Here is a 555,350-nt window from a genome sequence, read left to right on the forward strand (position 1 = left end):
TTGCAGGTTGACCTGACCGTTGCTAATTCACTTAATTGTTTCGCATGAATAATAATAAAATTGACTTCATGTCTCTGCAAGATTAATTCATTCGAAATTTACTATTATATTAGAATTTTTCTTTTTTGGATTTAAATTTTTTAATATTTAGTACATAAGCAAGTTTAATTGCTAATAAGTAATGGTCTCTTCTGCCTTAACTAAGATCTAGATTTAAACTTTAAATATGCAGCGCTGCAATTAAACTTTTAAATGAGTGTTTTGTCACTTGTAAGGTTCTTGCTAAACACACTTTTAAGTTAAGTCTAGATGTATAACAATTTTAATTCTTATACAATTTTGTTTCTTTAATGCTTAACTTATGGTCATAACTTTTAGTAATTCAAGGATTAACTTTTAAAGAACATAAGGTAAAAAATTAGAAAACGAGTTGGTCATACGATTTTGAGAAAATTATTTAATGTATTTTTTTTAATCAATCAGTTTTAAGAAAACATCATAAATTACTAATCTAAGTTTCTTAAGGCTGTATTATATATGGACTCTTAAAGAAAATTAAGATTCAAAGGACCAAAATGATATATTTTAAAAGTATAAGTACTTTATTAGTTGCCTTAATAATTTTGGTGTGACATTAATGCCATTTATGTTTACATGGGATATGAAAACATCAGCACCACCACCAAGAATAAAAGGAAAAGAAAAAAGAGTAGTCAGTAAATGAGGTTATTGCAGATACAGTTTTTGTTACAGATGATTTGTAAGGTCAAAGTTATGTATACAATACATTTCTATACTTCTCAACTTTCCTGTTAACAGTTCAGTTCATGTACACCTGCAGAAAACTAAAGCTAATATGTGTGACAGTGTAAAGATGCTGGCAATCACTAATGTACAATGCTGCATCCTTTTCAATCTGTATCATCACCTTCATTCTCTAGTTTTGAATTCCTGAAAGTGATTTTATCTCCAAATCAGTCCTGTTTGCATTGCCAGAAACCAACAGAGAAACAGCCTCATCAAAACTATTTCTTCTTTTCTTGCACTCTGATTCTGCGGTCCCTTCTGCCAAAGCCATAAGCTATGTAAGTGAAGGACATGTATGCCACTCTACATTCAGCTGTTTTCCTACAAGTATAAAGACAGAAAAAAGAAAGGATAGAGGGAGAAAGTATTATCCTGGTGTAGCCTTGTGAGTTTCCTTTTTGCCCTTAATTGGGAATTTAGTTCATCATATAAGAGTAGCATTTTGGGGCGTATCTCACAAGTTCTATGACTATTATTCCCTCAAGAGTTATTCTCACCAGTTCAGTAGTGAAGCAGAACCTGTATAATATCACAGCTCCTTTTGGCAGATTTATAGAGAGAGATGAGAAAGTATTTTGTAGACAAGTTTGTGAAGTGAATCACAGAGCAATGCTTTACAGGTGACTTTTGCTACACTACATTAAGCAGAATCTTGAAAATAGGAAAACAAAAAAATAAAAAGAAGTACTAGTAGTTCCAGAGGGGAAGAGGATGTTCGTAATACTGAAACTGGAAAGAATTGATTTTATTTATAAGTAATGATTGAATACATTAACAATGAGGGAGGACACTCAGCACACAAGTTGGGTGCAATGGTGACATTTGCTTATTTATAAGCCTTAATCAATTGTAATTTTCTTTCTTTCTTTTCTTTTCTCCATACTGAAGCTAATGATATAATTTTGACTAACAAAAAATTGAAATGAGATGAATTTCAGGGAAGTAAATCTATACTTCTGGGTTATCTCGAGGATTTAAACCATTATTGGAGCAGGTCGGATTGCAAGGGTAAGGACAATCTATCTTCTGGAATGGAATCCTGTCATAAAACCAATCTCCAACTGCCTTTGCAATTTTCTGCATGATACATTTTCAGAAATGAAAACAAATAAACTTTTATCAGCTTCACAATAACACCAAAACTAGCAAATGAGGCAATGATGGCAGATTGAATAGGAGAAGAATTGCAGTTTCGTACAGTTTTACTGAGTACTGGAGAGTCGGCCATGAACCATGTCTCCTGCGTTTCAGTTTGGCAGTGGGCATAGCAAGAGTCTATGTACAGTCCTTTAGAAGAAGAGTTGGCTGATCTATACAATGCACTCAAGAACCGCATCCGAAAATCTGAAAATAAGCCCAATAAGCAACATTCTCCAAACTTTTAAATGTTGTAAATGCTGTGCATAACTTTCCTCTGACCCCCGTCAACTCCTAATTTTGGCACATGGAGCCTCCTATGTCCAACTATGCACAACAACAGAATATACTTGGAAAAACAGCAATACCAAATTAAAGGTCTGAGCCAATTTATGACTGCCTCAGTTTGCAGCATGTCTGATTCGGCAATTAACATTTTTCTTTCTAATTTTTTTTGAAGGAATTACTAATTCCTGTTCTCCAGAAGACCCAAGAAATTGTTCACTGCAACTAACTAAATAGAACTTTTGACCTTAAAAAGTTGAATAAGTGTGTAATAAAGATGCTTCCAGTCACCTTGCATAGTTTTCAATTGAATAGGGGAGCAGTTGTTTATGTCAAGCTTGCAGCTGTTCCAGGAGCCACGGGGATCAGCAACACCCGGTGCCAAAATGTTCTTTATCTAATCAATGGAATAATGTAATTATTAAGTATAGGAAGTAGAATATTTCATAACTCATACTGAAACGACATGGCTGATGCAAATGATATACAAACAACTGTCCTATTATTGTATAGACATATTATAGCAGAGTTTGATTAGACAACACAACCATTTTTTTGTAAACTCAAAGCACTTATTCACATAACCATGTACTTATAGACAGCTACAAATGCCCTCACCTGCCATGAATCATATGCTGCATTTAGAATAAAAAGCGGTGTTCGTATTTGCTGCACCAGATATTGCGGGAAGAAACACTGTGAATTGTTGACAAGTATCAGTAAGACAATAAAGGAAATGGTGAAGATATAAAGCAGCATCAAGAAAAACAAACTTACCAATGCAGGTTTCAATCTTGAAGTACAGGACAGAGGCAAATTTTTTGCGGATCCCTGCAAAAAACAAAATTTAAAAAAAAAATTATACAAACAAAAGTCTGAATCAGGAATCTACTCTTCATTCTAATAGAATTTTCCTGTCATTTTGAAGAAGTCCCTTTCAAAGACTACTATCTGGTTTTGAACCATATCATGAGAGGCACAATTAGCAGAGCTGATTAAAAATAGCAATCCAAATGAGGAAGTGGTGAAAGAGGATATACATGCAACGAAACCACTTCATTGAAGTAGGTTTGTATGTGCGCCGCTCCAGAAACATCCCTCCTGTTATAAAATTGTAGGAGATTAAATTGCAGAAAGACATGACATAGTTTTGGATATAGCATCAGGGTATAAGTTCCCATCAATGAGCTTACGCATTGATAAAATAACCAGCATCTGAAAGGCATTTTACGTTAGTACCCATAGGAAGGAGAGCTCGGAAGCCATCGCAATGCAAAATGGAAGCCAGTCCACCAGCTGAACAGCCAGAAAGAAGAGCCTGCAAAGACATATTGAAAAGTCAACTTTTAAGGTATCAATGAAAGCAACAAAGGGGAAGTGGACAAATCTTTGAATAAACCTTACATTTTCAGCATTTTTCATTCCTTTAGCTAATAGCTCCTCAATAACGGCAAGCCAAATCCTTGCTCCTCTGAAGTGAAGATTAGTAGCCTGATCAAATTACTATGTGATTAAAGAAAAAAAAATTCTGAAAATGTTAAGTGGGTTCCTGCTAAGTCTTTTCAAATAACTTACAGGATTGACCGCTTGCACATCGCCGGTAAAAGATGACCCATCACAGTATCTGATCTTAACTCTATTCCAATTGTAGAAATCTATAAGCGTTCAGGTAAAACACAATCAATGTTTTAAACAGAATCAAAGTTTAAGGGAAGGGTGTGCCAATCAGATTGAAAACAGTTCTACATAATAAAAAAAATAAAAACTTGGTGATACCAGGATTATATCGTCGCCTGTTGCTCATAATCCCAGAGAAAGCAATCTGAGGTCCCATTTGCTTGGAGGAACCTAAACGAGTATTCTTACGGGAAAGGCACGTTGTTATATTGTTGCACCATCCTCCTCCCTTAAAAACAATGAGAAAAGATTGAATACAAAATCCAGTAGGTCATGCCTTCATGCAATATATATGATCTAATAAGACCTATAGAAGAAAAATAACTGATTTGCATCCATCCTTTTATGTTTCCTAAATTTATACTGTCAAAAGTTTTTAATTCTTAGATATAGGTATCCAAGGAGTTGAATCAGAGAAACCTCGTTTCAGGGAAAAATATAATAAAATAGATTTTCACTTCATATTCCACATACCAATTACACAATTCTGTTTTTGTCTCTTTTAGTTTACTGAAAGAAATGATCCACGTTCAAGAATACAAACCTCAAAGTGAACCAGCCAACTATTAATGCCCGTACCAAACCCCTTATCTAAATGATAGGCTGGGGGGCTTCCATCCAAACAAACTGGACACATATCAAAATTCAGAAAAATTACAAATTTTTATATCAAAACGCAAAGTAATTTTAAAATAATTTAACTGATTGATATACACTAACCAGCTCCTTTTGCTACCGCATTTTTAACATAAGTAATTTCTACAAAAAGGCCTTCTGTGTTTGTCAACAATAAAACACAGGCTAGAAGAATCAACCATTGGCCTAATCTTGAATCCACCATCCTGTACACAAACAACAAAGTTGATTACTTGAGCATAATCTGCTTAACAAAAAGAAAATAAAATATCAAACACATAAATAGCACTAAGAAGCAAACATTACGAAATAAAGTAATACAAATTAGTGCCTGATCATTAGAGAACAAAAAACAAATTACATGAGCAACTATAAATCTTTTTGTTGTTATTAGTAGCTGTATATTGTAAAGAAATCCAATCACATAATTGAGTTATCTGGCAATTGTACCAAATAAATAATAAAAGAACCCAGAAACGAGGAACCAGAGCAGAATCTAGAATCAAAATTAAAAAAGTTCCAATCTTTATTCTCTGGTAGAATGACTCAAAGCACGAAAATAGACACTGCCTATCATTCTTTCAATGGAAAGAACAGTAAAAATAAACTAAAAGCAAGACGAATATAAAAGAAACATTAAAATTCTCTAAGCATAATATAAACTACCATAATAATCTCCAAAAGCAATATTTAGCTATTATGCTATATAATATATCATTACAACAAAGAAGAACCCAGGAAAACTGCAATGCTGGATAACTCATTTCGTATAGAATAGTTTCATTTCTAGTTCCAATAAGCTTGCATCATGCTAATATTACTGTCGGAAAGATACCAGAAAAACAAAGAAACGAAAAGAAAAAGATGCTTATTATATAATACATAAATGTATATATATACCTGCGGGAGACAAATCTCCAGATGGAAGTTATTACAAGGGAAAGTGAGACAGACCCAGTTCAGTGCATTGATTTTTAGCGCTAAAACAACAAGCTTTACTCGAAACAATGGTGAGTAGTACTACAGGTTTCTTCTCCTTGCAGAGAGAAAGAGCTGATTTTTCATTGAAAAAGTGCTTTTATAATGCGTAGTTGTTTTTTTTTTTTTTTTTTTTTTTTGTGTTTTATTTTCTGCAGAGAACCCAAGAGCCGACACTCATTCGCGGAAAATTCCTATTTTAGAAAGGAAAAGATAAAGGTAGGTGCATTTTTTATAATATTCAAAATGGGCTTTCGTCTCAAGTCATGGGCCAACATACCGACCCGAAAATACAGCGGCTAAAACCATGGAGCGGCGTTATCGGATTAGGCGCTCTGCACTTCGAGAATGTGTGGCGGGCAAATAATTTTGTTAATGTAATCTTTTTTAAGAAAAAATAAATTTATTTTTTAAAAAATGGAAAAGAAGTTCTATTTTGGCAAATCAGATAATGAAATTATCAAAATAAATCTAATAATGACATTAATAGTGACTGGCCATAAAAGAATTTCTATAAAAAGGAGAATATTAATTTTTTATTCTGATTATTCAATCTTTAATTGGCCAATTGATAAAAATAACCAAATTCACATATTCTTTTTTCCAGCCAAATTTATTAAATAAATGTAAACTCAAGATTGAAATAATTTATAAAAAGACCAACACTACTTTCTATTGCAATTATCTTTTTATATTCGTTAAAAAAAACTTATCGAGGGATGAAATAAAAGATTTGAAGATAAAATTTTATTATTTTTATATGATGTAATATAGTTAAAATTAAATTTAAAATATATTTTATGAGAATTAAACCCTAAATAAGGAAAGAAAAAAAAAAGAGCATATGATAACAAAATATGAATGATAATATTTTGTCCTGTTATATTAGTTTCATTTGGCTAAAGTTATCAGCCTTTCCCATTTTCCTAATGATATTATTTTGAGTTATCGTATGCCTACTTTTTGTGTTGACTTGTGACATAACCCTTTTCCCTAATTTTAGAAAGTGAGAATTCTTTTTTTAATAAATTATATTGAATTTATTTTTTTTATAAATGTGGTGTTTTACATATTACTTACACTTTTATCTTTAATAATATTATTTTAAATATTAAAATTTATAGAAATTATTTTTATTTGATCAATATATATTTCAATTATTATTTATAATAATATGTATATATTAATATTTTTTATATTATTATATATTTTATATTACATATTAAATTAAAATAAAATAATACTTTTTCACCCGTTTAAGTCTAGCTGAATTAGTAAAAAATTTTATTTTTTAATATAGTAGTATCAAATTTGAAATCTATTTTTATCTCTTTTAAGACTAATTCTCTAATAAAAATTTACAGTAAGTCTATTAAAAATATATTATTATTTTCAATATTAACAATTATTATATACTAATCATATTTCTAATTTAAACAAAAAACTTTCAAAAAAACAACCCAACCAAGGAACACAAGAATAGTTAAGGGGAAGTGTTGAGGACGTGGCCAGTTGTAATTGAAACAAACATATGGGAATGTCAGCCACATGATTAGCACGAGGGCCCACTATTTGTTATACGTGGTACATACCCATTCGCTTAGATTTGTTCCCTGAATTTAGTTTGGCACGTGATTGGCGGTGATTTAACTTTTTTTCTTGTAATGGGACCCATTACGTTTTGGTGGCGATGCACTAACGGTTTTCTTATGATTCTAGTTACGCCGTTATCCAACCACCAAATCCTTTTTATTTCTTTTAGAATTAAAAATAGCTAATTTAGCTCCTTACAAAATTCATTTTGCTCTCAATAATTTTTAATTTTTAAAATTCATTGCTACTTTCTTTACATATTATAAAATTTTATTTTTATCTTCAAATTTTTATTAAAGACCAATCATTTTAAAAATTTATTTATTCTACTTTCAAACACTAATTTTTAATAAATGATCATTATTTTTATATTAATACCTTTCACAAGTCAATGATGAAAATTCAACTTTTTACTATTTGAATAGAAATAAATGGGTAGAAACTAGAAAGATAGTTGAAATTTTAAATTTCAATCTTTGTAAATTTAGTATTTAAAAAGTAAATTTTTTGATTTTATCTTAAGTTGTAAATTCTTTTTTTATTTTTAAATTTGTTTTCTTAGAAAGGTCAAAAAATGGTGAATTGATTGATATGCTAAAAAAGTTTAAGGGCCAAAATCAATGTTTATTCTTTTTTTTTTTTCTTTCTTAAATGAAATAAAAACCATCCAAACCAAATGTAAGTGTCAGTAGAGCGTGCATTACTCGGCTATAAAAGTATGTCTAAGGCGCGTGGGCATGGGCGTTGTAATCATTATTTTTTATTTTTTTGTTCACATGAAATAATAACTGTTTTCACCTACTTCAATTCTGGCAAACGTTACACACTGGAACCTGCTGGAACCCACATCTGCGTTTATGGAAGGAAGCTGCTCATCTAATTCTACTGCTTGTATTATTATTTTAGTTATAAAATTAATTTTTTTATTTTTTTTATTTTTTTATTAATTTATAATATTTTAAAAAATAATAATAAATTAATTATTTTTATTATAATTTTTATTAAAATCTTATTAGTATAATAATTTTAAAATATTTATTTATTAGTTTTAATATTGTATAAATTAATATTATCAATATAATCGATATTACTTAAAAATTAATTTATTAGTGAATATAATATTTAAAGATATTATTTTCTATAATTAGAATTATTATCTAATTAGAGTATTTGTTTGGCAGGCTACTGTAAGTTTTCGATGAGATCTCCTTAAACGAAACTAGATCTTGTGGAATCATATTGAATATTTGACGACATATTCCGTGTCTTACTAAAAAACCGATCCTTGTTTACCAACCTCACATTGTCTAACCAATTCCAATTCTTTTGAATGAGAGAAAGAAGTGAGGAATCCTCTTTTCAACTCTGACTCTCCCTTATTATTAATATATTATTTTTTAGAATTAGAATGAGTGTTCAATTAGAAGCGTAACTTATTAATTAATAAATTAAATATACATGTCAAGATAATAATCCTATATATCAAAAAATAAGCACATATACCAAAATAAATTTAAATTTTAAAAATTAATATATATATATATATCTTATGTCTCATATAATATTCTTAAAAAATATTTTTTATTTTTAAAAATATTAAACAACAGTTTATATAAAAATATTATATATAGTGTTAAATAATAAAAATTAAAATAAATTATACTATATTATTCAATTCTATTAACAACCTAAAATAGACCTTGCAAAGAATGATTAACTTGTAAATTGAATTGGAACCGGACTAGTTCGGTTTACAAATCAATCTCCAATTTTAAGGAGAAAGAATCATTTAAAGTTTAATATTATATTGAATCTAAACCGAATATGAATCAAAACCGTCAATCTATACTAATTTAATGCTAAAAGAAAAAAAATTAGATAAAAATATTGATTAAAATGTGTAACTTATATTAAGATTTGACCTAATTATGACTTATACACAAAGTATTGAATATATACTAATATAGTACTTGATATTGTATAAATATTTAGTTAAAACTCAAATTTAGTTAGCATTTAAAAGATAATTAAATTAAATTTTGATTCTTATCTCTTATGATATTTACATTATCATAATAAAGATTATGGAAAATGTAAAATAAATAAATTAAAGGGTTTGATGAATTTATTTCTTAAAGAAATATAATTTTTAACTTAAATTTTAATTGTTTTTTTCCAAACTTAAATCAAACCTAACTCAACTAAACTATAATTTGAATCATAATGAACTTAAACCTATATATTCGTCCCGAATCATTCAATTCTTAACTATAAAACCGAACATTCTATATGCAAGCCGATTCAATATTCAACCTCTAAATAGATGAGGACCGATTAAGGCTATTGATTAAGTTAGAAGTCTTGAATCTCTCGTATAAATTTCGACTTTGAGACTCATCTTTCTCGTATCCAAAAGTTATGATTATTAAGAAAACTAAATCAATTAACGACTATTTTTACTTTTATTATTTTTCATTAATGTAGTTATTACTTTATTTAATATTAAAATGATGTCTTTCGCAATAGTTTAAAAAGGTAACGTACTCAATTTTATAGGAAGTTTAAAATTAATATGTTAGAAAATAATAATATTAACTAAAAAGGTCTATATCTTTTAATTCATATGGAATTAATATCAAACTATTTTTATGTGTAAATTATTTTTTATAATAAAAAAAATGAAGTAATACTAAAAAGCGATAAAACTCTTTACGAATTAAGCGAATAACTTGATGGTAGTCCACGAATGATGATAGACATGCATAAATCTTGAACAAAGACGACAAAAATGTAGATTCCAATAAAATGGAGGGAGTGGCCAATTGCATTCATGAAATAAACAAGAAGGTGGGTTGCGATAAGTGAAATTAATGGACCAAAGCCACTTCAATCCTTTTCCTTTTCCTTTTCCACTCGTATATATATATAATATATGGTCCCAAAAACAAAATAAGTTAAACCACTTTGCTACGAAACTTTTCTAACTTCTCTTTCTTTCTTTCGTTTTTTTTCAAAGTTTTGTTGCCTTTCGAATTTGATTCTCTAATACTTATAAAGTCCTTTTCGTTTGGTATGATGTCAATTAGTTGTTACTTGAAAGCATTGAAGTTGTTGCTCCAAGTTTTATAGTATCTTCTTCTCAACTTTCTGTTTCTAGACTAACACAATTTTTTATTTATTGTTTCCTCAATGACATCTATCCATTTATCAGTCGTTTTTCATTATATGTAAATACTCCAGTTATAACTTCATATTCCCAATTCAGTTTGTTTCTACTTGTCTTCTTTGAAAAATTTGGAGCTGTTTCTTCATTTGTCTATGAAGATTCCAAGAAAATGGGGTTTTTGATTATGTTAACATCCTTAATCTTTGTTGGCATCTTATATTTGTATAGTTATATAAACCATTCTTTGAGCTTTTAAGGAAATGTATCATTTTTCTTTCATATGATAAAGAAACAGAGTCTTTTCATGCGAGCAATATGGTTGTACATCTATATAAGAAAAATGATTAACCACCACCACTTTCTGTGAGGAAGAGAAAAAGAAAAACAAACAAACAACTTTAAAAATGATAAGGATTTAATTTGACGTTAGATTCCTATTTAAATAAGTAGTTTTCTCTTATTTATATAACTAAAAAAACAACGAATTTTCCTGTCCTCATTTTTAACTAGAAAAATGAAAAAGAGTGCATGGCTTAATGTTGAAGGATGATGACCTAATGATGATTTAATATTGGGTTACCAAGAAACAAGTGACAAGTGGCGGGCGAACCACCTTGTAAATTATACCCAACTGAAGCTATGGAATGTGATAAGGAATATGACTAGTTTTGTGCAAATGAGTGGGTATATTAGAATCTGCATGCAAGTCAATCATGCTAATTGATGCCATTCTCAAAGTCTTTCACACAAAAAAAGAGAAGAAGAAATAATTGAAACTAAGTGCACACTGTCAACTTATACGGAAGAAGATAACTATAAAGTAATAATGCTTCTAATTTTATTTTATGTCATCACCAACTGCATAATTAAGATTGAAGGGAATAATTCTGGCTCTCTTCATTAGGATATATGATGAGGGATGGTCCCCACTAACATATTGGCAGCGGAGTGCCACCAACCTTTATGAATTGGTTGATGAGATGTAATTAGTAGGGTTTCAATTCAAGCCTTCCCCTGTTACATGCTTAATGCTAACGTAACATTGCTATCATATCAGTCATTTTCACATATCAGAAAATCAATTTGGCATTGGAGATGTGATAGGCAACCAATGGGGTATTCTTCCATTTCTAGTGATACACGTTCCTTAAAAAATGACATCCTTTTCTTTTCGACTTTCATAGGATCAAGACCGTGAGCCCAATCCATTTTATATATTTAGATGGACTGACTTTTTTCTTTTCTTTTCTTTTTTGAGCGCATGAATCTCCAAAAACTTGATATGGCATCGTCACCCAACAGCCGGAACAATATTAGGCTCATCGAGAATTAGGGCCAGTGAAGAACTGAACCCTGTTATTGAAATGAATTAAAGTTGAACAATTGCATGAAATTAAAAAGTTAGGATATGTGATATCTTCGAGTGCAAATGCAGATGAACAAATTGGTATTGAAAATGTATCCTACGATCGCAGGCATAATAAAAGGCAGCTTGTGATGCATTAACTAGAAAAGAAATTACATCAGAAGCGATAAGGATGGTTAGAGAATTTGGCACCAAAAAAAAAAATAGGGAGTAAACCTAGTAGCTTCTGCGATCCAATCTGCCCCCTTGCTTGTGCTTCTATTGACAAAGCAAAACTGAATCGTCCCAAAACATCCATAAAGATTCCTACTACCTTGGGACTATAGAGTAGAATCAACTCAAAGGAGGGTGGAGTGAGGTGTAACCATTTATTTAGCTAATGGGGCTGTCGTTTTATTGACAAACTTTGTTTTAGTTTCGATTGAGTAAACCCAAGGGGCCCGAATAGCTCTACTGCTGTTGTTCTTTTAATTGGGGTCTCCTAACAAATAGGGCCTAGCACTCTGAGAAAACCCATCATCTTTCCCAAATATTAATTGGTAAACCCAATTCATAATTCATGCATGCACATAATACCAATTATGAGAGGTAATATCTTGAAAAAATAATAAAAATACCAATATATTTTTTTCTCATTTTTACTATGTTAAAATATTAAAATATTGTATTCAGACTTTTTTTCCAAAAATACAGTTTTGATTATTTTTTTATAAAACAACCAAAGAACAATAAAAAAACAACTATACGCATCTTTTAAAAAATAATATATTTGAAAATAAAATTTAAAAAGCAAAAATAATAATTTTTTAAATTAATTTTAAGATGTTTCTGAAAAGTTTGCTAATATCTTCATAAAATACGGGAGATTGAGCTTAATGCATCTAAAATCCAAGCCAAACCACAAACCTAAATAAGAAAGAAGGACAACCACAAATTATATAGTTTGAGTATTCTACAGATAGGTATTTTATTTAAAGATGATGTACATATATCTCGCATTTCTCTCATCCAACTGTCCAGTGTATTTAGTAGGATGGAGATCCTCAAGGATAAAAAATTTCATCAATCCTTATCTCATCCAGTCTTCTGAAAACATTCAAGTGTTATGGTCCATTTTATTCATATCTTCGCAATATAACTATTCTATAACCAAGAATGGTTGCTAAGTGGTACCCTACTATATATGTATCACAGAAGGAAATAATAAATTAGTAAGCCTTATGACTTTTTTAATGGTAGTTTGTTTGCTGGATGAACCGAGTTTGTGCAAGTGTCGCCAGGCCAACGCACTTTCGTGTCCTGTCCACCTGCATATATCATTTGTCCTATAACCACTCTTTTTAAGGAAACTAGTCTGATTCTGGAATCACTTCTCATTTCCAATCTACAACTGCGCTAGTGTGATTTGTCCTTTGATCCTAGACTTCGCTTCTTTTAGATATCATTTCGAATCAAACTGAGATTTAATCAGAGGATTCAATTATGAACCGGCCGGCACTCCCATGGGCCACACCACTCAAACTAAAATTCCCACTTCACAAGATCATAATTTAAGTTCAACAAAGTCAAATCACCATTTCTTCTCAATTTTTAATTCCTCACAATTAGATTGCTACATCATTGTTTTCCTTTCCAATTTTTCTACATCATTCTTCTTCTTTCTTTATGCTCACACAAATGAGCCAGCTGTCTCCTCCGTCTTACTTCAGTTCTAATATTGTTATTTCTGCCTTTTAAAAGGTTTCCTATTAATCGTATCTTTGAATTCCGGTTTTATGAGATTTTGGTTTACCCAATTACAAATTCGGTAGTTTCCTCTCCAGATTCCAGACCTGAATCAAAAGAACAGAAAACCAAAAAAATTAGATAAAATAATAAATGACACATATAAGTAATACGGAAGAATATACCTCGCACGCAATACATAACGCAACTGGCAACGGGATGACCACAACGATAACGGCAGAAACGAGTAACATTATCGGCAAACACGACGGACCGATGCATCGGACGTCAAACCAAACTATTACCGACGATATTTGCTTTAATTTCAATTTTCTGTTTATAGATTAGTTTTAAATCAGATTTTTCTTTTTGAAGAAAGATTAATTTAAATAATATCCCAAAATCTCCTTCCAAATGACATGTACAGAGGAAATTCTCGTCAATCTGACTATGTGCACACAACAAAAGGAAAAAATAAAATCAGCGTCTCCAGTTACAAAAACTGGTTCCGGATGATTCAGTCCCTAGAACTCGTCCGATTCGACTGCAAATCAGAACTCGTTCGATCCGTCTGGGTATATGACAGTCCTATACAAGGAAAACAATAACAAGAACAGTCCTGCAAGTAATAATCAAATGCTATCATCACCGGCTTTTGACATAATAGACAACCGACTCGGCCTTGGTTGAAAATCACAACGACGTCGTTGCTGATGAGAGGAAGGACGAATTAACGTCGTCAATGCTCTCTTCACCCATTCACCTTCAACGCCACCGATTCTCACCAGTGAATTCTTCATAGCCGATCTCCTCATGTTTAACCTGTTTGGTGTATACGAATGCAAACTATTTCCCTGATGACTGTTATTGTTTTTATGCAGACTACATCGAAACGACCCTGGATGTGTGGTTGGAGAGCACATACAAGTCTTCTTACTGTTTTTATTATTATTACTCTGGTTAGTAACGGTAAGGGCTGGTATAGAGCGGTTAGGAGAACTAGATCTACTGCCTATGGAGAAACGAAATGTAGGAGGAGACGACGTCGTGTAGAGATTGACGCGTGTAGGAGAAACTGATCTGACATTATCATGACTATGGTTGAAGAAGGCTGCGTTCGACGGGGAATAGAAACTTAAGCTTGTAGAAGACGCAAAAGCAGAAGATGAAGAAGAGAAAACAACGTCGTTCAAAGACATATAAGATGACGTCGTGTTTGAGAATCTTCCGCATGGAGATAGAGAGGGAAGTACAGGACCGCTTGATCTTCTGGGTTTTGAACTTATAGGCATTATTTATGGAAAATAAGAGAAGAAGAAGAAGAGAAGGGCTTTTTGGAAATTTCCCTTTACAGGGGCCTTTGGCTGTTTGGTTTGGCAAACCCGGTGAGTCTCCAACGCGGGATTTATAGATGAGAGAAATGAGGATAGAGTTGTAAATAACTGGATTTTGTAGGGGGGTTTATATGCTGTGGTTATTATGTCGGTTAAGTTAACTATGGTTCATGTAGACTGAGGATTGGGTTAAAGAAGGTTAGATTCTGATATAAGGGATGTCGTTATTTGAGGTGGACAGTGTAACGAGCCGTTTTACGCGAAAACTTTTCTTGGCGGTTTGGATGCGTAGCACGTGTAAAGTTTCTTGGAAACCGTCGATGAGAAAGTACTTAATTGTACCTGTATGTAATTACGAACTGCCATTGGCTTTTGGTGTTTCATGGCGTAATTATGTCACCATATTTTGGCTGTTAAATGTAGCCGATAAAAATTCAATTCTAGAAAGAGCAACAATTAAAAAGTAAGTCGATTCATTATATTAAAGCAATATTTAATTTTAGACACAGTAAGATAATAAACTAGTATTCTCTTACTATTAAAATGTCCAATACAAACAAAATATTTTCAAGTTTTGAAAATTAGCCAATAGTTGCTAGAGCATAAAAACCTTTGAAATCTCTGACTCTGCTTGCAAAGCAACTTAATTTGAAAAACATGGAAAATCAAATATCTATATCAAAAGTTATTTAAAAATAAAAATTGAAATATCAAAAGTTATTGCAAAAACATGACTCTTCAATCGGTGGGCTTCACGTGCGTGTTGAACGGTTGACGAATGAAATAAAACTTACAATGTATTTATTTTCCTTTTAAAGAGAGAATTAAATGGCATGCGTATATTTATTCTGTTTTCACCTAACCCATCGTGTGTACCGCGGTTTAAATGATAATTTATTAGACTTTCTTTTTCAGAAAAGTTATAAATATTTTATTAATAAAAATTAATAAATATATTTTAATAAAAAAATACATCTAAAAAAATTTATTTTAACAATTATCAATCGCGTTTGATAAAATAATAGATTAAAATTCTACAAAAAAAATAATTTATTAAACACACTAAATCAAATTATAAATATTTTTTAATAGATTTTGATTATTTATATATCATATTTAATATTATTTTTATTCATGATGAGAACTCAACACTTTCGTAATGAAAAATTATAAAATTTCTAGTAATGAATAACTATAAAATTTATTAAAAAAAAAAGTGCCAAAATAAAAAATAAAAAAAGCGGCTAAGATTTCTTAAGAAATTATTCAGGTTTGGCTGATATATTAGACTTGTTCAATCTATTTTATGTACATTGATTTGGGCATCGAAGAAATGGACCTGGCTTCATTGACAATTCTTGTTTCGAATCAAATATTCCCACTAAACTAGTATTTTTTAAAAGCAGTACATATATATTTAACTTTTTTTCATATTCATAATCACAACAGCAATCTCTTATACAGTTATGTTAATTTTAAAGCCTCAATCTTAAATTGTAATGTCATAAATGCTTGATTTATGAATCTAAGAGTGACATTAATTTTAAAATTAATATGTTTAGAAAGTATTAAACTTATAAATTCAAGTGTTCACAAGTTGAAGTAATTTACCGACCGTTAGCCACGTTGTTAATTGGAAAGGAAAAAAAATAAAAAAGCCTAACCATAGTTGCAACTTTTGTCTGCTGCAATTGGATCCATCTCTTTAGTTATTTAGACTGCAATTTCAATAATAAGAGCAAATTACTTCATTGAAAACTAAATAATAAAATGTTCTTCTTTTAGAAAAAAATATATACAACTCAATTCTCATATTATTTTAGTCCTCAATTTATTAAAATAAATTTCACATTTTAATTCCTGGCATTTAAATAAATAAAAATTGATGAAATAGAAATTAGATACTGGAGACTGAAATACAAATTATTTCGATAAAGAAATATATAATGTTATTGAGAGTAAGAAATGATGGAGGATAATTTTCGTTCGGAGTAGAATCGGCTGTGGCAGAGTTTCCAGCCCAAAGGACTAGCAGCTAGCTGTTAAACTCCTGTTTCCTAAACTAGTCCGAGAATGAAGAGCTCTCAGGCTTGGTTCAGACCCTTTACCAGTTTCAACTTTTAAGACCAAGCAAATCCCATATTTAGCAATACATCAATCTTTTTCCTTCAATCGTCTCAGAAAGTTACAATCAATTTTACAGGCCTGCAAATACCGCATACTACGTAGAATAATGATTTCACCGCCCAGTAATTTTACACAGAGTCAAAAAGTACCTCCAATGCACATATACAAAACTGCAAAACAGAGCCGACTCGAACAAATGAACTCTCCAGCTGATGAGCTCATAAGTACTTCTCTTACGATTGAGAACGCTTGTCATCTTCCAAGCCCTGAGCTGATTCAGCTTGGAGCTGCTTCGTACTTACACGATGATGCCTTTCTCTCCCGTATATAACCCAGAAGATAATTGATAGCATAACTGCAGTGGATACCATTACCAGTCCAACATAGACCCACCTGCTGTATCGCTGCAGTCTAGGACACTGATGTCTGTATATGTCGTCGAATGTTTCCCTCACAAATGTGCAGTCTTCTAGCTCAATCAGGAAAAGACCGTAATTTTTCAGCATGGAGCAAACACTTAGTGGGGCTATCATCTGGTTGTATAAGGTTGGGGTCAAACGTCCAGTTGTGATGCATATGCCTGTTGATGAAACCTGACAGACATAGCTCTCCCACACCTATACAAGTCAAACAGAATATGTTTACTATCTGTATCTACACTTAATGCTGTAAAATTTGGTCGAATGGAGAAAAGGGGCTTGTTTGCTAATCTTATTTTACAAAGTCACTGAAAATCAAATGTTGATAGCTTTAATTAATTACCTGCGTTGCATTGTTCATGTCCACTTCGCCGGAGCTGCAAGGTCGATCCGTCAAGTCATGGTAATAAGGGTTGCAGAGTATCGGCACCAGTGGACCAGATTGATTGAAGTACATTGATGGGAAGTTGGGGGAGAAGTTAAGGTTAGAAACATTAGTGATCACTGAGTTGATCACATCGACAAATTCAAGAGTCACTTCCTTGCTTCGTGACAGGGTTTCTTGGGCAGTTGCACTATCCACACAAGGCAATACATCATCTAATGCGGTGTGAGCAGTGGGGTTTTGCACCCAGTGATTCATTGCAACACAAGTGTCTGCAGCCACACTAGCATGCCAAAGAAAGGACAATTAGAGCTTTCATATGATTATGAATAGCAGGAAACCATTTTTAAATTCCTACTCTCTTTTCTCAGAATTCGAAACAGCTTTCTTAACAGAAATGTCTGTGAAAGGAAAGATATCAACTAAAGTATTACAACAATATAGAACTCCTAAGCCCTTGATAGCATGCCCAAGATTGTAAGCCAAATGATGAAGGATATAATGCTTGGAGCAACATCTTGTTAGCCTATCAGTTCCCTTGTTAAGGACTATGTCGCTGACATGCTACTTGCAAAAAACCCAACACAGAACAAGGAGATTCTGCTTCCTCTTTTTAAACATGCATTCACAGTGTTTCAGATAAAAAGAAATTGACTCTTTAAGAAAATTATTGGATAACCACAAATGAAGCATATCTCTTTTTGCAAAAGAATGGAAAGCATGAATTCAATTTCATAGAAGAACTGTATATATATCTGATAAATTTTCCATCTATGGGACAAATATCTCAGGAACAATTTTAATTCAGTAGGCACAAGAAATTGATACCAAATCAATATATTTGCAAGATAAGCATCTGCATTCTTATGCATGATCGTGCGGTATGAGACTTACTTGTGAAGAAGAAGGAATGTGCCACATAAAATAAATGTTCCAGCAACAAGCATCCATCCAACTATGACCAGGCTGCAACAATTTTACAGGCAATAGAGCACTTACAAAAATTACCAGTAATTAGATGCAGAAAACTTGAGATTACTAAAAGCAGGGATCAAAAATGATCCGAGTCTGATCCAACTTACATGTATACTAGTATTTGGATGCCGAATATTGAAAATACTGAAGCACAAATATGCAGAATGTTAATATGAGATTGATATATGATTCACAAACTGAATAATTTATTGAGCAAACTTGAAAGAGACTTACAGAATCCAAGGAATGTCAGGAGAAGCATAATGGCAGCAATAACAATAAGTGCCAGTCTCCTACATGAATACTAGCAAATTAATCATTATCGAAAAATCTTTGCATAAAGCACTGAACTACTGAAGCATATGAAAAAAAATCTTCTTATACTTCACTTACACAGAATCCAAAAGATCACGAATGTCATCCGAATTCTCTACTGTTCGATCAGCAAGGATGCTAGCAGAAGAATTAATTCTTGTCTCAATCTGGTCAATATCAGTTTGCACACTGGAAGGTAAAGAAACATTATCAACTGTAATTATCTTGGCTGAAGCAAGATAACTCGACACATCCCTTAGTTTCTGAACGGTTGTATCTGCCTGATTAACAACATATTCCAAAGTTTCAGTTGTGCTTCTATGAAATTTTCCCTGACCAGTGTACAGAACCACGCATCCGATGCTGCAATCACATGAATATGCATTTGTTTGTGCAAGTTAATGAGAGGAAGAGAGAGACACACGCATGCACACACACACACACACATATATATATATTTACATTGCACCAATGCTGAAGACAACGAGGAAAATAAGAGAGAGAACATAAGCTGTTTGAGAATAGCCATAAGACTTCCTTCCGCAACAGAAATAACAGAGGCAGACAAGCAGTAAACAAAGACCAAAGCCCAAGAACCACACTGCAGCTATGGCAAACAGGGGAACTGCTGTAAAACCTACAGACTGCATTCAAACACAACTTTTAGTAACTGGAGAAATCACAGAAAGAGAAAAACATAGAAACAGTTAATCTGAATAAGAGATCATTGCAGTAAGACCAAGTACACTATCCATACATGCAATAACTAAAAGAGAACAGAAAGCACAATTTGTTTCTAAGCATACTGATATTCCTGCACAATCATGCAATTCACTACCTTGATTTTCTCCTATTTGTGACCATTTTTATTTGTAATAGTCTTTCATGCTTCTATATGGATCAAACTCAAAAGTATATATATAAGATGCTGACATTGTATTATTTTCCTTGTCATGCTACCTTTTTTTTTTTTCCTTTCTCATGAGATTTCTGCTGTACTGATAGTTTTTCCTAGAGTTCATTTTATGTTAAAGATTAGCAAATAATACAAATTATACCAGCGAATGTGACCTTCAGCCCTTATATATATATAGCAACCTAATAACACCAATGATCAAATTACTTGTTTTGCTTACTACCTCCAAACTTAGCTACAAGTTTAAAATCCAAACTTGGTTAGCGGAAATTAAATAGACTAAAAAAAACTCCATATCTAGCTATCACAAGGATAATATATAGCAAAATATAAATAACATCCAAAAGAGAAAAAACAGTTAATGATTACATGGAGAACTTACAGCCCAGTAATGGCGATCACTAATGTTCCAACCTCCAGTGTATCTTTTGAAGCCATTTAGAGGATCTTTCCTGTAAGTCCTCCTTGGAGCTAACACAAGTGTTGAGGTCTCAACAGGTTCACTAATAGGTGCCTCCACCGCTGACCCCCATGACAAGTATTCCACTTCATACTTTAAACCCTCCACATTTTCCCTACCTGTTGCTTGGAAAAGATCAGCAAGAAAATAAAAACACTGAGTATCTCTCTCTGCTTGGTAACTAGGAAAAGAAGAAAAAAAGAAGAAGAAACAATTTGGAAACTCATGTTAAGTTGTTTAAAATTCCAAGAAACATGACAACTCGCATTAATTAAGGCATTAAGTTCTAACAGGTACGTTGAAGTGGGGACTAGTGGATAAAAAATGTATGCACATTGGATACAAGTAAAATGCATTTTCTTTATGAACCCCAAAAAGAACAAAAGAGAAAAAGAAAGGACTTTGTTCTTTTGTTTAGCTGCATTTTTCCTGGGAATCAAACAAAGGTTAAGAAAGTAGTAAAATTTAAATTTTTTTTTTTTTTTAGAAAAAAAAAAAAAAGAGAGAGAGAGAAAGTGAACCTGCTGGAGGAAGAGCATGGAAAGAGTGGAACTGAGGAGCAGCAGCTGAAAACGGAATAAAGAATGTAAAAGAAGTAAAGAAAAGAAGAGAAAATAAGAGTAAGCCGTGACATAACATTATGACACAGACAGAGAGAGGAAGAAATTAAGAGAGAGAGATAGCTCAGTCTGTTGAGTGAGGGAGTGAGTTTTCTTGATGGCCTGTTGATGTAAAGCTTTGAGAAGGGAAACAGACCCTGAATGTATGTTAACTGTATTTAGAAGAAAAAAGAGTAATCTTCCTTTTACTGCAGCTCTTTTTTATTACCAAACTACCCTTTTGAAAAGGTTCATATTTTTTGGGGAAAATGCTGTCGGGTTTCTTCCAAGTTTTTATCTTTTGTTATTTAGTATCATCTTCTTGTAAAGATTTACCCTGGCTGAGTTGTTTTGTTTTGTTATCAATGTGTGGGTCTAATTGGCGCTGTCATCAAATTTTTTTATGTAGAAATAACAAGATGAAAAACTTTCTCCAGTTTAAATCTCAATGTTCTTTCCCTGTATAAAATCAATTACAATTGAACTGAAAGGGGAGAAAGCGTAATACTTTGCAGGGAAATGATTAAAGTTAGTTTGAAAATGCTATAAATTTGTAGAGAAATGATGGGTCATACAATTTACAAAGGCAGTTTCCAGTTTGAAAAAGGGGCCTAATTCTGAATCATGGCGGCAAAGTGGAAAACAACTGGATACATATAGGCCCCTGAAATGGGCGCTTTCTCCAATAAAATCTCTCTTTTCCTGTATTTCTTCGTTCTTCTTTCTTCTTTCTTCTTGTTTTGTGTCCTTCCTTGACTATAGTGAAATAATTGGAAACCTTTTGATAATAATAACAAAAAGAGCCAAATGGTATCTCAGATTTACAATGCAATCCAGTACTTTCAATTTTTATATTGTTTCGTAAATTAATCTACCTAATTGCCGATTTTTTTATTATTTTATTTTAATAGCATTATTTGATAAATGGAGAGTACCGTTTTGAAGAAATTGTATATAATCACAATTATTATCTTCCAAAACAATATGTTAATCTTTTTAATTTTCTATGCATAAAAAATACTGATATTGAATTAATTGTATCATATAATATAATGTAAATTATAATAATAATTACTAATATTTGATATGATTTTAATTGGACCGCTGAATTTAAATTCATTTATGGAGCTTTAACTTCTTTATGAAATTAGTAGCTCCAATTTATATCAAAATGATAATCGAATTACTCACATGGTATCATTAGACTTATTTTTTCTCTTCTTAATGGACCCACTAAATTCATCACTTTTATTCAACTTCTGATACATATTTATACAAAAGTTCAATAGCTAGAGCCCTAATGGCTAATTTGTTTAAACTTAGATTGGTCTAATTAAAATTAAATTAATCTCAATATGTAATGAAATAATTAAAGTTTAATGAATCTATTATAATTTTGGATAAAATTTAGTGGATTTAAATGTTAATTGCTCAATAAACTTCTCAATTCATGATTAATCAATCTCAGAGTCTTTGAATTGTGATGCTATAAAAGTTTAATAGACTCTAGGAAAAACAAAATTAAATAGAAAGTTCATGAGGCAAACTGGACATTGAGACAAATCTTGGTGACTACAAATTTAATTTAATTAAATATTTTGGGTGTCCACCGTTCGCATATTTGCTCTGTCTCGATGCCACAATCTCCGCCTTCTTTCTTGGTTTTAGGGTATACATACATAAAATTTTATAAGAGGTGTTTTTTCTCACCTTTTCTTTATATGATGTGAAATATATTATTATTATTATTATTAAATAATTTTTTTATATTTTGAGGTTAAAAATAATTTTATAAATATATTGTATATATCATGTGAACAAAAATTGAGAATAAAAATAGATAAATAATACAAATTTATAATATGCCACACACTTTAATAAAATCACAATCAACTAAGGCATTGATAATAAAATGATAAATAGTTAATAAATATATAGTTTTTCTTTTTATAAATATTTTTTTATTTTATTCTTTCTTATATAATTTTTTTTATTAAGTTATTTACAACCAAAGAGTCAGAAATAAAAGGCAATGTTATATATATATAGTTAATTTAAAGCGTGACATAAATGATTCTTATAACGAACAAAGCAGTTTGATTAAGTTAAAAAAAATCCTTATCGTCTTATATATGCGCTTTTGAGTGGTGTTATGTTTATTTCAATTGATAAAAAAATATGAAGTCTTTTCTATTATTGTTGTTTAATTATTGCATGCACACTGAATTTACCAAATTTTTATTTTGAAACTTTTTATAAATATTTTAAAATTAATATAAATTATTATTTTCTACTGTGTAAATTTTTTTTTAAATATGGTACGATTTCTTTTAGTTTTTTTATTGCTTTACCAAAAAATTAAAAATAAACCAAAACTGTGTTTTTAAAAATAGAGAAATTTAAAAGATTATAATTTTTTATATTTTTACACAATAAAAATCAAATAAATTATATTGTATTTCTAATAAAAAATAAGAAAATGGATATTTTTATTATTTTTTATTTTTATTTCCTTTTTGTTTTGGTTTTTGAATTTTTTTTTTATAGATTTCTTCTTGTTGCTATTTAATTTGAGATGTTAAAATGAATTTTGGATATCTTTAGAGTTATTTACAGAAATACATCTTTTTACAACAAAAGTAATATTTTTACCTCTCAAAAAAAGTCTTATAAAAATTATCCTTTTAACTAATTTTTTTTACAAAAATACGCTTCTTCGTGATGTGATATGTGCATTTCTTGCATGGTATTTGACATTCAATAACAACACACTTATTAAAATGGAACGCATAATTAGTGGATATTTTCTTTTATATGGTTATTTTTATTTTTATTTTTATTTTAGGACCAATGTTTTTATATAAATTTAATTTCTTCTCTTATTTTTTAAAAAATATATATTTCATATCAGTTAATTAATTAATATGGATGACTTCCTCAATCAATTATTATAAATTTAAATTTTACATTACGACTATGACACTCTCTGAAAATCTTATCATTTTCAAGTGAAAATTTGAAATTTTCCCTATTCACTTTATACTATGTAGTTGAATTATTAATAACTTCTGTTTGACATTTCTTGAGCTAATATGAGAGTAAAAACTAAATTGCTCATATATTTTTCCTTGTCTAGATCAATATAAACATCCTACTTTACATGATTTTATGAATGTAACTTAATTTTGAGAATTTTACATAATTATAAATTTGAAACTTTTACAAAATCAGTAAAATTTATATCTTTAAAACACACAAGCTTGCAAAAATTCCTTTCAATCTATTTTTTTTTTGCAAAAATATAATGATACTATCGATTTTTAATTTATAAAGAAATTTTAAAAAGAAAACTATTAATATGACTATAAGACACACATATATTTTTTTTGTATTATACCTATGTTTTCTTTTTGTTTTAGAAACTTTATGTTTTTTATAAGAAAAATTAATTACTTAATTTCTAATATTTTTAATGATAAGAATTATTAATGTGAAATTGAAACTCAATTTCTAATATTTTTCAATATTGAGATATGATTTTTTTAAAAATATATTTTTAATTTTTTAGAACTATTTCAAAAAGTATATATCATTTCAAATAAAGAAACTGAAGACCAATCAAATTAACAAAATATCAACTGAAATAATTTATTTACTTTTTTCGTGTCAACAAAAGAAATAAAAAATAACCATAATCAAGCATGTATATAATATTTCAAGGAACTTAAAACTATCTTTTTAATAAAAAAACTAATTTCTAGTATTCTAGATTGTCTTCAACGTGTAAATAACAGTTCAACGAAAGAAATAAAAGACACTTCTTCATATATCTGAAATTCAACCAAACATTAACAAAATCATTTAATTACATAAAATCTTAAAATAAATTAAAAAAATATAAAATTTAGCATAGAAATTCATAATGAAACTGTAAAGATAGTTAAAAATTAGATATATATATATATATATATATATATATATATATATATATATATATATATATATATATATATATATACAAAAGTTTTAAAAAAGCTGAACTTTTTATAAGAAACAAAATTCAACAAATATTAAGAAAATCAAAATGACAATATTTTATTTATATAATAAGAGAGATGCAATGAGAGAAATTGAAACCCATAAAAGAAAATAAGTAACAGTTCAATAAAATAAATTAAAGACAATTATTCATAAATCTAAAAATCAACCAAACATCAAACAAACATCAACTAAACACCAACCAAACATCAATAAAATTATTCAAAGTAACTATTTATAATACAAAACATATTTAATTTGATTTTTTCTCAATGTTTATACAATGTGTTTTTTCGGATCAATTTCTCTTTTTTTCTATAAAAAAATTTCAATCAACTTTTCAATGCAACTTATTATTATTTTTTCAAATTTGTTATGTATATGTATTAAAGAAAAAAGAAGTAGACTATTTAAAAAGACCTTTAAAAAATACACATCAACTAAAAATAACAAAATCAACCGATTATATAAATATTAAATAAATAAAAATTAAATAAAAATATAACGAATAAAATTAAAATTTAAATAAATATGGATTAGAAAATAAACAAAAAATCAACAAAACATAAACTATAGATATCTAAAGTCAACCAAGCATCAACTAAACCTCAATGAAAAATCATTCAACTAATATAATGCTTCTCATCAGTTGATTAAATATATGCAAGATCATGGTCTCCAATATTACAACTCAAAGCTCTGTTTGCAAACCAACAGGCAAAGCCATTAGCTTCACGCACCAATCCTTATGCACCACATACACATATCTCACTCTCCAATCCCTGCCAAGAGCTTCATGAATGCTTCCCATCAGTTGATTATAAGTACATGCAAGATCATGGTTTCATGAATGCTTCTCATCAGTTGATTAAATATATGCAAGATCATGGTCTCCTGCAATAGCAGTACATTATTAGACTTTACATCCACTGTTTAATAAATTATTTGAAATCTTTATGTCTGCTTTTTTTAGCTTCATTATGAATTCAACAAATATATAATTAAAATCTATTAATGATCATCACTAAACAACTTTAATGCCACTCCATATATTAAAATACACAAGAAGCCATTTCTGATACATATAGTCGCAGTTACTTGAAAATTCTCATTAATCTATGTTTCTTCGTCGTCATCAAAATTATAATTATAATAAAAAATTTAAAGATAGCAGGAATCTCACCTTCATCCTCTTCATAATTCTTTTCTATTCTCTTCTTTAGCTTTGCAATCATTTATCATCTCACAATTTAGACTTTAAAAAAGAAGTTAAGAACTTAAATAGAACAAAACAAAACCCTCTAAGCCAAGGTTTTATCATAGCTAAATAGAACCCAGAAAATATAGGAAGCTTTAAGCTGTAATTTTTTAATTATTGTTACCCATTTAAAACTCAAGGCAATTGTGCCGGCGGCAGAGAAGACCTGACCCAAAACTTCTCTTGAGAAACCTTCTCAACTATCTGACCCATTTGAGCAGCTCTTAGTACAACGTCTTCTCAGTTGTCCAAAAGTAATTTAGACTACTGCAAAAATTTCATTTTAGTCTCTACTCGTCTTTTCCTCCCCGATCAGCTCTCTTTCTCACTGTTGCACCATCTCCATTCTGTTCTTTTTTCGGGTGCCATTCAATGCGTAAGTCTTGCCATAGCATCTCCATGATGTCTCAACCTCTCCTTCGCCACCAGTCTCACTAGAACGACCAAATATCGGTGAAGTAAAGAGAAGAAGTCACAGCCTATTGCTGCCATTCTTAGATAACCTTCTTGCTGGAATTTTTTAGCTAATTTTGAGGCCAGAATGAGCTTTCCCATCCCTTAAAATCTAGATCTGGAATTGTGTAATCCTTGTAGATACTCCATGATCGTTAAAGAAGATTAAGGAGCTAGAAAATTGGCTTTCTCAAAAAAAGCATAAAAATGTAAGAATATGAAAGTGGAGGTATTTTTGTAATTATTTTTAAAAAGATGTATATAGCATAATTTCCTCATCTTTATACAATATATAAAAGCCTATCATTACAATTGTGGGTACCACATCAATTATTAAGCCCACAAGTCCAGAGCTAGTGAAGGCAATTTAGTTAATGGATTTCTCTATAAGTCAAAGTGTGCCCTTTTTAACATGTACCAATTCAATGAAAAATCATAAACTAAGGGCAAATTTACTTTGAATTTCATGTAACTACAACATATGATCCTCTCCAAACGTCTTTCTTGCTAATTTGAGGTTCCGTTGTCACTTTTATCTATTTTTCCAGTTTAATTGGAAAAGAGTGAAAAGAGATACAATTTCATATATCTTTAAAACATTATCAAGACGAAAGAAAGAAATGTATAAATATTTTGTTCTATTTTCTTTTCTCTTCAATATCGGTGGGTGAAAAATAGATTTTTTACTCAATTTTTTCTCCTCATGTTTAACTTCTCTCCTAAATAAGTGAAAATTATCTTTTAACCCAAGAATGATATTAGGTTAAATTCATTTTCTGATATTCCAAATGATTTTGAAATACTTGAAATCAATTCTAATTTTTTCAAATTTCAATGCTTAGTAGGATTACCTAAAGCAATTTAGGTAATCCCATTTACCTATAATTGTTGCCTTTACAATAGTTATTTGATGCTTGCACTATAGATATTTTTATTTTACAAATTAGATTACATATCGTTTTATAATTGACATTGTTTGTGGATACTATTTTCCCACTGCAGGCCATTAAATAGACATTTATCACACGTCCAAATAGAAAAAGCAAAATTGGACAAAATCATAAAAAAATTGATATAAAAAAGGGGTTAAGGGTGCTCTTGGTGAAAACCGTAATCATAAGGACTCAGATTGATTCCGACCCTAATGGAAGGACTAATTTATCGACTGAGGGCAAAATTTTAGGAATCAAATTGCCTTTTTGCCATTTTCATGGCGAAATTTTAGTTTTGTTTTTGTCAATTTTACAAAAGAAAAGAAAAAGACATAAAAGAAAGGTAACAGTAATCTTAATAACTCTCTCTTCAAGCAGAAAAAAGAATTAAAAAAGATAAGAAAAGAGAAAGGGAATCAAAATGAGTAGTAATAACAGGTTAGCCATTTTCTACAACCACTCCGCGACGACTTTTTTTTCAAGAAGCCGCCAACTTCTTGGCCTCCATTTCTGCGCTCATGAATGAACATTATATGTACAATTGAGCGAAGAAAGCAAAAAATTCTTTTGAAAAGGGAAAATGGGTTGGGGTAATATCTTCTTCTCAATGCTAATAACCTTCTCAGTAGCACTCATTACTTACAATATTCTCATATCTGCTAATGCACCTCTCAAGCAAGACCTTCCCGGCCCATCCACTACTGCTACTACTTCTATTGATCCCATTATCAAGATGCCACTTGGGAGGTCCAAAGCTTCCAAGAAAAGGCTTTTCCACACCGCCGTTACTGCTTCTGATTCTGTTTATAATACATGGCAGTGTAGGATTATGTATTACTGGTTCAAGAAATTGAAGAATCAACCCAATTCTGAGATGGGTGGTTTTACTAGGATCTTGCACTCTGGTAAACCTGATAAATTCATGGATGAGATCCCTACTTTCATTGCCCAGCCTCTTCCCTCTGGCATGGATCAGGTCTTCTCATCTGGGCTTCTCTTTTGATTTGTGATTTTTAAAAACTTTATTTTGATAATGAGTTTTATGTTTCTTTTTTAATCTTTTTAATTTCTGGGTTCATGAATTGTGTCAGGTTGATTTAGATTATTTTAAAGTCTCACCTTTCTGGGATCCTATGCCCTGTAATAATTTGAGTACTAAATGTTGTTTGCTAAAGAAGTTGAAAAGGGATATATTACATCTTTTATTTTGTAAATTTTCATAATTGTTTTTGGATGGATGCAACTCCAATTGGTAGCTCTTGTGTTTTTATATATTTGGATTTGCACTCACAAATTTTGGTGATTTTAGAACATAAGGGTAAGAGCTTTTACAATCCGTTCATACTTAAGTAGGCAGAATGTGAACTAGAAAATGTCTCATCTTGGATATCGTTGTTGTTGGTTGTAACTAGATATAATATTCTATTGCTCAATGACAGGGGTATATAGTCCTTAACAGACCCTGGGCCTTTGTTCAGTGGCTTCAACAAGCAGACATAAAAGAAGAGTATGAAGCACTAAATTCCCTGGCTTCTTTGATGGTTGATCTGTATTTCTTTAGATTTGACTTTTTTTTATGTATGCTATTCTTACCATGTACCAGTTACATACTGATGGCAGAGCCAGATCATATTATTGTTAAGCCAATACCAAACTTGTCCAAAGATGGTCTTGGAGCTGCATTTCCTTTCTTTTACATTGAGCCTAAGAAGTATGAGTCAGTCCTCCGTAAGTACTTCCCTGAGGACAAGGGACCAGTAACTAACATCGATCCTATAGGAAATTCTCCGGTCATTCTTGGAAAGGTCTGTATTTTATAATGCCTGTGTCAATTTTGTACTCTCCTTTCGGCTCCTGGATTTTTCTGATTGTCTGTCAAACACTGATAGGAATCTCTTAAGAAAATTGCTCCGACTTGGATGAATGTTTCCTTAGCAATGAAGAAGGATCCTGAAACAGATAAAGCTTTTGGCTGGGTCCTCGAAATGTGAGATTTTTGCTCAACTATGTGCAATTGACTATTTCTTTCTTTTTTTTGATTCATTTCTTTCATAAATATAGGTACGCTTATGCTGTTGCATCTGCCCTTCACGGTGTGAGCAACATATTGTACAAGGACTTCATGATTCAGGTTTTAATTAGATCACCTCCTCACTCTGCTCTACATGATTCAGGCAGAACATTGAATGTTTACTTGAAATATTCATTGATCTTGAATTTTGCCCAATTGTTTTCTTTGTCAATCCATTATAGTGATGCTCTTGATTTGCAAGATATCAATATATTCCATAATTTTCCCCTTTCGTCGTTTGTCAGCCCCCATGGGATACAGAAGTTGGCAGCAAGTTCATAATTCATTACACATATGGATGCGACTATGACATGAAGGTATTCTACGGGCACTGTATATTTATGTACAGTTTTTATGTCCAATGTTCTGGTAAAAGGGAAAAAAGAAAAAGAAAAGGGGAGAAATAGACAAATTGCTTCTGACCTTTAGAAAACTTGTCGATGCATTTGTTTGCTTATAATTTTGGCTTTTCTGCTCTATTTTCAGGGCAAGCTAACATATGGAAAGATTGGAGAATGGAGGTTTGACAAAAGATCTTATGATAGTGTCCCACCCCCTAAGAATCTTCCGCTGCCTCCGCCTGGTGTTCCAGAAAGTGTGGTATGTTTCATCCCTCTCAATATAATCCTAATCTTTTGCTGACCAATACACATGAAGAACGTTAACATTAATAAGTAAAAAACTAAAAGAGGAAGGCACATGCTTTTCTTTCAAATGAATGTTTTGCTATTCTTTTACCATTTCTAACCTGCAATTCTTGGTTTTTCCTACCCTTTCTAACCTGCAATTCTTTGTTTTTCCTACGCATTGCATTTTCATATAATAGACAATCAGTTCTTACACAAAAACTGTCATTAGTAGTGAATTAAAAATCATTGTGTTGATAAAGTTGCCAATTAAGTTATTTTGCACTCTGATTAGGTATCAGGGAAATGAAATTGATTCTTATTTTCCATTATCCCAATTGTTAGAATAAAATGAAACATTATTATATCAATATATTATCCCTTAGATCATTCTTAGATTTATTACATAGATAATATGCAGTCACTATCCAAAAGCAGCTTTAGGCATTGGTATGTGATTGAAGCTTACTAGAAGAAATAATGATTTTCCTTTGGTGTAAGTTTTGCAGTTACCTGTCTCCGCTTCTAAGTTTCGGATACAGTCACTATCGAAATCCTTTTTTCTATTTTTGGCCTTATTTTGTGTTTATAAGGATATATTGCATGGCAGGTAACTTTGGTAAAAATGGTGAACGAAGCGACGGCAAACATTCCTAACTGGGGATCATAGAAAAGAAGAGATTTGGGTATCTGTACAATCTGCATAAAATATGCTCTATCAGTACAAGTGATCAGGAAGTTTAGGAATCTGCCATTTGCTTTTAATCTGTGTTATACCTAAGTTTGTAATTCACACACGAATAAACTTCTCTTGGAAATTGAAAGTAATGCTTCTGTTTCGCAACATCAGTCCCTATAATTTTAAACGGTGTGGCCATACGGACAAGTAGAAACAGGGATATACATACATATATAAGAAAAACAAATCTTATAAGGAACAAACAAAGTAAAGAAAACGGAAGGATCATTTTAAAAAGTGTCAAAAGACTTCAAATGTGAATAAAGGGGAAAAATATTTTGTTCATGGACTCTACAGAGATTTGGCATCAACTAATGAAATAGAATACTCCCGTTTTATAAAAACGGTTTATAATTTGATTGTAATAATAATAATAATATCTATAAAATAAAAATAATAAGAAACAATTGGGACTAAAAACTCTTGAAAAAGGAAGGAGCCCTTGAAAGATAATTTCATTTAACTCTAAAACAAGAGGGATGGAAGCATTAATTGTGTCAATAGTCAGGAGAGTGTACAACTAACCGCAATTACACAGTAGGTACCCACCCATGCACCCATCCAATCAACGAGACGAACCACAGTTGGGACCTGAAGAAGGTTCAATCAAAGAGGACTTCCCCAACTCGTGTTGCCACCAGCCACCAGAAGGGATTAAATTTTTACTCCATAGTTAGGGGGCCAGAACCAAAAGCGCTCCTATTATCTTCTCTTGAGGGAATGTAATATTTCAATATTGGAAACCCAGTCGATAATGGAAAATTGATATGTATGTTGAAATTTTTAAAAATCCATTTCCAACTTTTTTTTTCAGGTACTTGAACAAAACTGAAGGGCAATTTTGAAAATTATACTAAAATTTAGACATAATTTGAATATACATTCAAGTCATAATTAAAATATAAAAATGTGAAAAAAAAAGGGATTTGCTGAGATCCAAACAATTTATTTATTCCGAATCGTCACTCCAAATCCGTTGGGTTTTCCCATGTTCAAGTCCCTGGAATCTCATATTTCTATTGTGTATATGGGATAGATTCACAGAGAAAAGTAATGCAGCAAGAAACAGGTGAAGTGACCTGCACAATCTAAAAGATGGATCTGCATTATATATTTGCTGGCCTGGAAATCATAAATTTATATTATACGCACAGCGCTAAACTTCCAGAACTTTTGAACTGATCACATTTCATAATTTTGACAGAGGCCAAAGTGGGCTTGTTAGTCTTTACAAAAATGATGTATTTACAAGCAATGGAAAGAGCTATCAATTCAAATAGCGCCTGCAATTCTTTGAATTACAAAAGCAGGGTATCTTCTTACCTTCATCTTCATGGTTAAAATGGTAGTCATATGTTATTTCTTCCCCAGGATATATGTCTCTCTCAGCAAAAAAGACAACCTGAAAATGTAGAAGCGTTTAGCAAAAAGATCATATCCTGATAATCCCACGAAATGCAAAATACAACAAGATGCTGTATTAAGTCTGGATTTCAATGCAAATTATGTGCAACCACAGAACTCAGAAGTGTACTCTAGGAATCATTTTAACTGCAGCATCCAATTAATGGAAACACAGAATCACCAAGATTGTTCTAGCAGACACCATGAACGACCAACTGCTTTATTACAAGTGCAAGCAGTGTGCTACAGGACATAATAAGACTTTTAACTTACCTTCTTGTCGTTCCTCACGGAAATAACTTTGGCCACACAGTTTGGCTGGTCAAGCAAATTGATAATTGGGTAAGAAAATTAAATTGATATGCTGTGAAATGGTATAAAACATACGCTGAAAACTCAAATAATTACCAAGCACGAATGATTGACAAAGCGAGCAATTCCGCCTTTATGGGTTGCATCAATAATATTCTCTTTATCTATCCTGAAGAAGTAACAAGCACTTTTGTACTGAAGTTTTCTGCCAGACTGGTACTCATTTTCTCTTTTATCAGCTACCCGTAGCCCAACAATCTCACCAACATACTCAACCACCTGAAAATAGTCAACACATTATTCCATCACGGATAAACTAGTGCTTCCATGACATGAGGGGAAAAAGGGCCAAACCATTTCTCCACGAGAAATAAATCGAGCAGTGTAAAGGCCAAGGGCGTGTATGCCAGACTTATAAACAACCAAATGTTTCCAAGCTTTTCCTTGTTTGTAGCGGGTATATTCTTTCTGCAAGAAAGAGAATACTAAAATAGTTATTTTGTGCATCTATAGCAATGCAAATTTTTTTTATTATGGCACGTTTGCTACGCTTGAGAATCGATAATGGTAAGCAATTCTTGGAATGGGACTCCATTTTTTGCGTGTCTAAGTCTTTAATGATATAATATTTAAATAGTTTGGATTCTTATAGAAATAAATTCTATTTGTACATAATTCACTATCAAGCTTTACTTGGTTAATTGAGTTGAGTATCTCTAAAATAATTTTGAAATAAGATTTCTAGAATCTAGGCATCAATTTCAATTCCAATTTCATGGTGTATCAAACATGGCATTGGTGAATTTATTGAAACCAGATAACTCATCCATAGGGGTAAAATTAACAAACCCGACAATCATACTCCTTTTCTGACATTGGCAGCTTCAAAATCCCCTGTGCACAGGACTTCTGCCCGTTAATGTGAACCCAAGCATCAAACTGCTCCTGAGGAACAAGGCATCCACTCTTTCCTTTTGATTGACTGTTAGTATTATGCCAGAAGCCATCCCGTTTGCGGCCCTTATAGCCCTAGCAGAAAAAAGAAATGAAAATCATTGCTACATACAAAAGCCAACCCTATGTAAACAACTGACCATCCTATGTAACTGATTCCACCAACACCAACCCACCCCTTCACACCCAAAAAAATAAGTAAATGGATAAAGAAGAAAGTCAAGAGAAGAATGCTGGATGAAAGAATTACCTCAGTCCTAGCACAGCTTACTTCTTTTTCTGCTGGATAACCTGCTTCAAAGATGGCAGAATCACAGGCAGATTCAATTGTTGGGTATGTTGCATGAAGCACACATCTTCCATAAAAGCCAACATTTTCATTATCAACACCTTCAGCTTCACTTTGCAGTAGTCCCTACATCCAATATGATAAATATAGTTAAGGTTCACACTTCACAAAGAACTCTGATGACAAAGAACAGAAACAAACATTTCTAAATGAAATCTTCGAAATGCAGGGCACCTTGGGCTTTTTATATTGTTGAACATGAAATAAAATAAGACAAATCTCACTGTCCCATATCACATATACCATTAAAATGTGGTAGACAATACTTCTATTTGCAAACAAAAGGCTAACGAACTGTGGAATAGTCAGATATATTGAAGTAATATAACAATAATAAATAGTCCAAATACTGCACATCAGTAGAAAGAAAAAGCAAGAGTCTCTACCTGGTTCACTTAAGGTCAGTATGTCAATACATAACTATTATACAAGCATTAGCATTGACAGTGCAAGAATTTACAAAATCAATCCGAGCACCTAGACTATCTTGGAAGTCCATTCAAGTCAAATGTCTCACAATACAAAGTCATTCTACCTAACGTCAGAAAGATAGTACAAAACTTTAAAGATATATGAAGGACCACAGAACCTCAAATTCAATTTGCTTTACACAATTGGCACAAAGTAAGAGCTCCCAAGCTACAGAGATCCCTATCCAAATAGTAGCGCAGTTTTCTTTTCTGAACTAAACAGCATAGTTTCACGAAAACAAAATAATTCAAAGTTCAAGCAGATATCTCCAACAGCTCCTCCAGGGTCTTTGTTGAGCTGAATAGCAGAATGTAACTTATTATGCACGGTCTATCATTAAAAACCATATGGAACATTTGGAATCTTTGCAAAAAGGTTAAATAATGTTCCTATATCTCACACTTACAAACAAACAGAAAGTATTTTTAACTTCATATGCATAGGAAGTCCCAATTGATTGCAAGACTGTTAAGGAAAATCACTCTGTTGAAAAGTAATTTGATAATTGATAAATGGGCTTGGATAGAACTCTTTCCCAAAAGCTAGCTCAAAGAAAAGGGTGCCCAATCCACATATATATAATACAACTTCTAATTCCCTCCCTCAAGCTTAGCGTGCATACAAGTCCAGCTCTAATACAATGATAAATGGGCTTGGGTAGAACTCTTTTCCAAAAGCTAGCTCAAAGGAAGAGGGTGCCCAATCCACATATATACCACAACGGCCCAATAACTTAGCGATTGGGATAAATACAACTTCTAATAATAATGAACAACAAAATGCAGAGACTGCACAATAACAAAAAACTGGAATGAAAATTGGAAAATAAGATCTTGCAAAGTACAATGATTATATATTGTGTCATCAGTTGAATATTCAATAGATGTAGTATTTGAGAACTTCGTATCAACTTATAGCCATACTTTCAGCTATTTGAACTCCATTGAAAGTAAGATACTATCAGTACAAATAAAATAATATTTTTTTTTATAAACATTTTTTTAAGGAAAATTGATAAATGTCTAGTAAGCAAATTGATAGACGCAAAAGAACAAGGGCCCAGCTGTTTATCAAAAAGATTTCCAAAAAAATGCAGTTACTAAATTGCAAATAGGGAAACTACTCCCAGGATTGTCCATACTTAACATTAAAGCAACGTAAAATAAAATGAGTTTCAAGGCACCCAAAGATTCAAAAGAAAAACAGACCTTCTGATGAGCACACCAAGGATGGAACTGAATAGAGCAATTTGCAACCCTGCACTGTATGCATGAACCACCTGGTCTATCACATATAGAGCATACCTACATAAAGAGAAGTGAAAATTAAAATTACTACCAGAATATGTATGATAATTAGACAAATAAAGAATATTACAAAATACAGAGTATAATTTTCAAATTTCATACCTTAATGAGAAAAAAAGTCCTGTAATTCATGCAAAATGAATTTTAAAGAGAGTTGAGTTATTTTATATTTTACATAGAAGAAGGCATAAGTTTGCAAAATAGCATCTAATACCAGGGATCCTAGATTATGCAATTGGTCACTCATAGGAGAAAGCTATTATATTATACTCATCCCTTTGACTTCTGATATAGAAATTTATGTTTTGGTTAAGGTACACTGCAAGATCAGCCATGTACCATGTCTTATTAACAAGAAGAAATGATGATGCATAACAAAGTGTCATACAAATCATCCATACCCATGTGCATTGATTGCATATCATGAGTTTCAGACAACCTGAACATAAAGTTTGATATCCATGCATGAAGTGTTGACAATTTTCATAATAAAGTAATCATGAAAGGCCTTGGACTTTGGCTCAAGTGGTCAAAAAGCAATAACTATTATTTTCATTTATCATTTCACCGTCAATTATTGCAAACATAATTGGATGAAAACTGAAAAAGAAGTTATTATTAGCTCAATTAATTCTAGTAATATGCCATTGGTTATAGATTTTATCAACTCAATCATTACTTAATTACTTACCACATTTGCTCTAGGACACGAAGCACCTGAGACATCAAAAGCACTCATGGTATTCACATTTGGACATCGTGTCCCAGGAGTCCAAAGGCCACAAACCATGTGAACCCACTGCTTAACTGTTGAATCAAGTACTCCAGCTGTAATGCTGTTATTCACTTTTAGATTACTAAGATGGCCCAAGGAGTTTGGTAATATATCCAAATGATTCTGCACATCCTTGTTGCAAACAGTTGAAGTTGATGGCTCAATGTTTACAGGTCTTAGAACAGGGTATGACCTATTTTCAGGTCCAGGTCCTGAGCTATGCAGCATGCTCATTTCATGATGCAGAATTTCAGGTGAAGAAATTGCATTTTTAGCCACACTCTCTATTTCAAGATTCCAAGCTTTTAAAAGGCCTTTCACAATTGTGCGACTTCGAAGCGCAAGAGTCATAGCTCCACCACCATAACCACATAGAACACAGACCTGGACACATTAAATCATCACAAGAAAAGCATTATAATTACAAGTTGCATAAGGAGAAAAGAATGCTGATGAACATATATACAGCAAGCAAAGCCGGCTAGCCTAGTTCAGGTGCATTGATCAAGAGCTCTCCTGAGTAAAGTTACCATGGAGAAGTAAAAACTCTAGGACAAATCATAATAATTTATAGGAAACAGCACGAATGAGAGAAGACAACAATGAGCAAAGTAATGCTCTCATCCAAGCCATACAGCACCTACAGGAACTCTTTTCAACAGTATTGATGCAGAGAGCTAACATAAAGGTCAAAGACAACAAATTTATCTTTATCCCACAACAGACTGAAAGAAAATAAATAACTGGCTTTTAAGAAATATGAATATTCCTCCATCCACAACTCTGCTAAAATTTCAATTACACTCTTGCGTCCTTCATACTACCGAAACCATTTGATTCCGAGTCCAAAAGGTCCCTAAAGAATTTGTATATACCCAATTCTAGAAGTACCTAAGAGGCAATTCCACATCCACACCACCTCAGAATGATGTTAAAAGTGAGAATTGGAGTATGGTACTTGTGTTTGTAATACATAGAAAACCACCGAGGAGATAAAGCCTTGTTAGGCGCCATTCTTTTTGCTTACTGACCTTTGAATAACTGTGAAACACAAGCCCTTACACTGAAGAGAAGTAGCTTAGCTTTCTAAAGTTTATCGATGGATAAAAGAATATATGTATGCATACTCAAGTGTTGGTCATGAAGTAAAAATTACTATGCATTGAACTAGGTACCAGAATTCCTTACAATATCTTTTGCACTTGTCCTGCAAGGTCTGCAATACCAGTGGCCTTTAGGCACTCTGGAAACACCATAGCAAGCCTGATGTACCTAATTATTGAGACACTTTCTCAGTTGATGGAATCATTAAAAGAACCACTGGGATGGAACAGAAGCTTAAAAATTATACATACTCTGATTGAACATCGCCTACACTCCAATAAGCAATTAACTTCATCTTTATTTGAGCTTCTACAAACACTGCAGAATGAATCCATATCTGTGATTGATAGGTGCTTTTGTTCTCTAGCACATCTGCACAAAACCAATCAACATCCAAGTGTTTGCAACTGAAGCAGCATTCATAATTCATAAAAGATGGGCAGAATGAAAATTCCATTATCTCTGGTCCTACACCACAGGTAAAGAATATGAGACCAATCAATATATCATTCTCAATTTGCTTGCTCACCTTTTGGGATCCACTTTCTGTGATCCATTATCGTGACTTTTTTCAGAATTCCTCAATGTCTTTCCCAGCTTCATTTTTGGCACATATTTGAAATTCTTCTTTCTGGAAACCATTTTAGGACTAGAACTCTTTCCTGAAAGATATGAAAATAAAATCAGAATGTGCATAGAGCAAGTGAGAAGTTGAAGGAATCTTTTTCAGTAAAAACTAGGACGTGGTTTATGGAATATTAGGCAATTCAGCTAAAATGGGAGAATATGCTCACACTGCTATCCCAATAGAGATATCAACTGTAGCTAATTTTAGCCACTAACTCACTTACAAAACATGGGAGTGAGGCTCTAGAATACTGCAAATAAGATTATACTATAATTCAAAATGATATTGCTGCCTGGACTACTGAATGATAATTATGTTCAATATGGCTTTACTAATAGAACAATATTGAATATATTCAGAAAGGTTCGACAATTAAGCATGTCTGCTTTAAGGACAAGTGCTCAGTAGTCACTTAAGCAAGAACTCACACCACTAGTCATGTCATTCCTTTAACTGAATTGAGAGAAATATGAAATTACTTAAAAGAAATCCATTCAAAGAAAAAAAAAAAGATTTTTATATTACCTTTTAGTGTCAACTCATAAAGGCTACGCTTGCGAGTTTCCCTATACTTCGATCTTGACTGAGCATGAGCAATGGTGTCCAGTATTACACAACCTCTCCCATTTTTACCTTCACTCTTCTCTAGCATTGAAACCTCATCAGCAGATTGCTCGTCATAATTGGCAAAAGAATTGCTTCTTTTTTCCAGAGAAGTGCGAACATTCATGTCCTTGCATAACAAAGCAACATTCCTCCCATGTTCTTTCTCTTTCGTCAAGTTGGAGAATTTACCAAAGCATGCATTACTCCAACTAAAGTTAGTTCCTATCTCCTTTGAGGAAGTTAGTCCAGGTTTACAGATTTTAGGAAGTGAACATTTTTGTGCAGTTTTAAGAACTTTATCAAGAGAGACAATTTTAGCTGGCTTTGATACGTCTCCATTCAAGTTACCGTTAACTATTTCGCCATACTTACCACATGCAACAGGTTTTGCTTTCCCATGACAAAGATGCTGAGCTGAAGATGCCTTGATACGATCCAGTGAGTCATACTTCCCAGCTTTCTCACCAACTGCCTGGGTACAATCTTGCCTCTGAAACTGAATACTAAGATCAGCAGCATGAATGCTTCTGAATTTCTTTCTGCCTAAGATCTCAAGGACTTCACAAGAATTATCATCATGATTTATGTCATTGTGAGGATTAGCTTCTCCATCTCCCGCATTGTAAAGCCTGTGAAGATCTCTATTACGAGATAGTGATTTGCTGACAGATTGCATACAATTTCCATCTTTGGGATTTGCTTTAACACAGTGAGCACCAGAAGTCTGAGATGATTCTTGGCCAGCTGAAACCATTTGCACATTTTCAGATAAACAGGGCCAATCGGCAGTCCCACCATACTCGGGATATTTACCATGGAGCATAGGAGCTGCAGTGCCTAATGGTGCATCTGACACCTTTGGTATTATTTCTCTCTTTCTCTTCCCAGTTTTCAGGCCTCTATCAAACTCTTGTGAGTGATTGTTTTTCCCATGGACAGTAATCCCATTATGTTTTTGATTTTGGCCTTTCTTCCATGTCAAGGAATCCATGAGCTTAACCTCATCAAGAAGACTACGAGATGATTTGTTAACAGCAGTATTATGAGATCCCATATATACAAGGTTTTTCTTACAAGTGGAGCCATGGAAGTCAGCACTTCTGTCACTTTCAAAGGCATCATCTGACGACCAGCATTTATCAATGCCTGACCCTTCATCAACTACAAGATTATTAATGCATCCAGAATTCCCAACAACAGTTGAAGACTCCACATTGGTAAATTCAGTGGATGCCTGAGTAACAGCAGGGGTAGAGCAACCAGAAGATATATTAGACATGTCTTGTTCTTTGAAAGAGGCTGCTGCAGCAACTGCTCCGTCAAAACAGTTTGCAGCATTATCTCCAAGCTGACCTAATTTATATTCTCTTTTAAGTGATGTATCTGCTGATTGTTTTGCACATGCCACTTCACAAACCCTTTTTAACTTTCTTGGCACATCTTTCCACTGTGAAGTATGAAAAGTAGCGTTCTTAGGTAGCTCCCCCTTCAACATTCCACATTGATCAAAGGAAATTGCATTTACTTTTGAAGCCATGTGATCTTTAGCAAGTTGTGAAGCAATTAACATAGGGGTTTTACAACTCATACTTCCATTTTGTTCTCTCAGGGGATTAGGCTTTCCACCTCTTAAATTACAATTTCCTTCTATACATTTTGTCTGGGCAGCACAGGTACAGTTATACTGAAAACAAAGTGTTCTCTGACAGCAGGTTTCATGCTCATTTGACCAAATGATGTTGTTTTGACATCTATCAAGCCTGTGTTATTGGAATAAATAATATATATTAGGCAATGTGACATGATAAATTTACGACAGATCGGTTACTTTGAATATCAAAGCCAGTAAAAAATTGTGCAAGCACGACTTGTATTCACCTAACTTCAAATGTTCGCTAAGCAAACACCATTAAATTTTTTAGAGATGTGCCCAGCCAGATTTTTTGGCAAACCCAATATTTATTGATGAAGGCCTTATAAGGATATTAGAAGGTGAGAAAGGGATCCAAAAAATATTATAACCAATTATACTTCCAAGAAAAAAATGCTAAACAAGATCAAAAGATCATTCTACAAACTAACCTCAATGACTGCTCCTTTTGAAGAGCACTGTGAGAAAGCTGACACTGCATGCCAAATTCTTTAAACTGAAAAGGCATACCTTGTGTGAATGTTGAGAAATTGCACAACCTGTTCAAACCTGAATGAAGACAGAAGTTATCATTAGCAATCCACTGTATAGGCATCCACCCCACAATAAAAGAATTCCGCACAAAATTGAGAATGTGAATTCATAAGTAGGTTATGTCTACAGTTACAGAAGCCTAGTGCTCTTGCCTGTCCCAGATGTGGATTTGTCAACATCATCAACTGTCTTACTAGGAGGACAAGGTTGGTCTAGTTTCATCACAACTTCAGAAACTTCTTGTTTCCTGGTGAGGTCATGCACATGCGTTTGTTCTTCAGACACTGACGGTTCAACAAAAGAATGCTGTGCTTTAATATTAGAGGAATTACTACAGTTGCCTTGTTCTATCTTCCTTCCAAAGGAAGACATTGCATGCTGTTGCTTTGATAAGTCTAATAACTGACCCAGTGCAAGTAATTTTTGATTGTCATCAAGCAAATAAGGTCCCATGCAAATGCTCTCTCGGTTCAGCATTGCTAGAGTCAGCCCAGGAATGCAGGTTGAAGTAGATGAGGGAGAAACTTTTGGAACTGACTGTGATGACAAAATTTGCCTAGAATCCATGGATGTAAGGACAGCATGATCTAGAAGTCCACCATTTCCAAAACAAGGACCCTTCTGAAGATAGACGGAGAAGTTTGCAGCATCAGATACATCTGGTGGCACATTAGATGAGTGATATAGATTACGGTTTTTGTCATGCATAAATGAAAAGTTAGAATAAGTGGCATCATTCATAGCTCTAGTGTATGAGCTTGGATTTCCCATCCACTTCTGCATATTAGATCCTGAAGCCTTTTTGATATAAGAGCTATTAGCAAGACATCCCACTTCTTTACCATTGTCAGCAGGTTTGAGAAAAACTGACTCAGGGACAATACACTGCTCATCCAAACTATTGCCACCATTCCAGGAAAAATTATTAGAGTCAAATTTGACAGCATGAGATTCGCAGTGTCTTCTCTCAGACATAACATACTCAAAACTATTAGTAGCTTTAGAATGTGGGGTCCCCTCAGGCAAAGCGTAGTGTTTGAATAGCGAAACCACTGAAGGCTTAGCCATATTAAGTTTCTCTAGTTCAGTAGAATCTACAGTTCTATCGTTTCCACTGTTCCCATATCTCAAGTGGTCTTGTTTCCTTCTTATGGTGGAATCAGACAGGTGAGCAGCATGGGGAAGACATCGTCTTGATTCCTCTTCTCCCTGGCAACTGACTGTATCATTCAAGGTAAAATAGTTAATTGGTAGCTCAGTTAAAACAATAAGATGAATATGGTAATACAGACTAATAAAAAATGATATAGGAAATTAGTTAGGCAGAAACAACAATACACTGCACCATTATTAATCAGCTGCTCTTGGGAAAATGGCTTATGTGGACTGACAAGTGTGTTATAGAACTGTGGCCCTATTACTGGTAGAACTGGATTTCCTGGAGATTGACCGTGCTGATAGGGTTGCCCAAGCTTCAACTCTATGCTCGAGGGAGAGCCATCCTTTTCCATTGTAGCACCATCCTGTGCATCTTTACCTCTGCCAACATCAGAACTTTTAACAAGGGCTCTACAATTTTGCAAGGCAGGGTGGGCAGTTGCCAAACTTCCACTCTTCAAAATAGCATCAATATACATGGACTGACATACATTTTCTGGTCCTCTGCCAGCAAAATTAGGCATTGTCGAGCACCTAGAGATAGAGCAATCAGTCACATGGTTATCCCCCACACTGCATGAATTGCTTAGCGAAGTGCCTACTAAACCTTTGAGATAAAATTTGTTACCGTCCTGACCATTTCTCTGTTGTTCATCATGTAAAGCATCAATAACTGGATTTTGGTCTGCAAGAAAGTTCTTTACAACAGCATCACTTAAAGGTCGTCCAGACCTTGCTAAAGCTTCAGATGGGGCAACCAAATTAATGCAGGCAGTTTTCTTGGGCATGCTGGACATAGACACACCAGATCTCATTAAACTAGCAGCCAATGGTAATCCTTCAGGCCAGTCCCACCCACTCTGATCTTCTGGAACCCTAATCTAAAGCATCATAAAAACGTCACCATCCAGTGTTCTCGTTGCTTCAAAGGCATGCCAATAAGAAATATCACCATCCAGTCTATGACAAGCTACTGTTTAGAATAAAAAACTAAGGTTCAATGGCATCAATATAATGAGAAACAAACCTATTTGAGTGCCAATGTGACACATAGATATATGAATATGCAAATTTTATGCGAGAAGTTGAGCATGGTTTGAGGAATGGATATCTAATTATGCCAACCTGCACTAGGAGATCATGCAATAGCCAAACAAACCTCACCCCCCTGCTTTACTGACAAACTAGTCCCTTGAACTCTTGGGACTGTCAAATTTTATATGGTGAAAGAGTTTCTCTTCTCCCCTTTTTTTAAAAAGGAAAAAAAATAAAGAAATTGCCAGTTGTCACTAAACTCTCAAATGCAAAGTTATCTTGCAAAGAAGCATCATATCATTATTGACAGAATATACCATTACGGAAAATTAAATCCAAGACATGCACCTGGGCTTCATGGTATGGCTATGCTCAAGGGTTTGGCAATGAAGCACCCAAAACAAAATTATGAGAAACACCACATTTATTCAAAGAACTACTATTGCAGAGAAATTAATAGTAGTAATGGAACTTGCCCTAAAGTGGATAGTAGAAACTCAGAAATAATAATAAAGCACAAAGAAGCATAAAATTCATAGCAAAGACATTAAATTCCTTTTTCTTAACAAAGTTTATTTTATTCTTACAATGATCACAGAAAATAATCATATGCTGCCAAATGTCAGATTGCAGAGCACAAGTTTGATCTGATTAAGTACTATGACTACGAAAATTAAGTCTCAAACCAAGTATACAGACTCAAATAAAAATTAAAACTCCCTGCAAGCCAATCTCTATGCATTAACCATATACAGCTTTTGCCGTTTACATGCAGATAAAGGCAATTGCTTCAACATATGGAGTCAGACGCACATGCATCTGTTTACAAGTGAGCAAAAAAGGAAATCTTTTCCAATATACAAGAAGAGTGTGCAGTGTGAACATCTTACCCCAAATTTCTGGAAGTATAGCTTGCGCCACTGAGCAATTGTCTCTCCACTGTCCATATGAATAGCATCACCAGGATTAATATTCCATAAACCCGAATGCTGTAAGATAAAAGCAGTTAAATCAACTTTAAAGCACGAAGACGTACTAAAAGCATAAACCTTGCAAGAAATCCATATGCATTGTAGTAAACACCAAACTCTTATTAAATTAGCAGAAGCTACCTCACAGAATTTGGAGACAGACATGTGGAAGCAATGACATGAGCAAAGAATGCCAAGAAGTCCTGTATTGCTGAGTAGTAAATCTCCACCTTTCAAGTTAATACATTACAAATGTCAGGAGATAAAACCTAGAATTTATATCAGTCAACTAGCAAATAGAAGGAATAACACAAATCAAGGACTTACTCCTATCCATGCAAAAAACACGCGGGCATCCGCTAGGAAATCTAGATGAATTAATCGAAGCAGAAGACTCTGCTGCTAGTGGCAACTTTTGTGGCATTTGATTGTTCACATTCTGGAGTTTTATGGCATTTGCGTCGGATATGTTATGCAGCTCCCCTCTCAGATAAGTAAAATCTTTTAATTTCTCATTACCAAGAACTGCATCATGAAGAACTGTTTTAGCCAGGTCTGAACCCTGAAGACTAATGCTTGCAGCTGGAAGACCATTTGGAAATACAGAATTGCTACCAAAATTGGAAGTAGTAGTTGCTCTTGATGAAATAAGTGGGCAAAGATCAGCTCCACTTTGCATGTTTTGATAGCTTCCATTTTCTGATGGTTTCCAACTAGATGTAGGTGGAATCTGACTTCCAGTAGGACTAACAGCTATACTGCTTTCAATAGGCAGTTTAATAGAGGTATTGAGTGGTTTAGAATTTGAGAATTCCTGGAAATCAAACTGTAAAAGAGATGCAGGCCCAGATAGGAGAGCTAGAAATGAATTGCCTAGGTCAGCATGGCTTGAGCTGCAGGGACTTAGGGGAAATGTGGGATCCAGCATCCTTCCATGTACTTGCGTTCTCAGGTCTTGTCCAGCATGTGAAATAAAATATTGACCTGGATTCCTCCCCGTCTATATTTTACCAAAAGAGAAAGGGAAACAAAAAATCAAAACCATGATCCGAGCATATAGTGACTCGAATGACTTAGTAAAGAAAAGACTATTAATGCATATGCACATTCTGAATCACAATTTACAAGCAGCAATCCTTAGAAAGGAGAAAGGGATTGTAAACAACTAATAGTCATATAAACAAGAAAAATGCAGCTGTCACTGTTATAAAGAAGTTGAATTCTCCAAATTCATTGACACTATGACTACACTTCCCCACTTGAGAAATTAATTAACATTGAGACATATTTCATCTCAGGCAATATCTTGAATCATTCGCCACAGACATAAATTACTTGGTGCTAAGGAATAAGAGACTAAGCACTCAAATTCTAAACTACATTAGCTGTTCTCCAAAAACTATCAATCCAGTGGTTCCCAACTCAATCTTTGCAATGAATCACATGAATATTAGAATCTCATTAGTACCAAAATTTCTGTCCTTCACTTACTTATTGCTAGTACAAAATTTGTATGGTAAAATACACAATAAATCCTACCTTAAAATGTTAAAAGCTATGAATTGAATCCACCATGCATCAGCAATAACAACCTCTACTTTATGACATTTAAGTTAATATCATACACTATAAATCTAAATAACAGAGCAAACACTATCGGCATTATTATAATAAGCTAAGTAAAACCTAACTTATACTATACATTTTGCACCAGTATCACCGGAACAATATTGTGAAACGTCGATTAAGAACTTAAGGCAATGCATCGAATTAAAAAGAAAAAAGCAATAACATGCACAATAAATATACCTGATCTCGAGCTTCTTGTGATTGCAATGTGGAGGAGCTACATTTGACCTCCCGTGAGTTCTCCATTTCTCTCTAACTCCTCTCTAAACCCTAACTATCTGCCATTATTAACGATAACAGTTGTTTAAATGACCAAAATATCCTTTTACAGATACAAAGCTCAGACCTTTTTTATAGGAAAAAAGGGGGAAAAAAAAAACAAAGGAACTGACGGAAGAGACTACTCAGCAGACGGGAGTAAAGGAAAGGAAAAGTGATGAAAGCATCTGAATAAAATTGTATTATATCGAGGGGACACTAGCATATTGACGCGTGTAAAATCATAGGGTGAATGTGAGCCGTTAAATTTTATGACTTTGTGCGGGGAGGGATTGGATGGGTGATTATACGCCGTTGATCGTGAATACAGCTGGTTTCAGTCTCTGACAAAATGATGTTACTGTAGCATCACCGCTTCACGAGCGCGGCAAAATGGTGTTTTAGGGCACGCGCGGCAAAATGGTGTGGGGTTTGATTGGGTTTAACAAGTAGGAGTTGGAGACCTGTCGTGAGCGCATTAGTGGAGAGGGAGTTGTTGGTGGGGAATAAATGGGTTCCACCAGAAGGGTTTGTGTTTGGATAAAAGCAGGCATAATCCGATGCCAAGTACAGTTATTTTTATCCCTACCTTTGAGGAGAAGATCCTTGTCCAGGATAGCCTTTCGGTTTATTGGATGGAATAAGTACTTTTTCTCAATTAGTGTTTTGTGTGAACTGTTAAGTGGAGTAGACATGACAAAAGAATAAAAGGTCTAATTACGGAATATATTGAGGTGCTATTCTGCAATTTCTTTTAAACATTTATTTTTTATTATTAATATTAATATTAATTAAAACTTTATAAAATGAAAAGAAAATAAAAAATAACTTTTGGTTTAACATGATATATGTTTTATAGTTTGGTGCCTCACCTTCATCCTTATGTTAACCAATTATATATATTTGAGCCAATAAATGAATAATATAATAATTGTCTTATGAAATAGTATATAAATTTGAGAGATAAAAAAACACGTTTTTCATTTTTATTTTCCAAAAAGAAAAGAAAATTAAAGCATAGAATAAAGCAAAAAATGTAGTATTTATTTAAAGAAATATATTAAGAAAAGATAATTGTATTTGAAAGATACTTTTTTGAACTTAAAAAAAGATAATTGTATTTATTTAACATTCGAAAAAAAATGTAGTATTTATTTAAAGAAATATATTAAGAAAAGATAATTGTATTTGAAAGATACTTTTTTGAACTTAAAAAAAAAAATAATTCAATTTCCTTTTTTAGTTAAAGAGAATTACCGGGAGAAAGAAAATTATATTTTTGTTATTTTATGTGCTAAAATATTAAAAGATCTGGAAACAAAGTAAATCACTTAAAATTTATTAAAAGATTTATTTCATCTAAGAAAATATAAAATAAAAATAATAAAATTAAAAACATATTTTAATAGTATAAAACATATTAATTTACTAATATAAAATTTATTTAAAAATTTTAACTATTTTATTAAAATTTAATTTAACTATAATAGATTTCATATAAGTTTAATTATATAAAATTTTAAATTTTTTCAAAATAAATAAATTTTAAATTTTTAAATTAATCTTATAAATCTGATGATGTAAAAGAATATCAAAAAATTCATTAACACTGGTATTTGGACTGGATTGCCAACTTCTTCTGCATCCCTCAAAACCAGCGATTCTATGATGAATAGGATCACTTATCCCACCATAAGCTCTATTCTCTGAGCTAAGAGAATACAATGCTGATTATGTGCAATCAAGCAATAACAAATTTCTTATTACAATTTACAATTATGTCTAAACGATTGGTTAACATAAATTATCATCCTTAATAATCAAATACCATCAAATATGTAAGTGTATTATTATTTTTTATGCTAAAAAATATCACATCAATCCTTATATTTAAAGGCCGATCGTATTTAATTATATCATATCGCGCGATACGTTTATAATATATAAATAATTATTTGAATACAATCCATTTAATAAATTCAGAAAAACTTATTTAATAAATTTATTTTTTGAAATATATTATTTAAATAAAAGACTAACAGCTATAATTTTTAAAAATATATATCTATTTAATCATAAAATTGCTTAAAATTAAATTATTATTTTAAAATATAATTATATATTTATAAATAATAGAATAATACAAATATATAAAAAATAATAAATGTATTTATACATATCATTACTTATTAACTTAAACGTGGTTATTTAAATTTAAATTATTTTCATATCATAAACGAGCAATTGAAACCTGTTTATCCTAAACTTAAATCGTGTAATTATGTGTCATGTAGTTTAATCAGTGGTGTCAAAAACTGACAGCAGTAGCCTCTGTGTTGAGTCCCTAGTGTTAGACTGCAGCTGCAAAAAAGGAGTTGATGGAATGAGTATCAGTAGAAATGATTATGACTCGTCCATATTTTCATGGGAAACTGATGGTGGCATGGCGTATGCGCTTTGTCATGATAATAATAATAATAACAACAGAGTAAGAGCATCTATTCTTGGTTATAAGCATAAGCATCTCGTAGTGGCAGGACACAGGAGGCACAATTATATATTTGGAACCCAATTCTATTTTCTAATATTTATTGAAAATTAGATGGATTTTCATGCTCCATTCACTCCTATTTAATCAAAAACTGCCATAAATTTGTCGAATTAAGAAAGAACAAAATGTCCTAATTTTTTATTTTTTTTTTATTTTTTTTTCATATTACACAGACCAGTTTTTCTTTCAAGTAAGCATTGGCAGTATTAGTGGCATGTGTAATGTATTATAAGAATAAGAACCAAATAGAAGAGGATCGCAGCTAAATTTGATTGAGAAAAACAATAAAGAAAATAGACTGCTGATAAAGAGAATATGTCTTTGCATTAGCTGTAAGAGATAAAGATATTATCTTTTTGGAACGGAAAAAACATGTCTCACTTATAAGAAGGTAAAGATAAGAAAATAAGGAGAAATCATATGGAGACCACCTTAAACTAGGGAAACATGCAGTACTAATTGCTTTCTAAAACAGTTTAAAAAGAAGAAAGAAATCACAGTATTTTGATACTTTAACCGAATGGTTAAATTATTTATAAGCGGACATTAACATGGATAACAATATTCCCCACTACAATACTTCACAATTCAGAGGCAAACCCTTTTCTGTGTCTTTTTCTTTCTTTTTTTCTTTTACTTTTATCGCCTGTTAATTTGGCTCCGGCTGGAGTTAAGATTGGCTTGCAAATTCACAATACTTGGAGACGGCTTTAGTCTTAAAATAAGCCAAGCCTGATATCAAGAATGGGCTGAAGAGTCGGTTAGGGTGGCCATCCATGCAGGTGGCAGCATCCCAGTTTGCTCTTGGACAGTCTTGAGCAAAGGAGGCAACATCTTATAAACTCCGGCGACCTCCTTCAAACCTCCATCACTGATATTATTATTACTGTTGCTGTTGTCTGCACCGTTACTCCAAATGCTAATTTTCGGCTGCAAACCTCGAACAGCCTCCGCGTTAACTTTAGCAATCTCTTGAAACATGCCGCCATTGATCATCAAGAAGTCCCTTAAGGCTGCATAGTTGCCGCCTAATGCATCCAAAAGGGTGCGTAGGTACGTGCCTTGTGCTTGTGCTAGAGCAACTAACCCTTCAGCCTCTTTTTGCTTGGCATACAATTCTCCATCAGCAACTTGTTGCCGGGCGTAGTATGTCGCGTCTGCTATTGCTTTTTGCGCCTCTGCTTCTTTCTCCTTTTCGTAGAGAATTGCTTCTGCTTCTTTCTGTTTCTTATACAGTTCCCAGTTTGCTTCTTGCACCTTTCACAGATCAAACCAAATTTGTATATCAGAAGTACTCCATTTTTCTTTTCTATTTATCATCAGAATCTGGTGAATCCATAGATTGATGCCTGGACTTTTAGTTTGTTTGACTTATTAGAATGTATTGTTGTGATGATGAGTTGCAGGGAAATTGTCAATGTTTATTCACATCATTGTCAATATTAAAACTACAAGCAATATATATATATATAACCAATATAAATTTGTATTCTTGGCAAGTCGACTACTTCTAGAACAAAGCAAATCAATAATTGTATGCTACATGGTTAAGACGACTGAAGCAATGATTTATTTTATTTTAAGGAAGTTATGCTTTGCACTAAAATCGAATTATTAAATAAAGAATAAAGCATGCTCAAGGCCTGGCGGAGTCCGTGCATATCACCTACACCCAATTAATAAATCTATAAAGTTTGGAATGGGGCGGACCGGCGTCCGTCTTTCCAATTATTTGTGAAAAACATTGTATATGCAGTCCTAGTAAGTAGTGTAAAATTGTACTGACAATTGAAAAATTGATATTGGTTCCTATCAAGGCATTACTTCAAGAGAAAAAGAATATAGACAAATCTATGCTGCTGCTCGGTCAAGGCTTTTCATGGTTGGGTTGGCTCCATGATCTCCATTTAAGATACAATGTTTTTCTATAGAAGAAAGTTATTAGTATTGGACCCCTATTTGATAATATGATAGCTAATTAACAAGTTCCAAATGAGAAAAGGCATCACTGAAATGAAAAAGAAACAGCAACTAAATCTAAAATCTTATAGTAAATAAATATATAAAAGAAGGCAGTGAATCTTACCTTAGTCTCATACTCAACACTGGCTTTGCTCAAAAACTCAGCTTTAAGCTTTTCAATTCTAGTCAAAGCATTCATCCTCTCCACCTCTCTTTGCAGCTCAGCATCTCTCAATGTAACAGCTTTTGATGCTTCAACTTCTGCAACTTGTGCCTCCTTAGCCCATCCTGCCTTCTTCTTCGCCAACTCCGCGTTCACCTCTGCCACCTCTGCCTCTCTTTGATTCTCATAAATCTTAACCTCTGTCTTCACCTTTATCTCCTCCTTCTTCCCTTCTCCTTGTCTTTGCGTTGCTATTATTTTCGTCTCTGCGTCAATTTTTGCCGCATTCTGCAGCGTTTGTCCTTCCCTTTCCTTTGATCCTATCTCTCCTTTCATTTTCGCTTCTGCTACATCAACTCTAGCTTGATTTGCAGCTTCCATTTGTGTCTTTTGACCTAAATACGAGAAGTACTCGTGTCCAGGAACATCTACCAATTGTTTAACGTTAGCGTTATAGATAAGTAATCCGAATTGGTTGAGTTCAAGCTGAACTTTCTCAAAAACTTCTTGCTTAAACTCTTTAGTTCCTTTAAAAATCTCTTCCATAGTCATGGAAGCAGCAAGAACTCTAGTTTCACCCTCGATGATACCTTGGACGAGTTCTTTGACATGGTGAGAGAGCTTGTCATGTGGAGAGATGAGTTTAGCATATTTCAAGAGGCTTTGATCATCGTCTACACGAGGACCGATGGTGAAAACAGCAGGGAGGACAAAAGGGAGTTTCTCAGCACTCATGGCTTGGACTTCGAAAGTGTAGTTGACTGGTGAAACGTCGAAGACAGAACATGATTGCCCTGGAAGAACCCATGCTTTCTTTGCAAGCTTTATGTCCGAGATACCCACTCCGGTGATCACTAAAAACTCAGAAGGGCTGGCAACTCTATACATGTTTGTAAGTCTATGCAAATAAGTTGCAGAGAAGGAAGATGATTGTTTATGACTGCTAGCTGATTGGAATATATATATATATATACATATATATCACTAGAGGATGGTGAAGAAGGAATAATTTATGGAGGTCAACTATACGATTTTAGAGTAATTATTCTACAATTTATAAATTTTCTTGGAAATTTACATGCTGAGGACACTATTTAGAGGAAGACTTTCTCTTATAAATACATGGATCGTCGACTCAACGTATTTCTCAAACATTTTCGCTGGCTTTGAATGTAGGCTATCGACAAGGCTATCACTTTCATACAGCATTTACAAGGGCCTTTTCTTTCGTCTCTTATCTATATACTGTGGATGGATGAGAACACTGTTTGTGTTGGACAAGCATTGTTTGAGACAACCAAATATACTTGCAATTACTGTTTACTGATCAAAATTCAAGGCGATCGAACATTCTTTTGTCCTCTAAAATGTTACAATAGCTGCAATAATTTTATGTGATGCCTTACTTGCATGTGAAAACCGATGAGCCCATTGCAAAAGAATCCTGTGCCAGTTAAGGATGGATTATTTCATTAATCTCTTCCGATAAATTTATAACAAACTATCAAACCCAAAAAAGGAGGAAAAGAAAGAAATAAAATAACAAAAGGCAAATGGGCGTATAAAAAAGTCCACTGCATAAACTTGAATTAACCGTTACCAGAACTAACATTTTCAAAAAGATACCCATATATCTGCTTTAACAGCATCATACATGGGGTGCAATAAATTTGAAAAAGCACTGAACTGGTATGTTAATATCTCATTAACCAGTATTGTCAAATAGTACTACTCAAGAGAGGGTGAACAAACAGGAATAATAACTGACAAAATCATTTTGCCTGTTAAGCATTATATTATGAAGGGAAGCAGAAAGGAAAGAAAAAAGATCAGCATATTGATGCCACATCCAGAAATGGAATCTATTTATCAAGAATTCTTTTGACATTTCCAAAAAGATTATGTAACATGTAATTCACTCATTAATTGATGCCCAATACAACTGACAAATTAGTTTGCACTATAAAATATTAGGCAGATCTGAACTAACAATTTCCAGAGTCAATATTCCTCGCTCCAATATAAGGCTCTCACTGCCCTTGCAATAGTTGTAAGAAGTGACTCCACAGTTCGAATGATGCAATTGCTTTGGTGGGCGAATCTGCTTTCATTGAGTGCTGTTGAATCCTGTAATTTACTGAAGTTCCGGATATCCACATAGAAAATAAAACATCAGAATTTGGTATATATGTGCGCGTGTATATAATATTTCGAAAACTCCAGCAAAGTAACCACTTCAGAATACAGGAAAAGAAATAGTAGCATCTATTTTAATATAGAGGAAACATATAAAGGATCACAAACATTACATCATGACCACAACAGACCAAAAACGGAAGTGAGCTAACCATGTCACAAATCTATTAAACGAAGTAAACCAAGTAATTAAGGCCAAAACTAACAAAGTAAAACCGCAAACCAAGTTAGCACCAAGAAAATAGAATAGACTTATATTTCCATGCACAAACTCGTTCATTTTGTTAGGTTTCCAGCTTTACACTGACACCACCCATCAATAGAATCTAGTTACGAGAGTTGGTATTCAGCTATATACAAAATATAAATTACTTTTAGGAGCAGAAACATCAATGCCGAAGTTTGAATCATTGTCATGCAACAACTAGCTGCCGATGCTATTGCTAAGAACAGTGGAAAGCTATGAAGATGCAGTGAACCAACTAATATCAAGACAAATTTTCAACAATTTCCATGCAAAAACAATAATAAGAAAGATAGCCATAGATGTGACTCACAAATTCTTGTCTCTTCAAGGATTGTCGTTGATCATCTTCAGCAGACTGCTCCTGAAGCAACCTATCTGATAGGAGAGATATTTTAACAGCTGGACATAAAATTTAAGTCCAGTGGAAGCTTCATTTGTATCTTCCAACCATTCATGTCTCAATTTCACTGCTTCCATTGTCAATGAATCCATCAAACTCGTCATCAGTTGTAGCATTCCTGTCACGGTCATCTCCAGTTTCAAAACTTTCAAGTATCGGGATAACCCAATCTCCACCAGCTGTGCCTCCGAAATTTGTTGTAGAAACCAAAGTATCATGTCCATTCTTAACCTCAACTCGGTTTTGCAACTCTCTTGTATTGCGACGACCCAGCAAGACAAGGTCCAACATTTTTCTCCGAACAACAGAAATTGGGTTTGGTTCAACCATACACCCTCCGGCATATGCTTCTCTAAGAAAAACAATATGATTGGTTCCCCTGGTTGATATATAGAAAATCCCAGGATGTTTCAAAAGCAATTCACGCACATTTACTTCCATACCTAAATCCTTCCTAAAATGACTCAATCTTTCAACCTCGACCATGTTCTCCACTGTCAAGCTCAATAACTCATGAATTATCGCAACTACTCGCTTCTCATACCGCTCCTTACCTCCACAAGAACGCACCTTAACCAATTCCTTCGTCTCATAAGGCTTGAGATAAGGAAGTCTTTGCCAATTCTTCATTTTCACTCTGAACCCGCCCTCAATCTTAAATCCAGTGGGAAAACTAATAGGAAATGAAAATTTTGTGTCAAACTCACTCAACCACTTCTCTCTGTACTCCCTCTCTCTCCATTTCTCGATGACAGCCACTGCCAAATCCTCCTCTGGGCTGACTAATTCCACAATTTCCAAATTAACTAACCTAAAATGATGTTTATACTTGCCTAAAATAGAGTCCCTAAAATCCTCTGGCAAACCCAATTCTCTCTTAATCAACCTCAAAGCATGAACATGAAGAACCCCACTTTTGGACATCATCAACAACTTCTTCACTCTCCAAACAGCTCGGAATTCACACTCTTTAGTGATATTCACTTCTTCATCAATTAAGTCCCTCATTGTTTTAGTGATTCTACAACACAAATTCCGCCTCACAGGGTGCGTGAATACCTCAAAGACATGAGGGTATTTTTGGACAAATTCACCCATACCCACATTCAACCCTACAATGTTACTCCACCGAGACATCAGTTGTAGAGACACAAACGGGCCACGTTTTCTGTTGGACATGAGTTCATAGATATTGTAGATGGTTTTGAGTTTCTTGAGGTCAGTTGCAAGCTTGTCGAGTTTTGAGTCTCTAGTTCGATTCTCCAGGCGAGTTTGGGCTGTATTTGCTGGTTTTTTCCATCTTTTTTGGACAAATGAGTTAAATGGACCAAATGGGATTCTCAATGATGCATTACAACTTCTGAAGTTGAGGAAGAATTTTTCCAACACTATCATATCGTCCTATGTGCATTATTTAAACAGATAAAGAGATTAAGTAGAGCGAATAAATATTCGAAGAATACTTTTTATAAACATTTTTAAGTGTCACTCACACACTAAGAAAATAGTGCTTCTAGTGTGATAGTTCCAGAAAACAAAAAGGGAGAGTAGTTATTAGCAGAGTAGATGATAATGCAACGGAAGAGATTCAGCTAGAAATTTTGACAAACAACTGGCATGCATTACGCATCTTGACCGTGATAAATGCACTGCACTATGAAATGGATTTTCAAATGCGATTCAACAAGCAAACATATTTGTTGAGAAGCAAAGAAAAGAATCAGCTGTTCAGTTTTTGTCACTGCTAATCAATCAAGAAGGAAAATCTCTTTATACAGGAATAAGAATTGGAGAGAGCACCGCAACTGAGAGTCTGATACACATAATACATACATACATATGCCCCTTCGAACTTGCAGCTGCAACTGGAGTGGGTTGTTTTCTTCTGTGGTTTTTGATAAATTAGAAATGGGCTTTAGTTTCTGGAATTTGACTGGGCCAAGAAACCCAAAAGAGCTCAGTCTAATTTACATTAACTCGAGCTTTATTATTCTTCCTGAAAGCACCACAGCAGCGAGAACTGCCATAGCTACAAACACAGAAAAACCAAAACAGCGAATGCTCAAGTTACTAGTCTCTTTGCCTACCCGCCTACCTTTTCCTTCCTTCACCAGGTTTCTTATCTCTCTCTCTCTCTCTCTCTCTTGGTAATGCAATTAAATAGCTCTGGATGTTGTATAATGTTGTCTGATTTTGCATTACAGAACAATTTGTATGAGAAAAATGACCACTGCACCATCACCTATTTCCCCCAAATTTATTCCTGTTCAAGCTCCTCACGTTTTTTCAACAACTAAACCTGATGGTATGTATCTTCTTCGCATAACTCCTTATTTATTTATATATTTATTTCTGCTTTAGCTCTCCGTAGTTCTCTTTAACTTACTAACTTCGTTTCTTGCATTAAAGATAACATATGTTGCTTCTGATAAAAAATTGTCAACATGAGAGATAGAAGTGTTGCAGATATAAGGAAAAGAAATGAAAAATCTTTACTTTTCGATTTTGTTAGAAACTCTTTTCGGTTTCATTGGTTTAGGTGGATTTTGCTTTTTTTCTCTTTCAAGTAGAATGTTTTGTTTCTCCTCTTTTATCATTTATTGCAGAATTACATGACCAACGTCTCTTTGTGTTTTAAACAGAAGGGGAATAGTACTAACTTGTATCATAAATTACCTCTGATAGCCAAAAGGCGCAATTTATGGAGGTTAGGATCACATAAATATATACACACGAGTTTCTCTAGGATTATACTTTTGGTTTATTTAGAATAGGCTTCACTTGCACAAATATGTACTTATCCAATATATTCTGTTCAAAACTAAGTGTGGCATCTCAACATCATATGCAGGGATTAGAGTCCGTCTTGTTTCCTATAACATTTTGGCTCAGGTATTGGGAATTTACCTATAGTTTTTAGCTTCCGAGATGTGCATTGCTTTATTTAAACTTTCTCTGTTACTTTTCTCCTTTTTATTTATTTCTCAATGTGATATCTTAGCAGGTATTTTGTATTTTTGAGATTTTGAATCTGAAAATAAAGCATTAATGTCCAGGGACTTTGGATGTGTTTCGTGATGTTACAGAATTGTTCTCTGCTGTTTGGCCTTTTTCCACTCTGGGATACTGAGATAATGTAGTGACCTGGTCACCATACATGATTTAGAAATGCGATAATCAGACTTTGTGCTGAAAATGAACTAAATCTGACTACTCTACTTTTACCATTATGCAGCCATGACAAACATATGTTATTTTTGTTTTGATTCTGTCTGCATAGGGAGTCTCGATGGTACTATGTGAAGAATAAAATTCTTTGATGCTTAACCATTGCCAATTTGTTGGTCCGAACCATAAATTTATTCTTTGTACCTTTATTTTCTGATGGTGTAAAATTGCTTTATTGTGTAGGTTTATGTCAAGAGTTCTTATTTTCCACATTGTCCATCTCCTTCCCTCAAGTAAGTCTTCTAACCCCTTATGTGAATATATGCATGGCTGTGGTGTAAATTATCAATATCCAGGCATTTTAGCTGCACCTCCTTGAATGAGGTTTATAGCAACTTATTGTTAATGCATTTTGCAATAACCTTCTTTAAGGATCTGTTCTTTTGGTAAGATTTTAAATTCTTAGGAATTTTAAGTATTGAGACTTGTTTGAATGATATTCTAGGCTTTTTAGTTCTTGGTACTTTAATTTTATTGTTCTAATTACTTGAGAATTTAGTTAGTTAATTTTTAGAATTCAAATTTCATAATAATTTTTAAATATAATTTATCTTATAATTCTTAAAGTAAGATCCTATATATTTGTTTAAATAGGATAAGTCAAGTTTGAATGATACTAACCATTTAATTTTAAGCAACGGTCTAGATTTATTTGAAAATTAGATTTTATATGTTGGATAAAAAGATCTCAGCCATTCATTTTACATTAAATGGTCGAGATCTTATACACATGATTTATAATTTTACTTAAAAGTTAGAGGATTATAACTTTTATTTAGAAAACATTTAGAATTTAAGAATTTTAATTCTAATGGGAGAATATTTTACAATTTATTTTCTTATGTTTAGTTTCTGCGGAACTTAAATTTTTGTCTTAGATCTTCTAAAGAACAATAAACTTCTATTAAATTCTCATGATTTATACTTCCAACTTTATTTTCCTATCAAAAGAGCAGATACTAATGAAACTACCAAGTTGATGTAGAAAAGGAAAGGGGACAAAGAATTGGTGCTGTGAACTGTGCTCCCTTTTTGCATAGACCTGCCTTCTATAATCTTCTCTTATCTTTTTTCGTTAGAGTTAGTGGTCTCATTATTTTATGCAATATACCATATCTCAGTTTTCTTTCCAGAAAACCATGATAAAAGCCTAACCTTACACTCACTATGACTTAGCTGCACATGCAAACGCACAAGTCCTCGTCCTTCCTTTTAAATGGATTGGGATTGCAGGGTGAACTAATTTAAAATTAGAAAGTTCTTTAGAAAGTTGTATGTAAGTAATAAGTGAGGAAGAATGACAGTGAGAGGAGAAGATTGGGCAAGTGCCTTATGGTAGGTGGGGGAAGCATGGTATCGAGCCTGAACACAAGTTGCTGCTTATTACTAGAGAGAGCGCGTGCATGCAAGAGTCCGAGACAGTTATAATTCATTAAGGTTGGTTTTATGTTTCACTTGATGAGAAACAAATTGGAAGTCCATGCTTCCTGAAAACATATAGTTGGCAGTTATACCTTAATTATATAAATAATGCTAGGAAAGTAATAGTTGCAACATATTAGTAGTAGCCATAATTTATATGTAATACTATGCTTCAGCAATTACATGTTGCATTTTTATTAATTACAGACTAAATATAGTTACCCATAAAAGCAGTGGCAGAAATTAATGTTAGCCGCCAAAAATTGTAGCCTAATTCTTTATTTCCACTTATTAATCTTTTCTAAGTTCAGATGGCATCGGCAAGGTGATTCTAAGTATTAAGGAAATTATTTAGAGTAAATCTCGTTTGCAGAAAGAATTTCTTTTACTTCTAAAAATAATCTTCTAGTCAGGGACTTGTATAATTTTCTCAAACTATGAATATCATGTGTCCTATGGAAGTTACTAATCTAAATTCTTGTTATTTTTCTGTTTTGAACATCTAAGGAACAAGTTGACTGGCTTTTCATTTGTCATATATGCTAAATACAGGTGGAAGTCTCGTTCAAAGGCAATTTTAACTATTCTCAAGAATCTTGAAGCCGACTTCCTCTGTCTTCAGGTGCTCTTTCACATTTATCATCTATTAGGGAGGAGATAAAATCCCTTCTATCTGGAAAATCAGACACTAACTTTATAGCTCAGTTGAGTTCCTCTGTTAAATATATTTAAACATAGTGATTAACAAGATACTTACAAAATCTTACCAGGAGGTGGATGAGTATGATAGCTTTTACAAGCAAAACATGGAGATCCATGGTTATTCCAGTATTTACATTCAGAGGAGTGGGCAGAAACGTGATGGCTGCGGGATATTTTATAAGCACGACTGGTATGCTGTCTTAATGCATGTAATAAGTTCAATCATTTCAGTAATACTTGACAGGGCCATTATCTCTTGAAACACGGTTGGCTAGTTTATTTATTTATTTGTATTTGGGATATTATGTCTTGGCTGTTGGGTTATATTTTATTTCAGTTTGATACTGAGGAAGTCATAATACTTTTGTTCATGATAACTCAATTGCCTTATTTTCTTCTTAAAACAACCTAATGCCGACACCCTTTGGAAACAGCAATGTTATTCCTTTTATATCTATCTGGGTTAATGCCGCTTGTGTAGTGGCACTTCACACTTATAAAAGGCTAATGGCAAGTCATATTAGTGTCCTCAAATCTGAGTTAAATTTTCTTATTCTTCTATCTAGGTTTCTTTCTCCTTTCTTTTTTATTTTAGGGACTAAACTTGCCCTTATTCCTGTAGAGAATTTGGTATTGATGAGCCCTTATCTACGAGCATTTAAAGTCTCTTTTTTATTCACTCGATTCTTTGTATTATGGTTTCAGTGCAGAGTTGCTCTTGGAGGAGAGAATAGAGTACAATGATCTTGTAAACTCAGTTCAAGAAGAGGCCTGTTTATGTGGAGATAAACCAATTGAAACAGATGCAAATGGCGATAAAAGTGTTGAACCAAAAAATGGTAATCCATCTGCTTGTGAATGCTTTTTCATTTTCGTATACTAGAAACATCCTCCAATCCCGATTGAATATGACATGTCAAGCTGGTGGCTCACTTCAGTGATCTTTTATTAGGTGCCTCGTCAAAAAGTACTCCTGAAGATCGTGGTGATCCTAATGATCCTCGTGTAAGATTGAAACGCGATTGTGTTGGAATCATGGCTGCGTTTAGGCTCAAGGATGCCTTTCGGCACATTGTTATTGTTGCAAACACACACCTTTATTGGTAAGTGGATTATAATCTGATGATTTATATTGGCATCGTGTACTCATATATTGGCTTCTATGAGTATCTGACCTACAAATTTTGTTTGCTGAAGTTGTAATGCATATCTTTAATAATTTTGTTTCAGGGATCCAGAATGGGCCGATGTCAAGCTTGCCCAAGCTAAATATCTTTTGTCCCGTTTGTCTCAATTTAAGATCCTAGTTTCTAACCAATTTGAATGTTCACCCTCTCTTTTTCTGGCTGGCGACTTCAATTCAATCCCAGGGGACAAGGTTTGTTAGTTGTCTGTGCTTTTTCTTTTTAAATGTTTTCTTTAAATTTTCATTCTGAAAATATCAGGGGCTGTATTTTGTTCAGTTTATTTGTTATCTGGCTTTATTATTGTATAGGTTTCTCACTTGTTCAAATTCTTCTTTTCTTTTGCTTTTCTTGTGTACTCTGATAAGAGTTTGATATTTCTGCACAGTTATTATTTACCAATCTTGTTTCAGGTTTACCAGTACGTTGTTTCTGGAAATTCATCATTTGCACCAACAGTAGAATGCTTGGATGATCTTCCTATTCCCTTATGTAGTGTCTATGGTCATACAAGAGGCGAACCACCATTCACAAACTGCACCCCTGATTTCACAAACACACTTGATTATATATTCTTTTCCCCTGATGAGAAAATAACACCAATCAGTTTCCTTGAACTTCCGGAAGGAAATTCGCCTGACGTTCTTGGCGGATTACCGAACTTCTACCACCCAAGTGATCATCTACCAATTGGTGCTGAATTTGAAATCTCCAGGGAATAAAGTCCATCGCAGAGCAAAGCAATTGCTTTGCTTTTCCATTTTTGTTATTATTGATGCATTGATCTCTCCATTTGTTTGTAAAAATTTAGTTTCATTTTGACGGATTTCGTTTGGATAGGTATTTGATTTCTTTACTCATTGAATGATCAATATCAGGATTTTGACACTAATACCATTGTGTTGAATTGTATGAACAGCTCCTGTAGGATATAACTGTAGGCCTGCTTATCCTTTTCCATAGAAGCTCCAAAGTGCAGAGGGAAATTGCTAGCAAGATGTGGAACACTAGAATCGTGGATAGAGGCAGAGAAGAGAGCAGCAGTTTCAAGTGGTTGGTGGGCAAAGACTATTTTCGAATTTAGCTTTGGCCATTGACAAAGTAATAATGAAAGCCCTGACAAAATGACCAAGGTATTATGGTAAAACAACAGGAACTGAGCAGCTAGTTGTAGTAATTGACCCCTCCAAGTTGTAACCAATAATGATGCATATCTTTGCAACCTCAAATGGCATGTCCAATAGTGACAGCCACTAATGAGGCTAATTGCATATGATGACTAAGCACGCATTTAAAATTTCCCAAGTAATGGGAATTGGGAGCGCTCAAAAAGATTTGATATATGTATATACAGCAACTCTGAATAATAATAGTATTGCTTACTTTTGACCATTGTGATCAACATTGTACTCCAAATTTGCTCAAATCTCCATCCATCAATTTTCTTTCCTTGAAACGCAATATCTATGACCAAATTCTCTTGTCCAAAACAATTACACCACTCAGGTTTGTGTTCTAAGGCCTTCAGTTCAGTCTGATGTCATTTAGCAGAATGTATCCTACCCCTCAATGATGTTGCCTGCCAAACTTGACCACTTGGGTGAGTTACTGACTGAATTATTTGCATCAAGTGGTACAACCATAGCCCAGCACTAAAGCAACAGAACATAGTCTGGCCAAGTGGAAATCGTCATCGTAGATCCAATCTCGGAAACCTGAGAGAATTCTTCCCACATTGTTTACCAGGATTTGATTCCAAGAGTGCTACCTTGTTCTCTATTTAAGCTTTTTTTTATTCTTCTTTTTTACAACCAGCCATTAGAAGGGCTTAAAGAAATGGAGGCAGGGCAAGGGAAGTTGGAAGTTTTCATCACTAAGAAGAGCATTATTAGAGCAATCAATAGCTTGCCAAAACCTCAGATACTAACCCTATCAAACCTTGACCTACTTTCGGGCCGATTTCCCGTCACATACTTGTATTTCTATCCTAACCCTGAAGCTGCCAGCTTTACCTCTATCATTGAGTCTGTAAAATGCTCCCTTGCTGAAACTCTAAGTTACTACTATCCCTTTGCTGGTCGAATTGTTCAAAACCCAGTTACTGCTGAGCCCGAAATCGTGTGCGACAACAATGGAGCTCTGGTTGTAGAGGGCCATGCAAATATTTCATTAAAGAAACTAGAATTTTACAATCTTAATCAATGTTTACAAGGGAAACTTGTTTCTATTAGCCCTGATTTTCCTTTGCATGTCCAAGTCACACACTATACTTGTGGTGGCATTTCAATAGCATTCAACTTTGATCATGCACTAGGTGATGCATCTTCTTTTGGCAAGTTCTTGCTCTCATGGTCTGAAATTGCTCAGAACAAGACATTATCTTGCATGCCTAACCACCAGAGAAACCTTTATCCACGTTACCCTCCTACTTACCACCCTTTCTTGGATCAAATTTTTGTCAAGTGTACCATAGAAGATATAATAAACATGCCGACCACCAACATCTTGCTTAAGCGCCTTTACCATATTGATGCATCCAGCATCAATAAGCTGCAGCATATTGCTTGCGCAAATGGCAACAAGAGAACAAAAATTGAGGCATTCTCAGCCTACATATGGAAGATAATGGTTACAGCCATTGATAAGAAGCATGAAAGGTGCAAAATGGGATGGTTAGTAGACGGCCGTGGCCGAATGCATGGAGCTCAAGATCCAATGTCAGACTACATTGGGAATGTATTGTCCGTGACTGTTGGAGAGGCGAGTGTTGCAGAACTCAAACTAGGGTCCATATCAGATATTGCTGCCATTGTCCATGAAACAATATCAAAGGTCACCGATGAGAAGCATTTCCAGGATTTAATTGATTGGATTGAGTGCCATAGGCCTGGTTTGATGCTACCAAAGATCGTACTAGGACGTGGCGGCCCAGCAGTTGTTCTGTCATCAGGCAGAAGGTTTCCAGTAGCTGAACTGAACTTTGGGTTTGGCAGTCCTGTGCTAGGCACCGTCTGTTCTACCATAGAAAAAATTGGAGTTGGCTACTTTAACCAAAGACCAAGTGCTCAAAATGATGGGTCATGGACCGTGTCAGCCATCTTGTGGCCAGAACTAGCTGCTGCCCTGGAATCAGACCCCATTTTTGAACCCATGTCAGCTAATCATCTTCAACTCTAATGCTATTTTCTGAACTTGTTTATTTACGAAAGAATCACTTGTGTCGGAAAATGTAGTGCAACAATGAGGAACAAACAGCTATATTCTACGTATATTTTGTATTAAGCATCATCTCATAATGCTAGATTATGCAGTACGAAGCTATTTATTTAAGCTTGAACAGGGACGCTAAGTTTCTGATCCACACTAATATTTTCCAAAAACTCAATCGACCCATTCTCATACAACTCAACCTAACATTTCAATGTAACAGACTACCAATGAAATTAGGTACAATAACTGATTACTGCTTCAATCAGATCCACATGCAACCTGTTAAATTGAATATATAAAGTATATGGTCCAGCCTTGAACTTCAGGAGTAGACCTTCAAATCAGTAAAAATTGGCATCTTGGGTTGCATGATTTTTCTAGAAGACAGACTTGTGTTTCCTACCTTTGCTGTTCTGGCATGCATAAAATATGGAAGTTCAACGACCCTCTCCAATTTGTAGAAACATGCATAAGCCTCACGAGAACTGGACCAAATATTTTGCAAAATTGCAAATTTTGGTCCGTGTTAAACAATTTCATCAGAGAACAGACCATTCAACCATCTCTGCCTTTTAATATCATCCTACCCATGCCTATCTCAAGTCTCAACCTCCCTTGTTTCCTTTTGTTCTTTTAATTGCTGTTATTGTTATTTTGTTTGAAATAACAATGCAATTTTTATTAGAGAGGAGAGGCTGATTCTGACTAATTTCAGCATGCTTAGCATTTGTCTTCTTGGGGCAAGAGCAATGATCAGCACCATCTGTATATAACTCGTTGCTTCATCTCCAAGTAACATCAACAAATTGTAACACCACCACACCAGCCACCTCAACTGCCAGTACGAGAGAAAGAATAAGGACTTCGATTCGAGATTAACAAATCAGGACCTCAATATCAGCAAATTTTGAAAAACATAACGATTACAGTAAAACAGATAGGTTTAGCTGCTTACATAAAACAAGCATAAAAGCAAAGAGTCCATAAGCATCAGCTTGCACAAAGCACTCATAACCTTCTGAGTTGCTTGCCAGTCCTGTTAGTGCTGGCATCAGAAACAGTAAAAGAATGAGAACAACTAGAATGAAGATATGCACAACAATATAACAATATAACAATATAACAAGACAAATATTGTGCAAGTCACGCTGACCCTGAAAAAAGGTCAAAATATTTACTAACAGTAGAACGCAGATATGCACAACAAAATCATAAAAAAAGACAAAGAAATCCTGAAATACTGTTGCTGCAATATATGGTTTACTGACTGTCAAATCCTGGTTTTGACCTGGTTATGGTGCTCTCTAGCTAATTAAGATAGGAAATGGCCATATGTGAATCATTAATTCATATCCACAGAAAAGTGAAGTGCGAAAAAAGGTAAGCCTAGAAATTTATCTAAACACTCAGAAAACTAACCTGCAGAATTAAATTCTACGGGGGCTGATATATGAAAGTAAATCCTCAATCGCATCTACGAATAAACTATTCACAACCCTAAAAGACTAAGCTATCTCCATAACCAGAAACACCCAATCTCAAGGAATGTCCTCAGAGACAATCAATCACATAATGAATACTGAATATAAAAACGGTATCCATTAAAAATAACTAACATCCTTCATGATTTCCATTTCAGCAGAAGTCCTTTTCTTTGACTTTGCCTATATAAAACCATAAAAGAGACATCTAAAGCAATATACAAGATGCTCTGACATAACAAAAGAATTTGTTAAACTACAATTCAGATGGGTCAAACCAGATAGCCTCACACAGATTTAGTTGAACATAATACCTACTTTCTAATCATCATAGTCATACATGCATGTTTACTTAAGTTAATTATGCAATGCAACAAAGGGAAAAAAAAGTTATGATCATTCAATCCCTAATGTGTAATTACAGAGAGTACAATGCAGAATTTTCCAATTTCCAATACATTTTATAGAAGATAACATATTTTTAGAAAATGCATTTACCAGTTGAGAAATGGAAACTGTTTTCCTAGGAAACTTTGTTTCTGGCACAAAAACAACCTAGTGGGAGGGAAAAGTAGAGGGACAGACAAAATTGCAAAACGAAAAACAAATGGGAAAATAATATGGTCACAGGAGCCAAAAGTACCTCAAAACCTTTGAACTTTTGGGTTTGGTCAACCACATAAGCTGGCTCTTCATTTCACCTCCCTCATGATGATGGCTCTGCTGAGATAAAGAAGCAAATAAAGATTTCAAGACATAACCAAAATGGAAATGTAATAAAAATGTTAAAAGGAAAACAAAAATGTTTTACAAGTCTCACCATCAGATTCACCTAATTGGGAAGTGAGAAAATCTCCTTCATCACAAAGACCCAGGATGAGTGCAAGTTTCTAATCTTACACTAAAGAGCATAGCTGTAAGCCAAAAAGTGAACCATTGTATATAAATATAGTACCACATAAAAGAAGATGAAAAATGCAAGAGACCCCGATAGATTATATACAAGCACAGATGTCATTAGATAAAGCATGAAGTGAGGAACAAAAGTGTCAAGAGGATCTTGAGATCTTATTTGAATTGCACTACCAGGTAACAATCTGCACCATATAAAATCCTCGTTTTTTCCTTTTTGTCTTTTTCTTTCCTAACCATCTCGCAAACCAACACATCACTTGATCTTTATTCAACCAAAACAAAAAAGAAGAATTGTGAAGATAAAGTTAGCCATTTTACCAATGGGTAGGCAACAACCAATGATTTAGAGACCCAAGGGACAATTCAAATAATTGAGCAAGATTCTGAAAAGGAGAAGGAACTATTCAAAAAAAGGCAATGGGCTAAAAGTGCAATGGGCAAACAGATAGATATCAATGCAATGGGATAAAGCCCTAAAAAAGGAGATCATCATGTAATTTAGACCATTAAAGCAGAACATCATGACTGCTCTAGAGTCTAGATACAGACTGTCTTCATCGAATAGCAGCCCTCAAATTGACTCATACCAGTATTCTTTTTTATTGTGTTCAAATTAAATGTCTCCTCATTTTACAGTCTTGACTAAATGCTACTAATGATAATTAAAAAAATATGATTATTTTTTCTTACCATCCTATTTGCTGTTGCTTCTAATTCTGTGAAACTATAATTAGCATTGTCCATGGTTCAAGCTTACGTGGAAAGACAAAAACACTTACCCAGAAAAAAATAACATGAACAGTGAAATAAGCATTTATAGCGAGAAACTGACGTCTATACTTCCATATTGACACGAGGTGCTTCAAAAGAATGTGAAGAACAAAAGCCAAAACAATAATGCATTCACAAGCAAAAACAGTTTATAGAAATAGAAAAAGGAAAATAGGAATTTTTCAAATTGACGCGTAAACTGCCCGGCAACTCTATTTCAAAATTACAATAAAAAATAAAAGATTGAAGACGGAACAGAAATTAAATTGTGACCCAAGTTAGGGAAATAATGGAATAATGTGCAATGGCGAGTAACAAAGAAATTATATAATGAGACAAGTTGAGGGATGACACTAGCAAAAACTGTTGTACCTTGAGCAAGCTTGTAGATGCAGTGCATAAATTTCCATTCCGCAAGAAGCACTTCTACAAACAATTAGTCAATTTGGATTAAAGTACAACACTAAATATTCTAAACATGATAAGCAAACACAAACACAGACAAAATGGTCATAAATGAATCAGGCAACAAACCTCAGAGTTTCAATGATAATACTTGAATTTAAAAGAGAACATGAGAGAATGCCATCCACTGTACATCATCAGCTCCCTAAGACGCAATGTTAAGCAAGATGTTAAAATCAAGCATGCAACAGTTTCAACCTGCACATTCTTCAAAAGAAAAAAATGACACAACCTTCAGTACATGAAATAATTACAAATTTTGTTTCTACTCACATTTTGTTATATAAGCTGGTGAAATCTGTACCATTTCAGGAACAAGAATATGTCATATTCCAACCTTACATGAGTTAGTGATTATTTATTCTCGACTCGAGACTGTCAATGGCTTATGCCACCCATCAATCAATGTAGTATATGTAATATCATCTAAAGATATCCCACCGGTGGACATAAGATCACAAACTTTAAGAGCTTCTTCCATTTTCCCTTCTTTGCAAAATCCATTTGTAAGGGCATTATAGGTAACAGCATCTGGGACAATTCCTTTTTGAGCCATCTCATTCAGAAGCTTTGCTGCTGCTTTCATATTTCCCAATTTGCAATGCCCATTTATCATGATAGTGTAGGTAATTTTATTAGGATGAACGTTATTTATAGACATTTCCTGCAGGATGCTATCAACTTTATGCATCTGCCCTAGCTTACAGTAACCACCAATAAGTGCAGTATAGCAAACAACATTTGGTGACAAACCCTCTTTTCTCATTTCATCAAGAAGTTGATTTGCACTGTCAACAAGGCCAATATTGCTGAGTCCATGTATAAGAGAAGAATAAGTGGCAGAAGTTTGCGGAATGCCTCTACTTCTCATGTCATCCCGAAGTCTAAAGGCTTCCCTCATATTCCCATTTTCACAGTATGCTCGGATTAGTGTACCGTAAACTACAGCATTTTGCTCAATTTTCATAGTAACCATCTCCTGGAACAGCTTTTCACCCTCTTCAACTCTGTTAGCTTTACAATATCCATCTATCATGATCCCATATGTATAAGCATCTGGAAAATTACCATTCTTTTTGCATTCATGCCAAAGCCCACCAGCTTCTTCTATTTTCCCCATATTACAGAGCCCATGCAGAAGCATATTATAGGTATACATGTCTGGCTGAATTCCCCGCCGGACCATCTCTTCCTTAAGTTTAAAACCTTCCTCAACCTTGCCTTCCTTGCAACACGCCAGTATAAGTGTGTTATATGAGATACTGTCCAACACCAAACCCCTCTCTAGCATCTCCTTGAGAAGCTTAGCAGCTTCTTCCTTGCTACCGGCTTCACAAAGTCCATGAATTAGAGCATTAGAAGTCACTGTATTGGCGGCAAAACCTTTCTCTAATAGTCTATACCAAAGCTCAATGGCCTCTGATTGCTTACCATTCTGACAAAGTCCAGAAACCAATAAGGTCAGCAGACCATCATTAGGCTTAAAATTTCTTAATAACATCTCCATAATAAAGAGTAATGCAGAGTCAAACCTACATTTCAAACACAACCTATGAATAACTGAAGTAAATGTTCCCTGATTTATCACTCCACCTCCTGTTAGCATTTCCTCCAAAAGATGTTCTGCATGTTCCATCTGATTACTCTTGCAGTAACCTTGTATAAGTGAATTACAAGTAACTGAATTGGGACTTATACCATTAGATATCATATCATCTCTTATCTGTAATGCCGTGCTAATATTCCCTATCCTACAATATCCATCAATTAGCGTATTATACACAACATTATTAGGTGCATAACCTCTGTCAGACATTTCCTTCAAAATGCAGTTAGCTTCATCAAACCTTTCCAACTTAACTAAACCATTAATGAGAACACCATAAGTTACAAGACTCGGTTTCACTCTCTCTTTTTCCATCTTTTCTTTAAACTGAAACGCCTCATCCAATCTTCCATTCTTGCATAACCCATGTATAATATTATTATATGTAACGACATTTGGAGCAACGCCCACTTTTTCCATTTTACGAAACAACTCAATAGCATCATCCACTCTGCCTCCAGTGCAAAAGGCATTAACCATAGTACTAAACAAGTAAACATCCGGAGTGACGCCACAATGACACATGATATCAAACACTTGATAACTCATTTTTACCTCATTGGCTTTCACTAGAGAGCTCAACAAAAAATTGCAAGTCTTAAGAGATGGAAACAAACCCTTATTAGCCAATAAACTGAACAATTCAAAAACAACACCAAAACCCAGATGTTTAAATTGTGTACTATAAACATGTATCAATAAATCCACTACAGTAACTGCAACAGCTGGCTCAAACACTGAATGCAAATCAGAAAATATTAAACCAATCTCAAAATGTCTCCTTTGAGAAGCATTCTTATATACAGCTGGTAACTTCCCATCAATTAAACGAATCAAAAGCAACCTTGCAGACGATAAAAGATTGGAAGAAACAAGCAACCGAATAAGAAGGCAATAAGAACGTAATGTGAAATGAAACTTACAAGTCTCGGAAGCAAAATGAAAAAAATTAAAAGCAGTTCTTGGATTCACATTATTTGATCCAATAGCTAGAAAACACTGATCAAATTCATGAGGAGATAAATGGAGCAAAAGTTGTTTACTTTTAGAAGAATCAAAAGATGGGTTAGAAAGAATAGAAAAAACCGAATTGATCAAACTCTGATTTGGAGCTTTCAGTTGATGCGTTTCCTGTGGTGGCAGTAGTTGTTGCTGCTGCTGTTCAGGATGGTTTTGCTGTTGGATTGTGAATGTTGTTATAAAAGTCAAGGGACGAGCAATTGGAGGATTAAAATAATTGGGTTTCATTATGGAAAGCCTTCTCAAATCCATTAAAGATTGCTGCATGTAAATCATAACAAAAAAGATATTGAATTTTGAAGAAGAGGTTCAAAGTGAATGATAGAAATATGACATGATGAGTAGTTGTTGATATGTTGAAAGGATATAAATGAGACACGGCATAGGCATACATAAATAAAGAGAGAAATTGGCTGTGAAGAAGAAAGTGAAAGTCTGTTGGACAATTAAAATTATGCCCCCAGCAAGCGGAGGGGTTTGTGAGAGAAATTAGGGTTCAGTTGAGCGAGACTCAGAGAGGAAGACACAATTACTTTGGGCCCAAAATTTTTTGAAAGACAGCCCGTTGGACTTTAACTTTGGGCCGAAAGCGAGAAATCAAGGTTTTGAGACTCATAGAGAAGACACAATATCTTGGGCCCAAAAATTTGAGAGGGAATGCATTGGACTTATTATCAAAAACAATAATTAATTTTATGTTTTTTTTATTTTAATTTTATTTATTTACCCAAAAATCTAAGGAGGTATTCTTCCTACGTGGCCTTCTGCATTATATAGATATCTTCAAAATGGCAATAATTTCCATGAATAATTATAGCAAAGAAATCATAGGTTTATGCAATAAAAATTCAAATGAATGATTGTCGGTGCAATCCAATACTTTTTGAGGCCAGAAATAACTTACTGGTTAAATAAATGGTAAATTGCATTATCAACAAATGGGAGGTTGACATTGTTCATGATTTTAGAGGAGGGAATCAAAAGCAGCAACATTTTACTTTTCCTCTTGGATTAGATGATTCTTCTGAGCCCCTTGATCTCAACTTATTAATTCATTAAATTATTAAATTATAATAAAATCGACTGGATTATAATAGCAAATAAAATACTCCTCTACAATATATGTATGTTAATGATGAGTGAGTCTATTTTTAATGATCACATCACTTGCAAAATTTCTCATTCACTTACGAATAACAATCAATTTAGAAATTCAAGAGATTTACCTCTCATAATATATTTATGCAAAAATATTTAATAACTATTTCAACTCAGACCTATAATGGATTATCAGATAAGGCCAGTACAAATAAAAATTTTCAACTAAAAGAGAAACTCCTAACAATATTCCGAGATTGTAGGAATTAAATTCGAATAGAGTTAGAAATATAATTCAAATAAAAGACTAATATCCTACGAACAAAAAATAATCAATTTACGGGTTCAGGAGATTTACCTCTCGTAATTCTTTTGTTATATTTTTTTTTAAGGAATACTTTTTAAAAATAATTGTGTGAAGTATCTCATCTACTTTTCTAGATAATTAGTCAATATTTATAAAAAAAAAAATCACGAGACTCTCTCTCTCTCTCTCTCTATATATATATATATATATAAGAAAATAGAGTTTTGATCGACATGAAATGAAAATGAAGGTTTCACGACATGAGAAAAAGTAGATACCAACTAACTGGTTTTCGTCTGTTCACATTCCTTAGGAATGAATAGTGAGCAAAGTTGTCTTTGTCCAAGCATTTCATATCGCCAAAGAATCGTCTTTTAGCAAGAAATTCACTGAGCAACTGCACACAACGAATCTCTCTTAGATACCTTTACAGACTTCGTTTTCGACCATTCCCTTGTCCTCCCACTTCCCTTTTTTGTTTTTCTCTTCTCTCCAACTCCTGGATTTTGGCTGTTTTCCCTTTTAATTAATTTGTCCTTCTGTGTGTAAATGGCCCAGTTCAAACATTACCTGTAAATTAAGCCATGGGATCGGAATTAATTTTACTTTTATAACACTTTAATTATAACTGTTTCTTAATGATCCACAAAAAAATAATATTTAAATATGAGATTTTGCTATTTCTAAATTCTTTTTTTTTTTAATTCTAACTCGCATGCTGTGTTTGAAATATGACATTTGGTAAATGATATTTTTTAAAATCTCAGTTATTAACTTTAGTTTTTTTTTTTTTTTCATGTATTAAATTTGAAATATATATTTTTTTATTTCTAATTCTAATTGTAGTTTTTAATCATCCTGACGATTCATAAAAATAGATTCCCTCTAATACTTTTAACAAACTTACTCAATAAAATATGATTTATATATTTTACTCATTGTCATAAAATTTTAATTAATTTACTTATTCAATAAAAATATCATTTATAAATTTTACCCACTTTCATAAAATTTTGATTAATTTAAGTACAACCATTTCACAAAATTCATATATTTATTTATATTTGTGCTCAAAAAATAATTTATTTTTATAAAAATCCAAAATCTCAATCAATTAATAGACTCAAACTCATGTTAGGTACTTATAATCTTGGTTCAGGCACATGCGTTTATTATCGGTTAAGCCATATTAATACATGATAAAACTGATAAATTAGTTTATAATTAGGCTAATTGATGTTTAAATGTTAGCACTGGTAAGTGCATAAATCGTTTTTATATTAAAACAATAAAATTATTTTAGTCTTGATACAAAATAAATATACTCAAAATAGGTATATTTAATAGATAAACCTATAGACATCGTTATTTTCGTCAAATATTATAGTATAATAACTCTTAATATAAATCCTAATAATAATATAAAATGATTAAATTGCCCTGAGCTATGTAAATTTCAGTATGCCTTGTAAGATCGTCATTTTATGCGTCTCGTTTTTTGGTCTTGATACAAATTTGTCCAATTAAACTTATTTTTAAGTTTTTTTCTTCATATTTTTTTTTTGACTAATTATCTAAAATAGATAGTAAAATTTAAGTAAGGTAAACACATATTTCCACCATATTATATATAGATAATATATTATTAAAATCCTAAAATATTCTAAATAACTATATATAATTTTTAGACCTATGACTAATCCTAACTAAATTAGCAATCACATTAATGTTAGTGATAGAATTATTAGTAAAATCACATGAATGCCCAGCACACATGGTTTAGTTCAGATGGGTACAGCTTAAGCTCATTGAATTAGCACCGGATTATGATTAGCTAACAGTCTCATCAGGATTATCATATAAATCTATTTATTGATGGAATACTTATAATTAATGTATACAAATTGCTGGCAAAAACAGAAAGATAAATATTAAGCAGGTTTGGCTACATCTACGACAGTGACAGAGTCAATATTGTGTGCCATTTAGATAGTTTATTTTATTTTATTTTCCTTAAAATTGTGTACAAGTTAGTTGCATGGACAGCGCAGCCTAACGGAATCACACCACAGATTTAAAGACATAGGGACAAAAGATTTTATTATGTACGTGTCTGGACAATTTATGCACTAAGGTTCTTTTTCTTTAGCTCAATTTCAGTTTCAGAGATGGCGATCACTTTCATATAATTCGTACGCTATTTTAAATATATTACTATTCAAATATATTTTATCAAGTATTTGATTTTTTTTTTTTAAATTTTAATATAGTATTAAATTAAATATAATTCAAGCCACTCGAATTGCAGACGAATGGACCCACCTATAAATTATTTAAAATACAAATTATTAGATTTTACTCTCTTTTTTTCTCTAAAAAGATAAATAGATAAATAACTTATCTTATACAAATTTAATAAAAACCCACATTAGAAAAAAATAAATAAATAAAAAAGTAACCATGAAAATGAAAAATTTAGAAATCTGAAGCCAACATTCATTGACTGTGCACCAATAGACTAGTTTTCTGCTTCCAATCCTCTCATTCAATTCAAGTGCACATTCACACTGCCAAACGGAGCCCTAAAGTTTTGACTTCCTTTCCTCTATTCCTATATTAGTAAAATCTTTTTGTTACTCTAGAAAATAAATTAATGGAATTTCAAATCATAATTCCCTACAACAAACGATTTAGATTAATCATTATTAGTCTACAACTAATTTGATTGACATCAGTGTTTCAATTATAGAGACCGTTAGGTGGAACTTTGACTGTATCACCCCAGTTGCCACAAAAATAGTAATTAAACAGAAAATAAAATTTAAGTATTTAATTTTTAATTCTAATGTGTCTTTATAAGGGTTTGAAGAATTAAAACTTTTATGTTTTGCAGCATACGGCAACTGTAAATCTTTTATGTTGGTGGCTTTGAGTAGTTGTTGAAATTCAACGAGTTAAATATATATTTTATGAATTGAAAAGAGATTTCGAACTCGATAATTCTAATTCCTCTGAGAGTAAAAGTCTTTATCGATTTAACTATGTTAAAATAATTAAAATAAAATATCACCAATCGCTATAATTTAAATTTTATGCTTGCTGGCTGCATGAATATGTAAAATATAATATATATGTATATAATTGATAAAAAATAAGTCATAATAATAATAATATAAATTAAACGAAAGTCGGTGATATATTTAGGCCAAATACTTAATTTTGGAAGAGTAAAAACTTAAAAAACTTGTATACTCCATATAACAATACGTTCCAACAATTATAATTCAAGAAATCCATTTATTTGTGGAAGCATAAATGTACATAATTTCTGATTTCGCAAATCTACTACAAATTTAGAAGTACAATTATAAAAATTGGGGTCACATGCTGTCACGTGAATGTTAACTTCTATACAAGGCTGACTCATATATGCATATGACATTCAAATAAACCAAATCAAAACCAGCTAAATACTTTGTTGGTTTTTGTTTTAATATGCTCGTACATGTCCCAAATTAAGTTCACTTATTCCCTTTTAAAATGGAATCACACGTAAAATATAAATACGTACAATTAATGAATGATAAAATAAGAATAAATATAATCAAAGAGTAAAAATAGAAATCTCACCGAAATAAACTTTGTCGTCTTAATAAAGTTTTTTAATTGATAATTCAACCGGCTATCTAATTTATCAACATCTATTTAAATTGCAAATCAATTTTTAAGTATTTGAATGAATTTTAACTGTGAGAATATCAATAAAAAAGTTTATGAAAGTTTTTTTTTACAAACGACATTATCATAAATTTTATAAATAAAATTTTAATAATAAACAGGAATTAACAAATAAATCTGAAAAAATATGTAATTATTAAATTAAAATGATATATATACTATTAATCGATCTAAATAATAATCAATTAGAAATATAAAATACTTTTTCGAAATTAAACCTCAAATGATGTTGAGCATATTATTAAAACCCCACGAGTTTTAATAAAGTTTATATTCACATAATTTCTATTTTAGAATTTAATAAACTTATTATTAATATTTTTAGGAAAGTACACTTATTCCTCATACCAAATTAAAGTCCCTCACTTTTAAAGTAAAATCACATCTCAATTGGGATGTTATATTAGATAACATTTTTCTCCCTTTTATATAAACTTTAAAAAAGATAGTATTTTGCAAAACTTGATGGCACAAATGTTATTTAATGTGAAAAGTTTTATATACATTATTCTAATAGAAAGGTTAAAGTATTATAAAAAACAACAAAAACAATTCAAGATTTCATTCAATTCAATAATAAAATAAGAGAATGTAAATATAAATTTATCCAAGTAAGAATTGAAATAATTTTTTTTAATATAAAGTTTATCTAGAAAGTAAACTATTTATATTTCTTCTAATTACTAAAAAAGAATATCATTAGGCTTTATATGCTCTTAAAATTAAATTATTACATCTGCGTATAGAAATACTATTCACCCAATAGAAGAAAAACAAGAAAAAAGAAATTAGACAGCCACTGAAAGGGAGAAGATGCAGACAAATAAATAATATATAAAAATAAATATTAGAATCACTGATTCATGACAGCGAAAGAAATAATTATCACAAGAACAGAAAAAGAAAGAAAGAAAGAAAGAAAGAAAGAAAAATCTGAGAATATATAAATGAGGCGGACATCAAAGGATGCAGAGTCATCAACGTGGAAGAGAAAGAAAAAAAGGAAAAAGAAAAACAGAGGGAGAACCCATAAGAAGAAGAAGAAGAAGAAGAAGAAAGCAAATAATGGCAGGGCAATCAAGAAAATGGATGATATTAGTAGCAACAATATGGATTCAAGCATTTACAGGAACAAACTTTGATTTCTCAGCATATTCAACCCGACTGAAAGCAGTTCTGGGGATATCACAAGTGCAGCTCAATTACTTGGCTGTTGCGTCTGATTTAGGGAAAATATTTGGATGGTCTTCTGGTTTAGCTTTGCTGTATTTCCCATTATGGGTTGTTCTTTTTATTGCTGCTTTTATGGGGTTCTTTGGTTATGGTCTTCAATGGCTTCTCATCAGAAACGTCATATCACTGCCTTATATCCTGGTACGCCATCCTCTGTTCTCCTTTTCTTTTCTTTCCCAATAGCTTATTAGAATGTAATGAAGAGTGTCTCTGTCTCTGTTTTCAACTTTGCTTCAACCCATTTGGTTTCAAAATTTGATTACCAAAATGTTCAATTGATCCATACAAGAAGAGAAAACAAAAAAAATTAATGCGAAGAATGGTTTAAATCCTTGTGCTTCTCGCTTTCTCTCTGCCCTGAAAAATCTTCACTTGTTCTATCATACTATTTAATTATTGGCTTTCATAGAATGTTGTACTCCAGAGAACTGCCTTTCATTATCGTCATTCGTCTGAGTAGTAAGGTTGTTGAGTGTCTATTTAAAAAATATAAAAAGAAATCCTTCAAAAAATAAATAAAAAAAATAAAATATTGAAAACTATAAAATCAGATTAGAAGCTTCTGGTTGTGCTGTGTTGAAGTAAGAATAACTTTTTATGACGCAGATAAATTTTAAAACTAATACAAGCATCTACCATAATTCGACTGCCACCTGTTTACCGTTACAGCGAGAACGTCTTCTATTACTCCATAAATTTTAGACAGATTTTTCTTTCTAGTAGTTAATTTTTTAATATATATATATAGATAGGCTTCTTTTTTTAGTTTTTTCCAAAATAAATAATTCATTATTTTATTTTAATCGTTAGTTTAATAATTAAAATTTAAAAATATATTTCTGTATCAACATTTATAATTAATTTATACTTATTTGACTTTAAAATTATAAATTACTATTGTTATTATAAATCTTTTATACAAATCTCAAAAATTATAGATAAATAGATATATTTATCAATATTTAGATTATCATATAAGTATTCATAGATTTACTAAAATGTTTCAATAAAAGAAATTGAAAATAACAACATTAATTGAAAAATAATACATTTCTCAATTTTTATGTAAGCTAAAATTACTTATGAAAATAAAATAAAAAAGTAAAAAATATATTTAATCAATTAATCTCAAGTGATGCAATATTATTAATTGGTGTAGTTTTCTTTTTTATTAAAAATACCAATAACCTGATTATTAGAATCTATGTAGAGACTTATTGGTTTACTCTTCTTAAATGTATTTGACTATTCTTTAGCTATTTTACATACTTCAAGTCTTTACAGCATTTCCGAACAACTATTTATGAGTTATATTTTTATTTTTTAAAGGAATTATACTTTTTATTATAAAAAGTTATTTAATACAATAAAATTTAATATATTTTTATTATTTAAATATAAATAATTATGTTTTTATTATTTTAAATTTATTAAGAAATGACATTCGAATACTCAGATTTTTAGAATTAATAATTAAATATAATAACACATAAAAATAATAAAGTTGTATTTTTAGTATATGATTTTTATGTTTTTTTTTTACAAATATAAATGAGAGCAAAACTTGTTCAACGTATCAAAAAACTAAAGTAGATTCATTATTAATATAGTCATAGAGTAAGTATCATTTTATATAACTCTATTTTTTAATATCTATTAATTCTCAATTTACTAGTCTTAATTTTAAATTCTAATTTATAAATTCTAATATTTATTGCATTATCAAACTCGAATGACTTGGTAAAATATGTTTACATGTGATAGAAAAAATTATTATTTTATTATTTTTAGAACATGTCTTTACCATATATTTTTTATTTTTCAGCTCATTTAATATAAAAAAATAACATCGATATTATTTTATTATTTTTTTATAGGTTGGCACATTTAATTTTTACTTTTGAAAGTTTAACTACTCGACTATCATTTTTTAACAAATTTAGATACTAAAAATATAATTATTTCATTTAAATATAAAGTAAAGAGTATATCTGATTTTTCTATATTCGGAGTGTTAGATTTTATTATTTATTTTTATTATAATTAATGCACTATAAATTTTTATATATTCTATTAATTGATATCTATAGTATTTGATTTTATTTTCTTAAAAAATAACTTTAAAAGAAAATTTCAAAACATAAATATTTATTGGATAAAATAAAATAAAAGATAAGAATATAAACAGATCATTTAAATAAAAGAAAATTAGTTTTTATATTTAAACATAAATAATTAACAAAAATACTGGACGTTGGAGATGTGTTAATAGTAACCAAATCTAGTTCTGAAATGAGTAAATCTTTTGGAATTACTCGTACAATGTTGGATCTTCAAAAACATGAACTTTTGCGAGGGCCGCAGCGCCAGCGCATCGGCTCTCATAGGACCTCACTCAGTTTTTTATTAAATTAAAAACAGTAGTGTTAGCAGGGCTTGCTGGGCGGCTCCTATACACTGAAATTGCTGTTCATTGTTAAAATAATTCCTTTTATCATTTTATTATAAACTATTCTCTGTTAACTATATTTTTTCAAAAAATATTAATTTATTTACTTTTATTAAAAGTTAATTCTCAAAATAAAATAAAATAAAATAGAGCACTTCAGTTGTAAACGGCCCTAATTCAATTAAGAAATGGAAAGGAGAAAACAAGAAACTCTAGAAGCGTCAAAATTGGACAAAAATTGACTTGTTCGCATATGAATGGAGAAACTTCCTACCACTCCCATATAGTCCCTACAGGCCACGATTTGCTTGCTGCCACATTTTCATGCTTCTCAAGACCGTTTTATGAGTACTCGACCGTCGTTTTATGCCCAAATAGTGCAATTCTCTCTACTTTCTTCTTTCAAATTCTCTTGTTTGTTCTTCCCCCCTTTCTACTCATTGCCTCATCTCTTACTTATCCGTGCCCTGCTTTTCTTATTTCTTTTAGCTGCAATTTAAATTCAAATACAATAAAGAAATAGCAAAAAGAAATTTAAATTTTCTCAATAGTAGCACTATCATGGCCCTTATTTTCCTTGATATAGAGCTGCCTTTCTTTTCAATTTTGTGAGTTTAAATTTATATGCCAAAAGAATTATTCATAAACTGATAATTCAAGTACTTACATTTCCAAGTTCAAAGTGGATAATATACCATAGAATTCATTATAAGGCAGCAGTAGAATCCAAACTCGAATCATTATCATATAAGGATCAAATAGAAGTGATGCAGTAATAATAGAAGGCAAATCATTCCATATGGTTAACTCACTGATTAAGAATATCTGCTAGCTCTTATTTGAGGACATTAGGTTGTACTTTTAGATTATACCCACTGTTTTCCAGTAGATAACATTGTCAAGTAAAAATTTGTCGGAGCTGTTTATGTCAAATAACAAGATGACTTTTTGAAAAATATTGGCAGGTGTTTCTACTTTGTTTGTTAGCTGGATGCAGCATCTGTTGGTTCAACACTGTATGCTTTGTTCTCTGCATTCAGAATTTCCCAGCTAACAGACCATTAGCTTTATCACTCACGATAAGCTTCAATGGTGTTAGTGCAGCCTTATACACCCTTGCTGCCAAGGCAATCGAGCCATCATCAAGTGATATATATCTTCTCTTAAATGCCCTTGTTCCCCTTATCACTTCCTTTGCAGCATTGCTCCCGATACTTCGCCAGCCATCTCTGGATCCCCTTTCTCCTGATGGAAATCGCCGTGATTCCGTTATATTTCTCATCTTGAATTTCTTAGCCATCCTCACAGGAATCTATCTCCTTATCTTTGGTTCTGTATACAATGCATCGAGTGCTTCTTTACTCTTTGGGGGTGCAATTTTCCTTCTCATGTTTCCTTTGTGTATTCCTGGTGTTGTCTATGGTAGACACTGGTTTCATCGCACCATTCATTCTAGTTTTCGCCTTGAAGGCTCTAACTTCATTCTTATAGATGATGATGATCTTGAACTTCACAAAGAGCTACTTACCCGCGAGCTGAGTAATCATGAAAATGGAGACGGACTTGTCTATGGAATTACAAGACAGAAGAGCACAAGCGAAAAAGATGGATGCTGCGATACAATGGTTGGGAGGGATCGGCTGGCAATGCTCGGGCAGGAACACCCTGTGTGGATGCTCGTACAGAGGTTGGATTTTTGGCTATACTACATTGCGTACTTCTGTGGAGGTACAATTGGCCTTGTGTACAGCAACAATCTAGGCCAAATTGCACAATCACTTGGACAAAGCAACAACACTACAACCCTTCTGACTCTGTATTCTTCCTTCTCCTTTTTTGGCCGTCTGCTTTCAGCTGCTCCAGACTACATACGTGTGTAAGTAACTGCACAAAGACTTATTTCGTAATGATGTAGAATCAAATCATGAAGAAGTCAATAGCTAAATGTATCATATTTTGCAGGAAACTGTACTTTGCAAGGACTGCATGGCTAACAATTGCCCTCGTGCCAACTCCAATAGCCTTCTTGTTGCTAGCTGCATCAGGCAGTGCAGTAGCCTTGCATATAGGGACTGCATTAGTGGGCCTGAGCTCAGGGTTCATATTTGCTGCCGCTGTTTCAATAACATCAGAGCTGTTTGGGCCAAACAGCGCAGGAGTTAATCACAACATTCTTATTACCAACATTCCAATAGGCTCACTTATTTATGGACTTCTTGCTGCTCTAGTTTATGATGCTAATGCAGTCAATGGCCTGGTAAACGTCAAAATGGACTCGGTGGTTTGCATGGGAAGACACTGCTATTTCTTAACATTTGTGTGGTGGGGTTGCATATCAGTTGCGGGGTTAACTTCTAGCATGCTATTATTCTTAAGGACAAGGCATGCGTATGATCAGTTTGAGAAAAACAGGGTTTCGACCCAACTGTACTAAGCTTGCTAGTAATGTTGGAAGGATGTCGTTAGGAATTAATGCATAACTGATTTGCTGAAATAGAGGAAAAAGCAAAGCCCTTTTAGATAGATGAAGTGGTTGGAGGAAAAGGAAAAGCTTGTATAGCTATGTAGGTGGTGGAATCAAGCTAAAGATTTTGAATTTATTTAAAGTTTTCTCATGTAGAAATAGGCACTTGACGTTTTATTAAATGAAGTCACCACTGTCTACTACGACACCGTTAAAGCAGAGAAGCATTTTGATGCCCCAGTCAGCCTATTTATGCTCCAGCGCAAATCCTAACTATCAAAATCAAATCAATGGCGAGTTAAAAGTCCACAAAAATCTATGTTTGGATTAACTTTGGGGGACAATAAAAGCAGGCAAAATGAAGCAGCAACAGCCTGCCAAAATAGTGTAGGAGTTATTAATCATAACATTCCTATTATGGAACTTTTTGCTGCTATAGTGTAAGCTGCCAATGCAAATCCATGGCCCGACTACTGACACATAGGGAAGCAAGCAGTGCAATCCATGGTCATGGCCTTCCCATGTCTCCACCAAAATCCGCCCCTGGCCCAACACAGCACACAGTCTTATAGGCAGTCACTTTGGGTTCCCTGTATTGAAATTTTCTTCCCATACAAACTAGTTCATAGGGTCTTACATATTATCTAAGAAAAAAGGAAAAAGAGCACGGCCGAAAAGATGATCAGAAATGACTAACGAGAAAAGAAAAACTTGGATAAAGAATAAGAAGGAAAAAGGTGTTAAATTTGTATTTGTCAAATAAAATAAAATCTCTAATATTAACAGTTTATGAATTGTGAGAACCTATCTGCACAAGATTTTAAAAATGAAGTGATCCTATTTCCACCAATTGCATGATGCAAATTAAAAGTAGCAAATGAGAGTTCTGTATCATTAATTAGCTGGAGCCAGCAATTAGTCTATTTTCCTTTGAAGCATTTCAGAAAAAATTTGCAATAATTACTTCAAATATAAGCCCCCTTCCATGTGATAAACAGACCATAGAAACTAGAAGCCTAGGCAGACTGCATATATACTTGGATCTGCCAAAGAAAGCAAAGGTACTAAATAATAGAAGTGCTTCAAGATCAAGAAAAACATCACTTGCAAATGCCTTAAATTTCAAAGGGCCTTTAGAAAAAGTCCAAATTGCAATTGGTTGAATATCAATTGCTTTCATCATAAATCACCCAAAAATCTGCCTCAATTGAATGATATCATATTATGGGTTTGCTTGAGTCAAAAAAGAAATATGAGATTGGAATGCGTCTGCTTCAACTTAGGCATATACTAGTTGACTTTCACTCTCAATGTATTGGAATGCCTTAAGCCTAACTCTGCTTCGTTGACTTGTTATTTGGTAAAACAGTTTAGGTAAGAAGTAAGTAATTAACGAAACCAAACTAATCATGTTTAAAGAAACTCGAATGTTAAAACTGAAAATCGATGCCCCATATAATATCAACACAAACATGAATATACCTAATACAGTCACAATCCGCCACTAGATTAACTTTAAATTACAAATAAACTCTACGAAGATAAAGTAATTAATATAATTGATTCTACTCTCTATATTTTCCATTAACTATAAGAATAACGTAACTAGGAATTCAATGTGAACTTCACATTATCAGCAGCAGCCCATGAGGAAACTTTGCAGCTAGAAAAGAGTGGCATTTTCATACCTTTTCTGACAAAACAAACAAAATTATATATATATATATATATATATATTATAAGAATAACCCCATAAGTGACAATAACATGAAAGAAGAATCCTTTTTATTACCTTTCCTTTATGGTGGAGGGAGGCGTGAGAAACGCACTTAAAAGAAAAGAGATAATGCACATACCCTGCTCAAGTGCATGTCTACCTTTCCCCACTTTCCATTGCTTTTCTTTTCAGCTATTCAGAATTTTTGAATTGGAATATATCAACTGCACATGTACCTACAAACCTCATAAAACAAACATTTTAACCTTTTCTTTTTCCATTCCTCCTCATTCCAAGAACATGATGGCCTTCAATAACAAACCCAAAAAAACCCATCTCTCTTCTCACTTCAATCTTTGCACTAGTCTCTTTTTCATTGTTCTTTTCACTATTCCTGCCCTTTTTCTCCTCCATTCATCTACATCTTCAATTTGCACAACTCTTTCTGTTCATAATTCCAGGTCATGGTCTGGCGATTTACGCAGTGCTGAGTTTGCATGGAATCGTCTTTCTTTTGTTGAAAATCTTCCTCTTCCAGTATTCAAGCTCAGGATTGCTGTTTTCTCTCGCAAATGGCCTATTGGTACAACTCCTGGTGGTATGGAACGTCACGCTTTTACTCTTCACACTGCTTTAGCTCGTCGAGGCCATCAAGTTCATGTCTTCACTTCTCCTGTTGAAGAAAGCAGCCAATCTCATACTTTGTCTTCTTCTTCTTCTTCTCCAAAGATTCATTGCCATGAAGGAGAGCCAGGTAAGTGGAGATATAACAAAGCATGGGAGCAATTCGTCAAAGAAAACCAACGTGAACCTTTCGATGTCGTTCATTCAGAAAGTGTAGCTCTTCCTCATTGGCTTGCTCGTAATGTTCCAAATCTTGCAGTTTCTTGGCATGGTATAGCACTTGAGAGTCTACAATCTGATATCTATCAAGACTTAACAAGAAAACCGAATGAGCCTATTTCGCCAATCGTCAACCAAAGTCTTTATGGGGTCCTACCCAAAATTCTTAATGAGATAAGATTTTTTAAGAATTATGCTCATCATGTGGCTATAAGTGATAGTTGTGGAGAGATGCTAAGAGACGTATATCAAATACCAAGTCAAAGAGTTCATGTAATTCTCAATGGTGTGGATGAAGATGACTTTAGACAAGATGTTAGATTAGGCCTTGAGTTTAGGTCTAAGATTGGTATCCCACCAAATGCTAGTTTAGTTCTTGGAGTAGCTGGAAGGCTAGTGAAGGACAAAGGGCACCCTTTACTATATGAAGCATTTTCTGTGCTGAAAGAAAAATACCCACATGTGTATTTAGTAGTTGCAGGGTCAGGACCATGGCAGCAGAGGTACAAAGATTTAGGGGCACAAGTTCTAGTTTTAGGGTCCATGAGTCCAGCTGAATTAAGGGCATTTTATAATTCAATTGATATATTTGTGAATCCAACCCTTAGACCACAAGGGCTTGATCTAACTCTAATGGAAGCAATGATGAGCGGGAAGGCAGTTATGGCATCAAGATTCCCCAGCATTAAAGGAACAATTGTTGTTGATGATGAATTTGGTTATATGTTCTCACCGAATGTTGAATCATTGGTTCAGAGTTTAGAACTGGCGATTAAAGATGGATCAAAGAGATTAGCAGAAAGAGGAAAAGCTTGCAGAGAATATGCAGTTTCCATGTTTACTGCCAAAAAAATGGCATTAGCATTTGAAAGATTGTTCTTCTGTATCAAGAATGAAACCTTTTGTACTTACCCTTGATTAGCCGACATATACATATATAATTCTTTTTTTATTTTTCTTTATTGTTATCAAATATTTTTGTTTTGCCTTATTTCCAAATAATAAAATAATTGATCACTGTAATCATGAATATACTCCGATTTTTGCCATTTTCTCTTATTCCATTGCAAAACAGAGTAAATTTTCCTTTCTCAGAACTTTTTTTACTCCAGAATCTCAATAGGTTTGACACTGTGGATTTCATGGACTTAGGAATTGATGAGATAAGAATGATTTTATTCAAGAATTTCTGCGAAGATTCTGATATTTATTTGAAAACTCTCTTTTCTGGGTGATTAATTTAGCAGTAAGTTGTGCCTGTTACTAATGAATTGCCTTCATAGCATTACTAATATAATTAGATGGATGTCATTTTAGCTAGCGATTCTTTGTCTGCCATTGAGACCATTAAGTGTTACTTGCGTAACTCTTTGAAGATCAAAGGCCTGGGTTCACTGAAGTTCTTTTTTAAGACTAAAGTTGCAAGATCATCTCAAGGCATCAATCTATGCCAGAGAAAATATGCAATGAGGATTAAATCAGCTTCAACTCCAATAACAGCTACTTCTAATAAATTATCTTCCACAAACAATACTCTTGTCACATATAATACCCAATGTTGGGAAGCTAATTGGAAAAATGCTCTACTTTGCACAACTAGACCTGATATTTCAGAAAGAAAAAAGAAAAAAAAGAAAATCATAATCTAGTTGAGTCACAGAGACCAGTGTAGTGGTTAGCCTTAGCCATATACTTCTCAGCATCCCTGAGAAAACATGGGTTTGAATTAATTATTTTTTAATATATATTAAAATGTTTGTGGTGGTGGGTGGGTGGGTTTAATATAGCCATGGTGGATAATAAAAAATGATACCAAGATAAGCAGAATATTTTTTTAAAGTGCAGAATAGTTGTTCAACTCATCATCGAATAAATATTTTATAAAATTGAAAAATATTAATTTTATATAATAATTATATATTTTTTAAAAAAAAATTGAACCAAATTGAGGAATAATGATTAATTTATTTAGCATAGAGGAAGCTAATTAATATGAATATGGTAGCTAAAAATCTGTATTAGACTTTATTTAACACTCAAATTAAGGTTTATACTTATATACCATATACAGAATCATTCACATGATTTACAAGCATACATCTTGGTTTTGCTCTAATGTAATACATATATTTCTTACACTCTTATTGCGCCAGAGAATATATATATATATATATAATTATATGTAGTTTTATACTTTCTTGCTTTGAGTAACAGGAGAGGATTTCTTATAACTTGAACTTCTGCTTTCAAGTGATCTAGATTGGTTTGAAACTCCAATATTTCTCTTAGATTTAGGTGATGGAGGCCATTGCCCACATGAAACAGCCATGTCCTTGTACGTTTGAAGAGCTTCAAGTGTCTCTACAATGGCGGGCATTTTTGGCCTGTCTTTAGGGTTCATACTTATGCACTGCAGTGCTAGAAGGGCGACTTGCTTTGCTCCCTTGACGGAGTACTGGCCAGCAAGCCTTGGATCCATAATGTATCGCAGTCTCCGGCTACTGGTCAAGTATGGTTTTGCCCAATCAATTAGGTTTTGCTCACTCTTTGGTCTACACTTGTCCATTGCTCTCCTTCCAGTCAGTAGCTCTAGTAACACTACTCCGAAGCTATAAACGTCACTTTTCGTTGTTAAATGCCCTGATGGAACCATATTCATCAGTTAAAGAATAAAATATAAACATAAACATGGCTGGTTGGTTATATTTGCGGAATCCGAATCGTTGAAATCGGTGCTTCATATTTTTATACTTCCACCTACGACATAAATGATTTCTACTAACTTCATGAGCAATGGGTTCCTAAGGTTGGACCAAAAATGTTTTGGATAATTGGGGTTCTTCTTTAACTGGACCAGTACATTTACCTAATACATATTTTGGTCTGACTTCCAAAGCATTATTATGGTAGTATTAGTATATAATAAAGTTTGTAGTAAACCTGTTGAGACATATTCTGGGGCAGCATATCCATAAGTACCCATAACCCGGGTAGTAACATGTGTATCTGATCCTTCAGGTCCCATCTTTGCGAGTCCAAAATCTGATAATTTAGCTGTAAAATCCTAAAATTGATAAGAGAAAACCAAAAGGTTTAGCAAATAGAATTTTCTTAGGATACAAATTAAGAAAGGAAAATAGGTTGGTGAGAGTAAGGTGAGACTCACAGAGTCAAGCAACACATTGGAAGTCTTGAAATCACGATATATTACAGGATTTTCAGCACCGTGCAAGAAGGCTACCCCTTTTGCTGCTCCTATTGCTATCTTTAACCTTGTCCCCCATGGTAATGACACCGAAACTCCTCCTGTCACCCATCATCATATAAACTCCAACAGCATAAATTACAAAGAAAATACATCATTAAGAATATAGGACTTACTTTTGAACAAGTGATTTTCTAAACTGCCTCTAGGCATGAACTCATAGACAAGAAGTCGTTCTTCATCCTCGCAACAATAGCCAATCAATTTTACCAGATTTGGGTGCCTAAGCTGCCCCAAGAATATTACTTCTGCCTGAAAAAATGCAACTTATTATCAACTATGTTGTCATTCTCTTGATAAGCAAATTATAATTGTTACCAATAAGTAGTATCGGAGGAGCAGTTTGCGAAAAGATAAGAAGTAGTTAATAGAAAAATGACTTACCAACCACTCTCGGTGTCCTTGCAATCCTTCAATGTCAAGAAGCTTAACAGCAACAGCTTGAGCCTTCAAACCTTGCCTCAAATTTTCATCAATGTAACCCTTGTGAACCGTCCCAAACCCACCTTCACCGAGCAAATAATTGCTCGAGAAATTCTGAGTTATAGCTTTTAACTCACTCAGTTGAAAATCGAACAAGTCAGGCCCCAAAGACTGTGCAATGTCTTCATTAATACGAAGAGAAGAGGATCGGCTTAGATCAGAGAAAGAGAGTCGTCTAAATGATGGTAATGGAGCTAGATTCTTGGAGAAATCTGATTTAGAAGGCTTACATCTACTAAAATTGCCCAAGATTGTTTGGTCTTCAGCCGAACAGCAATTAGCTGTGAATGGTTTCCATTGCTTTGATGAATCTTTCATTTTTGTTTTCTTGGAATACAAAAGAGTGGCAAGTGTAATGTTCTGGGAATATAGCTATTGCTAGTGGATGGTGTTGGTGTACTTGAAATTTGAAGGAAACAGGCCTTATTATCATCATCATCTAAAAAGAAAGATGGAGGACAGTGATTAAAAATTTATTATGAGAATGGAGAAAGACATTCTTTCTTCAACTGCTCCAACTGCTCTACTAAATGAGGGTTTTCTTTTGTTTTTAATATATATTTGTTTTGTCACCTGCGTCATGCCTTCATGCAGAAATTGCAACTTTGGTAGTCTTTTCTTTTAAGGATACATGAGGCATACAAGGGTGTGGCTTGTGGTGGTGGGGCTAGTTGCATTGACTACTGTAATAATAGATAAGCTGCAGTACAAATGAAACTAGCTATGTCAAATAATTTCTTTCAATATTCTACCACTTTCTTTGTACATTGAACCAGATTTGATTGCAGACTTTTAAAACTTTAATTGCTTGGCCTATTAATTCACTGTGTAATGAATTTCCCTGCCCTGCTCATGGATTTGTCTTAATTATAACCTAAGGGAATGTTTGCTTATGCATACTGTAGAATACAGAGGTTCACTGTCCACAAGCTTTGCAAGGTAAATGCATTAGTGAGCTTTAAGAATGATGAGATATATGTAAGTAATTTGTCTAATATCATCTGTAGCAGTTATGGTTGAGGCATGCAGATGATGTCTACATTCACTCATTTCTACTCCACTTCAACAACCCTAAATATATACTATATATCCAGAAGTCTTGCCTCAGTACACACACACATACACAGGGGACCTTAATTGTACCAATTGAACTTGAAGAACTCAATTCAAAGAAAAATGGAAAAGTTCAGAGCTTGAGGCTGGTTTTTCCAATTCTTAGGGTGGATCATAATTTTAGAAAGATACTGTCCTCGTTTGTAATCAGAAACAAACCTCAATAACTTAGCTCTATCATAAATTTATTGTTGGTTTTCATTGTGCTAGGACCTGTTTGTTTACACCAAATCTGGATTTTCATGAGCCAGCCATTAGATTTGTATTTGACAGGCCTAGCATCAATTAAATCAATGTCATTTTAGAAAAGCCCGACCCAAAAACATCCAAGAACTTATACTAAAAAATGGAGTAGGCCCACCCAACCAATCCATCAACCAAGTCTAACTACTCCTTCCATAATTTAGCTTTAATTTCCTCAAGTTTATTTCATTTTCTTTAACATTATTATCTCCAATTAGTGCCATTACAATCAGGTTTTGTTTTGCAATTCTAACCCTAATTTTAGCTCTGCTTGCAAATTCATAATCCAATGGCAATATTTTTTTTTTTTCTTGAAGTTCCATAAAATTTGAAATCGGATGTTTGCCTCTTTAATATGCCTATAACATATCACCATCACTTATTTTATTACTTAAGCAATTTCTTTATCATCAAACTAACTTCCGAAACATTCTTAAGAATAAATTTATCTTTAATAATATTTAAAACACATTATACCTTTTTCTTAATTATGAATTATTATGTAGTAAATTATATACTAAAACACTTAATGGATAATTTTATTATTGAAATCAATATTATAAAAGTCTAATATAAGTGGATAGGGAAATAAGGAGTAGGAAAAATAGGCATATGTCCTTAAGTGCAAAAATGGTGATAGGTCTAAAGTATTTTAGAGCTTTAATTATATATTTTGTTATATATAATATGGTGAAAATAAGTAATTATATCTCATTTAAGTTTAATTGTCTATTTTCAGGTAATGTTAGCCAAGAGAGAAAATTATAGAGAAAAATACTAAAAAATGAGCTTAATTTGACATGTTCGTGTCAATGCTCAATATTAAGACGCATTGACTGCTATTTGCAAGGGCCAAGAGACATTTAGTTATTTTGTATAATTATTATAAAATTTATATTAAAAGTTATTTATGAGATAGTATTTTGTGAAGATAAGGATAATTATAGTTTTATCTGTTACATAGACTTATATTAAGTATACTTATCTCTAGAGAGACTTACTTAAAAGATGATTTTTCTCTAGTATTTCTGCAAACCTAATTCTAAGAGGAAGAGAGGTTTCTCTTATTTGCTCTCTATATCTATCCACCATTATTTTTTCTATAGTTATTTCATAAACACTTTAATTTAGTTTTCATTACTCTTTTAAAAAAAATATAATGAGTTTTTCAAGAAGTAGAGAGTGATGGCCAATCATCTTCCTACTTTAAGAAATTCTAGATCTAGAATGAGCTTTTATTTTATTTTTTTTTATGTCTTTCTGTTTAATACCAGATCATTTAATTAAATATGTTAGGCTAGTTTTCGCAAGTGTTTAGTTTGACTTTTTTACTTTGTATGAATCTTGTTATTTATTTATTTAATGAATGATTTCTTTATTTTCATAACTTTATTAGTTTCAGTTATTATTATTAGTTAACAATCATATTAATTTAATAATAGTAATTGTTATGGATATACTTAGATTGAATGTATTAGAGACACCAACTTTACTTCAATTTACATAGATATAATAAAACTTTAGTTACATCATTAGTTTGAGTGATGAAAGAAAAATGCATATCACCATCTCATTCATTATATCTATACTTAAAGTAAAACAAAAAGATTACTAAATAAATGGCTAGACTAAATATTGTCTTTAGTATATATTTTTAAATCATAAGCATGAGTATATTGTATATTTATTGCTTAGTTACTTTATAAATATTATTCTCTCAAAATACCAGTTTAGAGTATTTAGATTCATTTTTATTATTATATATCAATTTCAAAAAATACTAATATTTGTTGAATCTTAATTTTATTGAATTATTTACTAGGTAATTTGAAAATTATATTGTACAAAGTGTTCCTATACTAAGACATATTTTTATGAACATTTAACTCTTGGCCCTATGCATTTTCCGAGTCTGAAAAACTATGATAATTATTTAAACCCTAATTACTTAAAATTCAAAATCCCACGACTCAATCATACTACTGATCTGATTAAAGCTCATCCCAATACCAATTCGAATTGGAGAGGGTCCCTACATTAAGGTCTCCATGTCCGCCAAATAACATTATTAATTACTAATTGATATTTAATTATTATTTGAACTGCAATTAGATTCAAGCTTGGAACTGACAGCTGTTTAAGAGGCACAGCAGTAACCAAAGCTCGTTGATAATATAACATAGAAAATATACCAAGTAGCAATTTTATTTTCTTCCTCATTTTCACCTTTCAAAGGTACTCTGTGACAAGTTCCTTCTCTCTCTCTCTCTCTTCTATTGCAAATGATTAGGGTTTCCCTGTTTTGTCTTATTTTAATCTTTTCCTCATAATGCCAAATTAAAGTAGTATCTCTGTACATTACAGAATCAAGCCCACTTTGAGAGTTATCTCTTGGGAGTAGTAAAATGCAAAGAAAATAATCCTGGAAACTGAGACTCCATCAATGCCTTTTTATATGTAAACCAATTCGGCAGAGCCAACCAAAAACAATTACAATGCGATGATCCTTATAATCAAATTAAATATTATCCAATAGGGTCCTTACTTGTTGGATCTGAAGTCTTTATTTGATTTTCCTATTGCCAAACGAGTAGGAATGATAAGATCAAGAACTTGCCGTCGGGAAATCAACAATTAGCAACTACTTAGCACAACCTCCTCTCGAGTTTTCCTATACATGATAAGTAAATTTAATTCTTTTATTGCATTTAGTTATTAATTATATAGTTTTTATATAATAAAAATTTACCACCACATAATAGAAGATATTTGTTACTTGAACGTGCCTCGTATTATATTTTTTATTTTTAATTGAATGGTTTACATTTTATTAAAAATTTGAGTTTAAATTTTTAAAAGTAGATAATCACTTTTTATATAATAAATTTTAATTATTAATTAAACATTTAATATTTAAAAATTATCTAAACATAATCTATCATATGTATATTAACAATAAAATGAAAAGATTCTAAATGTTTTAATCTCTGTTAAATAATAGAATGAATTACAAATTGTCTTTTTGTCACACTCATAAAAGTAGAAAAGAAACTATTGGTCTTTCTGTTAAAGTGGGTCGATTTTAATACTTTACCTTTAGGAAATAATTAAAGAAATCATAATTGTTTTTTTAAATCTTATTGATTCATTTTTATTTATAGAAAGTGAATATCTCATTTATTGAAAAATAAAAAGTATTAATTTAATTAATAATAAAAACAGAAAATAGCCACTATTTGATATTTAAATGAGTCTTATTGCATATGAACATCAATAAAATTATTAGCCACTATTGACATTAAAGCTTTACAAAATTATATAAAAACATTTATAAAGGAATAGGAATATAGTCAAAATCTCAACAAAGACAACCAAAAAATCCATGAAAGGAGAAATATAAAAACTCTAGTAATAACAAGGAAACAACAAATAGATATAAAAATTTATATTTATCGATTAAAATAAATAAAAAAATAAAAAATCACTGTCAATCTAAAAGTTAAATAAATAATATAGTGATCCAATCAGGAAACAGCCATTCATCCAAAAATATATATTTATATTATGGTCAATGATTTAGGGCACAGAAAAAGGTTCTAACTTCTTAAAACTGGCGACAGGTTTTGATAATCACAACCATGAAAGTTAAGTAAATTTAGAAGGACAAAATAAATAAATAATAATTTTAGAAATTCAAGAAATAAAAAATTGCAAGTTGGGGGTGGAGATGTCATTATAAAACGGCAAGGTTTTATGCATTCAGCTATATATCAAAAAATCAGAGTTGCTGCTCTGCTTAAGTGCATAACCAAGTAATTAGCTAGCTGTTCTTCGTTCAAAAAAATGGCAGCAGAAGCAAAAAATGATGAGCAGCAAGACATTGCTCGTCGTTTGGCAAAGTTTCCCTCAACCATATGGGGTTGTAGCTTTGCTTCCTTTTCACTTAAAGACTCGGTATTTTGTTCAAGTCATGCATTCGTATTTTCTTTAACCATTTACTGATATGTTTCCTGTCATGATGAAACTCAAAGTATTATTATTATTTTTCTTTTTTGCTTTCCAAAGGAGATTGAATCATACACGCAACAAGTGGAAGAACTTAAAGGAAAGGTGAAGGATATGTTAATGCAATCTACTAAAGAAATAACCCAAAACATTGAAGTTATCAACTTATTATGCCGTCTTGGGGTGTCATATCATTTCGAGAGTGAGATTGAACAACAGTTAAATCTCATTTTCGCTTCCCTTCCTAGTTTCCTTAACGACAATGGCCATCTCGACCTCTATACTGTGGCACTTTTATTTCGAGTTCTAAGACAACATGGACGTAAAGTTCCTTGTGGTAAGTGCTTGTCTGTCGCATTATATATTTCTTTCTACAGTTAAATGCATGTTATGGTACTGTGTTTTCTCATGAACCAGATGTGTTTAACAAATACAAGGACGACAATGGAGAGTTCAAGAAAGATATCACCAGTGATGTGAAAGGCCTCCTTAGCTTGTATGAAGCTTCCGTTGTGAGTGTTCATGGAGAAGAGATTTTAGATGAAGCCCTTGTTTTTACAAAGCAACACTTGGAAACACTGGCTGCACAAGTTAGCCCTCATTTTGAACAGCACATAAGAAATGCTTTGCTTTGTCCTGTCCACTATGGCATGGAAAGATTACAGGCTCGGCTATATATATCCTTCTACGAAGAGGACGAGTCCAGAAATGAGATTCTGCTCAAGTTTGCAAAGCTCGATTTTAATCGACTACAGTTATTGTACAGAGAAGAGCTAGCAATAGTATCAAGGTAGATTTTGATTCCCGCATGCATACAAACAAAGAGTGTGCTGTCGTTGCTTATTTTAACTTGTGCTGAATCTCTTAATTAACAATAGAGGAGCAGTCAAAACCTTTTGTCCGAAGAGTCTACTCAGAAAGAAAAAGAAAAGGAATTAACAAATCGTCAAGGGTTGATCTAGCTAGTGGTTGACGAGCATGTGATATGTGGTTAGGCACAGTCACTGGTTCGAATGTAGTGTTGCTAGTCTGTTCACAGCGCCTCGGCCCGAACAGGGACACCCTGATGAAAACCAAAAGAAATATAATGTTGCTAGTGTTAATTTCCTGGTACCAGACTGCGGATCCCTTAGACCTGGTGTTCGTGGCCTGCCTTAATCAGACTAGCAAGGTGAAATTAGCTCAAGTGTATGCAAGCTGATTCAGACACTAGCTATCTGACCGCAATATTGAAAATAAAAAACATAATCACCTGAAAGCTAAAGCATATAAATGAGAGCTCTTAGAATACAATAACGATTACATGGAATGAAATATCTCTTAAAAAATATTATTTTGACTAAGATAATAAAAGAAATAGGTGGGTAAGCTAGCATGTAGTTTTAAGATAAGTTTTGATAGTACTGTGTTTACAATTTTCAGGTGGTGGAAAGACTTGGATCTTACAGAAAGGCTTTCTTATGCAAGAGACAGAATAGTAGAGGTGTATGTATGGGCACTTGGGTGCGTTGGATCCCAACCTCAATTTGCTTCGTCTCGTCTGCTAGTTGCTAAGTTTACACAGACGGCAATGACAGTTGATGATACATATGATGCTTATGGTACCATTGGCGAACTCAGACTCTTTACAGCTGCATTTGAAAGGTTTGATATCTAACTAGCTATTAGCATAAATTAAACTTTACAAAAAAAGTTTATTAGGATAAGACAAACAAAAACAGTTCCAAAAACATTTAGTATCTTTTAACAATTTCTGGGTTTTTTTTTTTCTCTCGAAAAAATAAAATTCAGGTGCAGTATTGATGCTATTCATGAGCTACCAGAATACATGCAGTATCTTTACAAGGCTATACTGAAACTTTTTGAAGAAACAGAGAATGATGCCAATGAAGGAAGCTCTTACAAAACCTCTTATGCCAAGGAGATGGTAATATTTGCTGGATGGAGTACTTCTTGGGCTTTGATCTGATCGGTTTGATAGAGTCATTTGGCGCCTTCTTCTAATGCCAATCTTTAATTAAAAATAATAACTACTGTTTCTTTTCTTTTTCTGGGTATTACTAGTTCAAGGAGCTGACTAGAGCTGATTTACAAGAGGGAGAATGGTTCAATAGTCTCTATGTGCCAGCATTTGATGAGTACCTACATAATGCCTCAATCACAACCACAGGCGAGCTACTTACAGCAGCATTCTTACTTGGATTGAAAGAGGCAAGCATGAAGGAAATCGTTTGGGTGCGTGATGCTCCCAAAATTGTTAGGAATGCAAAGTTATTTGCCCGTCTTCTCGATGATGTCGCCACCCACGAGGTAATCATGATAATTTCTTTTCCTTAAGTATAAAGTACCTATACACCGCAATGAATAGATAAATAACGTGCAACTTAAGTGTCTTAATTATAGTACTTCTGTATTGAATAATGGACACGTGATCTCATATAATGACCCGTGTTCTAACTGTTCAAACTAATACGTACATGATTAAAGGAAGAGCAAAAGAGGGGAGACTGCCCTTCAAGTGTGGAGTGCTACATGAATGAATATGGGGTCCCGAAAGAGAAGGCATACGAAGAAATAAAGAAAATACTAGCAACCTCATGGAAGGACATAAACGAAGACTACATGAAACAGCATCGTGTCTCAAGGACTGTTGTCAACTATTTCATCAACTTTGCAAGAATGTCAAATTTTGTGTATAAGGTTCGGGACGCCTACACCTACTCCACGCATTTGAAAACTTATGTTGCAACATTGTTCCTCCAGCCACTGCCGGTGTAAGAGAGGGATTGAGCTTTTACCATATGTATTGGTTGCGATTTGCCTTTGCAGTTCCCTAATTTAGTTGTGCTGTCAGAAAGTGCTGTTAGAGAACATTACAGACTAGCTAGCAGATGTATCATTAGCGTGTTTGGGTTCATAAAACAGTGTTTATTTTCAATAATTAATAACAACAGTTTGTGTCATTTAATTACTGCTTTTATTTCTGAAAAAAAAAAAACATAAAAAAATCATGCCATATTATATGTAGTATTATATATATCGTCATTGTAATTTAATTTTGGATCTGGCACACCCTAATATCATCTCCCAACACTATTTTTCTGCTGTCCAATGAAACATCCAGAAACCATATCACTAGACAAACTCAATATTTTGTCTAAGGTTGTTCAGTGTATGCCATATTAGGAGCTTGGGCCCCAATTACAGGGTGCTCATAGGTTAAACTACAAATGAGAAGGTAAATGTTTCCTCTACAATTGGGGAATCAATTAACCAACGGAAAGGGGCTCCCTTTTGCAAGAACTGGTGGTATCTCAGCTTTTTCTCTCTATGAGGTACAACTAAATTAAGATTATTAGAAAAGAAAAGGTTGCTGAACAATAGAGCAGCATACTGCTTCTCTTCTGGAGCCTGGGTTCATGGTTGAAAGGTTTGACTTGTTCTGTGTGCAGAAGAATAATAATGAGATTCAAGATCCTTGAGGCTCGCAGCAGCCTCCTCCCCAACTTTTGCTAAAATGCCGTCTGTTTCTTCTTCCTGTTGGTTAAACTCGACTATTCTTTGATCTACATGGTCATTAAGAGATGCAAATCCTGAAAATATTGCAGTCTGCTTAAGCTCTGACACCAACTTGAGTAAAGAGTCAGCTGCTTGAACCTGCTTTAAGAGAATCATTAACATTAAATGGCCAAGCCACTCTAACACCATAGAAAGTATTAAGGAATGGCACATGAAAATATTGAAGAAAGCTTGCTTTACTCTACAATTTCATTTGCAAGCTAATTAAGATGTAAATCCTAGATTTTCAGTCTGCAGCAGTACTTCAATTGAAATTAAAGTTGGGAAGGCCAAAGTTAATTAATCAGAAAGCTGCCCAGCTCTGAATTTAGGTTCCATGCCAAAAGCTAGAATACAAACTTTTCTAATAAAATATGCATGAACAAAACTAGAATACAAATTGCTCTAAAGTTGACAATATCGTATGCAGTTCAAAATAAGTATATGCAAAGATTACAAATTACAAGCCCAATTAAATTTAAGCACTTGCTTGTGTTCGTTTATTGCTGTCTTTGTGCATAGCACGCGTGTGTGTATGTAAGGGAGAGAGAACTAGTCTTACCATTCTTGCTGCACGCATTTCCATCATAAAAGCCTCTTGTGAATTTCTAACCGGTAGTTCATTGACCTGCAATCAGCAGCATGCTTTTATGTAATTCTTAAATCCATATATCAATGTACAGCTTATGGAAATTGAAGAAATGAATCTGCTTCTATGAATGGAATCACCAAATTGAAGAATGACTAGGATTCAATTTCAGTCTCTAGTGATTAGAGGGAATTATTGCCAACTATGCAATCAAGAAGGTAGGAATAGCCCAAAAACATGATAGTAACGAGGTGCATGATATCGGAAGTAAATGTGACGTGATTTCTTTCAATCAGGATAAATAAACTAGAAACAGCAAATGAACCAGAGGTAAAGATGCTGAGGCATTGACAGGGAAGTCACCAGTAGGAAAATGCATAATTTACTTGCATTCTTTTATTCTATTATTAGAATAGAGCTTTAACATTATGCAACTATAACAGAAGTAAATCATGCAGCCTTGAAACTAAACTTTCAAGGTAGCATTCCCGAGGAGCGAGAAGATTTCATCCTATATGCATTATGCTTACAGCAGCAGTTTAAACATAGAACGACTTTCTTTTTGTACTTGGGGGACAACAAAGTTTGATAATTAAGGTACAGAAGGGTGGACCTCACTGAATCTTCCTCTTCTACCAAATAAAAGAAGGATCATGATGCAAGGTCCAGAAAGAAACAAGTTAGCCTTACTCATTCTATCGTCTATTTGTCCCACTATCAATTACTCGCATGTCAATTAACTGTGGTTCAAAAGTTTATTGCCAATAACTAAACTAATGCAAATAACTTTTCCATTGCCATCTCCGTGTGAAGCAAAATGCACGATCGTGAAGGAGGTTTCTCTTGGTCGTCTTAAATTTCAAGAGCAACCTTCAGCTGTATTACAACAGAATAACTTGGCATATACAAGAACTATTAAAACAGAAATAACACACAAAGCTTAAAAAAAAAAAGCGGAATGTGCTCTGTAAGAATCATGCTAAAGCACACAAGATTCAGGAACCCAGGTGATTTAATCTCATCCTCAATGATTAAAAATGAATAATGGTCTTAAGGGATTGAAGAATTAATAAAGGACAATTAAATTTAAAAAAGAAGAAGCTCACGGCAATAATAGAACAAAAAAAAATACCCTAGCGACATTGACAAGGTGAGTGAAATTGTCAACGATGTTAGCGATATCTGTTTCCACTCTCTGCATTAGAGACTTCTGCTTTTGCGTAGCCGCTGCTGCTGCCGCTGCCGTCGGTCCACTTCCCCCTCCACCTTTATTCATTATCACTCCGCAAAACCACACTGAAACCCACTAATAAGTTCTTTTGTTTTTCAGCTGCTTGCAAATGGAATTTATTGAACGGAATGATTGTATTAGAAGGCAAAAAAGAGACGCGGAAATCAATTGTGGCTTTTGAAAAGAAGGAAAAGACTGATTGAAAAATGGTGGGTTTTTTTATTTAATTTTTTTTATTTTGTGAATAAATAAATAAAATTAATAAAATTTACAATAAATATATTTTATAAAAATAATTTTTATATTTTGATAAAAAATTATAATCTCAATTTTGAACTAGTTATAAATATAAATAAATTCAAAAATATTGTTCTATATAATAGTATTTAAATATATAATTTTAAAAATATATATTATGTGTGTTTTATTTTACTATAGTATTTTTTTTCTCATCAATTTTATTTATATAATATGACAAGATATTAACATATTTTATTTATTATTTTATTATTTTATTAACAAAATTAAGTATTATGTCAAAAAAATCAATACTCAAATCTCCATTAAACCATAAACTTTCCATAGTACTATATTCTTTAGTACTATATTCTTTAGACTAAATCTATTCTTATAAAACTTAAATAAAATTTAGCTTTGAAAGGTAATTATGTTAAAATATTGTAAATAGTTATATTATAAGTATAATTATACTTTTAGTGTATAACTTGTTAAAAAATAGTAATTGAATTTATAAAATTAATAATTGAGTGGCATTAGTAAAAAAAAATATTATATTTTTAGTATATAATTTTTAATTTTTTTAAATTTTTTTACTCATATAACATAAAAAAATTAAAATGAATTAATTAGTGATATAGCCTTAAGATACATTTTCTCTTAAATATCTTTCTTTTTCTAACCTCTATTAATCCTTAATCTAGTAGTTTTAATTTTTAATTTTCAATTGATGAATTTTAATATTTATTATTCTATAAAACTCTAATGACTTCATAAAACACGTTTGTATATAATAGATAAATTTATTATTTTATTATTTTTATAACATATCTTTATCAAATATCTCTTATATTTTTATCTCATCTAATATTAAAAAAATTTATATCGGTATTTATAATGTGACCTATTAAAAATATTATTTTCTTATTTTTTTACAGATTGCGATATTTAATTATTAGTTTTAGAAATTCAACGCTCGTTGTTATTTTTTGACAAATCTAGATATTAAAAATATGATTATCTCTATATTTTATATAAAAATGACTTCTACGTATTAATAAAAAACAAAACGTCAACTTTAACTAGTTATATTTAAAATAAATTATACGTCATGATTAGTTAATTTTTTTAAGGAGTTTGATTCTATATATTTTAATTATTTATATAATGCAAAAGATTGAATATTATGTTGCATTTAGAAAAACAAAAAACAAAGAAAGATCACATGTCACAATAGATGTCTTAAATTTGTTGAATACTGCATGGATTTACATTGTGAGAGAGAAGCATTAAAGAGAGTGCAATATTCTAGATTTTTAATATGGCTTTGCATCCTTTTAACATTATAATTATTATTATTTAAGAAACTATGTCAACCACATATTATAATGTATATACATTAAATGTAACAACTCTTTTAATTCATTAATGCACTGAATATTCGTTCTTTATACCACTTGCAAGAGGATAATCAAATTAAAATAATAATTTTTACAACTACATATTTATTAAGTTATAAATTTTTAATTGCAATAAATTAGTTCAGTCCTAATATTATAATTATTTTTTATATTTATTAGAGGGCCAACAGACCATATACTCTATATAATAAGAGCGGTTTTTTTTTTTTACGCTCGTTATAAATGTAAAAACTCATATAATACGAATGAAATAATTTAAACAAATTTCTTATTTTTAAAAATAAATATCTTTGCTTGCTAACATTGAAAAAGATTCATTTATCTTCTATTGACATACTTCTACAAAACTTTTTATCTAATTTTATTTGGTGATTTACTCACTAATTTTAACATAATTAGAAGAAAACAGTACTTATGTTTCTTGCGAAACTATTACCACTGAAATTATTAAAGTTTTAGTCTTCTTTCCCTTCAAATAGCTTAATTATAATTAGTATCCATGGGGTTTAAGTCAAATTGATTGGATTACAGTGATTGTTATTTGATTTTTGATTCTCATGTTTATAATTTCACGTAGTCAGTTTTTCAAAAGGTTAACTATTTTTTTTTATTGAAATAAATTAGTAATAACTAATAAAAAAATCTTAAATCCCAGAAAGTAATTATAAAAAGGAATATTCTTTCAGCACTCTTGTATATATCAATTTTCTTAATAGCGGAGAAAAAGATACCGCTACCACTAGCAGTACAGCAGTCAGCAGCAAACGGAGGAGCGTCGGTTGGCACGTATGGAAGGTCGACTTCGCACGTGTGAAAACACTTTGATTTCATTGGTTGAGGTGATGTCCTTTTGTTCTAAAAGAAATAAAAGAATTTACAGGCATCTAATCTAATTCCACTCACTCGCTCACTTCCTATATCACAACACACCATCACTCTCTCTCAAAAAACAAAATAAAAAAAATAAAAATAAATAAATAAATAAATAAAATAAAAAGAAAAAGAAGAAAAGCTATCTCAAAAGGAAAATTAGTTTTTATTTTATTTTTTAATTTTGATTTTTTGTTTGGTTGTGTTTGACATATCACTTTACAGCTCACTGCATTCATTCTTCTTCGCAGATCGAATCTAAAAGGTGTGCGAGTCTCTGCTCCTAATTCTTTCTATTTATTTTTTTTCCAATTATTTTACAAGAATTTTTTTTAAAAATCTGCTATGTATTATTTTCTTCTGCATTTCCTTTTAATTTTCTTTTTGCAGCTTTTACTGTAGTTTGGGATTGTCGGTTAAGCTGTGAAGGAGTGAGTTTTATGTTTTCTTTTTTCATTTTTTTACTCATTAGGGTTTTAGCAATCTGAATTTTGGTTTATATATAGTCTAGTGTTTTTTTTGCTTCTAGTTCTTCACTGACTGCAGATTTGTACTGTTACTTGTTTTTAATTTGTGTATTTCCTGTAAATTTTTTGAGATAGTAGTAGCTTTTTTAGTGCTAGTATTTGTGCTTTAGGTTTATTTATTTTTTTAAATTAGGAATATTATTTTCTTATGGCATTAAGTAGCTTAAACTGACCATGTTACAGTTTCTTCTATGCTGGAGCCAGATGATATTTGATTTAAGAGGCAAGGTCTATCATAGATTATCCTGTCCAGCTTCCTAGATTTCATGTCTGGTAAAGTTTCAAATATAAAGTATTTTTTTTTTCCTGACTTTGTAAAGTGCATAGATCTTTTCTGCAATTGATATTGTGAATTTTTGAATGCATTATCCATAATTCAGTAAGGCTTCTAAAGTATATAGCTTAGTGAGGAGTTCTGATATGTTTCTTATGCTGAAATTTCTTTATTTAGGCCTTGTAATACTGAATACTGAACATTTCAAGTCACTAAAGGTGGAATCCTTAACTTAATAGCTTTAAGTTGTAGATGGATGGTTTCTAATGCATTAGTATTGTTCTCGATCAATTTTGTGACATGGGCAATTAGGTTTGTTAAGCTTTTCTGTTCTGATAATTTGTCAGAAAGGTGACAATTTGTATGAGAAGCTCTATAAATGGCACCAAAATCGGAGGAACAAAATTTTCAATTGAAAGTGAAGAGACAAAGAATGAAGAAAGCTAAACTGAAAGTAGATAGTGTCTGAAGGCCAATTAATTTATAATCTCCAAATACTAAGTGTAAAGCAAATCTTACTCAAGCATCTTCCTATGCACATTTCAGCTAGATATTGTAATTGGATAAGTATGGTGACTATTGCAAGTTCAAGATTTACTTATGAAGGGAACTTGTTTCCTGTTATGATGTTTTACTTTTTGTCATTCTCCTCTTTTCTTGATGACTCTCTATCTCTCCCAGGTAACTGTTGTCTTTTATTGTAGCTGCTGTATGGTATTATCAACCATGATAACCATATGTTACAGAGGAAGCATTTTGGACCTTGGTGTGTCAGATGATTTCTAGTAGCTATTTTATGCTTTACCAGTGCTGTTATGGCCATCTATCTGAGGAGATGTCAAGGAACTTGGCTTTTTTACATTCTAGTGCTCTATATCTTTGTACAAAAAAGTGGAGCAATTAATTCTGATGGTATGTATTTTTTTTTTTTTGATTTTTTCACCACTGTTCTTATCTAATACTTTCATAAGCTCTTTCAGAGTGGTGAAGCTGCTGATTGGACAATTGAATAATCTATGGCTAAATGCATTATTTAAGAGCAAATCCATGGCATTTATAGTGGACTTGAGTCCTTTATTATTGTGTAACATTGTGTACGTCAAATTTCATCTACTAGTCATATGGGAACTATCTGGAATGCTCTTTCAATTGTGTTGAGTACTTTGTCTATGAAAATTTTCATTATGTCATTATGTATCTGGCCAACAATGAAGAATGCTTCATCATTGCAAGCATCAAACAATTCAGCCATTGGGTGCATTTCTAGGTGGGATGTTGGGATGTTCTTTTCTAACATCACTATTTGCGTAACTAGTGATTTTTGCAAGAGATATGTTTTAGACATCATGATTTATGCGCTATGCATGTATATGGAAGTGCATGCTTTCGGGGTTTTTGATAAAAATAGCATGTGAACTTTCTTTTGTTATTTTTGTAGGTGAGGCACTTCTAAACTTCAAAAATGCAATTGTTAGTTCAGATGGGATCCTTCCTCTATGGCGACCTGAGGATCCTGACCCATGTAACTGGAGAGGGGTGACATGTGATCAGAAAACCAAGAGAGTCATATATTTGTGCGTTGTTCTCCACATAATCGATTTGCTTGGCATAATTGCTTCTAATGATCGCAAGATGTGTTGTTGTCAATGGATTGCTAAAGATATGGAAAATTTATTTCGCATGGCCTTGAGTTTTTACCTTATTTGTTGAACACATTATGATAAAAGGCATGCATAAATAGTTGACAAGCTAGTACTTCAGTCATTATTACTTTTTATGGCCGTAACATTAGTTTCGTCATTAATGATACAAGTAACTTGTGGCATCAACTGTTTTTCTTTCCAACAATTTACTTATCATTATGCATCTTAACAGAGCTTGTTAATAGATTACTGGAAATTATTTCAGCTGTTCTCTTTAAAGTTTATTTTGACTTTTGAGACTTGAAGGGTAGATGCTTTATTACTCTTCCCGCACATATTCATATATCATGCATGTCCATTACTTGCTGGCATTTTAATTGCTTCCACATGAAAGTTAAGTGCTGTCACAACTTAATCTGACCTTGAAAAACACTTAGGTGAGCAGATGATAGTGATTTCATATGTTGATCTGTTATGAATCCTAAAAAGCCCCAATTCTTCAATTACATGAAGATAAGACCAAATTAACACATCTCAAGTCTGTTAATATAATCCACGGCGCAATCTTCATTAGTCAATCAAATCAAGAACTAAATTGAATTTTTTTTTGTAGTTACAATACCAAGAAAAGTGAAGGAGGCACATTTTCTCTTTAGATTATAGACTTTTGATTTAGTATCTGCCTATTAAACTTTTGAGTTAATATCAGAATTGTCTATTTGCTAATACTGACAATTTTGACCTAAGGCAAGTTAATACTAATTATATTATGGTATTTATTTTTCTTATAGTACACATATATGCCGTCACAGTCATAGCACTTGAAGTGTATTTAATTTTACAAGATGATATCTGCCTCAATAAGTGTGGAAGAAGATTATACTTCTTACAATCGCCTTCTGTATTTTAATTAAAATTGTGCGTTTGTTTGATTTTTTTTTAATTAATTCTCTTTCAGGAGTCTGAAGAATCATAAATTAAGTGGATCTATATCACCTGACATTGGGAAACTACAGCACTTGAGGATTTTGTACGTGTTTTAAAGATTTCAGTTTTATTATTCTGTTTCATGTTAGCTGACTTTAAAGGTATGGTGCAATATCTGATATGTTTTAAACACGTGTTGTAGAGCTCTATACAACAATAACTTTTACGGAACAATTCCTTCAGAGTTGGGAAATTGCACGGAGTTGCAGGGACTGTAAGTATCTTTGTTGGAATTAGTCCTACTGAATTGATAGTCTTGGATTTGTGTCAGTTATTTTGGAAATTACAGCAGAATGCATCAGGAGTTTTGTTCTGTTTTCTTAGTATTTTGGTGTGAAAGGGTGACTTACCGCGAGCAGCTTACGCTGCTTGATTTACATTCAGGGGACTAAGGTCTTTCTTGAGATGATTTGATTAATTGGTTATGGTGATTAGTCATTCTTCGAATAGATTTAAATTTTTAAAAATGCTATCTTATCTTGTGGATGTTTATTTGTATTTCTATGCATATACAGCATTTTCTGCATCATGAGTATTCAGTTAGATTCTGAGCTTATTATAGAGGAAATTTCTTCATTCACAGTTTCATTGACATTTTTGTTATCTGATTAGCATCATATCTTTCCGTTTAAAGTTAGTTACAGTTTTACATTAGTTTTGACCTGTATGTTTTGCAAGTTGCTTGATGGACTTCATGTAGACTACATTATGAAGTTCACTGAATTTTGGTTTGAGCATGCTGGTCTATGTTTATTTAATATATGTACTTTCTTTAGGTCAAGTTTTTGAACATCATATGATATATATATTTTTTTTAAAAATGATTATGGTAAGTAAATTGCAAAGTAAATTTTGAATCTGTTTGCTTCTACAGATATTTGCAGGGTAACTACTTAAGTGGACTAATTCCAAGTGAATTGGGAAAGTTATCCGAGCTTCAATATTTGTGAGTTGATTTCCACACGATGAATATATTATTTTAAATTGTACTGTCTTTGTAATTCCTATCATATGAATAGTGGACTAGATGATTGAGATCACTCAAGTTTACTGTCACAGTTAATCTTCAGTCAATATAGAAATAGAGATTGATGAATAGGCTAAACTTTCATGATTATTAGATTCCTGGTTTATCCGTAAGAGGAACTTGCTTTGCTGGATGAGCATTGTGACTTGACTTTGTGGCCTACTGAGCTGTATAACTACTCTGGCCTACATCCTTGTTTAGTTTTTCTTAAACCTGGTTAAGATCCCTATTTAGTGTTAAGAGTGAATACTGTATATGTTTAAGTGCCATCAACGTGGACTGCATGTCTTATCCTTGTATGAAATTGTCCAGGGATAGGGTGGCCTGGCAGTAGGTATTACAATATTCTTTTGAGAAACAATAATTACATGTCATGATAGTTCAACTCTTGACGACATCCTTGTACAAAATTAGGTAAGGAAATCAAGCTTCATGGTCAGTACCAAATTTCTTACAATAAAAGAATCAGGTCACACACTGGCAAAAGAAAACTAATGGCAAGGAGGAGAAATAGAAGAAACATGGAGATTCTACTAACATTAGTTATTTGTAAGAATTGAAAGATCAAAGAACTTTGAAGAACAATGGCTTAATGTAATTTGCTTTAAATGATTTCAGATGCTATGATAATAACCCCAAGTGAGGGTCAAAGTATTTCATCATTGTGTTTGCTCTATTTCCTAAATTTAAGAAAAAGAAATTGTTGACATGCTGGTAAAAGACAAAACTCCTTAGGTGTTCTGTTCTCCAATTCTACAGGGATATCTCAAGCAACTCTCTTAGTGGGTCAATCCCTCCATCACTTGGGAAGTTAAATAAACTTATTACTTTGTAAGTAGCTCTTATTTAGCTCTTTAACAAAGGATTCTATTAATCTGTGGCTGAAATTGTTTATACTGAATATTTTGAAATCTTGAAGCAATGTATCAAACAATTTCCTTGTGGGACCAATTCCATCTGATGGTGTGCTTTTCAACTTCAGCCAAAGCTCGTAAGTCCAGCCTGTCATGTTTAATGCATTATTCTTGATTTTGGGGAGGTTATCTTATAACTTAGACCCGCATTGACATGCATTTGTAATATAGTTACAGTTTGGTGGAAATAAATTCTATTGAATTTAGCCCCAAAAGCCAAAGAAGAAATTGCACTAATAAATTGAAGCATTTATCTTTTAGTTTCACTGGGAATCGTGGTTTATGTGGGAACCAGATCAATATGAACTGCAAAGATGAAACTGGAGGACCTTCGTCCAATTCAGGATCTCCTACATCAGGTGAATTTTCAAGCATGTGAAACTGAGTTTAATATACACACACACATTTTGTTGATAATGCTGAAAAATTTACTAAACATATGAGTATCATATGGCTCATATGTTAGAGCTAGAGTCTTACTCTAGGAAGTTTCTGAAGTCACTACAAAATGGCAATTTGTATGTCTGAGTATGTTTTCTTAAACTTTATCTTTGTGCCTAACAATAATTCATGCGTTACCTTTTTAGCTCAAAATCAAGGTGGGAAGAAAAAATACTCAGGTCGACTGCTTATTAGCGCTTCAGCAACTGTTGGTGCACTGCTTCTGGTTGCTCTTATGTGTTTCTGGGGTTGCTTCCTTTACAAGAAGTTTGGTAAAAATGAAAGTAACAGTATTGCAATGGATGTCAGTGGAGGTGCTATTCTTAACTACTTCTGGTCCACTGGAAATGTGTTTCTAATCTTATTTGTTATTGTGCACCGATGCATAGCAAGTTCCTGGAAATTTGAGTTGATATGATATGTTGCTTCAGGTGCTTCAATTGTAATGTTTCATGGGGACTTGCCATACTCGTCGAAAGACATCATTAAGAAATTAGAGACCTTAAATGAGGAACATATAATAGGCTGCGGAGGCTTTGGAACAGTATACAAGCTTGCAATGGATGATGGCAGTGTCTTTGCTTTGAAACGAATTGTTAAATTGAATGAGGGATTTGATCGCTTCTTTGAGAGGGAGCTTGAGATTCTTGGGAGCATAAAACATCGGTACCTGGTGAACTTGCGAGGCTACTGCAATTCTCCTACATCAAAATTATTAATTTATGATTTCCTTCCTGGTGGTAGTCTTGATGAGGCACTCCATGGTAAAACGATCTATTTTGTTACATTTATATTATTATGTTAATTTGTTGGAATTAGTGAATAGCATACATGCGCCTTTTTTCAATTCTCACAAGCATATGCTACTTTAAATTTTCTGATATAACCTGGTAGATTGATCATGATCACAATTAATACAGTGACTTCCGCACATCATATGGCTACATGCATGCAGCATCATTTTACAAAGTTTTTCAATTAAGGGCTGCATAAGGTCATGTGATTCTGGTCTATGTGGCCTTAGGCCTCAGGGTTGGATGCTTCTATGATAGTTGATGTGTCTACTATTGTCTTTGGAATGAGCATGGCTTATGGACCACGTGCTGTGGCATTTACTCTGACAAAATATTCCATCTTGGTTAGAAAAGAAAAAGAAATGGTTCCATTGAAATTCTTGGGCACATTCTTTACTTTAGGCATTTGCAAATGCATTATAATTTGTGCAGTCTCCCAATTTTGAAGTTGGTGTGTGGTGTTGTGGGCCTTTGAACTATGGGGCTGTGGCAATCTAACTGTAGATTTAATAAGTACCAACTGCTTATGGCAATTTCTTAGCAAAACAGCTCTAGCATTTTTTGGCATTACCTATTTTTTTTGTCCATTGGAACATATAAGATATTCAGTGATCTGTTTTATTTGGTGATTTGATCCCATTTGGTGGTGGTCTTTGATTTTATTTAGTGTGTTCAAGATCATTTCATCTGAGTGTGACCTACGAACTCAGCTTTGCTGCTTTTAGTGTGCTTTCTGCTGTGGCTACTGTTGCCTCTGGATGGTTGAGCTACCTGTAGATCTCAATCTATTCTCATTGAAGAATAAAAAGAAAAGTAGAAGTGGTGTAACTAAAATTCTTGGGCATATCCCGCTAGGCATTGGCTGATAGATTGAGGTGTGTTAGGTTTGAAATAGTTTCTTAGATTCAGCATTGGCTATAAGATTCAAAATATAAGATTCCTTTTGATTGTGGACTTCCTCCCTAAAATTTTGGTTGTGGGACTGTATGCTCTTCATAAATTTGTTGCATGAGGGAAAATGTGAAATAATAAATCCTTACAATGTTTTGCAGAAAGATCTGAGCAACTGGACTGGGATGCACGTCTGAATATAATTATGGGAGCAGCGAAAGGATTGGCCTATTTGCATCATGATTGCGCCCCTAGGATCATACACCGAGACATAAAGTCAAGCAACATTCTACTTGATGGCAATTTGGAGGCTCGTGTATCGGACTTTGGACTTGCCAAACTGTTAGAGGATGAAGAATCACACATTACAACAATTGTTGCGGGAACATTTGGTTATCTAGCTCCTGGTAAGTGAGGTTTATAGGCTTGGACTTTCAGAAGTCATGCTTTCCCCTTAACCCAAACTGCTTGGCATGAATGCTTCTCATGATATTAACTTAAGTTAAACTGACACTTGAGCCCAGATTCATTTTCTTTTCTAAATTGATTTTTGACAATGGGTGTACCATCTGCTTTGTTATTTGTTGCCTAAGGATATATAATTTGTTGCAAGGGAAAAAAGAAAAAAGGGAAAAGTGATAAAAAGTAAGGATGAGCATGCTATTCTGGATATCAATTTGGACCCTAAATCTGGATTTACAACAAATAATTTGTTTGGAGATCATTCGGGTTTTTTATTAATGCGGATTTCAAACAAATTCATAGGTGATTTGACAAGCCATTAATAAGGATTGGGCAATAACTAATTATGTTATTTGAAATCCTTATATTCAAAATCTAGTATGTGAAACCCAAATTTAAAGTCCAAATGCAAGGTTGAGGTATCTCTTAATTGTGTTGGATGACTCTCAAGTCGTTTTGATCTCATCAGTAGATTTGGTTACTTACGGGTTTCATAGGTCTTTCAGAAGATTTTACTCATAAATTATAGATCAAGGCCGGATCTTAATGGTAATTCAAACTGGCTGCTAATCTCTTTAGCTTATAACCTAAATGAATAAGGAAAGCTCTGATTGTTCTTGCGCTGGCCAGTTCTTATAATATTTGGATATCTTCTGAATCCGTTCTATGCCATTGCCAGAGTACATGCAGAGTGGTAGAGCAACTGAAAAGACTGATGTTTATAGTTTTGGGGTCCTGGTGCTCGAGGTATTAAGTGGAAAGCGACCTACAGATGCAGCATTCATCGAAAAGGGCCTGAACATTGTTGGTTGGGTAAATTTCTTGCCTGGGTTTTTCCCCCCTGATTTTTGGTAGATAATTCTTAATTGTTTTGCATCTTTATAGTAGTCAGTAGAGACATTGAATTTTGAGGCTATCCGATTATGGTAATTAAAAATATGACATTTTACTAAAAGCGTTCCTATTCTGCCTGCTTCAACTTGGTCTTTGCATGGTTGATTACATGGTTTATCTTTTTCTGATGTATGTTTATTTTGTACTGTGAATTGATTCACTAAATGTAGTTCAAACTTAAAAAGCTGCTAACAGTTCATGTATGTAGTATATATAGAATGCAAGTTAAATGTAAGGAAGTGGCCCCAATCTTGTGGAAGCATTTCAGATAACATCTAAAGTAGTGGTTCTACTTTTATCTGTGTCTTGAGATACTCGACTCTTGAGCTAGAGGCAAATTAGTGATCTTGTAACTCATGGATGAGCTCGTTCATTGAAACAAAAATTTTAGGTTTATCTAATTAATGGACCAATTGAGAATATAAGTGAATTCAACATTACTGTGGTAAAAGAAACAAGCTTGTATTCGTTCGTATTTGTCAATTTCTCACTTGTAGTTCCACATAGTAAATAGCCAACTTTAAACTACCAAAACTTTAATCATTATCGAGAAATTTTGTTAATTGTTGATTCTGAATTATAGGATTTTCATGTTGGTAGGTGAACGTAAATAATCATAAAATAAATTGCTATAAGTCGTTAGTTTTAGAGTAAAAGGTCTCGTGAGAGAGAGAGAGAGAGAGAGAGAGAGAGGAGTTTGGGATAACCAGTCTCACATTGCTAACATGAAATCAAGTACTTTGCCTAGATGCGTTAATGTTTGTATGCGGTTGAGCTCAAACTTAAATGTAAATACAGGCATATTCTCGTCTTTTTCTGTTAGCCTGGCCTAGTTGCATTAGTTTTTTGCAGGTACTTCCTTCCCTCTGCAAGTTTTGATATATTTTCTTAGTAAACTGAGCTTGAACACAACTTAAACGGCCATTTAGAGCCTGAACTGAGTTTGAGCCTGAGTGAGAGGGACTGAGTCAGGCCTGAACTAGAGAATGCAGCATGTCTCAGTTTTGTTTACATGACTTTTGGCATGCTTTTAATACCACAATGAACTTTGAAGCAAGATATTTTGTCATTAACCAACATTTACCTAAAATGCAGGCACACACACACACACACCAGTATGAAGGTGCTTATGTTGATTCATATGTTTTATTTTTTTGCAGTTAAACTTTTTGGTTACAGAGAATAGGCGACGAGATATTATTGATCCAAACTGTGAGGGGGTGCAGACTGAAAGCCTTGATGCCCTGCTTTCAGTTGCCACCCAATGTGTATCTTCAAGCCCAGAGGATCGACCCACCATGCACAGGGTTGTTCAGTTACTTGAATCTGAAGTGATGACCCCATGCCCAAGCGACTTTTATGATTCCAGCTCTGATTGAAGCCATGCGGTGGCAATGATGCATGTTAAAATTTGCAGCCATGACTCTGCAGCATACATTGAACAAAGAATGTCTTGAGCAATGAAAGGGGCTTAGAATCTGCAGCAGTTTTGCATCTTGATTTTATTCGTTCATTCTTTCTGCAGATTGATGACAACTTGAAGACACTTTCAGACATTTATGTGAGCAATTGATTAGTTCTCAACTGGAGTTTTGCTGCGTTAGAATCTGCTCATTTTGCATGGTTGTACGGAGCTATTCAACACGTGATTGGAGTTCCCATTTGTGGGTGGGGTCATTTATTCATCCAGTCATTTTTTTTTTTGTTTCCATCATTTTGTTGTAATTTGCCATCGCATTTGTCCGCTGAAATTAATTGTATATGCAATCTGTATAAATTGAGTCTCATCTTTCCAAAGGATTCTTGTTACTACCATTTTTGTAAATTATGTTGATTACAATAATCAGCGTCTTCAATGGTTACTATGAGCGGGGGCCTCCATTATCGTCTTATTGGCATTTGTTGCATCTTACCAAATTCTCCGCATGCTATTCTGTTGGACTGCTACAGAGGCGTAGAAGGTAGGGAATTTTGCCCGTCACAGTCTTGATTTTGAGTGGCGCCTCAAATGTAGTTAAAAGGAAATTTAGAGAAAGGCTGAAAAGGCCTAATGCAAATCGGGTCCCTCGTAAGTTTATAATTATGAAAGAATGCGCCAATTGACTTGAGGAATGGAGAATTCCAAAAATATTTAATTAAAAACAAAAATTTAGCCAAAAATAATATGTAAATATAACCTTGGTATCTTAGACTAGGTAAGATGAGATGATGACAGAGCCTTAATGGAATTCTCGGTATCAAAGGAACACAAGTACCCAATTATTACGACACATCATAATATCCAATTGCATCCAATGGCTCCACTTAAATATAAACTTCCCCTGACAATTTATCCACTAAACAGCTTTCCAAATGCAAAATTTCACAGATCATTGAAACTGATCAGGAGTAATATTAGAGCATTCACGTTTATGTCGCAGCACACTATATATCAAACCAGATGAAGTCAATACATATATGTCCAGAAGAATGCATGAACATGATCAGATATTCTAAGACACATTTTGCAAATACAAATTTCATGTGTATATTGAGCCACACTCATGGGGCTTTCAGTAATTGGCTATATAGGTTCATATGCATGTCTTCAGGCAGGCACATTACAACAAACAGACAATAACTTCCGTGTCAACTTGAATATACAAGAGCATGGACAATATCAGTAAGTTTAACTAAATATTGAAGCAATCTTTCTTTCGCTGATGTTAATGGCTTTGATATGAAGATATGCTAAGAATATGAATCTGACCTTCTAAACTTCATCTCAGCGTTCTGGAAGTTGCTTCAATGGCCTCAGATGGATCTGTCTAATGTAATGTGTTTTTTTGCCAGTTTAGATTACCTTGGAATCTGACTTTCGCCCAACAGATCGGACCAAAGAAGAGATATATGGGTGTATTCTATGGATCAGATTAGGACCAGGCTGCTGCATACTGGCAATCAGCCACTTATAATCTAACAATTGAGCATCCGATAATGGCTCCAGGAACTCGCACCTAGACAAAATTTCAGGTGGAGGTACTCCTGCAATAAGGTTTGTGTCCAGTCTTGGTTTACCCCGGGTGAGTTCTTCAGGGACTTCAACAGGAGTGCTTTCAAGGGCAGATGGACTTGCACCAGGGATTACCTCCTGCTTGAATGGCATTGCTCTTGCAGCTTGCAAGCAGAATTCTATCCATTGGTGGATTAATGGAGATGGTCCTCTGACTCGCCCTCCAATTCGGTTTGTTGCCAGTCTAGAGGCAGCAGGGATTGCCTGCAAAGATGCATCTTTTCTGAACAAGCATATATTATATAAAAAACAACTGATTATTGATTATTCTAATTCAGGATTATAAGGGTTTAATCTCCAAGGTATATCTGGATCATAATAGTAAAGCACGACGGATCATGGATTGCACCGTGCACTACCATCCACAATCTTAATATGGTTAGGCATGGTAGATGTATTTGGAATTCAGTCTATAGCCAAAAAATGTACAGAGAAAAAAGAAGGTGAGTGTCAACTTTACACTCAGATTACTGAAGATTTACCCAGAGATCAGCCCATAAGCTAGATCCAGACTTGGGGACTACAACTGCAATATTAGACATGCGCTTGGCAACAGGAAGGACATCACTACTCCATCCAACAGCCACCCATACATCTCCCACTCCAAATGCTTTCAAATAGTGCATGCTGTCAAACAACCGAACCTACAAAACCATTACATGATGTAATTATTGTACTATCTCTAGGAACAACCAGCATTTGTAACTCTAGAAAATTTAGTAAAAGAACATTACTAATTTCTCACTTCTGTTATTCAACGAGAAAGATACTTGTGTCCTGTTTTAAATGTTCAACATTCTGTTCAAGCTTTAGATGGTTATGAATAGAATAAACTCAAATGTCAAAACAAAATGAAATGGAAGAAAATGTATCCTGACACAATTCAGGTATATTCAAAAATTGACTCTATAAATTTGACTAGCTAGAATAGGAATCGAATCATACAATTCTAATAAATATGCTGCTTAGAGCTATTCAAATTGAGCAAATCAATAGTGATCTGCCGAATTGATACGAACTGATTGATCTGGTGAATTCACTAATCAAGCCTTAAGGTTCAATATTGAAAACTAAAAATATAACCTCATTTTAGTGCAAAAGAGCCCCTAAACCCTTGCCAAGTAACTTGATTGCAAAAAATAAAAGAAAAAAGAAAGGGAAAATCTTTACATACCTAAATAGTAGACAAAACCATGTCTCTTCCTATCACATGCATTTGCATCTTCTACTCCTATCCTAATAGTACCCAATTTCTAGCAATCCCTCAAGAGTGTAGATTTTCGATTATTCTGCGAGGGTAGATGACATAGAATACAAATTGTACATAGTGTTATTATAAAACAAATATGAGATATGCCTTCCAGTGTTTATTTAATCTATACAACTATTTATTTCGGAAGAATTGGTCAAGGTGAGAACTTGGACCTGCATTTCTTGCTTCATGGGTAAGTGTCTTGAATTAGCTATATATGAACCTTTATGTTTAGCAAAATTTTCTTACTTTCTTGTACTTTATTTAAGATGAATGTGTTACATTTATCTGACTTTCAGAGTTCATAAGCAATTCAATTCAATTCTAAATTCTTGATTCACCAAATGAGGATTTCGAATCTCGAAATGACAACTATGCTAAAGGGTATATTAGGTTTAGGGTAGAGCAGAACACCTATCAACCCACAACAAGTCATCCCACAATGAGTTACAACCCAAGATCAATCTCATGTTTCATTAAATAAGAAAACTATGGAATATCCTTTGAAAAAAAAATTCTGAGGACTTGCAAAGTAATTTATTGGAGTATGATCCAGCTTTTGCATTCCCTTATTATGTTGTAACCCATACTTGAACAACCTAATGTGGAAAGAATCTGTTATAAGATATTATCACAATCATGCCCTCCCAACTAACCAAACTCTCCACTTTCTTGAAGTTTAAGCCTTCGGGATGTGCTACGACTACTGCCTTGAAGCTTTCATTACCATTTACAAAAGGAAGCCTGAAATGCATTTATACCTGTTTTCCGAATAATGCGAGATAAAGTAATTTATTGGAGTATGATCCAGCTTTTGCATTCCCTTATTATGTTGTAACCCATACTTGAACAACCTAATGTGAAAAGAATCTGTTATAAGATATTATCACAATCATGCCCTCCCAACTAACCAAACTCTCCACTTTCTTGAAGTTTAAGCCTTCGGGATGTGCTACGACTACTGCCTTGAAGCTTTCATTACCATTTACAAAAGGAAGCCTGAAATGCATTTATACCTGTTTTCCGAATAATGCGAGATTTTCTTGAACTGCGCTCTTCCCTCCATGAACTTCCAATTCAATGTCCTTTGCGTTGTATGATGCTCCCATATACTTCAGAACTGCACCAACAACCTCCCTAGGCGAGTCTATCATAGAAATCCTCCCTTTCAGGTCAGGCCGCCATAAATCTGCCCAATCCTGCAATAGAAGCTAGAGGTTACCTTAACAAAAATTATACCAGATAAACTTCTTAGTGAAGTATCCATAGAAGATGCAACCCCACCCCTCTAATTGCTACTTTAAGCGTGTTATTTGTAAATGGCTAAAAGGTCCCTTAACTACCCCATTTTTTCTATCATCTATTACAATCTTGTCAAGTTCACAAAATTTAGCATCAGTTTATAGTAGTAACCCAAAAACATCACAGGGCATCCCAAAATGGGCAGGTGGCAAATCAGTACCCAATAAACGCTTTTGCTAGTTCAACTAATGACGTGTTTCGGCTTGCTTAGGCTAGGACCTTTAAACTGAAGAGACGAACCAAATTCTTCTATCATGCTGTCTTTTTGCCTTAAGTAATAGGCCTCTGATATATTTCTAATGTCTATGACGAATACTGAATGATGAATACAATGATTGACCTATGATTTTATAGGCATTGTATGGGCAAGTCTTTTTCAGATCACATTAAGAAAATGGAACAAAGAACAGAAAATGTAAGTTACCTCTATTGGAGCCAATTTATTCTTCTGAAACTTGCTTTTCTTGTAGGCTATTACCATACTTCCCCATCGATATGGAGCACCCCAAATTTCACCATTGGGATCTATGCTGCCCTCACAGTTCCTGCGTAGGTATACCTGAGACATGTTTAGTGGAGTATCAAGGGAATCCCATGACAAAATCTAGATAGCAGTATATTATTTAAAAACTGTCGAAAGATATAGTAGTATTTGAGAAGACACTTATATTACAATGAGTAGCATATCCACATTGAAACCAATGTTTAACAAGGAACAGAATCCTATTATATTACTTTACACTTTAGGTGTAGCAAAGCTGTCTACCAATATTTTATTGAACAAATTTTCTGGCATAGCCTAATCAAAACTAGTTCCGAGGCCAAGGGAGATACCAGGACATATAGCAGGAGTGCCACCATTTCAGTATGGCAGTGAACAGTAACAATGATTTTTACACTTGATTGATTTTAGCAACGCATGTCAAAATGAAAGGTTTCGAATTACCCAATAGATTTACAACAATTTCAACAGATTTGGAGAGGAGATTTAGAAACCAATAACCTTTTTGTTTCTTGTATTTTTGAAGCTCAGCACACTACTTAATATTCAAGAAAAGTAAATACAGCCTTCTTATTTTCTTATTGAGGAAAGGCTTTAGCAGACCTCTGTCCGCTGCAGCTGCCTTCCGCACTATGCATGTCCTATTTTACAGGCTTTTTAATGAAGCGTCTTTAACTTTAAATGCACAGTCGAGTATCAAGGAGTAGGCCATGCTACGGAAGTAAGATCTTTATTAAAACTTTGATAAGATGAGAGGTAAGAATGATGGCAATATGCGGATAGAGGGAGAGAAAGAGACCACTGCCATTAGCATGCTAGTGAATATTCCTTCGTTTCGTTAGCATCATGAATCAAGGGTATTCTACTAGCTTCTATCTTTTCTAGAATTAGTCTAAGAAATGCACAACAAAAATCCAGATTGCATGATAATTAACAAGACCAGAGAAATCTGGATTGCATCTAGTATGACTAAATGAGACAGTATGTTGGAGTGTGCTGGGCTATATTTATTTGGAACATGTTATAAATTTTTTAATTTTCTTCAGGCATCCTTCAAATATCTCTAAGAGCACAATCCTAATAGGATTGAGACTAATTAGGACTTCAATTAGTTAACAGCGGAGTTATTTTAAGTCTACGAATACGCAAACTTGCTGTGCTTTCATATTAATCAATCAACACTATTAGAGATAACCTTACTACAGAAACTAAAAATTGTAAGGCACACTAGAGAGAGAAGGGCGAAAGACCTTAGGAAATAACTCAACAGGCATGCATAGCCTAAAAATCAAACTACAACAGCATAATTAAATTATATGGAATTTATATTTCCTTGTTCCAGATAGGGTATTCTAAATAAACATCAAATCATCAATTTAACTTCCATGAAACACATATATGTTTGCTAGCGTTTTAGAAAATTAGAAGGAAAAAACCATATATGTGAACCCATATAACTTAGCATTCTCCAGAAGGTTTCTAGAAAAGGAAAAAAGAGTCAAGGTTTCTAGCATTCTGCCAAAGGTTTCTAAAGAAGGAAAATCTTAATCAGTCAAGGGGACTTACTAACTTCAGGCAAATGGGAATCTAAAGAATCAGAAACAAAGTCTTAGCTAAACATAATAAAGAATACCATAAGATGATATAAGATTTGTATATTCTTATGAAGTCCAAGGACTATAGAAACAGATGAATCACCTAATGATCATTAAATTATTATAGGAGAAGAGAAGACTCTAAGGACACATGAATTGTTACCTTCCATTTGTCACTCAAGCCTTTAAACCAATCCTGGTCTTCTACACCTCTTATGGGCTCGATTAAGGCCTTCTGGATGGCAAAACTAAGCCAGGAGTCGCCAATGCTAACGATATCAGCAGCCGCAACAGATGAAGAACCAATATTAACTTTACGTTTGATGTTGTTGTTACTAAATGACATTGATAAATCAGAAAAGATATTGTCAAGACCTCCAACCAATTTTGATCGGAGCCTTAATCTTTTTCCTTGAGATTGCATGAAATCCTACATGTCAAAGAAGATTATATCACAACCTAGCAATCCCTCAAAAGTCAGAAATTTCATTATTACAATAATAACAGCAACAGCAACTACTCTTAGCTGTTGCTTTTGTTGCTCTGTTCGAAAATTTAAAAAGCACTGACGACTGTTCTTCAATGACACTGGACATGAGAATGAACCCGTATTCTTTGAAAGGGATCCCAAGTTTTTGCATGGTATGTGAATTTTCTTTCATGATATTTTTTTATATTTAATGTCTACAATTTTTGGTTACCATTTTTATTACGTGATTAAATGCACCAACAAAATTCGGTATTTTCTTAGTTTAAGCGCGGGCTGGTCTTTGGTCACGGAGAAATGCGTGGGATACTAAAGTGACATGAAGAAGAAGATAAAAAAAGAAGAAGCAAAAGCCCACAAGTTCTTCTCCCTATTTGCATTGCAATACCAAAGGAGAAAGGTTATAAGATGGTGACCTTGATCCAAGAAGGAGGTATAGAACCACGAAGGGCCACAATTCTAAGAGGAACTGACAAAGCAAATGTTTTTGACTTCCAATTTTCAAATGCATCATCATCATCAACATCATTACAGTCATCTTCTGCATTTTCATAAAGATCCCAAAATTGTTATTTAGAAAAAATACAGTTGAAAAAAATAAATATAATCTACTTAAGTAACCTTGAATTGGTGCAATTTTTGCAATAGGAGTGGAAACTGGTGCAGCTAGCGAGGAGCGAGAAACACCAATTGTTAGGGTAAAGAAGAGTGAAGCGGAGGCAGCTGCAACTCCGAGGAAGGCCGGAGGTGGGTTATTACTTTTAGGGTTAGGGTATTTTTTATTATCATTACAATTGGTGAGGACAAGTTTGGGAATAGAGGAAATGAGGAGAGCGTTATGGTAAGACATTACAGAGTGTTTCTGTTTGTTGCCGTGGAAAATGAAAGTCGGACGGAGCTCCAACCACACTGTAACTATCATTATGAGATTTTTTTTTTTTAAAAAAAAAAAATGTAAAATGTCTTATATTTAATTGTTAATAAATAAGTAATTAATAAATATTTAGAAAATTATTTTTATATTTAGATAATTGAACTCGATAGTATTTAATAAATTAATTATAATTAGAAATCTATAATGAGATTTTGATAGATCTAAGATTATTCTGCAAAATAAAATAGAAAAAACCAGTTAATATCTTAAATTTGGATTTTTTTCTTCTATAGTAGGGAAAAAGAAAGAGCTGAAATTTTAAAAGGTATACAGGCTTAATTATAAAAAGATGAAAAAATTATGTCTCTAATGGGAGAGTGTTTTAGGGAAGAAAAAGAAGAAGAGAGAACAAGAAACTGTACTTTGAAATCTTTGAGCTCGGGGTGATTACTTTATGTATTTTTCTACAGTAATGCCGTTTTAACAGAGCAATGAAATCTTTCGGTTTAAAGAAAAGAAAGCAATGCAAACACGAGGAATTATAACAAGTGAGATTTCCACACAGCGGCGCTAAACTGAAAAGCAGGGCATCAACGGGTTATTAATTAATCCGAGTGACTAAATTCACAAATCTGCGAAAAGGAAGACCAACAAGTGAAGTGAGATGCGGGTCGGGTTTTGATTTTTCGAGTAGGTTCATGACATGATAATAGTTCCATTTCATTTAAATAAAGGTCTAAGTAGGAGTAAAGTCCATAATATTGACGATAAAAATCATAAAAAGCAATACTACGGTTGATTCCTGTTTCTAGGTCTTCATCAACACATTTTTAAGCAGAGCAGACTATAGAGAAGAAACTTTTTCCCCATTGTCAACAGGGCCATGACCAAATTCACCCACTTCCGGACGGTGCCTGCAAAAATATAATAATAAACTCAACTTCAGTTTCATGCAAAAATGTTTCATTACAAAGGATATTACAAACACAATTATGGAACCACCCATTCAACCCCCACGCTCTCCTCCCTTTCTCTAATTTAACCAAAAATCACTAACCTTATTGGGAGACCCTGAAACCGACCTCGACCTCGACCTTGACCCAGATTTTGCTCTGCCATGTTGCATGAAAAATTAATAAATATATTCTTCGTTAAAAAGAAAGAAATACAAAAAAAAAAAATTAAAAACAATCTGTAACAGTGAAAATATAAAAGCAAAAAAAAAAAAAGAAACGAAGGCCAAAAATGGAACCAAGCTCCATATACCTGGATGACTTTACAGGTGATGCTGATCTAGACTTTGACACTGATCTCGAAGGAGATCGTTCCAAGGATTTGCTGTGGAAGGATGCAGCAAAACTCTTACTATGCAGTAAAATAACAAAACAATCGTATCAAATAAAATAGGAATAATTCCTTCTTTGAAAATTTCCCAAGCACACCTTCTATTCCTTCTTGGACTTCTGCTTCTGCTGCGGCTTCTACTTCGGCTCCTTGAGGGGCTATTCTCATACATCTTGACCTGCAAGAAATCAACACATACATCAAAAACCATGAATATTTCAGAATGCAGTCATTGAATCCTTCAAACATCCATATTTCGTTTATTTATGAGTATGAAGATCATATTTGTAAGGATGGAATTAGCAAGTTATTTTTATTCTAAAAATAAGCACACCAATCTTAGTGCCCCCACCTTCCTCATTTACTGCAAATATCATGCATGGAATAGTCACCCAAATATAAAGCCCAAAATAGGAGTGAAAATCAAAGGTTATAAAGCAAGAAAATTCTGCACTGAATAGTTACCCGAATATAAGCTCTAGCCCATGGATTTCTAAACTCAGTGTCATCAAGCTTCCGAATCTGCAAGAAAAGAACATCAAGTTGGTCGGCAGAGGGCTCCAAAAATTGCAAATAACCCAACTCAGAGTGGGGGTTGTTGAAAGAATTAAAAATAGTGGGTGTTGTTGGAGGTAGAAATAACTTACAGCATATTTCATGTCTTCATAATTAGTATAATCAACAATACCAAAAGTCCCTGAATACACAGGAGTAAACAATGTCCTCTCAGTAGGAACGTGAATAGTACAGCTTATCAAATGTTTAAAGTAAAATAGTCAAACATATGAAATCATTTTGCACTGCATCCCAATGACGAACATGAAATCAAACTCCAACAATTGCTATGAAAAGAATATAAGGCTAAAATACAAATAATTTTCTGAGCAAGAACTCTTGCAAAGGGCATACCATCACTGTCACGGGAAACTTCAGCAAAGCACACATCACCTGCCTTTCTCATATGATCCTAAATCAAATTTACTGATCAGATAACAAGTACAGCAACAAACAACAGCTAGTTGCTTGGTAATCAGAAGTTCCAAAACCTTTAAATCCTGCCAAGAAGCAGAAGACGGGAGCCCACGAACAATAACTGCAAGTCAAGTGTGCTCATTAGGGTACTCAAAATAAAACTAGAAGTATGCTCCTTAAGGTATTGAAAATAAAGCTAGAAATAACTCTGTGCAAAATTTTTTTTATGGCATTGTCCAAAAGTTATTATTTCTCCTTCTACAACAAACTAACACTCTCACAACAAACCTCGAAATTCAGAATGACGTGAGATGCAATATCGACCACCACTGCCGCTGCCGCCGCCGCCGCTGCCGCCATAGCCACCACGACGATCACTTGACGATTGCCCTCTACCACCATGGGCAAGCTCAACCTGGGTGAACAATATGAGAGATCGGCATTCAATTTTACACACAAGTTACACAACAGAAGAGTTGGAAATACTTGTACCCTCAATCGGCAGCCGTCAAAGTTATATCCATCTCGACCCCTGATTGCATCTTCTGCATCCCTAGTATTTTCAAACTGAAGAACAAACAAACATAACTGAGAATGAATTCTCTCTTCCCCGGGAAGTAGAAAGAAATGATGCTTGCGTATGCACAAATAAAACAAGATAAGATTCTACCTCAACAAAGCAATAACATGGAGGGCGAGGTGGAATCTTCAACTCAATATCTAGTATACGACCATACTGCAAAAAGAGTTACATCAATAAAATTAGTATAGAAGCATACAACACCAAATCAGCCATACTGAAAAACAAAAAAAAAAAAACAAAACAAAACTATGCATCAACGATAATACTAGGAGGAAAAAAGATCATAATTAGACTAGTAAATAGCTTATTTGGAAATTGTTATAACACAGGAATTATAAACTGCAAATATGAGGAGCCAACCCATTTACAGGAAATCCGAGACAACTTTTTCAAAATATGCAAATAAATAAAAATGGTCCAGCAAAGCATGTAATTTCTGTTGTTGATGCATCCACATATCTTACATGTCAAATAAACATTTATTGCACCCATATCTGCAAGGGATCTTTTATATATTAGGAATAGAATGCTTATAACTAAGAACAAGAACACTGATGTTTAGTATTGTACAGACTTGCGCAAGCTAAACATGCATAAGTATTCCACTTATTATTTCTTGGGTACAGCATACAAAAGAAAAGACATGATAATTCACCTGAAATGGATAAATCTTAGTATTCATATAACAGAAAAAACATAGACTGCATGGTAAAGATTTCAAATCAAACCTTGTAAAAGAGATCCTCAACTTCCCATTCTCTTATATCTGAGGGCAAGTTGCCAACATAGATTGTCCGAGAAAAGCGGCCACTCATTTCTGATACCAATGGGCCGTAGCAAAAACTTCACTGCAGAGAGCAAATGAATAACATGAATAGAGAAAAACTCTCATTTTTTCAGTAATCCAGTAACTCCATCCACGTCTGCTCCATTTATCATCAGCACTCTGATGATAACAAAAAACAGAAAAATCAAAAACTATGAAGCAAACCAAGTGAGCAATCCTCCATGTGAGCAGTGCTCCAAAAGCTCCATTGCTCATTTGCTCCAAGATGCTCCAAAGCTATAATAAATTTGAAATCTATTTTGATCTCCTCACGCTCCCCTGAACTTTTGCAGATGTATAGTTCTTCTGAGGGTGAGCAAGAATCTCCAGTTAAATATAAAAATACCCATAAGTCCACCCTGATTCTCCCACTCCCTCTCTATATCCCTATGTATGATTGCAAAGCTCAAATTTGTCCAAGCGCTTGTCATCTATCATAAAGAAAGCATTTGTGTCATGAGATCAGGTAAGATTGACATATATTTATGCATTTACCTTACTCAGCTCTCTCCCTACCAAAATTAAATTAGAAAAGAAAAACCCAGCAAACATATACGCATCCCCCTATTTTCTTTATATTTTTCAAACATTTAAACTCCACAAGAAGTCATCTTCAAGGAGAGGAGAAGAGCCATAAGACTTCATCAGCTAAAATTTCTCATTTTCCCAAATGAATGGAGCTTTATTACTTATTAGCAACCAAAACATCCATTTAATGACTCAACAAAACTTCAGATAACAGCGTTCAGTATTTAATGGACATAGTCCTTTCATTAATACTCTCCCTGAGTATTCTATTTGTGTAACAGCATCGTAATACCCAAGAGAAGGATTACAAAACTACCTTCTTGATGTTCTTTCTTACAACAAAAACTACATCTTTTCTGAAAGATGATTTCAAATCTTTCAAAATGACTTTTTTTCTAAAGAAAGTAGAAACTATTAGCTCTCCGAACACGAGAGCTGACAAAATGGAATTGAATTATATGACTTCTTCCATTTTTGTACTTCCCAAACAAGGGGTATTATATGCAAGAAAAATAACATCAAACACACTCTATTCCTCGGTGAATAACTGTAAAATAATTCATACCCATGTGAATAAAAAAGGAAGCCAAGACAAGATTCCAACTCACTTCTTATTACATTTTATAAGAATTTTCTTTTTGTTCAATAAATTCTTTATTGACATTTTAATTCTCAAATCCTAGTCCTAGTAACACAAATCAGAACAAAATCACTACCAAAATTGATAGCCAATAATTTATATCTCAACAAGTCATTTCCGAATTCGTCATTTTCTATTGCCAAAAGAGAGTGAATCTAACATTACAAAGTAAGGACAAGATATCAAAGGAAATCGAATCTCCAAAAACCCTAACATATGCATATAAATATATATTAATATATTTATATTTATAGGGAGATAGAAAGAGTAGCTTCAACGACATTGTACCGAAAGAGTCAGAGAAAGAGTGGGTCGTGAAACCACCAGAGAAGCTTGGAGACAGTTAATTAGGGTTTCTTCTCCGTTGTGGTGGTAGCTTTCTCTTGTCCCTTCAATCTTTGTCTAAACAGCTTCTTGGACCTCGTGAGACCTTTGGCCAAGCCCTATTGATTAATAAAGTACATTTTAAAGGCAAAATTTATAAACAACCCCATAAGTCTTACTTCTATTTTCAATCAAGCCCTTTCAGGGGAAGAATCAACTAACACTTCCTCCAACTTTTAACCGCCTCGTAATAACTACTCAAAACTTATTTATATAATAAATTTATTTCCTTTTTTTTTTTTTATCAAACTTACTTTTAACAAATATATTATTTTACTTACTTCCACCAAAAGTGTTTTTTTTATTAGAAAATGTTTTTAACCATTATAATATTATTTTTATTTTTTTTATAAAACTCATAATTCTAAGTGAAATCTTAATAAATAGAAGAGAGAGCCTATAGAGAGAATAACTAAAGAATTGGATAAAAATAGAAAAATAAATAGAGTTGAAGGCTGTAAATAAAAGAAAATTTTATTAAAAAGAATAGAAAATTATATAAGAATGCTGGTTCTTTTCTTTTCTTAGCTTTTAAAAGATATATATTACAATTCTCATTTTATATTTTAATTTGAGATTTTAGAATTAACTAACAATTTAGTCTTGCATATTTTAAATCAAATAATTTATTTATTTCATATTTATTAAATTTCGAAAACTAAATTTATTATTTTATTATAAGTTAAAAGCAAAAATATTACCTAAAATAAAAAGAATAAAAGATATATATATCAATATAGGAATCAAAATGTATTAAAAAAAATTAATCAATAATTTCATATAGATTTTAAATAAAAATACATATTAATAAAAATCAAAACCTGACAGTGTATTTAATATATGAGATTGCTTAACTAAGTCATGATATTAATAAATAATATTGTATTTAGTACATATGATAAAGATTGGCTTAATAATTTCAATGGTTAGACTAATTCATGAGAATTATCTTATCTAATACTATGTCTTTAGTAAGTCATCTCTAATAGGAGGATCAATTCCATATATAATAAAATTTTAATTTCTAAAATAGTATGCTCTTTTAATTAAAATAATATTTTTCTTTGACTTTTTAGTTGGAAAGTCAAATTAAATTAATTTTTTTACCAAGATTTATATAATTATAGTCATTTAATTTTAAAATTATTTTCTTGCACTTATATATAAGTTTTCTTAAAATAGTTTGTAATAATTTTTATTTTATTTACACAAGTAATTTGAATTTGAATTATTTATAAATTTCAATACAAGTTACTATTATTTATCCAATAAAACATACAATAATAATTATTATAAAAAATATTGTAAAAATAAATTAATACTAGATGATTTAATATAAACACTTCTCAGACTTAATTAAACTTAAAATTAAATTTAATTTTAAGGATTATAAATCTATGAACCAAATGGACCGAGTGTACTAATGACTCGCAAAAAGCATTTAAAATCTCCAACCAACCTAACATTCCTAATTTCTCTACATTATTCTAATTTAATTCAACAGGAAATATTCATTTCTGTGCCGGAGTTTGGAATTAAATATACTTGTGCAGATCTCCATTTCTCTTTAGCATCAAAGAACCATCCAAACAAGTCATCTGGATTTAACATCGCCAATCATGAAATCCAACAGGGAGGAAGAAAAATAAAAAAGGAAAACAAACAAGAAATGGGCTTAACATTATTTCCAAGACAACATATACAACACAGTTACATCAAATTTAATATACAAACTACAAGCAGGAATATTAGCCTTATTTTGCATTCGCAGATAGATACAGAAAAATCTTACTAGACACTGCACTACCATGTCAAAAATAACTGGCTCTCAGTGAAGCGATTGCTGCACAATCATATCACATGACACCATCAGGCAGTAAGAGAATATACAACTTTCATAGAGTAGTCTAAGCATTTAAATTTCTTCAGCAATCTTATTTGCTGGTGCTTTCTCCTGCTTTTCTATATATGCAGAGGGAAACCATCCTGCCTTACCTTTGCATTCTCCTTCAGACCACCCTGTTGGAGCCACCTAGTGATTTATCGACCAAAAACAACAAGAAAAAAAAGGTTAGGCAAAAGGAGAAGGAAGCAATCAGCCTCGATATCTTTTTCAAATAAAAGACTGCATTAGCAATTAGCTTCAACCATGATATTTGGTGTCTAATGGAAATCACTCATTTAAAGAAGACAATCAGGATGCACAACACCTGCAAAGACCAAGTAATCTACAAGCAAGTCATATTTGTTCCAAGAAAGCACAATGTAAAAATAATTGCCACTCGTTTAGTCACTCTCCTTTTCTTTTCTCCTAGTTGGTGGTGTGGGGTGGGACGAGTATCTTTCTAAAATTTCACTGAAGTCCTTGATGCCTTCAAAAAGAAGTATAAGAGTATGTTTTCTTCGGTAGGTGAAACGTCCTCTCTATGCAAGGACTTAATTAAGTCCACTGGAAAACTATAGCTTAGGCTTCCACAGTAGAGTTTATACAAGTACATACCTTAGCATTAGCATCAACAACCCCCTAAATTTATAGTTTGCAACATGGCCTCGTCATATGTCATAAACAAGATCACAGCAGATTTAACTGATTCCATGTTTACGGTTCTTGAAGCAACAAAAAAAAAGTCAACTGAAAGGCAGCTGAACTTTTTTTATTCTAATTGTAATTCAAGATTAATCATTTTCATCAGGAATGTATTAAGAACAAGCCTTGTCGGAGAAATATATCCAACACAAAATCACTTTCCAAGCAGGCCTTTTAGCATAGAAGACATTACTAAATTGGCAATTACATCCTCACATGCATACCAGAGACATACACTCGATTCAACCAACTTTACTTCCAACGTGGTTGTAGCTGTTTAGGGTCCTTAGGGATAATATAGTTGCTTTAAAAACATCAATCTAAAGAGAACTGATCCATGGGAACCCTTGCACAGGTTTTTTAACCACAGAGAAGAGCTTTGATGCATTTAGAGGCCTAATATAACAGAAACTATCAAAATGTATCTTGTCTTGCATAGACCAAGCATAACCTTCTTAGGTTAGCCAATCAAATTATCTCTGAGCATTTTGTTTTGAGTTATAATCCTATAGTGATAAGTATATTTCTAGCAATAGTTGAGTAATATCTATCTAATATCAGAAAAATCAAAAGAAGAATTAAGAGTATGTACAACCCATCCACAGATTAGCTTATACAATTTCAGATTTGGACATTCAGAATTGTTCCAAGGCAACATACATAAAAAATTCTGACCCAAGATTGCCTTATCCTTTGTAACTCTTTATGCTTTGAGATTGAGATTTTTCACTAAGCTTAACAGGAATGCATAAAATCTTAAGATTCAGGTCATTATATGGATTAGTAGAGTAAAACATACCTGCCGAACTACAACATAATCATCAAGGGATAGACTTAACTCCCCTTCTGCTTGGGCATCAAATGGGTGTATAACCTGCAAATTTTTTAAAGGTTAAGAAAAGTTAGAAAGCAACAAACTTTAAACTTAGAAATAATAGTTTTTAAGGTGCATTGGGAATGGGGGTTAACAGAATGACAGAATGAGGATAAGAAAAGTTACAAGAATAACAATTAAAGATTATAATGGCTACAGGGTAAATTAATAGGCATAAAAGAAATTACAAGATAACAATTAAGTATGTTTGGTACACAAGTTTAAGAAGAAACTAAAGTTGATATTATATAGTATTAAAAATGATGATGATTGACACTGCATGGTGATAATATTGATAGAATAGAAAGAAAAAGAACGTCCGACATTTTGCAAGATATCTTCAGAAAACAATGATGAGCAACATTAATCTAAAAGTTGATTACTACTACTACTACTACTACTACGAATATATGTGTATGTATATATCTTAAAATTACTATATAAACTATTATTGAAACCCTATAACCTCTTAACAATCAAATACTTTCAGCTCTGTAAAATTGTGCAAATATACTGTCCATATAAAAACATCATCAACTAGATTGAAGTTCATTTTCAATTTGTATAAAATACAGAACATGTGTATAAAAAGTAGGCTAAAAATTCAATCTCAGAAAGTCACCCCAAGCACTTCAACCTGATCGTTTCTTTTGTGTTTTAAATTTTAATAAATTACAGTGGAATAGATGTTTTATTGATAAAAAGAAAAATGTAAATAATTTTCTGAAATGCTTACTCAAAATTAGGATAGAAACCTCAAGAGATCAAAACTTACTTTTGCTATAAAAACTGTGTCCTTTTGATTATGTATCTGACCATCAGATCCATTTGAAGTAGCATCCTGATGTAGAAGTTGGGGCGGGGCATTCGCATCTTGATGAATGATCATAGATTGCGATGAAGAATCATTTAATTGCTCCTCCAACACCATCTAACTCCAATAAACATTGAATTGCACCATTCACAATCTTTCTAATATAAAAATGAATGTGTAATAAAGGCAATGGCATCCAGGAAAAAGAGCAACAAGCTCAGGTGAAGTACGGAAAACAGATACACATGTACATGAACTCACACATATATGAGAGAGAGAGAGAGAGAGAGAGAGAGAGAGAGAGAGAGAGAGAGATTGAAGAACCAGGATGTATGGTTACAAACCTCAGCATGTAGCTTATCTAAAATAGAAAGAACATGTTGATGGTAGCATCTCTCAGCATCTACCTGGAAAAAAAAAATTCCTTCAGGCTAATGTGCAGAAAAAGTAAGTAGATGTATAGCTTGTCAAAATACAATTGCAAGTAGCAAGATGTTTATCAGACAATCAAACAAGGAATGCTAGAGGTTATTGAACACTTCCCAGTTGTTATAGAATCTAATGTTACTTTAGTTAAGGAGCTGCTAGTTCTGTGGTTAGAAGGTTATCTTAAATTTAACATATCAAGGATTTTACTTAGGCTAGATAATCCAAAAGATGTAAACTTTTGCACAGTTTCTTACTTTTGACAGACATTTTTAATTCTGCAATTTTAGTCTGATTTGGGGAATTAGTTCAAATCCTAGTTAGAAGGTCAAAAATGAAATAACTTTTGTTAACTAAACGAGATTCTTATTCTGAGTTTCTTTTTCATTACCCTCCCTAGTCCGCACCCCTTTCCCTCTTTTTCTTCCCCAACCCTCTCCTCTGTCCTCCCCTTTTCCCTCCTTTCCTCTTTCTTTCTCTCTCTCTCTAAAATAAGAGGTTCAAAATGTGTGTGCATGTGTGTGTATGTGAGTATACACACACATACACATATATTCGTAGTAGTAGTAAACTCTGAGAGATACCTAAACTCTCCTAAAGAGTTGTGTTCCAATGACCACAAAGAGAGCCCTAAATTCTCCTCAAGTTACTTTTCAGAGGTACTGTTTATAGTGCAGATCAGAAACTACAAAGAGTAAAAAACTTATGCATGATCTGAAAATTCAATTTTTCAGGGACCTGGATGTGACCTGTAAGAACAACCACTGATGGCCATCACAGACGCATTTTCAAAACCTCCTTTAAATAATGGGTAAATGCTAAGAAAAGGACAAAAATCCATTTTGTAATAGCTAATACAACAGCACCAGCCTCTACTCAATTCCATGCATCTACCTTGTTAAAAATGCACAAACTAAAACAAAATATTAGATGACAGTAAATTAGGAAAATGACTTCTATTTCTAGTCATGCTCTTAATGAACCATGAAAGCAAAGGCAGAGACATACACCACAAACATTTAAGGGCACAGAAGAGATAATTAGCAGTACCATAGTAAATAGACGCTGAACAGTAATCTGTTGCTGCTGATTTTCAACTGACAACATGGCAGAAGTTGCTTCTTTGCCAAGTGCCATCATTGTAGATTTAAGCTCTGTCAGTCTTGTTTCGGCACTTCGAAGCCTCATGCAATTCTCAGCAGATATATCAGATTCCCTGGTTTTTGATCGACGCCTCAATACTTCAGCCCCCTGATGAGAAAATACCTGTTGTAATTCCTTCTGTAATTCTCACAGTACCAGACAACCATGTGAAATAAACAATTACCTGGGCTTCAACTTCTTGGCGGAGTTTTTCATAACGGTGAGTTAAATGGCGAGCATCCTCCAGTGGAGCTCCAGTTACTAATGCTCGAAGAGGCACAGAAACCTAAATGTCGAAAAACCCTAGCAAAGTTAGAAATACAGGTAACAGAAAAATCTTTAAGTTCTCTAAAATGACAGCTCATACTGAAATTTCCTAACTCTCCGTGGTTGGAGAAATCATATGATGCGTCCTCTGTGCCACGCAAATATGCAACAACCCAATCAAACTGTAGATATCCACAACAATCATGGAGAATTTGAAATTCAAATTCCTTCTTGCATTTAAACTAATATGCAGGATTCTAATTTTAAAAGATTATTGTACATTGACATGGAACAGAAGATGCATTGTAATTTCTTCCATCATAGATTCATTGTGACATACATATACAAAGAATTCATACAGCAGCAAAGAATCCATACAGCATTGGCTGGCAGCTAAAATAATACTAAAACACCATGCTTGGTTTCTATCTACTTAAAACATTTTTATTAGCTCCGAATACTATCATAACAATAGAATCAATAACAATCTGATGGCAATTCATTCTGAATGCTGAGTTCTATCATCTAGGGGCATCAGCAAATTGGATCAAGTTCTAGACAGAATTAAGGTACATCCTAATTCAATTTGCTAAAGGAATTGCTAAATATCTAGACCATTAGTCCATCAAATGTTTAATTTCAATCCATATTCAATTGCTAAAAGATCTGGAATAGCCTATTCACAATCCATATGTTTCATGAAACACCTATATACATAATATGATAACCAATGTAAATATTACATTTGACTAGAAGGGGATAAATTACCTTGGGAGGTCCTAGAAATTTATATGAAAATAGTAATAAAGTCCTAAATGTGTTTGATGATTTCCCCAAATCTAATACCCTTTCACAGAAGATACTATAATGCTTTATCTTCATAAGATGGATTCTAAAGTATCGAATACTGAGCCGGCAACAAAACTTGAACAAAACTGAAACCAATGCAGAATTTCACCTGATCACCGAGTATCCCATGTAAAGTTTCCCTTTCGTTTTCCATCAGATTATGTGAGGTACCAAATTGAAGAACAGCTCTTGCAACATGAAGATTTGTTGTTTGAGTATCAGCTCCATATTTGCAGCAATCTTCAGCCAATTTTCTTGCTATAATAATTTAGATGGACTTTCACAAATTAGCATTGTGAAGGAAATGAATGCCACAAAAGAGTAACAAGCACTCACCTATCTCTATTTGCTTTGAACTCACAGATATAAAACCTTCAATTCCGCGAACAATGTTCTTCTGAAAATGCTGTGGAACATAAAATATTTCTACTTTTAGTGAGATTAAAACTTTACCTCAGAGAAAAATATATCTATGGGTTCAAACAAATTTCAAATAGTTGATGGACTGAACATCATTGCACCAGATCAAACAAAACAAACCTGAATCTTGAAAATACTGCCAAAGTATGATAAAAGAAATCATATCAAAGTACTATACCTTAGCTGTTCTGGTAGAATTGTATAGATTTTGAAGCTGTTGATAACACTGAAATTCAGCTTCATCAACAATAACAGCTTCATTACCAAAATGTCCCAAATGTTTCAATACTGCCTGCAAAATAATGAATATCAAGGATTATATTGAGTTACAGATCAAATAACACACATACTAAAAACAGTTATCCTTATTATGCTAACCATCTATTTTCTTGTCCTATTGTTCCTTATTACCAATAAACATCTAACTTCTCCATAATGAACCAAAATAAATATAGACACTTGATGATGATACTTATTATGCTAATCATCTATTCTCTTGTCCTATTGTTCCTTATTACCAATAAACATCTAACTTCATCAAATGAACCAAAATAAATATATACACTTGACGATCATACTAAAATCAATGTGGCTGAAACCCTAAGTTTGTTTTCTGCAGATTCAGACACTTGATGATGATGCTAAATCAGTGTGGCCAAAAATATATTGAAAAAAATGATACATAAACTCAGCACCAATATGAAAGGTGGCATGCATAAGTTAACATAAATTGAAGCATTGCTTATAACTAAAACTTGGGCAAAAAAGATGGGAACTTTTCAAGTTATGAACTCAAACAAAGAAAAGAGAAAACCACAAATAAATAAAACCCAACAAAGAGCATCTCAAATACCGAGCACAATGGAATTAACTGACCTGAATTTACAAGAAATTGAATGCAACAAAAAGAAACACCATTTTTCTTAAATTGAATTTCAAGTACATTTAACTCCACAACATCATATTAAATAAGTATTTATTATGATTTCACTTTTTCTTAATCAGGCAGTTCAAGAAAAAGAAAAGAAAAAAGATTTAGGAACAGTTTAAAAAATTAAAATAAAATAAAAACTCACTTGTTGCTGCTTGGCAACTTGCTCCCTAAGCTTGGCAGCTTGCTTCTTTATGGCTTCCATGTGAGAAAAAAAAAACTGCTGCTTAAATAATACTAAGAATAATGAATTTAGCAATATGCCCTACTGCTTTGTAAAATTGCACAGTAGAAATCAAACAGCGGTAATCTAATCCAATTCAATCAATTGTGCCTTAAAGAAAAGAGAGAAGCTTTCACATATCCTCAGCCTAAAATTGAGGCAAATAAGAAATTTCTCTTGTTCTTTTTATTTGTTATGTAATTGTAGAGAGAGAAATTTTGATTATTCTTCTTTTAAGGTAACAGAAAGAGAAAGAAGGGAAGAAAGGGAAAAAACTGTAATAAAAGAGGAGAATTTACAAAGAAAAAGTTTTGACCTTTGTTGTGCTGGGAGACATTGACACAGACACCCACGTGCTTTTCACCAATTGGGCTGTCTCCAAATACGCACCGTTTACTCAAAATGCAAAAGAAATTGGTGGCTGGAGCAGTAGTTGCAGCATTTTTTTCTTCGTTTTTTAATCATGCTGATTCTTGCTGATTAATATTATACTTATCTTTTCTTAGTATTAGAGCCAGCGATTTATCAGTAGCTACCAGCGGACCAAAAAAACCAATAATGCTAACCAACCATGTTCAGCACTATGCCACGATATTGGAGAATTCAGGAATTTAAATTAACCTATTGGTTATTCAAGATCATTGAAAAAATATATGAAAAGTAGTATATCTTCTTTAGAACATAAACTCTACGAGAACATATAAAGACTATAAATGAAATACGAGTATGAAGGCTGTTTTACTAGAAACATGTAAGAAGATCATCCCAATTCATATCTGAAATTAAACATTAAATTATTCAAAGCTTTCTTTTGTCATCATCACTGACTTCATCTTCAATGCCATGAAAACTCATCCTGTTTGATGCCTGTTTTGCCCACTTTACAATCTTCTCTGCCTCCTTGTTGATCTTCTCTTCCTCCTTTATTGCCTTCTTTTGTTCCTTATATGAAAAAATGTCTAAAACAGACAAGAAGTCGTCATCCTTCTTATAAGCCCAATCAATCTTCAAATTTTCCCTGTTCTTTTTCTTCTTCGGAGAGCACCAAAAGCAACCAGTTTTCTTAGGAGGCGAGTCTAAAAATGAGTTTGACGAACCCAAAGGAGATACAGATGACCCAGATTTTGATTTTGAAGAAGAATCATAAGACCCATGTTTGTAGTTCTTCTCTAAACCCTTTTCCCCATCTGGGTTTTCTTCTAAAAGCGAAAAAATCTTTTCCCAGTTTGGTGATTCCTTGAGTTTCCCATCTGGGTTTTGTTTGGTATCCGAGAAAATTTCCGTTCCATCCTTAAAAGAGCTTCCTTTCTCACTTGGGTGTCCCTCGTCATTTTCATCATCAGAAACAGACCCATGAACAATTCTTTTCCCTTCAAGTGAGGTACCACTGAATTGAACCTTCGAAGTGTTGAAGGACTTGAGTTTGCGAAATCGGGTATCTAAATCCGTTGGGAGAAGTGAATCAGTAAAGCCAGAACAATTTATTTTAGAGACTTGTTCGAGAACAGAGAGGTCTTTCACTTGGGAAATTAGTTCCTCTACTGCTGAATCATCTGTGTCTGACAAATACCCCCAGTCTGCCATTTTCTGGGATAGAGCGAGAGAGAGAATTGGGTGTTTGTAGCTGTGAAAAAGTTTTAGGGAATCGTTGATCTGATCTGGTAGTGTTACGTAACAGTACTGAAATTGGTGTGAGCTTCACTGATCAGTAATCAATAGCACGCCAGTAACGGCTAACTCATGCTTTTGGCACTTTATTTTAGATTTCAACACCAGGGACCCATTTTCATGGGAGACCTTACACGGATTTTTTTGCCCTTTTTATTTTAGAATGCATGAAATCCAATGGTATAAACTGTGTCGTCGGCTCATTTTATGGTGTAACCAATAGAAAATAAGAAATGGAAAAAGGGCAAAAGGGTTGCGAAAAAATAAATCCAACTATATAATAAGAAATCTATTTCTAACAGGAAAATGTGATTCATAGCACACTTGCAAAGGTCAGATATTTAAGAACATAGCAAGAGCTAGGGGTCGTTTGGACTCTATGAAATTGCTTTTCAAGTTAAATATAAAATAATTAAAAACATGGAACCACCAAAATGGAACAATCTAAACCACCAATCAAGGCTGGCAGAACCACTTGTGCAACATTACTACCAAAGCCTTAACCCAACAATTAGAACACTACTATTTTTTTACATTCCAATTAAAAGATATTTCTTCGATATCTTGGTAGCCATTTGGTTAAATATTAATCAATATTTTAATTAAATATTTCTCTAATTTTCTAATTAAATCCATGGATTATATTAGCATTTTATGTAGTGTAATTAAACAAAATTACCAAAAATAGGCTCCATTCTCTTTCTGAGGTGAAGTAGCACAAACAAAAATTAGTTTCTATCACTAATTAAATTAAACTAAAGACAGTATCAACCAACAGTATTAGTTTAGACAACTAACCCTACTGAACCACAGCTTTTTTAATATTTCATATAATCTCTAACCCACCGTCTAGCCTTACTAACAACATTCTAGTAAATCTGTTCTCTAGCCCTCTCGTCATCATCAACCTCTCAATTCTCAATCATTCCTTTTTTTTTTAATTTTTCTTTTATATGCATATCAAATTCTCCATTTCACCATGCTATTACAATGGCAAGAATGAGCTGCTGTTTCTTTTGTGTTATGAACATGATGACACTCTTGATTTCAATGATAATTGTAGGGCAAATTTCCAAAACCTGGAGGCCAGTTATAATTATGTATGGCAGTGCACCCTGCGCTGGTTTCCTCAAAATGCCAATCCTCTCATTGGGTATTTCAATTCTGATCGCATCAGTCATTGGGTTGATCGCTTTGTTTTGTCGGGTTTTGTGTCTCCATCGGGTTTATTTGTGGGTCATGCTCTTGATAATAATCGCTCTCTTTAGCTTCATCGTATTCTCATTGCTGGTTACAAGCAAAGGTCCCCGGGAAGAGAGTTCAGGCAGAGAATACAGCCTTCGTCAGTTTTCTGGTTGGTTGCGAAGGAATGTTGTCGATGTAAAGAATTGGTTTGGCATCAATAATTGTCTGGTTAAGGCTGACGTCTGCAATAGTTTTGGGAAGAAACTGTCCGTCTTACCTGCAGCAGTCGTATGGGAGGTTGTTAGCCCTGTGGAGGTATGTATAAAAATAACATATATATAATTTCTTAATTTTCTTAACTTTTATTTTTCAGGTTCAAATTCGAGAACTTTAAAATATATTTTATCGTGACTGCTTAATTATTTAATTAGCATTTTTTACACGTGGACATATTGAATTATGCAAATATAATTGTTTTTGTTTCTTTAATTCTCCAGTCAGGTTGCTGCAAGCCTCCGCCTCAATGTGGGTACAAGTTTAAGAATGTGAGTTACTGGGAGGAACCAAAATCAGGGTTGACATCAATGGATGTTGACTGTGTTACATGGAAGAATGAGGAAGATACTGTATGCTACAGTTGTGAGAGTTGCAAGGCTGGATATCTGGTTCAAGTGAGGGACGACTGGCTTATTCTTAACGCATTTAACATTTGTTTCCTCATTTACCTCCTTATCGTTCTGGCCATCGGATTTTTTTCCTTACCAAACCCTTCAGAAGCCAATAAGTTTTCCTCGGTTTAGGTGTTCATCAACTTAGTTATGTAATCCTACATTTGTAAGACCCCTGTGTGTACATATTTAGGCATGTCTATAAAAAGAAATGATTAGCTTTCTTCTATTTGTCCTTAGCTGTCAAAAGCCAAACAAAAAAAAAAAAAAGGATGGGGATTTAGAAAGGAGCTTAACTATCAATGCTGCATATAAGTGACCACTAAGCAAATTAGGAATTTTAGCATTATTTTCTATTAGAATCCCAAATGTACTTATAGCACTTAGTAGCTTATGCTTTTTTTCTTTTAGTACTTTGCAAAATAGATTATGAATTGTAAGAAATAAAAAGAAATGATACCTTTTTCAAGAAAAGAAGAAGAAGACATATTAAAAAGAAATGACACCTCTTGTCTGTTCTTTCTTTTAGAGATTAGGGTGATTTGAACAAGGATTGGCTATGTTAAACAGTAAATTGTACTAAGGTTCTGCCCTGGCCTATGGAAAATGGTCTAGAAATAGTGCCACCCTTTATACAATTACAATTCAAATTGAATATTTCATAAGAAGCATGGGCTTGAAATTCATGTTATTTGTCTTCTTGGAGTGATACGAACCTTAAGTGGATTCTTCATGACCATGGTAAACTCTTGAATCTCTGACAAATCAACCCCTTCTCCACACCCATTTTCATCATTCCATTCAAAGTCCCTTACCAAATTTGCTACAAAATATTCAAGATGAAGCAATGCCATAGAAATGGCAGGGCAAACTCTTCTCCCTGCACCAAATGGCATCATTTTAATCTCTCTTATACCTTTTATATCAAACAATATTACCTCTTCCTCTTCCTTTTCTTCTCCATTGTTGTTCATAAACCTTTCTGGCTTAAACTCCATTGGGTCTTCCCACACTTTTGGATCCCATCCCATTTCAGCTACTGTAAAATTCACTATTGCATTCTTGGGAATATCATAGCCATTAAACTTTATTTCTTCCGTTACTGCTCTTGGTAATATGAAGTGTCCAGGAGGGTGTCTCCGGAGAGTTTCTAAAATTACTGCCTTCAAATATGGCATTTTCTTGAGATATTCTTCTTCTATTTCCCTACCTTCTTCTGTTACACTGTTGATTTCTTTCAGCAGTTTCTTTTGTATTTCTTGTTGCTTGACTAAATTAGCCATTACCCACTGTAATGTGGTGGTGGAAGTATCAGTTCCACCGTTAATAAATTCTGAACATAAACTCACCAATTCCCCATCTGAGAACTCTCTTCCGCTGTCTGGGATTCGAAGATGGAGCAAAGAATCAACATAGGATGCTCTGTTCATATCGCACTTGTGTTCTTCTTGTCTTGCTTTGATAAGAGGGAGAAGGACATTCTCTTGGTTCCGACGAATTTCTAAAAGTTGTTTCCATAAACTTGGAAACAAAACTTTACCCAATTTTGGAATGAAGTTGAAGACGTTGAATCTAATAAAATTTGTGAGAGAAGCACGCTGCACAGCCTCAATCTCTCTAATGACATTATCTTCAAGTTTCTCCCCGAAACACATGCACACTAATAAGCAAAACATAGCATGCTGAAAATGACCGACAACGACAACAATTCCCGTATTGTTTGATGACTGATCTACATCAGCCATAAGCTTATTCTTTAGTACGCTCAATGCCCATTTTCGGCCATGAGAATATAAATGTAAACGAGAAGGATGAATACGAGACATGAAGTTTCTACGAAGCAAGCGCCAAAGGGCGCCATAAGGAGCAGTACTAACAGTATGTTGATTACTGAAGAAGATGCTGGAGGTGGTAAGAGCAGGCGGGCGACTAGCAAACAGTGAGCCAGTTTGTACAAGGGCTCGATGGGCTGCTTCATGGGTGGTTATGAAAATGGAAGGTCGAGAACCCAGGTAAAGGGTAACGACAGGGCCATATTTGGCGCGAAGTTGACGAAGAAGTGGCTCAATGGAAGAGAAATTCTTAGAAAATTTGAGAAGCCATAACAAGTTTCCTAAGATAGGTACGGTAGGAGGTCCTGGTGGAAGTCTTTTGGCATGGAAGAAGAGATTGAAAAGAGAATGCAGAGAAACACAGAGGCAAAGTATTGTAACAAGCACGAGCCCTGGCTCCATTTTCTCATTAACAAAATTAATCAATGTTTACAGTCTGTTCTTCATGTTAGACGGTGAAGCCCTTTATTTCAAAAGATTTAGAAACGTTTTCGGTTTAATTAATAGTTTGTTGCTGCATAATTAATAAATGCTCATAACCTCTATTAACATAAATATTAATACAACTTAGCGTTAAGTTCAAAAACAAATATAAAAAGAAAAACCTTAGCATTTGCTCTTAAAATATTCAAAAAAAAAAAAATTCGCAAAGGATAGTTAATAATAAAAATTTTGAAAAGATAATTACCAGAAAAGATGCAAATTGTATTAGTCGCCTCTTCCCGTGAACATCTACTCATTTAATTGACCTCTTTTTAAGTGTTATTGTAAAGTTTCTTTTGATGATTACAGATTTTTTATTCTCTTTTATTTTGTTCCTATAATGGAACAATTCTTTTTGATGCAAAATCTCTTATTATAATATGTTTCTTTTTACACCTTATTAAATAAAAATAATACTTTATTAATTTATGAATAATGTCTAATTTCCTTTACGTAGCTAAAAAAAAAAACGATTTTGTTAACTTGTTCTTTCATATTTATTTTTTGTTTTTTTTATATTTTTGTCTTTTTAGGGCTAAATATATTTTTTTCCAAAGAAAAGAAAAAAAGATAATGACTTTTATAGTCACAGCGCCAAAATCGCAAATACTGAAAAAACTACTTTATGATAAACTGCTATTAAAAATAATTATTATAGCTTATGTGTAAAAAGAAAAAAAAAAGGCTTACATGTAAAATTTAAAATTACTCGCTCCACATATAATTTTTACAAGATCTAGTTATAAATTAATTTTTAAATTTTATTTTTTTAATAAATATATTTAATTATTTTAAAATTTTAAAATAAATATTTATTTTTTAAATTTATTCTTAAAATATTTTCTAATGATAACTTTTAGAATTTTATTTTAAAAAATATGGTGTAAAAAGTCGATTATACTTACTAAAAAAATAATAATGAATTAATAAAAACAATCTATTTTAAATTTAAAAATAGTACCATTAAAAATATTATATATATGTATTTTTTTATATATTTTATATTTAAATATAATAAATTTTTATTAATTTATTAATTTTTATATAAATAAAATTTATTTATTAATATTATTAAATATTAAAAATTATTATTTAAAAATTATTTTAAATAAAATTATTAAAAAATATAAAATTTAAGATTTAATTAGTAATACCGTCTTTCTATAAATACTTACTGGGAAATTTGTGGAATCCATGGTCGGCACGCAGTTTCAGAATAAGTCCAACAGCCGTACGATGTGGAGATAAATACTCATTGAACGGCTACTGATTAAGAAGCAAATAGTAAATGCTCTACTGAATTATTACCTAAAATTTAGAGTTCAATAATAATAACAGGAATATGCGGTCATCCATTTTGGGTAGGTAAGAAAACGGATAGATCGTGAAATTAGAGAGAGAGAGAGAGAGATGACGAGAGGGAAGCAGAAGATCGAAGCACAAAGGAGAAATGCAGAGAGGAATCAAAAGCCAAAAGGGTCTCAGCTTGAGGCTAGAGCTGTTGCTCTCAAAGTCATCTGCCCCATCTGCAAGGTTTTCTCTTTTTTAAAAACCTTTGCCTTTCGTTTCTGTTATTTCAATTTGTTGCCTCTCTCTAGTGTTATGCTAGATCAACCTTTTCTTTTCTTCTTTACTGAGTGTTTTTCTCTGTGATGCAATTTTTTCTAAATTTGAAATTTGCCTCTCTCAAGTCGCATAAACAATTAGATGATTTGGTAATTGGATGATTTGGATTCTCAAATTTACTCTGTTATTACGTACATAAACAATTGTTTCTTGGTGGGCTTTGATTTGTTGGTGTTATAAGTAGGTTCATATTCAAACTTTATGTTTCAGTGCCGAGATTCTTCTTGATAGTAAATAAGTTCTTAGCAGCTTGAGGCTAAAAAGTCTTCTTTAGGAATAGGCTTGGCAAGACAAATGCACAAGATGAATAAGATTCGAGTCTGAATAAGATTTATTGATCTGCTCTATGCTTATGATGGGCTTTTAATTATTAATTATTAATTAATTCAATTCATGTTGAATGCTGAAATCTAATAAGTTAAGAGGTTTAATGTGATGATGAGGTATTTCCAGTAGAATTTTGAGGACCTATAGCAAGTAGACTATTTCATCAACATGTCTGGCGAATGATTTTTTTTTTTCTTTTTCTTTTTACTCCTTCCAGTAGCAGCTGTGATGGTAATACAAAATAATGCAAGTCACTTTAGTTCAGGTTTGAGAATTTTCCAATAGCCTAAGTTGATATATTGAGGTAAAAATCACTTTATATAATTAGAATATAAGGTAGAAACTGGCAACATTTTTGTTTTGGAGTTGGAAACTTCAAGAATTGAAGGAATAGAAAACATGACATGGAACTTAATTAATAACCAAAGACACAACCTTTAATGCTTTCATTTTTCTCACCCTTAGAGCACATGCACTAAGTAAAATAAATAGGCTATAAGACAACTTCACAACTTCTTACCCAGAAACTCCCACTTTAAGGAAGTAAGCATTACCGTGAACACACAACAACTAACAAGTTATAACAGATGCTTAACTAACAAGTTATTACAGACGCTTACAATTGAACAAAAGCTCTAGCAGCCGAAAAGTGTGTCAAACAAAAAGTGCTTTTAAAAATTGAAGGAAAAGAAGCAAGTTGTTATTATAATCCAAAGAAGGCTGATATTGATTTTCTCTCTGATCATGTATCATAATAGTGCAAAGTGCTTACAAGAAGGACAATTGACTTGGAAACTGGCAACTTATACATTTCCTAGCTAAGATTAATTTAACAATCTGAAGCATGCGCATTTATTACTTAAAGAAAAACATTTTCCACTATTCTATTACTTTTAGCAAATGTTATTTCTAGATCAGCGTGGACTGGATCTGCTTCTCCAATCTTTGTTAGTAGAAAGCATACTCTTGGCTCTTGATAAACCTTAGAGCATATGGGGGAAGGATAGATTTATTAACAAAGCTATTTATGTAAGCTGAATTTGACAACCTGCTGTTGACCATGTTTCTTGTGGAAACTAGACTAACAAGTGCTGTGAATCTTGAGAGCAAATGGATGCTTGGTTTTGGTCATTTATTTGTGGTCGACTAAAGACTTACTTCATTCAGATCTGAGTTACAGTCTAATTTCTTTCTTTAGCAGGTCATGAGAATATTCATTCTATATGTTGCATTCTCCTAAATTGCTATATCACAAGTTATTTCTGTTCTTTTGATCTTCACTTCCTATTGACAGCTGGTTCCACGTTTTTAAGTATACTAAATATGCAAATTGTGACTTTCAGACGCAGCTAGCAAATCATAATCAACTTGGGGATCATTATGCCTCCAAACATCCGAAAGAAAAGCCTCCTTCTGAATCAAGCTGATTTGTTTCTCTCTTGTAAAAATGAAAAATGTTGAGAAAAGAATAAAAAAGAAGAAAAAATATTTTCGTGTGTGCTAAGAACTGTTAAATGTACGACTGATGGATATGACCTATTTCATTATCTGAACCTAGGTAAGTGATGTATGCGTTCTATGGTCTTCTTAGTTACGGCCTTTTTGCATAGTTTGGAGGACCACGAACACGATCTACAAGTCCTGCGAGTACATGAAAGCACAGAATTTTCATATATTTTTCTGCAGGTTCAGGGTTGAGAATTATATTCAAGTATGTCTGAAGAGCATGGATCTGGCTCAAAAGGGGAAAAGAAACAATTCATCTTTTTTTATGATCATTATTGAGAGTGGTGCTTAAGGGTGTGGGTGACCCTAAAGCTTGGCTTATAAAAAGACCAAAGCAGTTGGTAGAAGTTGTAAAATAACTAATCTTTCGATTCATATGGTAAGAAGCACTGGTGTAATAGGCCATTGTGAAGTTATATTAGAATTTAAATCTGACAATAAAAATATGAAATTTAATGGTGGCAAATGGCAATTGGGTCCGCGAGGATTCAAGTAGAGGAGGATAAAACTTAACTTTTAATACTTTATGGGTTAAACAGACTCCTATTTGTATATATTTCAGAAGTTGACACATTAGAAAGTGGGTTTTCAAATGAGAGTTAATATTATTAGTAAGATGATTATTTGGATACCGGTTAGCAGGTATGAGATGTGCTTGCTAGCAAAGTGATCGCCGAAGGTAGACCTTAGTGGCACTTCTAGGTGCTGGAATTGAAAGCGATATATTTTCACTGGCCGAGTATTGATTTATAAGCTAATTTTCCTATATTTGTTTTAACTTTGCTCGGTTGTATTTGTTTTCTTCTTTATGATAAAAATGTAATGTTTCAATCTTTCACTACCATGGAAAGACATAATTATCAATTAGATGGTGTGCTAGCCTAGTGGACGACTTTCATCAAATGACTCACGGTTTTAGATCGGTTTTGAAATTTAGAAAGGATGATGACTTTCATCAAACAAAATGATCTACAGTTTTGGATTCGAAATTTAGACGGGATGGTTTATGATATCTTTTTAGGAGTTTTTCACTTTAGTTGGATCTTTTTGTCTGGCTCCAGGATTAGTGTTATAGTGATGAATTTAAGTTTGTTTGAAATTAGTTATGACTATAGAAAGTATTGGTCACATTATTGCGATTATTACTAAATTATAGAACACTCTTGATAAGGACATAATCTAGAATTGAGTTCTTATTTTTACTTTTCATTATACTTTAATCCTTTATATTCATATTCTAAAAAAATACTATAATTATTAATTTTTTCCAGAAATAAACATATTCGAATTATAGAAGATTGTAAAGTAAATAAATTAGAATAGAAAAGAGTAATTAAAAAATATAAATAAAACTTTTTATAGTTTCACATTCGGATTTTATTAGTAAAAGTTAATAGAATATCATAATTATCAAATGTGCTTGCAATTTTAAAGATTAAAATAGAATGGGTTTGATAAGAATGGAGTGGCACACAAAATCAGACCCTAGTGTGAAAATCATCAAAACTTTGTGGCACTTCATTTTACTTTTTGAAAAAATTAGAATGAATAATGGCTGCAGTCTTGTCAAGGAAGAAACCCCATGAACAGGAAGAAATATACGTTCTTTCATAACTCAAAAAGAAAAAAACTTGAAAACCCTAATTCGGTAATAATTGCCACATGTTTAGTAGCGGCGACAACAATTCCCTCTTCCGTACGATTAAAGTAATGGCGGAGGTGTCGGGATCGGTGTCTCCGGCGTCGTCGTCGTCACAAGTGCAGGTACAATGGGGAGAAGAAGAAACAAAGGAGTTAATAGGAATAAGGGGAGAGCTGGAAAAGGATTTTACAGTGGCGAAAAGGAACAAAGCGCTTTGGGAGATTGTGAGTGTTAAAATGAGAGAAAGAGGATACCATAGAACTCCTCCACAGTGTAAATGTAAGTGGAAGAATCTCATCAATCGTTACAAGGTAAACTTAGCATCTTCTTCTTTTTTCCCTTTATAATTTAATGGGTTTGTAAATTTCTTGATTTAGGGTTGAAGTGGAAAATTAATTAGAATTTTATGTAGCATAGTTGGTGTTTTGATGCAATGCATGCACTTGCTCTTAATTTGCAGCGTTATCCCTGAAAATTGCATCTACCTGGGCTTAGACAACACTCTTATGGTTTAATTTGCAATTTAACAAAGAAAAGCTTCTTGTTATGTTTCTTTTTCATTCCCTTGAAACCCTACTGCTTAAAACCTTCTTTTGAACTTGTACACCACTTAATTACCCAAATATATATCATACTAACAAGTAATTAAGTTGTTTGTAGCTGTTTACATCAGCACATACCTTTTAAGTAAAATAAGGCAATCGGTCCATTTATATCAAAGCATGATTTTCACGAATTTTATTTTTCTTAAAAGTTTTAATCAAACGTAATACTATTGTTATTAACTTAAGCCTAGTATTCACTATGAAATTTTTGATATCATACTAACATTAAATCCTACAAGTTAAAGTGCTTTCAGATATGGTGAATTTTGTAATTGTTTCCTCTTTATGATTTTATGTTTTGGGATTTTTATGCAGTTTCTTTGCTGCATTATTCTATTTTGATGAAGCTTTATGGTATTAACAGGGCAAGGAAACATCTGATCCTGATAATGGCCTGCATTGTCCATTTTTTGAGGAGTTGCATGCAGTCTTTACTGAAAGAGCAAAGGACATGCAGCGATTGCTTTTGGAATCTGAGGCAGGTTCTACCCAGGGAAAGAAAAGGTTCAAGAGATCCTTTGATGAATTCTCAGAAGATGAAGATGAGGATGAAGATGGCAGTGGGGAAGAGAGGCCAGCTAAAATTAATTTGCGGAAGAGAAAGGGTGAAAGAATTGTGCCAGAGATGTCCTCAAATGCAGATATTGGTGGTATCCAGGAAATGCTTAAGGAGTTTCTCCAGCAGCAACAGCAGATGGAGATGCAGTGGAGGGAGATGATGGAAAGGCGTGTTCATGAGCAGCGGAGGTTTGAGGAGGAATGGCGGCAGGCAATGGAGAAAATTGAGAGAGAGAGATTAATGGTTGAGCAGGCTTGGAGGGAGAGGGAAGAACAGAGGCGGGTAAGAGAAGAGAACAGGGCTGAGAGGAGGGATGCTCTGCTAACCACTCTCTTGGACAAACTTATTCATGAAAATGATATGCAAGGCAGATAGCTCACTGGGATTCCTTTCAGTCATCCTCTCCACCATTGCCTGCAATTCTTATTTGTGGTTACTTTTAGGTGATCAATAGAGCAAGTTTGATTTCTGTGGCTTGTGAATAATGGGTATACATAAACCTTTGCTTAATGCAATTCTTTTTTTGTAAAAAGAGAGAGAGAGAGAGGGAACGAAGGATGATACAGGAAGAAGCTGTACTTAAAAGGTTATTTGTTCTGGTTAAAATGCTGAACGTTCTTTTTTTATTGGCATAAATGCATCTTTGGCCCCTGCATTTTTATTGTTTTTGACAATTTTCCCTTGCATTTTTATTTGTCTATATTGAATCCTCACACTTTTATTCATATTGACATTAGGTTTGTTTTTAACAAGTTAGTGCGAGTATTACACTTTCCGATAATGAGAGTGGAGATGATCTTTTGAATTTTTTTATTAAACTTTTTCTAAATATGCTCCCTGTATTTTTATTTTTTTGACAATAAATCTTTATATTTTTATTTTTAGCAACAATAACTCCTTGAAGTCTATTGTTTAAAATTTATTGAACTACTTCAACAAATAAAATTAGTTCACAACCCATAGACCTTTCACCTCTACATGGCACTACTCTGTCGGACTTTCGTCCATTACAAATTTAATTGCCACCTCCTGGAGTCTAGATCATGTCTCAGTTCTAGTGTAGTTAATCATCCTCTTGATCAGCTATTGATTATCATCTTGGCAAGTTATTGCCTCACTAACTAAGTAATCAGACGCGAACTCTTCCTTGAATAAATTCCTCTTTTTGCTTCTCAAGCTACGAGGTATTAGCAACCGTTTCTAGCTATTTGTTTCCTTTCATGCATATTAGTTGGTCATTAACATTTGTATATTTTATTAATAGATTTGTGGTTTGACTAATCTTTTAAATATTATTAATTAAAATAATAAATTAAATTAAATTATAATATTCTTACTATTTATTATTATTCAAATTTTAATAATAAATCTCAAGGGGTTATTATTGCTAAAGATAAAAGTATAAAAATTTATTGTCACAAAAAATAAAAATATATGGGGCAAATATTTACAAAAAGTTTAATAAAGAAAACTTAAAAAATTATTTACACTCATTAACGTAGCGTGTAAAACAAGTACTTAATGTTGATTAAAATAAAAGTATAAAGACTTAATGTGGATAAATAAAAATATAAGAGAAAATTGTCAAAAATAATAAAAATGCAAAGGGCCAAAAATGCCTCTATCCTTTTTTTTTTTTTTAAAGTCGAGTAGGCATCCAAGGGTTTTGGAGAATTTGATTTGTGGGCATTAAGGCGTAGAAACATTATCTTATGGTGACAGAGACACGGTTTTTTTATACATAAATTTTTTATTTTTTTAGAAAAAAGATAAGTAACTAAAATTGATTGATTTTGTTTTTTTATACATAATTTTTTTTCTTTTTTAGAAAAAGATAAGTAACTAAAATTGATTGATTTTGTTTTTGTGCTCAATAGGAAAATTGTTGTTTGGTTCCTTTGAATATTGTTAAGTGATTTGGATCATTGGAGAATTGCAAAATTATGTTTATAATTTTATGATTTATGTTTTGCCAATCTCCTTAACACTTGTGTGTAATCACGGTGTTAATTGTTTTCCAATTAGAGCTGTTTCGTTTAAAAATTAAGAAATTATTCGAATTTTTGTCATTTCCAAATAGATATAAATGACTTTATATGAGTTGAAATGATGCTTTTGGAATTATAATTTCAGTCATAATTTTTGAACTTCAGTTTGTTTATAAATGACCAATGGTTCTTTCTCAGAAAAGGAAAAAATCAATGGTTTGTACGGACTATAGGTGTTTGAGAGAATGGAATTACAATTCAGAGATGTATTTAAACCCGAGAGATATAACTGTAATAAGGATAAAATTTCAGGAGAAAAATGTAATTTTGCGTTAATAAAATATCAAGATGATCTTTTATTTATCCAGATAGTCCGAACAAAAGTTAAGAAAAAAGTTCCATGACACGTGCAGATGCCCACCAAACAAATGTACACAGAACAGAAGACTCACACACACTCTCTCTCTTCAATAATAATGGGATAATATAATATATATATTTATATAAAAACAAGAGATATAGCCAGTGGCAAAAATAAAGATGCAGTAGTTGGAGTTGATACGCATACGCCAATGGCAAGCAGTAGCAGCGCCACCAGACAAACACTTGGAATCTTAAGACCCACTAATCATTATTATTACTCTAACCATAACTATAAGCCTCATTCTCTCTTCACTCTCACTACCCCACTTCCTTCATTTCTTTTCTCCAGGTACCTTTTTCTTTTTCAGCTTCTTTATTGATTATTCTCTGATACTACTGTTTCTACATTTTGGAAAATGATCCGAATTTATTTTCACTTGCATGCAGCCTCTAGACCCATCTCTAAAGAAATTATCTTGTAGATTTTATCCGAAGGTGGTCTTTTTAATTGATTTGATTGGTTTAGTTCTGTAATCTGGCTTAATGGGTTCTTAATATATTTGAGGTGGGGTGTTACTTCAATTCCTGATGATCCATTCTTGCATGCAGGAAAAAGAGTCTCAGTAAGAAGTGGAGTTTTAAAGGTTTGGTATCTAAAATGGCTCATCATGAAGTCAAGACAGTCACTTCTGATGTGATATCAGGCAATATGATTTTTGAACCTATCCTGGAGGATGGAATTTTCAGATTTGATTGTTCTGCAAATGATAGAGTTGCTGCAAATCCCAGTCTTTCGTTCACCAATATTAAGGACAGAGACACTCCGATCATGACTCATTTTGTTCCTTCATACATCCCTACTTTTGAATGTCATTTAGGCCAGCAGATTGTAAAATTTGAGGTTGGTTTTTGATATCTTCACCCCATTTGGTTTTAGCTTTATTTTGCTTCCTTACAACATCATCTTTAGTGTGATGAATGCCATTTGTTTCTGGTTTAGCTTCCCACTGGGACCTCTTTTTATGGAACTGGTGAAGCTAGTGGACCACTTGAGCGCACAGGAAAGAGAGTAAGTCATTTTACTTCATATCCCATTTGTGATTTAACAATAATTCTGATAATATTTATTGTTATTGAAGAAGCCAATTGCAAAAATATCAAATTAGAATCCACCATATGCATGAAATACTTAATGTTGCTCACCCGTCTTCTTTAGGTTCTATTTTTAAACTATGAAAGTCTACAACCTTTCATTCATTAAAAGATTTAAACTTTTAAAACTTAACTAAATTAGGAGTTCCATGGTTCCATCTATGGCATTCAAATATAAGCAGTTAAATGTTGAAAATGTAGGTTTTCACATGGAATACAGATGCATGGGGATATGGTCCTGGCACTACATCCTTGTACCAGTCACATCCTTGGGTGCTAGCTATTCTTCCAAATGGAGAGGCATTTGGGGTTCTTGCTGACATCACACGACGTTGTGAGGTGATGTGATGTTTGTGTAACACAAATGTCCTAAAATCTTTAAGTAAGCCCTGTACCTATTTCACTGTTAGCTATCTATCATATGCAGATTGATCTAAGGACTGAATCAAAAATTAAGTTCATTGCTCCAGCCTCATATCCTGTGATTACATTTGGTCCTTTTGCTTCACCCACAGCTGTTCTGAAATCCTTATCTCGTGCAATTGGTAATTTACTTGACCATTTAAGGCTTTTCTCCTTAGTTCTATTCTCTGTCCTCTTTGATCATATTTTCATGTTCATCTAGTGATATTTTAGTTCTTAGATGACGTGTACATTTCATCATTTATAAAATATGTAGTGTATGGCATGGGTTTGTCTTAGATAGGTTTCGGGAGATATTGGGATGTCCTATTTGGTGTCAAAGCATGTGTTAGGATATATTGATCCGTTTATGCAAATTAGCTAAGGTAAACAACAATGCTCAATATATATATGTATGTGTGTGTGTATAAATTATTGCACTAGGTATTTATGTCAGTTCGCAATCAACTTCGCATGAGAAAATCCTATGTGGAAATATTAATTTGGACAACAAATTTTATAAAATCCACAATATGGGGATCGGAAATTAGGGGGCAAAAGAAAGAGAAGTACCTTATGTGTATATTGATTAAGCATGCGATTGGTTAGCGCTTTCTTCCATCTCACTAAAGCTCTCTCCATCACTCAATAGGATGTGAACCTAGGACCTCCATTTTTGAAATCCCTGTTCAAACATTGATTGTCTCAGACAAAGATCATGGCATTTGTATATAGTTTTAGAAAGAAGAACACTGATGTTTTTGCACTAAATATTTATGGATTAACCCATTTGATTGGTAACTTGAATATCCATTAGGTAATATCCAACAATTTTTTAGTTTTCAAAATTCTTCTCTCTATCTCTCTCTGTTAATAGAGATTTAAGATTCATACCTCCTTTCAGGAACTGTTTTTATGCCTCCAAAGTGGGCCTTAGGATATCAACAATGCCGTTGGAGCTATGATTCTGATAAGAGGGTTTATGAGGTATGCTTTTAATGCATTTATGCAGCCAATATATTGACAGCTAAAGAGTTTCAAGCTTAAATTATCTTTGATTTGCAATATATTCTTACTTATTTTTGCTATCAGCCCTTCAATGGTTTGGTTTCATATGTTCTTTTTTCTGGTTGTTGAACCTCTTTCATCCGCAGGTTGCCAAAACATTTAGGGAGAAGGGTATACCTTGTGATGTCATATGGATGGATATTGATTACATGGATGGTTTTCGCTGTTTCACATTCGATCAGGTAATTCTTTTAGAACCTTTGGATGATAAATTCATTGCTATAGTTTGAATTATTTTATGGCGCTTTCACTTCTTCCTTTTCTCCTTGAATCAGCTCAACTAGGTTATTCTACCTTGACCCAAGTGTTTCCTGCTATATTTTTGCGTCTTAACATGTTACAAGTCGTGGATGGTTACTGTCCATGTATATAATCATAAATGATATTCTTTCCTGGAGCACTTTTAGTAGCTTGATTAGCCAAATTTTAATAGTATGTCTATGGAGCTAACGAGTTCTTAGAAATACAAATATACACACAAATAAAGATACTATGTTATCAAATGTGTTTATGTTGTGAAAGAAATTGCGGTATTCCTATGTTTAATAAATTTTGGAGTTTTTTAGCATCATTGGTGGGTATAGGGCTATCTTGACTAGAAAATGCAACCATACCCTACTATGTAATAGTGCAAGTCTGAGGATGTAAAGGATTAAATGAAAAAATTCGTTAAGGAAGCCATTGCATGCAAGCATTTAAGTGGTTGCTCATATATCACACCTCCAAAAACTATGTTCTTGGCAACATTAATTGGAAACTCTTAGGATAAATTATTCTATTGGTCACCAAACTTTTTACCAATTATTGTTACGGTTCTAGAAATTCAAATTATGACAATAAAAGAGCTGTAAACTGAAAACACAATTCAAGACATCTCAACTTGTCCTTTTCTATATAACAATCAACCTTGAGTTATTCTACTTCACAAAACTTTTAATTTTCTTCCTTAGCCAAATTCACCAAGTATCAAGAATGACCTTTTGAGTGAAAGGTTCCATGCATGGAAATAATTTGTGTTTCATGTGACGAACATGTAATTATCAAACTTGACAGGAGGACATTGAATTAACTCTTTCAGGAACGCTTTCCACATCCACAAGCTTTGGTGAAAGATCTTCATGGTATTGGCTTCAAAGCAATTTGGATGCTTGACCCAGGGATCAAATGTGAAGAGGGTTATCATGTCTATGATAGTGGTTCCAAAGATGATGTTTGGATTCAAAGAGCAGATGGAAGACCTTTTATTGGTGTGTCTTATGTTTGTGTTAGTAATTAACCTTATCGGATCTCTTTCTTCTTGCTTCTTCCCATGTGAACCAAAAAAGGTGAAAAAGAAATGAAAGAGGCAAGAAAAAAAAATTATTGAGCTCTTATAATTTTTTTTTATCCATTTTTAGGGGAGGTGTGGCCTGGGCCTTGTGCTTTCCCTGACTTCACACAATCGAGAGTTCGTTCTTGGTGGGCTAGTTTAGTTAAAGATTTCATTTCTAATGGTGTTGATGGCATATGGAATGACATGAATGAGCCAGCTGTATTTAAGGTAATGCCAAAATGTTTTTATATTTATTTTTTCCATCGTTTACAAATCTGCTATGGCATGTGGCCTTATCATTTTATTTTTCAGAGTGTAACAAAGACGATGCCTGAAAGCAATACTCATAGAGGAGGTATTGAACTTGGAGGCTGTCAGGATCATTCATACTATCACAATGTATTCTTCTTCAGTCTTGTTCTTGTTTTTGTTTAACAAGATAACGGTTTCTATGAATGAATTTAATAATTGCTCACCATTGTGATTGTCTTATTTTTATTTATTGTTGATAAGCAAACAATTTCTGAAATTAAAGTCTTTATTTTAGGTGTATGGCATGCTGATGGCAAGATCAACATTTGAGGGCATGAAATTAGCTAATGAAAATAAGCGTCCCTTTGTTCTTACTAGAGCTGGATTTATTGGCAGTCAAAAATATGCTGCAACATGGACAGGAGATAATCTTTCAAATTGGGAGCATCTGCACATGTCCATCTCCATGGTACTTCAATTGGTAAGCAACTTTCGAAGTCTGTTATTTGCGTGGTGGAAATTGGGAGAATTGAATTTTTTAGAGTATAATTATAAGTCAACCTTCATTGGAAAAATTTGCATGAGTTAATAATGATTAAGATTATGATCCACTTCTTTCGTGTGTCCTAATTCTCTACATTCTCAAAGGCCCTTGAATTCTACCATTCCTAATAGTCTACAGACAGCTAAGAGGATGAATCCCTCGCATTCTTATATGTAACCCTAAAAATGACAGGCCGTCCAAGGACTTGGTTCCAGAGCTCCTGGTCTACATTCTTCAATAGATCAATGCCAGGTGTTTTAACCTATTCTGGATAAAAAGTAAGTGGTTCATGGATTTCCTCGATTGTCATGAAGATGACAGAGACTAACCAAGCAATATTCTTTCCCGGAAGGCTTTTGAAGCTCAAAGAGAGAAAAGGGGAAGAGGAAGAAAGCAAGATTTTTGTAATGATAAAAAATGAAAATGATGGCATCAACCTCTAAATTTGAACTTGAAGAACGAGTTTGAAACTGAAGATTTGGGCAAGCTCCAATCTTTGTATTGAATGTCCCCTATGTAAGTGTAGCATTTAGCTTTTAACAGTGAAAGGATGTTTTTGATGTGAAGCTTGGGATGTTAAGAGCCAAACTCATAGATATTCCCAAGGGTCTTAGCAGCAAACTTCTTTCTGAACAAGGTGAACTATAAACAAACAGGATACATGGATGGAGTTTCTAAAGAATTATTCTGCAATAATCAATCAACTTTCATATTGTATCTAGTTCTGTATTCATTAGCAATCACGAACCTATTTTATTAATCTCTATTTCTGCTGATTTGTCTTTTCATCCTAGTGAACACAACTATTATGCTCAACCTTTTTTTTCTATCATAATCTCTCTCATTTTACAAGTTCTTGCTTCTCTTCGTAAATTCTTCATTGAACCTCAAAATTTTGCATGGCGGACAACAGTTTGATTTTGAAAGAAATGGCATGCTTTCTTTACTTTTAAAGAGAAAATAGAAAGCCTCACAAATAAAAATACGTTTTGGGTTTGCCTCTCACAATCTAAATAATTAATCTAATATTAAATTTACTTAATGAACAGGGACTAAGTGGTCAGCCTCTCTCTGGACCTGATATTGGAGGATTTGCAGGAAATGCAACGCCCAAGCTCTTTGGACGGTGGATGGGTGTAGGGGCAATGTTTCCTTTCTGCCGTGGGCATTCTGAAATGGGAACATCTGATCATGAGCCATGGTCTTTTGGGGAAGAGGTTTGTCCTGTCTATAGTTGTGAACTGACTGCAACCCATTGTGATTTACTAATGATATCTATGTAATTTCTATTGGAAAAAGCACAGAGTTAATCTAATAATATATTTGGTTTAGACCTGAACCTGTAACAACTAGGTGAAATATTGCATCTTTACATATTTTCCACGGGATAACTAATTTTGTTGTTAATATCATGTGCTTGCATATCCTTCTAATCTCTTTCTAAATTATGCATGTTGCTTTGTTAAGTTTTGGAAACTTGTTCTTTTCTGCAAGAAACTTTTTTATAAATTAACTTCAGTTCCATTAGTGTGAAGAAGTTTGCCGCCTGGCATTGAAGAGACGTTATCGGCTTATCCCACACATATACACTCTGTTCTATGCTGCCCACACAACGGGCACACCAGTGGCAACTCCTACCTTTTTTGCTGGTATGTTCTATGATCTTGAATAGTCTTTTTACAGCTGTAACAAGTTTAAAACTATTTAAGGACTTCGGATAATATACATTCTTTACTGTAGTTTATAGGCGTTTTTAAATTGCTTGTGCAGATCCAAAAGATATGAGTTTGAGGATGCTTGAAAATTCCTTCCTGTTGGGTCCACTTCTAGTCCTTGCAAGGTTCTCCTCTTTTTTATAGTTAGATAATTCACTTATATTACAAACTTATGTACCTTAGTCAATTGATATCACTGTCTGTGAATTAGTTTATCAACTTTCTTTATGCTATTGCTTATATATATTTTACATAAGGACCATAGTCTAGTGCAGTGGTTAGAGCTTAAGTCTGCAATTGGGATGCAGGACTAAGAGTACCCACTTCATTAAAACTTTGTGCTTTCTCCAAAATTTCTTCCTGGGTCCTAGTTTGCCATTGCCATAACTGTTAACTGTTAGCAACCTATTTATCTCCAAACCCCCTGTCATTGCTTATCAATTACATCTGGTTGTTTCTGATGAATTTCCTGCAAGTCATGCCTATTCATTGGGAAGCTACTTGACTCTTTGGAAGCATCTGCTATATGTTCATCGGATATCATGCTTGCTGGCATTCTGAGGATAATTAATTTGTCACATCCAATTGGATATGTATTTGCAAAGAAAGATAATTACACAAACTAGAATCTTGTTGCTGCTGGTTGTAGAGATAATTCAAAGATAACTATTTATATAGAGCATAGTGTCTGTAGAGACACTGGGACCTTTTTTGTGTAGCTCACATACTGTGGATGGAGATTAAACAAATATTATGTGTAGATTGAACCCCCCCTCAAATGCCCCTACTGGAGCAAATGACTTATTGTAGTAGCACATAAGATCTGAAATCTGGTTTTTTAAAGTATCTAAGTAAATGTTAAAAGCAGGTTCCTGCTTTGCTTGGAGGTTACATTTTCAGGAAAGGGCTATGCATCCATTCTTTGTTTCATGTGGAATGAGTCAGATCACATTCTTAACTTGTTCCTTGTAATCTCGAGATTTTTCTTTGTTGATGCCCTATTTTTACCAACTATAAGCAATAGAATCTTCCTATTTCTTTTTGGCCTGTTATAGTCAATCTCATTTAATTTTCATGATCTTATTTCTCACATAAGTTAAAGAAAATATATACTGCATCTACTATTAGAGCAAACACGTGTAATTACACTCATGATATGGATTCTGTTCGTTAATACACTTTAAAATGTGATAATCTGTCTGATCTTTTTCAATTACTTCTATGAGTGGCTAAGGCTACTATTTGTTGGGGATCTTCATCACGTGATGTGCCCAACAAGCTGTACTGATGCTCTTTTCATCTGCTGTAGTACAATTCCTGATCAGGGAACAGACAGGTTGCAGCATGCCCTGCCCAAAGGAATCTGGTTAAGATTTGATTTTGAAGACTCACATCCGGTATGCAAAACACATCTTGTTCTTTTCTTGTAAAGATGTATATTTGTTTTCTTAACTGTTTTCTGCATACAACAGGATTTACCAACTTTATATTTGCAAGGTGGATCAATAATTCCTTTGGGTCCCCCCCATCAGCACGTTGGTGAAGCTAGTTTTTCAGATGATTTAACACTTCTTGTAGCTTTAGATGAATATGGTAATTTGATCCATACTAATTCTCACTATAAAAAAGCCTGCAAAATTTTCATTTCATGACCTAATTATGAGTTTAGACAGTTATCATTATTGTTATAGGGCGTCCTGTAAAGCTTGATATTTGCCTGCATCCGTTGTTGTAATAAGGTTTTTATTGCATGAATTCTTATAAAAATGCATGGTTGTTTAAGGTACTGATAAAACAGTCAACAAGTAATGAATGTAAGGGAAAGATAAAGTTTAAAAAAGAAAAGAAAAACAGAAAAAGGAAGAAAATTATATGCTAAACACTCATTTGAATACAAAAACTTTATGATTAAATATAGTAGGCTGCATATCAATGATATAGTTTCCGTTGAGATCATGTGGTTGCAAAATCAGGGTTTGCCATTTAAAGATTCGACTTGCAGTATTTCAGATGTATGGATAATTTCTTTGATGCTAGGTTGCAGATATCAAGTCAACAGTCATGAACTAATAAATTAACTTTGCATCTATTGTGGTGTTACTCAGTTTCTAGTTATTTCATTTCAATTCAGCTAGCCGAAAAGAGGAAAATTGCTTCAACTAATGTGCCAAAGTATGCTCAAACTAGCTGAATGAAACTCAGAAAACTTGAGGGCTGTCATTGTTCTGTAGCAACAGAATTAATAGGAAAAGACTTGAAATTTAGACTCAAGTTTGTCAATAAGTTTTGTATTACTTAGGTTGATTCTTATGGTAATCACTTTGTTGAAGTTTGGAACTTGTGCAAACACAAATCTTATTTGATTTCCTATCATTTTGTGATATTATTGTTATCAATAAGATTGCATTTTTCTGATATTATTGTTATAAATAAGATTGCATTAGACTCATTGAGGAGATATGAATTTTCATGCGCCCAAAGGTATTTGGTCCAAGTGATTCATTTGGACCAAAGGTTCCTTGCTTGTACAGTTATTGTAGCCTCTAAATCATCTATAGGTAAAATATTATTCTCTGAATTTGACTGTAGCCTTCTTGTGCAAAACTACAGGTGTTAAAAGTTTGGATATAGTAGGAATCACTTCTCGCTTGTTCCAAATTGTGCTAATTGGACTGCCCTAAGTGAATAAGAAGAATAAAACATGTATTTGCATTTTATGGAAACATATCCTTCCTTCCTACTTTACAGGTGCATAACAGTTTGTTAGTCAACTGACAAAGGGCTGTTTAAATGAGTTCTTCTCATCTGCAGGGCGCGCTGAAGGTGTACTGTTCGAAGATGAGGGTGATGGATATGAATTCACCAAAGGGAATTATCTGTTGACACACTATGTTGCTGAACTTCAATCTTCAGTTGTTATAGTTAGAGTTTCTGGAACAGAAGGATCTTGGAAGAGGCCCAAAAGACGTCTACTTGTGCAATTATTGCTTGGTGGAGGTGCAATGGTAATCCTTTTACTTAAGAGACAGTGGCTTATAATTAAACCGTCTAAAATCTAGCACTGGAAATATTCGTATTGCGAAACTTTTTTAATCTGTTCTTACACAGGTTGATTCATGGGGCATGGATGGAGATGTTGTGAAAATTGTGATGCCTTCAGAACATGATGTTTCTAAGTTGGTATCCATAAGCGAGAAAAAATATAGGAGTCATTTAGGTAAAAATTATTTTATTTATGGGAATGTTTGCTTACTCATCCCTACATGCTTTTCTTACTCTTCCTTGATCCGCACACGTGTATTTATTTCAACTTTATATTAGTTGTAATTTTCTTCATGGAAACTACTTTGATACGTTTAAGTTAATAGCTCAATTCTCTTCTTTCAATAAGCATATTGATCACACATGAATTGATCACCAAGTCAGCATCACTAACTTTGACTGGCACTAAATTCTGCAGAAAGTACTTAATTCTCTTTCCAGCAGCAAGCTCACGTACAAAAGGCATAAAATGGAACTCAATACATCAGTTATGCTGCTTTTTAGCTACATATGTGGCTCATTAACCTGGGCACTGAGCTCAGTAGGAGTTCTGTACTTGTTTTTTTCCTACTCGTTTCCCTTAGTCCAGTGAGGAGAGGGAACTATAAAAATTAATTTTGTGCTTCTCTTGCATGCGCCCTTTATGATAGTATATTTAACAAATTTATTTTCTTATTCATGTAAATTTTCTGATGAATCCTAAACTTCAATTCTGCATGTCATACATGAACTCTTTTGGGTAAAATCATGCTGTTTACTCATTGCTGAAATTTTGCATGCAGAAAGTTGTAAGCAAATTCCTGATGTTGAAGAGGTTTCTGGAACCAAGGGAGCCGAACTTTCAAGAACCCCTGTTGAACTGAGAAGTGGTGATTGGGCTGTTAAAATAGTTCCATGGATTGGGGGTAGAGTTATTTCCATGGAGCACCTTCCTTCAGGTAATTGTTATATCACTAGTCAGAGCATTCCATTTATACTAATCCTAGGGCCTCCAATCTACATGCTCCCCTCCCTATCCTGAAAGATGAAAAGAGATTTGGCATTTTGGGATACTTTATATAAATTTTTTAAGCAATATCTGTCTATCAAAATGGGGTCTTGGGAAGTAGAATTTGGTGAGCGACATACCGTCCCCAATTTTTCATTTCACTTGCTGCTTTTAAAACTTGAATCTGCATGCTTGTGTTCTCAAATTTACAACTTTACGACGGCATCAATTGGTAGCCTTGACGAAGTGTTCACGTCAAAAAGAGGAAAAAAGGTGAAACGAGCAAAATGTGGAATTTAGAAGTGACTGTAACTGAAGGAGATTTTGGGATTATTACTATTCCACAAAGTGAAAATGTAGAATTGGCAGAGTATTTTTATTATAATAATTTAATTTCTCTTTTTATATATTTGTTTCTGTTCTGATCCATAGGTAATTGAAACACTGGTTAACAGATTTTGGTTCCAACAGATTTTCAAGCCTCATAAGAAGTTTGCAACTGTGGCATAGAAGAGATGATATAGTCTACATATAGGTTTTTTATGTTAAGCTATGACTTGAAAACTAGTTGGAGCTAAGATTTAAAACTATAGAAACAAATTTTGAATGGTGTTTGGTTCGCAGTTATTGGTTGGTGATATAATTGAAAATAAAAAGTTGCTGGAAAGTTCTGGTTGGTGATAATTAGTCATCTTATGCTGTACCTCACTTGAGCCCTTCGTGCCTGGAGCATCTAAGACCTGTGTTTTCTAGTTAATGCTTATTTATGTTTTGCTTCTTATTCCTTCAGTGAGTTCAGCAGAAACACCTTGCTTCCTGGTCATCATGTTTCCCTAACCTCTCCAATGAAATGTACTTCCTTAACTGGTCCAAAATCTCATTAAATACTTAATTACCTCATGATGCTGATATAGAATATTTAACTTCTGAGTTCAGTTTGTTATTGGTGAACACAATAATAAAGTATTAAAAGATGGATTCTGAGCTCCATAGTTTTCTATATGTTTTCTCAAGTAGTTTATTGTACTTGTGTTGGAGAAAGCTAGTCCACCAGAGTTTAATAAATATGTCCTCTTCTGTTTTTCTGTTTCCCCCCATTGCCTCATTCTTTGTGAGACTGCTGTTGAATGAGAAGGCTTTTTAACTTCTTAAGCGAACACATGTTCAAACATGAAAACTCATTTTGTCCCCTTTTATCCAGATAGTCTAGAAACGTATGACTTATGAGTAAAATTTATAATTAATGGAAGTCATTGGAGTTTTGGATGCTGCATTTGGAGAATAATATGTATTTGGATATTCTAACAATCAGGCAAAGTTTGTAACTTGTTATGTGACCAAGTGATACACTACAGTTAGTGACAAGGGTACTATGTGTATAATTGTCAGCATCAAAGAGTTAATAAGACAAGAGTGTTTGCATACTACTTCTGCAGAAACATATGTGATTCTAATACAGGTCCAGAGTACAACTGAATCATACTGTTCATGTGAAACTGTATATTTAGTTCTTGTTTCCGTGGCATTCAATTATAGAAAGATTTAGAGGCCTTCATGAATTTTGAGAATGCTTAAATTAAAGAATTCCTGGCATCTTCATGTTATTGAAATTATGCATTACATGTCCAGAGATTTATACTGGCTTTATAAATTTTGTTTCTGATGATTTCAGGAACACAATGGCTTCATAGTAGGATTGACATTGATGGATACGAAGAGTATAGTGGTACAGAGTACCGGTCCGCAGGATGCAGAGAGGAATATAATGTCATTGAGTAAGCTGTCCTGATGTCTGCCTTAAATTTGTCTTTTCTAATACAAGCATGTTTTTGAGTAATGGATATTTTCTAACATCTATATGAAGAATAGCATGAGAAAAAGTTGAGCATGTGAAGTATGCTGTCTACGGGAGGAAGTATTTTAGAGGGGCCAATAAGAATCAAGCTATCTTATGCGTGCGTGGTGATATTGATTGATGGTTGTGTTTTTGCCATGCCAACAGGCTTGGGGTTAAAATGGGCGTGACATTATTTTTTTTTGAAAATGATACCATGAACTGAATCATGCATTAAAAGTTTTGCACATCACATAATACAAAATCTATTAAGTAATTAATAATTGGCCATGCTGAACTGGGTCACCACATTTCACTAGGATAATCATTTAACTTGACTCGATATATTTAAGCTGACTTGCAAAACCTAGTAATTTTCCAATATAAAAGCTCGGATGGGGATATGGCCTTTGAATGAAAAAAAAAAAAAAAAAGAACAATTAAATACTAGCTGACAAAAAACAGGAAGCGATTAAGCATGGATAGGGATATGGCCTTTGAAAGAAGAAAGGAAAAAGTACAATTAAATGTTAACAGATTAAGAGAAGAAGACATTAACATGCTGTTTATAGTTCTTCTATATAAACGCACTGATCAGGAAACTTTTGAAGAGCAATTAAAATTCAAAGGGTGGATAAAGAGGAGTATTATGTTATATTTCCATATTGACTTAACATGTAATTTTCTAAACATTAATGAATTATTAAAATCCCTTGATATGAATGTATACAACTCCTAGACAAACTTACAAACTGAGGCCTATTCGGACCAACCACAGAAAGATCATTAACTATACTATCATATAAACGCGAGCTATTATATTTATGTATGTTAATTATTAATAATTATTTGGAAAATAAAATGGCAAAGTCTGCATTCAACTTTGGATTGTGATCTACCAGTAATGTTTTCATTAAAATGGCATCTGCTGTTAGGTCATAAGCACATATGCCATTTTAATCAAGTATTCACTTTACATGAAGTGCCAGTGTACAGAGTTAAGAGCTTGAGCTAATACTGGGTTGTAAAAATCATTTTTTGGTTTTTCAAGAGAAATAATTAGCCTAACCTGTATATATCTCACTGATGGAGCTTAAATCAGGTTTTTTAGTTAAGTTTCTTGTCTTTGACTTTCAGCCAACTTGTGCTGTCCAGATTCAGCAAAGAACTTTGTGAATGCCCTAGCTTTGTAAGCATTATTTACATATTCTGTTTATCTTTTTCTCGCTCCCAAGATTGTGTTGCCCTCTCTGTCTCTGAATTGTTCTCCCTCAATGTTCTTTGCCTCTCGTTATTCATAACTTGATAAATGAAAAATTAATGAGAGAAATGGTTGACAACTGGAGTTGTTTTCGCTGATTCAATTTCTCAAATTGAAACTAGGTCATAATCTTAGAACTTGAAATGTTATAGAGATGTTGGCAAGTGAACATCAAATGAAAAATACTAATATTTAATTATATAATTATTATATACTGATATTTTATTTTATATTTTAGTATATTACTAATATTTAAAAATACATAATAATATATAAGAATATGCATGTGGTTCTTTATAAAATGCTTCCAGTTGTTGGTTGTGCAGATGCTATCCTGATGCTTGGGATGGTAGCTGCAAAATTTTTTTACTTCTTCGCTAAAATATCTGTTAAGATGAAAACTCATTGCAAATTTTGATTTCTTTCTTGGAGTAAACATTTGAGGTATAGGTTTAAAATTACTTGTGAGATGGTGACCTTTATGTTTCTCTTCACTAAGTTCTATCCTTTCTGTTTGAGCTATGAAACTGTTGAATTTGGAGAGGTTTATATTTCCAGCAAAAGTACCACCTTACTTCAACAGAAAATATTAATTTGCCCCAGAGTTCTCCCCCTTTCCTCGAGGGAGATAATCAAACTAACACAGCTTCGCATACAAAAGTTTCAGAATCTTGGAAATTTATAATAATAAAGAAACGGTTTCAACCATAATTGCTTCTGTTTTAATTATTTCTACAGAGTCCAACTTAATCATATAGAGTTATGTCCTCTTAGGCGGGATCTTGAGCATGCAGGAGAGGAGGAATCTCTTGCTTTAGAATGCGATATTGGTGGAGGAGTGGTTCTCCAACGGCAGATATCTATTCCAAAAGATGAGTTAAAGATTCTTCGTATTGACTCTAGCATTGTAGCCCGAAAAGTTGGAGCTGGTTCTGGTGGATTTTCCAGGTTAGATCCAAATCGATTCATTTCTGGTATCACTTATAATTTAGCTTCTACCAAAGAATTATAAGATTCCATTCATTTTGCTCTTTCTATTGTTTCTTAATTTTTGGATCATGCGATAATTTATCAATCTAACAACATTGCTAATGAATCAAGCTAGTTGTAAGATATTAACGCCAAACATCCTCTTTTGGTATCCTGTGTCATCAAATGTCCATGATATCCTGGTTTAACCTACAATATTTCTCATATTTGTAGATGTTTTTGGCCGGATTAGCATACTACCTGTCCAGGCCATTGTCGATCCCATAGTTAGACATCTAAAGGTGTCACTTTACATGTAATGAATCCGGGCACTCCTTGTTGACATTAAAAGAGAATTAGTTGATAAAGCGCAAATTGTTTTCACGCTAGAGACATAATTCTAAAAATTCATTGTCATCATGTTTGCTAATTCAAGTTGTCTTTAGCTTTCTTCTTGCTTTGCTTCTCTCGTATTCTTTGCTTTTTTTTTTTTAATGTGAAGACGAATATCATGATGTCTACCCTCTTTGTTTCTGTTAATCTTGTGATGCAGGCTTGTCTGTTTGAGAGTACATCCAACCTTTACTCTCTTGCACCCGACTGAAAGTTTTGTCTCATTCACTTCCGTTGATGGATCAAAACATGAAATTTGGCCTGAATCTGGGAGTCAGTTTTATGAAGGAAATCTTCTGCCAAATGGTACTTGTTCTTCTTTCTCTGTGTGTGTGTGTGTCCATTTGCTTCTACAAAAGAATGCAAGCATTTGAAAACAGAATACTGAACAAGCAGGAGTTCTGAAGAATCCCGTTTTGTTTGTTCCAAAAGTCTTCTACAGTTACACGAGTGATCTTGAGAATTTTAATATATTGTTTGTTCATGATGTGCTTTTCTCTGAATTTCATTACGGTTTCTCATTGCAGGAGAATGGATACTTGTTGATAAATGCCTTGGCATTGGGTTAATTAATCGATTTGACGTCAAAGAGGTGTACAAGTGTTATATCCATTGGGGAACTGGGACAGTTAACCTTGAGCTTTGGTCTGAAGACCGGCCTGTTTCAAGGGAATCACCTCTCAGAGTTTCCCACGAGTACGAGGTTAGAGGAACCTCTTAACCGCATTGTATTATCTGTTGTATTTGGTCTTACAAGTGTTCTGTCAGAAGTTGAATACTATATCTTATTTGTCCGCTCAATAATGGGTTGCAACTTGGAACTCTGTTATGCAACCAGAAACAACTTGTAATCAAAATCAACTAATGCATGTTTTATGGTTGTTTTAGAGATTACTCAGCGGTGGCATTGTCTGCAACTAACCCTGTGTTTGGAAAACAAAATGAGAGAGGAAAGGACATGGGTGAGACAGTTAGCAAAAATAATCCAAAATTTCCAATTTACACCTTGAAATGGATTTGAATTGTCTTGCATAATGTAAAATATTGACAGATTAAGGGAGCATCTATACCCGAGAGGCAACTTCCTGAATTAACCAATTCAAATCCTTCTGCAGCCCTTGATTTTCCAGTGTCAAGTTTTATCCGTACTCTCCAGATTTAGTACCTACCTGCACAGGTGCAGCAGAAACCATGCAAGAATTCCCAAGGGTTTGAAAACAAAGCATTTAAAAGACCAGACAGTAGAAGAAAGTAAAAGAAAAAAAGAAGGTGAAAACATAGTTTTTAACAGAAGAAATCAACTTTCAAACACCAACAAAAGAGTTCAGAGAGAGATTATGACATAGCCTTTTATTATTTAAAGGCATAATACGTGGCCCTTTGTACTTATCACTTTTAGTCAGATAGTCCCTTATACTTTGAGCTTGATCTATTAGACACATTTACTTGAAAAATTTCTAACTAATAAACACTTGGCAGCTTAGATGCTAGAAGTTGGCAAACGCGTGCGCTGAGCCATTCATTATAAACGACATGTCAGCTTGTAATGTTGAGCTGTAAGACACGCCAGAAACTTTTCTCACTCCTCTCAACTAACCTCACTAATAAATGTTGTCCTAAAATCAACTGCAATACTTCACGAGAGGAAAAAAATTCAATCCCTAAAATCCCTAAGCTAAGCAACTAAAACAAGTCCTAAATCCCTAACTGGAACAAATCCCTAACCTCGATTTTAACATTATATTACAAATAGAAATTGAAATCCGTAATCACAAAGTCTTGCATACCATTGCATGATAGAAATTGCGAGAGAAGTTGCAAATTTGAACTAAAGAAAGACAGTGAACCCCATTTGCGAGAGAGAAGTTGCAGAGTTCATAAAGAATGAAGATTATCGAAGCTTTAATAGAAAAGATAAGTTTCTTATAACTTTGAAGCTTTAATGGTATTTTGATGAATAGTTGTATAAGTTAGGGCTTTTAAGAATCGATGAAAGTGGTAGGTGCAATAGTCCATATGATTTTTGTTTGTATTTGTAACTATATGTATAGATAATTTATTAAATCATTTGTATATTTTCTAGTTAAGTGATATGGATGTGGCAATACACTTGAGGTGGCACCTTGGTAGTTCTCTAACTCATGGACCACATTCATAGTATATTGGAAAAATGGAGGTTGAATATGTGCCTGATGTGGACCTAGAGAAGCTGTCATTGTTTGAGTTTTTAGGTTATACTAGAGACTTTGGGTTTACAACTACTGGTGGTGTGTTTTATAAAGAAGTGTATAGTGACACATTTGTAGCTTTAGTGATGAGGTAATTTTAAAATGGGCAAGTAGTTTAAAGAACAATAAAATAGTTAATTTATTTGTCACTCATATGATAAATGAGCCATAAGTGGTCATAAATGTTGAGCATGATGTGGACAAAGACCTTATTGTAGGTGAAAGTGTATTTAGTAATATTAGTGGGGCTAGTGCAGGTGTGGGTAGTGAGAATGAGAATATATAGAGCTGTTAGGGCTTCTTCTAGCAGATCTGAAGCAACTAGCAATAGAGAGAACAATGAGGGTGAGTCAGGGTCAGGGTGTTGCCCACAACGACACATTAGAAATATAAAATTTTGAGACAATTAATCAAAATTTGCCTACTCCATTGCAAAGTAAAAGAAAAAAGATTCAACCTAAAATTGTAAGAAAAAATGAAGGAGATAGAGAATTTGAAAATTTCATCATTTTAATAAAAGAAATTATAATAATATTGTTTATTACCATGTCTGATTAGAAAACACCAACTCACTCGCACATTAGCGTTTGATATTATGCTTTTTGCCATCTAAGCTGCTAGGTGCTTATAAGTTAGAAATTTCTCAAGTATAGTTGCCTAATAGGTCAAGCTCAAAGTATAAGGGACTATCTCACTAAAAGTGACAAATACAGGAGGTCACATATGTACTAGGCCATAATTTAAATCAACATGGATATTAGTGATATATGTGATAACAATGGCATAAAATGGATAAATATTATGGAGATACATTTGAACCTGTTTTCAAGCTTAAAATAAGACTACATTAAAAGTAGACATGTTCATGGGCCGGGCTAGGACGGGCTCGGGCCGGGCCTGACTTGATTTTGGACAAGCCCGAGCCCATCCAGGCCTGAGAATTTTTTGATATCTCTGAGCTTAAGTCCGAGTCCGAAATTTTTTGAAAAGCCCGGCCCGGCCCGACCAATTATTAAATCTGTCCCAAATTGTAGTTATATTTAGATTTAGGATTTTGTTTTGATTAATATATTATTAATAACAATAAAACTATAAACAGAGATAATAAGTAGCTAAGTGGTATTGGCACTTAATTATAAGTTGAAGGTCACATGTTTGAGTGTTAGGTATGACCTTTTTTTTTTTTACTAACTAAACTAGATATCGGGCTGGACCGGGCCAGACTTGGATTTTTATATAAATCTCAAGCCCGGTTCGAGAATTACGGGCTTTTTGTGGGTTCCGACCAGGCCGGGCTTGTACTAAAAAATTATCGTCCAAACCCGGCCCGAAGAGTGCGGGCCTGGGCGGGCCGGGCCCATGAACAGGTCTAATTAAAAGCAAGAAACCCAATTGTAAAAACAAATTCAAGGTTGAGGGATTTTATCCATAAGAAAACTTAAAGTTCAGATACAGATATTTATTTCTTAAAAATTACTTCAGTATCTGTTTTCACATAATTGCAATAATATTTATTCAATTATTAGAGTTCTTTTCTAGAGATTTGAATAGTGCTTCGTAATAAGCAAAAATACTAATTAAAAGAACAAAGCCAAATTAAATGAAAAGATAAGGTTTGATTTTGTGAATGGTCCAATGTCAATATAATATAATAAAAAATAAAGATATATATGAAGAAGAATATAGTAATATTAATGTGGATGGAGGACAAAATTGGCAACAAAGAAGAATCTGGAGTTCTCAGTTCCTTCTTCTCCTCCTTCTTCTATAACCAGAGCTGGGAGAAGAAAGAGATAAGAGGGCCCATGGAGAATGTGGTCTAGAGTCTAGAGTCTAGAGTCTAGAGAGTTAGTTAGTGACAAAGTGTTTGTCTGGTCGAGGGCTAACGCACTGAACCGGTAACAACGAACCACGTTAAATAAAAGAAAAAACCTGCTCTCCTCTCCCCGGTTCATCTTCTTCTACCTCAATAATAATTAATAATTTATAATAATAACAATATTAATTCTCAAATTCTCTCTCATCCTTCTGTCTGTGTTCACCACACGTCTCTTCTCACTTCTCCCGAGGCTCTCAAATTTTCCTGTTTCGGTAAATTTTGCTTCTTTCGTTCCCTCCTTTCTCCATTGCCCAATTTCAATTTTCTTCTTTTAATTTTTTTTTTTGTTATAGTTGCTGTTTCTTTGCTTTTACCTTCTCTTTTCTTGTTCCTCTTGAAATGGGTTTTTGCGGTTTTATCATGCTTTTCTTGATCCTCATTTTCTCTTCTTTTTCTGGAATTCAATTAGAATACACTAAGCATCTGCTTAGTGTATTCTAATTGAATTCTGCTTTATGCTTAGTGTATTCTAATTGAATTCTGCTTTATGTGGCTGCATTTCGCTATGTCATAATGAAAAGATGAATTCAATATGCATTTCTTTGATTAGGGCAATATTATTATGTGAATATGTATCAAACATGGGTCACTTATAACACACAGATCAATTATTGTTGAATGGTTTTCTAGTAATCTGTTTTTTGTACTGAACATAATTTACTGAATATCATTGTTTATTTGTTTTCTTTTTGATATTTTCATTGAAAATTAGTGGTCAGATAGGTCAATTCTCTAGTTGATTGATTCTGTTTTGTAGCTAGATGTTGGTCATGTCAAAATTTTGTGGCTTTGCAATTGTTTTAGTTGCCTTTTACTTCGACTATTAGCTGATGTAATAGTGTCGTAGAATAAGTTCACCCAAAAGCTTAAACATTTACTATCAGATTTGGTTTTAGCAAATTCTCAAGTTAATTAAATTGTTCTTTTGTTCAGAAGAGGAAACAATGGATTTTTTCTTCAAGGGAATAAAGGAGGACACATCTGATTGCCAATTTGATGAGAAGATCATCCAGAGATGCCCATTTTTGAGGAACATCTGCAAACCAACTAACTTTTCATTCTCTTCACTAAATTTCCCAAGTTCTGTAAGTAGTGTTTTTTTTTTTTTTGTCATTAGCATCTTAATTTTTTTCCTTTCATTGTAGTCTGTGTTGTGTGCTAACCTTCAATTATTATACCTGGTGTACCACCTAAAGTTTATCAATGTATTCTATTGTTTTTCTCCAGGTGAGGGAAGCCACCAAGGGTCCAATATTTGAAGATGGTCCAAGTTTTGATACAGCATTTAAGCTATTTCACGCAAAAGATGGGGTTGTTCCACTATCAAACAAGTCTACTTTTCACAATGACATTTCAGAAACTGACTCTACACCCCAATTCAACCCCTTAGCAGCAAGAGCTGCTACTATTAGCCTGTCTGCATTTGGTCCTGGTGGACCATTTGGCTTTGGTTCCTTCAACAATAAGTGGAAGAATCAGAAGAAATCTGATTCAACCGACAAGGGTGAACAATCATCTCAGGTAGATGCACTATCTCTAGTACTCAAGTTAACTTATTGTTTCACAGGGTTCCTTTTCAAATGATTGTACGATTGATTATATTGTAATTTCCTTTTTTTCATCCAGAAAGGAAATACGTCAAAACACGAGGCACTGGGAAATGAGTGGTTAGAAACTGGCAACTGCCCTATTGCGAAGTCTTATAGAGCTGTGAGTGGTATACTGCCACTTGTGGCATCAACTCTTCGGCCACCACCTGGTGTGAAGCTTAGATGTCCACCTGCTGTAGTTGCTGCAAGGGCGGCCCTAGCCCGGACTGCCTTGGTTAAAAACTTGAGACCTCAGCCACTGCCTGCAAAGATGCTTGTCATTGCGCTCTTGGGCATGGCAGTAAATGTGCCCTTGGGTGTCTGGAAGGAACATACTAAGAAGTTTTCTCTATCATGGTTTGCAGCGGTGCATGCAGCTGTGCCTTTCATAGCAATGCTTAGGAAGTCGGTTTTGATGCCTAAAACTGCTATGGCACTGACTATTGGAGCTTCTATACTGGGACAGATAATTGGCTCTAGAGCTGAGAGACACCGCCTGAAAGTGTTAGCTGAGAGGGAAAGCGTAGCAGCACGGACAGCAATTGCAGCGGCAGTTGCAGGATATAGTTCAACCCAGTTTGATGGCACTACAGGCGGTCACTGTGGTGTGGAGGGAATGGAGGGAAAGGCATGGGATCCGCTCTGTATCAAGTCTTCAGGACCCCCCACTTCCACACCAACTAATGTCTGTTGCTGAAATGTTGAGCTGCAACTAGTAAGAATGAAATAAAACTACTGCATTAGTAAGAATGAAATAAAACTACTGCATTAAGTATTGGTAGCCAGTGATGGTAAAAGCTTTGGATATTAATATTAGCAGTGCAACCTTCATAAGAAAACACCAAGACCTGCTTATTATAGCATGTGTATTCTATTCAATAATATTAATGATCATGTTGCAGTAATCATGCAGAACGCATTGCTCTCTTGAAAATAAAAACGTTGGTGTTCCCAGTTCCTTTGGATGTGTACTTGTGCAGTGTATAGGAAGCTTGCTTCAGTTCTTAACAGAGTTTAAAATTTTCAGCACCCCTTTTCATGAATAGATTTATTTCAGTAAAAACTTTTTGTCTGTGTTTCTGCAAAAGGAGTTATTTTCAGTAAGCGACTTATTTTGTATTTTTTAAAATTCAAAAAACAATTGTCAATTAGAAATTTCTTTTTGTAACGGGAATGAAATGAGAAGCACTAAATTTCTTTGAATAAAATAGGCTGCAATAATATTTGGGTATGTCAAAAAAACCTGACTTGCATCATTTAGAAATTTGTTCCAATTGTTTTGCAAAATGCAAACCGTTTCGGGTCCACGAGGGTTCCTACTCATACCCGACGTCCCTGTGATTGCACGTTGAACATATGTAATATAATTCTTAGGCGCATCCTGCTTGCTATATAAGATTCATAAGAACGACTCTCCATAATTAAATGCTTTATAATAAGATCTTAAAAAGAAAAAACTAATTAATCAGGCAGAAACGGGCATGGCATGGCATGCATCGTTGGTTTAGAGAACTTTGTATCAAGAAGAAGCTAAACATAATAAATACAACAACTATTTGTAAAAGATGGAGAAGGCGAAGATGAAAACACAAAATTCAAATGATCTAATTTGGGATAGATGATATAGCTGTCACTAAAGATGCCATTCGTGATCCAGACATTCTTCTGTACAGGACGGCTCATAAAACCTGAACCCGAACCCAAACAACAAAGACAAAAAGCTATCCATCGCCCATTTTATGATATCTCATAAAGCAGACACCATATGTTACAAAATTCTTACTGCCTTATTTTCTTAGGTACCTCAGATCTCACCAACCTGTTACCTTGAAACACCCCCAAACCTCCCAGAGGATATTGCGGTGCTACCATAAGCTGGAGGAATATTATTTAGCCCGGGGCAGTCTCTCGCCCAATGCCCGACTTGGTGGCATTTATAGCATTCACCTCCAGCACCAGCACTGCCAGCCAAAGAAGACGGTTGATTGGCATAAAATCCACCTGCAGACTGCCTTGGAGCATTAATGGTACAAGGACAATTAGCAGAGCTATGACTAGTAGCACCACAGCTGATACAAGAAAGATTATGTGTAGGATATCCAGCACTAAACTGGTTTCCGTACTGACCCACTTGATTTGTCTGTAAACCAAATTCTCTAGCGGCAAAGCTGCTTTTCCCCACTTGGTTAGAATTTAGTGATCCACCTATCCTGCTGCCAATACTATCAATTCCAGTATTTGCACCAGAATTGGGATAGTTAGATTCTACATTGGAGGCAGAAGGAATAGAATTTCCTGATTTATACTTTTCCATTATCTCCAAAAGAAACCTAGATTGGGATGAATGGTTAACCTTTTCTGCTCTGACAACGGTGGACTTTACACGCTGTTCATCACTGAATGTTTCCTCTTTTACTTTCAACTTGATAACAAACTTACTGAACAAAACTTGACGAAGAATTTTGGAGAAACTCTCATCATCTTGGTTTTCATATTTCATAAAGTGCAGATCTTTAGCAGATATACCCATAATCTCCTCACCACTCTCTTGAAATGCAGTCACCCATGTAATGCCAGTATGATCCTGCAATTGGAGCTGAAGTATGTATCTGTAATCACATTCATCCATAGACTGATCGCACTTCTCACACCGCCATTTCCCATCTCCATTGTTTGTAACCTTCTTGCTGCAAGGTCGATCACCAGCCATGATAGGGCAAGCTGTATAGCAAAAATTGTCAGCCTTGATATATATCACAGTTGCATTGATAGTGATCCAATCTGGCTTCTCAGAAGTCCCTAGCTTCTCATCCTTGATTTGAGAAATAGTTTTATGAATCTCTGACCTACCAACACTTGACAGTTCTCTCGAAATAGAGACACTAGGGGTGTTCCTCCCTTCCTTTTCAAACCATTCCTTCAGCCTGCGAGCCTCTGGAATATCAGGCTCTATAAATAGCTGACTTGTAGAGATAGTCCCCACTGCCTTTCCATTAAAATCACTAACTCTACCAGATTTAACAGCTAGAACAGGAAAACCACCAGAATCACACATATTCTGTAGCCTTTGTCCTTCTGCGTTACAGAAATTTCCCCACAATGTTAATTCAACACTACGGCCTGAATTGTCTTTCAACTGCAGGGTTCTCTTCTGAGTTTCAGTACCATTTTTCCTCATTATTGAAGCCACAGGAGTAATACAAGACACCATACCAATTATATCCACAACACTGTTATTGTCCATCCCCTCAACTTCGCTTATGGGACGAAAATGGAATTGCTGCCTTGGTATTGCGTCATCATCCTCAAAACACGGTTGGATGACTGAGTTGCTCTCCAAAAAGATTTCTAGATCATTGTGAAGGTGGTTAAAAGTCTTCTGAGCAGGTTTTAAATTTCCCCTGGAAATTAAATAAACCTTCCCAGCTTCTATTTGGTGGTAAAATTGGTCGGCCACAGTATTAAAGCAGATAACTCTAATTTCTCCACCATCAGAATCAAGAAGATCAAAAGAGAACACTTTCCCATCACCACGAACATTATTGTAGTGCCTCAGCTCTCCCTTTGCTGTCACTCTTGCCTTAATTGTCCACCTTCCCTGGTATGGATTGAGGGCAGAAATTGGCATAATTCTGGGGGGAGCTTCATTTTTAGCCACTGGTCCTCTATTAGAGTACATTGGAGGTGGTTGTTGATAGGCTGGACAGGGGGGATAGGGATAGGTGCCAGTCGTCTGTGGAATTTCTGGTCTAGGGTTGCAAAAGCCTGCACTCTGCTCATTGTATGACCTATTCATTGAAGCTGATCCAGGAAGCCCAGAACCAGGTTCTGCTTTCAGGTGACATGGAGGTGCATTTGTTGTAACATATCTTCCTGAATCATAACTGCTGGGATGAGAACTGCCATGTAACTGATTCATTCTAGGGTTTTGTAGAGATGACACATTCAAATTTGGGTTTTCAACCATCCCACCAGCAGGTGAACCACTACCATATGATTGAGGATTTGCTGGGCTGCTAACTGGTTGATCAGTGGAGGGATGTGAAGGCCCCAAAGTCTTTTGTGCTGATACCGGATTTCCAATGATAGCACACTCTTCAATTATCACAACCAATTCCAGGATGATAATAATCCTGCTTACAATAGGAAAGAAAATCATGATGTGATCAAGAAAAATATGAAGAGCATTAACAGAAACTATTAACAGTTTCCAACTCGAGCAATGGTAAAAAGAAAATAGTCAAGAAAATCTTCATTTGTCAGTTTCATAATATTGTTTGATCGTTCAAACAAAAATCTCATGGAAGGGAGGATGTTAAATGCTACGAAAGGAGAGACCCCGTAAAGGCACAACACCAATCACATTGCTTTCTATGTCCTAATTCTAGACTCAAATATTACTCTAAATGATAACAAAATATCCAACAATAACACATTAATAAGGATGCTCGTGTTCACTTAGCAACTATGTGCAAGACTCTGAATTCAGTAGAATAGGAGATTACACTGGCCAAAATTCAACACCCAAGAAGCAGGTTGCTCAATTAGAAATAAACTGATCTAGCCTCTACAAAGACAAATCCCTTTCTCCTAGGAATAATCAAAAGGCTTTCACTGGAAAAGGAAAACATTATCCAAATGTAGACCTTAGCAAAACTGAAAAATCCCAATAATATTTCATTTAAAAGTAAATAAGCTCGCCCTCTGTTTCTCTCACAACCAATACAGCTTCTTGAACCCAACAACCTAAATTCATTCTTCAATAATAGAACAAGAAAATTAAGTTTTTTCTCGAGGAGTAAAAGTTGGAGATCAACAACCTAAGATTCATTCAAATCAAGGATCCTAATAAAACAAACAAATGTGAGATAGTTGAATTGAATGCATAACATTAAAAAGAAACTAGTGAAAGATAAGAACTTTTAACGAACCCCAAAGATCAAAACATACAAATTCAAATATAATTAGATAGAAAAAGCATACATGCGGCCTTGAACAGTGGTACAAGTATACTGAATCAACTGAACGACAGAACCAGGTCTCAAGTTTCCATCTTTAACCAAGTGATTAATCTGAGTACCCAACATTGCTTGTTGCAAATGGGACCCATCGGATAAAATCAATCGGAAACGTTCACTCTGTTGCGGCTGTTTGGTTTGCACTTGTTTCAGCTCCGTCACTTGCAGCGTTGGCTTCAGTTCTGCTGCTGTTGCCCCTCCGCTTGTTATCTTTGATATTGCACCTTCGCTCAAATTCATGTTCGCCATTTACTAATCTAAAGATTGCGAAAAATTGAGATAAAAATTTTGAGAATTTGAAACCCTGGGAGTTAAGGGAGAGAGAAAATGTAGCGCCGGTGTTTTGAGAGGGAAACGGCAAAATGGAATGGCTTTTTGATGTTTTCTTTTTAATTTTGGATTTTCTTTTATATTTACTTTTTTGGGCATTAGATTTTCGTAAATACCGAACATGTCTCCGATTCTTCTCTCACTAAGCGCATAAAGGAAAAAAAAGAAAGAAGAGAAAAGCTCAGATATGCTCTTCATATTTAACACGATAGTCGTATTCGCCCTTGAATATTTATTTTCAGACAAATATGCCCTTTATAGTCTTTAAAAATGCTTCTTTTAAACAAATAAATTTAAAATTTCTAATAAATCACATAACTCATATGCTATAGCTAAAATAAAAAGAAATTTAAATATAAAATTACATAGGATGAACACTAAAACCTTTTCTATCTCTCCTTATTAAATTTATAGTACGTATATTAAAAATAACTAAAATATTTAAGTAATATATGTTATTTTATGGTTTGAATTCTATTTTTTATTTTTATAGCAAATTGGTCCATAAGATTTATTGTATGAAATATTTTCGTGGAATTGATATATCAATATATTTATACATTTTTGTATATTTTGATATAATAAATTACTAACAGAAAGGCTATTTTCTGAAATTGTATATAAATAAGAGGAATAAAAATTTAAAACTATAAGGTATTCAATAAAATTGAGTTTTATTTTTATTTTTTATTTTTTATTTTTTTTCAATGATTTTCTTCTGCTACTCAAGGTTAGTGCTTTAGACAAGGCATTCCAACTAATGGCTTGTTTACATTTTTGTTTGGCTTTTTTTAGAAGTTTATATTGGTTACTAATATAGGAGAATAATTATAAAAAAAAATTATAAAAACTGAATTCATGACATAATTAATATTTTTATACAACATCATTCAATAAAAGAAATTAAAAGATACTAGAATAATATATATTTTATTGTCTTTTTATACTGTATCTCTCACTCTCTCTATATATATATAATATAATATATATATAATATATAATTCAAAAGATGTTAAAAAAGAATCAATATATTACTTAAAAATAAACTAGTATTCTTTATCTGGAACTCATATTTCTATAAATCCATGTGAATTCCATAATATATTCAACATGTATAGTTTCATTTCAGCATTTTTTATTTTTGACCAGCTTTATACTGATTATTATTGTTAATACACAAACACTCATTAGGGCAAGTTTAGACACCAAATTTATAATTATCGCAGATAATTATAAATAATAATGCTGGACCTTTGACCAGTTTGGTATGGAGAGAATGTAAAAGAAAGAAAAGGCAGCCACTGGCTACTGGTCCTGGGTGGGATCATTGACCCCCAATCTCAAAAGTCTTTTTTCCAATTTTATAAAACAATTGAACATTTGCTTTAGAATCTTTGGCGCAGACACGGAGAACCGAACCGCCTTTCAATCACCGGTAAATGGTTCCGGTGGCCGGGAGATTGAAGTAGAAATTGGGGTTTGGATAGTAAGTGAATGGATTCTGAAGAAGAAAGAGAAACAGAAGTTGAAATGGAAGAGAATGATAACAAGGGTTTGATTAAGTATGGAGTGGGGTTTGTGTTTCGATTAACTTTAGCTTTTCTTTTCCCAATTTTCGCATTCTTGATGTTGTCAATAGTAATTGGATTATTAGCTGTTCTGGGTACTTACTTCTCTATTACCTCTCCCATCTTTTTCCCTTCCCAGTGCACCATTCTCTCCAGCAGTAAGCCTCTCTCTCTCTCTCTCTCTCTCTCTCTCTCTCTCCATTTCCTTTTAATTATTTTTATTAATAAATTATAGGACTAGTTTGGAGTTGGATTTTTAAGTATAATAATGATAATGTGAGATTCAACTTTTCGTAATTTTTATGAAGGTGTGGATCTGAGATCATCTAAGGTCTGTGAACTTGGATTGTTGAATTATAAAGCTAAGCATGTGTTTTATCCTTTTGAATCAAGCCAATTTCGCTGTCGTTATGATTACTACTGGGCATCAGTCTTTCAGGTCATATATCTTACGCTCAGGATCACCTTCAATTCTTTTTTATTTGTTCTTGATGGCAAATATGGGGACTACTACTACAATGTGATGCTTTTATGCACTAATATATAAGCATGAATATGCACGTTAGCTTATGTCTTTCAACTTCAAAGTGATTAAAACTGATTTAAGGCCATGACTATACTGATTATGGACCTTTGGCATGGAGTAACTGTGGTAAACAACAAAGGATGAACTGATTTTAGTATTGGGTGATCCATGTTATCCAGCTACTGGGGTTGGATTCTGAGGCCAGACCTTGTACGAATGGAACCATGACAGGATTAACATGATATTGCAGTCTCATATTGATAGCTTATGTGGAAATTATCATGAATACAAGCATTTACCTAGTCCATTCCAATATCATATATCATTAAAATTGGTGGGCCCTGTCAGTTTTTGCTTGTTCCATTTATCTGTAACTATCTATGCAACTGTTTTAATTTCTATTCTCTTATATATTTTTTTAGAGACCAAGTTAACTATAGCATTTCTTATTCATACTACTTGTTGATAATTTGCTATTATATTCCTTTGTTACTTATGCATCAAGACAATTATGCATTCTGTTCATATGTATATTATTTTTGATGTTCACAGGTGGAATACAAAGACCATTCTTTGGGACAGACACAGCTTGCATTTTCAGAGGCTCCAAATGAGGCCCTTCCTCTAAATTGCAGGCCTAATTTTGGTGCTGCATGGGTCACCAAAAATATATTCAAGGTAGGGGTTGCAAAGCTTTTTATCGCATTCATTTCTAGAAGAAGGATACAGTTTTCATGGTTTCATCATCTTTTTCTAAATTTTATGAATTTAGATAAAAAGTTGTGCATGTTAATAGGGTATCTAACATGTTTATAGCCAATTCTCTTTGTAGTCAAATTTTTGTTCTAGTCTCTGCCCATTAACCTGCTGTTTTCTACTCATGTCACCTTTTCAGGTCAATAAAACTTATGACTGCTGGTATACAATTGGCATTTCTAGAGTGAGCCTATATCGTGATGGCTTCTTTCCTTGTCAAGCAAAAGATCCATCTGCTTTTGAGATGCTTAGACGCTGTATTATTCTGTGAGTAAAGTGCCTTTTTCCCTCAAAATCTTTTCTTTCTGTTAAGAACCTCCAAGGATTAGAACCACGAACTCTAATGATTATGAACCCGTGAATTACTATCTTAGAAACCCAAGAACAAATTGAGTTTCAAAACCCAAGAACCGCTTAAATCAGATTGCAAGGTATGGTTGATCAAGATCAGAACCTAAAGAAAACTAAGTTCTTTAAACCCTAACCCTTAACACGCCACAAGGATAGATCAATTCCTTGATAAGTAGTTTATGCATTCAACAAGAATTCAAGAATTCAAGCAAATATGCAAAGGAAACAACTACTATAATTTTATCAAAATTCGAATCCCTCAAAACACAACTTAAGGGGCGTTTTTATAGCCACCTAACATAAGAAACCCTAGTAAAACTATTAACCATAGCTGCCACATAAGAAAAATAGGCAATAACATTGTTCTGAACTTAAATAAGAGATTTCAGCCCAAATATTAGCCCACATTGGTCTTCATGTATTTGGACTTGCAAAACATTGAATAAAGCCCATTCAGATGTGTCTTTACTTGGGCCTATTCTAGCATGACCAATTGAGCTTCCTTGACTAGCCCAATCTTGCATATAGCCAATTAAGGCTTCTTGTAGCTTCTTGGACCTTGACCTTGTAATTGGGCCTTGTAGCATGCTCAATAGATCCTTAGCTTTATCTTTGGTTTTCTTGTTGTTTTCTCCATCGAGTCCATCTTTAAGCTTGGCCATGTCCATATCACTTTCTCTGAATTTATTCTACTTATATTCACGGCTTCAGGTTATCTAATTTAGTGGCAGTCAATAATTATCTATTGATGCTTAGCTAACAAGGTTGAAAGAAAAGAAATGATGCTTTGTTAGTGTCTTATACTATATCCTGTGTGTACTAGGGAAAATTTCTTTTCCAACAAAAATGTTTTTTGACGTGGTTGTTTGTTACTGTTTTTGCCTGATCTGTTGTGGGCTTTTTGATGCCTCGTATGGCTTGTGATTTCTCTGACTAGTTAAAAATGATCTTATGTTTTTTTGGTCTGTTGTTAATCCTTGACAAATGAATTGGCTTTAGTTGGTTTATTCTCAACTGTTTAGTAAGGAAAAGCTTTTTGTTTTTCTCCTGCTCTTTTTTTGTTAGGTTTTGTTTTTAATAAGCCAAAGAAACTAAAAGGGCAAACCCGACGTGCTCACAGACAACTGAAGCCCTTTGATTGATTGGGCTTCCAGTGGGGTCCGAAAACAACCTTAAAGACGACCCTAGCAGCACTTAGCTAAAATTCATAGGTGGCTGAGGGATAATGTATATAGCAGGTTATTTTGATGTTCGTGCACTGTTTGCTGAGATGAGTATGATTTGGTTTGCTAAAATAGGTGGCCAGTTGTACCTGTTACTGAGTCCAAAGTGATTCGTACGTTATTTACGTGTTTAATATAACAGGTAATAAAACTTGCTCTTGTTAAAAGCATTATCCCTATATCAGTAAAACAAGGATTTTCTATGTCCTTAGTAATGTTCAAGCTGCAAATCATGTGAATGACAAACATCCTTCTGCACTTATCTTTTAGTGGCTTTTTGGTAATCTAGTTACTGCTTATACCCTCAGGTCTATCAAAACTTTACGCCACTTGTTTGTCCAGAAGAAGGGAATTGCAAGTTTTTGGAGGTGGGAAACAGTAGCTGGAGTTGTTACTGGTTTTTCAACATCCTTGATCTCCATCAGCTGTATAAGCATCCTACATCATATTAAATCACGGTTGTCCAGCACCTATATAGCACGGATGGTTGCACCAATCATTAAGATGGTCTCCTTCAAGCGGGTTTGTTTTCTCGTGACATATTTCTCGATTGTGGGTTGGTTAGTAATCCAGTATGGGAAATGGCTTGGTCTCCCAGATATTCACAGAATGTATAATTACTAGGTTATCAGTTGGCAACCCTTTTTGCAAATGCTAATTCTCTTCTGTTCGTATTGTTACTTGGATCCTGCAAATATGATCACCCCTGTGGAGTAGAAGGATGTAAAATGAAAGTGACTGCTTGATGTAAAATATATATACAAGTAGTGGTGGAAGGGTAAGGTTACTCCATTTTGACATGAAAGTTACAGGTTGAAATTGCCAAGACAGATTTGTTGAGTAAAATTGCTTAGGTCTGTTTCTCTTTGAGAGCTCACAATACCCATTTACAAATGTGTAACAAACAATGCATGTAGTTGAGAAAGTAGTGTTCAGTGTATAGGGCATCTTGTGAGACAACTCTAATGTGATAGTCAGTGCCACTGTCATCTTATTTTGAAGGTTAAGGAATTGATCAAAGAAGAACCAAAAACAGAAAATAAATAAATATATTTTTTACTACAGTATGTTCCCTTATCTCTCGCCCCCTACTTTAATTTTTATTTTGTCTCTTTGTTATTTTAAGGAAAACAGGAATTTCTTGTTATGCTGCTGTGTAAAGATAATTATTATGGTACTAAAGTGTAATTAACATAAACTTGAGAATTTGATTAAAATGTGAAACAATTATCTGGATTTTGTAATAACAACAGTTTTGGAGAAATAACATACATAAGTTGATTTAGCTGATGTTTTATTTTATAATATCAATTGATTCTTCTTTCCATAGAAACTAATATAATCCACCTAATAGTGTCAAGTTTGAAATTTGCATTCTACTGCTTCGTGTGGAAACTTTTCATCCTTATAGTCGGCCAAAGATTTCAAGAAAATAACACTCGTACATATATAATTAGCTAACAAGTCTATGCTTAACACCTCTTTTTTCCCCTGTACTTGAGATTATATTTGGAAAATGTTGCAGCTTATGCCAGAGTTGCTGCTGTACACCAGTATGAGGTGGGCAATATAGTCCTATGAAGAACAAGTTTCACATTCTGCCTGATTCTGAGAGGATCCTCTCGATTTCTTCGAGAAGTCTTTCCTTTTCATCTGCCAACTCCTCGTTCTTTTTCTGAAGCTCTTCTATCTGCTTAGTCTGTTCAGAATCCTTCCTGACAGTGATTAATAAACAAGAAAGGTGCTGGTTTAGTAACAAGCAGAATATATGCATAAGCTCATATCATCTTGCAGAAATTAAGTTAGTGCTGACTGCAGGGAATAAGTTTATGTTTACTTGTGAAACTTGTTTGATTTTTACTATTAACTTGAGATTTACAATCAAGCTTTTTAGAGGTCAAATTGCAAATTCTTTTATTGTGGTTCCATATGCAAATTTAAGCAGAAAGGTATAAATTGAGCTTATTTTCAAGCTTTGGGAGCTTGGCGTTTAAGTCTAAGACTGATAAATAAAGAAGTTTTGGTGATTACCTATTCATGAAAGAAAGGTTGAGTTTGAGTGACCGTACTTCCTTCTCAAGGTTTTCGCACCTCTTCAAAACAGATTCCATATCAGATGGAACTGCTGGTGTTAAATTTCTTTCCTTTGCCTCTGCCATTCTGCATCATCATCAAATTCAGATTAAGAAAAAGCTTTCTAGCAAACTGTATATGAGAGAGCATCTCCTTCTACTATATTCAACTTTTAAGTGCCATAGTAAAATGTTTAAATTATGGTCAGAAAAACTTTTATATTTGTTTTAGCCAAATGATATATATGTTACCTCATCTGCACCTTTACCCAGTGTTTGAGAGCGAACAAGCCGCCATAAATTTAAGACACTCCTAAAAGACAACAGAGTAAGCAGTCATAATGCTACAAGCTGGGTTCTATCTTATAATATTTAGCAAGGCCACAGGTGCAGGCCTGCAGCAAATACAGGTAGAACTTAAAAGGTCGATCCTCTATTTGGTAAAGGATGTTTAAGAGTAACGAGTCTAGTATCCAATGCCTGATGTTTAGCTGGCTAATGCATCTTTGGTGGATGATCCTGTTCCAATATGACTCGGTTTGATTTTTCACTAGTTTCATGCATCTCAGTAGTTTTTTCTTTTCAGGATTCAAGAGATGATGAGACGGAGTCTCCTAACGGCCGACCTATGCTACAAGGCACGAACCTGACGAATGGAGATTTGTGGATCATATGGTATAAGATAGAGTAGGATAATGATGTATAGTCACATTGGTTAACCAATTACTTATGTGACCTCAAGCATTTAACAGCATAATGATTTTAAGAATTCTGAACAATCTTACAAAACAGTAGAATCGAAGTTTAGCTTACTTTCGCGAGCGCTCCACCCTGCGCTTTTTTGTTGTGTCACCCTTGTCCACTGCATAACTTCTGTTGGTCAGAAAGATTCACACAATGGCATAATCGATAGTTTTATGAAGTGCTTAGTTATAATAATAGTAAGCATTTCAGATGGAAAGAAGAAGAAATCTTTTGGACCACATTAATGATATGGACTAGAAAGGCCAGTTTCTCCTCCTGGAATAAAAATAAGAAACCAAGTTGTCGGACTTGGCCACCTAGAACATAACCTTCCATTTCGCATAACATATTTCCATTATAAGTTGTGACTAGTTGTGTCGTGCTTGAAAAAAATTTAGCAACGAACTCTAGTGCAGAATGTGAAATTTAGTCAAGCAAAAAGTCCATTTAGAATGATAAATTTGATGTCAGAAAGAGAAATCTGGTGCTGGTGAAGTTCCAAGTCTAAACTTATTACCTGAACCAGCTGATGTCACAGACCCATGTCGAACCAGGCTTCCCCTCTAACCGGATAAACAACAAAGGAACAAGATATCAGCAAAACAAGTTCAATAATTTATTCAAAATATCTAAGAAAGTTGAATACCTTTCGATCATCCTTCAAATTTTCAATTATCCGTTCTCTGATATCTGCATTTTCACAGTAACTCAAAATGTCAAATCCAAAAGGATTCAAGGTTCCAGCAATCAGAATCTGGGAATTTCATACATTTGCATATGATCCTTTGTATTGAAGGCCTAAACACAAACTAATTATCCAAACTCAGCCAATATAAGGAAGAAACCAAGAAACAAAGAAACTGAAAATAACATGTTATGCACTTCGTCGTTAGAAACTGAAAAATAAAAACTGTAACAGCAAGAACACTGGGCGAACGCCTCGAATGCAACAGGGCTAAAATTGCTGCATTTGAACACAGCACATGAAGATCATTTGAGCAATGAATTGAGGCTGTTATGATAAGTGGAAACAGTGGATATATGAATTGCATACCCTTGGCTCTAGAGCCATTTTCTGGACCCTTGTTATTTCCAACTTGTTTCCTTGAGCTTTCACACATGCTTAGTGTTTGACTTGAGTTGCTGGGACCATCACATGCATCAAAACCACATGAAACTACTGGGGCAGCAGCAGAAGATTCGCTTTGAGACGCTTCTCGAGAAACTGTGCTCAACTGAATTGGATTCATGGGATTTACAAAGCCCTCCAGGTCAAGATCTATGGGTTCCTGAACTGCTTGAAAAAGTCTAGCATCATTAACTTGGCCAGAGGATAGTTCTTGATAACCGTGTGGAATCTCATGAATGTTGTTTCCTTCTCCTTGATTAAAGCTAGAGTCCATTAAAATTTCTTGAGAGTGATAAATTGCATTTGTACTGTCTTCAATAGTTTCTTTCTCGATTTGGTTACTGAGCTTCTTGCGTTCCAGCGCACCCTTTAGCATGCTCACAACAGAAGAAACTTTATCTACATCTCCCATTTGCGGGGTATTGAAAGTAGACGAAGATGAATTGGATGGAGACATGAATGTTCCCAATTGATTGGAAATGCCATGCATAGAAGGGTCGCTAAAACCATTTGGATCAGCAAATTCTTGTTTAAGATTGCTGATATTGTTCCCTAAAGTTGTCTGAGATCCTTGCATAGCAGCATATCTCTTCCTGCAAAACAAGCATGAATGACTGCTTCTGTTTATGCACTTATGATTTGAAAAGGAAAAAAAAAAAAAATCAACTACAGCAATTACAATGTACGATTGCGACTTGCAGCAGCACAATATGGTTATCTAAATCTAAAATTGGTATAATTGTTATACCGGAGTTCAGAGGATCGACTTCTTGTCATGGGCTGAGAACTATGAAACCAGGCCTGTATTTGAAGAGAAAAAGCTATCAGATATCCTGAAGCTTCAAGAGATTCTGAAGCTTCTGCAGGTAATTAGATAAGACGAACCTTTGCCAGATACAAATTACTAGCCTGCATATTTTTGTCGACAGAATTCCTGATAAGAATTGTACCAAAAGAAGAAGATAAATCAGAATGACTTCTCTCTTGATGACATGGTGCTTTCGAGAACCATGTAACAGCAGACAAGTAAGAGCAAACAGCAAAAAGTTGCAGTAGCCACCTGATAGATTGCTGATTGAAGTCGCTGGAGGTACCATCAGCCACAAGATTATTCTGTGTAGATAATACGTCATTGCTTCTTTTATTTTGCGATGTACCTCCAGCTTGCTGATTATTCAAACTAGCTAGTTCTGTAGACATCCTGCAATTACATTACAAAAATTTGTTTACTACAATATCATCGCAAGAATCTTGAAACAATTTCCATAAATTTGATGTGAAGTTATATGTGATCTTGACAGGAAAATGCTTTCAGGAATTCAGTGCTTTTAGAAATTAGAATTTTCGAGGCGGACAATTCTGCATTCTGTTATTCAGATGACCCATAGATTATCAATCTAAATTGTCATGGCCGTCCAAAATAGGTAGTAGCGCAGCAGCATGTTATCAATGAATTCCATGTCAGGAGTTTATGGCTTTAGTAGCCTTACCTCCTTGATGCTTGCCGCGTCCGATGTGCTATACTTGATGAGTTATAGGCAGGATTCTGGAATATAAACCCATCGGTTGGATTAAAAAATATCAGAAATTCACAAGATTGAGAAAAAAATAAAAGAAAAGATAATTTGACACAGCAACTACTGCATAAACAGCAATTCATAATAGAACATAGTTTAAAGCTGATCACTGAAAAAATTAAGGGTTTCTGATCAAATACCAGCATAACCATTAATATTTGCAAGTAAACTAAGCACTCAATGATTGTTGGTTCAAGGAAAAAAAATAAACAGAAATTAAAACTGATAGCTCTGAGTTCAGTGCACAAAAAAGACAATATCTGATACAAGAATTAAGACAAATACCAAGCTCAAATTTTAAACCAAATCAAAACAAGAAACAGTAATGACAATAAAGAAAAGATTGCTGGTTGCTTGCCTCTCCATTTGTAAGCCAGCTTTTGAAGAGTTCTTCACTATCAGTGCGAAAGCTGTGATGATAAGAATGAGAAGAACTATTCTTAAATCCTAACATCTCCATGTTAGGAACAGGCATCCCAACTGAACTCTCCATCAAGGACTTCAAGAACAACTCTTCACTTGTGTTTCTATACACATCTGAGTACCCTTTTCCTTCTGTCATCTCTTCTCTTGTGTTTTTCTCCCCTTCACAATAATCTCTGTCGATCAAGCTTTCATCAACCTTTACAGAATTATTTTCTTTTGAAGCTTACTTTATGTACATCATTGACCATATCACCTTTGCCTTGAAACTAAAACAATCAAGAAACCATTAAACTTTTTCTTGTTTAACGACTTACTTTATGTTAATAAATCAATGAAAGAATGAACAGGACCAAGGTGGAGTAGGAATTCTAGTCAAGAGCCTAGCAATAAACATTTCCAAATTTTTGACCTGTTAAAGGGATTCCTTTCTTGCAAGAAAAAAGAAATTAACAATAGGGACAATATCTTTCATTCTGCCCCCAGTCAATCAAAATGTTGATTATATATATATATATTATTCTTTTATTAACATACTCTTTTCTTAGATTAGTGTTAAAATACACCTTTTAGGGGTAGAATCTCCAATTCCATTATTGATTGATTTAAAATGATGGAATGAGATGGACTAGTTCAATTTATTTAGGAGAGATTATGGACGATGCTTTTCATGTTTAATCTATGCTTTCAAAAATTAATTAAAAAAACTGAGAAGAAAATAAAATCCGAGAGAAACATCAATTATTACTCCAATTAATATAAACTATCAAAGGTAAAATTGAAAATGGAGAATGTATGATCTAAAATGAATGAATCTAGGTCAAACATACAAACAAATATAATCACTCAAAATTAGAATTAAAATTTTAAATTCACTTTACTATTAGCATGTAATGGTGATGTGGATTGGTTTTTTGTTTATATAAAATTAAAAATAAATAAAGGTTCGCCTATGTCCTATTTGAAATAATATAATTGAAAAAGAAGTAAAATAATTGAGAATGGGGGCATAGAATGAACAAATAAGAAGAAGAGGGTATCTATGTGCAATTGGGCCATTAAGATTCCAATGGATTATGTGCTTGTCTCCTTTTTATCACCGCTTCAACGGTTGACCAACGCGGGAACATTAACCGCTATCATCCAATTTACTTTATTATTTATTACTCAACTCATAACCTTGTAGTTTACATTTTTAATTAAGATATTTTTTCAATAATAAATTAAAAATAGTAATTGAACTGTCAAAATGAATGTGATATTTGCAGGGGGCACTAATCATTAAAATAAAACCTCAAATCTGTCTCTACATTCTTTTATCTAATTTTTTTATTATTATTAAAATAATATATTATATTAGTTAATCTCCCTTGGCCTTCAGTCTCTTTCTCCACAATCAGCAACACAAATAATTATAAATTAATAGAGTGTTTGACCACCAATCTGTCGGCAGCCAAATTCACGAGTTTAGTTGTTAAAATGATGAAATTGCCAAAATAGAAAATAATAATAATAATTAATAAAAAAAAGAAAGTGATTAAGGAAAAGATTAAAACAGCATAATCTGGGAATATTATAAGATGCTTCCAGTAACGTAAGAGTTTATAAGGAAATCATTTTAGTAAGTCGGCAGTTTCTTATTAGTTTATTAGTTGGTAGGATGACATCCTCAATAATGAAGAATATCTAAGAGCGCTTTCCTCAATTTTATCGAAATTAATATTAAATTTTAGTATTTTCAATTTAATTAGACAATTAAAGAAAGAAAGAACATTTAATAAAAGGGTGGTGCTACTTTTCAGAACAATGATATAAATGATTAAAAAGCCAATCATCATGGAAAATACATAATTAACAACCTAAGCTTAACTTAATAATGACGACTGATGTTACATGTTTTTTTTGATAATATTTGGTATTCTCAATATTGTAAAATATCAAATGTATATTTAGGAGCAGAGAGTTGTTTTTACGACAAAGGGGAAAGCACCCCCACCATCCATCATCTTCAAACAAATAAGCTGTGCACACTATCTAAGGCTGATGTTTCTAGCAGTCCATTCAATTTTAAAACTATAAATCGAACCAAATCAATCTAGCATAATGGCTGAGTTATAGATATGCTGCCACTTGAAATTATAAAGTATCAAAATTTAAGAGAAAATAACTGAGAACTTGACAAGGGATTAAGACTTCGAGTAAAAATAATATTCCAAATACAATGGACACTAACTACAAAAGAAAGACACCATTGTAGTTTTAATTCTCAATCAAATTTTAGAAAAGCAATTGCGCACTGCTTGCAAGTCCCTATGCTTTTTTATGCTAACATTTCCTTTCAAGAGCAATTCAACTAATACATCCAAGTTTACAGCTTACACAGTGAAAAATTGCCTCCTCATTTCAGTTCTGCAATCTTCATCATTCTAATGACCTATTTAGTAGCTTTTGTTGACATTCATTTTTCCCTGCAACATAATTGCATCCCGTATGCCAGCTTACCAATCTTTCGATACCTCTCTCATGAAAGAATACATTAACAGCCTGTCTTCACAAACACCAGAATGCACGTTTCAGTGTTTTAAGAAACACAAATTAAGTTTCAAAATCATTTCCATTCAAAATTCTCTTCCAAAGATTCCCGGTTGCCTATTGCATCTAATCCACCGAGTTTAACAAGTAATATTTTAGGAAACATCATAAGGGCAAGGTACCTTGTAGCAGACGACACAAGCTAGAATATCTCATCGTCAGGAACATCTGGTGTCAAGAATTTCATTGGATCTTTACGCATTTCTTCATAGCTTAATGTTGGTTTTACTCTTTCTGGCACAGGAGCCAACGGAATGATGCTGTCTCCATCTATGACTCCATCAATTATCCCGTATTCCACTGCTTCTATTGGAGACATATAACGATCCCTATCAATATCCTTTAGGACTTGTTCAACTGTGCGGCCGGTGAAACCTGAAATAATTCTAACCACATTATTCTTGTTATGCATAATTTCTCGAGCTTGAATCTCCACGTCTATTGCTTGCCCACTAGCACCTCCAAGAGGCTGATGAACCATGATCCGTGTGTTTGGCATTGCAAAGCGTTTGCCCTTTGTGCCCCCACCTAGGATGATAGAAGCTGTTGATGCTGAGATGCCAAGGGCCACTGTGGAAACATCAGCCCTCACAAGCTGAACCACGTCATAGATAGCCATTGTAGCACTGACATAATAATGTTAAAAGCAAATCAGCTAGAGAACTAAACTGAAATAGTGCAACAAAAACCATGTTCTTTACCATTGACTGACCCTAGGTTGGCCTAGAAAGAATGGAAATCGACACACCATCATAGTATTCAATGTGAACATCTAATGAAGGGTTGTAGATTCTTGGCTATTTTCTAGGACTGGATTTGGTGTATAGAAGACACATTCTCACCTATCTATCCATCTATATATCTATCTATCAATCTATATATAAATAGTGTTTTAGAGGATCATACCGACCATATTTGTTCTGATAGGTTTATAAAAACAAACACATTACAGGAAGTGAGAACTGAGCAGTAAGAAAAATTCCTGGCATATATTACCAGTTTGTATAAATGGTGTGGGATAAGTACATAGTCTGCAATGAGAATCTCCAACAATGCCCCTTACTTCTCAAACGGAGATACATGGAGATGATTTATAACATCAAGAAGTGTGAAATCAAGATAGTAAAACTTGATATCATATTTAAAATACCAACTGTATTTCCTTGCAAGCCTCCTAAATATCGTGCTAGTGGCATGATGCGACCCTAGTATTTGCAGCTAAATCGTCCCAAACCCCACCCTCCACAATGTCTAGCATTTTTGCCAAAACCTATGGGCAGAAGTATTTTAGAGGTAATTCCTCATAGCATTTGCACTCAGCTACTATCACACTAACTCCCCCAATCCATGCTTCTCTTTTACAGGTCTTACGTAAAGCTAAGTGATTAGACTTTAATGATAGCAGCTTAGTATATGACCTGCAGATAGAGAAGCACACATGGGGGAACAAACTTTAGTACTACAGCTTTATAACGTAAGGTAAGCAAGTCAAGAATTACAACTTCCTAGAACGTAGCCTTAATGGATTTTATATGTTTTCTTAAGTATAAAGTCAATCAAGTTGGACTTCCCCTTTGAACACTCCTGAATGGAACTGAAAGAGTGTGTTAGCAAGTTTAACCTGCTGAATTGAGCAAAAACAAAATAACTAAATTACCCTTAATGTAAGGCCTGGTGTTTAATGGGAGAGAAGGGAGGAGAAAGGAAGGGAATCAATTTTTCATCTTGTTTGGCTTCCATATTGGGAAGGGCAACAGAAAACGCAGCAGCTATTTCCTTCCTATGAAATGAAAGTAATCACACCCCAACTTGAGCTGTAAGATATTTCACTTTAGGAGGAATTAACCTATTCTGCTTTGTCCTTTTACTCTTAAGCAAAGCTAAGTTGAAGGATAGGGTTTTATTTGCCTTTTAAAATTATAACTCCCTTCTCACCCCATCCAAACTTGATAACATTTCTTCCAATTTTGCCTCTTTATGTAGTTATGGATTTCCCATACAGTATAGGGTAAAAGATAGTTCTCCTCTCCATCCCCTTCTATCCTCCCCCTCCCTTTCTCCTGCTGGCCATGCATTTAGTTGACCTTTGCAACTCAAAGCTCCAAATTATAATATAACTCAAAAAATACAGATAAAAACCTATGTTGCAATGACAATGCCATTCATCTCCTAAGACATTGGCAACTGAACCAATCATGATCTGTCTACCAAATTATCCACTTTTTTTTTAGGGAAAAGCATGTACAGAAAACACAACAGTGAACTTTCCTAGTTTTAAAAAAAAAAATCAACAGATGCCATTTTCTAAAGAGGTAATTTCCAGGAAATCAGTATTACAAACTAAACAATACCCAAATCCAAACAAGCTTTCTATTATACTTTTAGACGTCGACCAACCCTAGTATTTACAAGCAAGTCCTTGCCCAACCAAGTAATCCCATATTATCCTACTTCACTATCTTTATAATCAGAATATTACTTCAAATGGACATATTGATTCTGAAGGCTAGGATTGCAGCTATAGCAAAACTCATAAACTGGTCATAAGTTATTCATTTGCAATTCACAATCAGAGTTTGGCGTGATTAGAAAAACACAAATCAAAGAATCAGGTAGATCTGATTTACTTCTAGGACTTCTTTGTGGAACAGTTTCATATATTAGATGAACGACAATTTACCATTCAGACACCAATACTGTTCAAAACTCACTCCTATTAAAGAGAGCCTTATACTTCATATAAGCATCACATGATATGACTAAAAGAATCAAAATGGGTTCTATTTTATCCATTCAACAACAACATCCAGTATGGGACTATTACATGTTATACATACTGCTGGGTATCCTGATCCTAAGTTACTGTACCTTTCGGCAAGAAATTTGCGCCTAGTTTTCTCAACCACACATTACGCATTTTTTACTTGTACCTAGCTCCAAAAAGCTGCTAACTTTATCTCAATTTTTCTGATAGAAGCAGGGGTTAACACAGTGCATTACTAATGTATGATCATGGAATGACCAGTTTTTAGAGTAGGACTATAATTTGAGTCCAAAGAAAAAGACCTATTATTCAATAAAAATTCCCTCCTTTTTTTTTTAAATTAAAGAGAAAACCCAACGAGAGAGAGAGAGAGAGAGAGAGAAATTTACCTGAGAGAACCCCCAGGACAGTTAATAAAGAGACGAATATCTTTAGTAGGGTCTTGAGCATCCAAAAGCAACAACTGACTGATAGTAGCATCAGCTACGAAGTCATCAATATTATTACCCAAGAACACAATCCTCTCTCTGAGCAAAAGCCCCATTGCATCTGACTCAGCTCCTCTCATTGCAGTAGCGGGGGTTTGGGGAGCAGTGAATTGGGGAGTTAGGGTTCCGGAGGATTGAATTGAAAAGGATGGGAAATTTTTATTATGAGGAGAAGAGATTGGAGATTTGAAATTGAAAGAGACAAGTGAGGGTTTAGCAGCAGTTGTAGGTTTCAAAGAAGAAGATGGTGATGGTGATGAGGAGTGTGGGGTAAGTGGAGAAGAGAGCAGTAGCATGTCCATGGTGCTGATGATCTTACAGGAGCACAAGCCCGGTCTTATCAGTTTAGGGAAAGATAATTTGGGTAAAGGGTTTAAGGCTGAATATCAGACTGATGATGGGAATGGATACTCCTACTTCTCTCTCTCTCTCTCTCTCTCTCTCTCTCTTCTTCTATTATTACATTTTACTCCCTCCCTCCCAAAAAATAGTACAATTGACATACAAATTATTAAATAGAATTTTTTTTTAAATTGAGTTATTAATTTTTATTACTATTATTTCTGTTGAACTTTTTATAAAAATCACAATTTAAAGTATAAAATGTAAAAATTAATTGTATGTGGTTATTTCTATTTTTCAGTAATTAAATATTGAACTAATAATTTGAAAAAAAATGACTAATTTAAGATAACCAAGAAGAGGTATTATCTTTTTTAAATGGAAAAAAATATAATTTTTATTTTAATTTTAAATATTAAGAAGGAATCTCCCCTCGTTCTCTAAAATTAATGGGTTAATACTTGATTTGTATTATACACATTTTTAGTTTTAAAAATGATTATCAAAATAAATTAAAAAATATTACTTAAATCACCAAGAATATTAACTCTATGATATAAAATCACATCTCGAAATTTCTCATAAAATATACAAAATTCGTTTTGAATTTATAAACTTAAAATATATAAGTTTTTATTATAAATTAAAATTAAGAACTAAAATAAGAAATGCATCTAAAATTAGGTACCATGGAGTAAAATTTACAGTAATTTTTTAGTATAACATGTACTTTTGATTAATTGCAGTTTGATCTAATTTTGATTTACAACAGAGTGCAAACGTTATATATATGCATCAAGTCAGAATGTGAATCTTTTATTCAATCAAAGAGAATTACTTTCATTTTTAAGTATATTTTGTTTCTGGCCATGGAAAATGTCTGGGGGTCTCTGTCTCCCTTTTTTATCATAGCCACAGTTGAATATTCAACTTCTCCATTTCATTGAATAGGAGCTTCTTCTCCCTATGCAATTGGGTGAAGACACACCGGATGATGCGAATGTAGTTTGGCTTTCCAAATTAATATTGAAATTTAACATGCATGATCTAGCAAGCAAAATACAAAGATAAAGTAGGACTGTAAGAATTTTAGTTGATATATATATATATATGCAAATTAAACTGTCTCCCACCACAGAGTATGGAGAATGAAATATACTGCACCATTTTCACTTTTGTTCTGTTCCACGAGCTCTTCAATAATGGAAAACTGAAAAACAGTAGTTTCGCTAGTTAATCAAAATAAAACTGCTTTACCTCATACAATAACTAATCCAAACTCAATATCAAGAGCTTTACAATGCTGCCACCCTATCTGTTGGGGTGCTTGATTTTATGGGTTAGCCTTCCACTAAAATCTCTCCTCACATGTTTTCATCTTCTTGAGTATCATCTGCACTTAGAAGATGATTAAGTGTGATTTTTCGCCTTTTTTGTTCTCCAGAGGTTTCCTTAGTATCTTCTTCACCCTTCCTTTTAACATTTTCAGCCTCTTGTTCTTCTGAACCCGGAGCTTCACCATCAGCAATCTCTGATTTATCCGGCATTGCTGGCTTTGGATCGGACTCTTCCAATTTCTCTTTTGCATTCAGATTTGCCTTTTCTGATGACTGCTCACTTTTTTCCAGAAACAAGTGGATTTCTTCGTTGCTTGCAAGGTCAAGCGGGGTCTTCCCTGCTTTCGTCTTAGTAGCAAGGCTTGCACCTTTCTTTACCAAGTACTTGACTAGATCAAGATTAGACCCTTGAGCAGCATAGTGAAGTGGAGTTAGGCCCTTTCGGGTGGTAGCTTTGACAGAGACCCCAGATGAAAGCAGAGTCCGGACAACATCTAAATGACCCTTTTGAGCAGCAAAATGAATCGCGCCCATGTCATCCATAGCAGCAGCACTGACATCAGCCTTCTGTTGGCTGAGGTAATTCACCACATGTACATGCCCTGACCATGCTGCCAAATGCAATCTATGCAACAAGGTTACTTTTGTCAAGGAATGACATTGTAAGACTGGACACTCTTAACAGTTCATGAGAAGGATAAACAATGTGTAACAATCCTTTGAAAGTTAGTTTCTTAGGTTCATACAGTAGAACATATTTCAATGCTCACACAGTTGACTAGAACATCAGCATCTATTTCTCTTCATACAAACACTTCCATTATGATGCACCAGAACAAAAATCTTCATGATAATTCCATCAAAAATTCATACACCAAAAAAAAAATGAACTAATTCAGCTCATTGTTTTATAACTCCAATACAGATATATTTCATGTGATGTCTCATAGTTGTTTGTTTCCAGAAAGAAAATTTAAATGTAATTCAATACATATATTATGCAATCATTAGTTTAGCTAATTCTAATTTGTTACCTACAAATGTCAATATAAGCATTGATACTTTTTTGTTTATTATTTATTGACAGCGCCATGACCTCCAACCCCTAACCATCATAACTCTTGCTGCCTCGTCCCATCACCACAACCATCTTCCCCACTGGTCCCAACCATCACTACTCACCAATCCCACCACCTTTCTCTCACTGTCACCACGCAGTTGTAGTGAACTGTAGCCACCACCACCACCAAATAAACAAAAGATAAACACTATACAGAAACAGTAATTGCCATATATATTACACTAATTTTCATGTTAATACTAAATATGTGAAAAGAAGGGTCATGGATCCCATCACTTTACATTCTTATTCTGTTACATTTAATTCCTTTACATCCTACCATTTTAACTTAAATACATTTACCTTCTCTTCTCTCTGGATGGTGAAGAAATGTTTCTTATCAATCTACTCGTCATGATGCAATCTAACCTAAAGTAAACGAATGGATGTCTTTAGAGCTCCTCTTTCCTTGTTGGATTAGATAATATTGAATAGACAAAGGAGCATGAGGTTGAAGAGACTTCAACTGAACAGTAGAAAAGCTGGCAATAAACTAAATTGACCAATATAGCAAGAAAAAAAAGTTTGAAAAATAGCTTCACAGGGTACAGCTATCGTGAAGCCCTAAATTGAAGAAACAAGGATAACAGAGCAACTGAACAAAAAAGGAAAATGCAAAAGTTAACTGTTAGAAGAGAATATTTAATTTCGTAGTGTGAGCACAGCAGTGTCAATCACATAGGAAGGATGCCTTCCATTCATTAGGTTTGCAAGAGGAGATAATGCATGCATGTGTGTGCACACACAAAGGGGAAGCAAAGTATCAAATCCGGTTGCCTCTAAAAAAGAGTATACACATGCATCATGAGGAAGTTACACATAAATATCACTGAATGACGAAGCAGCATACAAGCACACATGCAAGTGCAACATCATCCATATGCCTCTCTTTCTTTTACACCACATCACCTTATCAACTCTGGTTATGACCTAATCAAAATAAGCCTCTTATTTTTCGTTCTCTTTTATCTCTAGATCTCGTTACCATATATTGACAGTCTTAGGATGGTTAAATTTGTATAAGTTTCTCTGATGGACCAATTTGGAACTGGAATGACAGAGGCAGACTAAGAACTTCAAGTAAGAGCTTGGATTCAACAAAATAACATCATAATAACTTATCTCTTGTAAGATGAAAATTTTAGTGTCAGTCTGCCAGTGTGCTTTTACTCATAATCCAGTCCACAACAGGAATTCAAGGACCGCATGACAAGGGAAAATCACATTTCCTAGGTTAAAAACAGTATTCAGAGCACACATGATCATCAGCAGGTAATTATAAAATTTTCTTAAGACACTTGAGCTTATTCAAATATGCTCTTTGTCATCATGTTCTCTCTTTCTTCATGCTTATTCTCTTGCTCACAAGATCATATTTCTTTAATAATATTTCTCTCTGTTTGATCCTTTCTTTTCATTTAATAGCCCGTTACAATTGGAATTTTATAGTTCAGCAACCAGACCAGAAACGGATGAAATCATGTTGTTTAGATTAGTTACAATTTCTGGACTGCATTAATCAGGTTTGCTGTGTGCTAAAAGGCCTATTAGCATTAGCATCAGTATTAGGGCAAATTTATAACACGTTACCTGTAGTGTGGTTTATAATCCTTGAAACACACACAAATAGAAAAGCATATTGAAGAAGCAAATAAAATCCAGAATTTAATAAAACCAACAACAAATAAAAGCTAAAGGATACGGAGTTCTGGAGTGCTTATCTCTAGAGTTAACAGCCAAAGGATTTAAACTGAGAATAGACTGAACCGCATTCAAGTCACCGGACCTTGCCGCTGCATGAAGCTCACCTTCTCCTCCACCTCCACCTCCACCTCCACTTCTTCCCCTTCCCATTCTCTTCCTTTCGGGTTTACCAAAATAATACCCGGTCGCACCGTTTATTTTTTCTTTTTTCTTACGTTTTGCCTATCAAGATATTTCCTCCTCCCAAGCTTAAGCCCAAGCCGGGGCGATGTTGATTCTTCCAGCATAAAATTTCAATTTGTGATTAAAAGTATATATCTTTTTGTATATAATATATTATCGAGCCAGGTTTATTGGCTTAAATTCATCTAAAAAAAATCCATTGATATTTTCATAAACGAGCTATATTAATTCTGTAATAAATTTTACTTAATTTAATATGTGAATCCGACTAAATTCAATTTAATCAAATCTGAAATGAAGTTAGAATTGATTGATGGGTTAATTAATTGTAAGTTTGAATAGAATCTCTAAGAGTTTAAACCTAAATTAGAATTCTGTATTATATATATTATTTAAAAAAATAAACCAAATCCACGTATGAATTAAATTCATGTAAATATTAATGAAACTAAATAAAAAGAGTGTCAATATTCTTATCTTCTTTTACATAATTAAACAACTGTCGTATATTTCTGTTGTCTTCTTGTAGAGAGTGTTTGATTGCGTGGTTCTCACTTTGATTGTACGTATGACACAAATTATTTGATGGTAAAAATTGAGAATACCTTAATTGGAAATGTGCTGATTGAGTGGCTTCCTTCTTGGACGGTTTATAAAATAATAATTTATTTCGACTAAAGAGCCAAATTTATATTAAAAAAAAAAAGAATTAATATAAATTTAAACAATGAGAAAGCCTAAAAGATGCAAGATATGATATTAAGCTCAATAGGAAGCCCATTAAGAGCTAACCCTAAATGTAACAGAAAATGGAATAAGATCTACTTCAAACAAATGTAAACAGAGCATGCCCAACAAGCAAGCATGCCCCAAATAAATGCCATTTAAACAAGCCCTAGGGAAATTCTAACCCTAATATATTATCCGAATTCATACTTGTTCCATCCACCTAAAATCATAATCTGTTGTTTTATTATAGGTTTATGTACCATTTCATCAAATCAAACTACCCTTTTTAACCAAATTATTTCACCTTATTTTCTCTTATTTCTTTTTTCATGTCCAATTTCTCCATGAAATTTTTTCTTATTATATTTATAATATATTTCGAACAAAATATCTAAAATGAATTTAAATCAAATAAATCCCTTTACAAATTTCAACTAAAATAATTGTAAAGATAATTTGCAAATTGCATTGTTTCTTACACAACCAGTGGTCCTTATTCTAACTTCTTAATCATCATTTCCTTCGATCATCATTCTAAAATCAAGGATGATAAACGGATGGTTACATATTCCCTAAGCATTTAAAAGATCAATGTGTTCATAGGACACCAGGATGACCCTTAGTATCTAACAAGACCAAAGCAATGCATTTATAAACCACAAACATACTACTGAAGCATTTCATGCAGCCAATATATAAAACACAAAGCTATCATTTACTACCTTGCCAAGTAGATGGACTATGGGGTATAATTATTGATTCTTGACATTTTAAGCACCAGTTTTTAATCTCATCTCTGCATACGCTGACAAGTATTGGTTAGTCTACCAAGGAATAAATAGTCTCCTGGTTAGCATTAGGAAGGTCTGGGAGCTCTTCCCTGGCTGAGAACTTCATCCACCTCTTTTTCTCAGCATACTTGAGACAGGGCTGCAGCACAAGGCCAATCGCCACAGCAATGAGGCTTACAACCATTACTTTGATTGTTGAAAGAGCTAATACAACGCAAATCAATATGGTTGGAGGAATGCACATAAGAATGGCTCCAACTGTTCCTACAGGTATCTTGTACGGCCGAGATGCAGCTGGTTGTCGTATCCTCAGTTGTACAAATGCTATAAACTCCAATATCATTCCAAAACAGTACAAGAAATTCTCTGCTGCTACAATCTCTTGAAAGCTTAGCCATGATAACAAAATCACTCCAGAAGCTGAAAACAAAATGCCAATAAGAGGTGTTCCATAACGAGACCTCCTAGCAAAGAATTCAGGTAGCATTCCTCGTTCTGCCATACCCAAAAGCTGGAAAGAATCACTACTCATCTCAGCAACAAACATTCCCATATTTGACATTGCTGCAGCTCCTTGGATCCACCATCTCAACCAAACTCCGCCAAGCATTTTAGCAATGTCTGAGAAATACCCGTCAGTCCACATATCTCGGTTGAGTGGAACAGCGCCTGTGCCAACCAAAAGAGGGAAGAAATAACTAAGGACGACCAATATTAGAGCATAAAAAAGAGCTTTAGGTAGAGTTTTCTTTGGGTTATCCACTTCTCCAGCAAGTGTACTGATTGAGTCCCAGTAATTCAAATTCCAAAAGAGGGTGTTCAAATACAAATTCCAATCCACATCATGCAAATTTACCACAAGCCATCTTGAAGGATCCATCTTTGGAATTGCCACCATTCCCATAACAAGAAAAGGAAGAATCGAAAAAACACCTAAAAGAACTGCTACCCACCCTACAATAGTCAAACCCCTATAATTCATGTATGTGAGCACAAATGTCAAAACTAGAGCTGCTGCAGTTCTTGGAAAGCCACCGCCTAAAGCTGGAATTCCAGACTTCAAATAGTCAAGAAAAAGAACTGGATACAGAGCATTGTCAATCACCCCGCTTAGCCATTTCATCCATCCTTGCTGAAACCCCCAGTATGGACCCAATGCAGACGAAACCCAAACAACATAACCCCCATTTTCAGGGAACATGGTCCCCATTTCAGCCGTAATCAAAGCCTCAGGGATACTCCATATGAGTGGAAAGACCAAGAAACCAAGAAGGGCCAGAAGAGGACCAGCTGCCTGGACACTATCCTCAACCCCAAAAGGACCTCCAGAAACCTCATAAAAGATGAGAAAAACAAGAGGCAAAACTGATACTTTCTTATAATTATGCAACTTAGGAGAAGGTACTTCATCGATATCCACATAATTAGCAACATTGGTTTCCCCCATTCCAATCAGACCTAGCTTATATGCTGAGTTCCTCAATTTCTGCATTCAATATCAAAGCTTTAAGTTGATTAACAAACATTCGAGGGAACAATTACCAGAGCTATATATAAATCAGATATAATTTTCACAGTGAAGCAAATATATTTGAGCAGCTAGACAAGCAGTGACGTAGTTGTTAAATCATAACTACCATTCAACAGATTAGCTAGCATTCAAGAAATTGACAAATGGGTATGCCAGATTCAATAAAATAAACGATAAAGAGGAACAAAATGTTAAGATTCAAACATCGCAACAAAAGATTCAGAGCTGAAATTGAATTTTCGAGGTTAAAAGGCACTAAAGATTAAAAAAGCATACCATGAAAATGGAGGAGACCACATCACTAAGTGAGAATAGATTGAAGGGAAATCTGGGAATGAAACTAGAATTTGATGTTTCTCATCAAACCAGGAACTTTTTCTTTTTTTTTTGTGCTGAAATTTTCCAATACGGGAATTTTGCGTGGGCTTTAATTGAACAATCTAAACTTTTTACCACCTTTTTAATTCTTACTGCTTTCTGTTAAGATTATCACTTTTATTTTTTCTTGCATCAAATTACATATGTGTCCTTCAATTATTCTTTTCAGATAACTTTTGTTTCTTTTTTGCCAAAAAGGTATTCGATTAAACAACACAAAAGTGTCTCTCTATAATTACGTCATCCCCTATCAGAGTTTTCTTGTTATATAAAAAAAAATTATATTAATAAATGTTCCTTAATGCATTTTCTTATTAATTTTATTTGAATACAAAAAAAATATTTTAAAAATATTTAAATAATAAAAGGTACCTAAATTTTTGAAATAAAGCATAAAACCTAAAAAGTAAACAACAAATTACCACTACTAGATTAAATAATAAATAAATAGATTGATGAAATTTTATTTTTAGATTCAATTTTAAAGCCAAAATTGACAATTACTTTCAAAAAAAAAAAAAAAAGAATGTTAGTTTCAAATATTTAAAATAAAATTATAAATCTCGCAAAGTTACTTTACTTTTTTTTAAATTTTTGTTAATTTTGATCGATTTCCAACCAACAATGATAAACTCGACATATTTACATAAGTTTTAAAGATGATTTATCAATTCAAGTTGATTTTAGAAGATTAAATCTGAAAAAAGAAAAGGTAAAGAACAAACTTACAAATAATATTGATTTTTCATGCAAGGAAAATAAATCAAAAGTAAATAATAGGTCCAAATTATATATAGATATTTAAGGTATTTTAGAGTTTTAATGATATATTTTTTTATATGTAATATGATGGAAATAAGTGTTTATACCTCACTTAAGCTTAATTTTTTTTTTTAGGTAATACTAGCAAAGAAAAGAGAATATAGAGAAAAATAAAGAGGAGTTTTAATTGGACATTTTCGTGATGTGTCTTTTTTAGTACTCGCAAGTGCACGAACCGTTCCTATAGTAAGGGTAAGTTCACCACGAGGTCGATCTCTCAAGGAACTATGAGGCCACTTATTATAAAGACTAATTATCAATACAAAACAATAAAAGTAAATATAAACACTCTAAATCGTTGGCTGCTACGGGCCCGTGTCATCTCTGCCGCTAGCTGCTACGGGCCCGTGTGAAAATTCGTTGCAGCAACATGGCTTGCTCATTTTTTTTTTAAAGGAGCTTTAATTGCTTCAAATGGAGACATATTGCCTTTTTAGGGATCAAATACAAGCCTACAAGATAAATATAAAATAAATAAAAAATAAAAAATAAAAAAATTAAAATAATAATAATAATAATAATAATAATAACTTAAATGCATAAAAATAAAAATACAATTGTTAAGTTTATTGTCTATTGCTAGACATTCTTGATTATGCTCATGGTGGGCGTTCATCCACGCACTCCACCTCTTCGTCATAAGCCATTCCTTTTAAGTATGCCTTTATACTTTTAATACGAACATTTAAAGTGTCACAAAAACTCTTGTCAATTAAGAATGGAATATCATCATATAATTGTCATAAACAAGAGAATCTAAATAATTATATGAACACTTATCAATAGCAGATTTAGGAGATAAAGTTAGAAAATCAAACACTTTAAATTCCACAGTTTCTCCTAAAACTATCATGGTAAGTTTTTCATCATGCATATCAATCACAGTTCTAGTAGTTGCCATGAAAGGTCTACCAAAGAGTATGGTTTGCTCTTTATCCATTGTTGGTGTATTTTCCATGTTAAGTACTACAAAATCAACTGGAATTATTAACTTACCTACTTGCACTAGCAAGTCTTCCACTATACCTCTAGGATATTTTATCGATCTGTCTACAAATTGTAGAGACATAGTGGTAGGCTTCAACTCTCCTAAGCCAAGTAGTTCATACATCGAATACGGCATCAAGTTGATACTTGCTCCCAAATCTAACACGACTTTTGTATCCTTTTTGTCACCTATTGTAATATTAATGGTGAAGCTACCAGGATCCTTCATCTTAAGGGGCAATTGATGTTGAAGCATTACATTTGCTACTTGTACTTTTTCGTTATTCGCATATCGCCTTTTGTTGGTGTTCAACTCTTCAAAGAATTTTGCATAAGCTGGTTTATTCCTGATAACATCCAACAAAGGTAAATTAGTATTAACTTTAGAGAGCATCTCAATACTTTCAAAAAAAATTCATCATTTTTGCTCTCTTTGGGTTGGTTTAGAAAAGGAATAGGGGGTCTATAAGGCTGAGTTGCCTTATGAAATTCAGGTCCAGAAAATGCTTCCTTTTCTTTCTTCTCCAGCCTAAGATCAGGCTCTACTTTTTCTTCCTTTTGTATGCTTTCCTCATTACTTTGCACTAATCCATCATTTTTAAGTGTACCTGTATAAGAAGAAAAATTCATTTCAGTTTCCATAGTAATATTATTGACAACCTCACCTCTTCTAATAGTAGTAATGGAATTGGCTTGTTCAGGTTGACTTGATAGTTCCTCTTTATTGAGCTCTTCAACAATTTGTTCCATTTGAGCTTCTAAACGTTTTAGTGAAGCCTCAATGGAATCTGTCTTTTTCTCATTCCTCTCCATCCTATCATGAAAAGCCATCATAAATGATTGAAGTATTTCTTCCAAACTTAGCTTCCTTTATTCATTAGATCAAAAAGTTTGTTCTTGATCTTGAAAGAAAGGATTGGAGTCCCTTTGGAATTGAGAATATTGGTCTTGATAATGAGGTTGATTTTGATTTCTCAATAATTGTGGTAGGTTTTGGTCATTGTATTTCCAAGAAAAATTTGGATGGTTTCTCCAACCTGTATTATATGTGTTGGAATAAGGGTCATTCATAGGATGCATAGGTTGGTAAGAATCTATCAAATTTATTTGGTCATATATATTTTCTCTGTAATTATCAAAAGATGAACAAACATTAGCACTATGACCATAAATACCACAAATATCACATACCTCATTATTTGGTGAGTTTTTTTATTGAAGTAAGCATATTAACTTACTTAGTCAATTCAGCCAATTGCATGGCCATCTCACTATTAGCTACCACTTTATTTACTTCTATTCTCTTTGTCCTCACACTCTTTTATTGAGAATTGGCTCCTAACATCTCAAAGATATTATAAACCTCATCAGTTGTCCTTTCTAACATAGCACCCCCAGCTGCATTATCAATCATACATTGATATTGGTGTGTCAATCCATCATAAAATGATTGGTTAGTTATAGGGAGTGGGAATCCATAGTGTGGTGGGCATTGGAATAAAAGTGATTTGAAGCGATCTCATGCTTCATGAAAAGATTCAGCATTCTCTTGATAAAAATTAGAAATCTCACCTCTTAATTCTTTGGTCTTTTGCTGTGAGTAAAATCTACTCATAAACTTTTGATAAATTTCATTCCAATTTCTCAAAGAATTAGGAGGCAAGGTCATTAACCAAGCCTTTACACTTTTTTTTAATGAATAAGGGAAACACCTCATTCTTAGTTGATCCTCATTAAGTCCAGATAATGGGAAAGTATGAACTATGACATAAAATTCTCTAATGAATGTTAATGCATCCTCACTAGGCATACCATAAAATGAAGGAAGCATATTAAAATGAATGCTCTTAAGTTCATAATTTCTAGATGTATCACCTAGAACTATGCATGAAGTAGTGTTACCAATTGTACGCAGTGCATAATCTTTCATAGTTATTTGCCTTTCAGCTCCTACTTCTCTTTGTGGGTTTGCCATACTATCAACTTCTTCTATTGATTCTTCTTCTAGTTGTTTCCTGCTAAGCATACAAAACAAAAGAAAATTTCAGATTAAAAATAAAATTTTAAAAATAAAATTTAAAAACAAAACAAAAACACATAAACAAAAAAAAATCACAAAACATAAAATACAAAACAAACAAATAAAACAAAAACACATAAACAAAATAAATCACAAAACACAAAACAAACTAACAAACACAAGATAATTTTGATAATCAATCAATGTAATAAATTTGGACACAGTTCCCCGGCAACGGCGCCAAAACTTGATATGTCTTTTTTAGTACTCATAAGTGCACGAACCGTTCCTATAGTAAGGGTAAGTTCACCACGAGGTCGATCTCTCAAGGAACTATGAGGCCACTTATTATAAAGACTAATTATCAATACAAAACAATAAAAGTAAATATAAACACTCTAAATCGTATGTTTGAAAGGATAATGGTCATAAAGTAAAGTAACTAAACAATAAATAAATATGTAATGCAAATGCAAATGCTTATGATCTAAAACTATATGCTAAAAATAGTATTTAATCTAGCCATTTACTTAGTAATCTCCTTGTTTTATTTTAAGCATAGGTCTAATGAATGAGATGGGAATGTGCCTTTTTTCTAAATCACTCAAGCTAATGATGCAACTTAGGTTTCTTATACCAACATAGATTAAAGTAAAGATGATGTTCCTAATACTTTTAAACCTAAAAAATTTCATAACAATTACTATTGCTAAATTAATATGATGGTTAACTAACAATAATAACTGAAACTAATAAAGATATGAAGGTAAAGAAATCATTCATTAAATAAATAAATAACAAGGTTCATACAAAAGTAGAAAGACTAAACTAAACACTTATGAAAACTAGCCCAACATATTTAACCCAATGATCATGGTATTAAATAGAAAGACATAAAATAATAAAATAAAAAGCTCCCTCAAGATCCAGAATTTCTTCAAGTAGGAAGAAGATTAGTCCTCAGTCTCCACTTCTTGAAAAGCTCCTTAGATCCTCAAAGAACAATGAAAACTAAAACTAAAGTGTTTATGAAGAACTGTAGAGAATAATGGTGGCAGGTGTAGAGAGCAGGTAGGAGAAAACTCCCCTCCTTCTTCCTTCCTTTCTTTAGAGTTTTGCAGAGATTTATATAGAGGAGAGTCCTCCTCTAAATAAATCTCTCTAGAGATGAGTATACTAATATAAGTCTATCTAATAGATAAGACTTTAAGTATCTTAATCTCCACCAAATACTATCTCATAAATAACTCTTAATATAAATCCTAATAATTATACAAAATGACTAAAATATCCCTTGGGTCTCATAATTAGCAGTCCATGTGTCTTAATCTTGGGCCTTGACACGAATATATCCCATTAAGCTTCTTTTAGCTCCATATTTTTCTCTTTTTGCTAATATTCCTGAAAATAGACAATTAAACTTAAGTGAGGCAAAATCACATATTTTCACCATTTTATATATAGAAATATATCATTAAAGCTTTAAAATACCCTTAAATATCTATACATAATTTGGACCGATCAGAGGCCCAAAGATTAAGACGCGTGGATTAGCTAAGCATAGGCATAGCCGAATTATACAAGGCTCAAGGGGGATTAATTAGTCTTTTGTAATTTTGGATCATTAATAGTTATTTATTTTATTTATGATAGTTAAGAGTTGTAGAAGATAACTCTTAAAAGTCTTATACTTAGAGGATTACTCTTTTCTGTATATATATCTCTATAAACCTAGTTCTAGAGAATGAGAGGTTTCTCCTATATGCTCTCTACTACATCTTTCACATCTGTCTACCGTTATTTTCTCTACAATTATCTACAGTTTTTTCATAAACATTTAGTCTTCATTTTGATTTTTTTTTTCTCAGATCTAAGGAGCTTTTCAAGAACTGGAGAGTGAAGACCAATCATCTTCCTACTTGAAGAAATTCTGAATCTAGAGGGAGCTTTAATTTTAAGTATTGTTTTATGTCTTCCTATTTAATACTATGATCATTGGGTTAAATATGTTAGGCTAGCTAGTTTTCATAAGTGTTTAGTTTAGCTTTTTTACTTATATATGTACCAGGTTATTTATTTATTTAATGAGTGATTTCTTTACTTTCATATCTTTATTAGTTTCAGTTATTATTGTTAATTGACCATCATATCAATTTAATAATTGTACTTGTTATGAAAATATTTAGGTTGAATGTATTAGAGAGATATTTTTGCTTTAATCTATGTTGGTAGAAGAAATTTTAGTTGCATCATTAGCTTGAATAATTAAAGAAAAAAGCACATCACCATCTCACTTATTAAATCTATAGTTAAAGTAAGATAAGGGGATTACTAAGTAAATAGTTAGGCTAAATACTGTTTTTAGCATATATATTTTATACATCAATATCATTGCATATTTACTTTTATTATTTTGTGTTGGTAATTAATCTATATAATAAGTGGCCTCATAGTTTATCGAGATATTAACCTCATGGTGAATTTATCACTTTACTATAAGAACGATTCATGCACTTATAATTATTAATTTAGACACATCAGTAAACCAAGAATTAACATACTCGAAAGACATATCTAATGTGACAAAAAGAATCTAATTTGTCATAAAATAAACTAAAAAATAACATAATTGAAGGTAAATTATAACATAATAAAAAATTAATAAAAAAATGAATACTTTGAAGCAAAAATGTTGATTTGTTGTAAAAATAAACCAAAGATAAACAAAAAAAAAAACATATTAGAAAGTAAACTGTATCATGACAGAAAATGAATAAAAAATGCTAATTTATTGCGAAAATAAACCAAAAATATTAAATTGTTAGAAAAATAAATTAAAATATATATTTTTAAAGATACATTACAACATAATAAAAAGATAAACCAAAATCTGGAAATAAAAATATTGATTTGTAGCAAAAAAAATAAATCAAACATAAACAAAAAATAATAATAAAAACAACAAAAACCAAACATAAGATGTATATGGCATGCAATATGACATATGACATACCATATTATTCCACAATCTAATGCAAATAATATAATAAAAGGACACATATGCCATACATGCAAAATGCCATACTAAGAACACTTAAATAAATGTTATACATTATATGCATGCAAAAGTAAAGATTCTTTCCCATTTTCTTTTGCCTTCTACCATTCTCTATTTTTCAATTCCTTATCTTTCCTTCTTCAATTTTTCTTTTTCTTTTTTGTTCTTTAATCATATCTCTATCCAATTTTTTCTTAAAAAATCAAAGTTTCATTTTCCATTTTGGCTCGGAAAATTACTCATTCCATTATTTTTTTCACTTAAAGAAATATCACACGTAGCATGCATGCAAAGAAAAATATTCTCTCTCATTTTTTTCTTTGCCATACGCTACCGGTCATTAACAACTCAATTTTTTCTTCTATATTCTTCAATATATTTCAAGATTATTCAATTCTCTTTTCTACTTCTCTTCAATTGATGTTTGATTTCTATCAAATATTCTTTTTTAGCTACTTAATTATAAAGCTATTTGCTATAGCTATTGTTAATTTTTTTTCAAAAATAAAATCAAGAAATATTTACTAATTAGAATAAAACTATTTGAATTTAATAAAAATCATTAAAATGGGTCTTACAGAGAAAAATTATAATAATTTTTAATTAAAACATTCTAATAATTAATTATCAATTTTTATTGTCAATATATTTACATTCACTTTTTTATTAAACTCAAACCCCTAACCTGCATCATTTCCCCAATCAACACTATACCCCTCACCACTATCTCCATTTTCATCAAATATCTTTCAGTTAATACCAATAATTAAGAAAACTGAAAAATAATCATACCATAATTATAAAAAAGGTTAAACAACATTATTTTTTTAAAAAGGAAAATTCACAAAAAAAATGATTTTTGATTAATTTTAAACTCTTGAAAAATTCCATTTTTTCTGTTTATTTGATATATTGAGATTGGGCTCGTTTGTCGGAGCGATTGGGCCTGTTTGTTTGAACGATTGGACCAGTCCCTGCCCCTATGTGTTCTCTTATATGAAATAATAATTTAGTTTTATTTATTGTTAAGCAAAAAATACAATAAAATTTGTCTACTCATTTCATAGTAAATCCGATGGATTTAAGTACATGAATTGTCTATCGGATTTATTATGAAATTAGTAGAAAGATTTAATAAATTTATTATTATTTAATATTAATTTATAAAATTTCTAAAAATAATAATAAACTAACTATTTTTAGATGTTGATCATTTTCAGAATATAATATAAAAATTATCTTACAAAATTATTTATTAATTAATTATAATATTATATAGATTAATGTATCAATACAATTGTTATTACTATTTTATAAAATCAAAATTTATTATATAATTAAAATATTAATTTATTATTGAATATAATGTTAAAAATATAATTTAAAATATTATTTTTTAGAATTATAATTATTATTTAATTATAAAATTAATTTTTAATTAATATAATATTAAATTATAATTAATATGATATTTATATGATATAATTAATATTATTTTTTATTAAAAATTATTTATTAGTTAATTTAATATTAAAATTTAGTTATTATACTATTTCTTAGGATTAAAGTCACTGTCGAATTAGATATACAATTTATAAATCAATAAATTAATAAAGAAATTATAATATTATAGATAAGTATGAGTTTCATATGTCAAAGGTAAGTACACATATCAAATGTGTCAAGAATTAAACATACATATTAGAAAAATTTTAAATATAAAAGTTAATATATATATATATATATATATATTATTGTTATTATTTTATTATTATATATAAATATATATGATAATTTTTAATTATTAATATTATATAAAGGATATATCACCTATATCCTAATTTGATAAGAAAAGATAGATAAAACTATTCAATTTGACATTTGCATGTATATTTAATAGATTTTGCAATTAATACTTTAATTGAAAATTTATAAATCAAATTATTTTATATATTTTAAGTAACTTAAAATGAATCAATATTTTAAAATATCGATTGAATTTTAAATTTATATTAATTGGGGTTATTGCAGAAAAAAAATGAAAATAATTATAGATTTAATTAGTAAAATATAAATTTAAGGACTTATTTAGTAAACATAATTATAAAAATTAGATAAAATTTTCATTGACGATAGTTATTCTTAATAAAAATAAAGGTATAAATATAGGAACACAATATTGTAAAAGAACAAAAAAAAAAATTAATGTAAATAAATAAAAATATAAGGAGGAACTATCAAAAATATAATAAAATTAAAGGGGCCAAAATGCAATTCTTTCCTGAAAGAATTGACATATGGGATGGGCATCTGGATATATGCATATAAATGAATTTTAGGTAAGCTTTATGCAGGCCATAACCTTTTTCGGAAATTGTGCATTTCAAAAAAAAAGAAAAGAAGATATTATAAGCACGTAAATAGGCAAATATCAGATGCAACGCCACCTCAGTACTAATAACGCTAATTCACATCCCACCTTTGCCAGATATATATTGTACACATAATCGTAACCACAAAAATCACAACACGTGCAAGACGAATATGCGTATGGATATATGTGAGCATTTACACACAAAGAGAGTTCCACTGCCACTCTCGATTTTCTATATATATAAAACAAGCTCACAGCACTAACTGGCATTGCGTTACGTTTCCTTGTTCGAATCAAAAAGCCAAAAAAATAAAAAAAGGTTTTCTTTCGATCACACTCTCTACCATGGGTTTGAAGGTATCACTCATAATTCTTGCTGATTCAGTCTCTGTTATAAAATTAACAATGTGAAGTTTTTTCTTTTTCCCTGTTTTGGTGATTGCATACTTAATTAGCTCTTGGTTAGATCTGAGATGAAATTCATTGGATTGTAATCAATTCTATTTGTGTTAGTTGTTTTTGTTTTCAGGATTTAGTATTTTATACGGTTATTATTATGATCATGATTACTGAAAGATAAAAATTTCTTCGTTTTCTTTTTTAATTTGGTCATCTGGATCTAATTAATCTGGATTCTTTCACTCCTTTTTTTTTTCTTAAAGAAATTAAGTAATTGTTTATAGCGAATTTATTTGAAAAATGGTTTTTTCTTTTGAAAACAAAAATCATCTTGTTGATAAGTTATCAGTTTCAGAATGTTATAGCTGTAACATTTATAATCTATATCTTGCTTTTTGATTTAATTGATAATTGGGTAATTCTGCTGTTTTAGTAATCACATGATTTCCAAGCTTAGTCCTGTATATGTGTTGTGTTAGATGATACTTGGTTTCCAATAGCTACTTCTTTTCTTATATTTGCTGTCTTCTCATGGGTTTAGTTTGGGGACTAGAAATCAAGACCCATGTTGAAAATAGTGTTTTTCAATGAGATAGTTTCACTGTAACCCTCCCCATCTCGGTCTTAATCTGGGAAAATCATTGCATTATGCAGGAGGATTTTGAGGAGCACGCAGAGAAAGCTAAGACCCTTCCAGAAAATACTACGAACGAGAACAAACTTATTTTGTATGGCCTTTACAAGCAAGCCACCGTTGGACCAGTCAATACCAGTACGTATTTTCAGATTCGGCGTTGAAGTTCTTGTTTCTGGTTGTAAAAGATATTGTTAAAGTTCTTTTCTCATTCTGCATCTGTTTTGCAGGCCGTCCTGGAATGTTCAACATGAGAGACAGAGCAAAGTGGGACGCATGGAAAGCCGTTGAAGGTATAAGATTCGTAAATTAAATTCTGTTTAATTTCCTAGTCCTTGGACCATTGCTTAACGCTCTACTCATTGTTTCAACACTGAGTGAGTGCGGTTTGTTTTTGGCAGGGAAATCTAAGGAGGAAGCAATGAGTGACTATATCACTAAAGTCAAACAGCTGCTGGAGGAAGCTGCTGCTTCTGCTTAGTGTATCGACCATTTATCCTGTTGCTCCATTGTGTTTGCAAATGTTAAAATCAGTTTAATAATTCCGTGGAGTGTAATGTGATGTTACTGTGTTTCTTCTAAATTAATTACATACTTGTGGAACTAATTAGTTTCTTGTTTTGTGGTTTTTAAGATCCCCTAGTCCTATCTAAAATTGCATACCATGAATTCCAGTCATTTATGCGTCTATTAGTCTTATTAATTGGCATAAATTACCAATGATCAAGGTTGGAAATTTGGTAATACAAGTTTGAATGGATACTGTTGTAGGTTTGAACTTTTTGGAATATTATTGGGAAGGTATGAATCTGGTGAGATTAGAAATTAGGTTCAACTTAGCTTTGAAACTACAAGCACATTATAAATTTAGACATTGTTTCTCCTTTATTTTTCTTTTCATATTTTAAAAACTGGCTAATTTCTTCAATCTTTCGAAAATTTATTACCAGTTTGATGTGATTAGGGCTTTAAATTTCTTTTAGATATTTTTATAACAATACTAATCCTTTTAATTTAGTATTTAATTTATGGTTACCCCACTGCTGCCACTGACCAGCTATTCAGAAATTTGGCAAATATATTGATGGGTGCTTGGTTAAATTCACCAACTTCCATTAAATGGTGGGAATTGGTTAGGAAGTGGTCCATTCAGCATTTACTCTTGCCATCTTAGGCTTAATAAATATACAGGAAGGTAGAGAGTAGAGCGGTGGGTTGCCGGTGTGCAAGGCTCCATACATTTGTTTTGAGGAATACATGATTTTTATTGTTTACACTCAAGAACATTAATCAATAAAAATTATCTATCTATCGGATAAATGAAAGCCAAATTCTTTTTCTGTTTTTTCAAATTACTTCCTCTTATTATTTTTTCCCTTATTTCCTTTTTACCAAACTTTAATGGACAAATTAGTAAAGATGAGAGTTCAATCCTTCATTTCAGTTCTGAAAGGTTCATTATAAACATTCATCCTTAGGTCAGTTCAAAGAGCAGCATTTGTAAATTGTAGATTGAACCCACTTGCCATTTGAATTGAATTATAATTTGTTTTTATTTTTTATATTTTAAATTTTAAGGGACTATAGCAGCGCAGCTGATCTGGAGATTGCAATTGGAAGATTAAAAAAAGAAAAGAAAATTATAGCGAGGCCACCAACCATAGACAAAGTGGAATTATTATATTTCCATGGCATGCCCAACTGCTGCTTCAGGGCTTAAACTACAGATCAGCCTATCTACCAAAAGAGCTGTAATACACTTCAGTTAGATCAGGATTTCATACTACCCAAATCACAAGTTTCTACTGAACAAAAGGATATCTAGAAACATAATATTCCCTTGCCCGGGAGGCACCATCCCTGGCCAGAATCCCTTCAAGATCTCCGATAATTCTGGCCAACCATATTTCCAAATTTCTCTGAACTTCTTTTAAATTGTTTCTGATGGAGTCGAAGGAACGTCTTGTGGTGAGCTTGCCCTGGTGGCCTAGTTCATCCCCATAGTAACTCTTCCCAATCTCAGTTTGTAATGCTATCAACTTCTGCCCAGTTTCAGAAGCACGCTGTTGAAGTCGAAATGCTTCAAGTAAAAACTCTGTTTGCCTTTGTGTACGGAACTCCGAGCTGAGCGTAGGTTCACAGGGATCACTGGCTTGCTACAAAATCATGAAAAAATGTCAACGTAACATAACCCTTTATACAAATACTAACTTCAAAAGAGTACAGCACAAAACCAAAGGGCCACAACCGTTTGTGTCCACGTGCACATGTACATATGAGAGAGAGAGAGAGAGAGAGAGAGAGTGTCAAAATATTAAGATCGCCAACCAATAGATCTACCCAGAAGTGCATCTAAGGAAACAGGAAATCATTGTTTTACTTTGTTTATGGATCCATCTCATCAAATCATTATTTCTCCAACCAAGGCCCTTCTCAAAACAAGAAATGTTAGGCTGGCCGAGTAGTAATATAATTATTTGAATTTATCATTCCATGGTGATGGTGGATGCTTCAAAGCACTGCACAGTATTCACAAAACCAACTGTTGTTTGCTACACTTCCGGAGACATTTAGTGACTCTTGTCACAAACCAACTATTTCACAGTACGACGCTCGTCAACAATCCTACCTCACCAATTTTCTTCTACTATAAATTGAGAATGATTCCTAAGGCTACTGGTTTGCTACACTTTTCCCATCTAAAATGCGGACCAGATTTAATTCCATGGGTCAGTGGTTGATGGAGTGAAAACAGCTTTTGGCTTCAGCATTAACATTTTTCTTTATCCACAATGCATGCCCTGCTGTTCCAAAGGATGAACAAGTCCAGGAGTCCAGCAGTATCTTATATATACAAAATTATCATGCTTGATCTAAATAATACAGGTTACGTATGCACAATGGATGGAAGAAAATACAGAAAAACAGTCATAAAATTTGTTTGATATCACAAAGTAGATTAAAAACAGTTTACATGCATTACCATTCTTCTGCATAGATCATCAATCTTCCCTGCAAGAGCTTGGTATCTCTTTGCCTGCTTCCTCATCAATGATGGAACCTTTGATGGATCAGTTTTGCCAACGTTTTCCAAGTTCAGGAGTTCTTGTTCAAGCAACTTTAACTTGGAGGAAATTCCTGTGGATTCACCATCTACCTTCCATGGAGACTCCCTTCTAAACAGGAAATGCACATTATCCTTTCATCAGTTGCAACAGTGCAAGCATACTTCACGAATATTAGCAGCCAAAATGTTAAATTTACCTTGCTACAAAATGCTTCATATGATAGTGTGATTCAAGAGATTCATATTGCATATCCTGCAAGAATAAACATTCAACATTTAAAACTGTAGAAATAAACATTTCAAAGTATGACAAAAGAAAAGACAAAATTAGTCATTTTCTCCATAATCTTTGGTAAGCCATGGAGTCAATGTGCCACCAACTAATGCATTAGGGGACAAGGTAAAAGGTCAGCAAGAAGCCAACAGTTTATCAACAACAAACAACTTGTCTACATCCAGTGTTAACTAAAAAGCTAAAGTTATTAACTCTTACTGAAACAATGTAGAACCACAACCTACCATTAAAGAATCTTTTGTAGATGCAAAGTCAGCCAAACTGCCGGATATTTTTATTGAAAAACAGAATTAGATATTGCCACTTGAGCAAGTGTAAATAACATGGATAAGTGTTTTTCTTTTAGTATCTTGAAATTGCAACTTTCCTTTTATTTTGAATAAAGAAGGATCTTTCTCTGACTATATTTTGAAGGTTACATAGATATAGTAGTGAACCATGTTGCCATGCTGAACACATCAAATACAAATTTTTGATGAGGGATACAGGGAAAACGGAACAGCCCTAAGATTCATAATAGGATAATAATTTCATTAAGAACATTACACACTTCTTTAGAAATGGCAAGTTATAACTATCAGGTTTAAACTGCATAATGCTGAATAAATTACCAAAATTAATGTCTAGAGCATAGATAATAAAGATGTAGAAAGTAGAAAGAACCTATTCAAGAAACAATATCGATCAAGTATCATGCAAAGAGTAACGACTATATTCAAGAAACCAAACCTGCCATAAAGAAGCTTTCTCAGCCCAAAACTTAGAAGCAGAAGGCAAGAAATCAGAACTAAAACCCCCAACCCCACCACCACCACCACCACCACCACCACCACCAATAGGATGTTGGCTGTAAAGAAAATTCACATTCTCTTCATCCCCACTATAACACTCCCTATTCCCACAAGCACCAGACACATCTTCCTCAACCTCACCTCCAAAATCATTATCAACATTAACAGCGTTTCTTGACATAAATCCAATCATTTCCTCTCTTTCTCCAACTTCTCTTTCCAAATATTGAATTCTAACTTTCCATTCTTCTCTCTCAGTTTCCAAATCTTGAATTCTTGCTCTAAGAGAACCCATTTCTTCACTAGCAGCATCGATCTGGTTCAACAACCGCTTCTCTTCAGCTTGCCAAGCGTTCCTATGACTAGCAAAGATCTCAACAACTCTTGCATTTGCTTTCGAGTCTTCTTTTCTTCTTGATTTCATTTGCTTTAGCTGTTCTTCAGCTTGGAATAGGCGTAATGACAGTTCTTTGATTTGGGTTTGCTGCTTTTGTAATAAGGAGATTGAGTTTGTTGGTAATAATGCTAAGAAAAGACCGAAGCTTAGACCTAAGTAAGAAGAGATAGTTTCTGGGTCGTCTTCGTTTTGTTGTTGTTTTGATTCATCTGCCATTTGAAGTGAAAATGGAGAAACAAATTTGATGTGCGAGTGAAGAAGGAGAAGATATGATAGCGATGAGCCTAAGAAAGCTGAACTTCTTATTAAAGCCAATTTCTTTTTTGTCGCATTACATCATAAAGGCAACTTACATAATGAAAGCCTATAAAATGTTTTTTGTCTTTTTCTTTTTCTTTTAACTGTTAGATATGATTAACAGAACAGACTTTGCTTTAATTCCAAAGTTACAAAATCCAGAATCCACAACTTTTTTTTAATCATGGGAAGGCAAGTGGAGGTTCAATCCTAAACTTTCATCCCAACTTTATAGAATTTTCTCATTAGAGCAAACTCCTGCCGGTCTGAATCCATAATTCACTATTAGATTGTGTTTTCTTATATAAAAACCATTTTAAACTTTTTGTTAATAGTCTTAATACCGCTTTCACCTATATTTAAAGTCTAGCTGAAATGACAATAATCTTTGTTCTTGTTGAATAATTTTTTGCTTTTCTGAACATTTAATTTTTTATTTTTATAATAAGTGGAATTAAATAACTTTTTTTTTTACGATTAATTTTAAAAAAATTATATTTTTATATAGTTTAAGACCTATTAAATTTCTCATAAATAAAATAATAGTGATTATCTTATATTTGCATCAACTTTTAAGTCTAGATTTTACTTTCAAAAACAAAAGTTCTTCCTACTTAAAAGAGACATCAAACGTTATCTCCTCTTTAGTCGGTCCTATTTGGTTCCAAATGTGTCATTCAGGATAACATTTATATCCAATTCTTTTTTGTTTTTATTTCTTACAAGATGCAATATATTTTCATAATATCGAATTTTTTTATTATAAATAATTATATTAATAAAATAAAACTATTGTCTTAAATATAGAATAAAGAGCTCATTTCATTATTTATAATTGAAAAGTTAAAAATCACTTTTTATTTTATTTTCAATTATATCAATTATTAGAAAATACTAATAAAAAATAAAAAACAATTCAAATTATTAATTCTTATAAAAATCTAAAATATGAAGAAAGTTAAGAAGATCTTTACTTTTTATATTTAATTATTCTCTAAAATACTCTTTACTAGATTAATGATATTTCTTATCATAAAAAGCATCATTAAAAATACCAATTACAACAGATTTTCCCAATAAGTTAAAGAATTCTAAAATTGCTTTGTTGAACTAATTTTAAAATATTTTATTTATAAATTATAATAATTAAAAAATATATCCCACTTTAATATTTAAATTTTATATTATAAATTATTTCTAATTTTCTGTTATTGATTTAAGATGTATATTTTTTTTGAGAGATATAATATAGTGGAATATTAATTAAGAGCAAAATTGTCTCATTATTATTTTGTTCAGAAAAAATATTTGAAAGAAAAAGCCCTCCTTTCCCATCACCCTTCTAATTGCTTGTTCCCGAAATTGAAATTTGAAAAGTTGAAAAGGAAAGCAGTCTCTTGTGCGCTCTCGTCTTCAGGTTCTTCATCCATCTCCTCTTTTCTCTTATTGGGTGTTTATTTATTTGCTTTTTTAATTTCTCTCTTAGTGTTTAGCAGCTGAGGAAGTTCATTTGCCCCAACTAATTGCTAAACAATAATGAATATCTTCACTCTCCAATTGATTTCAGGAAGTTTTATGTAAATTCCTTTGAAAAAAATGTCACTTCTCAGTAGATTCTTTTACAAAAGACCTCCCGATGGATTGCTTGAATTTGTTGACAGAGTTTATGGTAACCCTTTTCTTCTATATCAATAAAGCTATAATTTTTATTATAATTTTGCTGTTACTATTTCGTTATGCAATGTCTGATATATGTGCTTTATTCATTTTACTTGCATATACAGTTTTTGATTCATGCTTCTCCACTGAAGTACTGCCTGATGAGTTGTACCAAATATATCTCCATGAAATTGTCGCCGAGTTACATGAGGAATTTCCCGACTCATCCTTTCTTGCTTTTAATTTTCGCGAGGGTGAGAAAAGGAGTCAATTTGCTGAAATTTTATGTCAATATGATGTCACTGTAATGGATTATCCGCGGCAATATGAGGGTTGCCCTCTTCTCCCTTTGTCTTTGATTCAGCATTTTCTCCGTGTTTGTGAGACTTGGCTCTCACTCGGGAATCATCAGAATATTATCCTTATCCATTGTGAGAGAGGGGGTTGGCCCATTTTGGCTTTCCTATTAGCTAGTTTCTTGATTTTTAGTAAGTTGCACAGTGGTGAAAGAAGAACTCTTGAGCTTGTGCATCGAGAGGCTCCTAAAGGCTTCTTGCAGCTGTTGTCACCTCTCAATCCTTTCCCATCTCAGCTTCGTTACTTGCAGTATGTAGCCAGAAGAAATATAGCACCTGAATGGCCTCCTCCCGAACGAGCACTTTCTTTAGATTGTATTATTCTTCGTGCCATTCCAAGCTTCGACTCTGAAAAAGGGTGCAGGCCAATTATCCGTATTTTTGGTAGAAATCTCCACACAAAGAGTGGGCTTTCGACCCAGATGCTATTCTCTATGTCCAAGAGGAAGAAGACTACCCTTCGGCATTATTGTCAGGTGAGAGGCAGGCTTCTTATATCACTCCATTTTGTACAACTCTTTAGTTAATTTATCATTCACTGGGAAAATGGCAATATGAATTCTCAAATTGCAGGCTGATTGTGATGTGATTAAGATTGATATTCAGTGTTTGGTGCAAGGAGATGTTGTATTGGAGTGTGTGCATCTGGACTTGGATCCTGAAAGGGAGGTTATGATGTTTCGTGTAATGTTTAATACTGCGTTTATTAGATCCAACATATTGATGCTAAACTCTGAGAACTTGGACATTCTTTGGGATTCAAAAGAACGGTACCCGAAAGGCTTTCGTGCCGAGGTGAGTATAGTATTATCAACTTTGATCCTTCTTTATCCTTTCATTCATAGATTTGCGGTCAATTACATTAAACTAAGTGCAGGTTTTGTTTGGGGATGCGGAGAGTATATCCCCACCTAAAGCTCCAACAACAATTTTAAATGGCGAGGAGAAAGGTGGACTGCCAATTGAAGCATTTTCTAGGGTTCAAGAACTTTTCAGTGGGGTTGAGTGGGTTGATAACAATGAAGATGCTGCGTTATGGTTACTTAAGCAACTTTCTGTCTTAACTGATGCTAGAGAATTTTCAAGATTGCAAAATAAAAGCAGTTCATATACATCACCTATTGACTCTGAAGAAGAATATAATGCGTCTAGCACTGCCGATAGTTCAGATGAAGCTTTTGATCTTAATCCCAAGAATTCTGCTGATTCAGTTCTCTTACCTATTGAAAGTGGTGGTCTTCCTGATTCAGGTAATGCCTTGGAATCTCCTGCTCAATTTTCATTAGAAACTGTTCCATCATCCCTTCATCAGCAACCATCAGTTCCAAGTGAAGCAACATCGCCTTTTTCTTCCCCTCCCAGTTTGCTTCAGCCATTTGTTACCCAACCACCCCCACCCCCACCTCCACCACCTCCAATTTCTAGTCAAAGTCCTTTATCAACACAACCTCCACCATTCCCACCGCTGCCGCCATGTCTTGGTTCTTCCCCTAACATCAGTAAGCCTCCTCCTCCACCTCCACCGCCTCCTCTTCCCAGTGTTTCCAACAAAGATTCTACAGCACTCACAGCACTCACTGCTAAGAGAGTACCTCAGCCACCTCCACCTCCTAACTTCAATAAATCTGTCTCCTCATCACCTCCACCTCCACCTCCGCCTCCGCCTCCGCCTCCGCCTCCGCCTCCGCCTCCACTACCTCCTCCTAATTTGTGTAGTAAAGATATTTATATGCCACCTCCTGCTACTAGCAAGGGTCCACCATTGCCTCCACCACCACCACCACCACCACCACCTTTTAGTTCTTCTCGCACCCCCCCACCACCTCCACCTTTTTCTTCTACATCTAGGCAATCATCTCTGTCCCCATCTCCGCCGCCACCTCCCCCACCGCCTCCGCTGCCACCACGTCAGCCATCTTCTGCTAATTCTCTTACTGAACCGCCTCCTCCACCTCCTCTACCTCCTTCGGGTCGTAACCTTAGTAATGCCCCTAGGCCACCTGCTCCTCCTCCTCCCCCTCCCCCTCCCCCTCCGTCATCGGGACCTTTGCCCTCTACTTCAATCCCACCACCTCCACCACCAGCACCTATTCATCCTGCTCCTCCTCCCCCACCACCAGTACCCAATCGTCTTGCTGTTCCTCCACCACCTGGACGTGGCACTTCACCGAGTCCACCGCCGCCACCTCCTCCTGGAGGGAAGGGCCCTAATGCGCCACCACCCCCACCTCCATCCATTGGAAAGGGAAAACCTTCTTCAGGGCCAATTGGTCATGGAAGAGGTCGGACTACTGTTGGGACTAATGCTCCTAAAAAGACTTCGTTAAAGCCCTTGCATTGGGTAAAAGTTACACGAGCAATGCAAGGCAGTTTGTGGGCAGATTCACAGAAGCAGGAAAATCAGTCAAGGTATGTGCAAATTAAGTTATAAACTAGTCATTTTACTTCTTCGCATCTAATATAAATTTGCACTTTGCTTTTGTTGTTGCCCCCCTTTTTCTCTGTGGCTTCCCCTGTTAGTTGGGGAGAGAGGAAAGAGGCTTGCATGTTTGGTGTCACCTAATAATGATTTCTGGTAGGGCCCCTGAAATTGATATATCAGAACTCGAAAGCTTGTTCTCGGCTGCTTCTGCTTCTGATGGGAGTGGCAGTAATAAAGCTGGAGGTCGACGTGGTTCTAACATTAACAAACCTGAGAAAGTGCAGTTGGTAAGCTATTTTTAATTATTTTGTTTAGTCGTTTCTTTAATGATTCTATATCTGTGAAAATGCTTCATATTCTTAGGTATTATTTGAGAACATAAGATCATAATATAGTAGTTTCTGTTAAAAAATATTGAACAATATGGGGATAGTATCTTTTGAGGAAGAGGTGGAAAAGGGTGTAGTTTAAGAACCTTAATATGCTTTGAAAAGTAAAAGAATGGTGGAAATAAGTAAGAATCTTTTTTCATATAGTTAGTAAAGAACTGGAGAGAAAATACCCAGTGATGACAGAATATCTAAGAAACTTGCATTGTAAAAAGCAGAGAGGAGGTGTAATCTGCATTCTCCATATTTTGTCATGAAGAAATTCCACTATGGCTTAAATCTGCTGGCAGCCTGATACTAGTTTTTAATGTAGGTAATGACATATTAGCATAGTTTGGAAATGAGAAGTTGGCATATTGTAAAAGTTACATGACAGAGCCTAGCCATAATCTTGAATAGATCATATACGAATCTTTTGATTTTGGCGGCTACAAGGGCTCTTTTTTTTATATGAAGAAAATCATAGAAACCTGTCATGATTTAACTTGTCAGTGTGCATTTAGCACCAAAGTTTATAATTCTCTATTTTGGTACAATGTACCACATGCATATTGGTAAGAGGAATTCAAACATTTGTTTACTGTGAAGATAAGAATCCCAACCGCTAGGAAATAATGTTCAATAAGATGAAAATGAAAGGAGGGAGCTAACAAGCCACTTGAATAGTCATGTGAATTTGAGCGCTTAACAATTATTTATATCATTATGATACCTAACAAGAGCTGCAACTGTTTTTAAATTTAGGTACTACGGCCTTTTGTTTGCTGGCAAGTGGACTGTATAGTTAGGAAATGATAATAGGGTTATATTGCAAAAGTTATTTTAATTCATTGAGTGTTGTATAAAGAGATCAAATCTACTTTCATAATTTATCAATCTATACCAACAGCCATGGAAATGCCATCAAGAAATCATTAAAGGCTCTTCTAAGCACCTATTTGTTGACCTCATGAAACTTTTTCCTGGGTTTAGAGAAAGTTGACAGTAGAATCTCCCATCTCTGGTTCTATTTATAGATACTATTAACAATTTCCCAAATATTGTTTTAGTAATTTTTACCAATTACAAAATTTTATTGAGTGTTTTAACTGCTAGAGAAAGCAAGAGGAAATTTGAAAAGCACTTCCGTAAAAATTCCAAATAAATGGTTCCCATTTAAATTTTCAGCTATTCAAGGATCTAAATTTTGGCACAATTGATGAATTTTGTTATTATTCTCATCCACTGTTGATGTTCGTCTCCATTTGGGAATAAATGTCCAGCTCAACTAATACGATTGGAGTTAGCTATTTATTTTCTTTACATTGGACTACATTAAAAACAGAAATGTATGTGGAGTACAAGAAAGGAACAAACAAAGGTGCAAATACTTGAAATTCTAAAATCTGTATTCTAGCCTATCAATGGGCTTAAGAAACAAAAATTCAGCGGTAGTTGTATGTGACAATAAAAGAAAGGACTATTCATTATTTCAATCTTAGCTTCAAAATTCAGATTTTCCATGTGATAAAATGGTCATGAGTTGACGTGGCAACTTGCCCAAATGAGAAGCTCCGTAGTTAGCAATGGAAGAAAGCCCAAAAAATTGGACACACTCTGCAATTTTCCTAGAGCAACTGTCCTTGGACTGTCTGAGTGATTATCAAAGGGAACATCCTGATCATTGTTAGTGTTGTTGTTTAGAATATTACATTAACAAGGAAAACTTTGCTGCCATTAAAACTTATGTATGAATTGTACAAATCAAATGGGTATTTTATATGATGGCATCATGTTAGAAGTGGATTTTAATTGCTTTAACATGGATCCATGCTTGTTTGTTTATTTTGCAACAGTTGGATTTACCTGTTTTAGTGTTTTGCTCTCTTGCAAATATTTTTTTGCTTCTTTTTGTTGGGCTTAAATTGACCATATGTTGTTTACAGTATAGAATCGCCAATATTTAATGACATACCCCATGAAAGGACATGCAGTTTTCTTTTCTTGTAAAAATTCTCTTCTTTCTGTTTCTGGAAATATGTGAGTTATTTGTAACTTGACTCAAGCTCTTGGTTCGGTTTACTTCTGCAGGTTGATCTGCGTAGAGCATATAATTGTGAAATAATGCTCACAAAAATAAAAGTACCTTTGCCAGAAATGATTGTAAGTCCATGTTTACCTTGACTATGTTAAATCTTAAACTTCTACATTTAGTCTTGAGGGTGTGAATACCTTACAGAAATCTCTTCGTATTAAAATTTTCTCCACAAGAACTTCATTTATGAATATTAGATCTTTGTTGTTTTTTAATTTTTTTTTTTTACAATCTTGTGTGATATTTAGTTTCTTACTTTCTTTCCTCCCAAACATGGCGATTTTCCTTATTTGAGCATGAGTGATATTCTCTGATTCATTGATGATCAGTTTATCTGTATGTCTTCATGATCTGTGCTAGATAGGAAAGCTCTACATTGAGATCCCAGGTTGGAGCTACAACTTCCTCTCCATTGCTCATTCTAATCAGTCTTTGAACTTATCCTTTTATCAGACCAACAAACCATATGTTCTTATTATCTACTCTTTCGGCCATCCTCAATCTCGGTTTTTGGGTTGTTTTCCAGAAATTTCTACAACTTGCTCTACCCTAGTACTCTAATTTTCCAAGCCCTGAATCACCAGGTCTGTGCAATTCTAATCAACCTCAAAGGCATGCGCTAAAATTTCTCAAGGCTGGTCCTACATTATTGTTAAAAAGAGTGTTCCGAAAATATGCAAGTCTAAATGGAAAAATAATTTGGTCAATTTAAATCCTAAGGAGATTTAATATCTCAAAGTCACTCTATATTCTGAACAATTCTTTTTCTTTTCCCTTCTCACGCTGACTTAATAATAAACCTTCACCTCAGTAGCATGTTGTTAGAGATATCATATCAAGTAGAATAAACTTTTTAAGTTGTTTTTGTGTTTATTCTACTTGATATGTTTATGTTGAATATCCGTTGGCTTTCACCTATGAGATGATTTTTTTTGCTATCGCTTCCTTTCCAATGTTGTATAACCTCATAGACTTTCAAAGGCTATTTTGGTTTATTTTCATTTTTTTCTCACGAAATTGATTTATGTAATTATTTCATATGTTTGTTCATCAGAATGCAGTTCTAGCTTTGGATTCTTCAGCTTTAGACATTGATCAGGTTGAGAATCTCATCAAATTCTGTCCCACTAAGGAAGAAATGGAGACATTGAAGGTAATTTGTCTGTTGTTTGATTGTGAGAGGCAAACGGTGATTGCAGTCTTAGAGTATGCATGCAATTTTGGGCATTATGCAATATATCTCAGCTTGGAACTTTTGTTAAACTGCTTTACTGGAATTAAAATCTAAAGTGTTGCAATTCATTAGAGTTTGATAAATGGGCTTGGGTAGAACGCATTCGCAAAAGCTAGCTCAAAGGAAGAGGGTGCCCAATCCAATTAAATACATTATAACAGCCCAGTGACCAAGCGATGTGGGATAAATATAACTTCTAATACTCTTCCTCATGCTTAGCGTGATGTGCAAACAGGCCGAGTCCAAACCCATTAGCGCAGACAAAGGCCGGCTGTGATACCATTGATAAATGGGCTTGGGTAGAACTCATTTCCAAAAGCTAGCTCAAGGGTGCCCAATCCACTTATATACACTATAAGTGCCCAATAACCAAGCAATGTGGGATAAATACAACTTCTAACATAGTTAAATCAAATAATTCACTTGGTGTAAGAATTGCAAATATAGACTAGTTGTTGTACTGAGGCTCATTGTGTGATAACTAACAGGGATACAAGGTTTGAGTGTAGCAAAAAATGACGTAATTAATGATGATATCGTCTTGTGCAGCATTTAACATTTTGTAGTGGAACTCAAAAAAGTTTTTAGGGACAAAGCTAATCCAATGGAAATGTAATTGTTCCAACAACAAAGTTTGGCTGATTGAATAAATTAAGGAACCATGTTTTTCATTTATGAAGGAAACATGGATAATGTATATTTACTAGCCCCTCACATTGTAAAGAAGATGTTTTCTGTTTGTTATTGTTTCTTACTATTTTTGTTGCCATTTGCAGAATTATACAGGTGACAAGGAAATGTTGGGGAAGTGTGAACAGGTTAATAGTAATGCTAAAATCTTGAAATCATGAAAAACCTATAATTGATTTTTGATAGATAACTACTTTGTGCAGTTTTTTCTGGAGCTGATGAAAGTTCCGCGAGTAGAAGCTAAGCTTCGAGTGTTTGCCTTTAGAATAACATTTTCTAGTCAGGTATGTTTCTTAGTTTTTCTTGTATTTGATTCTAAATATTATGATGTGAGAGTACATGCGCTTATCACTTTGCAATGGCAGGTGGATGATCTAAGATGTAACCTCAAAACTATTAATGATGCTACTAGAGAGGTACCATAAAAATATCTATGCAATTTTAATACAAAAGACATTTGTTTGTTTTGCATCTTGATACCATATGCTTTCCAGGTAAAAGAATCAGTAAAATTGCGTCAGATAATGCAAACAATTCTGACTTTAGGAAATGCTTTGAATCAAGGCACAGCCAGAGGTACTACTTGTTAGTTACATTTTATTCTTTTCATAAGATATCCTGCCCTTATTATGATATATTGAATACTATTCCTCCTTTTTATCTTTATCTAGGATCTGCTGTTGGTTTTAAATTAGACAGTCTTCTTAAGTTATCCGACACTCGTGCAAGAAACAACAAAATGACTTTAATGCATTATCTATGCAAGGTATGTTTCCTTAAAGTTGGCTCTATAAAATCCTAAATTTACATCAGAAGCAAGGTCACACTGCTCTATTGTTGTTGTAAGCTATCCGGAGTCGAGGAGGGCCTCATCTAATCTTCTGAAAGATGGATGGACTATATAATATTGATATTACATCTGTCCTTTTTGTGGTTAATCTTTAATATATTGAACATAATTCATAATAATGCCATTGCACATCTATAATGATTATAAAAGTAAGAATAGGGGGAGGGAGGGCGGCATTAGACGTCTGTTAAATTCTTAATAATTGTTCTTAAAATGAGGTTATTTTGATAATTTTTTTATTAATAAATATTAAGTAATTTAATAATTTTATTTATATACATTAATATTAAAAGTATAATGAATATGGTATTTGTATATTTTGCTATATTGTTAAATGCTATGCATATCATCAGTGAATAAAATCTAGATTTAGGCACTTTCTGAAGAATTTGATTTCTGACAAGAAAAAGGGTATGCATGCAGATGTCGCGTCTTCAACTAGATTATGCATGTTGCGTGTTGCATTTTCAATTTTAAAAATGTTCGATTTTATGCTTCATTTAATTATTTTGCACCTTATTCCTGTTTATTTCTTTTTTGGGTTTCTTTATAACTGTGTTCCACTTTTGTAGCTTTCAGTGCGATATATTTTTCACTGGTATCATGACATATCATGTTTTGATCATTCTATTTGTTTTATGTAGCTTCTTGCTGAGAAAATGCCAGAGTTGCTAGATTTTGATAAGGATCTTGTTCATATAGAAGCTGCCTCAAAGGTATATTCAATTGCTATTATTGGAATTTTTTTGTTATTTGTTAAACTTCCTGATAGCCAGTCTCTCTGAAACTCCCTATTTCCTCTTCTTCTCTGATTGAAATTACTAGATTCAATTGAAAACCTTGGCTGAAGAAATGCAAGCTGTGAGTAAAGGTCTTGAAAAGGTCGAGCAAGAGCTTGCTGCTTCAGCAAATGATGGCGCTATCTCTACAGGCTTCCAGAGGGTGAGGAATAATGAAATTCATAGTTGCTTCCATTTAAATATCTGTTCTACTTTGATTCTCATTCAATTGCTTCTTTATAATTTCAAGATGTTGACTAAGAATTTAAATTTTGAGAATTAGTTCTGCAATTTTGCGACCTTGTTGCAAAGGCTTACCAAAAACTTGCAGGACATCCATAAGGGTTGTGTAAAAGATCTAAAATTAATGTAAGAAGTATCCAAAAGGAAGAGTCCTTGAGAAAGGTGGTTTATCAAGGATTTAAGGACTACTAAACGAGAGCTCAAGGGGGAACGTTCATGTTAGGACTTAAGTTTTATTAAGGATACAATCAGGTTTCAGGAATCTTTAGAGGATTAAGAAACTTAGGCCTAAATATGGTTTTCATGGCTGGGTTGTCTCTAAGCTAGTGATCATCCCGTGTGTTGCACAGGATATAACTTAATATCATTATGAAATTTCTATCAGTATTATATTGTACATCATACGATTTAAATATTTAATGAACCATCTAATTGTATCTTAAATAATAAAAAATATAAGTAAAATATAAATCTGACAAGACATCCTGAATAGCATACACAATCAATTCAACGATCAAGTAGCAATACTGATCATAAAGACATGGCTACACTAAGGCTACACTAAGAAAAGCTCCATAGTCTTGAAGACAGCAAACAATATCTATTGCAAATGTTGGATGCATAGCAATAGCTATTGATTTTAAAGGCTATGGATTCTCTGACCAACTGTTTGAGTCAGAGAAAGGAACCTTTTTTTCATTTTCTTCTAAAACTTGAGGGAGGCGGCAAGCCAAAATATTAGAACCTACAAACTACTCAAGGCTAGAAACTACTTCAACATTTTCAATAGCCTGAATAGATTTTTGTGGTGGAATCTCCAACCTATGAACACCAAGATATCCACAAAAAAACTACTGAATAAACCTAAGAAAAAAATGCACTTACAAAAAGATGCAGCTCAATATTTATAGGTAAAGCCATATGGATTCAGGAGTTTTTAAAACTCTTGAGCTTCCATAACTCTTAACCTCGTAAAAAGAAACTGAATTTAAATATAATGGAGGGGGAGAGAAAGAGTTGAAATGGAGGGTGCCACATGTCATAAGTTTATGCTACCAAACTACTCAATAGAGACCATCACTTGAAACATATTGGTAATCCTTGATATGCGCGGCTTTAGATTATTCATGTAGATATGCTCAAGTTGATCCAAATAAGCATCTACTAATATCTCACCAAAATGTGTCAAACTGGACCGTGTTTGTTATACATTGTAATGGTGCTGTGTCCCAAATGGCTGGATCTACTTCTAATTATGATCTACATATTCACGTTTATTTTTAATTGTTATTTTCATCATTCTTTCATATATTTCTACTGTTTTCGATACTCTTACCGGAAAATAACAAAGCAATAACTGGACATAAAAGATTGTGTTCACCTAAACTTGTTCCTTGTTTAAACTGAATTCTAATACATTGTTATTCCTTATGGTTAAGAAATGATTAGGAGTACCTTTTATGTTTTTATGCGAACCCGCTGCTTCTCAAGTCTTTCAATTTGGTTTTTTTGTCATTTGTAAGATGAAGATCACCTTTTGCAGGTGTTGAAGAACTTCCTTGATACTGCTGAAGCTGAAGTTAGGTCACTTATATCCTTGTATGCTGAAGTGGTATGCTTCTAGCTTTTTATGGTTATCCATGTGCCACTAATGGCTGGCTTTTATTCTAAATTCTCGGTACATTATCTTCCAGGGAAGAAATGCAGATTCATTGTCTCAATATTTTGGAGAGGATCCAGCTCGTTGCCCCTTTGAGCAAGGTCTAACAATAAAATGCTTTTTTCTTTGCATGGAGCTAGATTAACCCTATGTTGGTTTGTGGCATTCATTCAGTCAAGGAATGTTTTGGTTATTTTGAAGCTCAAAATTTTGTGAATTATGGTTCGCTTGATAGGATCAAAGATTAAAACAGTTTTTGAGATGATGGAAGTGATAAATTAGGTGTTTTTTATCCTGCATGTTGTTTTAGGCTTTTTCATTGTAAATGGCCTAAGATCTGATGTCAGACCCTTTTTTTTATTGTGATCAAAATAATTAAACTGATAGTAATCTTTTTGCTATGCTTGCACTTTACAGTGACACAGATCTTGGTCCTTTTTGTGAAGATGTTCAAGAAGGCGCGAGATGAGAATGAAAGGCAGGCTGAAGCTGAAAAGAAGAAATTGGAAAAGGAAGCTTTGAAGGAACGAGCAGCTGCTAATTTACCTGTGAAGAAAGATGGTATTGACAATGATAGGTCAAGACCTGGTTCTCAAATTCAGAAACACCCTTTGTAACCTGCCTTCATGACCGTAACTTGAGATCTACTAATGGTAGAACTGGAAATTCGTGCTAAACACAGCTTGCTTGACATAATTGGACCACAGGTTCCATGTTGAATCTGATAGAAAGCTGCAAGCCAGTGTTAAGGTATCTTGCACAGAACCATCAATTTCTCTGCAACTTGGTTATACCTTTTTGTTACGGATGATGACTTGCAAATTGCTAGTGATGCATTAGAAGTTGTATAGCCTGCAGAAGACGCATTAATCAAACACTGTAGATAAGAGTACGAGTGGACCCCAAATCTGAATAGGCTCCTTATATCAACTTCTGTGGCAGAGGCAAGTTTCAATGGAAACTTAATATATATATACTGAGACCTAATGCTAAACACGCCCAATCCAACTAAAGGTTCAAGCTGCTTGGTGGGAGGGCCAGATACTATGCAAGTGCTGTTGTATATTTTCAATATAATTACTTTTTTTCTCTTGGCAATCTGCAGGCATCCAGTTCTAATAACTGAGTAATGTAGGAACCAATGCATATCCTTTCTATTAAGTATTCAGCCAGATTGTACTTCATGAGATATTATTATACAGCATTGACTAGTGGCATGTCCCTCGAAGACCTTAATTCCTGAACTCTGTTCCTCTCTCTAGGAGTATAGAAAAAGATGTATATACTATATAGTTTATGATGAACAGGGTAGCCTCCTGATGGGTAAATTGCAGGAGTATGTGCATTAAGGTCTTAAAACCGGGGGGATTCAAAAGAAACTTCCAGTTTTATTTTATTTTGTTTATTTTTTGTAGAACTCCATTTGAACTAAGAAGTAGCCTCTTAAGATTTGACAGATTCGACCGTTCACAGAGGTTTTTTTGTTATTATTTTCTTTATTAATGTTGACATGCATGTGAGAACTCTCATTCCCGAGCCAGAAATCACGAGTTGCAACTGATCTTGTTACATAAGAAGAAATCTAATGTACGTAAGAAACATGTTAAGCTTTTGTCCATGAATTGGTATGGAGCTGAAGTATTAGGTATGCAGGAACGTTTTAAGCCAAGTGTTCCAATGCATCTTCTTTCTTGTCTCTCTCTTTCTCAAGCAAATAAAGTTTTTGAGCTTCAGGCATCGCCATAATGATTGTATGTAGCTTGCTATTCATCTCCTCAACCTTTTCCATAAGCCTGTCATTTGTAAACATGCCCCGAAGTATGCTTTGGATTGTTTCCCAGCTTTCAAGCAGTGGCAATGCAATTATTACTACAGATCCGACGGTGCCCCAAGCTATAGCAATGACAGTCCAGAATGTAAAGTAACCTTTACTGAATTCCCCTGCATTATAAGCATAGAAATGATTACTTATCAGCATCATCACTGCCTCTGTATACGAAGTTTTGAGCACCATAGTTCTGTTGCTATTGACTGTCAAGAAAAGTATACTAGATGTGTTTGATATCACATCGAAATGGCCAGTGTAGCATTGGTGGCTATGCAATGGCAAGAATGGTGAAAGGAATAATGGATCATTAGATTGAAAGAATAAACATGCAAGGTTTGCGTCTCACTTAAATAAAGAAGGCCCATTTTGAATCACATCAACCTAAATTAGAATAAGGATGCAAACGACTGCAAAAGGATGACACCATTTTTAAGTATTTCATGAACTACAGATACTTGAATGGACATAATATTTTTTCAAAGTGCATGAAGTTTTACCTGCTGGGAGAGTAAGAAGAGGCCAAAATATGGCAATTACAAGAGTGAAACCAACACCCCATCTGATAATCCAAGCTTTTGCTTTTGCAAGTTTCTCCTCCTTGAACTCTTCAGCTGGCAACTCATCCTTTTCCTTTTCAACTACTGTGATCTGCTTTGTGGTACCCCAGTCATAGTTCTGGGGCCACAAGATACTACAGACAGCATGAATAGCTCCCCCTCCAAGTATGGACACAAGGTTTCCAGCAAGCATCGGTCCATTACGGCCAGTTGTTTCGAGATTTACATGGTCATACTCAATAACTGTGATTAATAACCAAGTTGTTATCCCAAGCACACAGCCTACGGTTGTTCCAAGAATGGCACCTTTTGCATTTGCTTTGCTCCATAAAAGCATAAAGGCTATAGGCATAACAGCAGAACCAACAAGCACTCCCATGGCAAGATACATCCAACCTAATGACACTTCGGCTTTGTTTAGTATAATTGCTAACAATCCCATGAAGCATCCAAAACCTAAGACTACAGCCCTTGACACTTTGAGGATTTTTGTCCCACTGGCATTTGGGTTTATGTAAGTACGGTAGATGTCATAAGTGCATAATGATGAAACAGCAATTAGCTCAGAGGACCCAGCAGATGTCACAGCCCTGGTCATCATTAGAAAATGGTAACAGAAGAATGTCAAGACGTAATAAATGAACATAAATAGCTTTCTGAAAATATGCTTCGATTGATCTCCTGATCTCAGAACTCTATTCTGAAATGCTGAAAATCTTGCATAATATAATATGGGGAAGAAAAGTCCTTAAGATAGTACAAATAGCAGCTTACATAAAAAGCATAGTGAGAAGAAGTACAGATCCTGCCTTCCCCATCAAAGCTATAGCAGTAGCAGGAGGAACAAGTCCATGGCTTGCTTCACTTTTAGTTATCGGCAGATCAAGGGCGAGTGCCCCAAGACCTAAAGATGTTGCCAAAGAGAATGGTACAGCAAACCATACTAGCCCACCCAACAAGTAGCCCTTATGTGTTGATGAAGGTCTAGCAGCTATGGCACTCACCCAATATCCCTATATTTTCCAAACCTGAAACATTAGTACACGTGACACATATACATATAAAGAGACAGGGAAGAGGGAAAATATATTAAGATTCTAAAGAATGCTTCTTAGGGTGCATAGCTGCTAAACCATCAAGCTTACATTGTCGACAAAAACTGTACCAAAGTTGCCAACTATATTAATAATCCCAAAAACCAGACCTCCTGAACTCAACATTGTTAGGTAAGATCCCTTGTGGTTTCCACTAACAGGTCCACAGGATTGCCCATCATGTGAAATTGGTTCCTGACATGCTCTTGATTTACTTGCCACCTCCAATAAACGGTTGTATATCACACTTGGACTTCCCAGTTCACTGCTTGCTGTATAGACTAGGTATACAAAAATGACTAGAACCACATGTACTGGAAAGCAAAGAAAGTCTTTTTAATTGATGTAATCAAGAAATGAACTAAAATTCTTAGCATTGCCAAGGGAATCTCAGAATACCTATAACAGAATGTATATAACTGGCCAAGAAAGTTGCTTTTAGGCCCCCAGCTAGAGTATACACAATTACTCCAAGAGGAATCAGAAAGCTAGCAGAGTAAATGTTCACGCCTGTGAGCGCATTTACTACAGCAGAACCACCAAGAAGAAGCATAGCAGTTACAATAATATTTGTCAGCAAGCAGAAAGCAAGGAAGACAACATGTGCAGCAATCCCCCAACTGAGGCAACATACAATATTATCAGTAACTTTAAAGTTAAATGAGAATCTGATTAATTATTCTGTAAAAGATGAAATTTTAGTAACTGATACAATTATGATAAAGTTCACTGCTGCAGCTGTGTATTGAACATACCGAGCTCTAACAATTTCACATATGGTATGAGCATGAGGAGCTTTCCTTTTGATTTCTATAGCCATTATACCAAACAAAAGTACCTGTTCATTAAATTAGCAAGAAATTTTCTTTCAGAATAAACATAAGGAAACAAATGGAACAGTGTATATATGTATATTCCAAGAAACAGAGGACAGCTTATCTTCAACATTCCTGGATAGTAGCTCCACTAGCATACCAAAAAGGTCCACTGACTCCATACTCCCAGGCAACATTGGAGCTTTGCAAAATTGTAGCAGCCCAAGTCCACTGTACATCATCATTGATTATAAGAAAATAATACCTTTTAGTACTGTACAAATTTAAAAGTAGATGACCTCTTTTAAGTTAGAACTGAGGACTTGCCTGGGATACAATTGCACTAGCAATAAGTCCAGTTTTGACATTCCTGCCTGCAGTGTTGAACCATTCTGAAGTATGCCTAGAGCCAACATATCGTTTCTCCAACCAGACCTTAGACACAAGAAATTAAAATTAACACTAGAAGAAAAAGAGATTCAGAATCAATAATAAAAATTAGTGTCTGTACTGTAGCACTATAAATTACAAGAACATAATTACGACCGCACATGATGACAAATTAAGAAGATGAGAAAAGACTAGTGGAGGAGGAGGATTACCAAGAAGGAGGTGAAGACAGCAAAAAAGACACCAAAACCAAGAATGACAGAGTAACCAACAGCTTGATTGAGCACAGGCTTGCCTTGAAAGAAACTGGACTGTCTCGAGCACTCACTTCCATCTCCAGACAATTTATAATACTTGGCTGAGAATTTAAAAGGTGGACACGGTAGTGAAGAAGCCATTGAACCACAAAGAATCAGAAACCTTTATATATAAGCTACGTTGTTGTTGAAGAAGATCATATCATTTGTTTCTTTGCTTACTGGCAGCTGGATATTAATGCAAATATATATATATACATATATACACCAAATTAGAATATGCAGAAATTGTATTTCCTAATTCGTGCACTTAATATAGGACCCAATACATCTATTCTCTTAACTGTCAAATAACAAAGAAAAGAGTGTTAGAGGAGGACGGACGCTTTGTATTCTTAGTCACGACAAAAGCCTCTCTCTCCGATTCTTGCCAAGATTCTCTTCTGGAATCTATTTCACACTATATTACTTTCTTTTCCGAGTTGCACAGAAAACTCTAAAAGACAAAACATCTTTTCTCGGACACCCAAAATATTTGAAAATTCTTGTCCACATTGAAGCTTCAAGAAAATATTTATTTATTTATTTATTTTATTGGGTACTGAAACTTTATTTATTTACTGAAACTTTCAAGAACAGAAAAATAAATAATTTCACCAATTATAACTTAAAGTCGTATGCCTAAAAAAATTAAATATATGTATATATTAGTATTTATAATATTATCTATTTTAGTTTTCTTATATAAACATATAGAAATAAATCTTTTTTAATTCTATATTTTAATTTATAATATAAATAAGGTATTTGTTTATTTTTACTTTTATCAAAAAATAAAAAATACTATATGATCAATTTATTAATTATGTCATGTTCTTAATAAAATATTTTATAATTAATACTTATGTTATATTTCATATCTATAAAATTAAGAAAGTATTGTATTTTTATTATTGACGTTTTTTGAATGTCTTTCTAGTAAATTTTATATTATACCTTGTTTTTTGATTTTATTTTTTACATATTCTAATTTAGAAAATCACATCTAGCAAAATATCAGTATTATCTCAAGAATAAATTACATTATGATATTTTTTATTTTTATATTAATTTTAGTAACTTTTTATTTACCTTATTTTGGAAAAGATTAATTTTATAATAATTAAAACAATTAAAATGTTATTATAAATTCTTTTGGAGAAAAAAACGAGATATCGCCGCATAATGAAAAGATTAAAATGTAAATTATCCTGAAAGTTAAGAAATTATAAAATTTACAGTTGAAAAGGCATAGTTTTCTTTTTTTCTTAAGAATTGTATTGTTTGTTTTGAAATTATATAATTCTTTTATTATGAGAAATTTAAGGGCTATAAATTATACAATAAAATATAATTATCTTTTTAAATCTATCATATAATTTATTAATTTAATTGTTTGCATAATCTATTAAGAGAATTATAGATTGGTGGCACAAATATTTATATTATTAAAATATTATTAAGTGATGGTAAGAAGATATTTTATTAAAAAAGGAATTTATTTGCAAGAATTTAACGTATTATAAGAATTTATATTATTATAAATGTCATCCTCAAATTTAGAATTTTTCTAATGTTTCAAAAATAAGTGGAGCCCTTTGGAGGTTGAGAGTAACACTCGCTGCCTTAATTATTGTTTGTCTGGCAGCTTTTGACTCTCTCTTCGATTTTTTTACTCGATTATTAAATAAAAATATGTTGGACCTTTTCATGTAATTTTAATTCTCTTTCATATTTATAATAAAATTTATAATTTATAGATTCAGATTGTTATTATTATTTTAATTATAAAATTTAATTAATAGATAAACTTAATAAATTTTTTAATATTTAATATTAATTTATAATGTTTTATTAATAATAATAAATTAACTATTCTAAAATATTATTAATTTTTTTAAATTTTATTAGTATAATAATATAAAATTATTTTGAAGATTTTATTAATTAATTTTAATATTATATAATTTAATAAAATATAATTGATATTATTATTTTTAAAATTAAAAATTTATTATATAATTAAAAAATTAATTTACTATAGATGCAATTAGGTTGGGGTCTTTTATTTAGTTGAACCGTTAGAAAATGTTAAGGGTTCAAAGTGAGACTATATGAATTTGGATAGTTAATTGTAGTTTGAGGTAAAGGTTAAGGACTTATTATAACTTCTACCTTACATAAAAGAGTTACTGTGGGACGCCACTAAAAATCATGGCAGTGCCTTATCCTTTGGTTCTCCATTAAATGTCTGTAAGAAGCTAAGGTTTAAAGATTTTGGTGATTCTCTCGTTTATGTTTGAAAGGAAAGGGAGAGAGAGAGATAATGGGTGCGGATGCAATAGAAGGTGCGCTGATAAGGGCATCGTCCTCCTCCACAATATCATTGCTTTCTTCTTCCAAGGTACTGGTTTTCATTCTTTGCCTTAATTTCTGGGAATTTAACTGAACAATTTCTTGATAGCTAGCCAAGGGAAAGTAATATCTTTCTCTTCTTTGTTGCTTGCTATTCCTACAATTTGAATCTGTATATTATAGTTCTACGATTCCCTTAATATTGGGTCTAAGTTATTTATTTATTTACCACTTCTTTTTGGTGCTTAATTTATATACTATTTTCCAACTTCAAGATATCAAGTGCATTTGAGGGTGAACTGAAAACTCTAGTATATCAACTACTATTATCTGATTCATGTGTTCTTGTTCGAATTCTTAGATGCATGTAGGTTTCTTCAGTGTGCAAGCACTTGCAAAAGATAGGCCACCTATATATCTACTGTCATTTCGATGCTATATAACATTTCAAACAAAGCATGGATTGAATTAATTATGTTGTTTTCTTTTGTTTTGATATATGAATAATTTACTTTAAGATGTTCATTAGATTTATCTTCGATTTATCATTCTTAAATATTCTCAAGAAATTCAATTTTGTATTCAAAAAGAGGATAGGCAACATATCAAAGACTAATTTTGGGTGATATTATTAGCTAATACATCGTTTTTGCATGTAAGTAGTCTAATCTATGTTTTCTGAAGCATAATGTGGTACCTTCTCACATTTTGGTCAGTTTTGCAATCTTTGAGCTGGCTTGCTTTACTTCTTCTTACAGTTATATTCTGTTTCTTATCTACAGATCAATAGTCTGCTTGAACAAGCCTCAACCTTCACATTTTCACTTTCTCCAATCAAGCAAGCTTCTCAATTTCCAATTTCCAAACAAAACTTTTATCCAAATCAATATCATTTCTCATACCCTAAGCCTCTATATGCTACCTTGAATAGCCCTAGAGGTTTTGGCCCTTCTCCAAAGAAAACCAAAAGGACCAAGAAGTTAAAGACAGTCAATCCTAATGACGATGATGATGATGACAATAATGATGATGATGATGAACAAGATGCAGGCATAATACCAGAGGTAGTGACTAATAGGATGATTAGCAGGATGGGATTTTCAGTCGGTGTTCCTCTGTTTATTGGACTGTTGTTCTTTCCTTTCTTTTACTATCTGAAAGTTGGTTTGAAGATTGATGTGCCTACATGGGTGCCGTACATTGTGTCTTTCTTTTTCTTCGGCACCGCCTTGTTGGGTGTCAGTTATGGTATTGTGTCCTCTAGTTGGGATCCAATGAGGGAAGGTTCACTCTTGGGTTGGAACGAGGCTCAGAAGAACTGGCCTGTCTTTTGGCAGTCCTTTTGGGGAAGATCTGGCAAGAAGTAAAGACAAATGCTATTTGGAACTTTGTAAATTCTAATGTCCACACTTCTTACGCAAAAAAACCATGCTTTTGGCTGAGTGGTTTCTTCGACTCTGCTGGACAGATTTTCTATGCACGAAAGTTATCTTATTTTTATAATTAAGCCATTTCATATTTGCTTTACGCCGAAGCACTAGAGATAAAATTGTTCATTTCATATTCACTGGCTAGCTTAGGAAACACCATGTATCGGTATAGCTCTGACCTTCAGAGTGTTTTCTGGCTTCAATCTGGTCTCCTGGCAAAGTAGGGTATGCACGACGAGGGGTTCGTAATCCCGAGTCTTTGGCTATCAAGATGCCCTCAAATGCTAAGTTACACATACAGGAGTATCCGAGGATGGAGAATAGAGAACGAAAGGAGATTGCAGAAGTTGAGATGATACTGATTGTTGAAAAATTCAGAAAAAAAACATCCATATTTTGTTTGTTGGCTCCGAGGCTAACTGCAATGTTTTTGGTAGATACCTGCAACTGTAGGTAGCATCAATCTAGTAATATAACTGTTTTGTAGGCAGAAACTATATTAAAAGAGACAGGGTCCCCAAGGCTAGCACTAGCGGGAACCTCTTCCATTCAAATAAACTCCTTATGAGGAGAATCAGAGAAATGTGATACAGCATGATGAGATAACTTATTACATTACACTTTCTGGAAACAAAAGATAAAGAACATCAATGCTCATCAGGTTTTCAACATTTATAGGGTTGAGCCTTGGGCATTTATTGGTCGAAGCCCAACTTAATTTTCTGGTTTAGGCTCACTCTTCTAAAGCCTTAAATCATAAGTCAATAATGCTGGGAAATTTTTAGCCTTTAGTTTACTTTTCCTAATTGATTAGTTCATGTCAGTCCAACGGATTAATTGAGTGACAGGCAACGTTTTGCTCTTTCTTTTTGGCAATTCAAATATTTAACTCGATAAATTAGTACCCATTTAGCCCAATTATAAAGGGTTTTCTTTTCTTCGATCTTTTTATGCCTTTTTTTTTATAAAAAAAATAATAAAAAATTCAACCCTCGTAAATTACATAATAAAAAAATAAATGTCTCTTTTCCTTTAATATAAAACTAATAATTACCACTAATATAAATTATACAATTAAGAATATTCAATCAAGCCACTTCCTTATTAGCATATTTTTATGCTATTTGATATCAGGAATTATCTTTTTGTGCATATACTGTGTTAAAAAAAAAAAAAAGGGGACATAAGCACTGGACAACAAAAGTTGAGAATAACATATGAATTGTCGAGGGATCATTAAGTGGGCACTAAAGATCTTAAATGCCACCTATCATGACATGTTAGAAAACATGATGAAGCAGTACGAATATAAGATTTTGAAAGCACATTCTTAAAAACACAAACAAAGCCCAGTTATTTAAAGGAATGTTTACAAACAAACAAGCCAGTTGGTCTCTTCTTTTAACATAGGTACAAGTAACATATATTTTTTTTCTTTCTTTTAATCTCTGAAACAAGGAAAAAACAGAAGAAAAAAGAAAGTTAATCAAACATTGGAAATAGAGAAAGAGTTGGGGATTGAGATCTTTGATTTGCTTTAGGAAATGATAGATCCCTGAATAGCTTTGTAATCACTTTTCAAAGTACCATTATATATCATTACTTCAAAACCCAAACATCCTAACGTTAAAACAAAGTCTATTCTTAAACCCTTGCCTTTCTTGTTTCCCCGCCCACCCCCCCATCCCATCCCTTCTCTCTTACCTTTCTTTTTTATAATTGCTTACGCTTTGAGGGATAAAATAAAAAGAGAGAGATTCAGGTGGTCTCGATTTTCATTTGGAATGAGAGGGAGGCTTTTTCCAATTTGTTGGGACATACCCATTTCCTTCCTACGGTTTATTAGACATATTAAGTTAATTTGGACTCTTAATCGCGTATTAATAACGTTAAACATAACTGGGTCTATTTACGATATAAATATATATGTTCATTATTTTTGCTTAAAATGGGAAATGCATATTCAAATAGGTCAAACATGGTAGCTACACAATTAATTAGTACTTTATTTTGTTTTTCAATTATTCATCTCTCTTTACACACACACACACATTGAGACTAGATAAAGATAATGGGAAAAAAATTTAAGAAAGTAGCGAACCAAAGTGTTGGGATATTTGAATTTATTAGCAAAGAAAAAAATAAAGAAGAAAGAAAGGGGGAAAGAAATGGAAGGAATGGGGATGGGGTGGAGTAGAGAGGATGGAATGGCTTTGGACCTTGACTATGCTTTTCTTGCATAAGAAGATCTTGTCTATGCGAGAAACCTTTCTTTTTTAAGCTGAAAAGCTTACCTTCCCGCAGAACGCCACGTGGCAAAATCAAGATCTAGAGAGAGAGAGAGAATGGAAGTATGTTTGTATTTTTAAGAGAAACCATTGAAAAAACAAGAAAATAAAAATGGGTAGGTTTTTATTGTCCCTGTATTCCAAGCATTCCTTGCTTAAAGACAGGTTAGCCCCAGGAATAAAGGCAAGGACAAAACACACAAGTGGGCTAGCTTAAAGTTGTATCTGTAATATATATAATATAATATATTTGCGAAGGCGGGCAGAGTTGCTGACAACCGACAGTAGCCAGTAATATATCTGTGTTGTGGAAAAGAGGAAAGTAGGCAGCCATTAAATGTCTGTGTGTGTTGATTTATCTTGTACCGTGTAGTCACCGGGCACAGCCGGTTAAGTCAGTCACCAAATGTCTACTAACCGTACTAAATTATCACTGATCAAAAATTGGAAAAGGGGGTGTTCTTCACCAGGCATTGACCATTATTTAATTTTGTTTTTGAATTGACAAGATTAGAGCAGAGACGAAGAGATGTTCCTTCAATTCCAATTTGGATTTGGTAACAATCTTTTGATTCCTTTCCTCACTCTGCATTTGCATCAATCTGATTGGACCATTGGGTTTATTTTACGTACGTACATGTGACTTTTCCATTTATTCCTATTATTAATATATATCCAATTCAATTCGCGTGCTTAATGCACAGACCAACTGCAATGGACCCAACAATTCTATTCCCCTCTTTCCCAATCTATTTCTTCTTGTTTAAATTATCGACCCTGTTGTCCTTCTGAACCACCCTAATTGTTATTCCATGAAGTATTCATTTTATGATTATAAAAATCATAATTTCAACCCTCATAAAGACTTATGCCAAACAAACTTATAAAAATTCCTTCAAAGGACTTGTTTTATTCAGGAAGACTTTTAATTGATTTATAGAATTTATCTCCCACATTATTTTACGGACCTCGTTGTTCTTTCTTTTAAGTGATGAAATCCAAACACATGTAATGTTATTACGTGACTTTAAAAGTATTCGAATTTTTATAATGTTCATATCAATGAATCTAATTGTTGACACTTATTAATTGTAAAATAAAAAAATAAAGAGAAAAAAAAAAGTAATTTTTTTTATATGTATATATGTGTATATGATTTTATTGATTTTAACAAATATCTATAAGTGTAAAAGGTTATAGAGATAGAGTTTTATTTGCATAAGAAAATCTATCAATAGAAATACTGACAGACATCTAATATAATCCAAAAATTTTAATATTATCATAGCACTCCTAATTTGATATTTATTATAATGAATATCACTCGTTAAAGTCTTACCAAAAAAGAACTTGTGAAAAAAAGAATTTAGTGAATGAAAAAAATGCATTATTCATGTAGAAGTTTGCGAATAACATTGCCTTTTTTAAAATCTTGTTAGAAAAATCAATTAGATAAAACTTAAGCTAAGAAAAAAATAATACAATGTATCAAAATTTTTTTCTCATAAAAACATAACTTTTAACAAAAATTTCTTAATTGGCATATATCAAATTTGTTCATCAAGTTCTCAAATGTTGTTATATGGAGTATGCTTTTGTAAATAAATTTGTCAAGCTTTTATATTTTTACTTTTATTCTTCAATGACTCTTGATATAGATTAAGATTTTAGATACCACATCGAGACTAATGGCTTTTCATACCATATCAATTGCATTGATTTTCTAAATTTTATTATGCTCAATTATTCTCTTCATGATTCTTTCACTTCCAATGGAAAGATGCATTATTATTTCTAATACTACCATCGTTGTTATTATAATTTTGGCTATAGCTCTAATCACGTCCTTGATCACAGTTATTCTTTTGTCATCTTCCTCGTCCATCTCAAACATTGTTATATATTTTTTTTCATTCACTTCATGGAATAAAGTATAACCAATTGGACGAGTTTCATGCTTTTTTTATAAGACCTCATTATTTTACTCAACAAATATATGAAATTAGGTCAAAATATTTCTTAAAATTCTTTTTTTTTGATATTGCTACTCAGCATATTCGAGAAATGAAAAGTAGTAAAATATCATTTCTAACATACTATAGTCAATAATACTTTCTCTACATAATTTCAATATAGAACTAATTATGAAAACTGCATAATTATATTCACTTACTATTAAAATCTTGCAATCGTAAATGCATCCATTCATAACGAGCCTTTAGAAGAATGACTGATTTATAATGGTCATATCTTTTTTTCAAACTTTTTCAAAGAACTAATGGATCTTAACCGTCAAATATCCAAGTTCTTATTGATATTTTTTATTTCCATCTTTAATTATATTTTCAAAATCCACAATTTTCATATATATTTCGATATCCAATATCCATAATAAATAATTCTTTTAAAGACTAATATATTTACTTTCTCGGGAACATAAAATATTAATTTAATAAATTGTATACTACATTTTAAAATATTTAATTTTTCAGGAACATAGGGTCAAAATACTTTAGGAATCTGTATCTTAGTTATTTATTTAATTAGTTCTTCATGAACTAAAATTAATACTAGTTTTTTATGAACTAAGATTTATAAACAAGTTCTTCAGAAACTAAATTTTATAATATAAGTTCTTTAGGAATTATATATAACAATAGTTCTTCAGGATAACATTAACTAATATTAAATAATATCTCTATAAAATATATGTTAATAATATTTATATTAAATAATAACAACATTAATTTTAATATGCACATAAAAGAAATCTACATGTACTAAAATAGTTAAGATTATAACATCCATAAAGAAACAAATATCATAAAATAGCAAAAATAAAATTTATTATAATAATATGATCCCGTATTTTATAAAAGATGAAAGTATCAACTTTATCTTTAAGTCTTAAATTTTTTTTTCTCAAATCATTAATTTTTTTTTTCATCTTAGCTAGGTTGTAACAAACCACAAGCAATCCAAATTAGGTAGCAACACAAATAATCTTATAAAATGATATTGTACTTGAATCTTGTGTAAGCAATGATATTGATAACATGTTGTAAAATAAAGAACAAGAATAAAGAAAATAAAGAGAAGAGAGTAATTTTTTGATATATATGTATATATATATATATATATGTATCATTTCATTGATTATAACACTTATTTATTGATATAAAGAGTTATATATGTAGAATTTTATTTACATAAGAAAATCTATACATAAAACATACTGATAGATATCCAATATAATCCAAAAAAATTAATATTATTATAACAAATGATACTTTATCTCTTAAATATATTTATTTGCTTGCGCCTTAATCCCTAAATAACATGGTACTTTTGGGAGATTTTGTAAGGACTAAATTATATGATTTAGAACAGTAGAAACTAAAGGTTTATGTCAAACCTAGTGGATCACTTTATAATTAAGACAAAAAAAAGAAAGAATTGGAGTTGGATTTTAATCTTAACTAGTCATTTATCCGTGTATTACACGACCATTATTATTATTTTGATTATAAAATCAAGTTAATAGATACAATTTAATAAAAAATTTAATATTTAATAAAAATTTAATATTTAATATTAATTAGTAATATTTTAAAAATAATAGCAAACTAACTATTTTTAAATGTCTTTTCAATTTTCTTAAAATTTTGAAATTTTATTAGGCCAATAATATAAAGATATTCTAAAAATACTTATTAATTAATTCTAGTATTATATGAATTAATACTATTAATATAAATGATATTACTATTTTTTAGATTAAGAACTTATTATACCATAAAAAATTAATTTATTATTAAATATAATATTAAAATATAATTTTAGAATTAGAAAACTAATTTATTAGTTGATATAATACTAATATATAATTAATATGCTATTTTTTAGATATAATTAGTATTATTATCAGATTAAAAAACTATTTATTAATTAATATAATATTAAAATATAATTAACATTCTATTTTTTAAGATTAGAATCGGTATTTAATTAAAAATATAACTAATTAATCAATAAAATAATAGAAAAAACTATAAAATCACACATCAGTTTGAATTTCATGTGTTAAAAATAAGTACACATGTTAAAATAAAAATTTTATATATCAAAATTAAGCACACATGTAAAAATAAGAATTCTATATATAAAAAATTAAACACATATATTAAAAAAAATTAAATCTTAAAAATTAATATATTTATATATATTACTTCCTCATCATGCTAATTAGTGAAAGGTTTATCATTGAATTAGTGAGTGTCCAATGCCATAAGAAAAACATCATATTGAATTCAAAATCTAGAATGCCTTAATCCCTTTCACTTAACTTTTTCTTTTGAGGAGATCCCTTTATTTAACTCAATCCACATGTGGAGGCGTAATTTCCTTTTTTAGAAGAATAGCGGCATAATTGTTGTTTATAGCTATAAATATTAATAATTTATATATTTTATTGCTAGTTGCTAAGAATAATTGAATAAAATATTATGAATGATATAATTTTTTTTCTAAAGGTGGTTTGTTTATACATGATGAATTGATAATCAATTATAATTAGTTTTGGATTGTAAAATTGCTTGATATATAGAGAACTAATTAAGAGAGTCGAACAAAAGTAGAGTAGAGGTAAATAATTTATTTATTCCAAAATGAATCAAATTTTTTTTAATCAAACTGATCAAGCTAAGTAAATTCGATTCATTTCGGTTCACATTTTTAATTTTTCAATTAATTTTTTAAGATTATTAAAACTGAATTATGATTAATTTTGTATATTTTAAAGTATATATTTTAAAAAAAATATTCAGCCATAAACATCTTTTAACATATTAAATTTTAGAATTTCTTTTAGTGAAATCTGGAATGAGCCGAAAGTTTATTTGATTTTTTTTTTAAATTGAATTAAAACTTATATTCATATTGTAAAAAATAAATATGAATCTTTTTTAATTTTGATTTTGACAATTGAATAAAAATCTATATATATAGATTGCTTAGATAATACGAATGTTGATACAAATGAAATGCGTTTGATGTTAAGGGTGGATTTCTACTAACATGCTAAAATGGGGAATATGGGAAACTTTAGATAGAATGAGAGGCAAAAGACCTTTCTGCAAAAAGCATTATTATAAAAAGACATCCCAAACCAGATTAAGTTTAGAATCAATGAAAATTTCCCTATTTCTTCTTTTTATTTTCTTAAAAAAAAAAAAACATTATTTATAGGTTTAGACTCTACGTGTTGCCACGCATGTGTGCTACTAGCTTAACCTTAGTCACACATTCCCTACCTTTTCACATTTGCTAAAGGAAACATATAGGCATTGCCTAATTTTAGATTTTTCTTTTCAATTCTTCCTAATTAAATTCTTTAACTTTCTTTATCAGTAACTATAATTGGTATAAAATCGGAACGTTAATTTCCGATACTAAATATCCAGCCACCAGATTTATACTGTAAGAATTTTCGACAATCCATATTAATAAAATTGAAAAACAAAAATTAATTAAAATTAAAAAAGTTTATTTAAAGTTAAAGATTGTAAATCACCAATTGCAATTTGGTATTGGTGATAAATTGAAATGTATATACATGACTATTTATAAAATACAATCTTAAAACATGGTCAAGTTGGACTCAAATAAAATAAGGATAAAATCTAATTATAAATTATAATAAAAATAGATATGTATTAATTTTATAAAAATTAAGGTAAAAATCAGAGGGGAGCAATTCAATTTCGTTTTAGTCCTTTTGTCATAGACACAGCATAAGTATTTACACATATCAAGATGGGGCTCGAATTTCATAACCCTAAATTTATGCAACATTATGATAGCCTTTTCAATTGAGATTGGTGTGCGAATTTATATTCTTTTTTGGTAATTGATAAAAATATTTTACTAGGACGTAATTTAAATACTTGATAATTAATTATTTTAATATATTAATTTTTAATTTAATTTAAATAAAAATATTTAAATTTTATTTTTAATCTTTTAAAGACATTTAATTTTTAATTTAATATAATAAATTTTTATTTTTTTAATAACTAACAGTATGAATTTAATAAAATATTCTCATAATCTAAGAACCCAAATATGTGATGTACATATATACCTTAAAAATTTTAAAAAAGAAAAAGAAAAAAGGGCAACGAATTGGGATGGTTTGGATAGAGGTGCGAAAAGATGAAACAATAATGAAATCACAGCCTTTGATCAACCCCATACAATCCTTTCCCCAATCAAAATTATACACATAAGATTTCCTTCCCTTACTTCACCTAGACATGTGGGCTCCTATGTCTTCTCCTATGTACCAATGTTTTTTTCTAGAAAAAAAGAAAGAAATATTTATTAAATAAAAGTTTCTTAACGTCTTCCTTCACCTTCTAATAGTATTTATGTTTCAAGTAAAAAAACGTTAATTAACGGCGAAAGTTGGAAGGCGTCAACATTCTCTCTTGTATATAAATAAGAGAATCCCAAATTGTTCTTTTTCCTTGTCTGTAAGTTTCTTTCAGAGAAAAAAAAAAAAAAACAACCAAAACTATATCCGATTCTTTCCCATTTTTCCATGCATTTCGCAGATATTCCGCCTCTGAAATTTAATCTCGCCGGAGATTTCTTTATTTGAAATAGAGGGGGAGTGTTGTTTCTGTGTTGCGATATAGAAATCGGCGACATTAAAGGGATTGCAGTGATCGGAAATTTGGTGTGGCATTAAAGACCAAATTCATTTCATGAAGATTTCTCTTTTACAAGAAAACAAACGACAAAAGTAATCAAGGTGTGGATTTTTTTCCATTAATTTTTTTTTTAAAAAAAAGAGCTGTGAGCTTGAGCCAATTACCTCTCTCTATCCCTCTTTCTCTATACATACCAGGTTCTTTATTGGGTTTGGTATGGTTTTGTTGTTGATTTTTTCTCATCACTTTCTCAGTAACCAAACAGTCATTCTTCTTCTTTTCTAGCACTTTGTTTGGCGAGCTGCTTTTGCTAAAGATTCAGAAAAAAAAAGGAAAAGAAAGAAAAAAGAGTTTGAATCTCTCATAGTTTGAAACTTTTTCAACTTTCTCGGCAAGCAAACAGAGCATCACTTTAATGACTGTATTTTCTCTGTCTTTCTTATTCCCATTGTAAGTGAAACCCATTTAAGATCGGAAGTGCTTAATTGTAGTGATCGAGTGATTTGAATATCGCAGGTGAATCGATGAAGAGCAAGAGAGTTTAATAGTAGAGTGAAAGCTAGTGTGGATAGTGAAGACAAGAAATTGGCAAAGGTAATAATAAGTCATTTTCATAATAATTATAATAATAATATTTCACGAATCACATATATGAATAAATATCAAATATGCTTTCTCTTATATTTCCATTATTATTCCCTACTCTTGTCTCCTTGTCTATTGATACTCCCCTTTCATCTATTTTAATTTTAATTTTAATAAATGAATAAAGATATTTATTTTCTGCCATTTTCTGTTGATTTTTTTTTTTATAAGAAATATGAAAATAGATGTCAGAAACTTCGGCTCTCACAACAAAATCTTTGATTCGTTTTTATTTGATATGGTTGTGTAGATTAAAGCAATAGCATAGGGAGTCTGTAAATGAGACCAGACCCACTTTAATGGACCCAATTTGATTGTTTTCTTTTCTATCATTGACTCACTTATTACTCTTTTCTTTCTCTTCTTCTCCGATCCCGAGTTTAATTTCCACTCTCTCCCTCTCTTTTTTTCAATCTTTTGCTTTTGTCTTTCTCGTCATACAACAAAAAGCACATTAAAAAAAGAAGGAACAATCAAATCCATTTCCTTTGGATTGAATGGGGTTTTAAGTTAATTAGAATGTCGTTTTCCCCCTTTTGGAGTTGGAGTTGGAGTTGGTCCGTTTTTGCTGAAACCATCGTATGTGTAAAACCGGAAGGTTTGGTATTTTAATGTCTAAAAATCCAAAACAGTAATATTAAAATCATAGGATTACTACCCATACAAGGTTGTCTGTTCCAATTAAGAATATCTATTTATCTATTTATTTAATTCAAATATCCTCTGCTATTTTTAAATTAATTTCATTTTACTATTATACTGAAAATACCAATTATGTATCGTAAGGAATGTTCTTAGTGTCTTTTCGATAGTGTGCTTGACCATTTTATACTATTACCCCCTTTGACCAATACAGTGTGCTACTAATTTATTTGCATCGCTGTCAATAATATTATTATTTTTTATATGTGTTTAATATGTTGCCCAAAAGACGTTAATTAAATAAAATAAAGAGAAGTAAATAGTGTGAAAGTGATGTGATGAGCAGGGGTAGGGAAGGCAAAAAAAGAAGAAGAAGAGGAGGATGTTTACGTGTATAGCGTGCACAAAGCCAGTAGCAGAGGAAGGTGAAGAAGGAGCGCGTGGGAGTGGAACTCCTTCTACTAAAGAAGCCGTCAAAAGCCTGACGGCGCAGGTCCTTCCTCTATTCCCTATATCTATATTTCTTTTTAGTATTTCTCGTTTGTAATATCCATTTTCTCTTATTATTGATTTAGTAATTAATTTCCAATTTGAGGGAACAAACAATCTCATTAAAATGTGAGCCCCACTGGCCCTGGCTGGGGACCACACACTCTTTTCCCCTTTGGCATCTTTCATCACGTTTATAAAATAAATATTATGTATGCGTCTTTACTTAAATCACTCACTCTTCTTCTGCTGCCTCTGCCTGCCTTCACCTACTCATATAATAAATAATTATTATTTTATAGTAATACTTACCTTTTTTATTATTATTTGTCTGTTGATTGCATTTTCTATTTTAAATAATGAGCACACCACAGATTTGACTCCAACATCATAGGTTCACAGTTTTGTTTCAATCCATGCTAACTTGGAATTTCTTATTTCAAATTCATTACTGAAATTCATATTATTTCTTTTTTCTTTTGTAATAACCATTAATTTAAAATTGAGCTCAAAAACTTGATACTCCTGAGTTCAAATTTAAACTATAATTTTTCAAAAATTTAATTTATTTGCTGTTAATTTCCTTGGGTTGTGCAATGGGGCAATCTTCCTTTTCTCATGTATGTTTTTCTTTTCGTCATTAATGATGGACTGATAAGGTACCAGTCACTAAAAAAGCATGAAGAGACTAATCAAGACCTCTTTAGTTTTTCCTTTATTGTTCTTTTTTTTTTTATAATTATTATTAAATAATTCTAGGCAGGAGGAGGAGGAGGAGGAGGGAAGAAATGAATTTGTGTAGCTCAGTTTATGCATTTAATTTAAGAAGGAAAGAAAAAGGTATTGGTTATTGTGACTGCACATATCTAAGGAAGCAGAAAGGGTGTCGTTATCTTATTGATTAGTATAGATTGTTGTGTAACAGTGGAAGAATGGTATGACTTATGCCTAGTAGTTCTAGTATCTACACTACCGACTGCCAGAACTCAAAAGCCGTGGCTCATTAAAAGATTGATTTAAGGCACACATCAACAAACAGTGAGAAGAACCAAAAAAAAAAAAAAAAAGGAATCCCTCTGCTGACATCATTTCCTTATTAAGTTCCATGTCCATGCTCCTGCTACTTGGCTTGGAGGATCCTAATTCCCTTGTACAAAATCCCAGTTCTTGTATTTCTGCCTGCATTTTGCACCTTTCTCATATACTAAGCCAAATTTTAGCTATATACAATCACTTATTTCTACTTGGGACCACTCACTTCTTTTGGTGTTCCTCAAGCTCTATTATATGCATTGAATTCCAGCACAAAATGTGCTACTTATTCTCACAATAATGGTAATTCTATAAAGTGTGTTAAGTAAATCAATCATTTGGTGTAGTTGTAGTACTAATTAATATTCAGGTTAATTTTTCACAATTAAATGATGCATCAACATTCTTCTTCTTATGTTTTTCTTTTCCTTATGCTTACGTTGACCATCATTCTGTAATATAGTAAAGATATTGTACATTATAGAGATCTTAAGGGTTCTATTAATTTGCTTCACAGGATTTCTGCTCTGATTCTTGAGTGAAACTCTTCGTCTCGCAAACTCGTCTTTTTTCACATAATTCTCTTTAGCTTGTGGTTTTTGCCACAGTTTTCTTTGTGCATTCATGAATACAACTTAACTGTATGATGTTTGTGTATGAAGTTTGCTAGGAACAATATAGCTTCCTTATCAACTCTTGCATTTGGATGATGTTCAGATAAAGGATATTGCACTGAAATTCTCTGGAAAGCAATGCAAACCGTGCACAGGCTCCAGCAGTTATAGGAAAGGACAGCGGCCGTACCCTGACTTCGATGTGGCTTCTGAAGGGGTTCCATACCCGTATTTTGGAGGAGGAAGCTCGAGCTCGACACCTGCATGGGATTTCACAAGCGCAGGTCAGCACAGGGGCACAAGAGGTGAGTCGAGATTTACAAGAGTGTTGAGTGGTGATGAGACCCCGAGGGGAACAGAGTCTTGTGATGTAGTGGTAGAGGATGAGGATGAATCCAAGGAGTGGATGGCACAGGTCGAGCCAGGAGTTCACATTACTTTTGTGTCTCTTCCTAATGGGGGAAATGATCTAAAGCGTATTCGTTTCAGGTATGCATCACTCATCTATTTTATAGCAGCGATTGAATAAAGCAACGTGACGAAGCTTATGCGTTTTTTTTATTTTTAAGCCGAGAGATGTTTAACAAGTGGCAAGCACAGCGATGGTGGGGTGAGAATTATGATAGAATCATGGAGCTCTACAATGTCCAGAGATTTAACCGTCAAGCTCTTAATACTCCTCCAAGGTCTGAGGATGAGGTAAATTTATACCTTTTATCTTGGTGCCCAAAGTATTGTTGCTTGATAAGGTTGGTTGCTAGACTTGGATACACTTGTGAAATTGCCTATCAGGGATTTGAGTTGCACATCTGTTACTTTCTGATCTTTCTTTCTTACCGACAGAAAGCTATATAGCCATTTCTTTTGGCTTTTAAATATTGTAACAAACTCCAGAGCTGTGAACCTGACCTGCTCTTTGAAGTCATAATGAGCTGTGTGTTTTTATTGAATTGGTTGCAAATTTTATTTCTTGGTGATCAATATGTTGATGTTTAAGAATGATTGCCATGTATTACAAACTTGTCAAGAAGTCTCTTTTTAACTGATCATTTTCTTTCTAGTCTTCTATACCACTATGAAACAAATCGTTGGGGGTCACATATTCTGTATATAGAAAGAGTTGATTGTATCCATGTGTCCAAGACATAATAGAAATGAATTTTTTTGTCTAGCCGCACAGAGATTCTTGTTATTCAAGGATGGGATCTGCAAGGGAGAGCCCCATGGCCCCAGCATATACACCAAGAAATCACTACAAACCCTCAGGAAGCAAAGGGTATTTCCCATCTGACGTTATGGAACAAGTTGGCAGCCAACATTACCATGGCGGTTCAAGTGGTTATGGTACAGGGGGCCCAAAAGTTGAAGCAGCTTCCATGGATGCATCACGGACAACTACATCGTCTAGAGATGAGCCTTCTGTTTCTGTTAGCAATGCTAGTGATATTGAATCAGAATGGGTTGAGGAAGACGAGCCTGGAGTGTACATTACTATCAGACAATTAGTCGATGGCACTAGGGAGCTTCGGCGTGTCAGATTTAGGTAAATGACAGTCATATTATTTGAGTTTGTCATTGTCTAACTTCTGAAACTGTGGATATCAAATGCTAATGTTCTCCGACATTTCATTTCTTTTTGTTTCACAGCCGGGAAAAATTTGGGGAAGTGCATGCAAAAATGTGGTGGGAAGAGAACAGGGAAAGAATACAAACTCAATACCTATAAATACAATTTTACATAACCTACACTGCTAGCAACTGAAGAAAATGAACTCAGGGTGTAGTCGGACATCCCTCCGAAAAAGAAAAGAAAAGTTTGGTTTCATAGCATGCACTGGTAAGAATCTAGCTGCTACAGTGATGTTTATTATTCTTTCTGTTTTTCTAATTTTACAGAGAAATGGCATTGTCAACCTATACAGTAGTGTTTCTGAGTATTAATTGATTCAATAGTCCCAAAATCATGTTTCACCATCATTTGTGATGACAACTCCACTTTGTAATGGCAAATTTACATGGGATGTCTAATATGCATCCAAATTTTGTCTCTTTTGTTGTCAGTTTATTATAAAAGATTAGAGCAAATTTTTGTGCCTCCTTTCGACCCTGCCAAGGGACACTTTTATTTTTCTTTTCTTTTTTGTTTGATTTTGTGGGTTACATATTCAGAGTTTGTTCTCTGTAACTCCCCAACTTTTACAGATAAAAGGAATGGAATTGAAATATTCAGAGTTTGTTCTCTGTAACTCCCCAACTTTTACAGATAAAAGGAATGGAATTGAAATTATTTCTTGTCATATTGATGATACAAGGAAAAGAATCTATCAATTCTGAGTTTGATTATCCAGCAACACTGTTTAATATTTATATTATAAAAACGGCTCGTCAATTATTTGTCTTGGGACAAAAAAAAGAAGGCATTCAACTTGTGTGAATTCGCAAAGAAAACCTCAATTCTTAAAAGATTTGTTAGTAGAAAATATTTGGAAATATATATAATGGGTAGGATTTTGTAATATAATAAAGCATATTGTAGAATAGTTTATCGACAACATGCAATGCACGCCCACAGCTTTATGAAACAAGGTACACAAAAGTCCTTACCAAGAACTTGCACAACTTAATTTGCATGTGTCCCACATACCCGTTTAGCAGTGTTCATGTCAAGAATGAAATGGGGGCTTATCAAACAAATAAAAGAAGCTTGTTAATTTGAGATACTCATTTGTAGTGTCTAAACAGAATCCAGGAGACATGAGGGTTCAAGTGCATAAGGTAAATCCATTGCTAGTATCTCTACTGGAAAATGGTCTATTTGAGATACTCATTTGTATCAATAGTCCTTAAATATGAAATAAAGTGCAAGGCTAACAAAAATATCATGAAACCATTTAAGAAGTTCCAAGTATTTATTGACTACATAAAATAGTGACTGAAACATAAGTCCTTATAATCACACTAAAGACTTAACAAGTATTCCAACTATATAACTGTATCCTCACAATATTGTCCGAGTCAAAATATAATACTACATATACTACTTCTTAACATAGTCTAGCTATTTGGCACCCATGTTCATTGGTAAAAAGGGAGTGTAGTTATGTTCATGAAATATTGTTTGATAAATGGTCTGCTCAAGATTATCCTGTTCAACTAAACTCATATTTGAAACAAGTCAAATCTGGAATTTCAGTCTGAAATTATAGTGAAGAGCAGCGGTTCGCCAATCAATAGCATTCCTCCAAAAAGATGTCAATTCATTTTTATATTTTTCTAACCATCCAGATAGATAGCTGACTATCCTCAGCTATTGATTCGGTGTCATATGACATTCGTTGTCACAAATATTATTATCTATAGTATCAGATAAAACAGGTAATAGAACAAAAGTCTTTTTTTCTTAAATTTTAACCTTGCATGAGATAAATTCTATTTATACATGATATCATTTAAAATTACTAAAAATCTAGATTTAATTAATTACAAAGTGCTTTTCTTTTTTATTTTCTTCTAGTTCAAAAGATTTTTATTTAGTTTATAAATATTATATATTTTAATCAATTTAAGCCTATTATCAGGTTTACTTTTTATTTTATTATCATCTTTAAGCAATAATGAAAAAATAAAATTTTAATTTAGTTTTTAATTGCACATCATAAAAAAGATTTAATGTTAACTTTTCAATAATTACAATTTTATATACATTTCCATTAATTTATATAATATAAGAATATAAATTATATATCTTTTTAAAAATTCACGACTCTACTTGTTTTCAAATTCAATTGATTCATTGTCAATAACTGATTTGATATAATTTATAAAATAGAATTTTGTTATTGAAATCATAAAATTAATAAAAGTAGAAAAATACTACAAATAAAAATAAAATAATAAAATATATAATTTGAAGAAATAGTGTGACAATAAAACTTTAGAGGAAATAAAAGGAAAAAAATTCGTAATTTAAATATTTATTTTTTATATTTTCTTAGAATTGGAATACTTAACCTTAACATTTAGAATTTATTGACGTAGCCATTATTTTTTAACTCTAAAATCACTTTTATAGTAAAAATTTATAATGAATAGAAAATATTTGATAGAATAAAATCTATCAATATATATTTGATATATGATATTAGATTATATAAAATAAAATTCTTACCGATGAATTATAAAATTGTAAAATAAAATATATATTTTTAGTTATATAAATAATTAAAATTAAAATTAATCTATTATATCTTCTAATATATACTCAATATTATTTTAACCAATTATTCAAATTATTAGTTATTTAAGGAAATATAATTAAATAACTGAACTTTAAAATAACAAATATAACCATCAAAACTAAATGACACAAATTAAATATGACATTGGCGTCCCAAGAAGCTTGTTAATTTTTGCATGCCGGAATTAGATTGATTTTATTATTTTTTAAATAACAAAAAGGTACATAATATCATTGATATACCTTACCATACAATTAAAATAATAATGCAAACAAATTGAATATACATAGAGAGAGAACAAACCTCCCTTCTTCAGCTTTACAACATATTATAATAATACCAGGGCAGGTAGAATAGTGCAAGGTTTTGCCTTTTATTATTCACAGGAATATACTTGTTAACAAAAGCAGAACATCAAAATAACAGTAACGGAAACATTCTACGTAAATATGCCTCCATAATACACGAAACAAACACTTGGCAACATCAGCAAATTCATCACCCAATATAAAGAAAAAAGCACACACTCCCACTTCGTAGTCGTCATCCCACAACTTTCCTAGTACAACTTCTGCCAGCTTGGAATTGATGGCTTGGTCTGAGAAACATGTCGCCAGATTCAGCAGCCCACTGCACTCCAGCCTTCATCGGTGGAGGCCTCTGTTGCAATCCGCTGTGTCTGTTAGAACCAACTGCCATGCTTGCAAATTTATCAGCTGTATCAGACACTCCACGTGCAGCTCTACTCTTGTTAATGATATTGGTCGCTGATGATTAAGCATAGCTTTCATGTTAATTTTCAGGCACACCACTAATACTACTACTATGCATAAACAAAGCTAAATATTGCAAAATTCTAAACCACAAACAAGCGAAACAGTACTGAGGGCATGATTCCCAAATTCAACTTAGAGGGAGAGAAAGAGTGCGCCGTTAAGAATGAAAATCAAATCAACCAACTCTCCAAAAAAAGAGAAAATATTCCAAGTTAAGAAAAATGTTCTGGGCTCTTGAAATGCAGTAAAAACAAAAAGAAATAGGAATAGGACTAGTGGAAACCAACTAAATGGGCAGACAAATGGGAGCAACCAAAATTAAAACAACATAAAAAGGACGGCAGTTTCTATCACAATTTTCTGTCTACTAACATTTAATTTTTTATTCAGTTCATTAGTTTTTTGCAATTGAGAGATTTTTCACTGAAAACAGAGATCATCCTTCTAAACCTTTCTTGAAACAGAGATCATGATGTAACTAAAATTAGAGAAACATTAACCAGATATGCGGACATAGATCATGATGTCAACTTGGCTCACAATTTCAATTTTTAACCCAATAATTCGAGTCTCAATATGAAACAACTTATGCTCCACAAGTACAGAAGTTTCAGTCAACTGCAGTACATGACAAAGAAGACAAACTTACGCGGGCTCTTCCTTCCAGGTGGTCGATATTTCTGTTGTTTGGTAGAACTCCTGAATGACTTATCATTCCTACTTGCATCCTTCATCAATTATAAAAGCAATTATAAACATTGAGTCATAAACGCAAATTACTGTGTCATAATTTCCTCAATAGTGAAATTCAACTTTGCTGGCGAAGTTACTATACAATTACCCGACCTCAAATTAATTTACAGCTAATATCTAGATGTGGATATGTTTATGTCATCCAATACCATTGCTATTATAAATCAGCGTAGCTGAATCAAACCCCTTTTGTTTAGTACCCAACTTCCATAAGAAACACAATGATTGCATGGGGACTATATTAAACGGGACCCAATTCACCTACAATGGGGGGAGGATAGAGACCAACCCTGAAACCACCTCCCCACAACTGACTCAGAACCTAGCTGAAGCATATTAAGTGGAATCCTGAAGGATTCAAAGGTTCTAAATGCTCAAACACCGAGAGAAACAACTAATTAATATCAATATAAAAAATTTTAAACTCTTACCTGATTAACCAAGTCCAGTTTACGTTGTACACCTGCAACATTAGCATAAAATCAGGATTAGATGAATCCATTGCAAATCACCTTACATATGTATCTGACTATCAGCCCAGCAACTAGCCAATCAAATTCAATTTTTAGTAACATTAACCTCCTCTGTGAATGTACATGCATATAAAAGTGATGCAAAACAAATCATCTTAACAACTTCCTAACATTGTAGTAACATTACAAACTATATAAAACATCAGAATTTCATCAGGAATACAGCCCAAAGAATGGTGCAGGTCCCCATATAAATCATCCACATGATTGAAAATGACTACATTTGGAATGCAAGAGAACTCAGAAGATTAAGTGCAAAGTGCAACATAAACTATACCAACCTGTGCTCAAGGAAGCGTTTAATTTTGGAGACATATAAGCGGGTGAGACCTTCGAATTAGACAGTGGCCCTGTAGGCCTTCTAGCATATTGCTGCTCCAAGGTGCACTTTGCTCCAGCTGCGGCAGCAGTGCATTAAATAAATTAAGCAAAAAACATACAATTTCCCCATGTGTGAACAAAACATATATGCAGTCAACAATTTATCTTGTGTAAAAGTCAAATAAGATAAAAACAAACCAGATGGAGGTGTCCTAGTAACAGGAGCTCTGGAACGAAGAGTTGGTGGAACATAGAAGCAACTCTGCCAAATCAAAAAGATAATACTTTTAAACTGGGTGATTGATAATTGACAATTCGCAAAGTTGTGCATTATACATATCATTCAGAATTTGCTACCTGGAAGAAAGGATGTTGAAGTGCCTCTCCAGCTGAAGGCCTCTTGGATGGATCCCAAGAACAAAGCGACTACATGTCAAAAAAGAGAGGTTATTCAGAAAGGACGAGTACGGATGGGACCTAATAGACAATACATCTAGGTAACATTTTATCACCGAATAATGCAACTTCTAACTAATTAATTCTTGATGCAAATATGGCAAAAACTAAAAAAAAAAAAAAAGGAAACTTGTAGCTGACCTTAATAAGGTTTACTGCATCCTCACTTGCTGATGGTATGAGAGCAGAAAGTTGGACGCCACCAAACTGAAATGACAAATCACGTAATGGTATTTTAAAATCCTACAATTTTGAAAAAATTCAAATGTATGCTTATCATGTCCGACTATGATTAAAAAGAACTAGGAAGTCTCTAGCGTGCAATAACATTCATTTGATGATCAGTTTCCATCTTATTGAGAATAGAAAATATGTACCGTTCTGAAGGTTTTAATTTTCCTTTTCTAAAGAAAAAGAGAGGACGTGCACACTCAGACTCGTGCTAAGGAAATAGGAACTCTACCAAGAGTTGGACATGCCAATCTAACCTGTGGAAATTGATAGTTAATAGCCCTTGCAAGATTAAGTCCATCAGCCCATGAGTCCTTTGTTGGACTCCCTATTATATTGCATATTTTGTAGATCTCATCTGCTTCACTGCATGCATAATAAATGAGAAATAAACACCACGTAAACTGAGTTTGGCAATTAGTAATTCTCTAGAATTATGGCAGACTTAAACCAGGATTTAGATCTGTACCTTGTACCAGGAAAAAGAGGACGAAGAGTAAATAACTCGGCCATTATAGCACCCATTGCCCACATATCTGCAGGAGGACATATGCACAACGAGTTATGCACTTAGCATATATTTATAAACTTGTCGTGATTATAATTGTCAGGATAACTCATCATCTCATTCCCATGCAATACTTACCAACTTTAGAACTATAGAGGTATGACTGAAGCAGCACCTCTGGCGCCCTATACCTGGCATATCCAGATAACACAAGCTGGTGAGCGCGATCCACATGTGGCCACTTACTAATCGAATGAACATATAGATTTGGCAAAGAGAAAGACACGGATGACATACCATCGCGTTGAAACATACTCTGTATATGGTGGTTGTGAATTGATTTCTCGTGCAAGACCAAAATCAGCAATTTTGATTATTCCTTTTGTAACCAACAAGTTCTCTGTAAAAAGAATATGTATTTAATAAACATTTGATAGGAAGAAAAACTGAGGTGATGATACAAATTGTAAAAGGAAAAAATCCTATTGGCACTATGGAGTCCTATCCAAAAGATGTATGATCACCTGGCTTCAAGTCCCTATGAAAATATCCCCGCTGGTGCATGTAAGCAAGACCTTGAAACACTTGGAAACACCAATTCCTGACTTCAGCTTCTGGGAATAGCTTTACCCTGTCTTTAATAAGTTGATAGAGGTTGCAGTCCTGTAAGAGGAGAGTAATGTAAGTGTTGGGAAGCCACAAAATGTACCGCTAATAAAAGAAATCCAAATTCAAAAACAAAGAAAAAGCATTTACCATGTACTCGAAAACAAAATACAGTATGTCATTTTCTCTTATGACTTCCTTAAGTTTCACGATATTTGGATGATTCATTCTCCGTAATGACTGCAACAGGAAAGAAGCCATTGTTAGTTATAGTCGTACATGTTTATGTTAGAAGAAATATGCATATATTACTACCTTAACCTCTCTCAGATTCACACACTCTTCCCATGTATAATACTTTTTCTTCATCTTTTTAATTGCCACCTGTTTTATTGTTTAAAAGCATTTGGTTAGAAACAAAAGGCATATAAATTGGTAGAAGCAATATCAATATTTGAAATACGTGTCCTGAGAAGTGAAAATACACTCACAACTTCACCAGACTGCTTATTAATCGCTCGCCAAACACTCCCAAATGTGCCATCACCAACTTCCTTGATTAACTTATACCTAAACAAAGAGCTGCAAATGGGTAAGCCAATCAACAATTATTACAAGAATTAAAATAAAACCATGAATCATACCCAACTAACCTCTCCATTCTCCTTCTGGAACACAAAGAAGCGCGCTCTTTATTCACGAAAAGTATAAGACCCAAAAACACTATATGACATCTATGGTACGTGAACCCTAGTAGAAAGTATAAAAGACTGCTTTGATCCAGCTATCTCTAGTTATCAGCCAAGGTAATTGAGAGCACAAAACCAGAATGATTTTGATGGATAAGCTTCACAGCTTTATTTAATGCTAGACCGACAACTTCAAGATAGTAAGCAGACATGGAAGGCGGAAAAAGACAAGGACTGCAAAACATGTTCAACAACAAACAAGGATGTTGGAACCAACCAGAATAATTTGTCTTGACAAAAGAAAGGATCCCTAATTTTAAAAACAATCACCCAAGGGTTCAAAAACACAATAAAAGCTACTTCATCTACGCTATGTAGAGATTGTTCAGTAAAATGATATCTTGGCACTCAAAAGCAGTAACCAGCAGCAGCAGCCACAAAATGAGAAATGCAGAATACAGCCTGCAGAGTTTTGAGGTAATGGCTGATCTAAATATTAACTACCTAAGCAGCTTTCAATTGATTCCTCACAGACTTCAACCCTGCAACAGCACCACAAATGTTAGAGTCACGCTAGGTAAAACAAGTAAAATAAATGACGAAGCAAACAAACTGATCTTAATATATCTTACCCCGGAAGACATTTTCCCAAATACTTTGACTGGATGCTGCATCAGCAATGCACTATAAACAAAATCATTTGTTAGAAGATACCCAGTGTAAGGATTGCTGAAGAGGAAATAAATAACTTCCTTACTTGAACAAGTGCACTAAAGATCCAACACCTATCTCAGAGAAATTTTGCATCACGCCTCCTGTTGTGTTCATTAAAATGAAAATGACCACTAAGTGCAATTAACAAAGGAAACCAAAAGAAAGTCTCCAAGGACAAGAAACCGCCAATCGAGCACTTCTTGAAATGAAAAAGCTCGGTAGTGGAAGCAATTTGACCAGAAGCAAACTTGCTCCATGTCTTATGGAAGGAGAAAAAACAGTTTAGATCCAAGTCCGGCACAACCTGCAAAATAAAAAATAATAAGCTAAACTTGAATACAGATACTATTGAATGAATGAGAAGGAGAACACCATCTAAATAGTAATTTTTACTCATTGCACAGATTGAACCTCACATGCATGCAAAGAGCTTATGCAAACACTCAGTATTTGAAATAATTGCAATAATAGTACACAAACCAGTTTTAAGAACTAAATGCAGAAATTCATAAATCTAATGGCATCATTACAAAGTTAACCAATAGGGACATGTAAGATTCACATATTAACGGAAAACCACCTTAAACACAGTTTAAGGCAAATTCCCACATCATCTCAACTACATTAAAAAAGTAGAAAAATAACTATTTATATTACAAATGAGTTTAGATAAAATTAGGTCCACAGGAAAAATTAACAATAATATTGACATCGATTGCTAGGAAACAATATGGGTTTTCCAAAGACAAAAGATGCATTATTAAACTCCCAAACTTTTCAGTTTTATTTTATTGAGTGCTTTAATAGTTTTATCAAGTCCTTGTACTTTTTATTTTTGCTTCAAATAAAAATACAATGGCTCAATAAAACAAATATCAATCTCATAAAATACGAGTAACAAAAATCCTTAATCCAACAAAAAATTAAAATATAAATATTCAATAAGCAAAACAAAAATTCAGAAGCTCAATGAAAAAAAATGAAAAGTTCAGGAGCTTAAAAATGAATTGTGCCTTGTTCAAAGGATTAGAATTGGTTTGGATGTCAAGGTTTAACCATGGATTTGGATTTGGATTCGGAATGAATACAAATACTTTTGTGGAAGAACATGGATTTAGAACAAATTCACAGCGTATTGAAAGGTCAATTATATTGAAGAGTTCAAGTAATAACTAACCGTAAGTTAATCGAAATCCAGATTACAAAATCACATGCATGAAGCGAAACGTATCAAGGTAAACAAATCAGATGATGTAGTTGCACACAATAGAATGCTGAATAAATGGATCAGATCTAAAAGGAGAACGAAGAGAGTTGTATAAATTCATCAAACAAAACAAGAGAAGAATCAATATACGAAAACTAAAACCCCCAACCAACCAAAAATGTTCTCGATCTAAATAGTTTTGCAGTCAATTATTAATAAATCCCTAGCAGCTCGCATTCAAATTGAAGTAACAAGAAAAACCCTAATCCAGACAACCGAAAATAAATGAATGAAAAAAACAAACAGCTAAACCTAATACAAAAGCAAAAAAGCAAAGAGAGATCAGATCCAAAACCTTAAAGCCAACCGGCATATGAACCGTCGCGTAGGACGGAAAGAGGAATCCAGAGCTTCTCTATTTATTTATTTTTCTTCTTCTTCTTCTCTAATCAGACTAAATATTCTTCACCTTCTCTTACGATACATATACGAAACGATAGAGAGAGAGAGAGAGAGAGAGAGAGAGAGAGAGAGAGATATAGAGGAGAGACCTAATTTTGCAAAAGCTAAAACGCACCCACCGCTTTCTACAAGAAAATAAATATAAATATATATTTATATATTTCTTTGTTAGAATCCCGTGCGTACCAAGAAAATACCTAATTTCTCTATTTATAGTGCCATTCCATACGCCAGCGCTTATCCATTTAACTACGATTTCTTCTCATCGCCTAACGGGTCGGTTATCCGAACCCGAACCATGTAAGATACTAATATTTGAATCCTTCTCAAACCCTTTTACAAAATTCAACTTTCCTCCAAAAGACGAAGTATCCTCAGCCTAAATACATTTGCATACATCACACAAGTATTTAACCGGAGAGTAGATATCATAGTTAGATACTCTAGCAACTAAATATTTGTTCATAAATAGGTTCCGACCACCGTTTCTAATAAATTAATTCTAAAACTTAATCGATATTAATAACTAAATTAATTTATTAAATTATTGAAAATAGTAATTATATTTACGACTTTCTATAGAAATGAACTCCAATTTTGTTCTAATAGATATAAAAAAAGAAGTAAGACCTGAATCATCCAAAAGTTTTTTTTATTTATATAAATATAATTGACATATTAATTTAGTTTTTAAACTAAATTATAATTTTAAGAAATAACATATATGTATTAATTGATTTTAACTAATGGATATATTTAGCTGGTAATATTAAAAAGAGAAAAGAGATTTAAAAATATTGAATTTGACTCTAATATGTTTATTGCTATTTGTTGAATTAATATATATTATATTCAGGATTTTATATATATAATTTCATAGAAAAAGAAGTATTTTTAATTTTTTAAATTAAGTAATATTATAATAAATATAATAGCAACAGTTCTATTATATGTATTAATTTTCAAACTTCTATACATACAAATTTTAGAATACACATAGTTTTTATTAGCTTTGTCTTTTACTAATATAATATAGTCTTATTAAATTAGTATATTATGAAATATTTTAAAAGAGAAAGAAAGGCTCAACGTTTTATTTTGAGTTATGGTTATTTTTATCTTACTCAATTCTATTTAAAAATATATATATATATATAATTCACAGTTAATAAAAAAGAAAACCAATTAAGAGCCAAAGGATCAAAACGATATCAGCTTGGAGTGCATCCGTTGTTGGATGCCAATTATAATTGTTATTGTTGCTATCTTGCCATTGTTATTGTCCAGAAGATTGAAGCAACGCATGACGTGAGAAGAAAAGGAAATGGTCAAATTGAACGACCGGAAAATTGATTTCTAAGAAAAAAACTGATTGATTTCTTTTCTAAAAAACGAAAGTTTATTGAATTGTCGGTTTTTTTTTAAATGTTTGTTTTAAAAAAATAAACTCTTAATGAAGTTTGCATATAATATTATACAGAAATAATTTTTTATATAAATATTTTCGCAAATTAGTTAACTAATCTCCTTTTTCTTCCAAGATTTTCAATTTTGTTACTTTATCAGAAAACTGGTATTTAACCAACTGATTTTTTTGATTGAATGAACCAGGGATCTTTATTTTTAATTGAATCCGTTGTTCAGAAAACAAAATGAAGAAGGTGCTTCTTGTTGTTTTTATTCTTTATTTTTCTATTTATTTTTTCAAATAGAAAAATAAAACATGTTTGTTATAATTTTTTTTTATGTTTTTTCTGAATTTGCATAAATTCTGAATAGTTTTTAAAAATATGTATTTAATTATAAATTATTATTTTTTAAATATAATAAATAATTATAAATTATTAAAAATAATATTTAACTATTTTATAAATTTAAATTATTTCGTTATCTATAACCAAACTAATAACAATAGTAGTTTAAAATATTAGAAACTAGCTGGCATAATATTAAATATTAAAATATTTATTAAATTATATCTATAAATTTAATTTTATAATTAAAATAATAATAATACTGTACAAGAAAAAAAATTAATTTTTATATAAATTCTTCTTTAATTTTTATAAATTTGTAAAACATGAAAAACGAATTTTCCCTTTTGATGCTTTGTGCTGGTATCAATTTATTGCAGAAATTACTAAAAGCTCCAAGCTAATAAAATTACACTAGTGGGCTCCTGTTTATAATGATATAATATGACACTATTATTATTTTTATTTATTGACAAGAATATCTGTCTTAATAAATTTAAAGTATAGTAGTTTTGAATGACTTAATTTTTCTTTTAATACTTTGATGTATTATTCAATGGAAATATATAAAATTCGTTTAAATTTACATAAAAGAAATTTAATATGTAATTTTATTTAATTATATATTTTTATTTAAACTTAATAATTTATACTATATAATCTGCAAGATAAATTTATACTCTTCTTTCTTTCTGTTTTTTTCTTTCCTTATTTTGTTCTTTCATTTTCTATTAAATCAAGCACACAAATCTTTGATCTGAAAGCCTTAAATGTAAAAGCTATCTCTACCTGTAATGCGCACTGTGTTCTTTTCTTTCCTCTTCCACCGCTGCTCCAACTTCTTCCTCTGTTCAGACATAACTTATTCTTGTCGCACATTGTTGTAAATCTTTGTCGCACACTGCTACTGCTACACGTCGCCGCCGGTAAAGAAAGAAACATCCTCAATACTCACAAGCTTTGCCTATATTAGAGGATCTGGGCGTTGCACAGCTTGCTTGTGGTGCTGGTATTGGTGGTTGGTGGGTTCTCCACCTCCGCATGAAATTGAGGATACAGTGAAGCGAAAGGACCTATTCAAAGCATTATGATTCTTGAAATCGACAAAATTAAGGATAATCCACATGAAACTGGTAATGGATTTTGGACGCTTGTTTGAATGCTGAAGATGTGAAGCTCGCAGGCAATATTTATGCACTAAGAGCAGCCATTTACCTCTGCAATGATGGTAAAGTTTTAAATTTGCTCAATTTTTTGAACTAAATTTTGAATGCGAAGAATCCAGGTCGATGTTGTTTATAATGAACGGGTTCTGAAGAGAAAAATGAGAAGAGAGGGAAAGAAAGAGGAAAGATTGGTGAAATTGGGAATCTGAATTTGAGAGAGAAAAAGAGAACGAATTATTAAATAAAAAAGAGACCGGTGGCGTCGAAAATGTTGGGTGGTGCTACTGCTAGTGGACAATTCTGCTGTGGAAGGATTTGAATGCAAAGGAAGAGATCACGAAGATGGTAGACTTCTTATCCGAGTGTCTAATGCAATTTAAGAGTCCTCGTGCGAAATCAACTATTAAGTTCTAAATTTTTAAGGCAAAATTCTTGCCTTGCTATATATTTTTCTATTTATCTATCAAATTGATAAATTTAATAATTTTAAATAATTATTTAATATTAAAAATATATAATATTTTTATTAATTGTAGTATATAATTAAAGTTTATATAGAAATTTTATATTTTTAAATATATAAAAAGATTAGTACATAAGAAAAAGTATACTCCTAAATTACTTTGAGTTGGGAGGTGCCCAAGTAAAATGCAGCAAAACATAGCCAGACAACCAAATGGTTCTTCACTTGTCATACAGAATCAAACATAACATAAAGATACACGTGATTAATTAATCACTTATTTAATTCCGTCAGAGTACAATTTATTTGGAACAACTAAGACGATTAAATTACCTAATTAGATCTCAACAACATTCTCAAAGCATCGATGTTGAGCTGATTGAGATGGATTTGTAGAGGAAGAAGATTATACTTGATACCCAAATCCTCAAAGATTTTCTTCAACTCTAGAATTAGCTCTGATATTCGATTGGTCCGCTCGCCATAGTTTTGATGGTTGATGGTGTGTTGCACATGCAGTGCCATTTTCAAGGAGTTTGCATTCTCTATTTCTTTCACCACCACTGAATGTTTTGGGTTCCAATAGTTTGGCTTGCTCTCAATGTATCTACCAAATCACAAAATTCATGATAATGTTATAACTTGTTGCCATCTTTTACAGGGGAAGGCGCTGCTTTCGGAGAAAAACATAAGGTAATGAAAAATTAAGAAGAGTGAAAAGAAGCAGGCTTACAGTTGTATGGCCTTTTTAAGTGCTACAATAGTATCCATAGGTGTGGAGAGATCAATGGCAAAATCAATGCCATCCCCCATTTCTGGACTTCTGTAGAAGTTGCTGATTGGCTTTGTCAGTAGCAATGAATTTGGGTAATAAATTTTCTCCATATCGTAGCGAAGAAACACGGTAGTTAAGATATTCATCTCTTCTACAATCATCTGTGCACAGACAGCACTTACAGATAATTGCAAAAGGGAAAGAAAAAGAAAGATTTATATGTGAAAACTGACCTGAACGCCGTCGACAACGCAGCGATCTCCAATATCAAAAGGGTGCATGATGAAGACAAAAATGATGGATTCAAAGATAGTTTTGCACATGTTTTGAAAGATGACTCCCAAAATAACGATTTGAGTGGCCACAAAGAGTACGATCTTTACTGTGGCTAAACCCATCAGCAAAATGGTGACCACAACTATAATCACTATCACAATGGAACTTGCTAGCTTGTGAAGCTGTTGCACTGCTGTTTTTGTATCATTTAGTGAATGAGCTAGCGCTTTTCTTTCGAAGTATGCTCGGACCTGCAAAGTGTTAGATTAATTAATTTGATCAAAGAGTCACTAGTTGTTAATTCTTTTCAGTTCTTGACATTAGTAATCTTTTTACCACCCAGTTCCGGAAAGCAGACTTTGATATTCTACCCGTCTCAAGGGCTCCTTCAAAGAGTGGAAAAATGGTGTGAATTTCAACCCTCTTTAGAAATCTCATAAGATCCTCCTCTTCGATATACCTTCAGTAAACAGCTCTGATCTTGTTAATTCAATAAACCCTAGCTAAAGAAGTTGATAAGGCATAACATGTATGAAAATGTTTTTATTTTCTTCTTTAATGAATATGTTTTTATTTTCTTCTTTCCTCTGAATACATATAATCAAATTCATTGTTAGTTCTTGACTACAATATTAGATGATCATAATCAAAATAGTAAATTATGGGTTTCATTTCAACTAAAAGAAAAAGAAATGATGCTTTTGAGATGATGACGTAAATATTGACAAGGGAGATGGTTTGGTAGCTAGTACACTGATCTCTTTCTTAAGATTCGAGTACCATGTGGATTAGATTCTTTGAAGTTATCTGGGTTGAGTTGAGGGGTGGGGACTAAAGTAAATAACTCCAACAAACAATGAAGGCCTGCGACTGCTGCTCTATTGCGCTTCACCACCAAATGTCGGGACTCTTTTTCCTTTTCGGCCACTCTCAAGTAGTTTGGGTTTCAGTTTTGGACCACACTTTACACAGCATAAGCCACCCACTACTACTACTACTGCTACTATTTGCTGTATACGCCACCACCGCCACCGCCACCTCCACCGCCACCGCCACCTCCACCGCCACCGCCACATCGCTTTGGCATTTTGCATTTGGCTGAATTTCAGTATATAAGATTTGCAAGGCTACCTTTACGTCTTTTCAACCCCTATCCCATCATATCTGTATACCAACATTTCACTTTTGCCAATATATGTGGTTTTCTTTTACCAGCTTTTTCTATTGCCATCTTTACACTATTTAGACCCCAAACTTGTTCGCCTGCCCATAAAATGCACTCAGTGGGAAATGAGTGGTTGTGGCCATGGCAACAATTACAGAATTCAGCATGTATTAAATAATTGATATATATATTTTTATTTAAAATTAATTAATATATATTAATTATTTATCGATTTTAATATATAAAAATTAAAAATTTATTTAAATGCATGAATTATCCTCCCCAAAATTCAGTTTCAACATTTGTTTTATCTTTGTCAATTATTTTATAATTTGCACGTTTTTTATTAATTCTGCTTTATCCATTTACAAGCTTAGTTTGATAATATGTGTATTTTTAAATAAAACAAGGTATTATATTTGAATTCTCTTTCTGTTATTTGAAACTAAAAAACTCACATACTAAAATCTTAAAATGCGTTTAATACTATTGATGTAATGACTTAATATTTTATTTATATAACAGTAATACTTACTATTATTGTTAGCTTTATCCAAATTATTTTAGCTCTTAGTATATAAATTAATATTCATAATTTAAACTAATATCTTAACTTAATAGTAAGATGAGACACTTTTAATAATTTATATCATATAAACTTAAAAAGTAAAACTCAAAACATAATATTATAAATTTGGCAAAAGAGAAATACTTCACTTTCACTAACTCATTATTTATAAGCAATTACATATGATTAAAAAATTTGAATTTCTATTTTTAGTGAAATTCAGTTTGAATTTAATTACTTCCATTTAGTTAAGATATAAGATTTGGTGTATATACCGTAATTTACAGGAGAATGATGATTGACACATACTTTATTATTTAAAACTAATAAATATATGTTAATTATCTATTTATTTGTTTAATGTATATCTAGCTTATTATTTAAAATTAATAAATATACGGGAATTATTTATTTGTTTAATGTATATGTAAGGTATTTTAGTTTAAAAGGGAGCATCATAAATATACTAGCAAAATAAAATCTTCCCATGTACTTTAACATGATAATTCATACGATCAAATCAAAATAATAAAATATATATTTAACTATAGATGGAGAGATAGAGAGAGGAAAGATTGATTACTTGGCACCAGGTTTGGCTACGTTCTTGAAGATCCGTTTGGCAGTGTTTCTAGCTTCCCACTCACTAGTGATCTCTGATTCAGCTTTCCCGAAATCGTCAACTGTTCTTGTAATTGTTGACAATCCTGATCTTTTCACATAGTTCACCAATCTCTTCATACTCCATGCTGAAGCTGTCTTCTCCGTGCTCAGTTGCCTTAGCTTCTCCATGTCAATCTTTCTTGATGAGCCATATTTCTTGGATGTCAACTCACTTCTTGCCTCCTTCCACCTCCCTTGCTTCCAACTCACTGGCAGCGACTTCGATCCGACTGCCGTAAGATTACGGTGCTGTTGCTCTTCCATCAGAACTACTTCCTCCATGGGAGGTCCAGAGAGTGCATCGAGAATGTAGTGATGGAAAACACTTTCTTTCATTCTGTCAAAGTATGTGGCTACATGGAAAGATGAAGCTAACATTTTCACCAGCACAATCTTTATTAGCCAATAATTGCATCCACTAGTACTGCTACTAATGCTTTAAACACCCGTTTGAGTATCTTGTTTTTCTTGTGGATGTTTTCATCGAACATGATAGTCCATGCAAGAAGAACTAACCCTAACCAGACACAGTTTTGGATGCTCTTTCTTAATCCATAAACAAAGTACAAAACCTTTTCTCTAAGCATGAAGTTCCTTTCAATCAAGAACACAGCAAAACCCATCACCCAACCTGAAACTAAACGTCCACAGAATGTTAACATCACCATTAAACACCATTTCCAGATTTCAATACCCCATGTAAGCTTGTTTCTGGCTGTTTTTACAGTAAGAGAGCATATCAAACAAATCAATATTGCCAAAAATAATACCCACTCGACCAAAAGTCTCCATGGAGTCTTTCTCTTCTTCTTTTGGTACTTGTGAGGCCTCCTTTCTCCGTTAGCTTCATTCCATTCATCGTCGTCATCCTCATCGTCTTCATCAGAAGTCCAAGAGTAACCTTCTTCCAACAAAGTTTCCCTGTCATTAGATGGTGCATATGGTTTCTGCGTATTAGGATAGTTATGCTCGAGGAACCGAGCTTTGGGTTTGGAGAAGCTGAGACGGGAAATGGGTCTGGCTGTGTTTAGGGACTTTTCTTCTCTAGTAGGAGTGCGGTCCTTGAGTTCCACGGACTGAGATTTGGTGTTTTCTTGATCCATCATCAGAACCACATCAGACCTTGCTCCTTCCATATCTACGGTTCGTGCAACTCTCAAGCTTGCACTCACTAGCCTATTCATAGTGGATTGTTTTACCATGCACTATCTTAGGAGTTAAAAGCAAGACCACTCTAGCAGTGGTCACCTCAGGTGAATTGTAGGGTGTCACCTTTATACTTAATATTCAATAGAATTTTAGATTAATTTATATTTTCTTAAGAGAAATTTAATAGAAATGTTTTAATATTTAAATTTACATAAAATAACATATTAAAATATTTTATATAAATTCAATTCAAAGTTTTTATAAATATATTTAAAATTATGGCACTATAAGATTTAGTTAAATTCTATATCAAGATATAAAATTTTCTGGAAAAATTTCAAGTGCCTTAACATATCATTTAGTGACAGTTATTTTATGAATACAGTAACAGACATAAAATTTTATGTAATATTTTGAAAAAGAAAATAATAAAATACTGTAATTTTGAGAAGGAATATCATTCGAGTTCAACCCAGTAAATCTGTATGGTCGGATAGAGCAGTGGCTATATGGCAGCCACATCATATGGAAATGACATAAGAAAAAGATGGGACATTAAGCATGAATGTTCCCTTTTTCTTCTTCAATATATTGCACGTGATTTTCTAGCTTAGTGGAATAGGCTTGATAGCTATATAATGGGCACAAAACTTGGAATGGCCTGTGTCTAAGAATTGCACCACATTATGAAAACTCATTTGCATTTAGATTTTTATTAGGAAACTACGACAATAAGTAATTGAATCAGCTGAAATTATAAAGCAACACCACCGGCATATTAGAAAACAGAATATATTAATGGTGGGTAAGAGTTTTTCTTAACAACCCTTTTTTGCAAAATTCAACATGATTCCAGAGAAATAAAAATTACAATGGAGAGAGACAAGCCAACGACAGAGAACTGTGGAGAATATTGAGTTGGTGATAATGCGGTCCAAGCTTGCTGAAGTTTTCGGTTGCCATATAAATGATAGCAAACAGTACCACCATTTTTATTTATTTCAAATTTAAGGTGTAATCCAAAAGGAATCTTACAGAAAAATAGGAACATAAGAGTTTTATATATCTTAAATGTGATTTATTTTTTTAGTTATGTACTTGAAAACAAAAATTACCAAAAATTTAAATTCATTGGTTTTCTTTGTCATATAAATAATGACAATTATAAAAGCCCAACATTTCAATGAAGAAATAGAAAGCCCAGGGCGGAAGAGTTAGTTAAGTACTAGTTGGTGATGGGCTGGACCTGAGGGAGGTTGCCAGGTGGTTTAAAATTTAAAGATCGTTAAAGAAGGAAAGAGAAAAGGCTGACTAATAGAAAGAATTTCTTACAACTGAAATTATATAAAAGCCCAAAAGTTAGAGATAAAACCCCTAAACGGTTTATAGTAGTTAAAAAATTATAAACTAGTTAGTGCTTTAACCTTTACTATTATTTTAATTATAAAATTAAATTAATAAATATAATTAATGAAATTCTAATATTTAATAATAATTTATATAATATTTTAAAAAATAATGACAAACTAATTATTTTGAAATATTTTTTAAATTTTTCTAAAATTTTAATATTTTATAATCAATGTTTAATTAAGAATGTAACTTATTAATTAATAAATTAATAAAAAAATTATATAATTAAAAAGAACTTTAAATTTTTATACTTTGACAAAGAATATTAATATAATCTCTGTTAGTAAAAAAATAAAAAAAAAATATTATATTTTTCAAATTCAAAAGGTGTAGTTAAGCTATTTAAGAGTTTAAAAGTTAAAAATTAATTGAAATTTGATTACAAGTTGAGAAATTTACCCATAGCTTTTGCCTATATAAAATCACTGTTGAACGCTAAAGAAAGATAATATTTCCACTGGATCATCTGTTGCACTGGTACAGAGTTTGAATATAAAAATTATGATGAAGGGAGCAGCTTCATAATGCGAGTGATGGGGACTGGTGAGGCCTTTCTTGAATCCCCACAAACCACCACATTGAGGTTTTATCATTTGGCATTTACAAGGAACATAAAAATCAAAAGCCCTCCAAAAAAGAAAAACAATTAATGCCAAGAATACATGGATGCCTTGCAAAGAATACATACATATATATATATATATATATAATCTTTTATCGGCACTATAAAAATTAACAAAACAAAACTATGTTATTGTGTAAACTAATTCTCCAATTCACAAGATCATCCCCTCCTATAGAATTTTAATTCATTTTGTGGGTCGAGGTATTCAACTTTGCCGATTTATATATTATAATATATATTGCTTTTCTCCCGCAGCCAATTTTGGAAGGAGATTGCTGCTGCCACTATTGTGATTTCTATTTCTTTTCTTTTTCTTTTTCTTTTGTTCTTCGTCTTTTAATATCATCTTGAACTCTGATTAGAGGAGTACCACAGCTTTTTCTGGCAAACCAATATTTTCTCCTTCTCGATGCCGTACTCGGTGTCTTCTTTACGGCAAGACCACCTCATCCCCTTGGCAATGGTGGCAATTGCATCGACGAAATAGCTCGATTCCCGTACCAGTGCATAGCCACCCGGGCGTAGGATCCGGTCCATCTCTAAGAGCACATACTTCATTTCGCAACTGCCCAAAAAGTACCCCACCATTGTCAGAATAAAACTCCCATTCACTCACCTTTTCCATCTTGCCCTTGCCATTGCTATTCCCTACCCAACAATGACTCCATAGCAAGAGGGAAAAAGGCTAACAGAGGAAAATGATTTTCTTAGAAAAAGAAAAGCATTTCATGCAGAACACAGCATTACATGATTCACAAGTGGTATGCCTGACCCACAGCTCTAGTAAGGTCGTGTGCTAGTTTTCAACGGTCATGGTCAAATACATAGCAGGCCTTTTAATTGGTTCTTATTATTTAAAATGGTAGGCTACTGTGTTCTGTCATGCATTCACATACGGGTCCACAAAACACCAAAAAGAGATCTCAACAACTCTTTAGGCTGCTAATACCACAGCATATCTGAAAGCAAATATCAAGCAATTTCATAAAACAGCAACCTGAAATAAGTGCATATCTTACCGGTGGCTCTCAGCAGTGAAAAGGCCATCAAGGTGAAGTAGATCATATGTCCGAGGGTAAGTTGAGAAAGCTTCGCACCTACCAAACAGAAAAATTATTAATGAAAAACCACTACGATTACTGAATTCGGAAACCATGCTTTTCACGAGGAAACATAAACATCAAATTCATATGTGCACATTATGAGATTACCAATCATGGTAAGTTCCAATGAGGCCTCGATCAAAAACCACAGCAAGTGTATTGGCAGCATATGAAGAGACCACATTCATGACCCACAAAGGATCATCAACCACAGCTGCAGCAAAACCTCCATAAACTGTATTCATGTCCATCGCATTTCGTATCTTATCAGTCCCAATGGCTGGGAGCAACTTCTTGTAGTGTTTTGCTCGTACCTTCCACTTGCTGTCATCATGTTTGAAAGTACTAGCGCTCCCACCGTGAAGATCTGAAATGCGTTCAGGTGCAACATGCAAACGTTCTGGCCATTTTGGAATGGATTCCAAAACTGATTTCTTGTGTTTTGGGCTGGGAACAACAACACATGGACGAAGCGGAGTGTACCATGCAGAATCTGGTTCAAGGCTGTCATCACACTTCGGTGGGTAGGCGTCAGGATTAGCAAGCTTACTAAAGCAACTACTATCTGAAGCTTTCTGCCACACAGCAATGTCGTCCTTCTTATTGTACAACTTGAAGCACATTGCAGTTAGAAGTTCTTCCAACTTTTCATAATCAGATTTCTGCTCTTCTATTGTAGTGTTCCAACCCCTCCAACGATTTTCATAGTTGACTGGAGGACCGGAAAGGACCCAGAAGCCACCAGGACGGAGTATACGATTAATTTCTAGTAGATAAATACCACCTGAACAAATAAGTGTTTCACATGATAAATCAGCAAGTGTAGATAGATGATAATTGTTGAGGGCTAAGGGAATGGGAAGAGCAGATGGAGGGAAGAACAGTTAATCTAAGTAATATTACATAACCTCATCAATGAGGTCTAAAAGAAGGTGAGCAAAATAAACCCCATCAAACAACCAAGGTGGATTATGACAAAAAGCAACAGAAATTGAGCTGGATATATTCCAGTTTTAAAAATAGACAGAAATATAGCTACCAATGGGAGTTTCGGAAAACTGAAACAGACACGTCTACAGGATTCCACTAAGGAATCGAGAGTAAGAACCACAAAATGCAATAATTTGCCTATGGCTAATTGCACATTTTTTCTAATTCGCATTTAAGTACGCTATGGCAAACCATACGAAATGTTTACTGCAGTCTAAAATAGTCAATTACCATATTCTGTCCATGGAATAAGGCACCGTGAGCAATGTGCCATATCAAATGAACTTGAGGGGAATGGAAGGCGTTGTGTGGAAATTATGCCTAGGATTGCAGGAATTCCACGCTCCAATGCAAACTGAACTTGAGCCTCATGGTTGTCTCTTGGGGCAAGAGAAAGAGTAAGAATCCCCCTATCTAATAGATCACCACCCCAGCTTGCAACCTAGGTATAGCACAATCATGCAAAGTAAGTGACAGAAATCAAGAAAGAAATATATAACCAAAATTCAAGGGGCATCACTATACTTAATGTTATATAAATACCAATAGGAACAGATTGATCACAAAAATTGGAAGTGCAAGTGATATTGGACCTTACCCCACAACCAGTATCAATGGCAGTGCGAATAGTTCCATCTTTCATTTCTGGGATTAAGTCTACCATCAAATCAACATAGGCACCCACTCCTCTAGGAAACATAGTACCCCCACCAGGAAACAAGAATTTCTCCCCCTCTTTCCTCAGCCAGTTCTGGTTAGATTTCTGCTTGTTAATCCAGTCATACGGTACATTTCTGAAACCAGATCCACAAATTAAAATAAGCAAAACTTGAATTAAAAACCTTGCAGTTAAACTAAGAAAGCCCTATGATATAAAAGAAGTACTATAAGGAGAAGAGCACAATACCTATACCAACATTGATCCCTACTCTTTGGCCATTTGATTGGTGATTTGTATCCATCTGGGGGTGGAATTAAGCATTCCTTCCTTTCAAAAACCGGAGGACAGTGACGTTCCATGAAAGTAAGCCGTTGAAGACCATACTTCTTCCATTTCTGCAGAAGGACTAACATCATCATAAATATAGAGTGCAACAGAGATCCTAATGAAATATAACACCTTGTAATGAATAATTAAGTAATACCCTTGGATCTGTGCATGGAGTGTAGTCTTGATATTCACTGCTGCATTCTGGGAAAGCAGTGGATTTAGTCTGCAGAGGAGCAACCGCTGTTTCCTTAGGAGATGCGACATCCTTTGGAACATCACTGATCTCAATTCTGTTTCTATCGGAGCAGAAGATCCCACCAAGATAGAATGAAAACCCACATAATACAACAAGCAGTATTGTCATGGGAACAACCTTGGACCTTCTATCAGGTAAGGAAACCGGTTTTCCATCTTTATGCTTCATGATTCTAGGAACTATCAACTACCTGCCAATATGCACCTTGTAATTAACAGACATGAAGTTTTAGAAAAAGAAAAATCATTTTCATAATAATAGATTCTTATATTAGCCTCATTCAGTGCAATCTTGAGAACACATAATATTGAAGCTATGAGATATCTGAGAAAATAAATTCAGAAAAATCACTACTAAATATCATTATGTAAAATCATGGAATCCATTTTCCAGAAAGAAAAAAAGAGAATTAAATAGATCGAGTGAAACAGAATGGCCATTGGAAAAGCAGATCAATGAAAGAAACCTGAAAATTCAATTCTGGGGAAGTGATCCAGTTTACAATGATTAGTATAGAAGTGGAAAGCTAAATCAATTGTAACAAATCACAAAAAGTAGGAAAGAGAAGGTTACAGTGACATTAAAAAAAAGTGATAGATAGAGAGGCAATGGTTAAGAAAAAGGACTGTGAACTTGGAAAATACAAGATCTAAGATAGCAACTACCGACATCTAGTTTCACTTTCCATGTTACTTTGCTTTCTTGTGTATAAGTTTTTCTCACATGATAATGGGACCCAACTCCATCGATACCCCATTCCAATTATAATCAAAAGGCAAAAAGGCAAAAAGGCCAAAAGAAAAAAACCAATAAAAATCGTTAGTTTTAATAATTTCCTTGAGATCAAAGAAAAGAAAAGTTTCCATATTTAATCATTTCTTTTTTCTTTTTTCTTTCTTCATTTCTCATGCATAATATCAGGTAGACGAATACAAATCAATCATCTCGATTTAAGGGGGAAAGGAAAAAAGCACGTAGATCGTATGCATACCCACCAAAAGTATATGCGTAATTTTTTATCCAAATTTAAAGCACACAGAAAAGAGGAAAAAGAAAAAAGAAAAAACCAGAAAAGAGAAGGAGCTGGAACTATATCAGAAACCCAAAAAGAGGAATCAAAGAGAGTGCATAGAACAGTGAGAACTAAGTTAGGAAGAGTGCAGAAAATTGTAGTTGTTTGAGAATTCTCCAAAACAGGAGCAACAATAGTAGTGTCTAAAAATAGGGAAACTAAAAGAGGAAAATAGAAATGGTTACAAAGGGAAAGGGAAAAAAGAAAGAGAGAAAGAAAGAAGTGCAGATCTGCAAACAAAAACAAAGAAACCAAAAACACACCCGCCTGAAGAGAAATGGTAATGGAAAAGTACAGATCTGTCAGGCAGACAAAATACAAACAGAAGCAAGTAGTAGCAGCAGCAGCAGCAGCAGTAGTAGGACAGTAACACAACAAATAAGTAGAAGAAATGAAAGTACAAAATCTGAAACGGGATGCACCTTTTCTTCTTGTGCTCTGAAACAATGAACCAAAGTCGAAAATGGAAAGAGAGAAAGACAGACACAGGAATATCTTACGTGGGTTTATAAGGAATGTACAAAATTAAGTAAGAAGAAGAAGAAGAAGAATAAGAGAAGAAGGGGATAGTGAGATATGAATGAAACAACAACACTCTCCTCTCTTCTCTCTTTCTATCCGTGTTAATAAAAAATCAAGCATAAATAATACATAAGAAGATAGCTCTGCTTCTAACCTTAAATAAATAACTCGCTGCTTCCTCGCCTTCTGTTTCTGCTTAGCTGTCTCCCTCTGCGTCCATTTTCTTTCTTTCCACTCTCTCTGTCTTTTCCTTTTTCTTTTTTACTTGGCTGTAAATCTTTCATGCGGTGAAGAAGTTAAAAAATAAAAAATAAAAAATAAAAAATAAAAAATAAAAAGCGAATATCATTAGCATCATTACCTAAGTCACACGCAAATCACAGATAATGATGCTCCCACTCCCAAGAATTCTGAATTATTTGCATTCCAAAACAGACAAATATGGGGACAATGATATAACCTTTTCTCTAAGTTTTCATTTTTTTCAATAAAAATGGTAAAAGGCGAATAAAAAATGCTTGGAGACACTCAGGGATTTTGTGCAAGAATTACATTCCACCATTTACATTGTTGTATTTGGAATAAATTGATCTCATCCCTCTTCGGTTCGATGTAAATGGAAACTGTAGACCTGAATGAAAGATACATAGAGCTTCTTGTTGTTTGGCGTAGATTAAAAAGAAAACTGTTTTTCAAAGGCAAGCTGCTACAAGTAAAAATTATTCTTACAAGCTAGTGATCAGAGATAAATTCTTGGACAAATTTAGCCTGTTATATTATCTATAGATGAAATTAGTTTACTTATTACAGTTATTTATTTATAATTGAAAATTAATTTTATTTACGAATAACTTAATTAGTTTTATTTATATTTTTGGTTTGGTCGAATTCCTCTTCAAATCTTTTGTATGCATGATTTGCTTAACCTGCATACAAATGATGTTATTTTGTTTTCTTCAATTCAAAGTATTAGTATAATTAAATAGCATTTGCAGTCATAAATGATTTTAATTAGGAAAACTAATTAATGTTTGGTGAGAGTTGGTGGCACATCTTGCTCACGATCCAAAAATAAATTTTGAAAGAAAATAGAATGACTTCTGCTAGTACATATACACACACTGTTTCTCCTTTGGCGTCCATTTGTCAACTGTGAAAAACCGCCATTATCAATTCATTGTTGCACCAATCATGCCACTAGTTTCTTTCTTTATTCAATTCCTTCTCAATTTCCAACTTATTAGGTAAATGGAAATACTTTCACATACTTTTGTATATTTGTAATACGTGACAAATGGCTGAATAATGTTAGAGATATCTTTTTCTAAATTTTTTTTTCAAATGTTATCTTTTGTAATAGCAAAATTAATATATGAGACGATAATAAATTCTTTATAGATTAATTAAAATTTTTTGAATTTAAATTCTAAATATACAACTGTAATAAAATTTTTAATATAATATTTTTCCATCGCAGTCGTTCGTCATAATTTGTTCCGACGCGCCTTAAAGGATTTATAAAAAAAAAAAAAAAGGTGTAAAAGAAACAAAGAATATCCAAGTTGCAGAGTAGTAAATATATTCATGCAGAGGAACTATATAAATATAAAAGAGAGAAAGAGAGAGAAGAAGAAATAAAAATCCACCGACATAATGCGAGCTCATGACTTTATTCCTTGCTTGCTTCGACATTGTAATGCATACACATGGCCACGGTTTCCTTTTCCCATAAATAAGAAGAAGAAGAAGACATAAAAGGTAACAGCCAAGAAACTGCATTTAACAATAAGATAATGATTTATAATTCCTAACTGTTACTTGTTCAATATTATTGTAATCACATAAACCCATTACACTCTCTACATTCCCCCAAAATAATAATAGAATAATATTCATTTTTACTTAGATCCTAATCTAATATGATGACTCGGTCAAGTCTTTTGTTATAGATCAACTCGCCGACAGGTGAAATTAATTATATGTCTAATTTTGGATTATCTTTTCTAATTTATTCTTTGGAGTTTTGTTCTTTTTCTTTTTTTTTGAAAAAAATAAAAATAAAAATCATGCTCCATCTTTATGTTACATAATATAACAAAAACAACTTTAGTTTTCAAAGTTCATAGAAAAAGAATAAAAAAAGAGGAAGGAAACAAACTTAGGCATTTTGTCTTTGAAAAAGAAAAATTCCATATCAGTTTTCTTATATACCCTTTTTTTCCCCCCTAAAATATAGCCAGGGGGCTTTTAGCATTTTTCTTTAGCATGGCATAAGTATAACTCAGATAGGAAAAGAAAAAAAGAAAGAAAAATAGAACGGCTAGGGTATCATTCAAATTGTTAATTTTAAAAAATATTCAATTAAGATTAGCTTATTGAAGTGTCTTTAATACCAAATAGTTATTTAATCCTTAAACAAAGAGCCAATGAAGTTTTCAGATGAACGAGAAAGAGTTGCTCAATCAATTATATTGGAATTTTTATTCAAGGATTAAAAGTTTTTAGATGATAAATATATGTGTTTATTTAAATATCTTTAAAATGCAATCAAAGGGTCATTTTTAACATTATATGAAATGTTGGTTTATGAAAAGGTCTATGCTGGATCCCCACTGTGTCCATTTCAATTGGAGTTTACTTCCATTTTGTTTGTGACTCATGATTATGACCATTTTAACATATATATATTTTTTTGAAGTAATTGACTTGTTTGAATTGTTCATATTTTTCTCCCTGAGTTAAAAAGGGATTTTCCTGGATTAAAGAAAGATGGAAATTTTATATATTTGTAAGTTCACATAAGTTTACTTGGTGTGCTTCCATTTTAGTTTCATTCGGCTTAAAACTGTGGGCATAACTTTTGCATAATAAAGTCCATTTACATCCTTGTCAAGTTTGTTGGTGAAATCATGGAGTTGGGTACTTTTTGTTTTGCAACCTACTGCTTACTTTCATCACTTAGCAACTAGAATCTCATGTTCTTAGAATTTTGGACAAGGAAAAGGGTGGCATTTCTACAATCCATTCTTTTTTTTGTTTGGTTTATATAAATACGGTTTAGTCATTCTTGTAACAAGACAATATGCAAATGTTTGAACGTACATAAAAGTATCTTTAATAAAAAATTTAAAAGCAAAAAAATACATATTAATAACTTTTTTTCACTGCAGTCTGAATTTTAGCGTTGTCCTCTTAAGATACGGCTGATTTAAAAGGGTTAGAATGCATTAGAATAAGATCAAATTATATCAAAATTATGAGAAAGAGAAATAGAAGAATTGAATAAAATCACATGGTTTAGGGGACCTCCAACGTGCAATTAAGAGGGCAAAGGGCGGTGATGTATTTTTTTTTTTTTTCCTTTTCTAAGAATAGTAGCTAACCGAGTGCTTGGTGATGTATCATTTAAGTTGGTCAAAACAACACGTTTTTACTACTAATTTTCCTTTTAAATGGGAAATCAAAGAAATGGGGATTTATATTTCTAAAATGGCTTCATTTGAAAAAAAAAAAACTATTATATATATATATATATATATATATATGTGTATATTATTTTTAAAGTAAAAGCATATAGTCATAGTCGATTACATTTTCGAAATAAATAAATAGAAGTCAGAAGTAAGTGTTTTTATATGCATAAAGTGATGTATGTAGGGATAAGAGGGAAGCAAACAAATAATTAAGATGTTGCCAAGACACACACCTCACATGGGATGGGTAACCCACACCACATGCAACACAGTACAACCCAACCCGACCCTCTTTCCTTTCCTGGCTTTTATATATATATATATATATATATATATATACATATAAGCACCCATCTAAATCTAACCATTAGGATTACAAGCTGTAATTTATAATCACAATTACATTATTGATTTGGGTTTCATCTTTTTGATCTAAAAACTTTCAAATCATTTAGAACATCCAGTTCACACTACAAATCTGGCTACTTGTATCTGATTGAGATTAAAATATAAAAATTATAAGACTCTTTGATTGTTTATTGATTCAACTGTTTTTAACAATTTCTTAGACCAATTCTCCAAGTTGTTTGAGCAACATAGGGTTATCTGAATTATCCCTTATCATGTCAGGTTTAATCATAGAACTGCTGAAAAATATAAAGCTCAATACACAACCATTACAAAAGTTGAAGGCTTAGAAGTGGGTTTCTCCTATCTATGATAAAACCCTTAAGCAGTACCCGTACATATTTATGCAATATTAGGCAGACTTGAGCCAGACTGTAACAATTGCCTAATAGCAATAGTAAATTTTGATTCTCCAGTTACTTGCATACTAGCCAACCATGAGACAAATCATAACACAACAGTTGAATTGCTTGCAAGATTCAGAGATATATAAAACAATATCAGGATAGAAATCCCCACCCCAGGTTGGACTAGAAATATAAAAGCAAAACTTCACATTTTGATGCCAATTGCTCTTCATTAATTCCATGATGGGTTCACTAAGAAACAAGCGACAGACAGAATGTTGTGCACCTTTTTGTCCTTGTTCAATGTGATCATACAAGATAGCTACAGAAGCAATGTAGTACATGAGATAAAGCTTACCTTTTCATCTGAAACCATCTCTAACAGTTTTAATATTAATATTTTAATAAAATAAAATAAAACAATGTTTTAACAAATTAAGATTGTTTAAATCAATTAATTATAGGGAATGATGAATTTTATTTATGTTACTTTTAACTCTCTTTAATCTAAAGGATAGGATGTTAATAAAAATGCACTACAAGAGGTTATATTAACCCTTTAACAAAATACATACCAAAACAAGGGTAAAAAAAAGTTAAAGTGTCTTTAACTGTTAACCTCCTTTAACCTCCGACGGAACATACCCTTCATATTATGCATGGGCTAAAATAGTTGAGCATGCTGACATCAATCTTTTGGACCTGCAGTGAAGCGCATACATGTTATTCCTGGTTTCATTTGCTAAATTGATTACAATAAGAAAAAAAAATGTTTCATTTACTTAAAAAAAGAAGGAAGAAGTGTACAGTGGGAAATGAAATATCATCAGGAACCACAACTATAATTGTTCTTTGTTTATCATTTAGTTCATGAAAGGGAGAGGGCTGATGAGAACTAGAGCTTCTTTGTGTTCAGGCCAATGTAGAAATTGTTTAGGACATGCATCACGAATTCAATATAGAAATTCTATGGAAATACAATTTGCTAATCAACGACTTAAGCTTTCAGAAAGTGGTGCTTAAACCACGGAGAAAGTAGAAACAATATTAAAACGTCCCAAGTAAACCTGTTGAGTGTCACACTGAGACTAGGATTGTTTGCGCTGTCAACTGACAGGCAGTGGAGGTCACTGTAATATATTCAAGTTTCCTGAATTAGACCCATGTGTGCAAAGATCTCAGTTGCTGATCTAGAATAAATAGAAAACATTTCAGCACCCTTAAGGAGCAAAGCTGAGATCTAATGTGAGAACGAAATTTAACTGATTGGTGTAAGCCATAGGAATATAAAAGAGAATTTGATATCCTATTTTGCAATCTACTTTCATAGTACACTTTCTTCCTTGCTTCTGTTCCCCAACTTCCATGTTTTTCTATCTTTGATTGAACTATGAACTTTGATCTTTGAATCCTCCTAACAACTAAGCAATTACTGACCTGAATCAGGATCCTGACACGACAAACTAGCAGTTAAGCAACTATGCTACCAATTCTTATTTCTTGTTCAGTTCTACTAAGATTGCTGATGCAACAGCCATCACAAAATAGAGTGGAAAAGCTTAGTAAAGGAGTCCTTCTCTTTGTGAAAAAAAAAAAAACATAGACACTACTGGCAACACAAGGATCACACAAAGGATTAAAGGGCAAAGACAAATCACCAGAGAACTTGTTGATGGAAGAGAAGGATGACCAAATGGAGAAAAAAGCCACAAGCAAAGTCAGGTTTTCTTGTTATTCCTGTCATGTTTGAGTTAAAATTGATCGGTTTATCCCTCATCAATAAACAAAATGTGGCTTAATCTTGATAGGGTGATCTTAAGTCAATTTTGGGATGGGTTTTTGGTCAGGATACCTACTGCTTACTCTTAGTTTAAAAATGGTTATTACTTTCGTGCATTCAAGTGAATAGAGTGGAGCAATGTCTACTAGTTCCATGATGCTGCTTGCCTTACATTTCTAAGAAGACGCCAAAAGTTGTAGAAATTCTACAGCACTTCGGCATCTAAATTTGCAGAAAGTGCTTGTTCAATCTCACATAAAGAAAGTTAATGTGACCAAGTATCTACCAGGAGGAAAATGTAAGTCTGTTAGCAATGAGGAAAAACAGAGCAGGAAGCCAGGAACACTAAATCAGATACGAATATAGAACTTGAGTTAGCAACAAAAGAATAGATTTCTGACTCAATATGAAAATTTCTGCGATTACTTAAGGATGCAAGTAGCATAATTGTCATACCTTCGCGATAGTGGAAGAAGCGACTACAAAGTGTTTCTAAATCCTTAGAAAATGACTTGGCCTGAACATTCAACTTGCTCTGCATTTTGAATAAGTCAACCCCATTATCCAAGAGAACTTTTTTATTAAGGCTAGAAAATCTTCTGCTGGTTTCTCTATGCAAAACAGAGATGCTAGGTGCAATGTTATTCCAACCATCCCCAGAAAGAAGACCACCAGATTGGACAAATGGTAATGCATGACGCCTTGTTGCCACAATAGCTGGACAAAGATTACATTAATCAGGTTTGAACCTGGACAAATATTTGCAAGACCATTGCATACACAAAATCATATGGATGAACGCCAGACTAAACAAGAAGCACGCGGTGTAGCTTAAACCAAAATTATTGGAGTCCAGCTAAACCGGATATTTTCCTCCGAGTACAATCAACAGCTGAACTAAATGATGAAAGAGAATAGAGCAGAAGGTACCGTTATAAGGAACTTCAAATATGTTATTAGCAGGAAGACCAATTCCCAAACCAAAAAGAGTAATGCCCACGCTAAATCCAACACCGCAGCCAGCACCAACATAACCAACCACTTCAGGACCAAACCCAGGACCCCATCCAACTCCACAGCCAAATCCTACTCCCATGCCCCAAAAGGCTCCAAAAGTGGGGTGTACAGGATTCCATCTTTCATATCTCCTGAACAATCCTTTTATGATCATTGAAACCTAAAATTGGAGAAACGTGAACTTAGCATTAAAAGCAAAAAAAAAAGAAAAAGAAAAAAAAAGAAAACCTAAGATGTGTCACCACTCAATAGTAATCTAGACTCTGCATGTATTTTTTTCTTATCCATAATAACCTGGCTTTATGTAGGGAAACAACTTCAACTATTACCACTTTGCTACTGTACCGTACCTTATTATTTCACATATTTATCACATTCAAACTTGAAAGACAATTTCCTGGATATGATTTCTTAGCATCTTCTGATAATTTAACTAGCATTGTTTCAGTTTGACCCCAAAAAAAGGGAATATAATCAGAGGTTTTAGGAATCAGATGGGTGAACAGGATGGTACTGAGAAGAATCCACAAATTCAACATTAATTTATGTTGGTGTGGTGCATAATTATATCTTGATTAACGCTGGACAAAAATAAGTCAATATCTGCTGCTAGAGTATGGTTTTGATCACCAAAGGTACATGAAATTAAATAGAAAGTTTAAAGAGATAATGAAAAACTGTTACTCATAAAACTTGAAAGCTTAAGTGATGATGAAAAAAATTCAATGGGTGTATTAACAATAAGAAGAGACTTATAAGTTGATTCATGTAAGAACTGCTTGGGTAAACAGATGCTTTCCTCGCATGGACTAAGAAGCAGTACTCAACCAGTTGCTTCTTTACTATGAAAAAAGTAAAGGATTTTTAGAGGTTAGTGCATGCTACTCTTGGAGCTCAGGTATGAAGAAAATATGAATTCCTCGAGAGGCTCTTTACAGGCTATTTTGACTTCCAGCAGTTGTCTGTTTAGCTATGCTATGGAATATGAAGAAAGACCAAAAATTTTAGGGCTCTTGAGAATGCAGTAACCCCTTTGCACCTGTGTAAAGAAAAGGAGGCATGTACTCCTTATCTGTTGAATAACTGGCTTTTTGACATTGCTTATTTTTGCTATTGTCAACTTTGCTGATACGATCCATTGTGATACCTTTAGATATTAAGAGAAAGGCATTGCAGGAATTGAATGATATGAATTAGAAATGAAAAACAAAGACCTGTTAGTTTCAGTTGTAAGAAATAAATATTAACAACATCAAAGTTATAAAAAGAACGTAAATTAAAAGTTTGCAGAGAAAAGTAAAATTTGGAGAGCCTGAAATGATCAGAAACAGAAATACAGAAAGCTGTGAGCGGTTCTGCTAGCAAAAATACCATGACAACTCTCAACTCAGCTAAACCTTAATACCATGGACAACACCAAGAGAGACTGATATGCATAGATTAACATCAAAGTGCTTTAACATATTGCTAAACAAAATGGGTGAATATAAGTGTGCAATTGAGGCATACAACTTAAAGCTGAGGGCTGATCCCTCAAACTCACCCCATGATGTTCATTCATAACAGCTAACAAAAATTACTGCATTTAAAAAGGAAACGTAAAATCATTAATCCAAAAAATGCAACAAAAAATTGTTAGAATGTAGCAAATAGATAGAAAACAAAAATGCGAGGACACAACTTTACGGTTTGCAGCAAAAAATGGAAATGCATAAGATGTCCTTAATTGAGAAGTAAAATTGTGCAAAAACAAATACATTACTGGTGTAAGCACATAAAGATATATATGTGGTAAACACCAGTAATAATCTACTTGTACTGAATACAAAATCAGTAAAGAACACTAATCAAACAGATAAAAACCAGTAAACAAACTTTGATAAAAATGGAGTTCAATGAGCATAGATTGTAATGCTAATCTTTATAAGGGAAATGAAATCATGCATAAATTAAATTACATAAGTACATACATAAAAAGGAGAAAATTAGCAATTTACCATATTTATGCCTAATATATAAAAATAAAAACAAAACAAAATAAAATAAACGGGTACCAATTATCATGGAAGAAGACGGAGAAGAAGCATATCCATATCCTCCTTTGTGGTGAAGACGAGTAGCAATCTGCGACTGAAGGCGAGAGTCGCTGTCTGATTACGGACCTCGGGCCGGGCTACTGGCCTCCAATTTCTTGTTTCCTTGTTCAGATTGATCCACTCCACTATTTTTTTAAAATTGATTTTTAAATAAAGGAAGTTTTTTTTTTTTTTTTTTGTCTATTTCTTGTCTCGTCTGCGACTATATTAATTTGATATGCGATTATATTAATTTATTGAAAAATATTTATTAATTTAAACAATAAAATATTTATTAATTTAAACAATAAAATATTTATAATTATTTAATAAAGAAATATCTCTAAAAAAAATAATAAATTAAAATTTTTATTTTCAGGTAAGATTTGTTTTTTCTTTTGAGTAAGAGATTTAAATTTTTTTATCCATTATAAAAATGAAAAGTCAAGTAATGGGCTTTACATTTACTAATGATAACCCAAGGAAGAAAAAAATAGAAGAGGAAAATGATGACTCAGATATGTATGGTAAAAAATAAAATAGATTACTGGTTTGAGAATTTTATAATATATTACTGATAAAGATAACAACATTCACAGGTTTTAATTTGCTAGTCTAAACAGAAAATTGGCTAAACTTATCAATGACTACATCCAATACTAATATAGTAATAACGATATTGGTCTAAACTTAGCAAAGATTATTGAACTCCCAATAATCAACTTGTGTTAGTTGTCCTTGTCTGCAGAAATTTCTGTATAATTTTCCAAACTGATTTTGCTGTGTTCCAACCTGATTTTATGCTCGAGTTGTTGACTGGCCTCTACTCCTCATTCCATTGGTTAACTAAGCATGTGTAATGCGTACAGGTAGTTGACAGATGGTGGATTTGCCACACTCTTTTCTTCTCCTAAAAAGGGAAAATGAAACCCAGAACCAGAAATGATTTTCCGCCAGAAAGAAAGGTCTGCAATAAGCGATATTTGGGGTTTTGACAAGCTATAGTTGGAAATTGGAAAAGCAGGTTTTAGGCATCTAGAAGGAAAGGTCAGGTGTAGATTGTCATTTTCGAAATGACAGTTAGTAACTGCCCATGCATACCCAATCTCTTTCTTTGGGTTTCCCAAAATAAATTCTTTATAATTCTCCATATCCTTTGCCCTCTGTTTATTATGGGACTGTATTCTGTGTCTGAAATAGAGAGAAAGAAAGAAAAAAGATCCAAAATTTGAAGTTATATTTAAGACAAATAGTGTTTAAATTATTGCAAGTTAATTAAGTTCTTGATATCAATTTGAGTTGGTGCAAGTTTCTATAGGTGTGTATATGTATAGTGCAAGAATGGAGCCAAATGAAGGCAATATATTCCAAAGTCAGGCACAAACTATGGCCAGGGCAAATCCAAAAGTAGGGAAACCTCCAACAAGGCTACAAAAGAAAGCTCCATCATCTCTTGAAGTCAATTACCACACTTCTTCTTCTTCTTCTTCTCCTCTTACTCCAATCCCTCTTCTATCACCGCTCATTGTATCTCCACGACCATTGTTACAAGCAGCAGAAGAATTCAGGTTCCCTGTAGTAGACGGTGATATTGAAAAAGGCGGCGACAACAAGAAAATTGCTTCCTCAGTTTTTTTAAGTGTGGCTAATGGGTACTCGGAGTCTTCATCTTTGTTCGCATTTTTCCAATCTAAATGTATGCTCGTTGATCATGCAAAGTGAGGCTTTCATCTTCTGCAGCTTTGCGTTGTGTGTGTTTCTATGTATTTGTTATTTCTTTTTGAATTGAAATGAGGCAAAACAACGCATTACAGAGCACAAAAATGAGGAAAGGTAATGCTCATCCTATTCCGCATCAGAATGTTGCAGATACCAAGCAGGAGAATAACTATGAATATGCAAACCAATGCCTAAAGAGAAGCCAAGTGAAACTAAAAAATCCGCAGTTTTTGTTTGCCTCACTGTAGACATGATGAAGCTTGACTACTCAATTCCATTTCAGCATTTCTTGAATTTCTTAATCAATGCAGAGTGATGTTGAGGAACCTCACATGAAAGGTTCAGTTTTATCATGACTTTCTTTGATGATTACTTGGGAAATTCTTCTCCCACACACCCAAATATCTTTCTCGTTCAGGGCTGTAATTTCTTTTTCTTGGCAATCAATCAATTAGCAGTTGTCGTTGTTTGGCTTTTCTCCTGTTTTTGGAACATGAGAGTTGTATCCTTTTAAGTTCAAAAAATACTTCATGCATATGTGTTAAACCAGATATGTAAAAATATGTAAACATCGAGTTATTTATGTAGAAAAATGCAACTAAAGTAACTCAAGTTGCCATCCATTTCAAAGTAAGAAATAATATAGAAAAGAAATATATGATCTGATGACCAGATTCTGATATTTCTCCTATCATTAATATTTAAATTAATAAATTTAATAATTTTTTTTAGATGATTTACTTTAATATTTTAATTTTACACTAACTATTAAAATAAATATTATATTCACATTACATAATATATATTTTTAACTATAACTGTATATATTACATTACATATTTTTGTACATCTCATGATTAATTACTTCAATGCCAAAACACCCACATGAGACAGGCACCATTGCTGCTAGTAGCGATGTCTGAATGGCAATTTGCGAATTGCAATGGTGCTCATAATTCAAAACACCCACATGAAGATGACAAAGCTACAATTGAAAAAAGAGAAAAAAAAAACAATCATAATACAACGTTTATATTGTATATTTTTATTACATTAATACCCTCTTTTTAGGGATATTTTTCTAAAAATTGAACTAACGCGAAACCGGGCTGGTGTATAGTCCTTGACCCTTTGATCTGTGTGAGTTAACTCGAGAGATACCCAGTGGGCTTGCATCATGCGTTGGCTTATTTATCAGACAGTCCAAACGGATAGTTCAGGTAGCCCGTGGCTGAGCTGATTTGCAAATTGCAGTTGCAATTGCAGTTTGCACTCCTGGAATGCAATTGATTGATACTCAGTTGTTAATTGAGAAAAATCATGGAAGAAACTCAAACTGAAGAAGAAATATTACTACTGCAGGAGCTTGAAAACGTGGAGGCTGAAATTCAAGACGTCCAAGGTTTTTAATTTTTCCTTTTCTAACTTAGAATCTTTCAGTTTCAAATTGGAGAAAATGAATAAAGTGTTAATAATTTGTATTCAGAGGAAATACAAGTATTGCTGGAGCGTCAAGAGAAGTTAAATGAGAGGAAATCCGAACTGAAAGCTATACTGGAAACATGTAGTAGTAGTACTAGAAGAGGAGCTCCTTCTTCTCCCACTACTGCATCAGATATTAATTGGTCTGGTCCATTTGAATGGGACGCTCAAGCTGATCGTGATAAGTTTCACGTGTTTGGAATCACCTCATATCGTCCAAATCAGCGTGAAGTGAGTACTTCTCTTTTTTAATTTTTTTTTAAAACTAAGTTGTTTATTTCACTCTTTTTTTTTGTACCTCAAGGTGACGCTGAAATTGTTATTGTATTGTTATTATTATTTTTATTATTTTCACTATTATGAATAGATCGTCAATGCTGTGATGAGTGGAAGAGATGTTCTAGTGATAATGGCTGCAGGTGGAGGAAAGAGTCTTTGTTATCAGCTTCCAGCTATTCTTCGTGATGGGGTTTCTCTTGTTATTAGTCCTTTGATTTCTTTAATTCAAGATCAGGTTCTCTTCTTCAATTAAGTGCTTTTAACTATGCAATGCTTATAATTGTATGCAACTTACATTAACAATTAAGGACTTTAGGTTATGGGTTTAAAAGCCTTGGGCATTCCAGCTTACAAGCTTACTTCAACCACTTCCAAAGAAGATGAGAAATTCATTTACAAGGCTCTTGAAAAGGGTGAAGAGATGCTTAAGATATTATATGTTACTCCTGAAAAGGTCTCGAAGAGCAAACGTTTTATGTCCAAACTTGAAAAATGCCACCATCGAGGTCATCTCTCTATAATAGCGATTGACGTAAGCATCTTTTTTTTTTCTTTTCCATTTATTTCCAGCTATAATTGACTCAATAGCCATTTGAACTATATTTTGAAGATCAGATACACACTTTTCTTCTAAAATCGCATACGCTGGTATGGACTTGTTTTTGTTTTCTTTCCTCTGGCATGTTTCCAATGTTTTAAAGTTTTGGACCAGAAAGAGATATAGTGCAGTCTATTATGACGTGTTTATAGGAAATTATAGGTCTCTAACAAGGCTTTTGGCCAAGTAAATGTGGGGAAATGACTAGCATGGTATCTGTCTATATGGATGCAAAATATGGGAAAGCTGGGGTTGGGGGACCATTAAAGAGAAGGGCACTTGGTCTCAGTTTAGAAGGAATTGTTGATGAATTAGAGAAATTTGGAAACTTAATTGCCTTTAACTTGGGGTAGTGGTCGTAGGATATTGTTTCTGTAAATGTGAGATATGGAAGGTGTTTTTTTATTTGATATTTTTTATATTTATTTCATATTTATCTCCTACACAGTTTAAAAGAATGCTCCATATTTGTGAGATTAATATGTGGACAATTGCTCTTGATGTCAGGATCTATAGGAGCTATTTTAAGATATATATTTGTGGGCCAATTTTTAACAAATTCTGAATGTAATGATTTCATAATTTGTGCTGGTAGACTTTTTCTGATTCTGGAGACATCCCTCTGTTGTCTATACAAACTCTTACTGGTTCATATGAGCTGCAAAATTATTAATGTAATGGGCGAAACAAGCCTTGTCTTTATATTGGGCAGGGAAACAGAAGAGGGAGACAAGCAAGCGAAATTGAAACTTAGATGACGATGTTCTTTTTGCTGTTTTTGTTTCTCCTTATAATTCTAGTGTCTATTTTCCAATTGGCCTTTGGTTCTTTTTGAAATCCTAGAGCCTAGTGGGATTTCATACAAAGTTGTATTTGGGTTGCCACTTTCAGCTCACTTCTGTTTGTATTTGGATTATATGTTTGACATATAAACAATTTCATAATTTGTTTTCTCTAGTATAATTTGGGCCATCAACCATTCATTTTAAACCATCTTTTTTTAAATGAATATAGATGCGCATGCATGTTTATACTTGCCTTTGCATATGTTTATATTGATGGACATGGAAATTCATGCTTGATTGCTTTTAGATAATCAAAGTCTTAATGCAAGAATTTCTGGCATTTAATTTTACAAATGTGCAGCATTTCATGTTGATTTTTTGAGAATGTTTGCAGGAGGCTCATTGCTGTAGCCAGTGGGGTCACGATTTCCGTCCAGATTACAAGAACCTTGGTATTCTCAAGATTCAGTTTCCCAATGTACCTGTGTTGGCTTTGACTGTATGTCTTCTTTATTCTCTTCTACTATCTAAGATGACTGGATTATGTAGTTTTCACATTTTCTGGAATTTTCAGGTAATTATGATGACTTCCATTACATGTTTTGCAGGCGACTGCCACTCAGAAAGTCCAATATGATCTAATGGAGATGCTGCATATTCCAAAATGCGTTAGATTTGTTAGCACAGTCAACCGCCCAAATCTGTTTTATATGGTATACTTAATTTAATTTGTTCTTTCTAGTAGTTTCTGCTTTAATTAGTAGGTTCGAGCTAAAAAAAAAATTGAATGGGTTGCAGGTACGAGAAAAGTCATCAGTTGGTAAGGTTGTTATTGATGAAATTGCTGAATTCATTCGGGAATCTTATCCGAATAATGAATCTGGAATAGTCTATTGCTTCTCCAGAAAAGAATGTGAACAGGTACGAGTTTCCTATTTAGTGATTCCTTTTTGTCACTATAGTTTATAATCAATGATGCTAATTTTGTAGCTGCTGCGCATCTAATCTGTCAATATTATGCTCTTGATCAAATTTTTATATTTATTTTATTACATTTTTAGTGTTAAGTAGGCTAGAGATAGCCAGAAGAGGTTTCTTTATGTTAGACTATCAATAAAGGAGACCGGTGAAGTAGAATAGAGTTACTTTTCCTATTTGTAGAGGAAAATGATACACAAATAGAACTTTTATACTGCAATTGGTTCCTTATAAATTTCGAAGAGTTTGGGAACTTCCAAGAAGCCTTTGTCTTTCTAGAGGGATTTGCGACTATATTCCAGTTGGCAAATCTAGCATTCCTTAGTATTATTTGCTTGTGTAGAATCTCAATAGTAGATAATAACATTTTGAAGGAGATGAGAGAACTTCTTTGGTTAGGCATGGTGAAAACTAAAAGGTTCATCTAGTTAGCTGGGGAAACCTAAGTCTCAAGGTTAGATGTGGAGATTTTGGCATCTGAAATTGTTTCCCTAATAGTAATAGGCGAGTGGTATGAGTATCAATTCAATTAGGTGCTATTTCCCTTTGGCATAAGCTGTGATAGGATGTCATTTATTCAATTTTCTCTTAGGAAAAAAAATTTATTCATGGCCTTCAAATATTCTTTGACACTGCTTATTTGATCATACGGCTCTAGATTTATTAGAACACAAGTACAGGCTATCTGTGTGCATTAGATTATTAGTAGTATATAATTCATAATAAAACTGGTAAAATTGTAGTCTAAGTGGTACAGGAACATCTGTTCTACAGTTTGAATAAAAATTTATCCTTCTTATGCTGTCACGAGTTGCAGGTTGCAGCAGACTTGCGTGAGAGGGGAATTTCAGCTGACTATTACCATGCAGATATGGATGTCAATGCTCGCGAGAAAGTTCATATGAGGTAAGGCTATTGGCCCTACATATACTATTTCTGGATTTCTCTTGTTTTACTGGACATAGGTCATCTGGAAGAAGGAAATTAGTTTTAATTGGTTAAAATTTTGAAATCCTTGCTCTAAAGTATGATCCATGAAATTGAATACGTGTTATAAAAAATTGAAAACAGCCTACAGTGCAATAGCCTATATCCTTCCCATTTGAGCAGGTTAAATGAGTTACTAGGTGCTGATATGTCATCACAGAATAATCTCATTGCTTATTGAGGCTTTAATTTATGGAAAAACAGAAATTTAAGAGTTTGCTTCTCCAAATTAATCGTAGTTTAATTATAAGCTCTTTTAAACCTTTCCATAACTTTTTGGGAGTAACAAATGATAAGTGCTAATATTATGAGTTGTAATTTGTCAATCTAACATTGTCTTGGTAAGTCATTGCATACTTCATGTAGGCTGAAACATGATGCTGGCTTTCTTTTCTATACTTATAGTAACTAGTATTAAACCTTTTGTGAACTCTGGAAATTCAGATTTTACAATGTTTAAGCATATTTTGGAGTTCTTATGTAGTTTGATGATGTAGGTGGAGCCAAAACAAGTTGCAGGTCATTGTTGGCACGGTACATGCCTTTGCAAATGTTGGTTCTTTTTGGCATTAATCTCTACGTTCCTTTCTAATATCTTGCTTCTGTGACAGGTGGCGTTTGGTATGGGAATTAACAAACCAGATGGTGCGTTTTACAAAATTACTTGTTCATCTTTATAATTTATGCTATCTGTTTTAGATTTTTCTTAAGAAAAACTATTTCTTCATATTGTTTAAACATAATCAATGATGATATTTTTTGTCCTTTTATCTAAATTTGTTACTATATCTTTTCAAATATACAAGATCTTAACTTTGAAATAACTGCTGTAGTCAGGTTTGTCATCCATCACAGCCTGAGTAAATCGATGGAAACATATTACCAGGTTTTCCATTTCCTTTTTCCTATCCTCTTACCTAGTAAATTTGTCAATTCTTGGGTGCTTATCTTTCCATAGCTTCTCTTACTGCAGGAAAGTGGTCGTGCTGGACGAGATGGAGCCCCTTCTGAATGTGTACTCTTTTTTAGGCCTGGTGATGTTCCCAGGCAGGTATTTTCTTTTTTTAACTGGTCTTTTGACATTGCAATCTCTCTTAGGATTTGCATGTGGCCATCTGAATACATGGAACCTTTCTTTTTCTCAGAGTTCGATGGTTTTCTATGAGAATTCTGGTTTGCAGAATCTCTATGACATAGTACGATATTGCCAGGTAAAATCCATTTTACAAAAATATCTTTGTCACTGTAGGTTATGTAGTTTTTGCAGTCAGATAGTAGTATATTGAATGCCACATTAAAACCCTTGGAAAAGAACATTAGAAAGTAATTTTTTCAGCTTTTTATTTCTTTGTGATAAATGGGCTTTAATAGAACTCATTCCCAAAAGCTAACTTAAATGAAGAGGGTGTCCCCATTATCGCAGACAAAAGTATGATTTGATACCATGATAAAATGGCTTAGGTAAAACTCATTCCTAAAAGCTGGGTTAAACAAAGAGGATGCCTAATCCACATATATACACCATAACAGCCCAGTAACTTAGCAATGTGGAAAAAATACAACTTCTAACACTTTGCTTTAGTGCTTTCCCTTTTCTCCCCCACCAGTGGTCTGGAGATAAAGGATCAATATTTTTTCCTTAGAAGAAGGAGAAATACAATTTAGAGAATGAGATACCCTACCTCAATGTACCTAAAACATATGAACCAAAAAAAGAGAAGAAGAAATCCAGCAATTTGATGTTTGTTTAATTGCTTGATTATTTTAAATTGACTGAAGTAAAACTCTTAATGAAACCAAAAGGGTAGAAAACAACTCTTTTCCCCTTCTATGAACCATAAAGTCAAACTTGGGTTGTTTGATGTTTAAGCATTTGTAATTAGTCCCATGTTATGCTTCTATCTTATTAGAAGTTCTAAAATCTATTTTTCTGAAAATCCTTAACATTATTGGACATATCTAACTTACTCGATAACTGAAAAAGCTATGTTCAAATAAATTAAAGAGGTGTTTAGTTGCAGAGGCAAAATGTTTTCCATTGAAATTTTCACCAAGTTTCTTTGTACATGCAGTCTAAAAGAACATGTCGCCGAAGTGCCTTTTTCCGACACTTTTCCGAGCCATTACAAGACTGCAATGGTACTATTTGATGTTTGCTATAGATGTCTTGTATGTTTTGCATATGATTATCTGGTGGCATTGATTCTTGCATACTTTAAAATATAATTCTATGCTTTGCAGGGATGTGTGATAACTGTGCATTCTCAAATGAGGTTATGGAAGTTGACGTAACGAGTAAATTTCTTCGATTAAATTTTAATGCAGTTGATTTTATTTTCCTTCTCTAATGTGTTTTTGCTCATATTCGGAGTTATTATTTTTTTTCGCAATGCTGAAATTGCAGTCCGCAATATGTAGTTGTTTCTGTCTATATTTCATTGATAATTAATCTAATTTTTTCCCCGTAGTAATTGTGCTTTGCTCCTGACCCTATAAAGTACATGTAGGTAACTTTATTGCAATATCTTATCTTTTGTTGAAATCTTATTTGGGCTTCTAACTCCAAGCTAACATGTGGGAGTATATACACAAAAGCAAAGGGGATCCACATTTAAAAGTTTGTTTAACTAATCTCACTCTGTGCATACAAAAGGTCTAACAGTATTAAAGTTAATTGAAAGTTTAGTATTAAAATAACTTTATATCTAAAAGATAGAAAATTAAGTCCAACATTTAAGTTAAATTATAAGATGTTTTTGTTTCATTTTATATAGTTATTTCAAATGATATAATATGCTTGTCACTGTTGAAGATATCCTTTTCTGCTTTGCAGCACAACCACTACTACCAAACTATCAGCTTCATCTTCATTTTGTTTCATTTCATGTTTTTAACAGTTGTTGCAATTTCTTTTTTTTTTTTTGCTCTTCAAAAATAACTTTCCAGAAACACAGATCTCGTATTGCTAATAATGAAAGGGTTGTGTGCTTGACATGCTGCTGCTTTGCAGGTCATGCAAAAACTATGGTATCGCTGCTGCAAGATATGCATGACAATGATCAGAGATTGACAATGTTGCAATTGGTGGACAAAGTGAAAAATAAGCACAAGGAATTAGGTTCGTTGTATGGCTTGATGTATTGTTTAATATGCTTGGACAATGTTCACAACATAAACTGCATATCTTTGTTTTAGCAGTATAGTTATTTCCTATATGTTAATGGCATTTGTGTTGATCACATACTCCAGATTTCTGGATTTATGGTTTATTAAACAATAAGAACTACCAGCAGAAACCCAATAGAAATGATGACCGCTTAATGTATTTCAGAATCAAATGCAGTCTCTGTAAGACATGGAATATATTCAACTGATGGAACTTAAAAGACATTTTCAGTGCTCTCCTCATCGAGGTTCCCCGTACAAAACATGAATAAGTAAAATTTGAGCCCACTTAATAGTTAGCATTATTTTGAATTAAGAATCTTATCATCATGATAAACAATAGAATCACATACATTTAGTAAAATAATGTAATTGTATTACAATTTTGAAGCTTGATAGTATGGAAATTTCTATAATGTTGGTGTTTAGGTCGATTAAAAATGCAGATGCAATAAAAATCTTAAAAACAGTAGCACTTATATGCGTGAAAAGTATTTTGTTCCATAAAATATTGAAAGGTCCTCATTTGACTGTGCTCTAATTCTGTTGGGACAAAAACTTATCCACATCCATGCATACATTTTTAGATTTTCTTTTTGATAATTTTCATATTATTTTCATCTATTAATCTTCATCCTTATATTTTCGTTTTATGCTGCTCAAAATCACATCTCCTTGAGGTTATGTCGTTCTTAGTACAGATGTATGTACTAAAAAAATTCTATTGAAACTGCAGGCGCTGACCTTAAAAGAGAGGAGATAGAGCAGCTTGTGATACAGCTTATTCTAGATAATGTTTTTGTAAGAACCCTGACATTGTAGTCCATAATCCACAAGTGCAAACCTGCTTGTCCTTAAAATTTTGAATTGAGTTGATTGACAATAAGACGAATATGCGGACTTCTAATTAATTAATGAAAGAAAATGAATGGGCCAAAGATTCAGGTGACCAATGAGCATGTTAAATTAAGATTATTTTACTTCTATTTTCTTTCTTTTTCAATTTGTCTAACTTGTTGCATTACTTTTTTGAATATAAAGATTTTAGGTATCCAAATTGGTATATGAACTTTTGATATTTTAAAACTTGAAAGGTTTCAGATTTCATGCAACTGGATCTCAGCCTTATTTATGTTGATTATATATCCTTTTTTCTAACATCCTTGACTCTGCAACTATTTCAGCTTTTATTATGTGAAACTGTTGAATCACTGTGCACATCCAATTGAATGTTACTAAATTTCCTGTGATAATGCCATACACACCACAAGTTTTCTTATTACTCTCGGAACAAATTAGTAAAAGTAAATGCCAAACTGATTATGTGTACATACAATAAAACATATACACACTTGAGGTTGTGACCATGACAAAATCCATTTCCACTTTTCTTTGATACTGGAACAAGATGAAAATTACATAATCTATTTATCCTGTGTACCCCATAGTACATTTATGGTTAGCTTCTATTAACCTACTATACTAAATATTTTTTTTAATGGAACTGAGGATGGACTCATTCTCCTCTTTGGAAAATGTATATCTACAGGAAACGTCTTTGCTAAGATCCTGATGAGTGAGTGTGTATGTTTGTGTTTTTTATTTTTCTGGTCTAGTTTTTTTATTTATTGTTATGCAGAAAGAAGAGTTTCAGCATACAGCTTATGCTACGAATGCTTACGTGAAAACAGGACCTTTGGCAAAGCAGGTCCTGCAAGGTAGGGATGCCATCTTTCTATCCCACAAATTTTAAATTAGTTTTGATATCATCATTTCCACCTTGTGGCTTGAGTCAATGCCCTCATTAGCTGCAGAAGGCAGGTTAAAGTTCAAACAGTACTTCTTATATTACAAGAGTTACTCTAATGTTGGGGAACACAGAATTTTTGACGCTATGATATATTTCACTTTACTTTATTTTATTTGATTTTTGTTTGCAAATGGTAGTTATTTAAATTCCCTGCCTGAGTAATTCTCCATTGTTCAATGAGCAATTTGTGGTAAGAAGATGGAAAACTGGGGTAATGTAATCCATGAGCCAACATATTTTTTTCCCACATATTACCAGATAATGCATCACATTATATAGAGTTCATTGTCTTTTCCTTAATCTCCTCCCCTGGATTCAAATGGTGAAATTCTTGGTTGCCATGAGCAGAATGAGATCATATGTATTGCTCTGTTGTGGGAGCTTAATAAGAGAGAGATACTACTAAATAGCGAATTCTGAAATGACCAGCCCCTTGTAATTTTGCTCGAGTCATGTAAGTTTACTAGTGGCTGATGCATTTTAACAATGTGACTGTGCATTCTGGACATACATTTTGTTGACCCTTTCAACTGCTGTAGTTATGATTACCGACAATGCTGTAACTCACAATATATTGTTGATTTGCTTTTTGCACAGGGAGGAAGATTGTTAAGCTTGAGATTTCTAATAAACAGAACAAGGATGGTAAAATGAACAAAGCAAAACGAAGCCTCATGTTGTCGGGGCTAGAGTTTAAGCTTGACAAGTTGCGGAAAGAACTCTCGGCAGAACATGAGGGAATACTTCCTCATTCTGTCTTATCTAGTCAACAGATGAGCATGATCAGTGCGCAGAAACCAAATTCAACAGAAGAGGCAAGTTCCTAATATGCTGATTTGAGCACTTGCCCTAGCCACAAGCGGGCTTGAGTAATTTTCTGTGTTGTTATTTTGGTCATAGCACTTCAGTTCTAGCTGTCTTCTTGAAGCCGTGTATTGTGTTCCCATTCAAGAAAAGCTGAAGAAGCTTTTCAAAACAGATACCATGCATGCCTTTGCTTTTCATGAATTAAGCAACTCAAATAGCATCCTCATCAACCAGATCCTAATTTTACTGTATCTTTTCTTATTTGTAGTTGGAGAAGATAATTGGGAAACTGAAGACAGAAAGGTATGGAAATAGAATTCTTGAAGAAATCAAGAAGTTCGCAGGCTCCAATGAGTCTGATAATGGCATATTGAATGACGAAGGCAGCAAGAGAAGACCTAGCAAGAGACTGAAGACCAAAAAGGATCTTGTTCTTATAGAGAGCAGTGATGACGAATAAGTGAAAATTTAATCGATGCTTGCAGAACTTTACCCTTACTCTAATTAATCCTAAGGAGAGAGTGGCTCACTGTGGGCAAACTTTGCACGTCTGCAATCTGTTATTTGGTTAAGAACCTGGGGTGGTCTTGTTTGCTCTCCTAAATATTCCTATCGTTGGTCCTCTTACTAAGCGCAAGTTGTATTGATCAGGAATAGTTTTCAAATGTCCATGTCCGAAATTTGGAAGCCATAAACCCTTTTGTCAGTATGTGCAAAACAGGTAACATTCGGTTAGAGTGTTACTGCCTATTATTGGACACTATTCGGAGTGCATGGTTCACCAATTTTGCTAGATGGTGAAATTATTATTGACCTTTAATTACCATTGTAATTTCTCCTGTTTTAAATGAATTCTTCAACTTAGTTATCTCTTCTTTTTCACTATTGCGTTAAATACAAATATCTTTTACCTTTTCATGATCAATCTATTAGATAAGAGAAATATGTTGATTATCCCATAAATTTACTCTCGTGGGTTTGAGTTTAATGTCATTGTTATTTCCTCTTTCTAGGTAAATAACAAATTACAAATTGTAATAATACCGATTCGTAAATAAATATTAACGTTTTAATTTAAGGTCAAATTAATATTAATGTACAACAAATTTTGAAAAATATTTCTCACTAATTTAATATAATAGCCAAATAGAAAATGTTTAACGAGTATTCGTTTGAAGATTTTCGTAGCTATTTCATTACTTTTCATATAGAACAAATAGAACTTAGGATTAACTTCTGTTGAATCATGGGAATAACGAAATACTCTCTCTCCATTATCATCATCATCAAGAAGTAGGGTGAGAGTAGTATAAGAAAATGCAAACTAGAATACCAAGTTCAAGTTTTCTTGAGTTACAATAGGAGAATCCAAACTTAAACCTGAAAATACCAACCACCAAGCTCAAGTTATGTATGCCACGGCCATTCAACTTTCTGCTGCTAACTCTCTGATCACACTGGACAGCTTCTTGCTTCAGTCCATAACTTGAGAAGGTAGCAGACATGGCAACTCCACTAAAGCTCGAGCAATTCACTCAGATGCATGCATCCTCGACATTAGACTTTCTTTTGTATCCTTCAGCTTGGGGCATTCATTATGATAAAATACATCTAGAGCAGGTAATTTAGCCCCAACACTTGTCAGCTCAGGCAGTTCTACCAGACACAATGTGTGCAAGTTCTGCAAAGAATACTTGCTTGACTCGTTACCCTTTTAAATACTCTCTTCGCTTTATCACAGAATTTAATCTGAAGGGTCTTGAGGTTCTCCAGCACAGGTGGGATAGGGAAAACATACTCGAGCATTGGACAACAATCTATGTGCAAATGTTGAAGATTATTCAGATTTCACCTTCTCACTGCATAGACTTTGCAATTGAGATCCATAAAATCTCCAGATCTTCCCCCAGTTTCACATCTGTTTCATCGCAAAGAATGCTCTTCAATTTAGAACATTTCTCCAGCCAAAAACCCTTGATCTTCCTCAAGTTGACAATGCCTAAATCAGACAAACGACTCATGAATGGATTTTCAACCAAGGAGAGATATTCAACATCCTTGAGGACATTGTCAAGACCAGTGGGAAATTCATCAAATCCACGAATTTCCATGGTCTGCCTCTGCTCCTTACAATCAGAAAAATGCCTAAGCTGGAAGTAGATATTGTTCATCAGTTCATCTCTGAGGGGATAGTTATTACTATAGTTGTCTTGATTCATAGGACAAACTGAGAGAGACATCTGTTTCAAACACATCTCTCTTAACTCGGGATTTTCTCTCAATGCTTGAAAAAATTTGGTACCATTTACTAGTATGCAAGGTTTCTCCTCACCATCTAAAAGAATTTGTACTGGCTCTGTAATACTGCATTGATCCCAGTTTAGCTCCTCAGGTATGTGCTTTACTTTGTCCCAGCCAACTTCCTGAAGAACTTTCAAGTCAGGTAGATCAAGGTGATTTAAATAAGTCAAATCCAAAATCCCATCAGGAAGTTCCTTGATTCCTGTACCTGATAGATCAAGAACCTGCATACGAGAGAGTGATTTCAGGGACGGCAACTTTCCTAACCTGGAACAACCTCTAAGCAAAAATTTTCTAAAGTGGATAAGCTTGTCCACAGATGGGAGAGAATTAACAGCTGTCCCAGAGAAATCCAGAACCTTAAGTTTTGTAAGAACTTCCAGGCATGGCTCTTCTTCCAAGGCCAAACAACCTTTCAGTGAAAGCTGAGTGAGATTGCTTAACTTGGAAAGGTGAGACATGGATAAGTGCCCTACAAGCGTGATTTCTGATAGGTCAAGAGTTTCAAGGCTTGTTAACCTTCAAAGCTTTCAGCTTTGATTTCAGATAAAGACCTTGAACCAGATAGATCAAGTACTTCAAGTTTCGATAAAGATTCCAGCGGAAAAAGTTTTTCTAGGCTGGTGCAGTTTCTCAATTGAAGATGACAGAGGTTACCTGGACCGCAAAGAGATGGCAGGAATTTAACTTTAGTTTCAGAGAGGTTGAGGGTCTGAAGCCTAGGCATCTGCTCAAAGGATCCTTCTTGTATTTCTGTCAGAGATCGACAACCTGAAAGATCAAGGAATTCGAGCCTTTTAAGCTGGTTAACATTTTGCAGTTTCTTTACACAAACACAATTCCTTAGCAAAAGCTCACGAAGGTTATGAAGTCTGGAAAGTGAAGGCAGATGTGTAACCTTGGTATTTGAAAGGTTGAGATAACGAAGAAGTTTCAGATGCTCAAAGGATTTGTCTCTAAATCTTTCCAAGCTAGAGGCATTAGAAAGATCAAGTAACTCGATGTCTGTGAGAGTTGTTGTGCAAGGCAGTTCTTCCAGCCTGGAATATCCTCTCAATTTGAGATCGTCAAAAGACAATTGACTTATAGAAGTACCAGAAAGATCAAGAATTTTAAGCACATCATTTTTTTCAAAGGATTCATCACTAAATTCCTTCAACATATTAGCACCAGAAAGGTCAACAATTTGAAGACCAGATAATGGTTTTAGACTGGGAAGTCTAGCTAAGTGATTACAAACACTGAGCAGTAGCCGCCTGAGGTCTTTAAGAAATGGATACCTTTTAGGATCATGAAATATGGGTAGGCGTTCAATTCTAGTGTTTGAAAGGTCAAGGATCTGAAGTTTCTGCAGAGGGGCAGAGTTCTTGTCCTGGAACCTTCTCAAAGAGGCAGCGCCACAGAGATCAAGCACTTCAATGTTTGTAAATGCTTGTAGTTTGGGCAATTCTTCCAAGCAAGAACACTGTCTAAGAAAGAGCCAGCGAAGCTCCCTCAAGTTGGAAAGAGTGTAACGATTTAATGCCAAGTGCAGATAGGTTAAGGCTTTGAAGGCGAGATAGTTTTTCAAATAGATTGTCTGGGATGTTTTTCCAGGCGCTAGCATTGGATATCTCGAGAACAGTCAAACTCCTGAGTTCTTTGATGCAGCTTATGTCCTCCAATAAATCACAGGCCTTAGCACAAGCACAAGTAAATTCTCCATATTAGACAAAGATGAGGGGAGGAACTTGAGTCTGGGATAAAAAAGAGCAAGAACTTCTAGTTCACACATGTGCTGAAAGAACGTTTGCGGTACTTCTCGTGAGAGATGACTTCCATCAATCAGTACTGTGGAAATCTTTTCCCCTTTTATGCCAGTATGTAGCATTTTGATCATACCATCAACCAGTGTGATTCTCCCAAGACCTTTCCATTTATCAACCTTGAGCACATTTGCCAGCCCCACTTTAGCAGTTGCAAAATATCCGCGAAGACGATGATCGACCAAATTCAGCATTGATCCTTCCATGACAATGATATTATCCTCTTGAATTTTTAGCACGCCACGATTTATAAGCTCCATCAGAATTTGGTGTCCTTCCCCATAAGCCTCTTCCACATGATTAATGGGACCCAAATAGCCTTCAATTAGCCAATGAGAGATTGTATCAACTTGAAAGTTGCAAGTACCCATGCCGCCACTGGATAGCAGGAAAAGTGCCAATGACAAGTATTAATCCTCTAGTTGTAAGAAAATTATGCGACTTCTCATTTAACCCCTCGATGTAAACATTCCAGATTTTAAATAGAAATAAAACATTAGAGAAAGAATTGAGACTATTGTCAAAACCATAACAACCAAAAGAAACTGTTGAGTACTTGTTCTTCAAAGTCCATTCACAAAGTATATATGTTATCCTAGAATGTCTACCTGGTGATCCTGCATCACTACTCCTCTACTTCTAGTTTCCAAAATCTAGCTAATCCCAATCCTACTTTTCTACACAAATCCAGCAATGGTACCCATGAACAGTTAAGTAAAAGGTTGAGCTTCACACCTGAAATTCCTTAGGCATCAAAACAAATTTCCACCGGCATAACACCTAGAATTAAGATAACAAACGTTTATGTAAAAACTAAAAAAAATTAAAAGTTCAAAATAAAATAAATATTTAGAAACCTAATAAACCATAAGTATTTCACTGGCATGTTTAACATCGTTTGTAAGCATGCTATTGACGAAAAGATTAAAAATAAAAAATTTATTAAATATATAATCATCAAAAACTAAATAAAATAAAATAAAAAATATAAAGACCTAAAGATGAATTTTGCTTTAAAGCAATTATAATACATATTATTTATTTATTTATTACGATAATATATATTAAATATAGATAAAAAAATTTTAATATATTTTCTGCATAAGCATATCCATGAAGAAAGTGAAATATATTTATTTATATAATAGAAAGAATAAAAACAATTTAAAAATCAAGATGCAAAATTAATGACACGATGTTCTGCAAAGATTAAAGATTTCTAAATTTATTAATTATTTAATTCAGTTTCTAATTTCTTTCAAATTTAGAAATTGAATTAAAAATATCTTCATATCTTCATTTTCAAAGCATATTGGATTCGAGCGAAGTAATGTATTTTATGAATAATATATGAATAATAGCTTTTTAATCATAATCAAACAAATATTTCAACGATTGTCGTGTGATCTATAATTTTTGTAAAGATATAGACATTCTTTTCTTTTTTCTTTTTCTTTTAACAAGAAATATAAACATTCTATTTTGATTGTGAAATGATCCTCAAAGACAAACCAAATTAAAGAAGCCTTAAAGAATAAGGATTTTATTACCGTATTAACATAAGTAGTGGAAACATGCATATCAATGAAAAAGGAATTTTTAAAAAGAAAAGAAAAGGAATTAGAGAAATAAAAGAAAAAATATTTATTCTATTATATTTATAATAGTAAAAAATAATTAATCTTAAATTTTTTATTAATAATTATAAAATAAAAACATAGTTAATTATTATAAATTAAAATTCTAGAAATGTAATTAGCTTCAACTTGTAGAGAGAATGAAAGAAAAAAAAGCTATTCTCCGTCCATTCTTTTTTTCTTCGGAAAAAATTAGTTACCAAATACACGATTGGAATTAATTATTCATCTATTCACTCCCATTCTCCTTTGATTACCTTCCATTCATGCATAGCATCGCGAAGAATAAGAAGACGATTTCTTGAGTTCTCAAGAAAAACAACAAGAATGAGTTAAGCAATAAGGAAATTGAGCCACGTCAAAGCAAATTGTCCTAGATTGAGGAAGAAGCCTAAGAAGTAAAAGCTTTTCAAAGCTGCTTTGAATGGTTCTTTGGACTCAGCTTATTGGATTGGAACGCTGTCCTCTGAACAGTGTAAAATTGAACACTGCCAGATGCTGGCAATTCTGGTATTGTTGGAGTTGGTGTTGTAATTGGAGATCATAATGAAGATTGACAATGGGATTCTGTTCTTCAGATTGTTAAGCAATGGGCAGTAGTATATCAATATGCAGGGACTTAGATTGGCTTGGGACGAAGGGTACAAGCAGGTAATGGTAGAAGTGGCTTCACAGTCTGTTAAAAAGATATGATACAGTGCAATGAAGAAGGGTCGTCTCACACAACCAACTTTAAACTCATGCCACTGAGTGGGATGTTAGAATTTCCAGATAAGAGACGCTAAGGCAATAGAATAGCTAGATTTCTTGGCGAACTCGGGTTGTGCTTGTGCGGGACACCAATGAGTTACTTTAATGGAAGACCCTGCTGCTATAAGTGATGCTTTTGTAGCAAGTTTGGCTGATGTTCATGGTTTTACAGCATTAATTTTACTTATTGTCATGCGTTATGGTACCCCTCTTTTGCAGAAATTATGCGCTATCAGCCATGTCGAAAAAGAGTGTACAAGGCTGAGAAGCTGCTTTGGGCAAATTGGACCTTGAAAAATAGTTGAGGGGCCAAATTGACCTTAAGCCGAAGAAAGGAAAGGGAATAATATAACAGTAACAAAAGAAAGAGGAAACAGAGCATCTTCTCTTATTATTTCTCCTTTAATTTCTATTTGACTTTGAAGCACACATCACAGCTTACCAAACAATACGCAATCTCTCTCTCTCTCTCTCTTTCTCTCTTTCTCTCACTCTCTCTCTATAGCCATGAGCCTTTTTGGTCTGGGAAGGTGAGTTCGGACTTTTTTAAAAAAATTTTAAAATGATTTAATTATTATCAGATCTCTTATATCCTTAGAGATTCACATATAACACTACTCATCATCCATGCAACTGTTTTTTGTTCGTCTAATTTGAGATATATCTGATTTCTAATTCAGCTGTACCGTGTTTTGTGGACAATTCACTTCCCTGAAAATAAATGGGACTTAACGCTGCCTGAGATCAAGTAGTCGATTGGATCTTTCTATTTCTCAATATTAATTGGTTCAAATTTTTCATAATTTTCTCTCAAACGTATCAACTGATCATTGCTACTATAACTATTTGTCTTTTCTCTCTTTCTTTTTTCTTTTTCTGAAGAAACCAGTTCCTAACTGAAAATGTATTGGAGATGTGCAACTTTGCATTGTTGGATCATCTATCTCTGTTGATTGCCATAATTAGAAACTTTTTCTTGTAATTAGGATTATATATCAACTGAAGGACTAAATTGTGGTTAAGGTTGTTCTTAGGGAATGAGCTATCTCTAACTTACCAGCTGATACATGCGCAATAGTAGCTAATTTGGTATTTATGTTGTAGGTAGTGCAAGGCCGCATTAATAGCTTGTCACTTGATATGAACTTAGTAGATTGAAAGATTAAAATGTTAGCCTAGGAAAGCTAATGCCTACTAGATTTACCAATATCAGGATAGATTATTGGCATCTCCTTTTTCTCATCACACGTTTATTATGAGATATTTTGTGAATAAGAAAAGGCTAAAGTTGAGATTGGATGACATTAATATGCTGCAGAGTTTTTGGTGGAGTAACAGGTACCTTGTTGTTATGTAATGATTATGCAAGTTTTTCATATTTATACTGCTCATGTATAGCTTTACATTGTCCAAAGTTGGTACTTCAGTTTTCATATTTTAACTACTATTGTTCTTTTCTAGTGATTATTCATTGTAAGTTTTGGTAAATCAGGAACCAAAGGACATTTCGCCCCAAAAAGAGTGCACCATCAGGAAGTAAGGTTGGTTTTCCTTGTTAATTAATTATCCTGGAAGTATCTTTCTTGATGTTAAGATGTAATAATGATATGTAATTTTATGACAATTGGGCCTTAACGTGGCATTTAAGTTTTCGTATTTCTTTTCTTTTGGAAAATATTAGGTTATTACTCAATGCATGTGATTTATTCATTAGTGCATGCAACAGGAACCACCTTGCCGTCTTTTTGACTGAAGAATGGTTGGGATAGGCATGTTAAAAGAGCTTTATATACTGTACATATTTATGCTGATATTCAACCAAAGCAAGTTAAACATATGAGGCTATCACTTTTTAGGGTTTTAAGTGTAAGTACTGAAAAACTCATGCAAATTGCAGATATAGAGAAGGATGTGCATCTAGAATATTCTAGACACCATTATATTTTATTGGACAACCATTTCCTCAGGGAGGACTTTGAAAGACTACTAATGGGAAATTTTTCATCACGCAATTATTTGAAGGACATATGGATTATTTATGGCCAGGGCGGTTACAAATAGGTAGCTTATTCATTTAACCTGTGCGTCAATGAATTGTGCACGTGAAATCATATATGTGCAGGAGAGTTGTTTTCACCATCTATCACTTGTTTTGGTTGTTCTTTAGTGGGATATAACTAGCCGAATAATACCTCTCCTTAGAAAGGAGGTGATCGGGCCACCTTTTCAGGTGCAACTACCTTGTTACAACTTCACTCCCGTTGCTAGTCTTAGATCCTAAGACTCTTTCACTCACTTGGCACTCTGTTCGTTGATTCAATGCTTTAGATTACTAACAAAAGCCCAAATTACTCCGGCAACCATTGTCAAAACATGCAGAAATTCACACTGGAATATGATAGATATGATGGTATAGTTGTAATGCAAATGGTTGAAATTCCTTAACTTTTGAGGTCCGAAGTCTATAAATCTGAGATTTAGAAGTTCGGAGGTAGTTCCACAAAACATGAACTGAATAGGGTAGATAATGGATTAAGAAGAATTTGCAAATAACTAAATATCCATGTAACTGATATTATGCGCAACAAAGAAATTTAAATAAATTCTTTTTCTTTTTCTTTTACTTTTAATTCACGGGTGATACTGGCATTGAACCCTTGATATTCTAAATCAAAAAGTAGACATGTGAACAACAGGTTATTGGCCCCACGGTGAACTAATGCATGTATATTCATTAGAAAGAAGAAAAGTCACAAAGAGATAAAAGAAAGAGAAAAACATAGGAGAGAATGAAGAGGCAACTTCCTCTATACTGGTTGAATTTGCAACCAATTTGAGAGTACATTGTGAGCTGGAATAAAAGGAGAATCCCTGCTTTGAGTAAAGGAGATGCAGTTTATATGAACATTAGATGCATCTTTGAAGAGAGATTATTATATCTTTCCATGCCGTCAAACATTAAGTATTCTAGAGTGCTCAAAGAATTACCGGTTCACAAGGATTTGAGATATGGAGGCATATAACCTAGGAAATAAAATATAAGATTTGAGTTAAATACAGAATATCAAGATAATCTCAATTGCATTTTACTATGACTATTAGAGGTGTAAAATGATCTGAACAATTCAGATTTGACTCGGATTCGCCTTGTTTTTCAACTCGATCCGAGCTTGATCTATTCTTAACCTCGTTAAAAATTCAAATCGAGCTTGAAAATACAAATGCTCGGCTTGTTATGTTCATAAGCTTTTGGGCTTTATATCTACAATTATAAAATAAGATATGTGTTTCTAAGGAAATCTTAATTATGAAATAAAGATAAAATTAAACAATTCTTTTTTATCTTTTATGTTTAAATATACAATAATAGTTCTTAAGGTTTTTGTTATTTTATTTTCATTGGAGTAAGATATGTTTATCTAGTACTTTAGATTTTTTTATCACTTTGAACTTTATTAATTTTTATGTTTTTTCTTAATTAGTTTCAATAGTAATAAAATTTATTTTATTTTTATTTATTCTGATTTATATGATAAAAACAAGTGAAAAGAAAAAAAAAATTGATGTGCCGAACAGTTCAAGCTTGATTCTGATTTAGTTTGCTTTTTAACTCGTTTGAGCTCGTTCAAAGTATCTCGAATTTGAGCCGATCTCAATCACTAATATAATTTCACCGAACCAAGCCTAAACAATGACATGTTCATGTCATTTTGGGCTCTTTTTCATTCCTACTGACTATCATAGGTAAATTAAGAAGTTTAATAACTTCAGCGTGATGTGTACTTGTTACAAAAATGTAATTTAAAATACATCAGAAATTGATGAATTTAGTGATTTGAAGAAGTCGGCTGGAATGGAGACTTGAAAAGGAAGGTAAAGCATGGAGAGATTAATGAATTTTCTTATAAGGAAGCTACTTTATGCATATATTGCAAGACAACGATATCGTTAATACAAAGAGAAAGCTCCTCAGTTGTCATTGGAAGGCATGTTAAGAAAGAGAGATGTATGTTTCTATATATGATAATGGAGAGCAAGCTTTGTTCTGGAAATTATTGATTTTTTTGAACAAAAATAGAACTTAGTGCTAGCGAGGGCCCCGGACACGTAAACATTCTTTTGATAGTGTTAGCATCCGCTACTTGAATAATTGGTTAGATCAAGTGGTTAAATGATTTAGAGGGGTTTATGAGCTATGCTAAACTTGTAATCAAAGGCTGATTTGCAGAGAACATCTACTGCTTTCGTAGACTAGCTACATGCTTGTGTTTTAAGCTTTAAATTGACAAAAAGAGACAACACAGGCCAGTGCTGGAGTAACTGGCCCGAGGCGTCTAGGTTCTATATATTATATAGAGTACTAGATTACCGCAACCCCTGTGGTGTTTTCTCTTTGAACTTTTAATTTGCCATGATGCAGGGTGCGCAACTTAGAAAGCACATTGATGCTACCCTAGGTAGCGGAAACCTGAGGGAAGCTGTAAGACTTCCTCCTGGGGAGGATTTGAATGAGTGGCTCGCCGTGAATAGTAATTTCTTTTCTTCTATCTCTCTCACCGGTTGTGTGTTTCTGTTCATAAAGTTTTCTCTTTGTTTTAATATCATCCTTCTTTTTTCACAAGACTTAATTATAAGCAACTTTGAAAAATGATAATCTTATATGAAGTTTATGCACTGTTCTATTTCAGCTGTAGATTTCTTCAACCAAGTGAATCTTCTCTATGGTACCCTCACAGAGTTCTGTACTCCTGAGAACTGTTCTACAATGTCTGCAGGCCCCAAGTATGGCATGAAAGTTAAATAGTCTTTTTGTTGTTTTTCTTACAGTCTTTTATACTGCTTTATAATTAGCTTGTATGACTATTATCTGCTAAAAGTGTTTCATCATCTGTTTGTAACCTCCTTTTCCTCTTTTACTGTTTACTCCTCTATGTTTTTGAGATAATTAAGAGCTTCTTGGTTCGGTCCTAATGTGTTAGCACAACTAGGTTTTAAAAAATCAATTTTGGATGTGATTAGAAAATTATCAACTTTTTATTTTTGTTAAATAAGAATCATTTAGAGAGGAAAAGTGAGAGATCAATTTACGATAGTACAAAGAAGCATCTTCCTCAAACCTTCCATGTGGATGGGGTTAATTGAGTGTATACAGGAAACGAAAAGGTTCGGTTAAAGATTATACTTTGTTCAGATGTTTAGCGAAAATGGGGAAGAAAGGATAAAGAGGGATTATTCTTATTAAATTTTTAATATGATCTGTGAAATTTTAATGAATTGGTATATCCTTCAAAATGCCTTTTAATTACCTTAAAAGGAAACTAAAAAAGAAAAATTCTACTGTCTCCTGTACTTGTTTTGATCTAAAGTCTTGCAAATTGTTTCAGCACCTCTGCTATGCCAAGGACATAGCATGAGTGGCATGGTATATAATTGTTTGCCGCTTTTCTAACTTAGTGACATCAACCATGGGAATGTTGTGGATGTCGGTTTAGTTCAATAGTTCAATGGACTGGCTGACTTTTCAGAAATCATTTCAGGTTATTTGGGTCAGTTTTGCAACTAGTATGGATTTTTAATACATTTTGTAAGTATTTTCTATTTTCCAATTTTTGTTTTTTTCTTCCCAAAAATGTGCATTGATCAAGTTTAGAAATAAATTTTAAGTGTAGTGGAACATCAGATCTAACCTCAAAATTTTGGGTCATTTTAAGTGTAGTGGAACATCTTTCCAATTTTTCAAGTTTGCAGCATGTTTTCTTGTTGGGTCAGAAATTATCACTTCTGGGTGGAGCATAACATTACTTCTTTTTGATACTTTTTTCTTTCTTTTGTTTATGCTATATTAATACTGCATTATATAGGTGGAGTGGTGAAAAGATAGAGAATGTGTCTCTATATCGACTTCTTGCACTTGTTATTGTGATAGTCAATTTAAAACTTAAAGTAATAGTTATGATTAATATGGAAATGGATTCGTTTGATATCAAGTCTAGTATCTTTGATAAGAAATTTTATAGATATCTTTTCAACAAGGCATAATGGTAAATAAGTGTTTTTTTTTTTGTTCTTTTTCCTTCTATAACCCATAAAACATGGAATGTTTTCAATTTCAAACATAAAATTGGATTTTTAATTTCATATTTCTTTCTTTCCCTATTCCATGGTTTAAGCATTGACCTTCCTTTGAAGGATCCTTGAAACAGCACTGAACCAAAGAGTATTAAGATATTAAAAAGAGAAAAATAATACATTCATATTAGACCTAGTAAAACTGTCAAACGAAGCAGTTTTTATCATTCTTATGAATTGGAACTTGACCACTCATACTAAAATCATGATATTATTTAGTAGAATGCCATTCAGAGTAAATACGTGGAGATTTTATGTTTTTGACTATATCTTTCTTTAATGTTTCAACATTTCCAAAAGAAGATGCTATTCACATTTCGCACTTCTTTCCCACATGCTGTACATTGGTTAATGACTGCTTATCCTTCATTTGTTTCCCTGCATTTGACTACATGCTTCCCAATATATGCAGAGTTATGGTGTTTAAGTTATTCCATTTATCATTTAGGATCCAAAGCAACACTTCACCTACCATATACTAGACTAAATTCAGTATACTCCGCTACTGTCTTCAGAGACAAAATCTAGTGTCCTTAATCTACACAAAAATCTGTGTTAAGTTTTTATTCATACTACTCATAATTGTTTGTCCCCAGTCTTCCGTGCAACTTGCAAAGTTTTGACATGAGGTGCATGCTAAAATTCTTTTATTAATCTGGCCAAGAACTTATTACTTCGGAAATTATTTTTCCCTAGAAGGGAAAGAAAAGTGAGAATTCTGTCTAAACAGGTCAATTGACTACTTGATGATTATTGATCCACCCACCTTTTGCTCATCATCAGTATATTTAGAAATGTTATTGCCTATGTTTCTTTTTACAGTTTATGAGTTGAGGATGAAATTCTACAGGTATGAATATAGGTGGGCAGATGGGGTTCAGATAAAGAAACCTATTGAAGTTTCTGCTCCAAAATATGTTGAATATTTAATGGACTGGATTGAAGCTCAGCTTGATGATGAATCCATATTTCCTCAAAAGCTAGGTAAAATCATCCCATCTGTGCTTTTCTCCTTTTACGCATGCATATACATGTATAGATACTTGTTCCTTTTCTTTTTCCTCTTAATGAGTTAAGAGTTATCTGACACCAACTTACAATACACTAAGCCAATTATAAAGAAACACAATAAAGTGGTAATCTTGTGTTTTGAATTAAAATTATTGGTGAAGATTTGCTGCCATGATGTGGCTCCTTATAATTGTCTTGGGTTATTGCACCTTGGTTTAGGTAAGACTTATCTTTCCACATGGTCAAAGCAGTGTTGCCATATAATGAAAAGGGTGGCTTGTCTGGCAATATGGTTTTAGTTAAGCTGCAAAATTGAACTGCTAGTCAATCTCTTATCTGGTATCAGGGGCTATACTAAATTCTCGAAGTTATACTAAATTCTCTATTTTTGATTCAGGTGCACCATTTCCACCCAACTTCAAAGAGGTTGTTAAGACAATATTCAAACGGCTATTCCGTGTATATGCTCATATTTACTACTCTCACTTTCAGAAAATTGTGAGCCTTAAGGAGGAAGCCCATCTGAACACATGCTTCAAGCATTTCATACTATTCACCTATGTGAGTTCTTTATCTCATGTTTTGATCAATGATTAGAATCAACTTTTGTATTTCATGAGTTTACACACACAAGCATGTGTCTGCATATGCACTAAGCTAACTGTTGCTTTAAATGGCCGTTTCTTTATCAAAATCAAATTAAATGGCCCTTGACATAATATTTCAGTAAGAGTTTATTTCTGGAAACCACTAAAATAACTGCTTATTAAATTTGGAAAAACAAAACCCTCACATATATGACTTTTAGATATTTGAATCAATATATTGTTCTCTGTCGTCTCTTGGTAATCACTCATCTTTCATCTGTGCCACCAGCCTCCATCACCACCATAATCAAAGTAACTTACAAGTCTGTCCTCATGTCTAGTATCATTGCAGAAGTTTGAAGAAAACAAAATGTAATATCTCTAATGCATATACAACATTCTAATTCTACTCAACTTAAAATCCTTGGAAATTAGAGGGTAGACTTTGTAACTTCTTGCAAGCTCCAAGACAACTTTGGTATACTAAAACCATGTAAAAGTATGCAACAAAGGATATCCTCTTGCATGTTTTTTGTAAATTCATTCTGATCAAAGAAAATAGATACTGCTCAAGGCCAATTTCAGGTTAGTTGAAATATGATAAACAAGATCTTTAATATCATTCTTGAGCATTCAAATACATTCCTTGTGTAGCATTACTTTTTCATCCCCTATAGTCCACATTGTTGCTAGTTAGCATTCTCCAATATTGCTAGTTAGTTTCGCAATATTGCTCAAGTAACCAAGCTAATTAAGCAAAATTTATAGTTAATAAAAGGAAAGAGCACTAGAGAATCAATGAAGGAAATTGTATTTGCATGCATGGTGGCATAATCTAGTAACTGAGGTCCATAAAGAGGTCTTCAAGCAACTCCGTCCGAATTTGAAGATGCCATTAGGTTCAAGTTCCTGCAAGGCTTTGATATGCCCTGTGAACTATTACAATACTTCCACTTGTACCAAACTAAACTCATCAAGTAGTTTCCTCCCCTTGACCAGGAATTATTGTATAGAGGGCTAATTAGAATGGTGTTTTATGTGATTTGAAAAGGTGTCTACATCTTAGTCCTACAACATACGAATTCCGATTGGCCCCTCTTTGAAGATCCTTGGCCTGGGTCATCCTCATCCCTACTATAGGATTTTAGTGACTTAATGGCAATGTAGATTCTACCTCAATTTTGTAGGCAACTCAGCCAATAGGCTTGCTTCCGAACTAATGTCACAATTGGGGAATGAACCCTGATTTTTTCTACATGCCCCTCTGCAGATCTTGGGTCCTTCCGTGCATATCAAGTTTGACCAACGCCATGTTGGTTAGATGAATAATGCAATTAATCTAGGGCTGCTTGATAATTAGAAAAAAAAAATTGTTAAAGAATTATTATATCCACAAATGCTGTCCTTTGAAATATGTGGATATGAAAGTTTTATTTGATGCAAGGCTTTATTACTCTGCAATTCTTGGGTATATTCAGTATATAGTTTATTTGTCAAATGCTCATCAATGGCTTTGCAGGAGTTTGGATTAATAGACAAGAAGGAGCTTGCACCTCTCCAGGAGCTCATCGATTCCATAATCGTTCCTTACTAAATGGCATCTGTCAATCTGAAGAAAGATCTTATATGAGCAATACATGTTATAACCACATACGTACTACCTACTAGAGATGCAAGGACCGCTGGATAATATCAGCGATTAATAATTTCACTTTAGTGTCTGTACTATTTTCAGAAGTTGTGTTATGTGAATTGTGTTTTCGCCGATTCTAGTTCTTTTCATTAGGTACATTTAAGTATGAACTTTTTGCAAGAAAACAATTGCTGGATGGAACTTCTAAATTTTAATGCTGAAAACTAGCTTTTTGTTTTTCAATAGCAGATGCTAATTGTGATGTAAGAGTTGGCTTGATATAGCATTACATGATTATGGTGACTGATATATTTTGAGTTGTTGATCTTTTAATAGAAATGTGTAGCCTATTATCTCAGTTAAAAATAGGATAAAAAATTTTACGCACTGCCTGTTTATAATTACATTCCATACTTTTTGTTGTTGTTTTTGAGAATGTAAACGACATAATTATCCTTAATAAAATAATAGGCTGCAAAATCCCTAAATATGCAAATATATTTCATTACGAAAGTTTAAATTGAAATTCAACTCTTAATAGATTCTACATTTAATTAAAAGAATCTTGTATCAATATTACTTGGATTTTTATATTAATGTCAGGGTGACAGCATTTCTTCCTTTGTATCTATAACTTTACATAGTTTGTTAAACTTATTTTCTTTCTAAATTACACGTTTTTGCTATAGTTTCAGTTCAAATTTTAAGGTCAGGAAACAAGAAATTTGATGTCAAGGCAACAAATAGAAAAAGAAAAAAGAAAAAGAGACTCACTAATTGAATAATTTTGGAGCTATCAGAGAGTGAAACAAGATCTGGGTTACAATGAATATCGCAAAAACCTCCCTTGTGTTGTGTTGCCTTGAATGGACCTGAATTTTTTTATTTACAAATTGAGATCCTCAAGTTTAGATATAAGTTTCTTGATGGTGGCCCAAAATTCTTACAAACATTCAATTTGATATTTCTATTTTCTTTTCTAATTTAACAAAATGATCATCTTATATATAGCCAAATCAAACATTTACTTGTCAAAATACACCCCGTGGACTAACAAAACACCCACATTATTGTTTTACACTGAGCATCCTTCGCACATCAAGAAGAGTTAACAAGGAAAATGTACATAAGTTGACAAGACAAAAGCCTCTGCAGTCAAAAAAAAAATTGTGAATGGATTCATCCGTCATTCTCTTCTTCCTCTCCTACTGGTTTTGATGAGATACATCCATTGTGCCTAGTCATCCATTTACAGAGTTTGGACTAAAAATGCCTCCTCTCCCGTTATATTTTAGTATAATGGCATCTTTAAAGCCATCCATGAGCTTTTGGAGTTTCCCCTGCCATGATCATTCCCACATTGCACAGGCATTGCACCCTGTAAAACCACAAAAAACCATAATTGATACCGCCATGATCATTCCCATATGTATCTCTTTGAACTTGATCTCTCTCTCTCTCTCTCTCCCTCTTCTCCTTTTGTTCTTTCTATCTAGGCATTTAACCCCAAGTCTCCACTTGCAATTACCTACACGACCCTACCAATTGGTACTCGGCAGTTCGCAAACTAATAATAAATTTAGTCGCAGAAGCCAGTCCAGGCTGCATTTCTTAGCTATCTCACAACAGAATTAATTATACCAAGTGTGATTTACTATAACAAATGTCATTAACTCGAAACCTTTTATGAGTGAGGTTCTTCTTTTAGGAAAACATGGAACAGAGACTCGTTCTAGTTCTTATTTGCTCAAAACCAAATGACGGATGTTCAAATGGATCATAAAGAAAATACATCAATTTCATGCACCTTCAAAATAGAAGTGAAAACAATTGCATGTTCCATACATATAACATATCCGTCATCCTTCTTGAAGTAAAACCACAAAGGCAATGTTAAATTCCTATTAGTAGTTTCGTTCAGATGTGTTCAATGAGTCGGATCGGTCATCTACTACTGTAATAAATTATTAATTGACTTTCCAAGAAATAATAAAATCTTAAACTTATGAGATTTAGAAAGTACACATTAATTATCGAAAGTATGAGAGTGGAGGTGACAGGCGAAATTGCTTATAAAGCACTGCTAATTGTTTCATTAAGCTGTGTTAGAATGAGTCAAATGGTCATTTACTAATTTAATATATTATTAATTTATTTATCAATAGATAATAAAATCTTAAACCTATTAGAAATATTAAAAAAATTATCAATTAAAGAATTCTGAATTAAATAGGATCAGAATTCAAAATGATTTTATGTTGTGAAAATTGATTTCTAATTTAATTTGACTTTAGGGATATTAATCCAAATAATGTATGGATACAAATTAATTTAAGTATCAACAAATCCTATAAGAAAATCACAAACTGATTCGAACTAGAGAATAATTAATCAAAATACTATTTGGATTTGAGAAATTGGATCCTCTAAAATAATGACAAAAACTTTTTTTTTCTTTCACACTCATAGCATCAGCATTTTGCAGAAAAGTTTCAAGAATTTTTCTTCTTTCTTCTCTTTACTATTTTTATATTCCGGATGAAAGATTAATCAAGTTAAGAACAACACACCTAAGTATTTAATTTTTTTTATTTATCTTTTAGCATTGTCATGCACATGAAATCATGAAATAGTGTCCTTTTACCAGAAAAAAAAAATTAACATTCCAACATATGTCATGAATATGGCATATGGCGAACTGTCATGAACATTAATTATTTGAATAATTAATTAATTCTATCAATTTTATTTTATATTTTCAAAAAACACAATCATGAGTATAATGCACATGAAACACATGGAAACGAAAAACAGAGACTAGTATAGATAAATAAATTGGAAAGATGAAGTAAGAAAAAAATTACCTAGGTTAATCTTTATCCAACCCATCTGGAACCACATGCAAGCTTTGAAGATCAGAACGCCCATACTTGGATGCTGCAAAACCATAAGATACCACAACTCCAACAAGGACACCAAGAACCAAGGCAAAGAGCTGAAAGTTAGCAAGCAATTCGCCTCGAACCTGACTAGCCATTGATCGACATGTAACCTGGTCATTCTTAAGCTGACAGCCATCTGGCACCATGGGGCCATACAAGCTGAAGGCAGTCTGATAGAACCAGAGGCCTTGGAGAGTTATGGCAATGCCACTGGACAAGTCAATAGGAAAACTGGTAGGGAGGAGAGTTCCAGCCACAGTGGACAAAATGCATAGTGCTATTAGAAGGACAAGGAGGAGATGATAGTAACCTTCCAGGCCCTTATGGGTTGTTGAGTGAAAGTAAAACAGTAAATACTCTGCACAAAATGCAGTGGCAGCAACCAAACAAAGGGCTCCTTCTGGCAAGGGTAGAAACCTGAGCTCGGATTTGGGCCACAAAGAAGAATTGGGCAGTCAGTTATTATTATGATAAGATTAAGAAAAATCTCTGATTTTGTATAATAATTATGTAATGTAAATAAAATAAAAACAAAATCTCAAATTGTAGTTGAGTAGAAGTTAGCAACTAATAACAACTAAAAACAGGAGATTTTGATATATGAGCCAAATGATTTAATTTGGCAGCTAGAGTTTCACTAGATGTTGATAGCTTGGAGTTCAACAAGGCAATTATTCAAGTAACCACCTGACAAGCTACAGCCAAAGGGTTTCACCTCCTACTCAGGTCATATACAAGACACAAGGTCCATATTTTAGACTGGAAAGAAGAAATTTTAGTGCAGCACTGGAAGCCAACAGACGTCCTAACAGATATTTGAACCTCACAGCAGTGATTCATCATTTAATTTTTCTTGTTTTCTATCTTATCTTTTTGTAACAAGGAAAAGTTCCAAAGTCTTCAAAGAAAAGGGTAATGACTAATTGTTTTGCTTATAATACAGCGCATACAATTCAGAAAAGCTTGCACAGGCAGAGTAATCATCTGAAGTAGTTTTGTGGTTAGTATTTTGAAGCCCAGTGGACAATCTACAAACAGAGTAGGCGTGCTACCTTTCTAGTAAGGTCTCAAAAACTATATAATATTAATAACACCATATACTTTCCAATGCTAGTTTCTAAAGTTTATAAATTTGAATTAAAATACACTTTGTGTCATATTCAAGTTATAGGCCATGAAATTAGACATAATTGTCTAACTTTTATTGGAGGCACTGCATGAGACAGGCAGACAACGAAATGCACTAACTGAAACAGAAGTGAATTGCTTTATTGAAAATTTAACTCCAACCAGAATTCTAAGTTTTTCTAGCAATCAGCTTAAAGAACAGTGCCAAACTTCAGTGGAGTTAAAGGCATTAGTTATCTGACACCAATACTTCAATACTAAGGGTAAGTCAACGTTCTATTCTTCTTTCCCAGTCTTTCCTACTTTCTATGTTTATTTTCAGAAAGAAACCAAATACTCTTTCCCCAGAATTCCTATTTTCTCTTTCGCCAGTCTTTAATATCAACTTTCACAAATTAGAAACTAATGAGCCAATCTAATTTTTTATAAAGAATATAACTTGTTTTCCTTCAAAAATGCAGCAAAGACAGCCAGAAAATGCTTAGAAAGTAGAAATTAAGATGGATACGAATGATTCAATCTATGAAATTCCCGATTACTAAGTCAGCTTTTTTAATCCTAACTACTTGCATAAGATACAAATATTGAATGTAAAAAGGACCTCATTACAGTCTTTTAAGAGTTTCAATTTTACCAAAGACTTTAAATAATACTAATTTAAGCATCAAAACAAACGAGATTAAAGAAACAGAGGAAATTAACTCTTGCATAGAAAAAGGAAATATTTACTTTTCAGAATCAGATTAATTTAAATGAATATCTGATTGAAAATCTTAAGCCTAACTGCTTTTCTTAGGTATCAATTAGATGAATGAAAGCACATGACAAAGAAAAATGGGAAGGCCATAATAAGTAAAAAGAAAAAAGACAGACCTCGTTTTCTCAGAGAGCAAAGAGACAACGCCAAATATAAAGAACATGAGAAGCATCCCGGAGTGCTCAAAATCATTCATGTGAGAAGGATTCAAGACTCCATCGACAAAAAACTTAAGGTGGGTAGAATACAAGAGCTCAATACACAAATCAATGAAGGCACCAACTGCCACAAGATAAAGCTCCAAGTATTTGAGCTTCCCATCAAAACCAGGAACAGGGTTCCATACCCGAACCCGAAAAGCCTTTGGGTTTGAAACATATCTAACCAAAGAGCACCATATGTGCCACATTCCAACCAACAAAAATAATGATCCTGGTAGAGCATGACCCTTGAATGAACCCATCCTATTCCACAGTAATTGCTACTTGTTGATTCAATCAGCGAACACTGTTTCAATGAAATTCATTTATAACATATTAGCGGGACAAAGAATATTGTTTTAGAGAAACAAAATTGGAATGTTTGGTTGACGAGAAAATGAAGAAAAGGAGGAACGAGTAAACAATATATTTTAAAAACCCATCACTTAAAAAAATTAAATAAAAAGAAAAAGAAAAGCCCTTTACTTGCAGCATGGGGAAATCAATATAAACAAAGGGCTTGATCAGATTTTTATTTTGTCCGAGGAAACAAACAGACATGGAAGAATTCTGCATCCAAGAATTTCCTTAACAAAAGTCAAAGTCGGTTGGCATATGAATACAGTAAAAGAGCATCAGAAAGAAAGCTATTCTTTTTCTTTTCTTAAAAAAAAAAATCATAAACTTTGAGCAATTAGATCAGAAATCAAACAGAGAAAGAGTGAAAAAGGGCGTAGATAAAGAAAGAGATGGAGGTACTCACATGATAAAGATGATTGTTTTCAGGAAAGGTGTTGATGATGGGAGAGCATAATTACATAGAAAGGCAAAAAAGCTATATGTGAGTGTGAGAGAACTCCAATTTTGAACACGAAAAAGAGAGACATCAGACTTTTCCTTTTACAGATGAGCAATGAGCAAATAAATTTATAACAAAAAATAAATTTAATGATGAAGGAATCATTTCTACAAGTGTTTGATGACTGTATCATTACCCCCGTTGACTCTTCCTATATACTTGCTCCGATACAACTTTTTCAGTTACCAATACCATTTTCTTTCCTTTATGGGCTAAACCCTTTTCATAGCCCACTATCATTTAGGTCCGTCAAATATGCAAGTCAACTTTTTTTCTTAAATCCTGTTCCTTTATACATGCCTGACCTCACCCGACTTGTAGAATTTCGTAATCAGAAAACTAGCAAGTGGTAGGCCTGAAAAGAAATGCATTTCCAAGTACCATTTTATTAAACTGGTTATAGAAGTCATTTCTTTAAGGAACAGGAGTGTGATGGATGAAGATATATCGTATATGTGCAGTGCAGTGCAGCAGTGAGGGAGTTGTTATCGTTGTGTTTCCTGAAGTTACTAATCGAGATGGTCTAAGTGTTATTAGCTTGTTGTGACACTTTTATATAAGTGCATTACAAAAGTTATTGCTCTGAGATAGCAGAGAGTTTTGCCTAAGATATAATAATAGATTTGGGTATCACAAAGAGCTGTTTTTGTTTTGCAAAGGGTATCTTAATTCAGTTAAAGCAAAGTATTTTGGATAAATTTTTACCATCTTTCTGGGCTGCAAGTGGGTGCAGTGACAGAGCTGCATCTATTCTAGCGATGTGTCGGAGCAAGTTAGAAGGTTTTATTTTACTTGAGAAATAAGTTTCTCCGAAGCTAAGCTTCACTATCTCTGTGTCCCCCTCATCTCAGGTAAACTTTGAGCAGAAAAGAGTGTAAACCTCCGGTGGACAGAATTATAGGTAGAATATCTAACTGGACTCAAGTTTCTTGTAGGTCACAGTTGCTCTATGGTATTTCTAGAATTGCAATGCGAGGTCCATTAGATGCTACTACTTTTTGGATGCATGATGACATCATATTCAAGCTAACTACAAAGTGAATATTGATTGTGAAGATCAGATTAAGTGGGAAGCTTAATCAATCCGGTACGCTCTCTAGAATGTCTGCTTTGTAAAAAATTCAGCATCTCTTCAATCATAAATTTGAAAAAAGTTAAAAGGATTTTCTTTAAAAACACTAACAAAAAGAAAAGAAAAATTAAAAGCCCTTCTCAGGCTCTTAATAAAAAATCGTGGGTCCAATCAAAAAAATAATAATATATAGTGGGCCAATATCTAATTCAGATTCCGGCCCATAAAGTAAGTAAACGCAGGCTATTTCAAAAAAATTTAAAAGGGTCACGGCGCTAATATATACAAATATAAAACCGAAACCATCAATCAAGACTGGCCACGTGTCAAATTTGGTGTTGTTTATGTTTACGTGGGATCTTCTCATCCGTCTGTGAGAATCAGTTATTCCAAATCCCACCGTCTGTTAATTAAGCGCTGACAATTCCTCATTTAATACGTCGACGTATAGTTGGTCATCTTCTCCGATCCCGGAGCACCCCCTTCACCCACCCATCGCCCTGAGTGACAGCTAAATCCAACACACTCCTTAGAATTAGATTGGTTAATTAAAAGTCCGAATTAGCGTGTTCGGAATCATGAATAAAGCGGTGGAAATAGAAAGACTAGATTGAGAATTAAATGTACTTGGTGGAAGAAATGAGAATTGAAATACTCGCTTATTGAATTATGGCGATGAAGGGCGATCAGGTGACTTAGGTCATAATAGAATTGATCTCGCAGGAAGCAAAGATAGTCATCTGAGCTTCCGTTTGTGCGAGATAACTGTGCGTGTTAAAAGAAAAAATGTCAAAGGTGGTTTACGAGGGATGGATGGTGAGGTATGGGAGAAGGAAGATCGGGAGATCCTTTATACACATGAGGTATTTTGTGCTTGAATCCAGGCTTCTTGCTTACTACAAGAGGAAACCCCAAGATAATCAGGTCTTTAATTCTCTGTTTTATTAGTACTACTATTATTATTAAAATTTTTCTTCTTTTTTAGTCTTTCTCAATTTCAGCACTGTTAATTAGGTTCCTATCAAGACCATGCTGATTGATGGGAATTGTAGAGTAGAGGATCGTGGCTTGAAGACTCATCATGGGCATGTCAGTTCCCTCTCTTTATTTATTTGTTTATTTCGGTTGCTCCATGTTACCACTTCTTTGTTAGAGACTTGGGTAGTCAAAGGAGTTTTACAAGATCTGAAACTTATTATGAGACTGCCCATTTATTAGCTATTGATGTTTCTTGGAAGAAATCTGTGGCAACTTAGATACCGTTTTTCTAAATGTTAAAAACATATATTACTGATTATTTGAAGTCATCTATTCCTTCTTGTTTACTAATCTTAGTATTACTTAATGTTGCACTTCTCACTTCTTGTCATTGATTCGACTATCACTGCATTTTGTCCACTGGAGACATTAGCTTATTCCTGTGAGATTCTTGTCTGTGGATATGGATGACTCGATATTGATGAATTGTTGTTTAATACAAGTGAAACACAAATTATCAAAATTATCACATTTCTGGTAATCATAATCCTTAATAGAAATGCAAGCCAGGAGGTTGCTGATTGGTTTGCCTCATGCTTGAGTTAATTCTGGGAAGAACATATTGGAGCTGTCCATCTTGTGGCCTTGCCTCTTCCTCTCTCTTTCTACTCTTTTCACCCTTTCTCTGATGTGTACTTTGTGATATTCTTGTAATAATTGCATCCTGGTAACCCATGACATTATTTACCCGACGAAGGGATGCTATAGTGTTGTCATGGGGAATTTCTGTTAACTTATGTGTTGTTTTTTCTTCTTACAGATGGTTTATGTTTTATCTGTTTACAACAAGAAAGAAAAGTATCATAGAATCACGGTCAGTAGTTTTTGCCTTTCATGTAGAATGAAGTTACTCTCTCTCTCTCTCTCTCTCTCTATATATATATATATATATATATCCTCTCTCCTTTTGCTGTATTTCTGCAAATGTGTTTGTTTGTAGAGAATTCCAGTCAACTAGAAGTATCTATTCATTAATGTTATCTTTATGCTTATTTTAATATCTTTCTTTCAGTTCTTAGTAATTACACTTGTAGAAGGCTTTCTCTTATTCTTATTGTGGTGATGGAACTTCTGTTGTACATCCTTAATATATAGAGAATAGCAGAAATCTTATTACAGCAGCTTGTATTTCTGCTCGTAATTGGCCACTGATGTTTGTTGCATCTGCATGTTTTGGATAAAAATAATCTTTTTGAGCTACTTTCTGGTTTTAGATGGCAGCATTTAACATCCAGGAAGCACTAATATGGAAGGAAAAGATTGAGTTTGTAATTGATCAGGTTTGTTTTCTTCAAACTGACATGACATGCCTTGCATCTGCCTACTTCTAATATTATTTATTTTTTTCATCTAGCTTTTAGTATAATTCCTTGTTGATAGTGTGTTGAAGGATTTTTAAACTGTTTTCCCATGATTGCCGCACTCTTTTTTCTTTTTCCTTCTTTGGGAGGAACTCTTCTCTTCCCTTTGGCACTCTATTTCTTTCTATCTGTTAATATACTTTTCTTTTCCTTTTCTTTCTAAAAAAGTAAAAAAGAAAAGTAGATGCAGCATATGACCTAATGAATTTCTTAGTGTCCTATCTGTTCTTCCATTTAGTAGGTGACTGAGTGGTCTAGTGTTGCCTGGTAAAGTGCATATAGGACTCACTGCGTGCTAATATGTGCAGCATCAGGAGTCACAAGTTGTAAATGGTAACAAATATATTTCGTTTGAGTATAAATCTGGGATGGATAATGGCAGGACTGCTTCCTCATCAGACCATGAAAGTCAGTGAGTGTCTATTCGACTTTATCTCTTTGCTTTATTGACGTCATAGGCAGATACAACTAAATATGTTCTATATAGCCTTGCAAAATTTTATTGAATTTCTTTTCTCGCGCTGTTGAATTCTTAATTATATTTTAGGCTAGACAACTTATACTTATTGCATTGTCTTACAATCGCTGGTTGTTTTCGTTAATTATTCGAGCTATTATTGGAGCTGGGTTAGTCGATTATATCAAAGTGCTGCTGAAATCTCAGATGAAAATTTCATATGATCTTTCTTAATTTCTAAATGCTTTTCAGGTTCAGTGCACAGGAGGATGAAGATGATGCTAATCCAAATTTATTACGCAGAACTACCATTGGAAATGGTTTGTAGTGAAATTGTCTCATTGATTGAAGTTTTAATCAATGCAATCTGTTGCCAGGTCTCATTATCTTCTCATCTGGCAGGTCCTCCTGATTCAGTATTGGACTGGACACGAGAAGTTGACTCAGAATTGTCAACTCAGAATGCTAACAATCAAGCATTTTCTAGAAAGCATTGGCGTCTCCTACAGTGCCAAAATGGTGATTTTCCATCACTTACTGTAACATTTAGCACTTAACTACATGGATAATACTTGAGGATGGAACTAGTTTAAGGGGAAAGTACATTATTTGTTTACTTTACTGTGGCTAATACCAATCACAATAACATGAATATTATTTCTTCTTTTGTCTGTATGTGGCAGGACTCCGCATTTTTGAAGAGCTTGTTGAAGTTGATTACCTTGTATGGAACTATTTATTTTTTGGATTTATAGATTTTGCCAGTCATTAGCAACCAACAGTCTGCATCATTTATTGTCTTGTCACTTCAGCCAAGGAGCTGTAGCAGAGCAATGAAGGCTGTAGGGGTTGTTGAGGCTACATGTGAAGAAATATTTGAGCTTGTTATGAGCATGGATGGAACACGATTTGAGTAGGTGTTTTCCTTTTTCAAATGAAGATTTAATGGCATAATTGCTTTTAGAAGTACTGTCATATGCAATATATATTTCTGTTTGTGCTGGCTTTTATGCATCTGTCAACATTTCTCGCTTGCATTCTTAATGATGTTTGCTTTTGAGCTGGTCTGATCACAGTATCTCAATGCCCTTGCTTATTGCTGAAACAGATATTTACTCTACATAGGATCTCAGTTTTTTTCCTCTTATTTAGCATATTTTGGTGGAGATTGCGATGCAAGGGTCAAGTATTACCACACTTATGTCCTCTGGCATTTTTCCATTCCCAATGATAGGATTTAAAACTATTATGTTTTACATAACTTAATTGGACTTGGTGCAGTTATTTTTAAGTGCATCAGAATATATATATATATATATATATATATATATTTAAATAGGACCTTTCTCTGGTATGCAGAGAAAGAGGAGATTGTCATCGCAGCAGTCAAGTATTACCACACCCAGGTCTTCTGGGCATAAATCTATTATCTTTTTAATAATTAAATTGGACTTGGTGCAGTTATTTTCATGTGCATCAGGATATATATAATTTGAGAAGGGCCTTTCTCTGGTATGCAGAGAAAGAGGAAAGAGACTTCTTCAAAATGCACCTCGTATGCTTTAGCAATGTGTTTTGTTATGGTTTTGAATTTCAACATCTTAAGAATATTTAACACATGGTTAAGAATATTTAATTTCTCCAATAAATATCATTTCTCTGATTTTCTATTTTTTATGCTTTTTCCTTAATGTATATGCTTATGGAATTAGTTTCATTTAATTTTCATGCATTGTGCAGGTGGGATTGCAGTTTCCAATATGGTAGTTTAGTTGAAGAGGTAGATGGCCATACGGCAATACTCTATCATAGACTTCAGCTAGACTGGTTTCCAGCGTAATACTCTCACTTATAAAACATCTTTTTTCCTATAGTTTATTTGATGCCCATTCTGGAAGTTTTCAACTAATGTATGATTTACATTTTATCTCATGCCATTCCCATATCCATCTCAAATTTACTGCATTGTGTTCTAAAGAATTGTGTGATAGGTATTATCACAATATGAGATGCTTTAATCTGGTAACCTGGATATAGATGCAGGTTGTGTGAATAGTATGTTGTGAGTAGTGATATGCCAAGTTATAAAAGATAATGTTACAGAAAATATAAGATCAAGATAAGAGATTTAAACTAAGAAAAGAAGTAATAAGTTTACAAAGGAACATTTGCATATATAGGAAAGTGTTACCTTTTTATTGTAGTTTACTTTCATTCTATATAAACTAAGTTCAATATCCCAATAGTACTAAAGATAAGTGTGAATTTTTAGGAATTTAAATAAATAATCTTTTATCTTCAGTAAATAGCATCAGGCAAAGAAACATGAACTCAATTCCAACATTGTATGCAAACAGAACAAGCTGGACTTTATGCAACTATGAGATAGTTCATAATTGTAATTGACGAATGACAAGTTCGGTTGTAATGGTAGTTGTTATTTATTTCCTTGTTCTTGAGAATGTAGCTTAAGGAATAGGTCAAGAATGTTATCTGAGACGTAGGGGAGAAGCATAGGCCTTTCCATTCCAGTCCCTAACAGACTTTTTTTTTCTTTCTTTCAGTCATCCTCTCATGGATTTTGCATCTCTAGTTCAAATGTGTTGATTCTTTTGAGTTGGAATTAAATAGAGAGATCATGTGGCTGAGAGGGGGAGAGAAGGAACCCATAAATTTTAGATTCACAGGGTATTCAAAATCCATTTTGATATATCCAAGTATACAAATTATCTTTATTTGATTTCTTTTTCCAATTTTTGTGAATATTCTTTTCTCATGTAATTTGTCAAAATATATAATCTGTAACGTAAGTGATGTACAACATATGTTCTCACACCAATAACAATTTAATTAAATGCAAAATTAAGACATTAAAATTTCTAAACCTGTATTACTTAGGACTTTAACATAATACTAAATAAAATAGGAAAACCTAACATAAAAGGATGAAATTTTCCTAACTGTAATAATAATTGCTAACCAGTGTTGAACTTGGAACTTCCCGAACAAGAATTTTTAAGAAAATCCTGAATATCAAATTTAAAGATCAAATCCCTAAATGTAGTCTTCCTTGACTGCCTTAGCAAGTGTTTACTTTATAATTTGCAGCCATTAAGGAAAACTAAGAGAAAAAATTTATGAACAGATTTTCAAAATATATCTAAATTTCAAATTGTGTATTACTTTTTCTTTCATTGGAAGGTATATTGTCATGAACTGAATTTTAAAAAAGAAATGAGAACGACTTACCACAGTGATAGCATATATACATAACGATTTAGCTAATATTGATTTAGTTATGTGTTTGTTTTAATGGATATTCAACTTCTATTCATTCCATGTAGCACACTCCTTCCAGATAACTTCAACAAGAAGCTCCATTGTCTTTGCAGAAATCATTAGCTTCCCTAATAGTTTCTCTTGTTCCCTTATTGATATTATTGTTATTGTTGTTGTTAGGATTTTTTATTCCCGATACCCATTTGTCAATTGGTTGCAGGTTTATATGGCCCCGTGACCTTTGCTATGTGAGGTATTGGCGGCGAAATGACGACGGCAGTTATGGTAAACAGTTTTGCAAACATATCTTGTTTGGTTTTCACTTGTTACTAGCTTCAGAAGTTTCTTGCTGTTGTGCAGTTGTCCTATTTCGTTCCAGAGAGCATGAAAACTGTGGTCCACAACCAGGTTGTGTTCGGGCTCATGTTGAGAGTAGGTTTCATTGACCTCTTTGCTTTTCGTCTAGAATTATAAGATGTGCTTTAGATTCTCAGTTTTCGCTGTATTCTGATTACTCAAGGTGGAGGATTCAACATAGCCCCTCTAAAACCTCGGAACGGGAGACCTAGAACGCAGGTACAGCATCTTATGCAGATTGATCTTAAAGGATGGGGTGTTGGTTATGTTTCATCATTTCAGCAACATTGTCTTCTTCAGATGTTAAATAGTGTTGCTGGTAAGTCTTTTTTTTTTTTTTTTTGTAAGAATGTTTCTAAAATCTGTCATTGCTGTTGTCATACTTTATGGCTCATGGACACCCTATTTTTTCATGCTCAAATTCTGTCTTACTTATTGTTAGGAAGGTCAGTTCAGGAGTGGGGTTAGAGTTTGAGATCTTGTATGCCTATGTTTCAGTGTTCAGTAAGCTCTTCTATTGTTGCCTTCAAAGAATTACTTTGACATAGATGAATTTTGAAGTCCCTTCTCACTTCTGCTTACCAAATATGAAAATATCGCTTGGGCAGCTATGCCTGGTTTGCATTGGTGGTGGAGCTCTTCACAATGTGATTTTTTCACTTGTTATATATATGCTGGTTTTGTATTATCTAAATTATTGGTGTAGAGAGTGACATTCTAAGAAATATGTTATTAATGATGGAAGATGCTTCATATTAGGTGGCTAGGTGCATTTCACCTAAGACCTTTTGCACGCATCTTCATCCGAGGCAGCATATGATAATATATATATTTTTATTCTTCTTTATGTGTTCCTCATCAATGTGATGTTCATGGGTTTTATTGATTTGCAATAAAGGTTCTTTTTAAATCTAAATTGAACTGTGGAGACCAAAAGAACAATCAGCTGAGTGGGCTGGTCAACTTATAGCAATTCTTTCTTTGTTCTATTAATTGGATGTATCTGGGCAATTCAAATCCTTACATACTTTGCTATATTTGAATGTACTATGTTTCTTGTTTATTTTATCTTTCTGTTTCTTTTTATGACAGGACTGCGTGAATGGTTCTCCCAAACAGATGAAAGAGGTGCTCCTCCTAGAATCCCGGTCATGGTTAATATGGCATCTGCTTCTGCTTCTACAAAGAAGAATTTTAAGCTGCAAGAATCTTCTGTTCATCCTGCTCCTTCTCTTGACCAAATAAATGCTGCCAGCAGAAACTCCACTATCATGGATGAATACTCTGATGAGGATGAAGAATATCAAATAGCTGAGGAAGAACAAGAGGTTTATTCACATTTGTGCTTTTTGAATCTGAATATTTTAATTTCTAAACATGGATTTCATTCATCGTTGGTTGTTTTAATTCTATTTTGCAGGCATATCAAACCAAGAAAGAGAATGAGAATGATATGAGGAGAACAGGTGGATATATATCTTCCCATTATGTTCCTAGTTTATGGGATTGGCCTAGTCATGCAATCACAATCTTTTCACTATGCAGCCTTGGAAGAAGAACCAGTTGAACCAATTGACTTATCTTGTTTCTCGGGTAATTTACGCCGTGACGACCGTGATAAAGCCCGTGACTGCTGGCGAATTTCTGATGGGAACAACTTTCGAGTTCGTAGCAAGCATTTTTGTTATGACAAATCAAAGGTTCTCTGACTCTTTTCTTCCTGTTTCTTTAAGCATGCACATCTTGGATCTTTGAGCTTTTTAGACTTAATATGGAATATATATATATGAAGATCCCAGCTGGAAAACATTTAATGGATCTTGTCGCTGTTGATTGGTTCAAAGACACAAAAAGAATGGACCATGTTGCCAGACGTCAAGGTTGTGCAGCACAAGTAAGAAACTTTGTTATTGCCCACTTTCTCTTTATGGCGGCTGGTTATAACTCAATCTGCAATGGGGCAGAAATCAATCCTACTTGTAGACAGCTGTTATTTATCTATAGACACTCAAATCAGAACCCAAAGTAGTCTTATTTTGGAGTGTATTTGTGCACTTTCATTTGGTTGATTGACAGCATATATTAAAAGCCTTGTGCATTGGATGTCCCCATTCTTTTTTCTCTGCAAGATAATTGATTTTATTTTAATTCAAGGAATCACCATAAATAATTTATAACTGTAAAAATATGGTAGTATTGAGTAGGACTATACGAATTTGAGGCTACTTGTTTAATAACATATTATTATTGAGTTAAACATGGTGTTATGGTGGATCCAGAACTTTATATAGGATCTTTTGATGTAATTCAGTATATCAAGTAATCTTTCAGAAAGTCCACAATTTGGTCAACCGTGATTGGAATGATTAATTTGTTCGTTGAATATTTGTGGCTTTATGTGGGCCTTGTTTATAATTGCTGTAGGTCGCTTCGGAGAAAGGGCTTTTCTCTGTGGTTTTCAATCTGCAAGTAAGTTTCTTTCATTTAAGCAGCATGGATTTCAATTGCATTTGGAAGTTGGAGAAATTAAGTTTTATACTCTTTGCAGGTACCTGGCTCAACACATTACAGTATGGTATTTTACTTTGTAACGAAGGAATTAATACCTGGGTCCCTCTTGCAACGGTTTGTTGATGGTGATGATGAATTCCGTAATAGCAGGTTTAAGCTTATTCCGTCAGTTCCAAAGGTATTAGTTTTGGTCTATTTATGTTTGGAATTTTTTTGTCAGGTTGTCAATATTTCTGATGGAGCTAACAGATTTTTTATGGTGGATTTCATTGATAACCTTTTAGGAGCTAACCCCTAATTGCCAGATGCATTCAAGATTTGTGTTCTGTGTTTTTACTTACAAATAAATAGATAAATGGACTCCATGCGGGCTGATATTTTTCAGTAGTTTTTATACCTTTATTCAAGCATAGTGCCATATTGACTAAGTTCCTCTTTTTTGTGTAATCATGCAGGGCTCATGGATTGTGCGACAGAGTGTTGGAAGCACTCCTTGCTTACTGGGAAAAGCAGTTGATTGCAATTATATACGTGGTCCCAAGTACTTGGAAGTAAATACTTCTGCATCTCTTTGAGACCTGGTATTGCCCAATTAAATTAATATGGTTTAACATGGTTTCTATCTGTAGGTTGATGTTGATATTGGCTCTTCAACTGTTGCTAACGGAGTCCTGGGTCTTGTAATTGGTGTAATCACTACGTTGGTGGTTGACATGGCTTTCCTTGTACAGGTATTGCTTATTTTGGTCAATAAGATACGAGTTCTAATTTTTAGGAGATGATATTTGATATGGGAAGACTAGCCACTCAAATTATTGGAATCACTTTCACGGTATTGAGAAAGCTATGGGGTTCAATGTGGACCAAGCCATGTGCTAATGTTGGTTGTACCAACTGTGATAGTAGTCAGAGTCTAAACTAGATTAATATGACTCATCAAATGTTGTGATTTTTCCTCCTGCCCTCCAAATTTTCTTCTCCTTTCTCTCAGGCAAATACTACAGAAGAATTGCCAGAGCGGTTGATTGGTGCGGTTCGTGTTTCTCACATAGAGCTGTCATCAGCTATAGTTCCAAAATTGGACCAAGATCCGTCATGACTAACAGAAGCTTCTTATCTCCACTGATTTTACATAATCATTTGTTTAGTTCTGAATGTATTTCATTCAGATATTCATTGCTTGTATCAAATCGTAGAATGGCATCCCCATGGAATTTTTGCATAAAATTTAGTTGATGGAGAATTGTGGTTCTTTCTGCATTGGGAATCCAAGTGCTGCTTCTAGTAGTAGAAATAGAATACTAGGTCTTATGGTATACGAGTTAGGGGAACCCATTTCCCTACTTGAAGGGAAAGACAGGGAGGGAAATTGGGGTGGTAAGGGGAGGGAAAGAATAGTAAAAAGCAAAGGAAAGATAAGTGAGAAGCTTTACACATTTGGGAAAAATTTGATTGATCAGAAGTATTATCAAAGACTGTATGTAGATGGAGGAGCAATGGATAAATATACGGCCATGGGTTATACATATAAATATATTACATGAATAAATCTGCCATTTCTATGAACGCGTGGAGTTTACTTGTATCCCCACTGAGCTCATGCAATTTGCTTCTAGTGATTCACCAGGTCCCTAGTCTGTTTGTTTTCTTAAATCTTCTTTTTGTCTTGAGATGCTTTTGTTTTAGTTAATTGGTTGTAATGTTTTTGAATTGTTGTTCTCTACGCTTAATGTTGGAGGCTTTTTCAGCTTGCAAGGTGGAATCATGTTTGTTCTATTCTGAACAAAATACTGCCGTGTATTAATGTGATAAGATTTGCAGTGTACATTCTTTCTGTTCTTTTTCAATGATATCCAGTAAACCACTACTCCCTCCCAAATTTACGCAACAACATACCATATGGATCGTCACACAGAATTATTCGTTTTCTTTTTCAAAAAAGGGCAAGAAAAAAAATAAGAATTATTATTCGTAGGATTCATAATCTCATCATCATGTTTATTGAAATAGATAATAGTATTACAGACGAGTTTTGTACATTATTATTATTAAGCTAACCTTTGATTAATAAAATCCTTAAAAGCACCCAAGGCGAGCAAAGAAGAAGCAGGAAAGCCATGAACAAACTTGGAGCGAATGATATCAGCTCTTCGCTTGACCTCATCATCTCCCATTAGCCTGTGAATACCCTGAATCACATTATCATCTGTTATCATCTTGGACATATCATCACTTACCATATAACCCATCTTCAGATAACTCACTACTAGCTTAGCATCATAGTACTGATCGCCTCTAATTGGCCATGCCAGAAATGGGACCCCACGTCCTATTGCTTCCACTGTTGAATTCCATCCACAGTGTGATAAAAAACCACCCGTTGATGGATGGCTCAGTATCAGCAACTGTGGTGCCCATCCGCGTATTATCAAGCCCCTTTCCCCAACCTTTTTATCTAACCCATGTGGAAAGTAACCTTCTTCTGCTTTTACAGTACCAGGTGGACCCGGTCTACCAGAACCGGGTTGGATGACCCAAATAAAAGGTCCTGTCCATGCTTCTATTGCGGCTGCCAAATGTGGATACTCCTCCATTGTTGGACCCAATTCACTGCCGAACGAAATGTATATAACCGATCTTTCCGCTTTTGAGTCTAGCCAATCCATGACTTGATCTTCCGTCACGGTAGACCCTCGGTTGGACCGGATTTCACGGTCATGAAGAATTGAACCGGCTGATTCCCAGTACTTTTGGGGCAACAGCGGGCCGATTCCCCAAACCGGTTTTCGGATTTCATTAGCGACGTATTCTATGAAGGGACGCTCAAGATCATCACAGGTGTTGATTATCAATGCTATGGAATCCTCTGTATCATCTACCCATGGTGGTCTTTCCCCAGGATTTGGCGGACCGAATTTTTTTGATCCGCCGACACCGCCACCACCCTGAGGTCCACCATGAGGCCGGCGCTTAATATCAGAGACAGTAAGAGCCATCTGTTCGGGTAGACCGGGAATTAAACGGAGTTCCCCAGGTTTGAGATCAATGGGGTGGGCTTTCCAAGTGGCATATTCCATGGCAGTGGAGCAAGCACCAGAAGTGAAAAAGCCAACGGTTGCAACTTGAAATTTCTTGAAGACTTGAGAGGTCCAACCCATGACGAGAAGGACATCAACTATGGCACAAACGGGTAGGCTTTGGGTTCGGGAAGAGAGGAGAGATTCCAGCCCAAGAGACAATTGGATTTGGTCGTTGTGCATTTTATGGAATGGGTGAGAAAAGGACTGTGGTGGAGATTGTATCTGTGCAACTTCAATAAGAGGATTTTCATGGCGCAAAGAGGCAGGTATGGAAGAGGAGAGATCAGAAAAAATGACGAGAACGATTTTGAAATTAAGAGAAGCTGCCAAGTGCTTGCATAGCTCTAGACAAGGGAGGAGATGGCCTTGCCCAAATGCTGGAACCACAAATATCTCTCTTGACATTTGTTAGTTATGATTTTGCGTGTTTTGGGTTGTGGGTAAAACAAGCTTAGAAAAAAGTGGAGTGTAAAAGACAGATATTACAAGCGAGTAATATAGAGAGAGAGGATGGGGAAGAAGGAGAAGAAGAGAGGGTTTGACTGTTTGTTGTGGGAGGAAGAGGATGTGGTGTTGGTGAGGTTAGCTGTAAAAATTGTTTGTCTGTATCCAATACTATTTGGATTGGATTGGATTGGTTGAGCATGGAATGACACTTGGCTTTCTTTCTTCATTTCGGATCCACTTATTCATAAAGGAATCAATAATTTAAGTAACGAGTATTCTTATAAGCTGCATTGCAGGAGAGTATGATTTAATGCACTAGCTCACTTTATTTGAGAACTCCTTTTTGAAATTGGGGCAATACTACAAATACTAAACATGGTAACGAATAAAGAAGATTTAGTTCCGGAGCAGCTAATTACCAAATTCTCAAGCTGATGGCAGAATATCAAGGGCAACTTCCTTCAGTGATGGCATGGATTCCTGCTGATGCAAACAAATGCTTTCTTTCTTTACTTTTCTTAAAACTTTCCATGGGCCCGGATAGCACCTAGTGCAGAAAATAAGGCATCGTGAAAAAAAAAAGAAAAAGATTTTAGTTTTGGAAAGGATAAAATAACTGAGAACTGATAGATTGATGACTCAGTCAAGCACAAATTCAAAGAATAATTAGCTAGCAGACCTGAAAAGAGTTCCTCCCTTGCGTCCTTTAAAATTGTGAATGTAATACACAGTTTCCATCACTGGGAAGAGCGTCTTCAAAAGAGAGGCCAGCTTAGGATAGAAAAAGGATGGATAATCTTTCTTCCTTCAAGGACAACAATCCATTTTTTGGAAAAACCAAAACAAAATAGGGTCAAGTCTATCATTCAAGTTGCAATTGAAAAATCATTGGAACTTCTTCTACTAGAAGAAAATGGGTTAAGATTTTCCTATCCAAAATTTAATATTAAACTTTTAGATAGTGATGAAAAAGCATGGGACAAATCTGCTGGACAGTGAATAGATTAAAATAGAATTTAAATGATAAAAATTAAACAAGCTAACACAGCTGAAGGATACAGCCAGATCGTATACGATCAAGTTCACCATTGAATATAATCATTTTTCTTGTTGTGTTCACAACAGCTTCGTTGTAAAGTTCTTCCACCACAAGCATTTCTGGATTGCAAATGAATAGCATAAATGTAAATGCAGCAGAGATTAAGTCCTCAAAATGGCATGTTTGAAGCTACCATTGACATTAAAGTAAGGATAGGCGACCAGGAATAGTTCATCTTCTGGCTTCACACGATCTGTCATTTTGATTTTCTCAACAAAACCAAAGTCCTCGAAAAATGATGGCTTTGTCAAATAATCCAACTTAAGAGAAGATCCTCCAAAGGCTGATTCCCTTGCAAATTTAACTTCGTTTGCCTCTGGGAAAAACTGGAACAATTTGGTTTGCAGATTCCATTAAATTCTTAAAATGCTGTAAAAGAGAATGGAAAAAGTATATGCATGGTTGAACCTCCGGAAAAAAAAAAATTAATTAAAAGATGCAGCAAAAAAGGAAAAAGAAAAGAAAAGAAAGCAACATCCTGAAAGATGGCAACCATGAGTAGATGATGCAGATATCGAGTAAGGTAAAACATTCCATGTCGGACCAAAAGTGATGATTTACAAAATTATTTAGAGTTTCAGACCAACCTTGGCAAACATGCATGTTTAGATGAAACTATCCAAACTCTTAATTGAGAACAGATCATGACTGCTTACTACCATATTCTAAATCATATCAAGTGTCGCAAACACCATGAACTGACCAGATTAGATAAGACTCACAAGTGCATTACACTCCAACAGCAGCATGAACAGATACTTAAAATCTTTATTTATGATGTTTAAATTTGCTAAGAGAGAGATACACAGAATGACTAATAATTATTCAATAGATAGAATGTATTTTTCAGTGAAATATCTCTAGATAAACTCTTCAACTTCTGTACTCCAGTTGTCATGAGTAAACACTGCTAAAGGCTTCTCTTGGTTCTATATGAAACAATTAAGAAATGCCATTAGTTTTTCTTCTCTTTTTTTTTTTTTTTAATTTTCATTTGAGGCAAGGAATAGGATCGGCCTCAATTTGGGCATTTGTAGCAGGAGCTACTGGCACTAAATCCAACCTTGAACACTTCACACATGCTATTCTTGATTTATATTGGAAGTGCTCAACCTTTTGCACCAGCACATCAACCTATGTATACTGAACAGAGTTGTGCCAACTCAATTGCACCTCTCTCCACTCAAAATTGCTCATGCGACATTATGTATTTAACTGTCAAGCAATCACCCAATCATCAAGATGAAAATTTAAATTTGAACTGCAGCTAACAGATTTAGTGTCATCTTTATTAGAAGAAGAAAAGTAAAATTTCATGATAATAAGAAAATGATCAGTAGGACAATCATTTAACGCAAGCATTAATATAACAGTTTAACTTCTACAAATAAGAAATTAAGGTGTAGGAACAAAACAAAATCACACCCTTAGATCCTCTTTTTCCTTATTATTTCCCCAAAACAGTTCTATGAATGTGCATCGTGAACAGCAGCAACAAGAGGATACATGATTGCTCCATCTTATGTTTGGTAAAGATCCAGAAGAAACTTCTATCCAAACGGTACAGCGAATTACTGGAATAATGGGTAACCAAAAAATATTATCTAAGATATTTACTTACAACTCGGGTTCGTGCAGCTTTCTCAGGACTTACAAAGCGATCGCAAAATTGACGTATTAACTGCATGCTTTCAGTCATTTCTATACCCCCTTCACCATCACCTGATAAGAGGCACTAGATTGAGAGTAAAATTAAAACTAAAATGATATAATAAGAGAAGAAATAAAAAGGAAGCAAAGCGAACCTGGTACAGATTCAAGTCCAGCTGTTGGGAATTCAATCTCCTATAACAGGCATATTAAGAGATTGCAGATAATTAGCGACCCTGCTGTTGAGAATAACTAAACTGGAGAATACTAATACCAACCATCAGTTGTTTACCGTCCTTCAGAGCCAAATCAGTTGCTTTCTTGGCCTGTTTGTTAGCAGTCACATAAGTCTAAAGTTAGAAACTTTTCAACTGGAATAGCACCAACCCTACTAGAAATAAAATGCAACAAATCCGAGAAACAAAGATTGCGAAATCAAAATTAGTTTGTAACAAACAACAGGCCCTTCATCAAATTAAAAGCTTCAAATAAGTCACATCTTGATTCAATTTAAACCAATTGCACAGAGAAAAAGGGTTCTGTTCTGAGAGACGAATGCTTTACCTGTACAAGAAGTTCTTCATAATCACGGGGGAGTGGGACGTCAGACTCAACTGATGAGGAACTCCCATTTCTTGAAACTCTCAATGCACTACTCATTCTCCCAATATGATGATTATCATTCTTTATCCATAACCTCTCAATATCAAACCGGACAGCCTACAACAGATAAAATACAGACGTATCTTTCATAATAAAAGGTTAGAAGTTTTCATACTCTAGAATAAGATATACGTTACCTTTGTATTTGCGAGCGAAGAGACCGATGAGAATGGAACAGAGGACGCAAGCGTGCTGCTGTTGGATAACGCCATTTTTCAACCACAAGGCATAAGTGTAGCATTTTCCACTTGCTTTAGACTTGGCATCACACTAGTAGACACAGTTGCTCGATGTTTACAGTAGTAGACATAATTTTTTTTTTTCGATGTATTTATTAATTTTAAATAATAAAATTATATTAATAATCAAATATTAAAATAAAATAATCATATATAAATATCAATTTCCTATTAATTGTGTCAATCACATGCCTGCTTCTGCATGCATCCACATATATTGATTCTCTAATAATTAATATATTTAATGAATTAAATATTTATTAACTTGTTAAATTTATAAATATTAAAAATTTAAATAATTACTAAACATAATATATTACATAAATTTAAAACAAATAAATTATTATATAATAATGACTTTATATTTTAATTAAATTTATATTGTAGTTTTTAACTAAATAAGTAATTATAAAAAAATACATAAATACTCTAAACAAAATTTATTCATTATTGAATAACCTTTAAATTTAACAGAATCATTTATTTTGTTTTTAATATTTTATATATCAATAATAATATAAACCATCTTCTCTTGCTCATAGATAATCAATAATATTGATATTATTAAAATTTATAAATATTAAATAATAGAATTATTAATTCTCTTATTTCATTCTCAAGAAATTATTAATTTATTATGATGGAAAAACTATAAAAGCCAAAAGAAAAAAAAAGAAAAAAAAAAAAGGAAAGAGAGGGCAATAATGTAAATTTTATTGGATAAGGGGATAGAGGTGTCTCTTCCCTCCTAGTTTCACGACTGTAGAGAGAGAATTCAGAATTTATATTAAAACAAAACACACATCCATCATCTTTATGAATTCGATAAACTTCTGAGTTATAAATATCGGGTCAAATATTCTTCCACGGTGGTGTACTTGACTTCTGGATAAAGCCCAGTAGCTTCTTCTCCTTCTTCACCTATCTCAAAATTTGCAAGACATCCCTCGTAACAGACATGATAATAATGTGTCAACCCAACTTGCTCGGCGTAGTCTTGCCCTGTTAATCATTCCAATTTCCAGGCTTGTTAGGATAATACAATGACTTTTGAAGAGATAGAATTCATTATCAATTTATTAGTTGAGTGTCACCTTTGATGGATTCAAGAAACACATCCTTGGGGATTGTGGACTTGTGCAACTCTTTCCCAATGAGTCTCTCCCACGTCTCCACGACTTCTCTTTGAGACAGTATGTTTTCGGAAGGCCTAATGTACAATGTCTTGTTCAGAGTACGAGGATCGTCAATGGTCTTCAAAGTGTAAATGGCTATATCGTCTTCTTCAACATAAATGGCCTTCTGATTGGCATCTCCAAGTAAAGTGACGTGATCCTCTGAAGGAATGATATGGCCCGGCTGACACAGGCCGCCAAGGAAGTATCCGGCGAAGCAGTTTGCAGAAACGTAGGTGTGTGGAATCTCAGCTTCTTCTATTGCTCTTCTTATCACCATTTTATCATCGAACGTTACTCTTCCAGGTTCCATTGCATTCTCCATTCTTGCTGGGTCGGTTCCAAATTCTGACGGCAAAAACCTCTGTTGTATTTTTGTTTGTTAATTACTGAGAAACCTCTTTTCAGAAATATCCTAAAATATCAGTTTTATTGTATAAAAATCTTTATTTTTTAAAAAATTCTGCTTTTTTAATTTATTTATTTTTTGTTTTGCTTTGATTGTTTTCTAATTTTCTTTTATTGCTTTTTTAAAAAACAATCAATACCGTAATTAAAAAAAAGAATTGCACCGTAATTTTTATAAAAAAAATAAAAAATATAAATATTTTTAATATTATTTCTTAATTATTTACTAGTTGCTTATATTTAAGATAGGACTAGTTATATCAATAATTAGTTCTTTTCAAATAAAAAAAATATTTTATTTCGATTTAATTATAAAAATTTCAATCGTGTGTTGAGAAATTAATAAAAATAAAATTTTTCACCAATCGAAAATGAATCTAATATATATAAATAGTGAAATTGAATATAAAATTCAATTATTGCAGATATAATTATCCCTCAAATTGATCAAATAATATCGATGACAATGAATCAAGAGAAAAAAAGAAAAGTGGAATCAGATAATGGAAGATTAAAAGATGATATTGCTGCAGCATGTAATCTTCTCCCTCTCCTTTCTTTTCATTTAATTTATTTGTTAAGAAATGTAACAGTAAATAAGTAATTTAAAGCATATAAATGGACTATACAAACCAAACGTCCAATTGAAAATTGATGCAAAGTCTTTTTATTTTCTTGATGAAGAAATGGCTTTGGTACCTACTTTCACTGTTTCTTAAAAGTTGGCTTCTTATTTAAAATAAATATTCTTCATTATAAATACGTAATTCTAATTAAACTCTGTCAAGAAAAATAATTAATTATAAGGAGACACTCACTTGTAATTCGTTTCTACTTTTTTTCAGCTGTTGGTTTTAGAAATCATGCAATTCAAAGTTTCCCAACAAAAGAAAATATACCATAAGAAATGGACACCGCTTCTGCATGTTAGCCAGCCGTAAGTAAATATTCCTACATTGTGAATGATTTTTGAATCACTTTATGGAAAATATACCTTAACATTTCCAGCTTCTTTAATAGCTTGAACAAGCTTGAGCTGAAGGAGGATCTGGTGGCTCCTAATATGAACACCAGAAATAGCACAAATGACAACATCAACTAACTTCACAGCATCCACAAGGCTCTTATGGTCATCAAAAGAACCCTGCACAAGGTGGCATCCTTTCTTCTTGAACGACAGTAGCATTTGGACTTTGTCAATATCAACACCAATCTCTGCTCTATGAAATACGTATGTTTCATGACCCAGGCTTAAACTTGCCTTCACCAACCTCTTTCCGAGGTACCCAGTTCCCCCTACTATCAGCACCTTGCTCTTCTTCTCCATTATCTGGATCTCTTTCCTACGTGCCTGGATGGAATGGAAGCTACTTATCTGCCATGGGATTACTTTTATATATATATGGTACTTGATGTTGCTTTAATTTGTAGTCTATAACTTTGGGTTTAAACAAGTTTTGCTTTCCTTCTATGCTTCTCTTAGGGTTTTTTATTGCTGTCGTCCCCTAAACCAAGGAGCAAGGTTGACGTACGTGACTTTAGCTTCGGAGATAAACTTGCATATTCTCAATTTGCTTCCCTTGAAAAATAAGGTTTATAGTTTAAACTCAAAATTAGCTTTGTCTAAATTCAAAAACCTATCTTATCTTTAAATTCTACCCCGTAACTCGATTCTTGACCAATATTCGATTCTTCAGCTCAAGGATCAGGGATTATTTGGATAATTATTGGTAACTATTGGAACGTAAATTTCAAAGGTACAAAGGGGAGTTATAGTAATTTCTCAAGTATTTACACATTGTAAGGAAGTGGAAAAGAGTTGGTAAAAATTAAATGAAGGTATGGGAGAAAATAGAATTGTTATGAACATCAGGATATACAAGCCCAAATACTGAAAGACTCTTTAAAGTCCACTCCCAACCCCCATAAAACCCACAAATCAACTTCGATTTATTACCGTATGTTTAATTGAAATTCATTAAAAAATTTGATCCGATGAAAAGACAATAAAAAAAATAAAATTATAAAATATATTTTAATATTATAAATTATATTGACAAACTAATATAAAATTCATTTAATCTACTTTGTTAGAATTTAGTTTAGTTATAATCAATTTCTTAGAATTCATAGATTTTATAAAATTCAACCAACACAATATAAGGATCTATTTAATAATTAATCATTATCATATATATTTCCACGGTTAAGTCAATTCTTTCAATCATTAGGTGAACATTTAAATTTTATTTAATTATTTGTTTCTATACAATAAAATCCTCACCTTTAAATTAATATTTACGTTTAGTGCTTGCAAAATCTATAACTTCCAATTTACAGCTTTTAATTTTTTAGCTTGCAAAAACTTTCGCTTTCAACCTATAATTATTAGTTTCCAATAATACCTTTTCTAGCTGATTTTAACTCTTTAACTCATTAATATTGTTTTTTAACTTATTTTATTATTCAAGCTTAACTTTTTGCTTATTATTTAGCTTAGCAATTGAGTTGGCAAAACTGAATCAGCTTAATTAAGAGTCAAAGTAATCTAGATATTTTTATACTCGTACAAATTTTAAAATTTAAAGTTAAAAACATTATACATTCTATAATCGAATCGAATCACGTTCATTAACTTTACAAAGATAATTTATCTCTAGCATGATGGGTGTATGAATAGTAACGAGAAAGCTAAAAATTACATCACATACTTTTTTAAAAAAAGGGGAAAAAGTAACAAATCAATTAGAGTGAATAAGATATGAAGGCTGTAATCACAAAGCAAAGTTTTACAGTGCTATAGAAATGGGTTTCATTGAGGCACATATGGAATTGGTTTTAGCAATAATTTGGCCGACAGACAAAATATAGTGAGGGAAAAAATGAAGAAGCAAATAAGTCAATTTTTATTTGAAAGTATTTATATAAAATTAAAAAGATGATCAGAAAGTGTTTTTTAATTAAATAGACATGAGAAACTTATTGATTTTATTAAAAAGTTAAAAGAAAATATGAAGAGAATACATTTTCTTTTAACTTTTAGTAATTTGACTTCTTAGCAGCCTCTGCATAGAAAAACAAATTAGAAAACGTAATCCGACGTTAATAAATAGGGGCTGGTCAAAAGAGGGGAAAAAAGATAGAAAGAAGTTTGAGATTTTGATAAAAGGACAAATTTCAATTAGCAAAGAGCTTTAAAAATGGGAACGGGACGGTTTGATTTCCTCTTGATACGACCGGATTCATTTAATATGAGAGGATTAGGTGTGGTTATAAAGAGAATTAGATTTGACAGCTAGGAGAATAAGACCACCTTCAATCAGAGCATTTGGTGTTCCATCACAGGTCAATTTGTTCGATTTTTATAGCCATTTTCAAGCATTATTTAGGACCGACTTTTCTTGGCTGGTTTGATTGAAAAATACAAATTGCCAATTTTCCACAGGGTGGAAGAATAACCTGAAAACTCTGTTCTACTTTCTGCGCAGCTAAAAGGGACAGTTTGACATTAGACCGCATGTTAATTTCAGTTCCACAAATTTCATTGTTCAGAAATATTTTATAATTATTATGATTTACCAACTCAAGAGTAACTTGTACTACAGGAGAATATTTGCATAGTTGGAAAATTGATATTTATATTAGAAATATTCGAGTCCTGAAATATTCCTAGTTGTCTGTGACTCTAGATAATCTGGAAATTTTATCAAAAGAAGAGAAGAAATTAAGGTATGGAAAAGAGCAGGGTTCTTGTTGTTGGGGGAACTGGGTATATTGGTAGGAGAATTGTGAAAGCGAGCTTGGCGCATGGCCACATCACCTATGTCCTTCAACGCCATGAAATAGGGCTTGACATTGAGAAGCTGCAACTCCTATTGTCGTTTAAGAAGCAAGGAGCTCACCTCGTACAAGGATCCTTTTCTGATCATAAAAGCCTTGTTGAAGCTGTGAAATTGGTTGATGTCGTCATCTGTACCATGTCTGGTGTTCATTTCCGAAGCCACAACCTTCTCATGCAGCTTAAACTTGTTGAGGCCATCAAAGAAGCAGGAAATATTAAGGTATTCCACATACATATATATGTTCTTCTTTCTTTATGATGCTTGTGGAAAAATAGAATTAATTGTCTCGTCGTGCCATGTACAAACTTAAAACTCTTATCATCGGTTAATTATTTTTCTATTTCAAATTAAATCAATTCTGTTTGTCGGGTATTATATGCTTTGAAAATGACTGAACACAGAAATTGGTTGTAGCGTTTCTTGCCATCAGAATTTGGTATGGATCCAGCCCTGATGGGAGACGCGTTAGAACCAGGAAGAGAGACATTTGATCAGAAAATGATAGTGAGGAAAGCAATAGAAGAAGCTAACATACCCTTCACTTACGTCTCTGCTAACTGCTTCGCCGGTTACTTCGTCGGCAATCTGTCACAGCTTGAAAGGCTTACTCCTCCGACAGACAAAGTATGTATTTTCGGGGACGGAAACGTCAAGGGTAAGTGGATTCGTTTTTATCTTTACATATATATTACAAGATAATAGACAATAATTTGACGATATCATTTTAATTAATCAACTAGCTAGCTAGCTAATGAAAATGGTGTTTATTTGTCTTATGCTCAGTGGTATTTATGGATGAAGATGACGTTGCAACATACACCATCAAAGCAATAGATGATCCTCGAACTCTGAACAAGACGTTATATCTAAAGCCACCGGAAAACATCCTCACGCAAAGACAAATAGTTGAGATGTGGGAGAAGCTGTCTGGGAAGACCCTGGAAAAAACAAGCGTCTCTGCCCCAGAATTCCTGGCCTGCATGAAAGGTACTTCTAATTGGTATGTCGGAAATCAAATCATAGCTAAACAAATAGATTTTTGTAATCAAGAGTGTTTGTTTGAGGATTGCAGATGCGGATCATGCAGCCCGAGCAGGAATAGGGCATTTCTATCATATATTCTATGAAGGTTGCTTGACAAACTTTGAGATAGGAAAAGATGGAGCAGAAGCTTCAAATCTTTATCCAGAAGTCGAGTATACACGCATGGATGAGTATTTGAAAGCATATATTTAATGGATGATGACTCTACCTGCCAAGAATTGACAATTCTCAGTGATAATCTCGTATCCCATATTCTAATAGCTTTGGGAACAATAATGATGTAACAAATATATATTTGATTATCTTCCTCTTCACATTGTTTGTATTACCTTGATTGGAAGATGATAATCTTGTTTTTTTTATATCAAAAGGAAAAATTATTATTATTTTGAATATATTTAAATTTTTTTATCTAAATTTTGAAATATATATTGTGCATATAAATAATTTATATTATTAATTTTAAATATTTGAAAATATTAATTATCCCACTTCAAAATATAGAACTCGTAAAAATTCATATTATTGTATTCTTTTTTTTTGTTGCAATATATGAATTAACCCAATTTATAAAATGTTCTTTTGGTTTTAAAAGAAAATACTGAATTCGAAAAGACAGATATTTATACAATTAAAATATTGCAATTTGATTTCGTTTTTTTCCCATTTCTCTAAACTAAATTGACAGATTCATTTGGTTTAAAAGCAAAATCCATTCGTTTGGTGCCAATGCTATAAAGCCTTTTCTGACAGAAATTGTAACTGAGAGTGGAACTCATTGAACCGAGTGGCTATATAAATAGATAACTCCTAACTAAGTTTTTTTGCCACGTCAGCCCCCAAATCCAAATAAAATTGTATACTGTCAACATCTTAAACAATTGAGGATTATTTTATAGAAAGATTTCCGTAAGACAATGCAGTTGCAAAATTTGAACTTTTCACTTTATGGCCATCAATTAAATCTTATTAAGACTTTTATAGAGAGCGCACTTTTTATATAATATCAAATATTTTATTTTAAAAATTATATAATAAAATAATATTTTAATAAATTTTAAATATAAAATAAAATTATTTTCACTCTTTATGTCTCTCTATTTTATATTTAATAAATATATTATAAAATTATATTCATTTAATTAATTAATACTTATAAATTTTTATTTTTCTATAAAAAAATTATTTTTTATATTTAAATATTTATTAAGATACCTTTTGCTATAAAAAGTATACTATTTAAAATAAAAAGCACCATTAAATATGTTATAATTTACTAAAATCGTTAAAGAAAAAGTTCAAATTTCATGTTTCAATTAAAGGGTTTAAACTATGGATTTCCATGGAGAGTTTCCGACAGATGCGTCAATGGCACATGATCACTATCATACTCACGATTATTCCCATAATCCCGTGGCTCATCCGCCAGACTCCTCTCTTTTTTTCTTTTGGCTTTTAAGGCACCCAGAAGGGTACTCCTTGAACATTCATCAACGACAATGCAGGATCCCACATTATACAACTATGATAATGCAAAAATTGGTAGAGCATCATGAAATTGTAAATATGTACACTATGTTAAGTTGACTGGAGTCGAATATATCAAAAGAGTTTTGTGTATTGCCAACAATTTGTAAGATCCACTTTCTGCCTTCTATTATCCTCTGAAATTTATGCACAAGATGACAACAATACCAGTAGATGGCAGTATTGCCCCAATAAATCAGGAAAAGGAATACAGAAAATTAGTTATCCAAAAGGTATAAACATGCTAAATTCCATTTTGCCCAGAAAATTAGAACTCGATAAAGTAATTGTTCTTTGTAAATAGGCTCACCATCAAAGTTTCAAGCTAAAAATTTCAAAAGTAACACGGATAGCGGCTGGCTGAATTTAACAAATAGTAAACAAATCCTCACCACGTTGATCTCGTAATCATCCTCATGCCAGTTGGTTCTCCCAAACAATTGAAATGGGCTTTATATTAGATTGAGTGCCACCATCCAGTCCAAGATTTAAAGGCCAGATTGTACACTCGCAAATAGTTTGCTTCCGGCCAGCTACGCCCAGCTGTAATGAAGCAGAGCTGCAGCATCACAATTCACAAGTATTTGAGCATACCACGACCTTCCACACTAAGTTTTGTAGCTTGTAATTGCTTTTTCTTTGGTGCCTTCAGCTGTTGCAACTTTTTATTCATCTGCCATACAACATTGTAATTTAGGAACAAGTACAGTAATAAATCACAGCAATCCACTCAAAAACACTTCATCCACCGTCTGAAAAATTAGAAGACTAACATTTGAAAAGCCTCAAATAGCCAAGGACAACAACCAACTTTCAGATAGTTACAAATCTGATAACGGGATTTACAGTATTCTGAACCATGTGCTCAAATCAATTAACCAGATGTGAAGATTCAAACATTGCACTTTCTATAAGACGAGTGTTGCTCCTAACCACATGATAGTGTTTCTATCACCCCTACTATTTGGAGGTTTTATCAGGTTAGGTATATTTTCTATATTATATAATCTTGGATATGTTTCCGTGCTTACTGTACTTTCCATGAGATTTGTTCAACTTCTCTTTTCTGCTTAAAATTTCTGGAAGAGCTGTTATTCAAGTGAGCTTAAACTCGGTACATGAGAGAGAAATTGAATTCCCCAAAGACAGCAACAATCAGGAAACAGACAGAAGAAGTGAGTTCAACCAAATTCCTATCCTTAGGTGATTTCAATATAAACATATTTTATTAGATTTTAGTTTATTTAATTCACCACGGTGTAAGAATATATCCATTAACCAGACAAATCGACCAATTGCTCACCTCTAAACTCAGTCATAGGTCTTAGTAGGTCTTGCCATTGAATTAGTCCAACAGACAGTGATATAACCACATTTAACAGCATGAGTTTATCAACTCAGAGATAAAACCACATTACATGTTCATATGCAGGATATGATAACTAACCTTTAATCGGCGCTGGTCTTGTACAACTTGTTTAGCACGGGCTCTAACTTCTTCAGGATCAATCTTAGACTGAGGGCGTACCAAAAAATCCAACGGAGTAGCTTCAGGCCTAGAAGCATGTTGTTGTCTGGCAGATGATTGACCAGATCTCCGTTCCCTTTTTTGATGGCAAAAGAACATAATTGAGGATATAATGAACAAATATTGGAAAGGAGGTGAAAATCAAATGCAAGAAATTGTCTTCAAAGCTTACCGGGAAATATCCAAATCTAAATCCCCATCCCTAGATTCCATCCCCGCAGAGTTATTCACCGGCCTGCCAAAGATTTACAAAATTTCAGAAGACAGCAAATGTTGTATATATTAAGCAAATATCCATGGGCAACACCTTTATTGACAAAACATGTGGAAAAAAATACCTTCTCACAGTTGGCCTTCGGAATGCCCGATCGTCATCAATGTTTCTCATGTCCTCAAACCTTGTGCTCTTATTAAATATGGGGCGACTCTGCATTTATGTTATAGAAACTACATATAAGAAAGCATTCATTTTATAAAAGTATATACGACATAAAGAAAAAGTTAACACTTCAGATAAATAAGGAGTTCGAAAGACAATTTCACCAATTGAAGAATAGTATCTCTGGAAAAATGAATATTACTAGACATCAGCTCAAAATTACAAAAAGAATGACTCAACAAGAACAGATTTTAAAATTTCGTTTTACTGCATTGAGAACCAAAAGACTACAAGCCTGGTCAGGGATAGTTAATCAGTACTCATAGAAAAAAAGATCCTAAGGCATGATCAACAATACATTAAATACGTATCATACCCTACTGTTACACACTTTTACCATTTAATAGAAAATGAAAGCATTAACAAACAAAGAGTTGAAAGAGAGGCATCACAATACCCATTTATCAACCAAGTCCTTAGCAAGCTTTCTGTTGGATGTGGTTTCCTCGTCAGATTTTGATAAAAACATAATAACCTGTCAAAAAAAAATTTAAAATTGATCAATATTTTCCCCCAATTCCAACCTACAAACAAAGAGTTGAGAATATGGCCATATAAGCAGATCCCTAACCTTTCCAAGACCACTTTTCTTCAATTGTTCTCTTCTATCATACTGCTCCAGATCAATCGGAAACTACATGGGAAAAGAAAAATTTCATGCAACAGAAAATGCTTTTTCACAATCAACAACCATTACCAAACAGAATAGAGTGCTTGAAATCCAATAGGCACAATAAAGTAGTGGAAAGCTGTGCGCATACATCAGTCAAAATCTTCAAAATTGCTGCACGGATATTTATATTGGGTAAGCTTCCATCTGGAAGGGGTTCAAGCCAATTTTTCAACAGAGTTAGTACTCCATGATCTATGAATTCTTGCTGGAGCTGCTTCCTGCATGAGAAGCAACCAATAACAATATAGAAACTTGGAATGGAAAGGAAAGAATAAGAGACCAGCTAAACTTAAGCAGACAACCAGCTTACTTTGAGAGGACCTCAGTAAGAAGAGGCAACTTTTTGAGTTTAGTGATGGCAGGTTTCCCCCGTCTATTAAGTTCTGCATCCTCTTCAGCTGTGACCTCAAGCTCAGCCATGACATTCTCAACCAACAATGCAATTTCTGCAGGGCTTTTCTCATTCTTCTTCTTTTTCTTACCCATCTTGAAGAGCTCCTTGATTTCCTCATCCTCTTCACCCTCCTCTGCCTGGACAAATCAGGATCAGTATGCATTGGATTAAGCAAATAATACAGATATTGCAATGTGAACTATGCAGTCACTAACTAATTTGAATCTACAGTTAGAATGATTCTAGAAATATCTAGCTAGACAAGAGCTCCATTAACAAAACATAATACATGGTGCCTTAAAAACAAAAAATACAAGTCCTTAGAATAAGAGGTAACTTTATCAATACATAAGAAGAAATTAAGCATACAAACAGAAAAGAATTTAAACACTAACCTGAGGAGCATCAGTGGGAGAGCGAGGCTCATTGTCACTCCCATATCGATCAGCAGGATCTACACCACTATCATCTATAAAATTGTCATCATCCATAGTCCTAACACCATCATGATCGTCCTATTCAATGAGACATTATTTTAGTAAGTATCTCTGCGAATAAACTGACACCAATTTCATTCAAAAAACAAAAATTTAATCGAAAGAGAAAATAGACTAAGAAGTGAAACCTCAGAATCACCACCAGCAATAGTGTCCCACATCTCCTTGACTTCACCATCTTCTTTCCTTGCCATCTTCCCCTTCAATTTGGAGCTACTTCCGCCTTTCCCTCCACTACTTGAATACTTCTTCTCCCCTTTGCTAAACTTCTTCTTTGACTTTTCATGAAAATCCTTTCCGAATGTCTTCCTCTTCCTCCCAAACCCCTCATCATCTACTTCATCCTCATCGACCAATTCAGGCACTACAAAATGACCTTTTTCTCCAATCCCTGAATTGCTTTTCTTCACCAACCTCTTTCTGGGCTTCTCAACTTTGTCATTATTATTATATACAGGAGTCTGTGACCTCTCTCTTTCTTGCTCTCCCCATCCATCAACATCATCCTCGAGGAGATCTTCCTGCTGCTGTGGTTCCGGTGACTGTATATCATCGTAGTCCATCAACGGCTCGCCATCCTCATCCCGGTACCTGCAAAATTAGCAAATTTTAATTCCAAAAAGAATAAAACAATTAAATTTCGACAGTAACCCTAAATTACGAATACGAATACAATCCGAGAGATAGCACATGATTGAAATCTATATCATATATTTGATTAAAAAAGGAAAATAATAACGTCAGTAACCCTAAAATAACAATTTTAAAAACGCCTTAAACGTTAATTGAGAGAGATATAACGAGCTTGAGCTTACGGATCGTCTTCGTAAGCCATGGTGGTCGGAGATAGGCAAATATCAGAGAAAAGAAAAGGTTCCGACTATCGCTTGAGCAGCTAAGATCACCTCAGAGGTTTCGATTTTATTTAAAGACTTCTATGGGCAATAAAATACCAAGTCCACCGTCTTGTTTCCTTTTTATTATTTATTATTATTGTTAATTGTTATTACTTTATCTTTTAGAATAAAGCTCAATTTAGCCCCTGAACTCTGCAAATACGTTCAATTCGGGTCCTTTTATAACTTATGCGGCCATTTTACATCAGATTCTTGCAACTTTTTGCTCGTTTTAGCCCTTCTTCCAGAGAGTAGTCGCACACGATACGGTAAGAATGTAACAGGGAAAGTGGAGCATGAATGATAAGTTAGAGAACTAAATAAAAATAAATACTTATGTTTTAATTATCATTAGTCCATCAAATCCATTTATTACTAGTATTGATTGCTACAAGCTTTATGTCCGTAAATTACTCTTAAAAGATTATTATATATATAATTTAATAAATTAATATAATATATCAATAAAATAAATTAGTAATATTATTTTTTTTATTTCTTTTTATTTTTAATATTCATAAAATATTTATATTAAATTATTTAAACTTTAATATATATATATATATATATATAATTAAACGTATATATAAAATTATTAAAGATCATATAATTAAATTAAATTAATTTTATTAATATAAAAATAATTATTAATTAATTATTTTAAAATTAAAAAACAGAGCATTCATCAATATTTTTATATAATTAAATGTATATATAAAATTATTAAAGATCATATGATTAAATTAAATTAATTTTATTAATATAAAAATAATTATTAATTAATTTTTTAAAATTTAAAAATTAATTACTAATCAATTCTTATAAAATTTAAAAATTAAATTAATTGTACATAATTAAATAAAATTAAAAAAATATTTTAATTATTTTAAAAATTCCCCCTTCATACTCTTTTGCAAAATTCAATCACTAAAAATGTCACGACAGTAGTCATAGCATAGAAACGGATCCATAATCTAATATCACCAAATATCAAATTTTATTTGGTCGTCCTTATCTCCTCATGAATTAAAAACTATATATATAAATCATTAAATATATTTATATTTTAAATTTATATTTAATTAATTAATTTAATATTTTAACTGTAACATGCATATTAATTATATTTTTTTAATATCTAGATTTTTTTATTTTTTATTTAATTTAATAATACTTAAATTTTATTTATTAATAACATTTAATTTCTTTATAAAATATATATTGATGTATTGAATAAAGACACATACTAAAAAGTATTAAAATTATAAATAAATAAATTTAAATATTTATTAAATTAAATTAATAAAATAATAAACTAAATACATTATTAAAATTTACTAATATAAATATGCATTTAGTCTATATATATATATATATATATATATATATATATATATATATATATATATATATATATATATATATATATAATACCCCATATCATCATATCTACATTTAAAATATCTCCATCCACTGTTGAATAAGTGATTGGAAATCAAATTTTAAAAGAAAAATTAATTAAAAATATAAACTATAAAAATTAACATATAATTTAAATTGACAATTGAACCATAATAACTAAAGTAGTTTTAGAGAAGCGAATTTGGGCCATATCCCACATTTAAGTACGGTAAAAAGTTGTTCTATTGAAACTTATATATATTACACGCTTTATTAATTAAAAGACTTAGTTTAAATGTTTAAAATATAAAAATTTGCACCAAACTAATTACAAAATAAAATCTATTCCAAGGTTGAGACCCCAAATTAAATTTTTATCCTTTTCTTCTTTTCTTCTCTAGATTTTGGTCACTTATATATATATATATATTATACATCTTTCTATAATTCATTACTTGTATTTTGAAATTCTGCTAGAATTAAACAGAAATTAAATTAGAAATATACTAAATAATATAAAATATGTAAATAATGATTTTATAATACAAATTGTAATATTTATTAAAATTAACAAATAATTGATATTATTATTTTAAAAAAATCGAATTAAAGTGATTAAATCTAAAACAAGTGAAAGAATAATCAAGACATGTTAGCTAATACTATGCAAGATTTGAAATTATGTATAAATAAAGTAGCATAGATAAATATTTAGGATATTTACTCATTTTTTATTATACAATATTGTAATGAAATGATGTAATATTGGGCTGGTGCTTTGGTCAGGGCACATTAAAATATCCTTCGACTTCTGAGTTCTCTAATGGCGTGCCTTACTAAATTATTATTATTATTAAAAACTTTGGACTGCACTTATTTCTTCAATCCATTTACAAGTAAAAGTTTTGTAATTGACTCTTAAAATTGGCAAAGACAAAAAAGGACGGAAAAAATGCAAGGAAAGGGGAGGGTGCAAGTGGAATTACAATAAGCAAATGAGTAACGAGCGTCCCTTATGGTTTGGTCAGAATCTCAAACTTAGGCTGCGCAGCCGCCAACTGTCCCAAACAAACAAAACAAAATACTCTCTCTACTCTTGCGAAATAAAAACCACATAACATAACTAATAAATCACTTGTCTCTTTCCAATCTCTCTCTCCCCCCTCTCTCAGGTGGAGAAGCCTCTGTCTTCTGTACTCTCTGAAACCAAAGGCCACACCAATACACACAAGAACTAGAACAAGCACACAAACCTCTGTTCTGTTAAGAGATTATGGCAACTATAAACCATATTTGTACGAGAATGTCATCAAGGAATTACTTGTCTGATATTTCTGTTTTCGATTCATCAATTAATAGTAGTAGTAGTAGTAGTAGAAGAAGAAGAAAAATGAGTTTTGACTCTCAAAACCCAATCTTTGCTATTAGATCGATGGCCATAACCGAGCAGAATCCTCACAAAGGCAGTCTTTCTTCTCAAAACGGACCTTTAACTTCCGTGAGTTCTATTTATTTTATTTATTTATTTATTTTAGGTGTGATTCTTAAAAATTGAACACGTATTTGACTTGTTTGTATCCAATTTTTAATAGGACAATTTGAATACCGCTACTGTTGAGGTTCTGAGTATACATTCAAATGCTCAAAGAAAAACAAAAATAGTATGTACAATTGGTCCTTCTACAAGCTCACGCGAAATGATATGGAAACTAGCAGAAGCTGGAATGAATGTGGCTCGTCTGAATATGTCTCACGGAGATCATGCTTCCCACCAGAAAACTATTGATCTTGTTAAAGAATTCAATGCTCAATCTCACGATAATGTTGTTTCCATAATGCTTGATACTAAGGTATGCTCATTTCTTATTTCTTTTTTCTAATTAAATAATTATCATTTAATTGATCTCCTTATATCAAATATCTAATTTGTCACAATTGTATGTGAGATTAAAATTTGCGCACATTTTTTGAAGTTACGGTAGGGTCCGAATTTTGTGTTTCTAATTTGAAATTTGGAAAGTTGTGATTTACAAATGTTTAGACTCTTAGGTTTCTTTTTACTGTGGTGTGGTGAAAGTTAAAACATTTCTACTTTAGATTATTAGCGTTTTCATTTGTCATTTATCATTTGGTATTTGCATGCCTGATTGCTATCAGCTTGTCCGAAAGACAATTAACAGAAGTGAAGGTATGAGGTGCGTACCAGAAAAAGTAATACATTTGATATCTATCACCTTTACTTAAATGGATTCACCTGCTATTCTTACTGAATTAACTATGTTCTTCGACTGACTTTCCATTTCATGGTTTTCTTTTTCCTTTTAATTAATGCAGGGTCCTGAGGTTAGAAGTGGCGATGTGCCTCAACCACTTATGCTGAAGGAGGGACAAGAATTTAATTTCACTATTAGAAGAGGAGTCAGCACACAAGATACTGTTAGCGTAAATTATGATGACTTTGTGAATGATGTGGAGGTTGGGGACATACTATTGGTGGATGGTAAATATAGATCTCTCAAATATTTCTACAGAATGGTGGTTCAAGAGTTGCATTGCATTTGAAATTCTATACAATTAATGATTCCTAATCAGCAGATCCATTAGGGGGGTGCATTTACATAAGAGCTTGAGTGGAGTACACTCTGTAATTTGAGAATTAAAACTTTTGATCCATGTTGATATACGCTTCATATAAGTTTGAAAATGATTTCACTGAGCTGAACTAGTACATGAATGTTCTTGTGTACTATTGCTTGTGAAACATTGATATCTATGTTGGTTTTGGCATAGGCAGTAGTTGTGGTTGTGTCGTAAGAACAGTGAAGATGTTGCTTATTTGAGGGATGTGATTATGATAACTGGACATATCAAGAGAACAATAAAACGGTGCCTTGTATTTAAGAATTTCTTTGGACTGTTTTTAATAGTTAGGACTTTAAAGACTAAAAAATTGGAGATAGATGTACTCAATCGGAATCAGAAGTGATTCATTTGCTCCCTTCTTGAGTATTTTGTTGTCTGGCTTATCATCCATTTGCCAATTTCTGAAGGGTAACTATTCAGAGAACTGAAATTATACATATATGCTTCTTTTCAGCTTCTTTTCTTTCTTTCTCCCATAAAGGGATTTTTTTTTTGTTAATGTAATTGATGAAGGCCTAAGTTGCATCTTGTTTGCAAGAAATAATGAGTTTTTTTCTGCGACTTTGGTAGGTGGAATGATGTCGTTAGCTGTGAAGTCAAAGACAAGTGATTTGGTTAAATGCGTAGTGGTTGATGGTGGAGAACTAAAATCGAGGCGTCATTTAAATGTGCGTGGCAAAAGCGCAAATCTGCCTTCAATTACAGGTTATTATCTGTTTCAGTTTGTAAATGGTATTATCGCTGATATGTACATTTAATACTTCTCCATTTCCAGTCTGTTCTTTTGTTAATGAGTCGACTAAGCTGTGTTTACCACTTTTGACAGACAAAGATTGGGAAGATATCAAATTTGGGGTGGACAACCAAGTTGATTTCTATGCTGTCTCCTTTGTGAAGGATGCTAAAGTAGTCCATGAGTTGAAAGAATATCTCAAAAGTAATGTATTCTCTTCAATGTGATGAGGTGTTCATTTTTCAGTTTTATTTTGGTATTTACTTCTTTCATTTTATCTAATCAAGCTGTTTCGAAGTCAATGATCTCATGTTCCAGTTTCACTTGTGTATTCACTTCTGTCCATTTTATCATCTAATCTATCTGTTGGAAACTTTGTGTAGGATGCAATGCTGACATTCATGTGATTGTAAAAATTGAAAGTGCCGACTCCATACCGAATCTTCATTCTATAATTTCTGCATCTGACGGGGTTAGTTCTAAATGTTCTCAATGGATTATTCTCCTCTGCCACATTGTGCTATGCAAATTCCATTTTCCCACACATCAGAGTTTCGCGGTTCTTACTATTGTTGTTCAGCCTTATGTCCTGTTCCAAATATATTATGCCTTTTTTTTTTTGGTTTTACAGGCGATGGTTGCTCGTGGAGACCTTGGTGCTGAGCTGCCAATTGAGGAAGTACCTTTGTTGCAGGTAAACTAAACTATAAAACCAACTTTCAATATGCCTACATGTGTGTTTGCCATATTTCCTCCTGCTCCTTTATTAAGGTGGGAAAGTTTGGGGCTAATGCTGAAAATTGAGTTTACATCTTACATAGCTCCTATATTTTGCCTTATTGAGGTGACTGACAGCATTTTTACTTGATTACCCCATGCTCAGAGTTCAGATGGCATTTGGATTTAGTATTCAGTTCAACAGAAAATTAAAGTTCACTAGTTAATTGAGTTTAATTATCATTCAACCAGGAAGATATCATTAGAAGGTGCCACAGTATGCAGAAACCAGTGATTGTAGCTACAAACATGCTGGAAAGCATGATTAATCATCCTACACCAACAAGGGCAGAAGTCTCAGACATAGCAATTGCAGTACGTGAAGGTGCTGATGCAGTCATGCTTTCTGGAGAAACTGCCCATGGAAAGTAAGTGAACTTGGCTAATTTGCTGATCGTTATTTGTTATATTTATTTTCTTAAGATGGTTGAAACATTCCTTTATATCTTAAACTGTAATAAGCTAACATCAACTTTGGAAATTACTTATTAGCAGTAGTAGCTATGCTGTTCTAAAGTGTGTTGTTCTTTCTGTAACAAGGAAATATTGGAGGCAAGGAATGGGGTTAAGAACATTACCTTTCAACAGTGTTTCAAGTTGGGACTGGTTAAATATAAGCATTATATGAAATTAAATACTTGATTAAGCTAGCGAGCTCTTCGAGTGAGTACCGCAATACTTGAACTGGGCTTGACTCGATAATGGTGGAGACAAATTCGAGTATTTTGCTAGTCAAGTCCAAGTTGCTCACGAGTAAGTTGACTCATGTACACCCTTATTGAGAAGAGAAAGGGCCAAAGGTTAGGAGTTCAACTAGAGTAAAATTGAGATTATAGACTCAAAAAAGAATATGAATAAAAATCAAAGAAGTAATACAATGAATATAACTAACTTAATGTGTTTATCTTATTGATAAAAAAATGGTGTTGTATGTGCGTGTATATTCACACATCTAAATGTAAACATTAAGGTAAACATTGCTTATTTTAAATCCTAACTTCTTATTGTTGATGTGCCTAATAATTTATTTTCGTGTGGAGATTCCGTACTTCTATCTTAAAGTGCACTTTTACTTCTAGTGTTCATTAGTCCAAAAGGGAAAACAATGTATATGGGTGATAAATAACTATACTTTTTCCATTTTGGTTGTATTGTGCAAGCTCAATAGGTTTGTTTGTGGTACTTGATGGTCACTTTAGATGTTATTTTTTCTTTTCTACTTTTTGAAGGATGACTGTTGGGAGGAAAGTTCCCTCTTTCCCCCAGATTAGCAGTGCTTAGGTAGATCTACAGGTAGGTTGACTTGGAGGTTTTTCTTGATGGAATGGAGACAATATAGCCTCCACCATGCAAATGTTCATCCTCATCACAATAAAGGAATCAATTGTCTCAGGCATGCTAGCCTTAAGGCTTAGTTAGGCGTAGGTCATGCCGTTAGGCCAGATTTCAATAGGACTATAAACAAACCAAACATCTCGTGAGCTACTCAGTGCTCGGATGGATAAAAAGTTTGTTCCAGGCGGTTCATTAACTTAATCCTGCAGAGCTCAAGCTTAACAAAGTTTGGTTTGTTAGGACACTGATCATAAGACCTCAATATGAATGTTTGCACACTCACAAGTATCTCAGAATTTAATCTATTTTATTATAGTTTTTACCCTGTTGAAATACTCTAATATATTATGATAAAGAATGTAAACCTTGTAGGATCTGTCACTTATTCAATTTTGAGAACCTTAACAGTCTTTTAGCCAGTTCCGCTGTGCCGTGTATGATTCCATTTTGCTATTCCTACTTGCCATTGAAATTTTTTATCTTTCCTTTTGTACTTCATTTATTGGTTTGGCTCTTATAATAACGGCTTCAGGTATCCACTGAAAGCTGTTAGGGTCATGCATACAGTAGCATTGAGGACAGAGTCAAGTAGTCCAGTTAACACAACACCACCAGCTCAGGGCGCCTATAAGGTATGCATGATGCATGATTCTAGCTTTTTAAATTTTCTTGGACATGTAGATTCCAATGATACATCAATTGTAGGTGGATTTTTAATCTGAGATTAACGATAACCATGAAAAAAGAAGCATTAAGTCACTGGTGCAATTGTCCAAGTAATCTTTTCTTCTTTTTTTTTCTTTGGTTTTTCTTTCAGTCTGATTACTTGGCTGATATTATTTTGCAGGGCCATATGGGTGAAATGTTTGCTTTCCATGCCACAATTATGGCGAACACTCTTAATACACCAATCATTGTCTTCACAAGAACGGGGTCCATGGCTGTACTCTTAAGTCATTATCAACCTGCATCAACAATATTTGCCTTCACAAATGAGTGAGTATCAGCAGTGTGCAAGGCTTAATTATTGCTTTTGGCTTTTCCAAACTAGTTGTTTGGAGCGTGTAACTTTAACAAAGGCCTTTGTATTTCTGCCATATACAAAAGTTGATCAAGGTTTCAAAGTTTGAGGCGGTGGCATGTGGTGGATAGAGGATTAGGCAGATAAATTACTCATGCATATTTTTTTACAGCAGTGTGAATTTGCATGTCATTATATTGCTAGATGATGTCTTTGTGCGTATGTCCATTAAGGGTATGTCAATGACATTAGTTTTATTAAAATGTATAACTGATTACCATTTTGGTATGCCATCAGAAAATTACCCTTCCAGATACAGACTTTCATTATAGTTCTGCGTGGTTAGCTTGGTCATATATAGTCTGCAGTGATACAAATCTAGATTTTTGTAATGTTTCATTATTTAACTTTCCATGACACATGCTCATTCTGTCAGAGAGAGGATTAAGCAGAGACTTTCACTTTATCGGGGTGTCATGCCAATATACATGCAGTTCTCAAGTGACGCAGAGGAGACCTTCTCACGAGCACTACAACTGTTACTGGTTAGTAATTTTGGTCTTTTTCTTTCCCTGCTTGGATCAGCACTTCCTATAGTTAAGACTTACGTGAAAGCTTCCCATGCTGTAGAACAAGGGTCTCCTGGTAGAAGGTGAGCATGTTACTCTCGTCCAGAGTGGAGCGCAACCTATCTGGCGTCAAGAATCTACTCATCACATCCAAGTTCGCAAGGTCCAGAACTGATTTTATGCCTGTAAAGGTTTTCTGTTGGACACATGTCACTTTTGAAGTAGGTGGTATTTGTGTGAAAAATATTTATTATTGTTTAATAACCGGTGATTTTTTCAACTACAAATTTTAAAGTTTGTAATCAGTTTGAAATCAGAAATGAAAAGTATTCACCAGAAATGTTTAAATGGAGAACTGTTCTAATGCTAATGTGTCAGATGGGAATATCACACGATTTTGCAATAATTATCTTGTTTGTCAACACATGCTCAATTGTTCAAATTTCATTGTTCTGTGAATCTTGTTTGGGTTATTCTTTGATCAGGATGGCATTGATTATATCATATAGATTTGATTCCTGAATGCAAATATTAGTTTCTCTCAACTTGTATCTTCTTTTGCCTGTTCTGTAGTAATGTAGGCTAAATTGTTCTAATATTCACCTAACTTACACTGATTTCTACAGTGGTCACTAACTTTGGCCTAATGATTAAATGATACATGAACTTTAGCACTTTCTGCAATTCAGTCAAGACTTTAATTTTTGCGATTTGGAGCATTAACATTTTAAACTTAGACAATATTAACACCGATTTCTTTTCCCACTCCGATTGCTGATGTGGACGCTAGACCGTTATTATACACTTAGGAATAATAATATAATCTGCTGAGATACTTTCACTATAATATAATCTTCTTGTGTTCAGGTCTTTTAGCATAACATTGGCTAGTATTGGATTAGATAGTTTTTTGGCATAATGTTTTCTTTTTCCCCTTTTCTAATAAGTTGATTGATTTATCAAAAAGGATTTTACACTTGGAACATTAAGATCCACGTTATTAAATCACTTTAAAATGTGTTTATACTAAATTGTCAAAATAAAAAATCCCTGATTAAATTGCAAAAAGGCACGTGTTTTTTTAATCATTGGTCCTAAAAGTTACATTTTGTTGCAATAAGGTCCTTGAATATTAGCTTTATCATAATTTAGTTACTGTCTTAGCTTTGCCCAACTATGAGGGGAAATCCGATGCTGACATTGAATTCAGGGTATTGATAGCATAAAAAGAAAAATTTAGGTACTTTCAGTTTGAGTTCTTAGCCAATACCTCAATAAGCTAGTTTGCACTTGTCATGGTTTTATAGATGTGATTACCCTGTTAATCTCTGGTGATGTGGCAGATAACAGAAAGCAATTTGGAGGAAAGGAGGCACTTTTCCATTATTGTTCAACAGAGCAGCTCTCATATACACGAGCATTCTAAACCTATTCTACAAAGAGGGCCTGCTCTTTTCTTACATTCAATTTCTTACAAGCACAGGTTAATTCTATGGCTTGCAAACAAAAACCAACAAATCAGAATGAGGTGACTTTCAACCAAAAGTTATCCACCTCTTTCAACCCATTTCTGCCAAATCTATAACTCTGAAAACAGAATCAACAGGAGAGTCCCATTTTGTAGAAACAGGGATGAATTAGGTGTTAAGATGTATCCATATAGCACCATCCTATTTTCTTTAGAATAGAAACTCACTGTCAACTGCTTTTAGCTACCCAATGCCTCCCTCTTATTTATATGTTTCTGGTAGTGTAGGCGTGGATATCTGGTTTCAGACTTCAGAGTTATCTTCCACATTGTTGTTCCTGTCGAATTTTCCTTCCAGCTTGATACACTTGTACCACCTAGCACATGCCATATAGACGACCAAATCTATAGTTGTCAAACCAGCTAAGAGGAAATAAAACCTATCTAGGTGACCCTTGTTTAGATTTCCTGGGATCCATCCAGGCATGTGATCCTCAGTCGAGATCTTCATAACCATCGTTACTAGCAAGCTACTGACGTAGTTTCCAAGTGAGATAGATGTCATACAAAGTGCACTTCCAAAGCTCTTTAAGCCATCTGGTGTTTGTGCATTGAAGAACTCTAGTTGACCAACGTACATGAAAACTTCAGATGCTCCAATAAGCGCATACTGAGGAACTTGCCAGAAGATGCTCAAGGAGCTTGAGCCTTCACAACGTGTGCAATCTTTATTTGCATACTTGAGTCTATAGCATTCCACGATACCAGCTGAAACCATTGCCATTATTGCTATCACAAGGCCAATTCCCATTCTTTGAAGCTCAGTTAATCCTTTTGATTTCGAGTTTCTAATCCTGCTTATAAGAGGATCAAGAACTCGTCTATAAAGGAAAATGAAAAGTGCAACACTAAGAATGTCGAAGCTAGACATGCTTGCAGGAGGAATTCTGAAGTTTGAAACTGTAGTTTTCATTGCAGCACCTTGTTCTACAAACAAAGAGGCCATTTGTGTAAAGACAACAGAGTATAATATGGTACAGAGCCATATTGGCAGTAGTCTCAGTATGCATTTCACTTCTTCAACTTGTGTGATTGGGCACAGACGCCAAGGGTTCTGAGAACCCTGCTTCTGCTCATCCATATCTCTTGATGAGATGAAAGCTGCTCTATCCAAGAACCTAAAAAATTACAAAGACGAATATGAGTTAGCAGTCTTATCAAGCAAAATAAACATGAATTGATCTCCAGACCAAGGGATAATGGTATAGAAAAAGACTATTTTTTCTTTGAGTCTTAATTCTTACTTGAATCCATGAGTGTAGAGTATCCTTCTGTTGCCATTTGCAGAGCAATCTTCACCATTCACATCATACAAGTCCTCTGCATCCGACGGCATGTTGACACTCCATTTCTTTGTTGCTGCAATTATCACTTGGCAGAACCTGGAGAGAGGGTTACCAGTAGGTTTGAAGTGCCTGTACCGAGCAGTTCCTCCAAGAAACAAGGCCAGTGCCGCCAGCGCAGAGCCTGCAGATGCCCAGAAGCCCAATGCCCACATCCCTTCATCCTCAAAGTAGCCTAATATAGTATTGGAGAAGAGGGAGCCTAGGTTCAGAGCTAGGTAGAAGTAGCTAAAAAATGCTACTTTTGAATGTCCTTCCTTAGGATCCTCTTCATCAAATTGATCAGCACCAAATGTAGCAATATTAGGTTGATAACCTCCATTTCCTAGAGCAACGAGATAGATGGAGAGGTAAAAGAACCCAACTTCCATGCTTGAATGAGACCCACATGGAGTCAGCTCATCTCCACATCCTTTAGGTCTGATCAGGAAAAGGTACGATGAGAGTGATAAGAACACCAGACCCTGTCATTTAATTTGAAGAAAACAAATAAATTAGACCCTGAAATTAGTTCACTTGGTTTTGATGGACCAAAAAAAATTGCTCAAGGTTTCATGTAACTTACTATGACAAAAATGACCTGAAAAATGGCACAGGTTTTGTATCTTCCCCAGTAGGAATCACTAAGGAAAGCACCGACAAGAGAAAATATGTAGACAGTTCCAGTCCATTTGCTAACGTTGTTAGCAGCATCAGCATTGTTCTGTTGTAAAACTCTTGTCAGGAACAGCACCAAGTTAACCCCAACACCGAAGAATGCAAGGGTTGCCAGACCTTGGTTCACTGGTTGATTCACGAGAAGAGAAGAAGAGAAACACCATAACTCATGGTTAGTTCCATAGTTAAAATTCGGAATTTAACAAAGTTAATAACATCTTTAGCTAATATATATAAATTTCTCTAATGCATGTCATTCTAATGTATTATTCTAAGAGTGTGAAGAGAAGACATCTGAGGCTTAATCTAACGATAAGATGAAACCACATTAGAAGTTACCATCAGAATCTAATACTCATCCAGCTTAAGGAAGAAGAAAAAAATTCTACCAAGAAGACTTTTAGTTGGGGCCTCAAAATCAAAGACCCCTTTTAGAGTGAGTAATTAATTAGATTTAGTAGTAATGATATGTATCTTCAGAGGCTCCAACAAAACATAAGCTAAGTTGCATAAACTTGTCTTATTAAGCATTAACAGGAAAGAATTATGCTAATGTAGACCGATATATGGATCCACCATGTACCATAAAAAATATCTATTTTCGTGCATGTGCCGAACTCGAAATTAAGGTAACAATCATGTCACTGTTTTCGGCCTATCCTTTGATTATATAAATAGGATTCACTACTGATCTTCACGTGCTTAGGGCAATGCATATTTAGCAACCTGACAACTACTCCTGAAAATTGATATTTATTTTGTATACTTTACAGGTTAGCCTTAGCCCCCCCAAGTAAATTAGGTACCAAATTCCCCAAGTACCGGTCAGGCCACACCAAGGCAAGCAGTTCGTCCTTGCTATTATTAGCAGTGATGATTCAGACGGTTTCATGTGCATGAAAGCGCCAAATCCCATCAAATATTTATTTATTCACAGGCACACGAAATATTTTAGTAATTTTTTTCCCTTTTTTGGGGAATATGCACATAACAGATTAGTCACTGCAAAAATAAAAATCAATTTCTTTAGATTTTATGTCACAGAACACATTAGATTTTTTTTTTGAAATTATTTTTGTAGGAATTAAATATTAATATATTTTGATCATAAAGAACGCAAAACCATAAGAGGGAAGTATGGCTTGACATGACGTACGCACCGTTTCACTCCATAATAGAAATAAATAAACCAGCCGAAAATTGTGTACCTAATTTTTTGTGGGGAATTGTAGAAATGGGGCTGACCGGTTTTTGTGTTAAAAAAAGAGGGTAAGAAAGAAAAAGAAGAGAAACGCAAGTGTCATATGGTAGTACGTGGCAGAAACCCACAAAGTGGAAATGCAGAGGAAGATTACGTGTCAGGTACGTCTTACTCTTAATGCATGCTTTCCTCACCATCTCTCTAAATAGACCAGACGAACATGGTGGCAAACAAAACAAGGCCAACACTTCTCTCTCTCTCTACACTGCAACAGTATATAATATCATTATGTATGAAGGCGTAGCAGTACTTGCTGGTGGCATTTACTAGCTGGCTAATACGCCCAGCATGCAACGATCCTTCGACACTTGTTCTTCTATTTTGCTTTACTATCTACAACTGTATACAGACATCCAGTCTAATTTTGTTTTCTTTCTCGTCCATCTGTCCTATTTCTTCTCTCAACTGATAGTGATATATATCAGCAGTACTCGAGAGTGATGAGAAGAACTTCCTCTTATCATCAAAACGAAATAATATCAAATACCCCTTTTTATCATTCATTCCCATATAATTTGAACACCCTTCTCAATTTAATACGAAAATAGCAGAGGAAAATGCTGCATACATATGCTGTGGGAAGAAACGTTTCCAAGTTCTAATGTAACAACGAAGGGATTTATAAATGATATGTATCCATAAATAGACACATACTTATCATATGGCTTCATGATATAATATATGATATCTATGATATGACATTCTTTTCTATGCTATGTATCCATAACATTAGGAGTTCTTATTTAGATACTGGACCTATCTTTTCAAAAGAAAAAAAAAAACAGTATCACATCATCTGGTTACCAATTTTTGAACCACTTCTTTAACTCGAAAAATAAAAGAAAGAAAGAAAAACAAATTTAGACCCTGAAATATTTATGTTCAGACAGTCTGAAAAGAAAAAAGAGGCAAATAAATAAAATTATAAATATGATCATTTGAGAACTTACAAAGTATGATAATTCCAGCAACCCACTTTCCAGATTTCTTTCTCATAGCAGGTTGACCATGCCAATCAACTGTTCCATCAAGAGTGCATTCATCTTGATCCGGTTTCAACTTATCCTGCATGTATAATAAAATATATATAAACTACAATCGATAATCAGGCATATATATCTTTTTTATAACAATAATGCATATTCTAGCTGTACTTGCTATGACTGAAAGAAATGAAGTTTACATATAGCTAGAAAGAAAGAGATGATCATGATGATCAGATCATCTTCTGTAGTACATATACACCATAAGAATTTATAAATTAATTACTCCTTGGAGATATTCACTAACCTCCTTGTACATCTCCAAACAAGCCATTGATAAAGAGAAAACTCTTCTGTTATAATGCAGAAGATGAGAAAAAGAGGCAGTTCAGGTCTTTCTTTTTCTTCTTTGTTTTTCTTTGGCTGTGGTGATGATCAAGGACTAAATTGAAGGAAAGTTTTTAGACTGAAGAGGGAAGAGTAAAGGTTTGTATAAATAGGGAATGAGAGGGGGGAACGAACGGTGGAGATTAAATTAGAGTTAAAAGAAGAGGAGACCCCACATGGCCAAATCATCCAAAAATTTTCTGCCAATAAATATTTTATAATATGCAATTTGTTTGAACTTAAACAAAGTAAGAAAGGAGAGCTTATTGTTTTTCTTTCCCTTTTTCTGTTTTTTACAAATTTGTATGAGAATTTAGAAAATGGTCCCTTTCCCAGTATCTACAGTATTGTCTCTGATGTGGAAATTTGTTTTTTGATATTGATTGATGATTTGAGATGCTATAATAACCTCAAACAGTTTCTTAAGATTTGGGAGTTTAATTTGTGGTGATTTGAGGACTCTTTTTGGTTAGGCAACTACTCCTCAGCTCATCACTCATTATAACACAGTACTAATTCCACTTCAACTTACAAATTTCAGACTAATTGGAGAAAGAAAAATGATAATTATAGCTCCTCTTTTAAAAAAATTTACCATTATCTTAAGCTGTAGCTTAATTATAGAGTGAGATTATTAATGAAGAACAGTTTGTTTTTTTCAATTTTCTTTTATGGGGAGCATCACTTATATAGTAATGTAACATTTTACATTGTGAAATATACAATTGATAATTTTAAAATCCCCCTTTTTTTTTTGTGAAAAAAAGAGAGAAAAAAAAAGGGTCCTGTCAATTTGCATATGCATTTGCTGGATCAGCAGTAGATATTGGTAAATAAATAATAACAGTGGGTTAAAATAGAAAATGCAAAAAAATTAGACAGAATATTCTGACACTAATAATCCAGGAAGGTATATTATTTTGGTTGAGCAAAAAGTGAGTAATTGTGAGAATAAAGAGGAGACCAAATAGAAGTAATAATTGAAGCTATCTTATGGAATAAATGAATTATTTGTGTTACATAAAAATACGTTTAATTTTTTTGCATAAAAACATCTTTGCAATTTTTGCTGCTCAATTATTAATGAATCGGGATATGATTCGGTTTCCATTGGGTTTTATGTGTTTTTATTTTTCTCCCCTCAGTGGACACATTTGTATATATTTATAGCTCCAGTTCATGAATTTTGTAAAATAATACACTTCTTTCGATCCCCATTTTGTACCCTCACACATTCATTCTTACAAATCACATTCCAATGCTTATGCCATATCCACCTCTCTCTTCCTTTTCAACAAAAGAAATGTATCTTTTGGTTTCTTAACATTGTAGTACAAATAATAACATCCACTTTTCTATTTGCTAAATAATAGAAATTATTAATGAAATTCTTTTGTAAGAAATTGGGGAAAAGATCTCAAATCTGGATCTTTCCATTGTTTACTGTCCTGTATTATTATTTTAAAAATTTATTAATTTTATGACGAGATAATTTTTAAATTTTTTATGTGTCTCGTAATTCATTTAAAGCTCCAATGACCGATCAAAGTCCTCAGGTTAAATAAAACTGATTAAATAAACAATTCTAATTTTATTTTTTTATTATTCTTTATCAGATCCAAAACTGATTATTCTAGATAGCCACTGGCTAATTGAGATGTAATCTTCAAACTCAAGTATCGAACTCTTCTATTTAATATCTATAAATGAAGTAATATACCTGTTGTTGATTCTAAGCACATGTGGTTGCTGTTATAACTAGTAAGAATTTTGTGGTAAATCTATGTGTTTTCTCTTTTTTCAATCCAAACTCTCACCATAGCCATCTTAGGACAGCACGAGTCAATATGCTATTCTATTCGTGCTTTAATTAGATTTCTAAGAAGAATTCTGATAAGAATATTTTCCAATTCTAATTTATGGCTGTGTTCCACCATCTATAATATTGAATTCATCAATCATGGAAAAGAAAATAGACAGAAAGAACATATTATTGTCAAGAACTAAAATAAAATTTCATAAAATAAAATACAACTATGATAAAGCATAACACAATATACAGAAACCGACTAGTCGTTTGTCTATGTGTTTAAGTTATTCATATTATTTTAATTATAAATAACAAATAAAATAAGCTAATAGAATTGTTGATATTTTAAAATTGTAATCCTGTTTTGAAAAATAATAATAATTTAATATTATCTTTAAGTGTCTTTCTTAATAAATTTTTTAATATTATAAAATTTTATTATATGACAATAAATATATAATTATATTGAAAATGTTTATTTATTTATTTTATAATTAGTGAAATATGAGCATAGAGCAGTAATCTCATCTTACAACTAAATTAAAGCACCGGATGTGAGCAGTAATCTTCATTTTGCTACATAATCTTGTTGGCATTCTTCTCAAAAAAGATCCAATCCGATAAAGCATGCATGATGTATACAATATGATCAATTAATATTATCATTAGTAAACATTAATTAACTTTGAAAATGGATGCTTCGAGATTTTATTCTTAAAAAAAGGAATTGTGATGGACATAACCATATATACCTTATTGTCCTGGACATGTAATATGAGGCTAAGAGTGCCTCCTTCCTCAGAAGAATGAACATATTCTGTCTTCTAATCCAAATCTGCCTTAAATTTCTTAGCTGTAATCTCTTTTTCTCTCTTACAAACAATAGTGAAACACTCCAACTTTCTCTGCTTATTGCGTAGATATTCGGATTCCCAAAGAAGATTCAGCATTTTTCTTTTAAAAATTCTTAAACAAACATAAAATTATAAACTAAAAAAAAAAACAGGCGTTAACCATAATCTTATAGCAGAGTGTATCACTTTTTCAAGCTGCTACCAAACATAAAACGTGTTTCTTTTTTCCTTTTTCTCTTAAAAAGACAAAACGAGGCAAAACAAGAAATGGAAAAGGGAAAGAATTCATGTGGCGTGGAGCTTTTCTAAATCTGTGAAATTCTTTAATAATATAGAAGCTGTGCCATTTAAGCGCCACGTCAGTAAATAATAATATAATAACATTTTAATGGTATATATAAAGTTTTGATTACAGTAAAAACCATAGCTATCACATTTTCAAGACAAAAAATATGACCTAAAATTGAAAACAAAAGTACTAAATAAGAGAAATAACTTTTAATTTTACTTTTTTTTTTTTTTTTTTGGGTTCTGTTTCTTTAATTTGGTGTTCCAAATCAAATCCAAACTCCAAGAAAGCAAGCTTTTTAGATAGTAGGTGTGAAACTCAGCAATCAACTTTGGTGGTTTCAATATATACATAAATATATAATGAATTAGTTGATCACAGTTACCTAAATTTGAAGTGTAAGAATGATTGTGAAAGGCAATAGCTCGTATTCTGACCTGTTGAGTGACTTATCTACCATACCAAAAGTCGAATATGGTTTTGTTTTATTTATCCAAAAAATAGAAAAGAAAAGAAAGTTAACTTTGTGGGAGTGTAATTATATTGAGTGCATTTTCCATAATATAAGTGGTGCTAGTTTTTATTTGCAGTATAAAAGGAATGCTTTATCATATGCACCCATCATCCCATTCAATTCCAAACCTAATAGCTGCTTTTTCCCACAAAATATTTATTCATTTAATTAATCAAACAAAGTCAGATCCCACTAATTCTATAATAATAATAATAATAATAAAAACATCAACATCCTGACCGAAATTTAATTAATTGCACATTGCAATATCCTTTTGGTTGGAACGGAAACTTGGATTGATGGGCAGGAAGACAATGACCAATCTTGGTCCATACTTGCATGCACACTTCTTTTAATTCATTGGTTTGATGCTTCTGCGGTGACCCAACTAAGGGATGCAATTTTCTTCTACTATATTATATTTATGTTTCTTTCCTTTTAATTTCCTTATATTTCTTCACATTTACTTATCATTTTGATTGTTGGTGGTATTATTCATTAGAAATTATAGTGCCACCATTCTTCTATGTTGATGATGGATCACAACATATTAGCATGCAATTATCACACTTATAGAGGAAATTCCCAAGTTCTAATGAATTCTTCAAATAACATCTATCTCTTTTCTTTGATGGAATATTGGATAAGTTAATTAGACCTACCTTACTGTGATTAATAAATCCTTCTTATAAAATGTACCCATCATGCAAAATGCTATCAGTAATTGAATTACTTGATGATGGATTATTAGGACTTAGATCATGATAATGACACGCATTAGTGAGTTAATTTAAATGGAATATATTTTATTACCCACTAGCCAAAATCCTAACCTGTATAAGTTGTAATTGTTTTAGGGTGTACTTGATCTTGGACCACATGTATTTATTTGCAGAAGGAAGGGTGTCTCTCTCTCTCTCTCTCTCTCTATATATATATATATATAAATGCCACAAATTTTTCTGAGGACCCTGTCTGTCACCACATTAATTCTTCCAAGTGAACATATAGAATAGAAAGGTTAAGCAGGGTCAAGCTTGGTGACGAAATAACAGATTGTATGCACTAAAACCTGCGCATGCTTAATGTTAGATCAGCAATTTCTATATTCTATAATTGGATACAGCAATAGCCGCAAAAGGAAACAAAATCAATTAATGAATCATGTAATAATATAAAACATATCTGTTGTATCTTTTGATTAACAAATACTATAGCTCCTAATGGAAGACAAAGACCTTCTTGGCCACTCAGATAGCTAGAAGGAGATATATATTAAAAAATAAATAAATTCATATGTGTAATTTGGGGTTCTTTTCTAGGACCTATCTTTTCATCAATTAGGTCATCCCACCAATTGACAGTTTTTGTCTATTTGTTTAGATTATCTTCTAATGATAATAGGTTTCACCTTTTTTTTGTAGTTCCTCTTTCTTAAGATAACATGTCTATAAAAATACATTTCAGCAAAAACGAGGTTTTATATGAAAATAAGTTTTGCTTATAAAAAAAAACAGACTTAATGAAATTAACCTCTTTTTTTTTTTTATCAATATTTCATATCAATACGGGTATTAGAAATCTACTCACATTTTATTTCTGACTTTTGGAGTGCATGAATTAGAAAAGAACAAAAATACTATAAAACGAAACGATGGAGATATTCACACTTATAAGAAACTTATATTTTCCTTTGTCTTTTTCTTTTTCTTTTTCTATTATAAGCCAAAAGAGATTGTAGAGAAAACTATGCTAAAAATAGAGTAAATTTTAGGTATTGCTGGCATGTCCATTAATGGGTATGTAACTAAGCATTTCCCTCATAAGCCACATTCTATAAGTTCATGAAAAGTCTTGCAATTAACTTCTTATTTCGTATTTCAAGAATACATTTAGAGAATATGCTCAGTGTGACATAATAAAATATAATATAATCAATTGTATATAATAAAATTATAATATAATAATTTTTTCACTACTATATATGGTTATAGTAAAAAAATATAAGTAATATGATGTAACCTCTATTAACACTCTTGATATATGAATCAAGGTTTACTTAATTCTAATCATATTTGAAATATTGGGTTTTTGTCCAAATGTCTCCTGAGTTATAAATGATAAGCTTTATAAAAGTAATCCTATGATAGCCTTAATTTGGTACCTAACAATTAAAGATAATGTTCTGCTAATTATCACAAAAAGGATATAATCACTAAGTGAGAGGATAGACTTTATGTCTTTGTATACATAGGCATATAGCCTTAATATTCAAAGGCTTATGACAGGCCAAGTTTAATTATAGAATATACTATATGAAGTTTTTGAAAAGATATGCTGAAGGGGCATTTAGACATCTCAACTAGGCTGACATTTCTGTAGCACTGACTGACTCATGCATGTAGAGAATACTCTAGGAGTTGTCAAAATATGGATTTGATTATTTATATATGAAGAGGCAACAATCTTTGTGGAATTGGTGTAGTGCGTACATATTCACAACCTTGTTATTAGCTCCTGATTCATGAAATAAATATCTTGGCATCTGGTGCTCTTTTGTGCGTCAATGGCAGTATTCAATATGTTGAGGCCATCTTGGGCTAGTGTCAACTATAACTTTTTGGTTACCTAATTTCTATTTTTGCTGCATCAAGGGGTCCTTTCTAAGATCTTGAAGAGAATGAGCTCACATGTAGAAATATTCTGAAATATAATATAAGTACTCACATCTGAGACTACATAATTATCCTGTAAATTGGTGAGATCATTTAAGTCTACTTGGGTTTCAGGTCATTTAAATTGCTCTTTCGCTTGCAACTATAAACAGTAACATTTAACTCAAAAGTGTGTTAATACTGTTGGTCAATTTGTATAGACTACTTGACTAAATATTTGACATAAGTACAAAATATCTAACGTATTCCTTAAATAGTGTAATCTAAGTTCTAAAGTGTGATGTTTTTGGTCTAGGATTGCGCATGTTAACGTGAACAACTTAGGAACGGGAACATGACACATTTTGCCTCTTAAATCTTTATCTTCTTGTTCTGTTATGTCGAGTGTTACGCCTCTTTTTGTTTTATTTTATTTGCTTTTGTTAAGGGTCAATTGTTGAGTCATTAACAATGTTATTTCACATAATAGAATGTGGCTAGTCCTCTCATGTTAATAATTTTATTAAAAGAATAAGGTTGAGGAACTTGCGTGCCTGTAACCGAGATGGTCACTAACTAAATGGCGACACCTCTTGCGCGGCAACTTCCATCTTTTGCGGCTAACAAGTAAAAGCTGGCTTGAATCGATGGTGACCCGCTCTTCTTCTTCTTCTTCTTCTTCTTCTTCTTCGTCTTCTATTAGTGCTCCGAAACATGAAGAAAAGAAAAAGTATCTAACCTTCAAGAAAGTACCTTCGTGGGAAGAAGCAAAAGTGAAAAGCAATTAATTGCCGAAACGTTTAGAACTCTTCCAAATGAAGATGACAGATTATTATTTTTTGAAGAGAAACATAAGAGTTTGATTCATTGAGAAAAAGAAAAAACGTAAGTGTTTTTTCTAATTAAAAATAATTCTATCCATATTCAGTTAATTTAATTAAAGTAGCACGAAGATAATTTATTTTTTTAATTAGAAATAATTCTAATTATATAAACTAGTATTTTAATCATATAATGCTAATTTTACTAATTACATGTTAATTTTTAATTTTAAAAATTAATATATTGATTAAATATATCAATATTAGTTTTATATAATTAAAACCAACAAATAATATTTTTAAATAATTTTTTAGATTTATTATATTAAAAGAATTTGAAATACTTAAAATTTATTAAGAAGTACTTAAAATATATTCATTTATTATTATTTTTAAAATGAGACAAAATAATTATAAAATTTATTGAATTTTTTACGTAACAATAATATATGTACAATATGCGGATAATTATTAATAAAAATTCTTCCGACTTTCTTAGTTTATTCTTTCGCTTTCTAAATTTTTTATTTCTAATTAAAAGAGTTATATTTTATCATAAATATTTTATTAAAACATTAGAGAAAAAACATTTAAAAAAAAAACAGCTCAATCATTGTCATCATATATAGTGACACTCCTTGTTGGGCTTATTAGAGTGAGTTTGGAAAGAAAAATAGATTAAATAGAAAAAAAAATTAAAAAAAAAAAAGCCAACAACACTCTATTGTTAAAATAATAACAAAAGAAAAAGAATAATGGTCTTGAATTTGTGCATTTAGAAGGAAGATCATTTGATATTAAGCTTGGAGAAAGATCGTGAGCTAGAGAAATTCAGGATTATGGGGTCTTCCATGGTGGCAACTTAGTAATCTATGTTGTCCACATATGGCTATAATTACCTTTTTTTCTTTCTTTACGATCCACGATGACAAGTAAAGTAAAACCATTCCAGGGTGGTTCCTAGTCTAAAGGAGAAAAGAAAAGAAACAGAAGATGAAAAGAAGAGAAAAGGAAAATAAAAGTAAAAATGATAATGATTATGGAATGGAATGAATGGTGGAAGAGAGTTTTTCTTACAAAGGTGCCAACTGTTTTCATATTCGTATACAGTATTAGTCTCCATAATTTGGTGCCAACTGTTTTCATATTCAGCCTCAATAATTTGTTCCGGATAATACTTGCTATAAAGAAAAACAAGAAAAAGAAACCAGAAAGATTATTACTGAATCAAATTAAAGTGCAATGCATAAACAGAGGAGGGAGGGAAGAGAGGAACCCCAAAACTTTCTTAACATGTGTCATTGCCTAACATTTCTTCGATTATCAGTATTCTTGGAAAGAAGTTCACAATTGGCAATAATCAAACCACAAGAAGATATAGTAGAAATGCTTTACGTAGGATTACAAACCAAGAAAAGTTAACTTATTAATTAATAGAATTCAAAACATATTTAAATTGTTCTTCTATAGGATCAGAATTGTTTTTTATTAGAAAAATAATTTAAAGTTATTAGATAGTTTTGATATTATTATAATTGCTTAATTTATTTTATTTATTAAGAAAAGAGTGAATTATATTTTTCTTTTTGTTCAACATGTAATTAATCCGAGCCAAATATGTAAAAAAATAAAAAATCCGAACATGGAAACAATGCTAAATTGAGCTCAGAATACAAAATCAACAGTTAAATTGAACTTTGTTCTTTGTTTTTATATAGTTCAAAGTTCATAGGTTCATTTTTTTATACGAAAAATTAAAATTAAGTGGAGACTTCTAGAAACACCTGCAGAGTAGGGGCTGTACTGTAATTTGATACGGAATGCAGAACTTAAAAAGACAATAATCTGAGGACCCATAGCGCAAAAGTACGAACCAATCGGTAGTCAAACAGTTAAAGAAAAGGTAAGCGAGTTTCGTCTTTAATTTTTATTTTTTTTTAATTTTCCATGAAATAAATTTTATCTTGAGATTCTGCTCGTTGATCTTAAACTATGTGTTTGTTTCACGAGAAATTAAAGGCAAAATATAGTAAATGAAAAAAAAAAAATTATGTTGCTTTTTTGCTAACGAGAAAACCTTCAACTGTAGATTTGACTTTTTATTTCAAGAATTTTTCTTTAACCTCTAGGGTTTCCTCGTTAATTGAGAAATCTGTTAAATTGACAATTGTAATCCAGTTGGTATATATTGGGTGAAGGATCGTGAGTTTGAATGATTGTGGGAGATGAAATTTGGAGGAAATACAAAGGTTAATTGGAGTTGTGTTGGGGGTTTGATTTGGTACAAGCAATTTGAAACCTGACTTTTTTCTTTATTTCTAATGATGGATGCATATGTTGGAATTTGGATTCTGAATTTTAATCAAAGATGAGATGAGTCGTAATGGATTTCGCATAGTTTAATTACATCTGGGTTGAATTCTAACCTTTTGAGGCAATCCTTTTATTTATAAGCACTCATCTGATGTAAAAGCAGGAAAAAATAAAAAGAGAGCGATAGGAGAGATTAAGGTTCATGATTGTTAGCTTATAAGAATATCAAGATCCCTTCTGGACACTTAAATCAAACAACAGCACTTACTGCACTCATCTAGTACTATGAGATTCATTATTATTATCTAAGAGCTGATTCTTGTTAATTCGTGAATTAGCTATTCGGATATGCTTGTCGTCTATTCTACTTATGACACATTGGTGTTGAGCTGTTGTTCTGTTGGTTATGTGCAATTGGAAAAAGAAGCATATAAGAAACTGTAAATATTTATTTAGGTGAGGTTTGTTGTGTCTGTTGAAATTGAAGAACATTTGAGATTGAGTGACTTTTGCAGTATCCAAGTAATTTTGGTTTTTTTTGGCCTTTAGTTGATCTGTAATGTTGTAGGATTGCAGATGCTTAACATATTTACTGTCCAGTATTGAATAACAAAATATCACTCAAGAAGTAAGCTTTCTAACAGCTTTGATAAATTCACATCTTGTGTAAGAAAATTTACTGGCGAATGATGATTGCAATCTATCAGTCTTCATAGTCTCAATTCCAGTTTGTTGAAATTCCCTTGTATTTGAATATGTTGATTCATGTAGTATTTTAGTCACTAGAAATTATTCCCGTCCATCAATATTGTGTTCTCGTGCTCCTGTCACCTGATGTAGAATATACACTACTTATGAAATTTTTTGTGGAAATGATTTGTGATGAATGATGCCTGGCTAGTGACATGCAAACTATGAGAGGTGAAAGGTTTTCTTCATCTTTGTGTTGTCATAAGAGAAAGAGCCAAGGAATTAGTTAAAAAGTTAAGGAGAGGGGAAAAAATGGAAGAAAATATTAGTTTTATGTTTTCCAATTAAGCATGACTAAAAATGATTTTTAACTGACTAGTTTGTGTATACGAATCATATTTTCTTGTCTCATCTATGTCGAACTTGAACTTTTATGCCAATCCATGCTAGAGTAGAGAACAGAAAATTAAGGGTGGTCCTTTAAGTGGTTGTAAGTGAAGATGTGACTAGTTTCTGAGATGTATGATGGTTTAATAGAGTTTTATTTCTGTATCCAGTCTAGATCATGACTATAATATGTTTCCCCCTTCATGTATCTGTTACTCTTTGTCCTGTTTCAAAAGAATCTTGAATACAAAATTGCAGGTACAATTTAGAAATTTTATGGATATAAAAGAAGCTTGCAAACAGGCTTCTCAGGATCTCGCCCGTGAGTCACTTATTGAGATTTCTTATTCCCTGCCGGAAAAGGTCCAGACCCCAGATGTGGGTGAAATTTCCGTTGGTGAGGACATGAACAATGATGGAGCTGACAGGTTTAGATCTGAACTAATTTCTATTTCTTACAGCCAATCTCCTGATATTACATTGTCACCTGTATCCTCCGAGAAGCAGGACGGTTAGCATGGACCTTCTTCTTTTTTTTCCTTTTCATCCTTTTTTTTTTTTTTTTTTTTGTAATGAGCTGTTAAGGACTGACGTTGTTGTGAAATGTTCTTGCAACATAATATCCTGGCTCAAATGTGCTCTAGAACTTACTGTATTTTAAATGTTTTTGCTACTGACGCTGGGTAGCCTGTCTCTTGATGTCAGTTTAGATAGAAGACATGGAGTAGTTTTGTATACATATATGTTGTCTGTCACAATATAGAAATGTTACAAAATGAATGTGATTTGGTATCGTGCTATAATTGATTTGTCTATGAAGTACATGGAAAAGCTACTTCTGATTTTATTATCATTCTGAATGTGTTCGTTTGATTTTACTTGGGTCCATTATGGTTCCGCTTATGTGTTTGATTCAATAACCGCAATTCTCTTTCGTCTCTGAATGGAGCAGTTGGGCTTTGCTTTTATTTTCTTTAATGTTAACTTGAAATCCGTATTGTTCGAAAATGTTCAATTGATCCTAGCTTGGAATTGTTTTTTCTTCTGTTTTCTTTTTGCCTTTCCGATACAAGTGACAGGTCTAATGGGAGATAGAATATCACTAGATGATCACTTTGGGGTGCTACTGTGAAATGGGAGAAAGAAATTATCAAATTTTAAATGCATGAAGGCTTTATGTTCAATTGTCGTAGACTTCTTGCGCTGTTATATATATTTCGGTAGCTAAACGTCCATGGTCAAGTTGTAAGATAGATTGTTTCATGCTATTAAGCTTTTCTGCAAATTGACTTATATTTCCAGCATGATACATTTATAGATAGCTTAATAGATGGTCAAGTTATTAGCTGGGCATAACGGCGGTATGAAGTTATACATATTTCGTAATTTCTGGCTGTCAGATCAGATATATATTCTCTGCTGCCGCTGCCTATGTCTATGCCTAGCTTCTTTTTCATTTTCTACTTTTTCTTCTTCAATTATTATTTGTTGTCTCACCTGATATCAATGTGTACGGTTAATGCAATGACATCTTTCTGGTTTCTGGAAGAGGAATTAGTAAATGTAGAGTGTGGCAAACAGTTTTTCCACACTTACAAATTGCCCCACTGCTTTCTACTTCTGCATCTTTGCTAAATTCTTGTAACTTTCTGCATTAATCCTTGATGTGTTAATCTTTTACTTTCTTGTATATGGCAACTTTTATGTTACCGAATAATAATAATATGTATGGTGGGTAAATGAAAATCTCTTTATCTGTAAGTATTTTTCTTGAATAATAAGATTTACTGGGAAAAAGGAAAAAGGGGGTGTGGCCTCAGAGGCGAGGACAACAAGCAGCCGCAGGACATCTGTCAGATGCAACGGCACCACCTTCAAACCTCCAAGAGGGGCAATCCAGTCAACTTGGGAATCTAACACGTGCCAGGTGCATCAGTGTTTCATTTCTTTTGCCACTTGGAGGGAAACACCGGGAAAAGACCCCCTGCTGTTGGACTCTGATTTCAGAGTGAGGTTTAGGGTTTGAAAAGGCACGTGCTGCTCCCTGCCCCACACCCCGGTGATGCATTGACGTTGTTCACTCTATATATTTAAAGCCGAAGATATTACTCGTAGGAAACGATGTGGGTAACACATCAGGTGCTGTTAGGTGCTAAATAAAAACAAATTTTTGGTTCTATAGACCATAAGTGGTTAGTATTAGTCAGGTTTAATATGTAAATTTCGACTCAAAATAAAGAGTTTAATATGGATAGTTGTAATATACAGAAATTAATGAGTGAAGACAAGATAAAAAGGAGCAAGCGAAGTGAGAAATTTGTTCTTAGTTATAGGAAATTGCAGAAGCACAAGATAGAAAAAAGAAAAAACACGAGGAAGAGGAAATGAAAAATGAGACTGGAAGCTAACATATATAAGAGATAGATTGTGATAGTTGACAGGCACTGGGACTTGAAATATTTCTAAAGCAAGTTAGTCCATGAAAATATGGAAGCAAGCTTGTTCACATTTCTAATGAGCAGCATCTTCTTCCTCGCAGAATTTTGTGTATTCCTTTGGACCCATTAAGGACTCTAATTCTGATGGATTGTTTGGCTTCACTTTGATCATCCATCCTTCTTCATATGGACTTGAATTAATCTTTCATTTCCAAAAACAAAAAAAGGAAAAGGGTCCAAAATTAGATAAAAGTAAACATATAATTTTGTTGCCAGAGAAATGATTTGGTTATGACTCACCGAGCCAGGTCCTTCGGTAAGCTTTGTGTTAACTTCAACAACCTCACCAGAGATTGGAGAGTTAACATCACTTGTTGCTTTCACACTTTCCACAGCTCCAAAGCTCTTGCCTTGAGTAACTGAAGTACCAGCTTCTGGTAGATCCACAAACACTACTTCTCCCAGATGATCCTGCAGATTTTATGCATCATATTCTTATGCGTATTTGTAGTTTCACATATTAGCTGGGATTTCTGTCCTCTTTACTTCAATTCGCTGAAGATTCTGATCCCACTTCCCAACAATTTAACAGGATTATTTAGTATAACACAAATGGACATAATTAAAGAAGCTAATGCACGAGATTCCCCATTTTTAAGGGTCAGGGCAGACGGTCTATTGTATGCAACCTTGCCCCTCTTTTCCATTTTAGTGGAGTATTTGACTCGACAGCTATAATTTCCAGTCACAAAGCCACTAAATTGTAATAATGATCTCCAAACTCTATACTAATAATAGCTATTATCACAAAAGATTCATAGGCCACTATTGGATCACTCTAAACTTCATTTCCTGTCAAAAATTGAAGTTTAGTAATCAAAAAATCACAAATTAATCTTTTGTGAACAAAACTGTTACTAGCCTAAAGTTTAATGGTTACTGGTGCTATTTATACTTCACATAAAGCACAAGTAGCTAATAAGACTTTGTTCTCTTAGTGGCTTAAAGTTGGTCTTTCCCCCAATCTTAAATTAGGATTCATATTTGAATCTTTCATGTCGAAATAAGGTTCTCGTAAGAACTTATTCTACTGCAAGAAGTGGCAATGTAAAATACTGATAAATGGAGACGCAGACCAAACTTCATATTATCTTGTGTGGTCATTTTGTGGCCAGACCTTATCCATCTGAACGTGTGGTGATGGAAGAACAATTAGATTCAAGGACCACCCCAAAAGTTTATCCTCAGCAGAAAAGCTAACTCTAAACAAACAAATTAATAAATTGTACCCGTAAAAGTTATTGTTAATTTTGCATCAATTCCTGAGTGCAAATCTTCAATGGAAGTAACTCTTATGTGTTCACCAAGAAAATCAACATAAGGACATAAGGAAAAAAGAATATAAACCTGAGCATGGTCAGTGATGCCAATTGTAGCTACTGAACCTTCGTGCTTCACCCATTCATGTGAAGTTGCATACTTCAGCCCATCTAGTACTGCAATTCCAATCAATAAACTAGCACCTTTATCAGATTCATGGAAATATTATTTACATACAAAACCGGATGTGGAAAAGATTCTTGAATTTAAAGAAGCTTATTTTTCAGGAATATAAAAGAAAAGGAGAGAGGAAACAAGGAAAAGAGCAAGAGTACCGGATGAAAAGCATCTTGAAAGAGAGTAAGAAGGAGAGAGTTGAGCTTTGCAGGCTACAGAGATTTTTAGTGTATTAGCTGTGGAAGACGCCCACATTCTGAGTGCCATGTTAATGCTAAAGTTTTCTTGTTTCTGTAGTATTTTTGTTCAGCTCAAAGCACGCATATGGGAAGTTGAAAGATGGTATCATATATCTTCAGGTTTTATCTTGGACGAATGGTGGGCAACAAAAGCCTCATCCTGACGACCCACTACCAACGTAACCATTAATATGTGATATGAAAATACATGATCATCAACATTTTCACTTTTTTGTATTTTTCTTTATTAACAAATGAAGCTGAACATAAAATTTACCTTCCTTTTTCCTTTTTCCATTTATTTACATGGAACTAATTTTTCACACACATGGCACCTAACTTGTTATTTATAACACTAAATAATTTTAAAAATAATAATAATTAGTAATGCCTTGTAAGCGGTAGTTATCTCAGACATTAACATTAAGATTTATTTACTAGAAATTTGAATTAATTGAATTGAGAATGTGAGAAGTAAGCGTAGAATAAAAAGTGGGACAGTGATATATGATAGATCGAATCTATCAAAAAATAAACGAGTTTATATTAATTTAAAATTTAAAATTTTAATATTATTTATTGGTTTTCTTTTCGCATGCATTACCCAACATTAATGTGGGACTCAAATTATCCAAATTGGAAAAGATTGGATTCATTTTTTAATCCAAAAGTTCAGTTGTGCCTTATTTAATTTCTTGGACTAAGTTGGGGGGTCAAAATCAAAATGACCTTTGTCCATTTAACTTTTATTTTGGAACTCTGTAAATTGTGACTTTGTCAGTTACTGGGCTGGGCTTTTCAGTGCGCTGACCCATGCCCCCTTAGCCCCCAAAAATAGAAAAAGGAAAATAAAAAATGAAGAAGAGAAGAGAGGAGAAATGCATGTTACAGTGAGAGAGAGGGAAAACAGAAAATTGGAGAAGTTGACCAGAAGCAATATCGAAATCAATTTCCAATAGAATAAAAGTGATGCCGCAGACAGAGATCACAGAAGAGAAGAGCAATAATGAAAGCAACAATAAGCAGAATCTGGTAGAGATTACTCTCAAAACCATCGGCCCTTCCCCTTCGTCTCGCCTTCTTGTCCCTTCTCCCATTAAAGTACTCTTCTCTTTATCCTTTGCTTTCTCTACACAGTTTTTTTGTTTGAAAGTTTGGTATACTTGGAATGTTCTTTCATATCATGTTTCCAATTCTAATTTTGTGATTGGTTATTATTTTTCTTTTTAATCACAATGATAGGTGCGTGATTTGAGAAAGTTGATTGCTGAAGATCATCATCTACCAATTCAGAATCTGAGGCTTATCTTGCGAGGCAATGTTTTGCAGGATAGCAAACATGACGATGATGCATATATCAAACTCAGCAACTCTGGTAGACATGCATATCTTGTTTTTAATTTTTTATTTATTCTTCTTCAACTACATGTAAGTAACTGTAATCTTCTAGTAGAGGCTGCATTAATGTCTTAGGAGTTATGTATTTGGTCTAAAGCATGTATAAGCATGAACAAGGTACCACATTTTATTGCGGTTGTGGAATTAATTACCCTAGCATTTAACTGATGCTTATCCACAAATGCTTTATTATCAGTTTCCCTCTTAGATGTGTTTTACTAGGAAGGGAATCGAGGCCAGGTCGTGAATTAGGAAGTCTGCTATTATTCCGACATAAATTAGTGACTGCCCTACGTTGCTGCGTTAATACAGTAGGAAAGTGGTAGTGCTCTAACGATTTTCAGTTTGTAGAACGACTTAAAAGTTTTGTTAGGTGGTCTTCTAACCCTCTATTATATGCTGCTAATGGTTTTCGATGTTAATTTGAATTTCTCACTCTCCTTTTAACATTCTTATCATTTTACTATATCACGTGGCATGCATATTCCCACTCCTAGTTCTAACCTAGCAGTAATTATTATTCCCATCCAAACTGAAGTGCTTTTTTTTTTTTCTCAGATATCTGTTTCTTTATTATGTTTTAGATGTTTTTTGGGTCATCAGGTTCATGATTCTATCTTTTGGAAATTTTTTATATAATAATCAAATGCAGGTATTTCTACTAGAAAAATATTAAGAAAGGAAAAATCTGCTTTACCATTCTCATTCTAACAACTCCACAGATTGCAAATTTTTTGACAAATATCACCTAATTATTGAGCCTGTTGTGTGATTATAGATGGCTAAGTAATTGAGAAACTATGATTACCAGTCAGGGTTTCTTTGATGTTAGCAATGAAGTTGCTAGGTGCTAAATTATTAAGAATAAATTATTAATATGCAGTCACAGAGTACCTAATTTAGCATCCACAATTTTTTTGTTTCTATTTATGTGATATTCATGCATTTTCTTTTTATTTTCTAGATTCACTGATTGTTGCTGTCAAACCAAAGCCTCCGGCAAAACATCTTCATGACGGATTTGATTTTGATGATGATGACCTGGTACAGTGGAATGAGGACTGGTAAAGAGCTGGTTTTAGATACTTAGATATTGGATAATGTTTCTCATTCAAATTCTTGTTCTTCTTTATTATGGAAATTCAGAAGTTTCAGCTGCCACAGTCAACTAGTCGTTGGAAGAGGAGAATTTACTCATTTCTGCATGATAAGCTGAAGATTTCTGGTCGGTATCTAATGGAAATACTGCTACATTTTTGAAATAACAACTTACTGATCAGTTTTTCTTTCTATTTCAATGATAGATATCCTTTTGATGGCACTTTTCTCTCTCAGTCTGAAGGCATGGGCTGTGATTGTTCTGTGGTTCGGTTTGGCACCTGTTGCACATAGATGGGACCTTGGACCTTTATATGTGAGTTACTTCACTGTAGAACCAGAAATTAGACACTTCAGTTTGCAGTTTCCCTGGCTCTTTTTGTGGACAACAGAGGGAGAATTGATTTTGATTGTAAATTCAAAATACTGAAAATGATTGCCAGTTTTAAACAATTGAAGTAACAATGCCTTTCTTAAAATAATCCTTGTGGATGCTTTAGATTCAGGCTTGACAGCAAAGCTTGTTAATTAGTGCTTGAGAACATATCTGAGCTGAAGTTTCTTGCCTTTTGTTAAGTTCAAACTTATTGTAGTCTCAATAAGTTGTGCCTGAGGGCTAAATATTTTTTGGTTAAGGTGGCCTCTGTTGACTGCTGCATCACTCGTGTCTTTTGTGTGAGAGAAACTTTTGCTTATATCTTGATTTCCTGTTACCATGTGATCTTCAGATGCTAGGCACAGGCTTTTCAATCATTTTCTTTAACCTTGGACGGCGGCAAGCTGGTGATCTCAGGTATCAGTAATTTTGATAATTGTAATATTACTCGGGTTAACTAAATCAACATCATAAGTAAGTTTAAAAAATGTTTTTTGGGTAAGATATAGAATAATACTCCTCAAAATGAGATATGGTCTTTCTTTTGTTCTTTCCCCCTATCCTTTTGGAGGATGAAGGGGAAGCTGAGTCCATTGTGATTATTGTGACGTGGAGATGAACATCCTTGTTGTAGGGCACCTTTCTAGTTCATCAGTATAATTTCTAATCACTGTTCTGACACTCATAATTGTTTTCTGTGTCTAGGTAGATTTTTCATGGTATTCTATGATAATATTTTGATATTGTGCTGAATTCCTATGGTAGTATTATGATTCTTATTGAGAGTTTTTAGTGGTAGCTCCTTGTTTGTGTTTTCTTTTTTTCTTATTCTCTTCTTAGTGTTACTGCCGCAAAACCTGATAGAGTTCAGATATCAACATCATATGCTGGCTAATGTGAAATTACTCAATTTTGTTTTCTGGGTCTTATTTATTGTTTTGTGATAATGCAGTGCGTACTCTATCTTCAATGAAGACTTTAGGGAGCTTCCTGGGACGCTTAATGCAGATCGCCTAGATAGAGACATACGGGCTGGTCAGTTATGAAACACTTCACCCATCACCTACCTTTGTTAAAAGTGTTTCAATACTTTACCCACCAACTGCACATACGTGAACCTGTGCCAGCAAAATTTTGTGAGATCACAAAGCAGTGTTTCTTCTTTCCCCTTGTAGCATATCTTTTCAATCTGATCACCCTTTTTCTTGTAACAAAAAGACAAAAACTTTCATGTATGTAATTGTAGATTTTATTTCTCTCATAGTTTTGACGATGATGTCTGCATTATATTCATGCGAAATTAGAAGAACATAGCTGTGAATGTGGAGTAGTTTCAGACATTTTGGTGTTAAAATATTACTTGTCACATATTTATGTACTTGATTAATTAATATCAGCAAAAGCTTCTGAAATTAAGCGCAACTAAACTCCTAACCTTTCAAGCTCAATTAGACCGAGATAGCCTTAAGGGTGTGATTGTTCTGTTTTTCAAACCTTAGGGGTTTAATTAAGCTACTTTAAAGTTTAGCGGTTTAATTGCATTTTATTGAAAGCTGAGAGACTTATTTGTACTTTTCTCTATTAATATCACATCTTTTTTTACACACTGCAATTAAATTTTAGAAAAGGAAATGATAAATAAAAGGACTTGGGTACAATTGAGAACTTTTAAGGAAGGGTGAACGGGCCTACAGATACTGAAAGCTGTCCAAGATTTCTCTTAAACTGGATGACGGATGGCCAGTCGGTGTAAGGCCTATTGGCCCCAAACGGGCTTCCTTTGTAAATGAGAACGTAAATTTGGCTCTGGACTCTCACGTTTTTATTGCATACTTTGTTATTGTATTCTTCCCCATAATGCGTTTCTATTTTAGAAAAAATATAAAAAAATATCCATTTTCTTTTATCATAAGTTCAGTATTTTTATATTTTTTTATAACATATATGAAAAATACAGTTTATAAATTTTTTTTCAAAATTACAGTTTTATTTGTTTTTATTTTTAATAAAACAATTAAAGAACAACAGTAAAACAATTAAAAAATAATCACACTATAAATTTAAAAAGATTTAGACAGTAAAAATGATATTTTTATTGATTTTAGAATATTTTTCAAAAATTTCCTATATCTTATGCATTGTATTTATTTCTCAAAATGAAAATGAGAAATTATTAGTTTATATATGAATATTAAGGCTAAAGTAGAAGTAAAGTTTACAGATTTAACCATTTTATATCATTTGTAACTTTTTCCTATTTCTTACTTTAAATTTATTATGATTAATCTTTAATCAAATTAATTTTAGTATTTATTATGTTAATGTAAAATAATAAGAAGGCAATGAATTATAAATGAATGGTGGGATTACACTTTCCCATCCACCTGTGACCATAATTATAGTTATGTCATCCTTATTTGAAAATCGAATACTTGCATCTTTTAAATTTGTACAGAAAGTTAGTCAACTATACTTATGCGGTAAAAAAAGAAAATGTAGTCAAATCAAAATCATGTACAAATTAAGGTTCCAAATATAAAAATAGAAAGAAATGAAAAGATTTTAAGATTATTTTTCTAGTAATTGTTCTAATTTATATATATATATAATAAATAAACTGTTTATAATTAAATTTTTTAGAATTTTCTATAAAAATCTTGATATTTTCCCCTCAAATCTTTGTACATTATTCATCTTTCCCTTCCACTTCTTCCCCTAAATTTCATGATCACCATAATACAGTTCAACTTTGAAGATGCTCTTCCAACTTGATACACTAAATCTCTTCACACATACATGGTTCTCATATCTCCACTCTTCAACTTGGACACCTTTTTTTAATAGCTTAAGGTGATAAGATTTTTTATTGACTGTATATAGATTTTTATTTAATGTCCAATCTGCACTCCATTAGCAATCCATATTAGACAAGTTGAGACTTTGGTTTGATTTTTAATTAATTTAAATTAATAAATATATATTTATTTAAAATAAATAGTAAGATTATCTGTAAATTATTAAAAAATGTAATTTGAAAAGGCTATTACTTGACTGCCTAGTTTGTATTTTGGGAGGCTATTAATTGAATATAAAATGCAGTGAATCATTATTCTCAATATAATATAAGGATTAGAGGAGCGGTTTGTTGTAGCATCACAAATTGGTAAACGTCCTCCCTCACATTCAAAGACTTTTAAGATTCTTGTATTAAAACATATATTATTTCTATTCAAATATTATTTATTTTTTTTCTACCATTTTAGGATTAAGAGGAATATCAGTTGCAAGATAATAAAAGAACAAGATGCACATATATTATTTGCTATATTTTTATTTTTATTTAGAAAAATTTATAATTCATTCAGAATTTGTTTGGAAAAGCATTCTTCTAATTTTAATTTTTAAATTTTAAAAATTATCTATTAAGAAAACAGATAAAAATATATGCTTTTCTTAAAAAGATAATATATTAAATAAAAATATAAAAGCTTGAAAATGCAAAATGCCAAAAAAGAAGAAGAGAGAGAGAATGTTAGCTTTCAGAGGAGAGGTATCGCGTGACACTGCCTGCGAATTGTCGTTTAGCTCAAGAATTCGCGGCAACCAACAAACTCTTTGACTTGCAGCTAAAGTTAATAATATTGAGAGAGAATGACTTTCCCGCCTTCACATGCAAAATTATTCTTTTCTTTTTCTCTATTAAAATCTTTTTTGACTTCCTGGCGACACTTCCCATGACAAATAAAAACAATTGAAAAAAGTTAAAAAGATACTATCTTGTTACTTCCTCATTTTAAATATGTTTTTTTTAAATATAAAATATATTACTTAAAATCTATTTTATGAAAATAAATAGTATTAACTTTTATTATAGGAGTTCGACGGTAGATTTTAGATTACGACCGAGCAAAAGAAAAAATAAAAACAAAAGTTGTAAGAAGAATTCGTGTCCTTTGACTAAATCAGACAAGAGAGTCTCTTCTCATGCACAGACAAACACCACTTTCTCTCTCTCTCTCTCTCTCCTTCCAAATTGAATCGTTACCGTCTATTCCATCCGGTCCTCCGATCTTTGCTTGTGCTGACGTGGCAATGAAAGATTCCTGCCCAGCTGCTGTCTGTGACAGATAATCTAATTCACCTAATAATTTATTATTTGAAAAGCGTTTTAAAAAAAAAAAAAAAAAAATTTGGTTTGGGCCTGTAACGTCAAACCTTGCTTTTCTGTTTATATGTCTTCTCTGGCCCACTGTTTTGTTAAATGACTATAACGCCATTGGCTCATCATACTCGTAGCTTTCTTTTATGGATTAAGTTCAAAAGACGAAGTTTTCTCTTTTTAATTTTCTTTTTCAGGGAAACAAACAAACAAACATTTGAACTGCATTGACTTTTTGAACTTCGACGAAGACTCTAAATACCTATGGACGAACCGTCGTTTTAAGCCCCAAATTAAGCTTAAAAATTCATAACTCCAACCGCAGAATATATATTTTTATTTTCTTGACATTATTTATTTAGCATCTCTTTTCTCCAATTTTTAATACAAATCAATATTTTACCATATACTTATCTTTATCAATTATAAGCGGTCAACTCGCATCTCCACTTTTTCTCTTCTTTTTTTAAGAAAAATATTCTAATTATTTAAAAAAATTGAACTATTGAATTCGAAGTGTACATTTGATCATGTGACCAATGGAAATGCATTTAATATTGATTTTCCTTTTTAGTTAAACTCACTTTACAGACGCTTTAACATGATATCATTGGAAACATTAATAATCAACATTAATAACAAATTTTTTTATTGATTTGGATAATACTTTGGAACTATAAATAATTATAAGGCCTTTTACGTATGCTATATAACTAACTCTAATCATGATAACTAATAATCTTTTTTTCATCCTACTATATCTAATGATTACTTCAAGATATTTTAGTAATATATTTTTATTATAGGTAATAAATTTATTTGTTAAGTAATATATTTTATTATATCTCATGTCTGTTTATTTAATTAAAATTTTAAATTTTTTTTAGATGAATTATTTTTAAAGGCTTAATAATTTTTACAGAATTTAGAATTTTATAAATGTCTTTACAAACTTTACTTAAAAATACATCTACAGATTATTATTTATCTATTATTTAAAAATAATTTTAATTGGTTTATTTTTATTATTTTTTTATATATATATTGAATATTATTTCACATAATGTTATATACAACTCTATATATAAATAATATATTTTATAATGTTATGTCAAATTTATATTATATTTAAATTTTACATCACAGCATGGACACTATTTCTTTTGTCAAGGCAATATTTTTTTAAAATATAAATTATTATTTTACAATTTATTTTTGATTAAACTACCAAATTCATATTATACTTATTATATTTTATTTATTGATTGTTTGATAAATACTTTAACCAATAATAAATCAGGCCTAGTAATTCATTAATAAATACTTAAATAAAAAACAATCACGTTTATCAATAAAAAAAATTATCTTTATAATAAAACTAGAAATCTATATATGATGGAGTTATTTGCTCAAAGTAATTAATTAAATGATTTATTTAAAACTCATATTTTAAAACGACCATTTTAAAATTAAATTAAAATTTTTAATTAATTTTTTTGTCTGCATGAGTAAAATAAAATATTATTAATAAATAATTTTTAATTTATGAGTTTTATTCAAATTTTTATATTTTTTAAAGTGGAGAATATAATAGAAAATAATGAAACAATAATGTATGAGAATTCAAAAAGAAGATAGATAAGTTTTTAAAAAATAAAAGTCTATTGAAACTTAAAGAAAGTGAAAGAGAAGTTTTGATAACTTTTATTCACAATACATAAAAAAGAAGGTTATTAAAATTATATATCTATAAAAGTTAATAACTTTTTAAAAATTAGTTTATTTTTAAAGATTTTACAGAAATTGTAATTGAATATTTTTTAAATTTTTAAATTTTTTAAAAATATTTAAAAGTTAATATCAAATAACTCATAACTTATACAAAGTCTATTGGATACAAATTGACTTTTAAATTTTATAAAAATATTTAAAAATCTTGATTAAATAGTATTTTTCTAAATCCTGAGTAATAATATCAATATGAAGTATAAAAATGAAAATAAAATATTTATCTAAATCTTGAATGGCAGATGAATGAGTAGGTAAGAAATTAAATTATAATAGATGTGTTTTAGTTTCAATATGCATTAGGTCCATTGTTTGTTGGCATGGTAGATTTGCTAAGAAATACAATTTTTTTTTTTTTTCCATCTTTGACAAAAAGAAAAAGGAAAAAGGAAAAGAAAAAGAAAAAGAAAAAATATTGGTTGGGGCCTTCCATTGTCATTGAAAAACAAGTAGGGCCCCTTAATTGTCAAAACAAGAAAAGTGAACCCGAGTCCCATACTGATGTGGCCCAAACAGATTATCCACCTGGCAACAAAGGCAGACCCCACAAAGTATCTGCTGGCTCTTTAAGTGGACCCAACCCAATATAACACATCATCACCATAAATTATTATGGAAAAAAAGAAAAACAAGAAGCTGAAGCATTTGCAAAATGCCAGATGTAACCGTCAAACTAAGAAACAACAATTGAAAACCCACAAAACCAAAGAAAAGAAAAATCAAAACGAGTTTATTATTAAATAATAAAATTAATTTTTTAATGTCTTTCTCTCTCTCTGAGGAGCAAAAGAAACAAAAGTCTTCGCTCCCTCAACCTCTGTGCTCCTCTTATATATTAAATATTATTATTAAAAAAACAGGTATCGCTCTTTGTCTCTCTCTTTACTTTCACTTTCTTTATTAGTATTACTACTAGTAGTCGTAGCACCTTTTTATTTTATTTTTATTTTCACTTTTTAAAATAGTTGCTTCTCGTTCAAAACTTTTGCCGGAACTTCATTTCAAAAGAAAGGAAAACCCAAACAAAAAAAAAAAAAAAAAAAGGACATAAACTAAAGGAAAGGAAAATCTTTTCCTTAGGTATTTTTCTCGGCGTCCAAGCAGAAGGTGGCGAATCAAATGTGATGGGAAGCGGACTGTCCACCTTCTTCTTACCTTGCTTGAAGCCACCAGCAGCAGCAGCTAAGCAGAGTGACCAAAAAGACTCTGTCGTCTTCAGTGCTTCTGAGCATTTAGACGAAACCCTAGGTCACTCTTTCCATTACGCTCGATCCTCTAACCGTTTTCTCTCCCCTACTCCTTCCGATCGCTTTCTCTCTCCTTCTAACTCTCTCCGTTTCTCTCCTTCCCGACCCGATTTTAACAATACCCGACCCGAAACTACTGCTCCTCCTCCTACTACGACTACTGCCTTCAAGTCTATTTCAGGTGCTTCTGTCAGTGCTAACACTTGCACTCCTAGAACTGTCCTTCAACTTGATAATATTTACGATGACGCCACTGGCTTTGCCGCTGCTGGAGGTGGAGGCGTTAAGAGTAGTATTGTAAATGTTGATGGCTTCGAAAGCACCGCCTCGTTTAGTGCTCTGCGTCTTCAACCTGTGCCACGTGGCGGAGAGGGATTCTTCATGTCTGGTCCAATCGAGCGGGGCTCCCTGTCCGGTCCATTGGAACCCAACTTGGGAAGCGAGACTAGCGGAAGAGTACACTTCTCAGCCCCGCTGGGTGGCATTTATGTGAAAAAGAAGAGGAGGAAGGGCATTTCTGGAATTAAGAAAGCTATATATCGGAACATATCGGAGAAAAAACGACCATGGGTTGTACCGGTGTTGAATTTTGTGAACCGGAAAGAGAACAATAACAATGTTACAACAGAGGAGAGTGAGAGTAGTAAAAATGTGGAGTGGGCATTAGGGAAAGCAGGAGAGGATCGTGTACATGTGGTTGTATCCGAAGAGCAAGGTTGGTTGTTTGTTGGGATCTATGATGGATTTAACGGTCCTGATGCACCTGAGTTCTTGATGGGAAATCTTTATAGAGCCGTTTATGATCAACTTCAAGGCTTGTTTTGGCAAGATGAAGATACCGCTATTGTAGAAAAGCTTGATGATGCGGAGATTGTAGCTAAACCTAATAATCCATCAGAGGAATTGGGTGCTAAAATTGAATCTACTCGTGAAAGAACAAAAAGAGTTACATTTCAATCAGAAGGCACAGAGATTATTACACATAGAAGGAGGCTATGGGAATTTCTCGCGGAGGATGATGCGGAAGATGGGCTTGATTTGTCAGGGTCCGATAGATTTGCATTTTGTGTTGATGATGCAATTAGTGTTGGTGGCAATGCAGGGTCTGCTGTTAGTAGAAGGTGGTTATTGCTGTCAAAGTTGAAACAAGGGTTATCGACTAAACATATAGACAAGAAGAATTTGTTTCCGTGGAAATTTGGATTGGAAAGAAAGGAGGAGGAGAAGGTGGAGACTAGTAATAATAGAGTGGAGGAAAGGGTTTTGAATAGGCAAAGGACGGTAGGACCTGTGGACCATGAATTAGTTTTGAGGGCATTATCAAGGGCTCTAGAGTTAACTGAACTAGCTTACTTGGATATGACTGATAAGGTGTTGGATACAAATCCTGAGTTAGCATTGATGGGTTCATGTTTATTGGTGGTTTTGATGCGGGATGAGGACGTCTATGTGATGAATGTGGGTGATAGTAGGGCAGTTGTTGCACAGTTTGAGCCACAAGACATTGGCCCTAGTGTCGGTGATCAAGGGTTGAGCATGGAAGGGGTAGCTGAGGGTCCTGCTCAGCCAATGAGGTTGACTGCATTGCAGCTATCCACTGATCATAGTACAAGCATCGAAGAAGTAAGTTTTCAGTGTCCAAAATCCATTATTGATTATTCTTTTGTTATGTGTTGGTAGCATACTTTAAATTGTAGCTTATCAGTTCTCATCATTTATATTTGAGTAATTATGCTGAATACTGTCGAATACATAGTTGAAATTGATGTTTATCTGCCTGCATTTTGTAGGAATTATGTAGTTTCTGGTTTTGCCTGCGTATTGTTTGTTGTATGTTTTGCATTTAATAAGGGTTGGTTTTTAGAAGCATCAGGTGAATACCGATTTAACAATTCAACATAAATGCTCCTTGATAGTTTAGTTGATTGTGGCACATTAAGCTACTTATACAATAGACGGATGTCTAGATAGTTGACATGAGAAGGATTTCTAAGACCTTCCATCTAGCTGCGAGTCAAATGGATTCATCTTGTACATTTCTCTTTATTCTATAAAAGGTCGCATAGGATTTTCTCATTATGTCCTTGATTGTCTGTCTTGTCTAAGTTGCTCCTAGTATCGTTTAAATTTTCCTCACTCCCAGTGCTAGATTTAAAAAACATTAAAAAAGGGGTCACTTTTTGATTCTGCACTCTATTCCTTTTTGGGTTTTATTTGACTAGTTTAAGTTCTAGCAATTTGTAACAGTATGAATTATGAAGAAAGATTGAAAATGTGGCTTGATGTCTTTTCAAAATAATCTTTTGCTAAAAAGCACATTATGACGTAAATTGCCACCTAAGTTGTTACACTTGGTGATTTTTGTCCCTTATTTCTTAGTTTCTTATTTTTCAGCCTTTACAATTTTATCTCATGATGCTAAACAATATGTGTTCAGCATCAACTGCAGAGGTTATTCAGTTGTGGTAGTTGTTAGTTTGATAATGGAAGCTGATAGTTATGGTAGCTAATGACTGATAGCCGATTGATCGTGCATATTTTGTAAATTGTCTTTACTGTTGTTAAAATTCTAATTACTTAGGACAATTTAATATTAAAAGATACTGTAATTCATAATTTTTCATTGTGTTTAATTATTAGTTAATTATTCCTAACAATTAGATTTTGTAAAAGTTAATATTCGTAGATTTATGAAACTGTGATCAATTCAAATACGAATCTCTGATTAATTCAAATGGCATTATTACTATTTGAATTTTTTTTCCTGATAATCATTTATAAGAAAATTAATGTATGCATATTTAGATATGAAAACTTGCTGTTACTAAACTATACAATTTGGTAAATATTAAAAATGTTTCCAATAACTAATAACTAATGAAAAGAATAGCTTGCTTTAGGAGTTTTTGAATCAAAGCTTGTTCAGGCTCAAAAACTATTAACTGTTGAAATTTTGGTTTACCAAACACCTTCAGGTCTACTATTTGGTCAAAAAACTATTAGCAGTCTCAAATGGCTTTTAGCAAATAGTAAATACCCTCATCAAATAGCCAATCTATCTAAAAACCTAACTAATCAACTATCGCTTTAACATTTATATCACACTCCTGCAAGCGAATGGCACTTACTTTAGGCATGAATAAGCATATACTCATTTTGCCTTGTGCTGAAAGTTAATGTCTCTAGCACAATCTTACATAAGAATGCTTACTGGACTCGAAGTGTGAACAAACACAAAACTACTTTACCATGTGAATGAACCAATCGGCCTAACAACTTAATATATTAGGTGATGCCCTAAGAAAAATTTTAATTTTCTAACAATCCCCGTATTCCACATTATTATTTTATCCTAATAATTTCCTTTGGTTTTATTAGTTCTCTCGTTGTTTATCACTTTGGCTTGTAGATGTTACACGTATCAATGGTGACTGCCTTCTTCATAATATGATTGATGGAAAATATGTTGAGTTACTGCAGTTGCATTATACAGGTCTCTTGCACTGTTCAAAGGAAAAATAAATATTTTGCGTTTCGAATTTTGCATTATACAAGTCTCTTGTCTCCATCTTACTGCCTGTCAACTTAAGTGGCATATGCTATGATCCCATCTGAATTATACAAGTTAACAATCTATTTATCTGTTGGGTCAGAAAAACATAGGAAGCTTCCTTTCGCTATTTCTTTCTGGCTATCTTCTCATGTCATTTCTGTCTTTAGGATGAAACAAGGAAAACAAACTGAAACTTTCTTGTAAATCTCATTTTTGTATTTGGGTTATGCTTGAAAATTTGGATGCTTCCTGTGTCAACATCCATATAATTGCAGTTGTTTTACATGTATTTCCAATTTCCTGGTGGCTGTATTCTTTTGTTTGTTGCTTAAAATTTGTTGAACTGAGGGTCTATGTAATATTGAATCCTTAAGAGATCAGCTCCCTTTTAGGTTTTAAAACTTCTATTTTGCTTTATTTTTTAAAGCCCTCTAGTATCTAACCTTGTGCTACTGGCTACATAAGTAAATATATACTTCTGGTGTGTGGATGTCTTGTTTCTTTGTAGGAAGTGATATAGCTATTAGCTACAGGTTTATCCTTGATAACGTTGTTGTTTGGCATATTTCTGGCTGTTTTAGCTATCCTGCAATGTTTGTTTCCTGTATACCTTCTGGTTGTTAGATGATTGCGAAACAGGTAGTCCCAATTCTTTCATGGTCCATGAGGACATTTGCCTTGAAATCTGACATCTGTTTAGTATGAAATTGCATGCGAGACAATTGTTTTTGTTGGCGCTCATGACTTGATGATGCCTTTCATTTTCATAGGAAATCCTAACAGCCCTTTTTCATGGTTCAAAAGTGCTAATATTTTATTTTATGTATATAAAACCTGCTCTTTTTATGTCTTTTTTTTTTGTGACAGTGATTGATTGATTGCAAGTTCCATGTGAAAACTTTAATTGCAGTTAATATAGACGGGGGAATCTAGTGAATTTGTTAATTCGGATCTGGATGTTGTTCACTATATCTTTTGTAGATATTCTATTAAAGACTTTTGGAATTATAGATTGCAGCGGTAAGTCCCAACTCCTGAGGTTTGCTGCAACTTCTATGCCAAAGATAGGAATGTGCTACTGATCCAATTGGATTCAAAAACTAAAAGCGTTGTTATGTTGTGCAGAGATTTTCTGAAGTTGCATTGTTATGAGCTAGGAACGGTATTGAACCCATGCTTATCGAATGGTTGTCTTTGTCTGGATTCAGGAGGAGTAAACCATGTTTGCACTATCTTAATTTTCAAGTCTCGTGTCGTAAATTTGATGCTTATGCATTTTATACTGGGACAAACATGCAAAATTTTCCATGTGCATGTGCACTTTTATGTGCCAGTATCTAGATTACTTGAAGTCTTAGTATGAATATGTAATTTTGTACTTAATTAGCTTTCTTGGTGTGTTTCTGATGCATGTGGTTGTTTACCAATTAAGGTATCTCTTGAAATCATGCAGGAAATCTTAAGAATCAAGAATGAACACCCAGATGACAGCCAATGTATTGTCAATGATAGAGTGAAAGGTCGTCTGAAGGTTACTAGGGCGTTTGGGGCAGGATTTCTCAAACAGGTTTTTTCTTTAATAACTATTTTAGATATTTTCCTTAGGCTCAATAATCTTCTTGTAAACTGTTCTTGTCATAGAAAAAGAAAAGAAATAGTAGTTATTAGACCATGTTTTCTTTCTGCTGCTTTGTTCTGAAGATTGCATATTTCCAGAATCATTGATGTAATTAATATGAGATTTAGATCTGACATGTTTGTTTTTCATTTAGCTATATGTTTCATTCTATTATTATTTACTGTGCATGGTCTCGTATCAAATGTTACATGATTAGACATACTTGGTTATCATGTAAATAAATTAGAAGACATGCTGTAATTATGATAGAAATAGCTAGGTGATATGTAATCCATAGATAAGGAACCAAGTCAGGAAGTGAGCTCGATCCTAAACTCTAAGGCCTTGCTTGTAAGAGAAGATGGACAAGTGGAGGGCTTTGAATTTTGAAAACAATATTGTCTAGGTACAGAATAAGAGGGAAATGTACCTAGACAAAATTGTTTTCAAAAATTCAAATTCCTCTACTTATCCATCCTCTCTAACAAACATATTACAAATAATGCTCTGCCACTTAGGCTTAAGATACCGTTTCATAAAGATCTTATACATTGACAAATTGTCAAGTATGTGCATACACACAAACAAATAACACCCTGTAGCTGATTGGTGCTTTTTTTTTTCCTTTAACATTTTACGTTTATTAAATTATAAAAATTTGCAAAATAATAACAATACTACATGTATATGTAGCAGTTGGTCTATTTGCAGTCAAAGTTAAGCAGTTGAATTTCCCCCTCTTAGTAGAGAAGGTAGGAGCAGGCGCTGGACTACAGGAAAAACATGTCTTTTTGAAATTTAACATAATTTTGTGATACAAGTTTACTTTTTGACTGATAGATTGGCAATCTGTTGCAAAGTTGTCAACCTCTTTGGATTAATGAGTCATTAACTGCTTCAAGTTTATAATTCAGCATTGGTTATGAACTCAAGACATAACTTTTGCAACTGCGATCGGCATATTGACATTTTTGTCTGTGGTTTAGTATCAATACATATCCCCTCCACAAGCACAATTAAAGTATTTGAGCTCATTTTAGAATGTACATATTTTTTATTATTGCTCAGCACTACAATGGATTACATAACAATATGGTATGCATGTTGGTTGCAGCCCAAATTTAATGATGCTTTGTTGGAGATGTTTCGGAATGAGTATATTGGTACTGCACCATACATATCTTGCTTGCCTTCTTTACGTCACCATCAATTGTGTCCAAGAGATCAGTTTTTGGTTCTGTCATCTGATGGATTATATCAGTATCTCACCAATCAGGAAGTGGTTTCTTATATTGAGAATTTCATGGAGAAGTTTCCAGATGGAGACCCAGCCCAGCACCTGATAGAAGAGCTTCTTTCTCGTGCAGCAAAGAAAGCTGGTAATCATTTGCTCTAGGTTTTCAGTTGTTTCTTATACTGTTCTTTTTCAATTAATTGTCTCTTGATCTTTATCCTTCTGTTTATTATATGCAGGGATGGATTTCCATGAATTACTAGACATCCCACAAGGAGATCGCCGGAAGTACCATGATGATGTTACTGTTATGGTGATTTCGCTTGAAGGGAGAATTTGGAAGTCATCAGGAAAGTATCTATAAAATATTCTTATATTACTACCTGTACTGGCGGAAAAGTGAGAATGATAAGAAAAAGGCAGTTTCAATTCTCAAGTTGAGTTGTCTGCAAGCAGTTTATAGAGTTTCAGGCACGACTCATTTTTTTCTGGGTCGTAAAACATATCTTTGGGTGCTATATACAGTTTACAGGGCAACTTCAAATGATTTTAGCCAAGACTAATGCTAGGTAGCCGTGAATAGATGAGTAGATGCCCAAAGGCAAAGAATACTGGGAATTCTGCAGATGGGGTTGGTAGGAAGCGCTCTTTAGGGGATTAAAGTACCAAAAGGAAACATTTTTTTTTAAAAAAAAAAATTTATGTATAGGTGAGGACTCTTTCCATTGATAGGTACCTTGTTTTCTTTTATTTTACCTTTTAGAGCCAAAATTCTGGGGGGAAAAGGGTTCTTTGTAATTTGGTGGGGTATACTGAACTGGATCATTTCCTAGTCTAAAGTGAGCTCTGTAATTTTGAAGGTGGATTTCCACCGATGCGGTTCAAAAGAGTTGATTTTCTTTTCCCAATTCTGGCGTGCACTTTTTCTTCTTCCTCTTTTAACTTAATATCCATGTTATTACTATCCATTATTGTGCTCGTTTAAGAGGACTGAAGAATTTCAAATCTATCATAGAAAATTGAGAGCGCTTCTGTGAAGGAAGGAATTTCTTGGATGAAGGTGGTTTGATTTAGAAGCTTTCAGATCTTTGATTGAAGTTTATATTCTCCATTTTCTTTTTCTCATATATTAGAAGTTGGAGCTTCTGTTTTGCTAATTTTATTGATAAATGTATACAAGGTTTTTGCAGGATAAATGAGTTATAATTATTTTCAATATGTAAAATACAAATGTTCTTGCATCTGTAAATGAATTAGAAGCCTTATTTTACTTTGATTCTACTCTCTTGTATTCTTTTCACAGTAAAAGTGGGGCAGTATTCAGATTAACTTGTGCTTGTGCTTGTGTGCAAGTGATTAAATTGAATTTGTTGTTTCATTACGAGTTCTAGAGGACCTGTTCATTTAGGATTTTTTGTTGTTTCATTGAAATTGAATTGGAATCAGTTGATTGAGAACCACACTGTCCAATTATATCTCCTAGCTTTATTTTAATTTACTGTATTTATTTATCAACCTTAATAGTGATAGTGATCGGAGTGAAACAACCCATATAAATATAAATGTGGCTCTCTCTTACCACTACACAATGTGTGCATATTGAAGCATTTGATGCACAAATGCCAAATTTCTATCTGCAATTTGTAAACACCCAAGGAAATAGTATTTCTTATAGTCTATTTGTTTTTACTTCGTGGTGATTAAGGAGCTAATTGACTCATCCGAGTCCCTCCTATCTGAAGAACTAGCAGCATTATCACTACCCAGATCATCGGAATAATGGTAAGCACTTAGCTCTCCTGCCTTAAAGAACTCTCATTTGAAAGTCCTTCAGTTCAAATCCAAGGAAAATAATTATCACGAAATGATAGGAAAAGATTGATCATCACAATGCGCATCCAAATTTAAGAACTGAAAGCATTCCAGACGATATCCTTAAAAAGAAATCACAACCATAATATTTGCAACTTGTACGCAGTTCATGTTACAAAACTATAACTACAAGGTTCAAAATCTTAACCACCTGTCATTACAGCTCGCTCCAGCTTTTATGATGTAATCAGAGATGGACTCCTTGATTGTGCCCAGGTAACTAAATCCTCCCGTGTTGCCACAAAACAACCAGCTTTTTCTTCACTCTGCCTGAATGGTGCAGCAAGTTTTTCCACATGGGAAGCAAAGGCATTGGCCAGTCCTTGAGAGAATTTGTGCGTTCCTGTACCAGTGTGAGCTGAAAATATTTCTGGCAATGCCTCATTGCGCTGAACAAATTTCACTAAAGTGCCCATCCACTCTTCAAGTGCAGTATGGGCTGCGCCAACAGATAGCGAGCGAACATCCAAACTCCACTCATCTTCAGTTTTGTTGTGTAGATCTGGATATAATCCATAAAGGGTTCCCAGATAGAGCAGCTCATGTGCTCTCCCATGAAGATTCCTATTACGACACACATCAATTAAGCAGTTACAAAAGGGTCTTCGTGCCTCAACTGCAGTGTCACTGACAATAGCTTTAAACTCCTCCTTTACAGTCTCAAAGCTACTTTCTTCTTCTGCAATCAACTTCACAAGTGCAACCAACTTTGGATTAGCTACTTGCAAACAAGCAAGTACCTTGTCCACATCTTCACTCTCCTCACAAAGTGACACAACAGATAGCAAACAACCACAAAGCCTATCATCCGGATTGACCCCTCTCTCCATTGAAAAATTAAAAACCCTAACCAAATCATCAACTCTATTTGCTTTCCCTAAGCACTGAATCAAACAAGTGCATCCCATCACGTTAAGTTCAACTCCTAATTCAGACATCTGTTCAAACAGCTTCATTGCCTTATCAGCATTCCCTCCACTGCCATATATATTCAGCATTGCCGTGTAGCTCCAACTATCTGGCCTACAGTGCTCAGATCTCTTCATATCCTCAAACAATGTCTCAGCCTCCTTCTCCATACCGAGATCTGCACACATGCTCAGCAATGTATTGTACAAAATGAAATCCATAGGCCAGTCATTTGACCTCATTCGTTCCCATAATTCCATTGCATCCTTAGCCCACCTAGCCTTGCCATAAATCTTGGCGACCGCAGTTAATGTTTTCTCGTTTGGTGTCAGCCCTGATTCTACCATTTCGTCAAACAAACTCCTAGCCAATCCAGGTTTCCCTGCCTTGCCCATTGCCTCTAGCAATGTATTGTACACAACCACATTAGGCTGTACAGCTAAAGATTTCATTTCTTGTAAAACGTACCTAATACCATCATAGTCACCAGCTTCACCAAACATCTTAGCCAAAACAGAAAATGTGATAGGATCAGGTTTCCACCCGCTGGCTACCCCTCTCTCATACAAGCTTAACACTTCCTCAACTCTGCCCAGTTTAGCATAAACATCTAAGATAGCAGAATAGGTTACCTCATCAGGCATTAAACCAGTTTTATACATTCTCTCAAACCACTCCAAAGCCATATCAAACCTATTGCACCTTTTAGCACAAGTTATTATAGTGGAATAAGTTATGTTATCTAGCTCAATTTCATTGCTTACCATCTCATTTGCAAGCTTGTCAATGAGCTCAAATTGCCTGCCAAACCTCAAAGACTTCATAGTAACGTTGTAGAATATAGTTTCCACAGGGAAAGAATTCTGGGTTTTGATCCAATTGAAGAAGAGATGAGCCTTTTGCCATGGTCTCAATGAATTAAGTATCAGGAGAGCATTTTCTCGAGTGAGTGGATAAGGAATTTGTTCAAGAAGAGAAAGAAAAGAACTTTCCGTAGAGTCACAGTCATTTAGCTTCTGAGCAAAGAGTCTTAACTCTTTAACCTTGGGATTGAGAGAGTAAGGAGATCTCTTTTGCCTTTGAAGTGAAAGCACAGACCTTTTCGGTTTAGTGGGATTAACCCAAGTGGAGTTTGGTTTAGATAAGAGGCTGTGTTTAGTTGTAGTAGTAGTAGTAGTAGTGGAGAGTGTAGTTGAGGAGAGAGGCTTGAGTTGGTCAGACAGAGATGGATTCTTTGGGTTGGGTGATTCACTCAGATGTTTAGAAGTTTTCCGAGAGTTACAGGAAATGGTCAGTCTTCTTCTATAAGGATTATTGTTATGCGTGATTGTGATCGGTGAAGATGAAGTGAATAAAATGGGTTTCTTTTTATCTGAATGATGAGTAATTGTAAGATGGAAATCTGGAGCTGCAGAGAGACTTGCAGCAGCCATGGCTGAGAGAGAGAGAGAGAAAGCGAGAGAGAGTGGTTTATAAGAAATATCTCTATTTTACTTATCTCTTTATGGCAGATTCTTTCATTTCTTTTTGATATTTTTTTTTCCTTATCTCATTCAGAATGCAATTATCACTCCAAATCAAAATGAAATTGGAACATTAAAAAACCTTTAAAAAAAAGGTAAAAAAAAAAGAAAACTCGGTTATAATACCGAAATATCCATGTAGGAATATACTAACCATTTATGTGAAAAGAGTTAAAAAAAGAAAAAGACCAATGGCAATTAAGCAAATATTTGTAGATATCGGTTGAATTTAAAATCATATATTTTTAGATCATTTGTAGTGAATATAAAAATATTAAAAAGATAAATTTATTAAAATTAATATTAAAATAAAAACAATATAATAATTCATCATTTTAAATGAATTTTAGGATTCTAGTAGGTGAAAAATTAAAATTCTAAAAGTTAAAAAATTTTAATAGACGATGGATTTTTTAAATTTATGAAGTTAAATTATATTTTTATTTCATAAATAATAAATTTAAATTAGATTTTTGTAAAATTTTATAAAAAAATTTATTCAAAATCGTTGGATACATAAATTAAACAATATGAAGAGTTTGTTTTTATTTAGGAAAAATGTCTAAAATGGGCCTATATTTTGATGGGCTAATTATCTTAACTACACACAATCGAAATTCTTGTTTGGGCTTATAGTTTGTACTTATGTTGCCATCAGCAAATTGCATATGGGAAACTTATAAATGCGATGTTCACAATGTTTTCTAGAATATTCATTTTAGGCTAAATGTATATTTAAATTTAAATTTAAATTTAAAATTATTTAATTATTTTTAATATTTTAATATTTAAATTTATTTAATACATTCCTCAACTTTTATTTTTTATAATATTTAAATACTTTCTGAGATGTAATTTTATTTAATATATCTATGTGTATTATGCATAAATATTTTAATATAATTATTAAATAAAATTTGAGTGTTCATTACATCAAAATAAAAATTAAAAGTATTTAGTAAATTATAAAATAAAATTTAGATATTTATTAGATTAAATTAAATGTTAAAATGAATAAAAAATTAAAATTTAAATGTATAAATATACACGCATTATGCCTTAATTTTACTAAAATGAAAGCTACACATGCATGTTTGCAAGTCGGTTGAATACTTTTCCCACAGTTTAATTTTCTTATATTTTACCAATTAAACAAAAACATACTCATTTAAATACTAAAACTCCATTAGTTTTTTTAAATAAAAATTGACATGCTACAAGTACAAAAATTATCCAACTATTTTAATATTTATAGAAAAAAGTTATCAAACTGTAAATTAAGATTTTAAAATAATTATATATATGTGTATAATAGTGATCTCCATTAGGAAATACTAAAGAGGGTTCTTTTTAAATTCAGAAATACTTACTAATATAGAAGAACATGATCGATAATTAAAACCATTGCTTGGAATCTGACACAGACACAGTGAAGCAAGAAACACTAAGCTCATGCAATGGAATGAACAACTTTGTAACACTTCTGTCTCCACCATAAAAGGAAAGAATGAGGAATCCCACCGCCTGCAATATTCTGCTAAGGAACTCACAAACACCATAAGTTTATTGTAACATGAATTTATCTTTTATTCCAAAGAAAAAAAAGACCAACGAAAAATACCTAATAATATAACATTTATATTTAATATTAATTATAAGATAAAATAATATTTGTTATTTTTTATAAATATGAAAAGGATTATAACAATGTAATTGCCTTTTATAATCAAACTGAATGAATATAATTTGAAAATAGAAAAGTATCTAAATCACATAATATGAGAAATAATCCATTTTGATATCGCAATAAAACTATTGATTAATATATATAATATCTAATCTATTACTAAAAAATAATTTTAAAGATTAAATTTGAAAAACACAAGGTAAAATCGAATAATGATAAAATATTTTTCGCATAATAAAAAGAAGCATTATGTTTTTCATTTGTAGCTTTATCTTAGATATAACTTTTGACTATTATATATAAATAAATATATAACATGATATTTTCATATATATATATATATATAGTTGCATTCAATGTGAATGCATAGTGGATGTTAATCAAAATATTAAATAATATTAGTTTAATTTTAATCAATAGTACTTACTTGTGCAATCAAGAGTAAACAAAAAAATTAATCACTATATAAATAAGCTCAAATGTTGATTTGCCACCATAAATGTCGGAGACATGTCTGATACATGAATTTATAGTGTGTTTAATTACTTCTTTTCTAATGGATCACAACTCTTTTTTATTTCCTTTTCTTAATATTGGAATGATGATTAAAGGAGATTCAGTTGGTTTCTATACATAATCGATAATTACTGTAATAAGAAAGAGTTAAGCTTGTATAACTTTGTCTTGTTTCTTTTTTGCCAAATAGTGCTTGAAGGCTGTCTTTCTTTTTCTTCGTTATACTGTTTAACATTACATCACTAAGTAAAAAGCAGCCAAATGCACCTTTCTTTTCCTTCTTCCTTTTCACTTGCCTCTATGAGCTATGAGACCAAGCATACGAAGCCAAAATGACTTTATAAACTTTTCCTTTTACTATTATCATTTGCCCAAATCTTTTTCCTAATCTCTACAGTATTGCTCCACCCACTGATGTGGGAAAGCAACTTGTCACCTCTCTCTCTATCTCTTTGACAGTGGGCAATAAATAATGGGACCAATATACCAACCCATTTTACAATGTGTGATGATCCTATAATCTACCATTTCAATTCAAATTGGAAGCTGACTTTTAGCATTATTAGGATAAAGCTTAATTAGTATCTAATGTTTATCATTCCATACATGTACTTATAAAGCTGAGTTAGAATAAGCTAAATTATGCATGATAATCTATGTGATCCCACAATTTCTGAGGTATAAGCTTTAAGTACACATCAGTCTTTGGAACACAATGCACTAAAAACACATAGTGAATTGAAATTTAGGAACAAGACCTGTTTAGTATGGGATCCCACGATATATGTGCACCGTTGGTTAAACAGTGGTCAACAATGGTTCATGCACACCAAACAGACAAAGGGACCGAAAGCAGTAGACCAACAGTGACAGGGGATAAGGATTAAGGAGGCCTTCCCAATTTCCAATTCTCCATATATATATATATATATATATAAGATTAGCCTTCATATCAATTTTCTTGCATTATCATGCTCTCATGGCGTTCCCTTTATTTATTTATTTGTATTCTTCAGTGCAACTCTCATTTCACATTTGATCCTAACTTTGTTCCACATTGTAAACCACCTCATCGATATGACATTGTTGATTTCTTTTTCCCTTTTTGTTTGGTCAATTTAATGTTTTTATTTTGAGATCATCATTATGACTTTGCATCTGCTTTTCTTTATTTGAAATCACAACCGAACACTGGACACATAGTTTGAGATGAGTCTTCGAAGGAGTTCTCAAAATATATATTGACAGAATTTCAGTCTTTATAGAACCGCATTTAGTTTGATTTTAAAGAAATTTATTAATATACTATAGACTTTTAATTTTACTATTATATGCCTCAGTTCCGGTTTAAAGGAACTTGCCTCAAACCGGCCTCTCTGATATTTTAAATCGGTTTAATTCTGGTTCAATTTTAATTGATTCAGTTCATCACATTAAAATACTAAATTAATAAATTTATACCTCTTGACAAGAGCGGAACTAGCTTTGGGATAGCTCTGGATAGTTTAGAAAAAAATATTTATTTATCAATTTGTCAATTTATTACGATTCGAAAATAATTTTAAAAAATATAACTAAAAATACAACTTTAATATGAGATAGTTAACAATTATCATTATAAAAAAAAATCTATAATTTAACCCAGGCTGACTAAAATTCCTGATTATATGATGCTCATTTTTTTATGTAAGTTTTGTATATCCTAAGGCAGGACCCCAGTTTAGCTATCCTGTTCGTAGTGGAAACACTAAGACTGACCGTTAGTTTTCATGCAAAACTGAATTATCATTGTGAAGATGGAAACCTACTCATTCACAGTATGTTGGGTATAGATGTATTTGATGAGTTTTATGGAATTTTTATTTGTAAATTTACATTTTACATGCTTAGATAAATAAAAAATATATATTTTAAGTTCTAGGTTATTAAATGTTTGTAATTGGTATGTGATTAAACCAAATTATATCAAATTTGTCAGAATTCTCAATAGTGAATCACTGTGTTTAGAATTTATTTAGAATTGAAGAGATAAAAGAAAAGGGAAATTGAAGTAATGCTTGCCAATGAAAATGACCACAAAATTTAGCACCAGACAGTGTCTTTTGAAGTGATAAAGCAACTCTTAAATTCTCATCTTTGTCTTTTTGTTTGCTTTGGTAGTGTAGAAGCATTGAGCTCACCATCAAATGGCTCCTTTGCTAAACATTACGTAAGGTGGCCCCGGGCTTAATTCGAATTAAGGTGTGAATTCACAAGAGTTTAATCACCACTAAGGCCTGTTTGGTCCATTATCAATAATAAAAATAAATTAAAAGGGTTCTGAAAAACTCACGAAGCCCTTTTGGGGGGACACTGTTTCCCAGCAGTGGGTCCAAGTAGATGATGCGGCAATAAAGCAAAAGTGTTTTGTCTGACTCAGGATGATGTGGAAGGAGGCAATGCCATCAAGATTACCCAGATTCTTTAATCGCTCGTCTGCTTCATCACTTTCACCTCTCTCTCCACTTACCAGTTTAGTTCTTTATCGGCACTAACATTTTCTCAGTAAATATAAAGTTCTAAAATATTTGAATTCACTATTTTTGATCAAAATACACTTTGGAATGTAGAAGTTAACCTGTTTATGCTTTAAAGTTTGTTCAATTATAGTTTATCAGATTTTTAGTCATGGTACATGGCAAAATATATGATTCTAACATCATGGTACATAATCAAGTTCTATACATGCACCCAAAAAAAGTCTACACACATGATTAAGCTAAAATAAGGATTAGCAGAAATCTTTTCAAAGATTAGGTCTAAGATTGATTACCATAATAACATGTCAAGATCGTGAAAAACGTCAATTATGTAATTATTGTTTCATATCAAAAGCAGATTGTTGACAATGCTAAGAATAGCTTTCCTAACCACCAATATTGATTATCTTAAGTATGCAATTCTAAATCAATTTGTCTTCCAGTGAATTTTTTGTACTGGAGGGTCAGCGAGTTATGAATTATACAATATGGAATAATCATTCTTCTACTGTCGCTGCTGTTAAAGAGAAAATTCTTAATACAAAAATCTTTCATGTTTAAGAAGAAACGTTATTATTATCATTTGTTCTAAAATTAATGACCTAAGGTCTATGAATGGCAACACAAATGCTATCTGCTGACATAATCAATTTCAACCTGATACTTATAATATTAATGTGTATATGTAGATCTGACCACGATTTCTGTTTCAGTTTTGGCCTTTTTTTTTTTTTAAATTCTTTTCCAATTTCAATACTAATAAAAAGATAAATTTCATGAGCAACGGTCATAAATAGGTTTGGCGGGAAGGGAACTGCTAGGTGTGAACTGAGTGTCCAGAGTGGGCCAGTGTAGTGGAATTTTGGGATGCTAGGGACAAGCAATCTCTGCACTTTCGGTGTTTGTAGAACTTTGATCGCTCGGCTGCTTCAAATCCTATATATAAGACATTTCTTCCACCTCTATTTTTACTCTACTCAACTTCTCCCTCTTCTTTCTTCAGAAACATACCAGTCTTCTTTTTAAATATTTCTTTTTCTTTACCATACAGAAAGGGTCCAGTTCTAGGGCCATCTATTCAAAATTTACAGTCTTTTTCTTAGTGATTTTTGAATGGTTTTGGCTTCTGGGTACTGCAATAGGTTCCAATTTTGGAAGTTCTAACTAGTTTTCAGATAACTTCCTTTCCTTTTTTTTTTTTTCTTTTTTCTTTTGGTAACTGCATAATTCTGGGTATTGCCTGAATTCGAGGTTTTCTTTTTCCTTTTCTGTTAGCTTCAATCTTAAAATCCGTGGACTTAAAATTTGAGGGGGAGTTGGTGGCGGCTACAATTTTGATCATAAGAAGTTCAAGTTTCAAAGGAAAATGGTTATGCGGTATAATGGGTGCATCCTGTGGAAGTTGTACCTAATACTTTGCAAAAAATCAAGTGTTGATAAAAGCTTCTATTTTTGGATTTTTCAGATCTTTAATAGGTATTCCCTGGGTACTTAGCTGCGACGAACCTTCATTCTCTATTACTTCGTCTTATTCTGTTTTCCCCTGTTTCTGCAATTAGCATTTTTAGTTTTAAAGAACTAGAACTAGTTAGATTGGGATAATGGGAGGGGCTTCACTGCCACCAGGTTTTCGATTCCATCCGACTGATGAAGAATTAGTTGGATATTACCTTCATAGAAAAGTTCAGAAGCTTGAAATCGAGCTCGAAGTGATTCCTGTAATCGATTTGTACAAATTTGATCCTTGGGAGTTGCCAGGTACTATTCTGCTGCCCAATCTGTTGGAACTTAAGTAATTGAAATCTTGCTCTTTGCCAATCATATTCTGATGTCTATTTGTATTTCTGTTAAGTTTATCGGATGGTTTTACTGCTACCTTTGTGGATGATAAACTAGTGTCTGAACATAGATTTTTCAATTGAAATATTGGAAAGCACTTTTGCCCTTTGCTTTTTGTTTTTCGTTTCTTCTTTATAGACTATGCTTCTCAGAAGAATACTTTTATCAGTTGGAACTCCCACTTTATTAATTTCTTTTTTTTTTTTTATTCCAAAGTGATTTCAAATGAATATTTTTTTATTTATTTTCCACAACAATTAAACCCTGCAAAAGCATAGCCTGCTGATGATTCAATTGTATTTTTAACATGAAAGATTCAAATTCTGATTTCCAAACTATGCATTTGCAGAGAAGTCATTCCTTCCGCAACGAGACATGGAATGGTTCTTCTTCTGTCCGAGGGATCGAAAGTATCCAAACGGTTCAAGAACAAATAGAGCCACTAAAGCTGGTTACTGGAAAGCTACTGGTAAAGACAGAAAAGTTGTCTGTCAATCTGCTTTAACTGGGTATAGAAAGACCCTGGTTTTCTACCGCGGAAGGGCTCCTTTAGGGGATAGAACCGACTGGGTCATGCATGAGTATCGACTCTGCGATGATGGTTCTCAGGGATCATCAAATTTTCAGGTAAATGGAGCAATTTTTATTTGCAGTACAGAATTGATGTAGGTAGCTGACTGGGAAATTAACCATACATGTCTATTGTGATTTTTTTTATAAAGGGGGCTTTTGCTTTATGCCGTGTGGTTAAAAAGAATGAGCAAGCGCATAAGACGAATGATTCAAATGGAGAGCCTAAAGCGACGGTGGTCGGAGGCAGCTCGAGCAATGCAGATTTCACCTCAACAGTTATCTCGAACGGGCAGTGGAGCATCTCTAATGACATTTCTTCTCAACCAAGTTATTTGTATAACGAGAGTCACCACTCAAGCCCTATTGCTTCTCCTTATCAAGTCACACCAATGTCTGAATGTGAACCTCGTTCGACGGAGAGCAATCCTTCTAGCCTTTGGGTCTCACCTGATCTTATTCTTGATTCTTCTAAGGTATAACATTAGGATAAAGCCTAAATCAAGGACTAATTGTTACCTTCGGAGATTTCTTGATTACTTTTTTGTTTGTTTATTTCAGAATTATCCACAAGTATCTCAATACTTTCCACTGTATGAGTATCCAAGCTCTATGACAACATGGCAACCACATGAAGATAGAGAGTTCTCATCAAGTTCATTATACCCAAATTTTACTGGAGATATTGAACCTGTTGATGATCTCAGTCGCATTGGCTGCATGTCACCTTACTCAGCAGGGCATGGAAATTACATGGATTTAAGTGGAAATGAGGATATGCCTTACGAAGGTTATGATCAGACAAGTTCACTAAGATATGCAAAAAACTATTGAAAAACGAAAAGGAAAGATCATTGTAGCTCTTTTTTTCCAATGCAGGGTGTGAGCCTTGGGATCAAGCTCCAATCTGCAGACAAACTAGCGGAGATGGAAGTTTTGGGGAATACGGCGGTCTTTGGTCTCAAGAAGACAACATGGTGATTGTGATATAGAGTTTTATCTTTGAGTAGTGCCACTAAGAAGAAAAGAAAAAGGGTCTCCAAGACAACGCCTTTTACAGTTTGTTCTTGGAAGGGAAAATAAAGAGTAAATTAAACTCCTTCCTTCTGTATTAAGTTGAGCTAGTCTTGCTGTTAGGGACTCTTAAGTTGTGTTGGCTATTGGATTGGAACTGGTTTATTTGCCAAAAATATTTGGTCGAGTTCTCGTTTACTTTGTTAGGTTTTACCCTCCTGTTAGTGATCGCTTTTATAGATTGCATCAGGAGTTGGTTTAATTTCTGTTATGAACTGCCATTTTCTATGGCTATGGAAAATAAACTTCTTGCATATTGCGATCTGTCATTGTTATTATAGTTGCTGCTGCAAATGTTGGATATTTAATACAGTTTCCCAGTTATTTACCTAGTTAGTTGAGTAAGGATAGACCGAGGATGACATGGGGAAAGGTAGGAAATGAGTTCAGGCTTAAATTTTTCTAATGTAACTCAAAGATATGTAATTTCCGGCGAGACGAATGATGTAGCTATTGCAGTGCTTATGCTTCAACTTTCATGACCTGACTCCACTGTCGTCTTCAGTCACTGTACTTGTCAAATTTGCTATGGACCTTTGCAATATTTGCTGCAGATTTAAAGATGACACTGTAACATAGTTAAGCCAGTCGATTGAGAAAGGTCACCTTTAGACATACCCTTTCAACTTTTGGTCGGTTTTGTACTCACTTGGTGGGATCAATCAGTTTGGATTTTACTGCAAATTCATAAAGCCCCAATCAGATATATATCTTGTGAAACATTGAATAGTTCTGTAATGATTGAAACGTCAAGATCATTATTAGCTGGCGGACTGGCATTGAAATTATTGTGAAAATGATAACTATTAATCTGAAAATTAATTGCAACTCTATCACCAGCTTCAAGAAATAAGAAAACCCTTTTTCTTTATTTTCATTCAGAGAAGTGGGCACACAATAAATAACCCTTCTAAAACAGACAATCTCGTGCATTAAGAACACTTTTACTCTAAATCATATATTCGATTTGGACATAGTAAGAAATTTCTCATTTTCTCAGTAGGCCTCATTTATCTGTATATTTTGTATATAAGGAGCAAACAATTATGCGGACTAATTAAATTGTTGCAAGCGAACGTAATCCTGCAAATCTCCAAGGGCCATTATAAAAATAAAAGAATTGAAAAATCCCCACTCACCAGTTTCCTGCTTCTGAAGTTTCTTTCAACAATATTAAAATGTCTATTACAATATTTTTCTAAGTGAGAATCAATATCTGATAAGAAAAGGATGGCTTGCAACTTTCACTAATAATTGCTCAAAACTAAGGGCAATGCAAAGCTGAGACTCCAAAAGGCTAATTCATAAAGCAGAAGTGGCATTAAAGTGAGTATCATATAGGCTACCCCTAATTCCACAAACATTTTTGCTAGGACACAACAATTTTGGAGATTATGCACTCCAATCAATCATAATTTCCATTTATAATCTTGCTCTTTCATTTCAAGTGTACAATTCGTACATGGTTGCACAGTTTTGTGCGCAAAAAGAAATGGTACTTCTGCAAAGTGGTGCCTAGTGGCAAGGGTATAGCCTATCTAAGAAACGTAATTCCTTGAACTGATGTATGAAATGTTCTCCATCTCCTTGTCTACTTTCGTGAGAATCTTTGACAAACAAGCAAAGCCTAGTGATGTATGAAATGCTTTCCTAAAAGCCTTATTATATCGTTATAACTTTTCGTGCCAACCCAACTCCATATGCTCTTAAAACAGATTCTGCTGCCACCCCTCTATTCCTTTACTAACGATACCTACTATATTTTCCCCTCTTTCCCTGATCAGCTACACCACTGATTTGGATATATTATGTTTTAGAAAATTATCTTTTGGGGCAATAAGACCCACTTGGTGGAATGAAGTAGAAAGGCAGTGGACCATTTAAGTTGGACAAACATGCATCATCAGTGAAGTGGAGATCAGATTTTTCATAGAATATGACATTTTATTATTCAGAATTGCTACAGTACTGCAGAAGTTAAAGCTTACTTAGTATAAGCTTGCGATCTGAGGACTGCAGAAGACTTGGACTTCTTCAAGAGTGGCATTGAACTCGTCACCAAAGATAGACTCCTTCCCGTCAGCTCTTTTTGCATAAGACAATCCCAATCTAGACTTTGCTCGTCTCAAGTCACCAACTCCAGAACTGGCATCAGGCCCCGTGAACACGCCCATGACCGGTGCCAGTGGTGGCCCAATGAGTAACCCATCGGCCCCAAACTGAGGCCCACCCCTTGCGTAATCAAAAAGGGCAGCACCGCTTCCCCCAACTTTAGGTAAAACAACAATGGGTTCGATCTTGTTCTTGTCGTTGTCTGTCCAGTAGAAGAGAAACGCATCAAAAGAGTCATAGTAATCATCTGTGCTCCTGTAGCCTTCAGGGTTAAATGCACCAAACTTAAAGGACTTGTTTGTGTAGCCTATAACAACACATGGTCCCTTGAAGTCACTGCAATTGTGGAAATTTGTTGCACTAAATCCATCTATGGTAGCTTTGTAACAGCACTTGAGCTCTCTACCTGCTCATACATGATACATGCATCAAAATCTTTAGTTTCTAACATTTGATTTTCTTTAATTAGGAAAAGGGAAATACTCAGGAGAACCACACAATTTCATGATCGAAACACGATATGTATAATGAAGATTTAAAATAAATTGGAACCGCTTACTCATAGATGAATTCTTTGATTGTTAATCTCATTTAACCCGAACAAGAAGTACCCTTTATTTTAATATCAAATTAAACTAATACCAATAACTTAAACATCAGTTATATCCTACGTAAGATTGTACCGAAATATGATAATGTCGCTAAAGGTGTGCAAATTTAGAACAATAAGCATATGAATATGATGCTGGCAAATTTCTTAAAGACAGAGGGAGAGAGAGAGAATGTACCTTTTAAGAAAGTATTGTCAACAAGAGAAAGTGGGAAAGGAAGATCGACGTCATGGTACTTAGGCTGTGGCCGATCATTAGAAGTTTTCTTGCCTATATTCCAACCAAATAGGCTTTGTGGACTTCTCTTCGAACCATATAATACTGAAGAGTTTGAAATGGAAAAAGCCATTTACATGTATTATCAGCCAAATCTTATTCTGCAACCTCCCCCTCTTCATAAACAAATACCTTATCCTTCAATGTCTATCAGCTTTCCAAAAGATGAATTATGTGAAACATGAACCATCAAGGTCCATAGTTCAGTGGTATAGCATTTGACTGCAGATCAAGAGGTCGCCGGTTCGAACCCGGTTGGGCCCTTTTTAATTTTTGCTCAGTGTTGGGCCTTTTACAGTAATGTACTTTTTGGTAACAAAATCTGGAACATTTTTAACTTTTCACCCTTGTTCCATGAAAGTCAATTTCATAAATTTTTGTTATACAATAATGTGTTTTTTGTAACAAAATCTGGACCAGACACTTGGAATATTTTTTAACTTTTCAAACTCATGTTACATGAAAGTCAATTCCATAAATTTCTTAATAACAAATCTAGCTATTCAATTTGGCTAATTAACAACAATGTGCTAAAGCCAGGCTTGCACATTGTAAACTTTTATCTTATGACAGTCTCAATTCCTTTTATTTTAAGTTTAGTCTAGTTTGGTATATTCTAATTAAACTTTCTGAATTTTTTATTTAGATGCCATAATAAATAAAAAATTGACACTTATATATCAGTATTATACTTTATTATTTAAAATTAGTAAATATGTATCAATTTAATATATAAATAAAAATATACACGAAGAGATTTTTTTAATATATTTCACTTCCTTTAATTATATTGGATTGTTAAGAAAAATGATCTCATCCCTCCCAAAAACAAAAAGAATTAAAACTCATCTTATCGTCTCCAATACCATAAATGGAGAAGCCAAACATTTCATGTTTGCTATCCTTCATATTTCAGTAATTAGAGAAAAATAATTAGCATGTTAAATTAACCTTAAGTCATTCTTACTTTACGATTATTATGTCACAGGAAATATCTTGTGAAATAATTTTTATCTAAAACAAATAATTGGAAAACTTTTATCTTTTATATTTTAAATGTCTGAAACACGAGACATCGGGGGTCCATAGCTCAGTGGTAGAGCATTTGACTGCAGATCAAGAGGTCACCGGTTCGAACCCGGTTGGGCCCTTTTGCATTTCTTTTAACTGTATTGTAGATACTTCATAAGATGAAAATTGTTAATTTTTAGATCTATTTCGCATAAAACCTTTTTAAATCATATTCGAGAGATTTCGTAAGATGAAAATTGTTATTAATTTTTATATTTATATTTAAAATACCCTTAAAAATATTTAATTTACTATTTTAAGATATTACAAATAATTATAAAATATTTATAAGTTATTTGGTTTATAGATTTCAGGTAAGAGATTATACTAATCTTTTTAAGAAAAGGACTTGAAAATATCTAATTTATTATTATGTAAAAATATCATAAAATATTAAATATTTAATTTAACTTATAAACTAAATTTATATTATTATTTATAATTAAAATAATAATAAATACAGTAAACAACTAGTTTTATTAAATTATAGAGTAATCTTTACAAATCCTTCCACCAATTTTGAGTCGACTCCCGCTTCCGCAATAATCCGCCTGTAATTATGGAGTTCAGTTCTTATTAAAATGAGCTCTACATGCAGAATTGAAGTAGTGGAGTGGCCCATATAAATTTATCACCAGGAACAACTGATAATCGAAATCTATAAAAACAAATTAAATAATACAATATTGATCATTAAATAGTAATAATAATAGTAGTCTTTAGTTTTATGAAGTTCAGTGCATACTATGAATGCTGATACAGCATGCGCCAGGTATATTCTTAGTTTGAAGCAGTGGGTCAAATTGAATTAGTTGTGAATAAGGAATTTTCATGGCATGGGTGAGTTCAACCTTACCTTAATGTGTACTATGCGCTAAATTTATTCTTTAGTTTGTATCACGAGATACATAATTTTGAGTGACCATGTCGAGTTTGAATGGGGAAAAGGTGAAATGATAATAATCATTAGAAAGAAAAAAGACATGGAGTTCCTGTTTTGGGGTGCTTAGTGTACATGCTATATAATTGACTATCACTCTGCCCCATCAGAAGAAGACACATGATTCTGGGCAACATTCACTTTTGGTGTCTCACAGTTGACAATAACCTCATCCCCAGGTTTAAACTCTTTGAAGCAAGCTACCCTTCCCAGTTCTTCCACTTCTTCGATCACATTATCCAGCCTCGCTACTGTCTCCACCAGCAAAGATGCAAATGCTGCAAAAGGAAGTGCTTCTGAGAACTCAAGACTGGTTATTGCTATTTTACTCAACTGCGGCCTTAACACTTTCCTCTCCGCTTCTCTCGATTGCTGATCATTCCTTTTCGTCTTCCATTCTAGCAATGCACAGCTGTCCGTCTTCACACTCGATAATGACACCCCGCGATCTTTCTCTTGCTTCTGTCTAGCATGTGCTGCTGCTACCGCTAGCATGTTGGTAGCTTGGTTACTGTTGGACCCTAGAAAAAGCCTCGGCTGTGATTTTATCGCCTTGTTGAGGTCCTGTAAGGCTTCGTGCAGATGATCCGAAAGTATCTCCGGAGAGCAGTGGCGATGGTTTCGGATACTGTTGGCAAGCTCCATTAGTGCTTTTGATACTTCGCCTGCGACGCGAATGCATGGGTCTTTGAAGAGGGCACGGCAAGATCTCGGTGTCTGCTTATCGGGAAATAAAATTAAGATATCATTATTGAATCCAAGCTGCTAAGGAAACAATCATCAAAGGAACAAGAATCAAACATCAAAAATGCAATTATGACACCTTATTATTGTATAGGATCAAGACATGTTATTAGTCATTATTATGTTTACAAGCTGTGACAACCTGAAGACAGATAATCCAGGATCTCTGATGAAGGAAAAGTTGAAAGCATAATGAAGCTTCTCATCCAAATTCAATAATACTACATGTTACTCATGTTTTGCAGCTAGTGGGCTGTCTCTGGAACGTGATGACACAGCATACTAGCTAGTGACCCAGACACTTTTGCCTTACCTGAATTTCTGTTTGCAGACATCCATGAAGAGCTACAATAGTGTAACTGAAATGGCGAAGAACAGCTCCTAATTTCACATACTGCTGCCAAGGATATTTGCAATTCCTCGAGTGCCTAGGCTCCCAACTCGCATGTAATGCCTGCTCAATTCATATTATGAAACATGTTCAGCACCTAATTAAACTACCAGTTACTGTCAAAAATTGTTTATGAAGGAACCTAACGTGATTCAGATTAAGGACTAGTTGAATTGAAGTATAGTCAGCAAACTACACGTGAATAAGCTAAAAGAACTCACCAAAGTTTCATCTTGTGATTTCGAGTCCAGAACTTTCTTATAACCTTTGTAGATGGGATCGTCAGATAATTTATCTTGGGTAACTTTTTTCTCAGCATCGCTAAAATATTCGTTTACGCAAGCTACAACAAATAATGCGATATCAAAATTTTAAGGATAAAAGCATATAAACATGAAGCCATAATTTTGCATGCATGAACAGGGAAACAGAACCGAGTGATTACTAGGTCTGAAGTATGTATGCGTACCTTCTATAGATTTAGCTAGACCTTCAAGCTTCGACACAGTCGAATTATGGAGATCCTCTCCCGACCAAATTGGAAATACCAGAATACTCATTAATAGGCAAACGCCACAGCCAATGGCAATGGTGTAGAAGCGTTCATGGGCGATTTTTAATACATTGGTGACGCGGAAGCTTGAAACAGTTATCAAGTTAAATGTCAAGAGGAATATCACAACACCATAGTCATAATTCTTCTTGACATAAGGGAAGAATCTGATGTATGTAGCTGCAGCCCCTGTCAAATTGAAAATGAAAGATGCATATTAAGGGGAATAAACTCTGAGTTATGTGCATTGATCTTGAAAAACAAAACCCAAGAAAGTAAAACAAAAATAAAAGTACTAAAAGAAACTAAAACTTGTAAAAATAAAAATTAGAAAGAAGAGTATACCATGACAAGTATATCTCATAACATAACCAGACAGACAGAAACTCTTTTAGATTTTTATAATGCAATGATGGAAGATGTAATTGTTGTTAGGCATTTGGATGTGCCCTGAGAAGAGAATCTAAGCACATGAAAGCACAATTTGAGATTTAAGACTAGTATCAAAAATGCAATTATGAAAGCTAATCACCATAACAAAATTATGGTCGATTGACATGCTTAAATGTCTTTCACATCAAATAAGATTTAAAATTATCAAATTTCTGTATTGACCGCTGCTGAATTTTGTGAATTAGGGCTACTTTTAGTGTTTTGCTACACAAATACACTTATTTTCCATGAAAACTGCAGTTGCATGAAATTGGACTTTACCTATAACACAAACTGCAGCTCCAATGAAAATGGCTCGAAAGACGTGGCCAGTTTCCTGTGCAATGTACTCAATAGCAAATGCCAATAATCCTGCTAGAAGTGTCCCTAAACCTCTGTTAAGTCCTTTGCACAAGGTTGCGCCTGTGAAGAAAGATCAAGGTTAGTATTAAGTAAAGAATTGAATCTGCATAAAGAGAAATTTGATGGAGGTTAAAATGGATAGTGCAAAGCTATTATATTATGGCATCCGATAGAGAAAATTACCTGCTGTAAACTCGAGAACAACAACAACAGTCATTACAGCCCAAATAGCACTTTGTCCAATTCCTTCAAACAAAGGCTCTAAGAGATACAACAAGGAGACTAGTGTCAAAGAAAAACCAACTTTCAGAGCATGGATAACTCTTCGAGGATCTTCTCGACCAAGTTTCCAAGTTGATTGCCAAACAAAACCCGGAAACCTTTTCGCCTTCTCAGCAAGAACATGAAATTTTTTCTTCAGATTCTCCTCAACCGTGGCCATTTCTATGCAAATATACCCTGAAGCTGACAACCCTTTTGTTCTATAACAAGGAAATACAGGAGGCAGCTAGCTAGCTAGATAGAAATGGTATAGGGAAGGATTATAGAAATGGTATTATACTATCTATTATTGCAAGTAGGGAGTTACAGTGTCATATGATGAGGACTCCAACTCCGTCTAAAATGGAAAGGTGCTACTTTATATTGAGATTTAAGGTGAGCTTCTTTCTCATATTCACATGCCTTGCATTATAAAGTGCAGAGATATTGAGGAGGGTAGCTTTCAAGTTTCAATAGTGGTAACAGTCACTACAAAAGTGGAAAATTAAGTAACCCAGCAAGATTAAATAATTTTTAGAGTCAATTTAAATAAAACATTAATATATATATGTTACTCTTCTATTAGCTATTAGGTGCGGTAATTAGAAGTTTTGCTGGCTTCTTACAACAATCTTATAGTAGGTAGTACAACATAAACAAAGATCAACACCTCCTCGTACTTTCCAGTGTCTACCAATTACCGACCATTTTTTTTTCTTTCTTTTAGATAACAAGAAAATATTTCTTTTTTACATGAACTTGAAATTATTTAATTAATGTTGTATACGGCAGCCAAATCAAAAATAAAAACTCAGAACTTAATAAAAAGTGTTTATCAAAATGTTTAAAAGATTCAGTTTTAAGGAATAATATATATGTTTATTACTCTAATTTCTGGTTTTGGTTGAAGAGATGATTGGAGGCAGTGGAATTTAATGCCGATTCCCTCTTTGTGCGTCATAAAGAGGTGCTTAATTATTGAGCTAATATCAAACAAATTAATTTGAATGTAAAAAGCTTAGATCTAATGCTAAAACAAATATAAAATATAAAACACATGATGAGAACTTGAGATAGTGAAATTAAAATATAAAATATCATTATATACTAAAGAAAATCATAAGATCAATAAATTATTATTAATAATAATTTTAATACTAGTAGCTAGTCTGTGTAGAATAAAAGTTGAATTTTGTTTTTGTTCTTTTATTTATTTATTTATAGTTTTATAATCAACCTCCATTATTAAAGCTTAGAAATTCTAAATAAAAGGGGGAATCTAATATCATATCATGTGTGCTTACGAATGAAATATCAATTGCAGAACATAAGTTGTACAATGGAACTCTTCCACAAACTGGGATAATCTTTTTCAAGTTTTTCATTGAGTTGCATCAAACCAAAGCTAAGAAAAGAACATGGCCCTAATTAATATGATAATGAGACAGAAATAAGAAAACCCATCAGCCAAAAGTTAATGGAGACTGCTAATTAATGAACAGGTTGAGGTAGAGATGGAAAAATAATTAAATTTGTGGTTGGGTAAACAAAGAACACCGCCAATTGACCAAAGGCAACCCACACCACATCCCCATGCAACACAAAGGTGACTGACAGGCAGAGGTAACCCCTTTTCAAGTCACGAGAAAATATTAGTAATACAGCTACCTAATGTCTTAACTCGACATGCTATGAAAGAAAGCCTTGTGGTTGTTCTTAGGGTTTTTATGGTTAACCTAACATATGCATGGCATCAGTCAATTTCTCAGGTCTCACGCCCCAGCTATTCTCTGCCTCTCAATTTGAAGTCCTTATTTTGCCACTTTTCATGCTTCATTCATTTTTCAGATTTTTTAGAATGCAAGGACTTGCTAAGCCAAATAATATAAATAAAGCATGTTCGTATGGCACTTGCAATTTTGATAGAATGTCAGGTTTTTGTGTGGTTCACAAAAAAGTTAGCCCCATTTAACAAAAATAATCGATGGTTCAAGAAAATCCTTTTAATGTTAAGAAGAAAAAAAGCGTTAGTACGTTTCTTTTCTTGGGAAAAGATGAACCTACTATATAATTAGATAGTATAATTAATAAACACAATCAAATAAAATCGAGCATTCATCAATTTAACCTTCATGAGGAATATAATTAATTTTAAAATATTCGTTGTGCAAAAGATTTATTTTGCAGAGCGAATATTTATATATATATATATATATATATATATATATATTTTTTTTTTTAAAATCTGTATAATCCATTAATGCTATGCAATTTATCTTAAAGATTTAAAAAAAAAAAACAAAGAATGGTGAATTTATTTTTCCCATAAATTATAAACCTCTAATTTCTCATATAGTGTTGTACAGTGACAGGCCCAAAAAATGAAGTTTAGGAGGGGAAAATATAGAAAAATGATAATTTAAGGAACAAAATGACATTAAGAGAACTTTGCGAATTTCATGAATTCATGTGTCCTTGCCCATGGAACTGTGTTGAAATTATTTAAAAGATAAACCTTTTTTCCTTACATTTCTAAGTAATTCAGTTAGAATTATCAAAGGTCAAAAGGTTTGTAAATCTTTTTTCTTTTGATTTTATGAAGGCTTTGAATGTTTGTGAGGCGTTTAGCCGACTGAAGCTCAAATATACAAATAAGACAATTTTTCGGAAATGTCCTAAAATTAATAAAAAAAAAATATTATATTGTTATGGAACTTGACCAGCAAGAACTTGTTTTTTAGGGCATAAAGATCCTACATCTGCTTTTGCATGTTGTGTTATTTTGAAAGATTTGCATTTACCCTTTCCAAAAAAGTTGTGAACGTTGATAGATCATATTGAGTGAAACCTAAACTCTCCATCTCTTTTTACCAATTGTAATTGCTTAATAAAATTGCAAATATTATAAGTTTCGGTGAAAATTGCAAAATGTCAAGAAGGTTTGGTTAGGCCTATATGTATATATAACAAGTTCACTGCCCTTTGTAAACTATTTAAACTGCGATTCTACCCAAAATATGAGCAACTCATGAGCAGCTCAATTCAGTTAATCCATGGAAGGAATTAACTATTCTGAGAAAATAAATAAAGAAATTTTTTTCATTGCACTTTCATTTCATCTCGAAAATAAATATGAAAATCTGATAAATAAGCCACACCATTTCAATGGCAAAAATAAGGTAAAACAAACATTTCATTTGTTTTAGGATAAAAGCTAGAGCCTGCTCAGCTCTTATTTAAATACATTCTCATCTCGCTGAAAGACCAGCATTTTGTTCACGGCAAGTATGTGTAAAATCATGAGCCTAAAAGAAGTTTACTTCTTATTTACCTACATCCTCATTGTGATGCAAGTACAAGCAGTAGTGTTTCAAGGCAAGTATATATGTCATAGCAAGCAGTCCTGCAAGAAAATAGAAAATGCGTACCATCAAGCATATAGAAAAGTAAAACTTCGGTTGACCTTTATTACTGTCGCACCAACCCATGATTACGAACTTGCACCAAAAACACGGATTCTCTGTTCTATTGGAACCCGACAACATGGACAAGTAGCTTTACCCTTCTTCCCATAATTATCACTGCAACTGGCACACATAACTTGGTGGGCACATGGAAGAAAAACAATAGAGACTTCATCCTTCATACAAATTATGCAATCTCTTTCACAGTTGGCTCCTTTATCAGATGAATCCTCCAGTTTATCTAATTCATGCAGCAGCCTAGCAATTGTTTCTCCTTGGGGCTTTGTCTTCTCAGGCTTTCCAGAGGGTAAAGTACTTAACTGATGATTCAAGTCAGGGGACTCTGCAGATGCTTTTAGACGTGAAAGCTCCTGCTCAAGTCTCTGGAGATCATCCTTATGGCGCTGGAAGTCTATCTCTATCTTGAGGCGCAAAGCCTCAAGCTTCCTTTTATTGCTGGCCTCAGCTGCTTCCTTAGACCGCCGTTCCTCCTCTACCTGGGCCAAAACCTGCTCTTTCACCTTCACTTCCTGCCTCCATTTTGCCTGTAATTACGGCTATCAGACAGCATATCTGGTTCCTAGTGTAGATAAGCAGACTAAGACCTAAATGAAAGAATCCCTGAAAACTTGAAGTTGCTAATTCATAATTAGGAAAAGCATGCAAGACCGTGAACAGGATTATTGACAGGGTTCATAATTATGAAATAAACAAAATACAGAATTAAAGGACGTGTGACGTAAGAGCAAGGACAAACTTTATTTTGAGATCAAAATTTAACTTGCACTAAATGCTTTATTTTCAAATCATAATGCCAAATCCTATGATGCCTACAATACAACCAGTCAAAAGTTATAACAGCACAGTATCAAATTGAAAGAACAAATCCATATTTACAATATGTTCATAGAATAATAAACACTACAGAATAAAATTGAGGGTCTTAATCAAAACCAAGGTAGTCCTGCAGTCAAAGCGGGCATTATAATGTCAACAAAACTGCAGAACAATGATGGTGTCAGTGCGCACCTTTGAAAACAAAAAATAAGAATATGGAATTAAAATTATACTATGATCAGAATGAAGAAAAATAAACTTCCAAAGATCAAATTACCATAGAACAAAAGAAGAGCATTCAATCTATTAGAATTGCATTATTCATTCAAGATCGCATGAAATGTACATACGTGCAGTCTGAGAAGCTACATCTGCACTCAATCAGCTTCCCATGAATGGCATCATGTGTTCTTCAGCTCACATAATTACATTACACAGTGCAACATGTATTATGCAAGACAATAAAAATTGAGATTCAATACAACTTAATCTTCAGTTAATCAGAGCCATATCTAGTGGTGTTTTAACCCTTTTCCAAAATCAAGACAATCACTTAGTGTTTGTCATCTGGAAGAAAAAGAATAGGAAGGAGAAACAGAATTTGAGAAGATAATCTATTGCTTTCTATATGTACAAGATAAAATAAAAATAAGGTAATTAGTTATTTCTGGGAGAAGCAATGTATGCTAAAAGAGCTTCTAGCACCTCCTATTTCTTGTTTCTGCAAGGTCAAATAACAACTTTTCAAGTGGTAATCTATGTGCTTGGACTCTGGCGTGGATAATAAATGTATTCACCTAAGTACCTGATTTTTGTAATGATGAAACTCTAGGATACATGGACTCGGTGCAAAAGGGAACCAAATATTAGATATAGTAGTTATTAATATTACAAAATTCGATTTGAATCAAGCCTCAAATCAATTTGAATTGGGCATGTTAATACCAATGAATCAAATCACAAACAAGTTCTATTCATTTTTGCAGATTTCATAGTTCAAAAAATATAATCCAGGTACAAGGTTTCCCTTTTTTTGTCTTTTCTTATTATTTCCGCCCTATTATTTAATTACTATTCTACCTCTCTCTATATCATCCATCCCGCTATATCATTATTATTATTATTATTATTATTATTATCCTATATTTTCTTTGAATAGAATAGCAGATATTGAAAGTTATATCAAGCATATCTACTTCACATTTATGCCATTTCAGATCACATTGACATGATGGGTAACCAATCAGGGAAAGTGCCAAGGCTGAGCAATATGGGTTGATATTTATCATTCAAGTATCTAAGATCAGGAACAAAGCATAGTGATGACAAAAGCTTTTCAGGGAAGCCTCCAGTAACTTTATTTTTATGAATAAAGATTCAGAATATATCACCACCATGAAATTCAACCTTCCAACAAATAAGCAATTTTCTCTCCTTTCTTAGATGCTCCTCACATCCTACAACAGCATCTAAAATTTTTTTTGTTCATGTAACATTGTTAGTTATGACATGTTAGATTATTGTTTCTGCGTGATCTTTAGGAAAATTTTTAAATTATTAACTGTCCCATGTCTCTTAGTATTAAGTTTTACTTGGCTTTTGTCAACATTTTGTTACTTGGCTAATTTTATTCTCTTATTTCTTCTCTTTAGTGCCTCATGTCTTTCAGGCCTACATCTGTGCCTGCGCCTGATCCTTGTGCCTAGCTCCAGGACTCTTTTGCACCTTAATCGCCTTGTGCCTTTGATAAACATAATTAATATTGTCTAAAAGGATGTGAAATTATTAACTATCAGCTAGCCTAAATGAAATTTACAACAGATGCACTTAGAGATCCATCCAAAATAAGAATTAGTACACCTGTCTATGCAAATAAAATTAAATGAATTTTGAGCAGTGAAGAAAAGGCATAACAACCCAAAGGTGCTCCTCCTGACAGATAGAGCTCCAAGATCAGGCAAGTAAAAGTGGATTCAAGACAAAAATGAGGTTCTCAATTATTCTGAAGTAGCATAAGATTAAAGCTCTACACCATACATAGCTTTGCACCCGTTTATTTTATAACCCCAGGCTTTTGGATTATTACAGCTATATCACATTCATTTTCCGTTGTTTACTTCATCCATCCTCTTCAACTAGCCACAATAATCAAACAAACATGTATAAATCTGGAGACCATATCAGAAGATATAAGCTATACAGTGGACATGTAATCTCTAAATCATTATCTTATGATTTGCTAGACCATCTCTTTTCAAAACAAGACCAAAGAATGAGTTTAACGATGAGGGAAGAATTGACTAGATGATTTATCGCAGGGGCGCAAGATGAAATATGCTAATACACAATCAGCATTCTCAGAATTCACCTATACTTCAGAATTATAATAACATGAAAAAGTGAATACGTAATATATGTGGGTGCACAGATTGGATGGTAACTAACGCACCTCAGCTTCCTTCTGAGCCTGCTCAACCATTGCCAAGCATCTCTGCAACTCCTTGATCTTCTGTTTCTCATCTGCAATCTCATCCTGCAACTTAGTTTTCTGTTTCTCCCAAGCCAAGAGCTTCTTCAGCCATTTTTTCTCTCTCTTCACAGCCTCCATACACGTTGACGTGGACTCTGATGAACTTAACTTAGAAGCCTCCATCTCTGCTCTGATTTCTGCATTCTCAGTCTCAAGCCGCCTCACAGCTGCGTTTGCCCGATCCACTTGGCCACTTGCCTTCCTCAAAGCATTCTCCATCTCTGAGAGCCTCTTCATTGTTGAATCCTCAAGAGTCTGTTTCCCCTTCTTCAATCGCTGTGTTTCCTCCCTCTCCATTCTCAACATTTTAAGCTCTGTCAAATCACTACTAAGCTTTCTTGCAGCTTGCATTGCCTTCTGATGTGCCCACTCTTTTCGCTCTTTTACTTGTCTTTCCAAATCCTTAATCTGATGAAGCAGAGTAACTATCATCTCATCCTTCTGATCTTCTCCAGCAAGCTCCAAATTTTCATCAAGATTCAAGTCACTGAACTTACTTAACACTGAACTAATCCCATCTTGAAACTTGTTCCACACGGAGTTAACCCCATCTTGGTTTTTCGAATTTTGAGACACTTCACCATTCTCAACCAGAACCCTGCTACCTGCAGAAGCTGGGGTTACATCCCCACCTGACGAAACACCCACACAAGACTCCGGTTGAGCCTGAGACTGCAACTGCATCTGTTTTGAATTAGCCCTAAAACCTGCAGCAAACATGGCAACATTCCTCTTCAACAGAGATTTCATTGAAGGTGAAAGGTTAAACCTCTTAGGACAATCAATGTCCTTTGGCAAAGTCATTTCTGCACTATAAGAGAAAAACCCATTGACAGCAAATTCTGATCCTCCTTCATTCCCAAACCCCCACCCTCCATGAAATCTGCATAGGGCCGGTGCTACAACACCAACCCCATTATCAACACCATTGCTACTGAAACTCTCTAGACTGCTCTGCACCGTAATATTTCCATTACCAGGTGGAATTTCAATAGTACTCGCCCTACCCACATGAAGATCACTCATCAATAAACACCACATGGCATCACCTTTACTCAAATGTGGTCTAACTTGTTGCAGCAAACAAACCATGGCCGCAAGAGAATACTCCTCCAATTGCCTTAAATCATTAAAAACAGGCTCGGATTCATCTAAACTCCCATGACTGCTACTGCAATTAGTACCGGAATTGCTATTCAAATGAGCCAAAGAGTTATGCAATATATTAGTTAAAACATCCATACCACCATAGCAATGCCCATTACGCAAAATCGCTTTTAAAGCAGTATCTTCATCATAACCCAATGAAACAAGCTTAGCAATTGCTTCTTTATACAAAAATTCAAGGTTCTTTAATAAGATTTCTTCCAATTGTTCTTCAGTACAATAACCCCAACCATTATCTTCAAGATTAGCATTAGATGAATTAGGGTTTGGATTGGTGTGGGTTGGATCGTGCAGACCCAGGTGGTAAGCCAAGGGTTTGAGGCCTGATTCAAGAATGGACTTGGATATCGAGGACGCATAACAGCAGGGGTCAAATTCAGGTTTAGCTGATCGTGCTCTCCGATTTGTACGGATATGCTTCTCCCTCACAGTGCAACCCATGTATACGTATATGTATATATGTAACCTTATAACAATATAAATAAATAGATGATCAAGAATGTAAAAGCAAAGATTCAAGAAAATGAGTTACAGGTTGGGAGAAAATTAAAGAAATTGGGTCGTTTTCTCTGAATTCTGAAGAAGATGAGAGAAAAGAAAAATGGCGACAGGAGGAGAGTGAGGGGCATCTACCTTTTTAAATCTTTGGCTACGGCTGCAACAGTGGGGCACCTTTCCTTATTGAATAGCACGAGTGTTTGAATAAGTGACTCTGCATTTGCTGGTGTTGGAAATAGGACCCACATTGCTGTAGATCTTCACATCGTGATGGCCCAAAGGCCATGGATGCTTGTTTTGCCTTTACTCCGGGAAAATCGTAACCCACCCCAAATGGGGCTAGGGCGACCTCAGGCCTTGCGATAAATTATATTTCATATTATTCCCATAATAGTATTATTTATAATTGGTAGACGTCAAATATATGCATGATGTATATATATTTATTAATTTAAAATTATAAAAAGTGTATCAATCATTTAATATTAAAATATAAAATACTTATAATATATATTTTTTAATTTTTTTATTATAATGTATATATCAAAGATTGAATGGAAATTTTTTTAAAATAAATAAAAATATAATATTCTTAATGTAATTGATTATAAATTTAAAATTATATTCTCATCATTTTAATTTGAAATAGTGCTTTTATGTCCTATCCGGATATGATAATTTACTTTGGAGCAATTAATATAAATATGTCTTCAAGAACTTAGTTAGTTGGAGTAGCAGAGGAGTTAAGGTCCACAGTCATCTTAGCTTGTAGCAATATATACAACTGTTAATTTAATACAAGGTGGCAACAATCGTACTATATTTTTTAACCTCAGAACTGCTTGACGAGGCATATGAATATCAAATCAAGCATGAATCATAAAGAAGACTTGCTCAATTATATGTATCAACTAAGTTTCAAATGTGATTTTTTTGTGTGTGGAATGAAGGGGAGGGAAAACCCTTTTATATGGAGACTCAATGCACTGCTCACTTAGTGGAGGGCCAAATGGCTTGGCTAGCCTGCTAAGATTGGGCAAGTATCCTATTTTCTGGGCTTAGCGAGGCTACCCATCGTCTGGTTATCTCATCTCTATGACATTGTCCAACGGTTTTCAGGTGTCTAAGATATTGGTCTATTAGGAGGTGTTTTAGTAGTGTACAAGTGTTTACAGTTGCCTCTCGTTAAAAGGCATCTTCTGAAGTGATTTTGATGATTAGGCCTTTAGCTGAATATACCAAAATTGTTAATTTTAGGTTACATAAAAAGGATTAAAAGTTGATTTGAATAGTTTACAGGATATTCATCAACTTGAACATTATGATTGGGGCGGCGTTGCCTTTTGCAGCCTGTTCAAAAGCTATCTCGTGGTGGCTGTTCAATATTTGGGCACCATGAGCTACATACGAAAGATGCATTTTACTTTTCAATTATTTTTTTAAATAGTGTTTCTATGTTCAGTTTTGAGCTTTCCAACACTTACCTACCATTACGAGTCCAACAAAATTTTCCATGTCATTTTTTTATTTGAATTCTTATTTCATAATATGAAAAATCTCATTCATAGTATAATTTCTGACTCATCAAATCTAATCAATTCAATCCAACTTAAATCAAGATTTTCAGTTTAATTGTGTTAAAAGAAATTAAAAAAAGAACCCATAGAAACTAAACCAAACCCAATTAATTATCGCCTAATTAATTTTTTTTAAAATATGTAGAATTAGCGTACAGAAAATAAAATACTACTTTAATATGTTATTATATAATTTGAAAGTGGAAATTTAAAATAAATTATATACCTATGATATGTTAATTGTACTGCTATCTTCGTATTTCACTCATCTAACGGGAAAACAATACTTTCATATTTCTTCTTCTTAACTAATTATTAATGTTGAGTTATTTTAATAAAATAAAGTCCTTTTTCTTTCTTTCCATTGCTTTTCATCCCTTCTTCTATTATTGAATCACACTTCCATTTTCTTTATCTTATCAACTTGAAACAGAGGAACATAGGAAGAAATTTCTTCTTTTGGATTCCTCAAGGTCATTTTCATTATTATTTTTTTAAATTCTTCCTTTTTGAATTTCTAAAATTTTCTAATTATAAAGAAAGAAAAACAGAAGTTGGAATTTAAAATCTCTACTGAGCTCTACAGAGTTTGTCCGATGTTTAAATAAAAATGAATTATCCAATATGTTTGAACTTTTTTAAGAAATTATTGAATGAAAAAAGAAATTAATATAAGATTTTTCTGATGTTAAAATAAAAACTGAAAAGAAAAGGAAAGTAAATTAGTAAATAAAACAAATATTTTCTTACCAGGAATTTGTGACGTTTTCATTTTGTTGAAATGGAAGTCGCCGGCTTGAGTCTATATAATATCTGATCCTTTAGAGACGAATAAGTAACAAACAAAACATTGACTTCCTGAGAATCATCGTAGCCATGGCTGCGAAATCGAGCAGTAACGATCAACACCCATCACCTGCTTTTTTAGAAACAGTTGAGGAAATTATGAAACTCTACCGATCACTGCCAGCAGCAAGACCCTCCATTGAAGAAGCAGAGGCTGCCATGTCTGTAATTAAAAGTGTCAACTGCGAGGAGCAGCAAAAGCTTGAGGAAATTTCGAAGCAAGAGTGTCCTCGAAATGTTCCCGATGAACTCTTCTATGTTCTGAAAGAACTGAGGAGGAATATGGTTTTGTTTCAAAGCCATGAACAGAGGAAGGAAGCTCTTCACTTAATTGAAGTTGATAAGATGTTTCAGACCTTTGATGGATTGATACAAAGAGCTTCTATTTTAGTTTCTGGAGATACCCACAAAGACAAAATGATTGGTTTTAGTGATCCACTAGAGAAAGTTGAAACAGAAAGTACTGTTAAAGAGGAGAGTTTGATTAATAGAAGAGAAGATGGAAACTTAGCGAAATATGGTTTCCAGGATTTCGTGAAGAGTTCTTCTACTAAGCCATCTCTTTTTTCAGGTAAAAACCCGGAAGTAGTTTGTTTATTATGTTTGGTTAAATAGATAACATGGTAATTTGGCAGTTCAGTAAACTGTTTGTAAGTCACCTAGTTCTCGGCGTCCTTACATCTTCATGAAGTTCAAGTATTTTAGTATGAAGTTTATAAGTCAAATTCAAGAATTGCTCTACTTGGATTCGGTTCATTTCTGTAACTGGAAGTATGATGATCTGATGCTGTTCTCGATTTTTTGGTTAATTAGCATAGATTTTTTTTTCCATCTTTCAATCTACGACATGGTGAGTAATTCATGGCTTCAACATATGGATTTAATTTTGGTGTATTTCTGTACATAGGTGAAGGTGAACCTGAAAAATTTAGTCTAATGAAGGTGGCAGCTATCATAGAAAACTCTGCAAAAACTGAAGATGTAGTTCTTGATCTCAAAGGCAAGTTGATGGATCAAATTGAGTGGCTTCCTTTATCAATTGGGAAATTGTCGTTTATTACTGAGTTGGACTTATCTGAAAATCGAATAATGGCGCTTCCAACCACCATTACCAGCCTCAAAGTCTTAACAAAGCTTGATATTCACTCAAACCAACTTATAAACCTTCCTGATTCATTTGGGGAGCTAATGAATCTTACTGATCTTGATGTCCGTGCCAATAGGTTAAAATCACTGCCATCTTCTTTTGGGAACTTGAAAAACCTTCTTAATCTTGACCTGAGCTCAAATCAATTCACTCATTTGCCAGAGGCTCTTGGGGACTTGACTAGCTTGAAGATATTGAATGTAGAAATAAATGAACTAGAGGAGATTCCATACACAATTGGAAACTGCTCATCGCTCGTGGAGCTGAGATTAGATTTCAATAGGCTCAGAGCTCTTCCTGAGGCAATTGGAAAACTTGGATGCTTGGAAATTCTCACTCTGCACTACAACAGGATCAGAAAGTTGCCAACGACAATGGGTGATCTTTCCTATTTGAGGGAACTTGATGTTAGCTTCAATGAACTTGAATCCATACCTGAAAACCTGTGTTTTGCTGCAAGTCTAAAGAAATTGAAAGTGGGCGAGAACTTTGCTGACCTGACCGACTTGCCACGATCGATTGGAAATCTTGAGATGCTTGAAGAGTTGGATATCAGTGATGATCAGATAAGAGTCTTGCCAGATTCTTTCAGGTTCTTGTCAAAACTGAGAGTATTTCGTGCTGATGGAACACCTTTAGAAGTTCCACCAAGACAAGTAGCTAAATTGGGTGCTCAGGTAAAGTCTGTTTGCAACTTTGGCTTTAGTTTATCAGAGCTTTCATGTTTCTACCAGTTTGAGAATAACCTTCTAATTCCAATTTATTCATCAGGCTTCTGTTCAGTTTATGGCCGACCTTGTTGCCAAGAGAGATGTCAAAATCCGATCAACAAAGAAGAAGAAAGGTTTCTGGCACAGAGCCTGCTTAATTTTCTGGCCATTCAGGAGAAATTCTCAGTAATTTTAATTCATTGTGGAGCCTCATGCGCCCAAGTTGAAATGTCTGTTCCTCGGTAACAACTTGTTCTCTTCAAAGGTGTCTTAATACCGCAAGAATTGCAACATCTAGTTTTTCTTGGTTCAAGTGTGATTAAAAAACGATGTTGTGTACAATTGTTTGCACATTACCATCATCTACTGCAAAGTAGCACTCAACTGTTATTACTGCAATAAAAAACGAGTCCCATTCTGTTGGAGTTATGGAAAATTTATATATTTATTGATGTCAATAAGAGGTATACTGACTTCTTGACTTGGCAAAATTATACAGGAAAGTGTGGCAAACTGAATTAGTAATGCATCTTCTTCTATTATTGTACACTCCCAAGGCACCACTAATTCTACAGTATCCTATGGTAGTTTTCCTTTCTGTCAATCTTTTTTTTCTTTTTCTGAGAAGCTTTTCTGTCAAAGTCAGCATAATTCTAAGATGGGTCTTAATGAATATTTACTCTTAATTGCATTCCACGATCAATAGTGATGCAATTTGGTTGCCAATACGCTGGATTTGAACCCTCTCATATTTCAGTGAGCAATACAGTTAAATTTAAAATAACTATTAATTTAATGTTTAAGACAATTGAATTGTCTTAGTCATTAAATTAATAGTTATGATTTAACTGAAAGTTAATAGTAAATTTTTAGAGATGGTCGCAAAACTAGTATAAATAACTATCTAATAAATATAATTTCTCATGTTCACCCAAATACGAAAATATCTTACTGAGGACATGCTTATCCAAACGTGAGTATATATTATTCTGACAAGCTTATAAATGATAACTTTCCAGATGACATGCATACACTTTTTAATCACAACTAGTTTTGGATCCTCGAAACGTAGCGTGTGAATTGTTTATATATAAATAATACATATAAATGATAAGTTACAGATTTTTTTGGACAATTATAAACCTATAGATAGATAAGCTTATAAGCTGACAAATTTAGAGAGGAACTGGAGCATTCTTTGATCCAGTCCCAAACAAAAAGAAATTCCAGTGTACAAAGCAGTACGTCTTGTACTTCTAATTTATTTTATTTAAAATTACTGATAAAATAAAATATAAAGAGTATAAATTTAAATAAAATATTTTATTTTTTTAATGTAATTATTTTTTAACATATGTTCTTTATAATATAAATTATACTTTTTAAAATAAAGAGTACTATTAGAGATGCACTGAAAACATAAAGTTATTATTATTATTATTATCTAACAAGGTAAGAATTTGTAGATATTTAATTTTTATAAGTTATTAGGGCTAGTTTTAGGTGATATTTCAACTTATTCCTTGTTTAGTCTATTAGTTGGAATTTGAATTTTATAATAACAAGAGTGAAGTAATCTAGAAATTGAAGATGTGGCGTGACATCCAACAAGTAAAATTTATTCGGATAACTCCTGAATAGTAATAATAACAGTCCAGTTTCAAAATCAGCGGCCTTGAAATATGTCATCAGCTCTCCAAAGCTGGTTCTTATGGTTGTGAAGGAGGACAGATCATATTCCGGATGTGTACGAACATCATTATTGCACATGTCAATTCTTTTTATTTGTTTTTAAAGATAAGATTAAATCATGCTGTTGAATCTACAGCTCTGGACACTCATTTCCACGTTTTAAAATGGATGAGGACTGCAGATTTTCTAGTGGAAATTAAAAAGAAAAGAAAAAGATACTACTAACTCGATAAATAACAGAATAAAAGAATAGGGTAAACAAACACTTAGAAGCCCTTGACGATCAGCTGATGTCCATATAAAGGCCTTCATGTTTTGTATCTCCGAAAGAAAATGCGGTCATATCGTCAATATAATGATGGTGGAATTTCTTCCTCTCCATCTTCTTGCTCTCTGGCTCTGAGTCCAGGAATAATGAATGAAGGCTTGACTTATTCAGTCCTCAGTTATATTATATCGTTCTCAAAGTCCAGCAATTGCTTCGGTTGATGATAATGCCAAGTCCTTTTCCTCTTATATTTTTACCCTTGTAACTTGCACAATGAAAAGGGTTTTCGGGTGGGATGCCTAAGTTAGCAAAGAGTAATGCTTGGAGATTATATGCCTCGCTGCAGTAGTTGCAGTGTATTCCGTAGCTCCATACTCGATTTTGTCATCATATAGGTTCAATTCAAGCTTCCTTAACATAGAATCAATCGATACGAGTTTAATTAATTGTATTTTTTGGACAATTTGCATTACCCTTTGTTTTTGGATAAAGGAAAAAGCTCAATGTGATAACAAAATGATTACCGTTCAATTACATTAAATTTGTGAAAGCCTCTATTTTGTTTTAAATTAGATCTGTTTATAATAATAATAATAATAATAACTGAATGCTTACCTCCCTTGTATTGAATATATTTATTTATTTTAAATTTAAATAATTAATTTTAAAGAATCACAAAATAAGATATATATATATATTCTACAATTAAATAATTAATATATATTTAATTATTTAAAATTAATAAATATATAAAAGTCATTTTCTTAACTAAATTAACGTGGACTGTCTAGCAATACCTTACAGACGGCACTGATTTACGAGGGGTCTGATGTTTGCTTAATCTAAACCCTTCAATTTCCCATGAGCAAGGAGATATCCGGGCTGCATAATGCTCACGTGCATGCAATATTTTACACTAAAAGTGGGGAGAGAGGGCGTATACTGTTTCTGACAAGGTTGATCTTGATATGCCACCAACAGAATGGAAGTTATTCACCACATCTCTCTATCTATAAATATTGCAACAAAACAAAAAGCATTGCTTTTTCTGTACTGGGAAAGGAAAAATAGCAAAAGAATTCTTTTTATTTTCTTTTTTACTTCAATACCAACTCCTTGCTTTCTTTCTTTGTTTTTTGTGCATTGCCCATTTATATCTTCTCTCTTTCTCTCTCAACCTCATCATTTGGAAGCTGTTAAAGGCATGTGCTTGTCCCACTTCCACAAATTTCATTACTTTGTTTAGTGTCTTCAACTCTTCAAAGCTTTTCTCTGTACTCAAATAGAGAAAGGAAAATGCAAATCTTTGTATGATGTTCAAACCTAAAGTTTCTCAATTGGTAATATTCTTTTCTTTTATGTGTGTGTTGTGAAATTTTATCATTTTTATGTATAAATTTGTTTTTATTGTAACTGCAAAATGGTAAAAAATTCAGATTTGCTGCTTTTGTGGGAGCATTTTTCAGTTAATTACTGTCTTCTTTTTAAGTATTTTACTAATCTTTTGCAGGCATGGAAAGGATAGGACAAACGATTGGGCTCTCTGTTTTTAAGGCTATAAGATTGTAGGAATTTGAGAAAGAAAATATTAGCTATCGAGAGACACTATAATGCCAGTTCCTCTTGCTCCTTATCCAACACCTCCAGCACCTCATACACCACCTGCTGCTAATGGTATCTGTAATTACATTTTGCACTTTGTTGATTTTTATTTCTTTTTAACCTTTAAACTATGAGAATTTCCTTTCTTATTTGTTTCAGCCTCATATTTTCTGTATAACATAGATATGAAAGGAGCCTCTAGTGTGCCAAAACTACAATTCAACATAAATTAAGCTTTCCTTATATTTGCAGACTCACCCATTTAGGTTATGAAAAGATTTCTGCAAATAGCTATGAAGGGTTGTGTTGTTTGTTGTACTTAATTTCTCATGTTGTTTCTCAAAATAGATATTCTCACAATTCCACTTCGCTTCCAATTTACTATAGCTGCTAATATATATATATATTTGGCTTTAACTGGTCATTAATAATTTATTTCATGGGACCAATTAGGAAGATTAAAGCCATTTTTAGGTCCATGCCAACAAGCATGAACTTCTAAACTATGTGGTTTTCTTCACATGGTATATATTCTAATTAAATTGTATAAGGTAAGGGTGGATCTGCATTTTTCTTCACGTTAAGCCAATGGGGCTTTTGCATGGCAGGCATGTCAGAGATATTAAAACCATTTGCAGCTTTGACCTGTTAAGCTTGAGCATTGATACAATTTTCATGTTGTTATCTGCTTCTATTAATACCCCTGATATTCCGAGTTCATAAAGTAAGCTCTTGGTTACTAGGTGTACAGAGTCAGCTTGTGTGTTCTGGATGCCGAAACCTTCTACTCTACCCCGTTGGAGCAACCTCTGTCTGCTGTGCTGTATGCAATGCAGTCACAATTGTGCCACCTCCTGGTAAAATTCTTTCTCCACTTTCTTGGCTCGACGATCTTCAAAGATTATCTAGTAACAACTTCAATTTTATTTTATAATCTGAACATAATAAATGATCAAACTGATGAGTAATGCCTTAGCAGAATCACTTTCCTTTTCTCTCGTCTGTAATTGAAAACCAACAAGTAGGCTCATAAGCGTAATGTGTGCTCCATATTTTTTTTGGGTCTGTTTATCTGTTAATAGAATCCGAATCTAGGGCATTTACATTTTGTGTCAGTACTTTTATTAAAGCACAAGCATTCAAGAATGAACTTATTAAGAAAATCAATGCCAAAGGGTATTCACCTCTGTGTTTAATCTCCAATAGGCACAGAAATGGCACAGTTGGTTTGTGGAGGCTGCCACACTTTACTCATGTACATCCGCGGAGCAACAAGTGTACAATGTTCCTGTTGTCACACCATCAATCTAGCCTTGGAAGGTAATGATTGACATTGGCATTACAAGAAATGTTATATTCCCAGCAAATATTCTAGTATAAGAATCTTCTATTAGCTTCATATATATATGGTTAACATTGATTTACTACTAGATGAATTAAGGTCCGAAATCTGTATTATTACAGCAAATCAAGTGGCACATGTCAACTGTGGGAACTGCAGGATGCTATTGATGTATCAATATGGAGCACGATCTGTAAAATGCGCTGTTTGCAATTTTGTGACATCAGTTGGGGTCAGTATGTGATCTGTTTGATTTTCGCCTTTTAGCAAATGTTAATGAAAATATTGAGTTAGTGTCTTTTAGAGCATTATATAAATCCAAAAGAAATGAAGGATAAGCTTTCAAAGTTGAAACACGGATGAAATTATGAAGGTTCAATATTCATAAAATCCTAGAAGCATAGATGGAATGGAAGTTGAACTGAAATATGAATCATATCTGTAAGTCTATAACCAGAAGCATTAGATAAAGAAATTAAGAACATGTTAATTGGTATAGGTCATTGATTAAGCCTTCTATGTATTACTTTTGTTCAGCATGTGTCATGTGAAAAACAAGCTGAGAATTACCTACGAAAGTTGGATATTTCTGTTGGGTCCACAAAATAGGAAAAGTTTCTTCTAGCCATAATATCAACTAGAAGAACCACAGTACTGAAATTTCTTGCCTGAATTTGAACTTCCTGAATAGTATTATGATAAATATACATAGAAATAACTAGAGTTATTTAGTATTAGCATTGCTTTTAATGGGGTATTACTAAAACTGCAGGCTTCAACAAGCACTACTGACCAGAAGTTCAACAGCTGAAGTTATTAGAAACAGAAGTTAGTGATTGCAGATTCCACAGCTTCAGTTTTGCATATGATTTCTGCATCTCCAGTGACTGCATCTCGCAGCCAAGCAGATAAAAATGACCTTAGTTGCATGTATAGAGAGTTCTTTTTTTCATTTTTCATTTTTCCCCGTGATTAATCATGAATTAGCAGTTTTGGCATTAATTTTAAGTTAAATGTATGCGACTGAAGTACTATCATATGAGAAACTTCCAGATTGTGTGTGCGTTCGGGATATTTTCGGATTAGATTGATGAACTTCATTATCTCTTTTTACTTTAACATGTGTATACAAGTAAGCATCAAGTACACGAGAAAGAGTTATTGCATGATGCCTTTTCCTTTCCTTTTTCTTCAGTTGGGGTTATGGTTTAAATACAAACAACTGTTCGAGAGCCATTTTCTACCAGATAATTTTGGTAGATGAAAAATAAATATAGCCATAAGAGATTTTTCAAGAGAAGAACATGATTCCTGAAGATTTCTGACCAACTTTTGTTGATGAGATTGACTTTTCATGGGACAGAGATGAGTTTTAATCTGCCCTTTCAACATAGACATATATATATACATTCCTTTTTACCCATTCACAAAGGGATTAATATATCTAAAGTTCTGTTCTAAACAGTTTGGTATTAGATAGAACCCTTAGAGGTGATTTCCACAAAAATGGAACAGATGTGAAGACAACAGATTTTGGGTACCCATTATTTGAAGACACTAATCAAACAAGTAATAATTATCCAATGTTATTTGCATTAAGAATTTGACATCAGAAAGGTAAATTCCCCTATATGCTAAATTGAAAGATTTGATACCCTTCTACCAGAAGCTAACAACTTATGTCCTCTGCCCTACAAAAGGCAAAAGAATACAGTCAGTGGACCTCAATAATGTCAATGGGAGAGATGTGATGTTGGGTTAATCTTTTATTGAAGGTTGTTTTATTAATGGTCTTACTGAGTGGTGTAAGTTTAGAGGTTGCAAGAGGCCAAGATTTACTGGGACGCGGTTGTTTGCACATACAGCTTTCTTCTTTTCTCTCTCCTTTTCTATTATATATGTTCAATTTGATTTTGGAAAGTCCAATCAAATTGAATCAGTTGACACGTCTCAATTAAGAGAAACTTCCTAAGAAACCAAAGCAGAGAAGTAAAAGATGACCCAGGAAAATGAGAAACAAAATTGTAGGAAATAAATTCAATCAACACTTGAAAGTCCCTTCTTATGCTGTTAAACTCTTGTGAACAACATCAACTACTAAACCACATCCCTGTTCTGCCAGGGTAAGAGATGGTGCAATCTCTCCCATTAGTTTCAATAACTAATAGTAGCTTAGGCACTATCTGCATAGGACACAAAAGGTAATGCAGCTAAATACATTTAAATATTGACAGGTGACAGACAAGAAAGCTAAAGGTAGTTTAGAAAGTATAACAAATACGAAAAGAAAAATAAGAAACATCATGGATATACCAGCTTTATTCACACAGGGTTTTTCAGCAACAATTGCCCTAACTACATTATTCTTTTCATTTTGTATCGGAAATAGATTTGTCAATAAGCAAAAGAAACGAGAATAATAGAATTTAGGAAATGTATCATCCTCTAATGATAGATATGGAAGCAAAACTAACTAACTCACATATATGAGATGCAAGATGCAGAAATAGTGTAAGATATAATTAATGGAATGTTTGCTATTGGCTACCATGGGAACCGTCAGAACTTATGGCCTCATGAGGAAACTAGATGAGACAGATTGTTCTATGATTGGACTGCTTTGTCAATAAGTATACATGGATGGAAATGAGATCTGTGAGCCATATTTTCAATCTGTCCAGAAGAGCATTCCATAAACTGACATTCAGGACCTAATGCCTATAACACGCGAAGCACATACAAGCTTCATATCTAGATATTCTTGTATTCAATTGTTAGAAAACTTTTAAGAGTTAAGTTACCACCAGTAATGAACATGTTTGATACATAGATAGAATGCACATTAGAAAGATACCGCTTATCTTACAGCAACATTCAAGCTAATGATAAACCATGCATAGCATTTTCTAATCATCAGACACCGGAGAAGAGCCGCACAGTAAAGAGAGTTAAAACAATTTGCATGCTAGACTACATGCTCTCGCTTTTGGTTCCATTGAAAGTGCAACTGTGCCTATTCATCAGCCATGGCCAACTCCAATGCATAATCATCCCTTTCCTGTGACATTATGGCATTCAAAAGTAAGATTAAAGAAATGTAACTAAGAATCTGCCAATCTCCTTTCATATTCTCTCTCCCTCTTCCCGGTTTTATATGGATTGGTATCCTTCTTCCTTTCCCTATTTATGTTAAATACATAGCATGGTTCAAAAACTCAAAACTTACTATTGGTCCTCGGGCAAAATATCTTCCAAACTGAAGCCAATAGACCTGCGTACACAATAAATTTCATCATGGCCTTTCACTTAATGCAAGCAAACACAACAAGTAAACACTACCGCAATTTTTTTTTATTTTTTTTCATTCTTTTCTTTGCTCCTTTCTATCTTTGAGGGGACCATTTAGTCACAAAGCAAGATGCAATCTAATGTTCATCACTTATTTTAATAATAAATAACTGTACAGATTGACAATATTTAATGCACAAATTTTCTCAAAGCAAAATGTTGAAAGTTAGCAATTTACCTCATCCTCATCTTGAGTTTCTACTTCAAGATCAGAAGACGGAAAACCTACACAAAGAAGCGCATAACCCTGCATAACAATTTAAACAAACTTGAACTCCCAGAGATTGTAATAATAGAGTGAAAGTATCGTCACAGGATTGCAAACTCAGTATCAAGGTAAACCTTCCACATAATCCCAACTAACTGCTTGATTGAAGAATTGTTCACTGTGAAGTAAGATGAATATTGGACAAAAAATTCTCATCTTTTTTTTACAAGAAAACCTACCTTAGAGAGTAAATAGGGAAAAGATTAGCTACTACTATGAATATCAATTTTTTTTATGCATTAGAAGAACTATATCTTGACTGCATCTCCCCACTTTTAAACTCTGACTTCCTAGGCAAAAAGGCTTACATGTTTGCACTGTTTTAGAAGCCACTACTTGGTTAAATCTGTATGATAATCGGTGCCTTTACTCTCTAAAATTGAGCATGACCAGTAATATCTGCCATCAATCATATTGTTATGCTTTGTGATCAACAGAAGAATATTAATGAAAGAATGTCATATCGTTGTCAGTTAAACCAAAATCATGTCAAAGCATAAGCTGCCTGCCACTCATTGAAGAACTCTCAGCTATCATTTGAATAAAAGGAATTCACCCTTCCTCTAATATTGCTGAAATAGAAGTGGAAAACTTCAATTCCTTTGTTGTATTGAGAAATATATTCAGACTGACACAATTCAAACATTCAATTCTTTCGTTTCCAGAATGTCTTACCCATAAAATAAATGCTTAAGCAATAGGACTCTTCAATTTATTAGCTATGATATTAATGTTTATATCATATGTTTTCAAAGTTCATCGAGCAGATTTTTGGGCATGAGCAGCAAAAAATGAAAACAACGGATGTAAGAAGCCATGCCTTTGATTTCAGTTCAGCAGATATCCCGAGTGCTTCCGGTTGTCTAATTTGTCCAGATTTTACACGTACAGCACAACTAGTACAACAACCTGCCAGTACAGGGAGCTATTCAACCATCCAATAGCAAAAGAGCATCACAAGTTTTTAATTTATCAAAAAAACATTGCAATTTTAATTAGATAACTGCCAAAGTAACATGGTTTACTGGTGTGCTTCTCTCCGCCCGCAGATCACATGGTCCGATTCTTGTTTTTGGATCCACCAATTACTCTACACATCTGTGTATGCATGAAGCAATGATTGCTTGATAAGGGTGAGCAGAGGCTATTCAGAAGTTTGTTTCTTAAGGTGAATCCCGCTTGGGTACCAAAATCATATGATGATGCAATGCAATGCCTATACGTAGACTTTAGCATTACTTTCTATTAATTTATGGCAGAGTTCTTAAGAACTTTTATCAGGTGGAAAATGCAGAGCAGTAGTGAGTGGAAACATATCAAATTGGGCGAGTTGTAGGAACAATACCGTGCCTGCAAGCAAATGGCAGCGATATATTCTGTGATTCAGCAGTATGCAATATATACTGGTCCTGCATTTGCATTTACCAAAGAATTCAACTCAGCTAAACCAATTTCAATCATGCGCGCTAGAATCATAAACAAGTAATGTAAAGAAAATTAAATAGCATTTCAATCAAAATATTTGACGCACGCTTGTTTCCTTTTCTAAAATTTCTGCAATTGATTCTACAGACTGAATTAAAATGAAAATAATTAACAATGGTAATCGCCTAACCGGAGTACCTCAGGAACTAGAAACTCATGGGAGACTCCTCGTTGCCTGTCATGAACGGTGACTTTATGGACGGGATTGGATGGAGAATTATTACTGGTACGCCCGGTCACTCCCACCTGCGTCTGCAACTCCGACGTCGTTTTCAGACGGCATTTTAGCGAAGTACTTGGACTAGGAGATAAATGCTGACGGAGAATTGCCGGTTTCGGGGAGAATGGGGTGCAGAAAGTGCAAGAAATGATAAGGTCCATAGACATGGTTTGATGTTTAATTTTCAGTCTCTGCCTTCAATTTCTTAATTTATTCTATTTTATCTTCTATTTAAAGTTCAATGGATGACAGAGATAATAATGCCGGGTGCTGATTGGGTAGAAGCGAACGTTCCCAGATTATAACGGGAGAATATGGGTTAGAAGCCTCGTTGGTCCATAAATAAACTTTCATATAATTTTGCAGTACCACATCTGTTATTTTTCTTTCAAATTATGTTGGTCCGTGGAAAATTAAGGTTAATTTTGATGACGTCAGCGTATTAACTTCTTACTCAACTTCACATCATATATAAGTACTGAAAAAGAAATTAAAAATTTGGTATCCATTAGATACATGTGTTATAATTTTCATATAATAAAAATAAGTATTTACTAATCCTTTAAATTTTTATTACCATTATAAACAAAACTCAATTTCTTGAAAACTCTCTAACAATTGAATTAATAGTTTCTATTATTGATATTTTAGCTATTAAGAATAATCCAAATGAAAATAATAAGGTTATGACAATATCTTTATTACATTGTAACTTCTTATGCTAATAAAATTAATTTAGTACCAACATTATAACTATTATCTTATTGGAGGATGTTTTGGATATGGCTCCGTTATTGTATGCAAATGAACTTTCGAGTCGTGAGTCCAAAATAGTATGAAATCATGTATACTGACATGTTAATCAACTGGCTACTAGCCAGAACAGCTACTTGTCACTATAAGAAAGGAACAGCTGTTGCATGCATGGCACGTGGAAACCATTCGGGCCTCGCTCCCATCTCCATGTTGATTTGGCTACAAATTCCATGGAGTTGTTCGGTGGTTCCCTTTGCATTAATTCCTGCGGGACAGATTTATTTTCTACTTTATAAATCAATAGAAACCAAATAGTAAGTAGATAGGAAAAATGAAATCAGCGAAGGAGAAGATCAGCAATATGGCCAGTGCTGCCAAAGAGCACATAACCATCTGCAGAGCTAAAGTTGACGAAAAGGTATTTCATTTTCCTCCTGTGTTTTCTGTTTTTGCCCCCACTGCCTGTACACATTTCCCACAAGTAGCAAGCAACCACCGCGTTTAACGCCTGCAGGTAGAGAAAGCGGCAGCTCGGACACCGGAGCAAAAACAGATAGCAAAGGAGCGTAGGAAGGCAAGAGAAGCGCAGGCCAAGATGGAGTTGCATCAAGCCAAAGCCAAGCATGCTGCTCAGAAGTCGAGACACCACCACCCACCTACGGTAGGCACCCATTATGGCCCTACCCAGCCTGTGGTTGGAACCCAAGTAAACAATCCCGTGGGAAGCACGGCTACCATGGCTGGAACCACTGTGCCTTCGTACCCTTTAGGAGGGCATCCTCCTGGATATAAGTATATGTAAACAACAGCAGTGGCTGCTTTGTATGAATTGAATTGTTGCGTGATGATATTGTCTCTATATCACTTGTACGTATTATAAGGCTTGTGTGTCATTTATGATTATCGTCTATCTTGAGATCTCGATCAAAAGCAAAGTTACAATCATAATTTGGATCTTCTTGCGCCAGTTTAAACATAAGATAAAGGCTTAATCTGCCCAAAAAATAGAGAAATAATAATCCAATTCCCACGACGTGAAATTTAAGCCGGATAATTCATCCCGTCTTAAATTGCAGAAACTATTTTTACAAAGAAAACTGTCTAATTATATTACTAGAAAAAAAAAAAGTGTCATAATTAAATCATAGAAGTTACAAAGACATGATTCTTTTGGCATTTAGATCTAAGACAAATGAATCCATACATTTCCTGAATAATCTGTCTGCTTGTATCTGTTACTCTGATCAGAAAGTCTAAAGCGAAGATCTTTTTAGTAAACCGATTTGTAACGGATCATCATACAATTTGGGTGCAGGGTTCCAGAATTCATGCCATCACAAATCTAATCTAAAAGAATTAGTTTGTATAAGCCAATATCAAACTCTCATGCGCTACGGCTTCACAAATTAAAAACTCCACCCGCAAACCTGAACTTGGATCGGCTGTAAATAAAAATTATACCCACTGCAACCTACCTTGATGTTCTACACACTGTTGAATTTTCCCATCGTTGGTAATTACCTGGTTCTTGATTCTAGCTGGTCGGGCATTATACTTGAATTGAAACCTAGGCAACGATTTATGCTGATTATCAACACTTGATGATGTCTCCCGCGATACCTCTTCAAGGAACTCATCGGCAACATCTCCATCTTCATCTATCTTCAGGCGCTTTGCATACCATCTCAGACCCTACAATAACAAATAACCAAATCTTGAGATAAAATAATTTATGGTAAATATGAAACTCATCAACAATGATTGATTGATCGCACGATGTGCGGTAATTGAAACAAAAGCAGAATACTGCAGACAAGACGAGCAAATTCACCATTGAGTAAAGCAGGACAGCCGAAAAGATCAACTTTACTCCATCGACAAAATATGCATAACCGTAGTAACTCAATCTTTAACTTTCCTTTTAGGAACAAAGCATGAACTCCAGAATGAACAAAGGCAATAAAATAACTAAAAAGACCCATTGTACCTCGCAATCAGATTTATGGAAACACTTAGACTTCTCATATATGATTTATCCAAAAGTTGCTACCAGAAAAAATCACAATAGTCTACAACATTAACAGTGATTCAGGCACACTCCAGAAGATAAGACATGTACGCATGCATGTGCTCATGGGGAAAGAGTAACCAAAAGAGGCAGATAAGAGAAGACAACCAGAGTGGGGAATATACTAAGCATGCTATGCATCAGCAGATATTAATACATACATATATTGAGATGTTGATAGACCACAAGAAGTAAAATCCATCACAAGAATATGCATAGCTGGCACTCCAATCCATCATAACAATATGCTTAGCTGACACTCCAACAGCCCAGGCACCACGAAAGGAAATCCAAATTGAATCAATTGAACTTCTCCATGCAAACGGAAGACTTGGAGGGGAGATATTTTTACTTCAAGGAAAGATGTAACCATAATCAGATCCTACAGCTTCACAGAAATGAACAAGTCCGCGCAGAAACTAGGTATTACTGAATTGTGGAGATCCTAGAGGCAGTAAAGCTACAACTTGCAAGTCCAAAATATTCTTGCTCAATAAATAATTAATTTCATTGAGATAAGAAACAATTACATGAAAGAGGAAGTGGAAGTGGAAGAAAAGTTAACCCATTAAAGCCCTTCAATCCATTGAATATTGTATAATCCGATCAAACATGAAAACAACACTGAAAGTTGAATGCCTATACACTTGTAAGAATCTAGGAAATGAATTGATGCCATAGTAACCAGAAGCAAGTAGAGATCTTTAAAAATGTAACAATTCTTCTCTAACCAGACACACCAAATAGCTGCACATATAGCATAAACAAAGAAATCTTTGACCACCTTTTTTCTCCAGAACTATTAAATTTAGTAAAACCCAGTTCTCCAAATCTTGTTGGGGTACCATTATTAGCCGGATAAACCAAAAAGCCCATTCAAATGCACAAAGAGATAATTAAAGAAGAGATAGAGAGCTGATCAGCAGCCAACAGTTGGTATTAATCCAGTTAAGAATCATAAGCAAACAAAAAATTCAGAAAACCTAAATTTTCCAAATGAGTTTTAAAACAAATGGAGAAGCACTAGGAAAACAAACTGGAGAGAGAAAGAGAGATGCAGAGTATTTATAAGGAAAAGAAATTTAAAAAAAAAAAGAAAGAAAGAAAGAAGCAAAACTCTCCAGTACAGTGCTTACTATCAAAATGCAGAAGACAGTAAAGAATTTAAAAATAAATAAATAAAAAGAATAAAAAAGAAAAAAGAAAGAAAGAAATAGTCACAATTTCGTATAAAAGCAGCAGGATATAAATTGCAGAAAATATAGCTATAGACCCTATTGCACTGGTCAAGATGCATGTGATGCATGTATTATATCAAATTTGTTTTAAAGATGATCATACATATTAACCCTAAATCACACTGAACATTCATAAAATATTTAAACCTGTTGCATATAGTAAAATCAATATTAATAACATCTAATTTCATATATCCCCATTTTTCAAATGCAAAAATGTGAGGATTACATGTATTTGATATGATCATTTGGAGAAAATGCCTAACAACAAGTCAGACAACTAAAAGATTTGGATCAAGCAATGAGCAGATTGACCTTAAATTCAACCGTGGAAAAATTATTTTTGAATTAATATTAATATTCTCTAGTAATCTTTGTACATCACAATATTGGATCATCACCACCATCTATTTCTTGCTATCAAATTCTGTACATTTCATTTTGCTATATTCTTTAGAAAATAAGTTACTTCAACCTCACCTACAGAAAAAAAGTCATCATTAACATCCTCCTTTGGAGAACACCAAAGCTACCTATTGCTTTCTAACTTAACCAATAACACAGTGCCAGCTCCTCTCATGCACTCTATACATCTTCCTAGTGCATCATGCATGCTCACAACTGCCTCCTCTAGAACAATCCTCATCTACGATCTGCAACTTCAAGCAGGTTACTAACTCATCCATGGGCTTACCTTCCTTGTATTCTCCAACACTGGTGCTACCTACTGCTTTCTAACTTGCCACTGACATTTGAAATCCACTAAGACCGACTACCACACCTCTTATGTCCTGTCTATTTCTTTCCTGCACATCACTCAAATGCAACACTGTCTCCTCTTGTAGAACTCTCATCTAAATTGAGCTTAAAGCAGGCTATTGCACGTCTCTCATTCAAAGAAAATGAAGGTGGTCCACATGGTTTCCCTTAGCAGATGTTGCATTTTCTTTAGCAGATGTTGCATTTGCTTTAGCAGATGTGACGTTATCTTCTTATCTTTGCTTGTTTTAGTAATAGAAGGAATAGAATTGATAAAGTACTAAATGGAGGTGAAACCCCAACAAAAGGGTTTTAGAAAGAAGTGCAAGAGGTGGAAGTGGCAACACAGAAAGCGATAAATAAAAATGAGAGGAATAAAAGAAAAGGAAGAAAAGAAGTGAGTTACAAATAAAATCTTGAGAAAAGGAGTTTGAATATAAGGTTTCACAAAGATGAGGAGTAAACCTCAAAGAGGAACAGGCTTCTCATTATTGTAAACAGTTTTACAAACTCTTGCAATAATTTCTACCAAACCATGCCTGGCTGGATCTGGGGTTCAAGGGAACTCCTGAATGCCTATGCCTCCACCATACTATGATTTTGGTAGGAAGATCTCATGTCTACACTAGCTATACAAACACCCACTCACGTGATGTGTCGACCATGCCATTGGAACCCAAATGAGGTAAAGTAGCGTACATACGTCTACTGCAAGCTAGTATTTCCCTTATTAATTGCCTAAACAGGTCCAGAAGAAAAAAAGAATATAACAGCATTAACTTTCAAGTAACTGAAATAATTCAAAATTTTCCACATATGACTTATGATAACATCAGTGGAGTCACAATCTCTGTGGAACATTAGTGATTCCCAATGACTACTACTCCAGCACTGTATTAATCCAACTTTCTCTTTGGACAAAGCTCATCATACCCTAGAAAAGGAGAACACTAAAGGCCACAAGTAACTAGAAAGTAGCCACTGACCATGCAATTGATAATGGGGATACAGATTATTCAGTCTTTTCTCACACAGAAAATGTGAGCTTGTGATGTATTCTCTACTTCAAAATTCCATGAGAAAAGCAGATATGGACTAGCTTCCATGCCAAAAATTAAGCAAAGAAGAAACCCAGCACAGCCACAAACAATTTCATCTTACAGTTTCTGTGCTTGTGCATGCATGTATCTTAGCACCTCAAAGGAAAGATGAATAATCATACGAGTGGCCCATATTAACAAAGCACAACGGTGTCTGGTGTCTAATCGGATGGTTCAAAGTCTATTTGTAAAAGTACCCAAGCAACTCCTGGAATGCAGGCAGTCATAGTAAAATACTGTGATACAATCGCAGATAAGAAACAAAAGATCTTTCTTATAAGGGAATGATGTATGAGCTGCTCAGAAGTTAAAGTTAACACGATCAAAATGCCATAAGCTTGCCAATATTGTTATTACTCATAATAATCATAAAATATGTGTCATGTGTAAAGGCCAGAGGGAGGCAAAAGGGAACAGGTAAAATAGTAAGCTGCAAGTAGCACTTATTGGCTGCAACTTGAAAGTAAGAGAAAATTTGGAGGAAGAAATCAAACTCCCTTATAATTCCCTTCTAATATTATGACCTTGTTAGCAAGTAACCTCTTCCCCTAAAGAGTAAACACTATAAAAAAAATAAAAATAAAAATAAAAAAAAGATAATTGGTGGTTATATCTCACTCTTCTGAATTCTCTTTTCGCAGTTTTCAGGCTATTATTTCTTATTGTTACTAATGCTATAATTGTAATCAGATTATAAACACAGATATCATTTACCCTTGCGACTACTAACTTCTCAAGCTTCAATAACTATTCAACAAAAAAGAGTCCTCACCACTAAATCATAAGACTCAATTTCCCTGATAAAGACCCAAATCGAGAATAATAATTAATAAAAAAAACTGAAACTGACACTAAGAACCACCAATTGCAATTTTCTTATTCTTACATTGCATAGCACTTACATCTATTTCAAGACGCATCCACAGAATTAACCAGAAGAAAAAGTCTATAGAGAAAATTAGAGAGAAGGACCTGAACGCCGCCATCCCCGGAGCTAGAGGGGACGAGAAGTGGGCCAAGCTGAGGGCGGTCGACGGCGACCTGAACTGGGACACCGAAGCCTTTACGGGGAAGACCAGATTCTTGGAAATTGGAGGAAAAACGAGGTTGATTATAATGATGGGAGTCATTTTCTTCTTCTTCTAGTGGTTGGTCTCTAGATTCGTCTTTCACAAACCCAAGAAATCCAGCGATCCTCCTCAACAATCTCATCGCATCCCAACCAAATATTAACTAATGTTTATGGGAAAAACAAATAAAAAGATTAACAATAATGAACTGGTATATGTCAAAGACGAAAGCAAGATTACGAGATGATTGTTAGTAGATTCTTGGGAGATGGTTGAGTTCGTAGAATTGTAGAAGAAACATATGAAGAGAGAGATGAGATAGTTTGAAGATACTCTTTGCTTGCACAAACAACAACTGTGGTTCTTTTTTTTCTCCTTTTCCTTGTTTTTCTAACACATTCCATGTTAATAATGGGTTTGACCATAATTACCGATGAGTCCTTATACTTATAGATTTGAATTGTGCGCCCATGATTTATAAAGAAATAAAGGTCAATTCGGCCCTTAACTCTTATGAGTTGGACCAAACGGGCCTATTTTGAGCTTGTTTTTAGCCCAGATAAAGACTACAATTGCAAATGGGCAAATGTGAAATCTCTCTAAATATTAATTTCTGAAATTTAAAATTTTTCTGATATATTATTTAATTTTTAATATAAATTTTTTATTTTATGACGTGTATTTATTTTTAACACATAAAATTTAAATTTATATATAATTTTATAATTTTTTTATTAATTTATTAATTCATAAATAATATTTCTAATTAAATACCGATTCTAATTTTAAAAATAATATATTATTTATATTTTAATATTATATTAATTAATAAATTATTTTCTAATCACATAATGGTACTAATTATATTTTAAAAAATAACATAATAATTATATTTTAATATTATATAACTAATAAATTAGTTTCATAATTAAATAATTATTTTAATTTTAATAAATAATATTTTAAATAATATTTTTATATTTAACATAAATTAATTTTATAATTATAAAATAATTTTTAATTCGAAAAAATAATAATATCAATATATTGATATATTAAATTATATAATATTAAGATTAATTATAAATAATTTCCATTTTATTGCATTAACAGAATTTTAAGAAATTTAAAGGACATTTAAAAATAATTAGTTTGCTATTATTTTTAAAATTTTATAAATTAATATTAAATTGTATCTATCAACTTAATTTTATAATCAAAATAATAATAACAATAATCGTGCAACACATTAGTGTATGATTAGTTTTACTTAAATTCAAAGTGTCATGAAAAGATGTTTTTGCCGGTTCAAAATGTTAACTTTATTTTCAGTTCAGTAATTTTTTTAGAAAAAATAATAAAAATATTCATATTTTTTATTTTTTATAAAAAATACAGTGTAGTGTGAAAATATTAAAAGCATAATTTCTTAGTTTTTTCCAAAAATACAATATTGGTTTTTTTTTTAATTTTCTTTTGTTCTTTTTTTATAACCAAAAATCAACCACATCGTGTTTTAAATAAAAATAAAAAAATTATATTTTTGAAAAAAAAAATTATACAGTAAAAATGATTTTCTCTTTTTTGATTTTAAAGTATTTCTAAAAAGTTTCTTTCTTTTTAAGTAAAAACTTTTTTTATATAGTATAGAATCGTTTTGTAATCATTAAAAATATTACTATTTATTTAATATATTTACTATATATACATTTAAAAAAAAATTAACTATGTAATTTCACTTGATTTGAAGTAGTGGTCGAGCTATAATTTGCAGACTGAAGTTTGTGGAACATCGAAGGTGGTTGATCTGATATTTTTGCAGTGGTCTTGTGGTGGACCTAGAGATGGCACGATGAAGTATTTTTCTGGCAGTTCTTCTTTTTCTGGATTATAAACTTCAATGGATCCAACGTTATGTTGAGGAGATTCGGGTAGCTTTTGCAACTCATCGGGTGGGAGCTAGTTCTCATGACTCTTCTCAGATTCAGTTGATTGGATGGAATCCTTTCCAGCTAATTGGGTGGCTTTAAATACAGATGGTTGTTGTAAATCAAATGGCAGATATGCAGGTGGTGGCGGGTTGGCTAGAGACTCGAATGGTAAATGGGTGAATAGATTCACTTATAGTATTGGATCGCGTTCTACGGTTGAAGCTGAGTTGTGGGTGTGCCTCGGGTTTGGAATTTGCTTGGGATGCAGGGTACAAACAAGTGATTTTTGAGACTGATTCTTTACTTTTGATAAAATGGTTATCTAGCGGTTCTTTCAAGTGTTGGCTGCTTTATAAAAAAATTAGGAAGTACGAGTTGAACATGTATTTCAGAGAGAGGAATAAAGCTGCCGATTTCCTAGCTAATGAAGCTTTGAGGTTTGAGCATGGCATTCGTGTTTTGTCTTCTCCCCCTATAGAATCCTGGATCTGTTGGAGTTGCTTGGCCTCCGAGACTAGCAGCTAATGTTATATAATATGTGCCTACTAGGTGATTGGGGTGTCCCCTCCTTTTTGTATATAAGAAAAAGCTATCATAAAGGAATATGACAAAAATTATTATCAATATAAAATTTATTTTTATAAACACTTAAAAAAAGGAAAACAATTTTATTTCTTATCTATTTCTTTTCCTTGCTATTATTTGCTCTTATTTTCTTTTATTTTCCCATCGTTTAAAAGATAAATATAAATAAAAACAACAAAAGATAACTTAAATAAGTAACAATACAGATATTAAACTAAATTAAAAGAGTAATTAGAAAACACATATATAGGAAAAGAATTTATTTGTTTTGTAATTAGAAAACACACATACAAAAAAAAATGTATTTATCTTTTTAATAGTCTTATTTTAAATTTTTGAATTAAGCTTGAATTTGACTCGAATTATTTATTATTGAATTTTTTGAGCTTGCTTTAAGATTAAACAATGTAACAATTATTCAAACTTAAATTTATCAAAGTTTGGATTAATTTGGTTGGAAAAGATATATTAAGGAGGAGATTTCAATAAAATATTACAAAAGAAATTGAAAATTATACACTTTGCATCTGCAGTAGTAACAGGTTCTGGGCTTTAAGCCTTGGGCTAGATGCACGTGCCTGACATCTTCATCTAGTAGAGGAAGACCAAAAATGCGCCATTGCTGACTGCAACTCTTTCTTCTCTTTGAAATTTCCCATTTAAACGCCACGCGACGCATCTCCAGTAATTTGTTAAAGTTGTCATAATCCATTTATAATCAAAATCTCGCTCAAAATTCTCAGATCTCCTCCAATCTTCTACTGGTGGTCGAGTATTATTCTGGGCTCGATCCACTGGATCAGAGATGCCGGTGGCTGCTTCTGCTATTTATTTCTTAAATCTCCGAGGTGATGTCCTCATCAATCGTCTCTATCGCGACGATGTCGGGTAATTTCTACATTTTTTTCCTCTTCTTAGAAACTTCGTTTCCATGTTAGCGTATGCACCAGATTCCGTTTATGCAGATGTTTCTAGCTAGTGGGTAATTCTTTTTTCTATTAAGTTCGAGGGATGAGTTTTTAGCTAAGGGTTATAGATGTTGATGTCGGTATGACCTAATCAGTGGTATAATGGCATCGACTCATGTTGAATTTGGGAGGTTGAAGCCTGTAGCTAATTGCACTCAATCAGATTTGAATGCAGAGAAAGAAAAGCAAAGATATTAAGATGTTATAAGTCTTGAATTGCATGACACAATCCCAAGTAGCATAACTGCTGGCATTTTTGTTTTCGACTGAAAGTTGCATAAGCGCTACAATGATGGGTTTTTATAGACCCCAAAGAAATTCTAAACCCTTAGGATCTAATGCTAGTAGTAGTACTTGTTGGATTTGGAAAACTAGAAGGACTTGAGCCATCCTAGACCAACAAAGAATTGAATAATACTTTAAACAAAAAAAAACATACTGAGTGTTAAAGACATTTGGATTGCTATTTTACTGCTAAGCTTACAAAAATACCTGAAAGAGAGAATATTAGACTAGCATCTGATATATTAAAATAATTATGCTTTTAAGATTCTATTAAGATAAAAAGTACTCAATAATTTCCTGAATAAGATCCATATAAAATCTAGACCATACTTTGAAGTTCATTGAGTACTTAAACTTGAGTGAGTTTTTCTGCGTTTGCAACTTCATATAAAGTTATGCTTCTATTTCTCTTATGAAACCATTTCTATTGTTCTTCTCATTTCCCAATGGTTTGCTTTTGTTTGTGCTGCACCTATTTGGCAGCTTTGATGGTCACTAACAACTACCGTCTCTTTCAGTGGAAATATGGTGGATGCATTTCGAATGCATATAATGCAAACAAAAGAACTTGGCACATGCCCGGTGCGGCAGATTGGAGGTTGCTCTTTCTTTTATATGAGAATTAGCAATGTGTACATTGTGATTGTTGTTAGCAGCAATGCTAACGTGGCTTGTGCATTCAAGTTTGTTGCTGAGGTTGGCTTTTTTCTTCAGATTTAGTTTTCACATCCATATCAGTATTAATCAGCCTACTACAGTTTAAAAGGGCACCCAAAAAACTGATTTTCCTTTCTTTTCTTCTCTCTTTTTGTACAATTAATTTTAAAATTGCTTACTAAGAAACTATAAGCCTTAATATTTTAATTTAATAGTTTTACTAGAACATTGCTTTTTATCATGATTGTTGAATTAGGTAATCATTTGCAAATGCCTGTAATGATTCAATTCTGGTATTAAAAAATGCTCCTAGGCCCAATAGTTTTGCAATTAAACTTGTTGATTTCAAGAAGGCACAAGTAACTTGTTCTTTTTGTGGCTAATTGTGGCACTCTATGTTGCACGCAGGCTGTTGCATTGTTCAAATCATACTTTGGTGGTTCATTTGATGAAGATGCTATCAGAAATAATTTTGTCCTGATTTATGAGCTACTAGATGGTAAATTATTTGACATACTACTGAAATGGTATTCAATTGCAAATCTTTATCTTCTTAGGTTCTTCTTGCGTGATTTTGGTAAAATCTTCTCAAATGCTCTGTAAATTGTGGAGTTGATCTCCCAATTATTGTGCAACAAATGGGAGGCTAAATAACTAAACTTTGTTTCAGAAATGACATTGTTCTTATGAGTAATTTGTAGCGGTCCTTAAATTGCAGAAATTATGGACTTTGGCTACCCACAAAATCTCTCTCCTGAGATTTTAAAGCTTTACATCACTCAAGAAGGAGTGCGCTCACCATTTTCGTCTAAGGTTAGATGTTTCTTTCCATATATGTTATTCAGAATAACTATAACAGTCTTCTCAGACATTTATTTTCTATTTTGTTTTATTATTGCGTATCTGACATAACTTTAATAGTTGAAAATTTGGCTATGTTATGTTAGTGCATGTTATGATAAACATTCTTTTAATTATTTCTTTCTTTCTTTTTACCATTGTGACAATAAAATAGCCTACAGATAAACCTGTACCTAATGCAACATTACAAGTCACGGGTGCTGTTGGTTGGCGGAGAGAGGGCCTTGCTTATAAGAAGAATGAGGTGATCAGTTTTTCCTTGCTTCTCAGTTAGTTGGTATCTAGCCATTCTGCTAGACTTTCATAGTCATTCCTTACAGGTTTTTCTGGATATTGTGGAAAGCGTAAATCTTCTAATGTCTTCAAAGGGTGAGATTTATTTTTTCTGGGCCTTTTGATTTTGTAAATCACTACTTGGTTGGTCATAAACAATTTGTTGAATTACAGGTAGCGTTTTACGTTGTGATGTAACGGGGAAGATTCTTATGAAGTGCTTCCTTTCTGGGATGCCTGATTTGAAGTTGGGTTTGAATGATAAAATTGGTCTTGAGAAGGAGTCACAACTGAAATCCCGACCCACTAAAAGGTAGATATTTATTTTACATAACTGTCATCCTTCATAAGTTGCCTTGTGTTTGTTCTGACTCTATTATCTACTAGCTGCTTTTTCAGCCAATGCCCCAGTCGATTGTTTTACTTCTTCATTTCTCTTTCCACCAGTTGATAAGGCTCAGATTTCTTTTTCTTTATCCTCTGTTATTTTTCAAATGCATTCTGAGCTCGTCTTTAATAGTGTAGCTTATCAGCAAAATCACTGAAAATCTAGATATTTCATCAGAGAATTTTGAGTAGAACAATTCGTCAATTATGATAGCAACTGAACAGTATCATATATTTATTTTCTTCTCTTTTCTTTTCCTTACGACTGCAAGTGTACTGTATCTCATAGCTTTTTTCTTTTGTTTTCTTATTTTACCTATTCTTGTCATCCCTCTCTATCTAACTTCCATTTAAAAATAGATCCTTTAACAACTCTTGTGAACTATCACTTGTCTTAAAGAAGCCTTAGCACTTCTATCCAGTTTTAATTGTTGTCGAAGTCTACTGAAAACTGAATAAGGCCCAGATGGCATAAACAAAATTTTTCTGCTATTGTTGTATCAATAATAAGTGATTGTTGCTGCTTCTTCTGATTATGGCAATTGTCTTGTACATTGAAAGAAACCCGCAACTTTTTGACTTGGTCCTCCACCCACCACCCCCTCTCCCTCCCCCCCCCAAAACAATTTGTTTGTTCATTATATTTGATATTCAATTTTGTTATTTTTTGATACATCTATCCAATAATTGATCGCACACTGTTGGTTAACTTGGTTTTGTACTGTGCAATTTTGTGTTTGCTTTAATAACTTGATCTTATTTGATGCAGTGGCAAAACAATTGAGCTGGATGATGTTACTTTCCATCAATGCGTTAATTTGACTAGGTTCAACTCAGAAAAGACTGTTAGTTTTGTCCCGCCAGATGGCGAATTTGAATTGATGAAGTAAGATTGAAATCTCAACTCAAAGTTTTTATGCTCGAAACTTTGTGTTATTTAATATGCATAGAAAGCAATAATGAAGTACACTTTTTAATTTTTTAGGTCCTTTTATAAGTTTGCTTTTGTTCAGTTCTGGGATAACTGTTATCACCGATTCCACTAGAAGGCTATCTATTTTCCTGGTTACCCATGTTATAAATCTATTGAATTATTGAAAAGGAAATGCACTATAGTTGGTCTTAAAGAAAAAATTCTAGTATTTTTTTATTCCAATTTTTAATGATACATGTAAATGTCTATTAAATTCTCACAATAATGGGTTATTATCTCAACTTTTAGGAATGAGGCTATGGTTTCATTGTTGCTTTGCTAGATCTATCTAGAGAGTGTTCTTCAATCATATTCATACCCTTGTAAAGAAAAAATTTAGGCCATCTTTACATTTCTATTTTATTTTATTTTCTTACATCTCCAAAAATCATTTAGAGTGTCGAAAAAGAGACCATGTAGCTGCCCCAATAAACTTGGAATTAAGGCTTAGTTGAGTTGGGTTTATTTGTTTCTTTTATTTCCTTACTTGCTCTGTTTGCTTACTGTGCAACAACTATGCTTCATCATATATCCTTGTCCTTTCTTATTTCCATCCGCTAAAGCACAGAAGCAATGCACTGAAGTCCCATCAACAATCTTATATTTTAGGATGCTTATTTTTAACTGCTTCTATCTGGCATGTTCTCTTAAATTCTTAATTGAAGAGTCAAATTTATTTATTATGAGATTAATTATGTTGTTGCATATGTCCAAATATGGAATTGTGTCTTACTTGTTTAGTAATGTGATTATCTATTTTTAATTTCTGGAGTGGACTAATACAATTGCCTGACGATTCATTTTTGTGTAGGTATCGTATAACTGAGGGAGTTAATCTTCCATTTCGGGTACTGCCAACTATCAAAGAACTTGGCAGAACACGGATGGAAGTGAATGTTAAGGTTTGTAGTGTGACATTTTCAAGCTTGGATGTTTGTATTTCTGCAGCTCTCTCATGTAGACTATTCCTCAGGTAAAGAGTGTCTTTGGTGCAAAAATGTTTGCACTTGGAGTTGTCATCAAAATTCCTGTACCTAAACAAACTGCCAAAACAAGCTTCCAAGTGACATCAGGTCGAGCCAAGTACAATGCTGCAATTGACTGCTTGGTTTGGAAGTGAGTACTTTTGCTCGTTAAACTTTGAAATTCTTATTTCTTCTGCTCTGTTTAATCTTTACATCCAGATTTGAGTTGAAATTTATTCAGTGCCCTCTCAATGTCCTGTCCAAATGTGGTAGCTGAGATAATATTATTTGGTTCAGTTTAAGTTCATAGGCATTTCAGTTCAGTTTGGTGTTAATTATAACTGGAAGGACTGAATTAATTGAGTAATAAAATGCCCCATGTGTATTACAGTGGGATATTTTTAGTTATTAATCCTCTATATCCATCAGCCTTAGTCACTCTCAGTCCCTCACTCTATCAGTGACCCATTGTTCTCTGAATCTCTGATTTAGTTACCTGCAAGAACCACCACATCCTAACATGATGTGATTGGTGGGCTTGCCACGATGGAGATTGTCAAACTTCATGCAATGGTGAGAATTGTGGATGAGTAATGTGGTATGTAAAACTCCCACAGTGCAGGCAGTGGGAATTGCTAAGGATTCATTCCCAGCCACTAGCTCAGATGCAGTGAGACATAGAGGGCTAGTAGGACCTGCCTGCCGCTGCTCCAGCCAAGAGCAAATACTGCATAAACTCATGAACTTTTGCTGGTTTACAGAGGGAAATGATGTTTAAAGCTTCGTTGAAAGAAGTAGCCTTTTCGTGCAAGTAGAACTTGAAATCGAAGGAGGGTCTCGGATTACCTTGTTCTTCTTGAATGGTTTTCTCTGCCTTGATTATAATCACTTAGATGAAGGAATTCTTATACTTTTTAAAGGATGGAGAAGTTGACACAGATTTGGATCTGGTTGCCTGGTTTAAGGTGGAAGAGGTGTGTCCCCATAAGTCTAAATAAACCGTACTTAACTAAGACTAGCCTTAACCAAGTTAATTGGAGTTGGGTATATGGATTGTCTTCTGCCCACTAAATGATTTTGGGCTACATTTCGAAAGCTGTAAGGCCACTATACTAGATCGTTTTTGTACCACTATTCTCCATGTTAGTTTAATTTTATCCTCCCTTGCTTCACTCTTGATATGGTCGACCTTTCTAACCGGAGCATCAGTAGATCTGTGACTCGTGTGTCCAAACCATCTCAATTTACATTCTTTGAGATTCTCTATGGAATCAAAATTATTCAGTTTGGTTTATCCATGTTCTTTTTGGTTCAGAAACCTGAGTGCTCAACCCCTAGTGGTAGCTGCCCAAACTTCTACCAGACATGGATTTTCTTAGTAATGACCTTAGTTAATGGGGTGGCATTTGGAACCAACCATGGCTATCTTTAAATGGGTTTATTCATTTAAGCTTCTTTTCCATCCTATTAGTTTATTATTCACTTTCTTCCTGGTATCTAGAAACAGAAAACAACTACCACTTGATATTAACTACCCATGCTATATATGAACCTAACAAATACCTCGAGTATCCAGATGGTTGAGTCCAAATATTCAATTGTTAGCTAAATAATATACACATAATGTTTCATGTTGCACAACCACTCCTGCCAAAGAGTTTTTTCATTATGCAACTGGATTTGCTAGAGGATGTAAAATGAATCAGCTTTCTCAATCAGATCAATTGCTCTCTCCCGTGACTAATCAACCCCCCCCTCAAACCAATGCACTCACTTATGTGTTATGTTGTGCAACAATATTAGCTGAATATCCAACAATCCAGCCCCCCAAACATACTGAAGTTAAATTATCACAGAATGATGTCAATAGATGGGGGCTGGTGTTTAGGTTGGATGGGCTTTTCTTTTTATCTGTGCTATGAATACCTATTCTAAAATATGCTCCAGGCCCAAGTAGGAGCATAAATGAGACATGATGAATCTGAGATCAGTTTCAGCCACCCATATGATGTGTATATAAAAGAAAACTCAAGCAAAAGGTGAATAAGTTATTCTTTCTGTGAACGAAGGTGATAATATTTTGATGAATTTTAGTAAAGCATGTATAAAATTGATATTTTCTGTTACAGATGAATAGCTTTTCTGGGAGTTGTGCATTTGGCTCCAATAGCAAATTTTTATGATAATACCATATAGCTTGGATATGCTTGTGTATTCATGCCACTTACTGGTACCTCTGGGCATAAATGCTGATTGATAAACCCTTATCCTTGGTTGATTGTTTCATTCTAGGATTTATGTGGCATTTGTTTATCCAAATACTGTTTCTCAAAGGCATTTTCTTGCCACTGTTTAGGATAAGAAAATTTCCTGGACAAACTGAGCCAACCTTGAGTGCAGAAGTTGAGTTGATTTCTACAATGCAAGAAAAGAAGTCTTGGACAAGGCCACCAATTCAGATGGAGTTCCAGGTGCCTAATATGTTGTACTTTTCTATTATGCCAAATTGGGGGTCATTTTGAAGTTTAGTAGTTTCATGAATTATTTCAGATGCATTGTCGTTATTATGATCATGCAATGTGTCATAACCAGACCCTTGGCACCAGAAGAGTTCACTATTCCTTTCAAGTGCCTTGGGGTTCCCTTAGTTACTATTAACTGCTTAATTTCTTCATCAACTGCATGCTCTGTTTGGAGGATGATGATCTGAATCATGTTTTCTCCAGGTCCCCATGTTTACAGCATCTGGTTTACGGGTTCGTTTTCTAAAGGTATCTATTCTGAAGATACAACTTTGTGATATAATTTGCTCAAAAGCAAACAAAACTTCAAATTGACCATGGTATATTTATTTTACGCAGGTGTGGGAGAAGAGCGGCTACAATACAGTTGAGTGGGTTCGGTATATAACTAAAGCAGGCTCATATGAGATTAGGTGCTAGAGACAGGGGAATGCTACCGGGAGACATCTAGCGAGGAAATGGGGTAGAGATGGAATACTTTTAGGTATTCTAGCCAAGTGGAAGGAACCACTGCATAGAAGTTTTACCTTGTTGACAAGAAAAACATGCAGGTGGATTTCTTCTTGTGTCTATTCTTTATGTGTTGCCAGTAGTGTTGTCAATACTATTGCTTGGCGTGGAAGATCGTTGTGCTGTAAAGGCTAATCCCTTGTTAAAACAAGATTATCTTTTTTTTTTTTTTTTTGGTTTTGTTTTTTAAATATCTTTCATATATTTTTCTATGTTACATCACATCTGCTGCGTCTTGCCATAGCATAAGCTTTTGTTGTGATTAAATTTTTAATGGAATGTATTTGGATTCTGTTATTAATCTGGAGGAGTTGAATTGTGTTTTTGGCTCCTGTGATCAGTAAAAAGTATCTTTAAGTGGTAGAAAAAGGTGCCGTTGGCGGTTGGCAGTAGTCTTTTGGAAAAGAATGCGAAGCCAATAGAAGTTAAAATCTCAAGTATGTTGGATCGGGATTTCTCTTTTTCTTGAACATAGAATTTCATTCCAACTCCAACAGCCTATAGGCAAAAAGAACCATTCACGTTGGGTGTTACAAACCCAAGAAAACAGGGCAACAGAATCGACTGCCAGTCTTGGCTGCCCAAAACGCACTACCATTGTCGTCTCGAGTCAGACATGTTATTCATTTTTCATGATTCTACAAAAGTAATAAGTTTTTCTTTTCTGTGGCTACTTTCTGAAATCTTCATTGCGAGTAAGGGATGGAGGAATTATCATCTTGGCATATTCTGAGGACATTGTGTCATGATTCTTGGCACATTCTAGCTCGTACCATTTTAAATTTTATTATGTCATTAACACCGCACAAAGTCGGTCTTTTCCAGTCTGCTAGATTTGATTTGATATTAAACTCGGGAATGTCTGGATGCTAGGGCACCTTCCCCTCCTTTCTTATTGATTCTGGTTTCAACTAAATTTCATAGAGCAATTAGGCTATACTGATTTACGGACTCAAGGTTCTGCGTTTTGGGGGATCAAAGTTGTATTCAACTTTGTTTCCGCATTCTACCAGAGTTTTAATGCAATTCATAGACTAATCAGCTCCTACAATATATCAGTAGTATTGGAGTCCATCTTGGGCATGCCACTTGCTGCTTTCCCAACTAAAGGTTGCCTCATTTATTTTCTCCTTTAATATATATATATATTTACTTCTTGGGCCTTTCATGCAATATTTAATTTGTTTTCTCGTCTTAAAAGTATAATATATTTTTTAATCCTTTCGGATTATAATTCACTTTCATTTTCTAATAAATAGTTGAATAACCAACAATATTAAAAATATACGGTCCATTTATTAACACAAGATTACAAATTTTATATTTGTAAATGTCTGACTTAACCGGATAAACGGCGTCGAGTTTCGAAGAGCTTAAGAAACCCTAAAAAAAATATTAAGATAAAAAAGAAAAGAAAAGAGAACAGGTTTGAAAAATAAGATCCCGTCTTCGGCTCCACTTTTCCGTCCCTACCATAACTACGACTAGTAGTAGAAGTGGTATTAGTTTTGTTTTGTTTTTCTAATTCGCTCTTTCACACTCTCTCACTCACTTCGAAACTCTTCCTCCAATTTGATCTCTCCGTCGTAATAATTCCCAATCTTTTAACTCCCCAACAAAATTTGAGTAACAATAAGAATAATACGCAGCAACAGCAGGAATAATGGACTCGAGAGAAGCTCAACAACATCAGCATCAGCATCAGCATCAACAACCACCACATCCACAGCAGCAGCAGCAATCAAACATGATACTCGGGGGCTACTCCAACAACGCTCATCCTGCTATGACTATGATTAATCCCAACATCCCTCCCTCTGGTTTCCCTTTCAATTCGGTGGGCCCGCCCCGGACACAGCCATCGAAACAGCCGTCTTCGGATGGTGGCCTTTTCGATGGATCGTCGCCGCCTTCTTCGAGCGGGATGAGGTTTAGCATGGACCCTGCGAAAAAGAAGCGTGGAAGGCCCAGGAAGTACACTCCAGATGGCAACATTGCTTTGGGCTTGTCGCCTACTCCTATCTCTTCTTCGGCGACATCTTTGCCACCCCATGTTGCGGATTCTGGTTCTGGCGTTGGCGTTGGTATTGGTACACCGGCTGTTGCCTCTGACCCTCCTTCTAAGCGTAATAGAGGACGGCCTCCCGGTTCTGGCAAAAAGCAACTCGATGCTTTAGGTATTTTCATTTTGTTATGTTGTGAAAGATGGTGTTTCTTTCTTTTCGTTATTTGATTTAGTTTTACTTGTGAACTAGGAGGGGTTGGAGGAGTGGGGTTTACACCTCATGTTATTACAGTGAAAGCGGGGGAGGTATGTTGATTTGAATATTATTGTTACTTGTTGAGTCTATTGCAATTGATTATGATTAATTCATTTTTAGAAAAAAGGCCGTTTTAAAAAAAAAAATTAGATTAAGTAAATTTAATGTTTATTTTAATGTCTTCACATTTTGTGTTATTGCATAACATAGCATGAACATGTGTTGTATGCAAATTTCTCAAAGTTGGATGTTAGTAAAGTTTATGCAATTGATGAGGACTTCAAATTAATCTTCATTTTTATTTTATTTTTCGATGTTAAACATGAACTATTTGTTAATCAATTTCCATGCACATGCACATACATAGAGACATATTCCCTATTTATCATTTTCTTTTGTTTTGAATGATGATTTTTCCATCTCTATATAACAATTATTTGAAGTTATTTAACTGTAGTCTATTTTTGCAGGTAAACTTTTTTCTTCCTTTTTATCCCAAAGGATAAGCTATATTTGCAAAATAATTCATTTCCATATTGGTAAACTAATGTATTAATTATAACCACTAAAATGGTTTTACCAGTACACATGGCATTAATTTTCAAAAGCAAAGGTCAATAACTATCTGGCGCCGCTAACTGCTGAATCTAATAGGGTGTTAGTTTCAAGATTTTTTAATTTAGTTGTGAATAATATATAACTTTTGAACGACATAGAGATTGGACTAGCAGCATTGCAAGTTTGGCCCCTGTTTTAAGGGGTATCCATTTAACTCTTATCTGGCACTATCATGATTGACACTAGTCCATGTCTATATATCCTTTTCTATAATAAGTTTAAGGTGGCATCAGTTAAAATGAAGCACATTCATGTATGTGGCATGGACTGCTTAACCTCTTGAGCTGGAATTAATAGTTCCTATGTTTTGTCGTCTGCATACCAGCTTCAAATTTTTAAAGTTGAGTTATGTGGAGTGCAGCGTAATAAAATGATATGACAAATTTCTGTACTTCATTACAGCTCATGTTATGAGATTTTTTTCTAAGCTTATAATAAGAGTCTAAAATGAGTTGATATTAAGTTTATATGCTTAGTTACAGTGGTATTATGTTCTGAGTGAACTGTGCATTTGCTAAGTTTTAATGAGGAGGTTGTTAAACCTAATAGTGGTGTACGCAAAGTTAAGTTGATAACTGATTGAACACCTTTAAGTTTTCTTATAGTTGCTTATTCAGCAGACTCTCTTCTCAGTCATCAATTTCACTGGCTTTTCAAGAAAAATCTAACTCTATTTCACATTTAGCTATAATGATTCATAAATGATCTGCATCAATTATTAAGATTGGCTACTTTGTTTCTTCTGTAATTTGTGAACATGGAATACATATCTGAATTTGGACAAATGGTCATTTCTAGCAGTGGTTCTGTGAATTTTATTGGAGGAAAAAGATATTCTCTAGTGTACAAATATCACAAAACAGAGGATATTTTTCTGGTGCTTGAAAAGGTATAAGTTGGATCTGTGAAGGCATATGTAAGATCCAGTGTTTCTATTTGATGATAACAACCAATAGCATTGACAATGGTTTCATATTAATTTGGTTAAGATTCATCTTTTTGGTGATTATATTGAATCAAGGGCTTGGATGCCCTGATGAGGCTTGGATGGTGTTGCTGTTTCGAAAACGTTCAAAGACGAAAAGTTTTATTAATAGGTGCAGTAGTTACGGAACTTCCAACTACCTTTCTAGGTTGTTCAACCTGTATTATGGAGATACTTCAATTAGTAATTAGATGTTGATTTAGAAATCAAATAATTAGTGTGCTTGCAGTACATCACTGAACAGTTAGGGTGCTTGATGTGTCTCTTATGCTCCACGTGTGCTCATGCTGCAGCTGTTTTAAGTATATTTGCTTAGGTGATTGATTATCAACAAAAGAAGAAAAATAAGTATCCTAAACATGGGTTGCAAACTGTTTGCCACTTACATAAATACTGTTGTCCGACTAAATCCTTTCTTATTTTCATCTTAGAAATCCTCATCTTATTTTTGAGGTTCATTTCATATTGCATATAGGTCTGAAAGCACTGCAAATGTTTTTGCTAAAGTTTGGTTTGTTGATCTAATTTCAGGGCTTCATGGCTCAATCATTGACAAGTAGGAATCCATTTAAAATTTAATTTTCTTGGCCATCAAAAATTGCATTATCCACTAGGGCCTTGTCACAACAACATTAGTGGGACAATATTTGCTTCTGTTGGGGAGCACATTTTAAATTTGCTGTAGGCATTAAACAAATTTTGGCATGATTCATTTTTGCATTAAAGATGCTCCAATAATAGTCACCTCTATTTTTATTGGTCTAATTACAATTCGTAATAATTAAGAAATTCTCAGTGCCTCTTGATGCCCCGTTTAGTTTTTGTTCAAGTCTTCATAATTTCTGAATCTTAAATAGTTAAGTGGCAAGAATCTTTGCTAAGTATATCATGTAGATGCCACATGCTGGTAAGTTTTTCTTGAATCTTGCCTCTTGTATAGTAATATAGCTTTTTTTCCTTTTATAACGTATAAATGGACAAATCAAAGATAACTATGTGAAAGAGAAATTAAAGAACTTCTCTATTCTCTTGCCTTTTAAGTAGGTTGGTTGCCTTTGAGGTTTTCTTACCCTCCTTAGGTTTTATATGGTAGTTAGAGAAGATGAAAGAGAAGCTTTTGTTCGTTGTTTTTTAATAAATATTTTGAAACTGTTTTTCCTTCTAAAAGTGTTGTTGAGTGAGGGACTTAGAACAAGTGCTACCACGTGGCATTCATACAGAATCATTTAACAAAAATGTCAATGTCATAAAAGTTCGAAATTGTTTGGACTGGTTTGATCCAGAATCAAACTAGTGATTAATTTAATCTAGCTCCAATTGATTTTATTTTTTCCTTTATTTTTTCTCTTCAATTTTTACTTCCAACTTATTGTGTATTATCTTTTCGACTTTTTGTTCACTAGTTCTTTATCGCTTCACGCCAATTGAATGATTGGATCAGTGAATTGATTACCTTCCGTTCCAATTTAGAACACTAGAATGATTTTTGGTTTACGACTAATTTTTAGGTTTAAAACGTATAAGCCATGAAAATTTGCTTGTGAAAAAGTATTTGGTATTGTGATGTAAATTTTTTTTTTTGTTGATTATGATTTGTGACATTTATTGTCCTTTAATGGCGGTAGATGATTTTGACTCACAACAATCTCTCACTTAATGAGATCAAGTTCAATTGACTTTGCACTCTCTCTTTATCTCTCTGTTTTTTTAAAGTCTAGGTGAGGATGCCCATTTGTTCTTTTGATTCCAATTCTTTAATTTTTTATTTTAGTACTATGTGTTCACTGTAAGTTTCAATAAGTATATCTATTATTTATACCCTGTTGGGAAGGCTTGTGCTTCTCATCTAAAGTTATATGGTTCCATCTAATTAGTTTATCCTTTTCTTTTGTAGGACATAGCATCAAAGATCATGGCCTTCTCACAACAAGGGCCACGGACAGTTTGTATTCTTTCTGCAAATGGTGCCATTTGTAATGTTACCCTTCGTCAACCAGCAATGTCTGGTGGCACCGTCACATATGAGGTACTTCAAAATGTCTGCATAAGATTCGTTTGAGGTTCATTTATTTAATTTTATGTGAAAGGAGTTTTGTTTGTGTTTTGACTTCAAGAAAACAATATTTAGTAAAAGAACATGCAGAACTCTAGGAAGATTGTGATAAACTACAGCAAGATTCATCTGAAATTATTTGTCTTTTAGCTTCAATAGACAATATAAAGGTTAAAGATGCCAAACTGTAGGAAGATTTGAAGGAAAGACGTAACATTGAGGGTTCATTTCATTGGTGTTAAAGGGGGGTTTATGTTACTGCAATTATTTTTATCCTTCCTAAGGAAAGGAAAAACTATAAGCGCGTTAAGGTTAACATTGACGCATTTCATCATCATTTTCTTACATACCAACAAGAACATAAATTCTATCTTTTGAAGGGAGTTTGAACTTTCATATGTATATTGTAGGATGGACGAAAGGTTCTAAAAGCCCTTATGTCTAGTAGTTTTGACAATTTAGGTATTATGTTATTATCAAGCATTTAAACTAGGCAAGTGTATAATTAAAAATATCGGTGAAACCTTTATCCCTTAATTATAACTTAGCCCAGTTACCTATTTAGTCTTGAACTTTATACCTTTTTCATTTTGTCTAGCTCTTGGAAAATTTTCAATTTTAATTCAGAACTTTGATGTTTGTTTCAATTTTAGCATTCCAGTGAAATTGATTCAGATATCGGGTTCATTTGCTGAGGTGGCATTAGAGTCACTCAATAATCAGTTTAAGGAAAAAAAGAGTTGTCGAGTCAGCCATATCTTTGCTGACTTAGCAAACACCCCCTAAATATTACCATTTAATGTCCAGACAATACTGAAGAAATAAAACTTGGAGCTGGTCATCAATGGAAATGAAAAAACCCCGACCACAATCCGACTCTCCACCACCGCAGTTATTAAAACACCAGCGCAATCCCACCGCTACCACTTCTCAAAACTTAAAATAACCGAAACAACCATCAAAATCACCTCAAATAACCGACAGCCCAAACCTTCTGCTGGACAACCACCACAAACTAGACCAATTCAATATTATCATCGAAGAAAAAAAAGAAAAGAAAAATTAGAGCTGACATCCTTTTCTTAGGGCTAAGGTTAGGCTCCTTAATCAATACACACCTTTTTTGTGAGATGGTGCACTTTGAATTTCTGAATGAGTCAGCATATGGTGAGAGTGTTATGGGTTGATGGCCTCCAGCATTGAACTTGTATTTCTTTAATTTTTCCTCCCGGAATGATATGTTTTTATAGTCTTCAGGTTATAGTCTCAAACAATCGGTGAGATCTTTTATAACATGCACTGCCGACACAACTTGAATGGGATGTCATTATAAATAGGTGATTAAGAAGGTTGGAGAGAAAGCAAATGAAGTTCAGAGATTCTTGCTGCTTAATATGGCTTTGACTTTCTTATTTATTGTTTATAAGCTTCATGATGAAGATGTACCTGGCACCATCCATTTTCATGAGAGAAAAATCGAGTGAAAATGAATTCTGGTCAAGTGTACTTAATACCATCCATCAATCTCTTGCAACTGGTTTGTACTGGTGAACACAAGAATTCTGCTATACTTAAATGCAATACTTAACCAATCAAACGAACTTGCAATTAACTGCATCTTAATTGAGAATGCTGTCACTGGCATCTTTGTTGACATTAAAAGACAAAAGGAATGTTCTAATTGCATGTGCTTTTTTGGAAGAGAGGTATTCACTCTAATTGATGGGTCTCTCTTATCAAGACTCGAAAAGCTTGGCACCATAACAGGAATGGCACTAGTTAACTGTTACTAATTAGGTTTGATCATGCATGATCTGTATGCTTTTTTGGGGGTTTAAAATTTTGTTCTTACAGATTCTGTTTAGCTCTATTAACCATTCTGGCATTTCCCTTTGCAGGGGCGTTATGAAATTATTTCCCTCTCAGGTTCTTTCTTGCTTTCTGAAAATAATGGCAATCGCAGCAGATCTGGTGGTTTGAGTGTCTCATTGGCAGGATCAGATGGTCGAGTTTTGGGTGGAGGGGTTGCTGGAATGCTAATGGCAGCATCACCGGTACAGGTATTGCACTTGCAACCACCTCTTTTCTTTCTTGGAGGAGGGGCATTAAAATCCCTAACATCAATAATTTATGATTCATCTAATATGCTGTTTTACTTTGTGGAGAAATATGGTGGTGGCTGGTGCCTTGAGTTTTTTGCTCAAATTTATCACACCTCAGTTAAAAGTTGATACTTTTCATAGCATTTGAACAATATCCATGTTAAATAGATGTGTTTAAACTCATTTAGTTTTTAGCATGAAATGAGAAAATCTGAACTATCATTGGACCTATCCAGGGGTTGGGGCCCGCTCAATCATCCCAGCCCCAACCTAACCCAAATATTATTGGGCTTAAAGGATTGTCTCCCAGCCCCATCTGGTTGAGAGAACACCATATTCTTTGGGTCAAACTTAAGATTTGATGTTATATAAACAAGAACTTTTCGATATTTAATTTATCATCTTATTATAATGTGTGAAATTATGACATAATATAAATTGTTTCATCTATATCAATGTAAATGTTATATCAAATTTCTACCCCTATTTTAGCTTTTTGTTTTTGTTCTTCTTGGTTTTGTGTGCATGCGATACAGAAATAAAGATTTCAAGGCAGTTTAACAGATTATAAATTTATGATAAAATTCATATGTTTCATCCAATAATACAAACAATAATTTCCTGAATTATCATAACAAACAAAATTATTAAAGAAGTGGTTATAGTAAGTAAGTTTTAATGCCCTTACTAGCCCAGCAAATATTTACAGTAATCATATAGTAAAATTCTTCAGAAAACTAACTTTTCAGCATTGAAGAATGAAAAAGCTTAGTTTACCACATGGGCAGTTGGATGCTTGATTAGTTTTGATAACATTGGTATTATCATCATCGTATTTACTACCGGATTCCTTGTTTACTGCCAGGTCATTGTGGGCAGCTTTATTGCAGATGGGAAAAAATCAAACTCAAATATACACAAATCTGGGCCTTCTTCTGCACCTACGTCCCAAATGTTGAATTTTGGTGCACCAATGACAACATCTAGCCCTCCTTCTCAGGGGGTATCTAGCGAGTCTTCTGATGAGAACGGTAGCAGTCCTCTTAATCGAGATCCGCCAATCTATAGTAATGCTACTCAACCCCTTCATAATATGAATATGTATCATCAGCTATGGGCTGCGCAAAATCCACATTGAAGAAGCTTCTGAATGAACAGTATGGAATCTTTTGAGGCATTGAAAAGGCGGTCGTTCTTGCATAGCAGATTGAGGTCAAATCCTAATGTTAACATCCATGTTTAAATACGGGGCGTAGATGAGTATCTTTTTTATTTTCTTTAACATCCAAGTTCCTTGTCAAGTAGGCTTTGGTTTATCTCTCAGTTTCTTATCTAATTTGGACAGAGCTGATAGTGGTAGCTGCATGTCACCCCTTTTTAAAGATGTCTTAGTCCACTTTGCTGTTTAGGTATACTGGTCTTACCTTCTGTGTTTCCAGTTGCTAGTTTCTGCATTTGATGTAACACTTGCTTAAAAATATAACGCAAAAGGCTTCAATAGGTTTGGGTGGAATTTTAGTACAAATTGATGTTTTGCTCTAGGGCTCATTTGGTTCATACTCTAGAATCTAAAGAAATCATAAAGTTGATTTCATTTCCTTATGAATTTATACATTATGAAGTACCTTTTTTAATTATATATAATTTATAATCTATTTATTTATTTGACCACCTTATATTTGGTCTCATTTAATTCGCATGATTCACAAGAAGATGGAATAGGAAACGGCCGATTTCCCATTGATTGAGAATTTTGTTCCGATTTGGGAATATTTTTTGCCAAACCAACAGAAACAACTTGAATCGCATTCTCTGATTTTGATTTCTGCTCTTCTTCTTTTTCTAATGAACTAAACAGTCTTCTCGTTTTTGTTTTAATAACTTGTACAATTTTGGTGTATGAAAAGACATTGACAATTAAAGTCAAAATTCAAATGATGTGTGATTTAATATTTTTATTAAATTGTTTTTATTTTTTATTTTTTAAGGCTAATTGAAATTTGATTAATTTACTGTAGTGGCCGCTATTGATTTAACTTGCTTTTCTAAGAGAAGCACTGCATTAGATAAATAATATAAATATTGACTATTATTAAAGGAAAGAGAGAGTGTTTATTGATTGAAAAATCTCTTTCGATATCTCCAAATATGATTTGGCAAACTAAACAGTAATAACCCGAATCATTTCCTCAAACCTCGATTTTCAAATTATTTTGACCAACCAAACGGCTTCTTAATTTGTTTTGATTACTTTGTATATTGCCAGTATACTAAAAAAGAAAACGTTGGGAATAATAATTGAAAACTAGTTATTTTTTATTTAATTTATTCCACCTTAATTCCTTTTAAAAAATGCTCACTCTATTTTGAAGCATTTTCTTATCTTTCCAATGTTTTTTCTTATATTTAGTAATTTAAAATATATTTAATGAAATTTTATGGATGATAAAATATTATTTTAAATTTTTTTAATACAGATTGAATTTAAAATTTTAATTAAATGAAAAAATTATTTTATATCCTGTCAAGTTAAAGCTTCATTTAATAATTATAGTTTGCAATTAAGCTAACTTGTCCTTCTTATGATTTTCTTTTTTAGCCAATTTGACATGGAAAAGTTAAAAGAGAGGACAATGTATCAGACATGGGTTTGTATTTAGGGAAAAATTACTATTACCTCATAAGGATTGTTATAAGTCCGATCCTGCATTTTCAAAAGTAAATTAATAATTCCTTAACTTTTGCTTCCGTTAACTATTACTCTCTTCATCTATTTTTCTGATAGTCAATTCCGTCAAAAAATTTAATTTTATAAAAAAAGATTTCAATTTAATTCTTAAATATTAAATTCATCCAAAATTAAATTTTTGTCAAATTTAAATAAAAATAAATTTAGTTCTAAAATAATTTTATCTTAATTTTTAATAAAAAATAATTAAATTAAATTTTTTTAACTATAATTACTAAATAAAACTTTCTAAACTTTTATTTAGTGTTTAAGAAAAAAAAATCTCCTCTTTCTTTTCTACTTCATTTTTTAATTCATTTTCTTTTTCTCACTTTATTTTTTATAATTATTTTCTTATATTTTCTTAGTGAAAAAGAATACAATTAAACATAAAAGAAAATATTGATTATTACAAAACAAAACTACATCACTCTATAAATGACAAACCAAACAACGTCATTTGATCATCAGTAGCAACATCACTCGGTCTCCGTCTTACTGATAGCGTTAGATTTGAATAGATTTGTGTAACGACCCAAAACTCGATCTCTGTCACTGATAGCATTAGATTTGAGTAGATTTATGTATCACATGAGTTATTGTCCACTTTGGCCTTCACTAGCCTCGCGGATTTGTCCTTTAGTGGGAGTTTTCCCTTTGGCGGATTCAAAAACTTCCCAGAAGGTCATCCATCATGAAATTTCCCCGAACCAAACATGTTTAACTTTGAAGTTTCTACAACTCCATAGCTAAACAACCAAAAAACACCTCATATGATTAGTTTCAACTCTTTATATATATATTATCAACCATTCCCGGTCTCATTCCGATATACAATTTGATTTATTCATGTACCCCCATACTTTAGAGTGCTGCCATCCTAGAAGCCGTTACTTGTCCAGGCATCCTATCCTTGCCTCGGCATCTACTTCCCACCCTCATCGGACTCTCTCTAGGCCAGACTGTCACATGTCCACTAGCTTCCGCCTGATTCGTTCTCAAACCACACATTTACTAAAGGGGTTCTACATTGATACCATTTGTAACGAGCCAGAACTAGACCACATGAGATATTGTCTATTTTGGCCCCACTGATTTTACGGTTTTGTCCCCTTTGTGAATTCGAGAACTTTCCAAAAGGTCACTTATCCGGAAATTTCTGAAACAAAGCATGTTTAACTTTAGAGTTCCTACAACTCTATAGTCAAACAACCAAAAGATGCATCATGTGATTAGTTCCAACTCTTTATATATATGATATCAACTATTTCCCGCCCCATTTGGATGTGCAATTCGATTCATTCATGTACTCCTATACCTTAGAGTGTTGCCATCCTAGAAGCCTGTCAGAAGCTGCTCCTTATTCAGGCATCATATCCTTACCCTGATGTTCACTTCCCGCCCTCATCAGACCGCTCTTTAGGCTAGGCTGTTACAATTTTTTTTTAATTAAATTAAAGAACTTAAAAATATAAATCTCAATTATTTTTTCTAGAAACTAAAATTAAATCATTTTAAAAATAAACTTAATTGATTAAAATTAAAGTTTGGATGAAATTGATACTTAATAATAAATTTTAAAACTAAATTAAAAGTTTTGGTTATGAATTAAGTCCTTTGACTGAATTGATTAACAAAAAAAATAACGGAGGGGGATAATAGTTGACGAAAACAAACGTTAAAGGGTTATTAATTCACTTTTAAAAATACAGAGTTGGACTTATAAATTGTAATTTTTCCTTATATTTTTATGGTATTTATAGTTAAGTTTTATGCATATGGATTTAAATGATATTGTGATTATGTATATTATCAATATCAATATTCGACTAATTTTCATCCAAAATGCAAAAACAATAGGTAAATAGCAATAAAAATCTACAATTCTTTTTTGTTTTTTTGGAGATAGTTACTCTTATTCTTAAATGGATTGAATTTAATAAAAAAAATTGAAATGCATTATTGTACTTATGATTTTTTAAATGAATGATATATTTATACAGTTACATAATAAGATTCACGCTAATTATGGATTGGTTTTGTGTTATCTAATATATATATATATTGATGGCATATAACAAAGCAAAAACATCTTAGTACGCATATACATTGTAGATGTATTTTGCAGCAAAAATAGAGAAGGGCATTGTTTTCATGGAAAACCTATTCTTCCTCGTAACCATCAATCTTCCTTCCCTTACAACCATTAATCTCTCCAAGACTCCATTATTTATACAAATTCCAATTATCCCAGTATGCACTTTTCTTTATCTCTCTTCTCAAAAAGATTTCAAAACTAAAATCAGAAGAAACAAGACTAAAAAGAATTAATTAAGAAGATGGAGTTCAAGAAATTCATAATTCTCCTTGTCTTCTCTTCTCTTCTCTTATTCTTTGTAGAGGCTCAAGAACCCTCTCCTTCTCCAATCCCAGATTCTTCAATCTCGAGTTCGCCAACACAATTTCCATCATCGTCATCATTTAACAATGAATTTCTTAAGGACTTTAATCAGGGCATTCGCTTTGATTAATGTTTAAGTATTCGTGGACTTTCCCTTGGCAGTAATCTTCTAATTTTGTCATAGAACCTAATATATATATTGATTCCCTTGAATGAACTCAGTAATTAAGGATTTTTTTTAGTTGGAGAATAGAAATGAGAATGAGAACAAAAATTGAAATAAAAATAATTATATTTTTATATGTTGTTTGATTCAATATATAATGAAAATTAAGTTCTACATATTTTATAATTATAAAAAGTTATAATATTTAATTTATTATTATAGGATATTATTTCACTTCTTTTTTACCATTTATAATTTATCCTCTTATTTGATTTGGTTGAATTTATATTTATATAGAATTTGCTTATTTTTATTGAATTAATATAGTTTGGTCTAAAAAAATTAATTTGTAAAAAAAAAAATCAGATTATTTATTAAATATACATTTGTTTGGAACTTATTAAGTATCTATCCCACTATTTGAATACGTTAGTAATAATATATAAAAAATAAATAAATATTCTAATTAAAATCAATAGTAAATAATAATTACAGAAACTAACAAGATAATAATATAAAAGTATGGGATAAAATAATAATAAAAATAAGAGATGTAAGAAGATATGACGTCAGTAATTAAATTACTTTAAAATTTACTATTGTAATCTATCCGTGATGAAAAATTAAAAAAAAATTAAATTAAATTTTTTAAAGTTGGTGTATTATATAATCTCTTTAAAATACATTAAACCTTTAACTCTTATATACTTGAGAATGATATAGCATTTATTTCTCAAAATTTAATGAATCCAATTCAATTTATGAATACCACCGCAACTGTAAGGTTTAGCTCTGCCACACTTGGAAACAAAATGCAACAAAATAAAGGAAAAGTGGCGGGAAGGGGAAGGGGCTACTTCTGAGATCAACCCAACTCTATCCCCGAAAGGATTATTACCTAACCTAGATTTGTTTGGTAATGGTGATCCACACAAAATAAAGTATATAATCATTTTTGTTCTTTTTGTATAGTAAATTTTGCTCGGTAAAAATCATAGTTCCATGATAAAATGTAAATTTATTTTTATATTAACAAAGTTGGAAACAAAGAATGAAAAGAAACATGATATATTATATTATTATTTTTAATTTATATCATTGAATATATTTAACGATAAATTATACATTTAATTGTTATTTAACATACTAAGAGTAACCGTTAATAAAATTTTGTCAAACAATTTAATTTATCAGCCATCAGCTACCAGCTATCAGTCACCAGCTATCAGCTGCATTGATCAATATAAATACCATAATATTTATAATTATGGTATTTAAAATTTAAAAATTTTATTATTAAAATTTAAATTTAAATTTTATTTTTAAAATAATTTTAATAATTTTTTAATAATAAATACAATTGAGTTAAAAGAAAATTAACTATAATATTTTTAATTATTATAAGTTATTTTTATTAATTTGTATCATCAAATATAATATAATAAGATAAAATATATTTAACGATAAATTATACCATTAATGGTTATTTAACATACTAACAACAACTGCTAATAAAATTTTACCAAACGGTTTAATTTATCAACCATCAGCTGCCAGCTACCAGCTATCAGCTGTACTGATCAGCCGAACCAAACATGCCCTAAAATAGAGTTGATATAATCAGCAGCTAATTAAAGCTAAATTAGCTATTGTTTCTTAAGTCATTACCAAACACTTTAATATGATTGTTTGATGAAAAATAGTTATCAGCTGTATCAAACATCTAACCAAATAACCTCTAAATGCTATTCATTTTTACAATTGCATTTTAAAATTTAACCATATATGACAACCTATTCAATGAATGAAATAGTTCGATAAAGGGCATTATAGTCTATTATTAGACATGTAATTGTGAGAACTAGAAAATCAAAGATTGCTATGACAGCAGAGATCGAATATTTTGTGAGAGGAGTTTACATTTTGGGAGGACTGCGGTTAGACAGAAACCAGAAGGTTCATTATTTATTTTGTTTTTTTTCTTTTAAAAGGAATTCGAATTTCTTTGAATAGGAATAGGATTTAAATAACTAGAAATAACAGATATAAGAAAATCGAAAAAATATATTATATGACTATAAAATTACAAAATCACAGATGGATTCAGGTTAAATTATCAGTTTTTCCTATAAAAAGAATATTAAAAGCCTTTAATTATGGATTGGTTATGTTATCTGAAATAAAACAAAGCAGAAATTGATAATATTCAAATTCATATATGTATTACTGCTGTAAAAATACATGCATCCAAATATAGAGTATGACTTTTATTTTCATGGAAAACCTATTATTTCTCATAACCACTAATCCTATTAAGACCTATTTTCTCTAATAACCTTTAATTCCTGCAAGACTCCATTATTTATACGAATTCAAAACTATCCTACTATGCAATCGTCTTCATCACTCTCCTTGAAAGAGATTTGGAAAATTACAAGAAGAAGAGAAAAGAAATACAAATAATTAAGAAAAATGGAGCTTAAAAAGTTGATGCTTTTCCTTGTTGTTTCTTCACTTCTCTTATTCTTTGTAGAGGGTCAAGAATCATCTCCATCTCCTTCTCCTTCTCCTTCTCCTTCAGGATCATATTCTACAATGGATTTGCCTTCGCAATCTCCATCACCATCTTCACCTGCATCCTCACCACCATCCACCTTTTCCGCCTCTGCTGCTAAAAATGAAGCTGAAACTCCGATTTCACCATTTTGGTGAAAAGTTTTAAATTTTCATTTTTATATGAATGGAAATTTAAATATTATATTTATTTTTTATTTTTTGTTACAGCAGTGAAAACGTCCTTGGAAAAATTAGAAGCACCAGGGTCTTTTTCTCTGCCCTTCGGTTTAATTTGTTTTTTTGATATTAAATGTTTACTGCTGTAATTAGTTTTATTGCAGTAGTGCTATAAATAATTGTTATTATTGGAATAATAAATTTTTTTTATTTGTGTACTTTTATAACTAATACTTTTTATTGATTAAATATTTAATTTTTTTTTATTATGGAAATAATTTGTGTATTTTCATTAATAATTGACTCTAAACTATAACTTATATCGAGCCTTTAAATATTAAGAAGGCCTTTTAGAATTATACACCTACCTATATCACTGTTTTCAGGTTCGTTTTCGGTTGCCTGTAAACAAAAACTTCTTTCAGTATAATTTTATTGTCGATTTCTCTACATTACCATGATTCATTTGAAGATACAGGAAATCTATCAACTTGTTATTTAATTTATGTCTTTATATATTTATTTCTAATTGGATTAAGAAATTTTTTATATTAAATTTTAGAAAATTTATTTGTCCTATTAAATTGTAGTATCTTTTACTTTGATATTGATTAAATATTCAATAGTCCTTAACAAGAATAAAAATACAAAATTTAGTAAAATAAAACTGAATAATTTAAAAGTTTTATAATGCATATTATTTAAAATGAAAATATAGTTATTATATATTAAAAATTTGTATAAGAAGGGGGAAGAAGGAAGGAAGGAAAATATTAGGTTGGCGCTTTGGATTATGAAATATTAAATAGAGGAAAAGAAATCTTAAAATTTTGAGACGTTTTAAGCTCAAAAAAACCAAACAGAACCGCTTAGCAATGGATGATGACTTTTAAAATTGAAGATTTGTGATCGGTGATGACAAACGCGTTTAAAGAGCGTGTGGATAGTATTCTTAATATCCTTATCATTAATTGCATTGCACTTCCAAGTCGGCAGTCGTATTCCGATTCCTACTTCCACTACCAACAAGAGGCTCTTCTTCTACACTCTCTAACGGCCATTTATTAATTTTACCATCACATCCTATTTCACAAGGCAATATTCATTTTCATCCTTTTAAATTTTTATTTATTTTATTTCACTTTTATGTTTTATATAATTACATATTTTATATCATTTTTATTTATTATTATTAAGTCATTTTATATAATTAAATAGAAATTTAAGAATTTAAAAACTTAAAAATTCATTTTGTCATCTAACAGCCTCTCTTTATCCAATCTACCAAAAGGAAAACTCAATTCTTTGCTTATAATATTTACTTATTTAACACTTCCTGCGTAGCCGTTAGCAGGCCAATTCAACTTAGAACTTGTCAACCCCTTTGGACCTTCCTTTTCATTTTCCCTTCCCCCTTTCTTTAATAATTTCTCTTTCTCATACGCCTGTATATATATAAGCTTAGACTCCCCCAGTTTCTCTCTACCTTAGCTTTTAGCTAGTCTCTTCTCGGTCCCTAAACCAAAGCCATGGATTGTTTAGTCCTGCCTGTTTCCATATTGAGAAAGCGCTACACTGCAGGGTCCCGGCTAGGCTACCGGCCACTAACTGAAGATGGGTTCGGCGGTTTGGATCGGCCGGTGAAGGTGGTTGTTGGTAAAGAGAAGAGAGAATTCTTGGTGGATCCATTTGTGTTGGAAGAGAGCCCTTTCCGAGTTCTAATAGAAACAGTAAAGAAGGGCAGTTATGATCATAATTTTGATGATATGAAGAAGAGAAGGACGATATTTGTGGATGTGGATGCGATTCTATTTGAGCACATGTTGTGGCTTATGTATAATGATTGTTCCTCTTTGTTTCAGCTCAATCTCGAGGAGATTATTGACTTCTATGCACAAGATTATTAGACAGATATAATGAATACATACATACATATATATACATATAGGGGAATTATTAAGGTACTATCTGTGAATTTTATTCATTTCAAGCTTGTTGAGTTTATATATTCCATATGCATATGTAGTTTCCTTGATTATTTAAATCAAGATTTTATGATACTAACAATTAGAGGGATCTTTGGCAAATGGATGTACTGATGTCTTATTATTTTGATGAGATTGCTTCTTCTTTCCTTCTTCTTCTCTGTTTATTTCCTCAAATAAAATGAATTTTAATTTATGAGAATTATACAGAGGGTTTATTTTCTTCTTTTTTAAGTCCTTTAGATATCAAAAGAATGGTGGAATTCTTTGAGGAATGTGTTTTTTCTTATTACAATTTTATATAACATCGCTCTAGAATTCTGTAAGTGGCAGAATTGGATTTAGGTGAACTACTCGTGTTTACAATCAGTTCATATTACATAACTCACTTTTCTATTAATGAACAATGAGAAAGAAAAAAAAAGTGTCATATTTATATGCAAAATGTGTATATTTTCCAGTACAGTATTTTTCCAACTAGAATGGGTAAGTCAGAACTACGATTTTATTTGTATAAAGTGCTAAATTTAATAGTATTTTGATTATATATATTATTAGAATTTTTCTGAAAGTTTGAAGCAAAAACAAAAAGTTGAATTGGTGTATTGCACACTCTACAGATGGACCTTGTTAGGTTGTAGAAATTTCTCTCTACCGTGTGGCTAATTGAATTTGAGAATGACTGGTGGAGAACAAATACAGCTAGGAATGCTTCATAATCAAGCTTAAAAGATGCCCATTTCTTATTAGGGAATTGCCACCCAAATCTATGTCTACATTTTCACATTTATGCAAATTGCCATTTGTTAAAGCAACCTCTCGATGTAGATATAGTAATTCCTTTCTAGTTAATCAATAGACAAAATTTATGAGCCCACGGCAGAGGCAGGATAATGGTCCAGAAAATAGGCATTATATAATAAAAATATATAAATAATAATTACATCAAGTATTATTGTAATTTTATCATTAGTAGCTATTGCATACATTTTATATACGAAATTAGTTAATATAAGGCAAAACGATTCTATCCTACATATTCCGAACTTTGATCATCTTCGTAAATCTCTTTTTATTTTTAAAATTTATTAATTTGGTCCACCATTTTTGCATATTGTATCATATCTACCCACCTTCGTTTTGGTATGTGTCACTTATGACATGGCACGCACATAATGTGGTTTGTTTGTTTGACTACATGGTTTACCACTTAAAAAAAGTTCAAAACTCACCATTTTATGTTTAAACTAAGGGAAGGGAAAATCATCCCAACTATCAAGACCTTTCACCATTTTTTCAAATATATTCTTACCTTATAATTTTATCTTTTGGTCCATCATCTTTGCATTCCATATCAAATTTGCCCAAGTTGTTTCAGGCGCATGTCTATGATGATATGTCATGCAAATTTGTCTTTTTATTACCAACATACATTAGTTTGTTCAAAAGGAAAAGAAAATGTAGTCAGATCCTCTGGGACAACAATGCCAAAGACTAGTAAGAATGCAACTTTGGTGATTCAAGATGGGCAGCATGTTCTGCTAAAAATTTTTCAAAAGTTTAAGAAGTTGCACTAATATTGCATGGTGCATATGTATACTACAAATAATTTTGAAGCATTTGCTTTTTTATTTAGGTTCATTGGGCATATATATATAATGCAGACAATATTGACTCGAACAACTTTTTATAGTATTTTTGTCTGAATTTATTTAATGTCATCATAGGCACACGCCTGAAACAACTTAGATAGATTTGATATAGAACGTAAAGATGATGGACCAAAAAGATAAAAATTATAAGGTGAGGGTATATTTGAAAAAATGGTGAAAGTTCATGGTAGTTAGGATAGTTTTTCCTTCCTTTAATTTAAGCACAAAACATTGAGTTTAGAACTTCTTTAAGTTGTAAGTCATGTAGTCAAACAAATAAGTAACGTGTGCATGCTATATCATGAGTGGCACACGCCAAAATAATTGTGGGTAGATATAATATAATATGTAAAGATGGTGGACCAAATTAATAAATTTTAAAGGTGATGATAGATTTGCAAAAATTATTAAAGGTCGAGGTATCTGAGATCGTTTTGCCTTTATATAAATTATTTTTTTTGATGAATTTTTATATTTTAAATAGTAGCTATAAAAAGTTTAAATAGATTTTAGTTGTCTAAAACGAGTTGTACTTTTCATTTTCCAAACTAAAAACTAGTAAATCGAAAAATATGTTTCATTAGTGTAACTCTTCAGTACTCTGTTTTTCAGCTGTAATATAATATGTTGAAAGATTTGAGTTTCTATTCTGCGTCTCTTGCAGGAATTTGAGGTTTGTTGAAATTCATACAATGCCAATGAAACTGTGAGCACGATTCTGAAACGCATGAGCGAAAGATGGCCATTCATGGAGGGGCGGGAGGGGAAACAGGCCAAAGATCATTATCACAGTTTTAGGATTTCTGCCTAATCTTGGTTTTGATTGATTTTTGGAACTAATTTGATGGAGACGGGTCAACAGTCAAACTCATCGCTCTCTGATTTTTCTTGAGTTTTGGCCAAATTTCACTACTTAGAACTCTGCGTTTGCCCCCTTTTTTTTCAGATGTTATTTACTTAATGATTTTTTTAATAGAAAATTTTAATTGGTGCTATTCTGTCTAGAGCATTTGATTAGTTTGGTTAAATATTTTATTTTTGTATAATCAGTGGAAACTCACCTTTCTTTAAGGGATAATTCTTAATATTAACAAGATTTTAAAAGAACGTATTCTCCTTTTATTTATTTATTTATTTATTTTTTGTGGGGTGTTAATCTTTCATTATTTTTAATAAAATCAGACCAACTTTTGATGTCTATATGTATTTCTTATGCGTTCGCGGTCAGATCACAAATCTATAAGAGATTACTTTTAATTTTCTGGATATCATTCTTTCACAACTTCCAGTATAATCATGTCCTTTGGTTACTTCGATGCAAAGTGCATGTTTTTACATAACCAACAAAGAAGGTTATTGGTCATTGAGTAGCAATCCAACATATGCTGCCACTAAAAACAGTAACTCAGTCATAATTAAGACATGAGTTATCATCTAAAACCTCAGGCTAATACAGCATCCAATGAGTTGGGCCTCAGTCTATTATAAAACCCGAACAAAAAGAATCCCTCAAGGCCTCAACAAAACTCATTGGACCAAATAGTTTTAAGCCCATTTGTCAATAGAAAATCAAAATGACACAACAATTGGTAAAAAATCATCCCTTGCCCTTGGCTAGAAGAAACCAGTTGAGAGAAATATTATATGGGAGTCAAATTAGAAACTGAGCAAGCGCAGCAAAGGCTCAACTCTACATTTTGTGCTTTATTTTGTTTGCCTTTCTTGCATCACCTCATCTATCTAATAATCTTTTATAATTATATACCTTAGACAGGGTTGAACTGTGTAATACATGATAAATACGTATCTTCAGGAACAAATTTATAGGAAGTCTTTTTCATTTTCCTACAGTAATCTTTACTTCTTCCTAAAAGTAATGACAAAGTTACCTTAACTCTAGGACAGAGTTTGTTCAAATATCTTTATTAGAATACTTTCAAATTTTTAATTCAAGTTTATTATCTTACTTTTTTTTTTTTTTCAATAATTATTTCAAACAACATAAAAGTGAATCAAATAAAGGGTATTGCAGTCGTTTTAATTTATCTTATTTTGTTTACACCAATTATTAGAGTAGATTAGATTGTTTTGTTTAATCTTTCTTGTGAAATCCTAATTTGTCCATCTCTGCGTATCAAATGCAATTTAGGTCCTTTTACTCAGTCAATCAATGTTAACGGCAACATATTAATGTCAAAATCATTTTCGCATCTCAGTGAAGACAATAGAATATGATAATAAATATTTTCTTTTTCTTTTTATTTCCTTTTAAGAAAAAAAGAAAAAGAAAACGACTTTGTAATTACTCTGTACACAAGGAATCCGGATTATTTATTACTAGGGATTGATATTAAGTAGTAATTAATTAGGGATGTCACATGGCTTTAAAAACACCATCCAGTTGTTAATTTAACATTAAAGCAGCCAAAGCCCAGAAAAAGAGAAAAACAGTAAGAAAGAAGAGAGAGATAGAGAATCCGTAGGACGTTGTCATCATCGTTGTCGCCTCTACCAAGATCACTGTAGACAACTCATAAACAAGTTGTTGGAAATGTTGTTCCATTAGATCAAAGCTTATTCTATGATTTAATCCAAAAATTAAAATAATATGAGACAAAAGAACAAATTGCTTTCTTGTAGCAATATGAAATTCAACTGCTCTCCCTTCCTGATAATCTCTATATGTAAAGCTGACAGCTTAGACAAATAATTATAATATTCAATCAATTTAAGTAAATATATAATAAAGACCCGGTCAGCTCATGTTACAGTCAAAATAATTATCCCAATAACACTTGCCCCTTATTTAATTATGTTGCTAAGCTGGTGTATGGGATCTAACTACCTTTCAAGTTTCTCAAAACTATTGCTTCTCCTTCTGCTCCTAGTCATCATCATCATTATCTCCTACAATATATATTACTAATTAAGAATTAGCTGATAGATTAAAAAAAAAAGAAGCTACTCCCTGTTGTTTAGATTTTAGGAGGACAGAAACCTAATTTTCCCACAAAGAACTGTAACCACGCACTGAGTAATTATTGTCACAAACTTTTATACCTTGTAAATTAAGCATTAATTTAGTAGTATTATATAGTAATTCATATATAATAATCGATTCATTTAAAATAGCTAGGCCCAACTTGTTCTTGTTGTCATTCCATTTTGGCATCTAAAAAGGGAGAATTTAGGCGTTGATTTCATGATAGAAACAATGTCAAATATTTAAGAATTTACTAAAGTATAGTGCTAATCAACCTCTCCAAGATTATTGCTGACTTTCACAAATATAAATTAACTAAATATTCTTCCTTCTATTTGTTGGCAGCATATTAGTTGTGCATATATAATTTACATATGTTATATTATAATTTTACATCAGAATCAATCTCACTAAGAATTTAATATATCCCTAACCATTGTCTCATGGTGTTTATAATAAATATTACAAGTACATATATAGATACGGCCATAGATCATTTCCCATGGTTGAAGGCTTATTTTCTTATAATAAAATCAAAGGCTGCTAGCCTTTAGTAACTAGGACAGGATTGGCTCTTCTAGATTTAAGAATTTGATTATAAAATTGATAGGAGAGTCCTTAATAGATTATTTGAATTGCGATAAAAGCTTTGTTGCAGACTATTTGAAAATCATATAGTTGAAAATAAGATCCTACTAGAATCAAAAGCAAGTAATTTAAACCATTAATTAATGATCCCTAATAATTGATTAAAAGGTTTTGGGCATTTTTCTTTTTATTGTTCTTGTTTCATTAATTTGCATGCCTGGATTTTTGAAATTGCACTTGTTCTATTTTTTTGATTTGTAGATTTTATTTTTTTACATTTTATTGACTGGACCAAATGGATAACATTTTTAATCTAATTAATATATTTTAGTAATACAATAAATGAAAAGGCAATGGATTCTACCAATTATCCGAAAATTAATAATCTATTGTGCAATTAAAAGTTAGTAGAATAAGCTTACTTTAATTGAAATTCCTATATGCTTTTCTTCTATATGCAATTTGTAGATCGAGTAAGACTAAGACAAACGAGTTGTAAGAAAGTTATATCCTTAATCAGAATAATTTCAACTTTAAAGTTAGAATTAGGCAAAGCCTAAAGAACATAAGATGTCCAAACTCGAGAAATATTGAGCAGGATGAGAATTAGACCTGTTAAAATGTAGAACTGATACTTCCATGATTATAATCTAAAAATCAAATCGATCCAGAAATCAAGGGCACGTATCAAGAACACAAAGGAAAATTAACCAGCCTATGGAGTATGTATGGTAAAAGATATGAGATATTTAACTGCATGTTTAAATATAAGTTTGAAGTACACTGAGGTATATTTCTAGTGAAGAGGGCGTATCTCGAGAGATTTTAGGTGTAAGTCATTTTTCACCGCACTAAATGAGTAATCGCTGAATCGTTGTCCATGTTATATAGCACATGGCTCATTAGATTCCTTATGAATTGAAGAAAATATTTGTTTACAACTGCAGAAGGATTTGCTTAAACTTGCAGTCATATACTCTGCTGCATGCTGTATCAACAACCCAATTATATATGTGATGAAGCTTAATATCACACAACATGACAAGCTAAGGGAAAACTTAACCTTTAGTGATCTTAAATATAGTAAAAATTTAAGGAATTATCTTAAGCATATTCTAAAGTTAGGCGTATTGATTAAGGAATCAATGCAATTCATCCAAAAATAAGCACATAGGGAATAATTTTTTCGTATTCAGTTGAATGGAACGCAACCACAGCCATGGAACCCAGAAAGAAAAGATCCCTAAATTGAATATATATATGGTCAGTTGTTGCAATATTTAAATCCATTCTCGTCCTTGGAAACCTAAGCCTATAAAATGAAATATAAAATTATGAATGTTACTGCTCTAACACTTAGAATTAAAAAGCTGAGATTCTACTACGTATATTGAAGAGTCTATCTACGAATATATCTACTAACGATGCTATTTTCTTTTGTTTTAATTAAAGAAGAATGTCTCACAGTCAACAAATTTACCCTTACAATTTTCAGAACAATCAATAAATTTCTATTTCCATCGGTAAAATCATTCAACTCCAATTTCTATTTCAAGAAGGTACTGCAATGAGTACTGCAAGCATTTGGAATTCTTTAACTACGCAGTGAAGTTTAGGATAGCTTTAAGGTAGTACACAAGCCACACAATAGCTAGCTACAGAACTAATACTGCATATTCTTTTGACCTACGTCGCATACCATCTTCGAAGAAGGGGGATGGACTGAGCAAGAAAAAGATAAACAGAAGCCATAATGAAGAGAGAGACATGAGCAAAAATCTACCAGATTCTGATGAGTAGAGAAGTAGTTCAAAAGTAAAGACAAGGGATAAATAATTCTTTTAAATTATTTGTTTGCAAGTTTACTGCTATGTTTATGATGAAGAAAATGAACAGTACTTGGCTAAAAAGTAATGCATATACCTAGCTTGGTGCCCACTTCATCTCAATTCAGTGTCTAAAAATTGTTTAGAAAAGGGGATTTTGTAAGCTCAGTAGATCAACATTTTATAAAACTAATGTTGCGACAAGGGAATACTTATATACAAGAGGTGAAACTTTTGGTCATGTAGAGTTGAATTAGATTATTAGCTGGCTATGTCTGAGAGGCTGGCATGGGGACTATACAACAAGGGAATTTAGGCTACCTAATCATGAAATCTAGATAAATATTTATGTAAGTACAAGATGAATTAATTACTTAAAGTAAAATAAAATAATTGGAAAAATAACAGGAAGTGTGTGTATTAATTTATTTGTTAATTCTGTGATCTATAGATTAATATACTATCAAGGGTGTGAATTAATTTATTTGTTAAGCAGTAATTGCCAATGGGCGTGCTGCTTGGATTTTTCATATGTCTTTCTTTATTTCAAAAACAGAAAAGATTTTGGAGACAGGAATGTTAATCAGTTGAATAGAGCAAACAATTAGTGTAGCCGATTCCCAAGAGAAGTAGATCCAGAAAGTCAGCCTAAACTTGAAAAGAGCAAGGCCTGTACATAAGAACTACTGCCACTCTTTTTCTTTAACACTGTCATACTTATTCCCTCCTGAAAACAATGCAAAAATATTTGCAACCCATGTTGCCAATTCTTGCAAGGTTTACTTCAGAAACTCCTTAATTATTTGTCTGAAACCCGTTATTTTATCATAAAGAAACAAGAATTGTGTAATACCATAGAGGAACATATATAATCCCAACTTATGTTGACAAGTAGCAATAGGTGAGGTCCAAGAGGAAGCATAGAAAGAAATTAGCGAGATTTTTTAAGAAAACCCTAGTTGATGTGTTAATATCAGTCGAGTTCACTATGTTGCAGTTTGATCAATTAATATATCCTCGAACTATTTCATATAACGAGAAGAAGAAGAAAAAGATAGTTCCACAATTAATGAACAAGAAGACTATTTCCAGAAACCATAAAAAGTAGTCTAATATAAGAACCAAAAAGGAAAAAAAAAAAAAAAAAGCAGACACCCTAAAGAACATCACAGAAGGAGTAGAAGAAGAAGAAAAAACATGGTGATGATGATGGTGAGTACAAGAAATCCATGAAATAAGCTGACCTTTCTATCCAACAAAAGCCCACGATCTTGCCCGCCTACTGTAATCCAATAGAGAAAGCTGCAAATTCGGCAATCCGATTATCCGACACATTGCCACCATGTCACCAGAATGGTTTTTTTTTTTTATTGTTATTATCTCAAAATGGAGCCCTACTGCCTGAGTTTGTCCCGGCCCATCCGTCTACCGGCAACTGCACGTTTGACGGCATAGTCAGTGGTAAATTAAAGAACGGCAATCCACCTGAGGTTGCTGCCCCATCAGGAAATGGATTATTCCCAACTCCACTTCCCCCACCACCACCGCTGCTACCGCTCTGCATCTGTAGCTGCTCATCTTCATCCAAGGGTAGCCTCTCATATGCAACGTTTGTGAAAGATGCTGCGATGACAATCACCGGCCCGGCTGCCGTCAACTCTCCCACCACGCTTCCTCCGACCACCTGCCCTTGCCCACCAGCAAGAAAGATTGTTAGGCTAGTTGCGCCAGGTGGGGCTGGTGGAGGCAAGAAAGATCCAGATAAAGATAAGATCTCAAATCTGCCATGAAGAGTAACAACAGCTCCAGCTGCAGCTGGTTGCCTGATGCTAACGTTAGTCACGGTTCCCGCTCCACTAAGTATACAAATCCCTCTCTGCCGTCTACGTGCATAGTTTGAGATACACTCAAACACATCGCATCCATTTCCTACTTCAAGAATGTGGGCTCGCAGAGTGTTGGCGCTCTCTCTAGTAATTATGACAGGAGGTTTTGGTTTATTCCTTGAACCAGGCGGGCGACCTCTAGGCCGGCGAGCCACGATGTCTCCAGAGTTTGTAGCCGCAGCAACTAGGTCTAGGCCTTGTTGGGAACCGTCTTCATGTTGCTGGTGGTGGTCAGTGGAGAAATGACCGCCGCCAGGACGATTGGAATCGTGGTCTTCAGATTCAAGCTGGCGCTGGAGGTGAAGGTCAGGTCTATGGTGGAGCTGATGAACATAGCGAGTAGTGCCTAAATCCAAACCTGCCATGCCAACATCAAAAGGAAAAGAAAACAGGAAAGCGAGATGATTAATTGATTTGTTTTATTTGTTAAAAAATTTAGGAAAGAAATTTTAATTATTTTTGAGATGATTAAACACTGTTTGTTTTGTTGTTTAATATAAATATATATCGTAAAGGCTGAAGGTGGAGAAGGAAATTATAAACAAAATCCTTTTTTAAAAAAAAGGGATGGGAACTCCGGGACTCGACAGAAAAATTTAAAAAAAAGAAGTGGATATGTATATTTTGGGAAGAAAATCAAGAAAAACAAAGGAGATGAATGAAGGATATTGAGTGCAGAGAAAGGGAAAGGGAAGGGAAGGGAAGGAGGAGAGGAGAGGGGACAAGAACTCTAAAAAACGCAGTCATTTCTCTCACAACCCAAAAGTTTTAATATTTGATTAGAATAATGGTTTGTTGAGAAATATTTTATTTTCGTTTTCTTACTTTGAGATATGTAAGAGGTTGGATCATAATCAATTCCCACTCTCACAAACAGAGCTGTGAATTAATATGGTTCCCTCAAGAAGAAGCTCTTTCCCTTTATTCTAGTCTTTTTCTCAAAATAAACACTTAAATATTGAAGACTGTAAAGAAAGATAAAATCCTTTTAAATTCGAATTCCACTTTGGAGAACTCAAAATTCGATTTCAACTTCATCAATTTGATTAAATTGGCTCATCCCATATTTTTAGATTGACAATGTTTTTTTTTTATTTTGTATTAATTAGATTTAAAATATAAATATTAGTATATTTTCTAAAGATCTTTATGATTTTTCATTATAATGGTGTTAAATTCCACTTTAATATAAATTTTTATGATTTTCCATTATGGATGTGTTAAGTTTATTTTTCCAATATTAGTGAAATAAAAATTCAATTCCATACTCAGACAATTAAACTCATCAAAAGACATTTATAAAATCGATATATAGTTTAGTGCCATCGAATGGAACTTTTTTTCGGAGAATTACAATCTATGACTCCGTCAATACAATTGGTGATTAGCCAAATCGAGCCATTTAAGTAAAAAATTAAAAAGATCAACCAAATTTGCAAGATGTAAGAGTTTAAATTTTTAGTGCAATTACACTTTATTTTTATATTTTATATCAAAATTTATTTATTAATATTTATTAATAAAATATCCATATTTTTTCTAAAAAATTTATTTGATTATAACCTTCTATAAAAGTATTTGATAATGTTAGTTTGAGTATACTTGATAAAGCTCCAATGGTAAAAATATTGAATTACAAAGATTAACAGTGTTAATTAAAATGGTAGAAGTTTAAATAGATTTATGAACTTTTCAACTAAAAAGTACGAAGTTTAAATCATTTTCTTTCATATATTTTATTATCTAAAACTGTAATTTAATTCAATTGAAATTATTTTTAAGTCAATCTCCTCTATCAATATCTTGTAGCTTATGAATTAACTTAAGTCATTTACATTACTATGAAAAACCACATAGCTTGGACAATTCGTTCATTTTGAATATTTATGAAATACTTCTATAATAAATTCTTTAACATATAAAGAAATCTATATATAAGGTGAAATTATTTTCCATATAAAATTATCAAAATCACCTATTTATTTGGTAGATTTAATATAATTAACCCATTTTTTAGTATTTAAGGTGGAGAAAATTCTCATTTATAAATTCTACAGTTGTCTTTTAGTAAAATGGAAAACGATTTAGGAAACTTTTTAGATGATATTAAGTATCAATTTCATATATCTTATAAATTGCTAAATATTTTATCATATATACTCACCTCTAGTAAATCCGCTAGCAAATTAAAAAAATATTCTATCTGCAAGATAGAATTATGATCTTAAACTAGCACATTTATTAATTCTAGCAATATTTTATCATTTATGCCTATTTAATTGGTAGTAAATTAATAGATAAAGGATCAAATATCTCGTTAAACTTGTAGCTCATGATCAAAAAAATCTATTTTTAACTATTTTAATAGATAAGTCTAGAACTTCTATTTAAAGATCAAATAGATCCACATTTTGAAAAGTTTATGAGCATATTTACTATATTTCTTATTTAAATTAAATAAAAGAATAAAATCCGAATAAATATTAATTCTTAATATTGAAAACTAAATTTTTTTATTTTTATATATTAAAAATTATTTTTTATTTTATTGGAAAAAATTAAAATTAACAATTTTTACTCTATTTCACTATCATTGTTGATTTTTACAAACTATTATCAACACACTTTCAATCAAAATTTGGATATATTTAGTCTTTAAATAGGAGTTATAGACCTATTTACTAAAATGATTAAAATTGGACTCATTTGACCTTAACATACGAATTCAAGTGAATATTTAATCCTTCATCCGAACACTAATTTACCCATCATAATATTGAGGAACGATCAATTATTATTGATAAAGTGTAGAAATTTTCTCTTAATAACCTAGAAAACTCTGTAAGAAGATTAGATTTCATTTTCTTCTTTTACCCTTATTATGATATAACTAGTCATCACCTTGGTGGTGTAGGGTTATAAAACATTTTCATCATATTATAAATTTTATTAATTGTATATCCGGAAAATTAAATATTATGGTTATACGTCAAAGAAAACATACAAAAAAAATAATCAATATTTACTTTGAAAGGGCTGACAATAAAAAGAAAATGCCTTAGGCTTATAAACAAAGCACACACTACCACTGAGTTTAAACAAACCCAAACACATAAATATAACAAAAGAAATCTAAACAAATTGCAAGTCTTGAATGCTCAAATCCACTAAGAAAACACACATTAATTAGAATATGATTGGGTGGTTAATTGCACGCGACATGAGAGGAGAGTAAGGGAAGTGATGATATAAGTAGTGTGCTCTAATGATAAAAACATTTGAGCAGATGAACCCTAGAAGGAGGAGTAGGAGGAGTGTGGGTGGGGTTAAGCCATGTTGGTCAGGAGGTTTAGACTTTTAATTTGTGGTGGAAAACTAACTATGGTTAACGCATAAAGTTGACCAAAGATTGGTTGAGTTAGAGAGGGAGGGGGACTTTTTATATTTTAAAATTTAAACAAATAAAAAAAATCTAATCCAAAAAATTAAATAAAAAGGAAATGTTGCACAAAAACCAGAGGAGAGTGGGCAAGTGGGGGATGTCGCTACGGCGCGTGGGTCCCATCCTCTTTGTCTTCTCCTCCCACCCTGGACGGCCACTCTTCCATCTCCTACTCTCCCTCTTCCCCCCCTTTGGCTGCCAACATTGCTTGACTGCCTCATGTCTAATGTGATAATTGTGTGCCACTCTGTTTCTCATATTTTAGCTACTTGCCATCAATTTGTTTTCTCCAAAAGGTAAAATTTTCAAGTTGAAACTTGGGATATGGTTTAGGTAGCCCTTGCTTTTTGAATCAAATTTCTCTTTCCATTTTCCCTTCATTTAGGATTTTGATATTTTATTTTTTATTAATTATTAATATTCTTATTTGTATAATAAAATAACTCTTGAACTCGAGTCAATGTATTATTATTTATTATTACTAGTAGTAAAAATCTACCACAAATATGTTACATATAAGTATAAGAAATTGTTATTTTTTATTGTATAGTTTACGAGTTATTAAATTTTAATAACTTATTATTATTTTATTTTATTTAAAACATAAATTATCTATTTTTTCTCTATATTAATCTTAAGCTTCAACATATCTTTTTAATTTTAATAATTGAGATTGTATACATATTATGATTATATGAAATTAAATTAAAAATTATGTGCGGTAAAACATGAGAGCAAACACTGACCGTTTTGTTCTATTAGGTTGAAGAATTTTTTTTCTTAATAACTCAAACTAAATCATATATTTTTAAAACTGAACCTGGTTTCATTTAGGATTGGAGCTTTTAATTTGACTTTAAGTGAAATGTAAGAGTCTATTTTGAAGAGATTTTTAAAAAATAATTAATTACAATAAATAAATATATCACTTAAATTAAATATTGTACTCAAAATAGGGAAAAAGAAAACAAAACTAAACAGTGAAGTTACAATAAATTGTAAAACATAAAAAAGAAATTATATAAATTGGTATATAAAAGTTTAGAGTTTGGTATGACATTTATAAAATAAAAAGTCAAACTTAATGATAAATCATAATAAACTAAAGAATACAGTCAAATGCAGTTTGGTTCAATCAAAAGTAATATTTATAGATAAGTATATGATTGAATTATAAAAAGTAAATTAATATAATTGTATTAAATTAATAAATATAACAACTTTTCACCAATCACTTTGTGAGTAATAATTAAAACTTAATAATGCTGTTCTGTAAATAATTTAGTAGTTAATTTTTTTAACAAAAGCATGCAAGTAAAGTACATTCTCATTTTTTAATATATTTTATATAATCTTGAACTTTGTAAGAAGCAATAACTAAGAGAAGTCTAGTCCAAAAGATTGAATGCTAATTGATGGAGAAAGTTGAACCAACCAATTGGCATGATGATATTTGACACCTCACGACTATAGTGCCCTAAATTATATATACAAAAAAAAAATAAAGAACTGAAGAAACTTAGTTTAATAATTAAAAGACGTCAATGGATACTCATTTATCCAATCGCAAAATTAACAACGAATTCTTTGGGTATATTTAAATTGTTTGGACGGAAGGATATTAGGGCTTAATTATTAATTTTCTGAAGAACTTTGTCCGCATTGGGTACCCAACCACGTGTTGCCAAATATTATTATATTTTTAACTAAAGGCTTTTATATTAAAAGATGTAATCAATTATGTGTATAAACAAATGGACTTTAACGAAAGAGTTGTTGGTGCATTATTTTAATTATAACAATCTTAATAGACCACTAGATTAAGGTTCTGTCAAGTCCAAAAACCCCACGCTCCCCCGCCACCCACCCAAAAGGAAAAGAAATTAAATTAAATTAAATTTGAAGCTTTTGTTCCTTTACTTATTTTTTTATTTTGCTTTTTTGTTGGCTTTTTATATAAAATATTCCTTGCAATAGAGGTAATATATATATATATAAAATCATTTTTGGAATATTATGTCAGAGGGGAAAATAAAGACTCCAATGCTGTAAAAATCACAAGCCCTGTGAGATTTGATTAATTATTCTCTTATTTAGAATTTTGTTTGAAGGGACATACTGATACAAGTAAAAAACTCATCCTTGATGTTTATCGACCTTTTCGTTAAACAAAAATAAAATGATTAATATTGATAGTTAAACAAAAAAAAGCAGCAATAAAATAATTAATGATTAATTGATAGTTAAAAGAAAAAACAGTTTGATGTATCAGAATTTGTTGCAGTTTAATCATGAACAAATAAATATAAATATAATCCGTTGTAAAAGTTACAATAGCTTTCCATCACAGTTATTGTTTTTTAACTGTTGTAGAAAGATTAATACCAAAAGAGGGAAGGTGTTTAGTTCTATTATTACCCGTTACTTTTCTGGTTAATCTTTCTGGAATTAGAAATAGAAATCGGCAAGAGATGGCATAAGACTTTACATGTAAATATCCTTTGGGACAATGTAGCAAATTGATAGCATCGATTATAATTGAAAAATTAGTGGAGAAGGAATCAAGATTAATTAGGAATATATATATATATATATATATAATTGGGCCATATATCTTATAAGCTCATTAAATTTGAGTATTTTTATAATTTAACCCATAAGAAAATATTTATTCAACTAAATCCAATTTGATTTATGCTGTATGCTTTCTGACTTTGATAATTATTTTAGTTTGTGACCTTGTAGATTTTATTTATGGCAGTAAATCATAATTAACTAATTCATGCAAACTACTTATTATTTAATATTGATCATTATTCAACTCCTTCCAATAGTACTAAAACCCGTCAAGGGGTTTACCTATGACTCTAATGAATAGTTTACAGTAATACTTGATAGATTAATAATCCCAATTAAATAATATTTTTTATCAATGCCGATTTAATTAGGAGTAGCATGATAGAATAATAGTTCATTAAATTTATAATAATATATATTTTTCAGAAAAACCACATAGGTCCTGGTTGGCATATAAATTACTTTTTTTTTTTTTTAATTTAGGATATTTTAAAAAATTTCAATTTAGGGTAAAAGTGAAAATTGTTTTGTTTTTAGGGTAGTTTGAGGAGTAATTCTCAATTTATAGTAGAAATAGGCATACGTAATGTCTACTATTGAGAGTAGCAGACAACGCTCTCCTCCAGTTGGACTGGCAGATAGGGCTATTCCCCACACCAAATGGCGAATAGAAATTGAAAATTGAAGCCCCGTCCGCCACTTCAATTGGTGGACAGGTTCTAAATAATTAAAAAAAAAAGACCGTCCACTAGTTTAAGTGGTGGATAGATTTAAAATAAAATTGGTGAAAATGTCTAAAATAAAAAAAAAATCTATCCACCAATTGAAGTGGCAGGCATATTTCTAATAATAATAATAAAACTTTTAACAATTCAATTGAATTCGTAGCCAATAATTTAATAAATTTTATTATTATAATAGTATTATTATAGTAATAATTTTTATTACTGTAGTAATTTAATAAATAATAAAAAAAATTGGTGTCGTTCGTCTGTCGAACAAGCAGACAAGTCTGTCTGCCAGTCCAACAAGCGGACAGGACCAAAGTCTTTTTTTTTTTTTCTTTTGACTTTTAAAACTATCTCAAAGTAGAACTTTTTTTCAGAACAACCTTAAATTGAGAATTTTGTATATTTCTACCTTGAAATAGTAATAATAAAAATTTCAAATGCATTAAATGAAGAAGAACCCCTAATATTTTCTTTATACATCAAAACTATATTACCATGCATGACTCGGTTAAGAGGTCCTTGTGAAATGTATATTCGTAATTTGGTTGAATTTTTGGTTAAACAAATACATGGAATAATGGTAATTCATAATTTGGTAATTGTGTAATATTTAAAAGGTTGCAACCACAAAATTAAATGGTTAAAAGAATTTCTTTTTTAATCTTTTATTAACGAGAATTTGAACTCATGCTTTTTGTGAAGGTCTGCAGAACACGGATTAAATTTAATCAAAAAATTAAGCTTTAATTAAAGCATAAATTAGATTTAAGATGACAGAATGAAAAAAATGTTTTGAACCAATTTACTTCTTTAATAATACAAGTTGAGAGGACATGTGCAGGGATGGATGGAGTCAACATGGACCAATGGTACCTCGGAGGCCAATGGTGATTCGAATGTGGCTCGCTTGTGTCAAACACATATTTAATGTTGATGTCTTCACTAAGAATCATTCACCTAATCAAGTAAATAAATTCTAACATCTAATTAAGGAAAGAAACTCTAACTCCCAACAAAATCCTTAAATAACTTGTACTTAAGAACCTTAATTATAAAGAATTAAAGATTATTTAACATAAACATAAGCTTACATTAAACTAAGTTTGTAAAATACCAAACTTTCACTTGATAAATTCACCAAGTTTATAAAGAACAAAAGAAGAGAATTAACTCCAAAATAGTCAATATTTAACAATTTCCTTTACATAGAAATTTGTACTAGTTTATATACGCCTTAAAATAAAATAATTCTATAATGATAAGAAAATAAATAATAATAAGACTATGAGTAGGACTCCTAAACTAAATAGATAATTTAAAGCAAGACTGCTAACTATTAAAAGACTTCTTTAAATGAGCAAATACTCTTAAAATTCATCAAACCCAAACCCATGTGATATGCGGCTCATTCTTGAATGTTAGACTCTAAATAGCTTGACTTGTTTATTTTGACTTGTCCATGCCTCCAGATGTTGGATTAAGTTGATAAGAGTATCTTGAGGCCCATTGTTTAAATTAAGTCCAACCTCACGTAGATTTTGAATCTAACTAAGATTTCTAGTTGTATTAGGATTCCTAATAGAAATATAATTTCTTTCATCGCGTCAATTCCTAATATCATCAGGACTCCTTGCTGGATGAAGATTTCTAGGTAGAATTAGAATTCCTTATTGAAGTAGAATTCCTTAAGGAAATAGGATTTGCATCATTAGTATTTCTTATTGGAGTAGAATTTCGTGTGCTACATGAATTCTCATCAAATGGAGAATTAGTAACTTGAACCAATAATCTATGGGGCTGCTGCTGCTATGACTTCTTAGGCTGTCTTTATTCATGATTTGTGGAAAGAGTAATGGATGTTAGAGATTTGTAAGGTGAAAGCAAAGAGTAGTGCAACTTGCAATTGAGTAAGGAGTGAGTGAAGAGCCTGGGCGTCACGTGTGGTTACCGAGTCAATGACAGCAGAAGGAGAAGGTGGATTAAGGTAAACCTTATTATTTGTCGGCCACGAGGCAGTTGCCATTTCCTTTACCTTTGGGAATTGCTTTCTTTCTCCCCTTAAATCCCGGGGGTCTTTAAGAACCCAATGCCATGCCTCCCCACTCCAGTCTGAACTTTACCTGCCCCTTCCCTTTGCCCTTCAACTTAATTCACTTTGGTTTTTCTTCTTCCTCTTTTCTCTTTTCTCTCCACTTTCTAGTTTTGATTCGAGTGAGTTATCATATATATATATATATATATATATATATATATATATATATATATATATATATATATATATATATATTGTCTTTTCCTTACGGTTTATTATTAATGGCCAGTATAAATAATAAAATTTAAATATAATTATAAGATACTTTATGTATATATCGTTTATCCAATATTAATTGTATTACAGTGGAGTGTGGATTTCATATGAATTTTGTTTTTGACTTGCATGCGTGAAATGTTTTATCATCTTATCAATTGATTGTTCATCATTTCATCAAGTAAAAGAGCTCGAATGGATGGTAAGTAGTTCGACCAAATGGAATCCTTAATATAATTTGTTAAAGAAAAGTTTGTCTTAAAAATATTCATTTTTAGTACTTAATAGAAATGAAGTTGCATGGGCCCTAAGAGTGCGTGTAAATATTTCATAAACAAAATAAGGTGTTTTGGACAAAATATAGTATAAATCATGGCACCAAAAAACAAGAAAGCTTAGGAAAATCTTTAGGAATATCAATTAGTGGAAAGTACTGCAAACAAACATCAGGGAGTTGTTGAAGAGTGAGTAGAAACGCCGAGTTAAACTCGTGGAGAGAAGAAATGGGCATGCTTTATTATTTCTGTCTAAAGAGTAAGATGTATGCAGGTCTTTTATCTCTAAAAAGTGTACTTTTTCTTTTGGGTTAGGGCAGAGTTCGTAGTTAATGTAAAAGAAGGAGATTATTTTTCTTTTATATATAAATATAAATATGAAGAATAAATTCCAAGTTAGGTTGTCTAAAACCCTCCTAAAATCTAGGCTATCAGAGCTTCCAGTTTGGATCCAGGATGACTTTAATGATAGAAAAAGCCAAAGCCCAGCCTCGACTTTCCTTGATAAGACCTTATATATATATATATATATATATATGAATATATATGATCTGTCCTTGAAAGACCCACCAACCCTGCTACTGCAAATTCTAGTCCACCCTCCAAATCCCCACATGTCTACATCACACGTCAACAATACCAGATCTCTTTGAGAAAATGTCAAGTGCATTCTTGGCTTAAACATGGTCTCTCTGCTTCTTTTTTTTTTTTTTTTGGATTTACTCCACGTTTTAGTTAGTACGTGTAGTAGTTTGATATCTTCCCTTATTTCTTGGCCTCCAACCCTAAATGGATGCCGTGACCTAGCTCTTCTGCTTGCTATATAGATTTCTTACATAACATAGAATCTCTTTTATTAGACTTGCATAATATATATTACATACATACTCTGTCTCAAGATTGCATGTTTAAGTTTTATCCGCATATGTTTCAAAACAATAAAAAAAGAAGTTTTATCCGTATATATGTCGCTTTAAGTTTATCTTCATCCACCCCTCTTAGATATTTCAATAATAAAATAAAAAATAAGTACAAAAAAAATCTTAGTAATTCATTTTCTAATATTTTTTAAATTTATTCCTTTTAAAAAATTATCTACGATGGCTTATTGCAAATAGATAAAGAATTTGATATGTTTATTTTGATTCATCATTATTTTTTTATGTTTAGTATATAAAAATATGAATTTAGAGCTAAATAGCTCCTAATCTTATTATTTGACCATCTAATTAATTTCATCAGAACAATGACTTCTTCATCATGATTTGACGATGATATTAGAGCTTTTCATTTATAAACCAACATTAGAGTCTTTTTAGATTGCAGGATTTGAAATCGGTATTGAAACTATAATTCAGTGTGTAGACTAAAAAAACAAGAACTGGAATTTCACACCAAAAAAAATAATAAAATGCTTTAGTGCAAAACTTGAAAAAATAACACACTTCAGAATAATAATTATAAATATAAAGTTATATTTGTATATATGTGTGAGTTTTGAGGACAAATTTGACACTGTATTTTAAAGGTCTAAAGCCAGGAATTCAAGATTTGCTATAAGGATACGAAGCCAAACCCAATTTTAGAAATAATGAAATGAAGTTGAAAATTCTAGTTCCAATTCCAAATTCTAAGACCAAGTTAATTACAAGTTATATTACTACTTATGAAGAAAAAGAATGAGAGAAATGGATTGATTCTCAGCTGCTTAGCATAAGAATGGGGCAAAAAATAAAGGGTTTGAAAAGTTAAACGTTCTTTCAAATTCTAATATTTTATGTCGGTGACACAATGTGCTGATGTGAAATTTGATTTGAAGATAGAAAAAAGAAGTCATAGTTATTGTCATCACAAATTTGACCAGATCAAAATTATTGAGGGCTGCACCTATGAAACTTCCAAGTAAAATGAACTGCTTCCTTTAAATTCTAAACACAATTGTCTTCTTCTAACAATATTAAAATAACTCATCTTTTTCTCTAATCTCGATATTAACAATGCCATTAACCAACTGTATTTCATCATCGGACATCAAAGGCGTAATTAACTTCTTAATTTGTGCTTAAGTCCAAGGTCCCCCACTAGGTTTGGTTTGAAAATCCACTAACTTGGAATAATATATAGCATTCGAAGTTTAAGGGGAACAGAGAAAAATATGGGGAATAATAAAAAGAATATTGCTTTCATGCGTATAAATCCACAAGTGATAGTAATTTTTCCATGGATTATGCTATGATACGATTTACTTTAATTTTTAAGTGAAATTAAGAGGCAAGGATTGAACCTTTGACTATACACTTTGAAGAATAATTACTTTGTAAACGAAAGAATAAATTAAATAACAAAAGAAAAATAGTGCTAATAAAGATTTATTAACAGAATCAACATTTTTGCTAGCTATATCGTTAATAGCTAATTAGTCAACCTTTTATTGATTGATTCACTACATTCATTTACATATTGAAGGACAAGAAAAAAAATTACAAGCGAAAACTGAGTATTGTATACTGACTTGATATATATGAGAAAGATGAGATTGACAAAATATTCTATTATACTTAAAAATTTTAGAGATCATGTCATGATTGGACTCTAGTTAATTAAAGAGTCTGATTCAATCTAAATCTATATTAACAACTAAAATTACAATGAGACTTTCAATCCATAAATAAGGAATTAGAAAACAATATTTTAGGTACATACTATTTTACACACTCAATATACTTTAAACTATCATTATAAACATTACTGACTTTTTTATCAGAATAAATGAAATCAGTCCTTAAAGATCTTGTTTTTTAACTGAGTTATCATAAAGTAAAATATAATTTTATGTTTAATTTATTATTTTATTTTATTTTGTTATCAACATGTTGAGACTAAATATTTGTTTTAACTCATACTAAGGATTAAGATATATATTAAAAAAATTATAGGTTCTATCTATTTTATTTTTCTATTGGATTTGGGATGATTGGACTAAACTAAACCTCGGATAATTTTATTTTTAGTTTCGTTGTAACCAATCATTATTTGATGAGCACTAGCTCAAGTTCTTTAGATGGAACGTATCAGTTTCCCTAATATAATATGAACAGACTTGGATCTTTCTACTGCAAAGTAACATATAGATATTGGTCTTTAGTGTTCATCTTTTTCATTAATATATATATATAATTATCTCAATTCATTTTAATATTTTCTTACACTAAAAAAGAAATAAAAACCAACCGCCTAAATAAACTCGCCAGCCGCTAAAAGAGCAGCCGCATTTTATTTCATACATTATCAATTGACAAAAGAAACATAATATAGAATTTGAATAATAAGATTAGAGTCAAATAATAAACTATGCATGGTTTTCCAAAAGGTGTTTCAAGAAAGATTATTAGAATGAAAGATTATTAGCGTTGTGATGCATATGATTAGAAATAATATTAAGCAATAAAATTATGTTAAATCCCAGTAAATCTTAACGAGATATTGTAAAATAATAAAGATATTTTTATCTTCTTATTAGTATTGTGAAGAACAGAAGATAAGACAGGTAGAGCATTTTAAAAATGACAGTACATGTGCAGATGTCTCCTTCTAAAATAAAAATAAAAGTGCAACAACGAAAAACAGAAATCTTGAGGTGGTGATCTTATTTTTTAATTAGCAAAGAATTTCTATATGAAAACATAAAGTTTACCTTTTCCGGCAGGTTTGAACCTAATAAAACGTGCTTACTATTTGGGCTATTGACGAACCAGCACACTATGATCTCCCCAATTTTCAAAATGCCCACAGAGATTTATATAGAGACTGTCAAACTTATAAATAGATAAAATACATCAGTCGTAGCCTTGCATAGTTTATTCTAATGCAACCAAATCTTCCCTCATTTTACATACAATTACACTAGAATTTGCCAATCATATACTGTAATTGCATAAAAGGTAGTGGGCAATATAAAGTATAAGTGGGAACATTATCGAAGTTAACTCTATAAGTACTTCTTTACAAGCTTTAGACAGCATTTTTCATTCCAACCTGTTCAGCATTTGCATTGAAGAAATTAAAAACGCCATTTTCTTCTTTTCTTTTATCAAGAATCCATGATATATATATATATATATACACTTAAGAAGTTGCCCTCCTCTTGAACCCCAAACAGCAGCCTAATTTGAGATCTGGTCTGTTCTAGAACAGTAAATTTTGTACTATCAAAATTGATTTTCTGCCCTTATGTTCATATAACTTCTTTTTACTTTTCATCTTGTGTCCCATAACAGTGTTATACGTTATAAAATGAGATACACTTGGAGAAATATGGACAATAGAATACAATAATATTTTTAATCTACTAATTAGCTAAATCCTTAAAGATATAACATATAGCTAACGTTAACAGGTCTTAGATTTTTTATAGAAGAAGGCGAATGTACTTTGTGGATAAGAATAATAAAAGTATGATTCAAGTTAGACGGCCTAATACTAGATTTTCTTTTCTTTTGAAAAGAAAAAAACATGTGCAAGATAAGTAACATCATGACCAACCATATGCTAATAATTTAAAAAGTGAAGAGCTGGCATACCACCATAACCTGGAGAGTTGCATGGATGAAAGCAACTAGAAAAGTTTTGGCATTTTTTTTTTTTTTACATATGTTTAAAGTTTATTTAGAATGTATCATATAGGAAATTTACGATTCGTAAAATATCATTTTAAAAATTTTAATACAGCTCTATTAAAAATGAAGACAAACACAACTATCAACCTCCTTTCTTTTCTTTTTTTTCTTTTTAAACAAACCTTGTCTAGATCACTTTATGGTTAATTGGTATTGTTTGATCTGATTAGTTTTGGCTAATGAGTTGTGACAAACTTGGATTCACCAAAGCTTCCCATAATCAGACTTGCCAGGTTTAGACATCTATATTTTACGAACTAATTGATTATTATTTTTGCATATTAATTTTCAAAATCCATCGGAAGCTCAACTAGAAAAGTTAGACCAAAAAAAATGAATTTTTAAATTGCTTACATATATGTATATATTCCTTGCAAAACGAGCTTTATTTTAGTAAAGAATGATTAAATTTGTAATTTCAAGGAGGAAGTGGATAAGAGTATATAATGAATAAGAGTTCTGTCCCAAAGTCTCGAGATTCATTTCACTGGCATATGAAGGAAATTTGAAAAAAAAAAAAAAAAGAAAAGAAAAGAGAAAATCCACCAGAAAGCAGTGGATTACCAAGAAGGACTAATAAAAGCATGGCAGGATTAGCCAAAAATAATTGAATCAAAAGGATGTGTCTGTGTAGCTAGCAACTTGTAACTTATAACATCACATTGACAGAAACATCCAAACCAGCTTTTTGAAAATTGCTTATAATAAAGCCAACTTGTAAACACCTTAGAATAAAAATCATTCTGTGAATATGTATATATATGTGTGTTTCCTTGTTTCTTTCTAAAGGGTCCTACACTAATTTTTAAAAAGAAAATAAAGAAAGAAAGAAGAAAAACGCCCATTATGGCATAGATTCTCCAGTGTTTAGAATGTTAATTAATCGAAAAGAAAAAGTTGAATGAAAAAATCATAGGTGTACACAACGATTATGACCCGACCACGTGGATGATAATGACACTAATTAATATTCTGCTAATCATATGGGCAAGGCATTATCATCTCAAATGGCAATAACCTCTTAAATTAATGCTGGTTATCTATCTGTACAAAGTTAAAGGACAACCAATAATGATTTAACATAACATAATGTATATAAATATAAATGTGGGTCAAAATGCAACAACTCTCTCCTCAACCAATTGTGTATGTTGAAAAGATTTTAATAAACATGCATATATCAAAATGAACATGCTGCAACCCATTTAAACCAAAACAAAAATGGCAACATAATCTCTCAGGAGTCTAACCTTTCAACAGCTGCAGTCTCATTTTAAAGACCATTAATTAAAGCAAAATGACAAATGAGAAATGAAGAAGAAAGAAAGAATTCAAGCATGAATAGTAATACTGCGAAACACATTACACATATGAAACACTGTAAGTGAAGGTTTCTTTTTCTTCTAGCGACACCGACAAAAGAGACCGAAGAAAGGTAGCAATGATAAAAAATGGGCTTAGGGTTTATCTTAATTCATATTGGGCTTGGTAGGATTAGAATGTGGATAAAAGTTACAGAGACTGAAGGTCTTAGTCCTCTTGTTTCGTCAACTAAAACCTATAGAACTTCAGAACGAATTAGTGGCTTTGGGCTTGGGCTTTCTTTTGTTATTTCAATCAACGGAAAGAGAATTTTATTAATAATGAAGAACACAGCAAACACGGATAATTAGAGAGTAGCCGAACAGACTTTATTATATATACCAAACTTTTTAGGAATATTTTAATATCAATTAAAAGATTATCGTTTTTAATGTATTTCTTTTAAATACCGTGTAATTGTATTTTAATCTTTTTCAGCTAATTTTTTTATTTTATTTTATCAAAAAAAATAGAAAAAACTAAAAAACAAGTATTTTTTCAAAGAAAATTAAAAATTATATTTTTGATATTTTTATATAGTAAAAATAAATAATAAATTTACATTATATTTTTAATAAAAAATTAAAATATATAGGTATTTTTATCATTTTCTCAAAAAAAAAAAAAAGCATTTAGAAAGTTTTGAGATTCTGTATTAATATTAGTGAAAATTTATTAGCCAAAGAGAATAGCTATTATTTTAAAGCCTTAAATACAAAAGTCCCATCTCTCCGATTCTGAATTTTTTTCTGGGAAGAATTTAAAGATTTAAAGCCGAATGAAGTAAAAGAGTGGCCGAAAGAGTGAACATTAGGCTACGTTACTTATCATGAGGTTAGTCTGGGCTTTGAAATGGGCTTCAGCTTTTGTGTCCAACATTGGGCTGCTTGATTATACAACCAATTCTACATTCAGCAAGCCCCCTGATTTTAAAATTAATTGACAATTAATTCATTTTGGCTGATTTATCTAATAATTTAGCAAAAATGGTTAACTCAACCCATTCAAAATATTCAATCAATATAAACATAATTAAATAATATTTTTAATTTAGTACCAAACTCATATAAAATTATATTTTTATTTAATTTAATATCACTATATTTTTTAAAAAATAATTTTAAAATATTTATATAATTTTATAAATATGCTAAATTATCATAATTGATAGTTATTGATAAAATATATTATCAAAAATATTTAATATTTAAAATAAAAAATAAATTCGCATATCATAAAATTTATGATTTATATAGGAAAATATCATACAATATTGAGATATCTTTAACAAGAATTTGAAGGTATGCGATTATTAATTGAAATTAATATCATTTAATAGAGAAATTTCAATTACAAATATAAAATATTCTATATTTCATTTATATCACAAATATAATTTTTAATTAAATATTATTAAGAACATATAAAACTTGACAAAAATATATATGTATAATAGGTTGTTTTGTCGAAATATATAAGTTAAGATTTTTAGACATTATAAAACATATATATGTATATAAACAGAAATCTTCCTTCCTGCTTCGTACCATCCCCGGCCTCCACTGTTTTTGCCCAAGAACATCAGATTGGAATTTGAATTAATTCACAAATAAGGACAACAGTTAGTGAGCCACACAATAATAATATCTTTTATCAGCACTGGTGACGCAAATTTGACAAATCAGTACTCTGGAGATTATACAAAAACATGTGAAACATGAAAAGACCAATGAGATATTAGTTCAGGCCTGATTTGCAAATTTTTATGTAGATCGTATTGTCATTTAATAATCTAGGCTCTCGCTTACCCGATCAAGAGTTGCCATGGAAACGACGATATCTTCAGATTTTCGTATTAATGTGTTTATCTTGAAGGGACAGTAAGAATGCTAGGCTTCGTGGTTAATTACACCAATATATCCATCGAGTGACACTGAAAAGGACCATCTGTAATACTTTCCGAATGAATTAACAGTGAAGAGTCAAAATAGCTACTTGGAAATGGAAGCCAATAAAATAAAGATTTCTATACAGAATGTAAAGACTCTTCATGCATGTCAGGGAACAGTTCGTGGCAAATTAACAGGAACGATGTTATCGATAACATGGAAATAAGTAAGATTAGTCTTCCTTGTTTTAGTCGCAGGCGAACATAGCTATGTCATTTATTTTATATTTATTTTTTTAAAAAAACTGAATTAATACCATTTTCATCAATACACTTATATAAATTAGTTCCAGGCTTCTAGCGACACAGAAAAAACAATAAGCATCAGTTCTGACAAACTGTATTTGCCAACATAAAAAGGGTTTCTTGACGGCAACTTGCTCTAATGAGCCATATTAGATTAATTACAGGGGCTAATCAACTTGCAAGGATGTTTCTTTTTCTTCTTTTTTTCTTTTTTTTTTTTTGTTACAACTTACTATGACTTCAAATTTTGCTTAGTTGTTTGCTTAGGGGCTAATTAATTAATTAACTAAGGACGAAGTGACAAGGGAAAGAATTAAGAGGAAAAGGGCATAAGCCTGTCCAAAACTTACACGACAGTCAACATCTTAGTAGGTTGATACGTAGGGCATACGGATTATTTTTTATTTAATATAATTATCTAAGATGTTGTCTCCTATACAATGAAGTTACACTAATAAAATAATAGTAGAAGTAATTTCTGCATGTAATAAACAATTATTGGAACGTCAAAACAATTCCGATGTGCAAATATACTTGCACATTTGCATTCCACAGCCCTTTTTTCTCTTTTTTTTTTCTTTTTTAATAATTTTTTCCTTAATTAAATTACTGGATTACAGAATGGGCACCAATGAGATCTTTACAGTATCATTTTCCCTGGTCCAATTTTGTTATATTTTATTGGTTCATTCTTAAATTTTTTTATTTGCAGGAGGTTAAAAAAACCGTCCGCTACAAAATAAGAATCACAACCATAATATCTTGATTGATAACTCTTAAGGATGAATACCCAATATCTATTATTGACATGTTAATTGGTACTGTGACTAAAAATTTCATATTTAATTTTATGGATGGTCAATTCAACCGGGACAAAATGATTCATTCATTCATTCTATCATGAAATTTCCTATGCTTAAAAACGTATTAGTTTAGGTCAACTTCAAGCAAAGGTCTACCGGATTAATCATACCTCCACTTGGCGTGTGCTTTGCTAACGTGGCATACCTGCACGGTAGCTAAGGATGATAGGGTAATTAAACATAGCCAAAAGGGTGGCTTTTTGTTGTATGTGCAAGTAAAAATGATGTCTTTTGCTCGTTATCCTAAACCTAATCATGGCACTCTTAAGACACAGAGAAACAACAGGTGTAGTAGAGGCTTTTAAACTCTACATTTAAAAATGCAAAAAAGTAACAGCTTTGCCCTTCGCTCCATATTTCCTTTTTCTTTCCTGTGTCAGCAAAATGTAGCATAGATTAGACCTTTTCTTAAAATTGGCTTAAAATACCATATATTGAAGTGGGTCAAATTATGATAGATTACACCGTTTGCCTTACAATTTAATCATTTCATATACATCATATATATATATATATATATATATATATATATATATATATATATATATTATATTTTAATGATTATAATTTCTTAAAATTAATGAATAAAATTGTCTTTCTTATATTTAAAATTTGTTAAATTAATAATTTCTACTAATTAATAAAATTTTAAAGAATTAACGTCATCGTTTTGTAAATAATTGAATTTAATAAATTAAAGTTCTAATAATTATTTTGATTCACTAAATCTATTAATTATAAGAGAGTGGATTGTATAAAAATGTGTCTAAATCTGATGTTAATAAAAATAATTCCAAATGTCATGTACTGGATTGATGCTCTGAATTTCTAAACCCTTGAGTTTCCTTGTATCTAATTGACTTCCTATCTCCAACAACCCGAGTGGGTATTGTGGGATTAGATACAAAGTACAACCAAAAGCTAAACTAAACGAACCTACTAAGAAAAGGAAGAGCTAGCTTGGTTACTCCATACATTTGTTTTTTATGCTGAGGCACATTTGATTAGTTGCTTGCTCTCGCTTTTGAAGTCGCCACATTACAAAGCTGGATTTTGCAAATAATGCATATGTAACCATTGCAGGAGCCAAGGTGAAGAGTATTTGATAGCATTAAGCTGCCGAAATTCCAAATTGCGTTTGGCCAATTAATCTCTTAGCTAGCTCCTTATCAACTAGAGTATAATATCTTTATACAGAAACGTTCTTTAATTTAAATATACTTTCATGGAGGAAAAAGAAAAAAGAAAAAAGAAAAAGCAAGTCATTTTGAACCAGTAAATATGGGGCGTTGAAGCCAAAGTAAGAAACATTGTCCTTATATGTAAGGATAGCTAGTTGGGAGAGCAATTTATAATAATGTGCATCTTGCTAAATTCCAATTACTTTGTTACAAAAAATTTCGTTGATATTCTCGGTGTTAGGGTTTATTTTGTCTCAATTCTCTCACCCTTAGCCCATTCCCCTATTTAACTCTTTTCTCCAATTTCATTCCACATCACCTCTATCTCCTATCTTAAATGTTACCAGTACAATGGCTGCTGAGCTTGGTCTTCTCTCCCTAGCCCAGCTAGAACTCCAAAAACTAGCGGAATCTCAGCAAAATCAGCATCAACATCAACTGAACTCATCAAGTTCTTGGATGTGGAACCCTAAGCAAACTCATGAAGATGAAGACTCGTGGGAGGTTAGAGCCTTTGAAGAAGATACAGGAAATATCATGGGCACCACTTGGCCGCCGCGGTCTTATACTTGCACCTTTTGTAGAAGAGAATTCAGGTCAGCTCAAGCCCTAGGTGGTCACATGAATGTGCACCGCCGGGACCGTGCTAGGCTACATCAAACACCACCCGGTTCAATCAACCCCAACTCATCATCAACTAATTCTACTTCCGCTTCCACTTTCATAATCCCAGCTCGAGAGTTTTCTACCAATGGCGGGTTATGCCTGCTCTACCAATTACCTAACCCTAACGGGATATTCACTACCACAGCTATGAATGCATGTGCTATTGATCATTCACCATCTACTCTTCTCTCTATCTCACCCTATCCACATAATTATCCGGTCGCATCACCAGTGGTAAATTCTTCTCATTTTTACTCTAGCAAAGCTCAACCGGTAGCATCTACAGATAATAGCAGCAATAATTGCAAGGACTTGGGAAATGAAGAACTTGATCTAGAGCTCAGGCTAGGGCACAGATCAACATCATCTTCATCGCCATCATAAAATACAGCAACAAAGCTTAGAGAAGAAGGGTGCCATTTAATTTTTGTAAGATACAGTCTATTTTTGATAGACTTGTGTGAATTTTTATTTTTTTGTATTCTCAATCAATGAAATGTATGAGAAAGTCTAATATCGAGTGAGATAGAGACAATTTAGGTGCTGCGGGAAGAAAAGAGGAGAGGAAAGTAGAAGGGCGCACCATGTAAATTCAAAGAAGAAAGAATGATTAATTTTATTTTATTATTAATGTTTGAAGAATAAATTAAACAAACAAGATTAGGGTTTGAGTGATCTGGTGGTAAAGTTGTTGCTCTTTGGACCCCAAGAAGAAAAGTATGCATTGCAGTGTCACTTTCTGCTTACAGATCTCTGTATAAAGTCTGTCTAGGGAAACATTGCCGTGGGTATTACTAATACATCAAGCAATTAAAACCAGGGGATCCACACCTCTTTTTCTTTCTTTTTTCTTTTTTTATTTTTTTTGCACAACTGCGGAAATGCCTTCTTTAAAATTTTCAGTATTTAGATAACGGGATAACGTAAATGCGCCTCAGAGATATATATATACTGCCTAGCACTAGCTGAGGTCAGTTGAAACAATTCCATGAACTGTTCAAATCAAAGTTAAATGCATATTAATGATCTTTCTTTTGGGGAAAGATATGTACCTCTTTCTCCTCCCTGCTGCAGATATATTTCATTTGGGCTCTAACTAAGCGAAAGGGTATGCAAAAACTAAGCCCGATAATCCTAGTTGTTAGGATTATCAAACATCACACTTCATGTGGGATTCAAAATCATTTTTTTCATTTAATGGTCTTAGCTATGAAGGCTTTATAATAATACTATTTTGGGCCTCATCATCTCAAAAACTTAATATATATTTCTTTAAATCTAGGAATATACTGGTTTCTAACAGTGTTGGAACTGATCTTAACCTTAAATTTTACTACGCCGTTGTATTTTCGCCACGCTATTGCCATGGGCTGGCGGTCTGCCCTGACACCAATCTACTCATTCGTGTATTACCACGACCATCCCCATGTATTTTCAGAATCTGACATAAAATAACCTTTTAATCAAGAGAAGATGCTCAAGTACAAATTTCACTTCTCCTTTAAAACAAAAAGATATAAAGACCTTTTTCTGATATTTGGTCTCTCTACCTAATTAGGTTTTGGGTTGGAGAAAAGAAAAGAACAACTCTACAAATGGAACATTACGTTTGATTTATATTTCTGTTTTTCATTCTTATACAAAAACCAAAGGGGTAACAAAATTTGCAAATCTCGATAATATGTGGAAGTGTAGAATTCGGTAGAGTAGATGGTTTGTTAAACCTTTTTTATATTAGCTTCGGCTATTTTACAGTACCCAAATAACTTATTACTAACTTATTTTTTAAGTTTAAAAGAAGTGAATTCTAGTAAATATGAGTTTTTCAGCTATAATAGTTTACTATATATAATTGTATTTTAGACTTCCCAAATACCAAGCAACTAAAATTCACATAGATAAACTAATCTTTTTTTTTTTTTTATAAATGATAAACTGAATTAAATTATCTGTTCTTTTTTCTAATTTATAGGAAACTTAATGAAAAGTGTATACAGTATAAATAACTATTCATTTATATTTATTATAATGCAATGTTTGGTTAAAGTCTATTAAAGAATTCTTTTTATTTGAAAAAATACATAAGTGAGAAAGTAAAATGAAAATAATAAAGTTGAAAGAAATATTTAGTGCTATAGAATATATCGACAACTAATATAGTATTCATTTTGATATTTTACTTATTGTGTTGAAATTTAACTTTAGGTATGACCAATTTGATACAAATTTGAATATATGAATTAATATTTATTTTATTCAAATAATATACATTTTAAATTTATAAATAAATATTATAAATTTTATAAATTTGAATTAAATACAGCACAAAAATAAAAATCTACCTAAAGCAAAGGTGACGATATGAATTCAATACTTCACCTTATAAAAAAAACAAATACCCTTAATAGTTAGAATTACTCGACTTTTTCAATTGAAGTGGAGGAGATTTTAACATACTGTACAATGAAGAAATAAATACAAAGGAGATATACATACTCAGACGAAAATAAACAATAGAAACAAGCCAAAGCCCTTTATCTCCTCGGGATTTGTGTAACCTGACAAAACTAAAATGGACAAGTGGGACTACTAGCCCAAAAGATGAGTTTACTTTCTTTTCCTAAAAATAAATAAATAATTTTACTTTAGGCAGGCAACGATCTTGATCCTGCCAGGGGTATCAAATTCTGGTAATATTCCTTAATCCATTTTGTTAAATTAATTTGTGTTGAATGCTCGAGTAACCACAACAAGAACGTTCCAGAGACTAGTGCTATCATTCGGGATATAAGGAGAATGGCTAAAGATTTTAGTTTTCTTGTTCTTTTATTTTGTGCTCAGGAGCTGTACTCGAGTTGCAGACTATTTATCTAAGCATGATGTATTACTTAGTAACTCTTGTTGGACGTTTGCTTTTCCTGGAAAACTTCAGAAGCTTTTTCTTCTTGGTGTAAAATCTGATTCTAATCAATGAATTTATTTCATTAAAAACGAAATCAAGTCAATCTTTTATTCTTTGTAAGCAAGTTATTAGAATGAGTGGACGATAATATATTGGTACAATGACTCTTTTATATCGTTAAAATTTAATTCTATTTTTGTAAACGATAGCGTTTCGTAGTCTATAATGAATTCTTGTAGTTTTAAGTTAAAAGGAAAAATGTGAAGAGCCATTTCTTTTGTTTTAATTTTGGTGAAATCAACAGTGCAGCCTTTTTGTCTATATATATTACGTAACACTCAACCTGACTATACGGTTGCAGCCTTAATTAAGTTAAATTTGTTCTGTTGGTTCGATGTTGGCGTGTGCAATCTTTGTCTCTGAGAAAGAAAGAAAACCAAGAAGTACCGCATCTGCTATTTGCTTTTACCTCCCAATCTTACAGTATTTGAAGTGGTCCATCCAAGAAGATGATTTTTCATAAAATCAATGACCCAAAAAATTGAATGTGGCTACGTAAGTGAAAGCTTCATTTTCTACCAGAATTTGGCACTGTAGCATTCACACAACCCATTTAAGATATATACAGATTATTTATTATAAGGGTACCTGATTACGGTTCAACCAAACAGTAAACATGTTTTAGACTCACAAATCAGTGCCGCTTCAAGATTCTTGTAAAACACAGACCAGTTTAGTTGACAGAACTTTGTTACTTAACTACCGATTAATCAAAAAACTGTAAGAAACCGATAAAATGAAAAAATGTAGAAATATTATCAGTTAATTGAAACCAAAAATCAAGTATCAATAAATTCTAGCAAAGACTGGCAGCATCAGTTAACTAAAACCAAAAATCAAGTACATTTATTATATAAATTGAAAAATAGTAGTATCACTTAACTGAGACCAGCAGTTAATCCAAACTAAACACTACAAAAACAAAACCAAAAAGTAATAGTTATTACTTGAAAATAAAATGAAAACTGAAAATTATAATGTTTCTTTTAAAGAAAAAATCAAAATTATAAATTAGATGTTCATATTATTTAAATCAAAATATACTATAGATTTGACATTCATATTTAAAAATCTATTTAAATTAAAACATACATCTATTATTAAAATTAAATATATAAAAATTTAATTACACATGCTTTTTCACTTTTTTTGCCTTACGCCTTAAAAAGAAACGAAGTAAAAGACAGGAAGTTTCTAGATATGACAGATCGACAGTACAGCCCCAACCCCAACCCCAACCCGAACCTCAACAACAAGAACCAACATTTGATTTCACGCGCCGGTGCCAACACCAGCGAATAAGAGTGGATCCCACGCAGCGCTGCTACTTGAGGAAGGAAGGAAGCTTCTCAATCTCATAGTAGTGGCCTTCTCGAGCAATTCTCTTTGCACCTGACCTTTGGATGACCAGACAATAAAAAAAGAAAAAGGTAACTATTAAATTTAATTAAACAAATGGGTATTTACTTTCCATCTCTTTTATCTTCCTCATTACTCTTTGTTACTTCCATATTCTTCCTTCACATCCTCGTATTATTTTCCTTTTCTTCTGTCTTCTTCACTACTCCTTAATTAAAAAAATGTGTATTTACTTCTCTTTTATTTTCATTTTATTTCTTAAATATTTCCAAATCCATCAATAAAAATATATCAAATTCATTTAAATTTTCTTATCTTTACTTTTTGTTTTGATTTTTACATAATTTAGTTTTTTTTTTCATAAAATATAATTGTAATAAATCAAGCTAATAATTTTAATTTAAAATATATTTTATTTTCATTTTAAAGATAAGAATTAATTATTTTAAAAAATAAGATTCTACCAATGGATTATCAATGGAATAATTTTATGTTTTGAGATATTAAAAATTTATCTACTGATTATTTGAGGGAATAATTTTAGTTTTTGAAAAATATTAAAATTTATCAATGAAATATCATGTGATTATTAACTTTGGCGACCTTTAAGCAACTTTATATAAAATTGCTAACGACTGTTAACAGTTGTTGCTAATTTATAAATGGATAGAAATCACATGGATAAATCTTTATCAACTAGTCATATGCCAACATGATATTTTTTCATATGCAATTAGTCAACAATGTGAATTTCCAACAAACTTTAGAGATTACTGATTAAAGAAAATGAATTGGCAGTTTATTGTAATGTTGTGGTCACATGTTAATTAAGTCTACTGATTGTAGTGGTTGATCATCTCTGAATCACAAGGTTTAGCAGGTAATTAAACTGATATCATGCTTCAATCCCCACTACCTAGCAAATAGTTTAAAAGATATAAATATTAGATTAGCCAAGTATCTACAAGCATTCGGAACTCAAATTGCTAAATCAAGTAACTAGTCCTTTATTGAATCAAAATAGACATTCATTATCCCACAGCCGCAGTAGAGTTAATTGCTATAAACCCAAGTTTTTAAAAAAGGAAACTAGCCACACATGTCAATAAATACAATACAGGACGAAGAAATGATGCACCCCCAATTTGATATAATAAAAACAACAGTTTAATAATAAAACTAACTAATTATTTAGTCGTGTGTTAGTTTGTTCTTTTGATTTGCTTGCTTATGGCTTCACAGACTAGTGAGCTAAATTTTTTAGATTTATTTTTTTTTTTGATATATTTATATGTATTAATTTCTAAAATTAAAATTTTTTTTGGCATGTATATTTAATTTTTGACATAGAAAATTCTTATTTTGATATGTGTACTTACTTTCATATAAGATTTAATTTTATGTGTAATTTTATAGTTTTATCTATTAATTTATTGATTCATAAATTACATTTATAATTAAACACTAACTCTAATATTAAAAAATAGCATATTAATTATATTTTAATGTTATATTAACTAATAATTAATTTTCTAATAAGATAATAATATTAATTCTATTATAAGACATAGTATATTAATACCTTCTGATTTCCACCTTTGAAAAACTTTGATCTTCAAAATTATGACCTAAAGGAACCCTAAGATTGTATTTACATATCCGGAATCCCAAATAAGATAAAAGATAGGGTGTAAGGTTTTTAGCCCTGCCATACTAATCCACAGCCATGTTCCTCTTGGCTTGTTCTAAATGTGCAGAAGTACTTCCTGAGGAGAACGCGAGCGTGTTCTGGCTTCTCATGCTTATTCTTGCCTCCTCAGTGTTCCTCTCGACTCTCATCTTACTTAACTCTTGAGAATACGGCGACTGTCAATACCACCTATCCCACGACTGTTGGCGCTGTTAGGTCTACTAGTTGTTCAATTTCCGATGATCATCATGGTTACGACCTCGCTTGTGCTCTTTGCTCTGAAGGTATTTCACCTATTTTATCAACATCAACGAATGAAACTATAGGATAATGGTATTAATAGACTTGGTTATGTCGTGTTTTATTGTCTGTCCTGTAACTATTTTCGTTTTTGTGCTGCTTAAATTCTGCATCTGGAGTGGCCCAACATGGGGTTGACAAACAATAAAAAAGAAAAATTAAGACGAAGAAAAGAAACTTTTACATAGACAATATAGTACTTAAACATGCAAAAGAAATTTAAATATATTCAATCTATGTTATTCATAAATAAAATTAATTATATTATATGATATATAGTATTATTTATTAAATATTATAATTGTATTTATTGATTTATTTATCATTATTAACCATCCATAATTATTAATTAATCAATTCAAATATAATTAATAAATAATGTCATATATATTATAATAATAAAATGTATAAATAGCGGAATAAGCTAACTCTTAAGTTTTTTTTTGTTTAATGTTTGGCAGAAATCCTTTGGGTTGGACCACTTTCACTTCTCTAAACCTTCCCAGGTCTAAAAGTGCATCGGTATTCGGAGATGTCAAATATTTGTAGTTCCTATAACACTTACCGGATCCAATGCCATCTTGTGTGGCCATGAACTAAAAATGTTTTTTCCCGAATGCTCAGTTAGATTTTGGAGGTCCCACTTTCAAATAATAATAAAGAAAAATTAGTGATGATTATTAGATGTAACTTGTTTCCGCTTCTTGTCCTCATAGTGATTCTAGGATTCCAAATGTGGTGGAGCCATTTAGAGGCTAACAGGTGCTCATGGTTATATAAGGCCCTTTAGTTGTTTCTAGTGTTTGTTTTCGGGTATATATATAATTTCTCATAACTAAACCTAAAGATCTCAAAACAATTCCCACAATAATAATAATAATAATAAAAGTATTTCTTATCTATGAGTTTAGTAGTATTAGAATTGCCTCTAGAAGTTATAAAGAGTTTTAAGTTTGAATTCTAAACTTATGGTGAGCTCAATTAAGTAAAGAAATAAATAAAAGAGAATAGAACAGGCTTAACTACAATGATTAATGTCTCAGAAGATAGTGTTAAAAGAATAAGAAAGAAAGAAGAAACTTCAGAGAAGATCAAAGATCAATCTACATGAATATGATCTTTGTTTCTTCTATATCTTATTATATCCTTCTTTTTAATTTTACCTTGTCGTTGACATCCCCAAATCCGTAGCTACACAGATCAGCCAGCTAAGAAAGCACATTTATAGGCCTGTATGTATTTTAAGTACTTAGCTGCACACTGGCTCACTGCCTCTGGTCCCCTCACCTCTCCCCTTCTTGCCTCTCTCTCTCTCTCTCCAAACAAGCCAGCCAAGCCAAGCATCTAACAACCATGAATTCAGTGTCCACTGTTATTAACACTCGAATAGCCTTCTTCTGCATATAAAGCCTTCTTGCAGAGAAACCCTAGAAAGATAGATAGCTAGCCAGAATGCATTAAAAGAGACGAACCCTAGTACACAGATATTTTTATTTTGTATATTTCTTCTCACTTTTTTTAAGAGGACAGGAGCTGAGCAACTACATCGACCAAGATTCGGACACAGTTAAAAAGTTAGATGCAGGGAGGACCTGCACATGTGGGGCAGTCTTTGAATTAATTAAAGAAAAAATAAAAGAAATACAGGTTGACAAGTAAGTGTGAATGTAAATGTAAATGGAATGCGTGTGGATTCTGAGATATGGTAGCGGTCAGTGCATGGGTGGGGCTCAGATTTCTAAGCCTTCTCCAAAAATCAGTAATCATTGCCTCTCTCTTATCCTCATCTGCATGGAATCGTGTCTCTTCTCTTTCCCCTGTCCTCGCTTAACAATCAATGTTACTACAGTGACACTTCTTCTAATTAATACTACTTCTAAATGACACCACTGTGAATAAATGGATCATCTTTTTCTTATCCCAAGTATTATTCCAAATACTTCGTCCACAACTGGCAATTAATTGTGTTTTATGCTGGATTAACTGTTTAACGTTTATTAGTTAGTCTTTTCTCCAAAAAAGTAGTTTTTATATTTTTATTTTTTATCCATTTCACTGATAATTTTAAACTATTTTTATAAAATATCAGTAAAATTGTCATATGTTGATTATATATAATAGGATTGAATTAATGTTTTTGAAAATTGTAAAGCGGTAACTCTGCTAAAATGACATAAATGGTACGAGACGTGCTTTCATAGCCCATTTCAATGTCATATGCTAGGGCGTGGTCGGGTTACTCACACGTGCTAGTTATTAAATATACTAATACTGCCTACACCATATTTATTCATAGTATGAGTTCGATAATTTTAGATATCGGACTATTATAGTACGGATTTAAAAGATAATGCGGATTTTAGTTGTAGGAGTCGAGTTTTGTATTCACGGATAATTGATACGCTTTACATATGTCTACTTATACTCGAGTTTAGTAGGTACTCATTAAATGTATTTTAATTATATTTCTAATTTTTGTTTGATTAATTTAGATTTTATAAATTTGTTTTGTTTGTTTAGTTAGCATTATTGTCTCATTATTTTATTTATTTAATTTCTTAATTTTGTTAATATTTATATATTACATGAATTTGTTAAACAAGAACTCTAATTATTTAAATATATTCATGTAAATAAATTGTTAGCGGATAAAGTATCTATTATTTAATTAAGTACTCATAATATATATTTATAAAGATAAAATATAATTATATACTTAAATAATTACTGGGGAGTACTATCAAGATTTGGAATTAATATAAATAGGGGGAAGTTTAAAAAATTACTATGTAATTTGACGTTTTTTGATTTAAGGAACAAAGATATTTTTATGTCAAAGGAGAAATTTACTTCTTAAATCTGAATAAAATTAAAAGAATATATATATTTTAACAATTTAATATGATCATGAAACATCTAATCAGACTCTAAATTATTTAAAAATATTTATTATATCAAATATATAATTTTTAATTAATATTTATAATCTAAAAAAAACATTAAATGTACTTACAAAGTGCTAAAAAAATAAAACATATTTTACTCATTTAATATAAAAATATCTCTATTTCTCGAGTATAAGAACGTGAAATCACGTGATTTTTTTAAAATTTTATGCTACAAATAATATAGTTAGATTTTTAAATAAAATTCAAAATTAATTTAAATAAATTATATTTTAAATAAATTTAAATTCCAATATCACTTTTTAGACGTAACGTACCTATTCATCATTCCGACATATGTCGACTCATGTTTATATTCGTTTGACAGGGGAGTTCATCTAAAATAATTTAGATTTGGGCATAGGCTTTCCAACATGTGCCTATATATACACATCAAGTGTTTTTCTCTATATATAAATAATGTAGAGTTGTATGCATAACATATATTCTCTTAATAATAAGTGATGCCCAGCACAGTAATTCTTTTAAAGGTAAGCTCAATTAAGCTGGATCGAGCTTATCATTTTAATTTAGGAACATTTAAAAATATCTTAAAATTAATAAAAAATATCATTTTTACCGTGTCAATTTTATTTAAAGAACACTGTGGTTGTTTTTAGTTATTTTTTGGTTATTTTACCAAAAAAATAATTTTGAAACACTAAAAAATAATTAAAACTATATTTAAAAAAAATAAATAATTATAGTTTTGATATTTTAACACAATAAAAATAAAAAAATAATACCATATTTTAATAAAAAATACATGAGTATTTTTATTATTTTTTCTTTTAATATTTATACTTATATTTTATTCAAATCGTAAAGCGTATTAAGGTTTAGTAGTAACACCAGTCTCAAATTAAATGGTAGGTTGATAGCAAAAGAACTTGGTATACATATTATTTGATTTGAATTGGACATTTTCAATATTTTATGATAATACTTTTATCTACAGATTTAGAGTGTATTTAGCATTAACGTTAAAAAAGTGTTTTTTCAATTTAATTTTAATTTTATAGATATTTTTCAATTTTAAAAATTATTTTCACAAAATGTAGGGGGACTGATGTTTTTTTTTTTTTTTAAAGGGAAAAGTAATTTATAAAAAAATAAAAAGATTAATAATATTGAATAAAAAATATCATAAATCTGCTTTTTCGATACCCAACAGAAATCTTAACAAAGCTATTGTACCTAATAAGACTAGTAATCACTGTGATCTTGTAATACCACAGCAGTGCAATTAAATGTGGTTGCAAAGAGGCCATAACTGTCTAACCGGTTAGCCCCCCTTTTTCTTTAATTAAAAGAAAATCCTAATTTTACAGCTCTGTATTAATTCCATACCAGATATTCGGCAACTGCAGATGCAGGATTCAACTGAAATAAAAAATCAGTTCAAAACGAAAATCCAACTGAAATACAAAAAACTACAGATAAAAGAATAGAATGCACATTACATTTTGGGGCTAGGTTCTGTGAAGATGATAAGACTTAGCAGTCGTGCTGGCTCAGACTCGAGCCTGAACACAAAATTCTCAGGCCGGACCAAAGCTGGCCCGAGGTCTAAACAAGGCCCATCCTTTCATGGTTTCACAGTAATTTTATCCTTTTATTCGCAATAACACTGTATAAATGAACGATAGATCGAGCATTTAGGAATCCAATTCACTCAAATTCTCAAAAAAGAAAAAAAGAAAAAGGAATCCAATTCAGTAGCAGCACGCAGCAGAGTAACCGAATATTTTATCTTTCACTTTCACTGCATTATAAGAATCCAGTCCATCTAGTAGGCAAAAGTAGCATCCTTTACTGAACATATCCTCTCTCTTTCCATGGCTAACGTCGAAGAAATCCTAGGAGAACTGGACAAGGAGTCATTTGTTACCCTCTTGAGAAAGATCATAGGAGAGTCGAAACATGTCCAAAACAACCCACCTGAGCTGATCCCAGAAGAGGACAGGGTGGTGAAGCATGTCTTGGATTCTCTCCTCCCTTACAGCACCACCTCTGGAGGAGGTCCCTTGATTGTGAATCATGTCTCTTATTTCCCCGGTCGAGGCAATCTTATTGTTGAGTATCCTGGCACTGAGCCTGGAAAGATCCTGTCATTTGTTGGCATGCATATGGATGTTGTCACTGCTAACCCCAACGATTGGGTTTGATTCTTTCCTTTTTACTTGCTTATACCAGTTCAATAAATATCTTGTCTGTTGGGTTTACCAATTTCATTTCAAGTTTTCCTTCAGTTTCTTTTATTCGATTTATTTGTTTATTTCTCTTATTGAAGCTTCGCAATTTTATCAGTCTAGGCCTTACACTTCTGGGTTATTTGTACTAAATTGTTCATTTGGCCTGCTGGTTTTAGTTTATTGCTATTCGACTTTTGTTTGCTGGATTCCTTAGGAATTGATATCAGGATTTGAAATTTCTTGTAACAAGTTTTTGATTTCAGCTAATCCATTTTCTTAAAGTTGTGCCTTCTCCAACTTACTTATGTAAATAGCTCCATTGCATCACCACTTGGTTTCTATTTGACTGTCCTGATCGATTTTTCTAATTGCTATCACAATATGGAATGTATTATGTCAACTTTGTATCCTAGGACATAGATTTAAGTTGATTTCCTTATTTTATTAATCGGAACTAACTGTCATTTGTGGATGAGATATACAGATGATCGTTAACGTTGTTATGCTGTCTACACTCTCAGGAGTTTGATCCATTCTCATTGACCATCAATGGGGATAAACTTTGTGGCCGTGGAACTACTGATTGTTTGGGACATGTTGCTGTTGTGACAGAACTCATGAAGATGTTGGCCGAGAAAAAGCCTAAATTGAAATCAACAGTAGTTGCTGTCTTCATAGCTAATGAAGAGAATTCTGCCATAACAGGAGTCGGTGTGGATGCGCTTGTGCAAGATGGGCTGCTTGATAAGCTGAAAGGAGGACCTCTGTAAGCAATCTGCTATACTTTTTTGGGAAAAGAGAGATTATCATACGAGAATCATTTTTTAGAATGATCAATCTTAACAAAAGTTGGTCTATTTTCACTTTTCCCCATTAATACGAAAATCAATTTATTCAATGGGCTTTTTATGTTTGTAGATTCTGGATTGATACGGCTGATAAACAACCTTGCATTGGTACTGGTGGTATGATACCTTGGAAACTTCATGTGACAGGGAAGCTTTTTCACAGTGGTTTAGCACATAAGGTTATTTTTGAAATCTCTGTCTTCTGTTATTACTTTATTTATATTTGCGAATTTGCATGTTTTCTCTTAGAGGAACTAATTATCATATTTCAACTATAAAATTTTGAAACTTTAAACCAGGCGGGGTTGCTGATTCTGGGTTTCAATTCTTTATATAGTTATGGAAATGGAAAAAAAAATTTGGTGTGAAGCACTTTGCAACTTTGGTTTTTCAAATAAAAATGAGAAGAAAAATTCAGGAAAAAGATTGAGGAAGCTTTTACTATTTAATTAACATCCATTTGTAGTTTGCTAATTCAAGAATTGGCTCTTGTTGTGTGTTCTTAAGCCTATGACTATATGTAATATCAAGTGATATGTATTGAATTGAAGATACCATGCAAAGTGTGATACTATGCAATTGACGCCAGCATTCCATATAAGAGGTCTACAAACACAGGATCTGTTTACTTTACTTCTGGGTTATTCGTGATACTTTATCTTATTTAATGACGAACAGGTATGAATTTGTAAGCTGTGTGACTGGAACAAGAGTGCATATCCTGGTCTTAGTTCCATTCTGTCTGGTTACTAAATTCTTTAAATGGTCCACAAGTTTCAATGAAACTTCACAATGAGTAGAGATAAACTAATTATACTTCAACTTAGCAATCAAACTCAATACATTGTAATGTGATCATACAAAATCCAAACAAGAAGTTACATGTATATAGAAAAGTAATAAAAGGAAAAACTAAAGAAAGATTTAAGATACGGATATATAACTACAAGGACAATCATAAAACAGAAGGTGCAGCTTCCATGAATGACCATTATATAACTATTCCAGTTGATGTAGAATTACTTTGCATGTTAGAAATAGAAAGAATAAGTAGTGGAGTCCTAGTGCTTATCCAAACTGTTAACTGAAATTTGATAACAATATGACCTGAGGTTATTAGGATAATTATTAATGTGAAAGCAACTTGAATGGAATCTCTTTTTATTTTTTGTTTTAACCTTAAAATTTGGCTGCAGATGAATCAAGTTAACAGGGGGATAAATAAGGTTGAATGTTTTGGTCAAAATAGTAACTAGAAATGATGCAGGACAAATAATTTTAATTTTCTTGTCCTGCGTGAAGTAATGAACACCAACTTTTTGTAGGAATACACTGATCTTGTTTTTACTGCTGTGTTGTGCGGACCACTTTAGGCTACATATGGTCAGACAAGGTACAAGTTAGAATGGGCCTGCCACATTTAACTCTCCTTATGTGGTGTTCAGCAAATAGCTAAAAGATGGTCCTTGATAAAGTGTGTGCAAAGCAAAGTGTGCAAGACAGTTTCTAGCTTCTATTTTTCTATTTTTCTATTCCAATAAACGATCAGGAGCTCTAGAAACTGCTCCACTCTTTTCTGAAGTTTCTGTTTAAGTTCGGAAAAATGGAAGGCTATTGTTTACAGAACCTGAACAAAAACTTGGGGTTATGCTTATATGCTTTAGTTTTTCCACTGTAGGATTTTTCTTCCTTACCGTTGGAAACTTAATTTAGAAAATGGAGATGAAAATAAAGAAAGAAAAAGCATCCTGTTTCTCTCAAAGTAAACACACCCTTGTGTTTTTCACATTGGCACCCTATTTTATTCATTTCTCATAGCAAAAAAATACTTAGTTGCTATGATCTCTTTTGCTCACCAATGATTCTTCATGTTCTCTTTTGCTCTACCATCATTCAGAGATCTCAAATCCAGACTTCATAAAACATAGAATGAGATAATGATAGGAACATGCTGAAATTGTAATGTTACACAGCTAACTGACTATCATATTTTACTAGAGAAACATTCATGCATATATATGATTAAGGTTTATTTTTAACTTCTGAATTTGTCTTGCATGGTTGTACTTATGTTGAATAAACCTTAACTCCCGTGTTTTCAAGTATTATTCGGAAGGGGGAGTAAAAGAAGGGAAAAAAGATGCATCTTTAGTCTTGACTTCTAAATTAGCTCTTAATTTGTATTATTTTAATTTTAGTTTTTGTTTTAACATGTAACCCTATTCGAAGTAGTTTTCTCTTTGGTTGCATTTTCTTTGGTCATTCAACTTTTAGGACGTTAATGCTAGTTGCATTTCCTATCATCACATCGCTAATGAACCGTTAAATTCAAAATTTAAGAATTTGCTATTGTCCAGTTTCGACTGATTTATGAATTGAGAGGTATGGAATATTTTCAGGCTATAAATGCCTTGGAGCTAGCCATGGATGCACTTCAAGAGATGCAATCACGCTTTTACAAGGACTTTCCTCCTCATCCAAGAGAGCAGGTCTATGGATTTGCAACGGCATCAACTATGAAACCAACTCAATGGAGTTGTATGTTTCACTTCTACAAATAATAATTTTGGAAAAAAAAAAAGGTTATTTTTCTGAGTTCTGTCTTCCTTGTTCCAGATCCTGGAGGAGGGATCAACCAAATTCCTGGGGAGTGTACAATTTCAGGAGATGTCAGGTTTTAATCTCATCAGAATATTTATATATAGGACTGATATAACCATGAAGTCTCATGTTTTTGTTCTTCTGTTGCAGGTTAACTCCCTTCTACAAGTAAGCACCTGCCTCTGTTCAATATGGAATATCATCACTTATTGTTAAGATGTCTTGAAATTGGATCTGGATCTAGTTTTGTGGTGCACAATTCATCCATTTACTTCTCCAAGCAATATCACTTGGTGTTAGCTTTTCATTACTTATTTTGATGCATTGCAGTCTAGTAGACGTGAAGAATATGCTACAAGAGTATGTGGATGACATAAATGAGAACATAGAGAAGTTAGGTACAAGAGGTCCAGTTTCAAAATATGTTCTACCTGACGAAAACCTGAGAGGGAGGTGTGCCTTCTCTTTACAGCACCCTTGGTGTAGAAAAGCAATTGCCTTTTTCTCTTGATCTCATCTAAATATAGGACATCCATATTGAAGAAACTGTACTACTATATCTTAATTTTATTCATCTAAGAATTATTCTCTTTTCTAAACAGTGATAAAAAATTTTCTTTACTTTATTCTTAACAGCATTACTCTGACCTTTGAAGAGGCGATGTCTGGAGTGGCATGTAATCTTGATTCTCGTGGCTTTCATGTATTGTGTAAGGCAACTGAAAAAGTCGTTGGTCATGTAAAGCCATACTCGATCACTGGGAGTTTGCCACTGATTCGGGAGTTGCAAGTGAGAAATTGAACCCTTCCTTTGTTAGTTTAGCCTCTTTTTAGCCCTTATCATTTCTTTTGCCTTTTTGTATTATGTGTAATATTAATGTTCCTTTGATTATTGTTCCTTTGGGTTTTGTAGGAGGAAGGCTTTGATGTTCAAACTGCTGGCTATGGTACGATATACTATCTTATTCTTCACTTTTCTCTTCCTTTTTGTTCACTCTTCTCTTCATTTTCAGATCAAGCTGAACAATCTAATGTCTATATAAACAATCTAATGTCTATGGTTGCGTTTTTTAATCTTCTTGAATTCATCTATTTCCTTTTCCCGTGTTTTATTCTTGTTTTCTTCATCTCCTCTAGAATTTGTTCAGAGTTTGAGAATGGACTTTGAACAAGGTTAACTATGTCAGTGAATTTAGAATTTCTAGTTTAACATTTGAAAGTTGATGTGGGAAACCTTTTCACTTCCTCTAAAAGATATTATGCATATACACTGCAGGAAAACTTAAAAAGGGAACTACATATAAACACCCTGCAGTACAACTGGTACAAAGTTTAAAAATATATATATATATATTTCATGAAAATTCCTGTGTAATATATATCTAATGGGGCCCAATTATAAGATCTATCAAGTAAATTAAAAGGTTTCCTTAAGCTCAAATACTGCAGAAAGGCAAAATTCCTCCAACAGGGCCTCCTCAGTCCTTAAACCCTACCATGGATGTGCCCCAATTTTTTTTAAAACCTCATTTGCATTCCTTAATTTCTGGAGATGTTTTCATCAACAGAAAATAAATTCTTATTATTAAAAGCATGTATGTTTCTAAATACGATATTGAATAGCTGATGTAGGAACAATTTTCTCCCCCCAACCTAAAACAATTTAATTAACCCAAACCTAAATGTGCTTTAGTAGGCGAACTTTTATATAGAGAACCCAAATCAACTCAACTTTACTCAAATAAGCCTTTACCCCCAAGTTAATTCATGTTGGCTATATATAGAGCTAAAACATTAAAATTGCTAAACCTATACTAATTAGGTTTTTGACATAACACTAAATAAAATAAGGAAATCCTAAACCAGTATTAAAATTGAATTCACATTCTAAGTTTCCTACTACTAAGAGAAGAACAACAATTATTTAAAGGTCCATCTCTCACTTGGAAGACGCCTATCCGGTGGGACATAAAGTATAGTTAATTTCCATGCAAATGATGTGCCTGGGAAGGTGTGGGATAAAAGTGCAATGAGAAATGTTTGGTAATGAAAAGGTGTGTGCGTCCCTGTGATTATGACATAGACATGAGGGAAGTCTGTACCTTTTAGGTAATTTGAATTTCTATATGGTCTTTGTAGGCCTTAGCTCCTTTTGCAGTTTTTCTTTGCCGATGCATCATAATCCAACACAACTTGGAAAATTCTGGGTCATAAAAGTCAAAAATTATTAGGTTGTTATCCTTATCTTATTTTTCCGGGCAGCATAAGGTCAGAGGTAGATTGCCACCTCTAAGAGGATGTTTTGCGTATAAAGGTTTAACTTTTAGGAGTTGGGTGGGGAAGGGTCTAGGTGGAAGCAAAGAGTGGCAATTCTTTATCTTCAGGAAATGCCTTAAATTGGATCTTGTCTTTGAAATTTCTTTTTTTTTTTTTCTTTTCTTTTTGGAGTTGGAAGTGGCCGAAGAATCATCATTCATCTCCTTATTGAAGGGCTAATTGCATAATCCTTGGTGGCCCCCCTTTGTTGTTTTCAAGTGCTGCTATCCACAGCAAGACTTCACTTTCTGGTAGTCTTTATCAATTAATAGAAACAAAGACTGGGAATATGACTGACACAACTTGAGCATCAAATTTTTAAATGGACCACTTAGCTTAGGGTTCAAATTCAAGAATCTTCCAGAATTGAAATAAAAATGCAGGCATATTGAGATTAGGGAACCAATATATAAAGATAATCTAAGAGAACTGTAGTTACAGTGCATTCAAAATCCAGTGAACTTTGGGTACAGAAAGGAAAAATGCACAAGAAGTTGCACATAATCAGACACCGGCCATGGTTAGGACTGAAAATAAGAGCCAATCCAAACATTATCATTGTACAGGTTCGGCTCAGTAAAATTATATTAGTGATTGAGACCGGTTCGAGTGTGAGATATTTTGATCGAGCTTGAACGAGGTAGAAGATGAGATGAATCCAAATCAAAGTAGAACAGGTTGGAATATAGCTTTTTAACATTTCACTTATTTTTATTATAAATTGGAATAAATAAAAGTAAAATAAATTTTAATAATATTGATAAAAATTTGACAAAAAAAATACAAAAAGTAATAAAATTCAAAGCGATGAAAAACTCTCTAAAAAAACTAGTACTCTACTAAAAATAAAATAGAAAAACATTTTTCTAACAAAAAGAAAATCTTAAAAACTGTTATCATATATCTTAAAAACTTTTTGTAGGTGTCCTTTTAAAGTGTATCTATTCATGTACCAAAGGTTGTCATTATGATTCTTTTTATCTTTTGGTTACTTGGACAGGTTTAATGGCTACATACCATGCCAAGAATGAGTACTGCCTGCTTTCTGATATGTGCCAAGGCTACCGAGTTTTTGTTAGCATCATCTCTCAGTTAGAAGATTGATCATAAACATCACTTAACGCCCAGATTATCCCCACTAGATTACCTCATGAACATGTTATTTATAGACGCAAACAATTGCTGATAAGGGATGCTAATCTACTCCTAATAAAAGGCTTAAGATTGGTCATGTTTCACTCTTGTGCTATACAAGTTACCGTCCAGAACTTCAAACTTGATCTTATAATATATATATTTTTTGGCAGTTCAATAATTGTTATGTTGTCCGCATGAAGAGTGCCTTAAATTTAGAAAATTAATGAAAAAAGAAATTACTAGTGCAATTTTGGCTTATTCGTTTCTGGCATTTATAGCTTAGAGTTCATATTCTACAACATTCGCTCTAAAAACAACACCCCTTGGAAGAGACATTTGCAAAAGGGACTAGCTCTTTTATGCTCATTTACCCTCTCCTACAAGTATACTTCCTATGCTTGTTTATGTTTACAACAATTTCGGGGCCTATAAATATACACAATCTGATTCTACATTTTACAGACAACAGTATATATCCTCACCTGAAATGAACAATTATCTCAGGATGTAGCATTCAAGTTTCTCGCTCTTTTTTCCTTCTCACATAGCTACTTCATTTCCTTGTTGAGTTTATTCTATCAAATTTAAGCTGCTGTATTCTCTGGCGCAGCCTTCTACGATGGTCATGTATCTTCCAAAGTCCATGTCCCAACACAACGGCCGAATATATGCCATGTGTAATCATTGGTGCAAGAATATTATTTGTCTGCAAAATTTATCAGAATATTTTAATGAAGCATAAATCTGTTAGTTTGAGCCTTCTAAACGCAGTCAATAAATATGTCTTTAAGACTTTACCTGGATCCACTCAAAACCAAGATAAAGAGCCAAAAGTCCTTCTAGGAGTGGGGAGTAGATCTTCTTCATTTGCCTCCTCTCGTACCATGCTGCAGTGTTCATGGGAAGAATGAAAATAAATAAAATTTGAATTCGAGCATGTTAAACAATTGCTGAGTGGAGCAACGATATGAAACATCTTTCTAATCTTTTTCCGACTTCTAATAAACGGAAGTGTGACAAGACTAAATATCAATACTCGTCCCTGTGACGTTTATTTGAAACAAGATTATGATAATATATCTAAAGCCAAAGGGCACAGTATGCTTATAACCAAAATAAACTTTAAACTAAAAGAGCGCGGCAGTCATTTCTGAGAAGTCCGTAGTATTTATACAATAGAGAAAAGAAAATGACACCAGAAAGAGAATAAAAAGAATCAATTCTGCGTGGAACAATAAGAAATATAGTCATCTAAATAAGAAAGGCAAAGGAAATATACAGGCTGAAGGATTATGAATGGAATGAAAATGACAGGGGAAAGAACACCTGCAAAGAGCTTTCTCAGGTCATCACAGCCAGACTGAGATTGTAAAACTGGTGCAATGACATAAGTGGGATCTGAAAGGAACACAAGCAACTAATAAATGAAATTGCCACAAATAAGGAAAATATATATGTATCTCCAGAAGTGATGAGAATTTTCACCTTTTGGAGAAGCAGCTACATAATAGAGAGATCCTGTGAGAGCAGCTGTAAGTGCAGCTGCAAATGCCTGAGCAAATGGAACAAATGGAGGCAGTACGCCAGTCTGCAATTTGTGGAAACACATCAAGGTTTTGTTCCTAGCTAATTTTCATCACTATAAGTAGGGAGTCTATATGACAGACAAACCACACATACCAGAGATGCCATTCCTCGAGCATCTGCCATCAAATCAGTACCTCTAAGGAAAATATCGGCTAATGCTCCCTGTAAGGTCAGGAAAAAATTATGTTTTTGAGAAAGAAGGATTAAAATTCCGTATCTCCTGTAGATAAGAAGTAATATTGGACTCTATCAGATAACTGCAATACAGAATTACAATGATGCAATGTTGTCGCAAAACTCAATTAAATAATTATAGAACTAGGCACTGAATATCTCGTGAAGCATTTGAAACACACTAAAGCTTTTAGCAGCACCAATGGAAAGGTGAAACAAACAGAAACCATGGCTTTTCTGCATATAAAACGCATCAAAGACTAAAAATACACTGACATATTTGGTACAAATCCATCACTAAAATGTGCATAATATCGCAATTCATGAACTAACAGTAACATCAGCAGGGCACGCAGAATAAATTGATTAAAGAAAATATAAGTGTACTGACGAGTCTCTAATCTAAAACAATGATGACCATGGCCATAATCCGATGTAAAATCTAGAAAAGTTAAGTAATCTCTAAATTACAAATGTAAGAGAGTAAAAAATCAGACCTGAACAGCAGCTCGGTAGAAAAGCTCCTCTCCAACAGAACTTGCAACAACAATCAACATAAACTGCCAATATGGTACAAAGTAAAATCAAGTCCTCTTGCTACGGAGACCCACTAAAGTATAATACACATCATAGAATTGTAACAATTTAATTAATAAAGAAAAGGTTTACCTGCCAAGGTGACATTCCATAAAAGAAGCTTCTGAGTTCTTCATCTTCGACATCTCTGATAGCTCGAGCATGAGGTGACACCTTCACCACTTCGTCCTATAATCATATCATCCACAATTCATAATCAAATTGAAGAAGGGTATGTAGAGACCAATTTAAGCGCAAGGCAGAAATAAATGGCATCATACATCAAGTATAAAAAGAAGAGCCATAATTGGTGGAGATGCATATCCAAGTCCTTCAAGAACGGCATCCAAAGTTGGATTAAAACCTCCCATGCTATCTATTCCGGTTATTGAGCATATAAACCTTCCTGCTAGAGCCATCCCACCATAAATACCTGAATATCCAGATTTCGAAAAAAACCAACAATTTTACTTCCTCTAAACAAGTTTAGAAAAAAAAAGTGACAAAAGAAACAAATACATGGACAAAATTAGGAAAGTCTAGAATTCAGACGCGTCCACCATCATCAATATTAGCGGATAGCGGCTTTCTATCCAACCGAATATAAAGAAAAATTAAAGAAGAAGAAACAAACCTATTCCGTAGCTAAGTCTAACAACAGCACCAATCTTCTCCCAAACTGGAAACTCAGTTTCAGTAAAACTCCGATCAAATGTGGTCACTTCCATTGCACTTCCCGTGAATCCTCCTCTGCGTGTACCCTCTCTTTCCTTCATTCCTTCACTAGAGCTGCTCTCGGAAGAGGCTTTAGCGCACCGTACTTGAACAACTCTTCTATTATTGTTATTATTATTATTATTATATCCATCACTTCTCTTTCGCGCTGCTGCAAAATTACTAATTCTCGAGAAAGAAGCAATTCCACCACTAAACGACGCCGCTGATTGATTCGGAGTTCGAGATACCAATGCTAGCTCCATTTACCCGTATCGGAACGGAGCATAGCTCTGTAACGTTTCTAATGGTTTTCGATTTTGGAACGTGGAACTTCGCTGAGAGAGGGAGGTATACGGGTGTTTAACGTGTGATCTTAAGGATGAGATTGATCTAACGGTTAGGATAGAGAGTGAAGCGGGGCCTGCTCCGCTGGGTATATGTTATTCCTGATTCCGGATATGATTGATATTTAGGGGTAAAGCGGAGAAAATCAGGTTGGCCAATGGGAGGATGACATGTGGAGATAACGTTGGCGGGTTTATCAAATTTTAGTTTACTGTTGAGCTGTAATTTTTCCATCTTTTCAATTGCTCAAATTCTTAAAATTGAATTGCGCAAAGCTTATTGCATGGAGGCCAAGGTTGGTTGGATCAGGCGTGCAGCTAATAGAGCCGTCCATTGGTTATGTAAAAACTTTAATTACTTTTGGCTACCTGATGGTTGGTTATTTGCCTCTCCATTGGAGCTGCATTCTATTTTGTATCAAGACTCTCCTTTCCATTAATGGATGGAGTTTGATTTTTACAAAAGAAAAAAAAAAAAAAATCATGTCTAATTAAGATAAACTGAAACAAATATAGTGTTTGATTGAAATTCATAAAATTTATGGAATTCATATGTGAATAAAAAATTGATTTGCTTTAAATTGAGTGAAAATTATTTTAATATTATATATAATTAAATTTATATGAAATTATTTATAACTAAATTAAATTCTAACAAACTATGTAGAATTTAAAATTTTACATTAATAAATCAATACATTTCATAACACTAAAATATATCTTTAAATTTTATTATTTCTATTTTATATTTTTTCTCGTGTTTTTTTCTCAAATGAAATGAATTTTTTATGAATTTTCAACTAAACATAGTAAAAATATAAAAAATTGAAACAAATTGAAAGATATATTTACATGTTAATATTATCAAGCTTAGGCATCAGCAAGCAACAGAATTACGACAAATTGGACAAGTGAATTCTTCAATTAACCATCGATTGATGCACTCCAAATGGTAAATATGATTGCAATGGGGGAGAAGTCTACACAAATCTCCACTCCCGAACTCTTCCAGGCAAATAGCACATTCAATTATATTTGTTGTTTTTCTATAGTCATCATAATCTATTGGTGGAGGAAGATTTTTTATTACCCGTATTCGACGGCGCTTCTCTCTTTGCAATCGTTGTGTTTGCAGTTGTGCCTCCGTTAAATCCTCCTGTAGTCGTAAAAATAATTCCATGTGATTCATATGAACGTGATTTGTGACCTCTGATTCAAAACTATCCATCGGTGATTCAAGAGTATTTGCGTTGTGATTACTCCTGGCTTGCTTCCACAAAAACAGTTCATAGAACAAAAGAATAATTACTAGAAAGGATGCACCAATTAGAAGAAAAGCTAATGCTAATTGAAATAGGCTATGGGGATCAAAATCCTCCATGAATTACTAGGAACAAACTGCTTCAAAAGATTTTGTAATATAAAAAAAAAAAAAAAAAAAGGGGGGGGGGGGGGGGGGGGAGGAAGTAATTGGTGGCAGGGGTGAGATTTTGCATATTTTTGTTACTCAGTTTGGTACTTCACAGTTTAGTTTGGTGCGTGGGGAAATAAGGTTGTCTAAGTAACAAATAAACAGACAGAGTGACATCGAATCTGTCATACATTTTTTGGTCCATTTACTTAAAACAAGAATTAGGGCAACAACTACTAAACTTTCTTGATACCATTATTCATTCAGAATGAAAGAGTTTATTATCTTTGCTCTCTTCTATGCCTAATTACCGAAATGTAAAATTGGCTTACAAAAAGTAATCCAACAATTTACCATCTCTCTCTCTCTCTCTATAAATATATATATATATATATATATATATATAGTATCCTTTATTTGGCTTTAGAAAATCTCATGCAATGTAAACTAATAATGAAAACACGTTTTTCAATAAATTTAAACTAATTAAGAAACGTTTCAGTTGATTTTACGTTAAACCTCTAAGTCCTAAATTTGTCTAATAACAAATCTAATTTCTTAACTATTATAAATTTTTATATGATTTATTCATTATCTGCTCAAAATTCTAGCCATTTTTTTTTTCATACACCAGTCAGAAAATGTATGATTGCAATGGAAATTCCAGTGGCACATGGAATCAACATTAAAGAAATTCATTATGTATCCTTGGAAGTTTAATAACAAAAAATTCATTATATATTCTCATAAATTCAATAGTAAAAACTAGAGTCAAGAGATTGCATAGGGCCAAATAAGCATATCTTGAATTGGTATGAAAATATAATCTCCAATTAGTAGCTGGAGATAATAAATTTATATGAAAAAACATAACTAAACGAGCTTGAGCTTGAGCTTGAGCCTCCAATAATGAAGATATATGAGCAAGAGATGGGTTTTATTTTCCTTGAAATATAGAGAAAAGGATCTCAAATAGTCTTGGTCTTAAGAAATACCATAGGGGCTGATTGAAGTATTATGTGGGTCTTAAATTACTCAAATGAGGTATAGAGATTAAACATTATTTTAGTAAGGATCAGTGCATGTAAATAGCTTGTTTGGTAGAGTTGGATTGTGCCTAGAAAAGGCCAAGATTTAATCTTATGACCTTCAAAGTAGACATATTTATCTTTCTTTTTCTTGAATGTCATAAACATTGGTTTTAAGATCTAATATTTCAAATCTGATATTTAGACTTTCTTGAATGAAACTACTAGATAAGGCGGAATTAGATGTGTATTATTTCTTAATGTACCGTTATATCTTTGATTAAATTCATATTTATGGATCTAACATTGGGAGATCAAGGCAATTCTGAAAAGGTGGTGCAAGAGGCTTCAAAATGGGAAAAAGATATGAAGAAAATGATTTGGGGTGTATTTAGAGATAATAAACAATGAAACAAGAAGAAGGGGAATGACAAGTTGTTATTTTGGTAAGTAGCTCATTTTAGTATAAAGTTTTATTGTATCCATAGCTCATTATCATCGGTCCCTTTTATCATTGGAGCCGTCATTTATATTTAATTGTATATAAGTATCAATATGTACTTGGCATGATGACAATTAATCATAATTCCATTTTAAAACACTTGGTTCCTAAAGGACCAACAAAATCTTCGCACATTGTCACAATCTTATGCCAAAATCCTATCTTGATAATCCCTTTCCATTATGAGCCCAATAAAATCTTATTTCATTGATGGAATTGAAATGGTTTTGCATACACAGTGGACCAATTTCATTAATTTCTTTTTTAAGAACAAAGTGACCAATTTTGTATGATATAATCCTTTTCCCTTTCTACTATGAACCGACTACAATTTTACTTTTATTGATGGAATTGAAAATATTTTGCGTCCACAATGGACCAATTTTCAGAGTTAGACATAAGTTGGCAGTGTCAGTTGCCACTTAAGGGCATTGACGTAAAGAATCTTTATAGGCGGAAGATATACATATTTTATGTCCCTAAATTATGTAAATATTAATAGCAGTATAATTGATTTTTGTTTTAGTTTTGTCCTATTATGTACTTAAATTTTTAAATTTAGCTGCTTTTATAGACTTTTCAACCTGATTAGCGTACAGGGTTATCAATACGGTGAGGTGCACTAGTACAATAAATTTATGCATCGTAATATTTTATAGTTATTTAATTATTTATCTCTCTAAGAATTTTAGTAATTGTAAATCTTAATTTTATTTTGACTTATTAAGCAGTCAATTTTTTGTAATTTTAATTATTTCTAACGGTCCTAAAAAACTTTTTCTTTATTTTTATACCCCTTGCAAATCAATTAAACATTTATATTTAGTAATTTTTATTTTAAGAGTTAATATTATTTTTTTCATTAAATTTTAACTCGGTTACATCTTTTTCTTTCTTTTCTAACAACTCAATATTTGTAAATATATATATATATATATATATATATATATATTTAGACCTTATTTGAATTAAGAATTTCATATGAAAGGTTTTATAAGTCAAAAGAGCTTTAGAATTTAATGATTTTAATAAATCTTTCATTCTAAAACATCTCTCATTTTAAAAAAATTAATTTTTGATATAAACAATTAATAAAAATCTAAAAATTTATCAGTTTTAATGAATGATCAATTGTTACAATCTATTTTATTTAAACACTAAGCGTACTAATGGATTTTATAATCAATCCGAACTGTCAAATGCTTAAAATTTATTAATGTTACGACCTATGAAAATCTAAAACTAATGTGTTCTGATTAAATCCAAATGACGCCTTAATCATCCATTTTTAAACTTACAAGGACTGAAGAATTACTATTTATAAAGTCTAAGGGTAAGATGTTATTGTTGGGGATATATTTTCGATCCTACCCACAATCCTGAGTCCCCTCATATTCTCATCAGTTATCACCACCACTCCTATTAACCTTTTTTTTTTTAAACTGACATTTTTTGTTTTTTTCCTCTCACTCTCCCACTATACATAAGTCGAATCCCTGTAAATTGGCAACGAGACACACTGACTCTCTGTGTCCACATCTGAAACCACCACATATCTCTTTCTGCATTTCTTGGTGTGGAATACACGCTCAAGCAGAGTGGTGGGTGGTTTATGTCCACACCCATCCCCTCTCTTGTGGCTCTCAAGATCTGCCGAGATTCAATTCTTTTTGTTCTTTAATTTCAAGATTCTCTGTATCCTTATAATTTAATTTCAGACCACCTTCGATCACAAACCCTCTCACCGAACTCCATCCCTTTTTTGCACTTTTTCTCCATCCAGCGAAAGATAAAAGTGGGTAGCTTTTCACTGCAAATTTCGGCTCACCCCTGTTTATGGTACTTTAATGAATCCATTTCATTGCCTTTTTCAATGTTGCTTTTTGCAAACTTTATTTTAGATCTAATCTTTCGGCTTTGTTCTCTGCAGATTAAATTATCTGGGTGAGGCTGAAGTTGTTTTGTTGGATTCATTTTTTTCACTTATCTTTGTTCTGCGCTGCTGCAATCATCAAGCTCTGAGTAAGATTCTTAATGCCATTCAAATTGTAGAACTGATGTGAATTGATGGAGTGGTGTGTGCAATCTTGAGTGCTCTGAGTCTCTTTGCCTTCGGGAATGTGAGTGTTTAATCCTGTGAGTGCCAACCAATTGCTATTGAGTACTCTCAACTTGGTCACTTGTCTTGGCCAAGCGTTTATTGCCTCGGGAATGTGAGTGTTAGAAGGCTATCATATCTATGCTGTATGGACTGACTATGCCTGTATATATTGGGAGTTGTGCAAATACAAACTTCATTTTGTTTTCCTAGTTCTGAGCCTTTAGAAGAACCATTGTTGATAGCCCTTGAGTGATGGTAAAAGAAATTGCTGCCATACAAACTTGTGATGTTCTTGAAAAAGAACCTTGCACTAGCAATGTCTGTATTTATGTTTTCCATCTGTGGAAACATATGGAATTGACCTTTCTGCCGCTAGTAATTCTAAGGTTGATGTAGTGAATTCTTGTTTCTAATTGTTGTCAAAATGTACAAAACTTACTCTATTAATTCTCAGTGAGAGTTGCAGCTCATGACAATTGACATATATATAATGGTAATTCAAAATCCATGTATAGGTTTCAAGCTGTGCTGATTTAGCTCCAACTAAGTTTGAGCTTATTGAGGAGTTCCACCAAGCTTCATATGTAATATGTACTAGTGTGTTGAGTTTTGATGTTTTATACCTTTCTGGAAAATCAATTTCTTGTTGCGTTTCACTATTTCATTTTCCCAAGGTGCTTTTCTTGGGTGAAGTTCTCAAGGGATGATATTCATTTGCTGACAGAGCATTTGCTTTTTGACCATTCCTAGAGCTAAAATAATTAGCTCAAGCTTCAACTTGGCTTGCTTTAGCTGATAAACGACCTTCTTTCTACCTGCTTATTGGCTGAGTTTAAGCTGTTAATCTCCATTTTATCTATATTTAGTCTTCTTCTTTTTTTTATCCATTTGTGGTTAATGGTTGTGAGATATATAGCATGCTATTATCTAGTCCTCCAAAGCAGATCCATGTCAATGGAGTAAGCCTGAGTTGAGCTGTACTCTTCTTTGTCATGAAGTATCATCCCACTAGCTTGGCACATAGAAAATGCCTGCTTATAGCTGTGGCATAAAAAATAATGAAAAATATCAGCTGGTGGTTTGGGATAGTGCTGTGGCGAAGGAAATGCTATTTGTTGTTTTGCCTAAATGTTCATGAGTGGAAAATTGACTTCTGTGCTTCCTCTAGGAATGATTCACCTCGACCTCTCAATAATATACTTCAAAGATGCTGAGAAAATTGTGTTGAGAAGAGCAGAAATGTAATTTAGACTTGCAAAACTAGAAGCTATAGCAGCTTATTCGTCCCCCCTGTTGATATTAAATTTGAGCTAATTCAATTGTAGTTATCAAGGATACAGAATAAGGTTGTGGGTTTAATGGAAGCACCAATATTGCTGGGATACATCTTATGAATCTGTGTCAGGACGGTGTCATTCTTTTGAATCTGGAAAGTTTACAGTATTGCAGCAACTATTAATTTCAATACTGCTGTTATTATTAAGGCTGCTTAACTTTCAAGACATGCTCATAAAACTTTATATAAACTCCCATAAAAGAAATAAGAAGGAAAAAGCATGCTTTTTCATCTAGCAGTTATGCTAATGCATCTCTTTAAGACAGAAAGATAAGCAATAACTGTAGCATCCTAAACTTATCATTTTTCCAATCCTTTAGCATATGACTCGAGTAAATTTGTTTGCAGATGGGTGACGTAGCAAAGGACTTGACTGCTGGGACCGTTGGAGGAGCAGCACAATTGATATGTGGGCACCCCTTTGACACTATCAAAGTCAAGCTCCAGAGCCAGCTTGCTCCACTACCTGGCCAGCCTCCAAAGTATGCAGGTGCAATGGATGCGGTCAGGCAGACATTGGCTGCAGAAGGACCGAGGGGGTTATACAAAGGTATGGGAGCTCCACTTGCCACTGTGGCAGCTTTCAACGCTGTCCTTTTCACTGTGAGGGGACAAATGGAGGCATTGTTGAGATCTCAGCCTGGTGCCCCACTTTCAGTTTACCAGCAGATTGTTTGTGGGGCTGGAGCTGGAGTTGCTGTTTCTTTTCTTGCATGCCCCACTGAATTGATCAAGTGCAGGTCAGTCTTGTGATCCTCATAATCTGTTTCAAAGGTTCTCTGACATTTATGCTCTTTTTCCCCTTAATATTCTGAGGCTATGTTTCATTTCCCAATGGGTACACAGTATCTAAAATAGCTTCCTATTGAAAACAATTTGGTGGCATCTCATTTCTGCAATATTCAAGTTGTATCTATACTGAATAATCAATTATTCCAGAAGATTTTTACTGGCACGTAGTTCTGAATAATTATCTGCCACTTTTTTTTTTCCTTTTAGAGAAGAAGCTTCTGAATTTATGGATCTGCCTATTAACTTTTTTTTGCTTTCATGTTTGGTAACAGGTTGCAAGCACAAAGTACCCTAGCAGGTTCTGGCTCAGCAGCTGTTGCTGTGAAGTATGGAGGGCCAATGGATGTGGCCAGGCATGTCCTCAAATCAGAAGGTGGCATGAGGGGTCTTTTCAAGGGTTTGGTACCTACCTTGGGACGTGAGGTTCCTGGAAATGCTATTATGTTTGGTGTCTACGAATTATTGAAACAATCCCTTGCTGGGGGGCATGATACTTCTCAGTTGGGAAGGGGCTCTTTGATGATGGCGGGAGGCTTGGCTGGAGCATCCTTTTGGGCACTGGTATACCCTACTGATGTAGTCAAGAGTGTACTTCAGGTAGACGATTACAAAAATCCCAAGTACACTGGCTCCATCAATGCTTTTAGAAAGATTCTAGCTTCCGAAGGTGCCAAAGGCTTGTATAAAGGTTTTGGCCCTGCCATGGCCCGAAGTATTCCTGCAAACGCAGCATGCTTCTTGGCATACGAGGTCACAAGGTCTAGTTTGGGATGATTGAATTATTAGGCATATGTCACTGACCAAGGATATGGATGAATCTTCACCATTGTTGTCATATGGCCCTCAAATTCTTTTCTTTTCATTGAATGAAAGCTTTTCTGAATTGCTCAGCAATATGATAACCTTTTATTTATCAAAAGCGAAGGGGAAGGATGGTCTTTTTATCCTCCCAAGTTTCTATGGTTCTGATTTGGATAATGCAAGCTCTCGCCAGTAATAACATGGCATTAAATGTTTATTTCTTATCTCTTGCAAAGATTTAACTTGACAGTTAAATAGTAGCACTCATCTCATAATATTGTGTAACCATCTTTACAAAAAATACCCTTCTTCAAAAGATGCAAGTCTTTCTTTGTTGCGCATTAAATAATTTGTCTTTTAATTTTATTTTCTTAAAAGGAAGTTTATTTTTACATATAAAACAAATTTCTGGTATTTTAAAGTATTTTAGACAATTACTTTCCTTTCAACAAAATAAAATATAAAATAAAATCGCATAAAAAAAAATAAACTTTTTTTTTTGGATGATCTCTCAAGCAATCGGTGACGAGGTTATAGAAAGTGATGATCGATAATTACAGGCATGGCAATACTTATATAATCAAGCAATGGCTAGTATGTTATCCATTATGAAAGCAATTTCAGATTACATTATATTCTACTTATTTTCAGAATCTATTTGTCTGATATTTAAAGCAATAGTTAATAACCTTTGGTGGATGGTTGGAAAAGCTAAATTTCATCCGAGTGTTTATAATTTTAATTAAATTTATCGTATAACAAGTTAGAGGATTATCAAATTCCATTAACTTTTATCTTTTTTGTTTTATTTTAGAGTTGTTCTTATCAATCTAGGGATTCTATGTCCAATTTAAACATCAAATTATGTATTTAAAATAATGTCTAAAACTCCATAACCCAACCATTAGTGTTCACATCCAAAGAGAGATGGTGGTCTAAATTTTCAATATTTCTTTTCTTGCTAAACAGAGACGGCGATTCGTTAACAATCTTGATTCCCTGTGAGAGGTGTAATTTTGATGATGAGCCTGCTTTGAGTTCATGGTCTTTTTATGGCTTCTTCTTTGAGATTTAAAATCAATATTATCCTTGTTGGACCTTCTCCATCGGTTCAAAATTATTACTATTATTATTATCTAAAAGAAAAACTAAAATCTTCCAAAAGGACCAAAAGTTCCCTTGGATTAAGGTTGTTCATGGCATGTAATTGCCAGAGGAAACTGTCAAACTAGGGCAAGTGTTTGGTTAGACAGCATGCCACGTAGCGCAACAAACAAGCGAATGACTAGTGAAGATGTATTCAATTGATCAACACAAAAGGAGGGTACTGGATCTGTAATCGTTCAGACTTGGAATTGGAACCCCCACTTCAAACTCACACATATATATATACATACGCACACATACACACACACAAAGAAAGAAAGAAGTAAAGACCCAATTCAAACAGTTAAAGCCGCCACAAGTAATTTAATGGAAGATCCTAGAGAGTCTCGTTCCTCAATCCCTCTTGTTTCTAGATTGGATCGTTTGGATTTCATTGTGAGTACATCTCTGTTGCTTTCCCACATCTCTTATAAGTAACTCCGACAGAAAGTGACTAGTGTAATAACTTATTATATACATACTGTTCCAATGATGAGTTAAAATGAAAACAGAACAAACATAAGCTATTATAAAACTATTCAGGTATTGCACCTATTATTATTCTTATAATTTATACATCTGAATAACTATTATTTTTGCTCAGTTACCAATGTTGATACTTATTGTCTTTTCTAATTGTTTATGGTGAGAACCAAAGATGAAATATTTGGAAGGAAAACAAAATTTATCAAAATGTAGCAGCAATATCAGAGGTACTGAGAGGCAGTCCGTGCCTTTGGATTTGGCAGTTAGGGAGGCTTACTTCAAAGGATCACTTATGGACCGAGTCGCATTCCTTGAACGAAGGCTTTTACAGGTGAAAAGCGCTTTTTCAATATTTATTGCAGTACTTGTCTTTTCTTATCCGAATGAGCTAGAAGATAACAATTTTAATTAATTAGTTAGTGTTCGTATCTATTTCAGTTTCCTGTCTCGCCTGCTGTCAATGCATGGAGTGTATTGATTTGTCCAATGAAAGCTGCTTTTAGCAAAAAATATAGTATTTTAAATGACACGAATTGACATATGATGTATTGGTTTTGGTTTATTTTTCTTTCAGCTTGGCCTGGAGCTGGAATCAAGCAGCGCATCGGGAACATCATCACAAACATCTGGATATGCTTCTTCTAGCCAAGGATCCAAAAGCGAACCATCTTCCTCCTCACTCACTTCCAACTTTCCAAATCAAGTGCACACACAACACTCTCATATCCAAGCTGATTATAAACCTCAACCTAAGGTAAATTTAACCAAACCTACCTACCAGAGGTCAGATAAAAGAAAGAAGGAAAGAATAATTCTTATAAAAATATTTGATTGTAATGAAAGATTAACGGACTGTACTTTTACAAATGTATATTTAAGGCTCATTTCATTTAGCTGTTATTGGCTTGAAAAAGGGGTCGGTAGGGAGATATAGATGTGATTGAGTGCATGCATTTGGAAAGGATCTTAATTATACTATTAGTCATCTTTGCACAGACAGACATGATCACTAGTTTCACAAGGCACGTCAATGTAATGCCAATTCACACGACTAATAGGCTCTTAATAGGCCAAATAGATAGCGGGCACGATTTTCCAATAGATAATCATATTGCCTTTTGATAGTTATTCCTCTATATATCAGTATTAAAATAGTAAAACGTTTTATTAATGACATGGAAATTCAAACTTCCAATTGTCATAAATAAAAATGCCAATTAAACCTCTCTCTAGTTTACGAATCAAATTACAGTTCAAAGATACAAATTTTAGTCGCATATAAATGAACTAACCGACAACTAGATTTGCATATATTTATATATATAAAAGCTATTAACTCACCAGTAGAATAATAAGGTACGCACCAAAATCAACTTGTTTAATTGGGAGCCTTCCATATGCTTTTGCTTTTGGAGTGGTTGGCATCGAATTTTTAGTCAATGGCACCACATATATAATTCTGTTTAATGGGCACAGTAGCTTCAAAATCTTTATATTTTCTTACGATATTCTGCAACATATATAATGTGCAGGAGACATTTCTCAAGGAAGAAGAAGCGAGGAAGAATTCCAAACCTAAGAAGCAAAAACTAGGGAAGAATCAGCCCACTGCCCAGGAAAAGACATGCAAAAGTGGACGTAAAAGGGCTTCCCCCAGATGGCCCCACTTGAAAATTTTAGGCTGTTAATCATTACCCCCTTCCTTTTCTTTTAATAATAGTCATTCAATTCAATTATATGAGCAGTTCTGTGATAATTAGATTATTATTATCACTTCACTTACTTCTATTGTAACTTTACAGATATTGGATCAGTTATTACAATATTATTTATATCATTAACTGTTCCTTTTATTTGAAGCTTTTACATACAATTCTCTCTTTTATTTTGCTTTCGGATAACATGTTATATTATGTTTAGGAAAAATAAATTATGCATTAAAGGTTAACCACAAACAATAACACCAACGTCCAATCGGAGAACTTAAAGAAGAAAAAGGGCGAGTGTCATAAATCCACCCAATCACAATATCAGAAAACGGAAATAGAGTTTGTAGCTAAAATATGAGCCACTTAATTAGCAGATGATAGTGAGTGATTTGCCAGTCCAATTGCGGAGCCATGGATCGAATATCATTGATCAGACAAAAAAATAAATCAGGATATTTTTGCACTATAAGGATAGAATCAGTTTTAACTTCTAAAAATGGCTTCCAAAAGAGTAATAAGCAAGAATTTAATACATACATATATATATATATGTGTGTGGAACCTATTTTACTAAAATATAAATCCACACATGCAAATTTGTAACTTTTTTCAATTATATATATATATATATATATATATATATATATATGTTGGTGTTTAGATAAAAATTTAATACATATTTAATTTATTTTATCAACATAAGACAATTTTGATGATGTATCATAAACCTACCGTACATTTATATATATTTTAAATTATAAAATATTAGAAACTTTATCAGATTACCAAAATTAATTAACTTATTTTAAACTATTATTATTATTATTTCTTATATAGTTCTTCATAGAATTATTCGTTAAAAAAATTCATCTAAATTGTGAACAGAAAAAATCTAGATCATATTTAAAAATTTCAATAAAATATATTTATAATCAAAATAACATATAATAATAGCCAGCATATATGCATAAATATACTAATCTAATTAACTAAATATTAGATATACAATTAATAGCAACAATTTCTAGTTGAGCAGTAAAAAAAATTGTGTTTAAGGTTGTAGATAAGTTTTAACTTGGTTCCCAATTTAAGCAGAATTAATAGAGAAATGTAGAGTTGTTGGGGAAACATATATTGATAAAGATGCATCATCTTCTACTCAATCAACTATCAAGCGGCTAACTCGTGATTGTCATTATGTGCTTTCAGAACCTTTTCAGGCAACTCCCAACATTACCTTCATTGTACATTAGAAAATGAAAGAAGTCAAACAATAGTGACATACATTGGAAAACAAACTGAAAACTTTCTTTAAATTTAAAATTTCATTTAATAAAAGTTTCTATCTTCATTTCCCATTCCCATTATCTTGAAACTAAAGTTCCAATTAAAAGTGGCCCGACTATTCATTTTCAAATTCTCAAGTCTTTCATTCATTTATGAGCCAGGCAATTTCACAGCAAATAATCATTTAAATTGAATAAAAAAATATTGCTAATTAAGATATAATATAATATTTTGAAAGTTATGGACAGCAATCACTATCTTAATAAAAGAAACAAAACTAATATAAAAAGGGAACATGAAGTCGTGGGAGCAAAGCCTTGTTGGATGCTTCATGTCCACGAAAAAAAGTTTATTAACTTTGTCCGGTTCTGATTATTTATACAAAAACATTAATATTAAATTAGGGCATAAGTTGACCATTTCAAATAATGATGAGAAAGGAAATGATCTAAAAAAGAAAAATCATAATTAAATTTAAAATCATGATCAATAGAGTTTCATTTATAGGAATGGAATGGTTCGCTTAGCTGGAGACTTCGTGGAATGATGTGGATTGCCTATTTCTTATCTCAGCAAGTTTGCCACGCCAGCTTCCCAGCATCTTTCTGTAATATGGTTTTTACATTTTCATTTCTTTTTAATTGACTGCTAAGATTTTTTAATCCCATGCAAGGGCATGATTTTTCTTTTGATTGCTTTTACTCATAAATTACCCAACTACATACTTCTTTCTCCCAATCTCACTAATAGTAAGGTGTTTAGTTCTTATTAAAATCATTATTCCAGAGATTAATTAACCTTGCTCTTTCTGAATATCCCTTAAGATTGATGGTGCCTATCATTTTTCTTTTGGGTTGTTTTTGCTGTTTTATTTTCTAACCCTATTATTCAGATATCTGTGGTAGCATCGTATTGCGACCTAGGCTCCATAATAGAAAGAAATTTTAATAAGTGAGGGATAATCATAGATTTGACAAAAGGACAAAAGATAAAGATGAAATAATTAATGTTCCAATCGAAGTGATTAGGTTACCTAAGTAGTCTTCACACTTTGACATAGGGACGACGACGACAGTTTGATTGGATCCTAATATGAAGAGTATCTCTAAGGGGTCACTGAGACCCCATTTATAAATGATAGTCACAGTGTTATTAGTGTAGATTTTCATTTCTTAATTTATTTAACTAATACAATTATTCGAGTGATATTTGCTTATAATTAATTGGTGTGATTTCTTTTTTGATGTGATATATCTTTATATGTTAGGATCTTATCATACTAAATATGTTTTGTTTTTTTACAAATTCTTTTTTGTCTGGAATGTACGGACAATATTATCTTTAATTTTCTATTATTGTAGGAAACTTTTATTTGTATGAAGTGTCATTTTAATGGAACTTCTAGTTGTCCAAACTGTATTTTTCTTTTATATAATTATTGTGATACTTTTAGTTCAGTGGACTTTGTGTTTTTCTTAATGATTTTTTTGATTATGTAGATTGAATGTTTGAGGGGTTCATGTTATCATTCTTTTTATTTCTTTTTTTTTATTATTATTTTTTTAAATTATGTTTTCTTCTATTTCAAAGTAAGTGCCACTTTATAATTTTGTTTCTTCAAATTAAGTGTCATTTGAAAAAGAAAAAAAAAAACACTACTAACCACGAGTAAAAGTATTAATGAAGTTGAAAGTGGAGTGAAAAATAAAATTTATATTGATTTTGAGTGAAAATGTTTTATAGTAATCTAAATCAATTTTTCACTATTATGAAAGATATTGTACAACAGTCTTAAATTAAATTAAATTTGATATATAGAGACATGGAGTTGGCTCTAAGGAATCGCCCTTTACCACTAGGACAAGAGATAACTTGCTATTGGTTATTTTTTCAGTGTTTGAAAATTTTAATTCGAATTAGACAAATTTTAAAAAATTTCAGCAGCAATAAAATTATTAAGATTTTTGTCGTCAAATTATTTTAATAAATGACTCTTGGGTCGCTAACTTTTGTGAAAATTATAATACACTAATTGTGATTGAATTGATCTTTAATCTTACAGGAATATCATTTAATAGAATAATTGCAATTAACAATTTCTCCGTATTTATTCGTATGACATGAATTATGGTTATAATGCAGAAGAGAGCACTAGTAACTAGAAAGTGGGAGAACGTGTATATGGCATTTAAAAGGAATTGAGAAATTACTCAAATGGGAGATAACGGTATGATGGAGAACACCATTATAGTCAATGGGATGCTGCAGGAAATTAGTTCGAGTATATAATAGATCATGAAAATAGATGTTTGATGCTCGGAGATGCACTTCCTCTATAAAAGGCATGAGCCACTCTTATTGTATATAAATATTAAGTTGAGTAAGGTTTGAAGTTTGAGTTATGTTCTGTCGTTATAAATTAATTGTAAAATAATTGCCAACTTATTATACTCTAAACCCTGATATAAATTAGTTAGCATAATTAGTTAATGTAAAAATGTAAATCCATGCATAGCTAAGGCATTAATCAAAGAGCATTCAGCTTCTAAAAATCGAGAAAAATTATGAGATTTGAAGTATGAGTTAATTGAAACTTAACTTCATTATCAATGATGATAGAAAATACCCATGCAACATGAACACCAAAAGTATTATAGCATGCATAAATTATATACAACAATTCGTCAAAAGCATGGGGCATATGAGCTCCAAAATGCCTGTCTCCATCCTTTTCACTTTTCTTTGCAGCCACTCACATTTTATAAGTAAAAAGAAGGCTGGTTTCTGAATTCTTTACCCTGAAATTACCTTTCTTTTTTTCTTTTTATCTATTTCCTCTATTCCATACTATTATTGATTGACCGTCTTTTAGTATTTAATTTAGATTGAAAAACTATCTAATAAATTTAATTAGAGAAAAAAATAACTAAATTAAATTAAATTATTTTTCTATAAATATTATCAAAATATATATTACACCTACTTTAACACAAAAATAAAATCAAAAAAAAATTATTGTTGCACTGAATATATTTAATTTTATTAATTTAAAAAAAATTAATTAGTATAGAATCCATGAAATATTTCTTTATGAATAAAATATTTCTTCACAAATCTAGAATTGAGTGGAGGTACTCATTCTGTTTCGATTGTTCGTTATTGGTGCAACTATGTCATCCAATCACCGCAGCAGCAGCTAGTTCTTGTTGTTGTCGATGATTTTATTTTTTATTTTATTTTTATATTTTAATGAGATTATATGTTTTCGCTATGAAAATGATTAATTTTTTTTTTAGAAGAATGATGAAATAAATGAATTAATTTTTAATTAATAGACTCATTTTTTATAAAATCAATTTGTGACTTAATATAGCCATAAAAAATATAAAAAATATTTTTTATTAAATTACAATTTACAACTGTTTCGTCAATACAAGTAATGATTATTAAAAGAAATTAATTTTTATAAAAGATTTATTAATTTTTTAGTATTAATGGTTCATCTATATCTTTTTATTTTATAATGTGTTGATATTTTATTTGCAAAAATAATTAAATTAATATATAATTAAAATTCTGTAATTAAAAATAAAAATTAATTACCAATCTCCCATAAAATTCCTTTCTATTATGCTTGCTAGATTTCAATGACATCAAATTCCCACTAACCAGTGTCAGATCCGAAGATTTTTGGTAGTGAAGGAGTTTATATCATATGTATATACACATCAGTGATTTATGGTGCTTATGGTGCTCTTCGTTGTCCAGTTAAAAGATTAACTATCCGTTATTCTATAACTAAATGATTCACAAACACCTTGTCTTCGACTCTAGTTTTAGTATTTGCCACTCTAATTAATTAAATCAGAAGTAAAATACCGAGTAGTTTGACATTGAAATTAGAGCAATTTATGTTTCATATCTCTCTCTCTCTCTCTCTCTATATATATATATATATATATATATATATATATATATATATATCACTTATTCCTTAAACAGTACTTTTAAAAATTTCATCTATTTAATTGATTTGATGAGTCATAAAAAAATTCATGGTTCATATGGTTATTAAGACTATACAAAAGAATAACCGAATTAAATTCATGGCCGTGAGAGTTCAGGCCGTGTCTCAGTCCCATTGTGGCTAATCAGTTGAAAAAACTAGCTAAGCATCATTAGCTTGGTCAACCTTTACCGACCAATATACTAGCATAAGGCTTCAAACCAAATCTTGAAGAAAGATTAGGTAGTTGGTCACCAATCTAATGATGCTTAGTTAGTTTTTTCAATTATATATATATACTTGTTATGTGAAAGTCAATATGATGAAAAAATAATAAAATAACGGAGAATGATGAAATCTAACCTAAGTTAAAAGCAAATTGATTAATTATACAAACAAAAAGATATCAAGAGTAATTTGATTTGCTCTGGGTGAGAGGAAAGTTAGAATTATTCAAATCTATTGATTTGAAGTACATACTAAACAAGAGATAATGAACAAATCGCGGAATTACAAACTCATGCAAATCTAGATTCTTATAGTTTAGGCAAAAGATACGAAAAATTCCTTCAATTATTGAAGAAAAGACAATTAGATCCCTATTTTTTATTTTGTTCAATATCACCCTTAATCTTTTCAAAATAGGTCCACTTAAACCTAAATCACTAATAGAGTTAATATTCCTCCTGCTGGAGGGACCGATTTAGAATCACAACCAACAACATAATAATATCTGGTTCTCTTCTACATTTTTTCTTAACAGTACCAACTAAAAGAGAAGGACTTCACATTTGAGAGAGATTTGATGAAGAAGGGGTTTGGTTTATGTTTTATTAATGATAATAATAATATTATTACCTACTATTTTTAAATGATTAATTTCCTTTTTAGAGTTAGGTAATTATGTAATTGTTCATCACTTTAAATGAGTCCTATCACTAACAAAAATATAAACTATATAAAAAAAATAAAAAAATAAAATTTTAATTATTCTTTCCTAAAGTATTTAAGGATATATATTTTTTTTTTCTTACTTTTTATCTAAATTCTATTACTTTTGTCGAAATCCATCTATTCTAGATATCTCATTCTAAACAAGATGAAGTTTATTTTCGATATTACTATTATTATTATTATATAATCCAACCTATAATTTTGGAACTTATCCAAGTATTCCAACTAACAGGTTTCTAATTAACGTTTCCTATATCACTTTTTTATTTGCATAATTCTTTGTACGATTTGCATTAAATTTTAACTCACCTAATTTAGATATCCCTATTTAGTAGACCAAATTCAACTCAACTTTACCTAATGGAAACCAGTATTTAATTTCTACTTATAGGTAGAGACTTTCTATATATATATATATAATATTTGCAATTTATTGGTTGATAAACTGTTTGTTGTTTATTATTTAAAAAAGTAGTACTCCGTCAATTTTTTTAAAAAATTTTAGCAGAGCATTTATAAGAAAATTACCTTCGTTATTGTCAGGAGTACACATATACATAATAATCCATATAAAATTGTGTTTTTTATCAATTAAAAGAACAAACAAATAGAGAGTGAGTAAATCTATATGGAACATAGAAATAAAGGTTTAAAGACTAAACATACATCAAATTCAAAAGAGTTTAAAAAGAGAGCATATAATTAATAATGCAATAAACCCAAGATATTAAGCTTAAAGCTCAACAAACACTCGATTCACTAACCCAACAATGATTACAGAAATCCCTCTAATGATCACTAGTGCCAGTAATTCTTTCGTCCTGTCACCAACTCCCATCATCAGACGATGAAATATTTCACAGGACATAGCGAGAGAGGCGAGCATCACCCACAAATCATACTAGCAAAACACGCAGACAATGCCATAAAAAGCACTGAACGTAGCAGCAAAACCAGACATTATTCATGTGTACACTGCCTAAGTGATAGAATCGGAGCCTATGAATACATTGGTCGGCAGCGGGGGACTAGACCCGTTAGGAGTCACCTCTCTTCAAAATCTATACCCGAGTACAGCGGAAGCCAGTCGATAAATAGAAGAAAAACGATAATATCTGTCTCAGTTGCTTCAACACATATTATAAGTCAACCTCATTTAGCTATAAATCTATCATTTTTATATTTATTGCTGATAATATATTAACAACCGCTATATCAGATTTATATCTTTTTATATTGATTATTAAGTCTACCTAAAGTGATAAAGATTTCAAAAATAAATTTTTTATATATTTCACAGATATTTATTTTCTCGTTTATGAAATGCAGCTGTAAAATTAATGATAACAATAGTTTTAAAAAAGTTATAAAAATCATAAGTTATTGATTTTATTAGGATAAATATGTATAATACAATTGGAGTTTGGAATAAAAATAACTCCAACGATTAATGATTTGATTTAGAAGCCAAAACATCATAAGATTTTGATTTCTGATGATTTTGTTCTTTACTATCGAATCTTTTTTTTTAAATATTATAAACTCTTGAGGACAATTACTGTAATTATACATCAAAAGAGATATAATTAAAAAGTGTAAATAAAAACAAGAAATCAAATTTTCATTTTTTAAAAAGAGGATCCGGTTTGGCTATTGCAGCTTAGCCAGGTTGATCTGTCAAGCAACCAACATGAAAGCCAGTTAGTCCCGACCCACCTGTCCCCTTCACCCACTTGCCACCTTTCTTATTCCCAATATTTTACTTTCATTATTATCTTTTATTTTCCAAAAAAAGTTTTAAAAATCAAATATTAGATTATACAAACCCATCTTAATTACCCTTTTACCCTCAGCCTTTTTGTATCTAAAACAAAAACCGCACTTATCCCCCTTCCTCTCTCTCTCTCTCTCTTTCTTCCAATGGAGAAACCAGACGCCTCAAGCTCACCAATGACAGACCCAGAACAAGAACCAACTTATACATCTCATCATTTAACGATTCCATCCGGACTGACTCCATCCGAGTTCGAAGAGTTATCCCCACTCATCTCTGAGTTCCACACATACAGAATCAATCCCAGCCAATGCTCTTCCTTATTAGCACAGCGCGTAAACGCCCCAAACGACGTCGTATGGTCTAAAGTCCGTCGGTTTGACAAGCCCCAGACCTACAAGCACTTTATTAAGAGCTGCGCTGTTGAGCCTGGTTTTACAATGACTGTGGGATCCACCCGTGACGTCAACGTGATCTCTGGTTTACCGGCTGCCACTAGCACGGAGAGGCTGGATATACTTGATGATGACCGACACGTCACGGGTTTTACTATTATTGGCGGTGAACACAGGCTCAGGAATTACCGGTCTGTGACGACTGTGCATGGGTTTCAACGTGACGGGAGGATCTGGACGGTCGTTTTGGAATCTTACGTTGTTGATGTTCCTGAAGGTAACACCGAAGAGGATACCCGTCTCTTCGCCGATACAGTTGTCAAGTTGAATCTCCAGAAACTGGCTTTCGTCGCTGAAGGGTTGGCTCGTGATGCTGACGGTAAATCGCAGGTGATTTAGCAAAAAATAACTGTAAAAAGAAAAACGAAAAACACCAATATATTATTATTATTATTATGTTTTCAATTTATTGCTCTTCGGATTTTTGTTTTTGTTTTTCTTTTTTTTTTTCCGTACCGTTTTGGGCAAAATGAAATTAGGAACGCGCCTTGTTGTTGTAAGACATTTGACTTCTGGGGAAGCTTTTAGGTAGATTCTGCCTATGTGCAAACACATTTATTAAAAATAAACTACATCAATTAATTATTTTTTATACTGTAAAATTAATTATTTTAGTTAATGTAAAATAATTATTAAATACTTTTATGAATAATATGATAAATAATGAGTCTAGACTTATGACGCCACGTGACTCTCTGGTCGGTCGAGTTGGGATTGATGGTTCCATCAGATCGCATAGTTAGTAAATTGTGTCTAGAAGGGTAAGGGCACTACCGTCAATGCACGTGTATAAAGAGCGGTCCGGTTTGAGGATACCGTTGTCTTTTTAAGATAATTTATTTCTTCAGTAATGCCAGAGTGTCTTCTTAAATTTGTTTAATGTCTGAAAAAAGAAAATAGAACGTTTCTTTTAGTTCCAACACTGAGTTTTCTATATTCCTATTCTTTTACCTTATTTTCTTTTGGGTTGAAATTTATCAGATTCAGAATAACATAAAATTGGTTATTACATGGCTGGTTTTTGTGTTCATGAAGAATTATTTTGACGTGCGTTGAGAGATTAATTAAATAGATTGAATTTCAATAAATAGGTTTAAAAATGGAATTATTTAAATGTCCTATGGTTCTATGTTAAAATAATTAATATTATTTTAAGTTTACTTATTATTGATATAATTATGTATTAAATTAGATGATTATATGTATATTTAATTACATATTATATTTTTTATATTATTTGAAATTTTATAATTTAACTATTAAAATCTAATTGTATAAATTATGTAAATAATTAAAAACACCTATAAATTTACGATAATGTAAAATAAAAATATATAAAATTAATAAAATAATTAAAATAATATTATATAATATATATAATAACAAAGAATCATAGTAATATTTTAGCAAGATGTTTAAAGATGACATTAATTCAGATATTGATTGGATTAACCATTTGAAGTGCATATAACTATATTCTCTCTGTTTCAGACAAAATTATTGAGTTTATATATAATTAAATTTTTACTATATTCTAATGAAATATTATGGTTATTGAATTAAGCTATCAATCATTATTACAATTGTTTGGAACTTAAATAAAAACCTAACAATTTAAAAATGTGTTTAGAAACATTTACAATTTTAAACGTAAAAAAGATTGAGATTAAATTTTAGATGCTAATATTTTATTTCTACGGGTAATTATTTAATTATTGACTGAAAAATAATGGTGAATTGTAATTTGAAATGAAAAGAAAAGACTACTCTAAACGAGAAAGTGAAAGGGAGAGGACGATTGAATAGTTTAACAACAATTTTCTCTTCTCAAATATTTTATTCTTTATCCAATATCTTCTTGAGTTATTATATCCTCAGGGCTAAAAGTTTTCTTCACGAGTAGAATTCTCAAAATATAGACAAATAAAATGACTTTTCTTATATCACCTCACTATCAAGGCTACTAACAAATTTAAAGATAAATTATTTTATCCATATTTCTTTATTTATATATTAAATAAATAAATAATTGATATATATTTATTAATTTTAAATAAATAAATATGTATTAATTATTTAATTTTAAAATATAAAACATTCATAATATATATTATTTTTTTAATAATTACGATGTATATACCAAATCTAAATAAAAATTATCTAAATTTAAATCAATTGTATGAGCCAGCCAACCCACAGTCACCATTGCATCTTTTGTCAATTATTCAGAAGTTTTCCATTTTTTTTGACTTTGGTATGAATTCCCTTCCATGCTGCGGCTATTTTATAGAATTATCAGAATTATATAAGACGATTCTGTTCATAAAAAATCAAGCCAGTAGTGAGGGGCTATTGCGAGTGATTAATATACCTCATATTTTAATTTGCGAAATTAAATTGATTCGAGTTTTGAATTCAAATCAGAATATAACCTGATTTCCATTTCTTTTATGGTTTTACAGTGCTGAAATATTATTTCTCAATTTGTTTTACAATGAGATGATTAACGGTGCTGATGAAATGAGATAGGAACTAGTTGTGGCTGTGGCTACGTTTTTTCTTATTAGAAAAATATAATGGAGTATTGGCTACATAATGGGAGTAACCATTCTTTTATATTCTTTCTAAACATAAAATTTCATTTAGTGCAGCTTAAATATTGTCTCTGAAGTCATTTTACAATGAGATGATTAACAGTGCCAGTGAAATGAGATAGTAACTAAATATGGTTGTGATATATGGTAGAGGTTTATGTTTTTTTTTTTTAAAAAAAAAATAAGTCATAAAAAGTCTAATGAAATATTATAAAATTTCATCTGATGTAGCTAAATTTTGTCTCTCTAGTTGTTTTGCAATGAGATGATTAATCATGCTTGTGAAATGATATAATAACTAGTTATGGCTATAATATATGGCCTTGGTTGTGGTTTTTTTCTTTTTTTTTTTAAAAGTTCATGAAAGATTTAATAGGGTATTAATTATATAACGGAAGCAACTATCCTTATACATTCGTCTTAAAAATAAAATTTCATTTAGTGGACAAATAGGAACTTGAACTCAATATGTTCATGAGTTGGATGTCAAATGTATAGCAGTGATTATGTTAGTATGCCTTTGATCAAAGACATATTTATCTAAGATAGGTTAATATCAGAGGCGTATTTGCTTGAGATGGGTGGAAAAATCTGTAGAGGTAGTATTTATGGAAGGCGATAATGAGATGGCGATGGAGAATGGTGGCAACCAAAGACTATTGATCGTTGAAAATAAAACAAGTGATTTCAGATGGATAAATGGTGGGATTTAATTTTTCTTTCCATTTTCTGCAATAGGTGCCGTAAAGCACTTTCAAAAAATGAAGATTTTTGAATAAAAAAAAAAAAAAAAACTCTATTATTTTAACACATATTTAAAGAGAGATATGTACACGTTTGCTATTTAAGGTAAACTCAGTAAGAAATTTAATCTATGTAACTTGGTGGCACAAATTCAGGGGGCAAAACCATCTTTTGTCCAAGAATTATCTGAAAATTAGTGGCTACAACTTCTATGTTAATGCTTAATAAAAAAAAGAGAGAGAAAAGGCAGAAAAATTACTGTAGAAGGCATAAGCAACTCCTAGCAAGTAAATATAAAACAATGAATAGGATTAGGTTAGGAGGAATCTATGCTTTTGCCATTTTTATTCAGAAAAAAGGAATCGAAGTTGGAAAAAGCAGGGGCCTTTCTTACTTTCCTCTTTAAAATATAAGAAGAACAGCATACAATCTGCTATTTACTTGTAATAATAAGGTCAGAACCATAGTGACCTTACTCTTTCCTCCATTTTCTGAGCAATCACCATAAAAATGCAAAATTCTCATCACTAATAATAAAAGCAATTTATTTAAATGTTCCATTATCGGGAGGCCAAGTTGTTGAATACTCATGTTACAAAAAGATAAAAAGTTTTAGGTAATTGTTATCTGCATTGACAGACGACATCAAAATATTCTTTTCCCTATTTAACAATGGCTTTCATTTCCAATTTACACTTGACGGGACAGCCTCCTCCGACACCACCACTGTTGGCGCCGTTGCATCTAGTGTTTGAAATAGCTATTGTACCGGTTAGTTTTTTTTTTTTTACTTGAACAATTTTGTACTTCGTAGGATTAGTTTTCCATTTTTTTTTTCTTTTAACTCTTAGGATTAACCTGGAATCAATGTATTTGTGGTCCTTAGAAATCAAAGATACAATATCTGATTACCAAATGATTGGGAGTTATAATTTGGGATTTGATATTGTTTTGGTTCAGATATTTGAGAGAGCAGAATGCCATTTTCCTGCAGCAGCTGAATTGCTGCTCTCTTTGTGGATTAATTAAAACCAACCTAACACTGAAGCAAGTGGTTTGGTTGCGAGCCCCCCGCAAAAAATTGGGTTTAAGTTTGAGATGTGGGGTTGGATTCCTATCCTCCTTTTTTCCTAATTTCTAACACAATAATCTTCTAGTATTTTATGTCTGTTTTAAGAGAACAACTCCCATTTTCACATTTTTATACTTTAATAAATATAACATGCATCTTAATGTCAAAATATTATTGCTACCATGTAAACTTCTAGCAACATTTTCTAAGAATTAACACTACTTTATTTATTGCCGGCGGTTTTTTTAGGAAAAATCCAATTATTAACAGTAAGATAATTGAAAATAAAACCAAATCAAGAGGTAAACACAAAATTAGACCCATAACTAATAAGAAAGCTAAAAGCACATTAATACCTTCACCAGTTTTTTTTTTTTCTCTCCTCATTTCAATGCTTTCAGAGCAATCAAAGTATAAAATGTAACAATAAGAAAATACAAGCAAAAATAATGATAATATTCAGGTTATAAAAGTTTATGAATAGTTCATAAAACTTAACAATCTGTTCAATAATTTTTAATATAAATAGGGGCTAGATTTATAAAACTGCAATTCAATTGCGGGTTGTTACAAATTGGTTTGGATTAATTTTAATTTTAGTTATGACTCGGAAAGCCATTCATTTCAGGTTGAAAATCTACGGATTGGAGTTAAAATACGAAGGAAAAAGGTTGTGAAACTATCCAAGAAAAGGAAATGAGGATGACACGTGAGAAAATGACATCAAAGTAAAGTTATGATGAGTTTTCAGAGCTGCAAGGAAATGTTAATACTTTGAAGGTGGCCCTATTAGTTACCTATACAATTTGAAATCACATCTTTTTAATACTGATAATAGAGATGAAAAGAAAAATTAGATTGGGGTGAGAGAGGCTCGAACTCTCGACCTCAGGATAACTCAGAAGCTATGAGACCTACGCGCTAGCCAACTGCGCCACCACCCCTTCGATGGCTACTTTATTTCTTTCATCTACAATGGTTTGGTATCCTAAGAAACTTCCAAATAAAGACCTCTTTCGTCTCTTCCGACAGCCATTAACGGCTTTCTCATTTCTTACAACTCAATCATCCACATTCATTACTCTCTATCTGGGTACATATCAATTTCTACTGCTGGACTTTATGAGGTATGTCTCTTCTTTTTCTTCCCTAATTAGGTTCGCCAAAAAATTTTCCAGTTTGGATGGGTGATTTCCTTGTTATCTTTCTTTTTTTTTAAAAAAAAAAAAAAAAAAAAACTGATTTCGTTACCATTTCCCAGCTCTTTCTTTTCTTTTTCTGGAAGTGCTTTTCTTGATAATTTTTGAAGCAGAGACTTTGGTTCGGCTAATTTGCTCGGTTCTTATTATAACTTACTGAAGCAGAATTAGTACTTAGAAATTTCATGTTTTAGGAGAGTGGCTAATGTGTTATCCTCCTCTGTTGAAGAAAAATGAATTCCATTGGGACATTAGGATTAGTTGCTGGAAGTAACTAATGTGCATTAGGAGCCTTTTGAACCACTAAATGAAGGGTACTAAGTAATTCAACTTTATGGTCTAATTGGAGTACACCAAAGAGATTAAAAAAAGAAGTGAAGATATAACTTTAGGATTTGGAGATTGGTTTGGGGGGTGTGGAGTGATGATCAAACCCTAATTTGTTATTTTATGAGTTTTACTGTTTTTATTTGGCAATAGTAAAAGATGCGAAGGTACAATCTTTTGCTCATTTATTCTAGGATTCCAGCTAGACTAATTATGTTGTTGTTATCCTTGTCCCTTTATTTTTAAGACCCTAAGTTTCCCACTATGACGGATATGTACTTGGTTTTAGGTATTGTCTTGTACAATGAGTATGCATTATTCATCTAAGGTCTCCAAGTGCCAAGTCTGATGAGGTGAAGGCAGATATGGTATAATAATTAATCAAGCAGAATGAATTGCCTGACTAATGGTTACATGTGTATAGGGTCTGAATATGTTAACTGTTAGATTCCATATGAAACAACTTTCAGTTGTCAAGTAGTGTAGGATGCAGTGTCATGTAAGTGGATATTGCAAATCATCCTTCATTTCATCATTTACAAAGATTGTAATGAAATTATAAGTATTTAGATCTTGCATAGGGAATTCCGTCAAACTAAAATTCTTGCATCTACTCATATTGTAAATTCCTGTCTTTTTAATCTCATCAATGCAGTTGATAAGTAGCACACGAAATGGAGAATGGGAAAAATATGAATGCAATTCGTGCGCAAGACAACTTTATTATGATGTCTTTTGAACAAAAAGAGCGTCCTAGAAGCCGTAGTGATATTATGACTTGTCGTCTAAAAAACCGAGAACGGCAGCGGAGATACAGGGCCCGGAAACGAATGGAGGCAAATATGAAGAAAGCTTCTGTGCCAAACCAATCAGCTAGATCAGAAGAACATCTGGAACACAATGGGAATATTAACAATTATAGAATCATTGTTCATTGTAAGCGAAATTGGAAAAAAGATGCAAGAAAAGCTCATGCTTGTAAATCTCTGGAGGAAGTGCCGAGTGCAAGTATGATTTCTGCTTTGGGCTTAAATAGTGAAATTCAGACGCATTGTTTGACCCCTCTTACAGTAGTTGAATCACCGCTAGAGAGGAATAATCATTCTGAGAATTCGCTTAGCTTCTTGAGCAGTGAGATGACATCCAAGATTGGTAGAAGAGATTGGAAGGCTGAAGCAAGAAGAAAGAAAAACTAATTTGGTTGTTTCCTATTCAGGTAGTGATGGACATCTTACAGGGTGAAATTTATTTATGGGTATCGATTTTGGAACTCGTTGGAAGTTGTAATGGAGAAAAGATTATGTTGATCTGGTAGTTGATAAAGTTATGAATGGGGTTGGAGTTATCAGAGTTGCTTGCAGATGCAGAGGGGCGTAAGGCAGTATAGTGAGTTAATAGTTGGGTTACCACCAGCTATTTGGAAGATAAGGTCTGACACCTGGTGTATTTATAAGTATCAGGTCAGTGATCATGAATCAATTTTTAAATGTGATATCGATGTAAGATTATTGTGCATATAAGTTTGATGAACCATGTTGATTGCTAATTGAATATCAACTTTGTTCTTTATTTTATGTTAAATCCACACTCGTTAGCATATCTTTGCATCTAGGAAAAGAAGACAGTTCTATTATGAAATCGTTTTCTGAAAATACTAACCCTGGCAATTATTCTGCTGCTCCAGTTCGTAAGCATTTGAAGTCGTCTTCTGAAAATACTAACACAGCCAAGTTTTGCGGATGTCCTGATGTAATGATTTGTAGAATTCTGGGTGCTTTTTGTTGCTTTCTTTTGAAAGAATGTTACTATCCACTGATGTGGTCTCAATATGAATGTAGCTGGTTTAGCCAAGGAATATTGGTAACGGAGGAGTGGTGCCGCATCTTAATCATTTCCCGATACCCTTCCTCTTATACTCCCCAAGTAAAGAGAAGTCTGATGCTTTCCATTTACTGTTGTTACACAAGGAAGATGGTTTACAACAAAGATGCTCCCTTCTGGGCTTGCTGAGAGAGGACAGTGGAAAGAGCCGACTGATTACTTCTAAATTGGAAGCACTGCATGTCTCCAGAATTGTATTAATGGGGTAATCCTAGTGGAAGAATTGCTGCAATATATTTATCAGTAACAATACCTAAATTTAGGCTATGAAACCAAGCTTCATGTTTTTATGGATAGGGGCTGGAATCAGGGGCTCAGGGACGTAGAGGCTGGGGCCTTGGAGGCTGCCCCCAACTTCTAAAATTTTAAAAATTCCACATATATATTTTAGATTTTTTTTTTTGTTTCATTTTGGTCAACTCAAATTTCAAATATATATTTCCATTCTCAAAAAAGAAAACTTTCACATTTTCAAATTTTTTTCTATATAATTTCTAAAATTTTCATTGTTTATTTGAGATTATATTCATTTTGGCCCTCCCGATTTTAATTATTTTAATTTTTTTTCTCATATATCTTAGAGGTTTGTTTTTTCTTTTTCATTTAAGTCTCTTAAACTTTCAGATTTCACTCCTCTGCTTTTTAAAGTTTTGGCTCCGTCCTTGATTGTGATACCAGTTTTATTCACCCAATTTTTTATTTCTTAAATATTCATTTATTCACATCATAATGCACTTTTAAAGTTTATTCTTAACCTTTTAACGCCACCCATGGTGTCTAGAGCACTTCTCAAATTTTCTATTATTTTGTGGTGCTCCCCTGCCTTCTTACATATACCTTTTAGAATCTCATGTTAATACGGCTTCAAGTAAGGAAATATAATGGTTTCATGCCTTTGAACGTATTACTCGAGCCATTCTTGGGGGAGTATATGGATGGAGCACCATTCAATTGAACATAAACAGATGACTGGACATAGCCACTTCGAAGAACAAAAAGGGATGGATCGTATGCTGTATGACCCAAGTCCCCAAATAAAATTAGCAAAAGGATGAATAATTACTATTATCATTTGTGGTTCTGATAAAGATATAGAAAATATTTGTTGAGAAATTTACCTTCCTAAGATAGTTTTAGTTAGGATAAGAAAACAAAGTATCTCGATTTTACATGTATGCAAGTAGCTTACCAAACAATGGCCGGCCCGTTGATGACAAGCTTGCATATGCATTCAACAGATTCTCTCCAGAAATTGGCAAATGGGTAGCAGATTACTTGGCTTCTCTTTCTGGGGACTGCTCATTTGGTGTTCATCAATTGGATATTGCTCCTAATGGAGTTCCTGAATTACTCAGGACGAATTTACTAGGTGTTAACCCTTCTAGAATGGTTCCTATCAGTGTTTGAGGTCTTGCCTCCGATTGTATCCCTCAAGAAAGGAAAAAAAAAAAAGGAATTGCTTACCATAATTGAGCGAAATAAAAATGATAACAGTCTTACATATATTTTGGTAAGTTTCTGTCTTGTAAAATTGGGTGTTGTCTATTAGTTGTACTTTAGTAAATCTAAAGCATCAAAGACCTTAAAATTGGATAATACATAAATTATGTACCACTGCTTTGATTTTGCTTTTTTCTTTTTTAACACCAGATGCATCTCTGTTGTATTGCAGAAGTGGGTTTTTAGTTGGTATGTATGTTTTACTGTTAGGATTAGGTTATTGTCATCTACATATTCCTTTCAACACCATCCTCACCTGCGTCTTTTTTAACTTGTATTTATTAAGTTATTATAAAGAAAAGAATGTAGTTATTTTAATTATTTAAAGCTTGTCTAAAACAAAAAAGTTTTGCGATCTAATTTATCAGAGAACTTTTCAAACTTTTCCTGAATTACTAGGGCCATGGGTTGCTATAGTAATTTGTTAAATTGTGAAGAAGAATTATTTAAGTCATAATTACTTGAAAATATTAACAAACAATAACATCTTTCATGATTTGTTCCTATTATAAAGGATCGAAATCTCCTGACGGAATTACACCATTACATATGTATTGACATCTATCAGAATGCATATATATACATTACATACTTTGAAATATGACAATTGCATCCATTGGTATGCTTAGCTTTCCAAAAATCAAACATATAGAAATAAAATAAATGAATGCAAAAAGGAAACAATTAAAGTTTTGTAGGAAAGAAAATATGTATAGTTTCCATGAACACCATGCAAAAGTAGTCATATCTTAGTAAGCTCGGCATTCTTTTCTATCCTGATCACCCCTTTGTCTCAAATCCTCAAAGCTCCAATCTCTTCTCATCCCAGAGCTCCTTATCAACTTGGGTTCATCGGTTCCCTTGAATGCTATTGCTCCCATACTCTTTAGACGGCGGTGATCCTTCTTTATCTTCCTAGCAGCCACCGCAGAATTACCTTTTCCAACTTGTTCATAAGGTGGTGGGGTCAAGTTTCCTGACCAACTTCTTTCTACCTTTATACAGCATATTCTTCTATCATGCCCTTCTTGATCATATTCTGTGCCAGAATTATTTCTTTGCAAGTCCCGACAAGTAAGGCAATTCAGGCTCATCGTTATAGTGCTGTTGTTTCTTGAAAAGAAATATCTTTTTCTTTAGTTTTTTATATATTTTCGGGTCATCGGAAGGAGATGAATCGAGAGAGCGGTGAGAAGGAGCTTCCTACATTATTACAAAGAGATAAGTATAAATTGATAACTGATTCCTCCTTACAGCTACTATTACTAACAAGCCCGAAAATATAGCTAAACCAATTTTAAATTAGGGTTTTGTGAACAACTTTGAATTCATGGTCCACATTTGATATTTTATTGCCTTATCATGATAGTATAGATTAGATGATGATTCCCATGAGGTGTCATTTTTCCGATAAATTAATTGTACCTATGACATGTTTAAAGTTGTATTTTAATATTTAAATTCTTTTATTTAATCTCACAAATATTTAAACTTTATTTTTATAATCTTTTACCTATTTTTTAATTTTTCCATTTACTCTAATAAATACTTACTAATAATATATAAGCACCTACAAAAATAAATGTATTAAATAAAGTCATTTATCAAAAAGTATTTAAATAATATTAAAATATATATTACATCACATTAAAACTTAAGATATTAAAGTGTAATTAAATAGTTAAAACTCATATGCATTTTATCAAGATCATTTAACACGCAGTCCTTATCCTAATCACATTATATATACATATAACTAATTAGATTTATATAATCATAATTTGCTTTGTTTATATAATTTTTTTTTTTTTTTTTGATAAATAGCCAAAATTATTAGTTCAGTTAATCTGATTTAATTATTCAAATTTAAATCAAATATAGTTTGTTATATCATCCCTATTACACTCAAATGTTAAGTTATCAAGATTTAAAAGGAAATTCCTAATCCGGTTTCGACAAATATAGCCCAATAACTATTTGGAAGAGTGAATTAAAATCTTACAAAAGTTGCTTTTCAGTCTTGCATAATCCTTAGGAAATACGATGACAAATTTGTTCAATCACAAAGATATTTGGAAATTTTATGATCATTTAGATATACAGTTGAGAGGAGCTTCTGTAATTATCCATCGGTAGTCGGACCACAAACACAGTTGTGGTTTCGTTGATGCGGGTTATGTCTTGGTCCAGCCACTATATTTCCTCTTCTAATTAATGGCTATAGAAACTGGGTTTTGACATTTCCAGAAACCGGTCATTTGTCATGCCTTATTGGATGCGGCTGTGTCTTCAGCCCTATCAGTTTTTGAAGCTACTGCTCCAATAACACAGGCATCCACTTTCTCGCCAAATTTGGCATCTTTAAGCTTAGATTGTTCCCATTTAAGGATGCTCTCTTTAACTTTGTACTTTAACAAAATTCTTGATATACTCTAATTATTCATTTTTCTTTATATATATGTCTTATGTAAGGCTTTTTTAATATAAAACTAATGCTATTTTTTGTTAAAATCTATAAAAGAATTCATTTTATTTAAAAAAAAAACACAAGAGAAAAAATAAAATAAAAATTATAAAATTGAAAGAGATATTTTGATTTTATGCAATATATTGACTAACTATTTGACATTCATTTGAAATTCCACCTATTTTATTAGAATTTAATTTAATTATAACTAATTTCATGTAAATTTAATTATATATAATACTAAATTAAATTTCACTTATTTAAAATATATAAATTTCAAGTTCACAAATGGATTCCATAAGTTTTATAAATTTCAACTAAACATTATGTAAACGTCTAGAGTTATGAATAGAAAGAGGCGGTAGATTTAAATTTCACATGAAGAATTTTTTTATTGTTTTTTGGTGAATATACGAATAATTTTTAATATCATTTTGAGTTTTCTCTTTTTATTGTCACTTTGAGTTATATGAATTTTTCTTTTTAAAATTGGACAATTAGATCTCTTTAACCATCATTCCACTTACATTCTTCAAAAACTAAGGTATGTTTGGTTTGATTGATCAATGCAGGTGGTAGCTGGTGGCTGGTGGCTGGTGGCTGGTGGCTGATAGCCGATAAATTAAATTGTTTGATAAAATTTTATTAGCTATTTTTTTTAATATGTTAAATGGCCATTGATAATATAAATTATTTATTTATATATATATATATATATATATATATATATTTTATTTATTTTTTATGTTATTTTTAATAATACAAATTAGTAAATATAACTTATAATAATTTAAGTATTATAGTTAATTTTTTTAGCTTAATTATACTTAATATTAAAAAATTTATAAAAATTGTTTTTGAAGTAGGAATTAAAATTTAAATTTCACTAATAAAAATTCCTAATTTAAATATTATTTATTTAATTATTAAGTATATTTTAAAATAATAATATTAAATTATAAAATTAATTATACGAGATCAATTAAAAATAAGTTATTGTTAATAAATTTTAATAAAAATAATTTTATACAAATAAATTTAAATCAGCTATCAGCTGATAATAGAACTAATACAATTAGCAGTTAATTTAGACTAAATCAAATATTAGCTGCTGATTCTTAAGTTTTTACTAAACACTTTAATATAGTTATTCAAAAATAATAACTATCAGCTGAATAAAAGAGATGAACCAAACACTCTTAATTCTTTATCTTTTTTTTTTAATTTTTAACGCATTACATCAATGACTAATTAATTACTCAGAACAAACACTTACTAATTAGTAAAATAGCACAATAGTTTTAGCTTATATCATGTGAAAGGTAGGTCGGGTTAGGGGCTAATAGACCTATTCAAATTTCAGGCTAGATCGGGTCTGGGCCGGATTTGTTCGCACTTGAAGTTTTCAAGTTTAGATTCAAGTCGAGTCCGGCCTAGCTAAACGGATCTAAATTCTTACCAAGTCTAGCTCATCATAAAAAAAAAATTACGTTTTCTTATAATTTTCGGACTGAATCAGGCTTATTGAACGGGCTCGAGAAAAATAATATTTTTAAGTTCATTTAAAAAATAAGGGGGTTTATTTAGGTGCAGGTTTGGAGGAGCTTAACATAAGAAAAAATGTATACAAATCTGAAAATTTCGGAGGAACTTAGACGCACCAAGCCAATGAACATGTCCAGGGGCTAACATATATACAATGCTTCCAAGGGTTCACAAAAAGGGTTCCAATGACGTGTCTTCAATACCCTCCTGCCAATATGGCTTCAAAGTAAGGATTTCCCAATCCTTATCATTTTTGAGTGAGTTGGCGCATCAATTTGTTCTAATGGTTTCCAAATGGCGAAATAGTTTTGATTACAGAATAAATTCCCTTGTGTCTCTGTTTTCCTCATAATAATAATAATAATTCAATCTTCTCCTCAACTACACGCTTTTGTTTTGTTTTCTTCTTTTTTAACATTCGACTCCAATTGCTAATTATTTAATATTTTCTTCTCTCTTTTTTGGCCTTTAAGGATAAGATGTTGAAATTAAGTAATTAGAAATGATAGACACCGCTGATAATATTTAAAGAGGGAAAGCCACCAAATCCTAAAGTAATTCATTTCCTAATGTCCCAAATTTTGCATTGCCAAGATTCTAATTGCGTCACTCTTTGACATTTGCTTAATGCTTTCTTTTTCTCGTGCCTGTAGGTACATTTAACCATGTGTTAAACATTATTTGCTTAATATACATGTAACCATTCCTTCATAAACATTCTTTGCCAGGAAAGAAGGAAAGAAAATTAGAAGTTGAAGAAGAAGAAGGTACAGGTTCACCTGTTAAGCAGGGGCCAACTTCAGCAAGCTGAAAACATAATGATTTTGAACACTGAAAAAGACACAATCATATGGAGTTGGCTGAAACAAATTTTGTCAAATAATAATGTTCACACACGGCTAATTTCGCCACCCATTTCCTGATTTCAACAGCAGCAATACTCTTTTATAACTATCGAGGGATAAAATCCCGCCACTCTTTTCCATTAAAAAAACCCACTTCATTAATTAATTTTAGTGCATAATAAGATTAAGCAAAGCGACTGCACTTTTTTACTTTTCTTTTCCTGTAGCAGAAATTCCAGCTATCTACAAAAACTAATTAATCTTCTTTTTTTTCTTTTAGCGGATATTTCAAGAGAATTATTTAAATTACTAAAGACC

At 32.9% G+C, this 555,350-nt stretch overlaps 79 protein-coding genes, 4 long non-coding RNA genes, 4 other non-coding genes and 1 pseudogene across 135 annotated transcripts; 42 read left to right on the plus strand and 46 right to left on the minus strand.

The window, feature by feature from the left end:
• Positions 1-710: 710 nt before the first annotated feature.
• On the minus strand, positions 711-5,758 carry LOC8280114 (pectin acetylesterase 8). The gene is made up of 14 exons (XM_002519865.4): positions 5,443-5,758; positions 4,627-4,748; positions 4,451-4,533; positions 4,006-4,135; positions 3,805-3,884; positions 3,634-3,720; positions 3,423-3,547; positions 3,270-3,330; positions 3,007-3,060; positions 2,848-2,925; positions 2,521-2,626; positions 2,006-2,151; positions 1,762-1,884; positions 711-1,065 (listed from the first exon to the last, which is right to left on the minus strand). The coding sequence occupies exons 2-14, from the start codon at positions 4,745-4,747 to the stop codon at positions 964-966; spliced, it is 1,296 nt and encodes a 431-aa protein (XP_002519911.2). The 5' UTR covers position 4,748; positions 5,443-5,758; the 3' UTR covers positions 711-963.
• Positions 5,759-13,730: 7,972 nt separating this feature from the next.
• On the minus strand, positions 13,731-14,767 carry LOC8280113 (uncharacterized serine-rich protein C215.13). The gene has a single exon (XM_002519864.4). It carries the CDS (start codon positions 14,660-14,662, stop codon positions 14,003-14,005), a length of 660 nt encoding a protein of 219 aa, XP_002519910.1. The 5' UTR covers positions 14,663-14,767; the 3' UTR covers positions 13,731-14,002.
• A 1,846-nt stretch (positions 14,768-16,613) lies between these two features.
• On the minus strand, positions 16,614-21,177 carry LOC8280112. Its single transcript, XM_015719568.3, has 9 exons — positions 20,823-21,177; positions 20,224-20,420; positions 19,388-19,569; positions 19,004-19,288; positions 18,845-18,903; positions 18,718-18,754; positions 18,530-18,601; positions 17,594-17,918; positions 16,614-17,448 (listed from the first exon to the last, which is right to left on the minus strand). Exons 1-9 carry the CDS (start codon positions 20,938-20,940, stop codon positions 17,065-17,067), a joined length of 1,659 nt encoding a protein of 552 aa, XP_015575054.1. The 5' UTR covers positions 20,941-21,177; the 3' UTR covers positions 16,614-17,064.
• A 4,263-nt stretch (positions 21,178-25,440) lies between these two features.
• On the minus strand, positions 25,441-26,893 carry LOC107261300. Of its 2 annotated transcripts, none has more exons than XR_007215726.1 (2): positions 26,321-26,893; positions 25,441-25,832 (listed from the first exon to the last, which is right to left on the minus strand). It is a non-coding gene; the product is annotated as an uncharacterized LOC107261300 (long non-coding RNA). The 2 variants fall into 2 exon arrangements; XR_001535274.3 differs by having other exon boundaries at positions 26,122-26,893.
• A 1,109-nt stretch (positions 26,894-28,002) lies between these two features.
• Positions 28,003-31,122, plus strand: LOC8280111 (hydroxyproline O-arabinosyltransferase 1). The gene is made up of 8 exons (XM_002519862.4): positions 28,003-28,557; positions 29,021-29,088; positions 29,185-29,386; positions 29,471-29,568; positions 29,643-29,712; positions 29,898-29,969; positions 30,139-30,252; positions 30,889-31,122. Exons 1-8 carry the CDS (start codon positions 28,162-28,164, stop codon positions 30,946-30,948), a joined length of 1,080 nt encoding a protein of 359 aa, XP_002519908.1. The 5' UTR covers positions 28,003-28,161; the 3' UTR covers positions 30,949-31,122.
• A 1,057-nt stretch (positions 31,123-32,179) lies between these two features.
• Positions 32,180-46,587, minus strand: LOC8280110. 3 transcript variants are annotated; one of them, XM_048375058.1, is made up of 20 exons: positions 46,086-46,587; positions 44,892-45,276; positions 44,604-44,801; positions 44,418-44,506; positions 44,196-44,294; positions 42,458-43,151; positions 41,265-42,332; positions 41,010-41,127; positions 38,847-40,687; positions 38,223-38,355; positions 37,945-38,065; positions 37,778-37,861; positions 36,506-36,973; positions 35,716-35,811; positions 33,938-34,102; positions 33,583-33,762; positions 33,088-33,201; positions 32,830-33,012; positions 32,695-32,739; positions 32,180-32,419 (listed from the first exon to the last, which is right to left on the minus strand). In XM_048375058.1, exons 1-20 carry the CDS (start codon positions 46,149-46,151, stop codon positions 32,285-32,287), a joined length of 6,282 nt encoding a protein of 2,093 aa, XP_048231015.1. In that variant the 5' UTR covers positions 46,152-46,587; the 3' UTR covers positions 32,180-32,284. The 3 variants fall into 3 exon arrangements, with proteins under 3 accessions (XP_048231015.1, XP_015575082.1, XP_048231016.1); XM_015719596.3 differs by having other exon boundaries at positions 44,604-45,276; XM_048375059.1 differs by lacking the exons at positions 44,418-44,506; positions 44,604-44,801; positions 44,892-45,276; positions 46,086-46,587 and having other exon boundaries at positions 42,458-43,192.
• A 2,586-nt stretch (positions 46,588-49,173) lies between these two features.
• Positions 49,174-52,966, minus strand: LOC8280108 (flotillin-like protein 4). Its single transcript, XM_002519859.4, has 3 exons — positions 52,830-52,966; positions 50,801-52,283; positions 49,174-49,971 (listed from the first exon to the last, which is right to left on the minus strand). Exons 2-3 carry the CDS (start codon positions 51,725-51,727, stop codon positions 49,453-49,455), a joined length of 1,446 nt encoding a protein of 481 aa, XP_002519905.3. The 5' UTR covers positions 51,728-52,283; positions 52,830-52,966; the 3' UTR covers positions 49,174-49,452.
• Positions 52,657-55,077, minus strand: LOC8280107 (protein ROOT PRIMORDIUM DEFECTIVE 1). The gene is made up of 2 exons (XM_002519858.4): positions 53,593-55,077; positions 52,657-52,976 (listed from the first exon to the last, which is right to left on the minus strand). Exon 1 carries the CDS (start codon positions 55,075-55,077, stop codon positions 53,734-53,736), a length of 1,344 nt encoding a protein of 447 aa, XP_002519904.2. The 3' UTR covers positions 52,657-52,976; positions 53,593-53,733.
• Positions 55,078-55,521: 444 nt separating this feature from the next.
• Positions 55,522-61,616, plus strand: LOC8280106 (carbon catabolite repressor protein 4 homolog 4). Of its 2 annotated transcripts, XR_007216033.1 has the most exons (11): positions 55,522-55,796; positions 55,887-55,987; positions 56,534-56,574; positions 57,094-57,143; positions 58,885-58,954; positions 59,103-59,224; positions 59,740-59,873; positions 59,987-60,137; positions 60,265-60,412; positions 60,632-61,058; positions 61,138-61,616. XR_007216033.1 is itself a non-coding variant. In XM_002519857.4 (10 exons), the coding sequence occupies exons 1-10, from the start codon at positions 55,522-55,524 to the stop codon at positions 60,938-60,940; spliced, it is 1,401 nt and encodes a 466-aa protein (XP_002519903.3). In that variant the 3' UTR covers positions 60,941-61,110. The 2 variants fall into 2 exon arrangements, 1 of the variants encoding a protein (XP_002519903.3); XM_002519857.4 differs by lacking the exon at positions 61,138-61,616 and having other exon boundaries at positions 60,632-61,110.
• Positions 61,617-61,755: 139 nt separating this feature from the next.
• On the plus strand, positions 61,756-63,548 carry LOC8280105 (coniferyl alcohol acyltransferase). The gene has a single exon (XM_048374700.1). It carries the CDS (start codon positions 62,055-62,057, stop codon positions 63,393-63,395), a length of 1,341 nt encoding a protein of 446 aa, XP_048230657.1. The 5' UTR covers positions 61,756-62,054; the 3' UTR covers positions 63,396-63,548.
• A 39-nt stretch (positions 63,549-63,587) lies between these two features.
• Positions 63,588-70,214, minus strand: LOC8280104 (pentatricopeptide repeat-containing protein At4g19440, chloroplastic). Of its 5 annotated transcripts, none has more exons than XM_048374699.1 (8): positions 67,334-70,214; positions 67,130-67,205; positions 66,968-67,021; positions 66,143-66,207; positions 65,730-65,823; positions 65,553-65,629; positions 64,384-64,473; positions 63,588-64,263 (listed from the first exon to the last, which is right to left on the minus strand). In XM_048374699.1, exon 1 carries the CDS (start codon positions 69,960-69,962, stop codon positions 67,419-67,421), a length of 2,544 nt encoding a protein of 847 aa, XP_048230656.1. In that variant the 5' UTR covers positions 69,963-70,214; the 3' UTR covers positions 63,588-64,263; positions 64,384-64,473; positions 65,553-65,629; positions 65,730-65,823; positions 66,143-66,207; positions 66,968-67,021; positions 67,130-67,205; positions 67,334-67,418. The 5 variants fall into 5 exon arrangements, with proteins under 5 accessions (XP_048230656.1, XP_048230655.1, XP_015575093.1 ...); XM_048374698.1 differs by having other exon boundaries at positions 65,553-65,632; XM_015719607.3 differs by lacking the exon at positions 66,143-66,207.
• Positions 70,215-75,426: 5,212 nt separating this feature from the next.
• Positions 75,427-81,194, plus strand: LOC8280103 (protein NUCLEAR FUSION DEFECTIVE 4). The gene is made up of 3 exons (XM_002519854.4): positions 75,427-76,203; positions 79,477-80,387; positions 80,474-81,194. Exons 1-3 carry the CDS (start codon positions 75,796-75,798, stop codon positions 80,943-80,945), a joined length of 1,791 nt encoding a protein of 596 aa, XP_002519900.4. The 5' UTR covers positions 75,427-75,795; the 3' UTR covers positions 80,946-81,194.
• A 1,567-nt stretch (positions 81,195-82,761) lies between these two features.
• On the plus strand, positions 82,762-84,487 carry LOC8280102 (phosphatidylinositol N-acetylglucosaminyltransferase subunit A). The gene has a single exon (XM_002519853.4). It carries the CDS (start codon positions 82,777-82,779, stop codon positions 84,451-84,453), a length of 1,677 nt encoding a protein of 558 aa, XP_002519899.2. The 5' UTR covers positions 82,762-82,776; the 3' UTR covers positions 84,454-84,487.
• Positions 84,488-85,543: 1,056 nt separating this feature from the next.
• On the minus strand, positions 85,544-87,802 carry LOC8280101 (probable serine/threonine-protein kinase PBL15). The gene is made up of 5 exons (XM_015719622.3): positions 87,185-87,802; positions 86,917-87,052; positions 86,702-86,841; positions 86,476-86,599; positions 85,544-86,175 (listed from the first exon to the last, which is right to left on the minus strand). Exons 1-5 carry the CDS (start codon positions 87,599-87,601, stop codon positions 85,724-85,726), a joined length of 1,269 nt encoding a protein of 422 aa, XP_015575108.1. The 5' UTR covers positions 87,602-87,802; the 3' UTR covers positions 85,544-85,723.
• A 4,608-nt stretch (positions 87,803-92,410) lies between these two features.
• On the plus strand, positions 92,411-95,615 carry LOC8280100 (probable terpene synthase 8). The gene is made up of 7 exons (XM_025157478.2): positions 92,411-92,593; positions 92,705-92,981; positions 93,062-93,434; positions 94,067-94,288; positions 94,436-94,571; positions 94,709-94,954; positions 95,132-95,615. Exons 1-7 carry the CDS (start codon positions 92,483-92,485, stop codon positions 95,420-95,422), a joined length of 1,656 nt encoding a protein of 551 aa, XP_025013246.1. The 5' UTR covers positions 92,411-92,482; the 3' UTR covers positions 95,423-95,615.
• Positions 94,366-95,206, minus strand: LOC125370194. The gene is made up of 2 exons (XR_007216134.1): positions 95,122-95,206; positions 94,366-94,992 (listed from the first exon to the last, which is right to left on the minus strand). It is a non-coding gene; the product is annotated as an uncharacterized LOC125370194 (long non-coding RNA).
• Positions 95,616-95,724: 109 nt separating the features above from the next.
• Positions 95,725-98,205, minus strand: LOC8280099 (mediator of RNA polymerase II transcription subunit 22a). Of its 2 annotated transcripts, none has more exons than XM_002519850.4 (3): positions 97,924-98,205; positions 96,765-96,830; positions 95,725-96,304 (listed from the first exon to the last, which is right to left on the minus strand). In XM_002519850.4, the coding sequence occupies exons 1-3, from the start codon at positions 98,065-98,067 to the stop codon at positions 96,062-96,064; spliced, it is 453 nt and encodes a 150-aa protein (XP_002519896.1). In that variant the 5' UTR covers positions 98,068-98,205; the 3' UTR covers positions 95,725-96,061. The 2 variants fall into 2 exon arrangements, with proteins under 2 accessions (XP_002519896.1, XP_015575126.1); XM_015719640.3 differs by having other exon boundaries at positions 95,725-96,301; positions 97,924-98,198.
• A 2,393-nt stretch (positions 98,206-100,598) lies between these two features.
• LOC8280098 (LRR receptor-like serine/threonine-protein kinase FEI 1) lies at positions 100,599-111,296 on the plus strand. Of its 11 annotated transcripts, none has more exons than XM_048374321.1 (16): positions 100,599-100,815; positions 100,941-100,981; positions 101,261-101,350; positions 102,056-102,263; positions 102,790-102,925; positions 103,953-104,024; positions 104,124-104,195; positions 104,856-104,927; positions 105,768-105,839; positions 105,928-105,999; positions 106,184-106,281; positions 106,510-106,677; positions 106,795-107,127; positions 108,210-108,455; positions 109,190-109,323; positions 110,565-111,296. In XM_048374321.1, exons 4-16 carry the CDS (start codon positions 102,167-102,169, stop codon positions 110,781-110,783), a joined length of 1,791 nt encoding a protein of 596 aa, XP_048230278.1. In that variant the 5' UTR covers positions 100,599-100,815; positions 100,941-100,981; positions 101,261-101,350; positions 102,056-102,166; the 3' UTR covers positions 110,784-111,296. The 11 variants fall into 11 exon arrangements, with proteins under 11 accessions (XP_048230278.1, XP_015575103.1, XP_048230280.1 ...); XM_025157462.2 differs by having other exon boundaries at positions 100,600-100,815; positions 102,033-102,263; XM_015719617.3 differs by lacking the exon at positions 100,941-100,981.
• Positions 111,297-111,798: 502 nt separating this feature from the next.
• LOC8280097 (spermidine-binding periplasmic protein SpuE) lies at positions 111,799-118,549 on the minus strand. Of its 2 annotated transcripts, none has more exons than XM_048374324.1 (7): positions 118,216-118,549; positions 117,483-117,537; positions 117,271-117,376; positions 115,435-115,569; positions 114,725-114,907; positions 112,939-113,100; positions 111,799-112,660 (listed from the first exon to the last, which is right to left on the minus strand). In XM_048374324.1, the coding sequence occupies exons 1-7, from the start codon at positions 118,514-118,516 to the stop codon at positions 112,238-112,240; spliced, it is 1,365 nt and encodes a 454-aa protein (XP_048230281.1). In that variant the 5' UTR covers positions 118,517-118,549; the 3' UTR covers positions 111,799-112,237. The 2 variants fall into 2 exon arrangements, with proteins under 2 accessions (XP_048230281.1, XP_002519894.2); XM_002519848.3 differs by adding an exon at positions 118,011-118,135 and having other exon boundaries at positions 117,271-117,537.
• Positions 118,550-119,167: 618 nt separating this feature from the next.
• LOC8280096 (serine/arginine-rich splicing factor SR34A) lies at positions 119,168-123,808 on the minus strand. Of its 2 annotated transcripts, XM_002519847.4 has the most exons (14): positions 123,650-123,808; positions 122,359-122,624; positions 122,096-122,215; positions 121,455-121,520; positions 121,277-121,351; positions 121,073-121,199; positions 120,859-120,905; positions 120,722-120,779; positions 120,460-120,509; positions 120,278-120,334; positions 119,911-119,990; positions 119,735-119,806; positions 119,526-119,580; positions 119,168-119,382 (listed from the first exon to the last, which is right to left on the minus strand). In XM_002519847.4, the coding sequence occupies exons 3-14, from the start codon at positions 122,180-122,182 to the stop codon at positions 119,362-119,364; spliced, it is 795 nt and encodes a 264-aa protein (XP_002519893.1). In that variant the 5' UTR covers positions 122,183-122,215; positions 122,359-122,624; positions 123,650-123,808; the 3' UTR covers positions 119,168-119,361. The 2 variants fall into 2 exon arrangements, with proteins under 2 accessions (XP_002519893.1, XP_015575087.1); XM_015719601.3 differs by lacking the exon at positions 122,359-122,624 and having other exon boundaries at positions 123,650-123,807.
• A 1,583-nt stretch (positions 123,809-125,391) lies between these two features.
• Positions 125,392-132,492, minus strand: LOC8280095 (SH3 domain-containing protein 2). Its single transcript, XM_002519846.4, has 10 exons — positions 132,202-132,492; positions 131,304-131,417; positions 131,042-131,111; positions 130,815-130,963; positions 129,774-129,875; positions 129,497-129,697; positions 128,365-128,427; positions 127,982-128,137; positions 127,132-127,206; positions 125,392-125,777 (listed from the first exon to the last, which is right to left on the minus strand). Exons 1-10 carry the CDS (start codon positions 132,259-132,261, stop codon positions 125,661-125,663), a joined length of 1,107 nt encoding a protein of 368 aa, XP_002519892.1. The 5' UTR covers positions 132,262-132,492; the 3' UTR covers positions 125,392-125,660.
• Positions 132,493-132,989: 497 nt separating this feature from the next.
• On the minus strand, positions 132,990-134,142 carry LOC8280094. The gene has a single exon (XM_002519845.4). The coding sequence runs from the start codon at positions 133,861-133,863 to the stop codon at positions 133,078-133,080; it is 786 nt and encodes a 261-aa protein (XP_002519891.1). The 5' UTR covers positions 133,864-134,142; the 3' UTR covers positions 132,990-133,077.
• A 606-nt stretch (positions 134,143-134,748) lies between these two features.
• Positions 134,749-136,112, plus strand: LOC8280093 (tetraspanin-8). The gene is made up of 2 exons (XM_002519844.4): positions 134,749-135,447; positions 135,630-136,112. Exons 1-2 carry the CDS (start codon positions 134,938-134,940, stop codon positions 135,930-135,932), a joined length of 813 nt encoding a protein of 270 aa, XP_002519890.3. The 5' UTR covers positions 134,749-134,937; the 3' UTR covers positions 135,933-136,112.
• A 230-nt stretch (positions 136,113-136,342) lies between these two features.
• Positions 136,343-138,460, minus strand: LOC8280092 (cytochrome P450 89A2). The gene has a single exon (XM_002519843.2). The coding sequence runs from the start codon at positions 138,032-138,034 to the stop codon at positions 136,484-136,486; it is 1,551 nt and encodes a 516-aa protein (XP_002519889.1). The 5' UTR covers positions 138,035-138,460; the 3' UTR covers positions 136,343-136,483.
• An 850-nt stretch (positions 138,461-139,310) lies between these two features.
• LOC8280090 (trihelix transcription factor GT-3b) lies at positions 139,311-145,035 on the plus strand. 2 transcript variants are annotated; one of them, XM_048374368.1, is made up of 4 exons: positions 139,311-139,648; positions 141,412-141,953; positions 143,245-143,527; positions 144,186-145,035. In XM_048374368.1, the coding sequence occupies exons 3-4, from the start codon at positions 143,285-143,287 to the stop codon at positions 144,753-144,755; spliced, it is 813 nt and encodes a 270-aa protein (XP_048230325.1). In that variant the 5' UTR covers positions 139,311-139,648; positions 141,412-141,953; positions 143,245-143,284; the 3' UTR covers positions 144,756-145,035. The 2 variants fall into 2 exon arrangements, with proteins under 2 accessions (XP_048230325.1, XP_002519887.1); XM_002519841.4 differs by lacking the exons at positions 139,311-139,648; positions 141,412-141,953 and having other exon boundaries at positions 142,910-143,527.
• A 1,862-nt stretch (positions 145,036-146,897) lies between these two features.
• LOC8280089 (alpha-glucosidase 2) lies at positions 146,898-162,557 on the plus strand. 4 transcript variants are annotated; one of them, XM_025157483.2, is made up of 24 exons: positions 146,948-147,080; positions 147,179-147,226; positions 147,341-147,632; positions 147,732-147,800; positions 148,085-148,222; positions 148,311-148,428; positions 149,190-149,272; positions 149,440-149,535; positions 150,432-150,600; positions 150,751-150,893; positions 150,978-151,064; positions 151,213-151,398; positions 152,511-152,678; positions 152,990-153,110; positions 153,232-153,301; positions 154,486-154,573; positions 154,649-154,769; positions 155,988-156,181; positions 156,285-156,393; positions 157,001-157,156; positions 158,879-158,981; positions 161,040-161,249; positions 161,824-161,969; positions 162,191-162,557. In XM_025157483.2, the coding sequence occupies exons 3-24, from the start codon at positions 147,390-147,392 to the stop codon at positions 162,382-162,384; spliced, it is 3,012 nt and encodes a 1,003-aa protein (XP_025013251.1). In that variant the 5' UTR covers positions 146,948-147,080; positions 147,179-147,226; positions 147,341-147,389; the 3' UTR covers positions 162,385-162,557. The 4 variants fall into 4 exon arrangements, 3 of the variants coding, with proteins under 3 accessions (XP_015575072.1, XP_002519886.2, XP_025013251.1); XR_007216017.1 differs by lacking the exons at positions 147,179-147,226; positions 162,191-162,557 and adding an exon at positions 160,178-160,229 and having other exon boundaries at positions 146,898-147,080; positions 161,076-161,249; positions 161,824-161,960; XM_015719586.3 differs by lacking the exon at positions 147,179-147,226 and having other exon boundaries at positions 146,899-147,080.
• A 3,115-nt stretch (positions 162,558-165,672) lies between these two features.
• On the plus strand, positions 165,673-168,317 carry LOC8280088. 2 transcript variants are annotated; one of them, XM_002519839.4, is made up of 4 exons: positions 165,673-165,982; positions 166,707-166,855; positions 166,998-167,291; positions 167,397-168,317. In XM_002519839.4, exons 2-4 carry the CDS (start codon positions 166,715-166,717, stop codon positions 168,054-168,056), a joined length of 1,095 nt encoding a protein of 364 aa, XP_002519885.1. In that variant the 5' UTR covers positions 165,673-165,982; positions 166,707-166,714; the 3' UTR covers positions 168,057-168,317. The 2 variants fall into 2 exon arrangements, with proteins under 2 accessions (XP_002519885.1, XP_015575119.1); XM_015719633.3 differs by having other exon boundaries at positions 165,674-165,982; positions 166,704-166,855.
• A 503-nt stretch (positions 168,318-168,820) lies between these two features.
• Positions 168,821-172,755, minus strand: LOC8280087 (replication protein A 70 kDa DNA-binding subunit E). The gene is made up of 2 exons (XM_015719658.3): positions 172,343-172,755; positions 168,821-171,492 (listed from the first exon to the last, which is right to left on the minus strand). Exons 1-2 carry the CDS (start codon positions 172,624-172,626, stop codon positions 169,182-169,184), a joined length of 2,595 nt encoding a protein of 864 aa, XP_015575144.2. The 5' UTR covers positions 172,627-172,755; the 3' UTR covers positions 168,821-169,181.
• A 1,122-nt stretch (positions 172,756-173,877) lies between these two features.
• LOC8280086 lies at positions 173,878-178,195 on the plus strand. 3 transcript variants are annotated; one of them, XM_048374549.1, is made up of 6 exons: positions 173,878-174,433; positions 174,584-174,714; positions 175,354-175,479; positions 175,697-175,824; positions 177,207-177,273; positions 177,440-177,576. In XM_048374549.1, exons 1-5 carry the CDS (start codon positions 174,202-174,204, stop codon positions 177,268-177,270), a joined length of 681 nt encoding a protein of 226 aa, XP_048230506.1. In that variant the 5' UTR covers positions 173,878-174,201; the 3' UTR covers positions 177,271-177,273; positions 177,440-177,576. The 3 variants fall into 3 exon arrangements, with proteins under 3 accessions (XP_048230506.1, XP_048230507.1, XP_015575130.1); XM_048374550.1 differs by lacking the exons at positions 177,207-177,273; positions 177,440-177,576 and adding an exon at positions 176,974-177,203 and having other exon boundaries at positions 173,881-174,433; XM_015719644.3 differs by lacking the exon at positions 177,207-177,273 and having other exon boundaries at positions 173,895-174,433; positions 177,440-178,195.
• Positions 178,196-178,408: 213 nt separating this feature from the next.
• LOC8280085 (protein CYCLOPS) lies at positions 178,409-183,550 on the minus strand. The gene is made up of 11 exons (XM_048374548.1): positions 183,012-183,550; positions 182,567-182,622; positions 182,137-182,277; positions 181,962-182,010; positions 181,825-181,877; positions 181,002-181,669; positions 180,594-180,637; positions 180,465-180,510; positions 180,017-180,065; positions 179,163-179,291; positions 178,409-178,846 (listed from the first exon to the last, which is right to left on the minus strand). The coding sequence occupies exons 1-11, from the start codon at positions 183,213-183,215 to the stop codon at positions 178,723-178,725; spliced, it is 1,563 nt and encodes a 520-aa protein (XP_048230505.1). The 5' UTR covers positions 183,216-183,550; the 3' UTR covers positions 178,409-178,722.
• Positions 183,551-185,240: 1,690 nt separating this feature from the next.
• Positions 185,241-189,376, minus strand: LOC8280084 (ATP-dependent Clp protease proteolytic subunit 4, chloroplastic). Of its 2 annotated transcripts, none has more exons than XM_015719656.3 (3): positions 188,822-189,376; positions 185,791-186,294; positions 185,241-185,620 (listed from the first exon to the last, which is right to left on the minus strand). In XM_015719656.3, the coding sequence occupies exons 1-2, from the start codon at positions 189,220-189,222 to the stop codon at positions 185,811-185,813; spliced, it is 885 nt and encodes a 294-aa protein (XP_015575142.1). In that variant the 5' UTR covers positions 189,223-189,376; the 3' UTR covers positions 185,241-185,620; positions 185,791-185,810. The 2 variants fall into 2 exon arrangements, with proteins under 2 accessions (XP_015575142.1, XP_002519881.1); XM_002519835.4 differs by having other exon boundaries at positions 185,241-185,624; positions 188,822-189,373.
• A 965-nt stretch (positions 189,377-190,341) lies between these two features.
• On the minus strand, positions 190,342-193,754 carry LOC8280083 (putative ankyrin repeat protein RF_0381). The gene is made up of 2 exons (XM_002519834.4): positions 193,422-193,754; positions 190,342-191,224 (listed from the first exon to the last, which is right to left on the minus strand). The coding sequence occupies exons 1-2, from the start codon at positions 193,571-193,573 to the stop codon at positions 190,627-190,629; spliced, it is 750 nt and encodes a 249-aa protein (XP_002519880.1). The 5' UTR covers positions 193,574-193,754; the 3' UTR covers positions 190,342-190,626.
• Positions 193,755-195,029: 1,275 nt separating this feature from the next.
• LOC8280082 (probable polyamine transporter At1g31830) lies at positions 195,030-197,139 on the minus strand. Its single transcript, XM_002519833.4, has 2 exons — positions 196,934-197,139; positions 195,030-196,612 (listed from the first exon to the last, which is right to left on the minus strand). Exons 1-2 carry the CDS (start codon positions 196,934-196,936, stop codon positions 195,155-195,157), a joined length of 1,461 nt encoding a protein of 486 aa, XP_002519879.1. The 5' UTR covers positions 196,937-197,139; the 3' UTR covers positions 195,030-195,154.
• A 1,430-nt stretch (positions 197,140-198,569) lies between these two features.
• On the minus strand, positions 198,570-200,819 carry LOC125370041. Its single transcript, XM_048373620.1, has 4 exons — positions 200,557-200,819; positions 199,510-199,658; positions 199,325-199,452; positions 198,570-199,238 (listed from the first exon to the last, which is right to left on the minus strand). The coding sequence occupies exons 1-4, from the start codon at positions 200,817-200,819 to the stop codon at positions 198,570-198,572; spliced, it is 1,209 nt and encodes a 402-aa protein (XP_048229577.1).
• LOC112534946 lies at positions 200,320-200,426 on the plus strand. The gene has a single exon (XR_003079160.1). It is a non-coding gene; the product is annotated as a small nucleolar RNA R71 (small nucleolar RNA).
• A 5,677-nt stretch (positions 200,820-206,496) lies between the features above and the next one.
• LOC8280081 (acyl-CoA-binding protein-like) lies at positions 206,497-207,945 on the plus strand. Its single transcript, XM_048374645.1, has 4 exons — positions 206,497-206,653; positions 207,350-207,467; positions 207,560-207,622; positions 207,731-207,945. The coding sequence occupies exons 1-4, from the start codon at positions 206,642-206,644 to the stop codon at positions 207,808-207,810; spliced, it is 273 nt and encodes a 90-aa protein (XP_048230602.1). The 5' UTR covers positions 206,497-206,641; the 3' UTR covers positions 207,811-207,945.
• A 1,045-nt stretch (positions 207,946-208,990) lies between these two features.
• Positions 208,991-212,218, minus strand: LOC125370134. Of its 2 annotated transcripts, none has more exons than XM_048374643.1 (4): positions 211,421-212,218; positions 210,594-210,649; positions 210,313-210,502; positions 208,991-209,485 (listed from the first exon to the last, which is right to left on the minus strand). In XM_048374643.1, exons 1-4 carry the CDS (start codon positions 212,093-212,095, stop codon positions 209,132-209,134), a joined length of 1,275 nt encoding a protein of 424 aa, XP_048230600.1. In that variant the 5' UTR covers positions 212,096-212,218; the 3' UTR covers positions 208,991-209,131. The 2 variants fall into 2 exon arrangements, with proteins under 2 accessions (XP_048230600.1, XP_048230599.1); XM_048374642.1 differs by having other exon boundaries at positions 210,313-210,505; positions 211,421-212,217.
• Positions 212,219-213,446: 1,228 nt separating this feature from the next.
• On the plus strand, positions 213,447-226,002 carry LOC8280078 (formin-like protein 14). Its single transcript, XM_048373837.1, has 18 exons — positions 213,447-213,593; positions 213,744-213,845; positions 213,961-214,667; positions 214,765-214,986; positions 215,069-216,600; positions 216,771-216,900; positions 219,073-219,144; positions 220,131-220,229; positions 221,087-221,128; positions 221,204-221,284; positions 221,366-221,416; positions 221,495-221,576; positions 221,672-221,766; positions 222,495-222,566; positions 222,676-222,792; positions 224,416-224,484; positions 224,567-224,633; positions 224,950-226,002. The coding sequence occupies exons 2-18, from the start codon at positions 213,773-213,775 to the stop codon at positions 225,147-225,149; spliced, it is 3,711 nt and encodes a 1,236-aa protein (XP_048229794.1). The 5' UTR covers positions 213,447-213,593; positions 213,744-213,772; the 3' UTR covers positions 225,150-226,002.
• Positions 226,003-226,076: 74 nt separating this feature from the next.
• On the minus strand, positions 226,077-229,996 carry LOC8280076 (urea-proton symporter DUR3). The gene is made up of 9 exons (XM_015719594.3): positions 229,429-229,996; positions 229,154-229,261; positions 228,962-229,057; positions 228,767-228,849; positions 228,411-228,631; positions 228,063-228,325; positions 227,692-227,930; positions 226,858-227,507; positions 226,077-226,473 (listed from the first exon to the last, which is right to left on the minus strand). Exons 1-9 carry the CDS (start codon positions 229,612-229,614, stop codon positions 226,193-226,195), a joined length of 2,127 nt encoding a protein of 708 aa, XP_015575080.1. The 5' UTR covers positions 229,615-229,996; the 3' UTR covers positions 226,077-226,192.
• A 1,711-nt stretch (positions 229,997-231,707) lies between these two features.
• On the plus strand, positions 231,708-233,394 carry LOC8280075 (protein PAM68, chloroplastic). The gene is made up of 2 exons (XM_002519826.4): positions 231,708-231,916; positions 232,650-233,394. Exons 1-2 carry the CDS (start codon positions 231,839-231,841, stop codon positions 233,232-233,234), a joined length of 663 nt encoding a protein of 220 aa, XP_002519872.1. The 5' UTR covers positions 231,708-231,838; the 3' UTR covers positions 233,235-233,394.
• An 8,269-nt stretch (positions 233,395-241,663) lies between these two features.
• On the plus strand, positions 241,664-247,818 carry LOC8280074 (protein BREVIS RADIX). Of its 2 annotated transcripts, XM_025157452.2 has the most exons (8): positions 241,664-242,399; positions 242,584-242,719; positions 242,815-242,892; positions 243,932-244,078; positions 245,824-246,209; positions 246,290-246,419; positions 246,893-247,263; positions 247,368-247,818. In XM_025157452.2, the coding sequence occupies exons 4-8, from the start codon at positions 243,968-243,970 to the stop codon at positions 247,444-247,446; spliced, it is 1,077 nt and encodes a 358-aa protein (XP_025013220.2). In that variant the 5' UTR covers positions 241,664-242,399; positions 242,584-242,719; positions 242,815-242,892; positions 243,932-243,967; the 3' UTR covers positions 247,447-247,818. The 2 variants fall into 2 exon arrangements, with proteins under 2 accessions (XP_025013220.2, XP_048229467.1); XM_048373510.1 differs by lacking the exon at positions 242,584-242,719.
• Positions 247,819-250,312: 2,494 nt separating this feature from the next.
• LOC8280073 (cyclin-dependent kinase F-4) lies at positions 250,313-257,317 on the minus strand. 2 transcript variants are annotated; one of them, XM_002519824.4, is made up of 19 exons: positions 257,108-257,317; positions 255,589-255,849; positions 255,464-255,515; positions 254,796-255,373; positions 254,634-254,712; positions 254,458-254,526; positions 254,293-254,382; positions 254,061-254,199; positions 253,834-253,936; positions 253,675-253,727; positions 253,498-253,564; positions 253,286-253,394; positions 252,939-253,004; positions 252,699-252,767; positions 252,540-252,603; positions 252,302-252,418; positions 251,919-251,950; positions 251,384-251,462; positions 250,313-250,725 (listed from the first exon to the last, which is right to left on the minus strand). In XM_002519824.4, exons 4-19 carry the CDS (start codon positions 254,801-254,803, stop codon positions 250,502-250,504), a joined length of 1,368 nt encoding a protein of 455 aa, XP_002519870.1. In that variant the 5' UTR covers positions 254,804-255,373; positions 255,464-255,515; positions 255,589-255,849; positions 257,108-257,317; the 3' UTR covers positions 250,313-250,501. The 2 variants fall into 2 exon arrangements, with proteins under 2 accessions (XP_002519870.1, XP_015575090.1); XM_015719604.3 differs by having other exon boundaries at positions 254,634-254,724.
• Positions 257,318-259,111: 1,794 nt separating this feature from the next.
• LOC125370217 lies at positions 259,112-262,224 on the plus strand. The gene is made up of 2 exons (XR_007216157.1): positions 259,112-260,479; positions 261,259-262,224. It is a non-coding gene; the product is annotated as an uncharacterized LOC125370217 (long non-coding RNA).
• Positions 260,796-265,288, minus strand: LOC8280071 (annotated as a pseudogene).
• Positions 265,289-267,034: 1,746 nt separating this feature from the next.
• Positions 267,035-272,439, minus strand: LOC8279833 (probable methyltransferase PMT20). Of its 5 annotated transcripts, none has more exons than XM_015719626.3 (8): positions 272,320-272,439; positions 270,470-270,761; positions 270,232-270,380; positions 269,923-270,118; positions 269,556-269,766; positions 268,443-269,118; positions 268,251-268,328; positions 267,035-267,796 (listed from the first exon to the last, which is right to left on the minus strand). In XM_015719626.3, exons 2-8 carry the CDS (start codon positions 270,737-270,739, stop codon positions 267,574-267,576), a joined length of 1,803 nt encoding a protein of 600 aa, XP_015575112.1. In that variant the 5' UTR covers positions 270,740-270,761; positions 272,320-272,439; the 3' UTR covers positions 267,035-267,573. The 5 variants fall into 5 exon arrangements, with proteins under 5 accessions (XP_015575112.1, XP_025013236.1, XP_015575109.1 ...); XM_025157468.2 differs by lacking the exon at positions 272,320-272,439 and adding an exon at positions 272,066-272,290 and having other exon boundaries at positions 270,470-270,775; XM_015719623.3 differs by lacking the exon at positions 272,320-272,439 and adding an exon at positions 272,066-272,289.
• Positions 272,440-276,851: 4,412 nt separating this feature from the next.
• Positions 276,852-281,402, minus strand: LOC8277445 (cadmium-induced protein AS8). 2 transcript variants are annotated; one of them, XM_048374962.1, is made up of 6 exons: positions 281,245-281,402; positions 280,734-280,769; positions 280,230-280,337; positions 279,104-279,350; positions 278,630-278,890; positions 276,852-277,095 (listed from the first exon to the last, which is right to left on the minus strand). In XM_048374962.1, exons 2-6 carry the CDS (start codon positions 280,749-280,751, stop codon positions 277,082-277,084), a joined length of 648 nt encoding a protein of 215 aa, XP_048230919.1. In that variant the 5' UTR covers positions 280,752-280,769; positions 281,245-281,402; the 3' UTR covers positions 276,852-277,081. The 2 variants fall into 2 exon arrangements, with proteins under 2 accessions (XP_048230919.1, XP_015575045.1); XM_015719559.3 differs by lacking the exon at positions 280,230-280,337 and having other exon boundaries at positions 281,245-281,401.
• Positions 281,403-282,606: 1,204 nt separating this feature from the next.
• Positions 282,607-282,987, plus strand: LOC8277444. Its single transcript, XM_025157454.1, has one exon. The coding sequence runs from the start codon at positions 282,607-282,609 to the stop codon at positions 282,985-282,987; it is 381 nt and encodes a 126-aa protein (XP_025013222.1).
• Positions 282,988-283,876: 889 nt separating this feature from the next.
• On the plus strand, positions 283,877-294,743 carry LOC8277443 (ATP-dependent DNA helicase Q-like 2). 2 transcript variants are annotated; one of them, XM_002519817.4, is made up of 20 exons: positions 283,899-284,386; positions 284,471-284,697; positions 284,834-284,980; positions 285,062-285,277; positions 286,523-286,627; positions 286,737-286,841; positions 286,927-287,049; positions 287,924-288,012; positions 288,591-288,627; positions 288,705-288,738; positions 288,927-288,979; positions 289,067-289,144; positions 289,239-289,304; positions 290,166-290,232; positions 290,335-290,388; positions 291,104-291,211; positions 291,995-292,059; positions 292,898-292,976; positions 293,666-293,883; positions 294,144-294,743. In XM_002519817.4, exons 1-20 carry the CDS (start codon positions 284,305-284,307, stop codon positions 294,333-294,335), a joined length of 2,145 nt encoding a protein of 714 aa, XP_002519863.1. In that variant the 5' UTR covers positions 283,899-284,304; the 3' UTR covers positions 294,336-294,743. The 2 variants fall into 2 exon arrangements, 1 of the variants encoding a protein (XP_002519863.1); XR_003079158.2 differs by lacking the exon at positions 291,995-292,059 and having other exon boundaries at positions 283,877-284,386.
• Positions 294,744-295,042: 299 nt separating this feature from the next.
• Positions 295,043-298,352, minus strand: LOC8284642 (probable disease resistance protein At5g45510). Its single transcript, XM_025157453.2, is given in 7 exon segments — positions 295,043-295,589; positions 295,592-295,723; positions 295,725-295,752; positions 295,754-296,696; positions 296,699-297,687; positions 297,689-297,851; positions 297,854-298,352. Coding segments are annotated over 7 exon segments (2,937 nt in total). The 3' UTR covers positions 295,043-295,406.
• A 1,476-nt stretch (positions 298,353-299,828) lies between these two features.
• On the plus strand, positions 299,829-309,971 carry LOC8284639 (MOB kinase activator-like 1B). The gene is made up of 7 exons (XM_002519811.4): positions 299,829-300,898; positions 301,861-301,909; positions 304,789-304,897; positions 305,057-305,150; positions 307,348-307,481; positions 307,906-308,069; positions 309,615-309,971. The coding sequence occupies exons 1-7, from the start codon at positions 300,876-300,878 to the stop codon at positions 309,687-309,689; spliced, it is 648 nt and encodes a 215-aa protein (XP_002519857.2). The 5' UTR covers positions 299,829-300,875; the 3' UTR covers positions 309,690-309,971.
• Positions 309,972-310,711: 740 nt separating this feature from the next.
• On the minus strand, positions 310,712-315,755 carry LOC8284638 (transmembrane protein 45B). 2 transcript variants are annotated; one of them, XM_048375170.1, is made up of 5 exons: positions 315,519-315,729; positions 315,242-315,325; positions 314,672-315,062; positions 312,593-313,087; positions 310,712-311,106 (listed from the first exon to the last, which is right to left on the minus strand). In XM_048375170.1, the coding sequence occupies exons 3-4, from the start codon at positions 315,016-315,018 to the stop codon at positions 312,598-312,600; spliced, it is 837 nt and encodes a 278-aa protein (XP_048231127.1). In that variant the 5' UTR covers positions 315,019-315,062; positions 315,242-315,325; positions 315,519-315,729; the 3' UTR covers positions 310,712-311,106; positions 312,593-312,597. The 2 variants fall into 2 exon arrangements, with proteins under 2 accessions (XP_048231127.1, XP_015575134.1); XM_015719648.3 differs by lacking the exon at positions 315,242-315,325 and having other exon boundaries at positions 315,519-315,755.
• Positions 315,756-317,028: 1,273 nt separating this feature from the next.
• Positions 317,029-327,514, plus strand: LOC8284637 (protein ENHANCED DISEASE RESISTANCE 2). The gene is made up of 22 exons (XM_002519809.4): positions 317,029-317,610; positions 317,701-317,775; positions 318,485-318,538; positions 318,939-319,004; positions 319,394-319,497; positions 319,795-319,862; positions 319,945-320,061; positions 320,226-320,266; positions 320,355-320,455; positions 321,283-321,378; positions 323,042-323,106; positions 323,182-323,253; positions 323,342-323,497; positions 324,271-324,506; positions 324,599-324,644; positions 324,724-324,878; positions 324,971-325,072; positions 325,603-325,647; positions 325,727-325,867; positions 326,145-326,240; positions 326,319-326,420; positions 326,681-327,514. Exons 1-22 carry the CDS (start codon positions 317,473-317,475, stop codon positions 326,786-326,788), a joined length of 2,184 nt encoding a protein of 727 aa, XP_002519855.1. The 5' UTR covers positions 317,029-317,472; the 3' UTR covers positions 326,789-327,514.
• Positions 327,515-327,661: 147 nt separating this feature from the next.
• Positions 327,662-329,325, minus strand: LOC8284635 (scopoletin glucosyltransferase). Its single transcript, XM_002519807.4, has one exon. The coding sequence runs from the start codon at positions 329,172-329,174 to the stop codon at positions 327,738-327,740; it is 1,437 nt and encodes a 478-aa protein (XP_002519853.1). The 5' UTR covers positions 329,175-329,325; the 3' UTR covers positions 327,662-327,737.
• Positions 329,326-329,519: 194 nt separating this feature from the next.
• LOC8284634 (protein LPA3) lies at positions 329,520-332,926 on the minus strand. 2 transcript variants are annotated; one of them, XM_048375169.1, is made up of 9 exons: positions 332,766-332,926; positions 332,530-332,685; positions 332,244-332,291; positions 332,121-332,160; positions 331,937-332,037; positions 330,449-330,641; positions 330,276-330,374; positions 329,896-329,987; positions 329,520-329,763 (listed from the first exon to the last, which is right to left on the minus strand). In XM_048375169.1, exons 1-8 carry the CDS (start codon positions 332,838-332,840, stop codon positions 329,923-329,925), a joined length of 777 nt encoding a protein of 258 aa, XP_048231126.1. In that variant the 5' UTR covers positions 332,841-332,926; the 3' UTR covers positions 329,520-329,763; positions 329,896-329,922. The 2 variants fall into 2 exon arrangements, with proteins under 2 accessions (XP_048231126.1, XP_002519852.1); XM_002519806.4 differs by having other exon boundaries at positions 329,896-330,013; positions 332,766-332,925.
• Positions 332,927-333,560: 634 nt separating this feature from the next.
• On the minus strand, positions 333,561-335,884 carry LOC8284633 (bifunctional pinoresinol-lariciresinol reductase). The gene is made up of 3 exons (XM_002519805.4): positions 335,445-335,884; positions 333,962-334,406; positions 333,561-333,869 (listed from the first exon to the last, which is right to left on the minus strand). Exons 1-3 carry the CDS (start codon positions 335,775-335,777, stop codon positions 333,706-333,708), a joined length of 942 nt encoding a protein of 313 aa, XP_002519851.1. The 5' UTR covers positions 335,778-335,884; the 3' UTR covers positions 333,561-333,705.
• Positions 335,885-337,889: 2,005 nt separating this feature from the next.
• Positions 337,890-339,747, plus strand: LOC8284632 (isoflavone reductase homolog). Its single transcript, XM_002519804.4, has 4 exons — positions 337,890-338,511; positions 338,707-338,947; positions 339,076-339,279; positions 339,365-339,747. The coding sequence occupies exons 1-4, from the start codon at positions 338,182-338,184 to the stop codon at positions 339,526-339,528; spliced, it is 939 nt and encodes a 312-aa protein (XP_002519850.1). The 5' UTR covers positions 337,890-338,181; the 3' UTR covers positions 339,529-339,747.
• A 1,334-nt stretch (positions 339,748-341,081) lies between these two features.
• LOC8284631 (protein IWS1 homolog 1) lies at positions 341,082-345,368 on the minus strand. Its single transcript, XM_002519803.3, has 11 exons — positions 345,210-345,368; positions 344,523-344,985; positions 344,293-344,412; positions 343,814-344,034; positions 343,592-343,721; positions 343,402-343,464; positions 343,228-343,305; positions 342,730-342,818; positions 342,564-342,626; positions 342,311-342,467; positions 341,082-341,536 (listed from the first exon to the last, which is right to left on the minus strand). The coding sequence occupies exons 1-11, from the start codon at positions 345,227-345,229 to the stop codon at positions 341,438-341,440; spliced, it is 1,503 nt and encodes a 500-aa protein (XP_002519849.1). The 5' UTR covers positions 345,230-345,368; the 3' UTR covers positions 341,082-341,437.
• A 2,360-nt stretch (positions 345,369-347,728) lies between these two features.
• Positions 347,729-354,121, plus strand: LOC8284630 (pyruvate kinase isozyme G, chloroplastic). 2 transcript variants are annotated; one of them, XM_048374606.1, is made up of 13 exons: positions 347,729-348,189; positions 348,284-348,541; positions 348,849-348,902; positions 349,026-349,191; positions 349,905-350,039; positions 350,161-350,271; positions 350,451-350,539; positions 350,699-350,761; positions 351,037-351,212; positions 352,712-352,811; positions 353,027-353,175; positions 353,637-353,745; positions 353,831-354,121. In XM_048374606.1, the coding sequence occupies exons 1-13, from the start codon at positions 347,965-347,967 to the stop codon at positions 353,942-353,944; spliced, it is 1,749 nt and encodes a 582-aa protein (XP_048230563.1). In that variant the 5' UTR covers positions 347,729-347,964; the 3' UTR covers positions 353,945-354,121. The 2 variants fall into 2 exon arrangements, with proteins under 2 accessions (XP_048230563.1, XP_048230564.1); XM_048374607.1 differs by lacking the exon at positions 348,849-348,902 and having other exon boundaries at positions 347,730-348,189.
• Positions 354,122-355,126: 1,005 nt separating this feature from the next.
• Positions 355,127-360,008, minus strand: LOC8284629 (protein NRT1/ PTR FAMILY 7.3). The gene is made up of 5 exons (XM_002519801.4): positions 359,849-360,008; positions 359,509-359,623; positions 357,206-357,423; positions 356,542-357,104; positions 355,127-356,415 (listed from the first exon to the last, which is right to left on the minus strand). The coding sequence occupies exons 1-5, from the start codon at positions 359,873-359,875 to the stop codon at positions 355,542-355,544; spliced, it is 1,797 nt and encodes a 598-aa protein (XP_002519847.1). The 5' UTR covers positions 359,876-360,008; the 3' UTR covers positions 355,127-355,541.
• An 8,327-nt stretch (positions 360,009-368,335) lies between these two features.
• LOC107261299 lies at positions 368,336-371,063 on the plus strand. Its single transcript, XR_001535270.3, has 2 exons — positions 368,336-368,773; positions 370,519-371,063. It is a non-coding gene; the product is annotated as an uncharacterized LOC107261299 (long non-coding RNA).
• A 1,506-nt stretch (positions 371,064-372,569) lies between these two features.
• LOC8284627 (glycine cleavage system H protein, mitochondrial) lies at positions 372,570-374,556 on the minus strand. Its single transcript, XM_002519799.4, has 4 exons — positions 374,354-374,556; positions 374,106-374,194; positions 372,999-373,169; positions 372,570-372,900 (listed from the first exon to the last, which is right to left on the minus strand). The coding sequence occupies exons 1-4, from the start codon at positions 374,460-374,462 to the stop codon at positions 372,772-372,774; spliced, it is 498 nt and encodes a 165-aa protein (XP_002519845.1). The 5' UTR covers positions 374,463-374,556; the 3' UTR covers positions 372,570-372,771.
• A 713-nt stretch (positions 374,557-375,269) lies between these two features.
• LOC8284626 lies at positions 375,270-378,567 on the plus strand. Its single transcript, XM_002519798.4, has 7 exons — positions 375,270-375,535; positions 375,677-375,809; positions 376,797-376,876; positions 376,979-377,057; positions 377,137-377,246; positions 377,659-377,723; positions 378,259-378,567. Exons 1-7 carry the CDS (start codon positions 375,404-375,406, stop codon positions 378,350-378,352), a joined length of 693 nt encoding a protein of 230 aa, XP_002519844.1. The 5' UTR covers positions 375,270-375,403; the 3' UTR covers positions 378,353-378,567.
• Positions 378,568-384,145: 5,578 nt separating this feature from the next.
• Positions 384,146-391,813, plus strand: LOC8284625 (protein phosphatase 2C 29). The gene is made up of 4 exons (XM_002519797.4): positions 384,146-386,123; positions 389,507-389,620; positions 390,786-391,050; positions 391,145-391,813. Exons 1-4 carry the CDS (start codon positions 384,378-384,380, stop codon positions 391,267-391,269), a joined length of 2,250 nt encoding a protein of 749 aa, XP_002519843.2. The 5' UTR covers positions 384,146-384,377; the 3' UTR covers positions 391,270-391,813.
• Positions 391,814-392,840: 1,027 nt separating this feature from the next.
• Positions 392,841-395,181, minus strand: LOC8284624 (pentatricopeptide repeat-containing protein At5g46580, chloroplastic). Its single transcript, XM_025157474.2, has one exon. The coding sequence runs from the start codon at positions 395,117-395,119 to the stop codon at positions 392,954-392,956; it is 2,166 nt and encodes a 721-aa protein (XP_025013242.2). The 5' UTR covers positions 395,120-395,181; the 3' UTR covers positions 392,841-392,953.
• Positions 395,182-400,748: 5,567 nt separating this feature from the next.
• On the plus strand, positions 400,749-403,678 carry LOC8284623 (NAC domain-containing protein 71). Its single transcript, XM_002519795.4, has 5 exons — positions 400,749-401,689; positions 402,120-402,397; positions 402,493-402,816; positions 402,902-403,130; positions 403,220-403,678. The coding sequence occupies exons 1-5, from the start codon at positions 401,533-401,535 to the stop codon at positions 403,330-403,332; spliced, it is 1,101 nt and encodes a 366-aa protein (XP_002519841.2). The 5' UTR covers positions 400,749-401,532; the 3' UTR covers positions 403,333-403,678.
• On the minus strand, positions 403,661-406,524 carry LOC8283023. Of its 3 annotated transcripts, XR_003079159.2 has the most exons (4): positions 406,315-406,524; positions 405,403-405,932; positions 404,033-404,091; positions 403,661-403,962 (listed from the first exon to the last, which is right to left on the minus strand). XR_003079159.2 is itself a non-coding variant. In XM_002519794.4 (3 exons), the coding sequence occupies exons 1-2, from the start codon at positions 406,484-406,486 to the stop codon at positions 405,403-405,405; spliced, it is 702 nt and encodes a 233-aa protein (XP_002519840.2). In that variant the 5' UTR covers positions 406,487-406,523; the 3' UTR covers positions 403,661-404,091. The 3 variants fall into 3 exon arrangements, 2 of the variants coding, with proteins under 2 accessions (XP_002519840.2, XP_025013245.2); XM_002519794.4 differs by having other exon boundaries at positions 403,661-404,091; positions 406,315-406,523; XM_025157477.2 differs by lacking the exons at positions 403,661-403,962; positions 404,033-404,091 and having other exon boundaries at positions 405,338-405,932.
• Positions 406,525-406,605: 81 nt separating this feature from the next.
• Positions 406,606-406,677, plus strand: TRNAC-GCA. Its single transcript has one exon. It is a non-coding gene; the product is annotated as a tRNA-Cys (tRNA).
• An 815-nt stretch (positions 406,678-407,492) lies between these two features.
• Positions 407,493-407,564, plus strand: TRNAC-GCA. Its single transcript has one exon. It is a non-coding gene; the product is annotated as a tRNA-Cys (tRNA).
• An 852-nt stretch (positions 407,565-408,416) lies between these two features.
• LOC8284621 (aluminum-activated malate transporter 12) lies at positions 408,417-411,535 on the minus strand. Its single transcript, XM_002519793.4, has 6 exons — positions 411,091-411,535; positions 410,827-410,967; positions 410,029-410,301; positions 409,781-409,902; positions 409,482-409,622; positions 408,417-409,141 (listed from the first exon to the last, which is right to left on the minus strand). Exons 1-6 carry the CDS (start codon positions 411,347-411,349, stop codon positions 408,518-408,520), a joined length of 1,560 nt encoding a protein of 519 aa, XP_002519839.2. The 5' UTR covers positions 411,350-411,535; the 3' UTR covers positions 408,417-408,517.
• Positions 411,536-414,343: 2,808 nt separating this feature from the next.
• LOC8284620 (MND1-interacting protein 1) lies at positions 414,344-420,020 on the minus strand. 2 transcript variants are annotated; one of them, XM_015719614.3, is made up of 2 exons: positions 417,919-420,018; positions 414,344-415,177 (listed from the first exon to the last, which is right to left on the minus strand). In XM_015719614.3, exons 1-2 carry the CDS (start codon positions 419,605-419,607, stop codon positions 414,659-414,661), a joined length of 2,208 nt encoding a protein of 735 aa, XP_015575100.2. In that variant the 5' UTR covers positions 419,608-420,018; the 3' UTR covers positions 414,344-414,658. The 2 variants fall into 2 exon arrangements, with proteins under 2 accessions (XP_015575100.2, XP_048229799.1); XM_048373842.1 differs by having other exon boundaries at positions 414,973-415,253; positions 417,919-420,020.
• A 2,020-nt stretch (positions 420,021-422,040) lies between these two features.
• On the plus strand, positions 422,041-424,380 carry LOC8284619 (plant intracellular Ras-group-related LRR protein 5). The gene is made up of 3 exons (XM_002519791.4): positions 422,041-422,658; positions 422,995-423,911; positions 424,006-424,380. The coding sequence occupies exons 1-3, from the start codon at positions 422,118-422,120 to the stop codon at positions 424,132-424,134; spliced, it is 1,587 nt and encodes a 528-aa protein (XP_002519837.2). The 5' UTR covers positions 422,041-422,117; the 3' UTR covers positions 424,135-424,380.
• Positions 424,381-426,940: 2,560 nt separating this feature from the next.
• On the plus strand, positions 426,941-429,912 carry LOC8284618 (protein LOL1). The gene is made up of 6 exons (XM_002519790.4): positions 426,941-427,244; positions 427,415-427,578; positions 428,250-428,363; positions 428,713-428,826; positions 428,971-429,080; positions 429,621-429,912. The coding sequence occupies exons 2-6, from the start codon at positions 427,515-427,517 to the stop codon at positions 429,657-429,659; spliced, it is 441 nt and encodes a 146-aa protein (XP_002519836.3). The 5' UTR covers positions 426,941-427,244; positions 427,415-427,514; the 3' UTR covers positions 429,660-429,912.
• Positions 429,913-431,585: 1,673 nt separating this feature from the next.
• LOC8284617 (ferredoxin C 2, chloroplastic) lies at positions 431,586-434,520 on the minus strand. Its single transcript, XM_002519789.4, has 6 exons — positions 434,088-434,520; positions 433,810-433,873; positions 433,285-433,373; positions 432,375-432,443; positions 432,075-432,119; positions 431,586-431,906 (listed from the first exon to the last, which is right to left on the minus strand). Exons 1-6 carry the CDS (start codon positions 434,334-434,336, stop codon positions 431,862-431,864), a joined length of 561 nt encoding a protein of 186 aa, XP_002519835.1. The 5' UTR covers positions 434,337-434,520; the 3' UTR covers positions 431,586-431,861.
• Positions 434,521-435,161: 641 nt separating this feature from the next.
• LOC8284616 (late embryogenesis abundant protein 18) lies at positions 435,162-435,835 on the plus strand. The gene is made up of 2 exons (XM_002519788.4): positions 435,162-435,343; positions 435,440-435,835. Exons 1-2 carry the CDS (start codon positions 435,257-435,259, stop codon positions 435,725-435,727), a joined length of 375 nt encoding a protein of 124 aa, XP_002519834.2. The 5' UTR covers positions 435,162-435,256; the 3' UTR covers positions 435,728-435,835.
• Positions 435,836-436,076: 241 nt separating this feature from the next.
• LOC8284615 lies at positions 436,077-441,553 on the minus strand. Its single transcript, XM_002519787.4, has 2 exons — positions 441,063-441,553; positions 436,077-436,617 (listed from the first exon to the last, which is right to left on the minus strand). Exons 1-2 carry the CDS (start codon positions 441,300-441,302, stop codon positions 436,381-436,383), a joined length of 477 nt encoding a protein of 158 aa, XP_002519833.2. The 5' UTR covers positions 441,303-441,553; the 3' UTR covers positions 436,077-436,380.
• Positions 441,554-444,218: 2,665 nt separating this feature from the next.
• On the plus strand, positions 444,219-452,378 carry LOC8284613 (AP-2 complex subunit mu). The gene is made up of 13 exons (XM_002519785.4): positions 444,219-444,564; positions 445,448-445,625; positions 445,995-446,085; positions 446,305-446,399; positions 446,602-446,691; positions 446,768-446,816; positions 446,895-447,033; positions 447,877-447,993; positions 448,892-448,982; positions 449,054-449,196; positions 451,402-451,516; positions 451,772-451,816; positions 451,907-452,378. The coding sequence occupies exons 1-13, from the start codon at positions 444,482-444,484 to the stop codon at positions 451,985-451,987; spliced, it is 1,317 nt and encodes a 438-aa protein (XP_002519831.2). The 5' UTR covers positions 444,219-444,481; the 3' UTR covers positions 451,988-452,378.
• A 991-nt stretch (positions 452,379-453,369) lies between these two features.
• Positions 453,370-461,759, plus strand: LOC8284612 (AT-hook motif nuclear-localized protein 13). Of its 2 annotated transcripts, none has more exons than XM_015719578.3 (5): positions 453,370-454,254; positions 454,336-454,388; positions 457,836-457,967; positions 459,893-460,054; positions 460,962-461,759. In XM_015719578.3, the coding sequence occupies exons 1-5, from the start codon at positions 453,741-453,743 to the stop codon at positions 461,232-461,234; spliced, it is 1,134 nt and encodes a 377-aa protein (XP_015575064.2). In that variant the 5' UTR covers positions 453,370-453,740; the 3' UTR covers positions 461,235-461,759. The 2 variants fall into 2 exon arrangements, with proteins under 2 accessions (XP_015575064.2, XP_002519830.2); XM_002519784.4 differs by having other exon boundaries at positions 453,383-454,254; positions 454,333-454,388.
• A 7,721-nt stretch (positions 461,760-469,480) lies between these two features.
• LOC8284609 lies at positions 469,481-470,258 on the plus strand. Its single transcript, XM_002519781.4, has one exon. It carries the CDS (start codon positions 469,654-469,656, stop codon positions 470,029-470,031), a length of 378 nt encoding a protein of 125 aa, XP_002519827.1. The 5' UTR covers positions 469,481-469,653; the 3' UTR covers positions 470,032-470,258.
• A 7,897-nt stretch (positions 470,259-478,155) lies between these two features.
• Positions 478,156-479,866, minus strand: LOC8284608 (AT-hook motif nuclear-localized protein 23). Its single transcript, XM_002519780.4, has one exon. It carries the CDS (start codon positions 479,407-479,409, stop codon positions 478,540-478,542), a length of 870 nt encoding a protein of 289 aa, XP_002519826.1. The 5' UTR covers positions 479,410-479,866; the 3' UTR covers positions 478,156-478,539.
• Positions 479,867-498,892: 19,026 nt separating this feature from the next.
• On the plus strand, positions 498,893-499,965 carry LOC8284606 (transcriptional regulator SUPERMAN). Its single transcript, XM_002519778.4, has one exon. It carries the CDS (start codon positions 499,005-499,007, stop codon positions 499,701-499,703), a length of 699 nt encoding a protein of 232 aa, XP_002519824.1. The 5' UTR covers positions 498,893-499,004; the 3' UTR covers positions 499,704-499,965.
• A 10,277-nt stretch (positions 499,966-510,242) lies between these two features.
• LOC8284605 (acetylornithine deacetylase) lies at positions 510,243-517,847 on the plus strand. Its single transcript, XM_002519777.4, has 10 exons — positions 510,243-510,737; positions 511,292-511,536; positions 511,689-511,797; positions 514,018-514,156; positions 514,235-514,292; positions 514,370-514,387; positions 514,550-514,672; positions 514,856-515,009; positions 515,133-515,166; positions 517,536-517,847. Exons 1-10 carry the CDS (start codon positions 510,414-510,416, stop codon positions 517,637-517,639), a joined length of 1,308 nt encoding a protein of 435 aa, XP_002519823.1. The 5' UTR covers positions 510,243-510,413; the 3' UTR covers positions 517,640-517,847.
• Positions 517,848-517,908: 61 nt separating this feature from the next.
• On the minus strand, positions 517,909-521,136 carry LOC8284604. Its single transcript, XM_002519776.4, has 9 exons — positions 520,644-521,136; positions 520,291-520,442; positions 520,103-520,198; positions 519,931-519,993; positions 519,353-519,421; positions 519,158-519,260; positions 518,999-519,070; positions 518,471-518,559; positions 517,909-518,378 (listed from the first exon to the last, which is right to left on the minus strand). The coding sequence occupies exons 1-9, from the start codon at positions 520,987-520,989 to the stop codon at positions 518,226-518,228; spliced, it is 1,143 nt and encodes a 380-aa protein (XP_002519822.1). The 5' UTR covers positions 520,990-521,136; the 3' UTR covers positions 517,909-518,225.
• A 4,333-nt stretch (positions 521,137-525,469) lies between these two features.
• Positions 525,470-529,200, plus strand: LOC8284603 (mitochondrial carnitine/acylcarnitine carrier-like protein). The gene is made up of 4 exons (XM_002519775.4): positions 525,470-525,850; positions 525,942-526,033; positions 527,797-528,188; positions 528,513-529,200. The coding sequence occupies exons 3-4, from the start codon at positions 527,797-527,799 to the stop codon at positions 529,012-529,014; spliced, it is 894 nt and encodes a 297-aa protein (XP_002519821.1). The 5' UTR covers positions 525,470-525,850; positions 525,942-526,033; the 3' UTR covers positions 529,015-529,200.
• A 1,226-nt stretch (positions 529,201-530,426) lies between these two features.
• On the plus strand, positions 530,427-532,510 carry LOC8284602. Of its 2 annotated transcripts, none has more exons than XM_002519774.3 (4): positions 530,427-530,583; positions 530,846-531,004; positions 531,248-531,427; positions 532,206-532,510. In XM_002519774.3, the coding sequence occupies exons 1-4, from the start codon at positions 530,515-530,517 to the stop codon at positions 532,359-532,361; spliced, it is 564 nt and encodes a 187-aa protein (XP_002519820.2). In that variant the 5' UTR covers positions 530,427-530,514; the 3' UTR covers positions 532,362-532,510. The 2 variants fall into 2 exon arrangements, with proteins under 2 accessions (XP_002519820.2, XP_048230716.1); XM_048374759.1 differs by lacking the exon at positions 530,427-530,583 and adding an exon at positions 530,660-530,730.
• Positions 532,511-540,505: 7,995 nt separating this feature from the next.
• LOC8284601 (abscisic acid receptor PYR1) lies at positions 540,506-541,255 on the plus strand. Its single transcript, XM_002519773.4, has one exon. The coding sequence runs from the start codon at positions 540,550-540,552 to the stop codon at positions 541,195-541,197; it is 648 nt and encodes a 215-aa protein (XP_002519819.1). The 5' UTR covers positions 540,506-540,549; the 3' UTR covers positions 541,198-541,255.
• A 4,872-nt stretch (positions 541,256-546,127) lies between these two features.
• TRNAM-CAU lies at positions 546,128-546,212 on the minus strand. Its single transcript is given in 2 exon segments — positions 546,128-546,163; positions 546,175-546,212. It is a non-coding gene; the product is annotated as a tRNA-Met (tRNA).
• On the plus strand, positions 546,167-549,070 carry LOC8284598. Of its 3 annotated transcripts, none has more exons than XR_001535272.3 (3): positions 546,167-546,395; positions 547,450-548,254; positions 548,633-549,070. XR_001535272.3 is itself a non-coding variant. In XM_015719571.3 (2 exons), the coding sequence occupies exon 2, from the start codon at positions 547,469-547,471 to the stop codon at positions 547,988-547,990; it is 522 nt and encodes a 173-aa protein (XP_015575057.1). In that variant the 5' UTR covers positions 546,167-546,395; positions 547,450-547,468; the 3' UTR covers positions 547,991-548,375. The 3 variants fall into 3 exon arrangements, 1 of the variants encoding a protein (XP_015575057.1); XR_001535271.3 differs by lacking the exon at positions 548,633-549,070 and adding an exon at positions 548,479-548,626; XM_015719571.3 differs by lacking the exon at positions 548,633-549,070 and having other exon boundaries at positions 547,450-548,375.
• A 1,710-nt stretch (positions 549,071-550,780) lies between these two features.
• LOC8284597 lies at positions 550,781-551,460 on the minus strand. The gene has a single exon (XM_002519769.4). It carries the CDS (start codon positions 551,267-551,269, stop codon positions 550,925-550,927), a length of 345 nt encoding a protein of 114 aa, XP_002519815.1. The 5' UTR covers positions 551,270-551,460; the 3' UTR covers positions 550,781-550,924.
• Positions 551,461-555,350: the final 3,890 nt, after the last annotated feature.

The sequence above is a fragment of the Ricinus communis genome, chromosome 5 (genome assembly GCF_019578655.1).
Source record: "Ricinus communis isolate WT05 ecotype wild-type chromosome 5, ASM1957865v1, whole genome shotgun sequence".
Taxonomy (NCBI): domain Eukaryota; kingdom Viridiplantae; phylum Streptophyta; class Magnoliopsida; order Malpighiales; family Euphorbiaceae; genus Ricinus; species Ricinus communis.

What these genes read in the sequence shown, in the direction of transcription:
- LOC8284601 (XM_002519773.4), top strand. Translation starts at nt 540,550, where the DNA reads ATGGAGAAACCAGACGCCTCAAGCTCACCAATGACAGACCCAGAACAA.
- LOC8284625 (XM_002519797.4), top strand. Translation starts at nt 384,378, where the DNA reads ATGGGAAGCGGACTGTCCACCTTCTTCTTACCTTGCTTGAAGCCACCA. An exon ending in ATAGTACAAGCATCGAAGAA is followed by an intron (nt 386,124 to 389,506) that starts GTAAGTTTTCAG and finishes GAAATCATGCAG; the next exon opens with GAAATCTTAAGAATCAAGAA. An exon ending in GGGCAGGATTTCTCAAACAG is followed by an intron (nt 389,621 to 390,785) that starts GTTTTTTCTTTA and finishes TGTTGGTTGCAG; the next exon opens with CCCAAATTTAATGATGCTTT.
- LOC8280113 (XM_002519864.4), bottom strand. Translation starts at nt 14,662, where the DNA reads ATGCCTATAAGTTCAAAACCCAGAAGATCAAGCGGTCCTGTACTTCCC.
- LOC8280107 (XM_002519858.4), bottom strand. Translation starts at nt 55,077, where the DNA reads ATGATAGTGTTGGAAAAATTCTTCCTCAACTTCAGAAGTTGTAATGCA.
- LOC8284609 (XM_002519781.4), top strand. Translation starts at nt 469,654, where the DNA reads ATGGATTGTTTAGTCCTGCCTGTTTCCATATTGAGAAAGCGCTACACT.
- LOC8284616 (XM_002519788.4), top strand. Translation starts at nt 435,257, where the DNA reads ATGAAATCAGCGAAGGAGAAGATCAGCAATATGGCCAGTGCTGCCAAA. An exon ending in GAGCTAAAGTTGACGAAAAG is followed by an intron (nt 435,344 to 435,439) that starts GTATTTCATTTT and finishes TAACGCCTGCAG; the next exon opens with GTAGAGAAAGCGGCAGCTCG.
- LOC8280112 (XM_015719568.3), bottom strand. Translation starts at nt 20,940, where the DNA reads ATGTTATGTCACGGCTTACTCTTATTTTCTCTTCTTTTCTTTACTTCT. An exon ending in GTCTTCAGCATTGGTGCAAT is followed by an intron (nt 19,289 to 19,387) that starts GTAAATATATAT and finishes ATGTGATTGCAG; the next exon opens with CATCGGATGCGTGGTTCTGT. An exon ending in ACATTCCTTCTTCTTCACAA is followed by an intron (nt 17,919 to 18,529) that starts GTAAGTCTCATA and finishes TTGGCATGCTAG; the next exon opens with TGTGGCTGCAGACACTTGTG.
- LOC125370134 (XM_048374642.1), bottom strand. Translation starts at nt 212,095, where the DNA reads ATGGCAGATGAATCAAAACAACAACAAAACGAAGACGACCCAGAAACT. An exon ending in ATGAAGCATTTTGTAGCAAG is followed by an intron (nt 210,506 to 210,593) that starts GTAAATTTAACA and finishes TTTCCTGTTTAG; the next exon opens with AAGGGAGTCTCCATGGAAGG. An exon ending in ATGATCTATGCAGAAGAATG is followed by an intron (nt 209,486 to 210,312) that starts GTAATGCATGTA and finishes ATGATTTTGTAG; the next exon opens with CAAGCCAGTGATCCCTGTGA.
- LOC8284608 (XM_002519780.4), bottom strand. Translation starts at nt 479,409, where the DNA reads ATGGCAGGTTTGGATTTAGGCACTACTCGCTATGTTCATCAGCTCCAC.
- LOC8280086 (XM_015719644.3), top strand. Translation starts at nt 174,202, where the DNA reads ATGGATTCTGAAGAAGAAAGAGAAACAGAAGTTGAAATGGAAGAGAAT. An exon ending in GTGCACCATTCTCTCCAGCA is followed by an intron (nt 174,434 to 174,583) that starts GTAAGCCTCTCT and finishes ATTTTTATGAAG; the next exon opens with GTGTGGATCTGAGATCATCT. An exon ending in CTTAGACGCTGTATTATTCT is followed by an intron (nt 175,825 to 177,439) that starts GTGAGTAAAGTG and finishes TTATACCCTCAG; the next exon opens with GTCTATCAAAACTTTACGCC.
- LOC8284619 (XM_002519791.4), top strand. Translation starts at nt 422,118, where the DNA reads ATGGCTGCGAAATCGAGCAGTAACGATCAACACCCATCACCTGCTTTT. An exon ending in TAAGCCATCTCTTTTTTCAG is followed by an intron (nt 422,659 to 422,994) that starts GTAAAAACCCGG and finishes TTCTGTACATAG; the next exon opens with GTGAAGGTGAACCTGAAAAA. An exon ending in TAGCTAAATTGGGTGCTCAG is followed by an intron (nt 423,912 to 424,005) that starts GTAAAGTCTGTT and finishes TTTATTCATCAG; the next exon opens with GCTTCTGTTCAGTTTATGGC.
- LOC8280085 (XM_048374548.1), bottom strand. Translation starts at nt 183,215, where the DNA reads ATGACAGAAGGAAAAGGGTACTCAGATGTGTATAGAAACACAAGTGAA. An exon ending in ACGCGGCAAGCATCAAGGAG is followed by an intron (nt 182,278 to 182,566) that starts GTAAGGCTACTA and finishes ATGTAATTGCAG; the next exon opens with GATGTCTACAGAACTAGCTA. An exon ending in AGGGTGGAGCGCTCGCGAAA is followed by an intron (nt 179,292 to 180,016) that starts GTAAGCTAAACT and finishes ATGATGATGCAG; the next exon opens with AATGGCAGAGGCAAAGGAAA.
- LOC8280090 (XM_002519841.4), top strand. Translation starts at nt 143,237, where the DNA reads ATGTTTAGTAGCGGCGACAACAATTCCCTCTTCCGTACGATTAAAGTA. An exon ending in ATCTCATCAATCGTTACAAG is followed by an intron (nt 143,528 to 144,185) that starts GTAAACTTAGCA and finishes TGGTATTAACAG; the next exon opens with GGCAAGGAAACATCTGATCC.
- LOC8280099 (XM_002519850.4), bottom strand. Translation starts at nt 98,067, where the DNA reads ATGAATAAAGGTGGAGGGGGAAGTGGACCGACGGCAGCGGCAGCAGCA. An exon ending in ACCTTGTCAATGTCGCTAGG is followed by an intron (nt 96,831 to 97,923) that starts GTATTTTTTTTT and finishes TGCTGATTGCAG; the next exon opens with GTCAATGAACTACCGGTTAG. An exon ending in AAATGCGTGCAGCAAGAATG is followed by an intron (nt 96,305 to 96,764) that starts GTAAGACTAGTT and finishes ATTCTCTTAAAG; the next exon opens with CAGGTTCAAGCAGCTGACTC.
- LOC8280110 (XM_015719596.3), bottom strand. Translation starts at nt 46,151, where the DNA reads ATGGAGAACTCACGGGAGGTCAAATGTAGCTCCTCCACATTGCAATCA. An exon ending in TGTTTTTTGCATGGATAGGA is followed by an intron (nt 44,507 to 44,603) that starts GTAAGTCCTTGA and finishes TTAACTTGAAAG; the next exon opens with GTGGAGATTTACTACTCAGC. An exon ending in GGACAAGTGCAAAAGATATT is followed by an intron (nt 36,974 to 37,777) that starts GTAAGGAATTCT and finishes TAATGTGTCCAG; the next exon opens with GTCTGTGTTCTATGTGGTTA.
- LOC8284623 (XM_002519795.4), top strand. Translation starts at nt 401,533, where the DNA reads ATGGGAGGGGCTTCACTGCCACCAGGTTTTCGATTCCATCCGACTGAT. An exon ending in AGGGATCATCAAATTTTCAG is followed by an intron (nt 402,398 to 402,492) that starts GTAAATGGAGCA and finishes TTTTTTATAAAG; the next exon opens with GGGGCTTTTGCTTTATGCCG. An exon ending in TTATTCTTGATTCTTCTAAG is followed by an intron (nt 402,817 to 402,901) that starts GTATAACATTAG and finishes TGTTTATTTCAG; the next exon opens with AATTATCCACAAGTATCTCA.
- LOC8280078 (XM_048373837.1), top strand. Translation starts at nt 213,773, where the DNA reads ATGTCACTTCTCAGTAGATTCTTTTACAAAAGACCTCCCGATGGATTG. An exon ending in AAGCAGGAAAATCAGTCAAG is followed by an intron (nt 216,601 to 216,770) that starts GTATGTGCAAAT and finishes GATTTCTGGTAG; the next exon opens with GGCCCCTGAAATTGATATAT. An exon ending in GAATAACATTTTCTAGTCAG is followed by an intron (nt 221,285 to 221,365) that starts GTATGTTTCTTA and finishes TTGCAATGGCAG; the next exon opens with GTGGATGATCTAAGATGTAA.
- LOC8284634 (XM_002519806.4), bottom strand. Translation starts at nt 332,840, where the DNA reads ATGGCGTTATCCAACAGCAGCACGCTTGCGTCCTCTGTTCCATTCTCA. An exon ending in TGGACTTGAATCTGTACCAG is followed by an intron (nt 332,038 to 332,120) that starts GTTCGCTTTGCT and finishes GCCTCTTATCAG; the next exon opens with GTGATGGTGAAGGGGGTATA. An exon ending in AAGCTGCACGAACCCGAGTT is followed by an intron (nt 330,642 to 331,936) that starts GTAAGTAAATAT and finishes AAATTGTTCCAG; the next exon opens with TTTTTCCCAGAGGCAAACGA.
- LOC8280087 (XM_015719658.3), bottom strand. Translation starts at nt 172,626, where the DNA reads ATGGCGAACATGAATTTGAGCGAAGGTGCAATATCAAAGATAACAAGC. An exon ending in ACCACTGTTCAAGGCCGCAT is followed by an intron (nt 171,493 to 172,342) that starts GTATGCTTTTTC and finishes TATTGTAAGCAG; the next exon opens with GATTATTATCATCCTGGAAT.
- LOC8280104 (XM_015719607.3), bottom strand. Translation starts at nt 69,962, where the DNA reads ATGATTTACATGCAGCAATCTTTAATGGATTTGAGAAGGCTTTCCATA.
- LOC8280095 (XM_002519846.4), bottom strand. Translation starts at nt 132,261, where the DNA reads ATGGAAGCCATAAAGAAGCAAGCTGCCAAGCTTAGGGAGCAAGTTGCC. An exon ending in TTCAGCGTCTATTTACTATG is followed by an intron (nt 128,428 to 129,496) that starts GTACTGCTAATT and finishes TTTTTTTTCCAG; the next exon opens with GTAGATGCTGAGAGATGCTA. An exon ending in ATTATGTTGTAGTTCGGCAG is followed by an intron (nt 125,778 to 127,131) that starts GTATGTTTTACT and finishes ATAAATCACTAG; the next exon opens with GTGGCTCCAACAGGGTGGTC.
- LOC8284635 (XM_002519807.4), bottom strand. Translation starts at nt 329,174, where the DNA reads ATGTCAAGAGAGATATTTGTGGTTCCAGCATTTGGGCAAGGCCATCTC.
- LOC8284613 (XM_002519785.4), top strand. Translation starts at nt 444,482, where the DNA reads ATGCCGGTGGCTGCTTCTGCTATTTATTTCTTAAATCTCCGAGGTGAT. An exon ending in GCTCACCATTTTCGTCTAAG is followed by an intron (nt 446,400 to 446,601) that starts GTTAGATGTTTC and finishes ACAATAAAATAG; the next exon opens with CCTACAGATAAACCTGTACC. An exon ending in ATTGACTGCTTGGTTTGGAA is followed by an intron (nt 449,197 to 451,401) that starts GTGAGTACTTTT and finishes GCCACTGTTTAG; the next exon opens with GATAAGAAAATTTCCTGGAC.
- LOC8284617 (XM_002519789.4), bottom strand. Translation starts at nt 434,336, where the DNA reads ATGTCTATGGACCTTATCATTTCTTGCACTTTCTGCACCCCATTCTCC. An exon ending in GCCATTTGCTTGCAGGCACG is followed by an intron (nt 433,374 to 433,809) that starts GTATTGTTCCTA and finishes CTGTACTGGCAG; the next exon opens with GTTGTTGTACTAGTTGTGCT. An exon ending in ATTTTGCCCGAGGACCAATA is followed by an intron (nt 431,907 to 432,074) that starts GTAAGTTTTGAG and finishes ATAATGTCACAG; the next exon opens with GAAAGGGATGATTATGCATT.
- LOC8284639 (XM_002519811.4), top strand. Translation starts at nt 300,876, where the DNA reads ATGAGCCTTTTTGGTCTGGGAAG. An exon ending in GTGCACCATCAGGAAGTAAG is followed by an intron (nt 301,910 to 304,788) that starts GTTGGTTTTCCT and finishes GCCATGATGCAG; the next exon opens with GGTGCGCAACTTAGAAAGCA. An exon ending in CATATTTCCTCAAAAGCTAG is followed by an intron (nt 307,482 to 307,905) that starts GTAAAATCATCC and finishes TTTTTGATTCAG; the next exon opens with GTGCACCATTTCCACCCAAC.
- LOC8284621 (XM_002519793.4), bottom strand. Translation starts at nt 411,349, where the DNA reads ATGGCCACGGTTGAGGAGAATCTGAAGAAAAAATTTCATGTTCTTGCT. An exon ending in AGCTGCAGTTTGTGTTATAG is followed by an intron (nt 410,302 to 410,826) that starts GTAAAGTCCAAT and finishes TCAATTTGACAG; the next exon opens with GGGCTGCAGCTACATACATC. An exon ending in AATCACAAGATGAAACTTTG is followed by an intron (nt 409,623 to 409,780) that starts GTGAGTTCTTTT and finishes TGAATTGAGCAG; the next exon opens with GCATTACATGCGAGTTGGGA.
- LOC8284603 (XM_002519775.4), top strand. Translation starts at nt 527,797, where the DNA reads ATGGGTGACGTAGCAAAGGACTTGACTGCTGGGACCGTTGGAGGAGCA. An exon ending in ACTGAATTGATCAAGTGCAG is followed by an intron (nt 528,189 to 528,512) that starts GTCAGTCTTGTG and finishes GTTTGGTAACAG; the next exon opens with GTTGCAAGCACAAAGTACCC.
- LOC8284631 (XM_002519803.3), bottom strand. Translation starts at nt 345,229, where the DNA reads ATGGCTTACGAAGACGATCC. An exon ending in AGAAAAGTGGTCTTGGAAAG is followed by an intron (nt 343,306 to 343,401) that starts GTTAGGGATCTG and finishes TTTTTTTGACAG; the next exon opens with GTTATTATGTTTTTATCAAA. An exon ending in AAGACCAGCGCCGATTAAAG is followed by an intron (nt 341,537 to 342,310) that starts GTTAGTTATCAT and finishes GTTGTATGGCAG; the next exon opens with ATGAATAAAAAGTTGCAACA.
- LOC8280096 (XM_002519847.4), bottom strand. Translation starts at nt 122,182, where the DNA reads ATGAGTGGCCGCTTTTCTCGGACAATCTATGTTGGCAACTTGCCCTCA. An exon ending in CATGTTATTGCTTTGTTGAG is followed by an intron (nt 121,352 to 121,454) that starts GTAGAATCTTAT and finishes TTTGTTCTTCAG; the next exon opens with TTTGAAAATACTAGGGATGC. An exon ending in TTTCAGGGTCTCCCAATAAG is followed by an intron (nt 119,383 to 119,525) that starts GTTAGTGATTTT and finishes ATATTTTTGCAG; the next exon opens with GCACCGTCCGGAAGTGGGTG.
- LOC8284606 (XM_002519778.4), top strand. Translation starts at nt 499,005, where the DNA reads ATGGCTGCTGAGCTTGGTCTTCTCTCCCTAGCCCAGCTAGAACTCCAA.
- LOC8280114 (XM_002519865.4), bottom strand. Translation starts at nt 4,747, where the DNA reads ATGGTGGATTCAAGATTAGGCCAATGGTTGATTCTTCTAGCCTGTGTT. An exon ending in CAGGCGACGATATAATCCTG is followed by an intron (nt 3,885 to 4,005) that starts GTATCACCAAGT and finishes GAACGCTTATAG; the next exon opens with ATTTCTACAATTGGAATAGA. An exon ending in TCAATTGAAAACTATGCAAG is followed by an intron (nt 2,152 to 2,520) that starts GTGACTGGAAGC and finishes GCTTATTTTCAG; the next exon opens with ATTTTCGGATGCGGTTCTTG.
- LOC8277443 (XM_002519817.4), top strand. Translation starts at nt 284,305, where the DNA reads ATGGAAGAAACTCAAACTGAAGAAGAAATATTACTACTGCAGGAGCTT. An exon ending in TTTCTTTAATTCAAGATCAG is followed by an intron (nt 284,981 to 285,061) that starts GTTCTCTTCTTC and finishes TAAGGACTTTAG; the next exon opens with GTTATGGGTTTAAAAGCCTT. An exon ending in TATGGAAGTTGACGTAACGA is followed by an intron (nt 290,389 to 291,103) that starts GTAAATTTCTTC and finishes GCTGCTTTGCAG; the next exon opens with GTCATGCAAAAACTATGGTA.
- LOC8284629 (XM_002519801.4), bottom strand. Translation starts at nt 359,875, where the DNA reads ATGGCTTGTTTGGAGATGTACAAGGAG. An exon ending in GTTTGGAGATGTACAAGGAG is followed by an intron (nt 359,624 to 359,848) that starts GTTAGTGAATAT and finishes TTATACATGCAG; the next exon opens with GATAAGTTGAAACCGGATCA. An exon ending in TTCAGGTCATTTTTGTCATA is followed by an intron (nt 357,105 to 357,205) that starts GTAAGTTACATG and finishes ATTAAATGACAG; the next exon opens with GGTCTGGTGTTCTTATCACT.
- LOC8280089 (XM_015719586.3), top strand. Translation starts at nt 146,941, where the DNA reads ATGGCAAGCAGTAGCAGCGCCACCAGACAAACACTTGGAATCTTAAGA. An exon ending in CCTTCATTTCTTTTCTCCAG is followed by an intron (nt 147,081 to 147,340) that starts GTACCTTTTTCT and finishes TCTTGCATGCAG; the next exon opens with GAAAAAGAGTCTCAGTAAGA. An exon ending in AAAATATAGGAGTCATTTAG is followed by an intron (nt 156,394 to 157,000) that starts GTAAAAATTATT and finishes TTTTGCATGCAG; the next exon opens with AAAGTTGTAAGCAAATTCCT.
- LOC8284618 (XM_002519790.4), top strand. Translation starts at nt 427,515, where the DNA reads ATGCCAGTTCCTCTTGCTCCTTATCCAACACCTCCAGCACCTCATACA. An exon ending in TACACCACCTGCTGCTAATG is followed by an intron (nt 427,579 to 428,249) that starts GTATCTGTAATT and finishes CTTGGTTACTAG; the next exon opens with GTGTACAGAGTCAGCTTGTG. An exon ending in ATTTTGTGACATCAGTTGGG is followed by an intron (nt 429,081 to 429,620) that starts GTCAGTATGTGA and finishes CTAAAACTGCAG; the next exon opens with GCTTCAACAAGCACTACTGA.
- LOC8280075 (XM_002519826.4), top strand. Translation starts at nt 231,839, where the DNA reads ATGGGTGCGGATGCAATAGAAGGTGCGCTGATAAGGGCATCGTCCTCC. An exon ending in CATTGCTTTCTTCTTCCAAG is followed by an intron (nt 231,917 to 232,649) that starts GTACTGGTTTTC and finishes TCTTATCTACAG; the next exon opens with ATCAATAGTCTGCTTGAACA.
- LOC8280111 (XM_002519862.4), top strand. Translation starts at nt 28,162, where the DNA reads ATGGGTTGGGGTAATATCTTCTTCTCAATGCTAATAACCTTCTCAGTA. An exon ending in CAAGCAGACATAAAAGAAGA is followed by an intron (nt 29,089 to 29,184) that starts GTATGAAGCACT and finishes ACCATGTACCAG; the next exon opens with TTACATACTGATGGCAGAGC. An exon ending in GATGCGACTATGACATGAAG is followed by an intron (nt 29,970 to 30,138) that starts GTATTCTACGGG and finishes CTCTATTTTCAG; the next exon opens with GGCAAGCTAACATATGGAAA.
- LOC8284615 (XM_002519787.4), bottom strand. Translation starts at nt 441,302, where the DNA reads ATGAGATTGTTGAGGAGGATCGCTGGATTTCTTGGGTTTGTGAAAGAC. An exon ending in CCGGGGATGGCGGCGTTCAG is followed by an intron (nt 436,618 to 441,062) that starts GTCCTTCTCTCT and finishes TTGTTATTGTAG; the next exon opens with GGTCTGAGATGGTATGCAAA.
- LOC8284627 (XM_002519799.4), bottom strand. Translation starts at nt 374,462, where the DNA reads ATGGCACTCAGAATGTGGGCGTCTTCCACAGCTAATACACTAAAAATC. An exon ending in GCATCACTGACCATGCTCAG is followed by an intron (nt 373,170 to 374,105) that starts GTTTATATTCTT and finishes TAAAATCTGCAG; the next exon opens with GATCATCTGGGAGAAGTAGT. An exon ending in TTACCGAAGGACCTGGCTCG is followed by an intron (nt 372,901 to 372,998) that starts GTGAGTCATAAC and finishes TGGAAATGAAAG; the next exon opens with ATTAATTCAAGTCCATATGA.
- LOC8284638 (XM_015719648.3), bottom strand. Translation starts at nt 315,018, where the DNA reads ATGGGTTCATTCAAGGGTCATGCTCTACCAGGATCATTATTTTTGTTG. An exon ending in TTGCTCTCTGAGAAAACGAG is followed by an intron (nt 313,088 to 314,671) that starts GTCTGTCTTTTT and finishes ATCCGAGCTCAG; the next exon opens with GTTTCTACCCTTGCCAGAAG.
- LOC8280084 (XM_015719656.3), bottom strand. Translation starts at nt 189,222, where the DNA reads ATGGACATGCTACTGCTCTCTTCTCCACTTACCCCACACTCCTCATCA. An exon ending in TGTCCTGGGGGTTCTCTCAG is followed by an intron (nt 186,295 to 188,821) that starts GTAAATTTCTCT and finishes TTATTATGTCAG; the next exon opens with TGCTACAATGGCTATCTATG.
- LOC8280102 (XM_002519853.4), top strand. Translation starts at nt 82,777, where the DNA reads ATGGTGGAGGGAGGCGTGAGAAACGCACTTAAAAGAAAAGAGATAATG.
- LOC8280103 (XM_002519854.4), top strand. Translation starts at nt 75,796, where the DNA reads ATGCAGAGTCATCAACGTGGAAGAGAAAGAAAAAAAGGAAAAAGAAAA. An exon ending in TATCACTGCCTTATATCCTG is followed by an intron (nt 76,204 to 79,476) that starts GTACGCCATCCT and finishes AAATATTGGCAG; the next exon opens with GTGTTTCTACTTTGTTTGTT. An exon ending in GCTCCAGACTACATACGTGT is followed by an intron (nt 80,388 to 80,473) that starts GTAAGTAACTGC and finishes CATATTTTGCAG; the next exon opens with GAAACTGTACTTTGCAAGGA.
- LOC8280083 (XM_002519834.4), bottom strand. Translation starts at nt 193,573, where the DNA reads ATGGGAAGGGGAAGAAGTGGAGGTGGAGGTGGAGGTGGAGGAGAAGGT. An exon ending in GATAAGCACTCCAGAACTCC is followed by an intron (nt 191,225 to 193,421) that starts GTATCCTTTAGC and finishes CTTGTTGCATAG; the next exon opens with ATTGCATTTGGCAGCATGGT.
- LOC8284632 (XM_002519804.4), top strand. Translation starts at nt 338,182, where the DNA reads ATGGAAAAGAGCAGGGTTCTTGTTGTTGGGGGAACTGGGTATATTGGT. An exon ending in AAGAAGCAGGAAATATTAAG is followed by an intron (nt 338,512 to 338,706) that starts GTATTCCACATA and finishes AATTGGTTGTAG; the next exon opens with CGTTTCTTGCCATCAGAATT. An exon ending in CGGGGACGGAAACGTCAAGG is followed by an intron (nt 338,948 to 339,075) that starts GTAAGTGGATTC and finishes TCTTATGCTCAG; the next exon opens with TGGTATTTATGGATGAAGAT.
- LOC8283023 (XM_002519794.4), bottom strand. Translation starts at nt 406,486, where the DNA reads ATGGCTTTTTCCATTTCAAACTCTTCAGTATTATATGGTTCGAAGAGA. An exon ending in TGACAATACTTTCTTAAAAG is followed by an intron (nt 405,933 to 406,314) that starts GTACATTCTCTC and finishes ATGTATGAGCAG; the next exon opens with GTAGAGAGCTCAAGTGCTGT.
- LOC125370041 (XM_048373620.1), bottom strand. Translation starts at nt 200,819, where the DNA reads ATGGCAAACCCACAAAGAGAAGTAGGAGCTGAAAGGCAAATAACTATG. An exon ending in GAGGATCAACTAAGAATGAG is followed by an intron (nt 199,659 to 200,556) that starts GTGTTTCCCTTA and finishes TTTTCATGATAG; the next exon opens with GATGGAGAGGAATGAGAAAA. An exon ending in CATTACTACTATTAGAAGAG is followed by an intron (nt 199,453 to 199,509) that starts GTGAGGTTGTCA and finishes CTTCTTATACAG; the next exon opens with GTACACTTAAAAATGATGGA.
- LOC8280105 (XM_048374700.1), top strand. Translation starts at nt 62,055, where the DNA reads ATGGAGGCAGGGCAAGGGAAGTTGGAAGTTTTCATCACTAAGAAGAGC.
- LOC8280098 (XM_048374321.1), top strand. Translation starts at nt 102,167, where the DNA reads ATGGCCATCTATCTGAGGAGATGTCAAGGAACTTGGCTTTTTTACATT. An exon ending in ACCAAGAGAGTCATATATTT is followed by an intron (nt 102,926 to 103,952) that starts GTGCGTTGTTCT and finishes ATTCTCTTTCAG; the next exon opens with GAGTCTGAAGAATCATAAAT. An exon ending in TTCAACTTCAGCCAAAGCTC is followed by an intron (nt 106,000 to 106,183) that starts GTAAGTCCAGCC and finishes TTTATCTTTTAG; the next exon opens with TTTCACTGGGAATCGTGGTT.
- LOC8280094 (XM_002519845.4), bottom strand. Translation starts at nt 133,863, where the DNA reads ATGGCAGACTGGGGGTATTTGTCAGACACAGATGATTCAGCAGTAGAG.
- LOC8284604 (XM_002519776.4), bottom strand. Translation starts at nt 520,989, where the DNA reads ATGGAGCTAGCATTGGTATCTCGAACTCCGAATCAATCAGCGGCGTCG. An exon ending in ATGGAATGTCACCTTGGCAG is followed by an intron (nt 519,994 to 520,102) that starts GTAAACCTTTTC and finishes CCATATTGGCAG; the next exon opens with TTTATGTTGATTGTTGTTGC. An exon ending in TTGGTTTTGAGTGGATCCAG is followed by an intron (nt 518,379 to 518,470) that starts GTAAAGTCTTAA and finishes TAAATTTTGCAG; the next exon opens with ACAAATAATATTCTTGCACC.
- LOC8280081 (XM_048374645.1), top strand. An exon ending in CGTTGGACCAGTCAATACCA is followed by an intron (nt 207,468 to 207,559) that starts GTACGTATTTTC and finishes TCTGTTTTGCAG; the next exon opens with GCCGTCCTGGAATGTTCAAC. An exon ending in CGCATGGAAAGCCGTTGAAG is followed by an intron (nt 207,623 to 207,730) that starts GTATAAGATTCG and finishes TGTTTTTGGCAG; the next exon opens with GGAAATCTAAGGAGGAAGCA.
- LOC8284602 (XM_002519774.3), top strand. Translation starts at nt 530,515, where the DNA reads ATGGAAGATCCTAGAGAGTCTCGTTCCTCAATCCCTCTTGTTTCTAGA. An exon ending in TGGATCGTTTGGATTTCATT is followed by an intron (nt 530,584 to 530,845) that starts GTGAGTACATCT and finishes TGAGAACCAAAG; the next exon opens with ATGAAATATTTGGAAGGAAA. An exon ending in TTGAACGAAGGCTTTTACAG is followed by an intron (nt 531,005 to 531,247) that starts GTGAAAAGCGCT and finishes TTTTTCTTTCAG; the next exon opens with CTTGGCCTGGAGCTGGAATC.
- LOC8284597 (XM_002519769.4), bottom strand. Translation starts at nt 551,269, where the DNA reads ATGAGCCTGAATTGCCTTACTTGTCGGGACTTGCAAAGAAATAATTCT.
- LOC8277444 (XM_025157454.1), top strand. Translation starts at nt 282,607, where the DNA reads ATGGAGCCAAATGAAGGCAATATATTCCAAAGTCAGGCACAAACTATG.
- LOC8284637 (XM_002519809.4), top strand. Translation starts at nt 317,473, where the DNA reads ATGTCAAAGGTGGTTTACGAGGGATGGATGGTGAGGTATGGGAGAAGG. An exon ending in TTGAGTTTGTAATTGATCAG is followed by an intron (nt 319,005 to 319,393) that starts GTTTGTTTTCTT and finishes TAATATGTGCAG; the next exon opens with CATCAGGAGTCACAAGTTGT. An exon ending in ACATGGCTTTCCTTGTACAG is followed by an intron (nt 326,421 to 326,680) that starts GTATTGCTTATT and finishes CCTTTCTCTCAG; the next exon opens with GCAAATACTACAGAAGAATT.
- LOC8280092 (XM_002519843.2), bottom strand. Translation starts at nt 138,034, where the DNA reads ATGGAGCCAGGGCTCGTGCTTGTTACAATACTTTGCCTCTGTGTTTCT.
- LOC8280073 (XM_015719604.3), bottom strand. An exon ending in ATAAGCAGTCTGGTGAAGTT is followed by an intron (nt 254,527 to 254,633) that starts GTGAGTGTATTT and finishes ACAATAAAACAG; the next exon opens with GTGGCAATTAAAAAGATGAA. An exon ending in AAACGCTTCCTTGAGCACAG is followed by an intron (nt 251,951 to 252,301) that starts GTTGGTATAGTT and finishes CTAATGTTGCAG; the next exon opens with GTGTACAACGTAAACTGGAC.
- LOC8284598 (XM_015719571.3), top strand. Translation starts at nt 547,469, where the DNA reads ATGGAGAATGGGAAAAATATGAATGCAATTCGTGCGCAAGACAACTTT.
- LOC8280108 (XM_002519859.4), bottom strand. Translation starts at nt 51,727, where the DNA reads ATGTATAGAGTTGCCAGCCCTTCTGAGTTTTTAGTGATCACCGGAGTG. An exon ending in GTGTTGAGTATGAGACTAAG is followed by an intron (nt 49,972 to 50,800) that starts GTAAGATTCACT and finishes GATCTGTGAAAG; the next exon opens with GTGCAAGAAGCAAACTGGGA.
- LOC8280101 (XM_015719622.3), bottom strand. Translation starts at nt 87,601, where the DNA reads ATGAAAGATTCATCAAAGCAATGGAAACCATTCACAGCTAATTGCTGT. An exon ending in AGAAAATCACTTGTTCAAAA is followed by an intron (nt 86,842 to 86,916) that starts GTAAGTCCTATA and finishes GATGGGTGACAG; the next exon opens with GAGGAGTTTCGGTGTCATTA. An exon ending in CCCAGAATATGTCTCAACAG is followed by an intron (nt 86,176 to 86,475) that starts GTTTACTACAAA and finishes TGGTTCCATCAG; the next exon opens with GGCATTTAACAACGAAAAGT.
- LOC8284605 (XM_002519777.4), top strand. Translation starts at nt 510,414, where the DNA reads ATGGCTAACGTCGAAGAAATCCTAGGAGAACTGGACAAGGAGTCATTT. An exon ending in GACGAAAACCTGAGAGGGAG is followed by an intron (nt 514,673 to 514,855) that starts GTGTGCCTTCTC and finishes TATTCTTAACAG; the next exon opens with CATTACTCTGACCTTTGAAG. An exon ending in TGTTCAAACTGCTGGCTATG is followed by an intron (nt 515,167 to 517,535) that starts GTACGATATACT and finishes TTACTTGGACAG; the next exon opens with GTTTAATGGCTACATACCAT.
- LOC8280088 (XM_002519839.4), top strand. Translation starts at nt 166,715, where the DNA reads ATGGATTTTTTCTTCAAGGGAATAAAGGAGGACACATCTGATTGCCAA. An exon ending in CACTAAATTTCCCAAGTTCT is followed by an intron (nt 166,856 to 166,997) that starts GTAAGTAGTGTT and finishes GTTTTTCTCCAG; the next exon opens with GTGAGGGAAGCCACCAAGGG. An exon ending in AGGGTGAACAATCATCTCAG is followed by an intron (nt 167,292 to 167,396) that starts GTAGATGCACTA and finishes TTTTTCATCCAG; the next exon opens with AAAGGAAATACGTCAAAACA.
- LOC8280097 (XM_002519848.3), bottom strand. Translation starts at nt 118,516, where the DNA reads ATGATAGTTACAGTGTGGTTGGAGCTCCGTCCGACTTTCATTTTCCAC. An exon ending in GCTTGAGTGACAAATGGAAG is followed by an intron (nt 115,570 to 117,270) that starts GTAACAATTCAT and finishes AACATGTCTCAG; the next exon opens with GTATACCTACGCAGGAACTG. An exon ending in ATAAATTGGCTCCAATAGAG is followed by an intron (nt 114,908 to 115,434) that starts GTAACTTACATT and finishes CTTCTATTGCAG; the next exon opens with GATTGGGCAGATTTATGGCG.
- LOC8284626 (XM_002519798.4), top strand. Translation starts at nt 375,404, where the DNA reads ATGCCGCAGACAGAGATCACAGAAGAGAAGAGCAATAATGAAAGCAAC. An exon ending in TATCAAACTCAGCAACTCTG is followed by an intron (nt 375,810 to 376,796) that starts GTAGACATGCAT and finishes TTTATTTTCTAG; the next exon opens with ATTCACTGATTGTTGCTGTC. An exon ending in ATTTTGATGATGATGACCTG is followed by an intron (nt 376,877 to 376,978) that starts GTACAGTGGAAT and finishes ATGGAAATTCAG; the next exon opens with AAGTTTCAGCTGCCACAGTC.
- LOC8280076 (XM_015719594.3), bottom strand. Translation starts at nt 229,614, where the DNA reads ATGGCTTCTTCACTACCGTGTCCACCTTTTAAATTCTCAGCCAAGTAT. An exon ending in TGTGAAATTGTTAGAGCTCG is followed by an intron (nt 228,632 to 228,766) that starts GTATGTTCAATA and finishes ATGTTGCCTCAG; the next exon opens with TTGGGGGATTGCTGCACATG. An exon ending in TTATATACATTCTGTTATAG is followed by an intron (nt 228,326 to 228,410) that starts GTATTCTGAGAT and finishes TTTGCTTTCCAG; the next exon opens with TACATGTGGTTCTAGTCATT.
- LOC8280106 (XM_002519857.4), top strand. Translation starts at nt 55,522, where the DNA reads ATGCCCCTTCGAACTTGCAGCTGCAACTGGAGTGGGTTGTTTTCTTCT. An exon ending in CCTTTTCCTTCCTTCACCAG is followed by an intron (nt 55,797 to 55,886) that starts GTTTCTTATCTC and finishes TTTGCATTACAG; the next exon opens with AACAATTTGTATGAGAAAAA. An exon ending in CCTATAACATTTTGGCTCAG is followed by an intron (nt 56,575 to 57,093) that starts GTATTGGGAATT and finishes TTTATTGTGTAG; the next exon opens with GTTTATGTCAAGAGTTCTTA.
- LOC8279833 (XM_015719626.3), bottom strand. Translation starts at nt 270,739, where the DNA reads ATGAAGCATAAAGATGGAAAACCGGTTTCCTTACCTGATAGAAGGTCC. An exon ending in AGGGATCAATGTTGGTATAG is followed by an intron (nt 270,119 to 270,231) that starts GTATTGTGCTCT and finishes ATCTGGTTTCAG; the next exon opens with AAATGTACCGTATGACTGGA. An exon ending in ATTGGAACTTACCATGATTG is followed by an intron (nt 268,329 to 268,442) that starts GTAATCTCATAA and finishes TCTGTTTGGTAG; the next exon opens with GTGCGAAGCTTTCTCAACTT.
- LOC8280093 (XM_002519844.4), top strand. Translation starts at nt 134,938, where the DNA reads ATGGCAAGAATGAGCTGCTGTTTCTTTTGTGTTATGAACATGATGACA. An exon ending in AGGTTGTTAGCCCTGTGGAG is followed by an intron (nt 135,448 to 135,629) that starts GTATGTATAAAA and finishes TTAATTCTCCAG; the next exon opens with TCAGGTTGCTGCAAGCCTCC.
- LOC8280074 (XM_025157452.2), top strand. Translation starts at nt 243,968, where the DNA reads ATGTTTACGTGTATAGCGTGCACAAAGCCAGTAGCAGAGGAAGGTGAA. An exon ending in TCAAAAGCCTGACGGCGCAG is followed by an intron (nt 244,079 to 245,823) that starts GTCCTTCCTCTA and finishes GATGATGTTCAG; the next exon opens with ATAAAGGATATTGCACTGAA. An exon ending in CTTCGGCGTGTCAGATTTAG is followed by an intron (nt 247,264 to 247,367) that starts GTAAATGACAGT and finishes TTTGTTTCACAG; the next exon opens with CCGGGAAAAATTTGGGGAAG.
- LOC8284633 (XM_002519805.4), bottom strand. Translation starts at nt 335,777, where the DNA reads ATGGAGAAGAAGAGCAAGGTGCTGATAGTAGGGGGAACTGGGTACCTC. An exon ending in AAGAAGCTGGAAATGTTAAG is followed by an intron (nt 334,407 to 335,444) that starts GTATATTTTCCA and finishes AAAATACAACAG; the next exon opens with AGGTTTTTGCCGTCAGAATT. An exon ending in GTTTCTTGAATCCATCAAAG is followed by an intron (nt 333,870 to 333,961) that starts GTGACACTCAAC and finishes AATGATTAACAG; the next exon opens with GGCAAGACTACGCCGAGCAA.
- LOC8284620 (XM_015719614.3), bottom strand. Translation starts at nt 419,607, where the DNA reads ATGGGTTGCACTGTGAGGGAGAAGCATATCCGTACAAATCGGAGAGCA. An exon ending in AGGCTCAGAAGGAAGCTGAG is followed by an intron (nt 415,178 to 417,918) that starts GTGCGTTAGTTA and finishes CCGTAATTACAG; the next exon opens with GCAAAATGGAGGCAGGAAGT.
- LOC8280100 (XM_025157478.2), top strand. Translation starts at nt 92,483, where the DNA reads ATGGCAGCAGAAGCAAAAAATGATGAGCAGCAAGACATTGCTCGTCGT. An exon ending in TGGACGTAAAGTTCCTTGTG is followed by an intron (nt 92,982 to 93,061) that starts GTAAGTGCTTGT and finishes CTCATGAACCAG; the next exon opens with ATGTGTTTAACAAATACAAG. An exon ending in ATGATGTCGCCACCCACGAG is followed by an intron (nt 94,955 to 95,131) that starts GTAATCATGATA and finishes ACATGATTAAAG; the next exon opens with GAAGAGCAAAAGAGGGGAGA.
- LOC8284624 (XM_025157474.2), bottom strand. Translation starts at nt 395,119, where the DNA reads ATGGCTGCTGCAAGTCTCTCTGCAGCTCCAGATTTCCATCTTACAATT.
- LOC8284630 (XM_048374606.1), top strand. Translation starts at nt 347,965, where the DNA reads ATGGCAACTATAAACCATATTTGTACGAGAATGTCATCAAGGAATTAC. An exon ending in TGAGGTGCGTACCAGAAAAA is followed by an intron (nt 348,903 to 349,025) that starts GTAATACATTTG and finishes TAATTAATGCAG; the next exon opens with GGTCCTGAGGTTAGAAGTGG. An exon ending in AAATCTGCCTTCAATTACAG is followed by an intron (nt 350,040 to 350,160) that starts GTTATTATCTGT and finishes CACTTTTGACAG; the next exon opens with ACAAAGATTGGGAAGATATC.
- LOC8277445 (XM_048374962.1), bottom strand. An exon ending in GCCTCCTTTTCTTTACACAG is followed by an intron (nt 279,351 to 280,229) that starts GTGCAAAGGGGT and finishes CTCCAATTTTAG; the next exon opens with GTTTCAATGATCATAAAAGG. An exon ending in ATTTGAAGTTCCTTATAACG is followed by an intron (nt 278,891 to 279,103) that starts GTACCTTCTGCT and finishes ATCTTTGTCCAG; the next exon opens with CTATTGTGGCAACAAGGCGT.
- LOC8284612 (XM_002519784.4), top strand. Translation starts at nt 453,741, where the DNA reads ATGGACTCGAGAGAAGCTCAACAACATCAGCATCAGCATCAGCATCAA. An exon ending in TTACAGTGAAAGCGGGGGAG is followed by an intron (nt 454,389 to 457,835) that starts GTATGTTGATTT and finishes TTTCTTTTGTAG; the next exon opens with GACATAGCATCAAAGATCAT. An exon ending in TGGCAGCATCACCGGTACAG is followed by an intron (nt 460,055 to 460,961) that starts GTATTGCACTTG and finishes GTTTACTGCCAG; the next exon opens with GTCATTGTGGGCAGCTTTAT.